The 576,716-nt window shown below is 32.7% G+C and overlaps 4 protein-coding genes and 1 long non-coding RNA gene across 7 annotated transcripts; 2 read left to right on the top strand and 3 right to left on the bottom strand.

The window, feature by feature from the left end:
• Positions 1-149,679: 149,679 nt before the first annotated feature.
• LOC143204893 (uncharacterized) lies at positions 149,680-153,004 on the bottom strand. Of its 2 annotated transcripts, XM_076417820.1 has the most exons (4): positions 152,788-153,004; positions 152,609-152,727; positions 151,829-152,324; positions 149,680-151,726 (listed from the first exon to the last, which is right to left on the bottom strand). In XM_076417820.1, exons 1-4 carry the CDS (start codon positions 152,858-152,860, stop codon positions 149,784-149,786), a joined length of 2,631 nt encoding a protein of 876 aa, XP_076273935.1. In that variant the 5' UTR covers positions 152,861-153,004; the 3' UTR covers positions 149,680-149,783. The 2 variants fall into 2 exon arrangements, with proteins under 2 accessions (XP_076273935.1, XP_076273934.1); XM_076417819.1 differs by having other exon boundaries at positions 152,609-153,004.
• A 26,893-nt stretch (positions 153,005-179,897) lies between these two features.
• Positions 179,898-297,831, bottom strand: eag (potassium voltage-gated channel protein ether a go-go). Of its 2 annotated transcripts, none has more exons than XM_076417817.1 (13): positions 297,452-297,831; positions 249,350-249,583; positions 226,864-226,995; positions 219,465-219,586; positions 219,230-219,373; positions 218,926-219,177; positions 218,605-218,873; positions 218,392-218,558; positions 205,720-205,919; positions 203,727-204,495; positions 197,194-197,418; positions 186,782-186,972; positions 179,898-183,295 (listed from the first exon to the last, which is right to left on the bottom strand). In XM_076417817.1, exons 1-13 carry the CDS (start codon positions 297,528-297,530, stop codon positions 182,897-182,899), a joined length of 3,183 nt encoding a protein of 1,060 aa, XP_076273932.1. In that variant the 5' UTR covers positions 297,531-297,831; the 3' UTR covers positions 179,898-182,896. The 2 variants fall into 2 exon arrangements, with proteins under 2 accessions (XP_076273932.1, XP_076273933.1); XM_076417818.1 differs by having other exon boundaries at positions 218,392-218,549.
• On the top strand, positions 211,491-513,321 carry LOC143204891 (uncharacterized). Its single transcript, XR_013007696.1, has 4 exons — positions 211,491-211,538; positions 298,986-299,050; positions 387,006-387,073; positions 512,887-513,321. It is a non-coding gene; the product is annotated as an uncharacterized LOC143204891 (long non-coding RNA).
• LOC143204680 (uncharacterized) lies at positions 309,870-313,062 on the bottom strand. Its single transcript, XM_076417395.1, has 2 exons — positions 313,013-313,062; positions 309,870-312,910 (listed from the first exon to the last, which is right to left on the bottom strand). The coding sequence occupies exons 1-2, from the start codon at positions 313,029-313,031 to the stop codon at positions 310,233-310,235; spliced, it is 2,697 nt and encodes an 898-aa protein (XP_076273510.1). The 5' UTR covers positions 313,032-313,062; the 3' UTR covers positions 309,870-310,232.
• LOC143204418 (forkhead box protein fkh-2-like) lies at positions 382,821-384,118 on the top strand. Its single transcript, XM_076416947.1, has one exon. It carries the CDS (start codon positions 382,940-382,942, stop codon positions 383,882-383,884), a length of 945 nt encoding a protein of 314 aa, XP_076273062.1. The 5' UTR covers positions 382,821-382,939; the 3' UTR covers positions 383,885-384,118.
• Positions 513,322-576,716: the final 63,395 nt, after the last annotated feature.

Below are 576,716 nucleotides of genomic sequence, written 5' to 3'. Positions count from 1 at the left end.
AAATAATCTTGTGTAGCAAGCGCTACGAGCCACGCATTCACTTACAGCTAGTATAAAGGTTGGCAACGCCGGTGGATTGGTACCATGCGGGTCCCGGCTATAAAAGGCCACCACGGCAACGTCTCGCTGTTTTTTCTTTTCTCTACACCCTCGTAACAGTATTAACCTAATATCCTGTCATTCTCCTGTCGACCACATGTATCATTTAATATCGCAATAAACAAGTTTTTATTCAACCAGTGCATTCAGTTCCCGTGCGACTTCCTTCCACAAAATAGTAGTGCGTGTTCCGATAAACAGCCGCATCGATAGCCAGACATTCCGACCTACCGACCAGATGAACATTCCTACAATTGGTGACCTCGATGTGATCGAAGTGCCTAACAGATAAACAAACTCAACATAAGCCACTCGACAGGTGCTCTACACGTGCATGGAGGGATAGCACGAGGAACGGAACCCGTCAACATTACATGGTCAACGTTATCCCACCAGACTAACGCGATGGACGAAAGCCACAGAAGCCATAATCATTCATAACATCAATACATGAACATCCTTGCATTACGAAACGAGACACGTAAGGCACAACACTTATACGTCCTGCTATAACTTCGATGGCAGCTGATCCCGTAAACTCCTCGCTCAGGTTGGGATCCCCTTCTCAAAAAAAGCGGTCCCTAGGCGATTCATTGCGTAATTGCAGGTGCATGCATCACACAGAGGTACGTTCCACAGTAATGTAGCGACCGCTACGACCCTTTAGACTACCACGCATTGTAACTGTAGACTTCCACAGCGCTACCGTACTTCCTTTATCTAACCTAATACCCTGTTAATTGTCCCGTCGACCACATGTATCATTCATTATCGTAATAAACAATTTTTTATTTAACCAGTGTTTTCAATTGTAGTAAGTGTTCGGACAAACAATCGCATCGACAGCCACACATTCCGACCGACCGAACCAGACGAACGGAACATTCATACACTTGATCAACTAGAATGGGACTTGCCGGGGGGTGATAATAAATTATGGTTCATTAAGCAAATGTTTTTCGCTTCTTTAACATTGTCTACTAAAAGATATCAACAGGTTCTGTTAAATAGGTTAATGATTGGCGATTTTCGGTTTAATCTTATGACTGACGATGTCCCTCGGTACTGTGACCATTATGGACCAGTAAATACCGTCGAACATGTTATGCTGTAATGCGTTTGTTGCTTTTGCATAATTTTGCAAAAATTGCAATAATTTTTGTATTATTTAGCGAGTTTAAACCTATATTTATAATAATTAAGACTCCACACATTGTATATATGTATATACACCATCTCTGTTTCTCTCTCTCTCTCTCTCTCTCTCTCTCTCTCTCTCTCTTTCTATATTATATAAAAAAAGAAAAAACTTTACATGTTATAAAAGTGTCTTGAAATATCGTAAATTTCTATGCCGGTTTTCTCATTCCGTAGAACAACGGGAAAAAAGAGCATTACACAACTCCCTCCCCCAGCCCTCTGCGCCCCGCGCAACCCCGCGGCCCAATCCGTTCCCGAGAGAATGGCGTTCAAAAGCCAGCCGGGCTTTTCTCGAATGTAAATTTTACTTAATTTTGTTGCTACCTTCAATTTTCGTTCGAAATTAACAGCGAGACCTGGAAAATGTAATTCTGATGTCGAAAGGGGCAGCGATGAGGGGGATAGGAGGGGGACCAGCAGCTTGTGTGTATTTTATTCGATTCAATTTACTAATATTGTACACGCTAGCTACCGACTGACTGTTGGTTGAGTTTTTTAATTTGACTTTTTTCTTTAATTAGAATATGGGTTTTATTTGTTAAATTATGTATTTTAATTAATTTTGTATATATTGAATTGAAGATGCTCAACAACCCCAGCCATAAACTAATCGAATTATTCGAAGCATTTCTTGGTGTAGTTAAGTGGAGTTTGAGCAAAACTATCGCAGGTGAAACTGTAAAGTCACGAAAGGTGAAATAAAAGTTCTCAACAACCCCTAGCCACAAACTATTACAATTATTGGAAGTATTTCTTGGTGTAATTAAGTGGAGTTCAGGAAAAAGTATCGCAGTTGAAGCTGTAAGATCTCGAAGGGTGAATTAAAAGTTCTCAACAACCCCTAGCTATAAACTATTATAATTACTGGAAGTATTTCTTGGTGTAGTTAAGTGGAGTTCGAGCAAAACTATCGCAGCTGAAACTGTAAAGTCACGAAAGGTGAAATAAAAGTTCTCAACAACCCCTAGCCATAAACTATTACAATTATTGGAAGTATTTCTTGGTGTAATTAAGTGGAGTTCAGGAAAAAGTATCGCAGTTGAAGCTGTAAGATCTCGAAGGGTGAATTAAAAGTTCTCAACAACCCCTAGCTATAAACTATTACAATTACTGGAAGTATTTCTTGGTGTAGTTAAGTGGAGTTCGAGCAAAACTATCGCAGCTGAAACTGTAAAGTCACGAAAGGTGAAATAAAAGTTCTCAACAACCCCTAGCTATAAACTATTACAATTACTGGAAGTATTTCTTGGTGTAGTTAAGTGGAGTTCGAGCAAAACTATCGCAGCTGTAACTGTAAAGTCACGAAAGGTGAAATAAAAGTTCTCAACAACCCCTAGCCATAAACTATTACAATTACTGGAAGTATTTCTTGGTGTAGTTAAGTGGAATTCGAGCAAAACTATCGCAGCTGAAACTGTAAAGTCACGAAAGGTGAAATAGCTATAAACTATTACAATTACTGGAAGTATTTCTTGGTGTAGTTAAGTGGAATTCGAGCAAAACTTTCGCAGCTGAAACTGTAAAGTCACGAAAGTTGAAATAAAAGTTCTCAACAACCCCTAGCCATAAACTATTACAATTACTGGAAGTATTTCTTGGTGTAGTTAAGTGGAGTTCGAGCAAAACTATCGCAGCTGAAACTGTAAAGTCACGAAAGGTGAAAAAATGTTCTCAACAACCCCTAGCCATAAACTATTACTATTACTGGAAGTATTTCTTGGTGTAGTTAAGTGGAATTCGAGCAAAACTATCGCAGCTGAAACTGTAAAGTCACGAAAGGTGAAAAAATGTTCTCAACAACCCCTAGCCATAAACTATTACAATTACTGGAAGTATTTCTTGGTGTAGTTAAGTGGAGTTCAGGAAAAAGTATCGTAGCTAAAGCTGTAAGGTCTCGAAAGGTGAATTAAAAGTTCTCAACAACCCCTAGCCATAAACTATTCCAATTATTCAAAGAGTTTCTTGATGTAGTTAAGTGGAGTTCAGGCAAAAGTATATTAGCTGAAGCTGTAAGGTCACAAAAGTGTGAATGAAGGTTCTCAACAACCCATAGCCTTAAACTAATCCAATTATTTAAAGCATTTCTTGGTGTAGTTAAGTGGAGTTCAGATAAAATTATCGTAGCTGAAGCTGTAAGGTCACAAAAGTTGGAGTTAAGGTTCTCAACAATCCCTAGCCATAAACTATTCCAAGTAAAAAACATACATACATTCAAGCTTTGAAGAACACCCCTAGTCCGTGGACTCTCATTAGATGCATTACAGTTCAAGGTGTAAGGCCACAAAAGACGGCCTGAAGTTACTATAAATACATAGATAACAAAATTTGGATAGAAGCTCGCAATTTAGGGTCAATGGCCACCAAAGTAAATTAGCAGTTTTTCTAAACCCTTTTATAAATCTTAACTTTTATCTATGTACCTCCACAGCAATTAATTTATTATATTTTAGAGTCTCCTTTTCACCAACGAGGGTTTATCTGGACTGGACCTACTGCCTAACGTAACCACGTTGCTCGGCATTCGGTCTACGTACTAGCCAGTGACCAGCTTAGAAATCCTCCCAGGAGGCATCCATAGTTACCCAGTTTGGTTACTGCCGGGACTGATATTATTTTCTTTGTCGGATTTTGACTGTTGCCCTACTGACAGTCACAAAAATAAAGTTATGAACATGCTCCATGGAATAGACCCGCGACTATCGCAACAATAGTAGGACTGTCCTGTCACTTTGACCAGTGCGCTATCTAAGCCGGTAATATATATCATTGACTGTTATCAAATATCATCAAAGACAGTAAATGCTGCATTGAAAATTACTTAGAGGTGATAAAATGCTTGAAAATTAGATAACAACACCTAATATTACCTATAAAATTATTAAAATTTCTATATATTATTTAATATTTTAAATACTTAGAACAGAAATATAAAAACGTATATTTTACAAGATAATTTGTATTATAATATGTACGTATTTGTTAGTAAAAATGAATTAAAGTCATATTCGGTCTAATGATATTTTATAAGTTATTAGAAAACATTAATGAGAATTAACCGCTATCAAATAAAATCAAAGATCCATTAAAAATTAATCCTATAGTATCACCTCACTTATTCCGATTTTATAGGCAGTAAATTTCCGGCCCCCTGTATTTGGGAATTCTTAGTACCTGTCATTCATAAATTTTCCTTCCTCTGTTACCATGGAAATATGCTTTTAAATTTTTATGAAGGATGTTATCTCTGTCTGATTCTATTTATTTGTAGTGGCTACTGTTTTGTGGGTTACTTGAGGATCTAGATAATTTAGTATGGCAATACCATGATATTTGACTTAGTCTTTACTCAATATTATCACGTCACTCAATAGGCAACTTTTACAAATAATAATTTTGTTTTATTCATCAAGATACTTTCAGGAATACAAGAACGTTTATTTTACAAGATAATTTAAATTATAATTATACAGAGTTGTTTCCATATTGTAATCATATACGTCCCACTTGTTATGTTATAAATAACAAGTTATATATTAAGTTATGTTTTATATATGCCCCACAAGTTATATAGATAATTCGAAAATAACGTTTAGCATTAACAGGTATCAAATAAAATCAAAGATCCATTAAAAATTATTCCTATAGTATCACCTCACTTATTCCGATTTTATAGCCAGTAAATTTGCAGTCACCAGTATATTCGGAATTCTTAGTACCTGTCATTCATAAATTATCCTTCCTTTGTCAATATGGAAATATGCTTTTAAATTTTTATGAAGGATGTTATCTCTGTCTGATTCTATTTATTTGTAGTGGCTACTGTTTTGTGGGTTACTTGAGGATCTAGATAATTTAGTATGGCAATACCATGATATTTGACTTAGTCTTTACTCAATATTATCACGTCACTCAATAGGCAACTTTTACACATAATAATTTTGTTTTATTCATCAAGATACTTTCAGGAATACAAGAACGTTTATTTTACAAGACAATTTAAATTATAATTATACAGAGTCGTTTCCATATTGTAATCATATACGTCCCACTTGTTATGTTATAAATAACAAGTTATATATTAAGTTATGTTTTATATATGCCCCACAAGTTATATAGATAATTCGAAAATAACGTTTAGCATTAACAGGTATCAAATAAAATCAAAGATCCATTAAAAATTATTCCTGTAGTATCACCTCACTTATTCCGATTTTATAGCCAGTAAATTTCCAGTCCCCTGTATTTCGAAATTCTTAGTACCTGTCATTCATAAATGATCCTTCCTCTTTTACCATGGAAATATGCTTTTAAATGGTTTATGAAGAATATTATCTCTGTCTAATTCTATTTAATTGTAGTGGCTACTGCTGTTAGTTAAGTTTAGGAAAAATAAGTATGTACTTTTCTGACTCTACTGATGGTGCTGCGAGGGCCATAAGAAATAAATATCCAAGCTGAAAAAATAAGAACAGAACAAGCAAATACATTTAAGTATCTGGGAATAGCAATTGAAAACAATAGAAGCCGGCGAAAGGGAATTAATGTCAGAATTAGAAAGTATTTGAGTTTATACTTCTATATAAATAGTAAATTTATTAACAAAAAAGAGATATTGAACAAAACGATAATGTTAGTATACAAAATTATATATAGAGCAATTCTAATGTTTGACTGCAATTTATGAACGCTATCAATAAAAGACAAAAAAACAAAATCCAAGCTGAAGGGAATAATATATCTTGAAAATAGTGAAAGAATGAGAAGAGAAGCAAATATGGATCGTATTAGAAACACAGTAATACAAAACGACTCTAATATATAACTATTAAAAACTACGTAGAAAGGAGATTATTTGATAGTGCCTCTTATAGCATATGAAAGGGACAAACAGAACCATTTTAGGTAGTACGGCAATAAAGAGGGAAAAAAAGGAACTATAGGTGGAGCTAAACAAACCTGAAACATATATCTGAATGCCATAGATTAGAAATCGGTTAATTTGTTTGTAATATTTATATTATCTGTATGACAATCTAAATATTGTTAAAATATTTTTAAAATAATTGGGGGTCATTGTTGCGTATCTTTTTATAGGTACAGCAAAATATTAAAATTATTATATATTCTTTGAAACACAATGGAGTCCAGCAATTATCTCCTTCCTTTTCTTTCCCAAAATTAGTACGAGAAGGAATTCCTACATATCCGTCTCACCTATCACACGATTGAAAAAAAAACATTACTAAGCACTCATTCAAATTATTATTATTAATAATATTATGCCATTGTTACTGGTCAAATATTAAAATACGAAGTGTATTTGCAATCATTATTCTACTTAATTAATATTAAAACATAAAATTAATTTACACTGCCATTTGCCAAGTAATTATGTCTGTCCTTTCCTCTTTTTCATCAAAATTAATATGGAGAGGAGTTTGACATCTCCCTCAGGCCATGAATTGAAAAAAATCGAAAAATTGAAACCGAAGGAAAACGAAGAGTTCCATTGTTCTGCGACAATTGATTGTTTCGACTGTTTTAAGTCAACGTTACCGGCAATGAAGTTTTGAGGGAGAAACAGCAATATAGAGAAAAACTCCGACAAAAACAAGAAATAATGGGCCAAATCAGACAAAACGTAAAATATAATACACAGGGTAAATTCCTAAAAATTACCTTAAAAATGAACAACAGGATTTACCCAGCTATATACCAATTATTTAGTTTTATTTTGCTATTAATTCTACTCACTGCCTTTGTTTTTGTTTGTTTATATTATTTTTAATTTTGTCGGTTCATTTAACAATTTATAGTAAAAACTACATCAAGAATTTTTGTCGCCTGTCAATTACATTCATATTTAAGAAAAGACAAAGAACTCCGGTAAGAAAAATCAACTTCTAAGAATTTAAAAAATACAAAAACCGTCGATTTTTGGTTCACTGGCATTTGGTGCTAAGTCATCAACGAAAACCGCTTAACAAAAGATTGTAAAACAAAGAATATACCGACCATTACTTATGGTATTGATTGAAAAAATGTTAACAAGCTTTTAATATAAAATTAATCGATATTAAAAACAAAAAAGTAATTCGTTATTTATTTGAACATCGTGATTATCAAACAGCTGAAAGGTATCACAAAGTTTTTACTTTAGAACGCCGTAAATATCTTCTCCCACTTTCTCATTTCGAAGAATTACGAAAAGGGCATATTTTTCCCCTTCGGCCATCCGAGGATCCCATTCAAGGGTCCCGCTTCTGTCGAACCTAAATTGTACTTAATTCTGTTGCTCCGATATTCGTTCGAACTTAATAGGGCAAGACGTAATTTTATTGAGATAGTAGTACACGCAATATTCGATATTTTATCTCGGCTAGAGCAGCGACATGGTTATATTCGATTTTTATTTTATTTATAAAGACGGTGTTTTTTATTTCTCCTTTCCTTCCTTCCTTACCCAACTCTGATGTATATATTAGCTTAGTGTGAATTATTATAGTATAGCCAAAGAAGATTTGAATATGCGACATCTAACTTTGTATCAACTCTGATTTTTAGTTCAGTTTGGCTCTGACATACAACAAAATTCTAATCTAAATAATTAAACAAAAATACTGTTACCAAACAAAATTTATTTTAACATTTTAGTAGATAAAATGCATATATTATGGAAGGGCTTAAAACTACAATTAAGTACACAATTATAATGTTTCGTAAGTTAGGGTTGTGTTTAATTATAGTTATAGTGAACTCGTTTGCATACTACCCATAAGTTAGAGTTCTATGTATTTTTTTATACAGTTGTATCTTCTGGAGGCCTAATCCACCTAATCAACAGTTGGATATCCAAGTAATATATTAATATATTATATATTTCATTAGACAGCACATCTACAATTTACGCATAGTTCTTGTGTCCTTCAGTACAGTCTTTCCTTGTAAATATATTTTGACATCACTGTATTTCTCCTTATTTTACTCCGGCAATATATTTATACATCTTTCTTGACAAAACTAGATTTAATCACTGCATTTTCCTTAACGCATTTGCCATATCTGCAGTATGATAGTTACTATTCTTTCTCTCCTGATATATTTTAACCAAATGCTCATGTAGAATCTGGACAATTACAGATATCTGTGTACATAAATATTTTACACTCTACAATATCATTTCATACAGTTACCATGTATTAATTATATACTCACCTTTAGTTTTTTTGAACTCTAATCACTCTGTCTTAGAAATTGGCAGTACTGAATCATATCATATCAGTTAACTGAATAACTAAGTTATTAATTTCCAATCTATGTAACATTTGTTCACAATTCCGACATTTGTCAATTACTTCTTCAATATTCCTGATCTAGTTTATCCAAAGGTGTAACTAACCAGAAGCTGTTTTCCATTTCTCATATGTAACTCATCTAAAGACATAAATTGAAATAATAAGTCTTCCTTTATTTTATCATATACTTTTAGAAATTGTATTCTTTTAAAATCAATATCCAATAATCAGAAGTTCAATTGGACCTCTGTGATACTTTTTAGGCTAAGAGTTTTATCTGAAATTATTGTATTAAATTGTGTTTGTATTGAAAAACTACTCACTGTTTTTACACATTCGATATATTTATTAAGTGAGAAATGATAGAGCTAACATCAGGTTGATCTTGATGCGTCACCTGCTTCATATAGGGATGGATTTTTTTCGGTGAATTAGATATTTTTCATTTTTTGAGATATTTCACTGACCGTGTATACTATTAAAATTTAGTACAGCTGCAACACACAAAAATTGCAGCAAATTAATATTTAACAGTAAAATTGCTTACATCTCTAAATAATTTTACTAGCAAGAGGGAGGATCCATTATCTCGTCTGTTCTGTCTGGCTTCGGAATTTTGAATCAGAGTAAAAATAAACAGTGATTTGAAATTTATCAAAACAAGCAAATAATTAAAATATTTGCCAGTTTACAACCTCTTATCACTACTATTTTGGAGAATTTTGCATACATCTGACAACCGGACGACTTTGGCAGGCCAGTTCGTTCGAACGTATCAGACAGCATTGTGTCTCTTATTAACAAGAATAAAATGAGACGGAAAATATTGTCTGATTCTAAAACGAATTTACAAATTGCAGCAGGCAATACAATAATCATCTTGATGAGGTATGTTCAAAACGTCTTTGGACAGAGTTGTAAGAGTTGTGGAGGATACACTGTGGTAGTTCGAATGGCAGCTTTCGTGATATGCGGCGTGCTCACCAAACTTATTACTACTTGCTCAAATTGGTGCATTATGACAGGTTACACTAAAAATCATCGTACTTCCAGAGATTCGACTCCTTTCGACACTGTTAGTATATTGGTCGTCATAACATATTTCGAAGCAAGGACTACCTGCTTTATAGATGTAATTTATCTTAGAAAAACAATTTATTTAGTGAGACTTTCTGAAAAAAACATATATTTTTTGGGACAAAAAAGAATAATAGGGTAGATAAGCATTTTTACTATATAGTACATAATATATAATTCTTGTGTTTAGATTTATGTTATTAACACTGTCCAAATAAGAAATGGCATTGCCTATTTGATGTTAGGCAATGCCAGAAGTTGTTTAATTATTGAAGCGTTTGCTACGGATTTTTATAAAGTTATTCTTTGACGTTGCTTTTATTTAAAAACAACGCTTTTTAATAATATTTAACATTTCAGCGTTTTAACAGGTTTTTAAATATGGAGGGTCAAAGGTAAGTTTGGTTTCAGTTCTTAAAAAGGACTTAAAATGTCAAGTTTGTAATAAGACTCAGCAGCAAGAAAAAAAATCGACATATGAGAAAATTTCGCCCTGAACTTGTTGCACAACCAAAGTCAATGACAAAAACGATCATCTGCCCTCTGTGTCCTCAGCTTAGTGATTTTAGTACCCGTATTGAATTTCGGCAGCATATTTGTGTGATCCATAATATAGATTTTAAACAAAGTAAACTGTATTTTAAGAACTAGGCAGACTGAAAGTTGGAGTCACAAGACGATAAATAAAAGAGATATTATGCCCAAAGAATTCTCAAAAACAATGTTAGAATTTTAGTATATAGCTGCATAATGAATTATTGCCAAAGTAGTAATTTCCATAAAAGTATCGATGTGACTAAATCTTACGAATGAATATTAGATAGAGTATATAAGAAGGGTACGATAGGGCAAATAATAGTTATGGGTAATAAATTAATTCATTGGTATTATATATGTATGGATGCCTATGTATCTAGTGTATATATATATATATATATATATATATATATATATATATATATATATATATATATAGTCTGACACATAGATGTCGCTACTAGAATTAAATCCATATGTTTTTTAGTTACCCCTAACCCTCAAAAGATGCCTTTTGCAATGATAAAATATTGCTTTTTGAAGCGAAAAAATACAGCTGAAGCAAAAATTTGACTAGGTGCCGAGTTTCTGAACACTGCTCCAGAAAAATTAACCATCAAGCACTAGTATGCTAAGTTTAAACATGGTAATATGTGCACCGAAGACGGTGAACGCATTGGTCGACCAAAAGAGGTTGTTACCGACGAAAACATTAAAAAATCCACAAAATGATTTTGAATAACTGTAAATTGAAATTGAATGAAATAGCAGACACTCTAAAGATATCAACTGAACGCGTACATCATATCATTCACGAATATTTGGGTATGAGAAATCTCTGTGAAAAGTGGATGCCGCGCGAGCTCATTTTTGACCAAAAACAACGACGAGTTGATGATTCGGAAGAGTGTTTGAAGATGATCAAGTGTAATAAACCCGAGTTTTTGCGTCGATATGTGACAATGGATGAAACATGGCCCCAGCATTTCACTGCGAAGTCCAATCGACAGTCATCCGATCTGAGTGGACTGCACTGATGAACCCGCTCCAAAGCGTGGGAAAACGCAACAGTCATTTGGCAAGTTTATGGTGTTTGTATTTTGGGATGCGCATGAAATAATTTTCATTGACTACCTTGAAAAAGGAAGGACCAACAGCGACTATTACATATGTTATTGGACCGTTTGAATGATGAAATCGCTCAAAGTCGACCGTATTTCAAGAAAAAGAAAGTGCTGCTTCACCAAGACAATGCACCGTGTCACAAGTTAGTGAAAACGATGGCAAAACTCCACGAAATGGGCTTCGAATTGCTTCCTCATCCACCGTATTCTCCAGATCTGGCCTCCACCGTCTATTTCCTGTTCTCAAATCTCAAAAGAATGCTTACTGGGAAGAAATTTTTGTCGAATGAAGAGGTGATCGCCGATACTGAGGCCTATTTTGAAACAAATGACAAATCGTACTACAAAAATGCTATCGAAAAGTTGGAGCGTCGCTATAATCAGTGTATCACCTTTAAAGGGAATTATGTTGAATAGAAACTAATTTTGCCAAAAAAATGTGTTTTACTATGGTAAGCCGTAGAATTGACCTATTATGTATGTAAACTGTTAAGAATCCTATAAAACTCAATATTGTATCAAGTACAAGTAGCCAACATGAATCCCAGAATAATATTATTTCAATTAGTCATCCAACTTATAGGGGTTGCAAAAGTGCAGGAAATGATTGCATATTGTACTTGCTACAGCTGTGAAATTGGTTGATAAGGAAGAGCGATCGACCAAAATATCAAAGCAGAATAAGTGAAGTAAAATAACTCATCAGAATAAATGCACCTGATAAATAAAACAAGAATAATCTTATTCTAAATCAAAACTGTACATATTGAATGACCTCATTAGAATATAAACAGTAACAAAACGTAGGTCGTCAATTAATCGATATTTGATAAAAATTTGAAATTCTTAATGATATCGTTATTATAACGAGCTTTACTAATTAACACGGATTTAAATTGATCTAATTTGTTCAGGCTTCCGCTACTGAAGTATTAACTAAGCGGTAAAAAAAATTAGTATGATATATACGAGGTTATTATGTCAAATTGTAAAAAGCAAACATTTGCTTTCAGGTAAAAACCTATCACTACATGATGGTTACAGCTTACGGAGCTTTATAAAACCAGTCCTGCGAATGCAAATGGCTGTTACACCTGCTGCTTTCCATATTTATAAATATAAATTGAACATTTTACAACTACAAGCATATATATATATATATATATATATATATATATATATATATATATATATATATATATATATATATTAGAAAACATTTTAACACTTAGTATGTACAAGAATTTTGAGGAATATTATCAATTATTGTTTTTATTTTCTTCTTCATTAACGATTAAATCATTACAATCAGTTTTGACCAACGCTCTTCAACATTCTTCAACTTTCATTATAAATGAAACAAAGCTTCAACAGGAACAGGATTAAAATTTCCTATGTTCATTAGATTGATATAATTGCCGTGTTTTCCTTTTGTACTGAAGATAAAATTGACTGTATAATACTTAATAAATCTCAGAGCTGATGTATAGATGACATAATCTAAACCTAATCTAGTAGCTTTAATTTTAAAACAAAACACGATAAAATACAATTACGAAGAGAACTCTCTGCCATTTATTCAAAAAAAATTGCAGAACATTAAACTACGCACTAAGTCTTCTAGAATTATTAGTAACAAACACTCTAGGTGATAACCATAGAATATAAAGATATAAAAAGGAAACTTAAATGAGAGCGACCCTAACCATGTACAATTTTATATTTAACAGGTCAATTGAAAAATCCCCGACCTGACACATAGATCGCGCTACTAGAATTAAATCCATATGTTTTTTAGTTAGCCCAAACCCTCAAAAGATGTGTAAATTTGAGGTGAAGTGTATAAATTTGTCAGCTGTGGGATCATTAGTTTGTGAATTATAACATTTTGAGTGAAGCTTTTGTTATTGTGAAAAAAATGGATAAAAAGGAATTTCGCGTGTTGATAAGATATTGCTTTTTGAAGGGAAAAAATACAGTTGAAGCAAAAACTTGACTTGATTCCCAGTTTCCGGACACTGCCCTAGAAAAATCAACCCTCAAGGATTGGTGTGCTAAGTTTAAACGTGGTGAAATGAGCACCGAAGACAGTGAATGTAGTGGACGTAATGAAATAGCAAACACTATAAAGATATCAACATGTACACGTTCAACATCATATCATTCACGAATATTTGGGTATGAGAAAGCTCTGTGCAAAGAGAGTGCCGCGCGTACTCACTTTTGACCAAAAACAACGACGACTTGATGATTCGGAGGAGTGTTTATTTTGTCGGAGTTTTTGCGTCGATATGTGAAAATGGATGAAACATGGCTCCATCATTTCACTCCGAAGTCCAATCAACAGTTATCCGAGTGGTATGTACACGATGAAGATCTAAAGCGTGGGAAAACGCAACAGTCGGCTGGCAAGTTTATGTCGTCTGTATCTTGGGATACGCGTGGAATAATTTTCATTGACTACTTTGAAAAAGGAAGGACCATCAACAGCGACTATTACATAGCGTTATTGGACCGTTTGAAGGATGAATTCGCCGAAAAACGGCTACATTTGAAGAAAAAGAAAGTTCTGCTTTACCAAGACAATGCACCGTGTTACAAACGATGGCAAAAATCCATGAATTGGGCTTCTAATTGCTTCATCATCCACCGTATTATCCAAATCTGGCCCCCAGCGACTATTTTCTATTCTCAGATCTCAAAAGAATGCTCGCTGGGAAGAAATTTTGGTCGAATGAATAGGTGATCGTCGAAACTGAGGCATATTTTGAAGCAAAAGACAAATCGTACTACAGAAATGGTATCGAAAAGTTGGAGGGTCGTTATAATCAGTCTATCACCCTTGAAGGGAATTATGTTGAATAAAAAAAACTAATATTGGCAAAAAATGTGTTTTACTATGGTAGGCCTGGGACTTTCCAATTGACCTGTTATCACGTCTGTCTTTGAGGTATAGCTTCAGCAGTTGAAAGTGCGTATAGGGCAAAAGCTTTTTCAGTTTAACATCCAATACAGTGTGCCTTGTCACGCCTTGTCTAAGGTCTGAGAAATATCGAGAATTGCAGAAGAGCAATATTTTTTATCGTTTAAGCTTTTGTTAATTTGGTTGACTAATCTACGCATTTATCCTGTTGTTGCGTATTTATTACGGAAGCCAAGTTATTGATCTGGAATAATATTTATCTCATCTGCGATTATTTTAATTCTCTTAATATATAATTTTTCGAGAAGTTTTGCGATCACAGGTAACAGGCTTATAGGACGATGATAATAACGTTGAAAGAGATTATATGATAATCGACAAATATAATTAATACATCAGTATATTTACTCACCCTGAAGACGATGTATCTGGATAGCAGTTTATATAGTTTTCAATGTTTCCTGAAAATAAGCAATGTATTAGAAATAATTGTTATAATATTTGTTAGATGACATGATGGATATTAGAAATATGAATATTACATAACAAGAGCGAAAGTTCCACAGATAAAGAAAAAGAAATGGTCTATTAAAAAACAAATAAGCACACATAAAAACAGAGAAAGAAACCACCTTTGCATAGTAAAGCTGTCCGTCTGAGATATCGTAAATTCTTTGGCGCGCTTCTTCATTTCAAAGAGTAGGCGTTTTCCCCTCCTCTCTCCCAGAGGATTGCCTTCGACGGCCAGACTTTCCTTTAACGAAAAATTTGCCCTTATTCTGTTGCTTTGTCCAATTTTCGGTCGAAATTAGCAACGAGACCGGAAAATTTAATTTTCAATTATGTTTTTTCTCATGGTTTTTAACTACATTTCTGTTAGTTGTTTGTTAGCACACGTTTGATAATTTGTAGTGAAAAAATATAATTTTATACATAAATAATATTATTTCTTAATTTAGATAATGGAATAAGGTTTTTAGAACCTTGGAGCGTATAGAAATAATCCCATATCTCACCTCCGTTTACTATCATTACTACAGGGAGACTGCTTTGAGAGATCTCTATCTTGACCAAATACTCAGGAACCTTCTACTTTTACTTAGAACATAAATATTTAATCTTCTGTATATTAATCGACTTAGCGAGAAATTTTCCTCCCTTTTGAGGAAAATGGGGACACCTAGAAGCGTAAAATTTGGCGCGGTTAAAGATTATATGGGGGAAGAATTTTTAAGGCCTAAAATTATTATGCAATATGCGCTGCAAATAAGTAAAATCCAATGAAACAAATAATAATTTTGTTAAGACAGGTCCTTATGCTTTGCAATGAAATGATACGAATACGGAAAATGAGTGAGCTAAGATATTAAATGATTTTATGTAATATTAAGCAACGTTGTTTTAAATTTTTTATTATTTTGTGGTCATTCCCGTATTTTTGGAACTATTAAAGAGTTACCGTAGTTATGATGTCACGATTAATAAAAGTATAATCTTCTAAAGATACATTTTATATTATTTGTAGGGACAACAAATTAATGTGTCCATTTTATCAGAAGGTATATTCAGCACTGAAAGGAAAACATGACATGTGCGAAAATTTTATCCTAATATAGATCAACAAAATTCCAAAATTACAAGAATCGTCTCACACAACCTCTTTTTCAGATTTAAAATATATACATTAATTAATCTATTTTTAATCTAAGAATTTCAACTAATTTAATATCTGATGAACTCTGAATCTGAATGAAAATTTTTCTTGCTATTAGGAGAGCACAGTATATTATTGTATTAGAGGTAAGTGTAAAATTTATTAAGATTTTTCTGTACATTCTCATCTCATCATTGTCTTTAACAAAACCGTAACCAAATATGCAGGTAATAAATGCATTCGTTTGTCCATCAAGAGTTAAAATGAATGTTTTAATTTATCATTATAAATATTATTCCAGACCATCAATTTGGCTTCCGTAATAAACACGGAACAACAGAACAAATACATACATTAGTCAACAAAATTATTAAATACCTAAATAGTAAAAATGTTGCTCCGTTGCATTTCTGGATATATCGCAAGCCTTCAACAAGGCGTGGCACACTGGACTGTATGTTAAATTGAAAAAGCTTTTACCCCATACGCATTTTCAACTGCTGAAATCATACCTCACAAACAGATATTTTATTGTCAAACAGGGTAATGAATACACTGACCTACATCCAATATATTTGGGAGTTCTGCAGGGCGGTGTTCTTGGCCCATCGTTATATCTAGTGTTTACAGCTGACCTACCGACCTCAAGTAACACTACTGTTGCAACATATGCTGACGATACAGCGGTTTTAAAACCTCCGAATTCATCTTAACAAAGTCGAATTGTGGTTGAAAATGTGGCGTATCAAACAAATGAGACAAAACCTACCCATGTGACATTCAACCTTTGTAGAAGAACTTGCCGATCAGTAAAATTGAATAATCATGAACTTCAGCAATCAGACAACGTTAAATATTTGGGAATACATTTTAATCGACGTTTGACATGGAAAAACATATAATGACAAAACGCAAACAGCTAGCAAATCAAACGTAGCTTTCATAGGTTCCAGAATAATGTGTGGCTCTATGGGTCTATCATATAATAATACTTATTGGCAGATTTTTGAAGTTCTAAGAGACTAATAAAAAAAAATCTCGTTTGTTGCTGTATTTGTGGATGGGTTTAATGAAATAAAATATGTTACTACATAACAATTTATTCTTTGAACATTTTACACAATCATTTTAATTACTTACTTTATTGACCTATGTTTTGGGAAGTCGATGGTTCATTTAATGAATTTAAATACGTTACTTTAATATAATTTTTATCTTGTAAAAACAATGTGTCTAATTGTATTTTTATGCTATTATAGTTAATATACAGCATACATTACTTCATTTAATATTCCCTGTTTATTATATAACATAAAAGTACATAAAAATCATATATACTTATATTTGATGCTTTGAAGTTGTTACAGTTCTGAAAATAATATTACTCATGCTATTTTTGTTACAATGTTCAGGGATGTAGTAATTTAAACTTATTAATGCTAATTTGTTGATTTTTAAAACTTAATGGAAATTAGATTTAATTAAATGCTATTTAAAAATGGTTAATGAGGGTTAGTTATTGAGATAGTTTGCACATATTTTAATATACAGACATTTGTTACTTTAATTAATGTTATATCATATATTTCTGATCTTATTATGAAAATGTCTTCTATTTAGTCCATTATACAAGAAACATGATTAATTTTATAACTTGTGGTCGAATTTCGAGCACTTAGCGAATATTTTGCCTCCGTTTTTGAGGAAATCGGGGGTACTTAGAGCTGTGAAACTTGGAGCGGATAAAATTCATATAGATCAAGAATTTTTTGACCTTGAATTTGAAAATAAGCAGAGTAGAACAGAATTGATGCATTAGTACATAACAAAGTCTATTCGGCCTTATGGAATACAATTATAGGGTTTCACTAAGTCATCAAAACGACTAGTAGTTAAATTTGTCGTATGCAAATCGCCACGTATCTAATGAATAACTACATGAAGGTCTCAAAGCATCATGAGAAGATTAATAATGGACAGCAACATGGAAGCAGAACAATTATTGGACAACGCGTCGGAAATCGTAGGATTGCGATGAACCCAATCTAAGAAATTGGTATTTAAGTCTCACTGTTAGCTTTTCTTCTGGAAATTTATATGTCGCACCATAAAAATACATTAGATTAATCATATATCCTAATTAGCGTTGGGAACTATCGACTGAAAACAGTCCAAACAGTCGATAGTCGCAAAACAGCCGAAACAGTCGATAGTCAAAAAACTAGCCATTAAAAATAGTAATTACTATTTTATAGTATTACTATTTTCAGTCAAATATACGGTTCAACTTTTTAGTTAAATTCTTGATGTCAGAAGAAGATGTACGAACCCTTTCCTCTCTAAATAGTGAGAGAGGAAAGGACGGAGATAATTGCTTGGAGCGGTTAATTTTATTTGTGCTTATATTTTCCAATGGCAGTATAACCGAGACGGAGAGGTACTTATTCCTTCATGTACTAACTTTAAAAAATAATTACTGAATATTGTTAACATGATACTATTAACATAATACTATTAACATGCAGTTAATAATTTCATCTTAAAGGAAGTAGAAATACTTTTATATTTGAATGTTATGTACATGTGTAAAAAGGAATGAAATTTTTCTATGGAATGGAACAATACCCCATAAATGTTTTAACGTATTTTAATATAATAATTGGTCTTTTCAAAAAATATACTATATAAAATGTAGGCAATACAATAGAATTAAAAACTAAATATGTACAATAACCATAAATACTAAATAAGAACTAAACATATACCTAATCATAGAAAAAAACTAATCCATGATATAATTAAAAATGATCGCACAATAACTACTAGAGGTTTTTTTAAATAAAGTAAATGATTTATTTATTCGAATCGAAATATTACCTATTATTGCCATAAAAACAGTCAAAAGTAGTTTACTATTTATCATTCACAATTTCAATATTTTTACCCTATTACATTAGCAATCATGAAAAATATTGTTCCAAAATGCTGCTATATTAAGATACGTTTTGCTTAATAATATATCGTTATTTACAAGCAAACTGCCAAAAAAAATCAAAAAACTATATATATTACATATTTGTACATTTTTGTCAAGGTCGCGAATAGAACGACAGAGCCCAATCGAATGGAACTAGTGGAATCATTTAAAAGTATTTTTTATTACTCTTCGTGATTCCATAATCTGCCCTATTGGCAATAAATATTTCTTATGTCTGTATTATATATACATGGCATGTCGAAAATAACTTCATCAAGCAATCTTCTGTATAAAATATTATCTTATTCTAAAGTCTACTTATGTCCAGTAATCAGATGAGTCTACGCACTTCACTATCACGTCGCATATTTAGTTGATTAGCGAGTACATTGGGATGTACTGACACTCTTTCGAAGTATTTCACATAAACACGTTGAATTACACTCGTTATAGGTTCTAGAGGAATCTTGGGTTGTATCACTTTATTTGAAATATAGTAAGGAGCATTAACAATGCCAGGCAACACCTTATTTTGGAACCGTTGAATGATGGATATATGAGATTTGCTAGCAGCACCCCATAGTTGGATTCCATATGACCAAATACGCTAGAGTATAGACTCATACAACAATACCTTGGTATCTAATGATCTTGGATTTGCGCCCGATGAGCCAACACATTTGATATAGTTTCAGTCCAAATTGTTTTCGTTTACAAAGCTTCTTGCTTCTTCCAGGTTAGGCGTCGATGTAAGTGCATACCAAGATATTTAACATGCTCTGCTTGGGGGAGTTGACGATGATTGATATTCACTGGCGGACATGTTCTTCTACCCAGGGTAAACGTGACATGCGTCGATTTTGTTTCATTGGTTTTAATGCGCCATGTCTTCAAGCATAATTGTATTTGCTCCAGGTGGGTTTGTAGGTTTGTTGATGCTGGATCTTCATGGGATGCTAAGATTGCTGTGTCGTTTACCTATGTGGCCACATAGGCATATTTTTGTGGTGGGCAGATCGGCCGTATACAGAAGATACAGTCGATAGTAAATAGTAACAAAATCAGTCGAACCGAAAATAGCAATTGAAAACAGTCGACTGAAACACTCAGTGGTAAAAAGTAGTAAAATCAGTCGAACCAAAAATAGCGACTGAGTCTATAATAAAAAGTACCCAATGACTAAACAGTCGATAGTCGATTTCAGTCAATAGTTCCCAACACTAATTCTAATTTATTATAATTATTACTGACATTTTAACTACCAAGATAAAATGGTATGAAGTTATTCCAAATCAATATTTGTAAAATAACCCATTCTAAACCATGCAATATCTTTGCAACGAAAGAAAACCAATTGTATTTTATTAAAACATATCTCAATACGTTGGCACTGGCAACTAAAATTTTTATAGAGATACTTAGAGGAAAAATGAGCCAACGCATATATATGGAAGCGTTTTGGCAAGGGGGTTCTTTAAAACTTTAAATCTCTACATCGTCGAAATATGTCTAAAACTTTAAATAGAAACGAATCAGTCTGTCGTAATAAAAATTGGAACGTTCCTGAAGCAATTTTCTTTAATATAGTTCATGTAGTGTTTTTTTTTACATAATTTATGGTTTATTTAATCCAGTTTGTGCTTTCTCGTACTGGAAATCACTTCGATATTTGTTATCGTTTAAACATATGGAGTTTTTGAAATAAAAATATATATAAAATGTATTTATTGGTTTATATCGTTTGTAAAATACTCGATAGGTTTTTAATATATCGCAAAAAAAAATTACAAATTTATATTTCAATATTTTCTGAATTTATAGACACTTTTTTATATCAAATATGTCAATTGTGTTGAACAATGAAGTGGTGTTATGTTAACATCTCTCATTAGATGTATTGTTCAATCTTAATTATAAATATAGAGTAAATAGTGATTTACTTCATGGGCACCTTTGGAAAAATGTTTCGCGACGTTCAATATCCAGATGGCACTGCAATCGCCATTTCTTTCTTTTTTAAACGACTTCGACTTCTCAACAGTTAGGTGTTAGAGTATATTTCCACAAATATTATGGGGACGTACATACAACTATTTGTATACTTCGACGTTATTTAGGTAAGCTATCGGGTTGATAAACAGGAGATGTATCCGTGGTAGATTCTATATCATTAGGTTGAAATATATTAATAAGTATTGTGCGAACAATTCAGCTTTTTCATCGCTGCGTCGAACGCATTCATATCGATCATTTTTAATTGGCGGTAATAACTGGCTGGTTAGTAATTGATTGGTTTAGTCATACAAGTATATATGAGATCGGTATATGCTTCAACAAGACTCGAAAGCCAGCTAGTCATAAGAAAGTCAAGGCTTCAAAATAAGGCTTCAACTGAACTTGCTGCTGTTCACCACTGAATCATCAGATATCCTTAAGAAGCAAAGAAAAATATTAATTAAATTCCAAGCCTTCAACAAGTGTGAATTAAATACTGTCATGGTTCCCATCCTATCTGATTTCTTGTACATCAAATAGTTTGATGGGATTGGGATTTTGCCCCTATATTACCTTACAAACAGCTTTTTCTTGCTACAGGAACAGGAGGTACAAAACTAATTGTATACTTCGACGTTATTTAGGTAAGCTATTGGGTTGATAAACAGGAGATGTATCCGTGGTAGATTCTATATCATTAGGTTGAAATATGTTAGCTAAGTATTGTGCGAACAATTCAGCTTTTTCATCGTTGCGTCGAACGCATTCATATCGATCATTTTTAATTGGCGGTAATAACTGGCTGGTTAGTAATTGATTGGTTTAGTCATACAAGTATATATGAGATCGGTATATGCTTCAACAAGACTCGAAAGCCAGCTAGTCATAAGAAAGTCAAGGCTTCAAAATAAGGCTTCAACTGAACTTGCTGCTGTTCACCACTGAATCATCAGATATTCTTAAGAAGCAAAGAAAAATATTAATTAAATTCCAAGCCTTCAACAAGTGTGAATTAAATACTGTCATAGTTCCCATCCTATCTGATTTCTTGTACATCAAATAGTTTGATAGGATTGGGATTTTGCCCCTATATTACCTTACAAACAGCTTTTTCTTGCTACAGGAACAGGAGGTACAAAACTAATTGTATACTTCGACGTTATTTAGGTAAGCTATCGGGTTGATAAACAGGAGATGTATCCGTGGTAGATTCTATATCATTAGGTTGAAATATATTAGCTAAGTATTGTGCGAACAATTCAGCTTTTTCATCGTTGCGTCGAACGCATTCATATCGATCATTTTTAATTGGCGGTAATAACTGGCTGGTTAATAATTGACTGGTTTAGTCATACAAGTATATATGAAATCGGTATATGTTTCAACAAGACTCGAAAGCCAGCTAGTCATAAAAAAATCAAGGCTTCAAAATAAGGCTTCAACTGAACTTGCTGCTGTTCACCACTGAATCATCAGATATTCTTAAGAAGCAAAGAAAAATATTAATTAAATTCCAAGCCTTCAACAAGTGTGAATTAAATACTGTCATGGTTCCCATCCTATCTGATTTCTTGTACATCATATTGTTTGATGGGATTGGGATTTTGCCCCTATTTTACCTTACAAACAGCTTTTTCCTGCTGAGGTCCAAAACCGTCTGTAATTGTGTAATTATTCTAGATAAGATCTGTGCACTTTATGCTACAAAGTAATCTATATACGAAAATCGAATTAAGAGCAAGAAATCCGACTAAACAAGAAAAATATCCGAAATATAATTTAGTATCAATAGACAGGAACGAAAACACGTATTCACAATACACACATCTTAAACAATACAGTTTTTTAATCGCGGATGTAGTTCTATTAAACAATATTTGTCGTTGACCTTTAATTTCATTGTATTGTTTTTATTATTCTCATGTCTCTGACTTAATTAAGATCAATGACTTGTTTTCATTAATTTGTATACCCAATATTCAACACTCTATTAAGACGTAATATTTCAAATTTAAAAGTTAAAGTTAATACATTATGAAATGTGTAACACTTAAAACCAAAACTTTTAATATACATGAAAACTATATTTAATCGGATGGATGGGCGCAGTAGTCAAGGTGACAGTACGGTCGTCCAACTGGTGTGATAGTAGCTGGTTTAAATCTCACCAGGGTATAGTTTTAAATATATTTTTCTGATTGTTTATAATTGTAATTTCATTCAAGAAGAAAGAGTGGATATTTCGAAATAACAATCTAGAACTAGTTAACAAATAACGACCGAACTCTAAACAACGACATTAACGAAAACATCATCGTCATTTGTTTCCTCATAATTGAAAATAAAATTGATTCTTGAATGGATCGACATGACAAAATAATTGGTTATTTCGACGTAATATTATAACAATGATCACGAAAACACCGAAAGAAATAGGACAAACAATTGTTACGACACAAACTTCGACGACACCGAGGTCAAACAATTGTAAGGTTTTCTTTTTCCTAAAGAATTCTTTACGTTAAACGTAAATCGGCGTCGAGGTCTTGCCGTACTGTGACGTACTGTTTGTTTCAAAATAGCGCGCCGCGATCGAAATAGAAAATTCCTAACCTCAAAACGAACGATTAAGCGGTTTGAATATTTGTGGCTTGTTTTGGATAAAGTGGCGATCTGAAGCCGCAAGCTCATCGATAGTTCTGGGAAAAAATAGACCATAGAATAGTATATATGTAAAAGCGAATTTTATTTGTTTATATTTTATCTTACGACTTAGCTCGTAATTCGATATTTTAAATCTTTTAATTTTATGTGGTTATGTGTTTTAAAAAAGTTTGTATGATAACCATAGAAAAAATAGAAATTTCACGGTATAGGCGACCTTGGGGAAATGTTTTGCTTAGTTCAATCAACGCTAGGGCTGCGATCGTAAATTGTGATTGGCTAGTTTAAATTCCTGGTGCCGCCACTAACATGGAACTTGATCAAATTGTGTGAAGTCAGCATTTTCTATGGGCGTCCATTTTTTTGTTTGTTGTTTGAAGGTTCTGGTTTTTGTGTTTTTGTTTAGATCAAGAAATCTTCGTTTTACGTTGTGCTATTTTCTATTTTACATTAATTATTATGGAGTAATAATATAAAAATTGATGATAATGCGTCAGTATAGTAGAAGATGTACCGGGATAAAAATCTACTAAGGAAATTAGACATCGTTTCCCAAAGAATGATCTCGCTCCTTTCCAAAAATGGATTGATCAAGTAAATAGTAGTAAGTTACCTGGATAAACCAAAATGCATATATATCAACGTCATGGTGTCTGTCACGGATATTTTAGTGAAAAATTTATAATTATCCTTCCTTCAAGAACAGGTATTGGGGTAGATGCATATCCAACATTGTTTTTATCAGGTACATATAAAATTATCTATCTACTGCATGTCTGTTTATATATTGTTTGTTTACAGAAAATCAAAACCTACTTATGAAGATGTTAGTAGTAATAAAATTCAATTAATCTACTAAATTATTCGTATGCTCTCAGTGTGATGTTTTTATATAAAGAAGTCTTACAAGATGGTAATAATTAAGATATCTGGATAACTAGTAGTAATAAATACTACTTTTAATTGTAAAATATCCCTAAAATATTTGTAATACTTTAACTTTTTCGAACAATCGGTGTTCAATAATTTTATAGTAGAGCTATTGTATATTTAAATTTGATTGCCTTGTAAAGAAAATATTTGTTACGGTGCCATGAATTAAAAAAATAATTGCTACTTTTAGGGGATTTATTACCTTAAAGAAATCTATTTTGTCTAAATTTACAAATAACTACATTTGTTTAACAAATCTTAGCCAGAATTGCTTAAAGAATTTTGTTGGATCTATTAGAGGTCATGTAGGTAGAAACAGCATCCTTCACCTAGTATGTTCGAGAAATCTTTAAAAGGGCACATCATCACTTCAATTTTTTCACATCATTTTCCCGGAGAAAATTGTAAAGAAGATGAACATGTTAGATAACTTATATTCCTTTTTAACGAGAGATCTAGTACCACTTGAGGTTGTTAAATCACCAGTTGAGTCTATATTTTCAGTTCCAGAGAACTTTGCTCTGAGAAAAACAGACATCTAATATTGTATTTTAGTCTTATTTCAGGCTATTTAACAAAACTTTTGAAAAAGAGACAACATGCAATATTTGTCTACATTCTATATTAAGTAGTTTCACAGATTAAATATTCTAAAATCTAAATATCTTTAAAAAACACGTACATTTTTAGTGTTTCAACTGTCCAATCCATAATATTTTCAAGGCCAAATTTTAAAAGTTATTATGAGGTGTGATTGTATTTTTGGTTTAATGAAGTTAATGCAATATCAACAGGGAAGGATTTAAAGTTTACCTTCAATACAGCAAGATAAGTTAGAACTCTAATAGAACCCATAAAATTGATGGCACTAAACAAATATGGGAAGGCGTTATAGAAGAATAATAGATATTTTAATTTTGCCTAGAATAGAGTTCATAATTGTTTTTTTTTTTTGCTTTTTGTTTATATATATATATATATATATATATATATATATATATACATATATTTATATTTACATTTATGTATATTTGTATAGGATTTTATTTTAATAAATTAATTTTAAAAATTATATTTGATTTTCATTTAAATACTATTGACCAATTAATGTGACGTCACAAAGTAATGAGGCGAAAAGGCAGACCAATCAAAGCAAAGTATTTTCCTTACAGGTTTCTACATAACTATTTTAAACTAACCGATCAAATTCACGTTATCAGCGCCGCCAATGATTGAACCAAGCAAAACCTTGCCCCACTATTTACCATTGGAGTTGCGCACCGCTGATGATAACCCAGTCGGTGTTGCCACTTCCTTTTAATTTTAGGATTTGTCGTCTTTGCGAATACTCAGCAACAGAAATAATTAAAGAATAAACAGAAATTGAATAACAATGCGTAAATTAAAACAGAATTGATTACTCTATTGCTCGTATTGCTTATTTAAGCATTGTTTGCTGTTAGTTATCATTATTAAATATTAGTTAGTTATATTACCTTAACAAACTTTTGTAAACAAGAGCGCGTGACTGTGAAATCAGTCAAGTTAGCTTAGAATAAAGGCGCATGTGCAGTTCTGGCTATTCAAAACACACGCTAGGGTTCCTTTACTATCGTCTTTCATTTATGAAGAAGCTACACTCCTACCTTTTTCTTATTCAGTGGACTTCCCATCCTGAGTTTCATCAATTCCCATTTATTGTTTATTATATCTTTTTTCATTGTCATCTATTTATTCTCTCTGTTTATTATTCTAATTTATTTATTTATTTACTTTAGAGTCTATTTTGTTATTTCTTCATTTCTTCGTATCTTTCCAATAATTATTAAATTACTATAAATTAAAGATGTTTACAACTTTAAAATATAAATTATAACTTAGGTCAGAAAGTGATATCAGAGTCGACAAAGTAACTGACGTGTTACTGATCTATTAATAATTATAGCATACATAAATGTCATCGAAAGGGGGTTGTGCTGGCTCTTGGTGGCAGCCTATCTAGGAGGCCACGTTTTTACGACGTTGACGATTTCCGTTTTGCATTTTGCACGTTCATCATCTGGAGAAGTGAGTGCAAAATAGTAATAGTGTTGTTTAATTATTTATTTATTTGAGATTTTGGCTTTACCCTAGCGAGGCCTACTAACCCTAGTAGTAGGATTTCTTGCATCTGCTTCCCTTGATCTCATTGCATATCTATTATTGATAGTGTTAGAGTAGTCGCTAACCATCATCATTATCCCGTCATTGCTATTGTTTGCCATTGTTATTGGCTTGCGTTGATAATATCATTACCATCTAATATCAGTACCATTATTTGTTGGTAAATGTATTTATCGGGGTTGTTTTTTAACACTACTATGATCTGCTAGCATAACTAATTACCCGTACTATTAGCTGCCAGTAAAATTAACTGTCAGTATTATTATATTTCACTATTACTTAACATTGGAAGTATCTGTCTTCATAATTTGTCCATTTTTTGTGTAAGTTGCTGTTATATCATATATTTTGACCTGGTATGATATTAAATTAATTTATATTTTCTTATTAAATATAATTTTTATTAATTATATGCCCTATGTTTAAAATTAGTCCTGCATATAGAGTGGTAATGTAATACATATAACGCTGGAATTATTCTGTGTGTTCTTAGTAGAGAAGTTTAACTTAAGTTACTATTAGAAGCATCTATAAAGAAAATATTTTGTTATGAATTTCGTTGTGAATCTTCGTGTATTATCACGTGACTAATGTCTGATGACTCACTTTACTGGCCAGTAAGATTTATAATGAAACTTAAAACTGAAGTATAACTCCCGATAAAATTTTTGAGGCACAATTACAAAATATAAATATTTATAGATCTAAATATGGTCAACGTTAGATAAAACATATTATAAATATAATGTATATATAATATCTCTTTCATATATTTCGTGTTTCTGGACACTATCCAAGGAAAATCAACCATCAAGAATTGGTATGCTAAGTTTAGACGTAATGAAATGATCACCGAAGACAGTGAACGCAGTTGACGCACAAAAGGGGTTGCTACCGACGAAAACATTAAAATATCCACAAAATCATTTTGAATGACCGTAAATTGAAATTGAATGAAATAGCAGACACTATAAATATTGCAATGTACCGTGTCACAAGTCAGTGAAAACGATGGCAAAAATCCATGAATTTCTAGGTCTGGCCACCAGCGACTATTTCCTATTCTGAGATCTCATAAAAATGCTTGCTGGAAAGAAATTTTTATCGAATGAAGAGGTAATCGACGAAACGACTAATCGTATTACAGAAATGGTATCGAAAAGTTGGAGGGTCGCGAGTGTATCACCCTTGAAGGGGATTATGTTGAATAAAAAAAACTGATTTTGCCAAAAAAAATGTGTTTTACTATGGTAGGTCGGGGACTTTTCAATTGACCTGATGTATTGTAATATTTGATTTAGTTGTTCAACACAAAAATGTACTGAGGCTAGTTGTAATTATTTGTTAAAATTACTTGTGTGCTTTTATTATGATAAAATTGATGAGTTAAATTAAAGAGACTTACAGATCTATTTACAATATAATAAAACCATCAAGTGATACTATCTTGTCTATAAAAGCAATCTCAACTTGTTGGTCTACGATCTACGTCTACGCTCTTGTACGGTCTACGGTTTTATTTTATTTTATATTAATGTATAATTGAATGTGAACAAAAAGAGCAGTCAGTTTACTTTAAATATACTTGTTGAAGCACGAATATCTCTGACTCAATGTGTTTGATCAAAAAGAATCTAACCTGCTTTGGTTAGTAAAGCCCTAAACCAAAATATTGATTCAGTATCTTAACCAAAATATATTTATTGAACTATTTAAATCGATTAGGCCTCTCAGAAGACCTAACCGCTCTCATCAAGTCCTATCTCTCGGACAGATCTTTCCGGGTCAAGATCAGGGAATCACTTTTCAGTCGTAAACAAATCGATGCTGGCGTACCTCAAAGTTCCCCGCTGGCCCCAGCCTTATTTAACCTCTTTATTTCAGATCTGCCGAGAAAAGAGCACATTGACGTCGCGTTTTACGCTGACGACACTGCTTTCTTCACGGCCGCCAGGTTCGAAGTTTATAACTTCATGAACATTTACAGAAGCAGCTCGATCATGCGGTCAAGTTGTTCAAATTCTGGAGGTTGCAAATCAACCCCCTGAAAACCCAGGCCATCATTTTCCATAAGAAGAGTTACGCGCTGAGCGTCTCGCAACTTAAGATCGACATCGCAATAATTCCATGGCTGGATAATGTCACGTACCTAGTTCTCCACTTCGACCGACGTTTCGGTTAGCATTCCCAAATCCAGAAAGGTCCGGGGATAGCAAACCTGCTATCTTCTCTGATCTGCCCTTCTAGCAGTCTTCCTATCTCCATCAAATGCTTATTTTACAAGATGTTAATTCGGTCCGTACTCCTTTACGGCTTTAATGTCTACTTCAAGTTTGTCACACCCAACCAGGTCAAACGGCTTCAAGTTTTCCAAAATAAGCTCGTCAGGAGAATATTAAACGCTCCATGGTCTGTCAGAAATAATCAAATTCATAGGGAAACTGACACTCCAGAAATCAAGCACTTCATATCTCACAACCATTCCACGAACAACAACTCAGCTCAAGTTATTCTGAAAACACGCTTGTTCGCGAGCTGGTCGACATGCTGGGAGCTTAGCACCGCGTCACCGTTAAACTCTCGCCCCTTTTCCTGGCTGAAACGACCTCATCCGTCGCTACAGTCATAAGTTTTGCCCTCATACAACAGTATCCAGTTGTGTGTTAACTCACGTTCGCGAATCAATAGAATCACCGGGCCTTCGTACCCAATAACGGCTGCCCGATCTGCGGGTGCCATATCCCCAAATTTAATGCAGTAGCAGTAGCAATCCACAGGGGTCAACTGTGGGGCGATTTCGGTTTAGTATATTGGTAAGCCCAGAGGCAGTCCCACATAACCCGGTCCAACTTGTCACTCCAGGGCAAGTCTCCGCGACCAGGTATGCGTCATGCATTCCACCGCCTGGTTTTTAGGCCAGAAAAAAAAACTATTTAAATGAACTTCCTAATAAAAAATTCCGCAGTAAAATGTGACACTATAATGATTGGCTTTGTACTGAAATTCGCGCTATAGAAACGGACCAATCAAATGACTTTGTGGGGATAATTCAAACGAATCAATTAAACGCCTCGAAAAAATGGTCTCAATGCCTTGCGTTGGTGGGGCCAAGCAAAAGAATTCTCCTCCTTCGCCTAATTAAGTTAACCCTCTACATATTAGTCTGTGAAATAGACGGACTTCTTGGTAGTATATTATTTAAGGCAATGCGTATCGATTATGATGATGATGATGGAGAAAATGTAGAACGAGAGTATAGCGTAGCCTTGCTACTACGATACCGATTATGTAATCTGAATGTTTTATAAATTGGCTATGATGAAGAAACTTTCACTTAATTTACCTTATCGTCAAGTTTCTTTTCGACCAGTTTATTGTTAGTTTATGGTTTACAATCACATTGGAAAGGAAAATAATATATTAGATCGCTTTTTTTTTCATTCTCCGATGTCACTACGTTGTACCAAAAATCATTTCTTACAATAATGGAAATTGAATTGTTTTTTTGGTGTTGAAAAGTACAATTACTTCATGTTTGCACGTATTCTAATAATTTTTTCACATTAAAAATATATTTATTGAAAGAATTAATACAATTTGCAGCGGATATAAAATTCGTAGATTTTGTATAGTGTCTGAATAGTTCTCCATAAATATTGTCCCATTCTTGTACCAACACATTTGTCGACTTCTTCAATGATGTCGAAGGTGACATTATATGATATTCTGATGGCTCTCAAATGAAGATTGAAACTTTTTGGCTATTTGTATTAGCGCATTATTATCCTGATATACGACAGTATTTGCTGGAATCACATCTTTTTGAAAAAAAATCGGTCTCGCCTGAAGGGGCATTATAAACCCTTAAACCTACTTCGGCTGGAGTTCCACAGGTTAGTGGTGTCTTAGGACCACTCCTATATCTGCTCTATATTGCTAATATCCCAACAACAAAAGAAACAATACTTGGAACATTTGCCGGGGGCACAGTTATAATGACCAAAGATGTATGTCTGACTAAGACTATAGAAAAAGTACAAGTAGCGGTTAGCAAGATCTAGAAATGGACTAGAGACGGGAAAAAATTGACTAAAAGCTCCAAATCTGTCCATGTTAATTTTACATTGCGGCAAAATGAAAAAAACCTAATTATATCACTTGGCGGATGCCCGATTTCAAAAGCAGAATCAGCCAAATACCTTGAAATATATCTCAATGGTAGGTTCAACTGGAAATATCAACTGTACTGGTTAATCAAAGACTTTGGTTTATCAATCAAACATAAAGCCAATTTGGGCATATGGGGTGCTAAATTGGGGTTGAACTAAAACATAAAAGCAACTAGTATTCCAACGTAACCAAAACAAAGTTCTACCATTAATTAGTAATACTTATCGCTACGTAATCAACGAAAAGCTGCACGATGACCTCGAAATTAAATTGATACTCGAACTGATCCAAAATTTCGCCTTAAAACAAGAAATAAGGTTGCTAAATCAGAGCAACGTGGAAGCAATTCAGCTACTGGTACAGCTACACGCAAGCAATCAGAAGATGGAAGCGAGCCAAAGCATATGAACTTGTTTAGTGTATAAGTGTATTCTTAACTTTAGCTTAAGTAATTTACTTTTATTTTAATTTCGGAAATACCTGCTGATGTATTAATACTGTACTCGCCTTGCTTGTGTATGAATGCAAGTACAATTGAACAGTAGTAATACATTAATTTGTAAATTAAGATTGTACTAAGCGTTTCTATTGTAAGATGTTATAATAAAAATATGGCAGTATTCTCATTATACCTCATCGCTGATGATGTTTTATTATGTTTTCCGTATGGTATCATTCTCATGGATATTGTCGGAGGTGAAACGCTACACAACACAGCTGTTTTCACAAATTTCATCGATATCTTGTTTTAACCATCGCAGAGTGAAGCGTATTATACTTATATATACTTAAGCATAATCTTCAAGCCTTGGCATGTACAATGGCACTGTGTCTGGTGAGTATGGTGGGTGCAACAGAACCAAACATTATATACGTGAATTATTCATAGCTTTTGTAAAGTGTGTGTTCTACGTGTTCATTGTTTTTCGACTTTTTTGTTCCTTCACGTCCATTATTGAAATCATACTTACCACTTTAAAGGACAAATGACAAAGCAGTATCACCTTAAGTAATTAACTAACAAAAGTATTGAACGTCGAAAATGCAATTTTGAGCGTTCCATGATTTGTGTTTGCATACAGCGAATAACTCAATAACAATAAGTAGGAAACTGTTATTTTAGGTAGAGATATGTCCAAACCCTTCAATTCACTAGCTAGGTTAAGTTATTTGACAGTTGTTTGCATGTATAGTTCACATTTTCGGTGTAAATGGTGTAGTAAACATAGCTAATCAAAATACATATAAGCATCTAATGAAAAAAAATCATCATTGGTGGAGCAATGAGTTACTTAAACGTCTACGTTATATACGAGATTTAACACCCTCTGATTTTTTTACAACTCAACAAATTATTGCATCGGTTAAATAAATTGAACTAATATTTTTTACTGTTAAGAGTCTTTTTTATTTCTGCAAACTTTCAGATATAAAATTATTTATAATAATGGTGAAAGTTTTATTTTGATTATGTTTATATCTTTCCATGAAAATTTACTTCTACGAATTTTAAATATTAATCTTGGTAATGATGTAAGTGACGTACTGTAAATATTCTTATCGACGACCTTTCGTCACTTCTTTCTTCTTTTCTTCTTTCTTTTTTCTTTGCTTGGACTGTGCAGTGGATACATCAGATCTTACACACTCTCTCTCTCTCAATTTTTACCAAGTTATGGTTATTTTATAATGTCAGATTTATGTTCAAAGGGACAATGTTTTTCTAAAATTCGGAAACCAACCAAACATTTCTTCAGGTGAGTTGTATTTATTAGTTTAGTCACTAATTTGTTCATTAGGGTGTGGAATAATTTATTAATCGGTACTTATGTTCATGCCCTAGTTTTGTCAAGTTTGGTATCACTGACAATGACTTATTAAAGCTTAACAAATGTATAAAAATTAATTTAGCATAAATAGTATATATTGTGTCACATTCTCATTCAAATATATCACCTCTATTTCCATTAGACCTTATATCAGTGAGAACATCATAATAATCAAACTGATTTCATAGTCATGATGTATTTATTCGAATAAAATTTTCGTGAAAACTAAGCATAATGTAAAAATATACTAGCACTGCTTAAAGTATAGAATACTCATTTTGGGTCAGGTTAACACACAGCTTGAAATAGTGAAAGTAAACAGAATAGTAAAGAGAAATGATCAATTTCATATAAATATAGGATTTGAAAAAAAGTACATGACTTAAGATTTATATTGTTTGTTTTTATTTTTAAAATTCATATAGTGAACATCTATTTTTAGCAATTTGATATCCCCTTGCACGATGGTTAACAGGCCAGTTGAAAAGTCCCCAGCCTACCATGGTAAAACACAAATTATTGGCAAAATTATTTTTTTTATAAAATAATTTCCCTTCAAGGGTGATACACTGATGAATTTTTTGCAATTTGATATCCCTTTGTAGGATAGTTATAAACAGCCTGATTCAATTTATTTTCTACTTAAAAGCAATGTTGGGAATGGCTTGCAAATTGATTTTCCAATTTAGTCCATTATGCCTTGTATTAACCACTATGCAATCTCATCAACCTATTTTCCTTTTTCTCTGTTTCTCGGTTAAATGAAATGTAGTATTGTTTTCTTTTCCATTTCCTGTCAAAGATATTTATAGCGTCGTTCCCACGTGTCAATATAAGTCCGCCATAATTATTTTTAAATAATTATTGTCATATATAGTACGAAAATGTATTTCTTATTTGCTTCAGATTTGTTTGAAAATTAAATCGCTTAATTTTTATTATAAATCAGTGTTTTCACCGCTGCATATTTCTCCTTTTTATTGTTTAATTTCCTCGAGTTCTGAACCAAGAAACCGTCCTTTACAGAAATCTCTTATTTCAGTTTTTTAATTATATTTGAATTCATCGCTAATAATTTACTAATACCTGAGGCTGAGGTATTTTGTAGTTATTATGTCAAATACTTATGGATCAAAAATATATTTGAACATAAATTTGAACCCAATCCTGTTTATAACATTAATGGGGAAGTAAAAAAGAAATGTTAAATAGACAAAACAGAGTATAAAAATATGAGAAACGATGAAATGTGGGTATAAACAGAAAAACTAAGATGGAAGCAAGAAGACTGATTAGAGACAAAGAAGAAATGAGAGCCATTTATCCATGGTGTTTCATCATGATTAGCTACTTCGTGATCTTACTGTAAAACAAGGCGAAGGCTCCACAAGATTGTATACTAGATCCAGTACTATATCTTCAGTACACAGCCGATTTACATACAGAAAAAATAACTACTATGGCAACATACGTAGATGACACGGCAGAATACAAACACACCTGAATCATATACAAATGTAGCTGAAAACATGGCATATAAAAGGCGTATTATTATATAACAAGATATTACTGCATAAATGGATACTGAAGTCTATTTGGTTACATAGAATCCAACTATGAGAAATCGCTAGCAAGTCTAATATGTTCATCATACAACGGTTTCAAGATAAAGTGTTGCGTGCTATTGTCGATGCTCCATACTATATTTAAAATGAAGTGATACATCGAGATATTCTTCCAAAAGCAATAACGAGTGTAATGACGAGCGTAAGTCCAAAGTGTTTTGTGGGAAGTACTTCGAAAGAGTGTCAGAGCATCACAATGTACTCGCTAATCAGTTAAATTTGAGAAGCGACAATGAAGTGCGTAGAGAAAAATATTCAACACCATCCAATCTGATTATTGGACAAATATAGACATTAAAATAAGCTTTAGAATAAGACTAATTAATTAAAATAGTATTTTGTACAGGAGATCACTTAATGAACTGATTTTCTATATGTCATGATATAATATAAACATAATAAATGCCTTCTGGGCAGATTGTGAAATAAAAGAGTAATAAATATCCACGAAGCAAGAAAAAAAAGAGATGTGTCAAATATAGTTAGAGTTGCTAAACCCTGTTATTACGATTATAACTATGAGGAACTCTCTACATAGCTGGAGAAGCTCATCGTTCGACTTTACAAGCAAGTATTTTTTTAAATATTTACGGATCGGTTATATTTTAGTTTAGTTTGATATTAGACACAGTATTTTAAAGCTTATGTAACGCGTTTAAGATAACCGTTAAGTTTTCGATTTTACTGAAAAAAAAAACGACACGAACGAAACCGAACAATGGTGGAATTTAATGTCGCAAACATCGCTCGAGAGTAGGAAGTGAATATTTCACCACTGTTGTCCCATAACCCAGATAAAAATTGACACACTTTGCGTTTGAATAAGTGAAAGGATGAAGAACCGACGGTACCAATAGAAACCGAACGAAGGTCGTTCCTTCTTGTTGTATATCGTCGTACGCTATTCGAAACTGGCGAATGACTTTGAACAAGAGCGAGGCAAGGTCGCGGCTACCGACGAAACGACGATCATAACTTCCATACACATCGAGCGACAGAATACGCTATTTAGAAAAATGATTTAGGTCTGGCGCATACGTACATTAGACTCCATTTACTTTAGTATATATATGGTCTAGTCAAAATACCAGTGAACTCAATTTGTCGCAATTTGTAAATTTGTTTTAGAATTAGACAATATTTTCCTTCTCATTTTATACTAGTTAAAAAGAGACACAATGCTGTCTGATAAGTTCGAACATGAAACCGAACTAGCCTCTCAAAGTCGTCCGGTTGTCAAACGTCTGCAAAAACCATACAACATCTCCGCATTTGGCGCATGCGTAATCTCCTGCATAGAATAAACCATAGAAAAGAATAAACTATATTACCTTCCTTTTCTAATGACGGTACATTCTTTTCGAGTCCATCCATACAGCCGATCAAGTCAAAACAAGAAAAAAATCTTGAATATTTAGAATTTTTATTACATTAATAATTCTCTAAAATTGTTATGTTATTCTTGGTGGTCTAACATACATTGGTTTTAAAATATGGAAAAACAAGGGTAAGTGCATAAGGAAGTGGAAAAACAAGGGTAAGGTTAAATTTAAAAGTTATAAAATCCAAACAGCATCAGTTTTATTTATAATATCAATTTATGCTTCCAAATTTATAACACGCCATTTTCAACGACCTGAAATAGGTATCAACATATACCAAAATTTGATGATAACAAGAACAAAGAAGAAAATGATTCTTGTTGTGTTGGAAGTAATCAAGTCATTAATGAGGATTGTCCATCATGAGTAGTAGCAAAAACTGTAGTAATTTCTTTACTGATTTCTTATGTAGTGGTGGCTTTTTTGTTTGGTTTTAATTATATTGGGTGTATTTGATCCTAACGATTGTGGTCTTTTTTATGGTAAGGTTTATTTATATGGTTCTTGTTCTTGTTAATTGTTTAGATATGTAAATTTTATTTAAATATGGCGTTTTTATAAAAATAGAAGGGCATATAGAAATTATTTTTATTATTTCATTTTATTCAATAACATTTTAAATAAAATGTATTATTTCAAAAAATGTTCAATGTTTATTTCCCCCCGTATATATAGTTTCTACATTAAATCAATTATTTATCATATTTGTGTATTTTTATTTATAAAAATAACGATGATGTGTAATATGATGTTTTTATAAAAATAGAATGGCTCGACATATATTAATTATATTTTTATTGTTTCGTTTTATTTAATATTTTATCAATAAAATGTCTTATTTCCAAAATTTTACCATTTTTATTTACTTCCTGAACCTATTTACCTGCTTAATATATTCGACATACACATGTGCCAAACTCAGATTGCAAACTTGCAAATTGCAAACATTCTCAGGAAATGAAATTAATCTGCTCGATTCCTCGACAAGAACATAACCATTATCGATAGTCAGCAATTGCGTAGAGAAATATTCAGCAAATGGGGCGTTCAACAATGCCACTCTCATATTTGCTCATATCGAAATTTCTTCACTTAGCACCACAAATTTGACAATATGAAGGAATCGTTTATTTCATCGGCAACAGTCGATCTTGAAACGACTGGCAGTGTTTGATGGAAATCGTCAGATAATAAAATCTACCAAAAAGAAAGCTACCAAAAATCCTCGAGTCATTGCGCAGATCTTTTAAGGTAATTAATAATTATTATGGTCATGCAGGAAGGCACTGAGAACGTCATTCCGCTGAATTTCATTGGTTAGTATAAATTACCATTATAGGCACCTGTAATGAGAGCATTTCATTGGTCGATTTCATACGCATCCCGTGACTAACTTCTGACGTCATCTATGTATATATATATATATATATATATATATATATATATATATATATATATATATATATATATATATATATATATATCGAGACGCATCGATAAGTGAGCCCGTTCAAAATAATTAGGTTTTTAATTGATGACACTTTACAAACAACTTTTTAAATGGTAACAAAACCTTTTCGTGTAGTATTATCACATTTACCTTCAATGTCATTTTGCCATCGCCCTATTTTGGCAACTTTTGTGTTTAAACTGTGGGTAATATTTTCATGATTTCTTCTGTTTCTTGTATTCCTATAAATAATAATATATATGAACACAAATGCTTCTTGTGTTCATATACTTCCGTACATATACTGCATACCCAACACTTTTTGAGTGATTATATTTAAGACACAAAAGATGCTAATTGTATTTTATGTCAGATACACAGAAATAGCAACGTAAACAAACCGAAACAAACAATGGCGTTATAGAAATAAGCCAATCAAATGCCTTTGTAGGCCAATTCAAATGAACCAATCAAAAAAGTGGTCTCAGAATAAGCGTTGAATGGACTACGCAAAACATTTCCTCGGTTTCGCCTATTTAACTAAAACCTCTATATGTACTCTATGATTAAGTACATTCTTTAACTTGAGGGGACATTTTACCGCATCGACAAGATAAACATTAAATCTTTGACAGGAACGAAACACACAAACATAGTGTTTGTTTTTTTTTTCTTCTTTTTTTCGTCAATTTTCCAATGATCTTAATAGTTATTCTACTATTTGGAAATCGGTCCAGAAGTTTTCGAGTTATAAATATTGGAACAAACCCGACTTTGTTTTATATATTAAATAATAATAATAATAATAATAATAAATAAAAAATTAAAACAAAATAAAAATAAAAAAGGAATAGAAGAAAAGAACATAAGATAAAAAGATATTACTGTAATGAAAATGTTTAACATTTCTTCTTATTTCAAAATTATTATTAATTATTTATCATATTTGTGTATTTTTATTTATAAAAATAACGATGATGTGTAATATGATGTTTTTATAAAAATAGAATGGCTCGACATATATTAATTATATTTTTATTGTTTCGTTTTATTCAATATTTTATCAATAAAATGTCTTATTTCCAAAATTTTACCATTTTTATTTACTTCCTGAACCTATTTACCTGCTTAATATATTCGACATACACATGTGCCAAACTCAGATTGCAAACTTGCAAATTGCAAACATTCTCAGGAAATGAAATTAATCTGCTCGATTCCTCGACAAGAACATAACCATTATCGATAGTCAGCAATTGCGTAGAGAAATATTCAGCATATGGGGCGTTCAACAATGCCACTCTCATATTTGCTCATATCGAAATTTCTTCACTTAGCACCACAAATTTGACAATATGAAGGAATCGTTTATTTCATCGGCAACAGTCGATCTTGAAACGACTGGCAGTGTTTGATGGAAATCGCCAGATAATAAAATCTACCAAAAAGAAAGCTACCAAAAATCCTCGAGTCATTGCGCAGATCTTTTAAGGTAATTAATAATTATTATGGTCATGCAGGAAATCACTGAGAACGTCATTCCGCTGAATTTCATTGGTTAGTATAAATTACCATTATAGGCACCTGTAATGAGAGCATTTCATTGGTCGATTTCATACGCATCCCGTGACTAACTTCTGACGTCATCTATGTATATATATATATATATATATATATATATATATATATATATATATATATATATATATATATATATATATATATATATATATATATATATATCGAGACGCATCGATAAGTGAGCCCGTTCAAAATAATTAGGTTTTTAATTGATGACACTTTACAAACAACTTTTTAAATGGTAACAAAACCTTTTCGTGTAGTATTATCACATTTACCTTCAATGTCATTTTGCCATCGCCCTATTTTGGCAACTTTTGTGTTTAAACTGTGGGTAATATTTTCATGATTTCTTCTGTTTCTTGTATTCCTATAAATAATAATATATATGAACACAAATGCTTCTTGTGTTCATATACTTCCGTACATATACTGCATACCCAACACTTTTTGAGTGATTATATTTAAGACACAAAAGATGCTAATTGTATTTTATGTCAGATACACAGAAATAGCAACGTAAACAAACCGAAACAAACAATGGCGTTATAGAAATAAGCCAATCAAATGCCTTTGTAGGCCAATTCAAATGAACCAATCAAAAAAGTGGTCTCAGAATAAGCGTTGAATGGACTACGCAAAACATTTCCTCGGCTTCCCCTATTTAACTAAAACCTCTATATATACTCTATGATTAAGTACATTCTTTAACTTGAGGGGACATTTTACCACATCGACAAGATAAACATTAAATCTTTGACAGGAACGAAACACACAAACATAGTGTTTGTTTTTTTTTTCTTCTTTTTTTCGTCAATTTTCCAATGATCTTAATAGTTATTCTACTATTTGGAAATCGGTCCAGAAGTTTTCGAGTTATAAATATTGGAACAAACCCGACTTTGTTTTATATATTAAATAATAATAATAATAATAATAATAAATAAAAAATTAAAACAAAATAAAAATAAAAAAGGAATAGAAGAAAAGAACATAAGATAAAAAGATATTACTGTAATGAAAATGTTTAACATTTCTTCTTATTTCAAAATTATTATTAAATTTTTCGGTACTCATATTGGTAGTATCGCGCCCTCTGGTGCGAAAATAGATATAAACTATTCCACGACTAATGCATGAGAGATTCCCTTCTATACTCTCTGGGTTTTGTGAATCGGCGACGGTCTAATAACCGTAAGAATCAGTTTAAAAGTCCGCTGTTTTACGTGCGCCACGTAACAGTACTTGAAAATTCAACCATTTTCCTTCTTCGTGACAACGGTCACGTACCGGTAAATAATAGGTCACTCAACGTGATGAAAATCGAAAAATGTTGCGCACAATCCATTCGGTCTGTGGTTAAATATGATAACAGTATTTATCTTTACATTATTTTATTATTCACTTTGCTAGAAAGTACAAGAATAATTATACTTAATTTATTTCGACACCATATCATACGCACAACATACCAGGTGTGTCGGCAGTTCCTTCCCGTTTTGCTTCGCTAAAAAACACTTTATTTACAACGGATAATTTATGGATAATGGTTTTACTTGTTTAAGGTAGTGGCTATTTAACCAAAAGAAGAGTATTAACTACCGTTGGGAACTATAGACTGAAAACCATTACAGATTCTTTAATAATTGAGTACTTTTTACTAGCAATTGTTTCAGTCGCGACTTTTGTGCGACTAGTTCATTTGAGGGAATTCGGATACCGACATTGTTTTCTGGTCTAAAACAAGGCGGTGGAATGCATGACGCATATCTAGTCGTGGAGGCTTGGCCTGGAGTGATAACTTGGAGCGGGTTATGTAGGACTGCCTCTGGGCTTACCAAACTTACACTAAACCGGAACCGCTTCACAGTTGACCCCTGTGGGTCTCTACAGCTACTGCATTAAATTTGGAGATATGGCACCCGTCAACCGGGCAGCCGTTATTAGGCACGAGGACCCGGCGAAAAAACAGACAGTGAACCTAACTATAGATTCGCAAACTTGAGTTAACACACGATTGTGTGCTGTGGCCTGGCGGCAATATTTATGACTGCATCGACGGGTAAGGTCATTTCAGCCTGGAAAAGGGGAGGTTAGCCGTGACGCAGTGCAAAGCTCCCAGCATGTCCACCAGCTTGCGAACAAGCGTGTTTTCGAACAAGCGAGTTGTTGTTTGTGGAATGATTGAAATATGAAGTGCTTGATTTCTAGGATGTCAGTTTCCTGTGAATTTGACTATTTCTGACAAACCATGGAGCGTTTAAAATTCTTCCGATGAGCTTATTTTGGAAAACTTGAAGCCGTTTCAGCTGGTTGGGTGTAACACATGAAGTCAACATTAGATCCGTAGAAGAATACGGACCGAATTAACATATTTTAAAATAAGCATTGGATGGAGATGGGAAGTCTACTAGAAGGGCATATCAGAGAGGATAGCAGGTTTGCTATACCGGAACCTTTCTAGTTTGCTTTCTGGATTAGGGAATGCCAACCGAACCGTCGGTCGAGGAGGAGACCTAGGTACGTGATGTTATCCAGCCATGAAATTGTTGCGGTATCGATCTTAAGTTGCGAGACGCGTAGTGCGTAACGCTTCTTATGGAAAATGATGGCCTGGGTTTTCAGGGAGTTGATTTGCAACCTCCAGAATTTGATCCACTTGACCGCATGATCGAGATGCTTCTGTAAACGTTCTTATATGGTAACCTTGAGGAGGCCGTGAAGATTGAGTAACCTTGAGCCGTCGTCAGCGGTAAACGCGACGTCAATGTGCGCTTTTCTCGGCAGATCTGAAATAAAGAGGTTAAATAAGACTGGGTCAACGGCGAACCTTGAGGTGCGCCAGCGTCGTTTTGTTTTCGACTGGAAAATGTTTTCCTGATCTTGACCTGGAAAGATCTGTCCGATGGAGAGGACTTGATGAAAGCGGTTAGGTCTTCTTGCTTCTTCAAGCTTTTTACGTTGGTCAAGAGCGTGATAGATGTGTGCGATCAGACGGTAATCTGAGACAGATATTTGTTAATAAATACGTCAATATATTGATCAAAAATATTTTGGATATTCTTTCAAAATATATATAAACTAAATGAATGTGTAAACATATTCGAATATCGATATTTTCCTCGGCGTCCGACATGTTTTCGTTTTTATTCATCAGGTAGGTCCTAAACACAACCTTAATAAAATACATCATTGTTAAAGCAAAAGTTTGTTCTACCCAAATATCTCTTAATCTGCATAAAGGAACATGTCCACATTTTTTATTGATTACATTAGATATGCTTAATAAAATCTTAATTTACATCAATGCACAAGCATTTGTACATATATAAAATATTTCCATAATACACAAGGATTTGTTCTTATCTAGCCTGACAGTTCTCATAACAGATAATGCGAAAATAAGTATATAAGGTATGAATTATTAATAAAATATTATCATTTTATAACACTAATTTTGTAGATTTGTGTGCATAGGTATATCTGTAGCTGTCCAGAGTATACGATAAAGAATATTATGTGCAAACATGAGTATTTGGTACGTACATATGAGGAGAAAATGAGCACTAATTCTTTTGCAGATAGTGTAGCAGGTGCTCTAACAGAGCAGTCAGTGATTAAATCGCAGGACAAGGAAGAAACTAGAAGAATCTTATAAGAAAAATAAATATATGCAGAAGCGGAAGAACCAAATATGGAAAATGACTTCTGCAACAATATAGTCAGTATATTTAATATTTTGATATCAATTAATCAACAATCAAAAATCGAAATAGTTAAGAATCTAGAGGTTATGGTTCAGACATTTCAACAAAAAAGCGATTTAAAGGAAAACGAAAGATGGAAGCACAGCAATAATTTCCATTTATATTCCGTATATTTCCATTATATTCAGTCAGGAATATTAATTAATACTTAGAAAAGGTGGATTAGGGGATACAAGGACACACTAGAGGGGACACAAGCACAAAATTAAAAGAAAGGTGCCTAGAACACTGCCTCATAGGAGGTGTAGAGAAGATTTCAATCTAAATTGAATAAGGAAGTATACAAACAAACAACCTGCTGTCTTTTTTTTGGTATGGTTCTTCATTTTATAAAAAAATATATACTAATCTATCTAAATCTATTGTTTGTTTCAATATTTTATTTATATAGTTTGTGTGTGTTGCTTAGATTACATTTTCTTTATTTATTTTATTACTTTTATTGGAATAAAATTTCTTAGAGAGATAATATTTCGGCATTATGTATCTGTTCCGAGGAATTATATAAACCGAACGAAACAATAAGTCGCAAAGCTTCAAATTCTATGTTATCAATTTCGTTTTTTATATTTGAACTATTCTGAAAATTCATGATGTTTAATTTAGACACTTAGCTTTTTCGTCCTTTACTCTTAGCTTTTTCGTCCCCCAAATACCCGTAAAATCAAAAAGATATACGTATAATAGTAAATAAATAACACACGTATACAAACATAGCCATATTTCAATCTTGCCTTTACTATAATCTTCAAATAAGTTCTGTTTCCATATTATTTAAGCAATCTACAAAATTAGTGTTATAAAATGATAATATTTTAAATAATTCATACCTTATTTACTTATTTTCGCATTATCTACCGCTAATTTTGCCTATGAAATAATTATATTACCTCAACAAAATGTAAATATAAAATTAACCTAAATATGACTCATAAGCACGACCCTCGGAAACAAGACGTATATAGAAAAGGATGCGTAGTTGTGAAAACTGCTAGATTAGAACAAACACACAGGTACAGTTCTAACCGACCAACATTTTATGTGGAGGCCTTTTACTGTCTTAAGTTAAGAATACACTAATCAATTTCGTGTAGTTCGGTTCGCTTCAATTTTCTGATTTAATGCGTGTTGGCCAGTAGATGTATTGCTTCCACGTTGCTCTGATTTAGCAACTTTACTTCATGTTTTAAGGCGAATTTTTGGATCACTTCTTGTGATTCTTGATTGATTCCGAGGTCATCGTGCAGCTCTTCGTTTGTTACGTAGCGATAAGCATTGATAGTCAACCGTAGAACCGTAGAAGTTGGTTTGATGTTTTAGTGCAACCCATATTTGCACCCGTAGGTCCAAATTGGCTTAAATTATTACCTAAAAAAATTTAAAAATTAGCGTCATTCGTTCATTCTTTCTGCATAACTTTTCTGCGTTTTGAAAATGAAGAAATTATAACAAGAAATGAATAATTTTCGCCGTATTTTGCCTTTTACTTCCAAAAGGGGAAAAATACAGCACTGACTCATCGAAAATTACGTGATGTATCTGGTTATAAATGTTTAAATAAACGCTTCCGTCAAAACGGAGTTGTTCTTTGACATTTGGGGAGTTTCGATGCTAAAGTTGAATTTCCCGACCAAGAAATTAGCGTAAAATCGGAATCGAAGATAGATCCTTCCATCGCATGTTCCAAAATATATTTCTTCCAAAATATATTTTATATATATTATCCAAAATATATTTTATATATATTATACTTTTGAAACATATGTTTAATATACAAGATCTGGTAACTCGTATCATTGCATTCTTGTATGTGAAGCTTTTTATTTAACAATGGCTGTTACCAATAAATAATTCACACATAGTCATGATTCCGGAAAACGGATCAGATTCTTCGCATTCAGACTACGGGCCCATCAACCTGCTTAGGTCAATGTCCAAGATTGCTGAAAGAGCGATCCTGTTTACACTCAATCGATTCACTGAGCTGAATCATATCATACCAGATATACAACACGGGTTCAGAGCCAAAGATTCATGTGCACATCAGACCACTAGATTGGCCGCAGAAATTCACTTCGCTATGATACCCTCTCCAGTCCTAAATCAGTCAAAGCAGGAGTTCCACAAGGTCCCCGATTATCCCCAGCATTAATCAACCTCTTCATGTCAGACATTTAAATGAAGAAAGATGTTGAAACCGCCCAATACGCGGATGACACAACTTTCTTCACCAGTTCTCGGTCTATAGATGCCGCTCAGAGAAAACTTCAGGTTTATTTAAATGTCACGGTTCAATGATTAAATTTCTGGAGATTTCAAATCAGCCCCCAAAAAAACCCAGGCCAGAATCTTTCACAATCTGAGAGACATCCGCGTCTACCAGCTGAGAGTGGAAAAATTATCAATCCCGTGGCGATGAAAAGCCATATATCTCGGCTCATCTTTGACTTAGGTTTCTATGGTCGACGGAGAAAAATAAAGCAGTTTCCAAAGGCTACGGTGTCGCCACAGTGCTTAACCCTCTCATCTGCAGAAAAAGCAAATGGTCTCCGATGATTAAAGTTTTGCTTTACAAGCTGCTTATCAGGCTCGTCATCTTATATGGATCTAACACTTGGTATCGGTTTATCAGGCCGGAACTAGTGGAAAAGTTTCAGGTAATGCAAAATAAACTTCTCAGGTAAACTTTGAACGCCTCATGGTTTGTTAGAAATACCCAAATTCATCGGGAAACTGACACACCAGAAAAAACACGATTGGTTTTCTTCTCATACAAGAAATTCTATGCAACCTCAGCTCTCCCAAAAAATTCCCACATCACATCCCTGTCAGTTCGTTGCCAATCCGATAACCTCGAAGACTATCCCACCAAGAATGGGTCTGAGTCGCCTAAGGTTCTCATACCCCAAATAAACCTTCACGGGCAATCCTCTCTTGTAAATTGAGTTAACATCAGCAAGGAAGAACCTTTTCAGTTGGTAAATCAGGCCAAAAAAATATATTCTCGATGATAAAAGTTGAGGGTGACATCCATGGGTCAGATAAAATCAGATCAAAAACTCAGATAAAGATATATCTAACGTGTTAGATTATTATTTTAAGGAAACAGATTGCTAAGTAGCAGGATATATAAAATAAAACTCTCTGACTATATATTAGATTTATTATAATTTATTATAAAAAACAAAAAGCAAATATGTGCGGGAACTTTAAAATCAAGAACGCTCCAATTCTTATTACGAAAGACTTCTTCAGAAATTTCAGAACTATTCCAACTTTATAGAGAATTTTAAAGATTTAAGAATTTCTAACGCAAAATATTTGTTGTGCATATACGTTAGATCGCTTTTCTTAGAAATGCTTTTCTCCAAATGTAGTCGAATTGCGAACACATGGAACTATATTTAATCTTTCAATTCAATGCAATAAACTAATCAATGTTTAATAGTATATTGCCTTACGTCTTGTACAACGTTTTACTAAACGATGTATTATATAACAATACGTCGATATAATTTCCTAGCATCCAGTCATAACAAATATTTTTTTATAATCGCTTTTATTATCATCTTCATTCTCTATAGACATATTATTGACCAAACTTACAAACATATTATTGATAATTCTATGAATCTTAATGCTTAATGTAATTTATTTAACGAACAGTAACCATTCTTTATGATAATTATTAATTGGTCATTGAAAAATCCCCGTCGTGATACATAGATGGTGCTACTGGAATTAAATCTATATGTTTTTTAGTTAGCCCTAACACTCAGAAGATGCCTGTATAAATTTGAGAGCTGTTGGGTCATTAGTTTGTGAATTATAGCATTTTGAGTGAGTCAACTTTTGTTATTGTGAAAAAATGGATTAAAAGGATTTTGCGTGTTGATAAAATATTTCTTTTTGAAAGGAACAAATACAGTTCAAGCAAAAACTTGGCTTGATCCCAAGTTTCCGGACACTGTCCCAGGAAAATCAATCATCAAGTATTGATATGCTAAGTTTAGACGTGATGAAATGAGCACCGAAGACAGTGAATGCAGTGGATGCCCAATAAAGGTTGTAACCCACGAAAACATTAAAAAATCCACAAAATGATTTCGAATGGCCGTAAATTGAAATTGAATGAAATAGCAGACACTAAAGATATCAACAGAACGTGTACACCATATCATTTACGAATATTTGGGGATGATAAAGCTCTGTGCAAAGTGGGTGTTGCACCAGCTCACATTTGACCAAAAACAATGACGAATAGATGATTCGAAGCAGTGTTTGAAGATGATCAAGCGTAATGAACCCGAGTTTTTGCGTCGATATGTGACAATTGATGTCGTGGCTCCATCATTTCACTCCGAAATCCAATCGACAGTCCGAGTAGATTGCACCAAAGCGTAGGAAAACGCAACAGTTGGCTGGCAAGGTTATGGCGTCTATATTTTGAGATACGCATGGAATAATTTTCATTTACTACCTTGAACAATGAAGGACCATCAACAGCTAATATTACAAAGCGTGGGAAAACGCAGCAGACGGCATACGAGGTTATGGCGTCTGTATTTAGGGACGTGCATGGAATAATTTTCCTTGACTAAGGAAAGTTTTAGGACGAAATCGCCAAAAAACCGCCTCATTTGAAGAAAAAGAAAGTGCTGCTTCACCAAGACAATGCACCGTGTCACAAGTCAGTGAAAACGATGGCAAAAATCCATGAATTGGTCTTCGAGTTGCTTCCTCATCCACCGTATTATCCAGATCTGGCCATTAGTGACTATTTCCTGTTCTCAGATCTCAAAAGAATGCTCGCTGGGAAGAAATTTTCATCGAATGAAGAGGTGATCGCCGAAACTGAGGCTTAATTAAGCAAAGGACAAATCGTACTACAAAATTGGTGGCATCGAAATGAGGGAGGGTCTCTATAATCAGTGTATCACTATGGTGGTCACTATGGTATTTTACTATGGTAGTAGAATGTATGAAGATCTCGGTAACTCTAGGCGCGACAACTCTGAAAAAATAAACAACTAAACCTTATCTTTGCAAATTTACTAACTGGGACATGTTTAGAATTATAACCCATGGTGACATGTATAGAATTATAATTAAGAAACAAATCAGTTTAAATATAAGACTCAAAGGTATAGACCATCTTTGATCTTTGAAATTGGCGAATTGATAAAAGAAAAGCGAAGCTAAAAAAGATTAGAACAGCATCTTTCATTTGATGCTTATATCACCTATTTACTCGCGAACTAGCTTAAATCAAATTTCACTCGCGTCACAGATCCATTAAATTTGATCAAATGAAAATCATTGACTTCTTCTCACCATTTACTACGAAACATTAAATATCCACTTGTAAAAACAAGGCCCGTTTTTTAATCGCAATAGGAGCTAGTTGAAATTTTATCCTTCCTGTTACTCTACGCTCTCTAACAGGATAGACTATCAAGCACAACAACAAAATATGAATGAACTCACCTTGCCTGGCAAAATAGGTCATTAAAATCGTATAACGGAAATCTGGATAGTTTTAAACTTGTTTTTAGTAATCTTAGGATATTACAGATGGATTGTCTACTACAAAACAGCTGTTGCATTTTAAAATAATGAGTTGTTTTGATTACTTCACTTATTTTTAATCATATAATTTTTAATATTCATAAATATATATCATAGATGTACTTATTATATTAAAGTAAATTTTAGTATTCTAGATTAATGAACATTTTGATATTTCACAAACCATAAATAATAAGGATAAGGAAGTCACTAGAAATTAGGAGATAATCAAACTTAGATTTTAAGCACACAAAAAAACATTTTAAAATAAAATATGTATATAATAATCATTGTAATAACTAAATTAAAAATAAACAAAAACCTTATTTAACCTATCTACTACACGTATATTATATTCTACTATATACACACATTTTAGCTTAATACCTATCTAAACCTATTTATCTAATTACAATGTTATTTTAACTACTAACAACTGATTACTTTGAAGTTGGTTACAAACACAAACGTGTAGTAGATAGGTTAAATAAATTGTGTAATTGTGGCAAGGTGCAAGCCTTGAGGTACGCCAGCGCCGATTTGTTTTCTGCTGGAAAGTGTTTTCTTGATCTTGATCTAGAAAGATCTGTCCGATAGGTATGACTTGATGAGAGCGGTTAGGTCTTCTGGGAAGCCTAACCACACGCATTTTATCATAAAACTGTCCTACCAGACCTTGTCGAAAGCTTTGGTTAGGTCCAGAACCAAGATGGACTGCTCCAAGCTTTTTACGTTGGTCAAGAGCGTGATAGATCTATGAGGCAAGACGGGTAGCCTGATAGATGGATGAGTGATGAGCACGAAAGCCGAATGGTTCATCAGGAATGATGATGTTTTCCTTTGTCAATGAGTTGAGAGCGTAGAGTATCACCCTCCTGGCAAGCTTCGAAATGGAAATGAGAAGGCTGATGGGCCTGTAGTCAGATGAAGATGAGTTTGCTCCTTTCTTGGAGCTAACCGCTATATGTGCGTGTTTTCAAGACGCCGGGAAATGTTGCAGCCTCATGATGGAGTTAATAATATTTTCCAGTTACGCGAGCTGCTTAGATGGGAGCTCTTTTAATTGGGTAATCGATATTCCGTCGAAATTCCGTATTCGTTGACAAGGGAGAGCATGAGCTATTTTGAGACTCTGTTTTGGAAGAGATAAAACTCCTCTTTGTCGTTTCGTTCAACAAGTCGTTTTCTTTCTTTGAATAAACAATTATTTAAAGTAAATTAAAAAAAATTGTGTTCTAAACGCTTTTCCATTTTATAACTTATATACATATATAGCTTACAAAATATAGAAAATTGAATAGAAATTGTATTTCGGTTTATATAAATAAAGAGGGGGACATTTTCTTTCCACACAAAATATCTCTATTACTACGATAAAATCCAATTTCCATCAACGTCGATGCTAAAAAAAAACTAAACAGTTTCGGCAAAATGTTATTGATGCAAGTACCCTATTTCGTCGCGCCCCTTTCTATCCATTGCCCCCGTAGCGTTCTCAATAACACTTCATCCATCTCTCCAATACGTTTTTATATAATCGTTAGGCCATGACCTGGTCCTTTTGCACTCCACCGGGCGGTAGGTTGAATGTTTATCCCTTTCCCGCCTTCTCCCACCACTCCCCTACCCCTCGGCGCGGGTCTATCGAGCGCAAGATGTAAATGAACTAATCCAGTCTTGGAAAAAGGGTGGAAAAATAACGAGACGAAAAGTTGAGCGTTCTAAATTTGTTTTTCCGTAACAATTAAAAATGTTAAAGTCTTCAGCCGGTTTGTTCGTTTGGTTGTACGGCGATCGATTGAGTGAATATCAGTTTATAAATAGATAGATTCATTGTTTTTGTGGCCAATAGGTACTTTTCTTTTAATTTTAATCATATGACCCATATATTAGGTTCTTGCAACTATTTTGATTTCCCAAATCCAGAAAGCAATCCAGATAGGTTTGGGATAGCAAACCTGGTATCTTCTTGAATCTGCCCCTCTAGCAGACTTCCCATCTCCATCAAATGCATTATTATCTTAAAAGAATTTTATTCGGTCCTTACTTCTCTACGGATTTAATGTCTACTTCAAGTTTGTTACATCCAACTAGGTGAAACGGCTTCATGTTTTCCAAAATAAGCTACTCAAGAGAATCTTAAACGCTCCGTGGTTTGTCAGAAATAATCAAATTTATAGGGAAACTGACACTCCAGAAATCCCGCACTTCATATCTCAATCAATCCACAAACAACAACTTAGCTCAAGTTCTTCCGAAAACGCGATTGTTCGCGAGCTGATCGACATGCTGAGACCTTAGCGTCGCGTCACCGCTAACCTCCCCCTTTTGCAGGCTGATACGACCTTATCCGTTAACTCAAGTTCGCGAATCAATAGTTAGTTTCACTATCTGTAATTTCGCCGGGTCCTCGTGCCCAATAAGGGCTGCCCGATTAGCGGGTGCCATATTCCTAAATTTAATGCAGTAGCAGTAGCGACTCACAGAAGTCAACTATGAGGCGGTTTCGGTTTAGTGTAGTGGTAAGCCCAGAGGCAGTCCCATATAACCCATTCCAACTTGTCACGCCAGGACTAGTCTTCGCGACCAGGTGTGCGTCATATATTTCACCGCCTGGTTTTAGGCAAGAACAAAAGAAACTGTTTTGTTTATTCTATAAAATATGAAGCATCACTGTTGAATCTACTATCAAAGCCCGTCAAATATTTTTGAAACTTATAGTGATATTGCTCAGTCGTATTTGTCTCTGCCATCTGGTGCTACCGTAACAGGTCAATTGAAAAGTCCCCAGCCTGATACATAGATGGGGCTATTAGAATTAAATCCATATGTTTTTTAGTTAGTAAATAGCCGTCGGATTATTAGTTTTCGAATTATAGCATTTTGAGTGAAGCAATTTCTGTTATTGTGAAAAAAATAGATAAAAAGGAATTTCGCTTGTTGAAAATATATTGCTTTTTGAAGGGAAAATATACAGTTGAAAGAAAAACTTGGCTTGATGCCGAGTTTCCGAACACTGCCCCAGGAAAATCAACCATCAAGAATTGGTATGCTAAGTTTAGTGGACGCCGAAAAGTTGTTACCCACGAAAATATTTAAAAAATCCACAAAATAATTTTGAATGACCGTAACGTCCTTCCTTTTTCAAGGTACTCAATGAAAATTATGCCATGTGCATCCCAAAATACAGACGCCATAAACTTGCCAGCCGACTGTTGCGTTTTCCCACGCTTTGGAGCGGGTTGATCATGTGCAGTCCACTCGGATGACTGTCGATTGGACACATATCAACGCAAAAACTCGGGTTTATTATGCTTGATCATCTTCAAACACTACTCCGAATCATTAACTCGTCGTTGTTTTTGGTCAAAAGTGAGCTGGCGCAACACCCACTTTGCACAGAGCGTTCTCATACCCAAATATTCGTGAATAATATGATGTATACGTTCAGTTGACATCTTTAAAGTGTCTGCTATTTTATTCAGTTTCAGTTTACGGTCATTAAAAATCATTTTGTGGATTTTTTAAAATTTTTTCGTCGGTAACAACCACTTTTGGGCGTCTAATGCGTTCACCGTCTTCGGTGCTCATTTCACCACGTCTAAACTTAGCATACCAATCTTTGATGGTTGATTTTCCTGGGGCAGTGTCCGGGAACTCGGCATCAACCCAAATTTTTGCTTCAACTGTATTATTTTCCTTCAAAAAGCAATATTTTATCAACTCGCGAAATTCCTTTTTATCCATTTTTTTCACAATAACAAAAGTTGCTTGACCCAAAATGCTATAATTCACAAACTAACGATCCGACAGCTGTCAAATTTATACACGCATCTTTTGAGGGTTATGGCTAACTAAAAAACATACGGATTTAATTCTAGTAGCGCCATCTATGTGTGAGGCCGGCGACTTTTCAATTGACCTGTTACCATCCGCATTCCCTTAATCCAAATATTATATCGTGTACCTAATTGACTATGTGTATTATATATGTACACACGGATAAGAAATCATAGCAATAATTCATTCCAGCTATAATATGTCACCCCCTGTATGCTATCATATTATAAGATTAATGGGCGACAAGTTTATATTAGGTGAAGTGGGCTATTTAAAGAGGTAGCACACAGCATGATAAACTAAGAAATACCTCTTTTTTATAACCATCAAGGGTACGGGTAATAAACATCCGCATGGCTTTCAATTTAACGGCGCTTATTTAAATTTTAAAAAGAGTGTACACGATTATGAGTAAGAAATGTGGAAGTTGAGGGAACAACGACCAGTCGACGGTAATAAAGACAGATGTTTTGACTCTTTGTCGATGTCGTGACCTTTCGGAGACGTACCTGCTATTAAAACATAATATTAAATGTGACGAATTTTTAATATTATTTCATAAAGATCTAATAAAATAGGCAAGTAAATCCTATTTATTTACTTGTTTACTGTATTTTTTTTGACTTAAATCTAATGAAATCATCTTTCATTTGTTCAATGTCCATATATTTTCGACAGAAATAGTAAGCGAATTATATATTTTCCTAATAATAATGACTGTAATACAGAATCACAGCAATATTTATAATAATAATAAACTCTAGAGAGATTATTAAAAGTATATTTATTATAAAATTATAAAAGAGATTTCTTTAATTTTACAAAGAATAAAAACAATTTCAAAATTCTCCATGTTATTAAACACCATATCAGCGTTACGAATCATTGACGTCACTTACTGTTTTTTTCTAGTATTGGGAACTATCGACTGTTTAGTAATTGACTACTTTTTACTACGACTGTTTCAGTCGCTATTTTTGTTTGGATTGATTTTACTACTTTTAAGAGGGACTGTTTCAGTCGACTGTTTCAGTCGTGTACTTTTAGTTACTATTTTTGTATCTACTAGTTTCATTCGACTGATTTTTAACGTTCTGGCTCCGTCGTCCCAGCCGCGACCTTGACAAAAATATACCCAATTTATACTTACATAGATTTATATGTAACGTATATAGTTTTATGATCTTTTTGGTAGTTTGCTTGCATATAACAGTATATTAATATAGCAGCATTTTGGAACGATATTTTTCAAGATTTTAAAGGTAATAGGGTAAAAAGATCAAAATTGTGGATGATAAATAGTAAAATACTTTTGACTGTTACTCTCCGGAATTTTTTAAAAATATTTCCGTTCAATAATAAGCTCTAGTAGTTATTGTGCGATCATTTTTAATTATGTTATGGATTAGTTTTTGTGATAAGGTATACGTTTAATTTTTATTCAGTAATTATGGTTATTTTACATCTATAGTTTTTAGGTTTTCTTTAAGTTCTATTGCATTTTCTATATTTATTATAATATATTATTACAAAATAGCAATTAACATATTAAAATACGATAAAATACTTGTGGGGTATTATTCCATTCCATAGAAAAATTCCATTCCTTTTTGCAGATCCACAGAACATTCAAATATAAAATTAGTTCTACTTTATTTAAAATGAAATTATGATTGCATGATAATAGCATTCAGTAATATTTTTTTTCTTTTTCTTCTTTAATGTTAGTATGTGAAGAAATATGTATATTTCCATCTCGCTGATACTACCGTTGGAAAATACAAACACATATAATATTACTGGTCCAAGCAATTAACTTCGTCCTTTCCTCTCTCACAATTTATACAGGAAAGGGTCATGAGTCAAAGATGTACGAAACATCTTCTTCTGACACCACAAATTGAAAAAAACCATGCATCTCACTGCAAATAGTAAATAGTAATTACTATTTTCAGTCGCTAGTTTTTTGGCTATCGACTACTTCGTCTGTTTTGCGACTATCGACTGTTTCGACTCTTTTTAGTCGATAGTTCCCAACGCTAGTTTTTTCCTTCATTTCCGCATTTCAATATTTGAACTTTTTAGCGCACTTAGATTCTATTTGTATTATTTTATGCTTCACTTTTCTTTCATAAAATTAATTTTATATTACTAATGGAAAGAAAAATTATACCAAAAATTTGAATTGGGTTTTTTTAGGGCAAATAACTAAAACTTGAAGAGAATCGATTCGTATTTGTGTGACTGACATAAATAATACCTTAAAAGTAATACTAGAAAAGACTTAATATTCCAGACACACTAACCATGAAATGTATTATAAGTATATTGAAGAAAAATAGCATATTGATGAAGCAAAGCACATTTGGAGTGATTGAGTGATTGGATTTATAATAATATAGTTTGAAATGATTCAGATAATATACCTTCCTTGACTTATGTTGAATCTTATAAGAAGTTTTCATAAGATTATTAATATTTACTTTTTAAATCAATTCTGAGCTAGAGCAGGGCCCTTTGAAACATAATGCACTCAATTTTAACCGTCCCCAAATGGACACAACACTTTGGTGTCATTTTTATATACATTAAAAATAAGTGTACTTAAAAAAGCAAAAATATCCTATAAAATGTCAATCCAAAGCATAAAACCCAAAGCAATAAATCTATCAGTTCTTTTTTATTATGCCTCCTGCCCTCTGATGGTACCGAAGGGCAAAACTGGGTCACCAGGCCTCCGATTTAAGTTCCCCTTCTAAGTCTATTTAAGTATTAGTGTTATTGTACATTGAGTAGACTAAAGAAGTCTGGACATAAAACTATTGTCACTACTTTACTAAGCTGGCTTCAAAATGCTTGTAAAAATGACTTGATTCAGTTTGTAGCCCAGAAAACTTCAAAAACCTCAAAAGTTTTTGAGAGTCTTTGCAAGTCACGGCAATTCTAGTTTTTATCGGAAAAAATAACAAGATATAATCGATCAAAACATACATCAAAAATAGAACATATATAATATAAATAATAGAATATATAATAATTAATTAATTAATTTAATATATAATTAAATTTTTGCTTAATTTTAAAATATTTTTTACAATATCGGTATTTTTGGAGCTGATATGTAAAATTTTTTGTTTTCAGATATTTTTCCTGGTTGTTATCCTTACTACATATCATTAATAAAGTTTTGAGTTTGGGTAAAAAAAATTGTTTCAGAATAAAATAAAAACAAATCAAAATAGTAATTCTTTTTACCCATAATATTATATCTATATGTTTTCATTTTCTATTATTATTTTTTTTATATAATGAAATAACTGGTAACCTTTCACTGGATCAGTATTTGTGACTTTGTGACCAAAAAAAAACATCGTTTATTAATACTGATTATTTAGCAAACAGACTTTTAGTTCCTTTCAAAATATTTTGAACCGCTTTTTCCACTCTGATTGAAATACCTTGAAAATCTTAATGTTGTACCCAATATCTCCACTTTTAAGTGTTGAAAAATATTCTATCGCAATCTTTTCTAGATATGAGTAAGAAGTTATTCGGAGGTGTGGTGGAAAATGACGATTATATATGGAACAAATAATAAAATGGATTATAATAGAATTCTGTATTGTATGAAACCTGGAATAAATGTACGTGATTGATAATCCAACGTATATATTATCTTAAATATAACTAAAAACAATTTCTGTTAAAAATATTGAATCAATTTTATTTTTTCTCTAGATTTATTTAATATATTTTCAAAATACTTATTACAATTTTATCAATTTGTAATTTTATTTGAATAACAGACTGCATAATCTTCATTAAATTCCTATTAGATTATTAATTTATTATCTGAATAATTAGTGATCAATATACATTTATATATGTTACTATACATTTATATAGACTATTTAATAAGTTAATATCAATTTGAATAACGTTTTCTTCAACAAAATCATGGAATCTGTATCAATTATATAATTGAACATTTGAAAAAATTCTTCATTTTCATTATTTATATATTACCATGTATAGTTGTGAATTAATGATTAATATATGTAATATATTTAATATATAATTATATACTTATCGTGAGTAAAGATATATCTCTGTTGAAAAATTAGAAGTAGCAGTTAACAAGATATACACATGGACTATACACTGCAGTATACAGCTTAATAGCTCCAAATCTGTCCATATTAATTTTGCCTTACGACGAAATGACAAAAACCCTATTATATCAATTAGCTAATTACCTCCGAATACCCCTTGATGGTAGGTTAAAGTGGAATGTTAGAGAAAAAGCAGAGCAGATTAACCTCGCCGACAAGCATCTGTCACTCTCAACTTGACCTAAAATCCAAGAGATTGGTTTATCACTCGATCATAAAGCAAATTAGGATCTATGGTATGCAGATATGGGATTGATTGCTTTAATCGTCATGAGCAATACATACGCGTCGCATCATTCATAAGGAAGCACTATTGCCAACATCCATCAAAATGTAATATGTATTCATGTTATAATGCTTATCCCCTGAATATTTTTTAGACTTCAATTTGAGTTTGCAAGTTTTTTGTTGTTTTGCACTATTGCTGTTCATATTTCAAAATATTACAGTGTTATCAGAAGATCTCAGTTTAGTATATTTTTACCGACTTCAAGAACAAAGGAGGTTCTATGTTCGACCGTATATATATATTTTTAATGTATGTTCGCCGATTTATTCGTCAATTATAGACCGATTATAAAAATTCCTTTATTCTTTATTTTATTCGAAAGAGTGCACTTCCGATGTGGTCCCATTAGAATCAAGTCAGGACCTGTTGGGGTGGGGGAAAGCTGTGAATCGAGAATCTCTCAAATTTACAAACCACATACAAGGCTTTCACATATTTTTTTATCTAAAATAATCAGATATTTCGGTATAATGTTACTGCTGAGCTGATGTGACGGATAATCGGAAGTTGTTCAGTGCAAAAGTCATTGTTTTCTCTCTATGCACTAACCTTATCATATAAGAAATCGTTTGAGATTAGAGCGTTCAGCACAGACGCGGTGGTCGCGGGTTCGATTTCTGGCGGGGACGACAACTTTTGTTGCTGTTCTAGTTTGGTTAGAACATTCCTCAAATCTCTTAGGCTAGGTAAGGGATCCCGGAGCCTGAAGCGTTCCTTATTTTCAATTATTGTTCCTTTATTCCTATTTTTCTATTTACAATATTATTTTAACTACTAAATGATTACTTTGAAGTTGGTACCGAGCTCAAACAATTCAAAATAATAATATAATTTTGTGACATATATACAGAAGTATATTACGAACAAAAAAAATTTAATTTGTTGCTTGCACCGATTTCAAACTGTTAGTGGTAGTAGTTAAAATAATATTGTAAATAGATAAATAGATTTAGGTAGGTATTAAGCTAAATTGTTTGTATATAGCAGAATATAAAATACGTATAGCGGATAGGTTAAATAGGTTTGTGTTTAATTCTATTTAGTTATTACAACGACTATTATGTACATATTTTATTTTATAACGTTTTCTTTTTGTGTTAAAAATCTACGTTTTTTATTTTTTCACTTTTACTGAGATTTTTATTTATATTTTTTTCGAAATCGATTCTATTTTATTGTTAAAAATATTTGAGTTTATTATTAAATCTTTTCTCGCTTTTATTTGATCAAAAACTTTTTCTTACGAAGTAGCTGTGTTAGATGTGCTATCTCATGGCAAGCATTACTACAAATTTGTAGTACCTCTACGAATATAGCTAAGCAGATTCTTTTCGTAATACTGAAAAAATAAGATATTTCCTGCAACATGGGTTTCATGTTTAATTTATTCGAACAAAGCATTGCGAATTTATATTATTAAATAGTAAACGTGTTTGCACTAGAGCCTGAGAAGAAAATTGATCGCTTCACAGACAGTTCGTAATCTATTAGCGGAATTTCGAGAAACTAATACTGCCGTTCATCCTCAGAATGTAAAAAGCTGGTGTTGTTTCAATGTGGAACTAGAAGTATTCGGATGGCCAATGTTCATAATCATATTTAAGTGGGTAGAAGTTAAAGTGAATTAGTGTAGTTGCCGATGAGACGAAGATTTATTAAAAATTGCTGTTGTACATTAAAAATGCTTCGATTATTACCAACAGAAGAAAATATAACTACCTGGAATTCTGAGGATATTACTCCTGAAGACCGTTGTGTGTTTCTTATCACAGCATTTATATAATTACTGAGAACGTTTTGTCTTGATGAAAGTTAAAGTACCAAAAAACGTTTTTTTATTGATGGACAAAATATGAACAATAGAAAAACACACGTGAATTCATAGCTTCGGAAACCTTTTACTGGGTGCTTGCATATATTTTGATTCGCCATTCTTGGTGACAAAGCAAAATACCAATGTAAATACAAGTAAAATTCTGTATGTAAATAACAGATTTCCATTTAGTGTGGAACACTCAAAATTGCATTTTCGACGTTCTTTACTTTTCTTGATCTGAAGAATCCTTTTACCGAAGCTGATTATATACCTTTCATGGCGATGCTGCTTTGTCATATCCCAATTATTGGTTTTGGTTTCAATTACTACTACAGACTAGATAGTCCTCGTCATGATCTTGTATGATGTTGTAAAAGTTGCGAAGGATACACTGTTATAGCTCAATTGTAGTATGGCTTAGCGTGTCTCGATTTCGAAATGCTGAAAAAGTGCGAAAATAGATCGATGACTGCATTGCTGACAAACCAACATAGTTTTATCCACACTGTATCGCCATATTGAAAAATCGAAAATATGAAAAACTTAATAAAAAAAGCCAAAATATATATATTGTTGATAAAATATTTCCTTTTGAAGGGAAGAAATACAGTTGAAACAGAAACGGTAATAAACTCGAGTTTTTGCGTCGGTATATGACAATGGATGAAACATGGCTCCATCATTTCACTCCGAAGTTCAATCGACAGTCACCCGAGTAGACTGCATACGATGAACTCGCTCCAAAGTGTGGGAAAACGCAACAGTCGGCTGGCAAGGTTATGGAGTCTGTATTTTGGGGTGCGCATGGAATAATTTTCATTGACTACCTTGAAATATGAAGGACCATTAACAGCGACTATTATATAGCATTATTTGACCGTTTGAAGAATGAAATCGCCAAAAATTAATTCACGAAGACAATGCACCGTGTCACAAGTCAATGAAAATGATGGCAAAAATCCATGAATTGGGCTTCGAATTGCTTCCTCACCCACCCTATTCTCCAGATATGGCCCGCAGTGACTATTTCCGGTTCTCAGATCTCAGAAAAATGCTCGTTGAGAAGAAAATTTCGTCGAATGAAAATGTGATCGCCGAAACTGAGGCCTATTTTGAAGCAAAGGAAAAATGGTATCGAAAAATTTAAGGGTTGCTATAATCAGTGTATCACCCTTGAAGGGAATGGTGTTGAATAAAACAAAATTTTGCTAAAAAAATTTGTTTTACTATGGTATGTCGTCTACTTTTCAATTTACCTGTTATTTCTGGACTGATATTCATACCGAGTCTTTCAAATAACGACCGTTACGCAGGAAATCGAAAGAATCGCAAGGAGACATGACATATCCATTCTCATATCAATATCAAAGTAATGCAAGTCTTGGATAACATCAGAACAGGACACAGGCTCGAAAGCATCAAACTATTTGATGTTGTGTAGTGTAGTGAGGTGCATTTAATAGAAAAACAGCAATTTTAAGACATAACTTTATTACATTAGAGCCTAATATACGACTGATGGATTCTCCTGGATATATACCTAGATTAAAGTTATTGTAAAGACAAATTGCAGGTTAGGCAATGATTAGTAGCAATGTAATATATAAACATATCACTATGTTGTCGGTAATATGCGAATGTTGTAGAAAATTGGAAAATATTTAGATTAATATATATTGCATCGATTTTTATCAATAAAGGAAAATTCGATCAGAATACATACCAGCACCTGTGTACAGTATTTCTAAATATTTTATTTAGAGCTCGTTTAATCACCATATTTATTTGCAAAATATTACCTTGAGTAAGGTCGTATGTTAACAATGAAAGTGTGAAATATTCGCCAAACTTACAACTACGTGATTTCATTATAAAACCTGTTGTGACATACACACGGAGCGAGATAAATCCTAATATATATATATATATATATATGTATATATAGAAAAAAAACCCGAAGTTGGAAATAAAGCGATGTAGTGGGTATACTGTGTAGCCCTATATCGCAGACAGAGATTATTGAACCCTAACAGTTATCTCGGGCGACCCTTTTCATTGCGCACTCACTATCCCCCTCTCTCTCTCTCTCTCTCTGTCTCTCCCTCTCCCTCGCTCATGCCATCTCGCACACGCACACTGGCTCACAGAGTCACACGTGTTTACATGTTGAAATATGACGCTCCGTTTATGAGATTATTTTAGGCTCCGAGGAGAGCGTTCGACAGCTCCGTCTTGTCTGCATTTAGTGAGAATTTTGGTCGCATACGGATCGAGATAATTGGGATGCTTCGGACAGAAACGCGCGGAATGCGATACGGGGGCTTCGCGACAAGTTGTTGGCGGATTAGAAAGGGATTATACGGTAACCACGCCCGATATTGGAATATGTCCGTAATTTAGGCGCAGAAAATGAGCACGTTTCGGTCAGTTTCACGGGGTTTAATATGATTTTAATGTACCTAATTTTTTTTATTGTTACTAAGAGGTCATTCTAAGAGATACTTGCTTGCTAGGAAAATTGGCACGACATAAAATGAACTTCAATCCAATAAACTAGATGACTATTTTTGAAAAACTACTTTATGACAATTCTACGTGTTTTATTTACTCGGGCTCAAAGTTATTTCTACAAAAAAAGGATTTGAAAAAAAATGGTTGTTTGGAAATGTGATATTTTATATTAAGTAGTTGTTTTGGTCACACTGGATGATTTGTATAGGTACAGTTCTCAATAATCTTATATTATAATTAGACATTGTAATGTAGATCGAGAACCAGCCAATACACCGTGGGTGTCCAAATTATTAAGGAAATTATTGAGATTATTTAATTTTCTAATTTAATTGGATATCTGTAACAAATGATTAGTCTCGGAGTCTTTTATATATTTTTATTAGTATTGGGAACAATCGACTATTTTTGGTTCCAGTGTTTTTACTAGTGACTGTTTTCAGACGTTATTTTCGGTCCGACTGATTTTATTACTATTTATTATCGACTGTTTCAGTCGTTTATTTTTAGTTACTATTTTCGGTTCTACTAGTTCATTCGACTGATTTTTAACAATGTGGCTATGGCATCCTAACTATGATATTGAACATTACGTCCTGAATATGTGCTTAAATAGATTTATATGTAATATATATGGTTTTATGTTTTTTTGTAGTTAGCTTGTGAATAACTATATATTGTAAATTAATCTAGCAGCATTTAAGAACACTGGTTTCCGTGGGCAAAAAAATTGACTGGCATAATGGGTAATACTTTGGGCTGGTATAATAGGTAATACTTTTCTGATAAACTTTCACGATTTTTGTCCAAGCCTTCTGTTTGTCAAAACTTTTTTCCTAAAATCTTGAAAAATAAAATTAGGTTCCAAAGGTTTCCGAAATTCCATCGACTCCAAAAGATTTGAAAAAGTTTTTGCAGTAGCAGTTGTTAAATTTCATTTAAAAATATTAACGGAAAGAAGTGAAAAAAGCATATTACATATTTGTAATAAATACATTTTCTGATAGGAAAACTCTACTATAATATTCAACAATTTATTTTGATGGCTATTAAGAAGAGTACCACACTTGTTTTTGTTAACGAATGAACTATATTAACAGAATGTGTTCAACTTTTAAAGCCCATTGAAATAATGACCACCGAGTTATCTGGTGAAAGATATCCCACGAAGTCTTTAATTATATCGTTAATAAGAGTAAGAGAAGTAAGTAATTACTCCGAGTACTGCAGCAACTTTACAGATTAAGCAGTATTCGGAAATGCTATTTATTGGGCGTTTAGAAAACCTATTGGATTTTTGGAAAGCCCATAAAATGACACTACCTGAATTATCTGAATCTGGGCAAATAATTAACGATCGAAGAAAAGAGAAAAAAGTTGAATATGATAATATTCCTGAACTGTAATTTAAAAATATTTCCGTTCAAAAATAAATAAAACTTAGAAATATTGAACATCTTTAGTTTTTAGGTTTTGAAAAAAGCTATATTGTTCTATTTATATTTATTATACTGTGTTATTTAAAAATAGCAATTAATATATTAAAACACGATAAAATATTTTTGGTGTTATTATTCCATTCCTTTTTAAAAATCCACAGAACATTCAGTACAAAAATAATCCAATTTCCTTTAAAATTATAATATTTATTACATGTTAATTGAAATTAGTAATATTTTTTTCCTTTTCTCTTTTAAAGTTAGCACATGAATAAATATATATACATCTCCGTCTCGCTTATACTACCGTTGTAAAATATTAGCACATATAATATTAACTGCTCCAAGCAATTATCTCCATCCTTTCCTATCTCACAATTCATACAGACAAGAATTCCTACATCTTCGTCTGACATCACGAATAGAAAAGAACAATTGAACCGTGCATTTGACTGAAAATATTAATTACTATTTTCAGTTGCTATTTTTTTGGCTATCGACTGTTTTATAACTATCGACTGTTTCGACTGTTTTCAGTCGATAGTTCCCAACGCTAATTTTTATTTGTATCTGTAATCGATTGGGATCATAAAACTACTGAAAAATATACAAAACGATGGTTTTAGTAATTTTAATATGATTAAAGAATAATAGAAATAATTTTAATATTTCTCTGAAGGATGACAAAAACGTTAACAGGTTATAACTTAAACAATTTTAGTGTCTGTAAAACTATTTTAAAATTGAAATATTTTTGTAAATTATGTCAATTAGTATCATATACTTACAATTGTTCTAAGTAAAATGAGCAGATATTTGAAAGAAATAAATTTGTCGGGCTTAGGCATGCGTACATTCGGCTATTCTTACTAAAGTTATGTCATTAAGTTCTGTGAAGCCAAGAGGTTTCCTGACCAGTTCCACAAAATATAAAACAGTTAACTAAACAAAACAGGTAGAAACAAAATCAATTAAGAAAATATCAGGGGACGGAATTTAAAGTAATGCAGTGTTAAATCGAAATATATTGTGGATAATATCCGATTATATCCTTATAAGAAATATATCATAATGAAAAAGTTTCTCTAATAAAAATTCAAATATTCAGTTGAGTTTATGTGCGAAAGCTAACATTTTCATTGTTCATTTGTTAACTATAAAATTTTTTAAAAATTTTGGAATGGATGAAGTATTAGTATTTCAATAACTAATGTTGTATTATATTTATAAATTGGAAATAAGTTAGATTACCTTAGAAACTGAATTTGATTTATATCACATCTCATTATACTAAATAATTTTTTTCAAATTTATGATAATAAAAATTGTTTTATTTTATTATCCCCGTTTGGGAGCTAAACGTTTTAACCACAGAAGCTGCAGTAGACAAGAAGGAGAAGAAGTTGCCTGCGATCTTTCTATGAGGTCTTATATGCTATAGGTAGTGCTTAAAAAGTAAACTGAATGGATTTTACACTGAACGACTTCTGATTTTCCGTTACATCGGCTGACGCTATACCAAAATATCTGATTATTTTAGATAAAAAAATATGTGAAGACTTTGTACGTTCCCTTGAGAATTGGATGTTTCCCTCGATTTCCCCTCCACCCTTCCCTCGAACAGATGTTGACTTGGTTCTAATGGGGCCACCTCGGAATTGCACTTTCTCGAATAAAAAAGAATTTTGAAAATCGGCCCAAAATTGACAGAGAAGCATGTATGTACAGAATCAAAAAATGCTCCAAAATTCACTATACGAATTATCTGAATTAATAATTAAATAAGTTTTCCGAAATAACATCAAAAACTGTTAGCAGTTTAGATATTTAAAAGATCCAAACAAATGTATTATTTCTAAATAATTTTTTATTTTTATACGACTTGCAATATAACAATATTAAGTATTTTCGTAATGTATTCCTCATATTAATGTAAGTTTTGTAAGTACCTTAACATTCTTTTATCACGTGTATATTTATTGAAAATTATACACAGGAAATGCTGTAATTATATTTTTATTTGATTTAAAAGGAAACAGTACCCAGCTTCATTGAATTTTAAAGTTTTCTGATAATTCTAGATAAACATTAATACCTTTACTATAATGTTTTGATAGTTTAAAATAATATAATGTTTACGTTTCTTAAATTTTATTCTTCATCTCGTTATAGCAACAGGTATTATAAATTTTAACATCATCATTCTAGATGACGCAAATTGTAAAACAGTTTAATAACATTATTAGTTTAAAAATAAATACTCAAACAAATATGATGCAAAAAAGATCGTCATTATGTTTGTTATTATAGTCATTGCATTAGTATTGGTATTAAAATGATTAAAGAACATTAACGATAAAGGCTACATATAGTATCATGAAATTTTTCAACATATTGAATAGGTTCTTGATTAATACTGTAAACTTACTGTTTGTGGTGAACTGCATTTTGATATCGTCAACATAAAATATGGTAGAGCTTTTAAAATGTTAATGTTTTACACCCAATAATAAAACTCAAAACAAAGGAATCTTTTAACTTGGTTAAGGTTAGATGACCTTAATAAGATTATCGCACTCTGTCAGTTTATGAAAGAATTTATTTAGATGTGGAAAGACGAATCAGAAACGTTCACTTTAGGAAGTTTTAGAGGTCGAACACGTTCACCTAGGATTTGTTAACTTTCCTCAGACATCTAACGATGGTTTTATTGGCTGGTAATCATTTGTCAAATTTCTTTGTGGGTCGGTTCAGTGTTTGTCAAGGAAATGTTGTCTTTCCATTTCTTTTCAGCATAGTAGTAGACATAGATACTACATATTTCTGGACTAACCGAAGTTTGGTGATGACACCCTATTTTATTGATATATTAGATGTAGTTATTAGATAAAGACCAAATTAATAACACCTCACGGATTGTTGAGATTTACTTAGATTTACAGAACTTTAAGAACTTGGAATCAGTAACACAGAAGAAGAAAATGATATTTACGGATGTTACTTCAATGAAATCAGCCAAGCTGGAAGAACTATTGCTTCTCTAAGATGGTGCGTGTGGAATAGAGGAAAGAGTACAAGTTTGAAACCTCTTTTGTTTATCGTTACTATTAATCTATCTTTATTTTTGTCTTTTAACCTCTACATACATATGTTCGTATTAATACAATTCATAAACTGGAGAAAATTAGTTTAATATGTAATTTTCTCATGCTGTTGAATTCTAACGCTTTTCCTTAGTTATAATTAGCGTTGGTATAACTATCGACTGAAAACAGTCGAAACAGTCGATAGTTGCAAAACAGTCGAAACAGTCGAAAGTCAAACAAATGAACAAATAGTAACTACTATTTTCAGTCAAATGCACAGTTTGGCTATTTTTTTTCAATTCGTGATGTCAGACGAAGATTTACGGAACCTTTCCTGTATAAATTGTGAGAGAGGAAAAGACCGAGATAATTGGTTGGAGCGGTTAATTTTATATGGAATAATATACCAACTTTAAAAAAGAAAAGGAAAAAAATAATTACTAAATACTATTAACATGCAATTAATAATTTCATTTTAAACGAAGTAGAATTACTTCTACATTTTAATGTTCTGTGGATCTATAAAAAGGAATGGAATTTTTCTATGGAATGAAATAATATCGTTAATATAATATCGTAATAACAATCTTGAAAAATATCGTTCCAAAACGCAGATATATTAATATACAATACATTGTTATTTACAGTACCAAAAAAATCATGGAACTATATTTATTACATATTAAGCTATGTAAGCATAAACTGGGTACAATTTTGTCAAGGTTAGGACGACAGAGCCAGAACGTTAAGAATCGAAATAAAAATCGTCGAACCAAAAGTAACTAAAATTACACGACTGAAACAGTCAATAGTAAATAGTAACAACATCAGTCGGACCGAAAATAACGACTGAAACAGTCGATAGTTAAAAGTAGACAATTACTAAACAGTCGATAGTCGTTTTCAGTCGATAGTTCCCAACGCTATTTATAATTTTCGTAATCATTCTCTATAAGGTAATAAATTATATAGGTTATTAAAAATATCATAATAACATGAAATTTTATGTATATCTAAATAACACTGATCACTACAATGAACAAGTTTGTTACGTTTAACACTGTTAATATATTAGCTTATACTTGTTATTCTCTGTGCGTTTTAATTTCTCATAGGTTTTATATATATTTATTTGTTAGAAAAGCTATAATAGTTATTTTTGCTCGTCATAAATATATCATTTAATTAATAAAATGAAAGCAACTATCAAAAACAAGTAGTACTAAAAATATATATTTTAAATTATTCATAACTATGAATTATTATCCAATCTTAACTCGCACGTCAGGAAGTCACGTGATATGAAGAATGCTTATAAAGTGTTGATATTTAAAGGCCCGTACACTACCCTAAATTTAAACAGCTGTTAGGCCTAGTTAGAACTGAAACTGAAACACGTGAGACGCCTAATAAAAACTACTCCGTTTAGAATATAAGGAATGTGAATTAATGTTGAGATGTTATGTGGATACCATTACTAGTATTAAACATAATTGATATAATCCATACATTTAATATTGTTATATATTTTACATAAATATATTAGGAAGGTCAATTATGAGAATCAAAAACAACATAAATAATACAACGGTAAATAATTTTTTTTATCAACTGCTAACAGTCAGATGTCTGATTTAGTGTACTTAACCTAATCCAATTGTTTTCATTTAAATATGGGTCTTTAATATAAAAAAGTTTAAATGTTTTGTTATATATTTGTTTAGGAGAATAATAGTATACCACCTAAAAACTTTCAAATAATAATATAATTAAATGTTGGTGAAAGGCACTAAATTGGTTGAATTTTTGAGATATGCTATAAAGATAGTTTAACAAATCATCAATGTGAATAGAGTTTAAAGACGCTTGGATCCAAAAGAATATACCGGTTTCTAATTTGCACAAAAAGTCTATGAAATTAATTTATGTGTATTGTTTGCAACATTGTATATTCCCGTATTATTTTTGCATATATAATTTTTATTTTCCAAACCTGAAGTATATATATTTTATTTAATAATGTAACTAGTATTTAAATATACATTTTTTATATTTTAATGTCTCTTTTTATCAACGAGGGTTTATTTGCAGTGGATATACTGTATAACGTGGGCTCCAAATTACGGTCTTCGGTATTAAGTCTACAGACTGGCAACTGACCAACTTCGAAATCAGCCCAGAAGACATCCGGTCTTACCCAGCCTGGGTACTGGCGTGACTGGGATCATTTTCCTTGTTGTATTTTGCACTTTTGCCTAGGGCAATCACAAATATAAATCTACAACCAACAGGATTCGAACCCGCGACTATCGCAACTGCGTAGTTTTGTGATCGTCGACAAAACATGAATCCAGTGATACACACCACAGTCCAAGGAACAATCGAAACAGCGCACATCACTCGGTAAACATGCTTCGAAGAAGGCGAAGACTGTAGCTTTAATTTTAGCTTTTAGCCGTGTAGAATAACAGCATATTCCGAGGAATCAAATAACAATGTTTAATTAAAATATAAGAACCTAAAAAATGGTCAATCAAGCGCTATTGTTAAACAGATTACAAAAAGTTAATATTATCAAACGATGTGGTGACTTGGGCATCAAATAATCTGAATGTTTATATTTCACCAGGCTGCGAAGTAACTGAGATATGTTTAGTTGAACCGTATTATTATATTAAGTGTTTATGGCCTGACATGTAGCACTGTTATAAGACAGACGCATTAAAAAATCAAACAAGACTTACCCATGAAGTCTAACAACCACCAAGTATTTTAACCAAGATCAACTGATAAAAAAACTAAGAAAAAATCAGAATAACCAATCAAGCAAGAATTTTCATTGAGGCGATAATTAGACATTTAAGAAAACTAATATGTCAAAGTATTTCTAAACACATATTTCGTAAAAGTATTTTTACAATAGCAATTTTCTTATTTTTTACACAAACATTACTAATTATCTCATATTTTGTGTATTTGTTTTCTGATCAGATCTTCTAAAGGCAAAAAAAACTATATTTGATTGAAGTGACATACATTTATATCTCTATGTCTAGCTTAAAGTGCTGATATCCTAGAAACGAACATTGCTTGGAACATTTGCCGACAACATAGGGTCTATGGCAAAATATTCTCTACTCAAAGCCATAGAAAAAGTAGAAATGGTGGTCAACAAGATCTAATAAACGACTAGAGACTGGAAAATACAGCTAAGTAGCTCGAAATCTGTCCATGTATATTCTGCAGTAAAGCGAAATGACAAAAACTTATCTAGATCACTTGAGGGATGACCGATTCCTCAAGTAGATTGGCCTCCGTTTGGGAGCTAAACGTTTTAACCATTACACCATAGAAGCAGTTATCTACAATATTTCTACGGGGTCTTATATGCTGTAGTTAGTGCTTAAAAAGCTAACCGTATGGATTTTGCACCGAATGACTTCCGATTTTCCGTTACATCTGCTCAGCAATAACATTATACACAAATATCCGATAATTTTAGATAAAAATATGTGAAAATTTTATACATGCGTTTGAAATGTGAGCGTTTCCCTCGGTTTCCCCTACTAACACCTCCTGATTTGGTTTCAATGGGACCACCTCCGAAGTGTACTCTTTTGAATATTTTTTTTTAAATCGGTTCACAATTGACGGAGAAATGGGCGAAAATATATATATACATATAAATTATATATATATATATATATAAAATTATATATATATATATATATATATATATATATATATATATATATATATATATATGTATATATATATATATATATATGTATATATATATATATATATATATATATATATATATATATATATATATATATGTATATATATACTAGCGACCCGCCCCGGCTTCGCACGGGTGCAATGCTGATACTAAATTAAATACACTGTAGAAAAAAGATGAACGTTGTATATAAAAACATAGCGGCCCGCTCCGACTTTGCACGGGCATAAAATATATATGCCTATGTCACTCAATGAAAACATGATTAAAATCGATCCAGTATTTTTGGTTTATTCATTACTGCCCTTGGCCTGCACGCATTAAATTTGGAGTAAAACAATTCCTCTTCCCCTATACTTACTATGAAGATTTCCTGCTATCTTTGGAATATCTAAATTCATACAATTTTTATTACATTACACATTTTTAAACGCAAATTTTAAATTTGTAATATCTCCGAAAATATTTGTTTAATTTACATGCTGTAAGGAACCATATTGATCTATATTAATTGCACACTGTATTTAAGGTACTTAATTCGATAAGGATTAATGCCGTATTGCTTAAAATAGCTTCGTAAATAAGCCTTTTTCTCACGTAAAAAGTAAACAATAAAAATGGTTAATGTGGGTTATCCCTAAAAGATAAACATATACCATCCCGGACTTTTTTGTAGACCTTTTTATGGTGTACAATACTGTAGTACATTAATTTGATCTAACTAGTAGGGTTAGGCAGCGTTTTTGCTAATTGCTAAATAAGCCTAAAAAAATAGGTTAATTTACGACATCACGTTAGAAACCTCTAAAATTGGCAATGTTGCCTTAGTATATTATACATGTATTATACATATAAACCTTCCTCTTGAATCACTCTATCTATTGAAAAAAACCGCATCAAAATCCGTTGCGTAATTTTAAAGATTTAAGCGCACATAGGGATATAGGGACAGAAAAGGCGACTTTGTTTTATACTATGTAATATATATATATATATATATATATATATATATATATATATATATATATGCCCCCTTGCAATTCTCTTGATTTCTTGACAGACTGTGGGTATCTGAAGGTCTCGATGTAGTTACCGTCCTATAGTATTTGGGTGCGCCCACAGTATCTCTCAGGATTTTTCATTTTTCTTTTGTAGTCTAAGTACTTATCGGACCACCCTCGTATACTACATAAATATAATTTAGCGCATTATTTCCAAGTAACCAAATGAACCAACATATTATAGACAAATATAATATCACTGCTATCAGTAACATCTAAGGTTTTTGAAAATCTCCTGTTGAGAAGAATAAAACCGATCATACAGAGAAAAAACCTCGTATCGTACATCACAAACATAATCTTTAAAGTCAAACAAGAAGAAGCTTACTCTACAATAAAAGAAGCTAAAGCAGGTGTACCACAAGGAAGTGTACTGGGGCCAATGCTTTATCTACTCTACACTTATGATATACCCCAAATGGAGAATATTACGACAGCTACATTTACTGATGCTACTGCGATCATAGCTGTCGGAGACAATAATGAAGAAGCCTCACGAAACTTACAACAGGCAAGTGACAATATAAATAATTGGACACAAGCTTGGAAAATAAAAATTAATGAAAGTAAATCTGTGCAAGTGCAGTGTACCTCCAATCAGACCGTTTAAGCACCAATAACATTAAATAATGCTATCATTCCTCATAGCAATAACGCTAATATCTCGGAATGAATCTTAATGCAAAACTTGGCTGGAAGGAACATATAAAGAAGAAAAGAAAAGCACTGGAATTAAAATACGGAAAAATGTACTGGCTAATTGGAAGAAAATCAGTACATAATCAATTGCTATTATATAAGCAAAAACTGAAGTTCAATTATGGGCATGTTCTGCAAAGAGTAACATAAACAAAATACAAATTTTTCAGGACAAAGTCCTAAGAGGTACTGTGGGCGCACCGAAATACTATAAGACTGTTTACCTACATCGGGACCTTCGGATACCCACAGTCTCTCAAGAAATCAAGAGAATTGCAAGAGGGCATAAGGAAAGACTCCATTCTCATATCTAAATTAAATTGTCACAAAGACAAATTGTAGGTTAGTCGGAAGCGGCTAATAACAATATAATAATTAAATAATAATAACAATAAATTCCAAGTCGAGACTAAGATTGTAAAGCGAGAACGTTAAAAAATCGAATCTAATTATCATCACCACGAAATATGACAAGCGATTTAGTTAAAAGGAAAACGGTTCATTCGAACGATCTCTCGACCGAAGTAGAACCGAATTAACAACACGCCGTGTCCAACAAACATAGACCAGCGATAACAGCCCCTCCCGCCCCCCCCATTCCCGTCCTCGTCCCCCTCTCTGCCCCTCCTTTAAAACTTACGTTTTAATAAACAAAAGTGGCCGAGCTACCCTCCGGTTCGGGGTGGAAATATATATCAGGCTGGCTGGCGTTGCGAGCAGGGGAAAGGGGGGCGGCGGCGGGGGATGCGAGGGGCGACGAGCGGGCGGGGACGAGGGTCTACGGCTTTGGTAGTTATTGAAATGAGTTCAACGCTAACATCTGCGCGGGCGACAGGTTAGGTCTTACCGCCTCAGAATGACGAGGCCGTGGGCTCTAAGCGAAATTGGAAGTCCGCACTGCGATGGGGGTAGACGGTGTTTTTTTTCTTGTCGGCGTCTCTTCCACCCCGTCTGTCCTTTTCTGTTATGTGCCGTTTTGGGGAGACGAATTTTTATCGCGTAATACACGTATTATATTTGTCGTAAATAGTAATTTTCACGCCATCGTAGATCCGATTCGGGATTAGTGTAGATGATTATGACAAAGAGTCACAAAAATATATATTTCTTTAGTGTTGGGAACTATCGACTGAAATTGACTATCGACTGTTTAGTAACTTCACTACTTTTTACCAGTGACTGTTTCAGTCCACTGTTTTCAGACGCTGTTTTTGGTCCGACTGATTTTGTTACTATTCACGAGCGTTGGGAACTATCGACTAAAAACAGTCGAAACAGTCCATAGTCGCAAAACAGTTGAACCAGTCAACAGTCAAAAAAAATAAAGACTGAAAATAGTAATTACAATTTTCAGTTAAATGCACTGTTCGACTGTTTTTTTCCATTCGTGATGTCAGACGAAGATGTAGGAATTGTTGTCTGTACAAATTCTGAGATAGGAAAGGACGGAGATAAATGGATTGGATCAGTTAATTTTAAATGTGTTTATATTCCCCAATGGTAGTATAAGCGAGACAGATATGTATATATATTCACTCACGTGATAACTTTAAAAAAGAAAAGGACAAAAATTACTAATTTCTATTAACATGTAATAAATAATATAATTTTAAAGGAAGTAGGATTACTTTTATACTGAATGTTATGTGGATTTGCAAAAATGAGTGGAATAATAACACCAAAAATGTTTTATCGTGTTTCAATATATTAATTGCTATTTTTAAATAGCATAATACAATAAATACAAATAGTAAAATACAACTTAAACAATACCTAAAAACTAAAGATGTTCAATAACCATAACTACTAAATAAAATTTAACGTATACCTAATCATTGAAAAATCTAATCCATGACAAACCTAAAAATGATCGTACAATAACTACCAGACCCTTTTTAAATAAAAGTTTTAATTATTTTTGAACGGAAATATTTTTAAATTACTGTTCAGGAATATTACCACGTTCAACTTTTCTCCTGTGAGGCGATTTATTCGATCTTTAATTATTTGCCCAGATTTTGAAAAAAAACTCTTTCCGAGAGGAGAGATGTTGCGGATATAAAGGAATATTTTACGTGTAACTGATATAATTCAAGTAGTGTCATTTTATGAGCTTGCCAAAAATCCAATGGGTTTTCTAAATGCCCAATAAATGGCATTTCCAAATACTGCTTAATCTGTATAGTTGCTGCAGTACTTGGAGTAATTACTTCTTCCATTCTAGTCATTTTTTTTTAATCGAAATAATTTCGAGTTGTGGAACTATATTTGTATTTTTTGAAGTTAGAATCGGAGATATTTTTGTGATAACTTTTTGTATCGCCTCGGCATTATTTGCAATACCAAATCCGGCTTTTTAAATCTAGGGTCTGAAAATGTGGATTTCCCGCATATCGTGTTCATTTCTAAAATGTCCAGTCTTCTAATGATGACATCTAATAGACAATTTTGTAATTTTTTTCCCCATTCACTTGTTAAAATCCTGGATTTGAAGGAATGTTACAGTCCTCTTATTAACGGTATAATTAAAGACATTATTTCAATGGGCTTTACAAGTTGAACACATTCTGTTAAGATAGTCCACCTATTTACAGTTAATACTTTATATGTTATATGTTCTTACATATCTTTATATGTTATACATTACATGTTCAATTTGTATTTATGGTTATAATTCCTCTTTAGTTTTTAGATTTTGTTTAAGTTCCATTGTATTGTCTATATTTATTACAGTATATTATTTAAAAATAGAAACTAACACATTAAAATACAACAAAACATTTGTGGGGAATTATTCCATTCCATAGAAAAATTCCTTTCCCTTTTATAGATCCAGTACAGCACATTCAAATATAAAAGTAATTCTACTTCTTTTAAAACTAAATTATAAATTTCATATTATGTATAATTATTATAGTAGTATTCAGTAATTATTTTTTTCATTCTATTTTTTAAGTTAGTTTGTGAAGGAATTTATACATCTCCATTTCGCTAATATTACCGTTGGAAAATATAACCACATATATACTTAACTGTCCCAAGCAACTATCTCCGTCCTTTCCTCTCTCACAACTTATACAAGAAAGGATTTGTACATCTTCGTCTGACATCACGAATTGAAAAAGACCAGTCGAATCGTGCAGTTGCACCGAAAATAGTAATACTATACTAATAGTAATTACTATTTTGAGTCGCTAGTTTTTTGATTATCGACTGTTTCGACTGTTTTGCGACTATGGACTGTTTCGACTGTTTTCAGTCGGTAGTTCCCAATGCTAATTTTTTTGTTAGTTACATCTTAATAATTAATAATTATAAATTAATCAGTAAATTGATTATATGAAACATATAGATTATACTAAACATACCTAAAAAGGTAAGGTAAGATGTAATAGCAATATTAAGTTTGTACCAATTAATATAATTGTCAACCTTACTTGTGGCACAGTTGCAGATGCCCTATAGTAATGTTACTACCATTGGGAACCCTTTAGACAGTTCTCTTCAATTTTTCAATATTCTGCCGTTTCATAACTAACTTATGTCCATATAATTTTGTTACATTATTAAGATATTATTGCTTAATATAGATATTAATATGTTTTTTTTGTAAAAATGTCAATTATTCACATTGGTTTATCTAGGCACTAATTACATGTAGATAATAGATTTTAATAATATATATGACGCCAGCTAATTTAGATGGCCTAAGAGGCGTTACATTAGATATGCTTAGTACAATCTTAATTAATATATTAATTTATTACTACTGTTCTGTTGTATTTATATTAACACACGGTTCAATCTTCTGATTTCCTGCATGTTGTCCAGTAGCTGTATTGATTGCACGTTGTTGTAATTTAGCAAACTTATTGCATGTTTTAAGGCAAAATATTGGGTCACCTTGTATATCCATTTGATTTCGAGGTCATCGTGCAACTCTTTATTGATTACTTAGCGATAAGAATTGGTAACTAATCGCAGAACTTTGTTTTAGATGCGTTGGATTACTAGTTGACTAAAGCTAGATTAAATTGGCTTTATAATTGACTGATAAACCAATTTCTAGACTAACCAGAAGAGTTGCTTAACTTCTATTCTACTCTGATTTTTGTCTGACATGATGTTTTCATTTTAACCTACCATCGAAATGTATAACGAAGTATTTATTTGATCAGCTGGAGGAATGTGGCAAAGTGATATAATTAGGTTTTTTGTCATTTCGCCGCACCACAAAATTAACATGGACAAGTTTGGAGCTATTAAGCTGTATTTTTCAGTTTCTAGTCCATTTATGGATTTTGTTGACTGCTACTTAAACTTTTTCTATAGCCTTAGACAGAGATATATCTTTTGACATGATTACTGTCTTTTCGGCAAATCTTCCAAGTACTGTTTCTTTTGCTTTTGTGATATTAGCTTATAGAACAGATACATGAGTGCTCCCAAGACGGTAGCCTATACAACTCCAGCTGAAACAACAGTTGATTTTTGCCATAGTAGTCATATTTGTGGTCGATAGATCGGCTATATAGGAGATACACTATCTGGCCCAATACACTGCCTTGCGGAACACCTGAATATATTGGATGTAATTCAGTGAATTTATCATCTTGTTTTATAGTGAAATGTCTCTCTGTAAAAATTTAGTAACTGAAAATGTAGATGAGGGAGGATTTTCTTTAATTTAATCGACAAGCATTTGTGCCATACCTTGTTAAAAGCCTGACATATACCCAGGAATGCAGTCGAACAGATTTTGGCATTTAAATCCATATTTATTTTGTTTATAAAACTATTCATTTGTTCTCTACTCCCGTGTTCATTAGGAAACCCCTATTGATGTTTGGGAATAATCTTTTTTTTACTATTACGTTATTAAGTCTCTTTATTCTCAAACATTTTCGGAGTAACCAGTAGTACATTTATAGGTGAGAAAGTGGTGACATCTTCCGGTGATTTTCCTACTTTAAGAATATATTACCACTTCCAAAATACTAGGAAAGTTAGTAATAAATAGCGTTAAATAAACTGTCATTAATTTTAAATTCTTCTCTGATAGATCCTATCCAGGAGCTTTTTTACAATATTTCTAACCCATTATTGTTTATTTAACTTCTCTGACTACTTTTTTTTTCATGTTTTGTTGTGGCAAAAAATTGTTTTTCAAACATAATAATTGTCAGATTAGGCAGCGTTTTTGATCTATTTTTTTTTTTGAAAAATGTCATTCAAATGTTTACTGATGTTTAAATATTAAAAAAAATTAAAATCCTTTTCTTAATTTCCCGATATAAATATTGACGCTTAGCGCTCTGATAATGAAGACGCAAATCTTGTTTACAACTTTATATATGAAAGTTCTCATTTTTTGTGTCTCAATTTGGGGGTAATAAGGTATCTATTGACGTTACATTTTAGTAAATACCCCATGGTTTACATGTTTACATGTTTGTTATGATACATTATTTTAATTGTTTTAAACATGTTGTTTATCAACCTTTCAGTATTGAATAGCATCGGATACATTTGTAACCAACGATGTTGAAGCCTTAGTTACAGGCTTCACTTTTCAGTATGTGCCATTTCGTAGAAGTGTGAACAATTTTTTTTTCAGTGCAGTGAAAATAACTGAGTTACTTTACCGAGTGATTTATTAAGTTTTAAATTGTATTTCTTTACTTCACGGTGAAGAAAAAGGCGGCTAAAGGTCATTAAATACTGCGCGAAGGTTATGTCAATCATGCTCCATCAATTTCAATATGTGAATACTGATTTTGACACTTTAAAAGTGGTGATTCTGACAGAGAAGTCAAAGACTGTTCTGGGTAGATAAAAATTTGAAGACGAGAATTTGCAGGCTTTTTTTAGGTTGCTATTGTATAGTTGGTTTAGATTTACAAGTATGCATGAAAGCAGAATATATTCCTACAATACGTGAAAGCCAAGCACATAGAAGAAAACGATCTTTAAATGCTGTAGAATAACATTATATTCCTAAAAAATAAATAACAATATTTAATTATAATATAAGATCCTAAAAAAAGGTCAATCAAACCCTGCTGTTGGGTAGATTACAAAAAGTTAATATTATCAAATGATTTGGTGTCTTGTGCATCAAATAATATACAAGTTGCAGAGTAACTGAAATATATTTAGTTGGACCGTGTTATTTTATTAAGTAGTTAATAGCCTGACGTGTAGCTTTGGTGGTAGACAGGCATACACTAAAATTTACTCTTCAAGTCCAACAACCATCAAGTATTTTATCGAGATCAAGCGATATAAAAAAACCTAACGATTAAGATTTCTAAACATATATTTTGTAAAAGTATTTTTAAAATTACAATTCACATATTTTTTACATAAATATTACAAGTTATTTTAGTGCAACAATGGGTGTATCTGTTTTCTAGTCAGATCTGCTAAATGTAAAACAGCCAAATATAGAAGTGCCATAGATTTATATCGCTGTATTAGCTTTAGAGTGCTGATATCCTAGCAAGGAAAGAAACTTGGAACATTTGCCGACAATATAGGCGTTAAGGCAAAATATTCTCTGCTCAGCGCTATACAAAAAGTAGAAATGACAGTCAACAAGAATTAATAAACGTCTAGAGATTGGAAAATAAGCAGCTAAGTAGCTCGAAATCTATCCATATATATTTTATAGTGAAGCGAAATGACAAAAACTTATTTGAAACACGTGTGGGATTCCCTATTCCTCATGCAGATTGAGCGAAATATGTAGGCATCTACCTCGATGGTAAATTTAAATGGAAACATTACGTTAGGCAGAAACAGTGTTGATCAGGCTTAATATCAAAAAAATCACTTCCAACTTCAGTTAAGATCATATATATTATAATTTTAAAGACTATTTGGTCTTGTGGCTTGAAAATATGGAGTTGCTCTAAAACATTAAAATAAGTACTAATTCAGCGCTGGCAAAACAAAGTTCTTTGATTAATTACTGCAATTACTCAAATAAATTTATTCAAGATTTCACATTAAAACAATGTGGAAGCAACACAGTTATTAAGAACGCAAAAGATATTAGATTGAAGATTGAAGCCAACCAAACCACTTAAACTTTTATAATGTATAAATGTTATTTTAGTTTAAGTTGTCTAATTTAATTTTAACTTGGAAAATATTTCCTGATTGATGTAATGGCAACAGAACAATAATAATATATTAATTAGCAAATTAAGTAGAAATTGTGGTGGAGATAATGATGGCACATCCCATCTGGTGATATTAGTACCATTAGGTACCCTTTAGACAATACTCTTCAATTTTTTAATATTCTGCCATGTTTCATAACTAAATTATGACCATATAATTTTGTTTTATATATTAAGAGATTGTGTATAGCTACGTAATACAGATATTAATACGTATTTTTGTGAAAATGTGTAATTCTTCATTTTGGTTTAACTAAGCACTACTTACATGAAAGAGAGACTACAACAGATTTTAATAACGTATATATAACACTAGTTGATTTAGCTGTCCTAAGAAGCGTTGACAATCCGGATACCTTTGTCCCTTCGTATTTCTTTGATGGTAATGTGAAAGAGATAAAGGCTGTAAACGCCCTTGTCTTATTGTCTTACTTTTATTAAGAAACTGGAAAGTAAATATGTATTAAGCTCTATTTAAGTAAATGTAATTATGAGCTTCTAGTTGTTTCTTACTATTTATTTAGGTTTTTATCTACATTTTAATATCTTTGCAATATTTTTAAAATAATTTAATTTTATGCTAAACCAAGTATAAGATTAAATATACGTTGTAATAAAATACAATATGATTTCGTATTAAGTACAACGCCAGGAGGTGATTCATCTATTTTGGAAACTTTAACAATCTAGATGCCTTTGTCGTTTCATATCTCTTTGTTAAAAATTCGGAACAGATGAAGGTTCTCCGAGGTACAAGTATTAATATTGCTTTATAATAACCGCTATCTAAATAAATACAATTATTATTACCTGCTTTAACTGATTACCACTATTAAGATATGACCGTTTACGTCTTCTACGATATATTTATAAAATAAACTCATTTTACCTAATAGTTTACGAAATATTTTTTCCACACAATGCCGATATCACAATAAAAACATTTACAGTTCAAACAACCAAACTGTACCGAATTGATTACCACGCAGAATGCTTTTGTATCTTTTATAGTTCATTAGATATTTAGGTTAGTTCGCTGTTTTAAAGAATGGCTTACTTAGATTTTACCATAGCTCGATGGAAAACATAACTTCGGTCATTAATGTTTCACCTTGATAGGTATTTAAATGTCTATTATGGGTGTGGTAATTAATTATAAAGAATTTCTAATAATCGGCGTTATGATCGATGAAATGGATGTATCGATGTCATATAACGACGTAGAGTTTCATTAGTAATAACGAGTTAATTGAAAAGTCCCTGGCCTACCATGGTAAAATACATTTTTTGGCAAAATTAGTATGTTTTATTCAATATAAATCCCTTCAAGGGTGATACACTGATTACAGCGACTCTCCAACTTTTCGATATCGAATCGATTTTGTAGTACGATTTGTCCTTCGCTTCAAAATAGGCCTCAGTTTCGATTCATCATCTCTTCATCCGACGAAAATTTCTTCCCAGCGAGCATTCTTTTAAGATCTGAGAATAGGAAATAGTCGCTGGGGGCCAGATTTGAAAAATACGGTGGATGAGGAAGCAATTCGAAGCCCGAGATATTTGCCATCGTTTTCACTCACTTATGACACGGTGCATTATCTTGGCGAAACAGCACATTTTTTTTTCTTCAAATGCGGCCGGTTTTTGGCGATTTCGTCATTCAAACGGACCAATAACGCTATGTATTAGTCGTTGTTGATTGTCCATCCTTTTTTGGGCGGGTTCATCGTGTGCAGTCCACTCGGATGACTGTCGATTAGACTTCGGAGTGAAATGATGAAGCCATGTTTCATCCATTGTCACATATCGACGCAAAAACTCGGGTTTATTACGCTGGATTATCTTCAAACACTGCTCCAAATCATCAACACATCGTTGTTTTTGGTCAAAAGTGAGGTTACGTCGCACCCACTTTACCCAGAGCTTTCTCATACCCGAATATTCGTGAATAATATGATGTACACGTATATCTTTAGAGTATCTGCTATTTCATTCATTTTCAATTTACGGTCATTCAAAATCATTTAGTGGTTTTTTTAAAACTATTTAGTCGGTAACAATCTCTTTTGGGCGTCCATTGCGTTCATCGTCTTCGGTGCTCATTTCATCACGTCTAAACTTAGCATACCTATCCTTGATGGTTAATTTTCCTGAGGCAGTATCCAAAAACTCGGCATCAAGCGAAGTTTTTGCTTCAACTGTGTTTTTTCCCTTAAAAGCAATATTTTATCAACACGTGAAATTCCTTTTTATCCATTTTTTTCACAATAACAAAAGTTGCTTCACTCATAATGCTATAGTTCACAAACTAATGATCCGACAGCTGTCAAATTTATACACGCAACTTTTCAGGGTTAACTAAAAAACATATGGTTGTAATTCTAGTAACGCCATCTATATGTCAGGCCGGGGACTTTTAAATTGACCTGTTATGTATTTGATCGTTGCTTATAACTTTCACTGATTCGTACATAAAAGTTTCTCGAATTATTTACATTTGTTTCTTAATAAAAACTGCAACATTTATTTGGTATTTTTTTTTAATTAAAATAATGTTCTAGTTCTCAGGAGATATATCTGCATTTTCTCGTTACTTACAAAAGCCCTATGGCGTACGTTTTGTGTACAAATTAATTTAGCAATTGACCAATACAATCAAATCAATAAAGGTCCTCTGCGTTGATGTATCGTTCTCGGTTTATAAGCAATTTGCAGAACAAAAATCAAAGCTCGTCCCCTATAACCATTACGAGGGTTTCTGTACTCCTCACATAATATTGTGAAGGGTCTCTAGTGCCTAAAGGGATAATGACCTTTTAGTATATAGAGAATAAGTAAATATTTAAACTAATTCAAGTCATACTTTTATTGGACGAAAGCTTGGATTATGTTCAAGAACATATTTTGCTGTATCATACTGTATTGATTTTAGATTATAGAAATTATATGAGAAGCAAGAAGTTTTTTAATTGATATATTAGATGCTTGCATGTATTATGATCATTTCTATTTAAAAAGACATTTATTGAAAAAAATAGCTCTAACCTGTTATGTTAATCAAAATATTTTTCATCAATTTCTATTATTTACTACAATTTCTACTATTTCAACTCTTTCCCATCTTTCCAGAAATATTTCCATATTGTATCAAAAAAACGTTTAAAAATAAATTAATATTTTTTTGTTTTCAGTACCCTTCTCCATTTATAACTTGTATACACCGAACTCAATAAAATTGACTTTAACAATTACAACAGAACTTACGCTATATCGCATAAGATTTTTCTATAACTATATTCAATAGTAAGGGTTGTGTTGCCAAACTATTGCTAATAAAAAATTACTAGTGTCCCATTTAGATTGAATAAAAGTTCTACTGCGAATGAAAGGAAAAGAGACAACATTTTGGATATATTTTTTCACCAGGTGTTCGATATTTTAAGAATATGCGAAAAATTCTTGTGAAAATAATGATATTCTAGACGTTTCAAGATCATAAAAAGTTTCAAGCTTAAAAATAAAAAGTTAGATTCTTATTCAATAGAATTCAAAAAATAATTCAAAAGGTTTAAAAAGTTTATTTAACCATTTTTTTAACTGAAGGAAAAAACTGATATTTATTGCTACTATAACTATAATAATTGGACATTATTTTATAAATATTTACATTTCTCCAAGCTCGTTACTTTTTTTACGAATAGAAGGCACATTCAAAATATCTTATCTTACATCTGTTTTTAAAAACGCATCACTTCAAGACCAATTTATTGTATTTTGAATGCGTTACGTAAACGCATTCTTGTTATATTATGGGTTATTCGTGCCACTATCTTTATTTTAAATTAAGTTTTTAAACTCTGCCAAATGTATTGGCTTATAGGGTACAAATCCAAGTTATCAGTAGATAACAAGATATTACTCTGTAAATCTATACTCAAGCCTATTTGGTTATATGGAATCCAACTATACGGAACCGCTACCAAGTCTAATTTATCGATCATAAAACGGTTCCAAAATAAAGTGTTGCGTGACGTTGTCGATGTTCCGTACTATGTTTCAAATGAAGTGATATAAAGCAATAATCCTCTGGAACAAATAACTAGTGTAATTCAACGAGTTTATGCAAAGTGTTTTGAGAGAGTGTCAGTTGCACCCAAATGTACTCGCTAATCAGCTAAATATACGAAGTGACAGCGAATTATTGGACATATAGAGATTTTACAACACAACTAATTGACTTAAATAGTATTTATACAGAAGAGCAGTTAATGAAGAGATTTCTACATGCCATGTATATATAATATAAATATAACAAATATTAATAAAAAAAATTGGCCTATGACCACTAGTTTCTCTAACACACGTTCAATATTCGTTAAAAATATCATTTTAACAAATATTACTACTACTATATATAAGAAGAAACACATTTTCAGTAACATGCACTATTTGTGCCTGCAGGTATATTGATCAGCCGCATCCAAGCCAAATATGCCAAGCATCATATTTCTTATTAAACTGCAAAAATACTATACAAAAGTATTACAAAAATAATTCAACAGAAAATGGATTTTTAGCAAAAGCATCGCAGTTCAGGTTGTAAGTCCAAGACTGAAATTGCTGTGAACTAGCATAGTCTAGCAGAATTTGTGCAAAAGATTGCAGGTCAAAGTCCACAGCCACCAAAATATTTCAAGGATTGCAGTATCTCATTTGTCTCGCCGTCGATTTAGAGTGCATAGTGTTGCCAATGTGCAGCAAGATGTATCTATCCCCTGTTTGACATATATAATTACTATGAAACACTTCTTCCCTATTGAGTAAATCGTTCAATTACTAGAAATATATTTTTTAAGTATATTAAAATAGGTTTTGTTTAGCACTCTTATCAGTGCAGTCCTTACAACAAATCAATTAGTCTGCTCAGAGGGCAATAAGTATTGGTTATTTTTATATTATATATAAATGGCATGTAGCATATTTAGCTGATTAACCAGTACGGGGGGTGCACTGACACTCTTTTGAAGTACTTAACACAAATACTCTGAATTACAGCCGTTATTATACGAGTACGGAGCATCGACAATGGCAAGCAAGAATTTAGCTAGCTAGCGGTTCCCTACAGTTGAATTCCATATGACCAAATAAGCTTGAGTACAGATTTATACATTTTGTGGTGTTTAAGTCCAATTTGTTTCCGTTTGGCAAGTATTCGGTTAAAATAAAATACTTTTCGGGTAAAATGAAAGGTTTTGTTTCGAACCGTGCACGTTTTTCTAACTTAAGTACGGAATTTGAATTTTTATTTGATATATAAGGATTAGTTTAGAACTAAACAGGTTTCTCACGTAAGGAAGTCATGTTAATTCTTCACGTAACTTCCTCCACGATGAGAAACAATTTCACCCGTTACGTACCGTAAATTGCTTATAATCAAGAGAATCAAGCTCGAGAAACTAATTTTCAAACGCAAAAATGAACGGTTATTATCGATTTACCAGTATCGAAAATGGATATTTCAATTTTCCTCTGATTATTAATCAGAACCTGGGATGCATGTGAACGGTAATTCCGACCAGACACACAGAGCGTGGCAGCATTTCTATGGGATCGACGCTGACGGTGGTTTTAATACAGTTTGCCATATATTCACCAGAGCGTTCGAACTGAAATCACTAAAAATCGTCGGTTGTTGAAAACGTCAGTTCTACATATCTATGAGGGCCAAATATTTATTATTCCCAATCGGTTTTTAATAAATAGGGTAGTTTTTCATATTTTTATCGATTATATCTATTTATCGTTCGTATATGAACGGATAATCACAGTATTATGAACTATGCGAGACATTGTAACAGTTTGTTTTTACATCAGATGCGTGTATTCCAATTATTTTTTCACTATAAAAAGGTATATATTGAGAAAAATTATTCTCTCTCTTATTCACTGTTACTGGCTTTTCTCCAATAATAGGTCATCAGCAGCTTCATTCTTCTATATCTTGCTCATCACATAGAATTCACAGTAAGAGTTATTGTCATGAATGTTCCGCTTGGATGTGGATAAATATGGACTAATCCATGACTTTTCACGCTTATTTTACGGGATTAGAACAGTAGGTTCGTTTTCATTGCCGGTCACAATACGCCACCGAAAAACATTTTTTGCTGAAACGGTATGTTCAGTAAATTTGTGTGATAATAATGTTTGCTCCATCTGGATCTCGCCGATGTAAATGAATGGAAACAATTAATTTTTCAACTGCTAAAGTTTGTTTGAAAACATTCAAGAGTTTGAGCTGGATTTTCGTCGAATAAATCTTAAAATCTTGGACAAAATCACCACATTTAGATATTTAAAATTAAAATAGATTATTGAGACATAATGGAGCAGGATTATCATAAGTCTTCGGCAGTAGACTTTTTCAAATTAAACAACAAAAGTAAGGATATTGAAAATTCACTTTTGTGCTACCGTATACATAGTATAACTCAATTATACTAAATGAGAAACTGTTATTTTAAATAACAGATCAATTGAAATTTCTCCGGCCTACCATAGTAAAACAAATTTTTTGGCAAAATTAGTTTTTTTACTCAACATAATTCTCTTAAAGGATGATACACTGATTAGAGCGACCCCCCAATTTTTCGATACCATTTCTTTAGTACGATTTGTCCTTTGCTTCAAAATAGGCCTCAGTTTCGGCGATCACCTCTTCATTCGACGAACATTTCTTTCCAGCGAGCATTCTTTTGAGATTTGAGAATAGAAAATAATGGCTGGGGGTCAGATCTGGAGAATACGGTAGACGAGGAAGCAATTCGAAGCCCAGTTAATGTATTTTTGCCACCGTTTTCAATGACTTGTGACACAGTTCATTGTCTTGGTGAAGCAGCAGTCCCTTTTTCTTCAAATGCAGCCTTTTTTCGGCAATTTCGTCCTTCAAACGGCCCAATAACGCTATATAATAGTCGCTGTTGATGGTCCTTCTTCTTTCAAGGTAGTCAATGAAAATTATTGCATGCGCATCCCAAAATGCAGACGCCATAAACTTTCCAACCGACCGTTGCATTTTCCCACGCTTTGGAGCGGGTTCATCGTGTGCAGTCCACTCGGATGACTGTCGATTGGACTTCGGAGTGAAATAATGGAGCCATGTTTTATCCATTCTCATATATCGACGCAAAAACTCGGGTATATTTACGGCCACCAAACCAAGTTTTTGCTTCAACTGTATCTTTTCCTTTCTAAAAACAATACTTTATCAACACGCGAAATTTTTTATACATTTTTTCACAATAACAAAAGTTGCTTCACTCAGTATGCTATAATTCACATACTAATGATCTGATAGCTGTCAAATTTATACACGCATCTTTTGAGGGTTAGGACTAACTAAAAAACATATGGATTTAATTCCAGTAGCGCCATCTATGTGTCAGGCCGGGTACTTTTCAATTGACATGTTATGTAGTGGAATGTCATTATGTTAGATTGTTTTAGAGTTAGGTACATTGGAACTTGTTATCAAATACTTGCAAGTGTCTAATAATAACACTGTGCTAATGTATTTTTTAAAGTTAGAATGAAAGATACCTCTTTTGCGAAAATTTTTTGTATTGCCTTAGCATTATTTGTAATACTAAATCGTGCTTTTTTTAAATGAACAATTTAATTGAATTTAATTAATTAAAACTATGGATTGTCTTTGATTGACACTGATTGCAGATAGCAGAAGTTGACGATTGTCTTTCAAAATATTCTCAAACCATACAATGTTTCGCTGAATGCATCATTCTATTGAAAAGTTATAAGATAATAAAAATAGACCAAAAAACGATTTGTCTGTCTTACCTGCTGATAAAACACATCTCAACCTAAAAGTGTCGCGACCATCATTATTTTCTTGTACTTTTTAATAGCAAAGAAAATAAATTGTTGAATATTAAAGAGTTTTCCTATCAGAAAATGTATTTAATAGAAATGTTTAGTATAAATACTGAATATTGTTTATCACCTGTTTACCGTTAATGCTTTTTTACGAAATTTAACAACTGGTACTGTGCAAAAACTAAAAAAAAACGATTCAATTTCGGGAACCTTTCGAATATAAATTTAGTTGTCAGGATTAGAGGAAAGTAGTTTTGAACAATCAAAGGCTTGTACAAAAATCTAGAGATCTAACTCTCGTAACGAAAATCAATCAAAAAAATGTTACATATTATTGTCATAAAAACAGTCGAAAGTATTTTGCTTTTTGTCATGCACAATTTTAATCTTTTTACCCTATTATAATAATAATGTTAAAAATAGCGTTCTAAAAGGTTGCTATATTAATGTATAATATATTACCTCATACAAGAAAACTGTAAAAAAATATAAATTCATATATATTACATATAAATCTATGTAAGCATAAATTTGCCACGTTTTCTATTCCAAGGTCGCGGCTAGGACGAATGTTAAATGAGGAATGTTAAAAATCAGTTGAATAAAACTAATAGAACCGAAACAGTCGATAGTAAATAGTAATAAAATCAGTCGGACCGAAAATAGCGACTGAAACAGTCGATAGTTAAAAGTAGTCAATTACTAAACAGTCGATAGTCGATTTCAGTCGATACTTCCCAACGTTATCATTAACCTAAAACAATGTTCAACACTTTTTTAGAACGATTTTTACGTTACCGATATGTTCATTTCTTTGTTCAAATTCAAATAATATTTTTGACCCATTCGAAAACAAAATAATCTACTAAAATTAAACACATTTCCCACTTGAACGAAAGGAACTACGAAAGGGAGATCCCTAACTGATGACAAGTATACCAAAACAGTTTTAGGGCAAGAACCGCTCGATATCAAGTGCCTACAAAATTTAACAGACCCAGTAGCTCAACGGTTTAGCTTCAAAGTCATTAAACGTGTCTTCGTTATAATTTGTAATAAAAAGGTTGTATCCATTATATAAAGTTACGGTTTCAGTATTATGTTATATAACGACTGAATGTATTATGTAATGAAAAACCTATAGAATAATTATTCATATATCAGTCATGTATGTTTACATGTAGTTCTTCTATTATTTACTTGAATTCCTTTTAACCCTATTAATTTGATTTTGATGAATTTTTGTGTGTGTATTTATGTGGATTCGGGAATAGTTTATAATTACCATTAAACTCGGTAGATGACTGCAAGAAGGTTTGAGGAATTTTTTAAAATAATTTTAATTTCCTCCTATCTATGAAAGTGATATTTGTATGGTAACTGGTGCAAAAATGGCGGTTTCAATATGTAGAATACATGAAATATAATATTACATCGATATACTATTGGTAATATGAAAAGTAAAACACAAAATTAGCGTTGGGAAATATTGTTTGACTACTTGTTTCATAGTTGACTACTTTTACCATTGACTGTTTTAGTCGTGTACTTTTAGATACTATATTTGGTTGTACTAGTTTCATTCGACTAATTTTTAACGTTCTAGCTCTGTCGTCCTAGCCGCGACACTATCAACAATGTACCCAATTTATGCTTATTTAGATTTATATGTAATATATATACATTGTATTATGATTTTTTTGTAGTTTGCTTGTAAATAACAATATATTGTAATTAATATAGCAGTATTTAGCGTAAAAACATTAAAATTGTGAATGATAAATAGTAAATTAGTTTAGACAATTTTTATGACAATAATAGGTAATATTTCGATTACTCTGTCGATTTTCATTGTATATGAAAAAAGTTCTAATAGTTATTGTGCGATCATTTTTAGTTATGTTATAGATTAGTTTTTCTTCTAATTTTTATTTAGTATTTGTGGTTATTGTACATCTTTAGTTTTTAGGTTTTTGTTTAATTTCTATTTATATTCTATATTTATTATGGTATATTATTTAAAAATAGCTATTAACATATTAAAATACGATAAAAAATTTGTAGGGTATTATTTCATTCCATAGAAAAATTCCATTCCTTTTTACAGATCCACAGAACATTCAAATATAAAAGTAATTCTACTTCCTTTAAGATGAAATTATTAACTGCATGTTAATAGTATTCAGTAATTATTTTTTAAAGTTAGTACATGAGGGAATAAGTACCTCTCCGTCTCGGTTATACTGTCATTGGAAAATATATGTGTGTGTGCATTTGACTAAAGTAATTACTGTTTTCAGTCGCCAGTTTTTTGACTATCGACTGTTACGACTATTTTGCAACTATCGACTGTTTCAACTGTTTTCAGTCGATAGTTTTCAACGCTACATAAAATATAGATAACATAGAAGGCAGATAAGGTTTTAGTTTATTTTATAAATTTGGATGAAACGCTAAATTTGACATATTCCGTTCTCAGAGATGTGTTCTAAGAACGAAGAAGACGTATAGTACGAGTTTTTATATTTTGTGGAAATAATTAAGAAATTACTGGATAGACTGGACCTTTTTAGTAATTATATACTTAGTATAAAGACAATTTGATTTAATGATTAAATTTAAATGAAAAAATAAATGGGTTTATCTTGACCGGACCTACAATTTCACGTGGACTCCGAATCACGGTCCTCGGCATTAAGCCTACCAACTGACGAGTGACCAAGTTAGAAATCATCCCAGAAGACATCCAGTCTTACCCAGCCTGGTTGCTGGCGTAACTGGAATCATTTTCCTTGTCGGATTTTGCAATCTTGCTCAGGATCACAAATATTTAACAAATTTACGACCATACCTCAGCAGTATTAGGACCCACGACTATCGCAATAGTAGGTGGACCGTCCTGTCGCCTTTACCACTGCATCAACCAAGGCTGTACAATATTTATTGTTTTTGAACATATATTTTAGGTAAAAAATATTTAATTATTATATTTTAATTATTATATTAATTTAAAGTATAAAAATTATATTAATGCATAAATGAAGTAATGAAAATATGTAGATAAAGTGAAACTGTATAATTTGCCTAAAGGGCAACACATGCGACAAATAGAAGACATTAAGTATTGTTAACAATCATTAGGTAAATATTTTACACCGCTGGTAAGTATTAAGATGTTTAAAGATTAACGCAATAAAGTATACCTTTTATCAATTCTTTTAGTTATTTACTTTATAACAGGTCTAGAAAGTAAGTTTTGAGAAGTCAAAAGGACACTTGTGTGCGTGCGGATTGTCTAGAAGTGCACATGTGCAAAAAATCATCAGAATACATGCAAGCATCTAACAAATGTACATTTAAACGAAATTTGCGACGATATAAACAGCATATAAAACGTTTAACTGGTTATTTCTGGTTTTAATTTAATCTTTACGGGTGGAAACCGAATAAAATCATATCTTATCGTACGCCTGTTTATTCTATTGAAATCTTCCATGCTACAAGACCAATATATTGTATCCGGAATGTCTAACATAAACATATACATTGCTCGTTCTATTAAAAGTAACTTTTGGGGCGTAAAACGGACCGTTTTAATTATTCCTATTATTCGAAATAACTCGCCTGGCCTAATTTTTCCAGAATTTCCATTGGCAGTTTTTAAACTGAATATTGGGGAATATTATCCATGATTTTACACCAACCGGTGGACATACGAACGCTATTTTCATTTTTGGTAGAAAGAGACTTTGCTGTCACACTAGGCACCAACTTCGGAAAAGACGGCAGTAAAAAGAACCAGTGTGCGTGTTGATTAGTCAGAATTGCTAAAGTTTGTTAAGACAATAAAATTATTTACTATTTAAAAGAGAAAATTAACAGAAAATATTGCGAAAATAAGTATATAAGAAAACTAAAAAATTAGGAACTTATTCAACTAGAAGATGTTTACAGTACAAAATTACAAGAGCTGACAAAGTTGAATTTTTACATTGAAATTACATTACATTTTGGTTATGTTGTCTTTTTTTGCACCTATTACTTATCAGATTCGGACAAAATAAAACTATGGGCAACACAGTAATAATAGTTTGTAGGTTAGGGTTGTGTTGTGTTGTGTGATTATATTTACATTGAACTCTTTTCCATACCACCTATGAGTTAGAGTTCTAGGCGCCTTTGTAGTTTTATACACTGGAGGCCTAATCCACCTATTTAACAATTGTATATTCAAGTAAAATAGAATAATTATCAGAACCCATAAGAAAACTCACAAAATATGTGTGACGTTAAAGCGCTGGAATATTGCCTTTCCAACTCTGAGTTTTGGTTGAGTTTGGCCTTACGTTTACAATACAACAAAATTCTAATCTAGATAAAATAATTAAACGAAAATACTGTTATCACCTATGAGTTAGAGTTCTAGGCGCCTTTTGTTGTATACCCTGGAGGCCTAATGCACCTAATTAATGATTGCATTTTCAAGTAATAAATTTGACTTTCATTAAATAGCATATTTACCTTTTACGCTTAGTTATATGTCCTTCGGTACAGTGTCTTCTTGTAAAGACATTTTGATATCACTGTATTTCTCCACCATTTGTTATTAATACTTGTATACATCTTTTATGATAAAATTAGACTTAATCACTGCGTTCTCCTTAATGCATTTGCCATGTCTATATAGCAATTACCATTCTTTCTCTCCTGACACATTTTATCCTAATGCTTATATATATTTTGAACAATTACACACATATTTGTGCCCATAAATCTTTAACACTTTACAATAACATTTCCTACAGTGATCTTTCATTAATTATATACTCACTCACCTTTTCTTGTTTCTATTCCCATTACCCTGTCTTAAAAATTGGCATTCTTGGAATTCATTGAATCATATCATATTCAGAAAGTTTAATTTAAGTGAATAAATAAGCTGTTAATTTCCAATCTGTCTGACATTTGTTCACAATTCCATCATTCGTCAATTTCTTCTTCAATGTGTCTTATCGAGTACATCCAAACAGAAAGTGTTCTTAACCATTCCAGTTCCCAGCTTGAAATACAATATATCTACAATGAATTATTAAAAATGTTGTGACTAATAAAACCTAATCAAATGTTATTCCGTTAACACTATTTTAATTATTATCTTGCCATGAGTGACCGCTGGATATATTGATCCCAATCTGAAATATCAATGTCTCATATAAATACATAAATTGAGATAAAAATCTTCCTTCATTTTATTATATGCTCTTAAAAATTGTATTCTTTTAAAAGTAATATCCCGAAGTTCCGTTTGACTTATTCGATACTTTTCAGACTAACAATTCACGACTTCACGAATTAAATAACTTCGTTTAGTAATTTACTTCATTTAACACACTTTTCGTTTTAATATAATTTTAAACATAACGTGTTTAAAGGTTCTTTGTATGAATGTTTGGCATTTTCACCAACCGTCAATATCGCAGATCAACACACATTCTTGCACCTAATATTACATATCAATTCTATGTCAATTTGTTCATTCAATAAGTTCAAGTCGACTTAGTTGGCGCAGTGGTAATAGCGACAGGATGTGCCACCTACTGTTGCGATAGTCGCGGGTTCGAATCCTGCTGCGGCATGGTCGTAAATTCATGTTTGTGATTGTCATAAGTAAGAGTGCAAGATCCGACAATGACTGTGGTTCGGAGCTCACGTTAAAAGTTCCATTTGACCTATTCGATACTTTTCAGACTAACAATTTCCTGTGAAATAATTGTATCACTACATAGTATAAAACAAAGTCGCCTTTTCTGTCCCTATATCCCTATGTGCGCTTAAATCTTTAAAACTACGCAACGGATTTAGATGCGGTTTTTTTCAGTAGATAGAGTGATTCAAGAGGAAGGTTTGTATGTATAATACATGCATAATATACTAAGGCAACATTGCTAATTTTAGAGGTTTCTAACGTGATGTCGTAAATTAACCTATTTTTTTAGGCTTATTTAGCAATTAGCAAAAACGCTGCCTAACCCTACGAGTTAGATCAAATTAATGTACTACAGTATTGTACACCATAAAAAGGTCTACAAAAAAGTCCGCCATGGTATATGTTTATCTTTTAGGGATAACCCACATTAACCATTTTTATTGTTTACTTTTTACGTGAGAAAATGGCTTATTTACGAAGCTATTTTAAGCAATACGGCATTAATCCTTATCGAATTAAGTACCTTAAATACAGTGTGCAATTAATATAGATCAATATGGTTCCTTACAGCATGTAAATTAAACAAATATTTTCGGAGATATTACAAATTTAAAATTTGCGTTTAAAAATGTGTAATGTAATAAAAATTGTATGAATTTAGATATTCCAAAGATAGCAGGAAATCTTCATAGTAAGTATAGGGGAAGAGGAATTGTTTTACTCCAAATTTAATGCGTGCAGGCCAAGGGCAGTAATGAATGAACCAAAAATACTGGATCGATTTTAATCATGTTTTCATTGAGTGACATAGGCATATATATTTTATGCCCGTGCAAAGTCGGAGCGGGCCGCTATGTTTTTATATACAACGTTCATATTTTTTCTGTAGTGTATTTAATTTAGTATCAGCATTGCACCCGTGCGAAGCCGGGGCGGGTCGCTAGTTAAATTATATTTGTATTGAATCAAACTGATCTTGATTTAATACCCGCATCAAGATCATATTTTTTATTTTTTGAGATATTTCAGTGACCGTGTCAATCCTAATATTTAGTGCAGTTGCAACACATTAAAAATATATTCAATAAAAATCGCAGCAAATCGATATTTAACAGTAAAAATGCTTACTCTTTAACGAATTTAGCTGGCAAGATTCCATTATAGATTATCTCGTTCCTGTTCTAAGTAACTGACGCAATATTTTCTGTCAGGCTTCGGAATTTTCAATCAGAGTAATAATAAGCAGCGATTTATAATTTATCAAAACAAGCAAAACATTAAAATAACGTTTGCCGATTTATAATCTCTTATCACTAATTTTTTATAGAAGAATTCATACGTTTGACAACCGGACGACTTTCATAGGCTAGATCGGTTGCACGTTCGTAAATATGAGACAGCATTGTGTCTCTTTTTAACTAGAATAAATTGAAAAGGAAAATATTGCCTGATTCCAAGACGAATTTACAAATTGCGTCAGGCAATACATTAAACATCTTGATGACGTATGTACACAAAATTTTGGATATACTATAAATATATATATATATATATATATATACATATATATTAATAATATATATTAATATATAGCTTTATAGTTAATTCAAATACAATACCTAAGAAAAAATGTTGTACTGAAGATCTGGTGTAGTGTGAGATAGTGCCGTGAATAAATAAACGTCAGCTAGACCGCTAATTTGTTTCTTTGCAGTTTCCTTGGCCAAAAGCCAAGCGAAAGGATATTAGAGGATGACCGGCACTTAGTTTCTGCCTTATTGGACGTCGGATGGGTTTTTATCGCTATCGCACCCACGTGAACGAGGGTTCACTTAATTATTTCTTTGTAGGTTAATTGCGGCACTGGCGTCATTTAGTGTCTCCATGTTTATCGCTTTGTAAATATATTACGAAACCCTTAATTGGACGGGATTCGAATTGAAAAGTAACTGTACTAACGCGATTGCAAGAACTGATCTAGTTTTATGTATATGAATGTTTTCTTTTTAATAACGAGAGGTAAAATAATGAAGTTGTCGGGGCTTTTAACCCGCAATTTCGATTCACCAAATATTTATGTATACAGATATTAAATATATGATTAACGTTAGTGTTGGGAACTATCGACTGAAATCGATTATCGACTGTTTTTGGTAATTGACCACTTTTTACTACCGACCGTTTTATTGGCTATTTTTTGTTCGACTGATTTTACTACTTTTTACCAGTGACTTTTCAGTCGACTCTTTTCAGTCGCTATTTTTGGTCCGACTGATTTTGTTACTATTTACTAGTGTTGGGAACTATCGACTGTTTTGTAACTGACTACTTTTTACTACCAACGGTTTCAGTCGCTATTTTTGGTTCGACTGATTTTTTTACTATTTACTATCGAGTATTTCAGTCGTGTACTTTTAGTTGCTATTTTTGGTTCTACTAGTTTCAATCGACTGAATTTTAATATTCTGGCTCTGTCGTCCGAGCCGCGACCTTAACAAAAATGTACCCAACTTATGCTTACATAGATTTATATGTAATATATATAGTTTTATGATTTTTTTGGTTGTAAATAACAACATATTGTATATTAACATAGCAGCATTTTGGACCGATATTTTTCAAGATTGTTAATGTAATAGGGTAAAAAGATTAAAATTGTGAATGATCCATAGTATAATACTTTTGAGTGTTTTTATGACAATAATTTCGATTACTCTCTCGATTTTGTTAAAAAATATTTCAGTTCATTAATAAATAAAGCATTTACTTTATTTAATAAAAGCTCTCATAGTTATTCTGCGATCATTTTTAGTTATGTCATGGATTAGTATTTCTTTTATGATTAGGTATATGTTTAAGTTTTATTGTATTGTCTATATTTATTACAGTATATTATTTAAAAATAGCAATTAGTCTATTAAAATACGATAAAACATTTATGCGGTATTATTTCATTTCATAGAAAAATTCCATTGATTTCTACAAATCCACAGAACATTAAACTATAAATGTAATTCTACTTTTACGTTTTTACTATTTACATTTAAAATTGAATTATTAATTGCATGTTAATAGTATTCAGTAATTATTTTTCTTTTCTATTTTAAAGTTAGTACGTGAAGGTACATCTCCCTCTCGCTTATACTACGTTGGAAGCAATTATCTCCGTCCTTTCCTCTCTCACAATTTATACAGGAAGGGGTTCGTATATCTTCGTCTGACATCACGAATTGAACAAAACAGTCGAACCATGCATTTGACTGAACGTGCATTCGCTGGTTTTTTGACTATCAACTGTTTCAACTCTTTTGCGCCTATCGACTGTTTCGACTATTTTCAGTCGATAGTTCCCAACGCTAATTAACGTCGATACAAGAACCAATGCAGAAAAGAAGAAGTAGAAGGAGTTTGTATGAAGGCTGTTCTCCTGGAAAAATGACCTTGTTCTGTATGTATCGAAGCAGAAGCAGCAAGGAAGCTTCTCAACAACAAGGAGAAGCGAACAAGCGCAGTTAGAGAGTTAATTCAGTTACATATTTGTGGACAGATAAACCCAATATCTGAGGAAAATATTTCCATACAAGATTACACTATATTTTACCAGAGTAAAAATAATTTGAAACAATACATTAATGAATTAGAAAGGCAGTATGGGATAAATATAAAAGCATTTCGAAAAGCAAGACAGATAATGGCAGGGAAGTTACTACCACTGTTCAACATTTTTTCAAGCAACTTTGTAGGAAAACAGAAATTCAACTGGAATATACAATGGCCCATTCACCAAACATTAATAGAAAATCAGGAAGATTGAATGGAACGTCGTCGTGTTATTGAATATGATCAGGTCAAAAATAATAGATTCAGGAATTCTAAAACTTCTCTGGGGAAAATGTTAAAATGTTCTGTATATGAACTAGAAAGAACGCTAATTTCAACACTTTCAACAGAAAAAGCACCATCAGGAATATAAAATTGGCGAATTGGATGAAGGCATGGTATAGTATCTTGCTAAAAGGCTATAAACATATGGTAGGATATGCAGGAAGAAGCTACAGATTTTGTTCCGTCGCCTCCCAAATCAAAAATGATTCGTAAAAGTTAATTGTTAACTGTTTTTGGACACATTATGATAGCTGACTCAAGGATACATTACTCAACAATTATCTCCATATTTGGTGCATGCGCACTATCGTGCATAGGAAACCATAGGAAAGAATAAACTATATTGTCTTCTTTTTCTAATGGCGGTACATGCTTTTCCCGTCGATCGGTACAGTCGATCATGTCAAAGCTGCTATATATGTGAAACCCTAATTATATTTAGAGCATCTGAACTACTCTGAAGCCATAGAAGAATGAAATATCGACCATCGACGTATAAACCACAAATAAAGAATTTTAGTTTTTATTCAATTTTGCCATAATTCTTTGATAGTTCCAACGGTACGGGAATAACCAAAATTAAAACAAAATCTTAATTAACACGACCTAAAATTAAATAACTTCGTTTAGTAATGTACTTCGTTTAACGCACTCACTTTTCGTTTTAATATAATTTTAAACGTAACTTTTTAAGGGTTCTTTATATGAATGTTTCGCATTTTCACCAACCGTCAATATCGAAGATCAACACATATTCTTGCACCTAATATTACATAAAAATTCTATGTCAATTTCTTCATTTAAGAAGTTCAAGTCGACTTGGTTGGCGCAGTGGTAAGAGCGACAGGATGTTCCGCACCTATTGTTGCGATAGTCGCGGGTTCGAATCCTGCTGCGACATGGTCGTAAATTCATGTTTATGATTGTCCTAGGTAATAGCGCAAGATCCGACAAGGAAAATGATCCCAGTCACGCCGGTAATCAGGCCATCATTAGTGAAAAGGAGATTTTAAAATATATAAAAAAAGTTCAATGTTGTTGTTCAATGTATTGATACAGAGGGGACGGAGTCAGACATATAATAAAAATAATAAATAAATAAATAAATAAATAAATAAGATTAGTAATACAAACAGGGGGCTAAAATTATAATTAGTGTATATACAATCTAAAAATAAACACCAATACAGAACTACAAACACAACCATAACGAAGTAGAGGTTCTATTCAGACAACACACATCAGCACGCATACCGAAGTGGTAATGGTTATTTAGTCAGTAACACTGAACTTAGGCTAGATTCCATGAAGGAAATCGATTTCTCGCAGAAGTCCAAGGAGTATGTCTGCATTTCCTACTGTTAAGGAATTTCAAAAGTTTTATAGTCCATACATAGTTCTAATCTGGGTGAGCCGTCAGTATGTGGTAGACTGAAATGGGCTCATCGTGACAAAACTCATAGTGGAGTAGACGAGCTCGAAGTTATAAAACGAGTACGAGGAACGACAATGACCAGACGAATGTAAAAGACCTCACCATCCATGGCCATACAAGTTTCTATTGGTTAGGACTTCACATGAGCACTTGTTCTAATCTAAGCTGAAATAATATGGAAACAGAAGTTATTTGAAGATTATTGTAAAGGTATCTTCTGAAATCTCTTGAAATCTTCTGAACAGATACCCCACAAATGCAGAGGATAAATATCATTAATAAAGATCATCTATCCTATTTAATAAAAGAACACAACATTAATTCAGTTAGAAGTTCTAATGAAATGATCGCTGTTGATTTAAAAATAAAAGAATGGAATGCAGATGGGAAAAATTTTGTAATATTTTATAAACGAGAAGATAATATTAATATACAGTTGTCTTGTAATTATGCTTTATGTGAGTATGGTTGTTGTTATAGGTGAAATGCATAGTTTTTTAAAAAAATAATATTTTACTGTTGGTTTTATGAATAGAATAATGGAAGAAAAATTGCAACGCATAGGTATGTCTTTAGTTGTCAAGAGTATATGATAAAGAATACTCTGTGCAAGTATGTGCATTTAGTACGTATGTATGAGGAGAAAATGGGCACTAATTCTTTTGCAGATAATGTAGCAAGTGCTTTAGAAGAGCGGTCAGTTATTAAATCGTAGGACAAAGAAGAAACTAGAATAAACTTGCAAGAAAAATATACACGGGGAGAACAGGAAGAAGAATGACCAAAAATGACTTTGACAACAGAGTTTTCAGTTTAATTAATACTTTGAAATCAATCGATCAACAATCACAACGCGAAATACTTAAAAACATAAAGGTTATTCTTCAGAGATTTCATCAAAAAAGTTACTTAAAAGGAAAACGAAAGAGGGAAACACAGCAATACTTTCTAGCACCCAAATGTAAAAAAGTAAATATGTTTTACAAAAAGTGAAATGTATTATTTCATTTTTTTTCTTACTTTTAGCAGTAAATATGATTCAGGAATATTAATGAATACTTAGGAAATGTGGATTAGGCCTACAGGGGACACCACCACAAAATAAAAAAAAACGCACCTGGAATTCTACCTCATAGGTGGTATGGAGAAGAGTTCAATCTAAATATAATAAAGAAGTATACAAACGAATAACTGCTGTCTTTTTTGTTATGGTTCCTTTAATATATATTCTTCTTTTTGTAATATTTCGTCATTATTTATCTGCTCCGAGGAGTTATATAAAATGAAATAAATAATTCACAAAATAATAGATAATAATAATAATAGATAATTCACAAAGCTTCAAATACTATGTTATCAATTTATTCCAACCACTTTCTATTAAATACACCTTATATTTACACTATACTGAAAATTCATGATATTTCTATAGCTTTTAGGTTCATTATAGTTTTTTTCTTCTTTTGAAATATCTGTAAAATCAGAAATATATAAGTATAATAACAAATAGACAGAAAACGCATACAAACATGACCATATTTCATTCTTACCTTTACTATAATCTTCAACTAAGTTCTGTTTCCATATTATTTAACATAAAGATTTATCCTTTGTTCCATAACAACAAACAGAATTAGTGTTATGAAATCATAATATTTTATTAATAATTCATACATTGTACGCTTATTTTCGCATTACTGCTGCTAATTTTGCCTATGAAATAATTATATTACCTTAACAAAATGTAGATACAAAATTAACCTAAAAATGCTAACCAGGACAGATTGTGGTATGAAAGGCGTGGTAGAAAAGGACGCGAGTTGTGAAAACTGTCCGGTTAGATTAGAACAAGTGCGCATGTGCAGTCCTAGCCAATAGTAACTTGTATAGGCATGGATGGTGAGGTCTTTTACTGTCGTCTACATTGACCCTATCTCAATTCCAAACTTGCCGAAAGGGTGATATTAAACGCCTTAAACGATTTCACAGACGCACATCACATAATTCCAAACGAACAATTCGGTTTCCGTGCTAAACATTCATGCCTTCATCGAACTGCCCGCGTCGCGGCAACTATCCACCAGGCAATGATAAAAGGTCGAAAAAGAGGAGCTTTAACCTCAAAGAGCCTATTGTGGTTGGCCTCCTGGACCCAACGACGTTTTACCTCGTTCTTTGTGAAATAAGAAATGAATGGGAAAAGGTCAATTAATTTTAATACTAAATCTGTTAAATAAAAGACATTTTTTTCTAACACTTACAACGTATTTTGCAACATATCTAAATACTATCAACACATGAAACAATACTTCATAACCACGTTATTCACCTAATTGAGCTTCATTAGACCGCTGTCTTCATTATATCTAAAGAGATCTTCTAAAAGAGACGATTAAACTCCACTCCAACTCCTGTATGTTTAAAAAAATACAATTAAAATTAAAAGAAACAATGGATAAAACAATTTAGTCGTCTGTTGTCACTGCTCAACATAGATAAAGGCATGAAACCAAAATTCCTTCGGATTATAATGGACCGACACAACAACTTAATTCAATTTCTTGTCCGTGATAACATAATCAAGGGCGCCTTTGAGTACATTTCTTAGTTTATCCTTCCCGATCATATTAGCCTAGCGTAAAAACAATTGTCTTATTTACCGAATGGCAGCGATAATGCTCGATAAAATTGCTAAGGCTTCGTCGTAATCGTGTATAGATTGTTCGTTCGTTCATAAATATCAAAATAAATACGTAACAGTAATGAGACTATAAAAATCGCATGTAACAGTAAAGTTGTACGTTTATCGTTAACATACCTCTTGACTTTCGATTGTTGAGTTTATTATTCATGATCCTGGAGCGTTAATTTGCCTTCTTTATAAAAAGGTTTATTATTTTCGTGTAGATTAATTTACTTAATTAATTTAGTAATCCGAAATGAATATTCTAATCAGTATAAAAGGCAAATAAAATTACGTAAACTAATACTATAACTTATATTTTACCTGTGATAAAATGAACTGAAAACTGAGAAATAAACACAAAAGTTAAGCAAGTATACAACAGTGATACACGAGGCAAACAAAATATTGAAAAACAACAAAATATAGGAAACCAATACTATGAAACTTTTTCATATCTTTTTTACAACTATCGACATTTGTTAAACAAAAAGCAGAACAGATCAGATGCAAAATCAAGCAAATTTACTAGTTATTCAAAAGATACTCTCGACTTGACCTAAAATTAAAGAGATTGGTTTATCAGTTATTCTTAAAGCTAATTTGGACGTATCAAATATGGAGTTGAGTTAAGTCGTTAAACGAACTAGTAATACAACGTTACCAAAACAAAATTCTACGATAAATTACCAGTGCTTATCGCTATGTAACCAACGAAGAGCTGCACGGTGAAATCGAAATTAAATGTATACACGAACGAAGTGATCCAAGAGTTCACTTCAAAACATGAAATAAGGTCGCTAATTCACAGCAACGTGCAAGCAATACAGCTGCTGGACAACATGTAGGAAATAATAAGATTGAAGCAAACAAAAACAGAAACCCCACGAACTTGTACAGTGTATTAGCGTTACTCTTCATTTAAGTAGTTTTGTTTTATATTAATTTGAATACATATTGATATATTTATACCGTACTCGCCTTGCTTGTGTATTGATGTAAATACAACAGAACAGTAGTAATAAATCAAGTTGTAAATTGAGATTGTACTAAGCGTATATAAAGTAATATATAATCCATTGAGAAACATTTAATTAAAGAGAAATAAAAGATATAATAGAACGTAGACATAAAAACGTAATGTAAAGAAGGAAGAAATAATTTCATAAAATTGCTTTGTCTGCGAGGAAAGAAAGTGAGAACAGAGAGGAGATAAATATATAAGAGTCACAGAGTATATTGAGAGAAGATAGGAACCTATAAAGGATAAAATAGTATCAGAAAAGTTATATATTAAAAAATTATAGGTATATAATATATATTAAAATATCAGGTAATTTCTAACAAACTCCATGCTCAAGCCTCACTAGGTGCCCGTTAAAGCTTCACTGTTCTATTATAGAGAAAATTAAATAGATTCACAATGAAACATAAGGAACACGAACAAAACACAGAAGCATAAAGAAGCAAAACCATGTAATCTTATGTAGTTGTGTAAGACTACTAAATTTTGGAGTTAGTGTTAGAGAGTCTAAGTAGGGGCCAATGTTAATAATAATAGAGCCAATAAGTACCTAGTTTTAAGCTGCTGCGGTTATTAGAAAAATTGTTAGTCCGTAACAACTAGTAATAATATATTTATAGATAAAAAAATAATAAAAAGAATATGGAACAAAATTAGACTGGTGTATAAAGCAATTTACAGACCAGCAGCTGTGAGACGTGGGCAGAGTCAAGAAAAGGTAAAAGCGAGATAGAAAAATTTCTACCGAGTATCGTGTAATAGTATAAAATATAAAATATAAAAAAATAAATAATGAACTCACTAAAAAGTAAAAAATAACCAAACTTTTAAAGCAAAATATGTACCTAATAAAAATTGTAACAACTAAATAAAAATAAACAAAAACCTTATTCACCTATCTACTACACGTATTTTATATTCTACTATATACACACAATTTAGCTTAATACCCTATTAAATAATTAATAATAATATATAAGCCTATTTATTTATTTACTATATTATTTTAACAACTATCAACTAATCAGTTTGAAGTCAGTACGAACAATAAATTAGATTTATTTTGTTCGTAATTTAATTTTCTGTATATGTTACAAATTTATATTATTATATTTGTATTTTTTGGGCTCGGCGCCGAATTTAAAGTGATTAGTTGGTAGTAGTTAGAAGCTAAATTGTGTGTATATAATTTTAAAATTTAATTTTGTTTTAAAACGTTTTTTTTCTGTATTAAAAATTTAAGTTTAATTATTTTTTACTTTTTAGTGAATTCCTTATTTGTTTTTTTTGAAGTGGGTTCGATTTTTTTGTTAAACATAATTTATTTTCCTCTCTTTAGAGTTAGATATTCACTCAATAAATTAAGAAAAATAGGATTAAAAAACAATGATGACACGAATGACAAATTTTCTAATCAAACCAGAACAACAAAAAGTTGTTGGCCCTGTCAAGAATCGAACCCTCGACCTCCGCATGTGAGCTGAACGTTCAACCCATAAAACCATAGAAACAGTTGCCTGCGGTATATCTACGCTCTTTAATGTGATATGGTTATTGCTTAAAAAGTAAACAATGGCTTTGTACTGAAGCTTAGTTAGAAGCTAAATTGTGTGTATATAGTTTTAAAATTTAATTTTGGTCTAAAACGTTTTTTTTTGTATTAATAATTTAAGTTTAATTATTTTTTACTTTTTAGTGAATTCCTTATTTGTTTTTTTGAAGTCGGTTCGATTATTTTGTTAAACCTAATTTATTTTCCTCTCTTTAGTGTTAGATATTTACTCAATAAATTAAGAAAAATAGGATTAAATAAACAGTGATGACATGAATGACAAATTTTCTAATCAAACCAGAACAACAAAAAGCTGTTGACCCAGTCGAGAATCGAACCCTCGACCTCCGCATGTGAGCTGAACGTTCAACCCATAAAACCATAGAAACAGTTGCTTGTGGCATATCTACGCTCTTTAATGTGATATGGTTATTGCTTAAAAAGTAAACAATATCTTTGTACTGAAGCTTAGTTAGAAGCTAAATTGTGTGTATATAGTTTTAAAATTTAATTTTCGTCTAAAACGTTTTTTTTTTGTATTAAAAATTTAAGTTTAATTATTTTTTACTTTTTAGTGAATTCCTTATTTGTTTTTTTGAAGTCGGTTCGATTATTTTGTTAAACCTAATTTATTTTCCTCTCTTTAGTGTTAGATATTTACTCAATAAATTAAGAGTTATTTTATTAAGTATTGTAATGGGTAGACGAAGTAAAGGTGCAGCCCTTGTGATGCAAAATAGGATTAAATAAACAGTGATGACATGAATGACAAATTTTCTAATCAAACCAGAACAACAAAAAGTTGTTGGCCTAGTCGAGAATCGAACCCTCGACCTCCGCATGTGACCTGAACGTTCAACCCATAAAACCATAGAAACAGTTGGCTGCGGTATATCTACGCCCTTTAATGTGATATGGTTATTGCTTAAAAAGCAAACAATGGCTTTGTACTGAAGCTTAGTTAGAAGCTAAATTGTGTGTATATAGTTTTAAAATTTAATTTTGGTCTAAAACGTTTTTTTTTGTATTAATAATTTAAGTTTAATTATTTTTTACTTTTTAGTGAATTCCTTATTTGTTTTTTTGAAGTCGGTTCGATTATTTTGTTAAACCTAATTTATTTTCCTCTCTTTAGTGTTAGATATTTAATCAATAAATTAAGAAAAATAGGATTAAATAAACAATGATGACACGAATGATAAATTTTCTAATCAAACCAGAACAACAAAAAGTTGTTGGCCCAGTCAAGAATCGAACCCTCGACCTCCGCATGTGAGCTGAACGTTCAACCCATAAAACCATAGAAACATTTGCCTCCGGTATATCTACACTCTTTAATGTGATATGGTTATTGCTTAAAAAGTAAACAATGGCTTTGTACTGAAGCTTAGTTAGAAGCTAAATTGTGTGTATATAGTTTTAAAATTTAATTTTGGTCTAAAACGTTTTTTTTGTGTTAAAAATTTAAGTTTAATTATTTTTTACTTTTTAGTGATTTCCCTATTTGTTTTTTTGAAGTCGGTTCGATTTTTTTGTTAAACATAATTTATTTTCCTCTCTTTAGTGTTAGATATTCACTCCATAAATTAAGCAGTTATTTTATTAAGTATTGTAATGGGTAGACGAAGTAAAGGTGCAGCCCTTGTGATGCAAAATAGGAATAAATAAACAATGATGACATGAATGACAAATTTTCTAATCAAACCAGAACAACAAAAAGTTGCTGGCCCAGTCGAGAATCGAACCCTCGACCTCCGCATGTGAGCTGAACGCTCAACCCATTACACCATAGAAATAGTTGCCTGTGGTATATCTACGCCCTTTCATGTGATATGGTTATTGCTTAAATAGCAAACAATGGCTTTGTACTGAACGACTTCCGATTTTCCGTCACGTCAGCTCGGCAATAACATTATAACGCCACCCCCCCTTCCACATCAGATCATAACTTGGTTCCAATGAAACCACCTCCGAAGTGCACTCTTTCGAACAAAAACAAAAGAATTTTGAAAATCGGTCTAAAAAAAATATATACATGTTGAACATAAAACGGCGGTTAAGAAGGAACATCGTCCTACGGGTATTAAACGGGTACCAAAATATATAATTAAATTGATAAAAATAACGGGAATAACTCGATTAAAAACTAACCATTCCTTCCGACAGACCAGTAATCAAAATACGCGAAGCCCCTTTCGAAAAACCAACAGAAAAACGTATCGGAATAAAGAGAAGACGCACGAAGTAATCATATCCGCACGATAATTTCCCTAGAATATTCGCCTTCTAAGAGGAGCCCGACATCTAAGAGGGAGACCGTCTTCGAGAGTCCCTCTGTTTCCAACTTTACGCCACAGTCACCTCGCGCCCCTTCTATCCAGTCCCCCCTTCCGCGCACCCCTCCCGGTCCCCCGTTTCGCACGGCGTCCCGCCCGGTTACCCCACTCCCGACTCACCCCCTCCGCGATCGATCCCCTTCGGCGTTCAAATTTCCGTGTTTTCGGCCGTTTTGCCAAACGAAAGTTTATTAAAATCGGACTCGTGTCAGTTCTGTTTTTATTAAATCGTAGTTGGGTAAAGGCGATCCGAAACGATTTGCTTTAATTAAACCGGCTGAAAGGTCGGGCCCCGGCTTCCCCGGTAGGTAAACGGAGAACGTCTAATGCCGAAACCAATTAAGGTTCCGATATGATTTTGTTAATTCTAAGGCGCAATTAATTACCTTGGAGGGGTCGGAGGTGGCGGCGATGGGTCCGATGTCCAGCGCGCAGTATTCTGAAACAAACAGCATGAAGCTAGTAAAAATTACACTATTGATTGTTTTTGTTACGTTTAGACTGGACTTTTATCGCTTAACGTGGGCTCCAAACCACGGTACTCGGCATTAAGCCTACCGACTGGCGATTAATCAACTTAAACGACAGTGAAACAGACGACAGTAGAAACCCTATACATACATGCCTATATGTTACAAATTTCGATTGGCTAGAACTGTACATGCGCACTTGTTCTAATCTAGCCTGAGAGTTTTCAAAACTAACGCGTCCGTTTCTATATACGCCCGTGTGTACTGCAGAGACCGCTACAACCCTTTAGGCCACCACGCATTCACCTACATCAAAGTCAAAGGGTGTCTACGCTGGTGGATTGGTACCATGCAATTCCAGGGTATAAAAGACCACCACGACAACGTCTCGTTCTCTTTTCTTTTCTCTACCCCCTTGTAACAGCACCACATCCACAGTGCTACCGTACTTCCTTTACCCTAACCTAATATCCTGACCTTTCTCACATCGACTACTCTAATATCGTAATAAACAACTTTTTATTCAACCAGTGTTTTCAGTTCTCGTGAGAATTTCTTCCACAAAATAGTAGTGAATGTTCGGACAAACAATCGCATCGACAGCCCCACATTCCGATCGACTGAACAGACGAATATTCCTGCATTACCACAGAGTGGTTAGAAATCATTTTTAAGTTAATTTTGTATTTACATTTTGTTGAGGTAAATACTTATTTCACAGGCAAAATTAGCGGCAGATAATGCGAAAATAAATATAAAAGGTATGAATTATTAGTAAAATATTATCATTCTATAACATTAATTTTGTAGATTACTATGGAACAAATATAATATTTAAATAAAATAAAATCGAAATTAATAACAAAATATATTTTTATGTTAAATAATATGGAAACAGAACTTATTTGAAAATTTTAGTAAAGGTAAGAAATATTTCATTCTCATGCCATGTATGTATAGATATGGTAAAATTTATGTACATAGGTATGTCTGTAGTTGTTCAGACTATACGAGATAAAGAGTATTCTGTGCAAGCATGTGCATTTGGTATATATGTATGAGAAAATAATAGGCTCTACTTATTTTGCAGATAATGTAGCTAGTACTCGGGGAGGGAAGACACTCATTAAGTTGCACGACAAGACACAGTGAGAAGCAGAAAAAGCAAATAAGGAAAATAACATCGATAACAGAATAGACAATATATCTACAGATTCAAAATCAGTAAATCAATGTTAATAACATAGAGGTGGTGCTTAAGAGATTTTAACAAAAAAGCAATTCGAAAGGAAAATATAAGATAAGTGATTTTGATTCAAATCTTTGTTTTAATATTTTATTTATATGTTATTGCTTAGATTACATTTTCTTTATTTATTTTATTCCCTTTATTGCAATTTGTTAAATGATGTAATCTTTCGCCATTATTTATCTACTCCAAGGAGTTATGTAAAACGAAAGAAATAATAAATCAAAAAGCTTCAAATCCTATGTTATCAATTTATTCCAACCAGTTTCTATTAAGTATACCTTATATTTACACTATGCTAAAAATTCATGACACTTCATTTAAACATTAAGTTTTTTTCATCTTTTGGAATATCTGTAAAATCAGAAAGATATAAGTATGATAACAAATTGACAGAAAACGTATACAAACATAACAATATTTCATTTACTACAATCTTCAAATAAGTTCCTTTTCCATATTATTTAACATATAAATAAATCATTTGTTTCATAGCAATCTACAAAATTAATGTAATGATAATATTTTACTAATAATTCGTACCTTATACGCTTATTTTCGCATTATCTACCCCTAATTTTGCCTATGAAATAAGTATATTACCTCAACAAAATGTAAATACAAAATTAACCTAAAAATTATTTCTAATCACAACTGTGCTAAACAACAAGGCGTATATAGAAAATGATGCGTAGCTGTGAAAACACTTAGGCTGGATTAAAACAAGTGCGCATATCCTAAAAAGAAATGGTAGAGTAACAGTTGGAAAACTATTAGAGTCATTAGATGATTTAATTGATATGAATGTATGGAAAAGGATTTTGGATATTGAACGAACAAATTCTAATAACCATTAAAAAAGAATAACTATTAATGCCCATCAGAAAACTCACAAAAGTAAAAAGTAAAATATCAGGATAAGGGTTAAAAGTATAGTGTGTCAAAATAAATATTTTATTTATATTTTTTGGGTGTGTATCTTACTGAGATTAATTTTTTTTATTTAATTTTTTGCAATAAAATGTGTTATACGATATATTATTTCAATATTTCTGTACTATTTATCTGCTCTGGAGAGTTATGTAAACTGAAAGAAATAATAAACCACAGAGCTTCAGATCTTATGTTATCAATGTATTTCATACTTTCTATTAACTATATATTATATTTACTCTATCTTAAAAATACATAACATATCATTTAAACACCTAGATTTTGCTAAACTTTTGAAATACCTGCAAAATCAAAAATGTATAGGTATAAACTATACAAATATATCCATTTTTTATTCCTTTAATATAATCTTCAAACATATTATATTTTCATGTTATTTAAAGTATGTTAATATAATAAAACAATTTTGTCGGAGTCTGGAGCATAAGATATTGCTTTGTCACTATAAAATAGGTCTTAACTTGTTTTTGTACTGAGCTACGTGAACGCAAACAGAAATTATTATTAATTTCCTTTTTCAAAAGTTTTTGGTAAAAAGAAGTTTTACCAAATAACCTGAAATATATATTTTTTTAAAAGAAGGTACATATTTGGTTTTAGTTGGTCTTTAAAATTGTGTACTATTTAAGTTCTGAATCACTTTCCACCAAACCTCGTGTATTGAACTTCGGTTAACGCTCTCTTAAAATGTTTACATTTAGTAGCATAACTATCAAATTCTTCGAAATAAAATCAGAAATTCAAAACACATAATCTTATTTATCTTAGAAAATTTATCTATAAACTTGACAGCTGTCGGATCATTAGTTTGTGAACTATAGTATTTTAAGTGAAGCAAATTTTGTTATTGTGAAAAAAATGAATAAAAAGGAATTTCGCGTGTTGATAAAAATATTACTTTTTGAAGGGAAAAAATACAGTTGGAACTAGACTTGGTTTGATGCCGAATTTCCGGACACTGCTTCAGGAAAATCAACCAACAAGGATTGTTATGCTAAGTTTAGACATGGTGAAATGAGCATCAAAGACGGTGAGCGCAGTGAACAAGCAAAAGAGGTTGTTACCGACGAAAACATTTAAAAAATCCACAAAATAATTTTGAATGACCGTCAGTTGAAATTGAATGAAATAGCAGATACTCCAAAGATGTCAACTGAACGTGTACATCATATCATTCACGAATATTAGGGTGTGATAAAGCTATGTGCAAAGTGCGTGCCGCGCGAGCCCACTTTTCACCAAAAACAACGACGAGTTGATGATTCGGAGCAGTGTTTAGATGATCAACCGTAATAACCCCCAGTTTTTGCGTCGATATGTGACAATGGATGAAACATGACTCCATCATTTCACTCCGAAGTACAATCGACAGTCATCCGAGTGGACTGCACAAGATGAACCCGCTCCAGAACGTAGGAAAACGCAACAGTCGGCTGAACGTTATGGCGTCTGTATTTTGGGATGCCCATAGAATAATTTTCATTGACTACCTTGAAAAAGGAAGGACCATCAACAGCGATTATTACATAGCATTATTAGACCGTTTGAAGGACGAAATCGCCGAAAAGCAGCCACATTTGGAGAAAAAGAAAGTGCTGCTTCACTAAGACAATGCGCCGTGTCACAAGTCAGTGAAAACGATGGTAAAGAACAAGTTGTTGAAAACAAACAAGTAATGAAAACACCATATTCTCCAGATCTGGCCCCCAGCGACTATTTCCTGTTCTCAGATCTCAAAAGAATGCTCGCTGGGAAGAAATTTTCGTCGAATGAAGAGGTAATCGCTGAAACTGAGGTCTATTTTGAAGCAAAGGACAAATCGTACTACAAAAATGGTACCGAAAAGTTGGAGGGTCGCTATTATCGGTGTATCACCCTTGAAGAGAATTATGTTGAATAAAAAAAACCAATTTTGCCAAAAAAAATGTGTTTTACTATGGTAGGCAGGGGACTTTTCAATTGACCTGTTATATACAGCAGACTGAAACACAGCCAACAGTCAGTACAAATATCATCGGTCAATAAATTTAGGCATTTTTTCTAAACATGGTTGACAACATATGATAATCCCGCCGATGATAATATAAATTCGAGAAAATTTCAAAATTAGTACGTAACTTTCTGGACAAACCTTGTATACGAATTTTCTATTCGATTTCCCATGATTCAATTGAAATTTTTATTGATTCTAATCGAAGAGTGACGTTGTCAAATAGCAAAAATCGATTCTCGACCCCTATCACCCAGCCCCACCGGGTCCATATAACCCCTTAAACTGAAATTTAACCGTGCTGCCTTGTACTGCTCAATAGCAATGAATAATTTGCCGTAGCCGGGCAGAGTTTCAAATCCGACTGGCCGGTCGCCGATGGCTTTTTTACATTATTTACCTGTGCCCGTGACAGGTGGGACTTTGAGGTTCTCTTCATGTTGAAGCCGAACGCGTAACGTGCCTCCGGGTGGTTGTCATGTCGGCATCACTCGTAAATCGTACGGTGTAGCTGTTATCAGATTATTTGTAAGCGCTTGTATATGATTCCCTTACGTTTAAACCGATTGTAATAGTCTAAATGTCTGTAATAAAGAATCACAGAAATATTGAGTTATTATAATAATAAATTACGGTAGGGAGATTATTAAAAATACATTTTTTTTTGTGGTGTAAGGTACAAAGACCTTACCAGAAAGAAAAAGATAAAATTCGCCAGACAAAAACAAAATACATGAGACCCAAAATAAAACAACTGCACTGGTTAGTCAGAAGATACTCTCAACTTGATCTAAAGTCAAAGAGATTGATTTATTAGTAAATCATAAAGCCACTTTGGACCTATGGGGTACAAATATGGAGCTGCACTAAAAATTCAAATCAACTAACCATCCAACGCTATCAAAACAAAATTCTTCGATAAATTACCAATGCCTATCGCTACGTAACCAACGAAGAAGTGCACGATTACCTGGAAATCAAATGGATTTGAGAAGTTATCCAAGATTTCGCCTTGAAACACGAAAGAAGATAACTAAATCATACTAACGTGGAAGCAATACAACTACTAGACAACGCCCAGGATATCAGAAGATTGAAGCGAGCCAAACCATACGAACTTATATAAAGTGTATACCTTTAGTGTAAACTATAGATTAAGTTATTATAATTTTATAATTGAGAAATACATAACAAATCAATTGAAAAGTCCTCTTGGCTGACACATAGATGGCGCTACTAGAATTAAATCCATATGTTTTTTAATTAGCTCTAACTCTCAAAAGATGCATGTATACATTTGACAGCTGTCGGATCATTAGTTTGTAAATTATAGCATTTTGAGTGAAGCAACTTTTGTTATTGTGAAAAACATGGATAAAAAGGAATTTCACGTGTTGATAAAATATTGATTTTTGAAGGGAAAAAATACAGTTGAAGCGCAAACTTGGCTTGATACCGAATTTCCAGACTGCCCCCGGAAAATCAACCATCAAGGATTGGTATGCTAAGTTTAGCCGTGGCGAAATGAGCACCGAAGACGGTGAACTCAGTGGACGATCAAAAGAGGTTGTTACCGATGAAAACATTTAAAAAAACCGACCAAATGATTTTGAATAACCATAACTTCAAATTGAATGAAATAGAAGACACTCTAAAGATATTAACTGAACGTGTACATCATATCATTCACGAATATTTGGGTATGAGAAAGCTCTGTGCAAAGTAGGTGCCGCGCGAGCTCACTTTTGACCAAAAGCAACGATGAGTTGATGATTCGGCGCAGTGTTTGAAGATGATCAAGCGTAATAAACCCGAGTTTTTGCGTCGGTATGTGACAATGGATGAAATATGGCTCCATCATTTCACTCCGAAGTCCAATCGACAGTCATCCGAGTGGACTGCACATGATGAACCCGCTCCAAAGCGTGGGAAAACACAACAGTCGGCTGGCAAGGTTATGGCGTCTGTGTTTTGGGATGCGCATGGAATAATTGATTTTCATTGATTACCTTGAAAAAGAAAGGACCATCAATAGCGACGATTACATAGCGTTAGTGGACCGTTTGAAGGACGAAATCGCCGAAAAAGCATCTTACGAACGAAAGTGCTGCTTCACCAAGACAATGCACCGTGTCACACATAAGTAAAAGCGATGGCAAAAATCCATCCATCCACCGTATTCTCCAGATCTGCCCCCCAGCCACTATTTCCTGTTCTCAGATCTCAAAAGAATGTTCGCTGATAAGTATGTATCACTCTTGAAGTGAATTATGTTGAATAAAAAAAAACTAATTTTGCTAAAAAAATGTGTCTTACTATGGTAGGCCAGGGACATTCCAATTGACCTGTTATTGATGTATTTATGTCGCACTCGTCTTGCTTGTGAATTAATCCAAGTATAAATGAGATGTAGTAATAAATTAATTTATAATTAAGATTAAGTATATCTAATAAAGATGTTATCAAAAAAAAAGTTAAGTCACCAACCAGATTCGATACGAAACGTTGACGTAACTTACCCTTTCCTAACCACCACTTACTTATTCCAAAGTTTGAACATTTTAGCGCCCTTCGATTTTATTTCGATTATTAATAATTATATTACCTGCGGTCGAATTTCAAAACTTATTAAGTTAAATATGTTAATGACCAATAATACAAAAATTTGAAAATAATATGTCACCGTAACTTAATTAAATCTAACTTCCATTAATTTTCAATAATCAAAAAACTACTTACAACAAGTAACGATTAAATTAACAACACCACTATAATGAAGTATTACAAGTATGATTATTTTCAGAACGGTAACAACTTCAGAGCATCAAATATAAGTAAATTTGTATATTAAGATAGAGAATATATGAATAAAACAATTTTAAAATTGATACATGACTTAGCATATATATTAAAACAATAACGAACACAATTAAGTAATTGATTTTGTACAATAGAGAAATGTATATTAATGAAATGGAAAACTTTTTTCTATTTTTATTACATGATTTATGTTCGAATAGTCTTTGTCTTTTATCTATATTTCTCACCTAAAATATATATTGCAAAAACAATAGTTGATAATAATGATAAACAAACATAAGTTGATAAAGAAGAGTAATCTGCCAAAATATGAAAGAAGAGAAAAGCAGACCTACTTTCTTAAGAAGAAATAAAAGAAAATACTTCAAGTTATATACTAAAAAAACACAAAATATTAATCAATAAAATCATTGAGCTTTTAGGTACTTGAGTCTTTGATTTCATTAAATATGGTGGTGCTTTTTTAGTGGGTAAGCCCTTTTTCCATGAAATATATTAATATTGCCTTTATTTGGAAAAATGTTATATTGCAACTTTTATTGTATTGTAATTAATTAGTAAATAGTGTGAGAAATTTAAAAGAATGTATCTACAACGAAGTTCAAGGAAGATCATTTTACTATTTTACTGATGTATTTATGTCGCACTCGTCTTGCTTGTGAATTAATCCAAGTACAAATGAGATGTAGTAATAAATTAATTTATAATTAAGATTAAGTATATCTAATAAAGATGTTATCAAAAAAAAAGTTAAGTCACCAACCAGATTCGATACGAAACGTTGACGTAACTTACCCTTTCCTAACCACCACTTACTTATTCCAAAGTCTGAACATTTTAGCGCCATTCGATTTTATTTCGATTATTAATAATTATATTACCTGCGGTCGAATTTCAAAACTTATTAAGTTAAATATGTTAATCATCAATAATACAAAAATTTTAAAATAATATGTCACCATAACTTAATTAAATCTAACTTCCATTAATCTTCAATAATCAAAAAACTACTTACAACAAGTAACGATTAAATTAACAACACCACTATAATGAAGTATTACAAGTATGATTATTTTCAGAACGGTAACAACTTCAGAGCATCAAATATAAGTAAATTTGTATATTAAGATAGAGAATATATGAATAAAACAATTTTAAAATTGATACATGACTTAGCATATATATTAAAACAATAACGAACACAATTAAGTAATTGATTTTGTACAATATAAAAATGTATATTATTGAAATGGAAAACTTTTTTCTATTTTTATTACATGATTTATGTTCGAATAGTCTTTGTCTTTTATCTATATTTCTCACCTAAAATATATATTGCAAAAACAATAGTTGATAATAATGATAAACAAATATAAGTTGATAAAGAAGAGTAATCTGCCAAAATATGAAAGAAGAGAAAAGCAGACCTACTTTCCTAAGAAGAAATAAAAGAAAATACTTGAAGTTATATACTAAAAAAACACAAAATATTAATCAATAAAATCATTGAGCTTTTAGGTACTTGAGTCTTTGATTTCATTAAATATGGTGGTGCTTTTTTAGTGGGTAAGCCCTTTTTCCATGAAATATATTAATCTTGCCTTTATTTGGAAAAATGTTATATTGCAACTTTTATTGTATTGTAATTAATTAGTAAATAGTGTGAGAAATTTAAAAGAATGTATCTACAACGAAGTTCAAGGAAGATCATTTTACTATATATATATATATATATATATATATATATATATATATATATATATATATATATATATATATATATATATATATATATATATACATATGAATGGTGTATATTGGTTAATATAAAAATTATGAACATTACCTTCTATTTTAAAAAATTATTCAGAGTATATCTTACGGCTTGAAGACTAATACTCTGCCGATATGAGAAGTTTGGTTATAAATAAGTTACAACGTTACAAGCCATAATGAGAATACTCAAATATTTCTAACTCTCGGGAAGCGCGTACCGTCGTAGTATATTCAATCTACCGGACCACGATGATTTTCAATGTATCCTAGCAAAGTCATCTTCATTTATGACATCGCTCGCCCATATATTGCAAGAGTTGTGAACGATGAGATTTTGACACAACTAGTATATGTGCATACCCTAGACCTAGCGCCTTCTGATAGCTGCTTGTACAGATCGATGCATATGTCTTAAACCTACATCATTGTCTCGACAAGGGATCTTGAAGGCATTTTAAAAAATAATTTGATGAATGCAAATTGTACCAATGTCTCTCAATAAAGGCCTTTTTATAATTAATGAAACGATTAAAATATATGTAAGTACCTAATGTAAGGTTATTTATTAAAAACAAAATCATTTAAAGCAAGTTTAAAAAAAAATTAAAATATAGATCTTCAATTAAAGTTCATTTCTCTTTGTGACTTTTAATCAGTCAATGGGACAGAACCAATCTTTTCGCTAACATTTTCCAACAAATAACCATTTGTTACCACGGAGCTAATTTGTTATCAGAAGAATGAATGATATACAAAAATCATTAAAATTACGACACCTAGCACTTATTTATTTATTTTACATATATATATATATATATATATATATATATATATATATATATATATATAGAAGACATTCGGTCTTACCCAGCCTGGTTACTGGCGTGATTGGGATCATTTTCCTTGTCGGATATTACACTCTTGCATAGAACATTCACAAAATTTAAACAATCACAAATATAAATGTACGACCATGTCTCAGCAGGATTCGAACCCGCGGCTATCGCAACAATAGGAAAACCGTCCCATCTTTACCACTGCGCTACCAAGCCGGCTACCTACCTTTGTTTAATTTCAATGAGAACAGGAATATATAAATCTATTATTTAAAAAGTAATTAAAAAATAAAACCCATGTAGACAAAAGAGCCAATAAATAACGACGATTTCAGATATAAACACAAAATAGGAAATATAAATTAAGACTGCATATCGTAACTGTTTTAAATGCGGTGTTTTCAAACTTGTCACGTATTTGATGGAAACAAGAAACAGTTCAAGAACCCTCGGTCATTTTATCTGATAAATTTTTGTCCCGTCCGCTTTCATTGTAAGAAAGAACGTAACGTTCTGACCTCGAACCGAAGAATATTTTTGGTTTGGACAAAAGAAAACACTGTATATTATGTGTAGTTTTTATTTTTTCGTTTAGTACCTGGTCAGCCCAGGTGTTTTAGGACTGATGCCGCTCGTCTACGATCATAAAATAAAGATACATAGAATGCGATCTACCCTGTAAAAAGTTGTGGGCAAATTTTGCATGTCTCAGTCATTAGAGGGCGCACCAACACAGAGGAATATTAATTTATATATTGTAGAAATAATAATTAATTATATAGGGTTACTTTTTGATAACATCTTTATTAGATATGATTACTATAATCTTAATTATAAATTAATTTATTACTACATCTCATTTGTACAAGATGAGTGCGAGATAAATACATTAATGTGTTAAGCTATACTTTACACTAAATGTATACGCTTTATATAAGTTCGTATGATTTGGTTCGCTTCAATCTTCCGATATCATGCGCCCTGTCCAGTAGTTGTATTGCTTCCACGTTAGTATGATTTAGTAATCTTCTTTAATGCGCATTTCTCTGTCTTAGAACAAAAATACACAACTTGTTTGGAATTTTTATCCATGTATAATTACATTAGCAACCCTCATACTATCGATGCACATTAGAATGTTTAATATAACACAAAATTATTAAAATATCATATAAATAAGACAGCCCAGGTGTTTTAGGACTGATGCCGTTCGTCTACGATCATAAAATAAAGATACATAGAATGCGATGTACCCTGTAAAAATTTGTGGGCAAATTTTGCATGTCTCAGTCATTAGAGGGCGCACCAACACAGAGGAATATTAATTTATATATTGTATAAATAATAATTAATTACATAGGGTTACTTTTTGATAACATCTTTATTAGTTATGCTTAATATAATCTTAATTAAAATTTAATTTATTACTACATCTCATTTGTACAAGATGAGTGCGAGATAAATACATTAATATGCATTTCTCAATTATAACATTATAATAACTTAGGCTATACTTTACACTAAAAGTATACGCTTTGTATAAGTTCGTATGGTTTGGTTCGCTCCAGTCTTCTGATATCCTGCGCGTTGTCCAGTAGTTGTATTGCTTCCACGTTAATATGATTTAATAATCTTCTTTCGTGTTTTAAGGCGAAATCTTGGATAACATCGCAAATCCATTTGATTTACAGGTCATCGTGTAGTTCTTCGTTGGTTATGTAGTGATAGGCATTGGTAATTAATAGAGGAATTGTGTTTCGATAACACTGGATGACTAGTTGATTTGAATTTTTAGTGCAGCCCCATACCTGCACCCAATAGGACCAAATTGGCTGTTTGATTGTCTGATAAATCCATATCTTTGATTTTATATCATGTTGAAAGTATCTTCGGAGTAATCAGTATAGTTGTTTTATTTTGACTCTAATATGTATTAATTTTTGTTTAACATGATGTTAATTATATAGGTGAAAATAAAAAAATGCATTTTGATAAAATATTTTATTTAAATATTGGATGACATTTGTCTGGAACATTAGCACATTGTTATTCTTTTAAATATTATAACACTTAAATGTTACTACGGAAAAATATATATACGAGGGTCACTATTTATATTTCGGGGATTGGCAACACTGTTGTCATCTGAGTCCTTCTGACGGTTCCATCGTAAAGTTTGACATTTTTGACGATATACGTACTCAGACCATTTTTGTCGCACGGACGCTATTTGTTTATTTTATATTTAGTTAAAAGTTTTGTCTCGGCAAGAAATATAACTGAATTGTGAACATTTTTTGATGTTCACTATTGATGAACAACTTGATGCCGAATTTCTGGACACTGTCCCAGGAAAGTCAACCATCAAGGATTGGTATACTAAGTTTAGATATGGTAAAATGAGCACCGAAGACGGTGAACGCAGTGGTCGACCAAAAGAGGTTGTTACCGACAAAAACATTAAAAAATCCACAAAATGATTTTGAATGACTGTAAATTGAAATTGGATGAAATAGCAGACACTCTAAAGAAATCAACTGAACGTGTACATCATATCATTCACGAATATTTGGGTGCGAGAAAGCTCTGTGGAATGTAGGTGTGGCGCGAGCTCACTTTTGACCAAAAACAACGACGAGTTGATGATTCGAAGCAGTGTTTGAAGATGATCAAGCCTTATAAAACCAAGTTTTTGCATCGATATATGACAATGGATGAAACATGGCTCTATCATTTCACTCCGAAATCCAATCGACAGTCATCCAAAGCGTGGTAAAACGCAACAGTCGGCTGGCAAGGTTATGGCGTCTGTATTTTGGGATGCGCATGCAATAAGTTCCATTGACTACCTTGAAAAAGGAAGGACCGTCAACAGCGACTATTACATAGCATTATTGGACCGTCTGGAGGACGAAATTAATAAAAAAAAAACGGCCGCAGTGAAAACGATGGCAAAAATCCATGAATTGGACTTCAAATTGCTTCCTCATCCACAGTATTCTCCAGATCTGACCCCCAGCGACTATTTCCCGTTCTCAGATCTCAAAAGGACATTCGCTGAAGAATAATTGATTGTATTTTTTTATTCACTTACGATACTCGTAATAAACATTGCGGTTTCTTATCTATTATAGCATTATTGTCTCATGTCCTTTTAAAATGATCTGATAACGCATAAACACAATATATGTACAGGGTGTACAAAAAAGCTTTACTGGTTTTTTGTAAATTCGGATATCTAATAAGAAAAGAATATAATTTTAATATTATATAGATATTTAATATTGGTATATTTGTAATCTAACCCTGATGGGATTTAATTCAAATTTGTGTATGGCCTGATTTTAATTAATATTTTTATTTGTATTCTAAGAATATATGATCGTTTAGTAATTAGCACCGGTGAATATTTAGTATTATCAGTTAGACGCCCTTTTTTCTATATTACACACTTGTATATTATTTGGTTACTGAAAAAAGTACAAAATTATTAGAGACTCAGATACAATAAAATATACAATAAATAAAAATATTTAACCCTAATTTTAAATGTTATCAATAGTGTTATTTAACTGGATATTACCTTAGTTACAAGCGTTATTAGTTAGACATAATATAAAGTACTTAAAACAATAAATACTTATATTAGAATGGTCTTATTGCTGTGAATGAATTACCGATGCTCAAGTTGTGTCAGCTGTTTAGCGCCTTGCAAGATTCTACTACATTTCTTTGTCTTAAAACGAATATACACAACTTGTATGAAGTTTTTATCCACGTATAATTAGATTAGTGACCCTCATACTATCGATGCACATTAGAATGTTTAATATAACACAACATTATTAAAATATCATATAAATAAGACATGTGTCCGTACAAATCGTCTAATTCAACGAAAACAACTACGCCACGCCACGCACATACTTAAAGCTTTTTAGGGCACATTTAAAATTAGACTATTTCAGATGTTAATTTTTCTTACAAATCATTTTTTTCCGAAACAACTTTTAATATTCGTAAAATATATACATAGAATTCAACATAAAGTAGTTTTTTAAAAATATCTTCAAAATATTGTCATGTTTTATGTACAGTTCTCCCAAATTAAAAAAGAAATTAAGTGAAAGTTCTCCACAGAATAAATTAAAGAAATCAATTATCTCTGACGTCTTCTTTTGTTGAACGTAAGATATTTATTTGCTGGTCTAATATTATTTAAATATCATGATATCATAAGAATGTTAATATAATCTGTTGGATCTGGAAGTGCTTTAGAAATAAATATTGCGATTTATTATCTGCTAATAACGTTGTTGCATTAAATATTTTTAAAACTATGACTCATTATTATAATAAAATATTTAGGTCATTTCAAAAGTTGAAAATTGTCTTTGATAATTACTTGAATAATTGTGAAATATTCTATCGAAAAATAGGTCCCGTATAAACTGTCGGAGGTGTTTATGAAAATTATATAATGAGACTAATGAGATTTTGGGACGCATTAGATGTTATTAGATTAGATAGATAGATATTATAGAATAGATATCATTAGATGAGCGATTATTGTTAGATTCTAATACGTATAGATCCCAAGCAGTATAAAACTCAACCTCTGTTCATTTCTGATTTATACTTTTTAATTCAAAATCTCATTCTTTTAGTTTGTTTAGTCCTCAAACTATACAATTCTTCTCCTAACAGTGGTTGATGTGCTTCAACAGTAAATTTTTTCAAATCAAACCACAAAAATAATGGCTGTGTACCTTGTGCCAACTCCTGGAGTGACTTATTACATTTTGCACTTGGGATTGTGGTGCTAGATCAACTTTTTAACGGCAATTACGATTGCAACGCCATAAAAACTTTCATTGTTTTGAAGTGGTACCTTCAAAGAAAGTCATCAGAGTCAATCATTCAGGGATAAAATCATGAGAACATAGTAGATAATAATGAAGCAATTTGGTACATAAACTTACCTTATATTAATATTTATAATTCACGCAAAATAAAGTTTTTAATAATTAAAAAAGCAAAAAATATGTGATTATGATTGTTCAAAAATCACTTGGACGACGAAAACGAAAATTAGTAATTCCAATATTAGATATTATCAATTTATATGATGATTTTTTTTTGGCTAGAGTCTTGAGTATCCTTAAGAGAACACCAGTGACCACACAATAGATTAGTAGTTATTAGAAGTTGAAGTAACATATATTTTTCAAGTGGTTTCACAAGAGCTTTGTCCCTCGGGCATGACAATAACTTTGTCATCCCAAATGTTCTATTCATAATTTAAAGTCAAGTATGTATTTAATTTGTAGGTGATACTCTTAGATAATGTACAGATAATGTAGTTATCCACCAGAAGAGCAACTAAAAAGTGAGTATGGATCAATTTTGAAGTGTATCAGCCACTAGCTAATCATTCAGCGATAAAATCATGAAAACATAGTAAATAATAATGAAGCAATTTGGGACATAATCCATTTTACCTAAAAAAATGCGACTTGTTCCTCAATCCATAAATACTATTACAATTTTAAATCAACGAAATGGATCAATAAGCAGACTACAAAAGGTCTATACTTTTCGTGAAATCATAATAGAGTATCCAGCTCTAAACTTTCGAGTTTATATATGAATATTTAATACGACTAGTATCGAAACTACTTTCTACATGATATTTACCATTTCGTATTCAATCTTGAAGAAGCTTAATGCCAATATGAAATGTGGGCACATTATGGATTATGCAACACAAAATATTCCCGGTAATATTGTATTTCTGTGAACATGTGGAAAGATCTTTAATAACTATTAAATATATCTTAATACAATCTATAAAAAGCACTCCCAAAAGGTTTAAATCCAATTAATCGTGTTAATTGTGCTTCAAGATAACTTAGAAGCAAACACTCTTTTTGTTTAACATATGTATGTTTAATTTTCTGGCTATTTATAAACATATTGTAGGTTTATCCATATAAGATATTAACATATTGAAATTGGTAAAACTCGACATTGTTTGTAACCAGCTGATATTAATTTATAGAACGAAGATCATAAGTAGAATGATATGTATAGCAAGGACAATGAAGAGGTTCCCATTGAAGTTAGAAATGTAAAGAATATACGAGGAAGCGATACAAGTCTTTAACCAAGCTTTAATTATAGATCTTTCAGAATTCACAGTCACAGGCATTGGAAGAGAATGCTTAGGTTAGGAAACAATTAAGGCTAAAACTAAAATTACAGATTATTTTTCATCTAACTAATTATAAAACAAGTTTATACATTCGATTGGAAGAGCTTTTGTTACATTTGTGGATGTTATTGCTTAGTAAACATGAAAAAAATCGTGACAAATGCACTCAACGATGCATATTTACAGTAATTTAGTTTTGCAGACACTGACAATAAGTAAATGCATTTCTTAACAAAGCTATAACCAAATATTGCATGTAATGAATATCTTAATTTGTGCACCAACAGTTAAAATTTGAATAATTAAAAAAATATGAATAATTATAAAGTAGTTTCATACAATTTTAATACTTTATATACCGGTGAGTTGTTAGTTTCCTCGAGGGACATAAGACCAAGTAGAAAGCAGTATATAAAAAACCATAGAAGGTAAATTAAAGAAGAGCTATATGCGAGATCGGAGAGTGGAATAAATAAGCAAAGAACGATGTAGTTTTATTTACAATAGCAACTGACATAACACGTCAATTGAAAAGTCCCGGTCTGACACATAGATGGCGCTACTAGAAATAAATCCATATGTTTTTTAGTTAGCCTTAACCATCAAAAGACGCGTGTATAAATTTGACAGCTGTCGGATCATTAGTTTGTGAATTATAACCTTTTGAGTGAAACACATTTTGTTATTGTGAAATAAATTGATAAAAAGGAATTTCGCGTATTGATAAAATATTGCTCTTTGAAGGAAAAAAAATACAGTTGAAGCAAAATCTTGGGTTGATGCCGATTTTCTGGACACTTCCCTAGGAAAATCAAATATCAAGGATTGGTATGATAAGTTTAGACGTGGTGAAATGAGCAGTGGATGCAAAAAAGAGGTTGTAACCGATGAAAACATTTAAAAAATCCACAAAATGATTTTGTGTGACCGTAAATTGAAATTGAATAAAATGGCAGACACTATAAATATATTAACTAAACGTGTACATCATATCATTCACGAATATTTGGGTATGAGAAAGCTCTGTGCAAAGTAGGTGCCGCACGAGCTCACTTTTAACCAAAAATAACGGCGAGCTGATGATTCGGGGCAATGTTTGAAGATATCAAGCGTAATAAACCCGAGGTTTTGCGTCGATATGTGAGAATGGATGAAACATGGCTCCATCATTTCCCCGCATTTTGAATCATTTTGAATCCGCTCCAAAGCGTGGGAAAATGTAACAGTCGGCTGGCAAGTTTATTAAAAAGTCTTTATTAAAAAGTATTTAAGTCTGTATTTTGGGATGCGCATGGAATAATTTTTATTGAGTACCTTGAAAGAGGAAGGACCATCAAGAGCGACTATTACATAGCAGTATTGGACCGTTTGAAAAACGAAATCGCCGAAAAACGGCCGCATTTGAAGAAAAAGAAAGTGCTGCTTCACCAAGACAATGCACCGTGTCACACGTCAGTGAAAACGATGGCAAAAATCCATGAATTGGGCTTCGATTTGCTTCCTCATCCACCGAATTCTCCAGATCTGGCCCCAAGCGACTATTTCCTGTTCTCAGATCTCAAAACAATGCTCGCTGGGAAGAAGAAGGAAGAATGAAGAGGTGATCGCCGAAACTGAGGTCTACTTTCAAGCAAAGGACAAATAGTACTACAAAAATGGTATCGCAAAGATGGAGGGTCGCTATATTTGAAGTTGTTACAGTCTTGAAAACAATCTTACTTAACATATGATGCTTTGTTATAATGTTCAGTAGCACAGCAATTTATATTTATTAATACTTTCTAAATTATTGAAAGTTAATGGAAATTAGATTTAACAAATGCAATTTAAAAAATGTTAGTGAGTGTCACTTCTTGAGCTAGTTTGCATATATATTAGCATGTTTTATTATACAGACATGTATTAATGTAATTAATGTAATGTTTTTTTTTATATTTCTGATCTTATATTGAAAATACTGTGAAAACAAGTTTTAGTAACATAGCATTTTTAAATTAGTCCTTTTATCTATTATGAGACGAATATTAATCGTTTCTGTCATAATTAATTAAGCGTTTACTAGTATGTATTAACCATTTCTTTCAATAAAATTGTTATTAATTAAATCACTTAAATTGGTTCGTCAAAGATTTCCATAATATGAACTACACTTAGGTCACATTAACGAGCGTCTGCTGGATTAATATTATTTTTGTGTATTTTTAAATACCTTTGATGGACACCAAAAGACGTCCTCAAATCAGTTAAAATAATTAATCGGTTGTTACCACAAAACCAAAACGAACTTAGTTAAATAGTCAACAAATACTAATCGACCCTCTTAAGCTCTGCAAAAGTTATTAACTCATGTTATGAATAACCAACCCCTCCCCCACCCCCTTATCCCTCCATATCGATCCATGAACTATTTCGAATGGGGTTTTCGATACAAAACGTTCGGTTTGCTTCACCCGAACTGATGTTGGAAATATATATACGAAAGGACGGTCGAAATGGAGAGTGCGTATACGGTTACGAGCGAGAGAGAGAAACGAAGAAGGAGGGTGAGAATCGCCAAGGGTAAGAAAGCCAGTGGGGAGAGAAAAGAGAGTTAATTGAATATGTCTGTTGGGAAAAAATGCGAATGTTTTTTTGTATTTTTAATGAAGCTTTATGAATATATGGACCGACAAAAGACTACTTCGTTTTTGTTTTGTTTTAGGTACACACTTTAATTGAACTCGCCATTAAATCCACGGACTGGAGCATAAAACTAAATATTTGCAATTGCGGCAAAGTTCGGGCTTAAACTGCAGGTTAATGCGGCTGTTGAACATCGTTAGGTGTTTGATTAATATTCGCTGTAAAGTAATTGAGGCTTTACTACAGTTATTTCGCTTTCTCAAACCTAATTGATAATGTAAATGTGAAGTTATATAGATTTTTCATGTTTCTCTGTCATTATTACCTGTTCAAATATGACTCGTTAGAGCAAGAATCTCTAAATACTGATTCGATTTCGTTTTCAGTTTGTTCATCATTGTAGACAAAAAGTAGAGTAGATTAGAATCAAAATCAAAGAACTGTACTGATTATTCGGAATATATTCCCAATTTCACCTAAGATTAAAGAGATTATTCAGCAGTAAGTTTTAATTAATTACATCTTACATTAGATATGTTTAGTACAATCTTAATTTACACATTAATTAATTAGTTCTGTTCTGTTATACTTGCACTAATACACATGCAAGGCAAGTACGACATTAATAAATCACTATGTATTTCCCACATTACACTAAACAAGTTCGTGTGGTTTGGTTCGCTTCAAAATTCTGCTTTTCTGCGTGTTAACAAGTAGTTCTATTTCTTCCACGTTGGTGTGATTTAGCAACCTTATTTTATATTAAATCTTGGATCATTCGGGTATACATATGAATTCGAGGTCATCGTGCAGCTCTTCGTTGGTTACGTAGCGATAAGCATTGCTAATTTATAGTAGAACTTTGTTTTGGGTGCATCGGATTACTAATTGGTTTGATGTTTTAGTGCAACCACATATTATAGGTCCAAATTGGCTTTATGAGTGACTGATAAACCAATCTTTTTGATTTTAAGTCAAGTTGAGGGTATATCCAGACTAACCAGTACAGTTCAGCAGTAAACAATAAAGCTTTTTTAGATTTATTGGGTGAAAATAATTATAAGGTTGTAATAATACATCAAACCAACTAATAATCCAACGTCACCAAGGCAAAATTCCTCAATAAATTACCAATGTTTATCGCTATGGAGCAAACAAAAACAAAAAACAAAAAACTGCAAGATGACCTCGAATTCAAATCAATCTACCAAGAGTTAGCAAGTTACTACCTGAAGTTATCCAATATTTCGACTTAATAAATCGATTAATAAATTAAAGAACGTAACTAAACCAGAACAACGTTGAATGTTGATTATGCAAGATTGAACGAGTCAAACCAAACGAAGTTGTATGGTTCTTACTTTTAACTTTAGCTCAAGTAGTTTTATTTAATTTCATATTAGAAAATATACACTGACCTTTCACACACCGGTCTTGTTTCTGTATCGATGTATTTATGATGAATGAAGAACACGACAAATTAATTTGTTACACTGGGTTGAAAGTGGCCAACTGTTTTCCAATGGACATCACGTGCAGCGATTTTATCGATTTTGTATTATTTTATTATTTTTCTTTTATTTTATATTATTATTGAATTACTAGCTACGGTAAAACATTTTGTTCTGCATTATATTTCATAACAAGATTCAAAACCATCATATTCAATAACAAGCATATTTAACAACACACGTATAAATTACACAAATTATTGATTACTAAACGAACTAAAGAAATTCTTTATTGAAATAAAATTTTAACAGTATTGACAAATAGATATCACTACATAGTATAAAACAAAGTCGCCTTTTCTGTCCCTATATCCCTATGTGCACTTAAATCTTTAAAACTACGCAACAGATTTTGATGCGGTTTTTTTCAATAGATAGAGTGATTCAAGAGGAAGGTTCATATGTATAATACATGCATAATATACTAAGGCAACATTGCTAATTTTAGAGGTTTCTAACGTGATGTCGTAAATTAACCTATTTTTGTAGGCTTATTTAGCAATTAGCAAAAACGCTGCCTAACCCTACGAGTTAGATCAAATTAATGTACTACAGTATTGTACACCATAAAAAGGTCTACAAAAAAGTCCGCGATGGTATATGTTTATCTTTTAGGGATAACCCACATTAACCATTTTTATTGTTTACTTTTTACGTGAGAAAATGGCTTATTTACGAAGCTATTTTAAGCAATACGGCATTAATCCTTATCGAATTAAGTACCTTAAATACAGTGTGCAATTAATATAGATCAATATGGTTCCTTACAGCATGTAAATTAAACAAATATTTTCGGAGATATTACAAATTTAAAATTTGCGTTTAAAAATGTGTAATGTAATAAAAATTGTATGAATTTAGATATTCCAAAGATAGCAGGAAATCTTCATAGTAAGTATAGGGGAAGAGGAATTGTTTTACTCCAAATTTAATGCGTGCAGGCCAAGGGCAGTAATGAATGAACCAAAAATACTGGATCGATTTTAATCATGTTTTCATTGAGTGGCATAGGCATATATATTTTATGCCCGTGCAAAGTCGGAGCGGGCCGCTATGTTTTTATATACTACGTTCATATTTTTTCTGTAGTGTATTTAATTTAGTATCAACATTGCACCCGTGCGAAGCCGGGGCGGGTCGCTAGTATAAAGATATATAATATCAGATTATGCCACGTGAAACAGATATTTGCTGAAACAGAAACTATAAAAAAACTACATACCTAGTAGATTATTATAACGACAACGGAACATATATATTAGTAATACATTAAGCAAACAATTACATAAAATATTGTTAACCTAAAGACGGTTAATACTTAATACTTAAACAACAATGTATCATTAATAAGTATATAACATTTTCTCAATCAATATATTGAACAATAATCAAATTAAAATTATATATATATATATATATATATATATATATATATATATATATATATATATATATATATATATATATATATATTAGTAATGCGTTTTTTGGCCTTAACATACAAAAAAATTCTAATTTAAATAGAATACTTGAACAAATATGTTACCAAATATAATTTATTTTAACATTATACTATATCTAAAAACTACAGTTCATTATACAGCCACAATAACTTATAGGCAAGAGTTAAAACCTTATCGCTATAGCTTTCAAGAATTTTGCATACGTCTGACAGCTGGTCGCCGTCCGGTTTTCAGATGTACGCTAAATTATTCAAAATATTAGTTATAATTATTACACGCTATAAGCCGGCAAATATTATTTTAGCCCTTTATTTTGATAAAAATTAAGTTGCTCCCTAATACACCATATTACTTTGTTTGAAAATGCCGAAATAAATAGATATTTAGGGTCACAAATTGATTGCGGCTTTAATAGGTTATTTCGAAAAGGAAGGAGATAACGGAGGTCCCCTTTTGCCGGTAAGTTCCGTTAGTGAGGTAATTATTGATGATATTAAATAATATAAGTCCCTACAATTTTATTGAAAATGTTTTTTTAGCGGTTTGCTACCGTGTGGAATATTAGTGTGGGTACTGTGAATAACGTCGCTTACACAATGAAGAATAATACGTTAGATTCACCCAAAAAAAACCGTCTAAATACAAAGTGGGTGACGAATCTTGATCATCTTAATATCGGCTCTATTCGAGACCAAATATACGAAATATATAGGAACCGCAACTACACAAACTATTTTATCGATATAAACATAATTTAATAAAATTATTTTAGAGAAAATTGTCTCTCTGAAAAGTATACTTAAAAGAATTAGGGACGTGCAGCTTGATCAAATCTAGGAAATGAAAACAGTGATTTTTTTCAATATAAACATTATTTAATAGAATTACTTTAAAGAAAACTTTTGGTCTAAGGATTATCCATATAAAACTTAGAGCTATCTATACGCGATTAGGAAACATATGATTTAAATCATGTAAAGGTAAACTAAGTGATCTAATAACTTTCAGGCATTGCTTATAAAATAATATAAATTTCGAAAGCATATTATAAAATTAAGGAAGATTTGTTAGTTCAATTTATGTATCTAGAGGGGGCATATATATTTCAAAAAGAAACTCTGGGCCACTGTTTTCAACAGTCCAATAAAAAGAGGGCAACGGCATAAAAAAGTAATGAAAAAAGGTAAAACTTTGAATAACATTTCATTAGAATTTGTTAGTTATAATATTTTTTAATAATTCATTGCAAATATATAAGGGTTTTATTCTTGGAACAGAGATAGTGTTTTCTCTATGTTCAAGGGCGGCTATCAATTGAAAATTAACCATAAAATGTTTTGTTTTCATTTGAAACGCCTAGAACTCATAGATGAATTGAAAAAGAGTTCAATGTGAATATAATAAAAGTACTCTAACCTATAAACTCTTGAGGAGATGTATAATCAACTCTAATTTAAGTCCTTCGATAATATATGCGTTAGATGTACTATAATGTTAAAATAAATTATATTTTTTAATTATTTTATTTACATTAGAATGTTGGTACAAACCCACCTGGAGCAAATACAATTATGGTTGAAGACATGGCGCATTAAAGCCAATGAATCAAAATCCACGCATATAACGTTTACCCCGCGTAGAAGAACATGTCCACCAGTGAATATCAATCATCGTCAACTCCCCCAAGCAGAGCATGTTAAATATCTTGGTATGCATTTAGATCGACGCCTAACCTGGAAGAAGCACATACTTTCTAAACGGAAACAACTGGGACTAAAATTATATCAAATGTATTGGCTCATTGGGCGCAAATCCAAGTTATCATTAGATAACAAGGTATTGCTGTATGAGTCTATACTCAAGCCCATTTGGGCATATGGAATTCAACTATGGGGTACCACTAGCAAATCTAATATATCCATCATTCAACGGTTCCAAAATAAGGTGTTGCGTGCCATTATTGATGCTCCGTACTATATTTCAAATAAAGTGATACAACGCGATATTCCTCTAGAACCTATAACGAGTGTAATCCAACGTGTTTGTGTGAAGTACTTCGAAAGAGTGTCAGTGCATCCCAATGTACTCGCTAATCAGCTAAATATGCGACGTGATAGTAAAGTGCGTAGACTAAAACGTTTAACACCACCTGATCTGATTACTGGACATATGAAGAGTTTAGAATAAGCATTAGAATAAGATTAATTAATTAAGATAATATTTTATACCGAAGATTGCTTAATGAAGTGATTTTCTACATGCCATGTATATATAATATAAACAGAAGAAATACTTATTGCCAATAGGGCAGATTGTGGACTCACGAAGAGTAATAAAAAAAAAAGAATTTTGTTATCGGCCAAAGCTAAAATGAACTAAAATTCAAAGTTGATGCGGCAACACAGACTTTAAGGAAGTGAACAAGATAAACTATATCATTGGCTTCTTCTGGTCACGCGTATATGAAAAAAAAATCAACAAAATTACGAGGATAGATAATTTTCAAAGCTCATATAATTCTGACTCTAAAACTCAACATATGACTCTAAACATTGTGATTGTAATGGAAGGTTTCAATAGTTCAGTAGTAGTAGTAGCTTATGACAAGGCCGTCTTGGCATACCTTATCGAAGGCTTGTGGTACATCTAAGAATATAGCTGAACATAATTGTTTGCCTTCATAGTCTCTTGCAATTACATCTGTTATTCTATGAACCTGATCAATTATTGAATGATTGTTAATAATCCCACATCGGTGTATAGGTATCAGGTTCTATTGGATAGACTATATTATTCTAGCTCATCTACAAAATTCAGTCAAGTAAAAACTCCTCGAATTTTGCGTGAAAGTGACAAACGAAGTGAATAACACATTATTCGGATTTGATCCGTTGTCGACTGCTTTTTTTCGGAAATTTCTAATCGCCAATCAGAATGCCATTCACGCAACTACATCGCCTCGTCTCGTCTCTCTTCCTCGGTCGTTTCGGGCCACCTTTTCCCGTCCGCAAGGTCGCTTCGCCGAGAGAAAATGCGATTTTTTTACGAATCCATTCGCCCCGTACAGCGCCATACTTCGCCGGAAACCTAATCATTAATTAAAAATCGATTAATGGAAAGTGTGAGATCGCGTCGGATCATAGTAAATTAATTTTGTTTTACGATAATTAAAAAAAGGCGCTTAATTATTAAGCCAATTTGTATACTGGGAATCTCGTTAAAATAAGAAAGGAACTTTTTTTCGGTTTTGCGGTGAGATTTATTGTAAAGTCGGTTTGATGGGTGAGTTTTCTTTTATTAATTTATTGATGTATAAAAGCGAGTTTTATTTGCTTAAATTTTCTGGATATTTTTTTCTTAAAACACAGACAAAGATATGTTGCATAGAGAAATAGAGATTTAACTTTATAGGAAACTAGCGACCCGCCCCGGCTTCGCACGGGTGCAATGCTGATACTAAATTAAATAAACTACAGAAAAAATATGAACGTTGTATATAAAAACATAGCGGCCCGCTCCGACTTTGCACGGGCATAAAATATATATGCCTATGTCACTCAATGAAAACATGATTAAAATCGATCCAGTATTTTTGGTTCATTCATTACTGCCCTTGGCCTGCACGCATTAAATTTGGAGTAAAACAATTCCTCTTCCTCTATACTTACTATGAAGATTTCCTGCTATCTTTGGAATATCTAAATTCATACAATTTTTATTACATTACATATTTTTAAACGCAAATTTTAAATTTGTAATATCTCCGAAAATATTTGTTTAATTTACATGCTGTAAGGAACCATATTGATCTATATTAATTGCACACTGTATTTAAGGTACTTAATTCGATAAGGATTAATGCCGTATTGCTTAAAATAGCTTTGTAAATAAGCCATTTTCTCACGTAAAAAGTAAACAATAAAAATGGTTAATGTGGGTTATCCCTAAAAGATAAACATATACCATCGCGGACTTTTTTGTAGACCTTTTTATGGTGTACAATACTGTAGTACATTAATTTGATCTAACTCGTAGGGTTAGGCAGCGTTTTTGCTAATTGCTAAATAAGCCTAAAAAAATAGGTTAATTTACGACATCACGTTAGAAACCTCTAAAATTAGCAATGTTGCCTTAGTATATTATGCATGTATTATACATATAAACCTTCCTCTTGAATCACTCTATCTATTGAAAAAAACCGCATCAAAATCCGTTGCGTAGTTTTAAAGATTTAAGGGACAGAAAAGGCGACTTTGTTTTATACTATGTAGTGATTTTGGGGAAATGTATCGCGACGTCCATCATGTAGATGTCGCTACTTTTAACATATTACTTGTTTTATTCGCTGTCCTATGAACCGCAACGGGATCTGATTGGTTCACTTTGTTCCATGGTTTGTTTATTTATTTTGTACCCTATTTTCAATGTGTCTTATACAGAGAACAGTGTAGTTAGCTTTTTATAACCTTTATAGATTAAATTTTATTTTATTTTATTAGTATATGCAAGTCGGTGGTTGAAATACATTCTCGTTTTAGGAAGTGTTGTGTTCCTGGATGTACAGATACTGAGAAAATGTATCATCGTTTTCCGTTAAAATAGTACTTGGCGATCTTTAAGAAATGGGTAGAAAACATTAAAACTCCTAAACTGGTTGGGTTGAACATGTAACAGATATATGATCGTTACCGCGTGTGTCATAGACATTTTTGTGATATATTTAAACTTTCCTTTAAGTACTTATGAACAATTATGGTGGTGAAAATAATACCACGAGCCCAGTATACGTACAAATGCAAGTGGATCAAAATCAAAATGATACAGAAGGTATATTGAAGGAGTCAGTCACATTTCTGTTCATAATTGTTACCATTAATTTCTAAAATGTCTTACTATATTTATAGTGCCTATTTCCATCGTTCCAGACCCACGACCAGGGTGTTCGAAGCAAGTATCAAGGGCATTTGAACAAACTCCAGAAGGTAATGGTAAACTTTGTATTAATTTAGCCAGTATCCCTCTTTCTGCTCATTCTTACCATCAATTACTTGACTCTATAACTTCAGTTCCAGACGTTCCTATAAGAGCAAACGAAGTGTTACGTTGTGCTTTAGTGTACATCTCAGGTTATTTGGTAAAACTTTTGAAAAAAAGAAATTAACTATGATTTCTGTTTATATACAATTATGAATAAATTAATAGACCCACAAATTGAGACTGATTTTATAGAGGCAAGACAAGGTAAGGTAGTCAATAATCGTCTTTTGAACCTCCGACTTGCTTTCCATGGCTAATAATCTTTGTCTGCTTCTGGGCTTAATTTACTTACATTTTTCTGTAGTAACTCTGTTTATATTCTTTAATCTTTTGATTTGTCGGATTACTAATTTTATTAAATATTGTTTTGTCTACAACATTTCTGGTTTTGTGCCATACTCTTCCAAGTCTTTCGTCTTTTTTCAATTCCCTAATTTCAAGGGGATAATTTAACTCATATTCTGATTTCTCTCTGATATTCTGATGAAATTTGTTCAATTATATTTCGGATGTGCACTTCAAGAACGTCTATATCGTTGAGTCTTACGATTAAACTGATTTGTTCCTGCATTATAAGTCTAAACGTGTCCCAGTTAGTAAATTTGTTAGTAAGGCCTCTTACTCGCTCCTATTGTTAACAATAATGGAATGGGATCAGATGATAGTTCGCACACTCTCGATTTGTAGTTTATTTGATGAAACATCTTTCGAAACGTAAAAGTCCAGTATGTCTGACACTTTATTACTGTCGGTGGGCCAGTAAGTGGTTTCGCGCCCTAAATGATAGTTACAATTAGTAATATTTATTGCTGCGAGTAATTCGTATCCTTTTCTAGGTGTCATTAATCGCGAATCCCAGACCATGTCTATAACATTAAAGTTCGCTCCAATAATAAACCATGGGCCTAATTTTAACAATAAATCTCTGTATTGTTATTGTGTAATTTTGTATCTTGGTGGATAATATAGAGTTCCTATGTTTATTACAGCGCGGTTCTTTTCAATGCTAATTATCGTAGCTTGTATTTCTTCGTGTCTTATCTCGTCTTGTCGGAAAAGCTGTATATTTTGTTGTATTATATGAACTGTTTCGCCTCAAGCACGTTCATTGGGGTGTACTGTCCAGTATGCATCGTAATCCCGTATTTTAATGTAATTTTTTAGAATAATGCGTCTCCGATATAAGAATGCAAAAAATTATCTATATATCGATATTTTTCGATATTTTTTTCAAGATAAATTAAATATAATTTTTAATAACCCTAAAATTGGTACTTAATTATCTATATCTATGTTTTTGTTCTCAGAAATAGTTCTAGTCCCCACACTCGTTGATATAGCTCTTTAGGATATCATGTTATAATTCTTGACTGACTTGGCATGGTACGGTGTTTTAAAAACAACAAAGATTGTCTCGTTTAGACTACTGTAACATTTAAAATTAACGCCAGGTTGTCACAAAATATTGACTTATATATACACTGTTTTATATATCGCTAAGAAAATATCATTTTAAGTTATTTCAAAAGCAGCAACAGACTTATATATTTTGGTTACAATTTTTCATTTATACGTAGTATTTTCGTAAAATAATCCACGTTTGGAAATCTTGCACGCGTCTATACCATTGTTTGATTTAAAATAGCGAAAAAACATTTGTCACTCAATTTCGTTTCACAACAGACTGTTTCCTTTTGTGTTTCAAAAAATATATAGAAATATTATACACCTTTTTCCCCAGCTTTTTATAGCCATTGCGTTCCAAATCATCTATATTTTCGCATGCTACAAAGATATTAGAACATATTCATTGTTTGGACAACAACAACAATATATATATATATATATATATATATATATATATATATATATATATATATATATATATATATATATATATATATATATATATATATATATATATATATATATATATATATATATATATATATATATATGTATGTATAATAAATAAGAATAGTTTTCAAACCGAATTTTTTCGTAATGCATTGCAATCAAACAACGAATATACCAAAAAGAACTCGAATTATTCGTAATCCACATACCTGAATGAAATATTTTACCTCATATCTAGCAAAAATAAAAAATTAATGTTGCATTTTAATAATTTATTACCGAACGTAATAATTAAATAGTAAGAGAGAGGTAAATAATTGTGGGTAAGAATGCGAGAAAGTTTATAAAAAAAGAAAGTTCAATGTAATAAATTGTTACAGAGGAGTAATGAATATAAATTTAGTTCATCAAACCATTCCGTTGTACAAGACTTGAATGAAAAAAAAAAATAGAAAAAACGTTATGAAATACTTAAGGTGCTCACAGCTTAGTTTTTTCATGGGATTCAGATAAGTAACAACGAGAAATATTGCTACATATACAAACATAAAAAGCAAATTCTGTAATATAAGGAACTTATGACGTATCATAAATAAATGCAAATGGTTGGAGGGTTTAGAAATTTTATTTTTTTATGTTCTTCAAAGGGAATTTAGTTATATAAATTTACAAGATTAATTGATAATATGTTCCGTAATTATATATAGTCTGTCTGGAATATTAATGAACTAGCGTCGAATGTATTGTCAATTGCAGTTTGTAAATTCAAATTAAAATCAGACCATGTTTTTGCTCCTCATATTTTTCCAATAACATCATGTTAGACAAAAAGCAAAACACATTAGAACCAAAATAAAACAACTATACTGGTTATTCGGAAGATACTCCCAACTTGATCTAAAATCAAAGAGGTTGATTTATAAGACAATTATAAAGCCAATTTGGATCTATGGGGTGCAAATATGTGGTTGCACTAAATATTCAAATCAACTAGTCATCCAACACTATCAAAACAAGATTTTTCTGCACGATGACCTGGAAATCAAACGGATTTGCGAAGTTATCTAAGATTTCGTCTCGAAATACGAAAGAAGATTACTAAATTATACTAACATGGAAGCAATACAACTGCTGGACAGAGCACAGGATGTCAGGACATTGAAGCGAACAAAACCATACGAACTTATATAAAGTGTATGCATTTAGTGTAAAATATAGCTATTAAGTTATTATAATTTTATAATTGACGAATACATATTGATGTATTTTCTCGCATTCGTCTTGCTTGCAAATTAAAAGTACAAATGAAATATAGTAATAAATTAATTTATGATTAAAATTGTACTAAGCGTATCTTAATAAAGATGGTATAAAAAATATATAGTATTCTAATTAAAAATAGATTCAATGTTGTGTGATGCGTCTGAACATGTACCCGAATCAGTTTATAAAATTCATCTGGTTGTCAAATGTCTATAATATCATTCAAAAGATTGGTGATCATTGTTCAATATTATAAACCTCGTATATAACCTCAATATCATTGAGAAATGTTAAAACTTATAATATAAGTAATTTGGCGCTTTGCTTGTTCTGATAAATTTCAAATTGCTGCTTGATATTTGTGTTTAATCTGATTAAAAATACCAAAGTCAATTAATAGTCATAGTCAGAAACAGATTGCGTTTCTAATCAATTAGTTCGAACAGAAATACTACCCCTTGTCAATACTATAACAAGTCAATTGAAAAGTCCCCGGCCTGACACATAGATGGCACTACTAGAATTAAATTCATATGGTTTTTAGTTAGCCCTAACTCTCAAAAGATGCGTGTATAAATTTGATAGCCGTCGGATCATTAGTTTGTAAATTGTAGCATTTTGAGTGAAGCAACTTTTGTTATTGTGAAAAAAATGGATAAAAAGGAATTTCGCGTGTTGATAAAATATTGTTTTTTGAAGGGAAAAAATACAGTTGAAGCAAAAACTTGGCTTGATGCCGAGTTTCCGCGCACTGTCCCAGAAAAACCAACCATCAAGCATTGGTATGTTAAATTTAGACGTGGTGAAATGGGCACCAAAGACTCAGTGGACGCCCAAAAGAGTTTGTTACCGACGAAAACATTTTAAAAATCCACAAAATAATTTTGAATGGTCGTAAATTGAACCCGTTCCAAAGCGTGAGAAAATGCAACAGTCGGCTGGCAAGCTTATGGCGTCTGTATTTTGGGACGCGTATGGAATAATTTTCATTGACTATCTTGAAAACCGAAGGACCATCAAAAGCGACTATTCCATAGCGTTATTGGACTGTTGGACTAAATCGCCGAAAAACAGCTGCATTTGAAGAAAAGGAAAGTCGCGTGTCACAAGTCAATGAAAACGATTGCAAAAATGAATTGAGCTTCCAATTGCTTCCTCATACACCATATTCTCCAGATCTGGCTCCAGCGACTATTTCGTGTTCTCAGATCTGAAAAGAATGCTCGCTGGATTTCTCAACGGTGTTTATTGTTATATTTTGGGTTATATATGCGAAAATCCAATCATAAGCTAAATTTTGATATAGGCTGTTAGTGAAGTGAAATGACAACATCAATTGCTGTTAGACTTCATATGACGTTTCTAATTAGAAGCTCGACCATTATAACCAAAACCTTCTTCAGAATGTTTTGTATTTTTTTAAAATGTATTTATTACTTGTTATTAGTCGTTGCCGACTAACCTACGATTTATTTCTACAATAACTTAAATCTAGGTATATATATATATATATATATATATATACTAGCTGACCCGACAGACTTCGTCCTGTCAAAAAGATTTGTAATGTGGCAGTTTTTGTGCCTACGTATTTTAAAAAATTCTCCTGAACAGAACCATCACCCTGGTGATAGGGCGTTGTGAATAAAAAATAATTAAATAAAACATATATAAGGATTGAAAAGTAAGTAATCGCTTTATTGTTAATCATGTGAATCATAATTATTATTATTATTATCATTATATTGCTTTGTGGTATACGATGTTTTTTGTTTGATTACCTGGCGCATAGATAAACAAATCTGATGGTTTTCCAACACGGGAACAGGCAACATACAATTGACCATGTGAGAAACATGGGTTTTCTAGATTAATACCACAAACACTTAATGATTGCCCCTGGGACTTGTTTATAGTCATAGCAAAAGCAAGCCGTCAACATGTCTATAGGAAATTTGCCATTACCAATGTCAATGAGTTGTTTAGAGAATATGTTTCCAGATTGGTCATTTTGCAACTCGACACGCATATTCTTGCTTAAATGAAGTACTTTAACATGTTTCCACAAATTGGAGGACTTTAGACATGCATTGAGTTCATCAGCTGGCGTTGATCGTGGAATCACTGGCAATGTTTGACGAAAATCTCCTGCTAATAAAATCATTGCACCACCAAATCGGTTATTATTGCTACGTAGATCTTTTAAGGTTCTGTCTAAAGCCTCCAAAGATTTTTTATGTGCCATCGTGCATTCATCCCAAACAATCAATTTACATTGCTGCAAAACCTTTGCCATTGCAGAGTTCTTCGAAACGTTGCAGGTTGGAGTTTCATTGCTTTGCATATTTAATGGCAATTTTAGTGCTGAATGGGCTGTTCGACCACCTTCAAGCAAAGTTGCTGCGATTCCCGACGAAGCGAGTGCAAGTGCAATTTTATTTTGTGAGCGAATTGTTGCTAATATTAATGAAATAAAAAAAGTTTTTCCTGTACCACCAGGTGCATCTAAGAAATAAATCCCTCCAGTTTCATCATTTGTTACTTTCATAAGAGTTTCAAATACATACTTCTGTTGTTCATTTAACAGTGGAAGATTTGTTTGAATTTATTCTTTCAAAGCGTTGAGATCATACAGTCTTTCTCGATGCAACTCTTGGTTAAAAGCGTCATGCATTGGACGATTGGGCGCGGTCAGGCCTAATTGAATTAATAGTTTGTTTGACATTATCAAGCACATGTCCTCAATTGAAAGCAATGCTTCATTGTAAATTTCTTCACTGATTTGTATATTTGGATTTCCCATTCTATTCCGTATTTGATACAAAATATCATCACACATATAATCTTTGTACTTCATCCACAAATCAATTGGGTTTGATGGGAAGCATGTAGATATGATTATAGAAAACAATGTTCGTATTTGATGAGCGTGTGATGATATTACAGCATCATTGAGAGTTTGATCCCAATGAGCGTCATTTTCAAGCAATTGCAAACGTTGACAGGCTTCTCTGTAGGATCCACACAATTCACCATCAACAGTTCGTAACTGTTGGAATGATGTTGGGCCACGTACATTGACTAATAGCAGTCGTAAATAAAAACATTCATCATTGCTTGGATGTACTGAATAAATCCGGCCAATCGCATCGGTGGAATATACATCTGTATATCCTGGAACTGGTTTTCCTTGTTTCCGTCGTATAAATCTCCTTGAGGATTGATTCCAGGTATAATATTTTGGCATTTCAGAATATAGCAATGTTTGTGCGAAATCATCGTTTTGGCATGTCTCAAAAAAACTGGTTAATGTAGTAGATGGTGGCTGAGCAGCTCTTTGTACTGCGTTCTGTGCTGTAAAATACACTCTTTGTCCATTTTCTAAATGCACAGCTAAGTGAACAACAGAAGGGTGTCTCTCATGAATAGGAAAAGAAAATATTCGCCAAACTGCTTCATTACTACTGACATAGCGGCCCATTTGGTATTGGGTAACTTCATCATTAGAATTCCCTGCACCAATTCCAATCACAGCCATATCACTCCCTTTGCTTACATATTTGCAAATGTATTTAATCGATTTCACTGAATGGCAAGATTCAACGTTGATGTGTGCTTTGAATGTCTTTGATAAAATGGGTGAATATGGAACAATCCAACGATTATCTATTTCAATATCTTGTTGATTTAATTTGACAATTGTTGATTTTCCATTGTCTGCTGTCGATCTGCGACGATACAATGGATAACCGTCATTACCAGTAATTGTTTCCGATATTAATGTCCGTGGATATCGTTTTGAACATTTACCATCCATCATACACGGTGAATTTTGATTAAGAGTTCCACAGGGACCATGTATCATGTTTTTGATAACTACCTCATGCAATCCAGGATCTACTTGTACATTAGGGATTTCAGCTGATATCACTGCATCAACTTCATTTGGCCTTATCTTTTCAACCAACCAAATCAAAATGTGTGCATGTGGCAATCCTCGTTTCTGCCACTCCACAGAATACATCCAGCAGCGTGTCTCACCAAACACATTATGTTTTACGATGAAATTCATTAAAGATTTCAACTTTTGTCTAAAGACTCTGGCTGTAATATCATGACGATCAATGGATGATTTCCCAGGTAATAACTCCTGCTTAATTTCTATCCATTGCGGATTGAATGTAAATGTGATGAACAAATCTGCTGTACCATAATGACGAACATACGACATGGCATCTTGAGCATATTCGTGCATATGCCGAGGGCTTCCGATGTATGTTGTTGGAAGAATAGTCATCCGACCGACATTCTGTGCATTTCCATCAGTATTAATCGCATCTCGAAGGTGAATATACTCTTCAGATCGGAGTTTGGTTTGATTCAACCTGATGAATGTTAATCTCTCCGTTTCAATTTTAACATACATGTCATCAACATATTTGTGATATAATCGCCGACATTTCAATATGCGATTATCTGCATTTTCCCGAATCATTAGGCGGTATGAATAATAGTTCATTGAACTGACTTTTTTGTTGGTTTCAGAACCTGTAAACAGATTTTGTTTTAATAACATTCAAATATAAAATTAAAATACATAATATAGTGACTGAGATATTATCGCCATAGCTAAACTAATATTTTAGTTACCTGTAATGGGATTTATCATTTTTATTGATAAATCGTAGCCATCTTCACCTTGCCAAAATATAATGGGATATTGCAGTGCATCATATGAGCGGTGTGTTTCCTTTATAGGTTGTAATTTAAAATTCCGACGATGTAAAACAATATCACGGGATTCCAAGTTTTCTCCAACTACAACGATAGCAACTTCATCAATAGTTGGTGCATTAAAACGTCTTGTATGTTGACCTGCAGGTGTTTTATCAGCTCTGATTACAATTTTGTGATTATCGGATGGCATCAGATCCAGGGCAGTTTTAAACAATATAATCAATTGATTGTGTTGATGAAATAAAGTTTGTAATTGTTCTACAATAGACCTTTTTACTAAATTGTTATGTGCACAACGCAGATCAATTTCTTGTGGTGAATTGCCCATAAAATAAATTTGCAGGAATTTGTTGTCGCTATCTGACACTGGTAACAGTGAACCTGCTCTGTGATATATTTGCCCTTGTATCTGTAAATAAAAAAAATATTATGGTGTGGTATAAATTAATGGATTGTCAATGATCAAACTTAAATAATATTTGATCTTAAAAAGTATATATTTAGTTTTAACTAATATCTATCAAATATAAAATATAATAAAAGTGTCACTGAAATTGAATCACCATATAATATGATGACTAAGTGATATATTTCGTAATGATTAAGAAATTGAAGATTAGTAACACATCTTAACTTTGGTGACAGAAAATTTTGTTCGCTAAAATAATTATGAGTAACTGCTATAATACATACCTTGAAAGTTGGCATAAAATTTTCCCGAACTGCATTTGTTGCCCCAAATGAAGTCATTTGAAAGCAATTGTTATATTGTTGAATATGTGTCAAAAAGTGTATAGAATCTGTTCCTATTCCTGAAACCAATACAATGTACCATAGTACAATGGTTCTGGTGGTGGATCCAATTGTATCAATTTCACTTTACCATTTGCGCAACACAATCCATTGGCTTCGTTTTTGTATTTTAATGCCTTACAGTGTGAGCAAACCAAGTTCATAGAACCAATAACAACACATTGGTAGTTACTGTAGTCAATTGACACATCGTAACTGAAAGCAGCTGGATTCAAACTTGCGCGATTATTAGTTGAATGTCGCGCTCGCGCTTCACGCGAATCAAATATAAATTATTTTTTCACTAATCACGAACTAAACAAACACTAACTAACTAAACACTCTGCACAAAACACGATATACGAATTTGTTTCGTGTATCACTTGACAATTCATCTGTCATCTTTCAAAAGTCATCTGTAACAGACAACTTTTTTTTTTAAATTTGATATGACTTGAACTCAAATCCTTTTAAGCCGTACAAATTGTTTTATTTATTTAAAATTTGAATTAAATTTTAAACAAATAAAAAATTTTAAATAAATAAAACAATTCGTACGGATTAAAAGGATTTGAGTTCAAGTCATATCAAATTAAAAAAAAAAAAGTTGTCTGTTACAGATGACTTTTGACAGATGACAGATGAATTGTCAACTGATACACGAAACAAATTCAAACAAAAAGGGCTATTTTTAGGGTTTTTCCAGCAATAATTCTAATTTTTCTCGCCGTAAAAACCATCCCTGAACTTCAACGAACATTTTAAAAAAAGATTTGGCCAAATTGGTCCAGGCGTTGTTGAGTTATGCGCTTAGGAACATATTTTGCGATTCATTTTTATATATAAGATATATATAGATATATATATATATATATATGTTTATGTATTAACACTGCTATATTTCTATTAACTGCGTCTCAATATTCTATACTACACAAGATCAAAGAGCTTGATACATTCGAGTGTGTATCCTGTTCTGGTGTCAACCACTTGCTTCCTCTTTCCATAAAGTCCGTAAAACTATTTTTAAATAAAATAATAGATTTTGTTCTGTCGGTAGGATTTTGGGAAGACCACAAGGCTGTTCTCTTTTGAATGTATGTAATTGTACTGTATAATACGTATAATTAACTGGAATCAAATTAATTGAAAAAGAAGACAGGTAGTTACGTGAAGTATTCCTTGGTGTATTTAAATGAAGTTCGGGTAAAAGTATCGCAATTGGAACTTTAAGTTCAAAAAAGGTGGATTGAAGGTGCCTAAAGACCACCAGCCATAAACTATTCTAAGTAAGAAGCATTCAAGCTCTGAAAAGTCCTAAGTCCATGGATTCCTAGCACATCCATCACAGTTCAAGATGTACGACCACCAAAGACGGACTGAAGTTGCTATAAATTAACATAATCTTTAATTTGGACAGAAATTTGAAGCTCAAGGTGAACGGCAAACTGTGAATTATAAGCTGCCCAGATGGGAAAACGACCACGTACATCACTGTGGTTGTTTTCTAACCAACGTTCTTTCTAACCAATTTCTAAACAATTTTTTCAATGTATTTTAGCCGATTTTTCCGTCAGTTATGGACCGAATTTCAAGATAATTTTTTTATTCGAAAGAGTGCACTTTCGAGGTTGCCCCATTGGAAAAAAATCAGAATCTGTTGGGGGAAGGGGGGAAAATCGAGGGAAACCCTAAAATTTGAAAGGTATATCAAAGTTTTCGCAGATTTATTTATCTCAAATGATCAGATATTTCTGTATAATGTTATTCCTGAACTAATGTGCCGAAATATCGGAAGCAGTTTAGTGTAATTTTTTAAGTTTCTTCTTCTTTGTGTTTCTATGATAAAACAATGAGAGCGTTATGCTCACACGCGGAGTTCGCTGGTTCGATTCCCAATAGGGGTAGGAACTTTTGGTGTTCTAGTTTGATTGGAACATTTGACAAATCACCTAGACTACGTAGCGGACGCCGAGGCCTGAAGAGTTCCTTATTTTCAATCAGTGTGTCTTCATTTCCATTTTTCCTCATACAGCCATTTTACGCAGCAATAAACAATGTATAAACAATAAAATTAGAAACTAATTTGCAGGTATTGATTTAAATTATTATAAGACAATTAAGTAAACATAAATAGTCGTTGATTAATAGAGATCGGTAACATGTAAGCGTGACATTACGTATCACATCTTGGACGATTTAATAGTTGTTTAATTTTTCGAACCGTTACGTTGTACAATTGGTTTAAATTTTGCCTCATTAGACTTTATTAAAGCAACTGCTCTTCAGGCCGCGAGTGAACTTAAGTTTTGTTTTATGAATCTAAATACTAATTATAGTTCCATACTGGCTATTGAATGGGTTGTTGTTGGCCAATTATTTGAGTTATTGTTATATATTTTTACGGGGATTTTAGTCTAGTCCAGAACATTGAAAAAAACATTTTCTCCACATATTTTCATAGCTTCACCTATAAGGAATAAGGAAAATTTAATTTAACTTAAGAAAATTACTATTTTCAAGAGGGTTAACATAATAACAGGTCATTTACCATAGTAAAACACATTTTTTTGGCAAAACTTTTTATTTATTCAACATAATTCCCTTCAAAGGTGATACACTGATTCTAGCGACCCCCCAACTTTTCGATACCATTTTTGTAGTACGATTTGTCATTGGCTTCAAAATAGGCCTCAGTTTCGGCGATCAACGCTTCATTTAAAGAAAATTTCTTCCCAGCGAGTATTCTTTTCAGATTTGAGAACAGGAAATAGTCGATGGGCGCCAGATCTGGAGAATACGGTGGATGAGGAAACAATTCGAAACCCAATTCATGGAGTTTTGCCATAGTTTTCACTGACTTGGTGAAACTGACACGGTGCATTATCTTGGTGAAGCAGCACCTTCTTTTTCATCAAATGCGGCCGTTTTTCGGCGATTTCGTCATTCAAATGATCCAATAACGTTATATAATAGTCGCTGTTGATGGTCTTTTCTATTTCAAGGTAGTCAATGAAAATTGTTCCATGAGCCTCCCAAAATACAGACGCCACAACCTTGCCAGCCGACTGTTGCGTTTTCTCACGCTTTGGAGCGGGTTCATCGTGTGCAGTCAACTTGTCGTTGTTTTTGGTCAAAAGTGAGCTCGCGCGGCACCCACTTTACACATACCTTTCTCATACCCAAATATTCTTGAATGATATGATGTACATATTCAGTTGATATCTTTATTTTTTTAATGTTTTCTTTGGTAACAACCTATTTTGGGCGTCCACTGCGTTCACCGTCTTCGGTGCTCATTTCACCACGTCTAAAGTTAGCATACCGATCCTTGATGATTAAATTTCCTGGGGCAGTGTCCGGCAACTTGGCATTAAGCCAAGCTTTTTTTCAACTGTGTTTTTTCCCTCCAAAAAGCTATATTTTATCAACGCATGAAATTGCAACAATAACGCACAATAATAAAAGTTGCTTCACTTAAAATGCTATAATTCACAAACTAATGATCCGACAGCTGTCAAATTTATACGAGCATCTTTTGGGTGTTAAGGCTAACTAAAAACATACGGATTTAATTCTAGTAGTGCCATCTATGTATCAGGCTGGGGACTTTTCAATTGAGCTGTTATCTCAAGTATTACTGAACCAATATGCATGAAATATCGTATGGTAAAACATTTTTTATATATTTTCCAATAGCACAAAGTAAACCTATAATAAAATTTTACTATTCTTTACTATTTCTAAAAATTTGCAAATGTTTCTTTTTTCAAACAGCCGTAATTTGGTGAAAAAAAATGTAGGATACGTACGACATCTCTACGACCTATCTAGATTACTGTATTAATACACCTAAATTATTGTAACCAACTTTAGTTCATTCCTTCAGTTATTAAATTTCCGGAATAACGTGGAGAAGTAGTAGTACCTCCAAGTAGTAATTTGAATTTTGAAAAAATAAGGAAGTCGATTGAAACCTTAGTAAGTGAATACTGTGGGTCCTCAAGGGTTTTTATTGTAATATTTTGAGTTATGCGAAAATCCATTCATAACGTACATTTTGATATAAAACGCTAGTGAAGTGAAATGATAACATTAATTGATATTAGACTCCATATGACGTTTCCAATTGGAAGTTCGACCTTTATAACCAAAACCCTTTTCAAGAATGTTTTGTCATTTTTTAAAATGTATTTATTACTTGTTACTAGTCATTGTCGACTAACCTACAATTTATTTCTGCAATAACTTAAATCTAGGTATATATCTAAAATGACTCATCAGCCCTATCTTAGTCTCTAATAATGTTTATGTATTAACACTGCTATATTTTTAATAACTGCACCTCAATACACTCACACACAACATCAAATAGTAATAGTAAAGGTAATTGTACTAGTAATTGTTATTTTCTTCCAATTAGTCAATAGATTTTCCCATATTTAAACTCCTCTTATTTCCTTTTTGACAAGTTCCTTCCAGCGATACATTATGATTCATTCCTAGATACTTGGCGTTGTTGCAATATGGAACGATAATATTATTTATTTATATTGTTACTTGGACGACCTAATAAGCGGAAAAATAAAAAAGTCATCTAAGATTAGTGCTTTAAATTTATTCAAATAATTTATTTACGAAAAAGTATTTCATATTATAGTTAATTTTGCTCTATAAGTCAATACTTAGGCGCATTTGGACCTATAGTAGTGAACTGTGGGGTGCTCTTAGCAAATCTAACATGAATATTCTCCAGACGTTCCAGAATAAAGTGTTGCGAGTCATCGTCGATGCTCCATATTGCGTGTCCAACAAACTGATGCAGCAAGATATCCGCATAGAACACGTAACGAGTGTGATTCGGAGTGTTAGTGCAAAGTACTCTGAAAGAACATTAGTACATCGCAATACACTAGACAAACAGCAAAATGTGCGCAATGACAGTGAAGTGCGTAGGCTCAAACGAAAAGTACCTTACGAACTAATTAATAGACAATAGAATAGACTGTAGAATAAGTTCTAATAGTATTTAGAATAAGTTAGGATAAACTTTAAAATAAGTTGGAATAGTATCTAGAATAAGATTTAGATTATAAGTTGTACAGTAGATCACTTACTGAAGTGATTTTCTACATGCCAGGATGGTAATATTGTATAACTGAAATAATAAAACTTATTGCACACGGGCAGATTGTTGACTTTCTAGGAGATTAATAAAAACACTATTATATAGTTCATTATATTTCAAAAATTCGGAGACAATTAAATTCAGCAAACCAAGTCTTTAACCATACAAATCCTAACCGTAATTAACTAATGGTTTAAGCCGTTTTAATATGAACGCTTACCAAACAATGTTAAATATATTCAGCGACAGTATCAGGTTCAATACTGCGTACGCATACATTATACATTAAAATTCTAATTGAAATGGATTGGTGCCTGACCCAGTAGACCACGAATGATTAGGAAACATTTTTTCTATCATAAAATCAATTAAACGTTGAAATGGCATCGGCGCGGCTAGTTAAATGGCTTTAGCATTGGGGCCATATAACAACGGAATGTATACTACCATTTATATACAGAAAATCTTCATACAGCTTTTAAAAAATGGTTAATTTAATTATATCACATATATTCGGTGTAATTTGAGGTTATATGCTTATAATTCTGTTCTTAATTATCATATTAAAATATTTTACGTACTATAGTAGTTTGAATATAGTAGAATATGTATAAAGCAGAATATAAAATACGTGCAGTAGATAGATTAAATAAGATTTTTGTTTATTTTTATTTAGTTATTACAACGATTATTATGTACATATTTTTGTGTTAAAAATCTAAGTTTGATTATTGTTTACTTTTTAGTGAGTTCCTTATTTAGTTTCGTGTTAGATATTTACTCAATAAATTACGCTGTTATTTTATTATGTATTACAATGGATAGCCCAAGTACAATTACAGTCCGTACGAGGAAAAATAAAATAGGAATAAAGATTGAAAATAAGGAACGTTTCAGGCACTGAGGTCCGCTAGGTGAGCTCAACGTTCTAACCATTACACCATAGAAACACTTGGCTACGATGTTTCTACGACGTCTCATATGATACGGTTAGTGCATAAAAAGAAAACTGACTTACTTTACTCAGAACTTTTTTCCGATATTTCATCATATCAGTTCAGCAATAACATTATACTGTATTATACACAATATCTGATTATTTTAGATACTAAAATATGTGAAAACATTGTACGTGCCTTTGAAATTTAACGTTTTCCTTCGATTGCCCCCTTGGATCCAATGGAGCCACCTCGGAAGTGCACTATTTCGAATAAAAAAAGAATTTTGAAAATCATTAATCATTAAAAAAATATACAGCCGAACATAGAACCTCTCCCTTTTTTTGAAGTCGGTTAATAACAGTCTTCCACTTGGTATTATTGGAATCATTGAATTCACAGACTTGCATTTTCGACATTCACTTGTTTTTATTATCGATAAAACATTATCAACAAAATATTATTGAATATAAACCGCATTTTCGCAAATAAAATCCTTTTTTTCTCTGGGGTGAATATCTTGTCAGTTCATCTTGAATGTCATCTTCCAACAGCGTGCTTTTGTGTTGACGATGATTAAAAAAAGACGTGCGCACAAATCGCAACCCATTTTCCTTAAAGTATTTTTTGTTGTACAGCTGCGTCTCTATATATTTAGATATTTCATCAAAATATATAATCTTTTTCTTGTTCTTTATTGTCATTCTCTAAAATCGTAAAAATGTTCCACGTTATTTCTGGACGAAATAAGTGTTAATAAGAGGTTGTTGATTAGTACTGTTGAATATTGTTTGATCTTTTAGATTAGGTAATTATATTTAGTTATATTTTGTTATCGATTATTAAAACTTTCTAGGTCTATGAACGAACATTCCGAGGTTTGGTATAGAAAGCGCAGTTATATGTTCAAGAAATATTAGGTGTATAATTTAATTCTTAATGATCTTTAAATTATGTTACATTCCAAGATTAAATTGCGTTATTTTGTTACATCTCTTACTTTACTTGTATACGTTGAAGATAAGATGAATGCGGATCAGTATGTGTTTTCCGAACAGTTATACCGAGTGAATCGGCGATTCCATCCCGTCCTTTTTTTTCGCTAAATATAATTTACAATAATTTACAATTTTTAATTGTAGTTAAAATGTATTTATTCCTTGTATTGGTTATTTGATTTTCTTTATACATCTTGTTCATCGTTCAGACAATGTATGGATGCAATCCCTAAAAAAAATTGTCATTTGAGGAAAACCTTTCATCGAGTCATTTTCTAAATTCTTCGAAATTTGCGATGTGTTGCTCTGCAAGCACCTGTCCCATTTATGCGAATAGTTAATAGTCGAAACGGGCGAGATCTAGAGAGTGCGGCGGGTGCGATAATATTTCTTATCCAAGTGTTTTCATCGGTTCCTTGACCGGGTTTGATTTACGAGACGGTGCATAGTCGAGCTGTAAAATCACTTTACCGTGTCTTTGGACCCATTCTAGGCGTTTTCGGATTAATGCATGGTTCAAATTTATCATTGGTTGTCGGTAGGGATCACTAGTAACTGTTTCACCAGAATTCAACAGTTTATGATACACAATGCTAATTTGATCCCGCCAAACACAGAGCATTGTCTTGCGACCAAAACGATTTGGCCTTGGAGTCGATCGACCAGCTTCGCTAGGTGATAACCATAATTTTTAGCGCTTTGGATTTTCAAAATAAATCTACTTTTCATCACCTGTCACTATTCGATGCAGAAATGACTTCCGATCATATCTTTGGAGCAGCATTTCAGAGGCGATTTTCAATTTACCTGTCATTGAATTAATGTGGCACTTATCTTCCCACCTTTTTGGATTCCATATTAATCGTAATCGGTCGCTAATCATCATTTAATGCTTCTGGCAATTGTTTTTGAGTTTGGGTTGGGTCCACGTCAAAAAATATCTGGCAGTTATGCTCATCATAAGTAAATAATGTAAGTGTAATAATCATCATTTCTAACAGTTTTCAGGTACGAAACTTGACTATGACGGTGTTACTTTCGCAAAAATTTAACATGTATAGCTTTGAAGCTTGATGTCAGCAGAATAACATGAAGAAAGAATAGCGACATATCTTATACTTTCACAGATCTATCGACAAATTTTAGGCGATTTTTGCTTTAGATGAAATAAGAAAAGTAATGCGTCAAAAATTATGAATCTTTAATAGTGTTTTTTTGGCGGAACTTGTGTAGTTTTGAGGTTCAAATGACAACATTACATACATATAACTAATAAAATATTTTACACCACCCAGAAAGTAATGAAAACATGGACTTGGGTACGGACCTAAGCTCCATAGAGACTCGATGCAAATGCAACAAGGGTTTTCAGTGGAATTAAATATCGCTCAAATGTTTCTCAAGCTCCTCGATGACAATAGGTTTAATTTACCACAAAGATGATAACAAATATGATCTAGTGACTAACAATAGATAACTGATAAATAATATGTACGCACAATAATTAATTGTAGTGTTTCTAAAATATTTTGTATATACCTTTCGATATATAACATTTAATGATGTAAAAAAATATAACATAATATATTCAAATTTACCGATTTTAGAATGGTCAAAAAAACTTGGTGAACTCATTTTGCTTTAATCGATGTTAACGAAGACGATATTTATATATTTACTAGCTGACCCGACAGACTTCGTCCTGTCAAAAAGATTTGTAATGTGGCAGTTTTTGTGCCTACGTATTTTAAAAAATTCTCCTGAACAGAACCATCACCCTGGTGATAGGGCGTTGTGAATAAAAAATAATTAAATAAAACATATATAAGGATTGAAAAGTAAGTAATCGCTTTATTGTTAATCATGTGAATCATAATTATTATTATTATTATCATTATATTGCTTTGTGGTATACGATGTTTTTTGTTTGATTACCTGGCGCATAGATAAACAAATCTGATGGTTTTCCAACACGGGAACAGGCAACATACAATTGACCATGTGAGAAACATGGGTTTTCTAGATTAATACCACAAACACTTAATGATTGCCCCTGGGACTTGTTTATAGTCATAGCAAAAGCAAGCCGTCAACATGTCTATAGGAAATTTGCCATTACCAATGTCAATGAGTTGTTTAGAGAATATGTTTCCAGATTGGTCATTTTGCAACTCGACACGCATATTCTTGCTTAAATGAAGTACTTTAACATGTTTCCACAAATTGGAGGACTTTAGACATGCATTGAGTTCATCAGCTGGCGTTGATCGTGGAATCACTGGCAATGTTTGACGAAAATCTCCTGCTAATAAAATCATTGCACCACCAAATCGGTTATTATTGCAACGTAGATCTTTTAAGGTTCTGTCTAAAGCCTCCAAAGATTTTTTATGTGCCATCGTGCATTCATCCCAAACAATCAATTTACATTGCTGCAAAACCTTTGCCATTGCAGAGTTCTTCGAAACGTTGCAGGTTGGAGTTTCATTGCTTTGCATATTTAATGGCAATTTTAGTGCTGAATGGGCTGTTCGACCACCTTCAAGCAAAGTTGCTGCGATTCCCGACGAAGCGAGTGCAAGTGCAATTTTATTTTGTGAGCGAATTGTTGCTAATATTAGTGAAATAAAAAAGTTTTTCCTGTACCACCAGGTGCATCTAAGAAATAAATCCCTCCAGTTTCATCATTTGTTACTTTCATAAGAGTTTCAAATACATACTTCTGTTGTTCATTTAACAGTGGAAGATTTGTTTGAATTTATTCTTTCAAAGCGTTGAGATCATACAGTCTTTCTCGATGCAACTCTTGGTTAAAAGCGTCATGCATTGGACGATTGGGCGCGGTCAGGCCTAATTGAATTAATAGTTTGTTTGACATTATCAAGCACATGTCCTCAATTGAAAGCAATGCTTCATTGTAAATTTCTTCACTGATTTGTATATTTGGATTTCCCATTCTATTCCGTATTTGATACAAAATATCATCACACATATAATCTTTGTACTTCATCCACAAATCAATTGGGTTTGATGGGAAGCATGTAGATATGATTATAGAAAACAATGTTCGTATTTGATGAGTGTGTGATGATATTACAGCATCATTGAGAGTTTGATCCCAATGAGCGTCATTTTCAAGCAATTGCAAACGTTGACAGGCTTCTCTGTAGGATCCACACAATTCACCATCAACAGTTCGTAACTGTTGGAATGATGTTGGGCCACGTACATTGACTAATAGCAGTCGTAAATAAAAACATTCATCATTGCTTGGATGTACTGAATAAATCCGGCCAATCGCATCGGTGGAATATACATCTGTATATCCTGGAACTGGTTTTCCTTGTTTCCGTCGTATAAATCTCCTTGAGGATTGATTCCAGGTATAATATTTTGGCATTTCAGAATATAGCAATGTTTGTGCGAAATCATCGTTTTGGCATGTCTCAAAAAAACTGGTTAATGTAGTAGATGGTGGCTGAGCAGCTCTTTGTACTGCGTTCTGTGCTGTAAAATACACTCTTTGTCCATTTTCTAAATGCACAGCTAAGTGAACAACAGAAGGGTGTCTCTCATGAATAGGAAAAGAAAATATTCGCCAAACTGCTTCATTACTACTGACATAGCGGCCCATTTGGTATTGGGTAACTTCATCATTAGAATTCTCTGCACCAATTTCAATCACAGCCATATCACTCCCTTTGCTTACATATTTGCAAATGCATTTAATCGATTTCACTGAATGGCAAGATTCAACGTTGATGTGTGCTTTGAATGTCTTTGATAAAATGGGTGAATATGGAACAATCCAACGATTATCTATTTCAATATCTTGTTGATTTAATTTGACAATTGTTGATTTTCCATTGTCTGCTGTCGATCTGCGACGATACAATGGATAACCGTCATTACCAGTAATTGTTTCCGATATTAATGTCCGTGGATATCGTTTTGAACATTTACCATCCATCATACACGGTGAATTTTGATTAAGAGTTCCACAGGGACCATGTATCATGTTTTTGATAACTACCTCATGCAATCCAGGATCTACTTGTACATTAGGGATTTCAGCTGATATCACTGCATCAACTTCATTTGGCCTTATCTTTTCAACCAACCAAATCAAAATGTGTGCATGTGGCAATCCTCGTTTCTGCCACTCCACAGAATACATCCAGCAGCGTGTCTCACCAAACACATTATGTTTTACGATGAAATTCATTAAAGATTTCAACTTTTGTCTAAAGACTCTGGCTGTAATATCATGACGATCAATGGGTGATTGCCCAGGGAATAACTCCTGCTTAATTTCTATCCATTGCGGATTGCATGTAAATGTGATGAACAAATCCGCTGTACCATAATGACGAACATACGACATGGCATCTTGAGCATATTCGTGCATATGCCGAGGGCTTCCGATGTATGTTGTTGGAAGAATAGTCATCCGACCGACATTCTGTGCATTTCCATCAGTATTAATCGCATCTCGAAGGTGAATATACTCTTCAGATCGGAGTTTGGTTTGATTCAACCTGATGAATGTTAATCTCTCCGTTTCAATTTTAACATACATGTCATCAACATATTTGTGATATAATCGCCGACATTTCAATATGTGATTATCTGCATTTTCCCGAATCATTAGGCGGTATGAATAATAGTTCATTGAACTGACTTTTTTGTTGGTTTCAGAACCTGTAAACAGATTTTGTTTTAATAACATTCAAATATAAAATTAAAATACATAATATAGTGACTGAGATATTATCGCCATAGCTAAACTAATATTTTAGTTACCTGTAATGGGATTTATCATTTTTATTGATAAATCGTAGCCATCTTCACCTTGCCAAAATATAATGGGATATTGCAGTGCATCATATGAGCGGTGTGTTTCCTTTATAGGTTGTAATTGAAAATTCCGACGATGTAAAACAATATCACGGGATTCCAAGTTTTCTCCAACTACAACGATAGCAACTTCATCAATAGTTGGTGCATTAAAACGTCTTGTATGTTGACCTGCAGGTGTTTTATCAGCTCTGATTACAATTTTGTGATTATCGGATGGCATCAGATCCAGGGCAGTTTTAAACAATATAATTAATTGATTGTGTTGATGAAATAAAGTTTGTAATTGTTCTACAATAGACCTTTTTACTAAATTGTTATGTGCACAACGCAGATCAATTTCTTGTGGTGAATTGCCCATAAAATAAATTTGCAGGAATTTGTTGTCGCTATCTGACACTGGTAACAGTGAACCTGCTCTGTGATATATTTGCCCTTGTATCTGTAAATAAAAAAAATATTATGGTGTGGTATAAATTAATGGATTGTCAATGATCAAACTTAAATAATATTTGATCTTAAAAAGTATATATTTAGTTTTAACTAATATCTATCAAATATAAAATATAATAAAAGTGTCACTGAAACTGAATCACCATATAATATGATGACTAAGTGATATATTTCGTAATGATTAAGAAATTGAAGATTAGTAACACATCTTAACTTTGGTGACAGAAAATTTTGTTCGCTAAAATAATTATGAGTAACTGCTATAATACATACCTTGAAAGTTGGCATAAAATTTTCCCGAACTGCATTTGTTGCCCCAAATGAAGTCATTTGAAAGCAATTGTTATATTGTTGAATATGTGTCAAAAAGTGTATAGAATCTGTTCCTATTCCTGAAACCAATGAGTACAATGGTTCTGGTGGTGGATCCAATTGTATCAATTTCACTTTACCATTTGCGCAACACAATCCATTGGCTTCGTTTTTGTATTTTAATGCCTTACAGTGTGAGCAAACCAAGTTCATAGAACCAATAACAACACATTGGTAGTTACTGTAGTCAATTGACACATCGTAACTGAAAGCAGCTGGATTCAAACTTGCGCGATTATTAGTTGAATGTCGCGCTCGCGCTTCACGCGAATCAAATATAAATTATTTTTTCACTAATCACGAACTAAACAAACACTAACTAACTAAACACTCTGCACAAAACACGATATACGAATTTGTTTCGTGTATCACTTGACAATTCATCTGTCATCTGTCAAAAGTCATCTGTAACAGACAACTTTTTTTTTTAAATTTGATATGACTTGAACTCAAATCCTTTTAAGCCGTACAAATTCTTTTATTTATTTAAAATTTGAATTAAATTTTAAACAAATAAAAAATTTTAAATAAATAAAACAATTCGTACGGATTAAAAGGATTTGAGTTCAAGTCATATCAAATTTAAAAAAAAAAAGTTGTCTGTTACAGATGACTTTTGACAGATGACAGATGAATTGTCAACTGATACACGAAACAAATTCAAACAAAAAGGGCTATTTTTAGGGTTTTTCCAGCAATAATTCTAATTTTTCTCGCCGTAAAAACCATCCCTGAACTTCAACGAACATTTTAAAAAAAGATTTGGCCAAATTGGTCCAGGCGTTGTTGAGTTATGCGCTTAGGAACATATTTTGCGATTCATTTTTATATATAAGATAGCAGTTTTTGCTTATATTTATATCAAAAACATACCTACCTAAGTTCATACCGATATGTATACATCAGTGTTATTTTGATATTAAATTAATTTTAATACTAACAGCTATATAATATTTTTAAAATATTTTTTAAAGTCTTTTTTTTTACCAACGAGGGTTTATCTGGACTGGACCTACAGTTCAACGTGGGCTCCGAACTACGGTCCTCGGCATTAAGCCTACCGACTGGCAAGTGACCAACTTAGAAATCATTCGAGAAGACGTCCAGTCTTACCCAGCCTGGTTACTGGCGCGAATGGGATTATTTTCGTTGTCGGATTTTACACTCTTGCCTAGGACACATATTAGAACATACGTTTACAACCATACTCCAGCAGGATTCGAATCCGCGACTATATCAACAGTAGGTGGACCGTCCTGTCGCCTTTACCACTGCGCCAACCAAGCCTATATAATTAATATCGTCATGTGGAATAGCGGCCACATTGGTAGATGGATGCCGTATGGCTGAGCTGTTAATTATAGCATTTAAAATCAGTAACACGAAACGTTTTGGAGGCATAATTGTATTGCACTCTAGCGATTTCTGCCAAACTCTGCCATTCCAAGACACACTGCTGCCGATGAGATGAACGCTTGCCTCAAATAATCAACTATGTTGTGACATGTAAAGGGATTTCGTCTCTCAGCAAACATAAGAGTTGCTGAACAATCTATCCACTGAAGCAATAGGCTAGACCACTGTAATAAAGAATCATAAATCTGAATCACAAACATTAATATATAATAATAATATACCATAGAGCGATTAATAAAAATACATTTATTTCAAAATTAAAAGTGAAACTACTAAGGTTTTACAGTATATCTGTTTATAGAAAAAAGTATATCCGATATTGTATTAAAATATTTTGCAATATTTTCACAAATATATATAATAAAATACACAAATTGCAATGTTGAAGTTTATTTTAATAATAGCTTAACAAAGTTATAAGCACATACAGTTGCATACTAAATTCTCCTACGAATTCTTATACTAGATCTCTGCTTAGTTTCTTGTGCTTTTCTTGAATTCAGTGACAACATTTTTGTATTCATATATTTTCTTTAAGTATATACCATGGTGTCATGGCTCTAAAAACTTGATAAAACTACATTGTTATGCATAAGTTACTCTTAATGTGAAACCAAATATTTGATGACTAACCATGATGGAATTTGATTGACGCTTGTGAAGTGTTTTGATTTAATTAATAATTTTCTTTGTATACGGTTTATTTTACAGTGTGTTTAATACGGTTAATTTTTTCACATTTAGGTGAAATCCAAACTGGAATGAAATCAAAATTTTGTTGTTGCCAAGTCAATCCTCAATGCATCGCCATAATATCACTATACGTGGGTTCAGACAAAAATTAAAATCGTCAAACTTGATTACACATCACCCTATGTGAAAAAAAGGGTAAATATTTTTAAAAAGTATCAGGAATTTTAGAGTTAAATGAAATAAAATATACGTTCTTGTTGTGCATAAATTGTATACTTATCAAAAGTACCTTCGCATTTCATCAGTTGTATACTTTATTAAACAAGTGTAATATTATAAAAATACAATCAAAAACTATCTCAATAATAATTCAGCCTATGAAGGTAAAAATATATGTTTAGCTATTTTCTTAGAAGTAGCATAAGCCTTTGATAAGGTATGGCATGACAAACCCTCTTCATAAGCTACAGAAATATTACCAAAACAACACAGTGCACTGTGGAAATCTTACATGCCAAAATGTTTAGAGTCAAACAATAGGAAACCTACTCTATAATAAAAGAAGCTACAGCAGGTGTACCACAAGGAATTATATTAAGGCCAATTCTTTACCTACTCTACACATGTGATAGAAAGTACCACAAATGGAAAGTATCAAGGTTGAAATATTTGCTGATGACACTGCGATTCTTGTTAGTGGAGACAATATCGAAGAAGCCACCCAAAAATTGCAACAGACTAATGACCAATGAAGTCTTTCAGAACAAAGTCCTGAGAAGTATTGTAGATGCACCCAAATACTATAGGATTACTCACATCGAGACCTTCCAGGTACCGACTGTCACCCAGGAAATCAAGATAATTGCAAGGAGACAGGAGGACAGGCTCCATTCTCATGTCAATATCGAAGTAATACAACTCTTAGATAACGCTAGAACAGTGCAGTGTAGTGTAATGAGGTGAATTTAATAGAAAAACAACAGTGTTAATACATAAACATCATTAGAGAGTAAGATAGGACTGATTGGTCCTCTTGGATATATACCTAGATTTAAGTTTTTGTAAAAATAAATTGCAGGTTAAAGGAATTTTTTGTGTTTTCTTACGGGGATTCAAGAATGGTTTGTAATAGCACTCGGACTCGGTAGGTAGCTGCGATAAGGTATCAGGAATTATAACCAGTAAGATCAAATAAAACAATCAGCCGGCTTGGCGGCGCAGTGGCTTGGCAGAAGGTCTTCCTACTGCTGCGATAGCCGGGGGTTCCTATCCTGCTGGGGCATGATTGTAAATTTATGTTTCTGATTTGTCAAAATTTGTGATTGTTTTAGCTAAGAGTGTAAAATCCGACAAAAAAAATGATCCCAGTCACGCCAGTAACCAGGCTGGTTAAGACCGGATGTCTTCTGGGGTGATTTCTAAAGTTGGTCACTCGCCAATCGGTAGGCTTAATGCTGAGGACCGTAGTTAGAAGCCCACGATAAACTGTAGGTCCAGTCCAGATAAACATTGTTTAATTACTAGTAACATTATAGAAGAATACAATAAAAATTATCTCAACGATAATTCAAGATACTTTTATTATCGCAGTATTTCTCCAAACATAACAGGTATAATCGGTTGTCGTCGAAGACAAAGGCTGGAATCTTACGCAATCGCAAGAAACAACAGTTACTTACCTGAGCGGAGTTTTTAAACGTCGTTTTTTTTTCGTATTTGAAATTCGGCACACGACAAACGAGACGAAACGGTGAAGGGGGGAGTGAAAACGGTATTGGCGCGCGCCTAAAGGTAAAAACTCGGATCGGCCGAGTTCGGCTCGATTCGGGCTTACGGAAAAATGCGTCCCGAACGGATCGCCGGAATGGGGGTTGAGAGGATCCGGTACGGAGTACAAACGGCTGCCGACGTTAAGCCGAAGCGACTGTTACGCGGCGCCGACACGCTCAGAAATTCTACGTGGTATGGAGCGGCTTGCGCGATTTCCAGCCGGTTACCTTGGATGGGAATGAGATATTGATATCGATGCTATACCAACATCGACACATTTTTTTTGGCAAAATTAGTTTTTTTATTCAACATAATTTCCGTCAAGGGTGATATACTGATTATAGCGACCCTCCAACTTTTCCATACCATTTTTGTAGTACTCTTTGACTTTGCTTCAAAATAGGCCTCAGTTTCGGAGATCATCTCTTCATTCGACGAAAATTTCTTCCCAGCGAGCATTCTTTTGAGATCTGAGAACAGGAAATAGTCGCTGGGGCCAGATCTGGATAATGTGGTGGATGAGGAAGCAATTTGAAGTCCAATTAATGGATTTTTGCCATCGTTTTCAGTGACTTGACAAATACGGCCGCTTTTCGGCGATTTCGTCCTTCAAACGATCCGATAACGCTATGTAATAGTCGTTATTGATTGTTCTTCCTTTTTCAAGGTAGTTAATGAAAATTATTCCATGCGCATCCCAAAATACAGACGCCATAACCTTGCCAGCCGACTTGTTGCATTTTCCCACGCTTTGGAGCGGGTTCATCGTGTGCAATCTACTCGGATGTTCGGAGTGAAATGATGGAGCCATGTTTCATCCATTGTCACATATCGAGGCAAAAAGTTTTTGCTTCAACCGTATATTTTCTCTTCAAAAAGCAATATTTTATCCACACGCGAAATTCCTTTTTATCCATTTTTTCACAATAACAAAAGTTGCTTCACCCAAAATGCTATAATTCACAAACTAATGATCCGAGAGCGGTCAAATTTAAACACGCATCTTTTGAGGGTTAATTAAAAAACATATGGATTTAATTCTAGTAGCGCCATCTATGTGTCAGGCCGGGGACTTTTCGATTAGCTTAAGACTCCATGAAGGCGTATCACTGGTTCTGAAGAAGTTTTCGGGACTCTACAGAATGGATCTTCTGTCTTCAGCTTCTCAAAGATTTTGTTCCTTTTATATCAGCCATTTTTTTTGGGCTCACTTCTGCTTTTTTTTTGGTAAAAACCTTAAACTATGATAGCACCAAGTCGCTTATAACATAACAATTGTCATTGATACTGTTATTTTTGTAGGAATGTTCGTCTGGTCGGTCGGAATGTGTGACTGCCGATGCGATTGTTTGTCCGAACACTCACTACTATTTTGTTGAAGGAATATGCACCGGAACTGAAAATACTGGTTGAATAGAAACTTGCTTATTTCGATGTTAAATAATAGATGTGGTCGATGGGAGAATGGAGAGGACATTAGGTTAGGTAAAGGAGGTTCGGAAGCGCTATGGAAGTGGTACTGTTACAAAGTGTAGAAGAAAAGAGAAAATGACCAGCTAGAACCAAATGGTCTTTTGCTGATATCGCTTTAGGCTCGGTATACTAGAGTGTTTTGCGGGCGACAGAGACCCTGGGTTACGACTGGGATTGTCGTAGTTGGTTATCTATCGAGGTTTGTGGAAGAGTAGACTGTGTAGACGCCATTGCCTTTGCAGCTAGCGTGCTGGATTTGTACTAGCCATTGGAAACTGCGGTCGAACTGGAGACCGATGTATAATACCTTCTGGAGCCAGGGGATAGGAACTTTATCGATTAGGAGGCAGTAGTTGCGGAACTCCTTCTTGCGGTGGAACAGAATAACCTGAGTTTTGCTCGGTTTTATCTGCAGCTGCCAGAATTTGTACCACGCAAGCTATTTTTTTTCTATATTTTAGAATAGCTATTTTAGAAGGTCCCTTTTATCAACTAGGGGTTTATCTGGATTGAACCTATAATTTAACGTGGGCTCCGAACCACAGTCCTCAGTATTAAGCCTACTGACTGACCAGTGACCAACCTAGAAATCATTCCAGAAGACATCCGGTCTTACTCAACTTGGTTACTGGCGTGGCTCGGATCATTTTCCTTGTCGAATTCTGTACACTTGCCTAAAGACAATCACACACATACATTTAGCCATGCCTCAGCAGGATTCGAACCGATGACTATCGCAACAGTAGATAGACCATCCTGTCGCCTTTACCACTGCGCCAACCAAGCCGGTTAATTATTTATTAACTTAATATTTGAACATTTATTCTATATATAATGCACTAATTTCAAATTCTCTTCCGTAATAGGCTGTAATAGGCAGGCTGTAGTCTTTCCTTATGCCCCCTTGCAATTGTCTTGATTTCTTGACTGACTGTAGGTATCTGAAGGTCTCGATGTAGGTAATCAGTCCTATAGTATTTGGGTGTACCCACAATACCTCTCAGGACTTTGTTCTGAAAAATTTGTATTTTACTGATGTTACTCTTTGCAGAACATCCCCATAATTGAACTCCGTATGTCCATATTGGTTTCAATATTTACTTATATAATAACAATTTATTATGTACTGATAATTTTGATTTTCTTCCAATTAGCCAGTACATTTTTCCGTATTTCAATTCCAGTTCTTTTCTTTTCTTCTTTATATGTTCCTTCCAGCGAAGTTTTGCATTGAGATTCATTCCGAGATATTTAGCGTTGTTGCTATATGGAATGATAGGTTTATTTAATGTTATTGGTGCTTGTACGGTCTGTTTATAGGTGAACTGCTTTACTTTCATTAATTCTTATTTTCCAAGCTTGTGCCCAATTATTTATATTGTCCCTTGCCTGTTGTAATTTTCGTGAGGCTTCTTCACATATCTATAATCGCAGTATCATCAGCAAATGTAGCCATCGTGATATTTTCCATTTGTGGTATATCACAAGTGTAAAGTAGATCCCAATTGGTCCCAGTACATTTCCTCCATCATAATTAAAAATAAATTATATTAACAAAATATCTATTCACTATAGGCACTTACTTTTTGTCTTCAAAATATATTTGAAATGGGTTGAAAGAATTAATTGTCAAAAGGTGTGTATCTACAAAGTTGTTTGGTGTAAACGAAAGCAATTTAATAGGAATTCAGCAGAATTAATTGTTAGTATTGATAACAACATTAATATATAATATAAAATATGACTTATTTAGTAATAAAATATTATACTATAGTTAGTATAAATGGCTTATAAATTAATATATAAAACTAACTATAAAGAAAACTTTTGCATTGTCGAATTTACATGTGTACTACATATGCCTAATATATTAAGGCAATAAAGAATTATAATTTGTATATAATTATACAGACTTAAAAGACACTACAATCTATTGTATTGCAGTAATGTAAATTAATAGTTGGTCGTCAATTAGTTGTAAATATTTCTAATAGAAGAAAACAAAGATTACTTATGGTATAAAATTTAAGAGAGATATCTAATTGTATTTGAGTAGTATATTATCAAAAGTACTTACTGAAATAGATTTAAAATCAAATAAATAAATATATTAAATCATGGCGAACCTGTGTTACCTAATTTTAATATTATATATCGACAGGTTTGGTGAAAACCTTTATGCTGATCAGATCTTAGATGAAAGTCTGATATAGTAGGACGTTGATCTTTTAAATTCTGTTTCGAATAATATTTCTGGCTTTCAATATAAATTGAGAGGATGGGTTTTTTTTCATACAATAGCCGTGTTTTAATGTCGTTAACATTAATTATACGAAAGTTAACTAGTAAACCTATTGCATGTATTATCGAAGGACTTAAACTACAGTTAATTATACAGTTGTAATAGTGTGTAGGTTAGGGTTGTGTTTTATTATATTTACATTGAACTGCTTTCCAAACCACATTTGATATGAAGAAGGCCTTATCCATCTAATTAGCAATTTTACATGCAAATGATGCATTTCATTTTCATTGGAGAGCATATTGACCTTTTTAAGTTTAGTATTTGTAGTTCCTGTGTTTACTTGTCAACTTATATTGATACAACACTCACTTGCTGAAACTATTTTTCATATATCTAGTCTTTTATAGGTACTAGCAATAACCAACAAATGTATTACATGATTAGCTATATACATTCTATTCAACTTTAACTCGAACTCGACCGCATTAAATAAAATCTGGTAAGAGATACAAAGGAAGCGTATTAGCGTTAAGACAGAATTATGTAACATTAAACCATACTAACAATCAGCTGTACAAATTCATATAAAGCTCGTCAGTCAGCTTAAGCTAACAAACTCGGTTTTTACCACCTAACTGAAAGGTATCTTTTTGTTCCTTCCCGGAAGAAGAATAATACCGGCTGATGGTAGTAAGGGAAGGACGAGGCAAGCAATGGCGCTTCCTGGGGTTACCTATAAGAAAAAAACACAGAGATGACTCGCTGTAAAGAGGACATGTAAAAGTTAGTATTTTATAAATAGTATCAGCTACTTATAACAGGTCAATTGAAAAGTCCCCGGCCTGACACAAAGGTAGAGCCACTAGAATTAAATCCATATGTTTTTAGTTAGCCTTAACTCTCCAAAGATGCGTGTATAAATTTGACAGCTGTTGGACGATTAGTTTGTGAATATAGCATTTTAATGGAATTTCGCGTGTTGATAAAACATTGCTTCTTGAAGGGAAAAAATAGTGTTTCGTCCTTGAAGGGAATTATGTAGAACAAAAAAAAACTATTTTTGCCAAAAAAATGAGTTTTACTATGGTAGACCGGGGACTTTTCAATTGACCTGTTATATACTCATTTATATATTGGAAGCTTTACCCTAGCGAGTAGTATTAAGCGAAATGGCAGGATATTGTGCTTTTGCTTTCCTTGATTGTATTGCACGTCCATTATTGTTAGTGTTAGGGTATACGCTGGTACGTAAGAATTATGGGGAATATACGAAGATACGAAGAAATAATAAAATAGAGGAGAATAAAATAGATAATGATAAATGGGTAAAGAAATAAATAAGTAGAGTATAATGACTAGGGAATAATAAATACAAAATAATAAATTGAAATTAAAAAGAGAAAACTGGGAATACTCAGTGAATAAATTCACCATTTGATGAAATTCAGCTTGAGTGGCACCTGTTTTGTGTGCAGTAAAATAATCTGAATAAGGAAAAGATGGTGACTCTGAGCGTCGCGTTTTCAGAAATGATCTCTTATGAACTTCTAACGTCCCTTGGAGGTGTTAAGATTCACATCTGGCAAATACGGCCCCCGCAGAAACATCAAAAATGTTGCCATTCATGGAATTATGTCTGTTACTAAGTATTCTCAAAGGCGACAAATTCTACAGTTAAAATTATCGCTCAAACTTTTTTAAAAAACATCAACTATCCAAAATTAAAAGGTCTACAATATCGAACTAGCACCAGCCGGAATCTTAAGTACCATAGATATTCGGATTGATTTATGATTTCCTTGAATGGTACTTGATTTAAAGAAAAAAACATATTGTAAAAATATGAACAAATAAAACACGCTTTTGCAATTTTTTTATAATATTTTACGCTCGACTATAAAATGTACTACACTATTTAGAAAAAAAACAGCTGTCCATATTGTTTTATATATTATATTGCCGACTTGGTTGGCGCAGAGGTAAAGGCGACTACCGTGACGATAGTCGTGGGTTCGAATCCTGCTGGGGCAGGGATGTGTTTTTTGCATGTGCTTGAAATTGCAACAGTGAAAAATCAGACAAGGCAAATGATCCTTGTCTCGCCAGCAACCAGGCTGGGTAAGACACGATGTCTTCTGGAATAGGTCTCTAAGTCAGTCACACTCGCCAGTCGATAGGAGGCTTAATGCTGAGGACCGTGGCTCGGAGCTCACATTAAACAGTAACTCCAATCCAGATAAACATTTGTTGATAATAGGGAAATTAGCCCAAAAAAATCTAATAAGTTTAAAGTAGCTACGACGATTTATGATTTTCCTAAATGTAACATGCCTTTGTCTCGTTTTAAGGAAAAATAATGTCATGAAAATATAATCAAATAAGACTAGCTTTTACAAATATAATTTTTATTTTCGTCCGGTTTCAAATGTGCCCCACACTATTTGGGAAAAAAAACTACTGTCCATATTGTTTTATATAACGTATTCTATTATCGGCATGGTTGGCGCAGTGGTAAAGATAGTAAAGTCGCGGGTTTGAATCCTACTGAGGCGGCATGATTGTAAATGTATGTTTGTGATTGTTTAATATGTGCAATTGTCCTTAGGTAAGAGTGCAAAATCCTACGACGAAAATGATTGCAATCACGCCAGTAACCAGGCTGGGTAAGACCGGATGTTTCTGGAATGGTCTTCAGATTAGTCACTCGCCAGCTGATAGGAGACTTTATGCCGAGAACCGTTGTTCGGAGCCCACGTTAAACAGTAGGTCCAATCCAAATGAACCCTTGTTGATAATAGGAATATTAGCCAAAAAAAATCTAATAATTTTAAAGTAGTTGCGAAGATTTATGTTATTTCTAAATGTAAATTAGCTTTTACAAATATAATTTTTATTTTCGCCCGGTTTCAAATGTGCCCCACACTATTTGGGAAAAAAAACTACTGTCCATATTGTTTTATATAACGTATTCTATTATCGGCATGGTTGGCGCAGTGATAAAGATAGTAAAGTCGCGGGTTTGAATCCTACTGAGGCGGCATGATTGTAAATATATGTTTGTGATTGTTTAATATGTGCAATTGTCCTTAGGTAAGAATGCAAAATCCTACAACGAAAATGATTGCAATCACGCCAGTAACCAGGCTGGGTATGACCGGATGTTTCTGGAATGGTCTTCAGATTGGTCACTCGCCAGTTGATAGGAGACTTAATGCCGAGAACCGTTGTTCGGAGCCCACGTTAAACAGTAGGTCCAATCCAGATAATCCCTTGTTGATAATAGGGAAATTAGCCAAAAAAAATCTAATAAGTTTAAAGTAGCTGCGAAGATTTATGTTATTCCTAAATGTAAATTAGCTTTTACAAATATAATTTTTATTTTTGCCCGGTTTCAAAAGTGCCCCACACTATTTTGGAAAAAAAACTGCTGTCCATATTGTTTTATATAACGTATTCTATTGTCGGCATGGTTGGCGCAGTGGCAAAGATAGTAAAGTCGCGGGTTTGAATCCTACTGAGGCGGCATGATTGTAAATATATGTTTGTGATTGTTTAATATGTGCAATTGTCCTTAGGTAAGAATGCAAAATCCTACAACGAAAATGATTGCAATCACGCCAGTAACCAGGCTGGGTATGACCGGATGTTTCTGGAATGGTCTTCAGATTGGTCACTCGCCAGTTGATAGGAGACTTAATGCCGAGAACCGTTGTTCGGAGCCCACGTTAAACAGTAGGTCCAATCCAGATAATCCCTTGTTGATAATAGGGAAATTAGCCAAAAAAAATCTAATAAGTTTAAAGTAGCTGCGAAGATTTATGTTATTCCTAAATGTAAATTAGCTTTTACAAATATAATTTTTATTTTTGCCCGGTTTCAAAAGTGCCCCACACTATTTTGGAAAAAAAACTGCTGTCCATATTGTTTTATATAACGTATTCTATTGTCGGCATGGTTGGCGCAGTGGCAAAGATAGTAAAGTCGCGGGTTTGAATCCTACTGAGGCGGCATGATTGTAAATATATGTTTGTGATTGTTTAATATGTGCAATTGTCCTTAGGTAAGAATGCAAAATCCTACAACGAAAATGATTGCAATCACGCCAGTAACCAGGCTGGGTATGACCGGATGTTTCTGGAATGGTCTTCAGATTGGTCACTCGCCAGTTGATAGGAGACTTAATGCCGAGAACCGTTGTTCGGAGCCCACGTTAAACAGTAGGTCCAATCCAGATAATCCCTTGTTGATAATAGGGAAATTAGCCAAAAAAAATCTAATAAGTTTAAAGTAGCTGCGAAGATTTATGTTATTCCTAAATGTAAATGTCTTTGTCTCGTTTTAAGGAAAAATAATGTCGTGAAAATATAATCAAATAAAAGTAGCTTTTACAAATATAATTTTTATTTTTGCCCGGTTTCAAAAGTGCCCCACACTATTTTGGAAAAAAAACTGCTGTCCATATTGTTTTATATAACGTATTCTATTGTCGGCATGGTTGGCGCAGTGGCAAAGATAGTAAAGTCGCGGGTTTGAATCCTACTGAGGCGGCATGATTGTAAATGTATGTTTGTGATTGCTTAATATGCGCAATTGTCCTTAGGTAAGTGTGTAAAATCCTACAACGAAAATGATTGCAGTCATGCCAGTAACCAGGCTGGGTAAGACCGGATGTTTTTTGGAATGATCTTCAAATTGGTCACTCGCCGGTCGATAGGAGACTTAATGCCGAGGACCGTTGTTCGGAGCCCACGTTAAACAGTAGGTCCAGTCTAGATAAACCCTCGTCGCTAAAAGGAGACTTTAAAATATACAATTTTTTTAAAATTAATTTTAAAGTAACTGCGTCTACTAAACGCGTATTAATCCGAAACGAAACCCATCCCTCGGTTAACAAACCGTCGTTTCGTCCACACAAACACAAAAACCTATGCTGCGCCTAAGCAAACATGAGGTCAATTGCGTCACCTCGTCAAAGGTTCCCGACCGTAAAAAATAACACCGTTTCTTCGTCCCGCCGCACAGAAATATAAACTTTATCATAAAAAGCTAATGGTCTCGACAAAAATCTGTCTCAAATACACTTAATTCGGACCGGCAGAAGTAAGTATCGAGCCGCGGCGCGAGAACGCGCTGGTTCGGGTGGTCCACGTGCCATCCCGTCGTCGCTCGAAACTCGTTTCCTCGACGCGCTGATGGCTGGAAGGTAGTTTTGGCCGCCGAGACCCGATTATCGCGGCGGACTTGTTATTATACGGTTCGAACGTTGTTTCCGTTCAATTTCAGAGGGAGGCGGACGGTGGAGAGATATTCGAAAATATTGGCAAGGATTTTCATCTAGAGAAATAACAGTAATTGAGTTATAATTAATGTCATTATTAAGATCCATTATGGCGTTTTTTCATTGTTTTATGACCGTTGTTCGTTCGTTCGTTTTTGGCTCGACTATAGTTTTTCGTATCAGAACATCTATTATATATGAATTAATGTTATATTCATTAATTGTTTGGACGTTTAATGGTTTCAGTTAACATTATGTGTACACTATTATTTATATACTAATAAACATTTTGTACATACTAATAAAATATTATAAATACTAATATATTAATTAAATATGTCATTATGACTGAAGACATATCTCTGCATAGGGCGCTAGAAATAGTACAAGTGGCAGTCAACAAAATGCACAAATAAACCAAGGGCCGGAACATATCTCTTAATAACTTTTGAAGAAGTTGCCTTTTTCGATTTTCTAAGTATTTTTTTAATTTTATAAAAACCAAACTTACTTATCTTTTCTTTGAGCAAAATTACAGGCAATTAAAATGGTAGCGGGTCTTTTGCCCCACATTTAGGAAAGTAGCAATGGTTAAATAGTTGATAACGATCGAGAAAATATGATACACACATTTAGTGGTCATTACTCCATTCCTCTTTACAATCAATATATATATATATATATATATATATATATATATATATATATATATAACACATTTGAAACCAACAATTATCTCTTTCCTTTTATTTTACAAATAGAGTTCCAGAAGTATATCTCAGCCTCACTTATGACACGTTTAAAAAAAACATTCCTAAGCACACGTTGGGGTGAAAAAGAAATAAACGAATAACTTTTATTATATTATATACTTTAATAATATTGGGAATCATTATTCGATATATACAACAGGCTTTCTATTCTTCCTATATTAACTACTATTTATCTGTTACATCATAAAACTACAATCACTGAAAGCACTAGCACATGTGGTGGTACTACACAAGTTAATACTTGTTATACGACATCCAGACAATAACTTTACGAAAACAACAGGTTCATTGACCTTAATTTCCTTCAAACTAACGATATTTATTTAAAAATGTTCTTTAAAAGTGTCTCATTTTCCTACAAAGTCGTGGCAATAATAGGATTTCATACGAAATATATTTTATTATTACTTTAAAATACACGGAAAAATACGTAATAAATGTTAAGGAAAAAGTGTAACACGTGACGTCGATAAACTTACAGGCCATCAATTGGTTACACTCAAATCGTTACTGAAAAGTAGTCAAAGTGAAAAGAATCAGGTAATTTATATGTAGTGTTGGGAACAATCGACTGAAATCGACTATCGACTATTTAGTAATTGACTACTTTTTACTATCGACTGTTTCAGTCGCTATTTTTGGTTTGACTGAATTTATTACTATTTACTATAGACTGTTTCAGTCGTTTTTTCGACTTTTAGTTACTATTTTCGGTTCATTAGTTCATTCCACTGATTTTTTAACATTCTGGCCTTGTCGTTCTAGTCGCGACCTTGAAAGTAATGCGCTAAATTTTTGCTTATGTAGAATTATATGTAATATATGTGGTTTTATGTTGTTTTGTAGTTTGCTTGTGAATAACTATATATTGTAAATTAATATAGCAGCATTATGGGACGCTAGTTTTCGATGGCAAAAATATAAAGTTGTAAATGATAAATAGTAAGATACTTTTGACTGGCATAATAGGTAATACTTTGGGAGGTATAATAGATAATACTTTTTTGATAAACTTTCACGATTTTTGTCCAAGCCTTTGTTTGTCAAAACTTATTTCCTAAAATTTTGAAAACTAAAATTAGGTTTCAAAGATGTCAGAAATTGCATCGATTCCAAAAGATTTGAAGAATTTTTTGCAGTAGCAGTTCTTAAATTTCTTTTAAAAATATTAACGGTAAAGAGGTGAATAAAGTATATTAAATATTTGTAATAAATACATTTTCTGATAGAAAAACTCTACTTTACTATTCAACAATTTATTTTGATGGCTATTAAGAAGAGCACCACAGTTTATATTTGTTGACGAATGGACTATCTTAACAGAATGTGTTCAACTTTTAAAGCCCATTGAAATAATGACCACCGAGTTATCTGGTGAGAGATATCCCACGATGTCTTTAATTATACCATTAATAAGAGGACTGCAACATTCCATCAAATCCTATCCAAAATTGTCTATTAGATGTCATCAATAAAAGACTGGCAATTTTAGAAATGAACACGATATGCGGGAAATCCACATTTTTAGATTCTAGATTTAAAAAAAGCAGGATTTGGTATTGCAAATAATGCTGAGGCGATACAAAAAGTTATCACAAAAGAGGTATCTTATATTCTAACTTCAAAAAATACAAATATAGTTCTACAACTCGAAATTCAAGATACAACTACTGACCAAGAATGTATTGACATCTGGAGATATTTTGATTCAAAAAATGGCTAGAATGAAAGAAGTAATTACAGCAAGTACTGCAGCAATAATATAAAATAATAATAACTTTACAGATTAAGCAGTATTTGGAAATGCCATTTATTGGGCGTTTAGAAAACCCATTGGATTTTTGGCAAGCCCATAAAATGATACTACCTGAATTATATCAGCTACACGTAAAATATTCCTCTATACCCGAGACATCTGTCCCCTCGGAACGATTTTTTTTTAAATTTGGGCAAATAATTAACGATCGAATGAATCACCTCACGGGAGAAAAGTTGAACGTGGTAATATCTCCTGAACAGTAATTTAAAAATATTTCCGCTCAAAAATAAATAAAACTTTTATTTAAAAAGGATCTGGTAGTTATTGTACGATCATTTTTAGGTTCATCATGGATTAGATTTTTCAATGATTAGGTATACGTTTACATTTTATTTAGGAGTTATGGTTATTGAACATCTTTAGTTTTTAGGGTTTATTTAAGTTGTATTGTACTATATATATTTATTATACTATGTTATTTAAAAATAGCAATTAATATATTAAAACACTATAAAACATTTGTGGTGTTATTATTCCATTCCTTTTTACAAATCCATAGAACATTCAGTATAAAAGTAATCCTACTTCCTTTAAAATTATATTATTTGTTACATGTTAATAGAAATTAGTAGTATTTTTTTCCCTTTCTTAAAAAAGAAACTTTAAAAAAAGTTAGCACGGGATAGAATATATATGTATCTCTGTCTCGCTTATACTACCATTGGAGAATATAAACACATTTAAAATTAACTGCTCTAAGCATTTATCTCCGTCCTTCCTTATCTCACATTTTATACAGACAAGAATTCCTACATCTTCGTCTGACATCACGAATGGAAAAAAACAGTCCAACCGTGCATTTGACTGAAAATAGTAATTACTATTTTACTATTAAAATAGTAATAGTAATTATGATTTTCAGTCGCTATTTTTTTAACTAACGACTGTTTCGACTATTTTACGACTATCGACTGTTACGACTGTTTTCAGTCGATAGTTCCCAACGCTAATTATATGATATCCCCATAAGGCCAAGGTGCGAATAGTATCCAAAAGGACGTTTAAAATATATAGTAACTAGTAGTAATTATATCGAGAATATTTAAAAGATAATTTACTATTTAATGGGTATCATTTACAGTACATCAGCATTAATTATTAGCATAGCGTAAATTATGCTATACATTCTGGCAAAAAGAACGAAAAATTGGCCAATAAAAACTCAAATGTTATTTCTTAATCCATATTTATTATGTCTCTTTCAAAATAGGATTCTTTTTGTGCTATACACAGAAAATGGGTGTTTTGAAACGGTAATTTAAATTGTGCAAATAAAATCCTGAGACAAATCAGGTAAATATGGTAAAAGAGAGAACATAATTAGTTTAATAACATTTTTTCCAATTCCAAGATCAAATCATTGTAATTTGGACTATAATTAATCATTCAAAGGTAGTATTATAACATAATACAATGTAAATATTTTTAAATAATTTGTTATTATTTATTGAAATTCTCCTTTATTAGTTTTTATTTTTATATTCAGGATGTAATGGAATCTGTCACGTTAGAAATACGACATTAACAGCGCAGCTGGTATATCCTACATCATTCCTATACGGTAGAATTATTGAGGGGGCCATACATTGTTTAATATAAGGGGGTAAAACCATGGGTACGAAAGTGCAGTCTGATAATAGAGCCATATATAGTTAATATGTTATGATCATATATTAATTTATCTAACAAAACATGAAGATCTTGAATACCCATGTAGTTTACGATGATAACTTTAATTTTTTTTGTTATATTTTAGAGTATACTTTTTACCAACTAGAGTTTTTCTGGACTGCTTAACGTATGCTCCGAACTATGGTCCTCGGAATTGCACCGACCGACTGGCGAGTGACCAACTTAATGCTCATCTCAGAAGACTGGGATTACTGGCGTAACTGTTATCAATTTCCTGGTTGGATTTTGCAGTGTTCCCTTTTAAACATCCACAATTATAAATACTCACAAATATAAATGTTCGACCATACCCCAGCAGGATTCGATTAAGAGGCCCGTCCTGTCGCCTTAACCACTGCACCACCCAAGTCAGCTATCTTTACATTATATGTCATTCTCTGGAAGTATATTCTCTCATATAGATAACATATGCCACAAACATTTGGTTTAAAAATAAATTTGCACCTAAACTTCTCATAATCTTGTTGAGATTAATGATTAACCAGAAATTATCATATGCAGATTCTCTATTCATTTAGAGACTTAAGAAATAATAATTTTAAAAAATTTTTAATGTTGAAGATAATGAACGCTCCGGTGCATGACATGAACATAAAAAAATGAGAATCGGAGGTATTATCCCAAGAGATTTATTCCGGATAATAGTTGAGTTTTTTTTTAATTCCTAGCCGGTTGAAATACTAAAAGCATAGTAATTTTTAAAACATTAAGTTATGTGCAATTTAGAATAGACAAACGACACTTGTCTACATGTAGTAAAATCCACCATAGACAAAAATAATGAATGAAAAATGTTATTACACCCATCTATTTAACCAGACATTGCCTCTGTTGACTTTTACTCGAGACTCTAGAGAGTCACTCGAGACCTGGGTAGAAAAACCAAAGCTTGTTATTCAAACAGTCATCAGCAAAGATATTGGTAATAAGTTGAAACAAATATTTTCTTAATTATATTAAGTGTTGCTGTGTTTTCATATTTTGCTTATAAATAGTAGACAGTAATAATAATTGGGCTGCGACCGTAGCATAATTGCGTGTTGAGCCTGTAAAAGTAAAAGTTCCGATAAATATCAGTCGACATAATTTACGTGAGCATACCCAATCAAAATCACAACTTATTGATAATAAACAGTCATTCCACAATCTTAAGATCCAAGTTATACCTAACACATGAGCTGAAAAGCCCCGAGCGTAATAAAGTAATCAACGCAATCTCCATCAAGAGCCACACAATCATTCCAGCGCCTCTCTATAATTCAATACTACTTTTGTAGAACGATTTATTTTTTGCCTCAAAATAGGCCTGTCGGTCAGGTACTTTCCAATCAGGTGACGATCGTTTTGATTCCCGAGTGAAGTGACAGATCCATATTTCATCCATTGTTACATATCGACCTATAAATATAATCAACACGTTCTATAATAAAAATGCTCTTACAATATAAAATTAACACTTTCTTGTGGTATCTTTACGATATTAGCTATCTCACGCAATTTCACTTTTTGATCATTCAAATCTATTTTGTGAATTTTTTTTTATGTCTTCTGGTGTTACCACCTCATATGGACGTCCATTGCGTTCTGCATCATCGGTGTCTCTACGACCACATTTGAAATCAGCAAACCAATATTTCATTGTTGCTTCTGATGGAGCGGAGTGCTTATAACAGTTTCCAACATATTCCTTCGCTTAAATGATGAAATGATGAAGTTTTAACAGCTTTCTTTTCAGAGTTAGTACTAATTGAAAAAGTGGTGAATGTAATAAAACTAAAATAGCCCCATCTATGTGTTAGACCTGGGACTTTTGAAGCCATGTGTTATCTGAAGATTTTAAAGTGTAGAAATAAAATACTATTTACTATTTAGAGAACCACAAAATCCTCAACAAAGAACAATCCAAAAATAAGAAATCATTTGTCTAGATCAGGAATTTATAATTTTAAGACAATATAAGAGGGGGTGAAAGCCAATTAAATCTCCAGGGAAATATTAAAACAAAATATCATGATCCAGAGGGCATAAAACTTGACACAATAGAGAAGGGAATATGAAATAGAATTGTTATTACTATCAAAATGAGAGAGAAATATGATTGCACCCAAACTGACAGCTAAAATCGCATTGAATGCTATATTCGATGAAAGATGGTATTGTAATGTTTATATCTCGATAAATGCATTACTTTTGTTATTGTGTATATGACAGGTGTTCACAATATTTTGTTTATTCGTATGTTCATTGCCCTAGTATATGGCAAGCAATTAATTTTCACCCTAGAAAGAATTAAAAACACAAAATTTTTTCTGTATTTTTCAACAAAGCATTAATTTTCACAGGAAAATACTAAAATACTATTATACATTTTAAAAGTATAATAATGAAATCAAGGATCAACATCTAGTGACAAAACAATTAAAATATCAAGGACATCATCTAGTGACAAAACAAAAAAGTAGTATTAAAATACATCAACGTTTTTCTACAAAAAGTAAGCTGTTGCCAATGTTGAAGTGGCACTTTTGTAGACGTGAAGTTAAAATCCTTATGTATATAGCAAGCAATTGATTTTTGCACTATAATAAATTAGAAACCCAAAATGTTTGCTGTATTTTTCAATATTAATTTTGACAAAAAGAGAATCAACACTTCAAAAGTATAATAATGAAATAACATGAAAGACATTATCTAGTGACAAAACAAGGAAACATTATTGCTGTAAACATTCATTCAACTAAAATACTATTTTCTTAAAATGTAGTATAAAAATACATCAAAATTTTTTTCTACAATAAATAACCTGTTGCCAATGTTGAAATGGCACTTTTATAATTTCCTTACTGTTTAAGAACTGGTTTAAAAAGAAAGAATATATTTTTGTACGGTATCTCTTCCATCATTAGTACAATATTATTTATGAGCGTAAAGTTAATATCCGGTATATGGCAAGCAATTCATTTTTGCACTAGAAATAATATTAATTTTGATAGGAATAGAATCAACATTTCAAAAGTATAATAATGAAATAACAAGGATACTATCTAGTGACAAACAAGGAAACATTATTGCTGTAAACATTCATTGAACTAAAATGCTATTTTTTTAAAAAGTAGTACAAAAGGACATCAAAACTTTTTTCTACAATAAGTAACCTGTTGCAAATTCTCAAGTGATACTTTAATAATATCCGTACTGTTTAAGAACTGAGATAAAAAGGAAGAATATTTTTTGTACGGTTCACTTCCATCATTAGTACAGTATCGTTTGTGGACGTGAAGTTAAATTCTATATTTGGAAAGCTTTTAACACGGTTAGCAGCTGTTTCCTGTACTGTGACGTCATACGCGAGCCACGCACCATCGCCTACGGCCCAGAGGTTGGGGCTACGTCACTGGTAAGGTTATGACGAAAGTGGCACCCACGCGTTTGTTTCGAAATGATATATAAAAGGGGCGAAGGGACACGCTCGACGAAAAACGTCGAAATATTGGTTTTAGCATCCCTTGAGGATGTGACGTTGTCTTCTTCAACTCTGACATTTCCCTTTGTTGTCACGTTAATCTGTCGTTAGTATATCTGAATTTTCCTCATCGAATATCTCCGCAAACATTCAATGGAACATTTTATAATCTCGTTTTTATTGTGAGAAATAATACGTATGGCGCCATCTGTCCCACACTGTCCGAACTAATTAGATTAGTTCTGTAAAGTTACCTTTGTCTACTGTGATGTATTAAATATTTACTCAACTTTAATGATTATTGCTATTAAATTAATGGGTTTCTTTAACAAGCTTAAGATCTTATTTTAAGAATTTTTTTGCAAAGATAATAATATCTCAACAAATTTCGTATTACTAAACTTATGTAATATTATCTTTTTTATGTTGTAAAATCACAATATTTCTCCTTATATAAAAAATATTATGGCCTTAAGTTAGGTATAACCATACCTACGTACCTGTAAATAATTTTGTTTGAACTTCTAGTTTTCAGCCAAATACTCTTGCACCCAATATATATATATATATATATATATATATATGTATGTATGTATGTATATATAGTATCAGTAAAGCAGCTAAAAATATTCAAATCATAACAAATGATTGCTGTTATACTAATAACTGTTCGGGTGGTAATTTCAATATGGAAATGGTAATTGGATTAGTTGTAAATGATTGGTTAGGATATCGAGCTGACAGCCAATATTTCAACAGCCCTTATCGTAGGAAAAATCTAAGTAGAATTGCCGCAAAGTATTAATAATATACGAATGAACCCTCCTGCTATCTAAATATAGTATTAACTTGTGTTTCCGGAAATATTTTCGAAAAATCCGTTCTGAACTAAATGAATTATGGCAAGTTGTTTATAATAATGGTAATGGTTATTTTTTACTGATATTCTACTTTTTAGTAAGGGTTTTTTAATGAAAAATTGAGTGTAATTTTTTCTTCAGCTATTTATTGTTTTTTATCTTTCTATTATTTATTGGAACCTACATGATAGGAAGTTATAATATGTGAAAGAGTTTAGGAGATAGAAACTGTTAATTTACACGAAAATATTATTTAATTTAACAGGAAATAGGGACGACTTGTTGAACAACGATACAAAGTGACACTGAGGATAAAAACAGTCCAATTTTGACACTTTGCTACAAAATTTGAATGCCGTTAAGGTAGTTTAATATATTGAGACATATACATGTTTTATAGATATTTTATAAAAGCCTTTACTTCAAAATTACAATTTGTTTTATTTACTCATATATTTATTACAAGGTATTTTGATGTAATATTGGATACACCGTTCTCTTCCACAGAGTTTCTATCCACAGTTGCACATATTTTGATACAATTGTGGTGTATCTTAATTATAGGACAATTGATCTCAATAATTTTTTTCTTATAGTTTCCACTTGGTACTCTTTAGATAGTATGATCCTTTGTTCATTAATTTTCTTGCCAAATGGTATACTGGTAATGTCTAATAACTTCATTTTCCTCAATCTACAAATGGACGAAATATTGGAAAATTCAACTTAGCAAATAGCTCCAAATCTGTTCATGTTACTTCTGCATTGCGGCGAAATAATATAAACTTAATTCAATGGATGGATGATTCACTCAATGGATGCTCGATTCCTCAACCAAAATCAGCTAAATACTTCGGCATACATCTTGACGGTAGACTAAATTGGAAACATCATGTTAGAAAAAAAAAGCAAAACACATTAGAACCAAAATAATACAATTATACTGGTTAGTCGGAAGATGCTCTCGACTTGATCTAAAATGAAAGGGATTGATTTATGAGACGATCATAATCCAACCAATGGGTGCAAATATGGAGTTGCACTAAAAATTCAAATCAACTAGTCATCCAATGCTGTCAAAACAAAATTCTCGATTAATTACCAATGCCTATCGTTACGTAACCAACGAAGAACTGCACGTTGACCTGGAAATCAAATGGATTTGCGAAGCTATCCAAGATTTCGTCTTAAAACACGAAAAAAGATCACTAAATCATACTAACGTACTAGCAATACAACTACTAGTCAACGCGCAGGATATCAGAAGATTGTAGCGAACCAAACCATACGAACTTATATAAAGTGTATACCTTTAGTGTAAACTATAGCTTAAATTATTATAATGTTATAATTGAGGAATACGTATTGATGTATTTATCTCGCACTCGTCTTGCTTGTGAATTAATCTAAGTACAAATGAAATGGAGTAATAAATTAATTTATAATTAAGATTTGACTAAACATATCCAATAAAAGATGTCATATAAAATAATTATCTGTTCTTTAGTTATGTTTTATGATATATTTATTTCGCACTCGTCGTTTATTTCTCTTTTGAACTAATCCAAGTACAAATGAAATGTAGTAATAAATTAATTTATAATTAAGATTGTTTAAGCGTATCTAGTAAAGATGTTATCAAAAAAAATTCTTCAATATCCTATCACATTTCATGGCTGTGAATGTAAAGTACCACCAAGAGTGAAATAATTCAATATTTTTAAAATAATTACATTTTTCAACATTAACTAAACTATGGTTACAAGGTGGCCGCAAAGATCTGAAATAAACAAAAATAGTATCAGCATTTTCTTTTATTATATATTATTGTATTCATTGCTCAATAAGAAAATAATATGTAAGTTATAGAGATGAAGTACACTTAACATACTAAGAAGTTTTAATATTTTGATGTTCAACCGAATAATAGTTACTGATTGATGCAAACAATTCTATCAAGTTTGTGTGATTAGTTTTGTTCCGTTCCACATTAGTGCTTGTTATTTTGTTGTTTAATCCCAGTTCCACTATTCAATACTTTTGGTAGTATAATTTCATAACAATGAACAATCCAAATAAAATCGATTGTGCCAAAAAAATTACATATATTGAAATCATGGAATTCGGAAGTGATGATTAAGAAACGCCAAATGACGTCAATGTTTCGTAACGCTTTTGATTTGTATATAGTTTAATGTAGTGATTTCTCAAATTTACTGCTATTATTTTTGCTAAAATCTCAGTAAACACAGTTAGAATTGAAAAATAAATGTTTGTGTACAATCTCTCTCTACTATATTATATTAAATTAATATTTTTGTTCCTATTCCTTTTGTCTCGTTACTAACGCGACTAACGTTTATTTTTAAAATACTATTCTCTTATTGTTATCTTATTTTTTAATTTTTTTTATATCTTATATATAAAATTCTCTTTTCACAATGTTCGTTCTCATAACGGCTTGACCGATTCTTATGAAACTTTTTATGCATGTTCAGTAGGCCTGAAAATCGGCTACTATCTATTTTGCAAACCGCTAAGTGATAGGGATGTCCACCCCAACTTTTTCTTTTTGTATAATTTATTTTATTATGTGGCGTTAAAAATACATACAACCCTAAATTTTCACTTTTCTATCACAAACCCCTGCTTTTTAATAGTCATTTTAACAATTTTATCATTTTTTATCCCGCTCGATAACATCAATTATTATCACTTGGTAAGTTAGCCCCTCCATGAGCCTACCGGTGTCACTTCTCACACAATAAACAGCACGGAGTAGAGATGACAACGAAGATGATCTCCTATTTCTCTCAAAGAATAAGCCTTCTCTCACTCCCTTTACAGTTTTGTGCTATTATTAGTGTTTATGCGTCAAGCATAAACATATTTGCTATCTCAGTGTAACTCTCATATCAAATAAATTCTCAGCCGGCTTGGTAGCGCAGTGGTAAAGGCGATTGGACGGTCCTCCTACTGTTGTGATAGCAGCGGGTTCGAATCCTGTTGGGGCATGGTCGTAAGTTTATGTTTGTGATTGTTTAAAATTTGTGAATGTTCTAGGCAAGAGTGTAAAATCCGACAAGGAAAATGATCCCAGTCACGCCAGTAACCAGGCTGGGTAAGACCGGATGTCTTCTGGGATGATTGATGAAGTTGGTCACCCGCCAGTCGGTAGGCTGAATGCTGAGGACCGTGGTTCGGAGCCTACGTTAAACTTTAGGCCCAGGCCTTGCCGGATTTTGCACTCTTGCCTAGAACAATCACATATATTAAACAATCACAAATATAAATTTACGACCATGCCCCAGCAGGATTCAAATCTGCGACCAGCGCAACAGTAGGTGGACCGTCCTGTCGCCTTTATCACTGCGCCAATCAAGCTTCAATTATTATCTTATTATTAACCGAAAATATCGTCATTATTGTTATTATTTTATATTTATCATTAATCTAAATTAGGTCGGCTTGGTAGGCGCAGTGGCTAAGGCGACAGGACGGTCTTCTTACTATAGCGATAGTCGTAGGATTGAATGATGCTGGGGCATGGATGTACTTAAGTTTTTGATTGTAATTGTAAATATATTTATAGGCAACAGAGAATAATCCGACAAGGAACACCCATCCCAGTCACGCCAGTAACCAGACTGGGTTAGACCGCATGTCTTCTGGGATAGTCACTAAGTTGGGCATTGGCCAATCGGTACGTAATGCCGAGCCCACGTTTAAACTGTAGGTCCAGTCCAGATAAATCATCGTTGGTAAAAGGGGACTTTAAAATATACATAAAAAATGTAAAATAGGGAAATTTTCGTAGAACTGACAATAGTGGTATTTCAAATCCAAACTATATATTTTAAAAACAAACCTAATTAAAATGCGGTATTAAAAATATATTTCTGAAAATATTTAAAAATATATTTCTATTTATTTTAAGGTAGAATAAAAAAGGATATATTTTAATATAAAATTCTGTAGCTATTTATACGTTTTTCTACATTTTTATGTTATAGTAAAAATGTGAGGCCTTACTCGTACGTCTTTAGTATCAATTTGATATGGTCGTAAATTTAATTACATGTATTACAAATAATCAGTCGTGAAACGCAATGATTTATTATGGTCTTAATTTTAATGTCTTCATTAACGAGGGCAATTAAAATTAAATAAAACTTTCTAAATAGCGAGGGCGTTGTAAGTGTTTTAAAGGTTTTAGTTTTATGGTTTCCCGATAAAAAATACTTTATGCGGTAGAAGTTTATTTATCTCTTAAAGATTCAATGAACTTTCATTCATACTATTTCTTTGGACCATATAAGCGTTTTCATATGTCCCTCTTTTTGAGAAAATGGAGGCACCTGAAAAAATTGTGAACGGTTAAAGCTTATATCGAAGAATATTTTTTGTATTGTTTGAATTTATATATATATAATATTTAAATATATATATATATATATAATATTTAAATATATATATATATAATATTTAAATATATATATATATATATATATATATATATATATATATATATATATATATATATATATATATATATATATATATATATATATATATATTTAATATAAAAGAACAAAACCATATCTAGAAAGCGTTTACAAGGTTTTAACTCTTTTTTAGCATCATTTATTATGAAGGCTTATATGAATTTCATTGTAAAATCATCACCTTCACAAAGAAACTCACAATATGTAAAGCAGTCTTTACAAAGACAAATCTTTTTACATAGTGGCTTTTAATGATTTGTTGTATAAGATACGATATTTATTTTAAACTAATTCATACATTTTTATTTAGAGTGTTTTTTTTTAAATAATTTGTTAATTAAAGTTAATACCGAAGAAATATAAATAAAATAAAACTACTATATTTTGATTGCCATAATGCAAGTTTTAATGAGCTTTATGCAAGGACGAAGGATTGAAGATTCTTATAAATAAGTAAATGCAGTAAATGAGCTGTGTAATTTTATTTAAAAATTCAGGTCAAGAATATATTATTTTAGTCAGCCTGAGCTAGTGTATTAGCTAGTGTTTTACATGAGAATATACAACATACTAAATTGAAATTAATTACATAATTTGCATAAATGGAACATATAGGGTATATCGAAAATGTCATTAGAATTTATGAATTATTGACAGTAAACTGTTCGTAAATTTATGTATAAGTTTACAGATCTCAGACTGAAACAGTGTCCAAGTTTCCAAGAAGGATTGACAAGATTAAGCATTTTAAAGTGGCAGATTTTGGTCTTTGTTGTAATATTGTGATTTTATCAATTATGTTGGCTTTTCGAAACATTATATTTTCACCAATAGATATTACTAATCAAAATACATGCATGAAGCTATGTATTAGATTTTTATATACATTTAATATAAGAATAAAACCATACAAGTTAAGGTCCTAAAAGATCCAGACTATAGCTATTAAGATCTGAGTTTCAGCATTCGAATGATACAATTTTTTTTACACACTTAATGCCTTACGATATTTACCAAACCTTCTATTAAACCTAAGTCTGTTAGTTATATATTATATAGCTTCAAAAGGAGTATAGTTTTTCCAACATTAAATTGAAATATTAGTAAAACGGTTGATTGTGATTGATTGTCAAATCTAATAATTTATACATTTACACAGTTTTGCCCATATTTCTTATATAATTAAATAAAACACAATAACAATTGATTTTAAAGCTTTATTATTTAACGGTTTAATAAAATCGTCATTATTTCCAGAACCATTGTAAGCTTTTCATCTCCTTTAACAAAACAACAAATTTGATATCACAAGTACTAAAAATCGAGTTCTTGCACAGTTCATAGGACGTATTGTTCTTTAACATATAGATATATTTTATACACCATTATTCAAATGATTTTCAATAATTCCGTTTGAGCATTTAATTTAGATTCGCGATGTGCAAGCTCTCTCTGAAATCCAACTTAGCGATGCTTGGTTAGATGAACGACAGCCCCGTCATTATGGACGAAGCCACTTCATCTATTTTATAAAGAATGACTTATATGTACAATATAAATAGTATTGCTACTGTTTCTAATAAAAATTGCCATAAAACATTTGAGAAACTTAACAAAACAGAATACTTAAAAGTTAAACGAGCTTTTTTGCTGCTATTATGTTAAAATATATATACTCATCATTTGTTCAAATTTATTTTATGTACATTATCAGCAGTAAAAATAATTCCTGTACTGATATAGTTCGTTGTTATATAAATTCTTAAGAAAATATAGATAACGTAAAGCTGAAAGCTTCAAGGTCAACGCTAATAGAGGCGAAATGGTGGTTGGTATAGAGGGCGCTCAGATGGATTTAAAGATAACTAAAATCGGGTCAAGCCGACGTCATTATAAATTGACTGAAAGGATCTGAACGTCCTGTATATCGAAATGAAGTCCTAAAAGTATCACTCTATTATATCTGTACAATGTTCACTGGTCAATATAATGGCCTTATATACTAGTAGATTATCTATAGCAGGAATAATACGACTAAAAAATCGTCACTAATTCATAGTCAATGCTAGTAAAAAGAAGGTGAAATAATCTCGATAATATTAGTCGTATAGATCAGGCTAGAGACGATTAAATTTAAAAAATCTATTGCTCATTTAACTCATCGGTTGTGATTTATGATTCTTGTCTACATGATGAAGACTAAAAAGTTCGTTTACTTATCTAGGAAAAAGTCTATCCAGTTCCACTCCTGCTTCGAAAAATGTCTTGAAAAAGCTACGATTTTATATCTTGCATCACTGTTTCATATTAATGTATTGTATATATAATAATATCTGTTTATACTTATATTTATAATAGAAATGTTAGCTCGTATATATAATTATCCAAACTATAATTAATATTCCTTAACAAGAAAGGCTTCGTCACAATGTGAAAAGTATGGTTTTTATTTGTATATATATATTTAATATAAAAGATCAAAACCATATGTAACCAATGGCGTTAAAAAATCAGTACCACTGGCATGAAGACAGCTTCTGTTTATAAATTATACATATATTTTGTGTTTTTTCCTTAAAATAATGCTTTTAACGATAACGAAAAAATTAAAAATAGAATCACAAAATTTATGTTACAGTATAGAGAAAGCGTTTAGTACAAGGTTTTAACTCTTTTTTAGCACCATTTATTATGAAAGCTTATATGAATTTCGTTGTAAAATCATCGCCTTCACAAAGAAATTCACAAAATGTAAAACAGTCTTTACAAAGACAAATCTTTTTACATAGGGGCTTTTAATGATTTGTTGTATAAGATACGATATTTGTTTTAAACTAATTCATAAATTTTTATTTAGAGTTTTTATTTGATTTTTTAAAAATAATTTGCTACTTGTATTTAATACCGAAGGAACATAAATAAAATAAAGCTACTAGAGTTTGAAGTATTCAGAGTATGAATAACAAAAATTGGTTAACTATATTATTTCTCGTTTTTTTGTCCAATAAATATTGTTAATATTAATGCCTATTGATCATGAAATGTACAATATACATAGTATATAATGTATTTTGAAGTTTTTTTACATTTGTACATTTTGAATTATATTATTACAGCGAGTAATAAATCAGGCAAATACTGTGAGACATTTTAATGTAACATAGCTATTCTGGAGCTTACAAGCTCACTTCTATGACTGTTCTATAGAAGACTAATAATAATTCTATGGAAAATTTAGTGATTTTGTAAATAAAGCCAAGCAAAATGAAATCTTCTGCATATATACATACATAATGACATCTAACTTCATTAATTTGAATAGTTAATATCAAAACTTTAATTACTAAATATTTGAAGCGGTTTAATTTAAAAAATGGGGCATTTCATCTGAGATTCGTTAGGTTTATTTGTACTTCTAGGAGATTATTATATTTTCTTCAAGGTTTAGTTGAAAAATTATGGAATTTTAAGGATTGAAGGAAGGGTTTCTTTGTAAAGCGTTTTTTGAAATGATGTATAACAACTTAATAAATAAGAGGTTTTATATGAAAACGTTTCCGTCCTTTTTAATTTTTAAGGCAGATTTCAAATTTGCATTTTTTTTCTTGTTTTGAATCAGATGTAAATATTTCAGATCAATAATTTAATTAATTCATCATTTAACTTAAATTATTTATTACAAATTAAAGCATAAAATATCGAAATATTGCCATAAAGGTTGGAGAATAAGATCAAAATTAGTTTATAAAATCAAACTTAAATTTCTATATTATAGAAATTTGATATAAAAGTCAATAAGAATATAGTAAACTGTCCCCAGGAATTTTTCAAAAAATAATGATTTGATAAAAATAATGTTTACGTACCTTTATATCTTCTAGTAGCACAAATAAGTGTAGTATATTGTTTATTTTGTTGTCCGATTTCAAGTGTAATGCCCCAGGTATGAAATGTATTTCATATAGTTTAGATTTTTAATGATATTCTTGATTGACTTGTTTGAGTTAGTTGGTCAACATAGAGCCCCTTCACCAAATCATAGTAAATTTGACATTCAACCGAAATATTTTCGCTGGATTATGAAATAAAACGAAATCAGGAAATAATTAAATCCAATCACCACTTTCTGTCGAGGTCTTACGCTGTATGAAACAGAAGCGGTCGCCAGAACGAGAGGAAACCATTACGGTGTCCAGCGACTGTTAGAGGAACTCCTTCGGTTTCCTGGAGGACGGCGTCTGTACCGGTTCCTGCAGCATCTTGGTCGTCTCCGTGGGACTGGTGGCGGAACTGTCCGGTGACGTTTGCTTGCCGCCGGTAGGCGTCGGTACCTGAGGGGCCGAACCTTTCATTCGTGTTTTCGAACGTCGCTTCTTCAGTATGATGGGTCCCAGACCGGTCCCCTCGCAGCTTCCCTTGGCCAGGAGATCGGTGGGACGTTCCAAAGGCGTGGAAGACTTCTTTTGGCTATCCACGTTGTCGTTGAGCGACTGCAAACTGGAGCTGGTCTCCGGGTTGAGACGTTTCAGGATTTCGCTCATCATCTCTTCCATACGGTTCATTTTTTGATTCATTTTTTGGATCTCGAGTTTAACATCTACCTAAAAATATATCGGCATTATTACCATATTATTGTCATTGTATTAGTGGTACTGTCATGCCAGAGTCATGTCATGTCAGAGTTCAAACGTTATCGTATAGCTACAGAAGGCAAATGTTATTTGAAAGTTGTTCAGTGGAAATGAATTTGTGAATGAATGAATCACTGAATTTGTTTCATGGTAGGCAAGGTACAGTGCTGTCGACAAAAAATCTAGAAAAAAATAGGCTTTATAACATTTTGAAAACTGTTTTATAACAATTTTTTACTACTTTAGCCGGGCCACAAAAGAGCTGAAAGAGCAAATACATAAAAAACAAAATCAAGGAATTCAACTGTTTAGAAAACTTAACGGCCTGTTTAGAAAACTTAACGGCAACTGATACAACGAAATATTCTCTCTGGAAAGTAACAGAAAAAAATTAAAAAACCTCAACAACATAATCCACCCATTAAAACTGACAACAATAACTGGGCTAGGAATCCTGGAAGAAAATCTATTCTAAAAAAGCTCCTGGTTTTGACCTAATAACTGGAAGAATCTTAAAGGAACTGTCAGGAAAGTGCATCAAATTGATAACATTCATATTTAATGTCATGCTAAGACTGAATTACTTTCTTAGCACTTAGAAAGTGGCTTCATATGATCTTTATCATTATGATCCTTAAACCTGGGAAAAATCAGAAGACGTCTCCTCTTATCGTCCTATAAGCCTATTACCTGTGATCTCTAAACTATTCGAAAAATTATATATAATCGCAGAAGAGAGAAATATTATTCCAGACCATTAATTTACATAGATGTACAGAGAACAAATACATAAATTGGTCAACCAAATTAACAAAACTTGAACGATAAAAAATATTGGTCCGCTGCATTTCTCGATATTTCTCAGGCCTTCGACTACATGTTAAATTGAAAAAGCTTTTGTCCCATACGCACTTTCAATTGCTGAAATTGTACCTCACAGAGAGTCATTTTATTGTCAAACATGGTGACGAATACACTGACCTACACCCAATATATTCGGGTGCTCCGCAGGGCAGTGTCCTTCTTGGTTATATCTTATATATACAGTTGACCTACCGTCCTCAAGAAACACTAGGTTGGCAACATATGCTGAAGATACAGCGGTTTTATCATCACATGAGGATCCAATATCAGCCACAAAATCTTCCAACTTTATCTTAACAAAGTCGAATTGTGGTTGAAAACGATACGCCACGTTTTCAACCAAAGCAAATGAGATAAAATCTACCCATGTGACATTCACCCTTTGTAGAAGAAAATGTCCCTCAGTAAAATTGAATAATCATGAACTTCCGCAGTACATGATGTTAAATATCTGGGAATGAATTTCGATCGACGTTTGACATGGAAAAACATACAAAACGCAAGCAGCTTAGGCTTAAACTAAACCAAATGTATTGGTTGATAGGGCGTAAATCTACATTATTATTAGATAATAAGATATTGCTGTATTAGTCAATACTTAAGCCCACTTGGACCTATGGTATTGAACTCTGGGGTACTACTAGCAAATAACATAGATATCCCCCAAAGGTTCCAGATTAAAGTATTGCGAGTTATCGTCGACGCCCCATTTTACGTGTCCAACAAACTGATTCAGCGCGATATCCCCATAGAACCCATAACGAGTGTGATTCGGAGTGTTAGTGCGAAGTACTCTGAAAGACTATTAGTGCAACCCAATGCACTCGCCAAACAGTTAAATGTGCGCGATAATAGTGAAGGCTCAAACGCAAACTGCCATACGACCTGATTAATAGACACATAGAGTGAGATTTAACAATCTCTAGAATAGGCTAGAATATTTTTAGAATAAGTTAGGATAAACTTTAAAATAAGTTATTCCTTCTTTGCGTAAAATAAAATAGTTTTTTTAAGTAAAATAATAGTTTTTATTTGTTTAATATCCTTTCTAAAATGTATAATTAGCCAGATAGGTAGAATTACGGCGAGATATAAGACTGTTCTCATTTGGATTAATTCAATTAACTGGAATCCAATTAATTATCAAGAAAAGAAGACAGGTTGGTATTTGATTGATAATAGTTCCGCAGTTACGGAGTTTAGTGGAGTTCCTGTAATAGTATCGCAGTTGAAGCTCTAAGATGACAAAAGATAGATTGAAGATGATCAATGAGCCTTAGTAATAAACTATTTCACGTAAGAAACATTCACAATTCGAAACACCAACCCTGGTCCGTAGTTTCACGGCACATGCATCACATTTCAAGGTTTAAGGTCACCAAAGAAGAACTGCAATTGGAATATCAACACAAACTGGCAATTTATATAATAAGATGGACGGTAACCAAAGGAATCAAATTAAATAAAAATTTGGAAAACCATTGGAAATTTGGGTAAGAACAGTGCCTTTCCAAAGATATTCAAACAAAATCTCTCGGGCGAAGTAAGAATAAAGATTATGTAAGGACCAATTGGTTTTCTTCCATATTAATTAGTATGTGATCAACCTTCTAAAATGTGAAATACTAATGAATATTATCCACAAGGTAGCGTCTTAGGACCTCTCCTATATCTGCTCTACAGTGCTGATATTACAACAACACAAGAAACACTATTTGGAACCTTTGCTGACGACGCATTTATTACGGCAAACGACATATCTCCGCCTAGTGCAGTAGAAAAAGTACAAGTGGCAGTCAACAAAATCTATAAATGGACGAAAGATTGGAAAATTCAACTTAATAGCTCCAAATCTGTCCACGTTAATTTTGCGTTGCGGCGAAATAATAAAAACTTAATTATATCACTCAATGGATGCCCGATCGCTCAAGCAGAATCAGCTAAATACCTTGGAATCCATCTTGATGGTAGATTAAATCGGAAACATCATGTTAGGCAAAAAGCAAGAAACATTAGAACCAAAATAAAACAACTATAGTGGTTAATCGGAAGATGCTCTCAACTTGATCTAAAATCAAAGAGGTTGATTTATAAGACAATCATAAAGCCAATTTGGACCTATAGAATGTAAATATGGGGTTGCACTAAAAATTCAAATCAACTAGTCATCCAACGCTGACAAAACAAGGTTGTTCGATTGATTACCAATGCCTATTGCTACGTAACCAACGATGAACTGCACGATGACCTGGAAATCAAGTGGATTTGCGAAGTTATCCAAGATTTCGCATTGAAACACGAAAGAAGATTACTAAATCATACTAACGTGGAAGCAATACAAATGCTGGATAACGCGCAGGATGTCAAGAGAAAGAAGCGAACAAAACCATACGAACTTATATAAAGTTTATACCCTTAGTGTAAACTATAGCTATGAGTTATTATAATTTTATAATTGAGGATTATCGCACTCGCTTTGCTTGTGAATTAATCCAAGTACAAACGAAATGTAGTAATAAATTAATTTACAGTTAAGTTTGTACTAAGCGTATCTAATAATTATGTAATATTAAATGATATTAGCTAACTTACTTTAAAGTCCATAAGATTTGTTAATAATTCCTTATATTCTATGGGGGCAATAGGGTCTGGGACGGTTTGATACATTGAAGCTGTTGAAGGATCTCGAAGACCACAGTCGTAGCTCTGCATTTTCCTTAACGATAAGTTCCGAGGCTGGTCCACTTCTACCATTTCATCTATGGTGTCTTGTCTGGTAATCGCTACAAAAAAATATCAACTTTAGTGTACAATAATACCTATTATGACCAACTTACATGTGTCATTAGAATAATAAATATTTTTTTTAAATACAGATATACATATATAGTCTATTCAAAGTTTTTGTGTACATACGTCATCAAGATGTTTAATGTATTACCTGCCGCAATTTGTAAATTCGTTTCAGAATCAGACAATATTTTCTTTCTCATTTTATTCCAGTTAAAAAAGAGACAATGCTGTCTGATAAGTTCGAACGTGAAACCGACCTAGCCTGTCAAAGTCGTCTAGTTGTGAAACGTACGCAAAATTATTCAAAATTGCTAGAGGTAAAACCGGCAAACACTTTGATTATTTAAAATTTTAAATTGTTGCGTAATATGTCAGATTACTTTGTTTGAATATGCCGAAAACAATAGATATTCAGGGTCACAAATTGATAGTGGCTTTAATATGTTATTTGGAAAAGGAACGGGATAACGGAGGCCCTCTTTTGCACGTATGTTCCGTTCGAGAGGTAAATATTGATAATATTAAATTAGTTTATTAAATTATAAGTTGCTGCAATTTTATTGAAAATGTTTTTAACGTGTTGCTGCTGCGCTGAGTATTAGTACGAGACTGTGACTAAAATCGCTTACAAAATGAAGAACAATTTGTTAGGTTCAACCAAGAAACTCCGTATAAGATAATCCTCGAACACTATACTATGTTTAAATAGTGTAAAGATAACCCTCGGAGTGGTTTAATGGATCTTCCAGACGTTGCCTTAAAAATAATTAAATTTTTAAAGTTTTAAGTATCTTGATGAAGTTTGGATATATCAAAAAGGTTCATTGGGGCATTCTTGGGGCAAGACACTAACAAAAGAAGTATAAAGACAACAAAAACTGATGGAAAAAGCTAAAAGTTACAACAGGATTTTATTAGCTTTTGTTGGTCATAATATTTATTAATAATTAATTACAGATATTTTGTTATTCATGCAGTGAATAAGAATGGTTTTATTTCTGGTGCAGAATTAGTGTTTTCCTCCAAATCCAAGGGCGATTACCATGGAGAAATAAACCATAAAATGTTTTTGTTATGATTTGAAAACCAATTGTTAAAAAACCTGTAGGAACCATCAGTTATTATTTTCGACAGCACACATATCATAGCACACTGGTGGCAAAAATCCCAACAATAGTGTCAACAAAGGCTGTTGTGAAGGAAATACTTTCAAAATATGAATTCAGTTTTGAAGAGACTATGCTAAAAATTGATCTATTTCAAATTTTTATTAGGTCTAAATGAAATATAAATGAAAGTTTAATTTAGTTTTTTTGCAATTTACTTTTTTTTTTTTTTTTTTTTTTTTAGACAGTTGTCGTTCGACCTTCGTAGAGTAAAGACGTGTTTGGAGCGACGGTCAGTGTAATAAATTTGAAAGTGTACTACCTGTGCCACAAATGCGATTTTAAAAAATAAGTAAAAACCGTGACGACAATAACAGTGTTAAAACTGCGCGTTAAATGTTTAGTGAAAATGTGTTTAAAACGATGGTCACTGCAATAAAGTAACAAAGGTAAAATTTTGGGGGCTGTTAAGGGTCGGAGGTGCATCATCTGTACCACAAATGCGGCGTTATAACGGTTCTGAAACAAATACCGGTACTGAAATTTTTGTAAAAACGTGAATTAAACTATTCATTAAATAAAAATGATTAATAGAGAGAACCAGAGACTAAATGAGATGGAAACACAATCCTCAACGTCAGGTGAAGCTTATCTGGCACAACAGAATCAAATCTTTTGTCAAGAAAACCATAAGAGAACGCAAAATGAGCAAGCTCTCTATAATGCGTATATTAACGAAAAAACAGCCCGACGGAATCTGGAAATTGCACTAACAAATATGCAAAAACAATTAGATGCACTACAACTCCTAATAAAAAACCAAAACACATACAATCCAACTAGCATTCCCGTAGTGAACCAGTGCACTGAAAACAAATTGCCTGTAAACTATGAAACAGACGAGGAAGAATTGCAAAAAGAAGTAGGCTGGATAACAGTTAAAAGAAATAAGAAACGAAAAGCAAACTACACACCTGAAGCTTCACCACAACAACCAAAAACCATTAAAGCACAAGAATTGAATAAAGAAATAAAAGTGCCGAGACCACCTCCAATTATAGTAAGTAATGTCACAGACTTTGACTTGCTATATGAAACAATGAAAACAAATAATATACTATTTAGAGCAACAACATTAAACAATGGACAAATCAAATTAAACGCCGAATGTCGTAAAACTTTTACGAAAATTGCTGAGTGCTTGGAATTCCTAAAATTACAATGGCACTCGTATGAAGATAAGCAAACCAGAGACATTAAAGTAATGGCAAGAGGGCTTCCACCGACAGCTAAAACTACTAAAATAGTGGAAGAGTTAATAAAAAATGGACTTAAATGTACTGACGTCACAAATATCCTGAAAAAAGAACGAAATAAAAATAACAATGGAGAAATAGTTGTCCAGAAGAAGCCTTTACCACTGTTTATGTTATCATTCCAACATAACACGGACATAAAAGCAATTTATGAAATTAAACAAATTCTAGGAGTCGAAGTAAAAATAGAACCTCTTAGAAAGGCAAATCTTGTGCCACAGTGCAAGAGATGCCAATTACATGGACACACACAAAAATTCTGTAAAAGGGAACCAAGGTGTGTAAAATGCTCAGGAAAACACATCACGGGAGAATGCAAAAAACCCAAAGGAACAAAAGCGAAATGTGCGAATTGCAATGAAGCGCATCCAGCAAGCTACAGAGGATGCGTAGTTGCGAAAACATTCCAAGAGAGAAGAAATAAAATCAGTCAGGCTAAAGAGCAAAAAACAGTGACTCAAAATAAACAACCAAAAATGTACAACGAAGTCAACGATGAAATGACCTATGCTCAAAGCATAAACCAAACCGCTCAAAAAGAAACAAAAAAAGAAGACGTTACAACCAACGAACTGCTATTGAAACTTATAGCAAAGCTGGACAACCAGGAAAAGATTATTGAATCGTTTTCTGAAAGATTACTTAAACTTGAAAACAATAGGGCGGTGGCCTCAAGAACTAAAAATGGCAAGTAAAGACATCCGCATCGCAATTTGGAATGCTAATGGGATTCAGAAACATCACGCTGACCTACAAGTATTCCTAGAATTGCAAAAAATAGATATTTGCTTAATATCTGAAACCCATTTGACAAAGGAATCCTTTATTAAATTTAGAGGATATTACTTTTACCACACCATTCATCCAGCTAACACAGCAAGAGGAGGAAGTGCAATAATAATAAAAAATAATATATGCCATCATCAAGAACCCGGACTCAGTTTAGCAGAAAATCAGGTAACGGCAGTAACTGTTATATCTAGCAAATACAGGGTTACATTAGCTTCCATATATAGCCCTCCAAGATACAACCAAAAAAAAGAAAATTACTTGAATGTTCTAAACAACCTAGGAGAAAAATTTATAATCGGTGGTGATTTCAATGCTAAAAATACAAGATGGGGATCTAGAATGACGACAACTAAAGGTAATGAATTACATAAAGCAGCTGCTGAGCTAGGGTGCAGTTACATGTCGACAGGAAAACCAACTTATTGGCCTACCGATCCAGAGAAAACTCCAGACCTGTTAGACTTCTTTATAGCTAGAAACATAACCACTAACTACATGGAAGTTGAAGAAAATTTTGACTTAAGTTCAGATCACACACCTGTGATTTTGACGCTGAGTGAAAACATTATAAGAAAACAACAAAATCCAACATTAACCAACAAGAGGACAGACTGGGAAGGATTTGTTGAAGAAATAAACAATCGAATTCAACTAAATGTTCCCCTTAAGACAGAAGACCAATTAAATTATGAAACCGAAAAATTCGTTGCAGACATCCAACAGGCTGCTTGGAATAACACTCCAGAAATTAAAACTTCAACCAAAGGAATAAATTACCCGAAAGAAATCAAGGAAATGGTAGCTGAAAAACGAAAACTACGGAAAAAATGGCAGCAAAATAGAACACCTGAAAATAAGAATATCTTAAACAACATAACACAAAGGTTGAAGAGGGAAATTTTGGAAATTAAAAACAATTCCATAAATAACTATCTACGAAATTTAACAGACGACAAGAACACAGACTATTCGCTCTGGAAAGCCACTAAATACCTAAAACGATCCTGTCTACATAGTCCTCCGATAAGAAACATGCATGGAAGTTGGGCACGCAGCAACCTGGAGAAAGCAGAAGCATTCGCTGACCATTTAGAGAAAACTTTCAAACCAAACGAAAGTGAAATTGAACATACTTTACCGGACATAGACGGCGAAAATTCGACAATTCAATTAACAACTCCGAAAGAAGTCACCAACGTTATTAAAACTAACATCAAGCCAAATAAATCACCAGGCTATGATTTAATAACAGGGCAATTGCTGCACAATCTGCCAAGAAAGGGTATTATAAAGCTCACTAACTTAATCAATGCAGCATTTCGACTGAAATATGTCCCAGACGTTTGGAAAATGGCTGAAATAATAATGGTTCCAAAACCTGGAAAATCACCAAATGATATAAAAGCTTATCGACCTATCTCACTGTTACCGATGATAGCTAAGGTATTTGAAAAGCTCCTCTTGAAAAGATTAAAACCAATTATAGAGAGAAAAAACCTAATACCAACACACCAGTTTGGGTTTATTACCAAACATTCAACGATTGATCAAGTGCATAGAATAACAGATGTTATTGAAAAAGCCTATGAAGATAATAAAGTATGCTCAGCTGTATTCTTAGATGTAGCACAAGCTTTCGACAAGGTATGGCACAAAGGCCTCGTCCATAAGCTACAGAAAATATTACCGAAGCAACACACCGAACTATTAAAATCTTACATCACAGCCAGAATGTTTAGAGTGAAACAAGAGGAAGCTTACTCTACAATAAAAGAAGCTAAAGCAGGTGTACCACAAGGAAGTGTACTGGGGCCAATTCTGTACCTACTTTATACATGTGATATACCACAAATCGAAAACATTACAATGGCTACATTTGCTGATGATACTGCTATTCTTGCTGTCGGAAACAATAGCGAAGAAGCAACCCGAAACCTACAACAGGCTACTGACGCTATAAATAAATGGACCCAAATCTGGAAAATACAAATTAACCAAAACAAATCTGTGCATGTTCAATTCACCTATAAACAGGCCGCGCTTACACCATTGACCATAAACCACACTGTCATACCATACAGCAATAATGCTAAGTATCTCGGAATGACACTTGATGCAAAACTACGGTGGAAGGAACATGTCAAAAAGAAAAGAAAAGAACTTGAGTTAAAATATAGAAAAATGTATTGGCTAATTGGAAGAAAATCTCAATTAACTATACATAATAAATTACTTCTATATAAACAAATATTAAAACCTATATGGACATACGGAATACAATTATGGGGATGTTCCGCAAAAAGCAACATAAATCTAATACAAGTTTTCCAGAACAAAGTCCTAAGAAGCATCGTAGGTGCACCCAGATATTACCGGACCATTTATTTACATCGAGATCTTCAGATACCGACTGTCAATCAAGAAATTAAAAGAATTGCAAAGAGACATGAGGAGAGACTTCACTCTCATGTTAATTTCGAAGTATTACAACTCTTGGACAACACCAAAACCGGACGCAGACTCAAAAGGACCAAACCATTTGAACTTGTGTAGTGTGTTGTAGTGTAGTGCAGTGAGGTGCATTAGAAAAAACTCAAAGTGTTAAAACAATTATTATTATGTTAGAGACTATGTAGGACTGATGAGTCCTATTAGATATATACCTAGATTTAAGCTATTATAAGGACAAATTGTAGGTTAGTCGGCAACGACTAGTAACAATGTATATAATTATATAAAAAAAAACTTTTTTTAGAAATAAGCTTGAATAAAGATATAGAGTAGATTAGATGGCTGAACAATATGGTCACATATTATAATGCCTTTCTATCACTGTAACATATATTCAACCCAATCAAGTTGATATGGGGCGTATCAAAGAATTATTATAATTGACATGGTGCTCGAGAAGGATATTTCATCAAGAACCGTTTGGATATGTGAAAGGAAGCAGTGTCAATCATAACACCTTCGGTTTGGATGAACTCGATAAGACATACAGAGGAAGTAATTGATAAATGGTGCAATCGTGAACATGATTTAGACAGATTAGAAATTAACACTTTAATAATTGACTTGGGCAGTGACTCGGAAAGTGACTAAAGGAAACTTACAGGATATGTGATATGCTGTGCAGTGCTGGAAGATCCTGATATAGAGTGATGAAAGTGGAAACAACTAAAGGTGTGCACATAATTGATAGAGTATAATTGTAGAAAATGGTATTGTAGGGAATGACAGATTTGTGTGCATAGATATGATTGTAATTATTCAGAATTAACCATGAGCATTATGTTAGAATATATGAGGAGAGGATGAATACTATTTTGTAAATATGGTAAATGTATAAGGCAGAATTCAGTGACATATTTTATCAAGAACGGAGTACACAGGTAGTAGCTGAACAAATAAAAAATACAATGATATCATGATGACTTGACAATTAAACACACTATCAAAAGAAAGAAAAATTAAGAACAAAAACAACTCTAACCTACAAACTATTATATCTCTTTTCTTAATTGTAGTTTTAAGTCCATCCATAGGCATTAGATGTACTATAACATAAAAATAAACAATATATGTTTGATAAAATTTTTCTTTCATTATTTTATTTAAACTAAAATTTTGTTGTATGCCAAATTGAAACTGAACTAAAACTCAGAGTTGATGCGGCAACATTGCGACGTTTTGACGTCACAAATCTAGATGACATATGTACAAAATAACTTTGAATAAACTATAGCTATAGAAATCTAACATTAATGGATTACCCTTTATAACGCAAACCAACCTTAAGATGTGAAAACAGTGGTGCAAGGATGACAAAGAAATCGATGATTGGAGGCATGTAGTGTTTTTTTTGTTCTGGCCTAAAAACCAGGCGGTGGAATACATGACGCATACCTGGTCGCGGAGACTTGCCTTGGAGTGACAAGTTGGGCCGGGTTATGTGGGACTGCCTCTGGGCTTACCAATTCACTAAACCGAAACCGCCTCACAGTTGACCTCTGTGGATCACTACTGCTACTGCATTAAATTTGGAGATATGGCACCCGCTGATCGGGCAGCCGTTATTGGGCACGAGGGACCGGCGATTCTATTGATTCGCGAACCTGAGCTAACACACAACTGGATACTGTTGTATGGGGGCAAAAGTTATGACTGTAGCGACGGATGAGGTCGTTTCAACCTGGAAAAGGGGAGAGCTTGGCGGTGACGCGGTGCTAAGCTCGCAGCATGTCGACCAGCTCGCGAACAAGCGCGTTTTCAGAAGAATTTGAGCTGAGTTGTTGTTTGCGGAATAATTAAGATAAGAAGTGCTTGATTTCTGGAGTGTCAGTTTCCCTATGAATTTGATTATTTCTGACAAACCATGGAGCGTTTAATATTCTCCTGAGGAGCTTATTTTGGAAAACTTGAAGCCGTTTGACCTGGTTGTTTGTAACAAACTTGAAGTAGACATTAAATCCGTAGAGGAGTACGGACCGAATTAACATCTTGTAAAATAAGCATTTGATGGAGATGGGAAATCTGCTAGAAGGGCAGATCAGAGAAGATAGCAGGTTTGCTATCCCCGAACCTTTTTGGATTGCTTTCTGGATTTGGGAATGCCAACCGAACCGCCGGTCGAAGTGAAGACCTAGGTACGTGACGTTATCCAGCCATGGAATTATTGCGGTGTCGATCTTAAGTTGGGAGACGCGCAGTGCGTAACGCTTCTTAAGGAAAATGATGGCCTGGGTTTTCAGGGGGTTGATTTGCAACCTCCAGAATTTGAACGACTTGACCGCATGATCGAGCTGCTTCTGTAAACGTTCATGAATTGTAACTTTGAACCTAGCGGCCGTGAAGAAAGCAGTGTCGTCAGCGTAAAACGCGACGTCAATGTGCTCTTTTCTCGGCAGATCTGAAATAAAGAGGTTAAATAAGGCTGGGGCCAGCGGGGAACCTTGAGGTACGCCAGCATCGATTTGTTTACGACTGGAAAGTGATTGCCTGATCTTGACCTGGAAAGATCTGTCCGAGAGATAGGACTTGAGGAGAGCGGTTAGGTCTTCTGGGAGGCCTAACCGCACGCACTTTGCGATCAATCCGTCGTGCCAGACCTTGTCGATAGGTCCAGATGAACTGCTCCAATCTTTTTGCGTTGGTCAAGAGCATGATGGATGTAGCAATGTAGTGTAGTCTAATTAATTATCGTTTACTGTGTTTCCTACAGATGGCCGCATTTATATATGAAGAACCCCAAAGGAAGCCTACAATCCGGATTGCCTGTTTCGTATAGTCAAGCATGGAGGAGGTATCTCAATATCATGATATTCAGTTGGTTCTCTGATACACATCCATGGCCAGATTACAACGAACATGTCGAAAGCTCGACCGACATCTGCATTGATTCTTGTTCTTGCTGCGATTGGCATATTGCTACCATATTCCAAAATGATAATACGCCCCCATATAATATAATAGGCCATATTAATTGGCAACTAGTAAACAACTAAGAAATTGTTATTTTTGGTTTTTAATCAAGAACATTGTAGAAAAATATATTAGTGTAAATATGTATTAGTTATATTACAAAAAATTGAATTAGTTATTTCGACTTCTTTCACTCTGTTCATCTGATGTATAGTGTTGTCGGATTTTATGGCTTTTGTATAAATTTAAAAAAAATGGTTTAAAACATTTAATCCAACATATAATTCGACTATAAGAAAAAAATTCGTATAAACCAAAGGGAACCAAATTAATATTTCTTATAGGCTAAATAAAAATTATTAGATCGGGAGCAACATAATTTCGTAGAATGGATGACAACGACTCTCGCGATTATTTAATTCCAGTCGTTTTTGTCGCATCAGACAATTATCGATGAACTGAAACTACATTGTCATTTTTCCTTCTGGAACTCTCATTTTTAGCGCTCAATAACTCTCAATGTTTCGGAAATTCGATTAAACGAAAAAAGCTACATTTATATCTAGAACTAGCGACCCGCCCCGGCTTCGCACGGGTGCAATGCTGATACTAAATTAAGTACACTACAGAAAAAATATGAACGTTGTATATAAACACATAGCGGTCCGCTCCGACTTTGCACGAGCATAAAATATATATGCCTATGTCACTCAATGAAAACATGATTAAAATCGATCCAGTATTTTTGGTTCATTCATTACTGCCCTTGGCCTGCACGCATTAAATTTGGAGTAAAACAATTCCTCTTCCCCTATACTTACTATGAAGATTTCCTGCTATCTTTGGAATATCTAAATTCATACAATTTTTATTACATTACACATTTTTAAACGCAAATTTTAAATTTGTAATATCTCCGAAAATATTTGTTTAATTTACATGCTGTGAGGAACCATATTGATCTATATTAATTGCACACTGTATTTAAGGTACTTAATTCGATAAGGATTAATGCCGTATTGCTTAAAATAGCTTCGTAAATAAGCCATTTTCTCACGTAAAAAGTAAACAATAAAAATGGTTAATGTGGGTTATCCCTAAAAGATAAACATATACCATCGCGGACTTTTTTGTAGACCTTTTTATGGTGTACAATACTGTAGTACATAAATTTGATCTAACTCGTAGGGTTAGGCAGCGTTTTTGCTAATTGCTAAATAAGCCTAAAAAAATAGGTTAATTTACGACATCACGTTAGAAACCTCTAAAATTAGCAATGTTGCCTTAGTATATTATGCATGTATTATGCATATAAACCTTCCTCTTGAATCACTCTATCTATTGGAAAAAACCGCATCAAAATCCGTTGCGTAGTTTTAAAGATTTAAGCGCACATAGGGATATAGGTACAGAAAAGGCGACTTTGTTTTATACTATGTATAGATATTGTATGGATTGTTGGACTTTAAACGCTCTATTATCTATTTCAATCCATGCATTAGGAAAAATCGAAGTTGCTTCCCCCCTACCTAATTATTCATTGTTTAATTAATTTCACATAGTTCGAGCAACATACCTGGACTTGAGGTGGCCGATACCTTTTGCAGCTTAGGAAAGATCTTGTTGCCCGATCCTGGGGTGGGTTGGCTACCGGAACTGCCGGACGATGACGAACTAGGCCGGTCTTTGGGATCTTTCGCGCTGAGGCTTCGCTGAAAGGCGACTGCGGTTTGATTCGAGCTCTCGGAACTCGAATCCAAACTTGCAGATCCAAGTAAACGACCCCACTTACTGCCTCTCACTAAAATGCAATAATTTAATCGTATTTGAGTTGAAAATATTTTTAAGATAAGAATTATTTATTTTATTGTTGTTTTTAATTTATACTGCCCAAATGTGTTTTTTTGCTAGAAAGTCCCCGGCCTGATAAATAGATGGCGCTACTAGAATTAAATCCACATGTTTTTTAGTTAGCCCTAACCCTCGAAAGATGCGTGTATAAATTTTGACAGCTGTCGGATCATGTTGCTGTTGATATTGACCTGAAAAGATCTGTCCGATAGGTAGGACTTGATGAGAGCGGTTAGGTCATCTGGGAAGCCTAACCGCAAGCACTCTGCGACCAAACCGTCGTGCCAGACCTTGTCGTAGGCTTTGGTTAGGTCCATAAGGACTCCAAGCTTTTTACGTTGGTCAAGAGCGTGATGTATGTGTGCGGCCAGACAAGTAACCTGATGAGCAGATGAATGGTGATCGCCAAAGCCGAATTGTTCGTCAGGAATGATGTTGGTTTCCTTTGTGCAAGAGTTTCCTCTGAATAAGCTTCGAAATGGCACTGAGAAGGCTGATGGGCCTGTAGTCACATGGAGATGATTCTTGGGAATAACCGCTATATGTGCGTGCTTCTAAGATGCCGGGAAATGTTGCAACCTCATGATAGAGTTAATGATATTTGCCAGTTCCGCGAGCTGCGTATGCGAGAGCTTTTTTAATTTAGTAATCGATATTCTGTCGAGACCTGGAGATTTTTTGGTTTGAAGTTTGCCGATCATAGTCTATAGAGACTTTGGAGATACGGAATGATTGAGAAGAAAGGCTGGAGCTAGATTGATATAATAAATAACAAAAAAAATATATACGTAAATGTAAAAAGCCCAGATGGTACAACGGCCATATACATCCCTTTGGTCGTTTTTTTGGAAGAAAAGAAATGTGACTCTGATTGTTTCGAAAAATTCTACTTATCTGGCAGATTTGAGATGTGACCAAGTAAAGTTCTTAGAATTAACGGCTATGTTTATAATATTAAAGCAAATTAAATTTTATTGTGTTCGACGTTACACCTTTCATAACTAAATTTCATAATACTAAAAAATAAGTAAGCCCGTTACGAAAACCTATATAAATTATGTTATATTGTTTTTTATGCAAACATAACTCGAACCATTATGCTGTTCGCCCTTTCATACAGCTGAACCTCCATTTTCACCTTCTGCGTAAATGAAAAAGGGTTAAAGAGGCGTGGCGCCCTTGTATCCCTCGTAATGTATTTTCTGTTTCATTTAGCGCCCATTTCAGATATAACACAAAAGTTTTATTTTAAACAAACATTCTCTAATTTCGCAATAATACATTACTTCTAATTAGGTCCTAAATAATTGAAAGTGGGATGCCATGTAGACCCGTCACTATTTTACGAATTGTTTTGCTTTAATTTAAGTTAATATAAATTGATGTCCATTCAATTATAATCGTTCCAATAAAACAGCCAATGCACGTCATCATCGTCGAACGTTTTGTCAAATTCAGTTTGTAAAAATGTTAATCTCGGAGCGGATTTTTTCTTCTCATTTTACCAACTATCAGTAATTTAGTTAAAAAAAGTCACAATGAAGTCTGATGTGTCCGAACATGTAACCAAATTCGTCTATGAAGTTAGATTTGTGTTAGTATTGTTCGACACCGTTGTCATATGTCTGTAAAATTATTCAAAGCTTTAGTAATAATAATCTGAGGTTATAACCGGCAAACGTTATTTTGACGCTTGGTTTGATACATTTTCAACTGTTGTTTAACATTTGTCATAATTTTGATTAAAAATACCAAAGCCACTTAATAGTGAGAGTTAGGATCTGATAGCCTCTCTAATCAGCTACTTCGACAGGACAAGGACTCTTGGCAGTAAAATACCTTAGAGAGGTAAGTATTTATACTCTTAAATACAAAGTTTATGCAGTTTTATTGGAATTATTTTTAGCGTATTACAGCTGCACTTGTTGCATTGATAGCGAATACAAATAACGACACAAGACAAAGCAGGTGATGAATCAAGACCATTTTGAAATTAGAGCTATTCGAGATCAATTTTTTGAAATTCATAAAAACAGTGAGTAGTTTTTTCCATGTAAATATTATTTAACACAATTGTTTCAGAGAAAGCTGTTAGTCTGGGAAGTATCCATAGAAAACTGATGGTTATGCAGATCTGTGGCGCTTGTAAGTCTTTCCTTCGTACATTATTAGGAACCATAGGATTTAAGTGGTATAAATATAAGCCACGAAGAAGTAAAATAGAAATTTAAGACATTGTTTTTGGAAAAATACCATTTTTAAAGCATAAAATAAAATTAAGACTTGAAGAACATTGGGCCATTCTTGGCAAAACAATAATAATCAAGTAAAGGCAACAAAATGCGTAAATTAACAATTTAGTAACACAGTGATCCTGAGAGTGTAAGAGACTGAATATATATATATATATATATATATATATATATATATATATATATATATATAGGTTAAATGTAGAAAGTCATATTGTATAGTCTATTCAAAGTTGCTGTGAACATACGTCATCAATATGTTTATTGTATTGCCTGCCGCACTTTGTAAATTTGTTTTAGAATCGGACAATATTTTCCTTCTCATTTTATTCTAGTTAAAAAGAGATACAATGCAGTCCGATACGTTCGAACGTAAACGAACCAGCCTGCCAAAGTTGTCATAAGGTAATAAATCAGCCAACGCTGTTTTAACGCTTTGCTTGTTTTGATAAATTTCAAATTGCTGCTTATTATTATTCTGAGTTATCAGGCAAACTGGCAGACTGCCTCTCTAATCAGCTACTTCGAACAGGAACGAGATAATGGAGTTCCCTCTTGGTACAAATTTTTTTTAAAGAGGTAAGAATTCTTACTGAAAATATTAATTTGCTTCGGTTTTTATTGAAAATATTTTTAGCATGTTGAAATAGCACGGAATATCAGCAAGGATACGGTCACTGAAATATCTCAAAAAAATTTAAAAGAAAATTTTGGATTCACTAAAGAGAAATCGTCCTCATACGAAGCGGATGTCGAATCAAGATCAGGTTGATGTTAGCACTATCAGAGGTCAAATATATGAAATGTATAAAGTATATATATTGAGTAGTTTTTCCAATATAAATATAATTTAATAAAATTATTGCAAAGTATATTGTTAGTAGTAAAATTATCAAAGAGGTCTAATGGAACTTCCGGATATTGCTCTCAAAAGAATACAATTTTTAAAAGCATATAATAAAATCAAAAAACTTATTATTTCAATATGTGTATTTAGATGAGACATGGATGATTCAGAGTGGGACCAATATATCCAACGGTTACTCATGGCAAGATTATAATAAAAATATTGTTAAGACAACTAAAGTTGATGGAAAAAGGTAAAGGTTGGAATAACAACTGATTAGATTTTATTAGTCATAATATTTATTAATAATTCATAGCAGATGTATTGTGCTTCATTCTGGAAACAAGGAAGGTTAATAACACCTTCGGTTTGGATGACCTCGATCAGACACATTGAAGAAGAAATTGAGAAATGATGGAATCATGAACAACCGTTCAATAGATTGGAAATGAACGGTTTAGTTATTCACTTGAGTGAAACTTTCTGAATATGGGTATATGATTTAATGCTGACTATTTCCAAGACAGGGTGATGAGAGAGGAAACAACTAAAGGTGTGTATATAATTGATATAAGATAGTAGTAGATAGTATAAGATATAAGTAGATAGTAGTAGGATATCGTATCCTAGAGTGTGAAATAGTTATGTTCATTAGATGTGTGTGTAATTGTTCAGAAGAAACATGAGTATTTGGTTAAAGGATGTGAGCAGAAAAAAATACAAACTCTTTTGCTTATATGGCGAATGCATTTATGATTAATTTTATCAAGAATGGTGTACGCAGGTAGTAGCAGAAGAAATAAAAAATATAGTGATATCAAGATGACCTGACAGGTAAACACACCATCGAGGGAATCAAAAACTAAACGTAGGAAGGTAAATATGTTTTCGAACGAAAGTAAAATACATTACTTGGATGTACAATTGTTAATTAGGTATATTAGACCTCCAAGAGGATACCATTATATAAAAAAACGCGTCTAGAACTCTGCCTCATGGGTGGTGTGGAAAAGAGTACAATGTAAACAGAATAAAACAATTCTAACCTATACATTATTGTGGCTTTATAATTAATTGTAGTTTAAATTATTCGATAATATATGCATTAGATGTACTATAAGATTAAAATAAACTATATATATTTGATAACATTTTTGATGCTCTATTTTATTTAAACTAGAATTTTATGTCAAAACCAAACTGAGCTAAAACTCAGAGTTGATACGACAACATTGTGACGTTTTGACGCGATAAATTTAGACGATATATGTTCACACCAACTTTGGATAGACTATAGAGGACGAAATATTTATGTGCCTAGGTATTTGTGTAAGTGTTTAAAATGGCAAATGCATTTGGGAGACTGTAGTGATTAAATCTAATTTTATCATTTAATCAAAAGCTCAATATGCTCTTAAATGAAGGTAAAATACATTACTTGGATATACAATTGTTAATTAAGTGGATTGGGCCTCCAGAGAATACTACTGCATAAAAATATGCCTGGAATTTTACCTCTTAAGTTATATCGAGTTAAATGTTAATATAATAAAACACAACCCCAACCTACAAACTACTGTGGCAATTAGTTAATTGTGGTGTAAGTCCTTCAATAATATGGTAACAGGTCAATTGAAAAGTCCCCGGCCTATCATAGTAAAACACATTTTTTAAACACACGCAAAATTTCTTTTGAGATCTGATAACAGGAAATAGTCGCTGGGGAACAGATCTGGAGAATACGGTGGATGAGAAAGCAATTCGAAGTCCATTTCATGGATTTTTGCCATTATTTTTACTGACTTGTGACACGGCGCATCGTCTTGGTGAAACATCACTTTCTTTTTCTTCAAATGCGGCCGTCTTTCGGCGATTCCGTCCTTCAAACGGTTCAATAACGCTATGTAATAATCGCTGTTGATGGTCCTTCTTTTTTCAATGTAGTCAATGAAAATTATTCCATGCTCACCCAAAAAAACTCGGGTTTATTATGTTTGATCATCTTCAAACACTGCTCCGAATCATCAACTCGTCGTTGTTTTTGCTTAAAGGTGAGCTGCGCGGTACCCACTTTGCATAGAGCTTTATCATACCTAGTTGATATCTTTAGAGTGTTTGTTATTTCATTCAGTTTCAATTTACGGTCATTCAAAATCATTTTGTGGATCTTTATAATGTTTTCGTCGGTAACAACCTCTTTTGGGCGTCCACTGTTTTCGGTGCTCATTTCACCACGTCTAAACTTAGCATATCGATCCCTGATGGTTGATTTTTCTGGTGCAGTATCCGGAAACTCGGCATCGAGGCAAGTTTTTGCTTCAACTGTATTTTCCCTTCAAATAATAATATTTTATCAACACGTGAAATTCCTTTTTTTCCATTTTTTTCACAATAACAAAAGTGGCTTCACTCAGAATGCTATGATTCACAAACTAATGATTCGACAGCTGTCAAATTTGTACACGCATCTTTTGACGGTTAGGGCTAACTAAGAAACATGTGGATTTAATTGTAGTACCGCCATCTATGTGCCAGGTTGGTGACTTTTCAATTGACGTGTTAGTATATCAGATTTACTGTAATGTCAATAAATTATATTTTATAATATTATTTTATTTGGATTAGAATGCTCTTATATGTCAAATCCAAAATAAACTAGAGAACAGAGTTGATATTGACAACGTTACAACATTTCAACGCATAAATTTATATGACGTGAGTTTACTATTTTATTGAACGGGCTATAACTCAAATTGTAGCATTATTATTAAAATAGTTTATAAGATTCACTGTGAGCATCTCAGCGATAAGAACAGATGCAGTAGAGGACAGTCTTAAGAGTTTATTGTGAGACTGTTATGTATTGCAGCACCTGCTCATATAAATGACTTAGAATCATCTTTATAAATAACCTCAGAATTTTGGGTACTACTGGTCATTTCTAATATTTTAGAGTATTTCAATGTGTTTTGGTATTGGGGAAGATCATCAATTTTTGGATAGATTAGCGGTGAAATATTTCTTTGCCCTATACTCCTAATAAAGGTAGCGTAATTAGCGCCAAATAATCATTAATTAATTAAATCAATTTCTTCTATCAAATTAATGTAAGGGTATATTATTTTGTATTAAATAACGAAATACTTTGTTATCACTTACCTGAAGCTGGACGCGTTACCATCGTTTTAACACCACCCCCACTGCTGTCATCTTTCTCAGCGACGGCGGACAGTTTCGTTGTTGAGACCACTCGCGAAATATTCTTTTCCCCTCCTTCTTCGCCCCCCTTTTCCACATCCCCTTGCGTCTGGCTCACCGTCGAGGCCGCCGTCACCGAGTTCTGACTCCTATCCCTCCGAAACTTGGAGAATATTTTCCGCACCAGATGGTCCTGGTTCTGGTCGAGCTGGGGCTCGTTCTTCCGCCTCTCCGCCAGCTCTTTCTCCCTCTTCACGTCGGCCACCTTACGAAATATCAACCGGTGACGTAGATTATACGTCAGTATCAAGTTCCTGGCGAAACTGTTGGCGAAGGCTTGATAAAAATCCAGCACCTCTAACAGCTTGTCTCTTTTGATGGTATGCAGGTCACAATAGGTCAACGCTCTGACATTTGCAGCTGATTGTCCCACTGCGTTATCCTTCCAGAAGGAGTCTCCGAAGACGTCGCCTTTACCGAGGATAGCGACCACCTCATCGTCCTGTATCACTTCCAATGATCCGGTCACTATGAAACACAGGGAATCGATGGATTCTCCTGTGTGATATAGAAGGTCGCCTGGCGCTGAATGGGACATGGTGAAGTGCATGGCCAGGGCTCTGAGACACCCGTCCGAAGCCAGCCGGAATGCTGGATGTTCGTTGAACACTTTTCTGTTCAGGTGCACGCAGATGTCAGCCTTCATGTCTTTCGGACAGAAATTCAAAACCTGAAAAGAAAGAGATATTTATTGTTTGGTATAACGCTTGAAAATTATGAAAATCTTATTCTATTTAAAAGTTTTTTTGAAATTCGAAGCAAGAGTCAGAAGTCAGATGAAGCTAGATCTGATGAGCCTGGATGGTATCAAAGATGATGAAGCAATATGGACTTTAAATTACAAACTTAGTGTTGTTAGTTTTTTTGTTTCCAACGTCTCATATGGATTTCAGAGTGATTTATATAAGAAAAAAATCATCAATCATCAGCAAAAAAACATAGCTTCAAGCTAATATCACCATCAATTGATGAAAATAATTTTACATGAAATATTTGTCTGACGTGTTGCAAGAGGTGTTGCAGACGTCAGACTACGTGTCAGTTTCAGCAATATGGGGACACAGGCCACAGCTCGTTCAACAATTCTATTATTGAATGACGTTTTTCTACGAGGACTAATTGCGCGAAGTGGCGATTTAGCATGGCCAGCCACATCTCCGGATTTAACAGCACCAAACATTTTTTATGGGTTTTGTTATAAATCAAAAGTTTATGTGAATAAGCCGCAAACAGTTCAACCTCTTAAAGACAACATTCGTCATGAAATTGAAAAAATTCTGCCTCAGATATTGCAGGATGTCATAAAAAATGCCTTAAAAAGATACCAAAGCTGCATAGCGAATCGTGGTCACCATTTATATAAAATATTTTCTTAAGCTGAAAAGATATAAAGACCAGGTAAACGTTCTATGAAAACCGAACTTATTTATCATTTCTCTAAACAAAGTTATAGGCAATCAAAATAGTAGCGGTACTTTTGCCCCATGTTGTACCTCCTCACTTGATGCAAATCGTTTTCCATGAACTTTTTTTTACATATTGAATTTCTGAGTTCACTAATATAACGTTATTGTATCTCGTTTTCTGTCAATGTGTCGTTTCGAATGAAGTCCAAAATATATTCTCTCTATTAACAGGAAAGAGCAATATAGTTAAAAGAGTACAAATCCTAATGAAAGAAAAAAACAACAGTCTTGTAACATAAGCCAATAATAACCCAATACACCTAGAATATATCTGCAGAAGACAAAAGAAGCCTACCTACAAGAAGGTAAAGTTCAATCAGCAAAGAACATAATCAGTTTCAAGAACATAAAAGAAAACAAAAATTTGCTGGATTCTATTATGTGTTTAAAAAACTTTACGAATAATTATAAAAAATGGTTGTACATACTTTATCTTGGTCTAGCCCCTTTGTCATTGCCCATGTCGATACAACATAATCCATAACCCTTTCTGATAAAGCCTTGGGGACTTCGTGCAGCTTCATAAATTCTCGAACGTTGTTGAGCATGTCATGGTATTTGGCTGTTGCAGATGTCATTTGCTGTATAATGGTAGTGACGTGACCGAATATTGTAGCATATAGAAGAGCTGGAATTAAAAAAAATGTCGATTTTAACTATAAAGAAGAAATATTATATTGAGATATCCTCCAAATTCTTTAAATTAATAGAATCAAATTAATTATAGCAGATAAATTTGTAAGGTCAAAAAAGGAGAACTGAAGGTGTCCAGACCCTCAACTTCTAAGAATAAACTATTCCAATTAGGAAATATTCAAGTTTTTAAATACATCGGTAGTCTGTGAGTTCCCGATACAAGTTTGGCAGTTCAGAAGTTTTTTTTTCAATATAAAGATAATTTAATACAATTATTTCAGAGGAAACAGTTAATCTGAAAAGTGTCCACAGAAAACTAAGAGATATGCAGCTCTTCTAGGGATGTAGAACATCCTTTCATACACTGTTGGGTAAGAAGGATATATTTTTTTATAACATCTTTATTAGATACGCTTAGTACAATCTTAATTTACAATTAAATTATTACTACATTTCATTTGTACTTGGATAAATTCACAAGCAAGACGAATGCGAAAAAAATACATCAATATGTATTCCTCAATTATTAAATTATAATAACTTAAGCTATAGTTTATACAAAAGATATACACTTTATATAAGTTCGTATGGTTTGGTTCGCTTCTCCTGACTCCTGCGCGTTGTCCAGCATGTTTATTGCTTCCACGTTAGTATGATTTAGTAATCTTCTTTCGTGTTTCAAGCCGAAATCTTGGATAACTTCTTCCGACTAACCAGTATAATTGTGTTATTTTGGTTCTAATGTGTTTTGCATTTTATCTAACGTGATGCTTCCAATTTAATCTACCATCAAGATGGATTGCAAGGTATTTAGCTGATTCTGCTTGAGGAATCGGGCATCCGTTGAGTGATATAATTAAGTTTTTATTATTTCGCCGCAATGCAAAATTGACGTGGACAGAGTTGGAACTATTATGTTGAATTTTCCAATCTTTCGTCCGTTTGTAGATTTTTTTGACTGTCACTTGTACTTTTTCTATTGCCATAGGCAGAGATATTTCTTTTGCCATAATAATTATGTAGTTAGCAAAGGTTTGACTCGTTCTAGTTCACTCATTGTTCTTCTTCTGTAGGTTTGTCAGGTTTTTTGAGCAAAGGTTGCAAGTAGTGTTTCTTTTGTTGTTAGCAGCAGTGTAGAGCAGATATAGAAGAAGTCCTAAGACGCTACCTTGTGGAACTAGAGCCGAACTAGTTTTTTAATGTCGAGAACGCCACTTCGTGCGATACTCTAAATTTTCTTCCGAAAAGATATGACTCCAACAATTGATAATACTTACACGGTAACAATTTGCTCATCTTTCTGATTAATCCCAAATACCAAAACCGATCAAAAGCTTGTGAGACATCCAGGAATATTGCAGGGCAGTATTTATTTTCCTCAAACGCTTTTTCAATAGCCGCAGTTACTCTGTGCACTTGATCAATTCTTGAGTGGTGATTTCGAAAACCAAACTGGAAATCCGGTATTATTATAAAATGTTTAACACGTTTAAGTATTAGTTTCTCAAATAGTTTTGATATTGCAGATAGCAAGAAAATAGGCCTGTAAGATTCGACTTGTTCTGCAGGTTTGTCAGGTTTTTTGAGCATCATTATTTATGCCACCTTAAAGCATTCCAGAACATGCTTCAGTCTTAAACAGGCATTAAATATATATGTCAACATGATGATTGCTTTTCGTGGCAGTTCTTTCAATAATCCAGGTAAAATGTCATCTATACCAGGTTCCTTTTTAGGATTGAGGCTAACAATTTCAGTGGCAACTTCCAATAGAGAAATTAGATTTAGATCTACATCAGGTTGATAAATAGAAGATGTATCCATGGTAGATTCTATATCATTAGGTTCAAATAAGTTAGCTAAGTATTGTGCGAACAATTTAGTTCGTCGAACCTATTCGGATATGAATGGTGTAAAAATATCCCACGAAGAGGTTTGATGTAATTTCCAGACATTGCTTTAAAAAATACAATTTTAAAATAATATAATAAAATGGAGGAAGACTTATTATTTCAATTTATGTATTTAGATGAGATAGATATTTCAGAATGGGACCAATATACCCAATGGTCACTCATGGCTAGATGATAATAAAAATAGTGTTCACAAACCAAATGTTGATAGAAAAAGGTAAACCTTGGAATAACAATTGATTAGGATTTATTAAACATGACATTTATTAATAATTCATTACAGATATATTGTTTTTCATGCTGGAAACAAGAATGGTTAATAACACCTTCGGTTTGGATGAGCTCGATCAGACACATTGAAGAAGAAATTGAGGAAAAGTATGAAATTATGAACAAATGTTAGATAGATTGGAAACTAACAGCTTAGTTATTCACTTGAATGAAACTTTCTGAATATGGGACTTTAGTTCAATGCTGTCAATTTCCATGACAGGGTGATGGGGTGACAGGGTGTAGGAAATGTTATTGTAGAATATGCAAGATTTATTTCCATAGATATGTGTGTAATTCTTCAAACTATACATGAGCATTTGGTTAAAATATGTGAGGAGAGAAAGAACTTTAACTGTTTTGCAAACATGGCAAATGCTTTAATGACAATACAGTGATTAAATCTAGTTTTATAAAGAAGTATGGTGTCAATTTCCATGACAGGGTATTGGGGGTGAAAACATCTAAAGGTGAGTATATAAATAACATATGACAACTGTAGGAAATGTTACTGTAGAATATGCAAGATTTATTTGCATAGATATGTGTGTAATTCTTCAAACTATACATGAGCATTTGGTTAAAATATGTGACGAGAGAAAGAACTTTAACTGTTTTGCAAACATGGCAAATGCTTTAATGACAATACAGTGATTAAATCTAGTTTTATAAAGAAGTATGGTGTCAATTTCCATGACAGGGTATTGGGGGTGAAAACATCTAAAGGTGAGTATATAAATAATATATGACAACTGTAGGAAATGTTACTGTAGAATATGCAAGATTTATTTGCATAGATATGTGTGTAATTCTTCAAACTATACATGAGCATTTGGTTAAAATATGTGACGAGAGAAAGAACTTTAACTGTTTTGCAAACATGGCAAATGCTTTAATGACAATACAGTGATTAAATCTAGTTTTATAAAGAAGTATGGTGTCAATTTCCATGACAGGGTATTGGGGGTGAAAACATCTAAAGGTGAGTATATAAATAATATATGACAACTGTAGGAAATGTTACTGTAGAATATGCAAGATTTATTTGCATAGATATATGTGTAATTCTTCAAACTATACATGAGCATTTGGTTAAAATATGTGACGAGAGAAAGAACTTTAACTGTTTTGCAAACATGGCAAATGCTTTAATGACAATACAGTGATTAAATCTAGTTTTATAAAGAAGTATGGTGTCAATTTCCATGACAGGGTATTGGGGGTGAAAACATCTAAAGGTGAGTATATAAATAATATATGACAACTGTAGGAAATATTACTGTAGAATATGCAAGATTTATTTGCATAGATATGTGTGTAATTCTTCAAACTATACATGAGCATTTGGTTAAAATATGTGACGAGAGAAAGAACTTTAACTGTTTTGCAAACATGGCAAATGCTTTAATGACAATACAGTGATTAAATCTAGTTTTATAAAGAAGTATGGTGTCAATTTCCATGACAGGGTATTGGGGGTGAAAACATCTAAAGGTGAGTATATAAATAATATATGACAACTGTAGGAAATGTTACTGTAGAATATGCAAGATTTATTTGCATAGATATATGTGTAATTCTTCAAACTATACATGAGCATTTGGTTAAAATATGTAAGGAGAGAAAGAACTTTAACTGTTTTGCAAACATGGCAAATGCATTAATGACAATACAGTTGTTAAATCTAGTTTTATAAAGAAGTATGGTGTCAATTTCCATGACAGGGTGATACGGCTGAAAACATCTAAAGGTGATTATATAAATAATATATGACAACCGTAAGAAATGTTGTTGTAGAATATGCAAGATTTATTTGCATAGATATGTGTGTAATTCTTCAAACTATACATGAGCATTTGGTTAAAATATGTGAGGAGAGAAAGAACTTTAACTGTTTTGCAAACATGGCAAATGCTTTAATGACAATACAATGATTAAATCTAGTTTTATAAAGAAGTATGCTATCAATTTCCATCACAGGGTGATGGGGGTGAAATCAACTAAAGGTGAGTATATGACAACTGTAGGAAATGTTATTGTAGAATATGCAAGATTTATTTGCATAGATATGTGTGTAATTCTTCAAACTATACATGAGCATTTGGTTAAAATATGTGAGGAGAGAAAGAACTTTAACTGTTTTGCAGACATGGCAAATGCATTAATGACAATACAGTGATTAAATCTAGTTTTATAAAGAAATATGAATTTTTGTTTAATTATTTTATTTATATTAGAAATTTGTTGAATGTCAAAGCCAAAATGAGCTAAAACTCAGAGTTGATGCGGCAACATTGTAACGTTTTCGCGTCATCAATTCAGATGATGTGGGTTCACTCTTTTATTGAACGGACTCTATTTTACTGTTACCTGATATTAAAAGCCTCTGTTATGATAATTGTCTATCCTTGGCACATTTAATTTGACCTTATCAGTAAAAATTAGTTCTCGTTAGGTACATTTTCATTTCGCTTTCAGAATTCTGACCGGACCACCTCGACATCAAGATTTTGCACGCTTAGACTTTGTTTTATTTATCTATTGTGTAAGTGTAAGCTGTTATATAATTTATTTTTGATCTGTATCTGATGATGTATTGATTTGTTTAAGATGTTAAATTACTTTATATAGTTTTACTTATTTAATAATATAATTTTTCCCTACTGGAATTTTCATCGCATTTGACTGTGACTCTAACCAGAATGTCCTATGAATTGTTGCCTTTCAAACGCGTTAGAGTATGACTTTATAGGATAGACATATGCCTACTATTAGGAAAAAACTTGTGCAAGGTAATAAAGCATGTTTCAATAATCCGAGTGAGCCGAGTACGAAGACTACACGAGGCCGAGCACATCGCGAAGCAGGCGCTGACCAACGTGACAAGTCCAAATTGCATTTCGCGAAAACTAATAACAATTTCAATCCGAATTAGAGTGAACTGCGGGCGGTTTATTAACACAGCCGATGAAAATAACTGCCGGTCCTAGGGGCGTCGTAAAATGTCCAACCAACCCGCGCACAACCGCCGTCGGTCATCACGGGGACGCTGGATATTCGTATCGAATCGAAAACGCATAATAAAAACGCGGACGCTAAAATTGGAATTAAACTTTTCGCCGTTTATTACGAACGATCGATGAAAATTAAAATTAATCTCGACCAGGTACGAACTACGATAATTAAATCATAGATAACTGAAAAGTTTATAATTTGTTTAAATTTTTTTGCCATATTAATTGAAATGAACTTAAAATATAACAGCGGTGACATCTTCTGAGTATATAGTACAATAAGACCTACAATAGACTACAGGAATCTGTTTTATCTTTTCGGAAATTCTGACTGACATTTGTCACTTTCGAAATATATATTAGTGCCTTAGTTTAATTGTTTTAAAGTCAACTGTTGCTAGTGAATAGAACAAGGTGAGTGATTAATTTGTATATATAATAATAATATAATATTTAAAGGATTTAAAATAAAGCTAAAGGTTTGTTGTTTATAAAAAGAGTATAAAGATATTCCTACGACTAGTTAAAATTGCAGATATATATTATATCGAATTTGTTTGTGTCTATATATATGTTTTTTTATTATATATATATATATATATATATATATATATATATATATATAATAAAAAGTGATTTAAACCATCCATAAGTATTAAGTATAATTTTATACATGCCTAGTGGTGGTTACTCTGGAAAATGTATTAATATTCGGAGAATTTCGAGCATTGAAAAAAACAACAACAATATAAACAATTAATAAAAAACGGATTCAAACTGGAATGCCAGTAAATATTTTATCCTACCGTATATATATCCAATACTGTTGATTTAAATGAAATTATTTTGTGATCGAAAAACTTAACATGTTTGTTGATTTTTATTTTACGTTATTTATTTTACAAATTTTACTTATATTATGCATATTAAATACAATATTTAATTTTAAATGATTTTTAAAATAAACAGTAACTGTTGTTTTCAATTATAAGATTGGTGTGTGAATAAGCAATGCTTTACTGAGTACTTCAAACTTAACTATAGGATTGGTGATATGTGGTACATGTTATTGTGTAAAAAGGATTTTGACATTTAATTTTTGTTTTTTCTTTTCGTATAGGAATACGAAAATAGACTGCACGGTTTAATTTGATGTAGTATTTTGTATTTGAACAAATTTTGTACAAATATTGATATTAATAGTTTTTTTCTGTCAGGTCGTGAACTTTTTGTTTTGCTTCTTTCCTGGGTTTAATTTGTTTACTTATAGCTTTGTGGATTAACACTTGATACTTCAGCGAATTCTTATTATGCAGATAATATATAGTATCATAATAGGTAATGATTACTAATTTTGAAAATTACTTTAACACGTTCAAACCATGTCGAAATTTATTGAGGGAAGTTTATTACAGTTTCTGTAAATGTTCCGTAGCTTGTAGTGGTATTATTTTATAGCATTATCCATGATCATCGTTCGTAGACTACCAAGTTCTTCAGCTAATTGTTTGTTTTTATCACTGAGGATATTATTTGTTTATGTTTTTTGAGGTACTGCGAAAATTTCAAACTTATTGGTGCATAGTTACGTTACTAAAATATCTCATAACAGAATATAGAATCATAGGGTTTACTGATAAGTTTTAAGGCTTTCTTATGACTGAAACTTTGTTCAGACAACTTGGTATAAAGTATCTAATATTTTATCCAAACTCATAGCGTCAGTTATCATGTTTTGACTTCCCATTTGTCCATTTATAACTCCGGTTTTTAGTCAATAGATTTGCTTAGTTAAAGAAGCAGAACACAAATTGTGATAAAACTTATATAGAAAAATCAAACGATATATACTAGCATAACATTTTTAAACAGGTTGGTTGTTTTTAAGTTTTTTAGGTTGAATATTATTTTGGAGAAGATACAATTGCCAAATTAGAAGTAATCAGAGTTATAAACGCATTATTTGAGAGCATGTTTTGATTTGTTTGAGACAACCTTACACTTGTTATAAACGAAGCTCATTTCATCAGATCTCACCAGATTAGATTGTTCTATGCCTTAATTGGAATATATGAATATTAAATGATATACAAATAACCCTGTCTATAAGACATATGTTAATATTATTAATTCTTTAAACTAAATTGTTTGTTGAAAATAATAGGTTGTTGAATAAGTTTTCTCGCTGCATAAGAAAAAACACGTTTTTTGTTTGAAATAAATATTTTCTCTTAGATTCTTGAATTTATTGATCCAATCCTACCAAAATACGCTGACGTGGCGCTTCAATTTTTTAAAAATATGTAAACGGGCAGAAGTTTGAACTGAACGAATGAGTTGAATGGTAACATTGACTGACTGATTTTCATTATTTTATGCAAACCAGATCTTTTCTTATGAAAATTTACATACAGTATATCTAATAAAACAGCCAATGCACGTTATCAAAATTTAGGACGTCAGTACGTCGCAATGTCGTCGCATTAGCTTAAAATTTTGTTTTAAAACGTTTGCCGGTCTTTGACCACTAATTATTGTCACTATTGTTTTAATGCATTTTGTAGACATTTAAGAACAGTGACGACTAGCACCAACACAAATCTAATTTTACATGCTGATTCCATTACATATTCCGAAGCATTAGACATCATTCTATTCTTAACCAGGGTAATCTGAGTAGTAAAAATTTGCTCCGAGTTTAAAATGAATTTAACATTTTTACAAACTGCATTTGGTATATTCGAGGTCATCTATTACATGCATTGGCTATTGAAGAATTATCTTATATGCAGATATAATTTTGATTTTTCTTGAAATTTGAGTTTATTTGGTTGGGATTTTTTCAGCAAATGTATTTATATGGATGTCAAATATTAATCGATGGTGATATATGTCGCCATGTTAGTTCAGCTTTCATTTGACAAACTATTGTAATCTGCCCCTCTGAATATATTTGTTAATTGTCGCATCTTAAACGAATGACTTCATTTCTAATACGATCTCATCAAGCTTCGTTTTTGAACCACCTCAAGCTTGCAGATGTCTGTATCAGTACCCATGTATCGGAATTATACAGAAGAATTGGCAGTATATATAATCGGAAGAGATAAATTTTAGTTTTGTTTGTAATAGGTTCACTTTTCTATCCGCACCATCTTAGAGAAATAAAAAAATCTTGTTACTGATCCGTCAGTTGTGGATACTTTTCGTCATTAACTCTAAATCCGTGTGGCTCTGCAATGCGAACTATATGATGAAGAACGCTAGAAGCATCAACATCTGTGTAAATATATCGATATCATCAGGAAACATCAGATAGATCAAGGAGTTCTAGAATTATATTGAATCCCATGTCTGTTTTTAGAAACATCGCATAATTACATCCATTATGGTAAAGAACGTTGTAGAAAACGACATCCTCTTGGTGCACACTGGCTCAGATCTCAAACAGCTAATGAATTTGACTATGAGACAGCTAATGAAAAGTTTAATAATTCTTAGGGGAAAATGTTCAGCTTCCAAGGTGTCTTAATTGAGAGCCAGGAACGATACATAAAAACACGACAATTTCCTGCTTTCCGTACCTAACATGTTCAGGCAATTATAGTCTACCTGCATTGATCATTTCGGCTGTCACATTAATGCAGTTCGTCATAATGAAATAAATGTTGGCTTGTTGTTAAAGCAAGGCTTGTTGGCAAAGTTAAAATGACTTTATGTAAAATAATTCTTAAATAAAAGAGATTAGGTGGTTGGTGACGACAATCTTCAATTATCACGGTCACTGGTACCAACTGTGCGCTCCCTTGGCTTAGAAATTTTCTTGAAGGTTCGTGAAGACTTGAGTGAAGACTGTGTTACAAGTGTGGTTCAACCGATCGAGGATCGAGGCAAATACTCTGACCCGTTTATTTACTATTGAAAAAATGTACAATTTTTCTAGGTATTTCCACTCACTAGATACTAAGTTCTTTGATGCCGGTATCGAAGGACTCCTTACCTTCTCGTCGGTGTTTGAGCTTCGAGGACTTGTTTCTATGGTCTAAACATATGGTAGTCGCAGGGTGATAATTCCGGACTGTAGTTGTGTTCCACCCTAATTCCGATATTGTTTCGAGCGTGAGACGATGAGGTATGAGGGCGCGCATTATCTTGGAAAAGAATCACACTTCGCGGGTTTCACGTGTATAAACGGAAGGTTAGAATAGTATGCAGCATTAATGGTACGTTTGGTGCGCAGGAAATCGACGTACAGCACGCGCCGGTCCCAGAACATCGTATACAGAACCCTACCCGCCGACCTGGTTGTTTTCGCTTTGACTGGCGCTCCTTCCTCCTTCTTCCTCCACTCTTTAGGCGACATCTTGCTTTCGGGAATGTAATAGTGTATACGTGTTTCGTCTGCAGTGAAGATTGGCGTTAAAAAACCATCCCCTTCCCCTCGTATCGCGTAAGCTGTTTTTGCTAGAACTGTTGTCGCAAACGCAGAAAAATCTATCTTTTTAACGCCTTCCCACACTAAAAAACAAACGAAAACATGATGCGCTACGGCGGTTGGCACTTGATGTTCACTCATGGTCGTAGCACGCGCATAAAACATGCGCTTTCGTTGAAAATTATGACACACTGTTTGTAAAGGTCCCAGCTATCACATACTCAAGCCACGACCTTCAAAACGTACATGCGCGCCACCTACAGCGTTTGTCTCCATCGTATTTGAACCACCTTCGTATTTGTGTGAAGACTGTGTATGCTTGTGTTGTTGGAGATGTTGTATGGAGACTGTGTCTAATTAGATAAATCGCATTTTATTATTCCCCATTGTCCCTCCCTTGTGCTGAGAAAGCTGGCTTAATTCTTCTTCTCGCATTCTTATTTGTAATTATTTTTAGAAGAAAAAAATATCGGCCATAAATACCCTGAGATTCGCCTTTTCCATGAATTTCCAAGTTCTATACCCTTTTCGATATAAATCTGCTTATTTACACCATCGAAGACTTTTCAAGGGATTGAAATGTTAACGTATTTCATCTAGCTCTTGGCCTCTGTACTCAACTTATCTCAAGTTACACGGTCCCAGATACGCCTCGTTTCCTATTTAATTTCTTGCACACCCAAATGTTCTGAACTAATGCATATGTGTTTCTAGTATTTTTGTTGTCATAAATAAATCCGACATAAATAAACATCAAACACATAAATAGATTAGACGGCTGAACTAATTTCTACAATGTCAATTATTGGCTGAGTTGCTAAACTATGATTGTAGAGCGACATCTTCTTCTTGGATGAAAATCTACTAGTGTACAAAGTTTTTATCCTCTTTTTACATGATTCTGCATGACACTTTTTTGTATCAATATTTTTTGTAATATAGAAATCTATAGTATCTGGCTTTTTATTTCTGTCTGAAGGCCAATATGTTGGTACACCAGTAGAGATATGTTGTAAATTATCTGTCTTTATTGCTTTTAGCAGTTCTCTACCTTTTGCGGTTATTATTCTTGAACCCCATTTTAAATGTTTTGTATTGTATGTAATATAATAAACAAATAATCTGCAATAAAAATATTGCGATTATAAATTGACATATCCTATCCTAGACTATCCTATCTCTCAGTCTGCATCAAACTACACAGAATGTGCAAAATTTGATTAAAATCGGTTCAGTAATTTAGCAGTTCATCGCGTACAAACAAGCTGACACTAGATTTTTATATATAAAAGTTCAAACTAATCAATCAAATGTTTCCGGCGCCCCCATTGATTGAATCGTGCGAAACCCAGAGTTTACTATAAGAGACGATATGGTACTTCAAAACTATCTCCAAATTTGGCGCATGTGCACCCTACTGCATAGAATAAACCATAGAAAAAAATAAACTATATTGTCTTCCTTTCCTAATGGTGGTACATTATTTTCGAGTCGATCCCTACAGTCGATCAACTGAAAACAACCAAAAATTTAGGATATTTAGATATTGTGTTACATTAATAATTCTATAGTAATAATAATTAAATAGTTGTGTTATTTTGGTTGTTTGGCAAACAGTGGTTTTAAAATATGGAAGAACGAGGATAAGTGCAGAATTTAAGGTTATATTTTTAAAAGTTATAAAATCCAAACACCATCAATTTTATTTATAGTGGGAATACTAACATATGCCAAAATTTAATGACAACAAGAACAGAGAAGAAAATGGTCCTGGTTGTGTTGGAAGTAGTCAAGTCATTAATGAGGTTTGTTCATCAAAAATAGTAGCCAAAATTGTAGTAACTGGTAATAATCAGACATTTATTTTAAACGTAATATATCATATATTTTCATATCATAGAAGTTCTTGAGAGTGAAAGTCGAAGAATGTGAAAATCAGAGAAGAAGAAATTAGTCAGTATTTTGCTAAGATATAAGAACAGTGTACAGTTATACTATGAAATAATTAAATTTGTTAACAAAAGTAGACATCAATCAAATACACAGAATATATAAACTGTAAAAGTTATTTATATTCATTATTGTTTGATTATATCATAGTTGATCATATTTGGATATTTTTGGGAGAATTTCAATTCTTTCTTATATGATGGTGGCTTTTTCATTTGGTTTTAACTATATTGGCTGGGTTAGATTTAAACGCTTTTGGTTTTTTTATGGTAATGTTTATTTATTACCATATGGTTCTTGGAGATCTTGTTAACTGTTGAAATATGTAAATTAATTTAAATATGGTGTTTTTATAAAAACAGAAAGACATATAAAAATTAGTTTTATTATTTCATTTTATTCAATAATGTTTTTAAATAAAAAGTGTTATTTAAAAAAAAATCAATGTTTATTTCCCTCTTTATATATACTATCAACATTAAATCAATTATTTATCAATTTTGTGTATATTTATTTACAAAAAATAATGCCATGTAATTTGATGTTTTTATTAAAATAGAATGACTGGACAAATATTAATTATATTTTTATTATTTTGTTTTATTCAATTTACCTGATTATATATATTTTCGACATTAAATCTAATTATCGCGATAAAAAATATATGCAAATAAAGCTGTACGTATGCACGCGCCAAACTTGGATTATTCTCTGTTTTGAAATTAAATGGAGCTCAATATGCGCCAAATCCGGAGATTGTTGTGAAGTAATGGATCCTTTATATGAGTTACACTCCACTGTCTATTATCCAACACAAAAACTAATTGAATAGCCTGTTATATTTTGCATTTGTACTTTAATTAATGTCAAATATAAACTTACCAGCTATGATCATCATGCAGATGGTAAATATCCTCTCGTTATCGGTCTCAGCTGCCACGTTTCCAAATCCTACGGACGTCATACAGGTCATGGTAAAGTACAACGCCGTCACGTACATAGTCTTCCTGGATGGTCCGTTAATCAGTTCTGGTGTACTACTAAAATAACTGAACGGATCAAGATACAGACACGTATTTTGCCTTAACATGATACCTGGAATCGTTGGGCCAAACATACGAATACGGGCTTTGAGTGATGTTGGCCAGTTTCCATAACCAGCTGTACTGTACGCCATTATCCGCATCCGATCGTCCGATGGAGTACCATATGCACGCCAGCCAGTGCGCTACCAACATGTAGAAGCACAGGAGTAGTATCAGCATCGCGGCGCCATATTCCAGATAACGATCAAGCTTCCGTACGACTCGACCGAGTCGTAGCAATCTTACTACTTTTAAAGCACTAAATAAACTACCAATTCCCTAAAACAACCCCTCATTTAGACCAGTTCTCGGTTCTAACCTCCACACTTACATCCTCGTCGTGATCGAAAGCATTAAACACGTCGTAGGGCAGACAGCTGAGCAGGTCAATGATGAACCAACTCTTCAGATAATTCATCCGGATTACCTTAGGGTCCGACACCACCTCACCCCCTGGACCAACGAAAGTGGTGTGAAAATTAAGAACTATATCAATAAAGAATATCACATCAACAATTGAATCCACAACCAAGAGAGATACGTCTTCGGACGTTTTATTCTTAAACGCTACGTTGTAAGGAACCTGGAACAGTGATTAGTACAGTGCCGATGACTGGCTCATCATTCATCGTTACCATGATAGCAGTATAAAAAGTTAAACAAAGTATAATCCAATCCCATATGGCTTTGAAGGCGCAATAGTGAAGCAGAATGTGTGGAGGAGTCTTAGGCGCTTCCTGTCGATATTGGGGCATGATGTCGGCGCTCAGACTCATCATCTGCGGGTGGGAAACGATCCGAGAGCAGCGTGAAAAACAGATTGGTTAAATGGGCGGCTTTCAGATCGGTCTGGGTAACATGCAAACTGACTTGGGCCAGATGCGACTGTTTCGTGGTGTCCTTCAGGTTGGGCAGGTGAGACGAGAACTGGGACACCAACACTGACCGACTTCTGGTCACGGAGCGAGCTAACTTGGCGAACTTCGATAAACCTAAAGAGTGAGTTTTATATTAAAACTACTGTATTAATATTTAGAAATATTATAATCAGTGTATGACTTAATTATTAGCAGATGTTATCCATTACGCTCTCCATAACAAGCTTGTAGGCATCGAGGCGTTAAAATCAACGATTCATATCCTTGGAAGTTTTGAATTTTTTATCCATTTAAGCATGTAGCATCGATAGTAATTGATCTATTGTTATTTAATGAACTAGATGAAAATTTGGCATTTTAAACTTTTCAAGATAGTCCAAAATGTAGCTGGTAATTCGAGTTGAACTCGAGACATTAAAATATTTCAATAATTTTAACCAATAGGCTAGTTGACTCTATTTGAAAAACCACTTTATGAGAGAGCTGTATCATCAAATGTATATAATTTAAATATTTTTTGTATTGGAGTAAATAATATTGTTGATAACATTTGAGGTTGGGCTTCGTCTATTTTACTTATTGTGTATATGAGTCTCAAGTAATTTTGTTCTACTATGTAACATTAATATTTTGGTGGTAATCTTGTCAAATACATCTTTCATTTTCACATAGTTCCCAAGTGGCGATTGCGCTATTATTTCCCACTCTTTACAGTTATAATTTTGATGATTATGATTGTATAAATAAATTAGTGTAGTGCACAAACAAAAATGATTTAAATTTATTAAAACAATAATCTTCACAATATTGTTCACACCCCATGGTTTATTTAAAATGAGAACAACCACAAGGGCTTTAAATTACTAAATATTTGCATCAAGTGTTTGTTATCTAACATTTGTATTTGTATTTTAGTAATTTAATATTAGCTTGAGTACAGTTAATTAATTTATTAGGTAATAATAATAATTTTGTAGCTAATTCGGTATATTGGCCATATTGTTTATTCACTGGGCATTGACACTTTCTATGTCAAACTGAGCTGGTCTAGATGCATGAAGTGCTTCATTTTAAACCCTTTCGCAGGTCATTCAGGTTCTTGATATTTCAAAAAAATATCAGATATTTTCTCCAGTCGTTCAATAAATGCGGCCCTTTTGCCGTACATTGGCAACTTTTGAGCCCCAACTACTCCCACAATTTCATTACTGCGAATTCTTGTGAAGATACTTTTAATGAATTTGAAACCGAGATAACGTAGGAGAAGATAAACGCAACCCCTATACACCAACGCTCGTTTTCTTTATTTCTTCTCACAACTAACGTCACTACTCACGCGGAAAAAAATCTCCAACATTTTTTTCACAAACACCAACACAATATTTCACAACCCTCAGCGTACTGTCTGTAATTTAAATATTGTATTTCTGAAGAATTTTAGACGATAAATTGAGAAAAGTATCAAATAACCGGTAACAATAACAACTGATATATTTAGAATTATAATAAGTTACATTAACCAGCGGCATAGCGGTTGTACCAAAACCCTTGTTTACCGATTCAGTTACTATGAACGACTGCCTAAAAACTACCTGAACCAACCCAGAGAGACGTTATTGTTAAAACACTTAACAGCCCTCTGTTGTTCTGATCTATAAACGACTCGGTATAAATCCGTTTTTCAAGAAAACTAACGACACCATCCGTTCATCTGAGTTTCAACATATATAGTAAGTAAATTCAAAATAATAAGTATCAATATAACGAATTGTCTACAATCAAATTATCCTTTTGAGATACATAATCGATGTTATATTGTGAGAGATATAGTTCAAAGTAACTTCAAAAAACGCCTTACAAACTTTTGTTCACAACAAACACAATATCGACACCAAAAATGCTACAAGTTGTTTCCCATGATCTCAAGGTATGCCGCTCTTCGTCAATTACGTAATCTCTTCTATACTAAGAGGTTATGTAACTCAAGCAAACCTTTTAAAATATATCCTTAAACTTGAACAAAAATCTGTAATGATTAAGTCATACATCTACATGAGTCCGTGGTTATGGTTATATAAATTGTCAGGATATAAATTGGAGGAAATAGTATTGGACTACATATATATCTTAGTAATTTTATAGAGTTTTAGCTGTTATTTCTGTATACTTTCAAATGATAATAAAATAATTCTATACAATTAAATATAATTAGCGTGGAATTTTTTTCTAAATATATCTAATAGTTAAATATATTATTGTATTGTAATACGCCCTAATATTTAGATTTTTAATAATAATTTTGTAGATGAAACTAATATTCATAAATTTAACATACTGTATAAATGTTTTGTCTTGTTTCTTCTTTTAAAAATAGTGTCACATTATTGTGTACCACATTATTGAATGGAAATGGAAAGAATTGCAAGCCTAAATATGATATAAGTTGAAATATATCGGATGAATATAGGTAAACAATTTAACAATGTTAAACAACTAAAAAATGCTCTTCAAGATGAGAGGAAACTCACTCCTTCCAAGATTATATTAAAAAAAACGAATCGTTATTGAGGAACTTAATTAAGTTATTCAAAATATAACAGCATGTATCCAATACTGAAATAAAAGTTTAAAATATTGATTCATATTTGCTCGTTTTTAGTTTTTTAAACTTGGTTGGTGCTTTAAGATTTTAAGCGAAATTTCAGTAAACAATAGTTATCTCTTTTTAATGTTTACATGCATATTGTAACTAACCGCCTTTAATTATACAATCTAAGAAGAGAACACTTAGTTTAATTTAAAGTTTTAATGAAAAATGGATAGTGGGCTAAATTATTGTCACGCATGTTTTAACTTGACGAAAGTGGGATACAGGAACTCCACATATACCGGCAGATGCCTTCAAACTACATCACATGGCATCCAAACAGTGTTTCCATTTCTTTAGGGAACGGACAGCATAAAATTATATTGAAATCAAACAGGAATAAGTTCCTCAGGCGCACCATAAAACCAAAGCTAAAAAGGTAACAAGTGTATACAATGTCCCCTGGGAAAGTCTAAGATAGGAGAAAGGCTGATGATAATAGGTAGAGGGATAAAGGAACATTCATGATATATGAGATAAGGGGCACTCGATGAGAAAACATTAAGAAGGTTTTGAAATTTATAAACACTAAAATGATCTCAACAAAGAGAATGACTATAGGACCAATCCCATTTGGATTAATAGCATTTTCCTGGCTTTTTGAATTTCGGTTCATGAATAATTACTAAATTATTCTATGAGATATCAAAAATGTGGTTGATATTTAATTGGCCAGTTGCTCGATATTTTCAAATAATATATTTCAATCAATATTGAACCAATATCTGTTGGGTTTGATACTTTTTATTAAAAACTCACACCTTAACAGTATAACTTTATTTAAGAAACTCTTCGGCGGTTTACAAGAAGGATGTTAACGACAGACAAACACTCGACCTTTTGTTACGACATCTCAATGTTCATTCATTTATTTTAAGAGGACGCTATATTCTCTGAAGTTCTTTGCGTAATTTTAGGTTTAGCTGAGGATTCTTGTTCCTTATGTTGATGTTTCGGTATCGTTTCTAGTATACATTTTATAGGTGTTATTTGGGATTCAGTCCTTACTGGGTGATATTATCCAGACTAAAAAGCGTATTCTCTCACCTTATATATCACCAATCATTATTAATTTGTTATTATTGCTTGGAGTATAGTGCGTTTCGATTTTGTTTCTTCCATTTCAAGGTTGTCAATGTTGTTAGTATTTTTTGTTCTGGTTTACATTTGTTTCCATATCGAAAATGAATTAATTAATTTTACGTAATAATTTTACCCCCTTCATTGAAGTTCCTACCCCTGTTTTGAGAAATAGATTTTCTTCGTCTGTGACTTCTACTTCAAGGTCAATGACTCTTTGTTGTTGCAATTGTTTATGTAGGCTTGCAGATAACTGTTTTTGTGCTAGAAATGGTTGGATCATTTTCAGATATAGGATTCTTTCAACCGTTCCTAGATTTATGGAATCAGTTTTTATAAATTTTCATCACAAATAATCAAGATATTCCTGACGTTTTTAGATACTTTTCCAGCCTCAGTGTTTAGACACTAAGTAGTTACTTTCTTCGTTATCTTATGCAGGGACAAAGGTGTTACTGAGTATTCATCCTATTAGCTTGTTTGTCTATATAAAAAGATTATGTTAAATTGTCATCCATATCGTTCTTTCATTTTTAATTATTCTAAAAATTGTGTATCAGTGTTATTACAGGTTCCCAAAAGCTTAACTAGAACTAGAAGCTTAAAAGGAGATGAAACCGTTATAACATGAAACTGATGCATATGAATCGATCATTCAAAAATAAAAGGCGAAATGGGAGCAAAAAATTTGATATACCTTTGGTCTTAATTGGAGAGAAATAAAACATTATATGAATTCGTAAATTTATTATACTCACTACAATTTGAAAGATAAAATTGATTATGATGATAATCATTGATCAAACATTCTGTAGATGATACGATGATACAGTCATATAGTATATTATAAAATCTAACAATTAATATCCTGAATATGCATTTTCTAATTTTAAAGCTTACCAACATCCTCATTCCAAACACGAAAAAAATCGCTTGAAACTGATAAAGCTTTTACCTCTTTATTGGTTACGGTGTTAGGGGCAGCCATTCTGGCAGCTGAAATACTCCGTAAATTTCTATCCTAAAGGCTATTTGATTATAAAAAGGATATGATGCTGCATGTTTTACAGCTCGTAAAATAGTCGCCATTTTTCGAGCCAGAGTTCTCGTTTTAAGGCCGACGCAAAATGTTTATTTTTGCCATTCAAATACTGTATGGTGTCGCTCATGAATTTCAAATCAGATATACCGTAAAGCTTGAATAATAATAGTTATTTTTTATTCATACTATATCTTTAGGATGTATTAACTTTACTGTGAATCAAAATAATGGAAGTGAAGCTAATCTCTTATAATATCTGCGTTTATTTTTTAAATAATATTACTTGCTCAAAACTACTGCAGTAAATTGTTTCTTCTGATACTCTTATCGAAACTTATATCTAGTACGAGGATAGTCGTGCCCATATTTTGAGCTTAAGCTTCATCTAGCATTTCGAATAGGAATTTTCATCTTTATAAATATGATTTTCTTCAGAACGTTTTGTACTTTGGTTTTTAGTGGTTTTTTAAATGTTTTAATTTATTATTACTAATCTTTGCCAACTAACTTACAATTTATCTCCACATTAAGTTAAAACTAGATACTGATCTAGGAAGACTCATTGCCCTTTACTTAGTCTTTAATAACATAGACGTTAGTAGAACTATTTAGTATTTTTAGCATTTAGTGTACTTCACTACACACCTACAGAGCATCACATAGTTTGGTTCTCTTGAGACTGTGTCCTACACTAGTGATGTTCAAGAGTTGAGAGAAACATTATAGGGAAAATATTGTTATTCATCTAGATTGGTATATACTCTTGTTGACTTATATTATCCATGTTTGAGTTCATTTATTTATATTATTACTTGCTTATTGTGCCTGCTTTTTCGATATTGTCTTCAATAAAAGGTTGTATCAGCAGCAAATGTAACCGTAGTATTTACATTTTATACATTTTAAACATTCATTTCATACATTTCACACATACATTTTTATACATAATACATTTTTTATTTTCAAATGAAGGACTTTTATTTATTTGTGATATACTTTCTTTATGAACACTATTGAACGCTTTAGAGTATAGGATAAATTATATATTTGTCAAGAGGGTAATTCCCATATGCATCGCAAACAAATAAGATATAAAATTAAAAAAAAAATGATTGTTTTGAATACACAGGTCGATTTCTAGATCAAAAAAATCAGGAACCCTAGATTTTCGTAATTGTTATATTAGCCATTTACGAGTTACCAACAGTATATTTATTATTAGCTTATATTATTATTGTTTGTGATGTTTTTATGCTTAGTCGTTCACGATTTTCTTAAATATATTTATTGTTTTGTTATAATTGCAATACTTTTAATTGCGACGTAGTAAAAATATATTTATCCGTTATACTTAACGTTAAACCGGTCGGTGGCTTCATTAAAATAAATTCCTTTTTTTTAATTTAAATTTAAATTCTATGATTTAGATTTTCTTCTAATTAGAATTTTTTTTTCTAATAATTTTGGTAACTTTTTTTATTTAAATTTTATTTGAACTTACTTATTATTAGTAATTCCTCCATTTTATATCCCGAACATGTGTTAAGAGTTGTTTGTTTCAATTTTCTTTCAATTGCCTTAACATTTCTGTAATTTCTAAAAATTGTTCTGTAAATCAAAGAAAATAAAACACAAAATTCATATTATTTGATGATTTTTTTCTGAATTTCTAAGACATTTAACATAGACATTTAATTATCGAAGAGCCTAACCACTTTTGTAAGAAACTAAACCATTAAAAGAAAAGAAAAACAAAACTAATCGAGTTCAACTAAAAAATAGATTATCAAGGTAAAGAAATTGAGTCCAGAATATGATTATTTCACAAATTCTTCCTCCTAAAATACTCCCTCCTAAAAATATCCTCTAATCATTCCATGCTGATGATGATGAAATCTAATCTCAGTTAAGTGAATTGTAATAATTAAAATAGAACTGTTCAATGTAAACTTGTTCAGTCTGGGATAAAACTAGTTAAGTCAGGTTAAGGAAAACAATGTATGTGAAAAAACTGTTGCTAATATGTGGAATAAACGTGTTTTTGCTTGAATTTGGGCATAAATAAAGAATTAAGTATATATGACGTCGTATCCTAATTTTTCTAATGTTTTCAAAGCTAGTCTACCTGACATTTAATTTAAAAGTTACAGTTTTATTGAAACAACTGTTGAAAACAGCAATGAACAAAGTTGAAATGAAATAAACAGACGTTTTCCATCGATATGGCAATGGATGAAATAAAAACTGAAAAGGTCATCAGTGAGAGGACTGATGAAAGTTGTCCAAGGCGATAAGTATTTCCAACATAAACTGACAAGGTTATCTTGAGATAGGCAAGACCATTAAAAGTATACGTAGCTTTACATGTGCTTACATGCATGCTTACATGTTATTAAAAAATAGTAAAAATAATGCTAAAGTTGATAGAGTTATTGATGAATAGAAGTGATGCATAGAAACATATAAGCTTTAATTATGACTAGATCAGCTTATTCCAGTTTCATAACATTGGTATTAATCAGCAGTATCTAATAATATATTTAATAATGAAAATTACAAAAATGTTATAGACAAATTTAAATGATATTCTGCAACTACAATTACAAAAACAATAAAAAATACCTCCTTTTGAGTCGTCTGTTTCTATTGGCTGCTTCAAGGCGGTGATGTCCCTGAAAGTCAGCAGGAACAGAACGACCAAGTCTCGTTCGTTCTTTATCGGCGAGATCTGAAGCAGCAGCCATAGCGGCGTATCTGCGAGAGTGAGAATCACGGTTAATGTTTAATGTATGACGGTGAAATAATGATTGTGTCGGAAGTAGAAGGAAAAAAGAGGTAAGGAGCGAAAAAACCTTTATAGGATCTGAAGACATAACAATATCTCCTTCTGATTTATCTGAATTACATGCTTTTATGGTTTCGTAGGCCTTCCCGACTGTAATTGTTATATAAATTCTTGCTTTTTTATTTCATTTTGATGGAAATGTTAGGCTTATATATTCCAAGAGCTTTTCACTTGTTATGTTTTGTTAACACAAGGACTGTGAATTAATTTTCAAGAATTCTGTCATTGCGCATTGCTTTGTATCATTTATTATTTCTCTGAAGTCTAAGAACCATATTTTCTCAGATCTGAGGCTAATTTTCTCACATTTACAGTGTTTGGAAGTGCTGATGGAACCAATTGGGTTTGGTTGGGCAGACTGTGTGTGTATCGAAGTCGATATATTATGATTGTTCATTTCCACATAGGACGTTTTGGTTTATTCAAAAATATTGAAGATAAAGACTTCTTATTAAGCACTCCCATTTTGATTAAGATAGCTGTTACATATCCTTCAAAACCTCAAAATATTTCTGGTAATAGTCTAGACAGTCTGTTTGTCAGGCAAAAACTTAAAATGCTGACTCAGGTGACGTTTAACCACCTAATTTCGAAAATGTAGCTATTATTAAGCATTATTTTCAATATTTTACAGTTAGTTAAAATGTTAGTAGCAATAGTTTATAGATGGTCAGTTAAATATATACTTCATCATATTTTAAAATAATATTGTTGATTCTTATGCTTGGTGATGTTCAATCTAAGCAAAACTATTGAAATATTCTTATGCATATAAAAAAAGATTGTGATTTACCAAACAAGAAATTATGTAAACTGGTGACAAAATTCAATGATGCAAGGGGAACTGCCTAATGCTAACTCTGAATGAAATCCAGAAACATTGTGTGTGATATGATATATTTTTAAGAGACTGTTAATAATCACCTAGATAATTTTTAATGATGGTTTTAGTTAAAAAAAATACATCAAAATTAATTCACAATCCTTAGCTAACATAATCTAAAATGTGCTTTGACAGAGTGTTGGGATTCTTGGGTCCAACAACTGGGGCGAATAACTCCAGTCCCCCTTTCAAAACGGTATAGAAACTAGGCCATATTTGGGACACTTAGTCCTTAATAACGAGCTTTGATCTTTCGAATTTAATTAACTTTTAAGATAAATATTGTATTAATATGAAAGTCGAGCTTCAGATCCTATAAATGTAGCTTATAAACTACGTATAGTGTATATAAGTGTCTTCTCGTTGTTTCCATATATACAAAAATGTCTATTTGCAAAAATAAGCGCAAAATGCAAAAATGTCTTGCCTATTCTAGTAGGATTCAGCCCTTTAATCTACGTCTAAGTCTGCCAAATTATAATAAAACAGTTATTTAAACTAATAATCTAAAATATGTCGTACTATATATAATTTAGTAAGTTGACATACTATGTCATTTATATACATTATATTTATTATTAATATTACAAATGTTAATACAATAGTCAAATGTATTGTTTGTCTATATCCCTTTTCACTGTGTCCAACCATCCTGTTCGTGGCTGACTTGCTCCTATTCTTCACTCTTGCTGACGTGCTCTTGTTCTCCTTTATTCAGAATGGCCATTCCTGGTAGTCTGTCTTGCTACATGCTCCCACAATTGTTGGTCAGTTAAATAGCTATGCCAAAACATATTCGTTTTTTGGATACATATCTGCTATATTTCCTCTATATATTCTTCTTAAATACTTCTTTGTTACTTCTTCATCCTTTAGTACTATTTATTTTTAAATGCAACAACAACAAACAAGTAGGAATAACCGGAAAGTAATCAGAAGGAGCAATGTCCGGCGAGTTTAGTGAATTATTTTACCATATATTTCACTCAACTATATCATATTATTGTATTATTTTCAAATATTTTTTGACGTTTTTTTGCGACTTGAAGCTGAATATTGAAATGAAGAGGACGTTTTAGTACCAACACAATCAAGCGAAGGAGTTATATCCATCACTAATAATGTTATTGTCAGATTGTAGGAATGTTTTTCTTGATTTTACCAGACATTGTATGTGCATAAACTACGAATGTTTTGACGTTAAGTTGAAGTTGTAGAGTATCCTTCATTCAATGTTCATTCTTTCGGTCGATGAATTCAGTTGTTATCGATGAATACTAATCCTTCGAAACTGTTTGTTGCGTATCTCACAGTGATTTTGCCAGTTTCTCTTGTGTTTTATTAGATATTTTTCGATTTTTTTTTTGGATGTTCAAAGATTTGTATCAATACTAGAATTATTATTTTCGAAATCTTATTTCTACAAGCATTTGATGAACTTTTACTAAAATCTTTGGCACCAATATATAACATCGTTAGACATAATTACATGCAGTAAGAGATCCGGGTTTTGTTTGAAACTTGAAGATATATATTGTCTATATTAAAACGTGTTTGGTTTACAATATTTGCTGGGTTGTAAGCTCTAATTGTTATCATTAATGTTTTGAAGAATTTTGTAGATATTTGATAACAAAGTCGACCAGTACCAGCACAAACAGAATCTTATAGACTGATTCGGTTACATGTTCTGATGCATTAGCATTCTGCCTCTTTCTAACTATGATAAAATGAGAGGAAAAAATGTTTTTACAGACTGCCATTCAACTATCATATATTCAACTTCACCTATGACGTACATAGGCTATTTTACTGGAAGGACTATAAATTAATTTTACTAATAAATGTTTAACCTTTTTAGAAGATCAAAAATTAAGAATAATTTAATAAAAATTCCTAACATGTTAGAAATTTCAAACTATAAGGGGCTTGCATGTATTCCATTCATTTTTTTTCACTTTATAAACGCATTTGTCGAAGAAAATTGGATAAATATATATTTTCAAAATATTTTATATCATTTTCAACAACTTTTATTCGCCTTTCTGGCAACATTACAATACCGTGTGAATCATCGATACACTTTCGGAGTTTTTCAGTTTCTATTGGAGGCTTGTATATTCCGTTTTGGTGTTGGTGTGGTCGAATCCACGATTTGTAGCAGTTGAGATTGCTGTAGTAGGTCCATTTTCAATCGCCAATCACAATAGGCTGTAGATAATTGTTCCTTTCTTCTTGCAGAGCAATAAAATCGCGATGTTTAAACGGTCGGAAATTAAATTTTCAGTTGATTTTTCAGCGGCTAAGTTATAGAAATTACATAAGAGGATTATTAATGTTAAAATTAAAGTTAAGGCTAAAAATTATAAAAAAATATTGTTTTTTCGAACAACCCTAATTAGGCTGAAAAATATTATTTGGATTCTTTTACTTTGATGCCAAGTAAATCAGCTGAGAAATAAATAGTAGTAACTTGATATGTCATGTCAACCGTCCATAAAAAGGTTGTTTATCTTGATAATCTTATTAACCTCCGACTTCATATCAACAAAGTCGATTTCTGATTAAAAAACTGGCGTATCAAAGTAAATGAGACAAACCTACCCATGTGATGTTTACCCTTTGTAGAAGACCATGTCCCTCAGTAAAATTCAATAATCATGAACATCCGCAAGTAGACAACATTAATTAATATCTGGAAATGCGTTTTGATAGACGACGAAATAGAAAAAACATATAGTGACAAAACGCTAATAGATTGGGCTTAAAATAAACCAAATGTATTGGCTGATAGGGCGTAAATCTAAATTATCATTAGATAACAAGGTTTTGCTGTATAAGTGAATATTTAGGCCCATTTGGACCTATGATATTGAACTGTGGGGTACAACTAGCAAATCTGACATAGCTATAGCTATCCTCCAAAGGTTCCAGAATAAAGTGTTGCGAGTCATCCCCATCTTACGTCTTCGAGTCGAGTGTGATTCAAAGTGTTAGTGTGAAGTACTATAACAGACTATTAGTGCATCCCAATGCAGTCGCCAAACAGTTCAATGTGCCTGATGACAGTGAAGTGCGTAGGCTCAAACGCAAACTACTATACGAACTGATTAATAGACACATAGAGTGAGATTTAATAATCTCTAGAGTAAGTTGGAATAGTCTTTAGAATAAGTTAGGATAGACTTTAAAATAAGTTAGAATAGAAGCTAGAATGAGGATAGATATATTATATAACGGAAATCATATAATAATACTTATTGCCCACGCGCAGATTGTTGACGTTCTAAGAGATTAATAAAAAATAGTCTTATTAAAAAGTAATTTAAACTTTTTACTTTGTTGACTATTGAATCTTGATAGAAATTAAATTTAATTAAATGCAATTTAAAAAGTTTAGTGACTGTTATTTCTTGAGATTGTTTATATATATGTTATAGGTTCCGTAATTAATATTATATATCAAATATATTTCCGATTTTATGTCAAAAAGCATATCAAAACAGGTTTTAGTAATATAACATAACTTTTCTTAACCACATTGAAACCTATCTATGTGGTTATACCATATGGCAGTTTCCAAATATTGCATTTTACTTACACCAGTGATATATCTAAAGGTGAAGAAAACTTTTATAATACAAAAACTTTTTACTTTTTACAAATGTTAAATCCAATGTGAACCTACGTTAAGCAACTGTGGGAATGCACAAGGCAATCCAATATCAATATGATTCATACTTCCTAATACTTCCTCTACTTCTTAATAACTTAAAGTCCTATCCATACTATTAATATCATCCATATGATCCACTAGAATAGTTTTGAAAAAGAAACGCCATTAAATTTAATAAATAATGTAAATGTTGAAAAATATACTTAAAGACATATCCTTCTAGCTATTGCTTTGAAAGTATGAAAAAAAACTTTTTCTTTCAATTCTAGACTAGAATACCTCCTTTGCCATTTTCGGGAGTTTTTATTCCTTCAGTTAGTTTCTGTCATTGGCAGTAGAATCATCAGTTTTAAATCGTTGGAACTATAACTGATAATGGAGCAGATTTACCAAAAATTTCTAAAAGTGTTCGTTGTACTTCGGTACCATGTTTCTTCAAATCAAAAGTAATGAAGCGCAATTTTGGACCTTCCATGATTAGCCTCTGTATATTTTGATTAGCTTAATAATATTGAATGAATGTTTTAATTGATATTTCACATTTTCACCAATAGATATCGGTGGTCAATATACATGCAAGCCCCTCTGATATTATTTTACATGCCGACCTAAAATGCAATAGATATTGGTGAATTGCGTTCATCAAACACATTTTTACGATTAAAAAACCGTTTCGAAATGTTCGCGGCGTAACGATAAAAAGCAGCCAATATTGTCGTATGTAAATGGAACTGCGGCGAAGAGGCGTAAAATATAATGGTTCGCTGATACAACCGGATTTCCGATAAAAATGACTGGAAAAGCCGGAACAGAGCCAGAAGCGACCGGGATTAAAAAACTTTCGAACGGTTAGAGTGGGAAACCGACGGTGTGCAGATAAAACAATGTTCCTATCGGAACAGAAAACGGGAACAATTCAATCAAAAAGTCCGTATAGGCACACATTCTGCCCGAAAAGTACCGGAAATGAGTTTAAAAAAATCTTATTAATTATGCGAATTTACTGTATTGAAATGTGTTCCGATATAATGTGAATAATCGAAATTAAAGATGAATCAAAGCCGGAATCTGATATGTCTTCTGATGCTTCTGAAAGTTGTATGAAAATGGTAGTTTCCGATATGGAAAGCGAAAAAAGTCTACGGCAGCCATATCAGCTTAATATGGTAGTTGTTCGATCATCTTCGTTGACTATTTAGACAGTAAATTGTCACAATGTTGTTACAATACCTTGGCAAAATCCAAACATTTACTTTACTCAAATCTGACCATTTTCAAGAAATTTACTTCCATAATAACCAGTCAATTGAAAGGTCCCCGGCCTACCATAGTAAAACCAATTTTTTTAGCAAAATTTATTTTTTTTATTCAAGATATTTCCCTTCAAGGGTTATACACTGATTACAGCGAACCTCCAACTTTTCAACGCCATTTTTTGTAGTACAATTTGTCCTTTGCTTCAAAATACTCCTCAGTTTCGTCGATTACCTCTTCATGGATTTTTGACACGGTGCATTGTCTTGGTGAAGCAGCACTTTCTTTCTGCTCAAATGCGGCCATTTTTCGGCCATTTCGTCCTTCAAACGATCCAATAACGTTTTGTAATAGTAGCTGTTGATGGTCCTTCCTTTTTCAAAGTAGTCAATGCAAATGATTTCATGCACATCCCAAAATACAGACGCCATAGTCTTGCTAGCGGACTGTCGCGTTTTCCCACTGTTTGCTTTGAAGCGACTGCAGTCCACTTGGATGACTGTCGATGGGACTTCGGAGTGAAATAATGGATCCATGTTTCATCCGTTGTCACATATTGTCGCAAAAACTCGGGTTTATTAGATAGAATTATTGAACCGTCTGAAGGACGAAAATGCCGAAATTGCATTTGAAGAAAAAGAAAGTGCTGCTTCACCAAGACAATGCACCGTGTCACAAGTAAGTGAAAACGATGGCAAAAATTCATGAATTGGGCTTTGAATTGCTTCCTCATCCACCGTATTCTCCAGATATGGCCCTCAGCGTCTACTTCCTGTTCTCAGATCTCAAAAAAATGTTCGCTGGGAAGAAATTTTTGTGGAATGAAGAGTGGATCGCTGAAACTGAGGCCTATTTTCAAGCAAAGGACAAATCGTACTACAAAAATGGTATCGAAAAGTTGGAGGGTCGCTATAATCAGTACTTGATAATTACCCTTGAAGGAAATTAAGTTGAATAAAAAAAACTAATTTTGCCGAAAGAATGAGTTTTACTATAATAGACGGGGGATTTTTCAATTGATTTGTTACTCTCGCCAATTAAGAGATACTAAAATTATTTTTATTCTAACCGAAATATTATCGCTGTTGAAATATTTGTTTGGTTTGTTATAAATTTATGTATATGTATTAATCTTTTCATACAGTAAAATGTGTATTATTTAAATTTTAAATCGCTTTCGTTAATGTAAACATTTCGATAATGTGAACTAAAATTGATTTGAATTAATTCAAATTAATGAACGTCTGTTGTAGTTAAATTTTCGTAGATTTGTTTTCTCTTGTGAATTATATAGACTTTTATCCACATTTGGACGTTATTCATTACGTATTCAAAGTATGTTTTGACATAACTTAAGCCAGCATCTTTACATGCCAATGATCAACTAGTTTTTGGTTATTAATTTAAAATGAAATCCCCTAAAATTAATTCACCGTGGTACAATTTGTTTCAAGTGTTTCGTGATGAAATAATTCACAGAAAAAACAAACCGAGCTAATGAGACTACGGCATTAAAAATTATCCCGACGCTTAAGGGTGACTTGAGTATAACGAAAATAATGCAATTAATTGTTAGAACTCGAACAAAAAAAAACAATAAAGAATAAAGTAAAGTGAAATGCCAAAGGTCGATTTCGCTCTATCGACTTGATTGTGTCGAGGAAACAAACGCTTTGTTGCTATCGAGAACTTCCATTTCTATTATCTTCCTCAGAACTAAAAATAACCAATGAGGAAAAAAGGATCGGGTCTTCAGAATGAGTTTTTTTCGCGTGTTGGACATAATGAATTATATAATCGAAGCTTTGACCGTAAATATAAAACATCACTTAACGGAATTAGTTACAAGAAATAGTTATAATTTAATAAAATCGTATAAAGGGTCATGTGGGGGACATCTGTACGCAATTTTTATTAAATTGTTTCTAAAATAAATGTTTTAGTTGACCGCAAGAAAGAAACGTTTATTCTAATATAATAAGTCTTTGTAATAACAAAACATATATATTTAAATCTGATCATTTTTGTCTTTATTGAAGCTTTTAATCATCAAGGCAAATATGGAGACCTAAAATCTCAATCTCTCAAACTATTTCGTATTTATTTACAGCATTATATTGAAATAGAGTATATAGCCGGTCCTAAATAACAGTAAACTCACGTACTATATTAGAAATTGTAAGTTCCTTTTAAAATTGAACCAGATTTTTTCTTCTCATTTTATTCTAGTTAAAAAGAAATACAATGATGTTTGGAGCGTCCAAACATATAACCGAATGAGTCTAAAAAATTTACCTGGTTGGTCTGCAAAAATCTTCAAACCATTCGTGATGTTGATTTGAGGTTATAAATCGCCAAACCCTGCTTTGGCCCTTTGCTTGTTTTGAACATTTTCAATTGCCTCACTTGCGTCACTAATTAGTAATATTAAGTTCCTAGGGTTTTATTGGAAATATTTATTATGAGAAAAATCAGGAATATGAAGCTTTTTGAGGGATGTAGATCATCATCCTTCATATGTTGTTAGATAAGTTTTAAATGGTCTAAATATAATCTACGAGGAGGGTTGATGCAACTTCAAGGCATTGTTTTTGGAAAAATTCATTTTTTAAAAGCATATAATCAATTTAATAAATGGGTTGGGTATTATAAAATGGAACATTGGACCAATTTCAAGACAATAAACATAGCGTAAAGGTAAGAAAAGTTAATGGAAATATATAGCAGAAAAATATAGTAGCAGAATATACACCTTCCTTTTAACCATTGCATATTTACATGTCATGTCAAGAAATTTTTATATAAGAACCATTTGGGCTTGTATAAACAAGCATCACCACCTTCGGTTTGGATTGATTGGGTGTCCAGAGGATACCACTACAGAAAGAAACGCGCGTAGAACTCTACTTTATACGTGGTTTAATGTTGTGTCTGTATTATTAACTGTAGTTTAAGTCCTTCGATAGTATATTCATTAGATTTACTATAATGTTAAAATAAGTTATATTTTGTAATTATTTTTGTTTAATTATTTTATTTGCATGAGATTGTTATTCTATGTAAAATCTATATCAAAAAATATTATAAAGTCAAGGTCATAGAGTTTGATGACATGAGTTCATTGTTATTTTGAACGGACTATATGTTTTGTTCTGACTGGTGATATATAACATTAAATGCAAGTGCCTGTGTGAATATTTTAAAAAATATATTTATATAATAAAAACATAAATAAAACATAAACATATATCTTATAATTATTGATTCAAATAGTAGAGATATAAATATTAAGAAATTCATAAATTTAAACACATGCAATAAATAACAAAATTAATTATGTTAAACATGTAACAAAAAGCCATTTAACAACGTTGCCCTTAATTACCAATAAATGGAATATTGTTACAGAGCATATAAATAAATTTTAAGGATTTTTTTGGCGATTTCGAAAATTAAATCAGCGAATTTGTTTCAATGTATTATAGTTGCCATAGCAACTTTTTTGCATCTGTAACAATTCAGTCGATCCAGGACTCGATTCAATTTTTAAGCTTCTTCGATCGGAATAAATGGTAGTCTGATGGCGCAATGTCAGGTAAATACGGCGAATGTGGTAGAATAGTCAATTTTCGTGATACAATATTACTTCAAAGTATTTTTGGGTTTGTTGGGACGACTTAAAGTTACCAAATGATTTAATTCAATTTGTTACTAGTTATGTAATTTTTTAAATCCACCAATACTTATTTCTACACTAAAGATGTTGAATAATTAATTGTATTTATTAACTCTAGATGAAATTGTAAAAGTTAGAGTCGGAAGTCAATTCGTAGAAGTTGTTCCTCAAGAGAAAAATGATGAAATGGAAAAAGCTGAAAACATACATAGGTGCTATCATACTCTGATATATGTGATCATATTTGGTGATAAAATTAAAAAACAAAAAACACACAAAATAACAGCAACAGTTTATATTGTATCAATAAATGCCTTTATGAAATCTAAATAAATGGTCATCATAAATGCAAGCATCTTATATATGATCTAGTTTTTTTGCCAAATTCTAGCCACTTGCTCTTTCTCCACATAGGTTTTGGAACTGGTCGAATTATTATTAATTTTAAGCCATACTCTAGAACTAGGGGCCCATGTTGGCTTAGAGGAAAGACATCGAGAACAACTATTTTAAGGACTATATTTTGCTCAAGTTAAGGGCTTAGTTCTTTAACCATATTGCTGACCCCAAAATTCCTTTACCCTTAATACTGGAGTAAAGATCTAGGTTCGTTGTGGCTAATCACTCATACGTCAAATATTTAAATTATCTATATAGACAAAAGGGTGTTTAAAAGCCTTCTCTGAGAGTTCTTTTTATTGATACTTCTCTATTTGCTGTTTGACGTTTTATACACGTACTTTAGCGTCACATTTTGTATGCTTGCAGCTAGTGTCAATATATTTTCTGAACCATTCTTGAACTACCATTGTCCATATTTCCATATCGTCCTTAATATACATTTTGTTTGTGATATATTGCTTCAATTATTATATATACATATATATATATATATATATATATATATATATATATATATATATCCTACAATGTAACCACTATTTTGTAGATGAGTGTCGTGAGGAAGGAGTTTGATAAGTTAATGATTTTTTAAATATTCCGCACCGTAGCTTTAAATGCATCACTGTTACCTTCAACTGCCATCTATTGATAGGTTTTGATGTTTTGAGCTAGTTGTGTCATTTAGTTTGTTTGTGACAGCCATTAACAGCAAACTCTCGAATTTTAGCTGTGATATTTGAATGACATTATTTTTGCAAAAAATCATCTCCGAAGCCGAAGAAAGGCTTGTTAAATACTATGGGACTGTGCAATATTAAATTACTTCAAATACTTTACCGAGTTTTGATGTGGTTTCACTACAAGTGATACCGAGTCAAATACAGCGCCTTCTACAAGTTCAATTCTTTTTTTCTCTACATATTGGGAACGGGCTGTTTTTTCGATATAAAACATCCAAACATATTAACAGCCTATCCCTATTTAAATGTAGCTAATACAATTAATATTATAAATATAAATATATACAAAAATATATTTAAGTTGCAAAAACAAAACTGTTGCATTCTACATATAGAATCATTTGAGCTTAATTGAATAAGTCTGCAGATTTTTGAACAATTAACCTTTTCTTTAGAATTAGTTAACTCTTTAACGTCATTTGTTTTGGTCTGTTCCTGAGCTGCTGTATTCGACTTCCATTGAATTTAATGCCACAGAGTTCTCACCTGTCTTGCCTTGTCGCTTGTTTTTTTTTAATTCCATCCCACTGGATTACCAATATTAACCGCTATGAAGCCACTAATATTTTTTTACTAGAATAGTCATCACACCAATCGACATCGCTAATTCCAATTCCACCATTTCCTTTCATGTCCATGGTCCTTTGTACCTTTAAGTGTTAAAGTTTTCTTCTTTCAGCTTTCTATTAGCGAAAATACATAAGGTGGCATATTACACTTCTGTATGCTATGTCTTTAATTATTTATTCAGTTTTGCTGATGTTAAAATTAATTTCTTTCCCCCATGTTTTCGATTAAACTTTAAATCCTTTTACTGTATTTTCTGTTTCCATTAAAAGAATTCGTTCTACTTTTCTGACTATAAATTTTTCATATAAACTTTCCACTAAGTCAGCTGTTTACTCTTCGTGACCTCTTATTAATGCAGTTTCAATGAATATTACCAAATAAATATTACCTTTCGTGTACAAGCGGTAGTCATAATCTGACCTCTCAGCTTGCCAATGCCTAATTTATTTTAAGCATCTTGTTTCGGTAATTAGGCCTTCGATCTCCCGATACAGATATTTTCGTCCATTAGTTCCTTTAAAAATGTGATCCGAACGTCAATTTGGTTAATGTTATACTTATTTGAATGGAAAACATTTGATATGTTGAATGAAGGTATGAATTCTAATAGTTTGTAACTTTCATAGGAACCCACAAATGAACTATTGTCCATTGGTTTCAATGGTTTCATGTCTTATAATATTTCGTTGATCCTTGAGTGCGGAATACTGACTTTACGCCGCCTCCATATCCATGCAATATTCGTACTCAGAGCTCACCTTCTTCACAATTAAACCGAGAGAACTAGGTCTATAACCTGTTACGAATTGCTTATAACTCAGGAATTAATTAATAACACCACTTTTGGCTTTGGAACAAGAGAGAAACTTTATTTTCATTGCATCACCTTCTACTAGTTATTCTTCTTTCTCTTTATATTAGGAATAGGCTGTTTTATCGCTATAAAATATATTTAATATGAAAAACCTTTTATTCAGGAGGAATAAAAAATTTCAAAAATCCTGTGCGATTATCGAAAAATTTATATTTATTCACAAAGCCACCGCCTTATCAAACTGCCTTCGTATGTGGTGATTTTTACTTTACAATCACTATTAACAGAGCTTTAGAATTCTTTAGAATATATTTTTTTAGAATTCTTGTTATATGCATACGTAAATAAAGTTGAAAGTATATTAAAAAATACAATACAATAAAATTGACTTATACTATTTCTGATCTGCGGGATTAAATCCGAATATAAATATTTGTGATGCTGATTTATATCTGCCGCAATATATATCAATCAACATCGCGTATTAATTATAATTATTCCGCTTGAATTCGTCAAATAAATAGGAGCTATTAATCTTGGTTTCTAACGTTTAACGTTGAAATATCATCATCGATTTTTGTGGTCGTCGATAAAATTAAATGAACATAATGCAGGCGAATGCTGATGAAACCTCATCTCGAAAACGTAATACGTACAGACAATACCAAAAACAAAAACAAAATCACAATACGACTTATGTTCAGGTACGTCAAAAATCTCTACCGTTCCAAATACCTAATAAGGAAAAAAATAACTAGGAACTGATAAACAAAAACACTTCTTGTACGGTACCATAAAATGTCAATATTTACCAACGGGCACAAGGTAACAAAGAAGATAATATATAAAGTCCAATTCAATTAATCTAGCAGACTAAAAAAGAAGCAGAAGTATAATGTATAAGAAGGAAATAGAAGTAGTACAAGAGACTGGCCAGTATAATACAGCGTAAAAAATGAGTTTTAGATGGAAAATTACCTACCTTCTGGAATACCTGAAATTACAAATATAAATTTAATCAAATTCAACAATGTCTTCATTTAAAATATTTAAAATAACAAATTGGTTATCGCATATTATTATGTTTGTCGTAAATAGTTTATTATTATATATACTTATTTAAATTTGCTTTATATTAAGCTGTTCAATGACTTCATTTAAAACGTTTACTTATATCTTATTTTAGCCACAACACCATCCATGCAATGTACATCTTTGAAGGCATAATTCTATACATATAGTTTCTAAAAACCTATCCAAGACAACAATTCTAATTAGTTATGTCGCAATAACAGAAGCTCTGCGAAAATTGCCATTTTCTGTCACATCAAAAGATGAACAATTTCACATTTCAACAGTTGGAGTATTAAATTTTACGATAAACCTATTGTATCTTACTATAAGCTACGTATTTCCATAAAAAAAATCGAGATAACAATACCTAAACACTAATTAATTGCCAGTTAACAGTTATACTTCAATAAAATTTAATTTAGCTCTTAAAGCAGAACAGTATTTCTCGTTTAAATTTTGAATACTTGAAATCGAAGCATTCTTAATAAATCAGGCAAAATTTTATTCCTGTTTATTTTTGTTTTCTCGGTTCCGACGATTTCCATTTTTTTCATTTCGTGACTATATAATTGTGCTTCTGCACTTAAAAAAAGACATTCCATATGAAGGACGGACAAACACAAATGTTTTTATGTATAAGTAAATTTCATATAATAAATTAAAGTAAAATATATGACAAACAATGGATGTATATATAAAATTGGGTATAGATAAAATGAACGTCGACACCGAAAGTATCAATGTTCAGGATGACAGGAAGGGATAAACAGTTAAAGAATACAAAAATAAACGATATTTATTGAGAGATAAGCGAAGGTTCCGTATGAGTTAAATTTATGATAATAATCAATTTCTCGTAAAAATTCCACCAACCGACCACTATTGTCACCGACTGGAGCATTACTATAATTATTCAGCCGGAATCTTGTCCTAATAGAGGAAATGCGATGGCAGTCGCTCAAAAGTTGGAATACAGGGACTGGTGATAGGTCACAGAATTTACAGCTCAGTGCAGCGCTTGAGGACATCAAATGGTTGTGTGAAAAATAACAGTGTCTCAGTCTCAACTGATTCAGTTTCACTGCATGGGAATGGAAAGGATTTTTTTCAGAGTTCGTTTAGTCAAATCTTGCACTGCGTTTCTTAAAGGTTGTGATGATGGGATAGAGGTTTGACTTCATTAAAATATGTTCTTAAGCAAATTGTTAAAACTAGTGCTCCGTTCTGTTATTATTAATTAGTTATAAATATTCGAGATAACTTGTAAAAAACTTCCCGGATATGATATATAGCTGGAAGAATTTTACATGAATAATCAGAGTCACCTCCATCAGAGTGATGTCACCTCCTACCGGCCTTTAACTTTACTACTGATAATCTTGAAAGTTGTTGAGAAACTATACATAAAGATTTTTAATAACATAATAGAAAAAGAAATATTATTACAGAATATCAATTTGGGTTTCGTAATAAGCACGAGGCTATAGAAAGAATGCAAGAAAATAAATATATAAGTCCAAATAGCCAAAAAATATTGTTCCACCACACCACATCCACATTTACAGCTATTAAAATCTTACCACGTAGATAAACATTTAACTATAAAACAGGACGATGAACTCACTAAATTACATCCAATACATTCAAAAGTTCCATTAGGCGGTGTACTGGGTTGGATATTGTATATCTTATAACAGCCAATTTACCGACCACAAAAATTATTATTGTGGCAACATATGCAGACGGCACAGCTATCTTAGAACTAAACCCAGTAATGTAGCGTATTAGGTGGCAATGTCGAACATTACGGAATCGCTGAATCCCTTTTGTTTCAATCAAGGTGTAATAATGACACCTTGCGGAGACTGGCAATACTCTCTGTGTTGAGTTCCAGTGATTGTTCAGGAATTTTATTTTGTGCTTGAATTGTTTATAAATAATATTCAGGCGTCATTGCAAAAACATTTTCGTCACTTTGGAAAAAATGTTAGAGACAGATGAAAGCCTAAACACAAGATCAGATGACTGATGACAGTACTGATTGAGGGAAACGAAAGGAATGGGCAGATAGCACTGCATGTTACACAAAAAATATGTGTGAAGAAATTGAGATGAAGGAACATTTTTGATGACGGAAACAGAGATACTAACTTTTGATGTGAAAATGAGTTCAGAGGGAGGACACTGTGTTCTTCGTTAGAACGAATTATTGTAGAAATTCGTGAGCGTTTTCTGTAGCTACAAAATTTTGTGGATAATTTAAGACTGCATGTAATCTAAACTACGTATACGCAAAAATTAACGAGTAGGACTTCAAGCTGGAACGTCCTGTATCGCAGACTTTCATTGCTACCGCAGGCTAGGGATGCAGAAAAAATATCCATATATCGATATTTTCTAAAAAAAAGCAATATTTTTCGATATTTTTTTGTAAAAGATCGATATTTCTTTCATCTGATATGTCGATATTTTTTTAAATATCGATATATCTAAATATATATATTTTTTGTCTCCAACACCCCTACCACAGGCAACGAATATATATTAATTAGCACCGATTCACTTGGACTATGAAAATATGTTGCGAAATTCAAGCTGGAAGATGAGAAGTCTGCTCAATATTATAATAATGCTCCGAATGTTCTTCACAATTGCCGTGATAGAAGCTGTTTAGAATTGAAAGTAGTCGATAATTATTTGAGATCAACAACAGTGAATCAACATTTAAGACTAACTAATCTGGCCATCTTGTCCATTGAACAAGAGATGTGTGATTGATATAAATTGATAGCGCAATAAAATATTTTGATCTTAAAAAAAGTAGACCAATATAGTTTTAGTCGAAGACAGACGCTTTGTTTATAGTTCTAACAAGTATGTATTATATTTTAATAAAAATTAAATATTAATAATAATGTTCTAGTTCTAATCGGAACTAAATTTGTATTTTATGTTAAATTCACGAATAGCTTAATCTTCTCGATTTTCAGCGATCATATCTATATTGTTGAGCTACCCTTGACTAATTTTTAACCACTTAATTTTTATTGGCTAACTGCTGAAGTTACATTATTAAAGTTAATAATTTTTAATATTTTTTAGATCACTAATAATATAGAAAAACCTTCAATACACTAGAATACACTCTTAAATTGATTATTGTTTTATATGATATGGTTATAACTCCTTTTTTATTATGCAACTTATTTATTGCATACTATGTGGATGTCTTATAAGAATTTGGTTAATAATCTTGCACTCCTAATATTAAGAACTAATAAGAATTACCGGAGATTGAGTCTTAATATTATTATTAGATTATTTATGCTTAAGTTTTTGTTTCAGCAATATAAATTTCTGTTAATATAACTGGATATTAACTATGTCTGTTTATACTTGAATATGTTTTCACTAAAACAATTTTTTAACATTTTCGGTACAAAAATTTAATGTAAATTAGATGATTTATTGTAAATAAGGTCTGATTATGACTAAATATTTTTCTATTAAAATCAACTTTTATGAAAAATTGGATTTTTTTATTTATTCTTGTAGGTAAAATATGATAATAATTCAAAATAGATCCATTAAAGTGAATTTTCAGTATTTTCTATGGGAAAATTAACAAAAACGTTTTCAATGCATTGTTTTTTAAGACATTACATTACAATAAATTTTACATAGTTTGTTATAGATAAAGCTACATCATGACTGACTAGTATTTCAGTATTTTTTAATTGTTTTCATTTAAACGTAATTTAAAACATTTTGGAATGAGAAAAAATATTTTATTTGAATATGCTTCCATTAAAATTAGTTTGACATGACTTGTTGCAGATAAAACTTAATTATATTTAAATACTTTTCAGTTAAAATCCGTTTTCTGTATGTTCTGTTTAAAAAATTAGTTCTACTTAATATTATTCCATTAAAATATCGAGAGAATAATTCCTAAATAATAGCAATAATTTAGAAAATAATTGTAATATCCTGCTATATTAGTAGTAAGCGTTATTGATAAATTAATATAGGATCTAAAGTGCATTGCGCTGATAAAAATTAATTTATTTACTATTTTTATTTAAAACAATCCTTTCACAAAACAATCGTCTTTCCACCAAAACCGACAATTATTTACAAAAATTTTTGACATAATATTATTTCAATCAATATTTGTAAACTCGCTTTCATTGCGTCAAAATTTGATTGATGTAAACTGAGAACGTCCGCATTTCCTTATCGATAATCCTTGGCCACGGCAAAAACAAGGGACAATTCGTCTTTTGATATTCAACAAATGGCAATTTTCGAACTGACACGCTAGCAACATCAATCCAAATAGGGAAAGCTACATACCTTTGTTTTCTATACAGAGCATGCGCGTGTGCAGGCGGACCGAGCAAACACACAGAGGAATTATTTACAAAGAAATCCCAATGAAATCTTTTTTGAAATTTCCTATTCGACAAAGAGCCGATAAAAGACGACCGCGACTATATTCGTGTCATGTTGTGTTTTTTTGCAGTTTTTCGTTCCTGCCATCGTTTAAAAGCCTCAGGGCTAATTATGTCGCAGCCCTACCTATTTCCTGAAACAAGCGGGCTGCGGCAAACACGGCTGAAAACCTATCGACGAACAACGCGCTTTTATGCAGCTCTTGACGATAGGAAACTGTGTACAATATTAGAACCTGATCATTTTTACTCGGCCTGATCGTTTAACAATGCCGGTTAACACACGTATCGACAGCTAGTTGAATTTTGGTACGGTTAAGGTTCTGTGTCTACTACGGTGAAATTTTGTTAACTAGGAAAAGAACTAATATTACTGACATACATTGATTCATATCCATAATAATATGTGTTACGAGTTCGACACAAATCATGTTACACAACACAGCGAGTCACAAAACAGTTAACTAACAGTATGAACTAAAAAATCAATCGTGCTTGAATACTTTAAACCATTAAAATTAGGTTAAATTCTGTTTCCTGTAAATAAAACTGGTCATGCTTCAATGTTTTTTCGTTAAATAAAGTTTTAAAATATCTTCTGTTAATATTACTCAATCCTACTTAGATATTTCTTCATTAAATAAGTTTCCGACATTTTACGCCTTTAATTGTAGGTCGAACTTGACTATTTAGCAGAATATTTTTCCTATAAAATATTTTTTGTTGATATAACTCGACTCGTACTTGAGTATTTCTGAATTAGAACAAGTTTTGAGTAATTTTTATGTGGACACTGGATTATTGCCTTGCAAAATATTTCAAACTATTTTATTTGAGGTAAAATTCTATACTATCAGTATTGAGTATTACTAGTGTAAAAAAGTCGCTACCATTAAATATATTTAATTCAAATTTTAATGTATTTTTTGTTCATATAACTCAATCCTGTTTGAATATTTTTGCATTAAAAAAAGTTTCGAGTATTTTTTATATGGAAAATTGGATCGTATTCAATAAGTTCAATTTGAACATATATTAAAGGATTTTGTCTCTGTAAAATTCAGCTATGTTCGAATATAATTTCTTTACAAGTTTTGCGTCATTATTTGTAAATAAAACGTGAGAATACTTAAATAGTTTTTCAATGAAGCAAGTTTTAGAGTATTTTCTGTTGATATAATTTACATTTATAACATATTATAAAGCATAACATTTTTATTTCCATTTTATTTTATTAGTTGTATATCAAATTTGACTTTTATTGAATAGTTTTTCAATTAAATGAGTTTGAAAATGTTTTATGTCGATATAATTCGACTCATACCTGAGTATTTCTCTATCAGAATAGGTTTTAAATTTTCTGTTTATATAACTTGATCCTACTTATGTATTTCTCCATTAAAATAAGTTTAAGTATTTTTTATGTCAAAAACTTACATGACATTATATATATTTCTACTTAAAGATTTTTTAAAAGCGTTTTGTTTTATTAAAGCTCAATAGTGCTTGCATATATTTCCATTACAGTGCATTTTACGTCATTGGTCATACTTGATATTAGTGTAATTTGACTATATTTAAATATTTTTTCAACGAAACAAGTTATAAAATATTTTTTGAAGATATTTTCAATATTTCTCCAGTAAGATAAATTTGGGCATTTTTATGTGGAATATTTGATCTCATTAACTTATTTTTCCATTTGATCTGTTTTAAAGCATTTTGTTTCTATAATACTTGATCATATTTGAATATATTATCATTATAATAAGCTTTCCGTCGTTAGTTGTAGATGAAACTTAACTATACTTGGATATATTTTTTCAGTAATATAAATTTTAAAATATTTTCTGTTTATATAGCTCGATCGTACTTGAATATGTCTTCATTGAAATTCGTTTTGAGTATTTTTGTGTGAAAAACTTGGTTGAATTTAATATATTTTGATTTGAAGATATTTTACAGCAAATTTGCTCGAGTAAACCTAGATCGTGCTTGCATATATTTCCATTACAATAATTGTTACCTCATTACTAGATAAAACTTAACTCTATTAGAATATTTTTTCAATGGAACTAGTTATAAAATATTTTTTGTTGTTAGTTTATATCCGAGTTTCTCCATTAAAAGAAGTTCTGTGTATTTTTTTGTGTGGAATACTTGATAATAATTGAATTGATTGAATATTTAAATAATTTTGTGATTGTTTGACATCGCTTTTGGCATAGTACTTGTAAAATGTATCCGTTAAACTAAGTTGTATGTCGTTAATTGTAGATAAAACCTAATCATACTTGAATATTTTTTCCATTAATTAAGTGTTTCTCCATTAATTAAGTTTTGACTACTTTTTTGACTGAGAAACTTGATCGCATTATATATACTTCCATCTAGATATATTTTAAACTATATTGTCTAAGTAAAATTCGATTGTACGTCAATGTATTTCCGTTATAATGTATTTTACAATACATTTTCAATGAAGCAAGTTTTAAAGTATTTTATGTTGATATAATTCGATCCTACTTGGGTATTTCTCCATTAAATACATTTTTTTTATAATAAGTTCATTTTCATTTATTACTTGTCTTTAAACTTGTTGAGTTCAATTGAACATTTTTTCATTAAAATAAGTTTGAAAATGTTTGATGATATAACTCGACTCATTCTTGAGTATTTCTCCACCAGATTAGGATTTAGACACTTTTTTATGTGGAAAATTTGATCACTTCAAATATTATTGCGTTTAAAAATATTGCAAACTACGGTATTTGAGTAAAATTGTATACTATTAGTTTTGAGTATTTCTATTTGAGTAGTTTTTGTTCTTATAAACTGGATTCTATTGGAGTATTTTGCTATTAAAATCATTTTCGTGTATTTTTTGTATGAAAAACTAGATCGTATTCAATATCTTCCATTGAAACATATTTTAAAACATGTTATCTGGGTAAAACTCGATCGTATTTGAACAAATTTTAATTTATTAAAGTTTTACGTCATTAGTTATAGACAAAACGCGACTATACTTGAATATTCTTTCAATTAAACAAGTATTAAATCATTTTCTGTTAATGTAACTTCATCCTACTTAGATATTTCTCCATTAAATAAGTTTTGACTATTCTTTGACTGGGAAACTTGATTGCATTATATATAGTTCCATCTAGATATACTTCAAACTATATTGTATAAGCAAAATTCGATTGTACTTCAACGTATTTCTGTTATAATCAGTTTTACGTTATTAGTTGTAGATAAAACATGATTAGAGTTGAATATTTTTTCAATAAAACAAGTTCAAAAATAATAACATATTTCCTGTTTATATGCCATTTTTTCATCAAATTAAGTTCTAAAGCAAATTGTTTAAAAATTTCCATTCAAATTAATTTTTAATACTTTCTGCGGGAAAACTTAATTGCACTTAAATATATTTCCTTTTAAATACCTCTAAAAGCATTTTGTTCGAGTGCGAGTTCGATCGTTTTTGAGTATCATTGCATTGATGTAAGTTCAAAAGTATTATATATGGGGAAATCTTGACTACGTCTCTTGATTTTCTATTAAAAATGTGAGAACTTAAATAGATCTATATTGAAATATATTTCTAGGAACTTTTAGGTAGGCCGATCATGAAAAGATTTGAAAATTTAATTTGTAAATTTAGTTCTATTAAAACTATTATTTGTAAAAGTTTGAAAAATCAGAAAGAAAGACATCTTTAAATATCTTTGTAATAAGATATATTCCTATATTTCTTTATATATTGTAACATTACATTATTATAATATTGTACATCGCCTGTATTAAATAATGAGTTTTCTATTATGTGAAGCTGATGAACAAAAACGAAAGACACTCGGTTTCATTTGCTTGGACAGCTCCATATAGTGCAGTGAATCATTGAGGCGTTTTTGTGTGAGCAGATCTTATATATAAGATCATTAAAACATGCCCAAATATTGTGGAAAAATTGTGAACACACTATTTTCTGATATTTTTAAGATGTAACTGCATGCACTGTACGATTTTAGTGAATTTGGAATGACATGAGTTTTGTTTTCGTATATTATCTAGGTATGATCAGAAATTGCAAGGACCAAGGACCACCACCATTGCACACTAAAAGGGCTTATTGAGTAATGTGTTATATTTGTATTAGTAAATTTGTATAGCAATATAGGTCTTTTGTCCTGGTTTAAGAACAATACTTCAAATAATTTCAAAGTTTTATATGTAGACAGTTAATTAATATTATCTATGACATTAAGATTGGTTATTTCATTATAAAACCTTATTAATATAACAACCACGACAAATAACGATGTAAACAACAGCAAAATAATGAAGAAAAAAATGCCATTAATCTAAAGACAAATGGGGCTTATTATATAAAATGTTCTTTCAACAAAGTCGCTATGGAACAAATGCTTTAATCTTATTTTGTTTTTGTGCTCTTTGAGCTCTTTTCCACTCGTTTAATTATCGAGATTTGTTAGTGAAGCAATGCGAATTTTGTCGGTTTTATTTTTACGAAACGTAATATTAGTCATTTTCCTATATATTAAAGAAAATTCTAAATCGAGATTAGTATTTTAAAAAAATGTCGCCAATAAACCGATAATCATAATTAAGAATAAATATTAGGAATAATAATAAATATCTATATGATTTAATTAAAAGGAAAAACACGCATTAAGGTAATATATGAACTCACTGTTTTTCTTATAAAGCAATATCTCGAATTGGTCGTATAATTGCTGCTCCAGGACGTGATCTATTCTACTGATTGTCTCCTTGTCGGTCAGATCTCCAAACATAAAGGTGCAGCGACATGACTTCTGCATTACCTCTGCCCTATTGTAGCCAGAGATCTTGCAGAACGCCTCGTTGCAATACACGATGGGATAATCGACTATCTGTGCGTTGGCCAGCAGGAAACTGCTATCAGCTGAAAAAGAAAATATATATTCAAAGGTTATTCTTGTTTTTTTTTAAATTATGGTGGCTTCGGCACTTTTGGTGTTATTTAGCGACTTTGTAGCGTAGATTTATTTAAATAAAACTTTTAAATATATTTTAAATTATTCTCAGTAAACAAGGAACAGAATATAATAAATATGTATAAAATAAATACAGGCTGGAACACAAATTATATGAATAAAGAAGTAACCAATCATAACTTCAGTTAAATAGCATATTGTAAACCTATACAGGTCTATTGAAAAATTCCCGGCCTGACACATAGATGGCGCTACTAGAATTAAATCAATATCTTTTTTAGTTAGTCCTAACCCTCAAAAGATGCGTGTATAAATTTGACAGTTATCGGATCATTTCTTTGTAAATTATAACATTTTGAGTGAAGCAACTTTTGTTATTGTGAAAAAAATTGATAAAAAGGAATTTCGCGTGTTGATAGAATAGAGCTTTTTGAAGGAAAAAATACAGTTGAAGCAAAAACTTGGCTTGATGCCGAGCATCCGGACACTGTCCCAGGAAAATCAACCATCAAGGATCGGTATGCTAAGTTTAGACGTGGTGAAATGAGCACCGAAGTCGGTGAACGCTGTGGACCCCCAAAAGACGTTCTTACCGACGAAAACATTAAAAAAATCCACAAAATGATTTTGAATTATCGTAAAATGAAAACGAATGAAATAGTAGACATTTGGAAGATAGCAACTGAATGTGTATATCATATCTTTCAGGAATATTTGGGTACTGGAAAGCTCTGTGCAAAGTGGGTGCCGTGCGAGCTCACTTTTGACCAAAAACAACGACGAGTTGATGATTCAGAGCAGTGTTCGAAGATGATCAAGCGTAATAAATCCAAGTTTTTGCGTCGATATGTGGCAATGGATGAAAAATGGCTCCATCATTTTATTCCAAAGTCTAACCGCTAGTCATCCGAGTGGATTGCGCAAGATGGAAAAAGCGTGTGAAAACGCAACAGTTGGCTGGTAAGGTTATTGTGTCTCTATTTTGGGATGCGCATGGAATAATTTTCAATGAGTACCTTGAAAAAAAAAGGACCATCAACAGCGACTATTACATAGCGTTATTGGACCGTTTGAAGGTTGAAATTGCCGAAAAACGGCCGCATTTGAAGAAAAAGAAAGTGTTCACCAAGAGAATGCATCCTGTCACAAGTCAGTGAAAACGATGGCAAAAATCCATGAATTGGGCTTCGAATTGCTTCCTCATGGACCGTATTCTCCAGATCTGGCCCCCAGTGACTATTTCCTGTTCTCAGATCTCAAAAGAATGCTCGTTGGGAAGAAATTTTCGTCGAATGAAGAGGTGATCGCCGAAACTGAGGCCTATTTTGAAGCAAAGGACAAATCGTACTACAAAAACGGTATCGAAAAGCTGGAGGCTCGCTATAATCGCTATAATCAGCGTATCACCCTTGAAGGGTATTATGCTGTATATAAAAAACTAATTTTGTTAAAAAAAATGTGTTTTACTATGGTAGGCCGGGGACTTTTCAATTGAACTGTTATTTCATGTACATAATTGAAATTTTTGTTGATATGGTTTGTAGTAAAGATAGCTTTGAGTTTTCTATCTCTATAGTATAGAGCTACGCATTGGTTTATTTTTGAAGAGCGTGTTCTTTTACGTTACCAATACTGCTGTACTTGACATTGGCAACATATCCGCTCTAAATATATTAGCCCAAGTACAATAGATTAGTGAAATAAATGTAAACTAATTTTAAGGCCGTTTAAATTGACAGTAATGATGATATTTTTTTTGTTATTTATAATATTGTTACTAGTCGTTGCTACTCTTTACAGTAACATATTCTAGGTATATATCTGGGAGGACCCAGAGTATATATCTAAAGACTTTCTTAGTTTCTGGTGTGAGAATGTTTAAATATCAAAGCAGATGTTTTTCCATTAAATGCATCTCACTACGTTACAGAAGATCAAATGGTTTGATTCTTTTGAGTCTGAGTCCTGTTCTGCTGCTGTAACTCTTCGAGATTGATACGAGAATGGAGTCTGTCCTCATGTGTCCTTGCTATTTTCTCGAGTTTCTGAGTCAGTATCTAATAGTCTTGATGTAACTAATTAGTCCTTTAGTATCTGGCTCTACCAATGATATTGGTAATACTTGTATTTATATTAGTTATCGCGGAACTACTCCATATTTGAATTTCGTATGTCCATATAGATTTCAACACTTGTTTGTATAATAGCAATTTATAACAGGTTTCACTTAACCAATCCTTTTTCGTATATTTTAATTCCACTTCTTTTATTTTCTTTCTTATATCCTCTTCCCAGCGTTTTGCATCAATATTTGTTCCGAGATACTTAGCGTTACTGCTATATGGGATGAATTTATTTATTGTTATTGGCGCTTGTACTGTCTGATTATACGTGAACTACAATGCACAGATTTACTTTCGTTAATTTTAGTTTTCTAGGTTTGGGTCCAGTTATTTATATTGTCACTTGTCTGTTGTCTGCAATTTTCGTGTGGCTTATTCGCTATTTTCTCCGACAGCAAGATTTGTAGTGTCATCAGTAAATGTAGCCATCGTAATCCATTGGTGGTATATCACATGTATAGATTAGGTAAACAAATAGCCCCACTACACTTCCTTGTGGTACACCTGTTTTAGCTTTTTTTATTGTAAAGTAGGCTTCCTCTTGACACAAACACTTGACCTTAACATTCCAGCTGTTATGTAAGATTTTAAAAATTCAGTGTATTGTTTCGGTAACACTTTCATCAGCTTATCATCAAGGCTGTAATGTCATACCTCGTCGAAGGCTTGTGGTCTAACTAACAATATAAATTTTACTTTTTAATTATTTTATACAGGCTTTTGCAATTACATTATCACTACGGACCTGATCAATTTTTGAATATTTATCAATAAAGTAGAACTGGTGTGTAGGTATTATGTTTTTATCTCTATAAGATAATGATGTTTTATTGTTACTAACTATTAAAAAATGCCAAAATAAGAAGGAAATATTATTTCGTATAATGGGTTGGTGAATAATAACCAGTATGTTTTTTTAATTACACAATGTCATTAAATATGCTTAATCTTAACCTTAATTTTTAATTTAAATACAAAATAAAAATTTAATTGAAAATATATTAAATATGTCGAATTAATTTTTATAATGAGCTTATATTGATGAATAAGACAGCGTTAATTAATTGATTTATTTTTATAATTGATTAAAATGTTCGGTGGTTCAAATTTAATGAATATTAATTTCGGTTCGGTTTTGCCTATCTAGTTATTTTTTGTTATCTTGTTATTTTAACTTATATGGACGGGATACGGTGGCGGTGGTGGTGGTGGTGACGGCGAAGGGTGCGGAAGCTCTATTTTTAGGCGAGCGGCCCAATTTCTGATTTTCCAGCGGTGATTCCGACAGTCAAGGCTCGATGGCGATTTTTCATGCCTAATGGATGGTTGGCTGGAGTTTACGATGTCCCGTACAGCCAATATGGGACCTTGACAAACTATGTATTTATAAATTTTTAATGTAAATGTCACAGTTCAATGTACAGCCGGTTTCGTCCAATATTTATAATCTTAAAAATCTATGGCTTAAGCAAATATTTAAACTAAGGTTTTCTCTTTTATGTTTTAATATTTTTGCGGTGTCATCTTGATAATTCGCTCTAGTTATTAGGTCTATAAAATAGTTTTAAACGATTTCTTTTAATTTGAAGCTTTATTGTGAAAAATCGGTAATATGTATTATATTCAAAGTGCTATTCATTGATAGTCACCACTTTTTTCCACATTTAAGGCTATTTACCGGTTCCATCTTGAAAGAACATTGTACGTTTTGAGGCTATCCACAAATCGACCCATTTTTTGAGATCTTTATAAGAAATAATGCGCTGCTGAGATAGTCTACAAGTTATATGTAGAAAGAAATATAATCAGAATGAGCAAGGTCTAGAGAATATGGCAGATGGAGTAGCACTTCCCATTTTAATGTTTTAATGAGTATGTTTTCACAGGTTCTGCGACATGTAGTCGGGCATTGTCATGCTAAAGAATAACTTATGTTCCTTTGCTCATATTCCGGCCGTTTTTCAGGCAGTGCTTGAAATTCCTGCAATTCTAATGGTAGAGATTGGAGAGAGATTGGTTCATTCAGCTTGGAGCCATGGATATTCGTCTTTGCCGTTGATGTTAATGCATGATCAGGCGCTCCTCATAACTTTTCTCAGTTTGGATTATCACAATATATTCACTTTTCATCACTGTTAAAAATACGGTACAAAAAATATTTCCAATTTTACTGTTGAAGTAGCATTTCACACATGACCAAAAGCCTTTCAATGTCTCTGGCTCCAGTTCATACGACATAAGATGTCCACGCTTTTGGATTATTCCCTTGTTCCTGCAACAGTTAGAAATAATTTCACTGCATATTGTTCACTCATTTTATACGGATCATCATCGAGTAATGCCTTTAAATCCTATTCTTCCTTTTTTTTTGGCTGTCCATAACGTTCTTGGTCAAAGTCACCACATTTAAAACGTTAAAGGCAGTATACATACGTTGAAATCGAGGGACTGATGTTGCTATAAGCTTTATGCAGCATCCGACAACCTTCAGCCACATTTTTCTTGAAACTGAATTAAAAAGTAAAACCCGTAAATGCGATTTACTTGGTACAAATTCTGACATTTTCAACGTACTGGAAATAATTTTTGTTTACACTGGAAGGAAATGGCAAATACTGAAAGTGATGCCTGTCAATTAGGCCTTTGCATGATGTTGGTTACAAATGTATCCGAAGCGATTCAATACACAATGGTACTATCTGTTGTAAATCCTATAAAGTTAAGTTATAGGTTAAATACAATTGTGGGGATGTAGATCAATAAATAATTTAAGCTTTTGTATCGAATATATAGGTTTGAAGAACAAATAACTTTCATTAGTATTACTTTTTAGTCGCTATTACTATCTCTGTTTGGAACCTGTCATCCAGTTTGTTCAACTTACTTTAGTAAACATCTAAATAACAACTTCATTCGGGTTTAGCAGCTCGTAGTACATTACACTTTGTTGATTTGCACAGCAGGTATATATGTCCATAAATATTACACTTCGTTGTCGATGTGGTTAATTCTCTTGAACCAACCCATGTTTTTTTGCACTTGCGATTATAATAGTACTTTTACTCCCCATGTCATCTTAAAAGCTTGAGCTGGGTTTCCAGCTAAATCTTGCAGTTCATTGCCTTCGAATTTTGTGGTCCCCCGGGCTTTTCGTATTAGTTTTTTTTAATTATTTACTAATATATTGTTGCTACTAGTTCCTGACTTACTTATAATTTGTCTCTATAGTCACTTAAAACTAGGTGCATGTCTAGGAAAACCATTGATCCTTACAGTCTCTAATAAAATAAAGTAAAGTTTAGTAGCTCTTTCCAGTATTTTTACTACACAACTGCACAGTGTCGGACGGTTAGGTTCTCTTGAGTCTGAGCCCTAGTTCAGCACCGTTGAGTTGAGTTGCAGCAATTATATAGTTTATAGTTCACGTGGCCATAATAACAAGTTTCTTTTGGGTGTAGATGGCTGAGACAGTAGGTGTTTAGATGTCTTCGGTAAGATTTTATGGAGTGTATACATGAGTTCTGCCAGACCTTAATGAAAGCTTGTGCTATGTCCAAGAATATGGTCTAAGAAAATTGCATTTCCTTTGTAGGCTTTCTGAATAAGGTTTATAATTCCATGTACCTGGTCAATTGTCAAAACCAAACTGATGGGCAGGTATTAGGTTTTTTATCTCTGGTTGGTTTTAACATTTTAAGACGAGTTTTTCAAACGTCTTGCATACTATAGGTAGCGGGGAAATTGATCGATAAGATTTTACTTAATTTGGTGGTTTTCCGAGTTTCGGAATCATAATAAGTTCAAAACCATTTTCCAAATATCCAAGACATGTTTATATCGGATAACTGTATTAATCAACCTGGTAAGTTTTATTGCCTTTCTTGGTAGGCTTTTCAGCACTTGTCCGATTGTTAAGTAATAGCCTGGTGCTTTCTTTGGATTGGAGTCACTTTTTAAAATTTTGGAGACTTCTTTTTGGGTAATATCTTTAGCGGGAAGATATCTTATGCTCAAACTCAAACTATGTTTCATTTAGTCTTCTTATCATTGACATCAAAAACCAACAATTACTATTTAACGAAACATCATTATAAGTTTCTAAAAGTATGTCATGGGCATCGGGAGCACATTTCTTCAATTAAAAGGTAAAATACATTAATATATGCACTGTGTAACTACATAGAAAATTAAAATATTAGGCACAGAAATGTCAAAACCATCTATATATTAGTTCAGGTTGTTTAACAGTAGTTTACTAGTTCATAGTAGATCAAATTACAAGGGATAAAATACAAAAAGGCCATTCATTTGCTATGTAAGACAATTTGAGTAATTGGGAGCTTATCTTTTCTTACAGCCAGAAACAGTGAAATCTTCGTTCATAATAAATAAATGACACCGAATATAAACCATATATATATAATATATCATATATTATTTTCCATATATACATCCGCAAGTCCTCAGAACCGATAAAATAAAATCGTTTTGGGTTGTACAATAGCCTTGTAGTGACCTTTGGGCGTAATAAGTGTTTGCCATTGACGTCACCGCCACCTTACACCCTAAAAATTAGCCACGACTAACCGCTGTCGCCGCCACAGCCATCGCGAGTGAGGTTTGTGCAGTTTCCTTTCAGTCACGCTAAAGTGTTTTCTGTTATTGATATATCGGCTTCAAAAACTGGGTTATTAGGTCGTTGATATTAAAATAGCCATTGTTCAGATGGAGTTTTTTAAGATTCAGTCTACACGGGTGACATATTAAGGGCGAAATATATGTCCATTTTTTAATTTATTGGAGTACAAAAGTGTTAAGTGAAATATAGCAATATAACACCATACATATGTTAAGTTTTAATTTCAAATTTTTTAATTTTTGTACGTTTCCTCTAAAGTAAATGAATATTCTAATCATCTATCAATAATGATCGTCAAACAAATAATTACTAATTATTAAAGGATTTTGTTTGTTTAAAATATTAATTATTCAAAATAACATTATTATCTCTATCTTTAATTTCATTCTGTTCTATTTATTAATTTTGTTATCTTCTATTTTATTTTTCTCTATTTTATTATCTTCTGTATTATGATTTAGCTTTATCTTGATCATATTTCCTAAATTACAATTGATCTAAAGATATAAACTATAAATTATAACTATTCAATAAGCTATAAGCTCTTGGTGGTAGTGTATCTAGAGATTTGCCTTTAGTTTTTTCTTTGTGCAAATTACATTATGATGATATCTGTAGTTAGGAGAAGTCTTATCTTTTAATTTTTTGCTCTGGGTTTAAATTTAACATGGGACTATGCCAGCAACTTTAAGCATATATATTTATATAATATTTTTTTAAAATATATTTTAAAGTTTCCTTTTTACGAACGAGAGTTCATCTGGATTGGACCTACAATTTAACGTGGGCTCCCAGCCACGGTCCTCGATATTAAGTCTACTGACTGGCGAGTGACCAACTTAGAAATTATCCCAGAAGACATCCGGTCTTACCTAACCTGGTTACTGACGTTACTGGGATCATTTTTCTTGTCGGATTTTACACTCTTGCTTATAACAATCCCAAATATTAAACAGTCATAAACATAAATATACGCCCATGCCCCAACAGGATTCGAACCCGCGACTATCGCAACAGTAGGAGGACCGTCCTGTCGCCTTTGCCAATGCGCCAACCAAGTTGGCTTATATCATATTATATATGCGTAAAGTGTGTATTTTTTGTAAAACTTTAAAGTTGTAAAACTTTATTTTTCTTGTAACTCATTTCATTTGCATTTGCTATATATCTCTGGTGATATCAAACTAAGAAAAGTGTACTTTTTTGCCAAGAATTACCTGTTGTACATGCTAATGTATTTATATGTTGTATTAATGAACCTCTATAGTATGAATGTAGTTATGACAAAAATATATTACAATGATATACTATATTACAATGATATAACTCCTAACAGGCCCTCCTAAAATGGAAAAAAATAAATCAATTTTTTAAAAAATATGTATACTATAATGACTTAATTATTTTTGCGTATAAAATGCTGTTTCTAAAAATACCAAGTAATAATCGACTATTAATTTCAAAACTCTTTTGCGATTTGCGGGCTTTTTAGGCCTTTTTTCAAGTAGTTTTTTCGATCGAAATTAAAATTCCTACTGTTCCACCTTCTCGTTCCATCTGACATAAATAAGGGACGTCAATTTTGCTGTTTGGCTTCAAATGTAGATTTTACGATGGTCTGGCAGACGGACACCTGGATCATATGAATATTTTAAAAGTTTTCTTGGCTTTAATTCGTTTAAATATTGAAAGTATTACACTAGGTGTTATTAACAATTAATAATATTTCAGAATACGTACAATCCTTGTTTTTGTAATGGAAAATTGCAAGAAATCTAACTATTTCTTAAATATAAGTAATATCTAACTATTTTCTTCGTAAGAAAGATTAGAAATATACGGACCAAAACGTAAGGTAGTTGCTGTCGTTGTTATATTACAGAACCGAAAACGTTAATTCCGTTATTGTAGGAGGTTCAACAAAATGTCTTTAAGTTTTAACCATCATAGAGAGAAAAAACCTAAACACACCAGTTTGGGTTTATTAATAAGTACTCAACAATTGATCAGGTCCACAGAATAACACATGTTATTGAAAAAGCCTACGAAATTAAAAAATTATGCTCAGCTATGTTTTTAAATGTGGCACAAGCTTTCGATAAGGTTTGGCATAAAGGCCGTATTCATAAACTACAGAAAATGCTACCAAAACAACACACCGAACTATTAAAATCATACATTACAACCAGAATGTTTAGAGTCAAATAAGAAGAAGCTTATTCTACAATAAAATAATCTAAAGGAGGTGTACCACAAGGAAGTGTACTCGGACCAATGCTTTATCTGCTCTACTCTTGCGATATACCACAAACAGAAAATATTACGATGGCTACATTTGATGATCATACTGCGAAATTACACGAAAACTACAACAGGCAAGTGACAATATAAATAATTGGACACAAGCTTGGAAAATAAGAATTAATGAAAGTAAATCTGCACATGTGCAGTTCACCTATAAACAGACCGTACAAGCACCCATAACATTAAATAATACTATCATTTCATATAGCAACTACGCTAAATATCTTGGAATGAATGTCGATGCAAAACTTCGCTGGAAGGGACATATAAAGAAGAAAAGAAAAGAACTGGAATTGAAATATAGGAAAATATACTGGCTAATTGGAAGAAAATCACAATTATCAGTACATAATAAATTGCTATTATATAAGCAAATATTGAATCCTATATGGACATACGGAGTTCAATTATGGGGATGTTCTGCAAAGCGTAACATAAATAAAATACTAATATTTCAGATCAAAGTCCTGAGAGTTATTGTGGGTGCACACAAATACTATAGGACTGATTACCTACATCGAGACCTTCGGATACCCAGAGTCAGTGAAGAAATCAAGAGAATTGCAAGGGGGCATGAGGAAAGACTCCATTCTCACACGAATATTGAAATATTACAACTATTGGATACCACCAGAACAGGTCACAGACTCAAAAGAATCAAACCATCTGATCTTGTGTAGTGTTGTGTAGTGAGGTGCATATATTAAAAAATTCAGCAGTGACATGTATAAACATTATTTCACCAGAAAGTGAAATAGGGCCGATGGGTCCCCCTAGTTATATACCTAGATTTAAGTTATCATAAAGACAAATTGTAGGTTAGACGGAAATGACTAGTAACAATATATTAATTAAATAATTAAAAAATTAATAATTAAAAAAATGTTTCAACCGTGTCACTAAAGTTGTTTGTGATCTAGAGTTTTGGTGATGGAAGACAACAAATATTGTTTAGACAACAATGAACCATTTATTTCTAGTCCTACTAAATTCTTAACAAAACCTTGGAGATCAATATGTGCTTTATAACCTTTTGTGGTCCTTTTCCGTCACGATTTTGGCTTTTGTTTTTTTTTGTAGTGTGTGTTACACTTTTCATTGCCATTAATCATTTATTTCAAAAATAACTTTATATCGTTTCGTTTTGTTATTTACTTCATTTAGATTCTTTTGGTATTCGGCCATGAAAATTGTTTAAAACTGTTTTATGGTCGATGGTTAGTTCCCTAGTGATATCGCAAGATAAAATACGTCAGTTTATTTCAATAGAATCTCAACAAATTCACTAGTTCATTGAATTCTTAGATTGAGAATTTTTCAATAATTGGCCAGCCATGGTGAATTTAAACTTTAACATCGAAATTTCTGCGGCGAAAACTAACAAAATAGATTTAGTTTTTCTTACCCAAACGTCGCTTTTATATTTTAATATATTTTGTTGCGTCATACCGGTGAAGACGAACTTTGTATAAGTCTTAACGATGGCTTAACATGATGGCTTTACTTTTAATTATATTATTTTGCATTATAATATAGCAGGAATTCTTTGACAAAGTTTAATCATCTCTTATCTCATTATTATAAACGTGAGTCTTTTAGTACGTGAACAATAAAGATCATCGGAATATCGCCACCATGGAGTGGAAGTAAAAACGTGCGGATACTTCTAGTTTTCTTGAGAGTAGAGCAATGGGCTGATTTTGAAATAGCTACTTTTACTCAGATTCATTAAGGTTTAGTAGTAGTTCATGTTAATGGTCTGCTGTAAATCTAAGGGTAATAAAATTCCATGGTTATGAGATCGGATAATTTAACAAGCATTGATGCCTAGTGACCAGTTAAATGTGCGCAATGACAGTGAAGTGCGTACCCTCAAACGCACACTACCATACGAACTAATTAATAGATACATACAGTGAGATTTATTCCCTGGCCGTTGGGTCAGATCTTTGCGCACGGCCGTATATCAAATATAATATGGCTAGTTAATAATACTGCGAAAAATTAGCAATGCTCTTTTCGATCTAAAAGAAATGTTTCTAGTTCATAACATATGTTGTAGTTAATTTACATTCCAAATGTTGGCAATTATTTGCTGGTTTTGTCAACTGCCGTATAGCTAACATCTGTTTTTTTTTAGCTCTCTAAAATTGTTTTAATGTTTTCTTCGTGTTAATCCATTTTTTTATAAGATAACATAGGCCGTAACTGCTTATTAAATCAAATTCAATCTCATCTGCTGTGTTTATCATCTGATATGTTTTTATTTTCCCTGCATAACTGTAACTTGTTGCTTTGATTTTGGGTAGAGTAAGATTTTTTGTTGGGTATTTTGTACTTTGGCGGCTCGTGAATTATTTATTTTCCCTTCAAAGCCTTCTCTCTAATTTTTTATAGTTGCTTCACTACTGGATGAGCTTTCTCGCAATTTACGTACTTTGCAAAGTTAGATGTCCTACGGTTGTATGTCATTCTACACACTCAACACATCTAGCTTCTTTGTGACAAAAATTGGGGTATCCTAATACCTTTTATATCCTGTACATCCTGACACTTTTTATATCGGACCAAGGACTACCCTTTTGCCGAGTGATTCAATTTTCTCTTTCATTTCTACAATTAGTTGGATTGAAAGTATATTTTTTATAAAGAAAATATATTTTTTAATAATATTAGCAACATCCAATATGTTAAGGCTTTTTTCTTGAAGGCCCTTCGTGATAATTTCTACTGCATGACTTCTACTTCTTTCTACTTCATTTGTATAATATTCGAATTTATAGTTGCATATAGAACTTTTGAGACATTAACACTTCGTTGAATCTGGTGTATTTATCCCATACATATATGTTATGATTTTAGTATTATTCATCAACTATAGATTAGGCTTTTGGAGGTTAGGACTTATTAATTAAATTTCTTCTTTATTTTTTCGTGCCCAAAAAGTATTATTTTTCAGTTTACCCTCGTATGTAAAGCTTCTCACGTAAAATTTAAAGATTAACGATTTATAGAACGCCGTGGAGATTTTTTACATTACATTCAGCCGACGTTAATACTTGATCATCCATTTTAGAATTTGAATAGAAATTTATATCGCAATTGATTGTCAGCCTTCACAGTCAGAGGGTATTGATTTTTGCCAACAGTAAGATGTCGTAAGGGGTTACTTTAGGTTAATTGAGTTTGTACAGGTCTCACGCTTGCTCGATTCTGTTTATTTTAATCTTCGCCGATTATTTCGTTAGAATAACAGTAAAAAATATTTGTCACAATTAGGTAAAGTATGATAACCTGTTTGTCATCATTCTAGTTTGTTCCTTTAATATGTCACATTTCAATTGTTATGGCTGTATAGAACAGAGGTAGCCAACAAGTCCATCGTTAATCGCTCGCTATGTTTGGTGTAGAATTTTGTATATAATTTTAAGCGATTCAAGAAGACATGACTCCTAGCAATTTTTTAATACATTCTGGGAATTTACCAAGGGCAAATGGATTTATGACCCTATATCAAAATGAGGATGAATTCCCAGCTTTTTTGAGTTATCACTACATAGCTAACCAGTAAGTATTAGCTAGTCAGAAACTAAACTCGAAAGTGTTAATGGGCATAGCATTTAAAATTGTTCCAACTGCAGCTCGATGAAGGGCAACCTGAATTGTTACTACATAGCTATGCCAAATAGCTATATAGCTATAGCTATATAGCTTATAAAAATAAGATGAAAACTGTGAAAATTTAAATGGCGAAACTTGACTTAGCATTTTTTACAGATTTTGCTTCAATATTAAGTCATTTAAATTTAGAATTACCAGAAGAATACAAGATCTGCAACAGGGTAATCTGAATCATTTCAAATATGGCGGATAACTTACAAAAACATAAAAATATTAATTACAAGATCGGCAAATATGCCGCGTAAATCCAAAACTAGACAAATTGTGAAATGCATATATTCTCCTTTTAAAAAATATTCAAGTGTGAAACGCATTAGCCAAAAATGCCGATCAAGATGCATTTATTAATTTTTTAAAAGAAAATTTGAAGATTTTTGGGAACATGTCATCTGAGATCATCCCAGTGTCACCAAATCTAGTGAATCTATCTATTTATCTTTCGAATCTACTAACCTATGCAAATCTGACCGATTTCCTTACTGAAGACTAATTATTATTAACAAACATAAACTTAAATTATTACTAGAAAAACTGAGGAAACTCATTCATGCTAAGGCAACAAAGTAAATTCTAACTCTATCTTCATCTGTAAGTACTTTGAATGAGTTAACTTTGTTAATAACTATCCAGGTTCGTTAATTAAATCCTGCGTTTTTTTGGTCCCATAAATAAATATTGTTGTAGTTTTTACGGAAGTAGATAGGCCATTGTTAATTATTAATTTATATTTAATGTAGCCACCATAGTTAATACAAAACAAAAAGCACCATTATACGTGAAAACAGTGAAAATATCATGCCTCTCCATCGGAAACTCTAGGTTTTTAATACCGATATCTTAATTTTGCAATTAAAGGTTAGAAACTATCATTATTTACAAGTGTCAATACTTTTTTAAATACTGATATTTTTGAAAAAAAATTTAAAAAATACCGATATATCGGCCTCAGAAGTATCGATATTTTTTCAGCATCCCTACTATTTGAGCGTAATTCTATATGAACTGAACGATGACCTTGTTACCCACTGCCCTATGGCTTTGTTGTTGGCGACGCCGATTCCTTCCCCAAGACATAATTGTCGTCAACGCCGAGGAGTCAACGTTTTTTCCTGCAGTTTCCTTTCGGATGGACGCCGTTTTCTGCTATCGATATTTCGTTCATCGGCTCCGATGCGAACTGGGTTATTGGGACATGAAAATTAAAATAGCTTCGGTTTTGATGTTTCATTTTTAATGCCTGATTGACATGTTCGATATTGAAATGGTCCCAGTCGGCTGTTCTGAACATTTGCAAGACAAAATACTTATTGAGTCGGTAGCTTGTGGCGCATAAACTAAATATTTTGTGGCGTTTGTGTTCGAGTTTTGGAAATATAGGGTTAATAAATAACTTTTGACGGTTTTTACAAAAATTTAAACAGTTTTTTTCGAAAAATTTCGTACGATGTATTTTGTACAAGCTAGTAACTTATTTTTCTTCTTTCACAACTCTCAATACAATCAAAGCAGGTCACGTGAACAACGTTAAAGGGCGCCATGTGGTTTTTAGATCTCTCCGATTTTATAAACCAAGAGAATACGGGATGCTTTAAATAAAAAAACTAAAGAAAGAAAGATAAGCTTAAAAAAGAATAACTATCTATATCTATATTCTGTACTATCTATACCATATACTATCTACACTATAAACTATTTATATCACTATATTAATCAACCTAATATTTAATGTTAATATCGTATTATAAAGTAAGCACCCAATTAGACCGATTTAGAGAGACTATTCGATGTGTCTTTCACTTAAAAGTTGTTCCTCAACTGATTGTCGCATCTCAAACGAGTGATCTCGTTCATGATATCATTTCAGAGTGAAACATGTAGAATTTGCTTAAGCATCGCAACTGCAAGACCTCAGTTTCATATATGTCAAGCTGTAACAGAATCAAAGTCTTGGAGCCTTACAGAAGAATTAGCAAGATTACCGTTCGAAAGAAGCAGATTTGAATCTAGATTGTAATATTTCTTCTGTTTTACACACACCATCTTAGAGGACTCAAAGCTATAACACCTTTTATGTTATATGTTCACCAATATGTTCAACTGTATATACATTTTTTTAATGTATTTTCACCGATTTCTCCCTCAATTACGGACCGATTTTCAAAATTCTTTTTTTATTCAAAAGAGTGCACTTCCGAGATGGTTCCGTTGGAACCAAGTCAGGATCTGATGCGTAGCAGGGGGTAAATCGAGAGAAATCCTCAACTTTCCAAGGCCATTTGATAAATATTGATAGGATACTTGTGTATAATGTTATTGCTGAACTGATTTAATCGAAGAAGAAGAACGGAAGACGTTCAGTTTGCTTTTTAAACACTAACCATATCATATAAGAAGCCGTAGATATATTGTAGGCAATTACTTCTATGGTGTAGTGGTTAGAGTTGTAATAGTTGGTAGTAGTTAAAATAATATTGTAAATAGATAAATAGGTTTAGGTAGGTATTAAGCTAAATTGTGTGTATATAGTAGAATATAAAATACGTCTAGTATATTAGGTTAAATAAGGTTTTTTGTCTATTTTTATGTAGTTATTACAATGATTGTTATGTACATATATTATTTTAAAAGTTTTAAGCTTTATTCTAAAAGTTTATTAAAAAAGTTTGTTTATTTTTTACCTTTTAGTGAGTTCCTTGTTTATCTTTTAAAGTCGATTCAATTTATTTGTTAAACATATTTTATCTTTCCTGTATTACTGTTCCCAAGTACTTGAACTTCTGCACTTGCTCTAATTGTCAGGACTTTAGTATTTTCTTCATTGACTCTCAAGCCCAATGGTTTTTTGTTACAAACTATATCGTGAAGAATGCTAAAAGCCTCAACATACGTATCACCAATCACAAATATCAGCAAACATCAAATAGGTCAAGGAGTTTGTATATTCATATTGCATGCCATGTCTGCTTTTAAAGACTTTTCTTATAATTACATCTACTACCTTGTTGTAAAGCAGCTGAAAGACGACATCTTCATGGTGAATATCAAATCGGACTAAAATGGATTTAATAAATCATTTCGCAATTGCACGCAAATGAACCATATTAAGAGGCCTGAAGAAATTTAATAATATGTAGGGGAACATGTCCATGTACAATCGAAAGCAGAGCAAAAATTTACAAAAATGAAAATTGCAGGATTTTCACGTCTAATTCAATCTTCAATCAGCTGTTGTAATGTGATAATCTTATCTGCGCAACTTCGATTGGGTTTAAAATCCATCTGTTCTTTTTGGCTTGTGCCTTTGATATCTTATTTGTACGAATTATGGAAAATTCCTTTCCGACCATTGATAGGAGACATATCTCTGTGGTTCTTAAATTGCTTTTTTAGGATAGTTAGAATTATCGCTTTCTTCCAAAATGGTAGTACTATCGCCAATTGCCAAATTGGTATGAGCAGCATGTGAAACCGTTGAAATAACGTTTCCCCACCGAACTTGATGATTTCTATCGTAACTTGATTGAATCCAGCGGTTTTATCACACTTTTAATGATTTCATTGCCGTTCGCATTTGTCCATTGTTGGCTCGCCATCAGGAAATAAAGCTTCTAGAATGTCAACTGCTGATGGAGTTGCTAAACCCTGTATGTACCCTGATTATAAATTTGCGTGAAGAACTTTCTCCATCGCTTGAGACGCGTATTGTGTCATTTTGCCAAAGTTCTATCTACTTTCTGAATGTTGTCGTTGGTAGATATATTCCATGTCGCTCAATCTCTTAAGCGTTTTGGTGCAACGATCTATATTCACGTTTGGGTGCAACAACTCCCAAATCGGTGGCCACATTATTCCAGTAAGCTTGCGTTCTGTCTAAAAACCCGAGACTGCTGACGCAGGTGGTTTTAAACAACAGCCACATCATCATTCAGCAATAATTGACAGATATTGACTGGGAAGTTTTGATGCATTCACCGTACACTCTGATCTTTTCCCTGCTCTAATATAGCATGTAGTCTTAACTCAGCTTTTCATCATTCAGTTTATTGTCACTGAGAGTTTCCGTTAACATTCATAATTGGGTAAAAAACTTCAAACTAAAGGTCAAACTTTTTTAAGTAAAGTCATGCTAGGATGTTCGTTTGCAACAATAGCTGTTAAGTTGTATCGAAAAAAATATAGATTTTTAAGCTATATGTTATCATTAATAGTAATAAGTTTTTATTCTGTTAAGAATTCTTTTTTTATTTATAAATTTTGAAATTTACTCATTACTGTACGCGCAACAAATGAACTTTCGCTAATGAAACTAATTTCAGATCATTTAATTTGCAATATATTATATGTATAACGAATATAAATATTTGCTCTTTATAATCAACACTACTCTAAACAAAAATAAAATACCCAGCTACTGTATAAATAACAATATCCTATAATTTAATTAAATAAATATGCATGCAGTTTTAAATTGATAAAATATAAACATCGATAAATATTTAAAGCAGTAATTAGCTTATCATACTGACTTAATTTGTATATTTATGTGGGATGTGAACATATGAACATTTATTTTTCAAAACACTGCAAATATATTCAAAAAAGTACCAATTATTACAAAAATACTATGATATTAATCGGTGTAGCAGAACTATCACCACATAGAACCTTAATTAAGCTAATTAGTTAGCACATTGTCTAATTAGTTAGTACATTGTCAATAGCTAATTAAGACTTTAACTTCATATAGACGTATATACACCAAATAATTAGAAAGTATGCTATAATATATCATACTATATATCACAACTACTAATATTTTTTTCTAAATGCATCACTTTTATTTTAAGGATAATTATTAAGTCATTTTAAATACTGTTTTTAAGTTCTGTTGACCTTTTTATTATTTAGGTTTTGATTTTCATAGTTTAAGTAATACCATGATTACTTGTTTTCGTAGTCACTCCGTATCGATTTTTCCTAGCTAGAAGTTTCCACTATTTAAAGGTTATTCGGGGTTAGTTACGTTGACAATACATTAAATTCGACATGACTTCAACTCCTACATGACACACACTCTCAGAATTTATACTAATAAAATAATTGGGTCAATTTTACTGCATTATTTTCACTAAAGTACTACTTTTAATTCGCATATCCCTACTAACAATTATTCACTGAAAACCTACTGTTGTTGGGTTTGAAAATACATTCCAGGAGGTCATTCTCATCATATTTTGCCTGTTTACTTTCGAAACTAGAGAACTTCGCTTAAACAAGCAAATTTACTTTTCTCCAACCCATATAAAGATCGAAATTACAGTTATTGTAAACGGAAATATTATTACAAGTTTTCGGAAGTTTTGCTATGATTTAAAAGGTCTCAGCCAGCCCTTCTCAAATATTGACTATCTGAGCCAGAAAACAGAGGGAAGTCATACGTTGCCAAGTATAAAGAGTAAGTAGGATGTTCTAGTTAAATTTATAAGGGGTATTCTAATCTAGACATTTGAAAATTTGTTTTTTTTTTATATTTGCAAAGCTTTAAACTTTAATTATATGTCCTTAAGAAGATTTTTCCAAAAATTTAAATTACTTTTGAGATGTGGTTGACATGATATCTATCTATCATGTTTTACTGAACAGACTTACTTAAAATTTAGTGGAGACCTTAACTAATCCTCAACATGTGGATATCATCAGTTCTAATATAACACATAGCGCTAAGAATGCTGAACTACCATAACCGACAGTTGTGAGATTTAAGAGCAATATTACCATACATTTCTAAAAGGGCTCGATAAGCTTAAGCTGCAGGTTTCTGCAAATAAAATAATGAAAATAATGAATATCGAAAGTACATTGCCAAGTCAAGCAATAATATAACTAATTCATTATTAAGACATATTTACACCTGATTAGTACCTTATTATATTAGTTTAATAATTTTAGTTAATTTATTTTCATCTATTATAACATTCATTAGTATCATGCCTTTTATTATTCATCTTCACTATTAGTTCATTTGTTTGTTTTCCTATTTTGTGTTAGTTAATATATACATTTTCTATAGTTTTTATAATTCTATCACTGTGTACTCTGTTATATTTACATATTTGTGAATATTCCCAGAAAATATATATTTTATATTCGCAAACAATTACAAAATGGTCTTACTAAATGTATATTTCATGATTTTATGTTTAAGACAATTATAACAGACCCTATATAAACAAAAATTCGCTAATTATGATAATTAACACATTACATACATTACATTTACATAATAAACATTTATATAAATTATTGCTGGTAATGTTAATTATTAATTATTTTTAATGAATCCCCAGTAATTAATAAGCATAATATAAACCTGAATACAAACAAAAAAACTCATTTTCCGACACTAAGTAATAATACGGTTAATAACAACGCGACCTCCAGAAAAAAAACAAACAGGTCTATTATTGCGGAGAAAGAAAGCCACAATATAGAAACTTATACAACCACCTAAGGAAAATTGATTGTTCTGTAGCCTTTCAAAGTCATCAAGATAAGGCGCCCAACGAACAGTTTTCAACCCTCACGTGCCGTTCTTAATCGACCAAGGTCAGATTTGGCCTGACCACTTAAAATATATGTGCGACTGGACGAAACTAAAATATATATACAAGGGTCGAGTTAGAATTACCAAAAATAAAGAAACGTTGCTAAATAATCGAATCTCTCTTTTTTTACATATTAGATTGATTTGTGAATCAAATCAAATTGACATGACGTACAATAAGTTTAACATGAATAGGTGAAACCTATAGGAAATGTTTTGTGTGATCCCAACAATCCCAACAACAACAAGCACTGAGACCACTTTTTTGATGAGTTCATTTGCATTGTCTTACAAATGCATTCGATTGGCTCATTTCTATTGTGCGATTGTTTGTTTCTATGGTTTGTTGTCTGACTTAATTATAATCACTATTATTTTGAGAAAATTTCAATAGTCCAAAAACTATTATTACACCGCTGAACAGTACAATAAATTATTCATGTTTTAATATTCTTTGCTTATTTATTCCACTCTTCGAACTCTCTCTTACAGATCATTACATGTTCATCTTTAATTTGTCTTCTATGATTTTTTATCTGTTTCTGTCTACTTTATCTTATGTCCCACATGGTAACTAACAACTAATAAATGAGGAATTAACATTCTATGAAGCTGTTTAATTGTTAATGTTCTTTTCAACATTTATTTTAACTTTTGATGTATAAATTAACGTAAATATTACTTACAATATTCGGTTGGTGCTTTAATAAGAAATGCAGTTACTAAAGAAACCTAAAATGATTCAGTTTTTCTTTTTTTATTACTCTTCGTGATTCCACAATATGCCCTATTGGCAATAGGTATTTCTTATGTTTACATTATATATACATGGCATGTAGAAAATCACTTCATTAAGCAATCTTCTGTATAAAATATTATCTTAATTAATTAGTATTATTCTAAAGCTTATTCTAAAGTCTACATATGTCCAGTAATCAGATCAGGTGGTGATAAACGTTTTAGTCTACGCACTTCACTATCACGTCGCATATTTAGCTGATTAGCGAGTACACTGGGATGCACTGACACTCTTTCGAAGTACTTCACACAAACCCGTTGAATTATACTCGTTATAGGTTCTAGAGGAATGTCCCGTTGTATCACTTTATTTGAAATATAGTACGGAGCATCAGCAATGGCACGCAATTCCTTATTTTGGAACCGTTGAATGATGGATATATTAGATTTGCTAGCGGTACCCCATAGTTGGATTCCATATGACCAAATGGTCTTGAGTATAGACTCATACAGCAATACCTTGTTATCTAATGATAACTTAGATTTGCGCCTGATGAGCCAATACATTTAATATAATTTTAGTCCAAGTTGTTTCCGTTTAGAGAGAATGTGCTTCTTCCAGGTTAGGCGTCGATCTAAGTGCATACCAAGATATTTAACATGCTCTGCTTAGGGGAGTTGACGACGATTGATGTTCACTGGTGGACATATTCTTCTACGCAGGGTAAACGTTACATGCGTGGATTTTGTTTCATTGGCTTTAATGCGCCATGTCTTCGACCACAATTGTATATGGTCCAAGTGGGTTTGTAGTTTTATTGATGCTGTTACTGGATCATCATGGGATGCTAATATTGCTGAGTCGTCTGCATATGTTGTCACAGTAGTTATTTTTGTGGTGGGCAGATCGGCCGTATACAGAAGATACATTACTGGACCCAGTACACTACCTTGCAGAACTCCTGAATATATGGGATTTAATTCGGTATGTTCATCGCCTTGATTTACAATAAAATTTCTGTCAGTGAGATACGATTTTAGTAACTGATAGTCCGGATGAGGGAGAAGATTCAGAAGTTAATATCATTAAAATTTACAGAAAAATCTTGAGAACTTTTTTAATTATCTGTAGTAACATGATATGCTCTGTCTTCAGAACCATATCAATAATTATCGGTCCTTAAGCAGGAACGATTTTTTTTAACTGTTCTCAATTCACCAGATATGATTTTGAGATTCTAAAAATCTTGTAAATTTAGAGTACAGGCGATAGCAGGATTCGTCTCAAATTCTCAAATTTTGTTAATATTGGGACAAAGTTTTCGTATATGTTGGGTTATTTCGTTCACATTTGTATATACACTCCGAAAGAGCGAACACATTAATTTGTTCTCTCTACAGAAAATGCAAAATATAATTTTACGTGATCGTACTATTATTATAAATTTGCCGTCAATCTTTTATACGAGGGTGGATTAATGATCGGGACAAATACTCTGATACGTTTATTTACTATTGAAAAAAATTACAAAAATTTACAGTTTCTCTAGATATTTCCCCTCACTAGTTACGCATTTTGTCCATCTTTCCGGAATTTTTTTGATATCGATATCGAAGAATTCCTTGGGCAACTCGGACCGCCATGTTCGAACGAAATCCTCTACCTCGCAATCGGTGTTCAATCTTTGACCTTCGAGGGCTTCTTCAGGGTGATAAATCCGATCTGCAGGAGGGTGTGCCAGTTCCTCCCACCCTAATTCCGATATTGTATCTAGCGTGAGACCCGCGTTATGAGGGGGCGCGTTAACCCGGAGAAGAATCGCACTTTGTGCTGGAATGTTCCTCCGTTTCGAGCGATTAGCGGGTAACTCGTGTGTTTTCAGAAGGTTAGAGTAGTATGCAGCATTAATGTTACGTTGAGTAGTGCGCAGGAAATCGACGTACAGCACGCCCCACCGGTCCCGGAACACCTTACACAGAACCTTGCCCGCGGACCTGGCTGTCTTAGCATTGACTGCCAGCCCTTCCTCTTTCTTCCTCCACTCTTTGGACGACATTTTGCTTTCGGGAGTGTAATAATATACCCCCATCTCGTCTGTAATGACTGAAATTCGCGTTAAAAAACCGTCCCCGTCCACATCGTATCGTGTCAGCCAACGGCGACAAACTTTCAACCGCGTAAATTTTTGCTCAAAGTTCAACAGTTTAAGAAACACTTACTATCGAACTGATTTCGCAAACGAAGAAAAATTTCCGTCTTTCTAACGCCTTCCCACACTAAAAAACGAATGACAATACGTTGCGCTACGGCGGTCGGGACTCGACGTTCACACATGGTCGTAGCATGCGCGTGAAACATGCGCTCCCAACGAAAACTATGCCACACTGTTCGTAAGGGACCCAGCTATCACATACTCAATCCACGACCTTCAAAAGATACAAGCGCGCATATATAGCGTTTGTTTCTATCATATTTGAACCACCCTCGTAGTTCCAACTATATGAAAATAATCGAATATAACAACATTTTAAATAACAGTATTTAAAATTAAATTACTTGGTTTAATAATGTTTTAACACACTCACTTTATAAATATAAATATAAAAATATAAAGATATAAATTTCAACCGTGCCAAACTTCACGCTCCAGTTGCTCTCGTCTTCATCAAAAAGGGAGGCAAAATCTTGCCTAAGCCTGTTAATATGTAGATAATGTTTAGATACATGACCTTGTTCCTTCGAATGCACAGTTTTGGTAATCAGGGACCATATCAGACGTACGGAACAACATAATTTTAAGTTTGTGATATATTATTTTAATTATTTGAAGATGATGTACGATTCTTGAACGTAATAATATGACTTCCACTGAAGAAAATATTTCCATTCATGACTAAATCTTGGCTGAAGCAAGACCCATCAGCTGTATCTTCTAAATAGATCATTTATTTTTGACAAAACCATTTTAATGTATTTCCTTTCTTTACTATCTTTATAATGTTTGACTGTTATAATAACAGTTAATGGCAATCATATTCGAGATTAAGTGCCATTGGTTTTGTTTATTATTATAACCCTTTTATTTTTATTTTGTGTATAACTCTCTTCTTGTCCTAGCTACCGAAATATATCGGAAATTCTACGTAATATTCTGTGATTGTTTTAGTTTTACGAGAGTGCATGAAGTTAGGATATATTTCTACACGATTTAAAAGTTAACCAGACGGAATAAACTGGAGTTCTAACGTTTCCAGCGATCAGACGTTTTCAAAAATTATAGAAAAATATGAATTACAGAAGCTTTCAAAAACTATTGGTCAAATCTCTATCATGGGCAGATTACGAAACGCCCCAAAGTAACATCAAATATCATGTGTCCTATACAACATTTTTTTTATTAATTACATCTTACATTAGATATGCTTAGTACAATTTTAATTTATAAATTAATGTATTACTACTACGAGCGAGTACGGGGCTACACAACAAATTATTTATAAATTATAGTCCACCAGGTTGGGAAATAATTGATACTCTACTCATTGAATCGTATAATTTCATCAAGCATAGTGTATAACCCCTTAAGTGTCACTGACATAAAAAAGTAGATTGTTGAGTATTTAGATTTGATGGACTCATTATTATTTTATGCGTGAGGTTACCTATAGATTTGCAATATATTTAATTTAATTGGTTAATATAGTTTGTAAGTTATCAAGAATATTGTTTCAAATATGTATCATCTCTGTATTTTGAGCCCTTCCCATTTTTCTGCTAAACCCTCTTATAACGTATAGTTTTTCTCCTACTTCAGTTATTTGTGTTCGATCCTCCCAGAAGTTTTCTTTTTTATCAAATGTTACGTCTTATCCTGGAGTGTATACCACCTTTATGTGGAGACAATTATAATTTATAATGTATTAAATATTGAAGATTATTTCTCGGCACGGACCATTTAATACTTTAACGAAATTTATATTTCATGCATATAAATACGGTTCGATAATGTGAAAATCAAATGAAAAATATAGTGATATAACTAAAGATAAAATGATATAACTAAGGACTAATGGTAATTTCGAATCATATTCTAATTGCGATCGAGCAAACATTTACCAAGAATATTCGTTATTTACCGATTCAACCTGACTTAGGCCAAAGTAGAAAAAAATGTGCGACGAGCTACCTTACGTGCTAACTCCACTAATGACCAGTAAGTAACAGAAAACGATAAATTCATCATCACAATTGCGTTTTAGAGTAACTGGAAATGAAGTAACAGGACAAATACTGGCATAGTGTTCCTGTGATCCAAAAATGGGCAACGTTATGTTACCAACAAGTCCGTTGCAATTGGAAAATGACAATCATTTATAGATATTGTAAGGTATTGAAATATACGATCAGGTTATATTGTGTTGGCGGAAAAATTAAACTGCCACAATTTGTCTTAGATTAGTTTTTGATGGGAAATAAATCTAACAAGATGTATGTAAGTGATACTGTTTCTCTTATCTAATTACAAAACATATTGAACTGCGTAATATCTGGCACGAACCGGACTTGTAATATTATTGATTTATAGTATGATCTTATAGTATTTATCTTGAATCACTTCGTGTATCCATTTGATTTCGAGGCCATCGTGCTTTCTTGGTTTCGTAGCGATAAGCATTGGTAATTAATCGTAGACATTTGTTTAGGGTGCGTTGGATTACTAGTTGATTTGATCTCTTAGTCCAATACCATATTTGCATCCCATAGGTTCAAATTGGTTTTATGATTGACTGATAAACCAATGTCTTTAATTTTAGCTCAAGTTGAGAGTATCTTCCGACTAACCAGTACAGTTACTTGACATTGAGTCTAATCTGCTCTGCTTTTTGTCTAACATGATGTTTCCAATTTCACATACCATCGAGATATATTTTGAGGTATTTAGTTGATTCCGCTTGAGGAATCGGGCACACATCAAGAGATATAATTAGTTTTTCCGCCACGACGAATATTAATTACGAATTGAAATGGTCAAGCATATATTTAGGGCTATTAAGCTGTATTTTCCAGTCTCTAGTCCATTTGTAGATCTTGTTGACCTCTACTTGTACTTTTTCTACTGCCTTAGACAGCGATATATTTTTTGCCATTATAACTGTGTCGTCGGCAAATATTCTAAGTACTGTTTCATTTAATGTTGGGATATCAACAGTATAGAGCCGATATAGGATTAGTCCCAAGACACTATCCTGTGGATCTCCAGCTGAAATAGGTTTAATTGTTGAGAATACTCTTTCCTGCGAGACTATAAATTTTTTTTCAAAAAGATATGATTCCAACAGTTGACAGTAATTATGCGGTAGTAATTTGCCTATATTGTAGATTTGTCCCAAACATCACACCCGGTCAAAAGCTTGTGAGACGTTCAGGAATATTGCAGGGTAGGATTTCTTTTCTTCGAATGCCTTTTCAACCGCTGTTATTTTGTGCTCTTGGCTGTGCTCTGCATTGTCATGAGTTTGAAATCCAAACTGGAAATCTTGTATTTCTATAAATAGTTTAATATGCTTTAACAGTTTCTAAAATAGGTTTTATATATTATATATTTATACCAACATGATTATTGCTTTTTCTGACAACTCTTTTAAAAACTCAAAATATAATCAATTGCTGCAGCCTTTTTAGGATTTAGGATTGAGATTTTTGTCAATTTCTGTGGCAATTTCCATTTATAGAAATCAGATTTGCAGCTACATCGGGCGTTGCAGCTTATATCTATTGTAGATTATATATCACTCGGTTGCAATATTATGTTTGTTTATATAAAATATTATAACGTCTGAAGCTTTCCATAAATTGTAAATATTATTCAATTTTAAGTATTTTCACTGAACTCTATCGGTTGTTAAAGTATTGTAGAACATTTCGGTCGGATTTAATCTTGGCGGGGCAAAAGAAAACCGATGAAATATTCATAGGGCCCGAAATGTTGCTGTTTACCTTGAGAAAGGCTAAACATATTCCTGTACTTTCCATTTCCGAATACGCCCCGTAAGGTGAATCGACGAGGGTGCTTTGTCGTAAATTTTTGTCGACGTTTTCTCCAGCGTTCACCTCGATAGTAAAATCGAAATGAATTACTCGTGGGAACCGGATTATTGTTTTTGTGAAACCCTCCACAACTATGTCTGAACTAGAATAACAACGTGTATGGATATTTTTATCGGAAAATACGCTATACAAACGATGTTGTTTAATTTTGCATTCTATTTTGTCTTTCAATATAATGTTTAAGGTTGTTAAGGATCCATTTCGCTTATTCTTTAAATATTAACACGAAATGGAATTAAAATTTTATATAGCTTTGCATCAACAACGACATCATGTGTGATTTTCATATAAACCAAATAGACGTCTTTTTCAAACATCTTTTTTCATACCGAGTGATGTTTTCATACACGTGCAATAATATCATCGTTGTGTGGTGTATTGAAATGGCAGCAAGAAAATTTTAAGTTTATCCCAGTTTGGACTAGCACGCAGATGTCAGGAGCAGATCTGGTATGCACCCACAGAAGTATTGGTGTCTCGAATATATTTTGTAGATGACGCAGAATACCAGTATATGTTATCGATACTGCTGAGTCTATGTTACTGATAATAATATCAGTCAAATTTGTATAGTCCCTCGCCCGATTAAACTTAATATATCGTAGTTGTTCACTTTCCATATTGGATTGCGGATATAATGGTTAGAAAACAGTAAGCGACGTCAATGTTTCGTAGCGCTTCTGATAAATGTTTGTCTTAAAATGATGAATTTTGAAATTTTGTGTTTTTATTTCTGATAAAATCTTTTAATTTCCTACTTCTAATTTAAAAATAAATATATTTTTAAAAATGTGTTTATTGTATAGTATTATTATTAACCAACATTTGTGTGACTCTGTATAATAATTATCTAACCTATTGTACCAATTGGTTGTGATTGCTCCTCGTTAACCATAATATATTTTCAAAATTGTTGGATCGGAATCAAGTATTGGAAATAAACAATTAATTTGGGCATTTGGCTATGAATCTTAATTTTTATTCAAAATTACGACCACCCTCATTCTGAACGATTTTTGTTGCTCCAAATGATGTCATTTCGATTCTGATTGAGATGTAGCTTCAGCTAATAGTCTTTCCAAAGGTTGTGGAGGCCATATTTGATGATAGTGACAAACTTTTAATGATGTCCATCAAAGAACGGCCGATGCATCTTGTACTTAATACATGACAAAATCAATTGCCCGAATAAGTTCATTGTGTTACTCTCGATTATCACCTACGTGTGTGTTTGCAACTTGGTCCCTTAAATGTACACTATCCGTCAAGTGTTGTACTTCTATCTCTATTTAACTGATAGTTCTGGCTAATTTTAACCGATAAAAACAGACTATTCCTGCATTATGTGCACGTCGACTAATATTTCCTGTTCGTGCTCGAAGACGTTGCATTTTGTTTTAATATATACACAGAAAATAAATATAACTAACAGTTTACGTTAAAATTAGCAGTGATATAGACGACATTGCACTAGAGCAATAATAAACACATTGAGAATAAAACTGATAATGGCAATATTTCAATATATTACCGTATTACCAAACGCAGACAACAGGTTTTATTTTAATATTACTAGCAATATAACAACATAATATGATATCTTTCCTTGGTAACATATCGGAGCCGCTTATTGGGTTTAATTGTGACTATAAACAATTCTCCAATCCATAAACAAACACAAAAAATGCCATCAACATCGATTAAACCGTTTAGGAGAAGTTTAATTACATATACATGAACAAAAGTTCAGGGTGGGGCAAAAGTCCCGCTATCATTTTGATTGCGCGCCATCTTGATTTTGTGACGTTTAGCTCAGTTTCGCTTTAACTATTGTGTTGTGTAGACGTCCAAATTTTATTATGGATAAATATACGCCGCAAGTACGAGCAGAAATAGTGACAATATTTATTAAAAATATTCGTTTGATTTTTCGTCTAAATTCGTTAATGAGCGATGAAGTCCATTTTCTTGTCAGTGGCCATGTCAATCAATAGAACAGTCGGTTTTGGGGAACAGAGAATCCTCAATTAATTCATGAAACATTATTGCATCCACTAAAACAACTGTATGGTGTATACTCATGCTGGAAACATCATTGGTCCGTTTTTTGAAGATCATTATACAGTTACATGTGTTACTGTTAATGTTGAACGGCACCAAGGCATGATTTGAAATTTTCTTGTGCCTGAAATGGAAGAGCAGGGATTACAGGACAAATGGTTTCAGAAAGATGGGGCCATATCACACACAGCTTGTTCAACAATTCAATTATTGAATGACATTTTTCCACGAAGACTAATTTTCGGAAGTGGCAATTTCGCAAGGCCAGTCAGATGTCCGGATTTAACAGTCCCAGACTTTTTTTTGTGGGGTTTTCTAAAATCAAAAATGTATGTGAATAAGCCCCAAACGATTCATCATCTTGAAGACAATATTCGTCACGAAACTGAAGAAATTCAGCTTTAAATGTTGTCAGATATCATGGAAGATGCCTTAAAAAGAGCTGAAAGTTTCATAGCGAATCACGGTCACCATATAGCCGATATAATTTTTCAATCATAACGAAAAACAAAAAAGTGAAGACCAAATAAACAATTTGTAAAAACCAAACTTACTTATCTTTTCTTTGAGCAAAGTTATAGGAAATCAAAACGGTAGCGGGATTTTTGCCCCACCTATTATTGTATATGTAGTACCAATTATTTACATCAGCGACAAAATAAACAATGAACAATTTTTACACAAGTGATATTTTATTAAGTTTCCAAATTTGACATCTTCAGAACAAAACAGAAAACATCAACTTAACAAGATGGGAAACGGAAGCAACTAAAAAATCCCTCAAAATTAAATGACAGTCCTCCTGTTTGCGTTTAAACATTTGTTGATCCAGTGTTATTCCTACAGCTTTATATGTATTATTCTGTTCTATGTTATTGTGAGATTAATTAATTCAACAGTAATTTCCGAATGCTGAAATGATGCTGTGACAGTTGGAAATATCACCGAGTCAATAAATTCGTACTCTCCTTCTTTACAAACTTTTCCCATTTGTATTCTAATTACAATTCCCGGCTCGTTTTGAATTATCGTATAAATCACGTCGATTGTGAAATGATGTAGAGTATTTTTGATCACATTTAAAGCAGCGCTGTTATAAAGAAAACTGATGAAATATTCAGGATTGGTCCATAAATGCAACTATATATGTTAATATGTAAAATATGTAAATTGTCATCCTAAGAATATATTTTTTTATTAATCTCTTAGAACGTCAACAATCTATTTCTGGGAAATAAGTATTATTATATGATTACCGTTGTATTATATAGCCATCCTAACATGTAGAAGATCATTTCAATAAGTGATCTGCTGTACAACTTACAATTTCAATCTTATTCTAGATAATATTCGAATTTATTTTAAAGTGTATCATAACTTGTTCTAGAGATTATTAAATCTCACTCTATATGTCTATTAATCAGTCCATATGGTAGTCTGCGTTTGACCCTACGCACTTCACTGCCATCGAGCACATTTAACTATTTGGCGAGTGCACTGGGATGCACTAATAGTCTTTCGGAGTACTTCGCACTAACACTCCGAATTAGACCCGTTATGGGTTCTATGGAGATATCGCGCTGAATCAGTCTGTTGGACACGTAATATGGGGCATCGACGATGACTCGCAACACTTTATTCTGGAATCTCTGGAGGATATCTATATTAGATTTTCTAGTGGTATCCCTCAGTTCAATACCATAGATACAAGTATTGACTTATATAGCAAAACCTTATTTTCTAACGATAATTTAGATTTACGCCCTATCAGCCAATACAGTTGGTTTAGTTTAAGCCCAAGCTGTTGCGCTCACCATAGTTTTTTCTATGTCAAACGTCGATCGAAATGCATTACCAGATATTTAACATTGTCTGCTTGCGAAAGTTCATGATTATTCAATTTTACTGAGGGACCTATTCTTCTACAAAGGGTGAATGTCACATGGGTAGATTTTGTCTTATTTGCTTTGATACGCCACGTTTTCAACCACAATTCGACTTTGTTAAGATGAAGTTGGAGGTTTCTTTTGACTGATATTAGGTCCTTGAGTGAGGATAAAACTGCTATATCGTCAGCATATGTTGCAACAGCAGTGTTTCTTGAGGTCGGTAGGTCTGCCGTATACAATAGATATAACAATGAGCCGAGAACATGGCCCTGCAAGAATATTTAATGTGAAAAATATTTAGTGTATTTGACATACAAAATTAATAGAATTAATATATCTCTGTATATGCTGTATGCTCTGTATATGTTAAATGTATAGGCACACTATTATACTTAAGAGCTAACACTCACTAACCGTTTTAAACTGCATTTAAATAAATATTATTGCGAAAAGTTTACAATCAACAAAGTATTGAAAAATTTAAATTATCACACTATTAAACTTTCATCAAAACATCACACTAAGAAAGTGTTATACGTAAGATTATTTTCAGAGCTGTATCAACTTCATAGCATCAAAAACAAGTATACGTGATCTTCCTTTAGTTTTACGTTTGTATATTAAAACAGAGAATATATGAATAAAACAATTTTGCAATTTTGAACAAACAATACATTTTATAAATGTATGTTAAGGGAATCTCTTTACAATCATTAAATTAACTATTGATTTTTCAAAACTTAGGTGTATAAACGAAATAATCAAAATAAAAAATAATTAACACAAGATTTAAATAATAAAAAATCATATAGTCACACATCTTATAACATTAGTCCCTGAACACTTTTTATATTGTCCTATATTATTATATTTGTTATATTAATATTTGTCAATACCTTAAAATGTTTGCAAGTGTATTTTTAATAATTAATAATTTCTTCTATTTTTCCTATGTATTCCATCTATGCAAATGATGTAGTACTTGCATAACCCACTGACTAAAGTGACCCTTTCGGATGGTTCAATAATTTGGTTCATTGCCTGTGGACCTTACTCTGATTTGATCAATATCATCCTGATCAAGTAACCCCGCTCTGCCCTATTCGTCTATATACTACATTTTAAAAATTATATAACTGTGGTTATTAATACCAAATTATAACAGATGTGTTAAATATGTAAACGGTATTAGTGAAGGAAAAGTACCAATTGAAATAAATTAATTCAATTAAAATTTCTAATTATTATTATTTGGGTTTCATCAATTCTCTTTTTTTTATCCCGTAAAAAACTTAGCATGTTTTAAATACAAATTTATCATAAAAATACTCTATTACTATATGAACAAAAAATAGTACAAAACATTATGTCATACCCAATATATAATATGCACAGTACCTGACCTAGCAGGGAGAAAGTTTGGCAGAACAAATTTTATTTCGCAGCTTGGTCCTTTCGTATCCTCAAATTACCTGTCAACCCTCCTCAAAATATCCGTCAACTATACTATCGAGTTTTACCTCATCGTTGTTAGCAAGTCTTTTACCACATCATACTTTTACACTTTTACCAATACATAGTTTGAATTAAGCAATCTAATTAACTCCAATCAAAATAATTCTCGATTGTTATCTTATCAGTAGATCGAACTTTTGCCTTCTAAATTACTCGTATACTTTTCCATTTTACTTTGATGTTTTAACTGTTACTATTACTCATTTGAGTAGTAATTTTGCAGTCAATATTTTTGCCATCGAAGGTGCCATACTACCATTTTGTCCTTTTCGTGTAACAACATAGTGTTATTAAGTACGTGCACGTGCTCATAATTTTTCAGTTTACAAAGTAATTTATAAAGTAATTTAGTAATATATAAGGAATGGTCAGAATAATATGAACGCCTAAAATATACACAATATTTATTTATTTACAAGGTGTTGAGCCACCTTTTATCTATTTAAAATAGATGTATTCCAAAGGAAAATTGTCCGATATATTCTCATACCAAGACCATTACTTGCTTCAATTACCAATCAATCTTCGCCAATTGCTTCAATGATGTAGGATATTGAAATCTACTCCACATTCTCTCCTCTAAAGCTCTCCATAAATGGTTCAATTTTATTCAGGTCCGGCGATCATACTGGACACAGTATATTCAAATAAAAATATTGCAAATAATTGCTACAAAAGGTAATATAACTTTATAGATTTATTGTTACAATTAATCAGTCATTCGTTTTAGGCCAGTAAATTCACGATTGACGTATCAGGTTAACTTAGAGTTTCGCATAGTATTTCCCTTAGCTGTTTTATCATGGTTTTGTGTTTAATATCATTATCTTGAGTACTGTTGTATAGACCGACCTATGAAACGTTAAATAATCATTCAGAAATCCCATATTTCACCGATCGCTGTACTCATCGTTGCAGAACAAAGCGTAAAATACCCAGAAATACATACGCTTCGCATTATTTACATGGAAGCAGTATTCTCATATAATAAATGGACTGAAAAGTCCAGAGCCTAACACTTAGATGGTGCTAGTTTTATTGCATTTGTAGGAATGTTCGTCGGGTCGGTCAGTTGGTTGAAATGTGTGGCTGCCGCTGCGATTGTTTGTCCGAACACTTACTACTATTTTTAGAAGGAATTTGCGTGACAACTAAGAACACTGCTTGAATCAAACTTGTTTATTTTAACTTATAATTTATACATGTGGTCGACGGGAGATTTGACAGGATATTAGGTTGGGTAGAGAAAGTACGGTAGCGCTGTGGAAGTGGTACTGTTACAAGGGGATGCAGAAAAGAAAAGAGAACGAGACGTCGCCGTGATGGTCTTTTATAGCCTGGAACCGCATGGTACCAATCCACTGGCGTTGCTAACCTTTGAACTTCTTGTTGGTGAATGCGTGGTGGCCTAAAGGGTCGTGCCGGTCGCCACACATTCGCTGCTTTTTCAGTTAGCCTTAATCTTCAAAGGAAACCTGTTAAAATTTCATGATATTCTACTCATAAATTTGCGAGTTATTGTACTAAGAGTGACACTACTCCTGTTATTTTCAAAACAATGGATGGAACAATTTTGTGTTTTAGTTTTAAACTGTTTTTCGACGTTGAACGTCTTACTTATCGTCGACGACGATAGAACGTTGGTTTGTTGACTTCAAATATGGTCGTTGAGACACCAATGATACAAGACGCAGTGGACGTTCAAATGAGGTGGTAACACATGATCGAAAATTAAAGTTGCGTGAGTTATCTAACATCGCGAAGATATCAAAAGAATATGTTAGTTTTATATTGCATGAGTATTTGATTATGAGAAAGCTCTGTTCAAAGTGGGTGGCCGCGTTTACTCACCGTTAACCAAAAATAAGAACGCGTTGATGATTCTGAGGAGTGTTTGGCCATGTTTAAACGTAACGAACCAGAATTTTTACATCGATATGTGAGAATGAATGAAATATGTATCCATCACTCCACACCGGAATCAAAACAATCGTCATATGAGTGTGCAACTGGTGATAGGTCTATTATATATATATATATATATATATATTTGCATTTGAATTCAAATTCAATTTTTTTTGAATATTTGAAAAGTGGTATTGAAATATTAGAGCGGTTCTAGAATGATTGCGTGGCTCTTTATGGAGATTACGTTGATGAATAAAGCCAATTTTGAACAAAAAAACGCCTTTTCTTTGTTACGCTCGGGACATTGCAGCTCATGTATTATCTCTCATCATCTCGCATCGCATCTCATCAGCATCCCGCTAAGTTTTTCATGCAACAAACTAGTAAAGAAAGAAAAAGTTAATAGAGAAAACATGTAAAGTAGTTTTGAGTGAATTTAAAGCATCGATACGACTATAGCAAACAAAGCAATTCACAATGCACATCCGAAAAAGGAAAACAACGGCAATTGTCGGTTTAATATTTTCCAAATACAACCTGCAAAACAAACCAATAGGGTTTGTTCTGTCCCTCGTAAAAAAATCCAGAGCTGTTTGCCATTCTCCCTAATATTTAAACCGAAATAAATTATCCTTGGGATATCGTTTTTTCCCTCGTTTTTATTGCCTTGTCGGAAAACAAATATTGTAGAATAAAATTATGATATTTATCAGTAATGTTAAACAACGAGCTTTTTTCGGATTCCATCCATATTACTATTAAATTTAAGCATCTGGTAATGGATACCAAGAGAGAAGCTATGGCCGTTTGAGCTATCGAGAGGTATATTTGATAGGATTTAAAATAATAACACTACGAAGGAATTAACTGAAATATGTATGAACATTATTCCACGGGGAGAAAAATATGATACGTTTTATTTCTCTCCGGTAAAATAATTTGCAAATATAAGCTGCGAGAGATTAGGGGGCGGTGATTTCTTATCTAAATTCAGGGTTTTCTTCGGATACTTGTATTAGCTTCTTGCATGTAGAGTCATGTGTCACGTTTTAAAGTCTCCTTTTACCAACTATGGGTTTATCTGGACTGGGCCTAAAGTTTAACGTGGGCTTCGAACCACAGCCATCAGCATTACCGACTGGCGATTGACCAACTTTATAAATCATCCCAGAAGACATCCGGTCTTACCCTGTCTAGTTACCGGCGTGACTAGGATCATTTTCCTTGTCGGATTTTACACTCTTGCCTAGAACTTTCACAAATATTAAACAATCACAAACATAAATTTACGACCATGCACCAGCAGGATTCGAACCCGCGGCTATCGCAACAGTAGGAGGACCAAACCACAAAAGTCCCATCGCCTTTACCACTGCTCCACCAAACCGGCGTATATGAGTTTTAAGCAAGTCTATTAGTGATGCCGCAAAAATATTAATATATAGTGTAAAGAATATTGAATTGTTTGAAAAAATGGAGATTATTTTTTAAAAAAATTGCCCAATATATTTTACCGATATATAACTCATTTCCTAAATATTTGATAAACCATTAACTTATTTTTAAGAAACCTTTAAAATTCTTATTTTAGATTTACTTTAGGTACATAGGCTTGGTGCATTTTGGTAGTTAAAATTATCGATATATCTTACGTAAACTATCTATCATTTTTAACCCAAATTTCCATGTTAGTTGACTAAAACCCAAGATCTAAATTCGCACTTTTATTAGATCTATAAATTCATTTAACAGATTTCTTTAATTTGAGCTTTATTCTGGAAAGTCGGTACAGTGTATTGCCAATACATTATAGTATATATTATATAGTATTGCCGCTACTTTTTCTCATACGGTTTTCATCTTGAAAGGACGATGTATCTTTTTAGGTTATCCATCAATTGACTAATTGTTTGGTCTCTTTATAAGAAGTGAAGCGCTTCTCAGACAGAGCACGACTTATATGTCGGAAGAAGTGTTAATCAGAGGGTACAAGGTCTAAAAATACACCGGGTGGGGTAGTATATCCCCTTTTAATATTTACAAATATGTTTTCACCGGTTTTCTAACTTGTGGTCAAGCATTGTCATGTTAAAGAATAACATTGTTGTTTCTTATCATATATCAGTAGTTTCTTTTAAAGTGCTCAGCTCAAACCAATCAATTGTAGTCGATAGCGATCCCCACTGATGGCTTCATTAGGTTTTACCAGCTCAAAGTATACAACTCCAATCTGATCTCACCAAATACTGACCATCAGCTTGGACCCATGAATATTTGGCTTGATTTTGATGTATAATCAGATGGCTCCATAATTTTTTCGCCTTGCACTATCATATCAACTTGTCACTACCAGTAACGATACGATTCAACAACTTCAATTCATTTAACAACCCTTCCGATGTTGCTATTGAAACAGCCTTTCACACATGATGTCTTTCATACGGTATAAAACATATATGTTTTTGAATCATTTTCATGTTCTTTAAGCTATTGGGAATGGTTTCTTGTATTACTGTATTTTTTAACAATAATACGAAATGACACCTACTGGCTTCACCCTAGTAATGAGGCTTCAGCATGAAATTTGTGACAAATGTACCCCACGCAATTGAGTATAGTAATACAGTAACAACATCTGTTGTAGATCCTTTAAAATTAATTTATAAGCCTAATAGTAAACCCTGAACTGCAGGTTAGATTAGTCTAGGTTAGTTTGAAGTAGGTTTAGTCCTCCATCTTCGTTGATTATCGTAATGGCTGGAAATATCTAATCTTGAGTTGCAAAAGTTAAATATTTTTCTTGCTTCTTAAATAGACCCCAAAACTTGAAGTAATATAATTGATCACTTTTTGATTATGCACCCTAGTATTTGTGATCCTAAGAACTAAGACGCTTTGTAATCTTATTATCTGTTTATAGTTTATAGTTTATATATTAATATCCTTGATACAAAATTATACAATTCTTTGATTGATACTAAAAATATATTGATAAACCTCATCGGTTCTTGCGCTCTGTATTGGCATATGTGTACATTTTCCACCAAATATTGATATACAACTTTTTCATACTTAATAGTTGTAATTAGTTATAAATGATCCACATCACCCAGTTTTTGTAGACATTCAATCAAAATGTACGTTTTTCATCCAGAAATTTCGATGTCATAGGTCCGGCTTTTCAGTGTTGCTCGCCTAGGCCAGCCAATAGTTGAAAACGTCAATGAAATTCTTAAAAATATTATGGTAGTCATATTTGGTTACGCGACTTCGTTACAGAACTAAACATTGGCAATGAAACAGTTTGAAACCATTTATATGAAACTTGATATTGAGGAAGTGAAAATGTCAATAAGAAACATGAAACTATTAATTTATGTCGATTTTGAATGAAGGACCAGTTCGAAATCAAGTAACCCAACGAACAATATATAACATAAATTAATCAACAAATAATAATTCCCAATTAGTTTAAATTAGCGACGAGTTTTATTAAACCGCTGAAAAACAGATGGCGTTTTAATTTGAATTAAATTTATACATACATAGCAGAAATTATTGTTAATGAACACCCACGCAGCCATTATTTCAGCAAAAATTGCATTGGGAATATAATTTACACATCAACACCTGACATGTACTTCCAAGGTTTATGATGTGTGCTCTAACAATAACACTGATGCTATAAAACCTTTCGTTTTAAATTTATACATATTTTATTATATTCTCTTTCTGCATTCCCATTCTCTATTCCATGTAAATTTTCTACAGTGCGAAACATTACTGGAGCTAAAATAAACTCCTTTTAATGAAAATTTCACCTTGCATGGAAATGAAAACTTGAAAGTCACATAGTGATTATAGTTAAATTACTATAAAAATAGTGGTCCGGATCAGATTCCTATGGAGCTTTGACTAAATTACTGGACTATGATAACTTAAAACGGATTTTAAACTAACTAGTTTAATCAAACGTATAATACGGGCGAAATTCCATTTATTTCACACACTTTTTGTGGGATTGCGAAGAGAACCAACTGGGCAACGATGTCAATGTTACAGATTGATCTGCCTGATCAGCTATATGCTAAAAATGTTTCCCTAGATTATACAACAAATAATTAGACATAGGTTTGAAAATGCAATACACAATTTGCTTTTTGCAAAGGGTTAGGCACAAGAGAATCAACATTTCGTCTACAAACGCTGCTATAACACTGCTATCAACATTAAAACCCGTATATATCTGTTACATCGACTATGAAACGTCGACTTGGTGAAACATGAAAAATTAGTTGACCAACTTTGGAAGCTAAGATTTTATCACAACAATCCACTGAAAGTTAAACGGCAATGTTCAAATATGATGATTATATGACTCATGATTAACAATTATTATCCGTAACATACGATATACGGATGACATATCACTGATTACCGACCTTTAGCGAGATATACAGAGTGTACTTAATGAAACTCAAAATGAGAAGCAAATCCCAAGGATCGTGTTTATTTTGGTATCCACTATAATGTAAATATTTCATAGTGTTTCATTTCAAGTGTTCTCGATATTCCTCTAGAACCTATAATGAATGAAATTCAACGTGTTTGTGTGAAGTACTTCGAAAGAGTGTCAGTGCATCCCAATGTACTCGCTAATCAGCTAAATACGTGATGCGACGTGATGGTGAAGTGCGTAGACACCACCTTATCTGATTACTGGACATATGTAGACTTTAGAATAAGACTAATTATTTAAGATAATATTTTATACAGAAGATTGCTTAACGAAGTGATTTTCTAAATGCCATGTAAATAAAATATAGACATAACAAAAACTTATTGTCAGTAGGGCAGATTGTGGAATCACGAAGAGCAATAAAAAATATTCAAGTGTTCTATGGTAGATGATTAGTTCCATAGCGAGGTCGCAAGATGAAATATGTTACTCCATCTCAATATTTTAACAAATTTCATCGACACTTGTTTATATACAGACCACTCAAATAACAGAACAAACAAACCATTCTGCATTGATTTAAAGCAGTTTCTTGCATAGTTCATGGTCCTGCTGCTTCCTGAGCCTGTCTTGTTATTCGTTATTCTTGCAAAAATATGTACTTAAGTATACTAAAGTGTTCATTCAGTTTTATGCGATCTTAGCAGCTTGAAATACATTATACCTTGCTGATGCCACCAAATGCAGAACAAGACTTTATGAATAAGAATATTCTACTTCTGTATCGATGTAGACGGCTCTCAGAAAACTCTTCTTTTTTGCCTAACAAGCAGTTTCTCTCCTTTTGGATCTCATTTTTCGAATAGAAACGTGTGGAAACAGTTGATTTATCAACTGCTCATATTGTCTAGAAGTTTTTTGAGATTCTTAACTGAACTCTTCGTCTTGATCTAAAACATAAATCTTGCCCTTCATTGTCTTAGAACTTTTTTTATTCTCCAAGGCTTTCTTTGTCGTGGCCTTTCGAAATTACCATTTTTAAATCATTTAAACTATAATTTATACCATAAGTTTTTGAAAGTGTTTGATGGACTACGGCAGCAACGCCATATATTCAAAGAGCTTCATGTACCATACCTCATATAAATTCATATACAGAAATAAAGAGAAAGCGTTTTATTCTTCTGTCGCATAAATCAATAAAATCTTTCTTTCCAATCTGAATTCCTTTGGCTCTTATCGAAAAATACGTTGCTATGAAACGAGAAGGGATATGCACAATAGAAAAAAGGGTATATGTTATGTGCTCGTTTTTGTTAAACAAATGTTCGACAGACCGTTGTTAAAAACGAGAGAACAGATTTGTTCTAATAAATTAGGTTTGTATCAGTTATGCTACCCTACAATTGGTATAATAAGTAATTTTGTCAAGCATCCAAGGATGTTAATAATTTTTTTTCTATATTAACTTGTAAATTGGCGTGAAAACTCGCTTGTATCATATGACCTTGTTTATTTAGCATGTTATTTTGGATTCTAAAATATATATGTAGTGTGTGATCTTGTACAACTACAGATAACAGTTCAATTGAAAAGTCTACGGCCTGACACATAGATGGCGCTACTGGAATTAAATCCATATGTTTTTTAGTTAGTCCTAAGCCTCAAAAGACGCGTGCATAAATTTGACAGCTGTCGGGTCATTAGTTTATGAATTATAGCATTTTGGGTGAAGCAACTTATATTATTGTGAAAAAAAATGAATAAAAAGGAATTTCGCGTATTGATAAAATATTGCTTCTTAAAGGGAAAAAATACAGTTGAAGCAAAAACTTGGCTTGATGCCCAGTTTCCCAATACTGCCCCAGGAAAGTCAACCATCAAGAATTGGCATGATAAATAAATATAAATTAGTGGTGAAATGAGCAACAAAGACGATGAACGCAGTGGATGCCCAAAAGACGTTGTTACAGACACTCTAAAGATATCAACTGAATGTCTACATCATATCATTTACGAATATTTAGCTATGAGAAAGTTCTGTGCAAAGAGGGTGCAGCGCGAGCTCGCTTTTGACCAAAAACAACCACAAGTTGATGATTCGGAGCAGTGCTTGAAGATGATCAAGCCTAATTAACCCTAGTTTTTGGATCGATATGTGACAATGGATGAAACATGGCTCCATCATTTCACTCCGAAGTCCAATTGACAGTCATCCGAATAGACTGCACAGGATGACTGCCAAACCCGCTCCAAAATATGGGAAAACGCAACAGTCGGCTGGCAAGGTTATAGCGTCTGTATTTTGGGATGCATATAGAGTAATTTTCGTCGACTACCTTAAAAAAGAAAGGACTATCAACAGCGACTATTAGATAGCGTTATTGGACCGTTTGAAGGACGAAATCGCCGAAAACCGGCCGCATTTGAAGACAAATAAAGCTGCTTCACCAGGACAATGCACCGTGTCAAAAACCCATGAGTTGGGCTTCGAATTGTTCTTCCTCATCCATCGTATTCTCTAGGTCTGGCCCCTAGCGACTATTTTCTGTTCTCAGATCTCAAAAGAATGCTTGCTGGCTGGGAAGACATTTTCGTCGAATGAAGAGGTGATCTACAAAACTGAGGCCTATATAGAAGCAAAGGACAAATCGTTCTACCAGAATGGTATCGAAAAGTTGGAGAGTCTCTGTAATATGTTTATCACCGTTGAAGGGAATTATATTGAATAAAAAAACTAATTTAGCCAAAAAAATGTGTTTTACTATGGTGGGCCGGGGACTTTTCAACTGACCTGTTAATATGATAAAATTCTATGGTATTATCCTGTCTAGTCAAAAGGTAGAACCGTCGGGTAATCATAAAGGCTATAGACGTCATCAGTAACAGCAGATCATAGATAGTATCAAAATTTTAATGACGTAATTGTATAAAGAGCAAAAGTGCTTTAAACTATTCTCAACTTGGTGAATATTAATATCGTAAAGATCACAATCCACACTGAATATTGATTCAGTGAAGATGAATATTGTATGAAAATTTATATTTGAAAGTTTGAAAGTCCAATCATATGATGAAATTTGAAAAGGCAAAAGAAGTGATTGCCGAATATTGACAAGCATTGGTAGTGATTAAATTAATAAAATAATAGATAAATAGAAGACACAGTGATATGGTATGTCGAAATATATTTCATCTGCTATGTTAGATAAGACCAAATGAAATATGATCATGTTATATTTTTCCATTAATTACATCATATACTAGATATGCTTATTATGATCGTAATTTATAAATTAGTTTATTACTTCTGTTTTGTTGTAGTTGCATTAATAGACAAGCAAGGAAAACTACTGTATTATATAGTATGTATTTCTCAAACTAAAATAAAACTAAACTACTTAAGCTAAAGTTAAGAATACGCTTATATAACATACACTATACAAATTCATATGGTTTGGTTCGCTTCAGTTTCCTTATTTCCGGCGTGTTGTCCAGTAGCTGTATAACTTTCACGTTGCTATGATTTAGGGATCTGATTTCATATTTTGAGGCAAAATCTTGGATCACTTCGTCTATCCATTTGATTTAAAGGTCATCGTGCAGCTCTTCGTTGGTTACGTAGCGATAAGCATCGGTAACTAATCATAGAACTTTGTTTTTGCTGCGTTGGCTTATTAATTGGTTTAATGTATTAGTGCAACCCCATATATGCACCTCATAGGTCCAAAGGCTTTATGATTGAGTTATAAACCAATCTCTTTGATTTTAGGTCAAATTGCGAGTATCTTTCGACTAACCGGTTTAGTTTCTTTGAGTCTGATATGTTCTGCTTTTTGTCTAACGTGGTGTTTTCAATTTAACTTAGCATCGATATGTATTCCGAAATATTTATCTGATTCTGCTTGAGTAATCGGGCATCCGTCAAGTGGTATAATTTGGTTTTTGAGATTTCACCGCAACACAAAATTAACATGAACATATTTGGAGCTATTAAACTATATTTTCCAATCTCTATCCCGTTTGTAGATCTTGTACTTTTTCTGCAGACTTAGTCAGATATATATTTTTTGTCATGATAACTGTGTTGTCGGCAAATGTTCCAATTGCTGTGTCTTTTGCTGTTAGGATATCAGCAGTGTATAGCAGATATAGGAGTGGTCCCAAGACACTTCCCTGAGGAACTCTAGTGGAAATAGGTTTAGAAGTTGTGTTGAGAAAACCCCTTCATGTGAGACCCTAAGTTTACTTTCGAAAAGATATGACTGTAGCAGTCGACAATAATTACGCGGTAGTAATTTGCTATTTTGTAGATTAATCCCAAATGACATACCCGTAGTAGCTTTTGAGACGTCCAAGAATATTGCAGGGTAGTATTTAATATACTGTAGCGACCACTACAACCCTTTAGGTCACCACTATTACATCTATATTAAGTTTAAAGGTTAATAATATGATATTAAAATGTATTATCATCATATCATCTATTATTCATTTCTCATAATGATGTTTTAGTTGTAAACAAAATCACGGTTACATCGCATACTTCTTACTGATCAGAGATGGTAATATGTGAATACTGATTGTCTTTCGTTCTTCCCATTTTCGAATATTTCTATTCTTTTGATTCTTAACAGCAGCTTTTGAAGAAGTTTTCTACATCAGTCGCAAGCAAAATAAAAAAAAAACACAAATAACAAACACTCAGGTAAACAGGATAAAAAAAGGATCTCTACTATTTTCAACCGTAAAAAATTCATGAAATGAAACAGTAGTAATATTAGCGAACATGTTAATTGGCCCCACGCAATGAAATGAATCAATAAATTCCATATATGCAAATAAATGTTAATATAATTATTATTTTCGACGTTTACAATGCTTAAATGTTGACCTAGATATTTTATATTCCCGTAGTAAAGGAATAATATTGTTAAATATTTAGTAGAAATAATAAATTGTCAGTTTGACCTAATTTATAGCATTGATCAATGAATGTACTATTATCTAGTGGCCGATGAAATAGTTCGAATACTTTTAATGGATATTATGGATTCATTTTTTCACTTCCAACATGTTATTATAGAATAGCGTTTTCTTTTCGGGGACCCTGCCTCGAATTCCACATCTGGGGGTTGTATTTTAAATTTTGGGACTAAATTTCAGATTGTGGGAAAAATCGACACAATGTTTAACAGTAAAAAAGTTATAATCGTCTTCTAAGTCTTTTTTTTAAATCTTTTTTAAAGGACTCGAAATACCTATACTTATATAATTGGATATATTAGTATATTTCAGATTTTTGCTAAACTAATTTATATCTTAGATTTAGTTATATGTTACAACTATCTCGTTCTTAGTATGTGCGTATATGTTATTTTATCCATATTATTGTTTAATTTAGGCTTCTAGTTAATTCATATTCCTACCTAAATTGTATTTTATATTTGATTCACTGTCTATATATTATATACATTAAATATTTTTATGGCAGACATATTTTAGATTTTATTTTATGTATTGAATTATCTTACTTTCATTATTATAAATAAATAAAAACTTACTGAGAATATTTCGGCACCGCTTTGTGTTATTTTCTATAGCTTTAATCTTGGTTGAAGATTATTAGAGATATATTGATATTGTGAATGGTTTGATACTATGAATTCCCTGTACATAACTTGTTGGACTGTACTTGCTGTACTTGGACGTTGACATGGAACTACATTTTCAGTTCCAATGAGTCCATTAAATACTCTCGAAATGAATCTAAAGAAACCTTCCTCCTTACAAAATTGTATTAGTCTTTTAATATCTTAAGAAACGTTAATTATTTATTTATGGATACAAAGAGTAACCCTCGAAATACCCGGAAAAAATCGCGGGTTAAAAATATAATATTTTGAAGATTTTATTAATTTATCTAATATTTTTATTAATGAAATTTTTGTAATTTATAGACCCCATCATTGTGCAGTGCTATAACCTCATTTGACCTCGTTTGTTGTGAGAGTAAGTGGCCAAAGAGAGCCAGATAAGGCAAATGAGCTGTATATAGAAACAATTCGTATTTTAGTTCAGTTTAGATTAGACAGACACTAATTGTTATTATTGTGTTAATTTGCATTAAGAAAAAAAGAAATGGAATTAAAATACAAAAAAAATTATTGGTTATGTGGTAAAAAATCTATATTATCCGTACACAATAATATTGTGTTGTACAAGCAAATACTAAAACATATGTGGAACTATAGAATTCATACATTGGTAACTGTGGTATAGTAAATTAAGAGATTTGCAACAAGATATGACAAAGAATTCACTTCCGTGTTAACTCCGAAGTGCTGTAACTCTTGGAAAAGTGCACTAAATGGTAAAAACACTAAAAAATGCTACTAACTTGTATTTTATTCGAGACTGAGTAGGGACCAATATATTTTCTTAGGTAAATACATAGTTTTATGTTACTGTAGAGACCATAAGTAGTGAAAATTTATTTTGATTCCTTGACTATATTATTTCATTCTATGAAGGTTTATTTATTTTCAATTTCTGGCTGCAGATCACACATGTCTATATGTGTTGGTTTAAAACAGTACACAAAATATTTAATCAAAATTAAACTTTTTTCAAGGTTAGAAAACTATAATAATTGTGGAGCTTTAAGTTTAAATAAAATAGGGAAAATCTTTTGTATATGTCATGTTCCTTGTTTAATTAATAATTATTATTGTCTTTATTTATCATATGAAACCGTTCTGATCAGTTATTATATTACGAAGTTACGGTTACAAATGGAAATTGGGCTGAAAATTTGAATAACACCTTTTAACAATTAATTTTTGCAGACGTACTCGAAATAGTCCACCCATTCAAAAGGGTGTAATGAAATGATAAAATTAGTAATGCTAATATAATCTAAAATACTCTGACCTTGTTTAATAAAATAATAAAACATTTGCCATTATTTTTAGTGTAATTTGGAACAACATTAAATGGGGATTGGGGGAAGTCATTTTATATGGTGTTTTTCAAAATGAATGTATTCATATACATCTGGAACATTAATCAACGTTAACATTAAACAACACATTAATATTACTTAATGGCTACCTTTCTGCTAAAACTATGTTTAAGTGACGATATATAGAATATAGAACTATTGAGATTTCGAACCGTTTGTGAAACTTCTTTTGGCTTCATTTGAGCACAATATGTATCATGCATTACAACATGTAATCATTTTCTGTGCCAACGTTATGGAGAGAACAGAACTTCTGTTTGACGAATGTCGTCGGTATAAATGCAAAAAGATAGCACAGTGTATATATCCATATATCGACATCATCAGTATCACATCTAGTTCTATGTACGGACTGTCAATACGTCTGTCAATTTGTCAAATAACGATGAACACACGGTGTTTAGAATAATTCTCTAACTAAATAATGCCATTAGTAATATTAATAGGCTAAATAACTAAACCATTTAATGGGGCTTTTAAAACATTTGTGTTTTGTGTTGAGATTAAATATATCTATGCTGCAGGTTGCAACTTCCAATAAATTTTTTCAGGAAGGCATTCTGTGCCAATTATCTGAGAGATTATCGGTTATTTGAGCTTTAAACAATGATTTACTCTGAGTACGTTTATATTTTAATATATAAACAAACAAGTTTTTATTGTGCACCCAAAAAAAGGTTAACTCAAAATTTTAGAAGTGTATGAAAGACTAAAAAAACTAACAGTTTAAATAATTATTCGTAATAATTAATTTTACTAGTCCACAGTAGTTAAAAATGGTGATAATATAATAGAAATACTGCTCCTAATTATCAAAAACTTTACTATACTATTACCATTGCCGTAAAATATTAACTTTTGATAAATTAACTTTAGAAATGCCAAGAGGCCACCAACTTAATTCATCAAATAACGATTAATACAATGTTTCTAATATAACTTATTGTCTATATTACAGTGTACATATAGTTAATGTTACGACATGTGTATTATGGAGAACGATATTGTTGGTATTGTATATTTTAATAGTTAACTGTTACAAACTCCTTTGACTTAATAGAACATTGAATGTTTTAAAACATTGTTGTATGTTGTATGCTACTGGTTAGACCCTCTAATAACGTTCTTCAGGAAGGTGTTCTGTGAAGCTACTAGTCAATTTCTTTACTTTCAAACTTTGTGCTACAATTTTGGCCAATATTATTTGTGTTGAGACTTTGATAAGTATCAGTTGATGCTCACTCACAGAGTATTAATCGGTCATATCGTCAAAATAATCTCTATTAGGAAAACAATTCCCTTGATTTGAAAAAGTCACTATCAAGTTTTCAATGAATAATTCGGTCCATTGAGGCACGTTAGCATAGACAGGAAATCAGTACATTGTCTGAGAAGAGAACTGTTGGGTTATCTTTAACAGTTGACACTCGAAGTACTTTTATATTTTATTATATAAACAAATAAGCTTCTACAATTTGGCCAGAAAAGAACGGAAAGATTATTGTACTAGTAATAATATGTAAAATAAATCAATTTTATAAAATTAAATACAGGTCTAGTGATTCTAGTATAGTGGTCTAGTGATCAGATCCTAGTGATTCATGGCGTGATTGCTTTATTACCAGAAGATGGCAGAAGTTGAAGGAATACAAATTAAACTAACTAACAATTTAAATAATAATGTGTAACAATTAATTTTAGTAGTCCAGGTGAGCCAAGAGGTCACCAACTTGACTCATTAAATAACGCTGAATATAAGGTGTTTAATAAAATTTCTTCCCTTGTTATTATATATGTATGTATATAGTTGTATATATAGTTAATGTTACGACATGTGTATTATGGAGAACGATATTGTTGGTATTGTATATTTTAATAGTTAACTTTTACAAACTCCTTTAAAGGCTAATTAACTAATGTCATTAGCAATATTAACAAAATTTTAAAACATTGTTGTATTTTGTTGAGATTAAATATATCTATGATACTGGTTAGACCCTCTAATAACGTTCTTTAGGAAGGTATTCTGTGAAGCTACTGGACCATTTCTCTACTTTCAGACTTTGTGCCGCAATTTTGACTAATATTATTTGTGTTGAGACTTTAACATGTATCAATTTATGCTCACTCACAGAGTATCAATTGGTCATATCGTCAAAATATTATCAAGAAAGCACTATCAAGATTTGAATGAATAATTCGGTCCACTAAGGCATGTTAGCATATACAGGAAATCAGTAAATTATCTGAAAAGAGAACTGTTATGTTATCTTCAGCAGTTCACACTCGAAGTACTTTTATATTTTATTATATAAACAAATAAGCTTCTACAATTTGGCCAGAAAAGAACGGAATAATTGTTGTACCCCTAATAATATGAAAAATAAATCAATTTTATAAAATGAAATACAAGTCTAGTGATTCTAGTCTAGTGGTCTAGTGATCAGGTCCTAATGATTGATGGCGTGATTGCTTTATTAACAGAAGACGTCAGAAGTTACAAAGAAGAAATACTTGACTCATTAAATGACGCTGAATATAACGTGTTTAATATAATTTTTTTTAGATGCTATTATATATATATATATATATATATATATATATATATATATATATATATACATATATATACATATATACATACATAGTAGTGTTGATGGTTAATAAGTAATTTTAATGAGTAATATTAACATCTCCCTTAATAACTAATCTATTTCTGAGTGCCTTGTACTGTTATGTCTGTCGAGAGTAAATATACTTACGCTGCTGGTTGGACCTCCTAATAATGTTCTCCAAGAAGGTATTCTGTGGGGCTACCAGGCCCCGTCTGCCCCCTGGCATTGTGCCGCCAATTTTGACTATTTTCCTTCGATAACCGTCACCTCAATAAATATAATGCCGACGCTCTTTCCATTTTTCCATTCTGTACCGTCAACCGTGGCATCTACTCGTCTCGAACGGCACGAACATGGTCTGATCTCACACCGTTCTGTTCCGGGGAAATTGTCTGACATCGTCTGGGGTCCCTCCGAGGGGTGCCAACTGGTATTTCCTCAACGATATCTACATGATTATATAAACCGCACTAATTTCTGACCTGGTGAGGGTTCGCGTTCGTCAAAACAATGACTGCGTCTGACGGGATAACTCGGCGAACTGAAAGGGTTGAAAAATCAGCCGTGTTTCCATTGCGGGGCGACGTTGCCGCGTCTACGTGGCCGCGCGCGGGCCGTACAGCCGTAGTAATTTCGTTTAATTCGAATTTCGATTTGAATTTATCGGCATAAGTACGTTGACCCAATAATAATTTTTGTAATTTACCCTTTATGTTTTCTAATTCAATTTGGGTTGTTTTTTTGTCCATTTTACGAAGCTGCTTAACCTTTTTGCCAGTCGTTGGACTTTTTATATCATCCTTATTTTTTATTCTTTATTTTTTATTTCTCATTAAAGTTCTTCGCCTATTTTATGAAATGTATTTATTTGACAAGACTTTGAAAATATATGGTATATATATATTTTAGGACACATAAATAAATCCAATTTAAAAAGGTATCAGAATCCATGGACTCAGGATATCCATGGGAACGTTTTTTTTTTGGGTAATTTATATACAAGAGTGTTCGGAAGCATAAGAAATCCAACATCAAATTTATTAATGAATTTATTTTATATATCATAAATAATATTAATAATATAGTAATATAATATTATGAATAATAAATAATATTCTTATATCAATTATATTTAGCACTGTTATCTCCATGGTATCTCCATAGAGCCAGAACATCCATGGGAAGTGATTATGTATATGGTGTATAGATAAACCATCATCAAGGGCTTGTTTAAAAAAAAGTGGGAAACCTAACAGCAGAATTATTCAAATATTCTCCTATAAAATATTATTATTATTACGTCATATCATTTCCAAACTGGACGCCATTTCCATGAAAAACTGAAGACGTCTACGATTTGTGGTTACTAGCACTAAGGAGTATTAACAACCTATGGAACGCTACAAGTTTGCAATAACAGGCTTTTTGATATTTACAGAACCTAGAATCATTCGAACTTGTATAGCGACAATGATACTGAATTATCTTTATAATATACTGCTGACAACTATATTACTGTTGAAGCAATCAAATAATAACCAATTGGCAAAACCAAAGTTATTTCGATTTGTTTAAATAGGGCTCAGATACCAGATATTTTGCTGAATTATTATTAAATTAGTTACTATATATTATAAATCATCAGTATTTATTTTTAAAATGTTTTTCTTTTACATCGTAGGGGAACTACTGAAGGGTCTGGATGAAGAGACTGTAATATTTCTACTGGCGTTAAAAATAGTACAGGTAAGTTTTAAAATCTTTATAATTTTGAACTTATCTAAGATGATTTTTATCTTTTAATATTTAATATTAACTTAATTCTAATACAACATTATTTAATTTAAAGTTCTAATAAAAATTAACGCTAAAAGTGCCGAGCTTTAAAATATATCAGCGGAATTACGAGTTAAAATATATTATGATATTAATATTATAGTTGTGTAGAAATTAATATTATAGAAAGCTATTAAAACGTTATTAATATTATTATTATTATTATTAGTATATAATTTTATTTTGTAAATATTAAAAAAAAATATTTTAAATTGAACGAAGAAGCCTTAATAGCCTCCTAGTTAGGTTAAGGTCACTTGCAGCCCTTCCCTTAATACAAAAACAATAATTCTGCAACTGTTGTTTTGCGGAACAACCTTTAAAATCTTTCCCCTTGCGTCATAAGAGGATTATCGAAGCCATATCCTCAACCGAGATGATCGACAATTTCGAACGATCGTCTTCCAGAGCGTTTAGTTTAAATTTCTACATCGTTCTAGGCAAAAAGGACGACTATAATTGTTTGTTTACATCAGGTACGTTTTAAATTTTTGAAAAATATTGAACGTTAATCGTGGCAGTCTGGCAACGTCTCTGAATTTAAGATAATGGGGGAAAATCGAAAATTTGAGGGTGGCGCCCTATACCATGCAGCGTCGTCCTATCGAACCATGGACAGAATCGTCGGGAAAGGGAACTACTTGTTTATGTGCCCAATAAATCGATAATTGATTTTATCTAGAAATTCAAATAGATGACGACAAGATCACCAATAGGGGTAGTTTCTAATATTGGTCACTAAATGGCGAAGGAACATATTTCCAAATACAATGGGAAAAATATTAAATTTTAATTTATAAATCCTATACAAGTTGTCAAAAATGTAAAATGTAAAATTAAATAAATGTTCATTAATTTTAATCAAAATGTCAAGTAGTGTCAGTGATTACTCATTCATTATGCGTTGCTTTGTTTGCTGCAAATGCTTTCTAGTTTGGCAGAGCAAATCATAAAAATAAAAGATTATATTATTATTCTTTGAATGGATAATTTAATGAAATTTTGATTTGTGGATTTAAAAAAAAACAGATAAAATAAAGTATAATAAACAATATACTTTTTTGATGTTATATCAGTTTTTTATGCATTAATTAAACAATAAATACCACTGAACTAAACTTTTATGTATTTTCCAGTGTTAGGCATAATTAATATTATCAGTTGCTTGTAGTATGAAAAACTCGAGTATAAGAACAAGATAACTGCATAAGTACAGTCCTGATTTGTTGTCCATTTATAAACATTGTTTTATTTTGGTTACACGGATTGTTAGGTAGAATCATTATAAAAAGTACAGTTTAAGAATTATATTATTTACAAATGTTTTATTATAATTTCATTATAATGGCCACGTTAAAGCTACAAGTGTTATATATATATATATATATATATATATATATATATATATATCCAAAATATTAGTGCTTTTCATTTCCTTTTTATTTCACCATTTTCAAGTTTTAGTAATGATTAAAAATAGAAGTATCAAATAAACTTGAGACTAGAAAAAGTATTTATTTTATAATTTACGACAATTATTGTTAAATAAAATACTATACAGAATGTACCACAGGATTAACATAAAAAGCACAACATCAAGTTAATCTTAATGATATCAAAAAAATTGCCTTCACCATTTAGTCGTCAACATATAAAAATATATCAGGATAGAAACAAACCATACTACATCCTGGAAAGTATCTATGTAAATACCCCAGTTTCAAATTTGTATTGTTAATGCTAATAGTTGTTTATAGCTCATTTCTAATGTATATTTTTGTGTTTTTATAACTAAAATACTATTTTATTTCGACAGATATCGCATTAAAATAATAAATATTTAAAATGTTAAACTGTGCTACATATATTTTAAAGAAGAGGGCATCTCCAACAGTGCCAACATAAAAACGTCTAATTGGGAATAAAATTGTTGATCTTATTGTAATAACTTTACAGTAAAAGTAGGGAATACGCATTTCAACTAGTATAACAGTTAATTTGTAGATATTTCGTAGTATTGATTTTAATTTTCATAATAAAGTAGTTTCCTGGACTTATTATTTGCCTAAATAGTATATGATATCGCATAAATTATGTAGCCGTATATTGTATATTGATCTCTTCACACCATTTAAACTATTATTTCCAAAGTTGCTTTAATTACTTCTTGGAATTTAGTATGTTCCAATTCATCTATGTATATTCTAGTACTATACAATAGTTTTTCTTAATATAGCAGATTACTGTAGTGTCAAATTTACATTAGATAGATTTTCTAGTATACTTTTATGTAATTTATGAATATACTAGAAATTATAGTTTCCTTTTTTTTATAAAATTATATTTAATGTAAATATATATGTAAGTACTGTTATTAACAAATTAAGAATCAGTTAAATTAATTATTAGTGTTATAGATTTGTAAAGTGCCTTCACCATTTCATCCTCCAAAGATTATCGTAAATTAATATACTAATGTTCTACTATTATATTATTGATAATATATGGTACGGACTTAATACATTTTAAATTTACAAAATATATTTTCGAACATACCCATATATATTTGACAACCAAGAACAATAGACTACAAAGGTATGAAGATGATTAATATATGATCGACTGGTTGAGTGCAGCCGCAATTAAATAAAATAACTAACATTTCAACTTAATTTACTTATATTTAACGTTTTTGTTGTTTACATGTTGGTACTTCGCTGAGAAATAAATTTGGCTAATTTTTTTTAAATGATTGATCACTACATGTTCTTCACTAACTGATCAAAAATAATATAAAAACAAGCTTTGATAAAAATAATCGAGGTATTGAAAATATACATGAAAGCGGAAGAAACTATATAAAGTTTATGTCATGTATTTCAATATCGAAGTAACAGCATAGGTATCTTCATTTACGTATATTCATGTTATTATTCTATTTCCCTTGTACAATAGGATATGCAATAGTATCATTATTTATTTCATATTCTGGTTAAACACGTACATACTTAAACTTTATATTTACTATACTGATATATACAACTATAACATCCTCTACGAAAGAGTGTTAGATAACTAGTTAACATGTCAATTGAAAAGTCTCCGGTTTGACATATAGATGACGCTACTAGAATTAGATTCATATGTTTTTTATTTAGCAAAAGATTTTTTAAATTAATCTCTTGGAACGTCAACAATCTGCCCGTGGACAATAAGTATAATTGTTTGATTTTTGTTATATAATATAACCATCCTAACATGTAGCAGACCACTTCCCTAAGTGATCTACTGTACAATTTAAATAATAAATCTTATTGTAGATACTATTTTAACTTATTTTATTATCTATCCTAACCTATTCTTATGACTATTCTAACTTATTCTAGAAATTATTAAATTTCACTCTATTTGTCTATGAACCAGTTCGTATGGTAGTTTGCGTTTGAGCCTACGCACTTCACTGTCATCGCGCAGAATTAACTGTTTGGCGAGTTCATTAGGATCCACTAATAGTCTTTCAGAGTACTTCGCACTAGCACTTCGAATAACACTCGTTATGGGTTATATGGGGATATCGCGTTGAATCAGTTTATTGGACACGTAATATGGGGCATCGACTATGACACGCAACACTTTATTCTGGAACTTCTGGAGGATATCTATGTTAGATTTTGCTAGTAGTACCCCACGGTTCAATACCATAGGTCCAGATGGGCCTATGCATTAACTAATACAGCAAAATCTTGTTATCTAATGATAATTTAGATTTACGCCCTATTAGCCAATACATTTGGATTAGTTAAGGCCCAAGCTGTTTGCGGTTTGTCACTATATGATTTTTCCAAGTCAGGCGATCAAAATGCATTCCCAGATATTTAACGCTGTCTGCTTGCGGAAGTTCATGATTATTCAATTTTACTGAGGGACGTGTTCTTCTGCAAAGGGTGAATGTCATATGGGTAGATTTTGTCTCATTTAGTTAGCAAAAGATGCGTGTATAAATTTGAGAGCTGTCGGATCATTAGTTTGTGAATTATAGCATTTTGAGTGAAGCAACTTTTGTTATTGTGATAAAAATGGATAAAAAGAATTTCGCGTGTTGATAAAATATTGCTTTTCGAAAGGAAAAACAGTTGAAGCAAAAACTTGGCTTGATTCCGAGTTTCCGGACACTACCCCAGGAAAATCAACCAATCAAGGATTAGTATGCTAAGTTTAGACGTGGTGAAATGAGCACCGAAGACGGTGAATGCAGTGGATACCCAAAAGAGGTTGTTACCGATGAAAACATTTAAAAAATCCACAAAATTATTTTGAATGACCGTAAATTGAAATTGAATGAAATAGCAAACACTCTAAAGATATCAACTGACGTGTATATCATATTATTCACTAATATTTGGGTATGGTATGAGAACGCTCTGTGCAAAGTTCGGAGCCGCGCGAGCTCTCTTTTGACCAAAAACAACGACGAGTTGATGATTCGGAGCAGTGTTTGAAGATGATCAAACTATATAATTCGCTATAATTTTTTAATTTCCTCTATTACCTATAAAAGAAACTAACGTTTTAAAATGTAATGTTTACATATTGATAAATAATTACATATTGTTTTATGTTCACTTTTTTTCCTTTAAAATATATTTTAAAATTAATGATGTTTATAAAACATTATTAATGTTACATTTTTTATATTACCAAAAAAATTTTACTTAAATCTCAACAAAAATTTTAGGCAAATTTGTGAATTTAAAATAAATTTATTCTACTTATATTATATTCTTCAAATGCACGTATAATTTCTAAGAACTGGCAACGTTACAAATTCAAATATTTTGCGAATATCTTGTTATTTTGTTCACATTCATGTAGTGTTATTTTCCTTTTCATTATTCCATTTTATCTCACCATTTTTTCTCACAAAAACCTTCTCTGGAATTTTATAAATATTGCAAAATTAGCCAAATCGGTCTAGCCTTCACAACACATCTTTACCTTCACTCCAGTTTTAGCTAGAATAATGAATAGCAATTTATTTTTAATAGTGTTGGGAACTATCGACTGAAATTGACTATCGACTGTTTAGCAATTGACTACTATTTACTATCGACTGTTTCAGTCGTACTTTTTGTTAGTATTTTGGGTTCTACTAGTTTCATTCGACTGGTTTTTAACTTTCTGGCTCGGTTGTCCTAGTCGCAACCTTGACAATAATATACCCAATTTATGCTTACATAGATTTATACGTATATATGTAGTTTTATGATTTTTTTTTGGTAGTCTGCTTGTAAATAACGATATATTTTATATTAACATTATAGCATTTTGGTACGATATTTTTCAAGATTGTTAATGTAATAGGATAAAAAGATTAAAACTGGTACTGATAAATAGTAAAATATTTTGACTGTTTTTAGGGTAATAATAGGTAATATTTCAATTAGTCTCTCTATTTTTGTTAAAAAATATTTACGTTCAATAATAAATAAAGCATTTATATCATTTCATTCAGATCATTTTTAATTATGTCATGGATTAGTATTCTTGTCAATAATTAGTTATATTTTTAATTTTTATATAGTATTTTTGGTTATTGTATACAATAAAACATTTGTTGGGTATTATTCCGTTCCATAGAAAAACTCTATTTCTTTTTACAGGTCCACAGAACATTCAAATACAAAACTTCTACTTCGTTTAAAATTCAATTATAAATTGCATGTTTTGTATTATTATTATAATAGTATTCAGTTATTATTTTTTTCCTTTTCTTTTTTAAAGTTAGTACGTGAAGGAATGTATACATCTCCGTCTCGCTTATACTACCGTTAGAAAACATAACCACATATAAAATTAACTGTCCCAAGCAATTATCTACATTCTTTCTCACAATTTATACAGGAAGGGATTCGTACATCTTCGTCCGACATCACAAATTGAAAAAAAAACAGTCGAACCCCGCATTTGACTATCGACTGTTTCGACTGTTTTCAGTCGATAGTTCCCAACGCAATTTTTTATATATATTGAAGGTTATTATTAATAATTTCTTACATATTATGAATTTATTAATATTATATTAGTCAGAAAAGAGGCACTTCTCCATAATTGAACAAAGTACACCCCACGTCCGTCGACATGCTGGTCAAATCCATTTACGACGCGGCGCGCTTCCGCCATGGCACTTTAGACCAATTGAGTAAATAAGGGTGTTTTGAAAATAACAACGAATTAACAAATAAGGGAGGGCAAGAAACGCTTTGGAACCGCCAACGGATCAGGATGCGGGCCCATTGACGACGCCGTCTCATGCCACTTCTTAATTGTTCTAATTAGGAAGTAACAGAAATCGGAAGAGGCATCTGGGATGAAGCGAAAGCGCGCTCGCTCTGACTTGATTGCGTTTTTATTACCTTGATGGGTACTGGAATATGTCGTTCTCACTGGCATGAGTTCTAAGATTCGTGTGCTCTTTTATATATTACTAGTGTGAGGTAGTGAATTCGACCACAACGTGTTAAATTAATCATGTTTTCTAATAGTAGAGTAGTAGGAATATTTCAAAAAAAATATTTTCACATTATGTACAATATAAGATTAGAAATGTATGTGATACATAACGTTAATTAAAATTCTAAATATCTGCATATTAAAATGTATAAAAATATATGCAAACTGTCTCAAGCACTAATACTTACTAACATTGCTTAAATAGCATTTAATTAAATCTAATTTCCACTAACTTGTAATAATTTATATAAGTATTTTTTTATTATTTAATAATTGCATTGTTACTAGTCGTTTCCGACGAAATTACAAATTTGTCTTTATGATAACTTAAATCTAGGTATATAACTAGGAGGACCCATCGGCCCTATCTCAGTCTCTGGTGAAATAATGTTTATACATGTCACTGCTGTATTTTTGTTAACTGCACCTCACGGAGTGTTTCCTCGTGCCCCCTTGCAATTCTCTTGATTTCTTGACTCACTGTGGGTATCTGAAAGTATCGATGTAGGTAATCAGTCCTATAGTATTTGAGTGCGCCCACAATACCTCTCAGGACTTTGTTCTGAAAAATTTGTATTTTATTTTTGTTACTCTTTGTAGAACATCCCCATAATTGAACTCCGTATGTCCATATAGGTTTCAATATTTGTTTATATAATTGCAATTTATTATTTAGTGATAATTGTGATTGTGATTTTCTTCTAATTAGCCAGTACATTTTGCTATATTTCAATTCCAGTTCTTTTCTTTTCTTCTTTATATATTCCTTCCAGCGAAGTTTTGCATCAAGATTCATTCCAAGATATTTAGCGTTGTTGCTATATATAGTATTATTTAATGTTATAGGTGCTTGTACGGTCTGATTGTACGCCATTTATGTAAAAATACTGAATATTCTTATAAACCTAAACCATTTTTTATTCCCCTTACATCAGTTTGGCTTTCGCAATAAGCATGGGACTATAGAACAAGTGCATAGACTTGTAAACCAAATAAACGCCGACCTAAATGCCAAAAGATATTGTTCGGCTGCTTTCCTAGACATATCTCAGGCTTTTGACAAAGTATGGCATACGGGCTTTTTATTGTAGTTGTAGACATTTTATTGTAAATCAAGGCAATGAACATACCGAATGAAATCCCATATATTCAGGAGTTCCGCAAGGTAGTGTACTGGGTCCAGTACGGTATCTTCTGTATACGGCTGATCTGCCCACCACAAAAATAACTACTGTGGCAACATATGCAGACGATACAGCAATCTTAGCATCCCATGAAGATCCAGTCACAGCATCAATAAACCTACAAACCCACCTGGAGCAAATACAATTATGGTTGAAGACATGGCGCATTAAAGCCAATGAATCAAAATCCACGCATATAACGTTTACCCTGCGTAGAAGAACATGTCCACCAGTAAATATCAATCATCGTCAACTCCCCCAAGCAGAGCATGTTAAATATCTTGGTATGCATTTAGATCGACGCCTAACCTGGAAGAAGCACATACTCTCTAAACGGAAACAACTAGGACTAAAATTATATCAAATGTATTGGCTCATTGGGCGCAAATCCAAGTTATCATTAGATAACAAGGTATTGCTGTATGAGTCTATACTCAAGCCCATTTGGACATATGGAATTCAACTATGGGGTACCGCTAGCAAATCTAATATATCCATCATTCAACGGTTCCAAAATAAGGTGTTGCGTGCCATTGTTGATGCTCCGTACTATATTTCAAATAACGTGATACAACGCGATATTCCTCTAGAACCTATAACGAGTGTAATCCAACGTGTTTGTGTGAAGTACTTCGAAAGAGTGTCAGTGCATCCCAATGTACTCGCTAACCAGCTAAATATGCGACGTGATAGTGAAGTGCGTAGACTAAAACGTTTAACACCACCTGATCTGATTACTGGACATATGTAGAGTTTAGAATAAGCATTAGAATAAGACCAATTAATTAAGATAATATTTTATACAGAAGATTGCTTAATGAAGTGATGTATGTATATATGTCATGTATATATAATATAAACAGAAGAAATACTTATTGCCAATAGGGCAGATTGTGGACTCACAAAGAGTAATAAAAAATTTTTTTAAAAATATTCCCCTTACACAAAACAGTTACAAAACAATAGAAGCACAACTTCATCGAATAACATTTCATTAGTGCCAGCTTCTTATTTTTGTTTCGTAAGGTTACGGTTTTGTCTTACGTCCAACCAAAGAAACGAAAGAATTTAATAGACCATCATTAGACTCAGTGTCCGGTATATTTCTTGAAGCTTCTTAACAAGGTGGTCGAATTTCAGTGACATCCCTACATGGACACAATGGAAAATCTCATATCGATTAAGTTTCATGAGGAAATATATGACTATTTTCATTTAGGGACAAAAGAATTTTTTGGTGAACGCTTAATTATTTTTTGGTAATAAAACGCTAACTATAATGATGATTTAAACGACTAATAATTATCACTATTCGGTTTATTACTACTTAACACTAAGCCTTGAAAAACTGATATTTTTGTTTAGAAATATACTACATGTAAATACAATTTGTTATTATGAAAAATTATTATATTATTCGGATTTAAAGTCAGAAGTTTCAGTCACCAGAAGCTAAGGATTGTTATAAGAGCAAGAACTAACAGATTTATTTTCTTGGCGTAGGAAACATTGGCCTGAAAATTTGCAGGACAAGTTATGTTGTATTTGTTTTATTTCTTTCTTAAGTGTTCGAGATAAAAATGATTTGTTTAAATGTCAAAACAAAACAAAAGCTTTATTTTCTAGGATGTGAAGGTTTTCTAAGTAAAAATTTCCAAATAATATCGAAGCGTGTTAAAATCTTCAAACGTAAAAATGCGGAAATGATAAGTAGGAAACGGTAAGTGACGTCAATGTTTCGTGGCGATTAATTCCAGTTTTAATTTTAAAATAGATGTATTCTTAATAAACCCTCTATAGTATATTGTTATTAGAAATCAATATTTTGTGATTCTTCATCACAGTCATACAACCCATGTGTGACCAAATATTTTAAATACTTAGACAATATATGTCTTTATTAATTAATTCAAAAACCGTAAAAATTATTATTCCAAACCTCTTGTGGGTTCATTTAGGATATGTTCCTTTATGGTTTCCTTTCTTCTAATATCTTATTTCTTAAGATTAACACAGCAAACTTTACATCTAAAAGTACATTTAAAGGGCGTTCTTTCTAAACTAATGAAAATGTAATTATTGCGAATCTGTACCTAACTTAACTAACACGATAACAATAATATATCTTTCATATCTAAAACTTAGTTTTGTGACCATTGTTGAATAAAGGTGAAACTGTTTTTTGCCATCTTAAATGGTACTAAATTTTCACTAACTATAACCGAGACATTATATTTTCAAAATATATTCATCTTTGGTTTCGAACAGTTTTAGCATCTCAGTTTGGATACATATGTCTGTTAATCCAGGGGATTATTTGGCTCGTTAGTGGGACAACATACACCTGGGCATCTCCTGTTATAGGCCAATTAAGCTGCTATAAAAGGGATCAATCCGTATTACTTCCCTGTTGGCATTATTTGTTATGGAGTCTTCGCTCACTGCTTTATACACAATATGATTATATTCCTGGGTAATATACCAAGATATTTTTAACAGCTTACACCAATTATAGAGTTATACAACATGTTTTTTTGAGATGAGAATATTTATATTTGCGTATCGAAACATGTATAAAATATTGTAGGTTAGAGAGAGATCACAAATTATATGCAAAATTGAATTAAACGAAAAAGGCCCTGTCGATACAATCGCAGTATTTTAACTGATATTGTTTTGATAATATATAATGTATATAAAATATCCCTTATAATTATTTATTAAACAATCTGCAATTCAAAAATTGAATTCAATAAATTCAAAAGTAAAACTTTCGAATTTCAGGGCTCTTGTTACTTTTGTGCATTTGATTGATTGTTCATTGATGATTTCCAAAGAGGAAAGGTGTTATAGCTGGTTTAACATATTTTGTCAGAACTACTGATCGTCCGCTGGTCGAAATTCGACCAAAATTTACTCATATTTTTGTCATAATAGATTAAAGAGAATAACTAAACAATGATGTGCTACATTATGATGTACTACATTACTAATCAATTAATATTGTAATAATCTATATATAATATTCATTAAAGTTATATATATATATATACTAGCTGACCCGACAGACTTCGTCCTGTCAAAAAGATTTGTAATGTGGCAGTTTTTGTGCCTACGTATTTTAAAAAATTCTCCTGAACAGAACCATCACCCTGGTGATAGGGCGTTGTGAATAAAAAATAATTAAATAAAACATATATAAGGATTGAAAAGTAAGTAATCGCTTTATTGTTAATCATGTGAATCATAATTATTATTATTATTATCATTATATTGCTTTGTGGTATACGATGTTTTTTGTTTGATTACCTGGCGCATAGATAAACAAATCTGATGGTTTTCCAACACGGGAACAGGCAACATACAATTGACCATGTGAGAAACATGGGTTTTCTAGATTAATACCACAAATACTTAATGATTGCCCCTGGGACTTGTTTATAGTCATAGCAAAAGCAAGCCGTCAACATGTCTATAGGAAATTTGCCATTACCAATGTCAATGAGTTGTTTAGAGAATATGTTTCCAGATTGGTCATTTTGCAACTCGACACGCATATTCTTGCTTAAATGAAGTACTTTAACATGTTTCCACAAATTGGAAGACTTTAGACATGCATTGAGTTCATCAGCTGGCGTTGATCGTGGAATCACTGGCAATGTTTGACGAAAATCTCCTGCTAATAAAATCATTGCACCACCAAATCGGTTATTATTGCTACGTAGATCTTTTAAGGTTCTGTCTAAAGCCTCCAAAGATTTTTTATGTGCCATCGTGCATTCATCCCAAACAATCAATTTACATTGCTGCAAAACCTTTGCCATTGCAGAGTTCTTCGAAACGTTGCAGGTTGGAGTTTCATTGCTTTGCATATTTAATGGCAATTTTAGTGCTGAATGGGCTGTTCGACCACCTTCAAGCAAAGTTGCTGCGATTCCCGACGAAGCGAGTGCAAGTGCAATTTTATTTTGTGAGCGAATTGTTGCTAATATTAATGAAATCAAAAAAGTTTTTCCTGTACCACCAGGTGCATCTAAGAAGTAAATCCCTCCAGTTTCATCATTTGTTACTTTCATAAGAGTTTCAAATACATACTTCTGTTGTTCATTTAACAGTGGAAGATTTGTTTGAATTAATTCTTTCAAAGCGTTGAGATCATACAGTCTTTCTCGATGCAACTCTTGGTTAAAAGCGTCATGCATTGGACGATTGGGCGCGGTCAGGCCTAATTGAATTAATAGTTTGTTTGACATTATCAAGCACATGTCCTCAATTGAAATCAATGCTTCATTGTAAATTTCTTCACTGATTTGTATATTTGGATTTCCCATTCTATTCCGTATTTTATACAAAATATCATCACACATATAATCTTTGTACTTCATCCACAAATCAATTGGGTTTGATGGGAAGCATGTAGATATGATTATAGAAAACAATGTTCGTATTTGATGAGCGTGTGATGATATTACAGCATCATTGAGAGTTTGATCCCAATGAGCGTCATTTTCAAGCAATTGCAAACGTTGACAGGCTTCTCTGTAGGATCCACACAATTCACCATCAACAGTTCGTAACTGTTGGAATGATGTTGGGCCACGTACATTGACTAATAGCAGTCGTAAATAAAAACATTCATCATTGCTTGGATGTACTGAATAAATCCGGCCAATCGCATCGGTGGAATATACATCTGTATATCCTGGAACTGGTTTTCCTTGTTTCCGTCGTATAAATCTCCTTGAGGATTGATTCCAGGTATAATATTTTGGCATTTCAGAATATAGCAATGTTTGTGCGAAATCATCGTTTTGGCATGTCTCAAAAAAACTGGTTAATGTAGTAGATGGTGGCTGAGCAGCTCTTTGTACTGCGTTCTGTGCTGTAAAATACACTCTTTGTCCATTTTCTAAATGCACAGCTAAGTGAACAACAGAAGGGTGTCTCTCATGAATAGGAAAAGAAAATATTCGCCAAACTGCTTCATTACTGCTAACATAGCGGCCCATTTGGTATTGGGTAACTTCATCATTAGAATTCTCTGCACCAATTCCAATCACAGCCATATCACTCCCTTTGGTTACATATTTGCAAATGTATTTAATCGATTTCACTGAATGGCAAGATTCAACGTTGATGTGTGCTTTGAATGTCTTTGATAAAATGGGTGAATATGGAACAATCCAACGATTATCTATTTCAATATCTTGTTGATTTAATTTGACAATTGTTGATTTTCCATTGTCTGCTGTCGATCTGCGACGATACAATGGATAACCGTCATTACCAGTAATTGTTTCCGATATTAATGTCCGTGGATATCGTTTTGAACATTTACCATCCATCATACACGGTGAATTTTGATTAAGAGTTCCACAGGGACCATGTATCATGTTTTTGATAACTACCTCATGCAATCCAGGATCTACTTGTACATTAGGGATTTCAGCTGATATCACTGCATCAACTTCATTTGGCCTTATCTTTTCAACCAACCAAATCAAAATGTGTGCATGTGGCAATCCTCGTTTCTGCCACTCCACAGAATACATCCAGCAGCGTGTCTCACCAAACACATTATGTTTTACGATGAAATTCATTAAAGATTTCAACTTTTGTCTAAAGACTCTGGCTGTAATATCATGACGATCAATGGGTGATTGCCCAGGTAATAACTCCTGCTTAATTTCTATCCATTGCGGATTGCATGTAAATGTGATGAACAAATCTGCTGTACCATAATGACGAACATACGACATGGCATCTTGAGCATATTCGTGCATATGCCGAGGGCTTCCGATGTATGTTGCTGGAAGAATAGTCATCCGACCGACATTCTGTGCATTTCCATCAGTATTAATCGCATCTCGAAGGTGAATATACTCTTCAGATCGGAGTTTGGTTTGATTCAACCTGATGAATGTTAATCTCTCCGTTTCAATTTTAACATACATGTCAACAACATATTTGTGATATAATCGGCGACATTTCAATATGTGATTATCTTCATTTTCCCGAATCATTAGGCGGTATGAATAATAGTTCATTGAACTGACTTTTTTGTTGGTTTCAGAACCTGTAAACAGATTTTGTTTTAATAACATTCAAATATAAAATTAAAATACATAATATAGTGACTGAGATATTATCGCCATAGCTAAACTAATATTTTAGTTACCTGTAATGGGATTTATCATTTTTATTGAGAAATCGTAGCCATCTTCACCTTGCCAAAATATAATGGGATATTGCAGTGCATCATATGAGCGGTGTATTTCCTTTATACGTTGTAATTGATCATTCCGACGATGTAAAACAATATCACGGGATTCCAAGTTTTCTCCAACTACAACGATAGCAACTTCATCAATAGTTGGTGCATTAAAACGTCTTGTATGTTGACCTGCAGGTGTTTTATCAGCTCTGATTACAATTTTGTGATTATCGGATGGCATCAGATCCAGGGCAGTTTTAAACAATATAATCAATTGATTGCGTTGATGAAATAAAGTTTGTAATTGTTCTACAATAGACCTTTTTACTAAATTGTTATGTGCACAACGCAGATCAATTTCTTGTGGTGAATTGCCCATAAAATAAATTTGCAGGAATTTGTTGTCGCTATCTGACACTGGTAACAGTGAACCTGCTCTGTGATATATTTGCCCTTGTATCTGTAAATAAAAAAAATATTATGGTGTGGTATAAATTAATGGATTGTCAGTGATCAAACTTAAATAATATTTGATCTTAAAAAGTATATATTTAGTTTTAACTAATATCTATCAATTATAAAATATAATAAAAGTGTCACTGAAACTGAATCACCATATAATATGATGACTAAGTGATATATTTCGTAATGATTAAGAAATTGAAGATTAGTAACACATCTTAACTTTGGTGACAGAAAATTTTGTTCGCTAAAATAATTATGATTAACTGCTATAATACATACCTTGAAAGTTGGCATAAAATTTTCCCGAACTGCATTTGTTGCCCCAAATGAAGTCATTTGAAAGCAATTGTTATATTGTTGGATATGTGTCAAAAAGTGTATAGAATCTGTTCCTATTCCTGAAACCAATGAGTACAATGGTTCTGGTGGTGGATCCAATGGTATCAATTTCACTTTACCATTTGCGCAACACAATCCATTGGCTTCGTTTTTGTATTTTAATGCCTTACAGTGTGAGCAAACCAAGTTCATAGAACCAATAACAACACATTGGTAGTTACTGTAGTCAATTGACACATCGTAACTGAAAGCAGCTGGATTCAAACTTGCGCGATTATTAGTTGAATGTCGCGCTCGCGCTTCACGCGAATCAAATATAAATTATTTTTTCACTAATCACGAACTAAACAAACACTAACTAACTAAACACTCTGCACAAAACACGATATACGAATTTGTTTCGTGTATCACTTGACAATTCATCTGTCATCTGTCAAAAGTCATCTGTAACAGACAACTTTTTTTTTTAAATTTGATATGACTTGAACTCAAATCCTTTTAAGCCGTACAAATTGTTTTATTTATTTAAAATTTGAATTAAATTTTAAACAAATAAAAAATTTTAAATAAATAAAACAATTCGTACGGATTAAAAGGATTTGAGTTCAAGTAATATCAAATTTAAAAAAAAAAAGTTGTCTGTTACAGATGACTTTTGACAGATGACAGATGAATTGTCAACTGATACACGAAACAAATTCAAACAAAAAGGGCTATTTTTAGGGTTTTTCCAGCAATAATTCTAATTTTTCTCGCCGTAAAAACCATCCCTGAACTTCAACGAACATTTTAAAAAAAGATTTGGCCAAATTGGTCCAGGCGTTGTTGAGTTATGCGCTTAGGAACATATTTTGCGATTCATTTTTATATATAAGATATATATATATATATATATATATATATATATATATATATATATATATATATATATATATATATATATATTGACTGATGAACAATTAATAAGGGGTCAAAGAAGTAAAATGCATATTTCATTGTATTAATGGATATTTACTAAAGTTCTGTGAATTCGTAATCGTATGTATACTTGAGTCGTAGGGAATATATGAATACAATTTTTAAATAACCTGATATTAACATATATTTGAGAACAATAACGAACTTTATTATGGAGTTATATTTTACAATTTAGAAATGCATACTAAAGAAATCTATTTATAATCCTTAATTGAACTATTGACTTTCAAAACTTAGACGATTTAATAGTCAAAGGTTATATAGTCAGCCATTTTATGGCATTAATTCTTAAATATCTTAAATTTTATCAATGCTTTAAAATTTTTACAAATTTACTATTAATTTCTTCAATTTGTCCTATCGGTTCCATCCACGCTTTTAGTCCATTACCTAAAATATACATTGAAACTCATTTAATATACCAGGCATATTTAACAAAAAAGTAATTTCTTTATATAAAATTTCAAATAAAATTGCATTTTCCTTGAGTTATTTATCCAATCTTCGATGATTGTTATTTTGTGGATCTTATTTTATGTAATATTCTAGAATCTCGCCCTTACAGGTAGCTCCATTTTTAAATTGCCTTCTATGGCCATCAAAAAATCCTAGGCAAATGAGGAATCATAATTATGAATAAACTTTGGAAGCTATTCACATGAATATTGTTAATATCATTTTTAACTCTTGATGCATATATGAATATATTATTTTTTACAATTATCTTTACTACAGTGATATACTATGTCTCCAGAACCATATTAATAACTATTATTCTTAGCTATTCTCTGTTAACCAGACGTGAAATTAAGAAAAATACTTTTTATTTTATTAATCTCTTAGAACGTCGACAATCTGCCCGTGGGCAAATGTATTACTGTATGATCACTTCAGTAAGTGATCTGCTGTACAACTTAAAATCTAAATATTATATCTAGATACTATTCTAACTTATTTTAAAGTCTATCCTAACTTATTCTAAAAACTATTCTCACTTTTTATGGAGATTATTAAATCTCACTCTATGTGTTTATTAATCAGTTTGTATTGTAGTTTGCGTTTGAGCCTACGCACTTTCCTGTCATCGCGCATATTTAACTGTTTGGCGAGTGCATTGGGATATAGTCTTTCAGAGTAGTTCGCACTAGCACATCGAATCACACTCGTTATGGGTTCTAAGGGGATATCGCGTTCAGTCAGTTTGTTGGATACGTACTATGGGGCATCGACGATGACTCGCAACACTTTATTCTGGAACCTCTGAAGGATTATCTAATGATAATTTAGATTTACGCCCTGTCAGCCAATATATTAATTTTAGTTTAAGCCGAAGCTGTCTGCGTTTTGTTACTATATATTTTTTTTCCATGTCAAACATCGATCAAAATGCATTTCCAGATATTTAACGTTGTCTGCTTGCGGAAGTTCATGATAATTCAATATTACTGAGGGACATGGATATACAAAGGGTGAATCTCATATGGGTAGATTTTGCCTCATTTTCTTTGATACGCCACGTTTTCAACCACAATTCGACTTTATTAGGATGAAGTTGGAGGTTTCTAGTAGCTGATACTAGATCCTCGTGTGATGATAAAACCTCTCTATCGTCAGCATATGTTGCAACAGTAGTGTTTCTTGAGGTCGGTAGGTTAGCTGTATACATAGGAACACTAGAATACTAGGAACGGAACACCCGAATATATTGGATGTAGGTCAGGGTATTCGTCACCCTCTTTGACAATAAAATGCCTGTCTGTCAGGTACGATTTCAGCAGTTGAAAATTCGTATGGAGCAAAAGCTTTTTCAATTTAACGTGCAGTCCTGTGTGCCACACCTTGTCGAAGGCCTGAGAAGTATTGAGAAATGCAGCGGAGCAATATTTCTTTATGTTTTAAGTTTTCGTTAATTTGGTTAACTAATCTATGTATTTGTTCTGTTGTTCCGTGTTTATTACGGAAGCCAAATTGATGGTCTGGAATAATATTTCTCTTCTCTACGAGAAATACTTATAATTCAACATTTTTTATATATGCTTATGTTAAGAATTGAGTAAAAGCTAAAAGCTAAATGCAAACATCTAAATACCTTATAAACAAAACCGACAGTTGATTGTTGTTAATCTTTATATTAGGGTCAGAATTGTCTTATATATCGTTTTCTTTTCACAGCTGAATATATCTTCGAAGAAGCGGACACATTAATTTTTTATCCCTACAAAACAATTAAAATGTAACCTAATATGATTATAATATTTTAAATCGTTTTTGCCCAAAACCACCACAGCTCTCTAATAGTTACAGCAGTACGAAAGTAATCAAGACTAACACAAAATCTCAAACAACACTGCTTAAAATTAAATAGAATTGTTTAATAATGTTTTAACTTTCTCACTTTCATTTAAATATTGTCTCAAATACAGAATGTAGGGGTTTGTCTTCCAATTTAAATTTTTTCTACAGGTATTTTGCGGTACAGCATTGGCAGATTTTACATCCCAACGTAAAATTACACGCCCGTTGTCAATTTACGTATGCATAAGCCCATTTCTGGTTGCTTGATTTGGGCGCATTTCGTTTTATTGGAGTTTACTTATTTGTGATGCATATTACACAAAATTGTTAGGTATATAAATTATTAGAGGGAAATAACCTAATTTATACACATCAGTTCAGGTTTATTAATAAGTAATCAACAATTAAACAGATTCTTAGAATAATATATGTAATTGAAGAAGCCTATGAAAATATAAAGTTATATTCAGCCAAATCCTTGGATGTAGCACCAGTCTTCGATGAGACGGTCTGGTTCATGTACTACAGAAAACGATTACAGAAAACAGACTGAACTATTAATATATTTCACTACAGCTGGAATATTTAGGGCCAAACAAGAGGAAGTCTACTCTAAAATAAAAGGAGCTAAAGCAGGTGCCCAACAAGGAAGTGTATTGGGGCCAATCCTTTGCCTAATCTACACATGTACCATCAATATAATACACCATCAATGGAAAATATCACGATGGCTCCATTTACTGATGACACTGCAATTCTTGCGGGCGGAGGTAATTATTACACGAATATTACAGTAGACAATATAAATAGTTGGACCCTATCCTGGAAAATTAAAATTAACGAAAGTAAATTCCGTATATATGCAGTTCACGTATAATCAGACCACACAAACACCAATAACGGTAAATAATACTGTAATTCCAACAATATATAGCAACAACCTTAAGTGTATCAGAATTAATCTTGAAGGAAAACTTCGCTGGAAGGAATATGTAAAAAAGAAATGGAAAAACTGAAATTAAAATATAAGAAAATGAATTGGTTTATTAGAGAAAAATTAGAATTATCATTACATAATAAATTGTTTCATACAAGCAAGTGCCGAAATCTATATGGACATATGGGATTCAATTATGGGGATATTCCGATAAATTAATATAAATATAATACAATATTTTCAGAACAAAATCATGAGAAGTATTGTAGGTACACCCAGAAACTACAGGACTGATTACTTACACCGAGACCTTCAGATAGCGACTGTCGCTCAGGAAATCAAGAGAATTGCAAGGATACATGAGAACAGGCTCCATTCTCATATCAATATTGAAGTAATATAGCTCTTGGATAACATAAGAATAGGACACATACTCGAAGAATCAAGTCATTTGATCTTGAGTAGTGTAGTGAGGTGCATATAATATAAAATCAGCAGTATTTATACATAAACATTATTACACCAGGCTCTAAGAGGGGGCCGATGGATTACTGTAAAACAAATTGTAGGTGAGTCGGCAATTAGTAATAATGAGTGTTGGAAACTATCGATTGAATTCGACTATTTAGTAATTGACTACTTTTTACTCTCGACTGTTTCAGTCGCTATTTTTCATTCGACTGATTATACAACTTTTTACCAGTGACTGTTTCAGTCGACTGCTTTCAGTAGCTATTTTTGGTCCGACTGATTTTGTTACTATTTACTATCGACCATTTTAGTGATGTACGTTTAGTTACTATTTTTGGTTCTACTACTTTCATTCGACTGATTTTTAACGTTCTGGCTCTGTCGTCCTAGCCGCCACCTTTTCAAAAATGTACTCATTTATGCTTACATAGATTTATATATATATATATATATATATATATATATATATATATTTATATATATATATATATATATATATATATTTATATATATATATATATATATATATATATATATATATATATATATATTATATATATATATATATATATATATATTATATATATATATATATATATAAATAGATATATAGTTTTACGATTTTTTTTGGTGGTTTGTTTGTAAATAACAATATATTGTATATTGTTAAATAGTAAAATATATGATAAAGTATATGATAAATAGTAAAATACTTTTGACTGTTTTTATGTCAATAATAGGTAATATTTCGATTACTCCTTCGATTTTTGTTAAAAAATATTTCCGTTCAATAATAAATAAAATGTTTATTTTATTTAAAAAGTTCCGGTAGTTATTGTGCGATCATTTTTCATTGTCATTAATTAATGTTATTCTATGATTAGCTAAATGTTTAATTTTTATTTAGTATTTATGGTTATTGTACATGTTTAGATTTAAGTTTTTATTTAAGTTCTATTGTATTGTCTATATTTATTATAGTATATTATATGAAAATAACAATTTTTTTGAAATACTATAAGATATTTGTGGGGTATTATTCCATTCCATAGAAAAAGTCCATTTCTTTTTACAGATCCACAGAACATTCAAGTATACAAGTAGTTCTACTTCGTTTAAAATGAAATTATTAATTGCATGGTAATAGTATTCAGTAATTATTTTTTTCGTTTTCTTCTGTTTTCTAAGTTAGTATGTGTAGGAATATGTACATCTTCGTCTCGCTTATACTATCGTTGAAAAATATAAGCACGTATAAAATTAACTGCTCCAAGCAATTATCTCCGTCCTTTGCTCTCTCAGAATTTATACAGGAAAGGGTTCGTATATCTTCGTCTAATATCATGAATTGAATAAAACAGTCGAACCGTGCATTTGACTGAAAATAGTAATTACTATTTTTAGTCGCTAGTTTTTTAACTATCAACTGTTTCGACTGTTTTGCTACTATCTACTGTTTCGACTGTTTTCAGTGAATTTTAAAATATATAAATTATTCCTCGGTATTAGCTTAAATAGTGCCGAATTGCAGGGCGCCAGGTTTTTCTTTTTCGCTTTTACGAATCACGGAAGTAAATTTTTCGCTAAATCGATAATCATATTATCAGAATTAACATCTTAGGACTTAAATCAATCGACCGTCCGCAAAACAAAAACAATGTTGTTGTATTTTGTCAGGTAAATGAAAATCAAATTATTATCTCGACTGCATTATTACATACATTTCCACGAGTTCCCTGATATAAAACCGTTATTGTCTGACAGGAACGAACGACCGTAGGTTTCCACAACGACAATAATTTTTTCCAATCAAACCTTATTAAATGTGAAAGATACAAACAGATATTCTCACGATTTTGATACCTTGACCATGCGGGTCCATTTTCGACCGAATTCAGATCGAATAGCTGAATGGGCATTACGTGAAATCACCCGCACATTCACTAATGATTTTGTTTACGTAGACGAAGCGTGACCAGACGCGTCGAAATACATTGGTCATTAAAACATGATGAAAGCTCAGGAACGTTCAATATTATGATTAGATGACACAGAGGCTTGATGAGATATAACCTAACGTGTACAGTATATATTGTGGTCTTTAACGGGTTTGGGGAAACAAAAATTACTTCGCTTAGATTTCGGTTTCTTTGGGAGAGTTTTGTTTATTTGGTTTTAGGAAAGATCATTCCACGATTGATCAGATTCACAGAATCACCAATCTAGTAGAAAAATTACTTACTAGAATAAATTAAATTTTGTTTAACGATATTTTAACGAATTACGTAGAGGGCCTCTGATGACTCATTCGCTAACCAAGGCGGGGGTGGTATCCGAAACGTGCGATGGAAATGCTGATATGTCCACTTTTGAATATAAAGGCCGACGCCTTGGCTGGAAAGAATATAGTTTCTTAGAGTCTCTCGAAGGTTACTGACTAGTTGACGTAGTTGATAGACGAATGTTATTGTAATCACCGTTATCATTACCTAACATTTGTATTTTATTTACCAAGAAATAAAACTATTTCTTACACAAAGTTTGGCATGAGGGTTGAAGAGCGTAAAATTAAAATGCTTCTCCCTCACTAATATTCAGGCAATTAAGTATATGTGCCACAGGGATGTATTGGGATCAGTCCTTTATGTGCGGTACACTCGGAACTCGCCTACGACCAACGAAAATGTTGTTGCTACATTTGCAAATGACACTGCAATTCTAGCCATTGAAGATAATCACACTGAAGCAATCGAAAATTTAAAGTTATTGCCGAAATACAATGCTCTTCAGAAAAATGGGGTATTAAAATGAATAAAAATAAATAGGTGCATATTTATTTCACTAACAAAAGAATCAAATATAAACCAGTATATATAAGTCAGTAAGTAGTCCGACAGTAACAGGTCAATGGAAAAGTCCCCGGCCTACAATAGTAAAACATATTTTTTTGGTAAAATTAGTTTTTTATTCAACATAATTCCCTTAAAGAGTAATACACTGATTATAGCGACCATCCAACTTTTCTATATCAATTATGTAGTACGATTTATCCTTTACTTCAAAATAGGCCTCAGTTTCGGCGATCACCTGTTCATTCGACGAAAATTTCTTCCCAGCGAGAATTCTTTTGAGATCCGAACAGGAAATAGTCTTTGGGGGCCAGATCTGGAGAACACGGTGGATGACGAAGCAATTTAAAGACCAATACATGGATTTTTGCCATCGTATTCACTGACTTGTGACACGGTGCATTGTCTTGATGGTGGAGCAATTTCTTTTTCTTCAAATGCGGCCGTTTTTCGGCGATTTCGTCCTTCAAACGGTCCAATAACGCTGCGTAATAGTCGCTGTTGATGCTCCTTCCTTTTTCAAGGTAGTCAGTAAAAATTATTCTATGCGCATCTCAAAATACAGACGACATAACCTTGCTAGCGGGCTGTTCAGTTTTCTCACGCTTTGGAGCTGGTTCATCTTCGATCGGATTGGAGTTCGGAGTGAAATGATGAAGCCATGTTTCATCCATTGCGACATATTGACGCAAAAACTCTTGGACATACCCAAATATTCATGAATGATATGATGTATACGTTCAGTTGGTATCTTTGGAGTGTCTGCTAATTCATTCAATTTCAATTTAGGGTCATTCAAAATCATTTTGTAGATTTTTGAAATGTTTTCGTCGGTAACAACCTCTTTTGGGCGTCCACTGCGTTCACCGTCTTCGGTGCTCAATTTTTTGCTTCAGCTGTATCTTTTCCTTTCAAAAAGCAATATCAACAACAACAACAGAATTCCTTCTTATTCCTTCTTATCTTCAGATTAAAAATTCCTTTTTATCCATTTTTTTACAATAACAAAAGTTGCTTCACTCAAAATGTTATAATTCACAAAATAATGATCCGACAGCTATCAAATTTATAAATGCATCTTTTGAGGATTAGGACTAATTAAAAAACATATGAACAATCAACAACAACAAAGTAGCAACTTTTGTTATTGTGAAAAAAATGGATAAAAAGGAATTTCGCGTGTTGATAAAATATTGCTTTTTGAAGGGGAAAAATACAGTTGAAGTAAAAACTTGGCTTCATGCCGAGTTTCTGAATACTGCCACAGGAAAATCAACTATCAAGGATTGGTATGTTAAGCTTAGATGTGGTGAAATGTGCACCGAAGACGATGAACGTAGTACCCAAAAACGGCAGCATTTGAAGAAAAATAAAGTGCTGTTTCAACAAGACAATTCACCGTGTCACAATTCAGTGAATATGATTGCAAATATTCAAGAATTGGGATTCGAGTTACTTTCTCATCTACCGTATTCCCCAGATCTGACTCCCAGCGACTATTTCCTGTTCTGAGATCTCGAAAGAATGCTCGCTGGGAAGATCTCGAAAGAATGCTCGCTGGGAAGAAATTTTCGTCGAATGAAGAAGTTATCGCCGAAACTGAAGCCAATTTTGAAGTAAAGGACAATTCGTACTGCAAAAATGGTATCGAAAAGTTGGAGGGTCTCTATAATCGGTGTATCATCCTTGAGGGGAATCATGTTGAATAAAAAAATATAATTTTGCCAACAAAAGATGTTTTTTGTACTATGGTAGGCCGGGGGCTTTTCAATAATATGTTATAAGGTGTAATTGATATAAAAATATCTTGATATTGGAATAATATACCATGTAGCGCAGTAAATACTGGTACATTTTGGTATATATGTAATGAAGACTTTTATTGAGATCTCAGTAGTCAAGTAAGAAATCAAAATATTTCAGTAAAACTTCATTAAGAAGATTTTGTTGAAAACCCAGGGGCTCTTCACCTAATTAAAGATAATGGTTCGCAAACCTTGAGAACTAGTATGATACTAACTCGCAAGTGTTTGGACTAAATTAATGGTTAATTTAGGACACCAAAATTAAGTTATAAAAAAGAAATTTGAAGCTTAAAGAAAGACACTCTAAATTTAATGTCCCGTTGTTGGTGTTTCGTTCTTTCCCACCGAAACCGCTGTTTTTCGAGTGGTTCCTTAATACGCCCGGTTTTCCATCCGATTTCCTCTCGGGAACTGTGCGAGCTCGCCGTGTTGCCGTTAAACAATCGACAAATAACGGACCTTTGTCGTCAACAATACGCCCAGGGGCTGGAGTGGGCCGCCGATGCTTTTGCTCTTGCCCCGTTACTAATCGCTCGGAAACTGTTTAGACAATGGAGCCGATCAAGCCCGAAACCTCCTAGGTTGGCATGAAAGAGTACGCGGTGTTTGCCGAATCGCGTTCGATTGGCGACCGCCTGATTCGATTTGGATGTTTAATTAAAAAGCTATCCGAGTGATTCCGAGGCCATTGGTCCATTGTCTGTGATCGTTGGTCGCTTAGACGTTTTGGATTGCACCTAGTGTGATTCAAAACATTGATTTTTCGGCTAGTTACCGCCGTTCATTGTTTTCCCTTTCTTATTTGAGAGCCTCGTCATCATTTCGCATTATATTTATAGTTTTATGAATTATATCATTTTTACTAGCAGCCTATAGATATTTGAAATGTATTTATTACATTGTCACTATTCCGTTCCGACTAACCTACGATTTGTCTTTACAATAAATTAAATCTAGGTAACAATATATCTATGAGGACCTATTGGTCCTATCTTAGTCTCTTGCGTAATGACGGTTAACACTGCTGTTTTTCTATTAAATGGATCTCTCTACACTACACTACACATGATCAAAGGGTTTTATTCTTTTGAGATTGTGTACTATTCTGGTATCACCCAAAAGTTACATTACTTTGATATTGACATGAAAACAGAGTCTCTCCTAATGTATCCTTCTATCCTCTTGATTTTCTGAGTCAGTATCTGAAGGTCTTGGTGTAAGTAATCAATCATGTAGTATCTAGGTGCACCTACAATACTTCTCAGGACATTGTTCTCGAAAACTTAGCATTGTGGCTATATGAAGTGATAGTACTATTTATTATTATTGGTGCTTGTGCGGTCTAATTATAGGTAATTTGCACATGGACATATTTTCTTTCGACTTTATTGTTCAGGTTTGGGTTTAATTATCTATATTGTCACTTGCCTATTACAATATTCGTGTGTTTTTTTATCCTATTTTCTCCGATACCAAGAACCGCAGAATCATCAGCAAATGTGATCATTGTGATGTTTACCATTTGTGGTGTATGTAGAGTAGAGTAAGTAAAGAATTGGCCCTTGTGGTGCGCCTGCTTCGGCTTCTTTTATTGTTCAGTAGGTTTCTTCTTGTTTTTTGTTGACTCTAAACATTCTGAGTGTAATATAAGATTTCAATAGTTCAACGTGCTGTTTCGGCAACATTTTCTGTAGTTTTTAAACAATGCTGTCATATCATACTTTATCAAAGGCTTGTGCTACAGCTATAAATTTAACTGGTCATGCCTATGAACTTGGACAGTTGTTGTATGTTTAGTTTTTTTTTCTCTCTACAATCGATTTTATTCTTTTCAATAGGATGTTTTCAAATATCTTGGATAGAGATAGTACTGATACTGATATGACTGATAGTACTGAGATAGGTCTAGAGGATTTTAATTTTCTATAGGCTTATTAGCATCAATTATTTTAAACGTGTTAATTATGGTTTTACGGTTGAATCAATATGCTGTGGTGTATGGTTACTTAACCGAAATGGTTTGGATTTTTGTTTTGGCATATATATATATATATATATATATATATATATATATATATATATATATATATATATATTAGTGTTGGAAACAATCGACTGAAATCGATTATTGACTGTTCAGTAATTTACTACTTTTTACTATCGACTATTTCAGTCGTTATTTTCGGTTCGCATCACGTTAGACAAAAAGCAAAACACATTAGAACCAAAATAAAACAACTTTACTGGTTAGTCGGAAGATACTCTCAACTTGATCTAAAATCAAAGAGGTTGATCTATAATACAATTATAAAGCCAATTTGGACCTATGGGGTGCAAATATGGGGTTGCACTAAAAATTCAAATCAGTTAGTCATACAGCGCTGTCAAAACAAGATTCTTCGATTGATTACCAATGCCTATTGCTATGTAACCAATGAAGAACTGCACGATGACCTGGAAATCAAATGGATTTGCGAAGTTGTACAGTATTTCGCCTTGAAACACGAAAGAAGATTACTAAATCATTCTAACGTGGAAGCAATACAACTGCTGGACAGCGCACAGGATGTCAGAAGATTGAAACGAACAAAACCATACGAACTTGTGTGAACATTTAGTGTGTATTATTAGTGTAAACTATAGCTATAAGTTAATAATTAATAAATAATTATAATTTTATAATTGAGGAATACATACTGATGTATTTTCTCGCACTCGTCTTGCTTGTTAATTAATCCAAGCACATAGGAAAAGTAGTAATAAATTAATTGTAATAATAATAATAATTAAGATTGTACTAAGCGTATCTAATAAAGACGTTATAAAAAAAACTAACGGAATTTACCGGCAAAAGGGGGCCTTCGTTATCTCATTCCTTTTCGAAATAACCTATTAAAGCCGCAATCAATTTCTGACCCTGAATATCTATTGTTTTCGGTATTTTCAAACAAAGTAATATGATATATTACGGAGCGACTTAAAATTGATCAAAATAAAAGGCTAAAATAATGTCTACCGGTTTATAACGTGTAATAATTATAACTAATATTTTGAATAATTTAGGGTACATCTGACAACCGGACAGCGACCAGATGTCAGACGTATACAAAATTCTTAACATCAATAGTGATAAGAGGTTTTAACTCGTACCTATAAATTATTGTGGCTGTATAATTAACTGTAGTTTTTAAATATAATATAATGTTGAAATAAATTGTATTTGATAACATTTTTGTTCAATTATTTTATTTAGATTAGAATTTTTTTGTATATCAAAGCCAAACTGAATTAGAACTCAGAGTTGACGCGGCAACGTTGTAATGTTCGACGTCACAAATATCCACGACCCATTACTAAAAAAGCTATAGATAATAGACTAGTTAATAATCCTTGTACTAAAACAATACTAAAATAATAATATATATTTATGTCATAAACGCAAAATTAAATTAGGAACATAACAAATCTAATTTAATATAACTGTTTAGGCACGATACCGACTTCAAACAGGTTTTTATTTAGTTATTACAGCGATTATAACGTACATATTTTAGGTGTTGCGTTTAAAATACAGGACAAAATATTACAATATATTTACATTATTTATATTATATATTTATTTACAATATATTACAATTATTATTGTTAAGAATATGAATGATAAGTGTATGGCATATGTTAAGTTTACTCTCTATTACCTACGGGAATGGATCAACTCTTTGAGCTTATGATGTTTTGTTAATTTTCTCTTTTTTCTCGCTGTTAAGACTCGCCTCCTGTATATTTTTTGTTATGTTTATTGCAGATTCTTCAATATCTAACTTTGTTTTTTGAAGCAAATTTAGAGAAAATATATTATCTAATATTTCTCTAAATTGTGATCATTCGGTTACATTGTTTCACAGTGAACGTAGTTTATATTTCACCAGATATGTTGTAGGTTTCTTGTCCCCATAATTCTTTGTCCTTTGATGTTATCAGTCTTGAGCATCACATTAGGACCAACTTATTAAAGAAAGTGAAGCATTTGAGTTGATATTAGAATAGGCCAACGAACTGTTACATCATTTTATAGTTTGACAGCTTGCATATAGGTTGATCGTGTTTGTTGATTTTTTCATTTTTATAATACTTAAAGCATAAATGTATGATTCTATGCATCTGTATGTACTTTCGTATGTTTTAATATATGCGTGTTTTATATGATATAACTGATGTTTTAGAATTGACAGATAATGCTTATCTCAGAAATGTGTTTCTGAAACAATCTTTGTGTCAATATTTGGTTCAGCTGTTGATATTTTTAGTTTTAGTTTTTGGTTCGCTAAATTTATTATGAAAAACAGAAATTACTTTGTTGCAAGCTTATGCTTATATATATCTTGTAGAGTTAAGGATCCAATAAAAAAATAAAACCCCACAGAAATTACGATTTACTAATTACAGCGAGCAAACAAATAACCGAAAAAAGATTAGAAAACGAACATAAGACACATTGTATCTGCCATATAATTGTCAGACCGTTTCCCATTTTACTTTGTCACGTCAATGATATGTTTACACACCCACATATCACAGGAAACCCCAGATTAAGGGATCCAGACCGTTCACCGCCGCGTACAAGCAAAAACAGCAATAAATAAGGCGTCCAAATGTCTTCGTTTGGCGTTGCCAACGTTTAAATATGTTGTCGTTGTTTCGTGGAATACTCGATGACACCGCTAATCCCACGGATTGAGTGATGGAACCGTCTTGGATGTGGTACGGGGACGATTTTGTTTTCCGATGGTATCGAGTGAATAAACATCGGCGTCTTTTCGGCTAATATTTTGATATTGTATCTTTTATTTCGGTTTCTATACTAGAGAAATATGGTCAGCACAAATCGGCTTACATATGGCTATTGGTTTTATGTCATCCTTTAGGGGGTATTCTAGTCTAGAGGCGTAGATTTTAAGCGTATTTTCGTTAGTGAAGATATTTTACTATCCATTTTTATAATCAGATGTTTATTAATGCTTAAAGCACACATAAAAGATAATTTTTTTTATGAATCTCTTAGAACTTCAGCAATTTATCCGTGGGCAATAAATATTATAATATTATTTCCGTTATACAATATAACTCTACTGACATATAGAAGATGGCTTCAGTAAGTCATCTGCTGTACAATCTTATAATCTAAATCTTATTCTAGATACTATTCTAACTTATTCTAAACTATATCCTAATTTATTCCTAACTTATTCTAGAGATTATTATATCTTACTTTATGTGTCTATTAATCAGTTTATCATTGGGATGTACTAACAGTATTTCAGAGTACTTTCCATTAACACTTTGAATCACACTCGTTATGGGTTCTAAGGGGATATCGCGCTGAATTAGTTTGTTGGAGACGTAATATGGCGCGTCGACGATGACTCACGACACTTTATTCTGGAACCCCTGGAGGATATAGTAGATTTGCTAGTAGTATCTCACAGTTCAATACCATAGGTCCAAATGGGTCTAAATATTGACTTAAACAACAAAACCTTGTTATCTAAGGATAATTTAGATACCAATCAGCCAATACATTTGATTTAGTTTAGCTCCAAGCTGCTTGAGTTTTGTCACTATATGTTTTTCCATATTAAACATCGATCAAAGTGAATTGCGGGAATTTATAATTATTAATTTTTACTGAGGGACAAGTTCCTCTGCATGAATGTCACATGGGTAGATTTTGTCCCATTTACTCTGATAAGCCATGTTTCCAACCACAATTCGGCTTTGTTAAGACAAAGTTGGAGGTTACTTGTGGCTGATATTTGATTTTTGTGTGATGATAAAACAGCTGTATCGTCAGCTGTTTTATATATGTTGCAACAGTAGTTCTTTTGGGGCCGGTAGGGCTGTATACAGGTTTTTTTAAAGAAAGGAAAAATTAAAATCCAAAAAATTGCTGACTGATGAAGTAACCCCTCACCCAAAAAATGGTGCAACCTCGTTGCCACAATTGCAAATTTTCCTAGTTATGTGAAAACTAAAACTTTCTTTCCATCTTAGAATGGATTTATGTTGTCTTTCTATCAATCTACCATTCACTCTTAACGAACTATGTCAAGCACTCCGCCTTCATCGCTTATCTACTCCTGGATTTGACCAGATTCCTTTTTCCGTATTAAAAAAATCTTCACTATGATGCCCTTTCTTTTCTCCCTCACATGTACAATGGCTTTTGGATAATGGGCCTACTTCCCGAGAAGAGTCCCACTCCATTCTTATTCCTACTTGGGACAAAGGAAAACTCCGTTCTTCTGCATCTAGTTACAGACCCATTTCCCTCACATACCATCTATCCAAACTATTCGAAAGAATGATCCTTAGTCGTTTCTCCTGGTCACTGGAAACCAATTCTGAACTCTCTCCCATTCAGTGTGGCTTTCGGCCCGGTAGATCCACTTCCAATTACCTCTTGGAGTTTGAAACGGACATAAGGTTTCGGTTCACAACTGAACAACATCCCATAGCTCAATCCCTAGATCTACAAAATACCTTTGACTGGGTGAATAGACTGATCATGAGTCAGCTTCATTCTTCAGCTAAATTAAAATAAAACTAATATATTTAATCTAAAGTTAAGAATACACTTATATACTAAACAAGTTCGTGTGGTTTGGTTCGCTTCAATTTCTTGATTTCCTGCGCGTTGTTCAGTAGCTGTATTGCTTCCACATTGCTGTGAATTACCAAACTTATTTCATGTTTTAACGCGAAATCTTGGAGTGATCCAATTAGCGTATACTTTGATTTTAGGTCAAGTTCAGAGTAACTTCCGACTAACCAGTACAGTTGCTTGACTTTGAGTCTAATCTGCTCTGCTTTTTGGTCTAACGTGGTGTTTCCAATTTAACCTTTGATCGAAATATATTCCGAGATATTTAGTTAATTCTGCTTGAGAAATCGGGCATCCGTCAAGTGATATAGTTAGGTTTTTGTCATTTCGTTGCAACGCAAATTTATATATCATAACAACGTAAAATAAGTCATAAAAATTGGAACAACTGAAAATAATGTTTCTATAAGAAAAGTATAAAATTGCTATTAATTTGGTTTAATTTATTCAACTGGTTAACATTTAAATAATTATAATCTTTAGTATTACCCCTGTTGTGATATATTTTTATATTATTTTTTTAATATCTGCTAAATTTTAAATTTTTGTTCTCGACTTTAAATGTTATAATCTGGAATACTATACTGTAGCATCCTTTTTGACGGATATTTAGTAATTCATTAGTATAATTTCATTGAATGAAACAAACATATTGTAGATATGTTCGTTTGTTGTGTTACTGATTTTTTTGTTTGTTCGAAGAGCCACTACTATTTCGTGGAAGGAATTTGTTCGAAACAGAAAATTAGAACTTTATTTTATTTAAGTTGTTAAAGTTACATACAACGGGAGGATGGATAGGATTTTGTATTAGGTGAAGATCACACTGTTATGAAGACGTAAATGTATGGGATGAAATAAGAAAGAGAAAAGGGAAAGAAGTTGTTACAATATCATAAACATAAAATATCCTGAAATGACAACGAATGTCATGTTAACTTTAAAACAATCACAATCCACTCTTTCAAGACTTTTCGTGTCGTCTGCTTACATATAGTTATTGGTTTAAGTCATTCTTAACGTTTAATAACAGTTAATATGGTTAATTTTCTGGTTTCGGCTTCTGGGATTATCTGTGTAAATAACATCACAATTTGGATAATATTATAGAATTTTAACGAATAATTTGGATGTTCACGGGCAAAACAGCACATATAATGTGAATAATATTAATAACTTCCTTTTAAAATTTCCACAGCCCGTTATATACAACTTAAACTATTGACGAACATTCTCTATGTAACTTCACTATTTACTTTAGTCTTGTACCACTACGGCGAAAAAAAAAACGGACAGAACCTTTTCTGGGGCCAGTTTTATTTTTTTATTACACCGAAATATAAACTATTGTGAAATCTTGACTTTCGGTTTCACCAAAAAACCACATTTTGGTTTGGATTATAATGATTTTCGTCGTAAAATAATATTTATTGCGTTATAAAACTTCGACAGGTTACTTCATCGAGATTGTCGGCACGTAAAAAACTTTATGGACTGCGAAGGAAAAAGAAACGGTTCTTGAAAAATTAATTTGAAGAATCACCAGTTTATATTTTTGGAACAGAAATTTATCTAAACCACCACCTTATGGTTGATATTTATTTTAATATCCGGAGAAAAAATAATTTAAAAACGCAAATTGAAACGAATATCCTGCAATGTTGGTATGATATTAGGTGCCTGCATGTACTCTGATCATTTTTTCATTTTGGATATCATTTACTGAGAAAAATTGGTACATTATACATTTTTTTAAATATATTTATTACATTGTTACTAGTCTTTGCCCATTAACGTTCAATTTATTTTTACAATAATTTCAATCTAATTACATATTTCGGAGGACCCAATGACCTTATGTTAGTTCTGGTATAATGAGGTTAATTTATTAACACTGCTCTTTGTTCTGAAAACTTGTGTTGTGTTGTGTTTGCATTACTTTTTGCTGAACATCGCCATAATTGAACTCCGTATGTCCACATAGGTTTCAAAAATTGCTTATATAATAGCAATTTATTATGTACCGAGAACTGTGAATTTCAATAATTTCAGTTCTTTCCATTTCTTTTTGACATGTCCCTTCCACCGAAGTTTTGTATCAAGATTTATTCCGAGATACTTAACGTTGTTATTGTATGATATTGTTATATATTTGTATTGGTGCTTTTGCGGTCTATACGTGAACTGCACAAGCGCCGATTTACTTTCGTAAGTTTTCTAGATTCGAGTCCAATTATTTATATTGTAACATGTCTGCTACAATTTTTATGTGCTCCTTGCTGTTGCGTAGCCATCATTATATTTTCCATTTGTGGTATATCACATAGTAGGAAAATAATTGTCCGCAATACATTTTCTTGAGGTACACATGTTTTATCTTCTTTTATTTTAGAATTGGCTTCCTTTTATTTGCCTGAAAATATTCTAGCTGTAAAGTATGATTTTAATAGTTCAATGTGTTGTCTCCGTAACATTTTCTGTAGCATATGAACAAGGCCTTCATACCATACCTTATCGAAGGCTTGTGCTATATCTAAAAATATAGTTGACCATCCCTTTTTATCATCATAGGCTTTCTAATTCCATCTTTTATTCTATGATTCTGGTCAATTGTTGAAAGTTTGATCATAAACACAAACCGGTGTGGGATTTTAGTTATTAGGGTTTTTCTCTCTGTTATCGGTTTTATTTTTTTCAAAAGGAGCTTTTCAAATACCTTATATATTACTGATGACAGTGAGATAGATTTATGACTTTAGTTTTAATTGGTGAATTGCCAGGTTATGATAAACGTCTGGGAAAAGTTTTAACCAAAAGGTTGCATTGATCAAGTTGCTGAATTTTATAATTCCATTTCTTGGTAGTTTATGCAGAAGGTGTCTGGACAAAAATGTAACGCAAGTTGTATTCAATTGTACATACAATTTCTCTCAAACAAATTGCAGAAGAATTTTATAAAATAGAAAAAACCTAATTTGTGCTTGTACTTTCAGTGTATATTTAAATTATTAATATTATTTTTGCCTTAAAAGAATATTTTTTTATTTCTTTTAAATCAGAATCTATTAGTTGATAGTGTAGGTGTAATAAATTTATTGCCTTCTCTCTCTTTTTCCATGTACAAAATCCTTCCATTTTTTCTGTTTCTACTCAGTCTGTTTGCTTCGGTAAGACTCTTCTGAAGTTTTTCTCTTACGCATTTATCTGGGGTTACTCTCTGATTTTTCTCCTATCCGTCCATGCTTTCCTTTATCTGTGTTGAGTCTTTCATGCGCTGTAGTGTTCCCCATGCTCCACCAAGTAAGTTGTCTCCTTTCTACGTATTCTTCCACTTATTCAATATTGAGATCATTTTTTATTTTTTTACTTCTCATCCTATCCATATTTGTTGCACTCTTGGTTTTCTCCAGGTATTTAGTTACTACTGTTTGTATTTCATATTTATTTCCTTTTGACAATACACATGTCTGGCAATCGATAGTTAATATTGATCTATAAATTATATTGTACACTGTTGCTGTTTTTATCAATGAATTTACTATTTACAGTCAAGTAAACGTCAATAATTTTTCCATTTTTGGCATTCACTTCTATGTCCTGGCTTTCATTACTCTCAATTTCGCTACATAGTTAATTAAAATAACTTGTTCTATTTTTACATTCTCAATTTTTACCATAATTATCATTTTGTGATTATTCATTATCATTCCATATTAGTATCTTAGCATCTCTTTGTGTAGACGTTCTTGCCTATCATTTGTTACTATTAAAAACTCATATATTATACTTAACAGGTATATTTTTCATCGTCATTTAGTAATAATAATCATTTGGTAATATTATAAAGTTGGGTTTATTTTTCCGCCTTGTCTTATTTTTACTTAGGTTTGAAAGGTTTTTGATTTCATATTGTCCTCAATGAGCACATTATTCTTTATATTACTTGAATGATTATTACAGCGATTATATCCTAATCATAAAAAGCATATTTCGACCTATCAAAGCTTAAATATCAATCGTGACTTGAATGAATAGAAATATATTTATTTATTTACTTAACTTCTTGAATTTACTATGGTTTAAAGGTGTATAACATTAATAATCGATAGTAATAAATCATAGATTTCCGAAAAGTTATGCTGCAATAAAGTTTTACCCTAGAACTTTTACCAAAAGAATATGAAAACATTGTTCTGGTGTACCACTAAATTAGAACCTCTAGAATGGTTGGGTAAGTTTGCTTCAATAGGGATATAAAACTAGGTCAGAAGGTTTGAATTTCCAGGTAATTGTTGGTTGGGTCATAATATTTAAGAAAAATGCTTTTACGCCGCAAGAAATGTTTGGGAATAGTTGTAAAGTGTTAGTTACGACTTTTAACAAAGCTGTTATAAATTAAGACCATTACGTGTCAACAAAAAAACGTCAAATATTTTTCAGACTTTTATGTTCTCTTATGAGTCAAGTCGTCATTTGGTCAAACACTAGATAAGGACCCATATAACTTATGGTATAGGTAATTTTCTCAATTAGTTTCGAAACTTAATAGTACTTTTTTCACACATTAATAATTGTTTTGACTAATGATTATTTAATTAACATTTGTTTGGGAAAAATATAATTAAATTTAATTCTCAATGATGGTAGAACTTTTATATGAGCGCATGTCTTTCGTAGGGCAAAATTTGTTTACAGCCATCAGCTAAAATAACAGTCAATCCACTTATAAGTTGGTTAGTATTCTGAGTGTCCTCTTAAAAACCATAAAACATTTCTTGTGAGCCATAGGACAAGAGTTCCGGATGATAATATTTGCTTCTCTACAAAGCACGCATATGCACAAAGACTATTGCGATTAATTGAGACTATTGTTCGCCCTGTATTCGAAATTCGACCACAATTTATTAAGTTAATCACATTTTAATAATTTAAAAAAGATATGTTACTAAAAATTGTTTTCACAGCTTAAGATTTAATTCAATTTCAATATAAGATCAGAAATTTATTTGGTACATAATATTAATGAAAATAATAAATATATGTATATTAAAATATAAAATAAAAACTATATCAATAACTAACGCTGACTAACTTATTAAATGGCATTTAATTAAATTTAAATTCCCTTAAATTTTAATAATCAGTATTGATACGTTTAAATTACTACACCACTGAATATTATAACGAAAGTATAATAAGTAAGATTATTTTCAAAACTGTAACAACTTCACATCATAAAATATAAGTATACATGAACTTTTTTTATTTTTATGTTATAAATATAAATATGAAATGCAGAATAAATGAAGTAATACATGTTTGTAGATGAAAAGAGAGAATAATTATAGATGGTTATTAATAAGTGCGCCTTGCTCTGCAACACTGTTTTATCTGAAAATAATCAGACATTGATGACAAAAGACGATGTCCTTCAATATTTTTTACTTGATTTTCTCACTATTCGGTCATAATTTATTCGAATATGGCTAATAAGTATCTAAGATTATAAGATAATCCAATATATGGCTTTCTCTAAAGTACGATACCAATGATTGTCGTTGTCCAACAAGTCAAGTACTCTGCAAGATGTCTGAAATGTTAGATGCTATACCCCTATTACTTTTTAAAGAATTTAGTATTGTTAGTAGTTGCTCAAAATATAGTAAGCTGTAACTTTAGAATATATAGGCATTCGCATAAAGTTAAAACCTCTCCTTCCTTTTTTCCAGTGTAAATTCGTGATATTTTTAACAATATTTTTATCTGTAAAATAAAATATTTGGTCATTTTGCCAATAAATTTAAAAGATAAATAACAAAAGTGACTACAAAAGATGGACCAAATGCTCCACAACTGCTTATGGATCATCCTATTTAATACAGATACACTTATTCTTTTCTTATTTACCTAATTATTAGTACAAACAATCTTCCTTTACAAAATAATCTATTATTACTATTATGTTGTTTAAGAATGATTGTACGGAATAATTACATTAGTACGTATTTTCCAAATTCAAATAATTAAAAAAGTTTAATCTGCTTTACTTTTTCCCAGAAATTATGTTGATTACATACATCATCATATAATAACTCTGTTGGAGTAGAACATAATGCTCCCTGTCTCTTATCATTTCGGCAGTTTAAAAAGGATTAGAAAGACCGTTAACTAAGTTATACCGTACATTTATTGCAAAATATTTTTAATAAAAAAATTTAACCGATTTCAAAAAATAAACAAGGAACTCTCTAAAAAGTATAAAATAATCAAACTTACACTTTTAACACAAAAAAACTATACTGGTGAGTCGGAAAATACTCTCAACTTGACCTAAAATTGAAGAGATTGGATTATCAGTCCATCGTAAAAGACAATTTGTACCTATGTGGTGCAAATATAGGGTTGCACTAAAGCATCAAATCAAGTAGTAATTCAACTAAATCAGAGCATCGTGGAAGCAATACTGCTATAGACGAACTTCTATACTGCAATTCTTAACTTTAGTTTAAGTAGAGCTTTAAATAAGCCCTAACACAGTCCACTTTTGGACCGTCCACACATACTTGCCATTCTATAGAGAAGACAATATCCAAGACCTACCAATATATACATTTTTAATGTGACATGAACTATCTCTATAGCGTCATAGTTCTTTTTCTTTCTAATTTGGAAAATGCGTCAGTCAGTGATAGTTCGCTTATATGTACCAGATATAATTATTTGATAAGAGCATTATCTTCTCAGATATCAGATAAGTAACATCCTCTTAAACATTTATGACGCAGTAAATATTATTTTACAGTAAAAATCATAATGCTGGAAACCAAAATGTGGTAATTTCCACGGCCAGGAGCATAGCAGCCAACAATGATTTTATACGGGGTGCAATAAAATGTAATAAAACTGGGCCAGAAACGTTTAAAAATGGGTCAAGACACCAGCTAGGCCAACTGACAATGGCCGCGCATAATGCCCGAGGAGACCACACGCGGTTCCCAAATATTAAAGATCTATAAATAATAATAAAGGAAAAAAAACGGAACGAACACGTTGACATCGGACCGAATTCGATGGAAGAACGGTCGGAGAAACTGGGGCAATAAAGTACAAAGTGAAAATGTCGTAAAACGGTGGCTGTGGCCCATTTAACCAGGCGCACAATGCGAAACAATGCGACGGGGCCGTCCAGTTAATGCCGGGTAACCTAAACAAACCATAAAATTGCCGGTCAACCATTAGTTCGGTGCTGTCACTAGACGAGCATGACGAAAAAGCGGATTTCGGTCTAGAAAGTTGCCAGGGCACCCATTTGAATATGGGTTTGTTACGGTTTTGACGAAGATCGACGAAAAACTGATTCAATGAATCCGATTTCGACTTTTAACGAGAACCACTAGTCCATTAGGGCGTTGAAGACTTGTGCTGGAAAACCGGCGGACAATCGGGGAATGTGCTGGGCTTCACGTTAACGACAGCCTCACTGTACACACCGCAGTGGGAGGCTAATTTTCATCTTGAGATAATTTACTCATTGGCTTCTGCTTCTTAATGTGACCTATATATTCAGTTGTCGCCTACATTGTTGTAGGTGGTTCATTTTCAAGGAAACGTATAATGGGTCACCGTAGAATGTATAGGAAATTTCGATATCTATGGATGATTGATATAGTTTGAGAGTCTTAGATTTATGGATGGAATTTAATTATCTAAAAAATATATAATATATATATATATATATATATATATTAAGAACACTCACTGTAATTACACTCTATGTCAGGGAAACCTTGCTATTAAACGGTATATCAATATATCTTTGAACGTACATGCGGTGATATCACGACGATATCATCCATTAATGTTTGACCTGGTAACAACAAAGTTTTAATTTTATCCCAAGCTGAATTGCACGTATAATAGTTTAATTGAAAAGTCCCCGGCCTCCATAGAAAAACACTTTTTTTTGGCAAAATTAGTTTTTTTTATTCAACATAATTCCCTTCAAGGGTGATACACCGATTATAGCGGCCCTCCAACTTTTCGATACCTTTATTGTAGCACCATTTGTCCTTTGCTTTAAAATAGGCCTTAGTTTTGGCGATCACCTCTTCATTCGACAAACTTTTTCCCAGCAAGCATTCTTTTGAGATCTGAGAACAGGAAATAGGCTCGGGGAGCCAGATTTGGAGAATGCGGTGGATGAGGAAGAAATTTGAAGCCCAATTCATGGATTTTTGCCATGTTTTCACTGACTTGTGACACGATGCATTGTCGTGATGAAGCAGCACTTTTTTTTCTTCAAACGCGGCCGTTTTCGGCGATTTCGTCCTTCAAACGGTCCAATAACGCTATGTAATAGTCACTCTGGATGGTCCTTCCTTTTTCAAGGCAGTCCATGAAAATTACTCCATGCGTATCCCAAACCACAGACGCCATAACCTTGCCAGCTGACTGTTGCGTTTTCCCACGCTTTGAAGCGGGTTCACAGTGTGTAGATGACTATCAATTGGATTTCGGAGTGAAATGATGGAGCCATGTTTCATCCATTATCATATATCGATGCAAAAACTCGGGTTTACTACGCTTGATCATCTTCAAACACTGCTCCGAATCATCAACTCGTCGTTGTGTGTGGTCAAAAGTGAGCTCGCAAGGCACCCAATTCACACAGAGCTTTCTCATACCCAAATATTCCTGAATGATTGGATATACACGTTCAGTTGACATCTTTAGAGTGACTGCTATTTCATTCAATTTCAATGTATGATTATTCAAAATCATTTTGTGGATTTTTTTAATGTTTTCCTCGGTAACAACCTCTTTAGGACGTCCACTGTGTTCACCGTCTTCGGTGCTCATTTCTCCACGTCTAAACTTAGCGTACCAATTCTCGATGGTTGATTTTCCTGGGACAGTGTCCGGAAATTCGGCATCAAGCCACGTTAGACAAAAAGCAAAACATATTAGAACCAAAATAAAACAACTATAATGATAAGTCGGAAGATACTCTCAACTTGATCTAAAATCAAAGAGGTTGATCTATAATACAATTATGAAGCCAATGGACCTATGGGGTGCAAATATGGGGTTGCACTAAGAATTCAAATCAACTAGTCATACAACGCTGTCAAAACAAGGTTCTTCGATTGACCAATGCCTATCGCTATGTAACCAGCGAAGAACTACACGATGACCTGGAAATCAAATGGATTTACGAAGTTATCCCAGATTTCGCCTAGAAACACGAAAGAAGATTACCAAATCATACTAACGTGGAAGCAATACAACTGCTGGACAGCGCGCAGGATGTCAGAAGATTTAAGCCAACAAAACCATACGAACTTATATAAAGTGTATAAATTTAGTGTAAACTATAGCTGTAAGTTAATAATTAATGAATATTTATAATATTATAATTCAAGAATACATATTGATGTATTTTCTCGCACTCGTTTTGCTTGTTAATTAATCCAAGTACATAGGAAAAGTAGTAAAAAATCAATTGTAAATTAAGATTGTACTAAGCGTATCTAATAAAGATGGTATAAAAAAAAATTCACAAACTGATGCGACAGCTGTCAAATTTATACACGCATCTTTTGCGGCTAACTTAAACGCGTATGGATTTAATTCTAGTAGCGCCGTCTATGTGTCAGGCCGAAGACTTTTCAATTGAACTGTTATGTGCTGGACATATTTGGTCAACCGCATACTCGCAAAAAAGTAATGGCGTCTTGAATATAGTTTTGAGTATGACGTAAACTATCAATATACTATGATAGAAGAATATACGCAGTACAGATGATATCGGTATTTGTTGTTCCGTGTAGGTTACTAATTATAGCAACAAGCAAATATATGTAGTCGTCAGAACGAGGCTTCGCTTGATTAAAATTAATAAATAGCAAACCTTCACTTATAATTTTCGCACATATGTCAAGAATGTATTGATGATATATAATTAGCACGTATCATCAATTTTCCTGTTAATATATGTGCCTGAACAGTAAATGGATTTAAAAAAAAATTTCTACCTTTTTACTAGTCTTTGCCGACTAACCTATAATTGTATTTTACAATAACTGAAATGTAGGTATATCTATAGGTGGACCCACCGGCCCTATCTTAGTCTGGTGTAATAATGTTTATATATTAACACAGTTGTTTTTCATATAAATGCAGCTCAATACACTACACTACACAAGATTAAATAGTTTGATTCCTTTGTGTCCATGTCTTGTTCCAGTGTTATCCAAGAGTTTTTCTTCCATATTGGCATAAGAATGGAGCCTGTCTTCATGACCCTCTTGATTTCCTGAGTGACAGTTGGTAACCGAAGGTCTTGGTGTAAGTACTCAATCCTGTTGTATCTGGGTACACTTACAATACTTCTCAGTATTTTGTTCTGGAAAACTTGTATTGTATTTATATTTATATTTCAATACTTGCATATATAATAGAAATTTATTATATAGTGATACTTGTGATTTTCTTCCAATTAGCCACTACATTTTCCTATATTTGAACTGCAGTTGTTTCCTTTCCTTTTTTCGTTGTTCCTACCAGCTAAGTTTTGTTTTAAAATTCATTCCGAAATACTTAGCGTTATTGCTATATGTAATGATAGTAGCATTTATTGTTGTTGGTGCTTCAGTGGTCTGATTATATGTGAAGTGCGCATGGACAGATTTACTTTCGTTAATTTTGATTTTCCAAATTTGGGTCTAATTATTTATATTGTCACTTTCCTGTTGTAATTTATAGCCATATCGTGTTGCCTTTTGGCTATTGACTCGGACAGCACGAATCGAAGTATCTTCAGTAAATGTAGCCATCATGATTTTGTTTATTTGTTGTACATTAGAGTGAGGAAAAATAGCTCCAATATACTTTAGCTACTTTTATTGTAGAGTAGGCTTCCTCTTATTTAACTCTAAGAATTTTGGATGGAATTTAATATTTTAATAGTTCAGTGTGTGGTTTTGGTAACATTTTCTATAGCTTATCAACAAGGACTTCATGAGATACCTTATCGAAAGCATGTGCAACATGTGTTCATAAGCTTTTCGATGAAGCTATAACTTTTTGGGAATTGTCACAGTAGATCCAGTTTTCATCGCCTGTCAAAATACGCCACTGAAAATTATTCTTTTTCTGTCTGACAAGCACTGAAATCAGGATATTGAAACGGTATAAATGTTAAGGTGCTTGAAAGTTCTATCAGAATTTGAGTTTTCCTATGAATTCTTCACCTAGATATTTCTTTAGTTTGTTTTACTTGACTTGACATCAGTAACATTTGGTTCATACAGTATCTGTACGTAGGTGTTGTTACATAGGCGTTTGAAATTTCAGCAACGTTGCTGCAAGAAGCAAGCTTTAAAAACTGTATAAACAACTACATTGTTCAATATATTTTGTCTAAATTATCATTAACATAGTGAAGAAAGCATATGTTTGATATTGGGCTTTTGTAATCCAGCCATGATGAGATCCGATTAAGACTTGTTGAAAGCTTGAATTTAATTAATATTTACCTTTGTGTTTTGGGAATAGATCGGCAGTAATGATCAAGAGTGAATGTTCCATGAATTCAGTCGTCTCGCAATATTTGTCTGCCTTAGAACGCAAATACACAACTTGTTTGAGTTTTTTAGCGATTCCTGGTAATATCTGATCCTGATAACACAAAATTATTAAATTAAATTATTATATTAAAAGACACCTACGTTACACCCACATTTTGAGCAGTTTAATTTCATTATTTCAAACGCCATTTTTGTTAATCGATTTCTTTTTGTAGAAATAACTTTTAGTCCTGGAAAAATAAATATGTAAATTTGTTATAAAGTGGTTTTTCAGAAAAGTCATTTAGCATCTTGAGATATGATAGTACAGTATCGCTAGAAGCATAATGTTCCACTATTAGCGCCTTTCTACGCTCATTAACTCCAAAATATTAAATAGTAAACTATTTATCTCATTTTATGTGTTTTTTTGTTTACAATGATACCATTATCACTACTATATTCGCCAATATAAACATAAGCCAATATGCCAATAAGGGAAAAATGCAAATACAAACAGTGTTTTATAACAACATTAATTAAAATCATAGTTAGCCGCTTGGTTGGCACAGTGGTAAAGGCGACAGTCCGGTCTACCTACTGTTGCGATAGTCGTGGGTTCGAATCCTGCTGGGGCATGGTCGTAAATTTATGTTTGTGGTTATTTAATATTTGTGATTGTCCAAGGTAAGGCCAGTAACCTGGCTGGGTAAGACCAGATGTCTTCTGGCATGATTTCTAAGTTTGCCACTCGCCAGTCGGTAGGCTTAATGCCGAGCCCACGTTAAACAGTAGGTCCAGTCCAGATAAACCCCCGTTGGTAAAAAGGAGACTTTAAAATATATCAAAAGAAAATCGTAGTTACTTCACGGTAATTTTAGATATTTTATAACTATAACAGATATCCGTCTAGGTCTAGTTGTTCTAAATTTTCTCACACACCTATTACATACAGCGAGAGTAATGTTATTGTAGAAACTTCTGAAGATTATAAACCGTATCGAGATTCTAAAGAACAATAAAGCAGATAGAGAGATCTGATAAAGAACACATAAGCGCATTTATTTGCACTTAAGGACCTTCATATAGGATTTTTACGGGTTTTAGGGATCCTAAAATATCTTGGGCCATTGTTAACAATTTTAAACACATCCGATCTATTAAAACTCCACAGATAACCATTTTAGTTGTAGGGACAGCTTGTCTTTTAATATCTACAACTCTATTAATGTACCTTTTAAATTTAAAACTAATATAATCCCACATAAATTAGTTTATGAATACTAAAATGTAATATACATGACGCACCTGCTGTTAATAAAATTATAACAGGCATCGTTTAATTATAATTTATGTTAAGGTCTAGCTTGAAATAGATATAAACTAAATATGTTGTGTAAATGTTTAAGAAAAACAGAAACAGAAGAAAAAGATAAGAATACTGAAGGATTTTTTAAAACTTATATATAAATAAATCTGTTCCCCTAGACCAACCATTAATTTAGTGCTAATAACTATAATTGCAATTTACACATTAACATCCAGCGACAATCCATCGTTGTATACGTTCTCATGCCTTTCACCCCTTCACTCACTATCACACAAGTTCTTAGGGATTAGTCCTCTTTAGTCTGCGAACAGTGTCATGTATGCGGTAACTGAAGCGCTTCTAGGTTTTCATGGAGGTGTAGCCTGGCTTCGTGTATCCCAGTGAAGGGGACTATAGACTTAAGATAGATGTTCAGCAAAGAGCTTTGCTTTTTGTTTATTGTCTCAGGTCCATGGTCCGTTGTTGCTTATTATAGGTAGTATATATGTTATAATTTCCTACCTTCTAGTCTTCTTGATTGCTCTTCAAAGGTTTTTGGATTTCTCGCCTAGGCCTTTGAGTTTTATTACTAAGTATTACTTTATCTGTAGGATTCCAGTCACAGCATCAACAAACCTACAAACCCACCTGGAGCAAATACAATTATGGTTGAAGACATGGCGCATGAAAGCCAATGAAACAAAATCCACGCATATAACATTTACCCTGCGTAGGAGAACATGTCCACCAGTAAATATCAATCATCGTCAACTCCCCCAAGCAGAGCATCTTAAACATCTTGGTATGCATTTAGATCGACGCCTAACCTGAAAGAAGCACATAATCTCTAAACGGAAACAACTTGGACTTAAATTGTATCAAACGTATTGGCTCATCGGGCGCAAATTCAAGTTATCAGTAGATAACAAGGTATTGCTGTATGAGTCTATACTCAAGCCCATTTGGTCATATGGAATCCAACTATGGGGTACCGCTAGCAAATCTAATATATCCATCATTCAGTGGTTTCAAAATAAAGTGTTGCGTGCCATTGTTGATGCTCCGTACTATATTTCAAATAAATTGATACGCGATATTCCCCTAGAACCTATAACGAGTGTAATTCAACATGTTTGTATGAAGTTTGTTTGAACTTCGAAAGAGTGTCGGTGCATCCCAATGTACTCGCTAATCAGCTAAATATGCGACGTGATAGTGAAGTGCGTAGACTGAAACGTTTAACACCACCTGATCTAATTACTGGACATATGTAGACTTTAGAATAAGCTTTAAAATGAGACTAATTAATTAAGATAATATTTTATACAGAAGATTGCTTAATGAAGTGATTTTCTACATGACATGTATATATAATATAGACATAAGAAATACTTATTGCCAATAGGACAGATTGTGCAATCACAAAGAGTAATAAAAAAAATCTGTAGGATCCCTAGTTTATCGTCACTTTTTTCTGACATTTCTTTATTCTTTTAGTTCACAAATTCCTGCTAGGTAGCTTAGACCCTTAGATTGGGGTGTAATGACTTTAATATTTTGGTTGCTCCAAGAATGAAAAATAACCCTCACAAAGTTTTCAACTGCTTCCTCTAGTTGCTCTAATATTGGTTATAAGGACGTGGATATTACGGTAGCATAACAGTCAAAAAACTTCAAAATATGTTTTACAAGTATCTTAATTAATAAAAATCAATGAATATAATCAATTCTATCTTCAGGTTGCAAATATCTCTTTCTACTTGTAAATATCCTTATATTGATGTTATTTTAAAAAAGAAGGACAAGATAGTTCTGGCTCAGAATTGTATTAAGAGCTCAATATGGAAAATCCATAACTTCAGTCTTGTTGTCTTAATATTTTTGAGGAATCGAGACCATATTTGTAGAGTTAACCAATCCAATTCAGGTTATAAAAATCTCTTTGTATTTGGAAAGACGTGCTATTTTAAAAAAGGTGTACAAAATAGTTTTGGTTCAGAAAAGTTTTTAGAGTCCAACATCAGAAATGGTTAAAAAAGTAATTCTATCGCCCAGCAAAAATGTTTCTTATTCAAAAATAGTGCATTGCCATGAATTTTTTATTGGATGTAATTTAGTGTATTCGTAACCCTGTTTCACAATAAAGGGCCTGTCTCTGAGATATGACTAGTGACTAGTAGTTGGAAGTGCGGATGGGGCAAAAGTTATCTCAATTTAATATAATAAGTCCAGTAAGCCGCACTTTATCAAAATCTTGAAATATATCCAGGAATGCAGCCGAGTAAATTTTATCATTTAAGTTTTTATTATTTGACCAATGTCAAATTCACACATTGGTCAATTAATTAATTAATTAAACTCTATTGTTCTACATTTGTTACGGAAACCAAATTGATGGTCTAGAATAATATTCCTTTCTTCTGTGATTAGTTTGAGCCTTACATTGATATATAGTTTCTCGAAAAGTGCACACTTGATGTGCAGTTTCTGTGAAGCCGATTACAGTAGTTTGGATGTATCTGTTTAAATGTAAGACGTAACGAACAGCTCAAAAAAAGACATGCAACAAGATCATCGATCAAACCATCTAAAAAATAGGAAATTGACAACAGCAGCGGTTGAGAATGCCTCTAATAAAATATTTTTAACAAAAATATTAAACCTACTTCAAAAAATAAATAACGAACTCACTAAAATTAAGAAGATTAGTGAGTTCCTTATTTATTTTTTGAAGTCGGTTTCGTTTTATTGTTAAAAATATGTTACATTTCTCATTTCATTGTTAGAAATTTGCTCAATATATTAAGCAGTTATTTTATTAAATATTGCAATGAGTGGGCTAAGTGGGCCAAGGCTCAGCCCGTATGAGGAAAAATAGGAATAGAAAAAACCATGATTGGAAATAAATAATTCTTCTGGCCCCGCTAAATGCTCTAACCAAACTAGAACAACAACGAAAATTCGTTGCCGCCGCCTGAAATCGAGCCCGCGACCTCTCAGCGCATGCGCTAATGCTCTAACCACTGCAACATAAAAGCAACGGCCTGCAATTTTGCTACAACTTCTCATATGATATGTTTAGAGTTTAAAAAGCAAACTGAACGGCTTTTACACTGAACGACTTCCGGTCTTCCATTACATCAGTTCAGAAATAACATTATACATAAGTATGTGATTATTTTAGATAAAAATATGTGAAAACTTTGTACGTGCCTTTGAAATTTGAGGATTTCCCTCGATTTCTGCCCTTCCCCCCTTCAGATCCTGACTTGGATCCAATGGGACCGCCTTGGAAGTGCACTCTTTCGAATAAAAAAAAGAATTTTGAAAATCGGTCCGTAATTGGGGGAGAAATCGGTGAACATGCAATAAATATATATATATATATACAGCCGAACATAGAACCTCCTCCTTTTTTGAATTCGGTTAAAAATGATTCCCACTTGCTCTGTGCAACCGAAGAATATTCGGGAAAAAATTAAAATTAAAAAACACTAGCCTTACATATATTGTACTAACACTAAAAAAACAATAAACTATTTGTATGGGCTGAAAAAACAAACTGGTGGGGCACCTGCCCCAATAAAACCGAAGAGGAGGAAACATAACAGTCGGGCTCCTCTTCTTACCATTATTAACCGCATAAAATCAGACCCACAACCATAATCTCGCTCGGAAATTCGGTCGCAATCGCCCTAATAAAAACCGTGATAATAAAAATACATGTTTCAAATGTCAATTAGATGTTGAACCCGAGAAGAGAAACATCTGCCCCGCAGGGCGAAACAACCCCCTTAGTCGTAGGGCGCCAGGGGTCAGGCGGGCGGCGGCATTCGGATTCGGTCGGGATAAAAGTCGTAATCCCCGAACTGGCGGCGGCTATAAATATTGCACAAATTGAAATCGGACCGTGAGATATGGGCGATTTATCGGTGGATTTTTTTTAATGAGATGTTTAGTAAATCGGATATTTTGATGTATGTGAAGGGTATCGAGCGGTTTTTATTTATTCCGTTCCTTTACGGCTCTCGATGATATCCAGAAACTCTCCTTTAGATTTGAGACGAATATTTTACTTTTATTATAATAGAATGTATTTCTTTTTTTTTTTTCTATAATTTAAAGTCTCCTTTGACCAACTAGGGGTTTATATGGACGGGATTTTACACTCTTGCGTAGAACAATCACAAATATTAAACATTCACAAACATAAACTTACGACCATGTCCCAGCAGGATTAGAACCTGCGACTATCGCAACGCTAACAATCTGGTCGTGGGCAATAAGTATTATTATATGATTTCAGTTATATAATATAACTATCCAGACATGTAGTAGATCACTTCAGTAAGTGATCTACTGCAGAAAATATAATCTAAATCTTATTCTAGATACTGTTCTAACATATTTTAAAGTCTATACTAACTTATTCTAAAAACTATTCTAGCTTATTCGAGAGATTATTAAATCTCACTCTATGTCTATTAATCAGTTCGTATAGCAGTTTGCGTTTGAGCCTACACACTTCACTATCATCGCGCACATTTAACTCTTTGGCGAGTGCTTTGGGATGCCCGAATAGTCTTTCAGAGTACTTCGCACTAACACTCCAAATGACACTCATTATGGGTTCTATGGGGATATCACGCTGACTCAGTTTGTTGGACACGTAATATGTTGGGCATCGACGATGACTCGCAACACTTTATTCTGGAACCACTGGAGGATATCTATGTTAGATTTGCTAGTAGTACCCCATAGTTCAATACCATGGGTCCAAATGGGCTTAAGAATTTACTTATACATCAAAACCTTATTATCTAATGATAATTTAGATTTACGCCCTAGATCAGCCCTTTAGATCAGCTAGTACATTTGATTTAGCTTTAGCCCAACCAGCTTGCATTTTGTAACTATATGTTTTTCCATGTCAAACGTTGATCGAAATGCATTCCCAGATATTTAACATTGTCTGCTTGCGGAAGTTCATGATTCAATTTTACTGAGGGACATGTTCTACAAATGTTCGTGTGACGATAAAACCGCTGTATCATCAGCATATGTTGCAACAGCTGTATATTAAGAATTAAGTGTTTGGTGATCTCAAACTATTAACTGAATTCACCACTATCAAATCAGATTATTTAAACAAATAGTATATTTATATAGGGTAGGGCAAAAATCTCGTTATCATTTTGATTGTGCACCATCTTGGTAATGTGAGGTTTAGCTCAATTTCACTTTAACCATTGTATTGTCTAGACTTCCATATTTTATTATGTATACGTCACAAGAACTAGTAGAAATAGTGACAATATTTATTGAAAATAATCGTTCCATTATTGCCACTCAGCGGAAATTGCGTCAAAAAATATCCTAATCGTCCAACCAGATCTCCGGATTTAACAGCACCAGAAATTCTCTTGAAACCAATAAGGGAATAAGCCCCAAAACGATTCAGTACTTTAAAGACAATATTCGTCACGAAATTGAAGACATTCAGCCTCAGATGTTGCAAGAAGTCATGAAAAATGCCTTAAAATGATCCGAAAGTTGCATAGCGAATCGCGGGCGTCATTTAGCCGATATAATTTTTTAGTTACAATAAAAGAAAATGTAAAAACTTTCTATGAAAACCCAACTTACTTATCTTATCTCTGACCAAAGTTATAGGCAATCAAAATGGTAGCGGGACTTTTGCCACATTGTATATACTGGTGATCGGACTTTAATGGAAATTCGATTACAATTTATTAACTTAATCACGTATCTCTCATAGCGGAGTAAAGGGAATAATTTAAAAATTATTTGTTACTAAAACATGCCTTCACAGTATTTTCAATATAAAATCAGGATGGGGATATATTTGATACATATTTTTTTTATTATTTAATTATTACATTGTTACTAGTCGTTTCCGACGAATCTACAATTTGTCTTTATGATAACTTAAATCTAGGTATATAACTACGAGGACCCATCGGCCCTATCTCAGTCTCTGGTGAAATAATGTTTATACATATCACTGCTGTATTTTTTATTATATGCACTTCACTACACAACACTAAACAAGATCAGATGGTTTGATTCTTTTGAGTCTGTGTCCTGTTCTGGTGATATCCAAAAGCTGCAATACTTCAATATTCTTATGAGAATAGAGTCTTTTCTCGTGCCTCCTTGCAACTCTCTTGGTTTCTTGACTGACTGTGAGTATCTGAAGGTCTCGATGTGGGTAATCAGTCCTATAGTATTTGGGTGCGCCCACAATACCTCTCAGGACTTTGTTTTGAAAAATGTGTATTTTATTTATGTTACTCTTTGTAGAAAATTCCCATAATGAACTCCGTATGTCCATATAGGTTTCAGTATTTACTTATATAATAGCAATTTATTATGTACTGATAATTGTGATTTTCTTCCGATTAGCCAGTACATTTTCATATATTTCAATTCCAGTGCTTTTCTTTTCTTCTTTATATGTTTCTTCCAGCGAAGTTTTGCATCAAGATTCATTCCGAGATATTTAGCATTGTTGCTATATGGTATAATAGTATTATTTAATTTTATTGGTGCTTGTGCGGTCTGTTTATAGGTGAACTGCACATCTACTGATTTATTTTCATTAATTCTTATTTTCCATGCTTGTGTCCAATTAGTTATATTGTCACTTTCCTGTAGTAATTTTCGTGAGGCTTCTTGACTATTGTCTCCCACAGCTACAAATGCAGTATCAGCAAATGTAGCCCTCGTAATATTCTATTTGCGGTATATCACAAGTATATAGTAGATAAAGTATTGGTCCCAGTACACTTCCTTGTGGTACACCTGCTTTAGCTTATTGTAGAGTAAGCTTCTTCTTGTTTAACTCTAAACATTCTGGTTGTAATGTGCGAGTTTAATAGTTCGGTGTGTTGTTTTGGTAGCATTTTCTGTACTTTATGAACAAGGCCTTCATGCCAAACCTTATCGAAAGTTTGTGCTACATCTAAGAATATAGCTGAGCATAGTTTTTTACTTTTGTGGGTTTTTTCAATAACATCTGTTGTTCTGTGGGCCTGGCCGGTTGTTGAATGCTTGTTAATAGACCCAAACTGGTGTGTTGGTAGTAGGTTTTTTCTCTCTAAGAGTATTTGATATATAACATTAATAAAAATAACAAATATCTGTATTTTAAAATATAATAAAATAATTATCTCAAGAACTTAGGCTCAAAATGTCGAATTTCGAGAGTAAAAGAGTCATAAACGATAAAAGATTAAAGAATATTAATAGAGTTGCATCGAAAAATATGCAAGTGAATTAAGCTCGGAAGCAAACAAAGATTACTCGCTATAGAAAGCTACTCGAATGTTTAAAAGACCAATTGTTAGGGTACCGCCTATTAGAAATGATCAAAATCATTGGATTCGACGCAAAGATCAAGTAGCCGAATTAGCAGAAGAACATTTAACTAACGTATTCCAACCGAATGATATTGAATCTACAATAGATATCTGTTTATCAGCCCGATGTATTTGTAAACATGATTTCTGTTTTTCTAATCGAAGTTGCAACAGAAAGGTTATGGAAAGAGCTGCCACGAATGCAATAATCAACATACATATTCAATGCCTGTTTGAGACCAAAGCATATTCCGGAATGTCTAAAGATTGCTCGAATAGTTATGCTTAGAATAAACCGACAGAACAAGTTGGATCTCACAGGCCTATTTCGCTGCTACCTACGATATCAAAATTATTTGAGAAATTCCTTTTAAAATTTATAGAAATACCAGATTTCCAGTTTGGATTTTGAAATCTCCACTCGACAATGGATCTAGTACACTGAGTAACAGTTTGGCAGGTTGCTGAAAAGGCATTCGAAGAATAGAAGTACTGCCTTGCAATATTCCTGGACGCCTCACAAGCTTATGATCGGGATTAATCTACAAAATGAGCAAATTGCTACAGCGGAATTACTGTGGACGGCTGGAATCATATCCATTCGATAGAATATTGAGAATCTTGCATGAAGGCGCATTCTCAACACTTAAAGCTATTTCGGTTGGAGTTCGAAAGTGTAGTGTCACACATAAATGTTCCAAGATTTCGCCTTAAACATGAAATAAGGTTGCTAAATCACAGCAACGTGGAATCGATAGAGCTACTGAACCACCCGCAGGAAATCAGATGATTGAAGCGAACCAAACCGTATGAACTTGTTTAGTGTATAAGTGTATTCTTCACTTTAGCTTAAGTATCGTAGTACCTATTGATGTATTAATGCCGTACCCGCCTTGCTTGTGTTGGAGGTTGCAAATCAACCCCCAAAAAACCCAGGCCATAATCTTTCACAATCAGAGAGACATCCACGTCTACCAGCTGAGAGTGGAAAAAGTCTCAATAAGTGGTGACGAAAAGCCACATATCTCGGCATCATCTTTGACCGTAGATTCCTATGGTCAACACATATAAATAAAGCAATCTCCAAAGTCTACGGTGTCGCCTCAGTGCTTAACCCTCTCACCTGCAGAAAAAGTAAATTGTATCCGATGATTAAAGTTTTACTTTACAAGCTGCTTATCAGATCCGTCATTTTATATGAATTTAACACTTGGTATCGGGTTGTCAGGTCGGAACTAGTAGAAAAACTTCAGGTAAAGCAAAATAAACTTCTCAGGCAAACTCTCTGAACGCGCCATGGTTTGTCAGAAATAGCCAAATTCATCGGGAAACTGACACATAAGACGGTTCGTTCTCTCCTTATGCAAGAAATTCCATGCAACCTCAGCTGTCACCAACAATTCCCACATCTGATCCTTGTCAGAGGCGTTCCCAATCCAGTTCTCCAAGCCGCCAAAGGTTATCATGCCCAAAATAAAGAGCCTTTACGGGCAATCCTCTCTTATAAATTGAGTTAACATCAGCAAGGGAGCTTTTTCAGCTGGTAAATAATGCCCAAAATGAAAACATTGTTTTGCTCGTATCCGGTCGGTTTTCGTGCAGTGCATTGAATACAATACATTAGTTTGGAGTAATAGATATTCGCCATACCTCTGATGCTGATGCACGAACTGGTGGTCCGCATTATCTGTTTGGCTTTGGATTATTATAATGGATCCATTTATGATATCCAGTAACAATATGCTGCAAAAAAGGTCTCGGCAGTTAAATAGCTAATAAAAACTGCTTTTGACATTTCCATTGACCAATTTGTAATTATTTAAAATCAACATCTATACACAGGGAATCAAACAATTAGTTCGACTAGTTCGAATGTTTTGTGACTATTGACTGTTTAGACTATATTCAATCGATAGTTCTCAATGCTGATTTCGATGCTATTTAATAACAATAAAACAATTATTTTACTTCATTTCAAGATGGCCACAAATATTGAAGAGCAATATGGAAACAAAACACTCCCGAAATTATAAAAAGCTGCTTTTTCAACATGTCCACCTTTAAATGGTAACATCTTATTTTCGTCATCAACATGGGCAAAAGGTAGTTTTAATGACTCTATTATTACGTTGTCATTGTCCAGGACAACTATCGCTCTACTAACATGTAGGCGTTAATCCGCCAACAAACAGCGGTAATTCAATAGTCATCTGTCGCGAACCGATATCACAATGACTACGTTTTGCATCACAGCTGCCATTCCCAGGAAGCGACAATCTTCTCGGCATTCGAACAACATCGATACATTTTCGGGCACGAGCACCGTCGACAAACGTCGGACCTGCCATTATCGTTTTTCTAATTCCGAAAGAGCCACATGTCGCACGAGACCGGCCCAGTTGGAGACATTATCTTTTTCTGGTCGGTGATTTATTGACAGTCGAGTTTCCGTATATTTTTCGAGTAAAGTTTACGCAGTCGTTCGTCGAAACCATTGTTCGTTTGAAAATAAACCAGCTTGTTGACGGGGAGGTGGAGAAGGCTTGTGTGGACGTTGATGGGTTTCGAACGATCATGGGCAGGACTCTAATTATGGTAGCACAAAGGGTTATTCAGATTTACTAGTTCGTACAATTTTATATTCTATCTTTCCTCAAAAATAAAACGTATTATAACAATATTTTTTATTAATTACATTGTACATTAGATATATTTTAGTAAAAGCTCAAATTATAAATTAATTTATTACTACTATTCTCTTGAAATTGCAATACTAGACAAAAACTGCGTACGGGATTAATACATCAGTATGTATTTCTCAAATTGAAATAAAACTTACCTTTTTAAGCTAAAGTTAAAAACTCACTAATACACTATACAAGCTCTTGTGGTTTGGTTCGCTTCAATTTTTTGATATTCTGCGTGTTGTCCAGTAGCTGTATTGCTTCCACGTTGCTGTTATTTAGCAACTTAATTTCGTGTTTTAAGGTAAAATTTTGGATATCTTTGTATTTTATTTTGATTTCCATTTGATTTCGAGGTCATCGTACAGCTCTTTGTTGGTTATGTACCGATAAGCATTGGTAACTAATCGTAGAACTTTGTTTAGGCTGCGATTGATTACTAGTTGACTTAATGATTTAGTGCAACGCCATATTTGCAGCCCATATAAACCAATCTCCTTGATTTATATCTTTTTTCATTTTAATTTATTAGTCAAGTTGGCAGTGTCTTCCGACTAACCAGTACAGTCGCTTAACTTCTAATCTGCTTTGATTTTTGTCTAACATGATGTTCCAATTCCAATTAACATCGCCAGATATGGAGCTGTATTTTCAAGTCTTTAGTCCATCTATAGATCTTGTTGACTACTACTTGTATATTTTCTATAGACTTAGGCAAAGTTATATTTTTTCATATGATAACAAGTACCCTTTCATTTGTTGTTGGTATATCAGCAGTACAAATTCAATACAAGAGTGGCCCTAAAATACTATCCTGGATAATCCCAACCGAAATAGATTTAAGTGTTATGAATGCCCCTTTATGCGAAACTCTAAATTTTCTTTCTAAAAGATATAACTCCAGCAGTCAAAAGATATAGTAGCAGTATGCTTATTTTTTAGATTAATCCCAAATGCCATACCCAGTCAAAAACTGCTGAGACGTCCAGGAATATTGCATAGCAATTGTGCACTTAGTCGATTGTCGAGTGGCAATTTCGAAATCCGAAGCAGAACTCTGATATTTCTATAAATAGTTTAATAGGTTTTAACAGTAGTGTCTCAAATTATTTTGATAACGCAGGTAGCAGTGAAATAGGCCTGTAAGATCCAACTTGATCTGCGGGTTTGTCAGGTTTTTTAAGCATTCGACAACCTTTAGATATTCCGAAATATATTTCGGTCTCAAACAGGTGAAATGTCATCAATTCCAGGAGATTCTAGAATTCAGGTTGTCAATGTCGGTGACAACTTCCATTGAAGAAATGCGATTTATAGTTACCTCGGGCCGATAAAAAGGATTTATATCTATTATAGATTCTATACCATTCGGTTGGAATACGTTAGCTGAATGTTCTGCCAATAATTTAGCTTTTTCATCGTTGCGTCGAACCCATTCATTTCGATCATTTTTAATAGGCAGTAATTGGTATTTTCAACCTCCGAGTTACTATCCATAGTGAATAATCCTTGTCCGATTCCGGGCTTAATATTAAACATATTTTTCGAAGTAACTCTGTTTATACTTTTTAATATTTTCATATGTCTGATTACTAGTTCTACTAATTTTGTTTTGCTTACAGCATTCCTGGTTCTGTGCAATACTCTTCTAGCTTTTCGTATTTCTTTTATTAATTCCACCTTCAGACAGTAAACCATATTTGTTCAATTATATTTCGAGTTTGCTGGTGTCTTACGTTTAAACTGATTTGTTCCTGCATTACAGGACTAAACCTGTTATTAAAAAAGTTACTAAATTTATTAGTAAGATTAAATATTTTCATTACCTCTTACTTTTTTAATGAAAACATACCCGAAAACTGGAATAAATTATCTCGACAATAAAAATAAATATTATAAGAATATTGATAAATTGATCATTGGGAATCATTAATACTATAAACTATTTCTTTCGTTATTGTTAACGGTCGACAATTTTTTTTTAACTGTTATTGAAAAATAACAGAAAATTCCAGTGTAGTATTTGTTCTTATGAAGTGAATGTTAACGGGCAACGAAATAATAGTTATAAAAAAGGACTTACAGTGGCCAAAGTACTTATTTTTGTACATTGATTGTCCTCGTCACAATACCAGGCTAAAGGGCGATTTTCAACGGAATATAAATCAAGACGGAAGTTCTTGTTCTGGCCTGTCAACGTTAATGACGTTGAGTTAAAATGGTCCGAAGCATGTTTAACGTAAATCATGCATGAAGAGCAACTAGATTTTTAGGCTCCTTAAATATATTTATATGTATTTTTGATTTCTCTATTTCAGTCTTGAACTATTCTTTTCCTCTAAAAAGTCTGCAGTCTAATGTTGATGTATTGTTTTCTTAAAGTTAACGATCTGTACTAGAAATCTGCTTTTATATTCATTGTTGGTAGTATTTTTTATTATGAATTTTACGTCCTATGTGCAATGCATTTATCTAAGAATGGTTAGTTATATCTGGTTTATAATTTGTCTAAAGCGTTTACATTTTTTAGACACTAACAACATTAGTGATTATAAAAGCGAGAAAATATAAGCTCACAAAAACTTGTTAATAGAATAATAAATAAATACTAGTAGAGTTAATTTCAATTTTAGAATACAGATGTTTGAATCTATTTTGATTACTTGTTTGCTTTTAAAGGGCAGGAATCGGGAATAATTAGAACAATAAATATATAAGTAAACAAATGATAATTTCAACCAATTTTCCTCTTGTTTATGACAACCAGCGATGCGATGACGATACAGCAATATGCCATAGAAAACCATTTCTCTTACCTGGCAAGAAATGAAATTCCGGAAAAACTGATGGAATTGACATTTTCTATTAATTCGTGTGGTATCCATATTTCTTCGTTTCGCTCAACTAACAGAGGACTCCATGAATCCACACATACTCCAAAGAAATGTGAAAACCTTTGGATTTAATAATTCGGTTAAGTTGTTTTGACAGTTGGTTATATTGATTCAATTTCATCAAAAAAATATCGCTGGTCAAAATATATGCAAGTACCTAACAAATAAATTTTCAAGTAGGGATAATAAAGTTCAAGCCATACAAGTAAGCATCCTCTACCATCAAACAGGCATACGCAAGTAGCGAAGACATTTGAGACTAATGGTAATTTTTAATGTAGAGCCACATTGATATATCAGTTTCATCTATGAGAAAAGATTGCATAAACTGATTGTGTCTGACTTATAGTATATTGTGTAGATCTGTTCCACTAGACTGTATCTTATTTAACTGTCCTGGAATCTGTAAATTAAGAAAGAACATAAGAAAACAAGAGATGACTTAAAGAGACAAGACAAGGAAGCATATAATTAGAACTCCGAGATTGTTAAATTAGCACAGGGATATTAGACCATGGACCATAGACTCAGCAGTCACAGCTTCCCAAAGAATTGGGGGTCTGAATGTTATTGTTGACTGATGCGCACTTAAATATCTCCATGTAGTTTATGCAGCGTATTGTAAAATATTTAATGTTGTTGCAATTTTGCAAAATAATTTTATATATGAGTTTTTACATGAACATATATCGATATTCAAGGTTGTAGATTTTGATTGATTTATTTCAGTTTTGGTCTAATATGTCCTCACATTCGATCGGTGTCAACGGATAAGGACCGTTTTTATCTACTGTGTCAAAGTCACAAGTACAAATGATGTATCTTTTCATTAACACCATTGATATTCATTTTACAACAATACGTAATGAACCTTATTAACGATGCCTTTATTCGAACGCTGACGTAGTTCCCTCTAATTGGTAATTTTTTCTTCATCAGTCCAAATATAAGATTTCAGACCTAAACTTAATTAACATTTGATTCATAGTTTTCGTACAAAAACTAATTCATAAGGTTTTTGTTTATTCAACCTCTGAGAACCTTCTTTTTCAAGTTCTCGATCGTTCAAACACATAAGCCTCCAAGAGCAGCAATTTTGAAAACTATAAATTAATTCACAAAAAAATCAAAGCGAACTTTCCACTTACTGTAACCAGTTTATGGTGTATCGAGAGTACTGTTACTCTTGCTGAGAGTACTGTTGAATCAGAGATGTCGTTCGAACTGACATATAAAAATACATGACTTTAGAAATCAAATATTTGAAAATCAAATTATTTTTGAATTTCCGATAAAAGTTTACCACTTTATGACATGTAAAAGTTTATCACTAATCTAGTTTAAACGGGCAATAAAAATTTGTATTATTCGAAAGGTCCACCATTCATGACAGATACTATCGCATACGCTTTATTTTTAAATTAATTTAAAGGTCCGTTACATCAAAAGCTATTCAGTATCGCTAAATTTGCTTTCTTATATAAGTAACAAGAGATATTTTTAATATTCTCTTAATTTTTATATCAAGATTTTTAAGAATCTTTCAACAGTTGAATTGAAATCAGAAAACCTTCTATTTCTTTATCGAACACATAAAAACTCCTTAATAAGATAATAAATAAATACCGGCCCAGTTAAATTTATTATTCAGGATGTAGCTGTTTGCAAGTACCTTGATCATTTGCTTAATTTAAGAAAGCGTTTATTCGGAACAATTAGTACAATATATACCCAAATATAATAATTATTAAATTATATAAATAATTCTTAAATATTCTTAATAATTTTTAACAACTTTTTTCTCACATTTCTGATACCATTATGATACCACTTTGAAAGAACGACATTAGTTTGAGAACGATCCAATCATCTATGCATTTTTATATTTCTTCAGCCTTTCGAAACTGTGTATCAGTGAATATCCACTTTTCATTGCTAATTACAATGCGCCGCAGAAATTCTTTTCTTTTGCTTTGCAAGAAAATTAAACTGCCAAAAAACTGATTGAAATGACATTTTAATTTTTTTTTCATGTGCTAGCCATTTTCCCTCCTTTCAAACATATTCCATTGCATATAAAATGTCTGAAAACAATTGAGTCACCCATAATTATAATCTGTACATAATATAGAGAAATGTAAAACGTTCGTATTTCACAGTTAGATCGGTCAATCGTCGTTAAAAATAGCGCTGGTCAAATTACAAACACTTAACAAATACATTTTCAAAATATATGAGGAATATATTTTTTTTAGAGAAGCGGCTAGGTTAAAACATCCTCTAGTATCAAATGTAGCTCTATTTTGGAAGAAGCAAAGATATGGGAGTCTACTGGGCATTTTCGATATTTATTCTATATTCGATTAAGAAAAGACGATTAAGATAAGACATAAAGAGACAAAAAAGACAGCATAAAATTAGATCACCGAGATCGTTAAATCACCCCAGGGGTATAAGAGCATAGACCACAGAGCAATCACAGCATCCTAAGCAATTAGGGTTCTGATTGTTTTTTCCATATATCCCCGGAGGATTGATACATCGGATTCGCTACTACCATATTCTTCAAATTATATGAAGACCCGGTATGTTTTTGCACTGAAGTATCACCATGTAGTTCCTCACGCATTTTATAAAATATTAATGGCTATTATAATTTTGCAAAATAATTTTATGTTAGGTTTTTTTATAATAATTTTTTATATCATATTGGGATTTTGACTGATTTATTTCAGTGTTGGTCTTCCATTGCCTCACATTCGATCTAATTGAACTCATAAGGAATATTTTGCTTGATGTGTCCAAATCACCAATTGTAAATGCCGCATCATTTCCTTAACAGTATTGATGTTCATTATACAACAGTACATAATGAAACTTATTAAATATGCATTTCTTCAAATACTGACGTAGTTCGCTCTGATTTTGAAATTTTCTTGGCGGATAATTTTTCCTTCATAGGTTCAGATCAACGATTTTTATTAATGTCTTTGAACTTCAACAATTTGCCCGTGTGCAGCAAGTATACTTTTATGAATTCCGTTATACAATATAACAATACTAACCTGTAGAAGATCGCTTCAGTAAGTGATCTGCTGTACAAAATTATAATTTAAATCTTATTAACACTATTGTAACTTATTCTAGAGATGTTTATATCTTACTCTATCTGTCTATTAATCAGTTCAAATGGTAGTATGCGTTTGAGCCTGCGCATTTCTCTGTCATCTTGTACATTTAACTGTTTGGCGAGTGCCTTGGGATGCACCAACAGTCTTTTATAGTACTAAATCTTTAAGTCATTCTCGTAATGGGTTCTAAGAGGATATCGCGCTGAATTAGTTTGTTGAAAACGCATCATCTCTCGTCACACTTTATTCTGGAAACTCTGAAGGATATCTATGTTTGATTTGGTAGTAGTATACTACGGTTCAGTATTATAGGACCAAATGGGTCTAAGTATTGAGTTATAGAGCTAAACCTTTGATAGGTCATGCTTTCAATCACAATTAGACTTTGTTTAGATGAAGCTGGAGGTTTCTTGTGGCTGATATTAGATCCTCGTGTGATTATAAGACCGCTGTATCGTCAGCATGTGTTGCAACAGTAGTGTTTCTTGAGGTCGGTGGGTCAGCTCTATACAAAAAATATAACAATGGACCAAGGACAGGGCCCTGCTGAACACCTGAACATTTTGGATGTATATCAATGTAGTCATCATCCTGCTTGGCAATAAAATGTCTGTCTGTGTGGTATAGTTTCAGTAGTTGAAAGTTGAAAGTGAAATATAACAGTATTGACGTTCTTTTTTCAAGTTTTCAATAGTACAGGATGAAACTTATTAACGATTTATATCTTCGAATACTGACATAATTGGCATAATTGGACAATACTGACATGATTGGTGTTCAAATTTTCTTGGCGAATTGCTGTATATATTGCTCATATTTTATCAAATAACTTATCAATCTCTAAAGATTTATTTGGTGTAAAAGCACATGGAATACATATTGCTACCTATTAACTACAACTATGCAGTAATTTTTCTGTTACATTGTTCTCAAAGGTCATATTTAAGATTAAAAATCTAAGTTCAATTAACGTTTAATCACATTATTACATGTAAACAGTCAATAGTAGTTGTTGCATAGAACCATTTGAAAGTTGTTTACTGTTTGCTTTCCGCCTATTATGGCTGCTGTAAAAGCGAATCTAGTAATAAAAATAAAAATACAAATTTATATTATTCGAAGGGCTCACCATTTATGACCGATACCGTGGGATACACCTTTTTAAATTAATTTCAAATTCTATTATATCAAAATCTATTCAATATCGCTAAATTTGCTTTCTTATATTACTAACAAGAGATATTTTTAATATTCTTTTAATCCCGAATATCTATTCCCTTCTCCGTTTCCGAGAAACCCTTCGCCGTTTTTGTTAAACATGCATTGACAGCGGCAACTAGTGAGGGTTGGGGTTTCCTTAATCCTTCGAAAATTTACTTTTAGTGTTTGTATAATAGTAATGACGGTCAATGGTGTAAAAATAAATGTTTTACGATAAATGTTTGTAGATGAAAGTATTGTATTATATACTTTCCTATTTTAAAACGATTTATTAGAGAAAAATTAATAAAAGATAAAAGAAAATATTTTTAAAAAAATTTAAAAAAATAATATTAAAAGAAAATATTCAGCATTTTGGGGAAATAAATTCGAATTAGAAGATATCGAGGCTAGGTTCACAGAATCACCAATATTATAAAAAAATCACTGGAAAAATAATGGAAAAGTTTGCTTTGCAATAATTTTGGATGTTGCTCAAGCTATCCCTAAAGTTTGGCGTGCAAATTTAGAGCATAAGATGAAAATCTTTCTCCCTTACCGATATTCAAACATTTTCTGACCGATAGTTCATAGCCAAGCAAGTACATGCTTACTCTGAGGAATATACAAGCAGGTGTGTCACAGGGAAGTATATTGTAACCGGTCCTTTATCTGCTGTACTCTCAGGACTTGCCTACATTCAATGAAAAGTTTGCTACATTTGGTGTGAAATATTAGTTATTGGAAATAACAACAGTAAATCAATCAAAAAGTTACAATTAACTAATGCAGAAATACAAAACCGGACAAAAAATGTTTGCGCATCAAAAGAATCAAGCATAAACCAGTATATATAAACTAGCCATCAGCCCCGTATGGAGATACAGCTAAATTATTGTCATGACTCTTGATGCTAAGCTCAGGTGGAAACCACTTGTTAAAAAAAGTGTGCAAAATTGTATATAAATACACTGGTTATTGAGTGAATTAGTCAGCTGCGTCGATATATAATAATTTTTTGCTTTACCAACAAGTCTTGTATCCCGTGTTGACTTAGGACATTAAACTCTGGGGTTGTACAAAATAAGATACTGCGAGATATTGTTGAGACATGGTATATTCGTCACTACAATCTGTATAAGGACCTAAAGATAGAAATTGTCGTTAGCTTTATGAAAGACTATACCCAAAGGCATGACCATCAGCTCATCAATATTGAGCTTTTTCAACTCATAGATAATGATGTCTTAGTCAGAACATTATAGAGTAAAACTATTTGACAAAATCCAGTGAAGTTATGAGTAAAATTAATGTACATTAAAAACAGCGAGATAGATGTTAAGCCCAAAGTGTCAATAAACAAACAAATAAAACAATTATACAAATATATAATAGATACATAATTAATACTACATATATAATAGATAATATAAATAATACATAATTTTAATATATATAATAAAAAATTTAAAAAATATTCTACACATTTTAGTAAAATATTTTAATATTTTTGCACATTCAAAACGTATAAAAATATCTTAAACATTTAAACATTTTTACTTTTGCAATATGGTGAAACGATCTGTTACCGTTTCAGTCCATATGGAAGAACCTGGGTATATCTTATATGTGTGTAATTTTACAGAAACCTAATTATGTTAGCGCTAATTAAGCGATTTACAAAAATATTCATGTCTTTGATATGAATAGCTCAAAATAATGCACTCCTAGGAGATTTTTTTACCACTAACACACACAATATTGGGTTTAATCAAATAATTTTAAAAATCTTCGATTACAGATGTTTTAAGCGAAAATGGGAAAAGGATGGATATCTTTTAAAATTGTGATTAGGTTTTTGGAAAATGTGATGTTCTAACTATTAACGTATAACTATTTTATGATATACATATTCAAAACTACTAGTTTTCTGACGAATCTCATTTTTTTATATTGTTATTGGATCTTGCAGTATGCAATTAACTGGTTGAAATCTGGATTGTGACAGGAGAGTCAAAGGATCGGTCAAGGGTATATTTTAATTTCTGGACATGCTGACATGAATGTTAAAAGACTTTTCCTAATTTCAAATCAGTACATTGTTGTACAAGGTGCAACATATTTACGACAATTAGAGTAGGATTGGAGTGAATTAACGTATTTTTGAGTTTGAGAATTCAGAATCTAATGACACCCTCGATTCTCCATGGTTTTGGTTGTTCCTGACATACTATGAGGCATTCAAAATTATCTTGAATATCTTATTTTCAAATCCTTGCAGCTTTTTTGTCTTAGTGTAGTTGTTAAAGTTCTGTTTTAAAGATTGGCGAGATATGAGTGAAGAGCATGGAGAACGGTTCTATCAGATCTATCAGATATCATGTTGAGTGATTACTATTGGATACTTAACACAGAAGGCATTACATTAGAGAATTAGCAATACAAAAACTTTACAGTGGAAAGGAAAAATATACATATAAAATATTTTTAACAAAAAAATTCAACCGACTTCAAAAAATTAAACATTTTGTCATTACAACGATTATTATGTACATATTTTATTTTAAAATGTTTTTTTTGTCAAAAATGTAAGTTTGATTATTTTTTAATTTTTAATGAGTTCCTTATTTATTTTTTGAATTCGGTTTAATTTTTTTGTTAAAAATATTTCATTTTTCTCTTTCTAGTGTTCCATATTTAGTCAATAAATTACTCAGTTATTTTATTTAATATTACAGCGGGTAGGCAAAGTGAAGGTGTAGCCCATATGAGGAAAAATAGGAATAAAGAAACAATGATTGAAAATAAGGAGCGCTTCAGGCCCCGGGGTCCGCTAAATAGCCTAGGTGATTGACCAATGTTCTAACTAAATAATAAAAAGTAATCATCCCCGGCTGGAATCGAACCCGCGACCTCCGTTTGGGATTTAAACGCCTGAACCATTACACCATAGAAGCAGTTGTTCACAATATTTCTACGAGGTCCTATATGCTATGGTTAATGCTTAAAAAGCAAACTGAATGACTTTTGCACTGAACTACTTCCGATTTTCCGTTACATCAGCTTAGAAATAACATTATACCCAAATATCTCACTATTCTAGACAAAAACTATGTAAAAACTTTGTAAGTGCCTTTGAAATTTGAGCGTTTCCCTCTATTTCCCCCCTTTAAGCATATCTAATAAAGATGTTATAATTTAGACTAAAAAACTATGATATTTTAAATTATTATATATAAATTTTTCCTTATAGTCGATGTCATGTTGTGTGCCAACAGTGAACAATAGTAAAACTTATATGAAACACAGTTTCAGCACCCAAAAGTACAAAATATTGGTAAAATGATTTAAGAAGTGTTTTAAAAAAATTGTTGAAAATATTAAATACAGTTTTTATAAGTTGTAAAAAAAGCTTTAATAATTTTAATATCCTCAGCTGAAACTTATTTATAATTAGGTAGCAGACCTCCACTTTTGCCATAAACCATCTTGAGAGCTCGAAATGTATGAACCACTGTCTCTTGTGTATTGGGCACACAAGTATACTGCTGCAATATCGTTTAACTAAAATCACCGGGTTAACATGTTGAAATAGTGATTTAAGTTGTTGACAGGTCATCATGGTCCGTCCTAAGCCTCAAGATCTGTTTATTTGCAATTTAATCCCTTCTCAGTTACGATATAATTCTTTAGTCATGTCAGAATTACTTTCAGTCAGTTATTCCGAAAAGTATTCGGCATCGAGGATCTTGACGGACGAAATATCCGAATGGATTCTCGATTCAATTTTATTTGTCCGTAGAAAATTGACTTTTAGCTTAGTATTGTGGCGACGACAGTTATTCTGTAGAAATAAGTGCTTCGGTCACTGGAAAAATCGGTTTCTGTTCATGATAAAAGTGAACTATTAATAAGTTGGAATGTTATTGTAACAAAAAGTTTATGTTGTAACAAGGATAAAAATGACAGATCTGAGATTTTTTATTGTTTATTAATTATATTTTCTTAAAAATATTGTCAATTAGTATTACTTCATACTAAGTTTTTCAATTGTGATTATCTTCATAAAAATGGATTTTTTAATGTTTGAAGATTTGGCGTTGTGCGTTTTTGCTAAACTTTGTTGACTTTAAACTTTTTATTTTCTTAACTTTCTTGACTTGTTCGTTAAACAAAGTATTTTTATCAATTATACCTAAATTATTTTTAGAAAAGAATTAGAAAAATGAAATATTGATTGTTTCAAAATGTTTTTTCCGTTAATGCAATGCACTTTTAAATGTGTTAGAACCAATTTTCGTAGCAATATTTTCACTACGTTTTTAGAGCAATGGCTCTTTGATCTCAATTTTGAGGGAATGAATTTATGAGGAATTAGCAATTTTTTAGCATCAGGATTATTGGGAATTGTTGACGAATTTGATAAATCGGCATTAACAACCCTTCGGTCCTTCCACGATAGCTTTTAGCAACATTTTTCATTGCATAAAATAATAATATCAGAAATGATAATGCATTTGTTATTTTCAAGGTGCACAAGGAATATGTTTCATTAAAATTAGCATATTTATTGAGAAGTTAACAATCTATTCGAAAGTAGATTAAGGTTTGAAGTGATTACAATTAGAAAGCTGTATTAGAAACGATATTAACAACTAAAATATTTGACATACTTAATGGTATATAACTCTTCCAAAATATGAGTACATTTTAATTTTTCTTTCTATTAACGATGTTATATTTTATACAGTTTTTGTTAATCCTGAACTAAAATTTGATTTGATATAAAAAACCATCCTCGTATTATGTTCATCGCATGGACAATTAATTGCCTATTGTAGAATACTGCCTTTTGTTTTCTTTGTTAAGATTAATTAATAAAGAGTCTTTAGAGACCGGATAACAAGCCAGTCGATAAGTGTCCGATCAAAGAAAATTCTGGAATTTATTAGGATATTAAATTTTTTTTATATTTTATTAAAAATATATAGATTTTTCCTCTACAATGATTTGTTTTTTTTTTATTATTTCGGACGACATATTTCGAATTATAAGTATATTGGTACTATAATCATTGGACCGAACTTAAAATCAGTATAATAGTTAGTTAATTAATATGACTAGCATACTACTGTTAAACGCAGTTATCTTTTAAGATGATAATGTGCCCTTTTTAAGATTCAGTTTTGGTTTAAGGGGCATTAACCATAGAGCAGAGAGTGGGGGGTGGATTTCCATCTCCAACATCATGGAAGACGCTCAAAAAATCTATTCCGCAAGAAATTTCAGCTCTTTTAAAAGCAATTGGTGTCTTCAGCGCCTTATTAATAAATAAATATTTTGTATATGTCAGGTATTCATATTTTTTTCATCTTCAGTAGCTTCTTAACAATTTAATTAACCTATTTCTATATCAAGGTGAAGTTGTAAAAACAGTTTGTGTTTAAATTTGTTTTTGAGCTCTAAGTGTAATTATGTTTTGGGACCTTAGCAATGTACCAGATTAGTTTTCGTCAAAACCATAGCTGAGAAAATATCGAGAACGTTCACAAATCCGCTTAGAAGCCAGAAATCTGTTTATTTGCGGTCTAATCCTATACCGGGTGTCGTTAAAGACACGTCAGAAGTCAAAATTGGTTTCGGAAAGAGATCGAAACTTTGGGCACACGGTCTCGACGACAATGCGAAAACGGTGAATCGGCAGTACTCTTTTGTCGCTACGAAATCGACTTTTCAGCTTTCTATTGTGGTGCCGACAGTCGGTGTGTGGAAAATAAAAAAGGAACAATGGGAAAGGTGTTTCGGCACCTTCGTTTTGTCGTCGAACGATATAAATTCAGTGTTTGGTTTGCTACAGTTTGCTGAAAAGGTAGATAATTAACAAAAGTACTAAACCGCCAGCTTGTCATTGACATTTAGATGTAGTACTGGCACGTACAGGGTAGTATTCAGTCATTTTACAAGAACATATAAAATTTCATCAAATTGAATATGTTAAATTAACTAATATATCAATATTATTCATATTTAACTGTTATAATTTGTCACTTATAGATTCAGTAGAAAGCCATTCTCACTCTCTCGTAGGGGAACATTGAATTATCTCAGATATCAGAATAATTTAAGCCCTGTTGTGCGTCCTCGCAGATTTTCAACGACTTGACATACCTCTGTTGATTCTGTCATGGATAAAAACTCTCAAACTAACCGACCCGTCGCTACTAAAACAGCATTGTTCCCATCATAAACTCGCAGTTAAGATCATTTTTCATGAATGTTTGATCGATTCACTGAGTCTACTTTATATGCGTCATTACGTATTTTAACGAATTTTGTTGGATTTCCAACAATCCAAATTATATCCCGATATTCTTGGAGTATCCTTCAACAGTTTTCAACATTCGTTTTATTTGGTCCTGCGTAGCTATTATTAGGAGAGTATGGAGTTGGGACGATGAGATAAGAGATTCATTGCAATACAGAATCAAGGAGGAATTAATGTGTCTCCCTGAAAAATGTGTCTACGTCGTCATTCTGTGTTGTTTTGGAAGTGCAATATTAATATCTTTATAGAGCATATTATACGTATTATCCACCCACGAAGTACTGAATTTAAAGCCTTACAAATATTATATATCTATGTAAACCATAAACATTTTTTGATGTTTATGGTAGGCTTTATTTGTAACCAAAATAACAGTATCAATAGTTAATGGTTCTTTGCACCCCATTGCATGTTTGATTTATCTCTTTATTATTATATTATAATTATTTATCATTACCATTACCATTATTTATTAGTGTGCTTGTATGTATCTTGGTCAACAATATCTTTGGCGAAAAGTACCATTTTTAAATTCTATGCTTTTTGACTTTTTTATATAAAGTAAGAGTTTTCCATTTGGTATCATTAATTACTGTTTAGTGTTATCTCCTAAACTGAGGATACCAAATAGCTTGATATGTAACTGACCGACTTCTATCTTCGAGAAGCACTTATTTGCTTAACGAAAAAAAAAAACTTGCACTCAAACTATATCAAATACATTGTTTATCGGGCAAATTTACAAGTTATCATTAGATGAAAAAGTACTGCTATATAATAAGCGATACGTAAGCCTATGTAGACTATAGAAGAGATATTGACTTTACAATAAGACCAACCAATTAAGTTAATATTTTACGAAAAAGATCTCTTAATGAAGTGATATTCTACATGTCATATATCATAAATCACATAGAATAAAATCACAAGAATCCTTATTGTGCTATTATTATTAGTACTCAGTCGTGTTATTATTAGTACTCGCTCTATAGGCGCTGGTCATTGGACACTCAAAATTGCATTTTCAATATTCATTGCTTTTGTTATTATCTTCTTTTGTTAATTTTAAGTCACGATTAAAGTTTCCTACTTCGGCCCGGTCAAATTTAACTTCATTTTCCAGTAATTGAAGAGGAATGCTACGAGATGGAAAGAGATAGCATAAAGCGAGAAGATTCACGGGTATTCACATCATATGCTACAATGGTTGTTCTAGTGTTATTGTTGCAAGTGATGCGATGTAATTAAAATAATGTTGAAGGATCGAGAGATGGTACCAAATTGGTAAGGTTCTTATCAAGGGTTTGTACGACTGTACTGATTTTGAACCTGGCACATAATGCACTTATAAACTACTCAAAGTGAGAGTGCGGATTTCCAATTTGAATGAAAAGTTTAAACGAGTTTTCAAAATAATGGAGTTGACAATGGCAACTGATACGCGGCATATTCGATATTGTATTTTTACAAAATCATTACTAAGAAGCCTGTAAAACATGGAATCAGCTCTTGATGTCAACGGTTTGTCTAGAAGATGCAGAATTGAAATCTCTGCTAGAAGCTGATTCAAAGTAAATGCACCAAGAGCTGCAAGACAAGCTCCATATCGCGTTGAATTTACGATTGGAAGTTGTTACTCATACCGTCTATTCACCAGACCTGGCTCCATCTGACAAACATTTATCAGTGTACGCGTTCTAATTGAAGTCCGCGGCTAGCTATCTTTTATATATTTTTTTTATTACTCTTCGTGAGTCCACAATCTGCCCTATTGGCAGTAAGTATTTCTTCTGTCTATATTATATATACATGGCATGTAGAAAATCACTTCATTAAGCAATTCTGTATAAAATACTATCTTAATTAATTAGTCTTATTCTAATGCTTATTCTAAAGTCTACATATGTCCAGTAATCAGATCAAGTGGTGTTAAACGTTTTAGTCTACGCACTTCACTATCACGTCGCATATTTAGCTGATTAGCGAGTACATTGGGATGCACTGACACTCTTTCGAAGTACTTTACACAAACACGTTGAATTACACTCGTTATAAGTTCTAGAGAAATATTGCGTTGTATCACATTATTTGAAATATAGTACGGAGCATCAACAATGGCACGCAACACCTTATTTTGGAACCGTTGAATAATGGATATATTATCTTTTATATGAAATAAAATTTCCGAAAAACCTGTCAAATTGTATCTATACACCGAATAAATTTACTTTTAATCGGATGTACGAACTCGAAATGTAACTAAATACGGCCCTGCGCCGTAATCTGCGTGGCCAATTGCCACAGTCGCTAAGCAAAAATAAATGAACGTGTTGCTGGCTCGACGCCCGTCCTCGATGCACCCAAAGAAAATGGCAAAATAAGTTGTTGCTGACGACTTAATCTTCCCATTCCTTCGTGAACTGATTAACTTCGGGGAATTTCGTCCAAAGACTTAACGTTTAACCGCTCCCTTCGTCGTTTTTGGTTTCGAGATATGTCTTCTTCGTGGTACCTATAGGGAGTGAATATATATGCTGTAATTATTTCGTGCTTTCAATTATTTAATGATATTACAGACGTTTTTGGATTTTAATTAATATTAATATCATTAATAGAAATTTAAATATACAAACATCCAGGCATATGGAACGGTACAAATCCCAATATATATATAGTATACTTTCTAGATATTTAGCATATATCTTAGTACATCTTAGTTGTTTCATAGTATAAAATTAAATTTTTAGTCAAATTGCCAACTTATTTTTATATATTCAAATAAACTGTACTGTAGTTGTGGTTACTATAGTTTTCATAGATTGTTTAACACATTCATTGCTAATAACTAGCGCATAATGTGTTGGTTTCATTGGACACCAAATACGCTCCAGCGCGTTATATATGCCGTGGTCTTTTTAAGCCTTGCATTTTATTCGGCATTAGCAGTGTGCCCAACTATACAGTTGTATCGGCATTATCTGAAGACCAGTTGAGTCATTTACGTGTTTGGCTTCGATTTTTCCATTTTGATTCATATGTAATACAGAATAGAACATGGAGGGAAAAAATATCGATATGTCAGGACTCTCTCGTCCCAAAAGTGGAAAAATAAATATGAAACGTGCCCTAACTTTACAATAAATATTCAGGCAATCGTGTTCCAATTTACAACTTTCGTTTGTCTGTCATGAAAGAGTTATTAAAGGCTCCGTTCAAACCTACTTCCAGAGCGGTTATCAGCGAACATGTTTTGAATATACGAAGGGAGAAGAAAACAGGAAATGTAATGAGAAAGCATGTAAAAATGTATGTATGAATGCCTGGATCTCTCGGTTACTGTTTACACTGCGCAGAAATTAGTCATGAGTGACTTATAATTTATTGAGTACAGTTTTTATTTATTTATTTTCTGAGTTTTAGTGCAAATTTTTATTAGATTATGATCGTTTATATATTTCCATTGACATCTCAATTTACTTCAATAGATATTTTGTTTGTTTCTAGTAATATTTACTTAGTTATTTTTTTCTCATTTTTCTGCTGAACATTTTTTTATCTTATTTTAGTAGTTGACTCATTCCCATTATATATTGTTACAATACACTAAATTATATCTTCTATGCAACAATCTATTTTCCTATTCTGTCCATTTTAATTCGCAACATGCGAGCATTATGCGTCCATCGTTAATAAAATTTGACCTCGGAGCCAATTTCTATTCATCTATAATATTATTATATCTGAACCAATTTTATTGTGTTTCCTACCATAGTTGTTATAATAAATACATAAATCATAAAACCCATAACATATATTGGTTATATCAGTTTATTCAAAACTTGTCCTTTTATAAACTATTTGGGTCATCGATTTCCGATATTTAGGGGATATTTTAAAAAATCAAAAGCCTTAAGAATATATTCACTGCATTTAACTAATACTCTTATCAGATAACCAAGACTAGATATTTAGCAATTGAATAACACTACTTCTTTGTAATAGTTCTGTATGATAATATGACTCCATTTAGAACTATATCTATCAGGAGAATCCAGTTAATTTTTCCCCGACCTAAGATATATAGACGTTAGTTAATGCTCTATTTTTTCAAATATATTTAGTGTATATTAAGAATAACATTATTCATATTATTATATCTAAAGTGATTTTTATTATATCATTACTTGAAAAATTGGGGAAATTAAAATAGAAGATTCTATTTATTCCTGTAACGGACATTGCATTTTTTTATTCCAAGTTATTGTAGTGTCTAATAAATGTGTTATTTGTTAATTTACCAAATAATATGGAAAATATTTAACAGAATGTGATAGATTTAGTTTTATCAGTGTCACAAAATTCGAATATTCAACCAGACAGAACAAAAAGTCTTTCTAAACTTACTGAATGAGTTGTTTCTCAAAATAAATAGAAATATATTAATTAAATGCATGCCTTCAACAAGTCTCAATCAAATCCCATCATGGTAATGTTACAAAAAGGTAATATAACTTATCTGAGATGATATATATGATGATATATAAGATAAGCTACACTTCACCAGATTAAGGGCAAGTGATACATATTTGATTGAAGATTGTGATTTTTACAACCTTTTACATTTTCAAAGTTTTTACAGCCTGGTATGGGTGTGTTATGACTGACAGAAATTTCAGACATTTCAAACAATACTTACGTATAGACATTGTATGAACCCAAATGTTGATAGTGAAGTCAAGTCAAGTAAAAGAAACTCAATAAAGATTTAGTTTAAAAAATTTTAACTTAATATGCTAATGTATGACTAAACACAGATTTTTTAAAAGTATTTGATGAACTATTACAATTGTAAGGCTATTAAATAAAATTCAAAATTATATATATATATATATATATATATATATATATATATACATCATCATAATTAATTTATCAAGAATTAAATGCACATCATTATATATATATATATATATATATATATATATATATATATATATACATTTTGGTAGCGCTGTCAAATATGTACGTCTTCTGTACCTTAGAAGTTTCATCATAAAAGTTTGCCATCGACACAATTTTAATATGTCTTAAAAAATAATATTGTCACAGTTCCTAACTGTTGAATCATTCCCTCATCTTTAGTATCATTACTTTACAAACTTATTCATTTTCTTGACAAGTGTTATTCTGATAATATTTTTTACTTGATTTTCTTCATTATTTTACCACATTCCATGACTAATATGTCTGAAATGCTCACTGCAATTCTATAAAAGTTCTAGTATTCCTTTTATAGTTATTATTTCACTCATAGTCATACGGATTAATCGATTCTGCGAATATGTAGACTATTTGTCTTGATAAATCTCAGTTCGCTTTTCTCATTTATTTTTTCTTTCCGTAGATAGCACGAAACAGATTTCTTAACTCTAAAATACAAATAATCCAAATAAAGTTGAAGTGCGCCAAGGAGTTTATATTTTGGAATACGATAATGATGGTTAGGAAACGTTAAGTGAAGTGAATGTTTCATAACACTTCTTATTGATGACGAATTATTGACTTAGTCGAATTTTTAGACTTTCTTCTTTTATTATTACTAAAGTATTAGTAAGCACACTTGTAATTTAAAAATAGACTTTTTTAGAATATATCTAACCGATAACACTATTATACATCAATATTTTTATGATTCTTTATTATAATCATTGGATCTGCGATAGATATGAAATATGTTGGGAGGTATTTATCCTAGTTTATCATAAGGATTCTTTAATTTATACATTTTATTATTATTTTGAGTAATACGGGAGATTTTAAGATCTAAAACACATGATTTCGATAGTTATGTATAGCCACATCGTATATGAATGGTTGAATGAAATCTAGTTCGAATTTTAAATATTTTTACTTGATACGGTTTCCGTAAAACTCGAACAGATCCAAAAAAAATTGATACAGACGAAAAAAGCGATCCAACCGAGTTTGGCGCAACAACAATAAAACAAAATAAAAATTGATTCCGAGTTACTTTCTTCGCCGAGGAAATTAGTCCGATTACGACGATATCACGGCGTCGCCGCTTCGGTACCCTCGGACCCCGCGACCCCTCTCGTCCGGCCGCCCCTTTGCCGCTCCACGCGTGATTCGTATTTTTCGCATTTTCTCGTTGGTCCGCTATTTATTTTTATTTTAGCACGACGATAGCGCCATGTTTGGCATCGGGTCTGCGTGTTTTGCGTCTTATTGAATCAATTACCGGAGGCCGATGGATCCAACAACCCACCGCACGCCTCTCCTTCTCATCAAGGCCCCCTCCCCTCTCCTGGCCCTCGCCCCGATGACGATGTCCCCACGGCTCTGGGGAGAATGGAAAAAAACGAAATAAAATAAAATAAACGAGAGGCGATGGGGGGATGTCGATTTTTTAGAAGCGTGCCGACTCACCACCGGGTCTTCATGGTCGCCAACCTTTTTTTTGCAGTAATTGGATGCTTCTGGCAGGAGATATTAATCAATAAAGATACAATTGTCGGAGAATTCGACAGTAGATGCGTTCTTATTCAAAAACATACTTACAATATTTTTTTTGCAATATTTTAGAGTGTCCTTTTTACCAACTAGGGTTTATCTGGACTGGACCTACTGTTTAACGTGGTTTCTGAATCACAGGCCTCAGCATTAAGGTTGCAAACTAACCAGTGATCTACTTAGAGACCATCCCAGAAGACATCCGTTCTTACCTAGTTACTAGCGTGACTGGGATGATTTTTTCTTGTCAGATTATCCATTGTTGACTATAAAGACATTTACAATTACAATCACAACCATAAACTAATCATAAAACCATACAGTAACAGGTCAATTGAAAAGTCCCCGGCCTGACACATAGATGGCTCTACTAGAATTAAATTCATATGTTTTTTAGTTAGCCTTAACCCTCATAAGATGCGTGTCTAAATTTGACAACTGTTGGATCATTAGTTTATGAATTATAGCATTTTGAGTGAAGCAAGGGCATTTTTGAAGGGAAAATATACAGTTGAAACAAAAACTTGGCTTGATGGGGAGTTTTCGGACACTGCCCCAGGAAAATCAAACATCAAGGACAGATATGCTAAGTTTAGATGTGGTGAAATGAGCACCGAAGACGGTGAACTTATCGATTAAAACATTTAGAAAATCTACCAAATGATTTTTAATGATCGTAAATTGAAATTGAATGAAATAGCAGACACTCTAAAGATATCAATTGAATGTCTACATCATATCATTCACGAATATTTGGGTAAGAGAAGGCTCTGTGCAAAGCGGGTGCCGCGCGAGCTCACTTTTGACCAAACACAACGACGAGTTGATGATTCGGAGCAGTGTTTGAAGATGATGAAGCGTAATAAACCCGAGTTTTTGCGTCGATATGTAACAATGGCTTCATCATTTCACTCCGAACTCCGATCGACTGTCATCCGTGTGGACTGCATACGATGAACCCGCTCCAAAGCGTGGGAAAAGGCAACAGTCGGCTAGCAAGGTTATGGCGTCTGTATTTTGGGATGCGCATGGAATAATTGTCATTGACTACCTTGAAAAGGGAAGAACCATTATCAGCGAATGTTACATAGCATTATTGGACCGTTTTAATGACTAAATCACCGAAAAACCGCCGCATTTAAAGAAAAATAAAGTGCTGCTTCACCAAGACAATGCACCGTGTCACAAGTCAGTGAAAACGATGGCAAAAATCTATGAATTGAGCTTCGAGTTGCTTCCTCATCTACCGTATTCTCCAGATATGGTCGCCAGCGACTATTTCCTGTTCTCAGATCTCAAAAAAATGCTCGCTGGGAAGAAATTTTCGTCGGACGAAGATGTGATCGCCGAAGCTGAGGATTATTTTGAAGCAAGTGACAAATTATACTACGAAAATGGTATTGAAAAGTTGGAGGGTCCCTATAATCAGTGTATCACCCTTGAAGGGAATTACGTTGAATAAAAAAACTTATTTTGCCAAAAAAAATATTTTACTAGGGTAGTCCGGGGCCTTTCAATTAACCTGTTGTGTAAAAATAATATCAAGTGACATGTGACTTTAAAATTTTTCCCTTTATTATGTTACGTGAGAACTATGATTATCTTAATAAGTGTTGGTCGAATTTCAACCACAGTGGTCACTAGTAAAATAACTAGTAACGATAAATTTGAAAAAATATATCAAACTTCTTTCCATTTAATTTAATAATCTTTTATTCTGCATAACAAACTGAAAATAAAACATATTCTTATGAAAAGAATCCCGGCTATCAAAATTCGAACGGGATCGTCAACATGTATAACAAACAACGACAAACAAACCGTCAAAACTGATCGGAATGTTTTCGCATTGAGGAAACTGTCAATTGGCCTGCGTGAACCCACAATGGACATGAGACTCGCCAATTCGTTCGAGGCCAAAGAACTCCGGCCTCAGGTAGCCGAGGTTCGATCCGCCTTGCACACATCTCAATTATGACCCTTCGAATCGATCAAGTCGCCTGCGTTCGCTGGACGGCGAACCGGGATTCGATTGTCCGAACTGTCTCTACGCGTCCGGAAGCCTCTCCATCATACGCCGTCAGATTGGATGGATTGTTGGCGTCTTGATATTTTCACTGAAAATGTCACTGATGCGTAATGATATTAACATTTATGACCCTGTCGCTCCTTTACGGTTTCAACATGCAAAGTGTCGTATCAAAATATTTTATTAATTTATAATCAGATTAAAAATAACAAATACACAATAAAAAAAAATAACCGAAACATATATAAAGTTCAAAAAAAAAGTCGGAATGTTATCGCATCAACTCTGAGTTTTAGATCATCTTGGCTTTAACATACTACAAAATTCTAATCTAAATAAAATAATTAAATAAAAATAACAGGTCAATTGAAAAGTCCCCGACATGACACATAGATGGCGCTTTATAAAAGATCCGTTTATAAATTTGACAGGTGTTGGATCATTAGTTTGTGATTTAAGTTAGTATTTTGAGTGAAGCAACTTTTGTTATTGTGAAAAAAATGGATAAAAAGAAATTTCGCGTGTTGATAAAATATTGCTTTTTGAAGGGAAAAAATGCAGTTGAAGCAAAAACTTGGTTTGATGTCGAGTTTCTGCATACTGCCCCAGGAAATCAGCCATCAAGTATTGGTATGGTAAGTTCAGACGTGGTGAAATCAGCACCAAAGACGATGAACGCAATGGACGCCCAAAAGGTTATTACCGATGAAAACATTTTAAAAATCCACAAAATGATTTTGAATTACCGTACATTGAAATTGAATGAAATAACAGACACTCTAAACCTATCAACTGAACGTGTACATCATATCATTCACGAATATTTTGATATGAGAAAGCTTTGTGCAAAGTGGGTGCCGCGCAAGCTCACTTTTGGCCAAAAACAACGACGAGTTTATGATTCAGAGCAGTGTTTGAAGATGACCAAGCGTAATAAACCCGAATTTTTACGTCGATATGTGATAATGGATGAAACATGGGGATGAAACATGGCACAGAAAAGTGTTGCTTCATCAAGACAATGCACCGTGTCACAAGTTTGTGAAAACGATGGAAAAAATCAAAAATTGGGCTTCAAATTGCTTCCTCATCGACCCTACTCTCCAGATCTGGCCTGCAGCGACTACATCCTATTCTCAGATATCAAAAGAATGCTCGCTTATTTTGAAGCAAAGAACAAATCGTACTACAAAAATGGTATCGAAAAACTGAAGGGTCGCTATAATTAATCAGTGTATCACGCCCCTGAAGAGAGTTGAATGTTGGGGAGTTGTTGTTGATGTTGAATAAACGAAATTAGTTTTGCGTTTCACTATGGTAGGCCGGGGACTTTTCAATTAACCTGTTACTATTATCGAAGGATTTAAATTTCAATTAATTATAAAGTTATAATAGTTTATAGGTTAGAGTTGTGTTTTATTATATTGAACATTGAACTATTTTCTACACCGCATATGAGTTAGAGTTCTGAGCATGTTTTTATGTAGTGGTATCCCCTGGAGGCCTAATCCACCTAATTGACTATTGTATATCCAAATAATATATTTTACTTACTCTATATTCTTCTTTGCTTGGGTGCAGTGTTTCTTTGTAAAGTTGTTTTGGTATAATTGTATCTCTCCTCAGTTTATTCTGTTACTAGCTGTATACATCTTTCTTGATAAAACCATATATAATCACTGCATTATCCCTAATGCATTTGTCAAATCTGCAAAACAGTTAGTATTCTTTTTCTCCTCACACATTTCAAGCAAATGTTCATATATATTCTGAACAATCTCTGCAAAATAATAGTCACATTCTACAATAAGATTTCCGACAGTTATCGTATATTAATTAGTTCCGTAGTTGTTTCTACGCTTATTACTCTGTTTTGATAGTTGTCATCATTGAATTATAATACCATATTCAAAAAGTTACATTCAAGTGAACTAACTAAGCTGTTAATTTTCAATCTATCCAACGTTTGTTCACGATTCCATTATTTATCTATTTCTTCTTCGATATGCTTGATCGAGTTCATCCAAAGTGAAGGTGTTATTAATCATTTCTGTTTCGAACATAAAGAAAAATATATCTGCAATTAAGAAATGCTATGACTAATAAAATTTAATCAATTGTTGTTCTAACGTTTAACTTTTGTTATCTTCACACTATTTCTATTACCATCTTGCAGTGAGTGATCAAAACGTTTGCCATTTTATAACCTGTAGTTATTATGATTAATATTTCGAAGAATTTTGCAGACGTTTGACAACCAAACAACTTTTGCAGGCTGATTCGTATTCGTATCAGCCAATATTGTGTCTCATTTTAATTAGGATAAAATGCATTACAGCAAAATTTGTTATGGTTCATTTTTCTCTTGGACTTGAAGGAAAACACTTACCCTGCTACTGGAATAAAACCATTCCTGTTTGTAGCGTTAAGAGCAACATTTCTGCAATGAATTATTAAAAATAATATGACTAACAAGACTAATAAAATGTTATTCTACTCTTTATCCATCAACTTTTATTGTCTATCACTATTTTTATTGACGTCTTGCCAAGGGTGGAATAATGTTCAATTTTGAAATATTCATGTCTCGCCTAAGTACACAAATTGAAATAAAGTTAAAATAAAGTTATAATAATAAAGTCTTCCTTAGTTATTTTATATACTTTTAATAATTATGTTCTTTTATAAAAAATGTGTCTGGAAGTTCAATAAAAACTTGTGGTGGCAAGATATCGATCTAAGACTTCGACGAACACTACGACGACATAGCATATATATATATATATATATATATATATATATATATATATATATATATATATATATATATATATATATACTAATACCCATAGTAAAATAAAAATTGAAAATATTAGTAGTCTTTTTTTCACTTAACTGTGCTAAAATTTTGTTCTATCGTTCGAGTAGTATGATATTACGGAGAACATAAAGTTAGTCTTAGTCTGTATTAGTTGAACCTAAAAGCCAAACATTTATTTTTATTAAGAATTACAATAAAAGAAATATGATTTGTTAAAGTTTTGTCGCGGAGTATATCTAAAGATATTTCTCGGATAATACTTTTTGTTGGGCCAAGAAATTTTGAGTTTCTATACGAAGTAATAATCTTTCTTCATTCGTTGTTAATACATATTTTGTTATGTATTAATTAACTCCAGCTAATCAATTAATCTTTAATTACTTGCCTTCTTGATTATATTTCTATTAATTTGAATAAGTTTTATGATTATTTTATTTATTTGGAATACTTCATGTGGTATAAAATAATAAGTTAACACTCACATAATATTTAATTATAAATTAAAACAAATCTTTTTTCTTTCAATAATTCATTTACAATATATAAACAACTTATAGTTCAGTGTTTACAATCCTAGATATATAAAGGTGTACATTTAACAACTATAAAACTGTTTATTGTCTAATGTATGTTACGAATTGTAGCTCTCAAATTTTATGAAATTAGATCTTCTATCAAATAAAGTTTGGATGCTTTCGTGTATTCTTATCTTTTTGTACCTTAAAAAGGTATTTAATTGCCATCACATGTAAAGGTCCAGAAGCCAGTTAATTGATCAATGCTAGTCTGTGTTTAAGTTCTTTCAGAGTTTCGGTTTTTGTCCTAATAAGTCTTACAATTCATGGTCTTCGAATTATTTTAGGTCTTCCTGACCATTGTTCGTCATTGACATCATCACTTCCAAGACAGAAACCAGTTAATCGATCAATGCTAATCTGTGTTTAAATTCTTTCAGAGTTTCGGTTTTTGTCTAATAAGTCTTACAATTCATGGTCTTCGAATTATTTTAGGTCTTCCTGACCATTGTTCGTCATTGACATCATCACTTCCAAGACAGAAACCAGTTAATCGATCAATGCTAATCTGTGTTTAAATTCTTTCAGAGTTTCGGTTTTTGTCTAATAAGTGTTACAATTCATGGTCTTCGAATTATTTTAGGTCTTCCTGACCATTGTTCGTCATTGACATCATCACTTCCAAGACAGACAGTTGGAGTATAACGGAGCAGCATTATCATAAATTTATGAGTGTTTGGTTACGAAAATGCAATTTTGAGCATTTGAATGTGGAAAACTGTTATATAATTATTAAAGTATATGTATTTTTTAGCTGTATGTAGCAATTAATAATTTTTGTATTAATCTCGTAGAACGTCAACAATCTGCCCGTGGGCCATAAGTATTATTGTTTGATTTCCGTTATATGTAGAAGAACATGTAGAAGATCCCTTCAGTAAGTGATCTGCTGTACAATTTATAATCTAAATCTTATTCTATATACTAATCTAACTTACTTTAAGGTCTATCCTAAGTTATTCTAATGACTATTTTATGACTATATTCTAATGACTATATGTCTATTAACCAGTTCGTAGTTTGCGTTTGAGCCTACGCACTTCACATTGAGCACATTGAACTGTTTGGCGAGTCCATTAAGATGCATTTATAGTCTTTTAGAGTACTTCGCACTAGCACTTCGAATCAGATTCGTTATGGGTTCTATGTGGATATCGCGTTGAATCAGTTTGTTGGTCATGTAATGTGGGGCATCGACGATGACTCGTAATATTTTATTCTGGAACCTCTGGAGGATAACTATATTAGATTTGCTAGTAGTACCCCACAGTTCAATACCATAGGCCCAGTTGGGCCTAAGTATTGACTTATACTGTAAAACCTTGTTATCTAATGATAATTTAGATTTACGTCCTATCAGCCAATACATTTGGTTTAGTTTAAGCCCAAGCTGTGTCACTATATGTTTTTCCAAGTCAGACGTCGATCAAAATGCATTCCCAGATATAATGCTGTCTGCTTGTGCAAGTCCATGATTATTAAATTTTACTTAGGGACATGTTCTTCTGCAAAGGGTGAATGTCATATGGGTAGATTTTGTCTCATTTGCTTTGATACGCCACGTTTTCAACCACAATTCGACTTTGTTAAGAAGAAGCAGCAGGTTTTTTTGTGGCTGATATTGGATCCTCGTGTGATGATAAAATCGCTGTATCGTCAGCATATGTAGCAACAGTAGTATTTCGTGAGGTCGTCTGTTGTATACGTAAGATATAACAATGAGCCGAGAACACTGCCCTGCGGAACACCCGAATATATGGGCTGTAGGTCAGTATATTCGTCACCCTGTTTGACACTAAAATGTCTGTCTAAGAGGTACGATTTCAGCAATTGTAAGTGCGTATGGGGCTTTTTCAATTTAAAGTGCAGTCCAGCAATATTTTTTATCGTTTAAGTTTTTGTTAATTTGGTTGATTAATTTATGTATTTGTTCTTTTGTTCCGTGTTTATTACGGAAGCCAAATTGATGGTCTGAAATAATATTTATCATTTGTGCGATTGATTAATTTTCATCTCTTAATGTATAGTTTTTCGAAAAGTTTTGAGATGACAGGTAACAGGCTTATAGGACGATAAGAGCAGACGTCTTCTGATTTTTCTCGTGTTTAAGGATCATAATGATTCGAGCCACTTTCCAAGAGCTAGGAAAGTAATTAAGTCTTAGCATCGCATTAAATATGAATGTTATTAATTTCATGCACTTTCCTGAGAGCTCTTTCAAGAATCTTACAGTAATTAGGTCAAAACCGGGGCTTTTTTTATCAATTTTTAATAATGAGAAAAAAACTGTGAGATAACAATTAATGTTGCAACTAACATCTTTTGGTCTTGTTTGAAAACAGTTGTGTTGATAGTATCCAAATATTTTTTCCGAGTTTGATGACAGATTATCTATAATTTTCTCTCGTAGAAATAAAATCCAAAGAACTTAGTCTTTGTAATAAATAACTGAAGATTTTGGAGCTACTATATCAAATATTTGTTTCTATTTAAAATAAATGGTATAGGAAATTATTGTAAGCAATATTTAATTCTGTAACAAATTATTTTGTTTGGTATGAATGTATATCGAGAAACGTTGTTGGTTTTGTATTTTGAAATGTCGTTTTTAAACATTTCTTGTTGTATCTAAAATAGATGCAGTAAAGAATAATGAATATTTTCAAGCTAGTAAAACAAATATGTGTGAAAAGTATTGTTACATTCAATATAGTGGCTTATTCAAATAGAAAAATGCTATATTTTAAATATTTAGAAATAAAATGTTAAACAAATTTTAGCTCTGTAAACAATAACTTAATTGGTATGAATATTTATCAAGTAGTGCTTTTAGTTTTGTATTTTTTTCTTTTAGAAGGATGATGGAACTTATATGTTGGAATAAATAATTGAAGAGTTTCAATCTAATAAAACAAATAATTTTTTGTATTTATAGCAAATAGTATGAGCAACAAATTGTTATTACAGATATATCAGGTGTACCGGAAAGTCATTACCGGTTTTGCTAAAATAGGTGGTTAGGCTTCAGTATGCATTGTTATGATTTGCCACGTATGTCATTTAATTCTATTGGCATCAAGCTTCAAAGTAGTATATGTTATTTATTCACCGTGATCGATTTATACCTCTTTGAAAATGTAAAGTTTTGTGCATGAAAAACCGCTGAAAGTTGCAGTTTGCTAGTAGAAACTTACGATCAATATGGTCTTATCTTAAAAACACTTAAAGTCGTGGTTTCAGGTGGTGATTTCGATGTGCAATACAAAGAACGTTCTGTCTGGTACACTGAAAAAGTTTGAAGATGCGAAACTGCAAGAATTATTGGGTGAAGATCCAACGCAGACTTATTAACAATTTACGGAAGCGTTAAGTGTGGTCCACGAAACAATTAGCGGCTGATTACGAGTAATGAGGCAAATTCAAAAGGTGGGCAGATAAAAAAATCGTCTGTGAAATGCTGCTTCAAAGGTATGATCGGATGTAATTTTTGCATCGAATAGAGTCGGGTGATGAAAAGGGGATCTATTTTGAAACTCGTAAGCTCAAAGATCATGGTTGTCACCATCCAATTCAAAGCTGAATCGTTTTGGTCGTCTTGTGACGCTCTGTGCTAATGCTCTAATGCTCTGTGTTTGGTGGAGCCAGAGAAGCGCGTTGTATTGCGAACTGTTGAAACCTGGTGAAACAACCGTCAACAAGTGATCAATTTAATCAATCAACAAACTATGCATTAATCAAAAACCGTCCAAATTGGGTCTAAAGACAGAGAAAAATGATTATACGACACGAAAACTCGTCATTCTCGTTGAAAAAACATTTGGGTGACTATCAACTTTTCGCGTTAACGGGACACGCGCTTGCAGAGCAGCAGTTTGCTGATTTCGAAAAAGTTAAAATGTTAAATGAAATTAATGACTTTAAGAATAAATAGTTTTTTCGGATGCAATCCATAAATTGCTTGAAAGATGAGCAAGATGTATAGAATCAAATGGTCAATACTTGACGGTAATGACTTTCCGGTAGACCTCGTGTGATCACACAAAAATATCATGTGATAACACAAAAAGGTTTTACCTGAATATGTACAAAATTCACCAACAATTTACACTAAATTGGACAATACAAAAATGGAAGCGTCCATCATTAAATCTCTCCACATTTCAAAAGCGTATTATTCCCAACAAACTCTCCGATTTGGCGTAGGAATGAAAAAAAAAACAAACAGACCGAACCGTTCCCTCCCCCTTCCCCTGGCGACGGTGCGTTTCTCCGCAAAATAATCTGGTTTCATTCCATTTTACAAATATTTTCCGTGGAAACGATCCCACCCCGATAGAGGCGCATTCCCAAAACAAACAAGACACTCCCCGTCAAGTCGGCAAACACCGTGAAATCCACGTATCGCGGACGCCGCGAGGGCGGAGCCGGACTGCACGACGCCTTTCTCCTATTGGTTTGGGTGTCGATCGTAGTGGGGGGCGACCGAGGAATGACATCGGGGCTTCGGTCGGTTCCGACGTCAGTTTCCAGTTGTTATTCGATGAGTGTGTAGAGTGTTAGATCTCAGCTTGAGCACCGCCTGTAACTATTGTGACTTTGTGTTTACTTGAAATTTGTAACTCTCGTGAAAGTGCGTTTGTACGATGGTTCTGAATAAAGAAGTATCACCTGCACGAGAAATGTTAGCCATGGGACACGGACACAAACCGACGGTGACCAATTTCTCGATAGTCGCCCTGTTGTCGTCGAAGAATGGATCGGGACGTCCGCAATCACACATGGATGCTGTTGTTGAGCCCGAATGTTCGTCCGATGATGAGCTTGATGTGACCGGTGACGGCGATGACGCACCTTTGGACTGCAGTAAAAGTAGTGAGTCTGAAAACACGGAACAAACTAAATTCGAAGGAAAGCCCCCATTCAGTTACAACGCCTTGATAATGATGTCCATTCGCGACAGCCCCGAAAAACGTCTGACTTTGAACGGAATATACGAGTATATCATGACGAATTTCCCATACTATCGCGAAAACAAGCAGGGCTGGCAGAACTCGATCAGGCATAACCTTAGCCTGAACAAATGTTTTGTGAAAGTCGCCCGCAGTTATGATGACCCCGGGAAGGGGAACTACTGGATGTTGGATCCGTCGGCCGAAGACGTCTTCATTGGCGGTACCACCGGAAAATTGCGGAGGAGATCGACGGCCGCTTCTCGCTCTCGCTTAGCCGCCTTCAGGAGAAGTTTCTACATGTACAACTCCCTGCCTGTCTATCCTCCCGTTTATCCGGGTACGACGCCTCCCCCGTCGTTCTGGCCCTACCTGCAAACCGCCACGCCAACATTACCGGTCGTACGGCCGTCTCCAATCCAGCCCCAACCCATAACCATCGAACGGTTAATGTCATCGCAGCCACGTCTTAATTTCTATCAACGCCCCGTCGACTACAGCCATATGATGCTCCCCGAACATCTCATGATGCCCCAACAGCAGTACCAAAGCCCCCATCAAGTCCCCTCGCCAGTTAGCAGCACCTCCAGTATATCGGAACCGAGAACGAGTCCAGTGCTTCTACCTCGGATGAGTTAAAATCGCCTCTCAACCGAAAAAAAAACATGTGATAACTGTCTCAAATTATGTGTAACTTTGTAAATAATTCTTGTACATATTCGTTAAAATAAGACAGAAGCCAAAAAGTTAGATTTAATCGATCGTAAATTAAATAAATGTTCGTCTTAGACATAGAACGTAGATTATAGAACAACTTTATTGTGATATAATTATAAGCAGAACGAAATAAATTATTTTAATTTATCCTTAAAATGTCGTTGTCACTTTGTAACCTAACACCCCCTATTTCACAATTAGGCCTTTCTAAATTCTGTCATGCTTAAATCCTACAACAGCCAGACAACATTGGTGTGAAGAAGTTTGTTTATACCAAAGTAATTTGACCATTCAAAGGAGCAATTGACCGTTCACGTTAAAAAGGTAAAGACCTTGGTCAGTTTTACTGCTGGAGAGAATCGTTTCAGAAGGTTTTCGATGATTTATAGACTTTTACAGCTACTTTTAAAGAGGTTGGGATCCGTGAATTATATAGGTATACCAGATATTGTCAACGAATTTATGTGACTATTGTTGATCATTTTTGGAGCACTAAAATATGGTAGTTGTTAGGTTTATTTTAAATTAGGATTATAGAGGATAAGGAATAGTTCGCAAAATATTACAATTTAATATTAGTTTTATTTAATTTTGTTGTTTTTCTAGGCAGTATGTGCTGTTTCTAGTAGAAACTGGTATACACAAGCTTAAATTTTGTTCGTTTAAGTTTATTGTTATTAAGTTATCATTTATTTTTGTACTTGTGTGACCTTTGACGAATATCGAGTGATTGAAGTTGCTTACATATTTGGAATAATAGTTAACGATAATAAGACATACTTTATTGTGATTACATATTATTGTTACAAGCAAAATGTTTTCGAATGGTTAATTCTAAGGTATTGAAACTATTTATTATTACTTTAGTAAAAACTATAAACAAACATGTGAATTGCAATATTAATGCATATATTAATTACTACAAAAAATCTCAATATTTAATTGTTCGCAAAATGTTACAATTAATATAATTTTCATTTCATTTTGTTGTTTTTCTAGGCAGTATATGCTGTTTGAAGAATAATCCTTACATTTCTTGTTTGTAGTAGAAACTGGTATAACACATAAGTTTAAATTTTATTCGTTTAAGTTTATTGTTATTAAGCTATCGTTTATTTTTATCCTTGTGTGACCTTTTGACTAATATCGAGTGCTTGAAGTTGCTTACATTTTCGGAATAATAGTTAACGATAATAAGACGTATTTTATTGAGTTTACATATTATTGTTACAAAGAAAATGTTCTCGAATGATTATTTCTAAGGTATCGAAACTATTTATTGTTACTTTAGTAAAACTATAAACAAATGTGTGAATTACAACATTAAAGCATATATTAATCACTACAAAAAGTCTCAATATTTAATTGTTGCCAAAATATTACAAATAAAATTAGTTTAATTTAATTTTGTTGTTTTTCTAGGCAGTATATGCTGTTTGAAGAATAATTCTTACATTTCTTGTTTGTGTAGAAACTGGTATATACAAGTTTAAATTTCGTTCGTTTAAGTTTATTGTTTTTAAACTATCGTTTATTTTTATCCTTGTGTGACCTTTTGACGAATATCGAATGCTTGAAGTTGCTTACATCTTTGGAATAACAATTAATGATAATAAGACGTATTTTATTGAAATTACATATTATTGTTACAAAGAAAATGTTCTCGAATGATTATTTCTAAGGTATTGAAACTATTTATTATTACTTTAGTAAAAACTATTACCAAATGTGTGAATTGCAATATTAAAGCATAATATTAATTACTACAAGAAGTCTCAATATTTAATTGTTGCCAAAATATTACATATAATATTAGTTTAATTTCATTTTGTTGTTTTTCTAGGCAGTATATGCTGTTTGAAGAATAATCCTTACCTTTCTTGTTTGTGTAGAAACTGGTATACACAACTTTAAATTTTATTCGTTTAAGTTTATTGTTATTAAGTTATAGTTATGTATTCTATTGAAATTATATGTTTTTGTCACAAACAAAATATTTTCCAATGATTATTTTTGAAGTGTTTAAAACATTTATTATTATTTTAGTAAAAAACTATAAATAAACGTGTGAATTGCAATATTAATGTATAAATTAATTACTACATAGAATATAGTATATTTTCTAAATATTTGCTGAATATGTACTATTTGATTTGCATTAATATTAAAATTGGTACATAATTCTAATACATTATTTATATTAAATACATTTTAGGTAATTAAAATAACGTAAAAATATTTTGTACCACATATTACATGTAGCTTGTAAGTATTTTATATGTATTATTTGTAGTTATATCAATATTATCGAGCAGCTAGATTCTTTCAACCTTTACAATTTTGCAAAGCTGATTATTATCATTATTGCTCTAACAGTTTTTGTTTGTATACATTGAGTTGGTTTGAACTCTCGTTCAAAACAAATCTTGTTTATATTATAATACATTTTTGTTATATTCTGAAAATGAGTATATCCTTAAACAACTTTAAAAATATATATCGTTGATCTGATGTAGAATCAAATGGTCTGTGATAAAGGTGGAAGAAAACTATTAGGTCTTATTATATTTTAAATACTTGTTGAAACCAAAACGTAATTAATAATGTAATACAATAGAATATATATATATATATATATATATATATATATATATATATATATATGTATATGTATATATATGTATATAAACAAAGACGCGTATAAAGCACTAAAATTAAAATTCAAGTAAAAATGTAAATAAAGTGTAAAATCTATATAAATGTAAATATTCAATTATCATGAACCATAGTCGACTTAATGTCCTGATGAATTGTATTTAAGCAGCAGGTATCAAGAAGTATATTAGAAAACAGTATTGGTGTCAACACGGCGAATACCTAGACCAAATTGGTAAAAGGCACTGTAAGTCAATCAGTAATCTAAAAATGGTAAAATTTTAAGGATATAATATTATTCCCGGATCATCCTCAATTTATCTTTATTCATACTTTTTTAATTAAGGAGTTACTTAATTAATTACTAATACAATATTATTTTTTACAGGAAATTAGCTTGAACGATATTGAAACAGCTCCAACTATGCGGTATATCAAAATTGCCGAGAACAACAGGTAAAGAATCATTAAATAATATTTCTTAGTTAAAAAAAAATTGAAAAATCCCCGGCGCACCATAATAAAACACATTTTTTGCCAATTTTTTTTTATTCAACATAATTCTCTTCAAGGGTGATACACTGATTATAGCAACTTTTCGATACCATTTCTGTAGTACGATTTGTCCTTTACTTCAAAATAGGCCTCAGTTTCGACGATCATACCGTCATTCGACGAAAATGTCTTCTCAGCGAGCATTCTTTGGGATCTGAAAATATGATATAGTCGGTGGAGGCCAGATCTGGAGAATACGGTGGACGAGGAAGCAATTAAACCGTGGCACGGTGCATTGTCTCGGTGAAGCAGCACTATTTATTCTTCAATGCGGCCGTATTTTGGAGATTGCGTCCTTCAAACGGTCCAATAACGTTACATAGCATATATAGTCGCTGCAAACGGTCATTCAAAATCATTTTGTTGATATTTTTAATGTTTTCGTAGGTAACAACCTCTTTCGGGCGTCCACTGCGTTCACCGTCTTTGGTGCTCATTTCACCACGTCTAAACATAGCATACCAATCATTGATGGTTTATTTTCCTAGGGCAGTATCCGGAAACTCGTTTTTGTTTCAACTGTATTTTTTTCCCTTCAAAAAGCAATATTTTATCAACACGCGAAATTACTTGTTATCAATTTTTTTCACAATAACAAAAGTTGCCTCATGCAAAATGCTATAATTCACAAACTAATGATCTGACAGCGGTTGAAATTTATACACGCATTTTTTGAGGTTTAGGGCTAACTACAAAAATATATGGATTTAATTCTAGTAGCGCCATCTATGTACCAGGCCGGGGACTTTTCAATTGACCTGTTATATATATGCAATTAATAAGGTAAAAGTAATCTTATTATTGATATATTAATCGGTATGAGGTTTTAGTTAAAAATAAAGTTTCTTTATATATTTGTATGATTAAAAATATATTATTTTAACATACCCTTCTAAATTGTAAATATAAAGTGCTAATTTGTGTCCGTTATTATTTTTTTTTGTTATTAGTCTTAGTAGTTCCACAATCTGCCCAGAGGGTAATAAGTATTTGTCATTTTTATATTATGTATACATGGCATATAGAAAATAAGGTCATTAAGTGATCTCCAGTTAAAATACCAACTATTATTCTAGCATATATTCTAAAGTCAAGTAGTTATTTCAAAATTGTTTTATTCATATATTTCATAAGAACAATGCTTGAACTATGCTTATATATGATGTCCGGATTCACAGAATTTTAGTAAATATTTTAATTAATATAATAATATATCAATCGTTCATCAGTCAATAATTTTTGCTTTTTTTCGTACGTTTTCGTAAGTTATGTATTGTTCATGACAAATATTGTGAAAGACTATTAATAGCTTTTGTTATAGTTGAAAAAGTTATTGGATTTGTTGATTTTTCGACTCGTTTTCATTGAAAACCGATCAAGGTTAGTAAAATTTCTACGTTCTCATACCTATAGGATTAAGTGCCTTCACCTGGGTTCTCAAAATTTCAAAGAAAGGATTTCCAGGTTTATATAAAATCTATTTCTTTCAATTGCTTGCCTTATCTTAAATTGAATTTGAAATTAAAATGATTTATGCTTTCGCTAAAGTTTAATCGTTTTGACAACCTTATTAATTAATTTTTAATTAATATTAATTATAGTTTTAGAAAATTTAACACGTATTGAATATTGTTATATTTAAAAATTATTTAATATTATTACTGAGCTAATTTCATTGTTTCAAAATAGTTTCAGATATACTTCTCTTTAAATATGTCGTGTTTTGGTAAAACCATTAATTATAAAGCCCCAACAGTTTGTAATTTGGAGCTGTTTTATTGTATTTACATTGAACTCTTCTAAATTGTAATTATAAAGAGCTTATTAGTGTTTGTTATCATTCTAGTATAGATTTCAAAGTCAAATAATAATTTCAAACATATATTCCATAAGAATAATGCTTGAAGTATGCTTATAGATGATGCCCCGATTCAAAGAATTTTAGTAAATATATTAATTAATACAATAAAATATGCAGATATTTGTATATACTATTTTACTTTTTAAAACTTTTATCAACCGTTGGCCAATCAATAATTTAATCTTATATTGAAAATATTGTTTGTTTTATTGTACAAGTTCTGTATTGTTCATTGTGTACATTGTTAATCATGTACAAGTTTTAGTAACATATCATATTTAAATTTTTCTCTCTATTTTATTACAAGAAAAATATGAATAGTAAATAAATAATAAACGAATTTCAACCACTTAGCGATCACTGGTATTTAATAATAACAAATGTTTAATATTTTTTTTGCAACTTTCAAGTTTCATTTAATATCGAAATGTAACAATTTATTTTCATAATTACTGACAAGTCCAGGGCGTAACAAAGAAAACGCGGTTTCTTGTTAAAAATTGGCATTATTCGTCAATAATTTCACCAATAATAAATAATTAAAACAGTTTAATCTTCATTAAGAGCCACACCATCATTCCAGCGCTGCTCTAACAATTCAAAAACACTTTTTTTGAACGACTTATCGTTTGCCTCGGAATAGGCCTATCACCAGTCGCTGTCCACTCAGATGACGATCCTTTTGATTCCGGAGTTAAGTGACGGATCCATGTTTTATCCATTCTCACATATCGCGGCAAAAATTCTGGTTTGTAAGGTTTAAATATAGCGAAACATTGCTCAGAATCAACATGTTCTTGTTTCTGATCAAGAGTGAGCAATCGCGAGACCCACTTTGAACAGAGCTTCGTCATAGTCAAATGCTCATGCAATATAGAACCAACACGTTCTTTTGATATATCTACGATGTTTGCTAACGTACGCAACTTCACAGCTTGATCACTCAAAACGATTCTATTGATTATTTTTTGATAATTTCTGGTGTTACCACCTCATTTGGACGTCCACTGTCCATCGATGTTTCTGCGACCACGGTTGAAGTCAGCAAACCAACCTTGATGGAGCCCTTATAACACTTTTCAAGCAATTGCTTCGCTTGAACGTTATTTTTCCCGATAAGAAGCAGTGTAAAATTAAAACACGAAATTGTTTTGAAAATAACAAAAGTAATTATGTTTGAATGTCAGAATGTTCATTATATCATTCACAATGTTCATTGTTTAACGCTGTAAGTAATATTAGTTAAAGATTAATCAATAAGTTTGTGAAAACGATTAAATTTTAGCGAAAGCTAAAATTTTAAATCCTCCCGTTGAATTTCAAGCTTGATTTAGAAAATAAGGCGAACAATAGATATAAATAGATTTCTCATAAACCTCGAAACCCCTTTTTCAAATTTTAACCCAGGTGCCAGCACCTGATCCTATAGGTCTGGGAACTTCACAAACCTTCATAAACGGTTGCAATATAAATGAAAGTCGAAATGAAAATCGAATAACTTTTTCAACTACCACAAAAGCCATTAATAGGCTCAATCACAATATTTGTTTAGGTGTGTTTAAAAACCTTCTTCAAATCCACGTTAGCCGGCTTGGTGGCGCAGTAGTAAAGGCGATGGGACGGTCCTCCTACTGTTTATGTTTGTGATTGTTTAAAATTTGTGAATGTTCTAGGCAAGAGTGTAAAACCTGACAAGGAAAATGATCTCAGTCACGCCAGTAACCAAGCTGGGTAAGACCGGATGATTTATAAAGTTGGTCACTCGCCAGTCCGTAGGCATAATGCCGAGGACCGTGGTTCGAAGCCCACGTTAAGCAGTAGGTCCCGTCGAGATAAACCCATAGTTGGTAAAAGGAGACTTTAAAATATGTAATATGTACGTCTTTAACCGATTTTACTGGCAATAGGGGTCTCCCATTATTACTTTTCAAAGTAACTGATTGTAGACGCAATCAGTTTCTGGCTGACCATCTATTGGCTTTGGCATTTGCAATTAGAGTAAACATAAATCTTAAGCAGCGATATGAAATTTATCAAAACAAGTTAAACACCAGAATGTTTCGAAGAATTTTGCAGGAATAGGACAACCAAGCGGTTACATATTTTCTTTATAACTAGAATAAAATTAGAAAGAAAAATACTGTCGGGATTTAAAACGAATATACACACTTAATAAACTTAAACAGTCAGCAATACATTCGATATTTCGATGATGTGAGTTCACTATTACTTTGGATAGAAAACTTTAACAGGATAGCTTTAAAGATAGCTGGACAAAAAAATACAATGTCTCGAAGTGTCCAAATTTTGAAAAAAAAATAATGTGGAACTTGTCTGTGTGATCTGTGAGTTATTTTCTTTTATTTTATTATTACATATTGTTTTCCAATTACAACAACAATATTTGAGATACTAGATATAACAGAATGTATCACTGTTGTAAAGTCAAACATGGGGTTCTAGATAACAAAGTTTTTTATTATATATTTGTTTAGTAGTTTTTTAAGAACATATAGATTATTAGTAATTTATTTTTTCATCTGCTGTATATAAAGTGTATGATATACATACAAAGTAACTGTATATGAATATTTTTATCGAATATTTACCAGTATTTCCTATTAAAATCTATACAAAATTTAATAATTAAGGGACCATATCAAAAGGAATCAGTAAATATCCTACCATTTTCATTTTCGACTTAACTTTATTACGATATTACTACGGTTTACGACTCTAAAGTAGAATTATTAGCTTCTACAACCTATAGGATCAGCTTCTGGCACCTGAATTTGAAGGGTTTCGAAGTTTCCACAAAAACCCCTTTTTCCATTGTTTGCCTTATTTTCTAATTTAAATGTAAAATTTAATGGAAATTGAGGAATTAATAGCTTTTGGCTAAAATATAGGACGTATATAATATATTTTTATATCTGTATAATATAATGCATTCTTAAAATATCTTAAATACTTAAAAATAATACTTCTGATATCTTAAAAACATTAATATTTATATCTCATTTTGTATTATTATTGATGAAATTTTTTACTTTTTGTTTTATATACAGTTTAATTAAAAAATTTAAATTTTTGAAAAGATATCACTTAACAGGACATAATCTAAAATATACGAATATTATATAAATTAAAACACAAACAATATATGTATATTACAACTTGTAGATATAATTACAAACAAGGGTTGGACCAAATATTATGAAAACCTGACATATACAGAATATGTATAAATAATAAGGAGTTCAGCCATCATTTACTTTAAGAATTCTGATGTTCCTCAAGACAAGACTGAATCTGCTTGTCTGTATGTTTGTCATCTTCGAATAAGGCAGTATTTTGCTGGAAATCAGCATGGTAGCGATCTTCTTTATTGAGAATGTCGGGATAATCATTCCCACTAATCCGGCCAGTGATATGAATGAGAGGAGCTGAATACTTAATAAAGAAATCTCACCTGTGCTTGACAAAAAGAACCACGCAGTCCCGATCGTATATTCGATCTTTTGCTTCTTTCCATACTTAAACCGGATTTTTGTAGGAAACAATGTAAGCGATGATTCATTACACCAACCCACATTGTTCTAATAAATAATTTTTAAATTTTTTAAATTAATCTCCTACAACATAACAATATGTCCGTGGGCAATAACTATTATTATATGATTTCAGTTATATAATATAACTATCCTGACATGTAGAAGATCACTTCAGTAAGTAATCTACTGTACAACTTATAATCTAAATCTTATTCTAAATATTATTCTAACTCATTTTAAAATCTACTCTAATTCATTCTAAAAACTATTCTAAGTTATTCTAGATATTATTAATTATCACTCTATGTGTCTAAAAATTAACTGTTTGGCGAGTGCATTGAGATGCACTAAAACTCCGAATCACACTCGTTATGGGTTCTATGGGGATATAGCATTGAATCAGTTTGTTGGACTCGTAATATGGGGCATCGACAATTACTTGCAAAGCTTTATTCTAAAACCTCTGATGGATAGTTAAGTTAGATTTGCTAGTAGTACCCCACAGTTCAATACCATATGTCTAAATGGGCCTAAGTATTGATATAGCAAAACCTTGTTATCTAATGATAATTTATATTTACACCTTATCAGCCAGTATATTTGGTTTAGTTTAATCTGAAGCTGTTCGCGTTTTATCACTCTGTATAATACATTCTCAGATGTTTAACTCACCTTTAACAAAACTAAGTCACTTTTCCCAGAATAGTTTTATGTCTCCTCACAATCATGTTTGTGGGTCAGTGTCAGTGAGCTTTGGGTGTTGCTCACTATTCGTTTTCACTGATGATGTTTTACCATGTTTTGGGCCCGCTGTAATTATCGTGTTTGTTGTTGCTTGTAAAACGTTAAACAAACCGCTTGTTGGCTAAAAACTAAAGCGATTAGTTAAAAGAATATATTTTTATGTGTTATTTTCTATTTTAATTTGCATTTTTTCTTCAATTAATTTTTATTGATAATATTTAAATGCTATATAAAAACATGAATAACATATTCAATATCCGTTTGAGACTAAAGCATGTTCCGGAATGTCTTAAGGTTGTTCGAATAATTATGCTGAAAAAATTGACAAACCGGCAGAACAAGTTGGATCTTACAGACCTGTTTCGCTGCTACCTGAGATATGAAAATTGTTTGAAAAACTGCAGTTAAAACGTATTAAACCATTTATAGAAATATCAGATTTCCAATTTAGATTTCGAAATGATCACACGACAGTTGGCCAGGCACACAGAGTAAGAGTGGTTGATAAAAAGGCATTCGAAGAAAATAAATTCTGCCCTGTAATATTCCTGGACGTCTCACAAGCTTTTGACCGGGTATAACATGTGGGATTAATCTTGAGTTAATTGTTACCTTGGAATTAATGTCGACTGCTGGAATCATATCTTTTCTAAGCAAAATTTAGAGTCCCGCACGAATGGGCATTCTCAACACTTGAAACTATTTCGGCTGGAGAACCACAGGGTAGTGTATTAACACCAAGTTTATCTCCGTTCACCAAAGAAGCACTTTCGGCATTGGAATGTGACAATATTCCGCTGGAACCTATTAAGACAGTCCGAGAATAATTGTAGTTATTTTAAAATTAAATTGTGGCCCGATATTTCATTAATAAATAAATATTGTGTACTCGTAATGTGTTCATATTATCTGCTCTTCCAAAGAGTAATGTTTTGGGACCACTCATGTGTCTGATCTATACTGCTGATACCCCAACTACAAAAGAAACAGTACTTGGAACAATTGCCGACGACACAGGTATCCTGGAAAAATATATATCTCTGCGTAAGGTTCTAGAAAAGGTAAGAGTAGCAATCAGGAAGATGTACAAATGGACTAGAGACTGGAAAATACAGCTTAATAGCTCCAAATCTGCTCATATTAGCTTTACATTACGATGAATTGTTGTGTAAATTGGAAACATCATGTTAGGAAAAAGTAGAGCAGGTTTGACTGAAAGTCAAACAACTGTACTATTTAGTCGGAAGAGTCTCATTTCTAATTGTCCTAAAATCAAATAGATTGGTTTATCAGTCAATCATAAAACCAATTTGGACCCATGGCGTGCAAATATGAGGTTGGACTAAAACATAAAACCAACTAATAATCCAACGTACCCAAAACAAAGTGCTACGATTAATTACGAATGTTTATCGCTACGTCACCACAGAAGAGCTGCACGATTATCCCGAAATCAAATGGATGATAGGAAGTGTTCCAAGGTTTCCTGCTAAAACATGAAATAAGGTCGCTAAATCACAGCAACGTGGAAGCAATACAGCTACTGGACATCACGCAGGAAATCGAAGAAGTTCGAAGCGAACCAAACCAAACGAACGTGTTTAATGAATAAGTGTATTGTTACTTTTAATTTGAGAAATACATATTAATGTATTAATACTGTACTTACCTTGCTTGTGTATTAGTGCAAGTACAACAGAACAGCAGGGATAAATTAATTTGTAAATTATGATTGTATTAAGTATATTATATATGATTTATATTATATGTGATTATATTTCAATACTATATAATAAGTAATAGTTATAGTATAAGTTATAGTTAAATAAATACTTGCGGACTGACTGTATTTTAGACTGTTACCTACAGACATTTACAGTTACAATTGCAACAACATATAGCACATGCGTGTCTCTTTCCAATCCTATTGTAAAATGTTTATTTTCACATTAATATATTTATTTATTTTAAATATTTTTAAGTACAGTATGTAACTTGAAGTCCCAGTTAAGTAAAAATTTCTTTCATTCGTACGAATTTCCCTAGATCAATATAAAATTTCCAGTTTATTTACAGTGTAATAAATACTATTGATGGAACGAACAGAAGCCAACAGTACTAACACGATAGGCATGAAGTCAGACAAAAGATTGTTTTCGACCTTGGAACTTGCTTAATGACAACCATCAAACCACCAAATAACTTTTATACGCTCAGGTGCCTATAGAATAAATGATGTTTAAATAAATAATCGGATTACTATGCTTTTGATTCAAAGGCTTTTATTGCAAGTTCCTTTTGAACCAAAGGAGGTACCTTAAAACTTGGCTGTAAAATATTCTCATTACACAGAAATCTTTCAACAAAATGACAAAACTGGCAATAAAAGTTCTGAATTTTTCGATAAGTTTGCACATGTTACAATAAGAACACAATATAACAAACTATTTAAAATGTATTACAATTTTTTTGTGTATTAACCTCTTGTTCCATTACTACGTCTTATATTAACAGTGTGTTTTAAGGAAAGCTATTATACTTATTACATCATTTCCAGGCACATACAATTATAGATTGTGAATATACCGTTTTAAGTGATTTTAATTTTGTGATTTATACATATATGCCATATTTTGAGAAAGAAATCTTGTTACTTTTTTCTAAAGATGTTAAATATTTAGATTAATAAGTTTTTGTGGAGTTTTATTATGGTTAATTTGCTCACATCTAGAGGGGTTTTGAGTGAGCTTTTGGTAAATTGACAGCTCTTAAGTAGAGCACATAATTTTCTTGTATTTTCGAGTCTCCTTTTTACAAAATAGAATTTATCTGAACTGATAATATCACAGTGTTGATTGTTGATGGACATTATGCGAGGAAAATGATGGACTTTCATATCTCATCGGAAATATAGTATCGACAGTAATTCTCCTAACATCTTGTCTCTCATACAAGAACTCCCTCGTTAAAAGGCCCTCGATATCTGATGCTGCTTAGCTTGAGCTCTGAACCAACGTCTTCGGCATTAAACCCATCAACTGGCGAGTGACCAACTTAAAGATCATCCCTTTTGGGTAATTACATATATATGAATTTGCCTCAGCAGGATTCGAACCCACGATACATTGGATATTATGAAAGAGTCTTTGCGATGGAAAATTGAGATTTTCACGGATTAAACTGTAGCTTCTCAATTTTGAGTTATTCAGCTGCTATATTTAGTTGTAAGTTAACAGTTAAAGGTACAGTTTTGAGTTATAGCATGTTAATTTTGAGACGAATTTCCCTTCAATTTCTTTCTTCTGAGATCGACACATCAACTTTGCACAATGAGTATTATTTCGAAACTTTTCACATTCACAAAGTTTCCGACATTAATGGGTTATCTTCTCTTCGTTAAAAAGCATGTCTTTTGTTAAGAGACCATACATATTTATGGAAATTAAAAATACACCACAAATGACTTGAACCACATTTTTGGAACTTCATATGATGCTAAGACTACCGTATTATTTGCATATTTTACTACAAAATTATTTTGTGGTCTGTAGATCGGCTGTATATAGAAGTTAAAATGTCTGACCTAGTACGCTAACTTGGGGAATTTCTGAAAATATTGAATGTAATTAAGGAGACGTTTCCTTAACTCCGGCAACCATGTATGCCACACTATATTGTTTCTTTTGTTGTTGGGATATCAGCAGTGTAAGGCAGATGTCGGAGAGATCCTAAGACCCTATCCTGGGGAACTCCAGCTAAAATAGGTCTAAGTGTTGAAAAAGCTCCTGCATGCGAGACCTAAACCATCTTTTGAAAATATAAGATTTCAACAGTTGGCAGTAATTCTGCGGTAGCTATTTGCTCATTTTGCAGATGAATCCCAAATATCATACCCGATCAAGAGCTTGTGCGGCGTCCAGGAATAGTCATAGCAGAGCAGTATTTCTTTTCTTTGAATACCTTTTCAACTACCGGTATTACTGTATCGCTATATACACTTGGTCGATTGTCAAGTGATGATTTCGAAATCCAAACGGGTAATCTAATTATATTTCAATACTATATAATAACATTAGCATATAGCACATGCGTGTCCCTTACTAAGCCCTATTGTAAAATGTTTATTTTCACATTAATATATTTATTTATTTCAAATATTTTTAAGTACAGTATGTAACTTCAAGTCCAGGTTTAGTAAAAATTTCTTTCAATCGTACGAATTTCCCTAGATCAATATAAAATCTCCACTTTATTTACAGTGTAATAAATACTATTAATAATATACATACTATTAATGGAACGAACAGAAGCCAACAATACTAACACGATAGGCATGAAGTCAGACAAAAGATTGTTTTCGACCTTGGAACTTGTTTAATGACAACCATCAAACCACCAAATAACTTTTATACGCTCAGGTGCCTATAGAATAAATTATGTTTAAATAAATAATCGGATTACTATCCTTTTGATTCAAAGGCTTTTATTGCAAGTTCCTTTTGAACCAAGGGAGGTACCTTAAAACTTGGCTGTAAAATATTCTCATTACACAGAAATCTTTCAACAAAATGACAAAACCGGCAATAAAAGTTCTGAATTTTTCGATTAGTTTGCACATGTTACAATAAGAACACGACATAACAAACTATTTAAAATGTATTACAATTTATTTGGGTATTAACCTATGGCTCCATTACTACGTGTTATATCAACAGTGTGTTCTAAGGAAAGCTATTATGCTTATTACACCATTTCCAGGTACCTTAAATTATAAATTGTAAATGTACCGTTTTAAGTGATTATGACTTCTTCATATATGCCAGATTCTGAGGAAAAAATCTTGTTTCTTTTTGCTAAATATGTTAAAAATTTAGTTTGATAGGTTTTTGTGGAGTTTTAGTATAGATAATTTGTTCACATCTAGAGGGGTTTTGAGTGAGTTTTTAGTAAATTGACAGCTCGGAAGTACAGTAAATAGTTTTGTTATATTTTGTGGTCTCCTTTTTACCAACTAGAATTTATCTGGACTGGATTCAGTGCTTAACGTGAGCTCTGAACCACAGTCATCATCATTAAGCCCATTAATCATCACGGATGATACTACAGCTTCCAAAATTTGAGTTATTTAGCTACTATATTTAGTTGTAAGTTAATATTTCAGTTATAAGGTATAGTTTTAAGTTATAGCCTCTTAAATTTGGGACGAATTTCTCTTCAATTTCTTTCTTCTGAGATCGATACATCAACTTTTCAAAGTTTCAGACGGTAATGGGTTATCTTATCTTCATTAAAAAGCAACTTTCTACTTAAGATGCCATAAATATTTATACAAATTAAAATTGGAACTTCGTGTGATCCTAAGACTGCCGCATTATTTGCACAATTACCACATAATTATTTTGTGGTCTGTAGATTAGCTGTATATAGAGTTAGAATGCCGGACCCTACACTAACTTGGGGAACATCTGAATATATTGCATGTAATTAAGGAGAAGTTTCCATAACTTACTCAGCATATAAGTCTATGTAATTATTATGTGACTTATTTTTTATTTATTGTTATATTATTTAAACGGTTGCCAATTTGTTCAATTCCTTATTAATTGAAATCGAATTTCTCAAATGCACCCAATTCGAATACAGTCTTGAGAGATTGAAATATCGAGGGCCATTTGACGAGGGAGTTCTTGTATGAGAGACAAGATGTTATGAGAATTACTATCGATTTTCGTCCCATAATGTCCATCCCCAGTCAACACTATGATATTATTTGACATTAATAACAAATACATATCATTAATACTTATTAAGTTTTCAGCATCCATGAGTTACTGAGCATAGAAATTATATTTTAATCTATTAGTTTTTTAGAATTGTTTATATATATATATATATATATATATATATATATATATATCTTACATTAGATATGCTTAGTACAATCTTAATTTACAAATTAGTAACTAAACGTTGTTAAAAATTAAGAATACGCTTATATACTATACAAGTTCGAGTGGTTTGGTTCACTTAAATCTTCTGAATTCCTGCGTGTCATCCGATAGCTTAAACTGGAATCTTATGCATCTGTATATCCATTTGATTCCAAGGTCATGGGGCAGCTCTTCGTTGGTTACGTAACGGTAAACATTGGTAATTAAACGTAGAACTTTTCATTTTTCATTTGATATCTTCATGCAACCCCATATTTGCGTCTTATAAGTCCAAAATGGTTTTATGATTGACTGATAAACCTTTGATTTAATATCAAGTTGAATGTATTTTCCAACTAAACGGTACTGTTGCTTGGCTTTGAGTCTAATCCGCTCTGCTTTTTTGTCTAATATAATGTTTCGAATTTAACTTATCACCGAGATGTATGCGACAGTATTTACCTGATTCTGCTTGAGGAATTGGATATCCCTCAAATGATATAATTAGGTTTTTGTCGTTTCGCTGCAACACAAAGTTAACATGGACAGATTTGGAGTCATTAAGGGTATTTTTCAGTCTCTAGTCCATTTGTAGATATTGTTGGCTACTAATTTTTCTGCAGATTTAATTAATCTAATTGTTCCAATTACTGGTTACTTTGTTATTGTGATATAAGTAAGGTACAGCAGATATCGGGGTGGCCCTAAAATACTACCATGGGGAACTCCAGCTGAAATAGTTTTAAGTATTGATAACGTCCTTGCATGTGAGACTCTAACTCTTCTTTCGAAAATATATGATTCCAGCAGTTGGCAGTGATTCTGCGGTAGAAATTTGCTCATTTTCAAGATGAATCTTAAATACCCAGTCAAGAGCTTGCGAGATATCCAGGAATATTGTAGGGCAGTATTTCTATTATTTAAATGCCTTTTCAACAAACCGCTGTTGCTGTTACATTTCAGTATCAAACAGTTATTGAATATGTATGTTAATGTGATGTTTGTCGTAGCTCTTTCATTAACCCAGGTGAAATATCATTAGCTTTTTTACATTATTCCAGTCCAAAATTCAATTAGCTTTTTTGGTATTGAGGTTGTTGTCGATTCCTGTGACAATTTCCATTGGATATATCGGATTTACAGCTACATCTGGCTGATAAACAGGATTTGTATCTATTGTAAGCTAAATGTTCTGCGAATAATTCAGCTTTTTCAGCGTGGTCCATTCATGTCGACTGTCCTCTAATAATGTGTCGTTTACACATCCGAGTTGCTTTCGATAGCGAGTAATATTTGTCTGCTTCCGGGTTTAATTCATTTTACTTACTTATATTTTTCGAAGCAACTCTGTTTATATTCTTTAAAGTTTTGATTTGGCTGATTACTAATTCAATTTATGAAGGTCTTCGTGTAATTTATTGAATGAAACTAGATTTCCCTTAACACTTTATTAATAACACTAACTATTATACAACTAATTAACTAATGAAAATGTATGAATGTTTGATGATTGAATGGATGATTGTTGATTGAATGTAAAATGCTTGGACGTTGAAAGATGAATGAATCTTTTGCCTATTTTCTAATTTTCTGCGTGCCCTTGATCGTTTTTGGTCAATCTTATTCTGTGGCCAGTTGGCGATAAGAAGAAGAGACGTCTCCACAAACTAAATATTATTTTGGCTACAATATTTCTGATTATGTGCTATATTCTTCGAGCTTTTCGTCTTTCTTTTATCAACTCGCTAATTTCAATGGGGTGATATATCTCATATTCTGATTTCTCTGTTGATGTTAGGGTAGCTTTTTTTGAAGTAGTTCTCTTAAATTACGGGTTTATTGCTCAAGATCGCCTATACGTTTGAGTCTTATGTTTGAATCGATTTGTTACTTCTTTGTGAATCTAAATGTCTTACGCTTAGCAAATTTCTTAGTAAGATTAGGCTTCTTTGTTTTTATTTCAGGATTGTGTCCTGATCAAATTGGCCTAATGTTAACAATACTGGAATGAGATTAGATGATACTTCACACAAGCACTCGATTTTTATTTAATTTGACACTTCGTTACTGTCGGTGGGCCAGTAAGTTGGTTCGGGGCCTGAATGATAAGTACAATCTGTAATATCAATTGCTGTGAGTAATTCGTTTCCTTTTTGGGTGTTATTGAGGGTCCCCTCCCATAAGCTTTGGGCCTGATTTTGAAACATATCTCTATATTTTGTAACTTAATTGTTTATTCAAGAATTATCAAATTAAGTCAGCCTAATATACTTAAAATTATCTGTTTCATTAAAAATGTCGGCGTGAACGATACTTAGAACTATTCTTGTGTCAAAATGCAATTATTATTTAAATTTATTTAAAAAAGTAAAGTCAATCCATCAATGTTTTTCAAAATTTTAAGGACATAAACATACAAGGGTCTTCTAAACCTTCTAACCAGTGTAACATCAACTATTTTAAACTATTAACTATAAACCGGAGCGATGACAATATTAGAACCCGTTTCACATGGACAATTATTGCGCAATTTTCTAACGAGAAAAAATAACAACAGACCGAATCAACAGAGACAATTTTCCATTTAACTTGTTGACATTTCGTTTCATAAGTTGGTTTGGTGCGCGTAGGTGTACGATGTGGACCGTTGTTGCCCTACAGGTCAATTATAAATTAAATTACTGTTGACGTGCTTCTTCAATGAGCTCCAACGACATCTCTGACTCACCAGAACGTCTATCTAATTGTCTCAAATATAATTTTGTTGCCTTGCAATTACACGGTCTCTTTTTCAGGTCGTGAAAACAGCGGATGTTGTTTCGTACTTATTTATTTATATTATCAATTGTTAAGTATTTCCATTAGGAATCCGTACTGAAAACACTGTATTGATACGATTGATGCAATCGATCTTACCGGTTATACCCGGTTTCGAAAGTCGTTTTGTGCATTTTCCATTGTCTATATTGGCGCCGTCATGCCCAGAGTACCGCATGGAGACCATGAATGATGTTAATAGTGTACGAATGTTTGTTGGTTACTTATATGCATTTACTTGTTTGTTTGTTCGAATATTCGCTATTATTTTTGTGGGAGCAATTTGCACGACAAGAGAAACTGAAAACACTGATTGAATATTTTAAATGAATTGTTTATTTCGATGTTAGAATACATGTGGTCGGCGGGAGGATGGACAGGATATCAGGTTAAGTCAAGGTTATACGGAAGTATTAAATAAATGAAATAATAAAGAGGGAAGAGACAGAGACGCTTTTTTCGACACATCTAAGTTGACCATCCAATGCCTTTGGAAGATGGCGGAAATTGTAATGATCCTAAAACCTGGAAAATTGCCAAACGAAATAAAAGCCTATAGGCCTATATCACTGCTTTCAGTAATATCTAAGGTTTTTGAAAAACTCCTGATGAATAGGATAAAACCAATCATAGAGAGAAAAAACCTAATACCAACGCACCAGTTTGGGTTTATTAATAAGCACTCAATAATTGACCAGACCCACAAAATAACAGATGTTATTGAAAAAAACTACGAAAGTAAAAAAGCATGCTTAGTCATATTTTAGATGCAGCACAAACCTTCGATAGGGTTTGGCATGAAGACCTTGTTCATAAACTACAGAAAATGTTACTAAATTAGCACACCGAACTACTAAAATCGTACATTATGGCCAGAATGTTTAGAGTTAAACAAGAAGAAGCTTACTCTATAATAAAAGAAACCAAAGCAGGTATAACACAACGAAGTGTATTGGAGCTAATGCTTTATCTACTGTACACTTATAATATACTACAAATGGAGTATATTACGATGACTACCTTTGCTGATGATACTGCGATTATAATAGTCGGAGACAATAGTGAAGAAGTCACACGAAAATTACAACAGGCAAGTGATAATTAAATAATTGGACACAAGCTCAAGCACAAGCGTGAGAAGGCATGCAAGGGGGTATGAGGAAAGACACCCTATTCTCATGAGAATATTGAAGTATTGCAACTTTTGGATACCACCACACATACTCACAAAAATCAAACCATCTGATGTTGTGTAGCGTTGTGTAGTGACGTGCGTATAATAAAAAATACAGCAGTGACATATATAAACATTATTTCTCCAGAGACCGAGAATTTACACTAATATATATTTATACACTTCCAAAACATTGTGAAAAATAAATAACTTAGTTGTGTTGATTATTGTTTTAATATAGGTATTAGGTATTTTCTCTCAATAATTGGTTTTATGGTTTTCAACACTAGTTTTTCTTTAGATATTACTGGTAACAGTGAGATAAGTCTAAAGGTTTTACTTCATTTGATGATTTTCCATGAATTGGAATCATGATAATTTCTGAATTAGCTTCCTAATTTAATTAGATAAGCTTAATACAATAGTAATTTATAAATTAATTAATTACTACTACTATATTGTACTTAAATTTACATCAGTTCACTGACAATGGGAGATGAAGCTACCTTGAGCTTAAGTTAAGAGTAACACTTGACAAGTGCATGTAGTTTGGACCGCTTCAATCTACTGATTACCTGCGTATTATTCAATATGTATTGGTTTCCTGCGATTTAGCAAATTTCTTTGATGTTTTACAGTGAAATCTTGGGTAACTTTCATCAATTTAATTTCCAGATCATCGTAGAGTTCCTCGTTGACTATGTAGTTATCTGCATATATTATGTGTGGTATTTCGCAATTAGAATTAGTAATATGTATCGCTGCGAGCAATTCGTTTCCTTTTCTAGGTGTTATTAATCGTGAACCCCAAGCTGCTTGTTTTTTTAACAGCGTGTTTAAGGGTCTCCTCCAGTAATAAACTTTGAGCATAATTTTGGAAACAAATATCTATATTGTTATGAGATCAGCGTAGATTTTCTTTGTGATTATGTAGATAAGCATTGGTAATTAATCAAAGAGCTTTGTTTTGACCTCGTTGGATTACCAGTTGCCATATATTGACCATATAAAGCTCCAAGTAAGCCTTTAATGTCTTTGTTCTTAAGTCAATGAGAGTCTAAGTCAGTTCAAAATTAGCCTGATCTGCTCAGTTTATTACTAACGTGATGTTACCAATTTGGCCCACCATCGAGATACCGAGGCATTTTCAAAGAATTGAGCATCACTCAATAGAAAATTTAACTGAAATTTTGTAATTGAACGGAAGTAATCTTTATACATATTTTGTACAACCAACCATGAATAAAATGATATTAATTATTTCCATCAAAACCTTTCTAAATTCAGTGTAAAGTTGACCTTTAAAAATCGCAGTCTCGATATTTTCTGTTGCTTACTAACTGTTTCGTTTTCATGTCAGTATTGTTTGGGCACTAAGCATAACAGCTCAATCAATATCAATCTTCGCTGGCAAAACTATGTCAAGCACTGTGGGGATTTCTCATCCGTTGAGACAAAACTTAAATAATTCGTTAACTAGCGATTGGGGTTAGTTATTGTAAATGTCGACGATACAATAGGTTTTAAATATGATTTATGAAATCGTTTATTTAGGGGCAATAATCCCCATACCACCCTAAACAAGAGCAAATATGTCTGGTTTTAAGTTTTACACCCCAAGCATAATGCGGGTATAAATACACACAGAGATAGAGAGAGGGAGAAACAGACTTCCACTCTATTGAATCATTGTGGTGGTTTTCTAGGTCAGTACCGTAGATAAACAAGGGGCTCTTTTACAGTATTAGTTTTGAAATATTGAAAACGTCATTCAAGAGATAATTATTGTTAAAACTTTATTCGATCTATTATTGTTCTAGGTGGAATATACATTAATTCCTTTTTTGTAGATATACAGACAGATTATAATTACTCTCAATATAAGGCTGAGCTCTGACAATAAGTACCAATTTAATGCAAGTTCCTTGCAAGTTTCAATCAGCTGGTCACACAACTGGAGAATACGGTGGATCTGCAACTATTTTGTTGCATATGAAATTGTTATTTTCATCCCAACAATGCCACATGAGAAATTTTACGTTTTCAAAATAGTTAAGATGTACCAAAGACAACGTGCATCTCAAGTATCGACTCCAATTTAGTCAATGAGTAATGTTAGTCTTTCTTAACTTATTTATGATTGAATCTTGCTATTATTGTGAATCCTACACGCAAATAATACGATAATGTATTTTACATTTAACTTAATTTTGATGTTCGTTTTTTCTACCCACAAATAGTTCATAATATATTATTGATCATAATTGATGAAATACATTTTGGTATATAAAAACTAAAAATCTTAGTTCTGAAATGAAATTAAAATCTCAATCTGAATGAAATTAAAATAGAAATGTTACTTGTATTAATATTAAATTACTAGAATTAGAATATTATGTACACAGTTTTGTATATCCTTCCTCTTCCGTCTACAGATTCTTAACTAGATATTCTCCGATGTAATGAATCGAATAATGCTGCATCATGATATTCCATTTTACTTTGTATTGTCCCTGCATCCTTTTTATTTTCTGAAAAAACCATTTCTACTTGATCTTCAGTCACATTACCTAAAATTTTCAGGAAAATGAGTCAAAATGTTTGGGCAAGAAGACAGTTCAAGACATTCATGTGCTTTGAACTCGTTTATCCTATTAGCTACGATAAGTTTATAGTTAAGGTCTCTCATATTAGCCAAATTCTTAACAAATGTATTAACATAACAAACTATTATAACAAAATTGTTCATCAACATTCTTCAATAAAATTGTCATACTTTTTAATTAAAAAAAAACTAACCAAGTAGGTAATTTAAAAATGTCGTTTTCTTCTTCAAACATGATTAATATTCAATCACTAATTGCTTGTCTATTGATGCAATTGCAACAGAAGAATGGTAATAAATTAAGATTGTACTAAGGATGTCTATATAAAATATTTAAAAAATATATACTTTTTTATTATTTAAGATAAATGTTACGCCACTGCATATCGATACCGACTGTGTAAATCACCACGTAACATCTATATCCTACAATTAACAGGGGCCCCATTTACATATTTAAGAAATATATCTAGCCAGGTGAACGGCCCTGACGTGAATCGACTTAGTCGGCCGCAGTGACTGATGATGCCCCGAAAACAAATGGTAGTTAAACTTGTAGATTAAATTTTAAACACCTTATTCTTTCCCCGAGGCCCTATCATTAACACAATCCCAACGGAAATATTAGTTAAATAAAATCGTCCTCATCTTTTCCGAAACTTTGGCTTCTTCGGACATCTGTTCTAGGGTATTTGTAGATGTTTAATATATTAGGTACTTGCATATATTTTCATCGATTTTTTTACTTTAAAAAGGTATTTATTGAGAAAAAATGCTCAATGTGATTAGTTTTCGATAATGCCTTATGTATATATTTCGATACCGTTTTTGTAGTACAGTTTGTCCTTTGCTTCAAAATACCTTTGTCTCAGTGTCAGCGATCACCTCTTCAGTCGACGAAAATGTCTTCCCAGTGAGCACTCTTTTGATATCTGAGAACATGAAATGGTCGCTGGGGGCCAGATCTGGAGAATACAGTGGATGAGGAAGCAATTCGAAGCCCAATTCATGGATTGTTGCCATTTTTCAGTGATTTCGTCCTTCAAACGGTTCAATAACGTTGTGTAATAGTCGCTGTTGAAGATCCTTCCTTTTTCAATATAGTCAATGGAAATTATTCCATGCGCATCTCAAAATAGAGACGCCATAAACATGCCAGCCGACAACTGCGTTTTCCCACGCTTTGGGGCGGGTTCATCGTCTGCAGTCCACTCGGATGTCTATCGATTGGGCTTCGGAGTGAAATGATGAAGCCATGTTTCATCACTTGTCACATATCAAAATCGCAAAAGCCGGGCTTGATCATCTTCAAACACTGCTCCGAATCATAAAATCAACTGTCGTTGTTTTTGGTCAAAAGTAAGCTCCCGCGATACGCACTTTGCACAGAGTTTTCTTATACCCAAGTTTTCGTGAATGATATGATGTACACGTTCAGTTAATATCTTTGTCTGCTATTTCACTCAGTTTCAATTTATGGTCATTCAAAACCATTTTGTGGATTTTTTAAATGTTTTTGTCGGTAACAACCTCTTTTGGGCGTCCACTGCATCCACCGTCTTGCTCGTTTCACCACGTCTAAACTTAGCATATCACTGTAATGTATAATGTTTGATTTTCCTGTGGCAGTGGCGGAAACTCGGCATCAAGCCAAGTTTTTGCTTCAACCGTATTTTTTTCCTTCAAAAAGCATTATTTTAGCAACACGCGAAATTCCATTTGTTCCATTTTTTTCACAATAACAAAAGTTGTTTCACTCAAAATGCTATAATTCACAAACTAACAGCTATTGAATCATTAGTTTGTGAATTTTTGTTTAACAGCTATTGAATCATTAAATTTATACACGCATCTTTTGAGGGTTAAGGCAAACTAAAAAACATATGGATTTAATTCCAGTAGCTCCATCTATGTGTCAGGCCGGGGACTTTTCAATTGACCTATTATACCTCTTTTATCTTTTTATATTTTACTACATGGATCAATTTTGGTACCTTTGTTTGATATAATATGTTCATGCAAGTTACGCAAGTTTACTACCATTTAACAGTTTTCATGAATATCTTTATATCTATATAGAACAACAGCTGGTTAAATGTAGCTTCATGGAAAAACATTTAACTCTCTTTTACATAAGAAAACTGATGAGGCTTTTTTCGATGTTCAACTTAAACATATCAACTCCAACAAAATTAGCCTTGGGAACTATCGACTGTTTAGTAATTGTCTACTTTTTACTACCGACTGTTTCAGTCGTTCACTTTCAGTTATTATTTTCGGACATATTAGTTTCACTCGACTCATTTTTAACGTGCTGTATTTGCCGCCTTAGCCATGACCTTGAAAACAATGCCCACAGATATATGTAATATATATGATTTTATGATTTGTTTATAGTCTGAATGTAAATAACAATATATTGTACTTCGTAAGTTAAGTGTAAAGATGTTGGAAGGCAATGTTAATGCAAATTATAGCACCACAAAATTGCAGATTATATATATATATATATATATATATATATATATAAATAAACTAAATATATATATATATATATATATATATATAAACTGTAGAAAAAGTAAAACTAACAGTCAACAAGATCTACAAATGGACTAGAAACTGGAAAACACAGCCTAATAGCTGCAAATCTGTCTGCTAATTTTGTGCTGCGACAAAATGATAAAGACCCGTTTATATCACTTAATGGATGCCCAATTCCTCAAAAAGAATCAGCGGCATTGATCTCGATGGTAGATTAAATTGGAAACATCATCTTAGAGAAAGAGCAGAGCAGATTAAACTCAAAGTCAAAGAACTCTACTGGTTAATCGGACGGAAAGATACTCTCAACTTGATCTAAAATCAAAGGGATTGGTTTAACAGTCATTGATTAAACCAATTTGGACCTATGGGGTGCAAACATGGGGTTATACTAATACAAACTAACTAGTAGTCTAGCGCAGCCAAAAGAATTTTCTATCATTCATTACCAGTGATTATCGCTATATAACCAACGAATATCTGCACAATTTCATCTTAAAATATGAAATAAGATTGTTGAATCACAGCAACATGTAAGCAGTAAAGCTACTGAACAACACGTTGATTGAACATCAGGTGATTGAAGCGAATTTTACCATACCAGAAACTTGTATAGTGTATAAGATTATTCTCAACTTAGTAATTTAGTTCTATTTTAATTTGGGAAATACATACTGAAGTATTAAACTTGAAGTCGCCTTTCTAGTATATTAATGCAAGTAGAGTAGTAATAAAATAATTTGTAAATTAAGGTTTTACTAAGCACATCTAATGTCTGACGTAACTATTATAAAAAACAGTACATATCGCTGATAAAATACATCCACCACCTAATATTTTTATTATATGTCCACATGGCCTCTAAGGACTAAATAAAATAACAACAACAAGAGAAACAACATAATTTAGTGGCGACAAATGATTACTAGATTCCAACAACGCTATAAAAAAAGACCTGAAGTCATAACCGCAAATATCGAACTAGTCAACATCATTTGTTCCTGTTTACAATTAAAAACGTAGCCATAACACTCCCCGAGTAGTCCGCTAAACGAGTAAAATCTTGAATGAACTCTACCAGCACCCAGTTAACGATCGAGTGACCCGTGGCAGATGCTACGACGAACTTGGCCAACGGCTCGCTTCATTCATCACCGACGGTCAAGACGACGCCGCTTTGACTTTTGACATTCGTCGCCTGGCGTTTCCTAACCGACCGGATGTGAATCACTTGCAGTTCAAGCCGTTAATTGTCTTGATTGCCATTTTTTTCTTCATAATGAACGGTTTCAATGACGCTTTAATGCAGAGACTGAATCATTTCAGTTTGTTATTCAAACCGATCCTGATTGAAACATCTGTCCCTGCTAATTCTTGCCGATAACTAAGTTGCGACATATTTTAAAAACACACGAATGTGTATTTCGAAATTTAGACTTTATTTGAAATATATTATTGCGATTTCATTCCATATCATCAGTATTTGGTTCGATAAAATTCTGTGATATAATGATTAATATCAGCGGTGGCCCAGTGGTCTAAATTCGACGACGATGCATTGAGTTTATCATGTTTCTCTCAAAATAGGGTAAACTAACAGCCTTTGGTTAGTAGACAATTAAATTGCATTTAAAGACATCTATTTTCCACATAATTTCAGTAATCAATAAATTAATGATAAATTTAAATTACTATACCTCTGAATTATAACAAAAGCATCACACGTAAGATTATTTTCAGAACTCTAATAACAAGTTCAAAGCAACAAATGCAAGTAAATATGATCTTTCGTTATTTTTATATTATTTACATGAATCGACGGAATTGGCAACAGCTAAGGACTGAAGAGAATAAAAGAAAATTTAATAGGGCAATAAAAGAGCTTAAAGAACTAATTCAAAATAAACAAAACCAAGGCATTCAAGAATACCTGGAGAATTTGACACCAACTGAGGCTACGGACTATTTGTTGTGGAAAGCAACAAGAAAGCTTAAGAGACCCCAGCAGCATAACCCACCAATTAAAACAAGCGAAAATAATTGGGCTAGAAGCAATAAAGAGAAGGCCGACTTAATTACTGGTAAAATTTTAAAAGAATTATCAGAAAATGGTATGAAACTATTAACATTTATATTTAATGTTATGCTACGAATTAATTACATTCCTAGCATCTGGAAAGTAGCTAAAATACTAATGATTCTTAAACCAGGAAAAATACCAGAAGATGTGACCTCCTACCAACCTATAAGTTTATTACCGATGATCTCGAAAGTTTTCGAGAAACTATACATCAAGAAGCTAAACTATATAATAGAAAAAAGAAAAATTATTCCAGAACATCAGTTTGGGTTTCGCAATAAGCATGGGACTATAGAACTGTAAACTAAGTGTGTAAACTAACTGTGTTTATTTTGTCTACAAGAGCACTATTGGAGCTACTATACTTGGATTAATTCACAAGCAATACAAGTGCGAGAAAATACATCAATATGTATTCCTCAATAATAAAATTATAATAACTTATAGCTATAGTTTACACTAAACTTACAAAAGTTCGCATTGTTTGCTTAGCTTCAATCTCCTGCCATCCAGCGCGCTGTCCAGCAGTTGTATTGCTTCCACGTTAGTATGATTTAGTAATCTTATTTCGTGTTTCAAGACGAAATCTTGGATAACTTCGCAAATCCATTTGATTTCCAGATCATCGTACAGTTCTTCGTTGGTTACGAAGCGATGGGCATAGGTAATCAATCGAAGAACCTTGTTTTGACAGCGTTGGAATAATAAATGATGTAACATATGTTTGTATATTAAAATAGGATAGCATTAATGTTGAACGTCTTAATTATCAATGCTTTAAAATGTTTAGAAAATTACTGTTAATAATTAATAATTTCTTCCATTTATGCTATGTGTTTCATCTATGAAAATTATGGAATTAGTTTCATTTTAACCTGATTTGTGTATTCATATAAATTTAATCTTTAATCTATATTTGTCAACTAAACTTATTTCTTTATTTATTCCACATTTCTTTCTTTAAAACAGTAGCTGTAATGTTTTCCCTCTGAGTAGATGCATTTCTTTCAAGCTACTCTTTTATGTATTTTATGACCTAGAAGCCTGTTACCTATGATCTCTAAGTTTGTCGGAAAATTATAGATTAAAGAACTCAATAGCAGATGAGAGAAATATTATTCCAGACCATCAATTTAGCTTCTCTAATAAGCACAGAACAACAGAACAAATACATAGATTAGTTAACCAAATTAACAAAAACTTAAACGGTAAAAAAATGTTGCTCCGCTGCATTTGTCGATATATCTCAGGCCGTCGACGAGGTGTGACATACTGCATGTTAAATTGAAAAAGCTTTTGCCCCATACGCACTTTCAACTGCCGAAATCGTACCTCACAGACAGACATTTTATTGTCAAACAGGGTGACGAATACACTTACCTAGACCCAATATATTCGGATAGCCGAAAAGTAGTGTTCTTGGTGCATTCTGATATCTATTGCATAGAGCTGACCGACCGACGTCAAGAAACACTACTGTTAATGATACAGCGGTTTTATCATCACACGAGGATCCAATATCAGCCACAAGAAGCCTCCAACTGTATCGTTACTGTATAAGTTAATACTTAAGCCCATTTGGACCTATGGTATTGAACTGTGGGGTACTACTAACAAACCTAAAATTGACATCCTCCAGAGGTTCTAGAATAAAGTATTGCGAGTCATCGTCGATGCCCCAATTTGTAGTCTCCAACAAAATAATTAAACGCGATATCCCCTTAGAGCCCATAGTGCGAAGTACTCTGAAAGACTATTAGTGAATCCCAATGCACATGTCAAACGGTTAAATGTGCGCGATGACAATATAGTGTCTAGGATCAAAAGCAAACTACAATACGAACTGATTAATAGACACATAGAGTGAGATTTACTAATCTCTAGATTAAGTTAGTTAATAAATAAGTTAGGATAGACTTTAAAATAAGTTAGAATAGTAGCTAGAATAATAATTAGATTATAAGTTGTACAGCAGATCACTTACTGAAGCGATCTTCTACATGTCAGGATATGTTAGGTTATGTTATATAATGGAAATCATATGATTTCTGGATGTCTCACGAGCTTCTAACCGGGTATGGCATTCCGGATTAATCTACAAAATAAGCAAATTACTACCGCGGAATTACTGTCGACTGCTGCAATCATAACTTTTCGAAAGAAAATTTCAAGAGTCCCGCATGAAATGACATGCTCAACATTTAAACCTATTTCGGCTGGACTTCCGCAAGGTAGTGTCTTGGGACCATTTCTATATCTGTTCTATACTGCTGATACCCCAACAAGAAAAGAAACAGTACATGCAACATTTGCCAACGACACAGTTATAGTTGTAAAAGATGTATCTCTGAGCAAGGCTATACAGCAAGCACAAATAGCGGTCAACAAGATCTATAAATGGACTAGAGGCTTAAAAATACAGCTTTATAGCTACAAATCTGTCCATGTTAATTTTGCGTTTCGGTGAATGGACATAAACTGAATTATATCACTTGACGGATGCCCGATTCATCAAGCGGAATCAGCTGAATACTTCGGAATATGTCTCGATGTCAGGTTAGCCTGGAAACCTCCTATGTGACAAAAAGCAGAGCAAATTAGACACATAGTCAAGCAACTGTAGTGCTTAGTCGGAAGATACTCTCGACTTGATCTAAAATCAAAGAGACTGGTTTGTCAGTTAATCATGCAGCCTACTTGGTTCTATAAGGTGCAAATATGAGGTTGCACTAAAACACTAAACCAACTAGTAATCCAACGCACCCAAAACAACGTTCTATGATTAATTACCAATGTTTATCGCTACATAACCAGCGAAGAGTGAAGAATGACTTTGAAATCAAATGGAAACACGAATTTTTCGCCCTAAAACATAAAAAACGTTACTAAATCACGGCAACGTGGAAGCAATACTGCTACTGGACAACACGCAGGAGATCAGAATATTGAAGCGAGTTAAACCACACAAGCTAGTTCAATGTATAAGTATATTTTTAACTCTAGCTTAAGTAGATTTGTGAATTAAGATTGTTCTTAGCATATCGAATGTAAGATGTAATTAATAAAAAAATACAGAGTTACAAAAAGGCGCAGATTCGGTTTGAGGAGTATCAGGATGTCATCAAACATATTCTCAGGCCAGCAAAATTGCCATTCCTCGCCATAATTGATCCATTATGGAGAGTTTTAGAGCCGAGTATGAGAAGAAGATTTCCATCTCTAACATCGCTGATTAGGTAGAAGAATGGGACATAATCTAGCTGGAAAGTACACACTATTCCTCGAAGAATTGCAGTTGTTTTTGCAATTTAAACATATCCTAACATTTTTCTCTTTCTTTCCATCTTGCTCTTAACAGATTCCTTTAACAATTCGTATATTATCTAGATTCAGTTCTGATGACATTAAATTATTTCTCTCCTCCTTTGTTTCGAGATCGTTTATTGTAAAGTACACTTATTATATTTATATTTTATATATACACCTATTATTCAACAGCAAATCTTCATATAAAAACAGAAAACAAAAAAAGAATCTCTACACTATCTACGATTTCTCTAATCGGATTTGGAGCATCTAAATATGAAAATTAGAACCAAACACCAGCCACAACCTTCTAATAATATTAATCTGATTTTTTGGGCTTAACCTTCTTCTATCGTATCATGACACTTTTTTCCCTTCTCCAGTTCTTCCCCACCGATCCCCCCTCGGGTCCCCTGCGATACTTTTGTGAAGGTTAGTTTCTATTCATCGCCATGTCAAAAGGATTAGAGTCTGATCTTGTCGCCAGTGCCCAGATCACAGGTGCGACAACTCGGTATGGGCACATCATAACAATTCTTCTTTTTTTCTGTTTCTCTCGGCCGTGGCCGAAACCGAAAACGAGATAATCTGACACCTCATTAAAGTCAACGCTTCGCGCCCACGCTGATATCGCCATGACGTACAGGGTGATTTACATTTAGTGGATAGCATCGGTTTGTTATACGAGGTTTTTTTTAAATTGTGCGAGTATTAATATGAGTTTTAAATGTTTAATTATTTAATATCTAATGGGTATTTGGATCAGAGCACAATTCCATGACATCTGTAAGCTTGAAGTATTTTAAAAGTGATTCTTAAGACTTCCGAAAACTCCGACTTTGCATGAAATGCTGATACGTCCAATCTGTCACTACGGAGCGCAGGTGTGGTAAAACTATGTCACCTAGAGACAACTTGCGCTACTCCAAGTGTTCCATACCCATCTAGAATCAGGCATCCAGTTCGTGAAAAGCTTCATGAACATGCTCTGTATGAGGTTCTCGTTTGGCATCTTACAACACGAAAATAAACTGATCAAAATCTTACCCATCCATAAACTTCGGTAGTTATCCAAATAAGGCAATTCCAGTCGCCTTAGCTTCGAGATGCCATTAAAATTAAGCCATTCAAACTTTATCAATAAACAATACTATTCGTTATTATAACTATTTAGATGATATAACCATTCATTTGAATGTCTTCATTCCACAGAAACATTCAGTACATAAAACATACTGTTCTTGTAGATGATGCTTGATGTGGCCTTGATAATTTGGTTTGAGGGTATGTTCAAAGCTTCATCTTGTTACTTCCAATAATTGTCCTAATTTATTTATTGATTTTCCTTATTCAGATTCTACCAAGACACATTAATAGTACTATTCGTTTTTGGGATATTTCGAGTTAATTATAACTATTTAGATGGCATAACCATTCGGATGAATGTCCCAATTCCACAGAAAGATTTAGCATATAAAATATATTAGCTTTGTTTTTTGATGTGTTTGCCAAAAATGTATCATTATCAATATGAGTTTGAGTATTAAAATAATTATTACCCACTTAGTAATAGGGATAGGACAGAATTGCATGGGTATTTTCGAAGCTTCTTGTAATTCTAATAAACATTTTGCATGGTTTGGACACTGTTACAGTCTGATATCTGTAAGTTTGAAGTATTTCATATGCGACTCTTAAAACAAATTTTAACTGTTTCCCTCTGAGATCACATTAAAACAAGGACATTCAATTTAAATGTGACAATCAATTCAGAATGGTGGTGCAAATATAGAGATGCTCATTATATTTGTTTGGACATGTTTTTTGAATGTAAGATGGATGGATGAAAGACCCAACTATTACTAATACTAAAATTATTGTTCACTACATATCAGCATTGTCAACTTGAGGAGGATTCCATTTGGCATTAGAAATCACTCCATTCTGCGAAAATTTTAAAATTCATTGGGTTTCTGTTTAATTTTTAGAGGTAATTCTAGGTAGAGGCATTTCTACGAACACTAAGAACTCAAAATATACATATAATTATTTCAAAACATTCTTAAGTTGCTTATGGATATCGAACCACTTTCCATATTTCAATACTCTTCATACCTCAATTTCAAATTTCAGTTCTATAAAATAGTACTGTTTTGATCAACATGGAACTTCATGAAGATGACTGATGACGAATGATATTGGTGTAAAGTATTTCGCCTTAAAAATACTGTGAGAGAATATTTGTTCCCAAACATAAAAATTGTGATGTCCTTTCTACTGATGGCGTTTTCAATATTTTCTTCCCAGTTTTGGGAATTTGTCTTGGATCTTTGAAGAATTTGATGAACTGGCATTGAAAATCCTGCTACAGATAGATATTAGAACAAAAACCTATATAGCTTATTGCATATAAGGAATAAATAAAATGATATAATATAAATAGAGATCTAATATACATCAATATTTTTTGACATAATCAAATTCACCTTACAAATTTTCTATTATATTATTATGATAATACACCAATATATTTAAATCAATTAGTCAAGGTATGTAATTACGTAGATGTTTTAGAAAAAGCAACATTGATCACTACAATATCCTATAATGCAGATGTTAATAGTATTCCTTCAACCATTTGAGTTGTTGAAAGCCTATAAATTATCTTTTTTGAACACCTGTTCAGAGACATGTATTTAACTTTTATATACAACGGATATGAATAATATAAACATTTAAAAACAAATTAATAAAAAAATATTTTATTCTTTTTACAAAAGATTGATTATCGAACAATATAACAATAACCAAGACATTATTCTGGGCCAGCGCATCTAATATATAATGAAAATTAATTAATAATGTAATAACGAACGAAGCATTGCTCAAGTTAATGTAAAAATATTTCGGTTTCATTCTGTTTTTTAATTGATTGATAATTTACTAATGACATGACATAAATTACTAATGAATGAAAAAACAGGTAATAATTATCTGTTTATTTCAATTAAAGGTCAAGTGATTTTAAAAAGATTAATGATTATAACATTGATTAATCATTTATCAATGGGATGCTTAACATTCATTTTCGGTACAATTTAGATTTTGGCAAACAACATATTATTTCTGTATGATCATATTGGACTGATTGAATCATCAAGTAATTAGAGTATGCAAGGAGACGTGATTTTTCACTATTATTGAAGGTCTAGTGCAGAAGGGAAAGAGGGGTTTTGTGTAAACATTGTATCACCACCAAAATCAACTTAAAATTGCTTTGAACGTGTTGCTTTTTTAAACGTAATTGCATTAAAAACTAAGAGATGTATACAATAGTAGCACTCTTACTCTTACAGTAAGTCGACTATTTACAACTACTTAAGTTTAATCTACAACTTGGTTTTTTAATGACTTAAGAAGGTGCTTCTCCATGAGGTCTCATTGTTCTTTACTTTGATACTTCATTTCTTAGGGATAACTTTTTTTGCCCTATTTATTAGCATTTATTAAGTGCTTGCATGTATTTTGATTAGTTATGTCTATTGGTGAAAATGTCTCTACAACAAATAGGTTCTTTGTTTAGTAATATTGAGTTACTCAGTATACATACACGCTAATTTTGATACGTTCAAGTCAAAATGCGATATTGATTACTATTGTTGTTTTATTTATAGAAATTTACTGCCAAAGCCAATCTAACACTTTTATAAGCTTATGGTGATATTACTTCGTCATATCTGAATTGTCTGTTTTAATTTCAACAACTTAAATGTAGTGAAAGAACTTTTAAAAAAATCCTAAAGGAGGGCAAAGGACAACCACACGAATTGACTGAAAATATCATTTCAAACAGTTTCAACATCGCGATTTCATTATTTTCCAGACAAAAAAGTATAGTTCTCTATTTTGTTTGAAATAAGGAAAAGTAGGTCTGTTACGAAAATCACAGAAAGTCATAAGATGATTAAGATCACATCGTCAATGATAGTATAAATCATGATATTAATCAATGCATTCATGGTATTTTACTTACTTTCAGCGATAACCAATTATATCCCAGTTCGACTTCTTTCATTTTCTCTTCTTGATATTACTCATATACACTCATTAAAACATTGTATTAAAATATTGGGAATTGCTATTGTAAGGTCTGATTATTTATAGTTGTTAGAAATATAATTACCAATAAGTATGTTTTATTGATATTATTTAACCTGTCTGACAGATAATACCTTGGACAAAATACTATACCTTAAGGGCTCAGTGGGTAAGGTCAGTAACATTTTCGGACGTTTGTAGATGAGTATGTCAAGATAAAATTAGCTGTCTTAGGATACTATATGGTAAGAATACTGCTGAGTAGATATCGTCTTCCTAAAGATAACAATGATCTGCAACAAAAAAGTTGTATTTCTCTGTATAAGATGTAAAAAGAATTTTCAACTAATTTTTATGTAATCTAGTAATAACAACAAATCAGCCAAAATAATATGAGCACAGTTCCAGAACTTTAGAACTTCTTGCTGCGATCCAAAAACACTACAAGAAAACCTGCAAGAACTTGGAATAGGTTCTTCTCAAATTAGCACTTCATGACTAGGGTTGGCAGATATGAAACGATTTTAAAATTGTGTGCATCTGGTCTCTATGAGATATAACATCATCCAAAAAACATTGACACTTCCATTCCATTGACTCATAAAGTTGTGATTGGTGAAGGAATTTTGAAATCTCTTCACAAAGATGGAGATTGCTTTAGATACAAAGTTTCAAAGATCCCAAGAGTATCAGAAGTAAAGATAGAAACACGTATTTTGGTCGGCCTAGACATTAGACGGCTTATGACTGACCCACAATTCATCATATCCTCAAAAAGAATGGAGGATTGACAATTACTAAGACTCTAACTATAAACAAATTATCAAAAGAATGCTAAAAATATTTCAGGCTTTAGGTTGCCTAATGGCTCTCTAAAGGTACATTTTTTTCATTCCTACCTCGATTAATTTCTACAAAATTTAACGGAATGTGAAAAAATGATCTAAGTGAAGAACAAGCTAAATAATTTCATGACGACATTAAAGAGATGGAAAAGAAATACGAAGGAAAATGGACCATCCCAATTATATCGAACTATTATAGGAGACTTCAACGAGATCCTCCAGATTCTTACAAGAAGCAAAAACATACAAAGCGAAGTCTCATTCACAGAAATATATGATATAAAAATTATTGTTAATGGTTTCTAAATAAGATAATATTTCTCGACTTTAACAGGTCAATTCAGAAGTCCCCGGCCTAACACATAGATGGCGCTACTAGAATTAAATCCATATGTTTTTAGTTAGCCCTAAACCTCAAAAGATGCGTGTATAAATTTGATAGCTGTCGGCTCATTAGTTTGTGAATTATAGCATTTTGAGTGAAGCAGCTTTTGTTATTGTGAAAAATATGGATAAAAAGGAATTTCGCGTGTTGATAAACAATTGCTTTTTGAAGGAAAAAAAAATACAGTTGAACCAAAAACTTGGCTTGATGCCGAATTTCCGGACACTACCCCAGGAATATCAACCATCAAGGATTGGTATGCTAAGTTTAGACGTGGTAAAATGAGCACCGAAGGTGGTGAACGCAGTGGACGCCCAAAAGGGGTTCTTACCGACGAAAACATTAAAAAAATCCACAAAATGATTTTGAATGACCGTAAATTGAAATTGAATGAAATAGCAGACACTCTGAAGATATCAACTGAACGTGTATCATATACTTCACAAATATTTGGGTATGAGAAAGTTATGTGCAAAGTGGGTGCCGCACGAGCTCCCTTTTGACCAAAAACAACGACGAGTTGATTCGGAGCAGTGCTTGAAGATGATCAAGCACAATAAACACGAGTTTTGCGTCGATATGTGACAATGGATCTAATATGGTTCCTTCATTTCACTCCGAAGTCCAATTGACAATCATCCGAGTGGACTGCACATGCATCCCAGGAACCCGATCCAAAGCGTGGGAAAACGCAACAGTCGGCTGGCAAGTTTATGGCGTCTGTAATTTTGGGATGCGCATGGAATAATTTCGACCATCTCAGCGCCTATTACATAGCGCTATTGGACCGGTTGAAGGACGAAATCGCCGATAAACGGCCGCATTTGAAGAAAAATAAAGTGCTGCTTCACCAAGACAATGCACCAAGTCAGTGAAAACGATGGCAAAAATCCATCCATTCACCGTATTCTCCAGATCTGGCTCACAGTGACTATTTCTTGTTCTTAAATCTCAAAGGAATGCTCGCTGGGAAGACATTTTCGTCGAATGAAGAAATTATCGTCGAAACTGAGGCCTATTTTGAAGCAAAGGATAAATCGTACTATAAAAATGGTAGCAAAAAGTTGAGGGGTGGCTATAATCAATGTATCACCCTTGATGGGAATTATGTTGATTAAAGAAAACTAATTTTGCCAAACAAATTTGTTTTACTATGGTAGGCAGGCCGGGGACTTTTCAATTCACTTGTTATTCTCTTTCGTTTTAATGTAGTAACTCATTTAACATAATAAACCAAAATTGTCAAGAAACGTATCAATCTTTAATAAAAACCAAGAACATTTTCGAATTCGGACACCTAAACACCTCAAGATTACCTCACAAAACCCAAAACAACTATTAAAATATTTTTGCAGGCCTGTATAATTGACATAACAATATTACATACAATTTAACCGATATTTTTTTTTAGCTAAATTCAACTCATTCGTCAGAAACCAACAAAACTAATAACTCTTGGCATCGTTCTGTATACAATTATATTCACAGTGAACTGTATATGGTCAGCTTGATTGTATGTGAATCCAATACATTAGTTTCCTCTCATTGATTTGTGACTGATAAAATATTGGATGAAATATCAGAGTTTAGAATTATTGTATCAGTAACATTTTCTGCCGGCTTGGTTGGCGCAGTGGTAAAGACGACAGGACCGTCCACCTACTGTTGCGATAGTCGCGGGTTCGAATCCTGCTAGTACATTATCGTAAATTTATATTTGTGATTGTCCTAGGCAAAAGTGTAAAATCCGACAAGAAAAATGATCCAGGTCGCGCCACTAACCAGTCTGGATAAGATCAGATATCTTCTGGGATAATTTCTAAGTTGGCCATGGAGCCCACGTTAAACTGTGAGTTCAGTCCAGATAAACCCTCGTTGGTAAAAAGGAGACCTTAAAATATTTTAAAAAGTAACATCTTGTGGTGTTTGAGGATGAGCCCATCATGCTGAACATTGACGAAGGCTTAGAATATGTTAAATTGACATAAAAATAGATTACTACTTATCAACAATTGATACAAATATTAAAACATTTGGGAAGAAAAAAAGTATGGTCACGGGAAAGAAAGTTAATGACTATTATTCTATATACTTTTGAAATTACCACCGTATTCATGGAACGAGGTATTCAGAAGATGACCTTAATTCAGACCGTCGTACCTAAGATTACATTATGAAAAAAAAAAGTAGAAAATATCTCTCTAATAGCATTAAAAGCGTTGTTTGATATCGATAACTTAATTTCTGATTAAAATTCTTAATTGAGATGTTGCGTTGTCGGATGTTCCTTTAGAAGATTATAAAATGCCGCCAGATGATCAGAATAAATATTGTGGCTTATAGCTGATTTAATTTATCTGTTTTTTATTTAATCAGTTCCTAGGAAAATAACTCATATTTTTCATTTTATCGTTATTTTTGCTGTTCTTGTTCGGTTTATGACGATGACATTACAGAGTGTAGGAATTAATTTTAAATATTTGTTGTCTGTTTTTTTCTTGACAATCTCGTTCTTAGCAACTAAGGTTTATCTGCACTAAATCTACTCTTAAAGGGGGCCTCGAGCCGCGGTCCCTGGCATTGTGGGAAATATGGATAAAAAGGAATTTCGCATGTTGATAAAATATTGCATTTTGAAGGAAAATAAATACAGTTGAACCAAAACCTTGGCTTGATGCCGAGTTTCCGGACACTACCCCAGGAAAATCAACCATCAAGGATTGGTATGCTAAGTTTAGACGTGGTGAAATGAGCACCGAATACGGTGAACGCAGTGAACGCCAAAAAGGGTTCTTACCGACGAAAACATTTTAAAAATCCACAAAATGATTTTGAATGACGATAAATTGAAATTGAATGAAATAGCAGACACTCTAAAGATATCAACTGAACGTGTATCATATAATTCACGAATATTTGGGTATGTTAAAGTTATGTGCAAAGTGGGTGCCGCACGAGCTCCCTTTTGAGCTCCCGTTTGAAGATGATCAAGCGTAATAAACCCGAGTTTTGCGTCGATATGTGACAATGGATCTAACATGGTTCCTTCATTTCACTCCGAAGTCCAATTGACAGTCATCCGAGTGGACTGCACATGCATCCGAGGAACCCGATCCAAAGCGTGGGAAAACGCAACAGTCGGCTGGCAAAGTTATGGCGTCTGTATTTTTGGGATGCGCATGGAATAATTTCGACCATCTCAACGACTATTAAATAGCGCTATTGGACCATTTGAAGGACGAAATCGCCGATAAACGACCGCATTTGAATAAAAATAATGTGCTGCTTCACCAAGATAATGCACCGTGTCACAAATCAGTGAAAACGATGGCAAAAATCCATCCATTCACCGTATTCTCCAGATCTGGCTCCCAGTGACTATTTCCTATTCTTAAGTCTCAAAAGAATGCTCGCTGGGAAGAAATTTTCGTCGAATGAGGAAATGATCGTCGAAACTGAGGCCTATTTTGAAGCAAAGGATAAATCCTGCTATAAAAATGGTACTGAAAAGTTGAAGGGTCGCTATTTTGTCGCTATATTATCGCGAAAATTGTTTCACTATGGTAGGCCGGATTCATTCAGACAAAGACATTCGGTCGGATTTTACACTCTTGCCTAAGGAAAATCACAAATTACAAACTCAAACTTACGGCCATGCCCCAGCAGGATTCGAACTCGCGACTATCGTAACAACAGGAGGACGTCCTGTCGCATTTACCACTCAGCCAACTAAGCCGACAAAACAGAAAATAGCTCTAATTGCACAATAGTCAAAGATTTTTTTCGCAAAAATAACGGCTGTTCTAGACCGTTTGTATTTTTTAAAAATATTTACGAATTTATTAAAAATAGTAAACATCCTAATCTTGTTATGGTTCTACACAAATACAATAGAAGAATGCATAAATATCATATGCATGCATAAAAGAAGTATCACATAAAATTTCAAATAAAACGGTTCACTAAAACCTAAGAAAAATAGCTTAGAGGTTTCAAATAAAGTTGCTATCTAAGCCTTACGATGGTACTTAGTTACTGCTGGATTTCCATAAAGGTTATCGTTTTAAAAATGAGAAGCTCTCAAGAAAAATGTAAACCGCTTCAAAAGTTACAATTACAATCGCGCGAATTCCTGGTTCCTTCAATCAAAGTGGGAGAAACTACCATCCACTGAACACTAAATATAATTTTTAATTAATTACATCTTACATTAGATATATTTAGTATAATCTTAATTTATTTAAAAATTAATTTATTACTACTGTTCTGTTAAATTTGCATTAATACACAAGGATGGCGATTAATACAACTGTATGTATAACACAAATCTAAAATAAAACTACTTAAGCTAAAGTTGAGAGTAACACTCCAGTAGCTGTATTGCTTCCACGTTGCTCTGATTTAGTAACCTTATGTTATGTTTTAGGGTATAATCTTGGATCACTTCGTAAAGCTGCTTAATTTCGAGTTCATTGTGCAGCTCTTCGTTGGTCACGTAGCTATTAGAATTGGTAAGTAATCGTAGACTTTTGTTTTGTCAACGTTGGATTACTAGTCGATTTGATGTTTTAGTACAACCCCATGTTTGCACCCTAAAAGTCCAAAGTGTCTTTATAAAAATTGGCCAAATTGGCTAAATCTAATTTTCCCGATTATTGGTCAGGTTGGGAGTATCTCCGAGCAACCAGGATAGTTGAATGATGAGTCTCTGATCTCTTCTACTTTTGTCTAAAATGATGTTTCCAATTTAACCTACCATCGAGATGGATATCAAAGCACTTAATTGATTCTGCTTGAGGGATTGGGTATGCCTCAAATGATATAATTAGGTTTTTGTTGTTTCGCCGCAATGCAAAATTGACATGGACAGCTTAAAATATTTGTATGACGCTGTATTTTCTCTTCTCTAGTCAATTTGAAGATCTTGTTGACTACGACTTGAACTGTAGATATGCTATGCTTTTTCTATGATAACTGTGTCGTCAGTAAATATTTTAAATTCTGTTACTTTTGTATTTATATTATTTGTTCAGTTATTTGTATCAGCGCTGTAGAGCAGATACAGAAGTGGTCCCAAGGTAGTACCCTGGAGAATTCCAGCTGAAATAGGTTTCAGTGTTGAAAATGCCCTATATGGAATACTTCAGTCATTGAATATAGTTAGAACATCAATTTGCTCATCTTGTAGATTACTCTTAAATTCTATACCCACTCACAAGCTTGTGAGACGTCCAGGAATATTGCAAAGCAGTATTACTTTTCTTCGAATATCTATTCAACAACCGCTGTTACTCTGTGCATTTGGTCGACTGTTAGGTGATTGTTTCGAAATGCAAAGTTGAAATCTGGTATTCATATAAATGATTTAATACGTTTTAACAGCAGTTCCTTAAATAATTTTAATATCGCAGGTAACAGCGGAATAGGCTTAACAGTAACTGCTTTTGCCATCTTAAAACATCCGGGACATACCCCAGTCTCGAACAGGTATTAAATATGTATGTATTTAATAAAGTACCAGTAAATTTTGTGAAAACCTTCTGACCGTTGTTCAAGTTTTAGAAGAAATTTCATAGGGAACATCGTAACTCTAAAACGAAAACACTAAATATGAAAAGAAAAACTATTTCTGCCTATCATTATTGTATTTCATAATATTTATTTAGAGGTAGACGGTGATTCCTATCGTCTATTGTTAGATGTGTTCCGGCCAAGCCGGTTTAGAAGCCGCGTCACTAAAACAACTATATTTCCGAAAATAATTTAGATTTTTAAAATATGAAAAAGCAATTTGTAGACTTATATACCGTCTTAAATTTATGACCAAAACAATAAAAATTAAAAACGAATTTGTTATATTTAACGCTCGATGGGACCTTACAAGTTGGAACGTAAATATCTTAAGCGGTCAGTTTTACGTCTATTACACCTACTCGTCCATTTGGACTCAGTTTCATCCAGATTTAAGCGAGCCAAACGAAAGCGACATAACCTTTAATTGAGACCAGTTAACGCACAATTGAGCGTAGGTAGAGACGAATACCGGACCAGCCACGAATATATGAGAATGTGTGTATCAGTCAGAGGTCAATATTTGTACACAATAACTGGACGTGGGAGATAGAGACGATGATGGTAGCGAAACGGGACCGAAGTCGCCCACGATCAATGGAGAAAAGGTGAATCAATGTTTATTATTCGAGAGACCGGGTCAATTGGCTTTATTGGATGACGCTTTTTCGTGTTGTATCAAACGTTTGGGGTCTGTGGATCGAACAGGCTACTAATATTAAGATATTTTCGGTTTAACTTTATATTTAACATTAAATAAAACGGCCTTCTTTTGTCTAATACCTTCTGAACGCAAAAACTTAAACGGATTTTTTGTAACAAGTATCATTTTAAAGTTATGATAAATTAAGATATTATAAAAAATAAATACAGTATGAAAATTTTAAATCACATTTTTTTTTCGTTCTGGCCTAAAACCAGGCGGTGGAATGCATGATGAATACCCGGTCACGGGGACATGCCCTGGAGTGACAAGTTGAATCGGGTTATGTGGGACTGCCTCTGGGCTTACCAATACACTAAACCAAACACACCTGGATGAGGTCGTTTCAGCGTGGAAAAGGGGGAGGTTAGCGGTGATGCGATGCTAAGCTCCCAACCGACCAGCTCGCGAACAAACGCCTTTTCAGAAGAGCTTGAGCTGAGTTGTTGTTTGTGGAATGATTGAGATATGAAGTGCTTGATTTCTGGAGTGTCAGTTTCCCTATGAACTTGATTATTTCCGACAAACCATGGAGCGTTTAAGATTCTCCTGGGGAGCTTATTTTGGAAAACTTGAAGCCGTTTGACCTGGTTGGGTGTAACAAACTTGAAGTAAACATTAGATCCGTAGAGGAGTACGGGCCGAATTAACATCTTGTAAAATAAGCATTTGAGAGGAAGAGGGGAAGTCTGCTAGAAGGGCATATCAGAGAAGATAGCAGGTTTGCTATCCCCGAACCTTTCTGGATTGCTTTCTGGATTTGGGAATGCTAACCTAGGTACGTGACGTTATCCAGCCATGGAATTATTGCGGTGTCGATCTTAAGTTGCGAGACGCGCAGTGCGTAACGCTTCTTATGGAAAATAATGGCCTGGCTTTTCAGGGGGTTGATTTGCAACCTCAAGAATTTGAATTACTTGACCGCATGCTCGAGCTGCTTCTGTAAACATTCATGAATTGTAACTTCGCACCTAGCGGCTGTGAAGAAAGCAGTGTCGTCAGCGTAAAACGCGACGTAAATGTGTTCTTGTCTCGGCAGCTCTGAAATAAAAGGCTAAATAAGGCTGGGGCCAGCGGGGAACCTTGGGGTACGCCAGCATTGATTTGTTTCTGTCGACTGGAAAGTGTTTTCCTGATTTGACCTGGAAAGATCTGTCCGAGAGACAGGACTTGATGGGAGCGGTTAAGTCTTCTGGGAGGACTAACCGCACGCATTTTGCGATCAAACCGTCGTGCCAGACCTTGTCGAAGGCTTTTTTATTTATTTATATTATAAATTTTATAAAAAAAACAGTAATATAGATTTACAAATATAAAATGAATTAAAATAGCTCAGATTAAAGTTCATATACTATGACAAGAAAATGACGAAATATTAACTTTTCCTCTTGTGAACAACAAATTGCTGCTAATATTTTAGCAGTCCATCGTCCTTGATAACACCCTTCTTTCGGTTTTATATCCTGGTGAAAGTATTCGTCACTAACTATTCCAAGATTAGAAAAATCGAAAATGTGAATGTAAGAAATGTATTTTTAAAGATATTCTGCACTCCATAGTTTAAAATTATTGTAACAAGTCAATCACTAATAACTCGGCGTTTTCAGCTATAATATTACGTTACAATTACATTCTTTAGATATAACCAAGCCGCTAATTCTTTCGTGGTAAGTTTTCTTATTTGTAGGACAACAAATATGCCTTATTTTCAATCAGCATCTCTTAATATAAAAAGAAGAGTTTTCAGGGTTCATATTTAGGTTCTTTTTGGTCCATCTTTAACTTCATAGTGGTTTTTGGTGTCTCTACTTCCCTAAAAATAGAGAAAATAGCAATATTTAGTGAAATATTCCTGCAGTCCAAGCAATATAGCAACAATTGTTAAATTAGTACAAGCTTTCCAGTTGTATTATTTGTATTTAACTAAATCTAAAATTAGTTTTATATTTTCATACATTTCTTTTTTGAAAATCACTGAAAATGCAATAGACATGGAACGAAATCGGCTGCCATTGTGAAGTAATACCATTTTAAAGCGTAAATAGTATTCACACCATTACTACAATACCTGACGTGTTAGACAACCATGTCAATAGACAATTTTTTTACAATGGAATAAGGAATTCAAAACACTTAATATCTTATTTACGTTAGAAGAATTGTGTCACATAGTGTAATTTTATAATCACAATTAGACCGGATAGATGTGGCTGAGATAAGGTTCCAGGAATAGAAATGTTTTTTTATTTCAATTGCGGTATCCATCATAATGATATATTTATGGCAACCGCCGCAATAATGGTAGTTACTATACGTAGAATAGTTTAAATATCATATTATATTTATATTTGATTGGTTATATTAATAAAATATTTTTAACAAAAAAATTGAACCGACCTAGAAAGTAATAAGGAAGTCACTAAAAAGTAAACATAATCAAACTTTCAAATTTTTAACACAAAAAAAGCATTTTAAAATATGTACATAGTAATCGTTGTAATAACTAAATAAAGATAAACAAAAACCTTATTTAACCTATCTACTACACGTATTTTATATACTAATATATACACACAATTTCGCTTAATACCAACCTAAATCCATTTATTTATTTATTTACAATATTATTTTAACTACTACCAACTGATCATTTTAGAGTTGGTACGAGCAACAAATTATATTTGTTTTGTTCGTAATTTAATTTTGTGTATATGTCACAAAATTATATCAATATCTTTGTATCGTTTGTCATAGAATATCGTTATCCAGAATCATAGAAGGATTTGAATTTGCAACGTTGCCAGTTATTGCAAATTATACGTACATTTGCAGAATATAGTATATATGTATATATATATATATATATATATATATATATATATATATATATATATATATATATATATATATATATAGATTAAATTAATCTTGGTATATCAAAAATATATTATAAAGAAGCTTTTGTAAACACATTTCCTTTTCAAATAAATTTTAAATGTAAAAACAGAAAATAAAATATTAAGTAAAGTAACAAAATTAGTTTATTTATCAATATATAAAAACGCAAGCATAGCTTTAACTTGAAATTTACTCAATAATATATCTTGTAAGGCACTAAAAGTACCTTCATTGTTTTCTTATCGAATCTCTTCGATATACTAAACCACCATGGAAACCCCTCTCTCAATTCATTCAATGAAAGCATAAAATGCAGTTCAAATCGATATAAATTAAGCATGTGTGTAGTAAATCATGATTACATTCGTTCAGCATTCCATATTGTCCTTCATTTAATATGATTAACATAAATTCTTGTTTCTTTGCAAGTAGTGCAAGATCAACGATCTGATATTTTGATGATAGATGCTCACATAAAAGACATCCAGACATTCTAATATGTACATTTGCTTTTGCAAAGTCTATGTCTAATATATAATGAATTTCATAAACATTTGAATCCAATTTGCAAATTTAAAACAAAATAGATTTACCAAAATTCTGAACCGGCATCGGGCATGGAAAACACATAATAAATTTGTTGGTAAATTTGGCCATGAATTTTGATGTTGATCTAAAATTACGATCATCTTTATTCTAAACAATTTTTATTGCTGCAAATGATGTTATTTGGAACCAAGAATTGAATTTACAAATTTTTACGCAAAAAAAATTGTGATGTTATACGGGAATGCGTCTATTTCGCTGCTACTCAATTTCAAAACTATTTCAGAAACTATTATTCAAACGTGTTAAAAATTTTGTAATAATACCAGATTTCCGGGTTGGTTTTCGAAATCACCACTCAACAGTCGATCAAGTGCACAAAGTAACTTCGGCTATTGAAAAAGCGTTGGAGGAAAAGAAATACTGCTCTGCAATATTCCTGGATGTCTAACAAGATTTTGATTCGGCTTGACATTTGGTATTAATCTGTAAGATGGGCAAATTGTTACCGCGTAACTATTGTTAATTTCTGGAGTCATATTTATTCCGAAGAAAATTTAGAGTATCGCACGAAATGGCGTTCTCGACATTTAAAAATATCTCGGCTGGAGTTCCATAAGGTAGCATCTTAGGAACTCTCCTGTATCTGTTCTGCACAGCTAACATTCCAACAACAAAAGAAACACTTCTTGGAACCTGCTGACGACACAATTATTATGGCCAAAGATATATCTCGGCATAGGGCAATAGAAAAAGTGCAAGTGGCAGTCAACAAAATCTACAAATGGACGAAAGATTGGAAAATTCAACTTAATAGCTCCAAGTCTGTTTATGTTAATTTTGCATTGAGGCGAAATAATAAAAACTTAACTATATCACTCAATGGATGCCCGATTCCTCAAGCAGAATCAGCTAAATACCTCGGAATCCATCTTGACGGTAGATTAAATTGGAAACATCATGTTACACGAAAAGCAAAACACATTAGAACCAAAATAAAACACTATACTGGTTACCCGGAAGATACTCTCAACTTGATCTAAAATCAAAGAGGTTAACAATACATAAAATAAGACAAACATAAAGCCAATATGGACCTTTGGGTGCAAATATGGGGTTGCACTAAAAATTCAAATCAACTAGTCATCCGACGGTGTCAAAACAAGATTCTTCGATTGATTACCAATGCCTATCGCTACGTAACCAACGAAGAACTGCACGATGACCTGGAAATCAAATGGATTTGTGAAGTTATCCAAGATTTCGCCTTGAAACACGAAAGAGGATTACTAAATTATAATAACGTGGAAGCAATACAACTGCTGGACAGCGCACAGGATATCAGAAAATTGAAGCAAACCAAACCATACGAACTTATATAATGTGTATACCTTTAGTGTAAACTCTAGCTTAAGTTATTATAATTTTATTATTGAGGAATACATATTGATGTATTTATCCCGCACTCGTCTTGCTTGTGAATTACTCCAAGTACTCCCAAATGTTATAAAAAAAAAACTCGAATGCGAATTGTGTCTTATGGGTGTAAATAAGCTCTTGAATGGAATGAAACGTTGAATTGAAAATCGGCCACTGCAAACTGATATTTGAGCATCTGCTTAAGAGCAATTGCGGAACAGCACTAACGAGCATGTATTGCCTGGTGGAATGTGCGGAATTACGATCACAGAAGCTGCTTTGTAGCATTAGCAGTACTATAGCAGTATAATCTCAGACCGCACAATTTGAACACACCTATGAGGTTTCTTCGCCTGACGGGATTGGTGAAAATTTAACAAAACTTTTGTATACTATATTTATAATTATGTTTAGTTGTGTTTGTTATATTTTGTCTACACTCCTGTATAAAATTACTGTTTTGTCTTATATTCTCCAAATCGCCAGTAAAATGCCAGTTTGTTGCAATTTTGTTGTATTTTGTTAAAAACATTGCACTGGGCCATAAAAAACCCGCGAAACTGCTTATTCATACTGATGAATTTGTATGAGAAATATACATGCTGTAGAATTGCTAAGGAGCATTTTTTTGCTTTGACGGATGTTATCACTTGGCGACTATAAAACAGTATAGAATTGACATAAAGCGGATGAGAATAGGCATAAAGTGTATACATAAAATAATAAAAAGAAAATTAACAACACTAACAAGAGGGGTGGGCTAAAAGCATAAATAGTGTATATATAATTTAAAAGTGGACACAAATACAAGACTACAAACACAATCACAACTAAGTAGAGGCTCCATCCAGGCAGTACATTAGCACCCATACCGAAGAGGTAATGGTTATTTTGTCAGTGACACTTAACTTAGCATAGGCTAGATCCTATGAAGAAAATTGATTTCTCGTAGAAATCAGAGGAGTGTCTGTATTTCCCCCTGTTAAGGCATTTCTAATATTTTGCAGCCCATACCTAGTTCTAATCTGGGTGAGCCGTGGACAGTCGTTTAGTGTGTGCGTTAGAGACCCAAAAACCACTATGAAGTTCAAGATTGACCAAAAAGAACTGACTTTATTTACAAACAGATTAATGATAGAAAACAGATAGAAGAACTCTAGCCAGGAAGATGGAATGCTAAAATGTTAGCAGATTACTGCTGGTTTGTAATGAATGAGGATTTTACTCTTGACAAGATTAACAGTTAATATTTTTCATTTTTCAATTTCATTTTTACTATTGACCTCCTAAACCTGATTCTATATCTTATTCAGTAGAGTATCTTGATTCAGAATCTATTTGAAAATACATGTTACTATTATCTTTTATAAAATTAATAACATAAATAAATAAAAATTATTTAACATTTCCATCTTTTTCACGGACTTGTAATACGGTGCATTGTCTTGGTAAAGAAACGTTTTTTTTCTACATATACGGCCGGTTTTGGGCGATTTTGTCCTTCAAACGGTCCAATAACGCTATATAATACTCGCTATTGATGATCCTTACTTTATCAACGTAGTCAATGAAAATTATTCCATGTGCATCCCAAAATACTGCCAGCCGACTGTTGCGTTTTCCCACGCTTTGGAGCGGGTATATCGTGTGCAGTCCACTCGGATGACTGTCGATTGGACTTAGGAGTGAAATGATGGAGCCATATTTCATCCATTGCCACATATCGACGCAAAAACTTGGATTTATTACGCTTGATCATCTTCGAACACTGCTCTGAATCATCAACTCGTCGTTGTTTTTGGTCAAAAGTGAGCTCGCACGGCACCCACTTTGCACAGAGCTTTCTCGTACCCAAATATTCGTGAATTATATGATGTACACTTTCAGTTGATATCTTTAGAGTGTCTGCTATTTCATTCAATTTCAATTTACCGTAATTCAAAATCATTTTGTGGATTTTTTAACGTTTTCGTCGGTAACAACTCATTTCACCACGTCTAAACATAACACACCAATCCTTGATGGTTGATTTTCCTGGAGTAGTGTCCCAAAACTCGGCATCAAGCAAAGTTGCTTCAACTGTGTTTTTCCCTTCAAAAAGCAATGTTTTATCAACACGCGAAATTCCTCTTCATCCATTTTTTCGCATTAACAAATGTTTCTTCACTCGAAATGCTATAATTCACAAACTAATGACCCGACAGCTGTCAAATTTATACACACATCTTTTGAGGATAAGGACTAACTGAAAAACATATAGATTTAATTCTAGTAGCACCATCTATGTTTCAAGCCGGGAACTTTTCAAGCAACTCATAGACGACTTAATTCCTATTCTATAGCACAATACAATTAGCGTCACCTTCCTTATTATACGTGCTTTGTAACAGTTTGTCGAGCTTTTCGGTAATTCAACCACTGCCATTTTTATCATTCGCAATCATTCGCTTCAATAGGCTCGATTTAATTTCATTTCGGTAGTAAATCCGAAATGGAGTGTCAGGTATAAACAAAAATTAGTTTTTCCAATATTTTATTAGTAGTTTTTGTGCCCAATAAAGTTTCTTTATCTACCTGCCTCATTATTCTATTAGAACAGGTGGGGCAGGCAAAAGTTCCGCTACCATTTGGATAATATTGTGGATAAATATACGCCACAAGATCATTCATAATAAAATTTGAACGTCTACACAACACAATGGTTAAAGCAAAACTGAGGTAAACGTCACATAACCAAGATGGCTCGAAATCAAAATTTTAGCGGAACTTTTGCCGCACCTGTTATTTATTGATATCTTGTAATAGTTTTATTTTGACAAACTGTAACTGTACATATAATCTATTATAGATATCCATGTAATTGTAAAGTAATAAATAGATGTAGCATTAAAATATGGTTAAGAATTATGATTTCAAGATGGAAATGGCCAGATTCTTAAAATATTACATTAAATATCCATTCTACTTGAATTATATGTGACTAAATGTTTTGTTTGAATAATCTGGATAAAACTAAGTACAAATTGCTGAGTAGGTGTATAAATAGTGTAATAGTATTTCAGGAAAACAACTGATGATTATGTCATTTACAATTTAATGAAAACATGACTCTAATATAGTTATTTTTGTTTTAAGGAATTAAATTAGATTTTTTAGGGTCTATTTCATTACACCTACGTGTATTATATGTTTAAGTGAGTATAGCTGATGTATAGTTGAACTCCTTAGTATAAATTATAGATGTTAAGAGTAGAAATATCTGAATAGACGTGAATAAGACGCGGAAATAGACTTTATAAACCGAAATGGATGCGTTTATTAACACTGTTATAGAAACATAAATATGATCTATGAATATTTTTCGCTCTTAGGAAGTGATTTGCGTCAACACAGAAGCCTAAAATTAATCGCCCTAAAGCATAACTGTGCATATTGTGAGTACCAACTTGATCAATACATAATTTTGATTCAAGTGTGCTCCAGATGTAAGTAAGATATTTGAAAGGAGACCTATGAAGGTAAAAAGGGCAAAAAAAGGTAAAAAGTTCAGCTATACTTTTAGATGTAGTATAAGCCTTCGATAAGGTATATCATACAGGCCTTGTTCATAAGCTACAGAAAATGTTACTGAAGCAATACACCGAACTATTAAAATCTTACATTACAACCAGGAAGTTTGGAATTAAACAAAAACAAGCCTACTTTGTAATAAGTGAACCTAAAGCACGTCTATATCATACGTGATATACTATAAATGGAAAATATGGCGATGGCTATATTTGCTGATGATACTGAAATTCTTGGTGTCGCAGACAATAGCGAAGAAGTCACACGAAAATTACAACAAGCATGTGACACTATAAATGAATGGACGCAAACCCGAAAAATAAAAATCAGCAAAAGTAAATCCGTATATGTACGGTTCTCGTATAATACATACAACAATAAATAATACTCAGTATCATAATACAACAATACTAGGTATCTCGGAATGAATCTTGATGCAAAACTTTGCTGGAAGAAATATGTAAAAAAGAAAAGGAAAGAACTATAGTTAAACTTATTGGTTAATTGGAACAATATCATAATTATCAGTATATAATAAATTGCTATTATACAAGCAAATAGTGAAACTCATATAAACATACAGAATTCAAGTATGGGGATGTTTCGCGAAAAGTAATATATATATACAAAACAAGTTTTCCAGAACAAAATCCTGCGAACTATTGTAGGGGAACCCAGATACTACAGGACTAATTACTTACACCAAGGCAATCAGATACCGACTGCCAATAGGAGTACTACATTCTCATGTCAATATCGAAGTAATACAACTCTTAGATAACACCAGAACAGGACACAGACTCAAAATAATCAATCCGTTCGATCTTATATAATGTAGTGAGGTGCATTGAATAGAAAAAACAGCAGGTCAAACAGGTCAATTGAAAAGTCCCCGGCCTACCATAGTAAAACACATTTTTTGGCAAAATTAGTTTTTTTTATTCAACATAATTCCCTTGAAGAGTCATAGACTAATTATAGCGACCCTTTCCTTTGCTTCGAAATAGGCCTCGGTTTCGGCGATCACCTCTTCATTCGACGAAAATTTCTTCCGAGCGAACATTCTTTTGAGATCTGAGAACAGAAAATAGTCGCTGGGGGCCAGATATGAAGAATAGGGTGGATGGGGAAGAAATTCGAAGCCCAATACATGGATTTTTGCCATCGTTTTCACTGACTTGTGACGCGATGCATTGTCTTGTTTTTTTCTTCAAATGCGGCCGTTGTTCAGCGATTTCGTCCATCAAACTGTCCAATAACGCTATGTAATAGTCGCTGTTGATGATCCTACCTTTTGCAAGATAGTCAATGAAAATTATTTCATGCGCATCCCAAAATACAGACGCCATAACCTTGCCTGGCGAATGTTGCGTTTTTCCTCTCTTTGGAGCGGGTTGATCGTGTGCAGTCCACTCGGATGACTGTCGAGTGGACTTCGGAGTTAAGTAATGGAGCCATGTTTCATCCATTGTCACATATCGACGCAAAAACTCGGGTTTATTACGCTTGATCATCTTCAAACACTGCTCCGAATCATCAACTCGTCGTTGTTATTGGTCAAAAGTGAGCTCGCGCGGCACCCAGTTTGTACAGGGCTTTCTCATACCCAAATATTCGTGAATGATATGATGTACACGTTCAGTTGATATCTTTAGTGTCTGCTATTTCACTCAATGTCAATTTACGGTAATTCAAAATAATTTTGTGGATTTCTTAAATGTCTTCGTCGATAACAACCTCTTATGAGCGTCCACTGCTTTCACCGTCTTCGGTACTCATTTCACCACGTCTAAACTTAGCATACCAATCCTTGATGCTTAATTTTCCTGGGATTTTTTGCTTCAACTGTATTTTTCGCTTCAAAAACCAATATTTTATCAACACGCGAAATTCCTTTTTATCAATTTTTTTCACAATAACAAAAATGCTTCACTCAAAATGCTATAATTCACAAACTAATAATCTGCAGCTATCAAATTTATACACGAATCTTTTGAGGGTTAGGGCTAACTAAGGAACATACGGATTTAATTCTAGTAGCGCCATCTATGTGTCAGGCCCTGGACTTTTCAATTAACCCGTTAAAATAAGGTCGATGAGTTTTCCTACATATATACCTAGGTTTAATTTATTGTAAAGATAAACTGTAGCTTATTCGGCAACGACTAATAACAATGCAATAAATAGATTTAAAAATATATATGTAGGCGTTGTTTATTACAAACTGGTGAAAACTGTGTGAAACTGTTAGTTCGGTTGTCTATCGACGTTGGTTGAACAACATAAGGGCATGTTGCAAGAGATGTGGGACGAAGTGAAAGTAATGTATGAAAAATCTTTATGATTAAAATGAATTCTATCAATTTTTCTCGATAAATACAATTTTTGGGCGAAAAAGTAATCAGGAAACATTCAAGAATTCAGCAATACCAGTCTCATTTCATTATTATTCTTTATAATCGATTTAACACTGCAAACAAACTGACGAACACAACACAACCCTCTCCGTTCTCACCATCACCAAAACAACGATCCAATATTTACACCCCCATTCCCCCTGATCGACCCCCAGCTGCAACAACTCCTTCCCGTTATCTCGTCTCATTAAAGTTCGTTTATTCGACCACCCGTGGCGTCGGCACAAAGCCGTCGCGACGCCCCGAAGGCGCGCGCGGACGTCGCTCCATTGTCGGGTCGCGTGATCGGTATTTTGTTGCTTATTTGTTGCCGATGCTCGTTGTTTATCCACGCGGAAGGATCAGGAGACACGACCATCCGCTCGGACATCGTTAACGAGCTCCGCTGTTGTTCTTAGGATTGTGTTGGTAACGATGTTGTGACGGGCTATGGGCACGCATTTGAGATACGACGAGAAAAAACTCGAGAGAGAGGGGAAATTGATTATTTTGTATAACAACGAGTTGATGGGGTAACTTGTTTTTTTTTTCTTAGGGCGAAGTAAGCGATAATGCTTTGTATTTATCGATTTTGCTTAGTGTAAATGTGGGATAGATGCAATAGTAAGATAGGTGCCGAGGTAATCATGTAGCGATTTGTACGGAAAGTAGGTTTGCAGTGTTGTCCTGGGTATGCTATCCCCATCCCTGACATCAGTCAACACCATGCACTTTGTTGAAATCAACGTGTTACGAGTTGTTTGGGACAAAACCATTCTACGCGATGAAAGTGTGCTGGATTTAGTTTTATGAGAATACTTATGCGCGCGGAACTTTTGATTTTATAAAGCAAGTACTTATAGTGTATTCAAAGTTTTTTTTAGTAATGCGTCATGGATATTTGTGACGTCGAAACATTGCAATGTTGCCGCATCAACTCTGTGTTTTAGTGTAGTTTGGCTTTGACATATGAGAAAATTTTAATCTAAATAAAATAATTTAACAAAAATATTATCAAATATAATTTGTCTTAACACTACAGTGTACCTGAAAACTACAGTTAATTATAGAGCCACAATAATTTATAATTAAGAGTTAAAACCTCTTAAGACTACTGCATTAAAGAATTTTTCAAACGTCTGACAAATGGAGGGCGGCCGGTTGTCAGACGTACGCAAAATTATTCAAAATATTGGTTATTATTACTACAGATTGAAAACCGACAAAAATTATTTTAGCACTTTGATTATTTTGATAAATTTTAAATCTCCATAATGTATGATATCATTTTGTTAGAAAATTCCGAAAACAATAGATAGTCAGGGTCACAAGTTGATTGCGGTTTTAATAAAAGATTTCGAAAAGGAACGAGATAATAGAGGCCCTCTTTTGCCTATAATTTCCGTTAGAGAGGTAATTATTGGTGATATTGAAGTAATATAAGTCCCTACAATTTTATTGAAAATGTTTTTTTAGCAGGTTGCTGCCGCACTAAATATTAGTGTGAGTACTGTGAATAACATCGATTACAAAATGAAGAATAATACATTAGATACATCCAAGAAAACCCGCCTACAAAATGGGTAACGAATCTTGACCATCTTGATATTGGCTCTATTCAAGACCAAATATACGAAATGTATAAGAAGAGTAAGTACACAAATTATTTTATCGATATAAACATAATTTAATAAAATTACATTAGAGAAAATTCTCTATCTGGAAAGTATACATAAAAGAGTAAGGGACATGCAGCTTCTTGAGGGATGTAAGACGTCCCTCCATACACATTTTGCAGGGCATAGGGATGTATAAAATGGTGTAAAGATAACCCTCGGAGAGGTTTAATGGAACTTCCAGACATTGCCTTAAAAAGAATTATAATTATTTTTAAAGGCATAAAATAAGACCAAGGAAAATAAACTATTTGAATTTGTATATCTTGATGACACTTGAATAGTTCAAAATAGTTCATTACGGTACTCTTAGTAAGACAGTAACAAAAAAGTGTAAAGACAACAAACATTTATCGGAAAATTTAAAAGTTACAATAGCATTCGATTAGGTTTTGTTGGTCCTTATATTTATTAATAATTAATTGCAGATATATTGCTGGTCGAGAAGGATATTCCATCAAGAACTTCCAACCATAACACCTTCGATTTGGATGAACTCGATAAGACATACAGAGGAAGTAATGGATAAATAGTAGAATCGCCAACAGATTAGAAATAAACAGTTTAATGATTGAATTTGAACAGTGAGTCGGAAAGTGAAAGTGACTGAAGGAATCTTTCAGGATATGTGATAATGTTGTGCAATGCTGAAAATTCCTGAGACAGAGCGATGATGAGGATTAGAATCGCGAACAGATTAGAAATAAACAGTTTAATGATTGAATTTGGACAGTGAGTCGGAAAGTGAAAGCGACTGAAGGAAACTTTCAGGATATGTGATAATGCTGTGCAATGCTGAAAATTCCTAAGACGGAGCGATGAGAGTGGAAACAACTAAAGTTATACGCATAATTAATTGAATATAAATGGAGAAAATTTTATTGCAGGGGTTGAACGATTTGTGTGCATCGATATGATCGTAATTGTTCAAAATCAAACATGAGCATTGGGTTAGAACGTATGAGGAGAGAATGAATACTAACTGTTTTGTAGATATATTTTGTAGAACTGTTTTGTAAATGCATTAGACAGAATTCGGTGATTAATTTTATGAAGAATGGTGTACACAGATAGTAGCAGAAGAAATAAAATATACAGTAATACCAAGATGTCTTGACAAGTAAACACACCATCGAAGGAAACAAGAACTAAACGTAAAAAGGTAAATATGCTCTCGAATGAAAGTAAAATCGTTTCTCAGATATACAACCATTAATTAGATGGATTAATCCTCCAGGGGTTAACACTGCATAAAAAACGCGCCTAGAAACTCTACCTCATAGCTGGTGAGAAAAAAAAACAAAACAAATCTAACCTATAAACTATTATTCTTGTATTCTTCATTGTAGTTCTTCTTGTAGATGAACATTACAGTACATCTAATGCGTATATTATGGAAGAACTTAAAACTACAATTAATTATACAATTATAATAGTTTGGAAGTTAGGGTTATGTTAATGTTAATAAATATGTACATTATATTTTTCTATACCACCTATTTAAGTAATATAAAATGAGAAGGAAAATATTGTCTGACTCTAAAACGAATTTACAATTTGCGACAGACACATATTAATGATGTAAGTTCAGTGCTATTTTGAATAGACTATACATTGCATTTATGCTGTGCATGTATCAAATAAAAGCAATAAAACGTTTGTTTAATACAATTTATTTGGATTACCAGATACTGAGATAGGGCCGTCCTCGCTAGTTATATATTTAAGTTATCTTAAAGATAAATTGTAGGAAAGTCGGAAACGACTAGTAACAATGTAATAATTAAATAATTTTTAAAGATATTTGGAAAATTGTTATATCCATGAGAAAGGATAGATGCCCCAGTTTTTGTGAGTAATGATGTTATACAGATGGCTCCACTGGATTTATCGGTCCTTCTTCGTCAGTCACAATACGACACAGAAAACTATTTTTCCAAGCCTAGTAAAGAATGAAAGCTCTGATGTTGAAACGGTTCGAAATGGTATTTTCAGGCAATTCGTGTAGTAGACATACTTATCCAATAAGTCTTGCAATTAATTGACTTCGAACTTTTTTGCTTCTTCAGGCCGTTCTTGACACCAAAATAACTACTTTTTAATCGTTGAACTATACTAACGACTAACTGATAATTTGCCTCTAAAGTGATTTGAAACTAGATTCTTATGTAGGAAAACCCGTAGACCCTTATTTAGTCTACAATAAAATAAAATAACAATCAGTAGCATGTTACAAACTGTTTACTATAATACTGGAATATTGTCGTTGGCCTTTAAACGATACGATATCAACTAATCGCCGTTTTAACAGCAAACAGAGCGGGATTTTGAACAGATATGCGGGATAATCGAGACGAGCGACCGCAAGATATTCGTGGCCGTTCATTCTGATAATAAACCGGGCTGTTGGCTCTCGATACGATGTCACTTAACCAATTAAAAGTCCAGTGGATGGTGGACAGGAAGCGAGGTCATAATATTTATTGTAACTCGTGCTTGGTCCATTACAAAAACCCACCAAATGCCGTTCAATTTAATCCACTGAATTAAATAATTGACCTGAACGAAGCACTTGTCGTGTCTATACGTCCAATATACCGTACGTCCCAAATATATTTCACTTTTCTATCATTTCTTGGAAACAATATGCTATAATAAGTATCGCGATCTTAATAAATAATTTTAAATATGTTTACATCCTTCAATTATTGGGGACCAATCCCCCCAACCCAAAGCCATATACCTTAATAAAATATCTCGATGCCCAAAATAAACTCTAAATATTTTGGCATGCATCTATACCAACATCTAACATGAAAGAAGTACAAAATTACTAAACTTGAGGGACACAAATTGATGCTATCCTTAGATAGCAAATTATTGCTGTACACGTCAATACTTGAAAAAATACTTAGAAAATCTGATATAGCCGTCAATCAAAGGCTCCAAAACAAAGTGTTAGGTGCTATAACCAATAACACTCCAGAACAGCTTAAGGAAGACAAAAGGGAGGCGAACAGATCATGCAAGGCGGTAAGGAAGGCCGTCTCGACCTGGCGAGCGATGAAATGGAACTCATTTCTCGCGGATCAAAGACCCTCCTTTTTTCTGGCGTGTCTCCAAATGCCTGGAGGGGAAGACGCACAATGTCATTCCCCCCTGAAGTCAGCGGTTACAGGAAATTTCGCGATCACTGACCAAGAAAAAGTCGACCTCCTCGCAGACACCTACGAAGCTCAAGTGAAATGCCTCCCACCCGCAGAGAACTCTAATGCTAAAGACAACGACATTGTCATCAATGAATCCAACTCCATCAAACGGCAAGTAACCCCAGACTTTCTTCTCAACCATTTCGTGCCTCCAAAGTCTTTACAGACTATGATCGGCAAACTTCAAACCTAAAAATCTCCAGGTTTCGACGAAATAACTATCCCGCATAAGCAGCTCGCGGAACTGGCAAACATCATTAACTCCATCATGAGGCTGCAACATTTCCCGGCATCCTGGAAACACGCACATATAGCGGTTATTCCCAAGAAAGGAGCAAAATCATCTCCATCTGACTACAGACTCATCAGCCTTCTCAGTAACATTTCGAAGCTTGCCGAGAGGGCAATACTCTACGCTCTCAACTCTTTCACAAAGGACAACATCATTCGCGATGAACAATTCGGCTTTCGCGATCACCACTCATTCGTCCATCAGGCTACCCATCTGACCGCACACATCCATCACTCCCATGACCAACGTAAAAACCTTGGAGCAGTTCTTTTTGGACCTAACCAAAGCCTTCGACAAGGTCTGGCACCGCCGTTTGATCGGATAGATCTTACCAGGTCAAGATCAGGAAAACACTTTCCAATCGAAAACAAATCGATGTTGGCATACCTCAAGGTTCCCCGCTGGCCTACTTCAGATCCGCCGAGAAAAGAGCACATTGACGTCGCGTTTTACGTTGACGACACTGCTTTCTTCACGGCCGCCAGGTTCGAAGTTCCAATTCATGAACTTTTACAAAAGCAGCTCGATCATGCGGTCAAGTGGTTCAAATTCTGGAGATTGCAAATCAACCCCTTGAAAACCCAGTTCATCATTTTTCATCAGAAGCGTTACGCACTGCGCGTTTCGCAACTTAAGATCGACACCGCAATAATTCCATGCTGGATAACGTCACGTACCTAGGTCTCCACTTCGACCGGCGGTTCGGTTGGCATTCCCAAATCCAGAAAGCAATCTAGAAAGGTTCGGGGATAGCAAGCCTGCTATCTTCTCTGATCTGCACTTCTATAAGATTTTCCATCTCCATCAAATGCTTATTTTACAAGATGTTAATTCGGTCCATACTCCTCTATGGATCTAATATCTACTTCAAGTTTGTTACATCCAAGCAGGTCAAACGAAACTTCAAGTTTTTGAAAATAAGCTCCTCAGGAGAATCTTAAACGCTCCATGGTTTGTCAGAAATAACTATATTCAGAGGGAAACTCACACTCCATATCTCAATCATTCCACAAACAAAAACTCAGCTCAAGTTCTTCTGAAAACGCGCTTGTTCGTGAGCTGGTCGACATTTTGGGATCTTAGAACCGCGTCACGCCCAACCTCCCCCACATTTTTTTTTTCAGGCTGAAACGAACTCATCCGTTGCCGCAGTCATAACTTTTACCGCCATACGACAGTATCCAGTCGTGTGTTAACTCAAGTTCGCGAATCAATAGAATCGCCGGGTCCTTATGCCCAATAACGGCTGCCCGATCAGCGTGTACCATATCCCCAAATTTAATACAGTAGCAGTAGCGATCTACAGGGGTCAACTGTGAGGCGATTTCGGTTTAGTGTATTGGTAAGTCCAGAGGCAGTCCCACATAACCCGGTTCAACTTGTCACTCCAGGGCAAGTCTCCGCGACCAGGTCATGCATTCCACCGCCTGGCTTTTGGCAAGAACAAAAAAAAGCTACAATCAATACTCTGAAGTGATACAGCGTGATATCCCTCTAGAACCTATAACGTGTATAACTCAATATGTTAAGTAGCCCGAAATAGTGTTTCATTATACCTTAATGTGCTTGCCCATCAGCCAAACTTTAGTAATAACAGTCAATTACGTAGCCTAAAACGTTTATTACCATCCGATCTGATTAATGGACATATCTGGACTTTATATTAAGATTTATGATAAGATATTTTATACGGGAGATCACTCCTTATAGTGATAAAGTGAATATATTTTGTATAATCATGAATCCGAGTTGTTAAGAGAGAAAATCTGCAACTATATATGTTCCTTAGTAAACAATTATAGAAAAAATCTATAAGAGGGATTATATACTAACCAACTATGTAGTAAATAAAAGAAATGAGGTTACGTACAAAATAAATTTAAATAAAACTGGGAAAGGTTATTGTTCTGGGATAAGAACTATTCTTCAGTGGGCCTCTAGAAATCTAATTCTTTTTACATGTCTTATTGTTTCTTAACAATGTCCAAGTGTAGTGCTTCTGTATTAGCTCATTCTTAGCATTTGTTTGTTTCCGTTATTGATTAGTTGTTAAATTCTATTTCTTCTGAATGTATTCCCAAAGTTCTTTCTATTGGCCATTTTAATAGCTTCACTTCTTTGTTACTACTTCTTACGACTTCTCACCGTTTGAAGACTCTACAATAGCAACTTAAAGACCGTTATGTTTCCAGTTTGATCCATAAGTAAGCACATATAACCAGTTTAGTTTGTTTGTATCGGTGGTATTTGCCAAATTAGAAAAGATCTTTGAGAAATAATATATTTTCAACAAGTTAGTTCTTTAAAATAGAGTTGATGAGCTAAAAATCTAGATAAGGATCCAAACGTTGTCCTTGGTATTTCGATGAAATATAGCTATATTGTACGATACAATGATTTGAAACACTAATAGATGGAAGTTCTCTTGACCTGCTTTGTTTCCAAGCTCTTTTTATCCGTGTGAAAATAATATTCACCGAATGTCAAGCCTCCGAGATGTTCCGTTGGAATACTGAACCAAATAATTTTGGCAAACATCCTTTGGAACCAACTATGCACCATAAAAAGAATGTTGAAGATCCGGGGTAAATGGTAGTCGGGCGGAGCGACATCTGGATTATACATTCATTCATTATGCATTGATATGCTTTCTCGTCAATCTCTTGAACAGATTGTGAAGCCTCACTGGTGTTCGACCAATCTCTTTTTAGTATATCATTGTTGTACGTCGTCCATCACCAATTAGGAAACGCTGTTTAGTGAAGACTGCTAACAAAACTCTTAGCATATGGCTGGCATATTTGAGGTGCCTAGGCAAATGTTTTTCTTTCAAACTCTTTCTCTCCCTGATTTCATCTTCAACAAAATCAATCAGAAGCGTCAGAGGCAGATGGTGATTCTTATTCAGCGTTAACATATTTAGCTATCGAACGTTATATTCTGCAGAATTCAATAAGCTCGCTAAATGTATTTATGAATAAATATATTTTGAAGTTAAAAGTATTTATAAAACTACCTATAACATGCCTCACGGTTAGGTATTTAAAACACGAATTACAAATTACATTTTTAAGGAGTAATTGAATAACAAATAAAAAATAATTATTGGTACTTCAATTGCATATTTTAATTGCAAGTAACTCAAATACTGCCCAACCTTGGTCTCATGGAACCCATATTGAATTTATTTCGGCATCCGGCTGTTTAAAACTGATTTATGCTCGATATTTCAACCGATTTCAACCAACAAAAATGACCAAACCGATTCTGGCACTGTCATAAAAGCTATCTAATTTTCGATGAGTTTTTTTAACGTTTTACTTTTGTCATAAATAAAAAAACAAAATATCACGAAAATTAATGGAATCTCCATTTCCAAAAGACAATAACCTTTAACTGATTAAACAAATGGTGCAAACTATTTGCCTGGATTTTTCTATGAACTGTTACCTTTCAAATGCGGTATAGTATAGTTACGTTGAACAAAGTTATTTTGGAGTCAAGCGAAAGTATATTTGGGCTCACCCTGTACGGAACACAATTTGACCCATCGTTCTTCATAAAACAGTAGGTCCGCTAATAATTCCTTAATTCTTAATTATTTACTTAAAGTTACATAAAAGCAGCTGGTCCGAGCACGAGGCGGCCTCTCGACGGTCATCCAGCACTCGCCTTTCGTATAATTTAGTAATGTAGTCAATTGCGCCATGACAATTAACGGGTCAAAAAATCCCTTTCTTCCACATCGGCACGCTCATAATTGCACCTGTATGCCGGTAATTACAGAGAAATGTGTATTAAATTTACTTCGTAACATTAATGGTAAAGATGAATTGTCGGTGATCGTGTTTGGGTACTGTGTGGCTTCAGATTATTGAACTTTCAGCCTTATAATGAAGATTTTTGTTATTTATAACATTTTTAACTCATCGGCCCTTTAATCCTTAGTGCCTAGTGCCTATTATTAAATTATTTTTACATCATATGTATATATATATATATATATATATATATATATATATATATATATATATATATATATATATATACTCATTTATAATAACTGATATGCTGTGAAAAATATATTACTATGAATATTATTTTAAAGTTTATATATATGTCCATTAATCAAATTCGATAGTGGTAAGGCTTTAGTGTACACACCTCACTTTTATCACCTACATTTAACTGATTGGCATGATTTTTATCACCTACATTTAACTGACACTTTTTCGAGATACCGACCTTCGTTATGGCAAAATATTGAGAAATATCACGCTATATCTCTTCATGAGAAACGCAGTACGAAGTATCTACAATATCACAGAACACTTAGATAATATATTAGATTTTCTTGTAGTAACCCATAATTCGATTCAGTTGGATTAAATCGTTTAAGTATTAGTTTGTACAATATTTCAGACACACTTGTGTTTGGAGATTTTTTGATGTTGATACGAGTAGTAGGGTTACTGTGTCCTTTGCGTTGTGGCCAGTACACTACCATATGGCCATCCTGAATTTACTGGATATAGTTCAGTATATTTTTCATCTTGTTTCATTGTAAAATGTATATCTATAGAATAAGATTTCAGCAGCTGAAAGGAAAAACTGCAGATAAGGGAAAAACATTTTTAGTTTAATCTGTGGCCTTTTTAGTATAATATAAATTAATTTTAAACGATTTTTCATCAACATTTTCATTCCATCTAACAGATCTTTTAAGTATGTCCAAGAGACTCGTAAATCAACTTGATCCGACTTTGTACTATGAAGATCTTCAGGTGTAACGATGAACGATCTTTATGAATAGTTGAATAATCTTGAAATCTATGTAGAAATAGTTTTCGTGTTAGTCATTTTGAAACATTTAAAATTTAACATGAGGTATTGATAATTTAAAATTAATTCTGCTTAGAATTTTTAATTGTTACACATTTCAAACTTCCTTTCAAAAATAGTGAGTTCTCATTCCCTATTTCACATGTCTATGTATTTTTTTTAATTTTAAAAATCAATGATATTATATGTCTCTTAATATTAGCTATGTAATATGATTTAAACTGTCTATATTATATTAATGAGATGAAAGTGTACAATAATAGGGGGGTTAACGATCATAGAGAATGGATGGTAAGCTCTCACAAGAAATTGCTTCGACTCATAATTTGTAACAGTTAACAGGTTAATTGAAAAGTCCCCGGCTTACCATAGTAAAACACATTTTTTGGCAAAATTATTATTTTTTATTCAACATAATTCCCTTTAATCGACCAGTCAGCCGACTGTTGCGTTTTACCACGCTTTGGAGCGGGTTCATCGTGTGCAATCCACTCGGATGACTGTCAATTGGACGTCGGAGTGAAATGATGGAGCCATGTTTCATCCATTGTTACATATCGACGAAAAAACACGGGTTTATTACGCTTGATCATATTCAAACACTGCCCCGAATCACCAACTCGTCGTGGTTTTTGGTCAAAAGTGATCTCGCGTGGCACCCACTTTGCACAGAGCTTTCTTATACCCAAATATTCGTGAATGCTATGATGTACACGTTCAGTTGATCTCTTGATATATTATTATATTATATTATTGGTTGATATTATCCGCTATTTCATTAAATTTCAATTTAAGCTCATTCAAAATCATTTTACGGACTTTTTTAATGTTTTCGTCGGTAACAATCTCTTTTGGGCGTTCACTGCGTCCACCGTCTTCTGTGCTTCACCACTTCTACACTTAACATACCAATCCTTGATAGTTGATTTTCCTGGGAGAGTGTCCGGAAACTCAGCATCAAGCCAAGTTTTTGCTTCAACTGTATTTTTCCCTTCAAAAAGCAATATGTTATCAACACGCGATATTCATTTTTATCCATTTTTTCACAATAACAAGAGTTGCTTCACTCAAAATGCTATAATTCACAAACTAATAATCCGACAGCTGTCAAATTTATACACGCATCTTCTGAGGGTTAGGTCGAACCAAAAAACATATGGATTTAATTCTAGTAGCGCCATCTATGTGTCGGGCAGGATACTTTTTAATTGACCTGTTAAACGATTTATTTTTTTAATTTTATTGTGGACAATAGAAAAGGATATTGCATCAAGTAATTGGAAGAAAACAAGTCCAACTAACCACGTACTTCTTTGATGACCCATCAAATACTGCAAGACTTATTTAGGAAGTTTTTATACATCTAGTGTAGAGTAATGTGTAAGCAGATAACGTTCAAATAAATTCATTATTGGCTATTTTCGTAACAATAGAAACGTTTTTGGCGACATAAATATAAATATATAATTAAGTTTATAATTTTTTTTTATGTTTTATATACATTATGTTTCCAGTTGGTGAGAAATTCTTTCGATATGAGCACACTTGTTAACTGTCAAAACAAAGTAATCTAAACGTTTAAAAGTCATAAAATAGTGGTACTATCTGTATAATGGTAAGCTCTGTAGTATATTTGTTTTAGTTAGTGCAGAATCCCTTATTTTGGAGTTTAGAAACACACATCACACATCGACATTCCATGGGAATATATAAATTCAGTTTAATTTTTTGTTATATTGTTAATTTTGGGGCAGTTTCTGAAGACTACCTATTGGAATTATTTTGATATGAAGGAAAGAGAAAGATAAAAAATAGTTTATGTTTTGCATATAATTTGGCGACAGGCTTACAAATTACGTGATGATATTCCATATTAAGAAGGGTTGTCAGTTCACACCGAGTTTGAGCTGGTCTTACAATATATAGCTGTTTACGAAGAAGAACAAGCCTCCAATGGTCCATGACCCCGATTTTGCGGAAAAAGACGATTAACTAATATAGTATCTTCATTTGAGAAGGAAAAGGTAAAACTTCTAGACCATGACTACAACTATGGAATCTTCTGCAAAATGATGTCAAAATGTCTAATTGCGGAAAATATCAACAAGTTCCGATTTCTTTTTTGAAAATAAAGAACAAAAATGAGAGCTAATTAAAAATTTCTTTATCTTATTCGTTTGTATTCATGTCCAAAACTAACTAGAACTTTTTTGTTCGACGGTTCTGTTATTTTTGAAGAATTTAAACTTATTTATATATTTGTTGAACGAACATGCCTGTAACTTGCTAGCTAAACCATTCTGCAGTGGTTAGAACAAGTAGTAACAAAAACAATATCTCGTGAGTATATTGGGTATGGAATAAACTTCTCTATGAGCTTAAACAGTATATCCCTCAAAACACTTGCAATGTAGTATGGCTGTATGTGTATATGTCGTTATGTTTATAATAATACGTCATTCAACTTATTTAGTTGAGGTCGGTAGACATCTGTAATAAAGGTTTCTTTTGTTTTTAGCATTTTATTAATACTTACTGATTTTACCACATGCCTATAAAGACTTTATGGATGTGAATAATCCCCTTCTATGCCGATGTACAAGGCTATTTTGCCGTAACCATTCGCTTTTTACATTTCGTCAACTTGAGTCATCAACTGCTATCTGAAATATATGGTTTGAAATTTCTATAAGAGTTTCAGTTGGAATTTTTTTCAATAAGTTATAGATATCACATATCTATTCGTAGATTATAATAGATAACCTTATATATGTATAATACTAATCTATTACGAATACACATCAAATAGATTTGATTGATCCTTGTTATATCGACGCCCATTCATTAAAACTGGTAACACGTTGTTGACGTATCGATTACAACGACAGTAAAAAACCACAACTGCGGTTTTTTCCCAGATCATAAATAATATTTTTACTCGGCAAATATGCCGCAAACAAAAACGGAACAAATCATTAGTTAGGGCGACACGTACCGTCAAATATTTCAATCCGTAATCTGACTGACGCTCAATCGAACACCAAAAGACCCAACACGCATAATGGAGACGTTACCGCTACACAATCCCCTACAAATCGCCCTTGCACAAACGTACAAGCACCATGACGACTTTATGGGTCCCAGATTAACACCTATGTTTAATAAATAGCTGGATTTGGCAGCTGCGTCTCGTTGAAGAAGGGTAGTTAGTCCCGGTGGCGGACCGGACGAGTAGTCGTTATAGTCGCCCTTACGTGCGGCGCCGACGGTTCGATATGGTCGATTGGACGACCCATTGTTGTGACACAATACCGAAAACATTTGTAATAATATCGATGTGCATTTTGAGGTTTCCGCAAAAATACTGGTCCGATATTGAGGGCTGGGGTGGTGTTTAAGGGCGAATACGTGGTACAGCTGAACTACAACTTAATCGAAATGGCCATACAAACGGGGAAGAACAACATTACCCGGGTTTCAATAAGTCAAATGATGTCCCTCGAATGTACTCGAACTTGTATCTAAAAAAAGAATGTTTACAAAAACACTAAAAATATTTTTGTCGTTTCAGATCGTTTCTTAACTGTTTAAAAATCAAAATTATTCCTTTAATATAATTAAAATTGACATCATAAAATATTAAATTCCTAATGCCTATTCGTATATTTTTTTATAACATCTTTATTAGATACGCTTAGTACAATCTTAATTATTATTATTACAATTAATTTATTACTACTTTTCCTATGTGCTTGGATTAATTAACAAGCAAGACGAGTACGAGAAAATACATCAGTATGTATTCCTCAATTATAAAATTATAATTATTTATTAATTATTAACTTATAGCTATAGTTTACACTAATAATACACACTAAATGTTCACACAAGTTCGTATGGTTTTGTTCCTTTCAGTCTCCTGACATCCTGTGCGCTGTCCAGCAGTTGTATTGCTTCCACGTTAGAATGATTTAGTAATCTTCTTTCGTGTTTCAAGGCGAAATCCTGCACAACTTCGCAAATCCATTTGATTTCCAGGTCATCGTGCAGTTCTTCATTGGTTACATAGCGATAGGCATTGGTAATCAATCGAAGAATCTTGTTTTGACAGCGCTGTATGACTAACTGATTTGAATATTTAGTGCAACCCCATATTTGCACCACATAGGTCCAAATTGGCTTTATAATTGTATTATAGATCAACCTCTTTGATTTTAGATCAAGTTGGGAGTATCTTCCGGAGTATATCAATTGATTGGATATTTTGAGTAATATTAATTCAATAATATTCATTATTCTAATTAAAAGGTGTTCAATTTAAAGACGTCCGCTCCCGAAGCCTATCCGACTTATTTAGAAAGTAGCAGTAATGTTGTTCCGGCATATCTCATCCCATTGACGATTTTGATGTCAACGATTTTGTGATTTGGTGATTTTGTAATAAAGAATGGCCTGGGACACCAAAAAAGTTCGAAGACCATGAATTGTAAGGCCTATTAAAAGAAAATCCAGCTTAAACTCTCCAGAATTTTTCACAGAGTTGATGAATGTTAATGAATCAACTATTCCTAGTTGTTTATATAAGATAAAAAAATCAAAAAGGAGGGAATTACTACACGAACTTAAAATACCCTATAAACTGTTTTACCTTCGCGCTTTTATTATTTGATGGGCACAAAACAAGAGTTACCTGTATCGTATTGTGAGCGACGATGAAAAGTGAATCTCCTTTGACACTTCCAAGCTCAAAAAATGATGGCTTGATTCAGTAGAACCATCAGCTGCTAAAACAGAAATATACTATTAGTGTTGTTTAAGATTTTGTGTTACATTTGCTTGTTAGGATTTATGGTAAGTTTGGATAAAAACCGTCTAAGAGTATATACATGGATCAATCCACTGAACAATTAGTTCTAGAGAGATTATATATTATGGTATTACAGGTTACTGTAAAAGTTATTAAGATATTTCTATACATTTACTGATCGACATATAACAGGTAATAAATTAATTAATTTGTGTATTAAGAGTGAAGTTGAGTGTTGTAAAGAATATTAATACAGCCTCCTACAAGTAATTCCTCATTTGTTGGTAAATTATTCCAGATTGATTCCAGAACATTACATAAAATAAGTTTAATTAAATAAATATATTAATAGGAAAAAATATAACAATAAAATGTGACAGTTACTCTCGAACAGTGAAGCAAATAAGTAAATAACAATGCAATTTTAAGTAAAAATATAGCTCTATATAGCTATAGCATAGGAAATGATTCTTTTGTCAAATAATCCTGGTATATGTACCGTTTTGCAATGTATATTTGAGGTGATATATATAGACTAAGATATGAAGATTGTAAGTTATGGCAGGCATGAATTAATGAACATTTGCATACAAAATTAAACTTCATAATTTGGATAGATGGGGCACATAGGAAAAAATGTGAATTATTCGCAGCATTTTGGTAAATTTTTAAATTGTTGATAAATTCGAAGATCTTGCTGAATTGTAATTAGTAGAGCTAAGAAAGATAGACTAAATTGCTGTGAATTAACCCAGTGTAATGGAATTTGAAGAAAAGCTTGAGTGAAGAGTATGTGAGTAATGAAGGCGGTTCATCCAGCTTAGTTGCTCGGCCGTAGGCCGATGCAATTTGGACTTACCAAAAATTAAGTAACCATTCCATGCAGAGTATTCCAGTAAAAGTTGGGTAAAATAGTGTAAAGGTTGATACCTGAAGTATTTCTAGTAATTTTACGTGACTATAAATAGTTCTGATGGTGCAACGGTAACGTTTCTGTACAGTTCGTAATTCGTATTTTCAAATAATTCAAATTCCCCAATTTGGGAAGAAAAATTTGTTGAGTTCACACAAATTCCCTTCCAAATATAACATCAAGTGTCAAATATTAATTAATATCTACAACGTGGGGCAAAAGTACTGCTACCATTTTGATTGCCTATAACTTTACCCAAAGAAAAGATAAGTAACTTTGGTTTCAATAAAAAGTTTACTTGGTCTCTACTTTCTTTTCGTTATGATTGAAAAATTTTATCGGCTAAATGGTAACCGCGATTCGTTATGCAACTTTTGCCTCTTTTTAAAGCTGAATTTATTCAATTTCGTGACGAATATTACCTTTAAGATGTTGAAGATGTTAAAGATGATGTTGTTGGTTTGGGACTTATTCATATAAACTTTTGATTTTAAAAAACCCTATAAGAAAAACTCTGATGCTCTCAAATACGGAGATCTGGCTGGCCATGCTAAATCGCCACCATGCGAAATTAGTCTTCGTGGAAAACGCCATTCAATATTTGAGATGTTAAACTAGCTGTGTGTGCTGTGGCCCTATCTTGCTGAAACCAGATGACCTCTAGTCCTTGCTCTGCAATTTCAGGCACAATAGAATGTCGAATTATGTCTTGGTACCGTTCAGCAGTAACAATAACTGCAACACTTGGCCGTTTTCAAAATAATAGGGACAAGCTGAAGTTTCCAACACGAATACCACACCATAAATTAGTTTTTAATGGATGCAATGAGGTTTCATGAATTGAGGATTATGTGTTCCTCAAAGTGGGCTTCATGAAGGTGTGAATGTGATAACCACCATATTTTTCTTGCGAGCTTGATAGTTTACGTTTGATACTGACGCCCAACTCCTTAATCCCTTTCCTTGTTATCATTAAAGACACTAATGTATCTGAATTTGGACTATTGCGGTTCTCTGTTTTCAAATTGTTAACGATACTAAATTTTCGATGGACACTTTACACCAGTATCATCCACCATCAATGTTACTCTCATGAAATTTAAGTCCATATTGATCAAAATTCACTATATCATGACCTCGCCACTCGTCATCTAATTTTTGTACTGTCACACATTTTTCAAGTTCTGCAAATCGCATCAGCTTCGGCAAAGCCACCTATTTTACGACAAAGTCCATACAAATGTATTTAGTAAGACTCATAGAACTGTTAATAAAGAAGAAACCGATAATCATAATAACCCGCAAACTAGGGATAAGCTTAAGCAAACTTTATCAACCTTATACTTCACTAATTAGCCCTAAAACCATCGCAATTGTTGAGAGAATGATGGTCTGCGAACAATCATTACATTGAACAATTATGTGCTAAAGTATAATATTATTAGCGATTGCCAATATAATTTATTATTATAATTAAATACTGTTATTTATAATGTTATAATAACATCGTGTAAAAATGAACAATAATGCCTTATAGAATACTAGCGACCCGCCCCGGCTTCGCACGGGTGCAATGCTGATACTAAATTAGATACACTACAGAAAAAATATGAACGTTGTATATAAAAACATAGCGGCCCGCTCCGACTTTGCACGGGCATAAAATATATATGCCTATGTCACTCAATGAAAACATTATTAAAATCGATCCAGTACTTTTGGTTCATTCATTACTGCCCTTGGCCTGCACGCATTAAATTTGGAGTAAAACAATTCCTCTTCCCCTATACTTACTATGAAGATTTCCTGCTATATTTGGAATATCTAAATTCATACAATTTTTATTACATTACACATTTTTAAACGCAAATTTTAAATTTGTAATATCTCCGAAAATATTTGTTTAATTTACATGCTGTAAGGAACCATATTGATCTATATTAATTGCACACTGTATTTAAGGTACTTAATTCGATAAGGATTAATGCCGTATTGCTTAAAATAGCTTCGTAAATAAGCCATTTTCTCACGTAAAAAGTAAACAATAAAAATGGTTAATGTGGGTTATCCCTAAAAGATAAACATATACCATCGCGGACTTTTTTGTAGACCTTTTTATGGTGTACAATACTGTAGTACATTAATTTGATCTAACTCGTAGGGTTAGGCAGCGTTTTTGCTAATTGCTAAATAAGCCTAAAAAAATAGGTTAATTTACGACATCACGTTAGAAACCTCTAAAATTAGCAGTGTTGCCTTAGCATATTATGCATGTATTATACATATAAACCTTCCTCTTGAATCACTCTATCTATTGAAAAAAACCGCATCAAAATCCGTTGCGTAGTTTTAAAGATTTAAGCGCACATAGGGATATAGGGAAAAAATTCTTTTGAAATAATTATGTAGGTATTAGGAGCTTTTGTAGAAGTGTTTTGACACAGACTATTGATGTTATATTTACGATAAGATCTCAAAATCCTCGCATAGTGGCAATTCCTAATAAATCTCTAATTAACATTAGATTTCTGACAGATTAGAACATTTTCCAGAAATTGTCGACGCTAATTATAATACGACGACTGAAATAGTCATGTGGGAGCTTTTCGTTTAAATAAGATGGATTTCAAGTAAAATAAAATGTTGTTTTGTTTGATAAAAAATGTTTTGAATCGTATAACTTCTAAAATTAAGAGATAATTAATAGTACAGATAATTAAGCGGAGATTGAATTAAGACCTATTAGAAGAAACCTGATACTTTGTTGACTTGTTTATGTGGATCAAAGTAGAAAAGCAAGTAAAGATATCCATTTAGCAAACTGAAAGATATCGAAGCTACCGTTCAAAGGATTATTCTTCGCGTCCAGGTAAAAGTATTCTTTAACGACAGCATAAAAAAGAATCATCAGGCGAAATTTTATCAGCGATTCCTCGGGTAGCATTGTGTACCATTCCCCTCTCGTGGATTTTTTTCTGTGGGGCATCAGATTCATGATAAATAAGCATTGATAAATACTAACGCTTAGTGTAATACGTCATGTGACTATATAATTTTTTTTCCTTGAACTTTGTGTCAATTATTTTGATTATTTACTTTATAGACCCAAGTTTTGAAACATCAATATGTAATTTAATGATTGTAAATACCTGGGGTATAGAATCCTAAGGTTGCATAAAGAAATTTAACATTAACTTGCTTGAAATTTAGAAAAACAATATTTCTTGCAGGATTTTTAACGCCCCATGGTATATTAGAAGTCAGGCCATCCACAAAGATCTAGTGGTATCAACGGCTAGAATAGGAATTAATAGATTTGCAAAAAATATCAAGAAAATTTGCGTGATCACAAAAACGTCGAAGTATTCAACCACAGTGAACTTACCGGAGGTTGAAGAAACAAAATCTCTTTGAGGTCGAGTGCACCAAGGGACGTAGATTCATCAAATATTAATTCAGTTTGGGTCGTAGATCAGAACTTTACAAATAATATGATGGAGCAAGTCGTAAAAAGTTTATTTTATCAGTGGATTTCTTTGCAATCCTTTAACTACCGCTCCGATCAAAAGCCTGTCATTTTTTCAAATTAAACTGGTGCTTAGTTTCTTCGGAGTTTTGGAGTAAATTAAAAATTATCGTTTTAAACCCTACACGTTTCAAAACTTATATATTATCTAAAAATAAAAATTTTAATATTCCGTTTTCTTAAACGAAACTTAAATAAATACGTCCATATGTGCATTTCGGTTAACATGAATATTGCAAAGAATATTAATAATTATAAAATAGGTTCATAGAATTTAAATTCCTTATTTGTTGGTGAGCTGTTAGTTCCTACGTGGGACATAAGACAAAGTAAAAGGCAGTAGATAAACGAAAAACATAGAAAGCAAATTAAGGTTGAGCTATATGCATCGAACAGTGGTACAAATAAGGAAAGAACGATACAATTTTATTTAAGAATGTAGGTACAGAAATTATTCTTTTAGTCATCCTGGTGTATTTATTGTCTTTGCAATATATATTTTAGGTGCGATATATTGATATAAAAGATAAAGACTATATGAACACACAAATGGAGTAATGGAAATATGCAACAGTAAAAATAAAACTGATTATATAACTTGCATAGATGGAATACATACGACAAATAGAAGAAATTAGGAACTATAAACTGATTTGTTTTGATTGAAAGTTTAGATCTTAGATCTAGACTTAAATACACTACAGAAAAAATATGAACGTTGTACATAAAAACATAGCGGCCCGCTCCGACTTTGCACGGGCATAAAATATATATGCCTATGTCACACAATGAAAACATGATTAAAATCGATCCAGTATTTTTGGTTCATTCATTACTGCCCTTGGCCTGCACGCATTAAATTTGGAGTAAAACAATTCCTCTTCCCCTATACTTACTATGAAGATTTCCTGCTATCTTTGGAATATCTAAATTCATACAATTTTTATTACATTACACATTTTTAAACGCAAATTTTAAATTTGTTAATCATTAATTTGATCTAAATAGTAGGGAACCATATTGATCTATATTAGGCAGCGTTTTTGCTAATTGCTAAATAAGCCTAAAAAAATAGGTTAATTTACGACATCACGTTAGAAACCTCTAAAATTAGCAGTGTTGCCTTAGCATATTATGCATGTATTATACATATAAACCTTCCTCTTGAATCACTCTATCTATTGAAAAAAACCGCATCAAAATCCGTTGCGTAGTTTTAAGGATTTAAGCGCACATAGGGATATAGGGACAGAAAAGGCGACTTTGTTTTATGCTATGTAGTGATATATATATATATATATATATATATATATATATATATATATATATATATATATATATATATATATATATATATATATATATATATTTTAGGTGCGATATATTGATATAATAGATAAAGACTATATGAACACATAAATGGAAATATCTATATATATATATATATATATATATATATATATATATATATATATATATATGTATATATATATATATATACATATAGTATTAGTATATGTATAAGTGAAGGTATTTGTTGTAAATCCTGCATGTTTCATAAGATATATGCTACCTAAAAACAGCATTTTGAATATTATGTTTTCTTTTAAAAAAAACCTGATATTTTGTTGACTTATTCATGTGGATCAAAGTAGAGAAGCAAGCCAAGCTATCCATTTAGCAAACTGAAAGATATCGAAGCTACCGTTCAAAGGATTATTCTTCGCGCCCAGGTAAAAGTACTTTTTAACGACAGCATAAAAAAACTATCGGGCGAAATTTTATCGGCGATTCCTCGGGTACCATTACGTACCCTTCCTCTCTCGTCGACGTGTTTTTTTTTTCTGTGGGGCTTCGGATTCGGCGTAGCATCACGCATTTTGACGGCCGCTCCTCTTTGAACCAACCCGCTTTCAAAAGACGTTTTAACGTTGGATCGATGTTCGCGCGTTTATCTCGAATCGATACCAACGCGATTGTTGTGATGTTCGGATTTCGGACGTACCACACCACAAAGAAATCGCTGGCACTAAAAGCTCTTTTGTCGGGCCCGTCGATTTTTTTCTTTCGATCGGTGGATCGCTCTTCGATGTTTTTTTTCTTTCTTTCTTTCTTTCGGTTTTTTTTCTTCATCCGTCGTCTTCGTGGGTCGGTGTTTGGCTTAAACGCTGACTGGCCAGAAACAAACTATTCGACGATAATTGATATACTTAATGGACAAGAATGGTGTTCTTTTTTCCTCGCGTTTTGAGACGTGTGTGGCTGTCTTTAGATTAAAAACAAATCTAAATTTGTCTTATATATCGGAGTACCTCCTAGTATCGGTGTACCTCCTAGTATCGGAGTAAATTAATTTTAAAGGGTTTACAACAGTTATTTCGTCAGGGTGAATATGTTTTTGTACTTTTAACATGTCTGAATTTGTACCAAGTAATCTGAACTGGGGGATAGTTTTACTTTTTTAATTCAATTTGAAGGAAAAAGCGACTGATGACCAGCGAATACTGTGTGAAGATTATGGAAACTATGCTCCATGGATTTCAACATGTAAATACTGGTTTGCCCGTTTAAAAAGTGGCGAATTTGACATAGGAGTATTCTTAATGGTCAACAAAATTTAAGACTAGAATTTGAAAACATTACTTAATGAATGTGTGTCGCAAGAAGAATGTGCAGAATTATAGTAGTAAAACAATAAACCACTTCCAATCGCTTGAAGAAAACGAATTTTTGTTTATTTTCTAATTATTTAATTAATATATTGTTACTAGTCGTTTCCGTCTAACTTATAATTTGTCTTTATGATAACTTAAATCTAGCTATATAACTAGGAGGACCCATCGGCCCTATCTCAGTCTCTGGTGAAATAATGTTTATACATGTCACTGCTGAATTTTTTAATATATGCACCTCACTACACAACACTACACAAGATCAGATGGTTTGATTCTTTTGACTCTGTGTCCTGTTCTGGTGGTATCCAATAGTTGCAATATTTCAATATTCGTATGAGAATGGAGTCTTTCTTCAAGCCCCCTTGCAATTCTCTTGATTTCTTGACTGATTGTGGGTATCTGAAGGTCTCGATGTAGGTAATCAGTCCTATAGTATTTGGGTGCACCCACAATACCTCTCAAAACTTTGTTTTGAAAACTTTGTATTTGATATATGTTACTCTTTGCAGAACATCCCCATATTTGAACTCCGTATGCCCATTTAGGTTTTATTATTTGCTTATATAATAGCTATTTATTATGCACGGTTAATTGTGATTTTCTTCCAATTAGCCAGTACATTTTCCTATATATCAATTCCAATTCTTTTCTTTTCTTCTTTATATGTTCCTTCCAGCGAAGTTTTATATCGAGATTCATTCCAAGATATTTAGCGTTGTTGCTATATGGAATGATAGTGTTATTTAATGTTATTGGTGCTTGTACGGTCTGTTTGTAGGTGAACTGCACATGTTCAGATTTACTTTCGTTAATTCTTATTTTCCAAGCTTGTGTCCGATTCATTATATTGTCACTTGCTTGTTGTAATTTTCGTGATGCTTCGTCACTATTGTCTCCGACAGCTATAATCGCAATATCATCAGCAAATATAGCCATCGTAATATGCTCCATTTGTGGTATATCACAAGTGTAGAGTAGATAAAGCATTGGGCCCAGTACACTTCCTTGTGGTACACGTGCTTTAGCTTCTTTTATTGTAGAGTAAGCTTCTTCTTGTTTGACTCTAAACATTCTGGTTGTAATGTATGATTTTAATAGTTCGGTGTGTTGTTTTGGTAGCCTTCTCTGTAGTTTATGAAGAAGGCCTTCATGCCAAACCTTATTGAGGGCTTGTGCTACATCTAAAAATATAGCTGAGCATACTTTTTTACGTTCGTAAGCTTTTTCAATAACATATGTTATTCTGTAGACCTGGTCACTTGTTACTCAACAAGATGGCTTGTTAATAAACCCAAACTGGTGTGTTGGTATTATGTTTTTCCGCTGTATGATCGGTTTTATTCTTTTCAACGGGAGTTTTTCAAAAACCTTAGATATTACTGGCAGCAGTGATATAGGTCGAGAAGTTTTCGGGAGCAGACTCCATCACCGATCTTTACTTGAAAGGATCTAACATATCTCCCAAGTATGAGTGGATTAGGAAATTAAGTCATTCGGTAGCCCTAGTTGATTCGCTTTAAAGATTGGACCTCTTGCTATTGTCTCTCCCTGTTTCCAAATGTTATAGTGATTATAATACCTATTTTTGAGATGATTCATTAATATCATACAAAATTCTGTTTTCAATTAATTTCTTTCTTTTTAATAGCTTAGTTACGTTAGTATTGTAGCAGTCGCCAGCTAAGGCAAATACAAACTCTGATATCTTAAGTAATCAAGCTCCGTGATTAAATGCAGAACAGGAACACGATTAAATGCAGGACCGCATGCAAATTCGTTGAAATGGATAAAGTGTCTTCGTCTACAAGCATTGAAATTTACGATTTTTGGTAGCATCAATTTGCACCAACTAATTGACCATGCTATTTATATTCAGTATCATTCGCACAAATCAAATAACCAATATAAGAGTGCTGTCTTTTTTTGCTAAAAACAATCCGGTACCATATAAAACACAAGACATTCATTGGCCGTCCGCGCAGAAGGAAGTGGCCATGGAAGAATCCCAACCAGAAAAATAAAACCCGGGTTCCCTTGGTCAATTTCAATTTTCATAATTCATGACGTTTCTTGTGGTTTTCTTTATTACCATAAATATCGCGGTGTCGAGGCCGCGGTGGAGGAATTCACGTCCACCTTTCCACCAGGCCCGTTCTCGCCCGTCTCTTCTCCACGCCTTCACCGTCCCCGTCATCGCATATGTCTTTGTTGTTGTTGTTTTTTGTTCCGTTTTGCAGAATCGGTTTTCGGCCGGCTGACAGATTCATCAGGTGTCCGATACGAGACGGCGGGGGGGCTACGTCAACGCGAGGCTCCGTATTAATACCGTTCGAACACGAAATATTCACATATCTAACTCAGCGTATTGATGTAGAGGAATTAATATCGAAATCCAACAGTGGTGGAGGCCAGATAATATCCCAATATTGTTATAACACTCTGGCACTTCTAATATTGTCTAGGGAACAATCTTAAAGTTAATCTGGTATAGTCTATTCAGAGTTTTTTTAGTAATGCTTCCTTGAATATTTGTGACTTCGAAATATTGCAATGTTGTCGCATTAACTCGGAGTTTTACTTCAGTTTGCCTTTGACATACAAGAAAATTCTAATATAAATAAAATAATTGAACAAAAATGTTATAAAATATAATTTATTTTAACATTATAGTACATCTAATACATATATTTTCGAAGGGCTTAAAGTTACAATTAAGAGCGCAGGTATAATAGTTTGTAGGTTAGATTTGTTTTGTTTACATTGAACTATTTTTTATGTAGTGGTGTCCATCTGGAGGCCTAATTAACAATTCTATATCTGAGAAACCTATTTGATTTTCATTCGAGAGCATACTTACCTTCTTACGTTTAGTTCTTGTTTCCTTCGATGGTGTGTTTACTTGTCAAGTCATCTTGGTATCACTGTATATTTTATTTCTTCTGCTGCTACCTGTGTATACCACTCTTCATAAAATTAATCAATGAATTCTGTTTAATGCATTTACCATATCCACGAAGCAGTTAATATTCATTTTCTCCTCTTACGTTCTAACATAATGCTCATGTTTAGTTTTGAACAATTACAATCATTTCTATGCGCACAAATCTTTCACTTCATTTGATTTAATTTTTACATGCCTTTTAGTATTTTACTTATTTGATTATTTGCATACCTTTAGTTGTTTCCACTCTCATCGCTCTGTCTCAGGAATTTCCAGCATTGTACAGCATAATCACATATCCTGAAAGTTTACTTTAGTCACTTTCACGTTCACACTCATTGTCTAATTCAATCACTACATTGTTAATTTCAAATCTGTCTAAACCATGATCACAATTCCACCATTTATCAGTTCAAACAGTTTTTGGTCACCAATCCAAACAGTTTTTGATGGAATATCCTTCTCGCCCAGAAATATATATACAATTAATTATTAATAAATATAATGACCAACAAAACCTAATCGAATGCTATTGTAACTTTTACCTTTTCCCATCAATTGTTATTGTCTTTACACTTTTTTTGCTACTGTCTTGCTAAGAGTGAATGACCCATTTTGAAATATTCAAGTTTCATATAGATACGCAAATTCAAATAGTTTATCTCTCTTGATCTTATTTTATGCCCTTAAAAATTGAACTCTTTTTAAGGCAATGTCTGGAAGTTCTATTAAACCTCTCAGAGGGGTATCTTTACACCATTTAAACCCAATGCCCTGTAAGAGTGTATGAAAGGATGTCTTACATCCTTCAAAAAGCTGCATGTCCCTAATTCTTTTATGTATACTTTTCACATAGACAATTTTCTCTAAAATATATTTTTTTAAAATTATGTTTATATCGATAAAATAGTTTGTGTACTGTTCTTATAAGTTTCGTGTATTTGGTCTCGAATAGAGCCAATATCAAGATGGTCAAATTTCGTTACCCACTTTATATGTAGATGGCTTTTCTTGGGTGAATCTAACGTATTATTCTTCATTTTGTAAGCGATGTTATTCACAGTACCCACACTAATATTTAGCCCGGCCGCAACCCGCTAGAAAATATTTTCAATAAAATTGTAGGGATTTATATAATTTAATATCATCAATAATTAGCATTCTAATGGAAATTACCGGCAAAAGGGGGCCTCCATTATCTCGTTTCTTTTCAAAATAACCTATTAAAGCCGCAATCAATTTGTGACCCTGAATATCTATAGTTTTTGGCATTTTCAAACAAAGTAATGTGATATATTACGGAGCAACTTAAAATTTATCTAAATAATCAAAGTGCTAAAATAATGTTTGCCGGTTTATAACATGTGGTAATTATAACTAATTATAATATTTTGAATAATATAGCGTACAACCGGACGGTAACCTATAAACCTATAAATTACCTATAAATTAATGTGGACGGTAGATGTATGAACAATTCTTGAAAGCAATAGTTATAAGAGGTTTTAACTATCACCTATAAATTAATGTGGCTGTATAATTAACTGTATTTTTTAGATATGCTATAATGTTAAAATAAATTATATTTGATAGCATATTTGTTCAATTATTTTATTTAGATTAGAATTTTTTTTGTATGTTAAAGGCTAAACTTTTTCATTAATTTAATTAATAAGAATCAATTTTTTTATTAAAAATATTTTATTTTTCTCTTTTTAGTGTTAGATATTTATTCTATGGATGCCGACAAAATATCCATATGCCGGTTTGGTGGCGCAGTGATAAAGGGGATAGGACGGTCCTCCTACTGTTGTGATTGCCGCGAGATCGAATCCTGCTGGGGTAGGGTCGTAAATTTATGTTTGTGATTGTTTAATATTTGTGATTGTCCTAGGCAAGAGTGTAAAATCCGACAAGGACAATGATCCCAGTCGCGCCAGTGACCAGTCTGGTTACTTCTTCTGGGATTATTTCTAAAGTTTGGTAGGCTTAATGCTGAGGACCGTGGTTCCACGTTAAACTGTGGGTTCAGTCCAGATAAACCTATAGTTGGTAAAAGGAGACTTTGAAATATATTTAAAAAAATATATATCCGTATATCGATATATCGATAATTTTTTTTTTAATTTTTAGTCGATATTTTTTTGACCGATATACCGTTAATTTTGTTAGCCGATATTTTTCGGTATCAAAAAAATTAAATATATTTCTTAAACATTATAAAAAGCATTTAATTATTTTTAATAAAACTTTTAAATTAGTATTTAATTTTAAAGCTTTAGTTTTTATTTTGGTACTTAATTATAAGGGTTTATTAAAAATATCGATATTTTTCTCAGCAGCCCACACCAAAGTCAATGACAATGGGTGGGTCCAGTAAAGGTGCAGCCCGTATGAGGAAACATAGGATTAAAGAAACTATGATTGAAAATAACGAATGATTAGTGGTAATTTGACAAATGTTCTAACCAAACCAGAACAACAAAAAGTACCTCCAGGAATCGAACCGCGTGGGAGCTCTCTATATCATAGTTGCGTGTGGTATTTCTACGGTTTCCCATATGATACCGTTAGTGCTTAAAAAGCAAACTCAACGGCTTTTGCATTGATCAACTTTGGTAAGAACATCCTTACTAGAAACACCTCAAAAACCTCTGAAGTGGATAACGGCCCGGTCCTTGCTTTCACCTTCAACCTATCTAAATAACTTAACAGGTTAATAAAGAAAACATTTACTTGTAACTCCTAACCGTTGAGGAATCGGGTCACACTAACTTGGTACTAACGTTATACATAAACATCTCATTATTTTAGATTAAAAAATATGTGAAAATATTGTACGTGCCTTTGAAATTTGAGGCTTTCCCTCGATTTTCTCCCTTCCCCCAACTGGTCCTGACTTGGTTCCAATGGGACCTCCTCGGAAGTGCACTCTTTAGAGAAAGAAAAAATAATTTTGAAAATCGGTCACAATTTCCGAAGTAAACATACATAAAAAAATAAATAGTCTAACATAGAACCTCCTCCAACGGTACAAACAAGATATTTTTAAGACACTGAAAAAATTTTATGTTTACATGTCGACAAAATGACATATATTGAAAAGTGAATCCGTCAGTGGGGCTTCAACTTGAAGTTGGATAAAAATATACCCAATACAATTTAATATATTGTAACACCATCAGTTGTATATCCTTTAAAATTAATATAACAGTTCATCTGAAAAGTCCCCGGCCTAATATACAGATGGCGCTACTAGATTTAATCCATATGTTTTTTTAGTTAGCCCTAACTCTTCAAAGATGCGTGTATAAATTTGACTGTCGAAATTGAACTGTGGGATCATTAGCGAATTATAGCATTTTGAGTGAAGCAATTTTTGTTATTCTGAAAAAATAGATAAAAAGGAATTTCGCGTGTTGATAAAATATTGCTTTTTGAAGGGAAAAAATACAGTTGAAGCAAAAACTTCGCTTGACCTCAGGAAAATCAACCCATCAAGGATTGGTATGTTAAGTTTAGACCTGGTGAAATAAGCACCGAAGACCATGAACGCAGTGGACGCCCAAAAGAGGTTGTTACAGATGAAAACATTTAAAAAATCCACAAAATGATTTTGAATGGCCATACATTGAAATTGAATGAAACAGCAGACACTCTGAAGATATCAACTGAACATGTACATCATATAATTCACGAATATTTTGGTATGAGAAAGCTCTGTGTAAAATGGGTGCCGCGCGAGCTCATTTTTGACCAAAAACAACGACGAGTTGATGATTCGGAGCAGTGTTTGAAGTTGATCAAGCGTAATAAACCCGAGTTTTTGCATCTATATGTAATAATGGATGAAACATGGCTCCATCATTTCACTCCGAAGTCCAATCGACAGTCATCCGAATGGACTGCATACGATGAACCCGCTCCAAAGCGTGGGAAAACGCAACAGTCGGCTAGAAGGTTATAACGTCTATATTTTCGGATGCGCATGGAATAATTTTCATTTACTACCTTGAAAAAGGAAGAACAATCAACAGCGACTCCTACATAGCGTTATTGGACCCTTTTAAGCACGAAATATCCGGAAAAGGGTAGCATTTGATGAAAAAAAAATGCTGCTTCATCAAAACATTGCACCGTGTCAAAAATTCATCTATTCTCCAGATCTGGCCCCCAGCGACTATTTCCTGTTTTCAGATCTCAAAAGAATGCTCGCTAGTGAATAAATGTTCGTCAAATGAAGAGGTGATCGCTGAAACTGAGGCCTATTTTAAAGCAAAGGACAAATCGTACAGTAGAAATGGTATCGAAAAGTTGGAGGGTCGCTATAATCAATGTATCCCTTGAAGGGAATTATGTTGTATAAAAAATCACAATAATTTTGCCAAAAAATGTCTTTTACTAAGGTAGGCCAGGGACTTTTCAATTGAACTGTTATAGGTCGAAAGAAAAAAAAACTGGTTATATATTAATATTCGATAACTTATATACGGGTTTCAAAAATGTTGGGAATATACAGCAACATTGTGGTTAAGGTGGTTGGCGAAATAAAGGAGCACCAATGACGCAATCCCGGCCAGATATAAACTTTAATTAGGCCTCGTATCGAATTCGAACGGACAGAAATCCACCGGGCGATGTCGGGCTTCCTCAACGCCGCATTTGCATAAGTGAAGATGCCGCCCAATCGCCGACCAACAGAGACGTAACAATAAAACTGTCTTCGAGAGCTGCGGGCTCGTAAACACACACCCAACAATAACCAACCCCGGGTCCGCGGCGACATTAATGGTGATGAGATATGTAAATTGGGCGGCGAGGTGGCGCAGCCGGCAGCCGGCGACCTTGCGAACTGCGCGCGATCCTTCGTCATCCGCGCGTACAACGTGTACGCGTCTTAATTTAATCCGTCTTTGTCCCTGGGATCGTAAATCGGCGGGGAGCCGCGGGGGGTCACCGTAGGCGTTGACAGGTTGCCCAGGTGTATTGGCTTCGTGGTATATGCGAATTCGGTGCTGGTGTTTTATCTTCTATATATATAAAAACGAATTGATGTTCGTTAGTCTCGCCAAAACTCGAGAACTGCTGGACCGATTGAATTTACAATATTTGTAAAAGTCCAGGGAAGGTTTATGTTGTAGAAAAATTGTAAAAGTTGTAAAAAAAACAACAATTTTATTTTCCCCAATAAAGAGTCAGTGTTATCAATACTTTCATTCTTACTAATGATCGATATTGTAGTTATGTTATAAAGAATACAAATAAAATTGTTAATACGTGCTTTCAATAAGTGACCATCAAATCCCATCATGGTTAAATTAGAAGAAACTAATATCAGATATCTGATTTCTTATACATTAAACAGTTCTATTAAACAGTTCGGTTAAGGGTAAGTGATTAATATTGACAAATCTAAATATTTTGTAAGCAGAGAGGACAGGCGACTATTGTTATTCTATAATTTTTTTAATCTATTATAGGATGAAATTTACGCATATCTTGAGTTTTTCTTGCACGGCATATATATAGCAAATATATCGCTCCATATGAAACATGCCACATATCAAACTCATTTTGAGAAAAATGTTTATGGTTTAATAAATTTATAGTACTAAATAATTGTTCCCGATATTAAATCCCGAAATATAAAATCCACTCTATAAATGACCATTAAAGACAGCGTTTAGACATTTTATTATATAATAAAGTGAATAAGGAAAGAACAAAACCTCAAACAAACTATGATATGTCATGCAAATTTGCTGAATGTTGAATACCTTGAAAAAGGAACCATGAAAAATTAATCAATCTATATAACATTTAAAATTATCTCTGGTACAATGGTACTGTCCCCAAAACCGTATCAATTAATATTATTTGTTAAGAAATAACAAGTTTTCTTAGCTGTTGGGTACTCACCAGATATAAAATTGAATCAAAAGATGCTTACGAAAATCTAAATATATTGTAAACAAGGAGAACAAACTTCTTTCTTGCTATTCTGGAATTTTGTTCATCTATGTTAGGATAAAAATTTTGCATATGTCAGACTTTTCTTTTACAGCTATATATAGCTTCTGATAAAGTGGACACATTAATTTGTTCGCGCTAAAAAAAGTGAAATATAATTCACCATATAAAACATGCTACATATTAAACTTATTTTGAGAAAAAAGTTGATAGGTTAATAAGTACTTTAAATAATTGTTCCCGATATTAAATCCCGAAATATAAAATACCCTATAAAGGACGAATAAAGAAAATGTTTATACATTTTATTATACTATAAAGTAGAATAAGGAAAGAGTAATTCTTCAAACAAGCTACGACATCCATGAAAAATGTATCATAATACTAGACTTTCCACATAATTTATTTCCAAATGGTTTAAAAATTTAAATAACCTTTAAAATTATATGTACTACAATGATACTGTCCCCAGAACTGTAACAATTAATATTATTTGTTAAGGAATCACAAGTTTTCTTTGGTATTCGGTGCTCACCAGATATAAAATTGAATCAAAAGCGGTTTGCGAAAATCTAAATATATTGTAAACAAAAAGAACAGACTTCTTTCTTCATATTCTGGAAATTTGTTAATCTATGTAAGATGAAATTTTTGCATATGTTAGGTTTTTCTTGTAGGGCTGTATATAGGTTCCGATAAAGCGGACACATTAATTTCTTCCAAATATGAAGTCCACCCTATAAAAGACGAATAAAGACAACGTTTATATTTTATTATATAACAAAATAGAATAAGAAAAGAATAATGCCTCAAACAAACTACAACATGGCGTACAAATTTGCAGAACATTGAATACATTGAAAAAGTATCCGTGAAAAATTTGTCATAATACTAAGCTTTCCACATAACTAATTTCCAAAAGGCATGAAATACAGTTTACTATTCTAGTACCAAAATAGTTTGCCATCTCCCGGTGGTCCTAATACTCGAAGCTCACCATCCATCGCGCAACAACGCCGGCCCAAGAAAAAAGGAAGAATAAACAAGCGATTATTTTGACTAGGCCGATATCTGAATAGGGCAGATTTCGACTAATCGCCAAAAAGAGCGCCGACAGTTTATGCCAATTAAGGAGAGCTGTTCCGTGGACCGGAAGGAAAAGGAGGATGTTTTCCTTGGCGGTGCCGGTCTTATTATCGTACGGTGTTTACCCAAAATACGGGATTAAGCTGGATGGTTCAGTCTGGTACTTTTGTGCGTCTGCGAATATACCGTAATTTTGTCGATAAATACGCATTCCTCCGTTAGAAGTAACTGTTTTTTTTCTGTCATGGTTTACTGTTCATGGGTTTTTGAAATATCGTCTTTTTATGATGTAGTTTTTGCTTCAAATATTATATAATTTCAATTATTATATTTACTGGTTATCGCGAATGGTCGAAATTCGACCACGAACCAAAGAGTAATGTTAATTTAGTTGTTTTGTTGGTAATTTTGGTATATGTTAAAATAATATTGTAACTAGATAAATAGATTTGGTAGGTATTAAGCTAAATTGTGTGTATGTAGTAGAATATAAAATATGTGTGGTAGATAGTTAAATAAGGTTTATGTTTATTTTTATATAGTTATTTCAACGATTATTATCCACATATTTTATTTTAAAATGTGTTTTTTGTGTTAAAAATCTAAGTTTGATTATTTTATAATTTATAGTGAGTTTCTTTTTTATTTTTTGAATTCGGTTAATTTTTTTTTGTTAAAAATATCTTATTTGTCTCTTTTAGTGTTAGATATTTACTCATTACATTAGGCAGTTATTTTATTTAATATTACAATGGGTGTAGGCCAAGTAAAGGTGCAGACCGTATGAGCAAAAATAGGAATAAAGAGACAATGATGAAAATAAAGAGCGCTTCAGGCCCCGGGTTCCGCTATCTAGCCTAGGTGATTTGATAAGTGTTCCAATTAAACAACAGCAAAAAGTTATCGTCCCCTCCGGCAGTTGAACCCGCTTTAACCCCTACACCATAGAAGCAGTTGTCTAAAATACGAGGTCTTATATACTATTGTTAGCTGAATGGCTTTTGCACTAAAGAACTTCCGATTTTCTGCCACATTAGCTCAACAATAACATTATACACAAATATCTGACTATTTTAGATAAAAAATACGTGGAAACTATATACGTGGATTCCAACCCCCCCCCCCCCCCCAAAGATTCTAATCTGGTTCCAATGGGACCACCTCGGAAGTGCACTCTTTCGTTTTAAAATCGGCCCACAAGTGACGGGGAAATCGGCGAACATACATTAAAAATATATATATATACATCCGAACATAAAACCTCCTCCATTTTTGAAGTCGGTTAAATAATGATGTTTATTTTGAAAATGGGGCTTATTTTGAAGCAAGGGACAAATCGTACTATAAAAATGTTATCGAAAAGTTGGAGGTTCGCTATAATCAGTGTATCACCCTTGAAGGGAATTATATTGAATAAAAAATTAGTTAGGTACTAACAGAAGAAACTAAGAAGATATACAGTGATATCAAAATGACTTTCCATGGAAACGCAACAACGATGGAACCAAGAACTAAACGTAAAAGATAAATATGCACTCTAATGATCGTAAAATACATTAATTGGATATGCAATTCTTTATTGGCTTATTAGGCCTCCAGTGGATAGAAGGTTTAGAAAAGAATTCAATGTAAATATCAATAAAGAACTCTAATTTCCAAACTATAATCGCTCTAAAATTAAGTGTAGTTTGAATCTTTCTTAAATTTATTTATACATGAGATTATACATAATAACTTACATTAATATAACTGCATTTGGAACACATTTTGGAATTTTTTAAAATTATTTATTAACATAAAATGTAAAAAATAATAATTTTGACTGCTTTTATGTTACCCTATCAATAGTTCTAGTAATACTCTTTTATATATCTTTTTCGATTTTCTAATTTTCTAATAGTTAACAGAACAAAGAAAGTAAGTAAGAAAATATGTTTATAATACATTTTCTATTCCTTGAAAAACATTGTCATCTTCGTTAGTGTAAGTTTATTCTGATTCTAATGCAGTAATATTTTCAGCGAGAGCCCGATTTAATTTCTGTTAATATTATATAATATACAATATAATATAATATTTAATTTATTATGAAATTTAATTATTATGAAAACGTCACTTTGATGGATATACGCCAGTAAAATTCAAAAATATGTAAAAATCCTGGAACCCAGTACTAATGGCGAGTACCTACCGGGTTTAATTGTGATTATAAAACATTCTCGGATTATAAGCAAACCAGAAATGTGATCAAAATCGGTCCAACCGTTTAGAAGACGTTCAATTATATATAAACGGACAGAAGAATTATATATAAATATATATTTGGTTTAGAAAAATCTGTTAATTATGAAATATGGGTACTTTTTTCTTTGTAGAACGTTGTATCTGTAAAAAAATTTTTCATTTACAACTGTAGGATTTGTAACATCAATTTCTAAATTTATAATTTGATACATCCATTTTTTAGAAATTAGGGTGAGAAAAGATACATGGTAGATCAGATTACTGATGTTTATGGACACAGATCATTACATCTCCCTCACTATCACTGCATATTTGATCCAATTGAGTTCATATGAGGTATTGCAAGGAATTATTACAATAGACATTCAGGTCGAGGCGGATATTCAAACCAAAACTGTCTGGATTTATGGAAAGAGGTATTGTCGAAAATAATATCTTCGGTTTGGGTGAGCTCGATCAAACATATTGAAGAAGAAATTAACAAATGGTAGAATATTGAGCAATTTTTTGATATATTGGAAATAAACAGCTTAGTTATTCACTTGATTAGAGTTTCTAAAATTGACAGTGATTGAATAAAACTTTATGTATGTTGGTTTATTATTTAATGCTGACAATTACCAAGACAGGGTGATAAAAGGGGAAACAACTAAAGGTCAGTATACAATTATTATACTTTAATTGTAGGAAATTTTATTACCGAGTGTGAAAGCATGTGTGTTATTGTTCAGAATATATATGAGCGTTTGGTTAAAATGTATCAGGAGAGAAATAATACTAACTGTTTTGCAGATATGGTAAATATTAAGGAGAATGCAGTGAATAAATGTACTTTTATCAAGAAAGATGAATACAGGTAGTAACAGGGCAAACTAAGGAGAAATATAGTAAAATCATAATGACTTTACGAGGAAACATTGAATCGAAAGAAACAAGAACTAAGGGTAAAACATAAATATGCTTTCTAATGAAAGTAAAATATATTACTCAGATACACAATGGTTAATTAGTTGGATTCGGCCTTCGGGGGATACTACTACATAAAAAAACTCGCCTAGAACTCTACCTATACTAGTGTGGAAAAAAGTTCAATGTATATATAATAAAACAACTCTAACCTATAAATTATTGTGGCTGTATAATTAATTGTAGTTTTAAGTTATTCGATAACATATGCATTAGATGTACTTAATGTTATATAAATTATATTACATTAACATTTTTGTTTCATTATTTTATTTAAATTAGACTTTTGTTGTATATCAGAGCCAAAATGTACTAAAACTCAGATCCAACTGTTTAGAAGGGGTTCAATTATATATAAACGGACAGAAGAATTATATATAAATATATATTTGGTTTAGAAAAATCTGTTAATTATGAAATATGGGTACTTTTTTCTTTGTAGAACGTTGTATCTGTAAAAAAATTTTTCATTTACAACTGTAGGATTTGTAACATCAATTTCTAAATTTATAATTTGATACATCCACAAGCAAAAAAATGTTTATGTTACTGTATTGTCGACTACAACTATTTACTTTTATTAACGAATTCATATTACTATCGAATATAAGGAACAGCTATCACATCAAAACTAAATTGACTATATAATTAGTCTAAATACAAGACAATTGATAATACGTAGATTAATCCTCTGTACATCTAACGTTCTTATACATTTTCAGCTACTGGCGATATTCAAACAAATATGAAAAAAATTATTCCAGAATAAACAGTTACTACGTATGGTTACTAAGTTACTCTATTGTGATATCTATAGAAAATACTACAAAACAGCTACAAGCCTATGAATTGTCGAACAATTAACTTAAATACTATTTTGTTTCATTCATAATAAAAATGAACATTCCTTTTTTAAATATAAAATAGAAGTAAGGGACGAAGAATAGTGTGTCTGATACAATTAGATAAATAATGAATTTGTTGTATTAGAATTTCGAGCAATTTATAGTTACTACAGTTTACGAATATTTAGGATTTTGGCAGATTATTCACAAGTAATATAAGCACAGCTACTTCCTTTGAGTTCTTTGTATACTGTGCGACAAATATTCGGAAGAAAGGATCACTATAATAATAACCTATTGCTTTATTCCTCGTTTATGCTATACCATCTTGTTAGTCCAAACAAGGGATTAGTCGCCTGACGGATAAGTTTGATACATTGAAAAACCCTTTTCTAGGATTTTTTGACATTTAGAAACGGAAATATTTAACGATTTGCAATTATTGGAGTGAAAAAGACTTGTTGGTTTTGTGAAGTGCAATATTATTCAAAAGTTTAACAGCAACAGCTGGTGGATATTGTAAACAAAGATGTTACGGTTCTTGAACATCTTGTTAATGTTATAGTTACTATTCAAACTTAATCAAAATGATGTAAGTTTTTGCAATATAATTTAATTATTCATTCATTCTGAAGCCTGTTTCAGAATCAAAATACAAATACTAATGTTTGCAAGTACTACTGCTGTAAAGCTAATTAAAGATAGTCTATATGTTTCTATTTGTCCACCAAGCTATCATTCGTGAAACTTAATATCATGTTATTATCGAGACAAAATGTCCAAATAAAAATAAACCTCTAAATGTCCATCCAGAATAAAATATTGATCTACATAGTTTTAACTACTTCAACATAAGAAATAACAAATGTGTTAAAATGACAAGAAACCAATGCTACTCATTGTGTTAATAAAAATGGTCTCAGACAAAGAAGAACCATACCAGAGCATACCTTTACATTGAAATTTTATAGTAATTCAGAAATACTGGTTAGGAGTGTATTATAAAACGTCTAAATAGAAAATCTTACGGTTTTAAAAGTAAAATAATAAGGAGAAATTTGAAAAATTTAAACTTTCCAACTGAACGCACTGCATAAAATTATAGGATGTTATGTTAAGTGAAAAGCAGTTTGGGAAGTTTAGGTTTTATAAAGGAGAAAGAGAATAAATTATACTTAGAAAACGGTGGCATTACTTTAGGCATATTCATTATCTAAATTAGGCAATTGATTGATAAAACAAAGACGGGAAGCTAGAAATTCTTAAAAGTTATTGAAATGAATGGGTTCGACAATGAAAAAGCTAAATTATTTGCAGAACATTTAGCTAACGTATTCCAACCAAACAATAGACGTAAATACTATTTATCAGTCGATGTAGCTGTAAATCAGATATCTACAATGAAACTTGCCACGGAAATTCATAGTAACCACAGTCGTAAATAGGCTCATGGAATTGATGATATTTCACTTGGGTTACTAAAAGAACTTCCAGGAGACGCAATCATTATGTTGACATATATATTCAATACCTGTCCGAGACTGAAGCATGTTTCGGAATGTTTTAAGGTTGCTCAAATAATTATACTTAAAAAACTTGGTAACAAGGCAGAACAAGTCGAATCTTAAAGGCCTATATCGCTGCTACCTGCGATATCAAAATTATTGGAGAAACTGCTGTTGAAACGTAAACCAAACCATTGGTAGAAATACCAGATTTCCAGTTTGGATTTCGAAATTACCATTCGACAATCGACCAAGTGCACAGAGAAACAGCGATTGTTAAAAAGCCACTCGAGGAAATGAAATACTGCTCTGCAATATTCCTGTCTCACGAGCTTTTGACCGTATATGCCATTTGTATGGCATTTGGGAATAATTTATAAAATAAGCAAATTGCTACCGCGGAATTACGGTACTGTCTTGGAGCAACTCCTATGTCTGCTTCATATTGCTGATTATATCACTTGACTCCTCAAACAGAATCAGCTAAATACCTCGGCGTCCTCCTCGATGGTAGGTTACATTGGAGAGATCATGTCGAAAAGAAAAAGAAAGTTGAAGAAAATACTCTCAACTTGACTTGCAAATACTCTTTTTTATAAAGTCAATTTGGACCTATAGTGAAACATCAAACCAACTAGTAATCCATAATAAATAAAGTCAAACGCTTAATTACCAATACTTATCGGTACGTAACCAACGAAAAGCTACAAGATGATCTCGATATCAAATATATTTACGAAATGATCCAAGATTTCGCCTTAGAACATAAAATAAGCTTATTAAATCACAGCGACTTGGAAGCAATATAGCTACTGGACAACACCCAGGAAACCGAAAATTGAGGAGAACCAAACCACTCGAACTTGTGCAATTTATAAGTAATATTTTTAGCTTTAGCTTAAGTAGTTTAGTTTTATTTTAATTTGGGAAATACACACTGATATATTAGGAGTTTAATCCTAAATAAGGGAACTTCCAGGCATTGCTTTTAAAAGAATACAATTTTTAAAAACATACAACAAAATTAAGGAAGAATATATTAATTTATATATTTAGATGAGACGTGAATATTTCCGAATGGTGCATTGGGTCGCTCGTGGCAAGCTGGTAATAAATATAGTAAAAAGTGCAGAATTAGTGTTTTTCTCTAAATCCAAGGGTGACTACTATGGAGAAATGAACCATAATTTGTTTTTGCAGTAGATTGAAAATCAGCTTTTAAAGAACTTGGAGGAAAATCAGTTATTGTTATGTGCAATGCACTATATCATAGTAAATTGGTGCATCAACAAATGGTGCAATTAAGGAATGGTTTAAAGTACATAAAATAAGTTTCAAAGAAATCATGTTAAAGAATGAACTATTGAAAATTATTACTCGGTAAATTTAAATGAAATATGTAATTCATTTTTTTAGAAATTAGGGTGAGAAAAGATACATGATAGATCAGATTACTGATGGTTATGGACACAGAGTATTACATCTCCCTCATTATCACTGCATATTTAATATAATTGAGTTCATATGGGGTATTGCAAGGAATTATTACAATAGACATTCAGGTCGAGGCGGATGAATCCAAAACTGTTTGGATTTATGGAAAGAGGCATTGTCGAAAATAACATCTTCGGTTTGGATGAGCTCGATCAGACATATTGAACAAGAAATTAACAAATGGTAGAATCTTGAGCAATTTCTTGATATATTGGAAATAAACAGGTTGATTTGGTTGATTAGAGTTTCTAAAATTGACAGTGATTGAATAAAACTTTAGGTATGTTGGTTTATGATTTAATGCTGACAATTACCAAGACAATTGTAGGAAATTGTATTATAGAGTGTGAAAGTATAGTGTGTTATTGTTCAGAATATACATGAACGTTTGGTTAAAATGTATCAGGAGAGAAATAATACTAACTGTTTTGCAGATATGGCAAATATTAAGGAGAATGCAGTGAATAAATGTACTTTTATCAAGAAAGATGAATACAGGTAGTAACAGGGCAAACTAAGGAGAAATATAGTAATATCATAATGACTTTACGAGGAAACATTACATCGAAGGAAATAAGATCTAAGGGTAAAACATAAATATGCTTTCTAATGAAAGTAAAATATATTATTCAGATATACAATGGTTAATTAGGTGGATTCGGCCTTCGGGGGATACCACTACATAAAAAAACTCGCCTAGAACTCTGCCTATACTAGTGTGGAAAAAGTTCAATGTATATATAATAAAACAACTCTAACCTATACATTATTGTGGCTGCATAATTAATTGTAATATTAAGTTCTTCGATAATATATGCATTAGATGTACTTAATGTTATATAAATTATATTACTTTAACATTTTTGTTTTATTATTTTATTTAAATTAGAATTTTGTTATATATCAGAGCCAAAATGTACTAAAACTCATATTTGCTACGACAACATTGCGACGTTTTGACAGGTCACGTGGGTACACTGCAGTTTTGAATTCTCTATATTCTCACAAATTGAAAGTATATAACTTTTTTTTCTATTATCATGTTAGTTCATTATGGTTATCGTTGTCGTAATTCGAGAGTGAATACTACAATAATAAAATTGGCTCCGATTTCTGATAATAATTCCACGAGATGATCGCTATAATGTCCTAATACGTTGAACGACGTATGAAAGCGGCGCTCGATGTCGAAAGGGCGATAGGCCGTTTTCCGCTACGTCGGCCCTTTGTTCGGTCACGTTCGATGATTTCCAGCGCACGTGCCGCTTTTTAAATAAACATTTTGCGCACTCCAACTCCGGCTATCGTTCGCGACTATCGCGGGAGGGTCAGGATCAGTTTTGTGCAGGCACGTTTCACGATGAGCATCGGCAACGAGATAGGAAACATACTGGTTTCGGTCAGAAAACAGGAACCACTTCGTCAGATTCATATCAAATTTGATACTCTGTTAGAATGTACTTTTCTCGTTGCGCATTGGCAACACATGTGCTGAAACACTTTTTTTTAATTATTACTCTTAGTAATTCCACAATCAGCCCAACACTTATTTATGTTTAAATAATATGTTTATATTATAAATACATGGCATGTAGAAAATCACTTCATTAAGTGATCTCCTGTACAAAATACTATTTTAATTAATTAGTCTTATTCTAAAGCTTATTCTAAAGTCTACATATGTCCAGTAATCAGATCAGGTGGTGTTAAACGTTTTAGTCTACGCACTTCACTATCACGTCGCATATTTAGCTGATTAGCGAGTACATTGGGATGCACTGACACTCTTTCGAAGTACTTCACACGAACACGTTGAATTATACTCGTTATAGGTTTTGGATGAATATCGCGTTGTATCACTTTACCTGAAATATAGTACGGAGCATCAACAATGGCACGCAACACTTTATTTTGGAACCGTTGAATGATGGATATATTAGATCTGTTAGCAGTTTCCCATAGTTGGATTCCATATGACTAAATAGGCTTGAGTATAGATTTATACAATAATATATTATTATCTACTGATAACTTAGATTTACGTCCAATTAGCCAATACGTATGGTAGAGTGTAAGTCCAAGTTGTTTCCGTTTGGCTAGTAGGTGCTTCTTTCAAATTAGACGTCGATCCAGGTGCATACGAAGATATTTAACATCCTCTGCTTGCGGGAGTTGACAGTTATTGATATAGACTAGTTGACATGTACTTCTACCCAACGTAAAAGTTATATGACTGGATATTGTTTCGTTGGCTTTTATAAGCCATGTTTTCAGCCACATTTGTATTTGATTTAGGTGTGTTGATTGATGCTATGGCTGGATCTTCATGAGAGGCTAAGAGTGCCATATTGTCTGCATATGTTGCTACAGTGACTATTTTTGTTGTAGGTAGATCAGCTATGTACAGAAGAAATAGTACTGGATCCACTACACTACGTTGCGGAACTCCTGAATAAATTGCATGTAATTCGGTATGTTCATCGCCTTGTTTTTTATAAAATGGCGAAATAATCCGGATGAGGGAGAAGTTTCTTTAATTTAAGCTGCAATCCCGTATGCTATACTTTATTAAAGGCTTGATATATGTCTAGGAATGTAGCTGAATAATATCTTTTGGCGTTTAAGTTCATATTTATTTTGTTAATAAATATATGCACTTGTTCAATTGTTCCATGTTTATTGCGAAACCCAAATTGGTGTTCTGGAATAATTTTGCTTTTTTCTATTATATAGTTTAGCTTCTTTATGTATAGTTTCTCAGAAACTTTCGAGATTATCGGTAATAAACTAAAGGTTAATACTAATACAGTACTTTTCAGTACGTTCAAAAGAAACTTGTTAAAATTTCATGATATTCTACTCATAAGTTTATAAGTTATTTTGCTAAGAGTGACATTACTTTTGTTATTTTCAAAACAATGGATAAAGTGCTGAAACGATTTCCGGTGCTTCATAAATCTGTACAGTACAAACATTAGATGACCAATGGCGAACTGTTGACATGCTGGACTAAGACAAGATAGGATTTAAATTCATAAAAAATATTTTAGAACGAAATTGTATCGACTTCGGAAAGTAAATAAGGTAGTCACAAAAAATTAAAAAATAATCAAACTTAGTAAATATTTTTAACACAAAAAAAATTTATAATAAAATATTTACATAATAATCGTTGTAATAACTAAATAAAAATAATTAAAAATTTTATTTAACCTATCTACTACCCATATTTTATATTATAATATATACACACAACTTAGCTTAATACTTACCTAAACCTATTTATCCATTTGCAATTTATAACTTCTACCAACTGATTACTTTGAAGTCGGTGTCGAACCTATACATATATATCTGATTATTTGTGATAAAAAATATGTGAAAACTATCTAAGCATCTTTGAAATTTGAATCTTTTCCTCGATTTAAACAAACCCCCACCCCTTCCCCTAACAGATCCTGATTTGGTTTCAATGGGACCACCTCGGGAGTGCACCCAATTTCGAATATATATATATATATATATATATATATATATATATATATATATATATATAATATATATATATATATATATATATATATATATATATATATATATATATATTGGTAAGTTGGTTAACAATAAGACGGTGAATTCTAATGTAAAAAGGTTATGTTCAATTTTTGTTCAATTTTCACACTTGTGTGAAAATTAATTATAAAAAATTAATTATATTACTCTGATTAAAAAATACTTTTAATTTTAATATCTGGAATGGTTTGAGGCACTCAGCCTTTCATTTCTTTATCTTCCTTTGAATATTCGGTTTTGAAGGCGATCAGTCTTTGCTGATGACAGTGAAGTCTTTGAAGTGGTTTCTGGAATTTAAGCAATAACCAGCAGCCTGAAATTGCTAAAGGTAGAACATATCTGTATGAAGCAGTACAATGTGATAAAACTGAAAAAGCTGACGGTATTTAGAGACATAGAACAGCTTCGCGCAAAAGACAATTACAGATGGAATTGACAATGAAACTCATCTAAAGCACAAAGTTTTTTGATAACATTATTTTTCAGCAAATCTACTTTGTCAGAATAATTACCAGAATGATTTTCTATAATAAAAAAGGAATTATAATGACATTAATATAAACGCCTTTATATTTACACAAGATGATACAAATCGCCTAATATTACACAGAACATTTATTTCTTAGGGACTAATCTCATTTCTGACAAAGAGAGGACTTCCTGTTAGTTTAACATCGAAAAAAGAAGCTCGTATTGAGAAATTATCAAGTGTCAAATGAGAGAAACGACGAAGAAAGCTTATTGTGAAATAGAATTAGACCAGACCACTCTTGGTACATCATTGTGCATGACCACAAGCCAAATTTTCAAGTGTTGTGTTTCTTTTATTATTGTCTAGGCGTTCTTTTCGCGCTAAGCCGATTTGGTCATATTTTCCAGTAATTGAACAACAGTACGGGGCGTTTTTTATCTTGCGGATTTATCTTACGCAATCTATGCGAAAATTCGGTCAGATTATGGTTTTACAAGTTGTCAGTTGAATTGTTACCGTAGAAAACTATTTGTTACCAGCAAAAGAAATGTCAATCATAATAACTCAAGAAATAAGAACATAACACGACTCTACGAAAAAAATTTCTTTCTTTGTCCTAAAGTTTATTTTATGATTTTCCGAAGAAAAACGAAAAGAAAATACCTTTTTTTGGTATAAAGTTTGCTTTTGTAATAGTTATAGTAATAGTTAACGTAATTGTAATACTCATTATTGAATTTCTATATTCCCTTCAGAAAGAACCCATGCTAACAATCATTTCTTTATTTTCCTATGAATAAGAAAAAGGACGATACTTTAAGTATATTACTAAACATTAAATTAAATAGCAACTACTATTTTAATAATAATATATATACAACCAACTATTTTAATCAGTGTTATATATTAGATGCGTATATGTATTCGGGTCTTTTTTTATTTTAAATAGGTATTTACTGATAAATATAATAATATTATATAATTCCCATGTTCCTGGTAATATAGTCATGTCATTTTAAAAGAACTTTTTCAGTAACTGTTCACAATACTTGAACTAAAGGTAACATGTGGACTTGATTTATAATGCCTTTAAAAAATATCAAAATGGCAAAAAAACCATAAGGGCAAACCTACTGGTCAAATTGTGGAATTGCTATTAGACAATTGTACGTTTTCACTATCTCGTAAGTATTAATTAATCACATTATAGAAAAATATATCTTAGGCCTATAAGTTAATTTGAAAGAACTAATACCAGATGGTACTACTGTATATTATGTCGCATCAATTATATTTGTAACCAACTTCATGTTGAGGCCATACTGACAGTATTCATTTTGGTATGTGTGATTTCGTCCAAATGTGAACAAACCAATTTTTCAGTGCGTTGAAAATGTCTGCGTCTGAAGTGAACAAATAGCATTGGAAAGTTTTACATTTTTACTTTAGTTTAAAGAACGAGACGGTTAAAGATCATCGGATACTGTGTAAAGCTTATAGCAACCATGTTCCATCAAGTTTAACATATAAATAAACACACGAGGATCGAATATCAGCCAAAAGAAACCTTCAACTTCATCTTAACCAAGTCGAATTGTGCTTGAAAACGTGGTGTATCAAAGCAAATGAGACAAAATCTACCCATGTGACTCTCAGTAAAATTGAATAATCAGGAACTTCCGCAACGACAGCGTTAAATATCTGGGAATGCATTTTGATCGACATTTGACATGAAAAAAAAAAACATGTAGTGATAAAACGCAAACAGCTTGGGCTTAAACTAAACCAAATGTATCGGCTGATAGAGCGTAAATCTAAATTATCATTAGATAATAAGGTTCTGCTGTATAAGGCAATACTAAGGCCCATTTGGACCTATGATATTGAACTATGGGGTACAACTAGCAAGTCCAACACAGATATCCTCCAGAGGTTCCAGAATAAAGTGGTGCAAGTCATCGTTGATGCCCTATATTACGTGTCCAACAACCTTAGAACCCATACCGAATGTAATTAGAGGTGTTAGTGCGAAGAACTCTGAAAGACTATTGGTATATCCCAATGCACTCGCCAAAGAGTTAAATGTACGCGATGACAATACGGTGCATGGGATCAAACGCAAACTATCATATGAACTGATTAATAGACACGTAGAGTGATATTTAATAATCTCTAGAATAAGTTAGAATAGTCTTTAGAATAAGTTGGGATATACCTTAAAATAAGTTAGAATAGTATCTAGAATAAGATTTAGATTATAAGTTGTACAGCACATCAAGTGATCTACATGTCAGAATGATTATATTATATAACGGAAATCATATAATAAACTTATTACCCACGGGCAGATTGTTGACGTTTTAAGAGATGAATAAAAAAAACATGTAAATACTGGCTTCAATGTCTTAAAAGCAATTATTTTGAAACCAAAGACAAAGAGCGCTCTGAACAGGTAAAAAAAGACGAAGATTTGAAGACGTTACTCGACGATAATCTGTGGAAAATGTAATAAGAGTATATATAATTGTAGGGAGTAACATAAGAAGCCTTTTCTAATCGCCTGAAGAAAATGGAATGACACAAAAGCTTGTGTGGTGAATACAAGCAAAGAGAGCTCGAAACGCCTTCGGTCATGTGTAAAATACTGCTTCAACGATAAAATCTGAAAGGTATTTTGAATCGATTTTGATACCATTTGAATGGGTATCACGTGAACATTCATCAACATTAAAATAAAGTCGAACATCCATGGCCTTGAGCTGCTAAAATCTAATGAAACCATCAATCAACTATAATTGATGCGTTTGAGCCAACTACTGAGCGTAAAACTGGAACTACTTGGAGACATTAAAATGGAAAGTAGTTCTCATCTGCCATATTCTCCAGACCTTGCTCCTTCATAATTACTACATGTTTCGACGTATCACTCCGTACCGATTACCGATTTTTCACAATAAAGCTTCAACTTTAAAAAAAATGCTTTTAAACTGATTTATTTATATTTTTTTAGAATATTTCGACCTCTGTTGCTTAGAAGTGAATGTGTGGATGATGTGAGTGTGAAACAACACATTACCTTAGTTTTACAAGAAAATAATCACCTTCTCGTAAAATAAAATAGATATTAAGAGTCATAAAAGCCTGAATGCAGATTGTATGGGTTAAATTTGATATAATTTTATTTGATTATTTAATGAAGCTGTTGAATACTGCAGAGGCATAGTCGTAAATTTATATTTGTGACTGTGCTTGAGAGGCAAAATCCCAGTCACGCCAGTAACTAGGCTGGGTAAGAACGGATGTTTTCTGGGATGATCTCCAAGTTAGTAGGCTTAATGACGAGGACCGTGGTTCGGAACCCACGTTAACCATTAAGTCCAGTCCAGATAAACACTAGTTGGTAAAAAGTAGACTAAAATATGACAAAATATGATCCATCTATACGGCTTCAACAAACGTGAACGTATATTAGAATTTAACGTTATAAATAAAGGAAATGGCGATGATAATGAAACTAATAAAGAGCTGCCGCATCGAGTAGTCTTCTATCTTATAACCTCTATTATATTGTCAAGTATATTAAATTGTTCTGAACAATACTGGTTACAATTGGATAAGTGTGTCAACAAAACAATGTACACAAACGCATCTTGAGAAAATTGCTGATGTTTTATATATCCCCCATATTATTATATTAAGAGCACAACAGAATATCCTTCAATAACTTTGAGTCGTTCATTGAACATAATAATATAACTATTGAAAAACTACCGAGGCTAAACTTGACGTATCCAATAATAAAGGCGTAGAATTTGTATTACTATTTACAATTTTACGTGACTATAAAAGATAATTAAGTAATAAACTAAACCACAATTATATTATTTTTATAGCGCTTTATATTTACAGAAGACAGTACAGATTGGCCAGAACTGATCATACGCAATTATTCTTAACTAGCTTAAAATATTTCACAGCTACGCGTTGCTTACGAGAAGTGTGGTTAGGAAGTAATTTTTTGATTAACTTTTTTTAAATTTATTATTTAATAGAGAACATTAACGGCAGATAATGTGAAAATAAGTGTATAAGGTATGAATTATTAGTAAAATGTTATAATTTTATAATACTAATTTTGTAGATTGCTATGAAATACAAGGGATATGCAAATAGAATTATAGGGTAAAGATTATAGGTGTGAACTAAAAATGGCCATACTTGGCTATTCTATATAAAATGCATTGATGTAGAGGATGAAATAAATTGACAACATATGATTGAAGCGTTTTGAGTTATTATTTATTTCAATTTATATAATTCTCCGGGGCAGAGAAATAGTGCAGAAAAATTGAAATAATATATCGTATAGTAATTTTTTTTATATATATTTTAAAGTCTATTTTTACCAACTATGATTTTGTCTGGACTGCACCTTTAACACAGTTTAACATGGGCTCCGAACCACGGTCCTCAGCATTAAACCTACCGACTGACGAGTAACCTACTTTAGAAATCATCCCAGAAGACATCCGGTCTTATCCAGCCTGGTTATTGGCGTGACTGGGAATATTTCCTTATCCGATTGTACACTCTTGCCTAGGACAATCACAAATTTTAAACAATCACTAACATAAATTTACGACTATGCCTCAGCAGGATTCGAACCCGCGGCTACCGCAACAGTAGGAGGACCGTCCTATCGCCTTTACCACTGCGCTACCAAGCCGGCAACAATTGTTATTGCAGGAATTGGAATTAAACAAACAAATAGGTAATATACAAATAGATCAAATACAAGCAATATAAATAAAATAATTATTTTTAGATAATATACTTTAACGCATTTTTAACGTTATATACTTATCTTTTACTATCTGAATGTTGTAAAACTGTATGGATTATGTAATTATCTTTTGTGAGTTTTGTTTATCTCTTGTTTTCCTCTGATAATTATTCTATTTTGATAGTTATAAGTATTTGGTCGTTCAATATGCAAAACACTTTTCCATACTTTCAAATTAATCAGATCATCGAATGAATTTAATACTTTCCCAACTGTTACTTTAGCTTTCCATTTTAGGGTATTTGTTTAAGCAATGAGGCCACATTCTTATTGTGTCCTCATCTTATAAGTAATACCTGCAAACATTTACAACAAATGATTTAAAAATTCAACTTCGCCAGCTCTTGCAATTTTATAATGTACACATCCAACAGCTGCATAAATTTGATTTCATTAGTTTAGTTAATAATTTTTATTAATTCTTCTATACATTTGCGCTATAAAGTTATTTATATGTTATTAACAGAAGAGCCTTGTAGTCTGGTTCCCATAAATTTATCTACAAGCTACATTACAATTTACCTAAATTATAATATTTACTGATTTATATATATATATATATATATATATATATATATATATATATATATATATTATGGTATCTGGGTTTACCTACGATACCTCTTACGGTTTTACCCTCAAACATTTGTATTTTATTTATATTACTTTTCGCTCGAAATCATCATAACTAGTCTTCACAGGTTCTGATTGCTTGTTCAACAGCTAAGTATTAAGTTAGGGTAATTAATTTTTCCTTATACTTCAATATGATCAGAAATATTGGGAGACAATGAATTTAAAGACCTATTAAAGTAAAATCCACTGAATCTTCAGATAGCTAAGCAGTTGAAGAGTTTCCAGACGTATACATGCGATGGGGAACATCGGAAATAATGTAAAACGCATACCACCTTAATTAACTGAAAATGTCTCAATTCCCATAACCTTATTCGAGTTTTCTCTGGCGTAGTGTGATTGGTGATGAAATCAGATCTACTATTACAATTTCATGGACAAAAATTCATGGGTTTGCCCAGGAGCACCATCCATATCAAGATCTAACCGAAATAGTAATGATCTTAAAGTCTAGCTGTGCTAGATACATACATTACGAGCTGTTAAAACCGAATACAATTGTTACTATAAATATTGGCTGATATTGAATAAATTAAGTAACTTATTGTTCAATAAAAACAGTAATCGCAAGTAATAGTAAGCAAAGCCTTGCATTGTAAAGTGATGAACTATCAAAATAGACCTCTGATTGAATCGCTACCAAACCAACATCATTCTTTTGGTACAATATCAACATTTTACCAGCAATATGGAAAAACGTGCAAAAAGGTATATAATATACATTGTATCAATTTTTCTCAATTTAAATAAAAACCTTCATATACTGAAATTATAATCAGAATTTATACAAGCATTTTATATCGCAAATTACAATTTTTTTAATGAATTGCATCATACATTAGATATGATTAATACAATCTTAATTTCAAATTAATTTATTACAACTCTTGGATTGTACTTACATTAATGTACAAGCAAGGCGTGTACGGCATTAATAAATCAGTACATATTTCCCAAGTTAGAATAAAACTACTCTACTTAAGCTAAAGTTAAAAATATACTTATACACTAAAATAGTTTGGTTCGTGTGGTTTGGTTCGCTTCAATCTTCTGATTTCCTGCGTGTTGTCCAGTAATTATATTGCTTCCATGTTGCTGTGATTTAGCAATCTTGTTTCATGTTTTAGTGCAGAATCTTTTCGTGTATCCATTTAATTCCGAGGTCATGGTGAAGCTCTTCGTTGGTTACGTAACGATAAGCATTGGTAATTAATCGTAGAACTTTGTTTTAGGTGCGGTGGAGTACTAGTTGACTTGATGTTTAATACAACCCCGTATTTGCACCCCATAGGTCCAAATAGGTTTTATGATTGATAAACCAATCTCTTTGATTTTAGATCAAGTTGCGAGTGTCTTCCGACTAACCAGTACAATTGCTTGACTTTGAGACTAATTGACTCTGCTTTTTGTCTCACATGATGTTTCCAGTTCAACCTATTATAGAGATATATTCCGAGGTATTTAGCTGTATCCCTCAAGTGATATAATTAAGTTTTTGTCAATTCCCAGTAACGCAAAATTAACATGGACAAATCTGGAGCTATTAAGCTGTGTTTTCCAATCTGTAGTCTATTTATGGATCTTGTTGACAGCAACTTGTACTTTTTCTGTAGCCCTAGACAGCGATACGTCTTTTGGCGTTATAACTGTGTTGCCAACAAATTTTCTAAGTACTGTTTAATTTATTGTTGGGATATCAGCAGCATAGAGCAGATATAAAATTATAATTTGACTACTTATTTTTTTATCTTGTGCATGTGTTTTCAAAGTAACCGTTAAAAACCTGACCCGTAAATATACTACCAGCTTCCAATATTCAAGTAACGATCAAAATGACATTGGATACCTTGTTTTCTTGATATCATCTCCGTGTCGTAGCCCTTTTTCTGACCGTCAAAACTGCAAATTTTCGTATTGAATACTCGATTTTTTTTGGCGACAACCCCACGAAACTAACTGTTATCTGATCCCCAACAAAGTGAGATATTCGGACCGATACGTTTCTTCTGGCCCGAATAGATGCATGAAAGCCCAAACAGGACCCAACAACTTTATTATTTGTTTCGCACAAAGGAAGCGGAAAATGTTATCTGACTTAGTTGATCGTGAAATTACAAAATAAGCAACCCAATACTTTTGTATCCCCTGGTAACCATTGTTCTCGCTGTTTGTATCGGCCTTATTATCTACTACCTCGCTAATATGATATTTAGTTACCATTCCGGAATTCAATGGGGCCCAGTGTATCTAAACAGTTGCACTTTTTATGCATTTCGACGTGGTGGAAGTATTTTAAGATAACCATTATATAGAGATTATAGATTTTACTTCGCCAGGCACATTTAAAATTATATATAGTCTCAGAAAAGTATATAATAATGATCAGTTACTAGCGATAGATGGCTGGATTAATATTTAATGATTGGTATAATATTTTTGGCATTTCTTTTTAACATAATCTTACCAATAAATGTACAAAACTGTTACTAATTGGATAAATAATATTAAAAAGTTATGACAAGTCTGAATAACAAAAAAAAAACGATTAAAAATAGTATAACTACGTAAAGTTATATTTTAATTTTTTTTGCAGAGAGAACAAATTGATTAGCTTTATCGGAAGTTAAATACCGCTGTGAAAGAAAAACGCGACATATGCGAAAATGTCATCTCAACATAGAATAACAAAATTCGAGAATAACAAGAATACGACCGAAAATGGCTAAGAAAAATTATTCTTGCTTAAGGACTGATTAGTAATTGATATGATAATTATTCTTTCAATCAGTTTGGTGTATTTATTATTTTTGCATGTTTTAGGTGAGAAATATGGATAAAAGATATGGACTATATGAATACATAAATGAAGTAATGAAAGCAAGAAGCAGATAAAATGAAACTAACTCCATAATTTGTATAGATGGAAGACAAAAGACAAATAGAAGATATCACTAATTATTAACAGTAAATTTTTAAAACATGGTAAAGAATTTAAAATGTTTAGCAATTGATAAGATATATGTACTATGTAATTTCGTTTAAAAATCTGGTAATAGAAATTATTCTTTCAATCAGTTTGATGTATTAATTATTTTTGCAGTGTTTTAGGTGACAAGTGTGGATAAAAGATAATGACTATATGAATACATAAATGAAGTAATGAAAGCACGAAGCAGATAAAATTAAACTAACTCCATAATTTGCATAGGTGGAATACAAAAGACAAATAGAAGAAATCACTAATTATTAAGAGCAAATTTTTAAAACACGGTAAAGAATTTATAATGTTTAGCAATTAATAAGATATATGACTATATACATGACATGATTTTAAATCTTGTATGAATGATTTTGATTATTTACTTTATAGACCCAAGTTTAAATGAAATAATAGTTATTTTAATGATTGTAGATACATTCCTCTAATAATATTTTTTAATTATAAAAAAAATATGTTCGTTATTGTTTTAATACACATGCTAAAGTGAAATACCGATTTCAAAATTATTTTATTCATATATTCTCTGTTTTAATATACAAATATGCATTACCTCATTTATTACTCCATATTTCTGTATGTAATATAAAAGTAACGAATGATCGCGTATAATAATATCTGATGTAATTGTTACAGTTCTGAAAATAATTTTACTTATGATGCTTTTATTATAAGATTCAGTGGTGTAGTAGTTTAAAACCTAAAGAAAATTAGACTTAATTAAAAGTCATTTAAGAAATGCTGGTGAGTATTAGGTCTTGAGATAGTTTGCATATAAATGCTTGATCATACATATATATATATATATATATATATATATATATATATATATATATATATATATATATATATGTATTGTTTCAATTAGTGTTATTTATTAAATATAGCTATGATCATATGTTGAAAATACTGTAAAAATAAGTTTTGGTAACATATCACATTTAAATTATTCCCTTGCTATAAGGGACTAACTAGTATTAGAGCGATCACTAGTATTGTTAAACATTCTATTGTCTAATGAGGTTACCTAATGTAATTTTACTAATATTTCTAATGTTTTGTTGTGTCACTTAACTTCATATTTATCTGTATTCCTGTTTCACTTACCAAATAATATGGAATGATATTTAAAATAATATCATGAGTTTAGTATTCTTAGTAAGATTTGAATCCCAGCCATATAGAAGAAAATGGGCCTCTAACACTACCGAATGATCATACGTTCTGATAAAAGAAACAAAAAAAATTAAATAAAAGCACTCAAAAAGTGTCCATTAATGTCTATCATGATTATTTGTGTAAAAAATATTATCCATCTATTCGATTCACGCTAGAATTATTTAAATCTTGTATTTATATCTTCGTAATTCTCATTAACCTGCGTTTATAACAGAATGATTGGTCAAAGCAATGAAGGCACCTAACTTACAGCATATTTCCACTGGTGAGCCAACGTATTGGCCGTCAGATAGAAATAAAATTCCCGATATCACAGACTTTTGTGTTACAGAAAAATATAGACATTAAAACGTGCAAAGCTGAATCATGCTTCGATCTATCATCTGATCATTCACCAGTTATTATAACAGTGAACTCAAATATTCTCAATAAAACCACCTTCTTTCGCCACTTTCAAACTGGCGATTATTCAGAGAGAAATTAAACAGTTTAATATCTCTAAATTTACCTCTCAAAACAGAAACGGATAGAGAAACAGCAGCAAAAAATAAAACAAAATCTATACAAGACGCCGCATGATACGCAACACCTAATAGCGCGACATATCCAAAATTTAATTCTATTTCACATATAACTAAACAAAAAATTGCCAACAGAAGAAAATAACATAGTTGACTATCTTAACACATGAGAAATTTACTGTTAAGGAAGTAAAACAAACAATACATAAAGAAATCAGTTCTAAAAAGCTCCTGGTTTTGACCAAATAAGTGGAAGAATATTAAAAGAGCTGTCAGTGAAGAAATGTGCATCAAATTAATAACATTCATATTTAATGCCATGCTAAGACTTAATTACTTTCCTAGCACTTGGAAAGTGGCTGAAATCACTATGATTCTTAAACATGAGAAACAGTCAGAAGACGTTTCCTCTGATCGTTCTATAAGTCTGTTACCTGTGATCTCTAAACTATTCGAAAAATTATACATTAAGAGACTCTAAGTAATCACAAAGGAGAGAACTATTATTATAGACCACCAATTTGGCTTCCGTAATAAAAACGGAACAGACAACATAGATTAGTCAACCAAATTAACGAAAACTTAAACGATAAAAAATATTGCTCCGCTGCATTTCTCGATATTTTTCAGGCCTTCGACAACATGTAGCACGCTGGACTACATGTTAAATTGAAAAAGCGTTTGCCCCATACGCACTTTCAACTATTTTCAAACAGGGTGACGAATACACTGACCTACACCCAATATATTTGGGTATTCGGCAGGAGAGTGTTCTTGGCCCATTGTTATATCCATTGTACACAGCTAACCTACCGATTTCAAGAAACACTACTGTTGCAACATATGCTGACGATACAGCGGATTTATCATCACACGAGGAACCAATATCAGCCACAAGAAACCTCCAACTTCATCTTAACAAAGTTGAATTGTGGTTGAAAACGTGGCGTTTCAGAGCAAATGAGGGAAAATCTACCCATGTGACATTCACCCTTTGAGAAGAACATGTCCCTCAGTAAAATTGAATAATCATGAACTTCCACAAGCAGACAACATTAAATATCTGGAAATGCCTTTCGATGGACATTTGACATGAAAAAAACATATAGTTACAAAACACGAACAGCTTGGGCTTTAACTAACCAAGCATACTGGCTGATAGGGCGTAAATCTAAATTATCATTAGATGACAAGGTTTTGCTGTATAAGTCAATACTTAGGCCCCTTTGGACTATGGTATTGAACTGTGGGGTATTACTAGCAAATCTAACATATTCACGATTTCGGAAAAGTGTTAAAAAAATTACCTATCGGGTAAACATCAAATGTTCAAAACATACGTATTTGGGAGTTAAATCTACGAAAATATCCATTAAGTTGCAGATATGATTTGTAAGACACGTGTAGTAAACAAATACCCGAACATTTTTTAAAGATATGCTTTTTATAGTATATCTTAAAAACTAAATTTGAATAAAATGAAATATATAGCCGAATTGCGGGTTCGAATCCTGCTGAGACATGGTCGTAAATTTATGTTTGTTAAAAATTTGTGATTGTCCTAGGTAAGAGTGCAAAATCCGACAAGGAAAATGATCCCGGTCACGCCAGTAACCAGGCTGGGTAAGACCGGATGTCTTCCGGGATGATTTCTAAAGTTGGTCGCCAGTCGGCTTAAAGCTGAGGACCGTGGTTCGGAGCCCACGTTAAACTTTATGCCCAGTCCAGATGATTGGTAAAAGGATACTTAAAAATATATATAAAAAAATTATTATACTGCCATTTCATTGAACATACAATTCGTTCTAACATATGTAAATTTGATTAACCTGCGATTATCTTACATAAAAAGATATCCATTTTTATTTTTAAAACACAAGTTTCATATAATAAATTTTATGTGAAATTTAATTGAATTAGTATTTTATGTTAAATGTAATATTGTAATCTCTGCAGTTTAATTATTCAGCGATTATTTGAATGCTAGAAACTTAAAATTGCAAAAAAAATCGCAAATATTCGAGCGAAAAAATACGATCTATGTTAAAATGATCTAATAAGATCTATGTTAAAATGATAAACAATAAATTAAAGTAGTACATAGAGAGCTGAACATGCAGGATCATTGATAGTGTCTTAATTTAATAATGAACATTCTTGACCTGGTCTGATTGAGTAATCAAAGTTATCGCTTTGCTTTAGTATGGATTAATATGGAAAAACTAATCAAAATAGTAACGATGAAGCACTGAACACTTCGAAATATACGTCTACTATTAAATCAGCATAATCGAATAGCAGTTGCAGGCTAACCTAAAATATTTTAAGCAACAAAATAACAATTACATGAGGTGGTATTTGAAAATCAAAAGCTCAAAAAAATAAACAGTTTTCCAAAAAAAAACTAGAGTTTAATTATGGACACTGTTTAAAGATAATTCCATGTTCAAAAATGCTTGACTTGACTTGACTTGTTCCATGACTTGAATTTGCGAGAAAGAAAACGTTCAAAAGACTAAAAAATTATTTTTTTAGTAATATTTATCGTGAACGGCTAAAATCTGTTTATGTTTTCGTACAATTGTTTCATAAAACTATATGTAACCAAATATTTCACAAAATATATGGGAGGTATGTCTGGAAAACGAGTAAGTTATATATGTCTCTCTTAAAGAGGTCTGTTTTAAAAAATATCATTGGATACTCAAAAACCTTCATTGATAGTGCCGAATATGGCACGGATCTGTGATACCAATATAGACCACCCAAAATATGTCAATAAATCTTTTCTAAACCCAATGAAATGTGAGGGTTAAGATAAGGATAAGTGGCGCAAGATGTAGAAAGTAAGATGGTATACGTTAGGCGATAATGGTGGGTGGAGCAAGGCACTATGACAACCAATATATATGTCTGAATGTTTAAGACATCTAAATCAATTTGTAACTTATGTGTTAAAAAGCAATATTTCAATTTTATAGGGGAATTTCAATCTCACTTGATTATTTGTGATATATTTTTTATAAATTAATTACCTTCTACATTAGGTATGTTTAGTATAATATTACTTTATGAAGTTAATACAAGTTTATGTGGTTTGGTTCGCTTCAGTCTTCCGATTTCCTAGTAGTTGCCAGTAGTTGATTAGCCAGTAGTTGTATTACTTCCACGTTAATAAATCACAGTCAACATTTTTTAAGGAGAAATCTTGGATCACTCCGTAAATCCATTTGATTTCGAGCTCATCGTTTCCTAGCGATAAACATTGGTAATTAACTAGAGAATTTTGTTTTCGTATCGTTTTTCCAGTTAATCCCAGTCCAAATAAACTTTATAAAGACTGATAAAACCAATTTCTTTTCTTTTATGTCAAGTTGGAAGTATCTTCCGACTAACCTATACAGTTATTTGATTTAGAGCCTGACCTGCTCTGCCTTTTGTCTAACGTGATATATGATATTATATATGTCTATAAATAATTAATTATTTAATAACTATATTGAGTTAATTCGTTTTAGAAATATATTAAAATTTCTTTTTTATATATTTTAATGTATCCTTTTTACTAAGGAGGGTTTATCTCGACTGGACGTGGTAGTTCAACGTGGGCTCCGAACCATAGTCCTCGGCATTAAGACTACCGAATGGAGAGTGACCAACTTAGAAATCATTTCCTTTTTATGTCTAAAATAGGACAGAGATTTTTATGAAAGTATAAATGTATCAGTTTTACAGAATGTTTGGGGATATCTAACTTTAATGTCTTGAAAGTTAGAGCTTAGTGTCACAGGTCTATCTAAGAATTCATTGTAAAACATGAAACAAATTGCTAACTAAATAGCTATTATAATATGTATAGTTTTTCAAACATTTTAGAGATCACAGGTAAGAGGCTTATAGGACAATAAGAAGACACGTCTTCTGATTTTTGCCCTGATTTGGTCCACTTTACAAGTGATAGGAAAGTAATTATGCCTTAACAACTATTTATTTATTTATTATTTATTTATGCATTAAATATAAACGTTATTAATTTCGTGCACTTTTCTAATAGCTCTTTTAGGATTCTTCCAGCAATTAAGTCAAAACCAGGGGCTTGTTTAGCATTGATTTCTTTAACTATAGTTTGTTTTACTTCCTTAACAGTAAATTTCTCATATGGCGAATCCATGTGAAACGGAGTGTTAAGAAAGTTAACTATGTTATTTTCTTCTGTTGCGGATATTTCAGATGGGTACGGACTAAATACTTTTATTAAGTGTTTGTTTAAAGAAAACTTCCGCTTTATCTTTATCATTCCTAGCCCAGGTATTATTATCAATTTTAATGAGTCGATTATGCTGTTTCAGTACTTTTCAGAAATAATATTCCGTTGGCGTTTAGTTTTCTATATATTTTTGAATTCCTTGATTTTGTTCGTTATTTATTAGCTTTTTCGGCTCTTTTGATGCCTTGTTGAATTGTCTCTTGTTTTTTCTATTCTTACTTGTTGCCATGACTTTCACACTTTTTTCTTTTCAGCAATTTATTGTTTAATTGTAGATGATATATAATTAAACTTTTAATATGTTGTGCTATTATGGTTGCGTACCATGCTGCCTTTTATATGTTTTTTATTTTTTGTTTTGCTTCTATTTTTATATATCTCTCTGTTTTGAGATATAAATTTAAGGATATTTGACTGTCTAGTTTCTGTCTAAATAATGGCCAGTTGGTTTTAGAGTTATGATGAGTTGAGATGGTGATTTAGTTTTGTTGATAATATTTGTGTTGACTGTTATAATAACTGGTGAGTGATCAGATCACACATCGAAGCAGGATTCAGTATTGCACGTTTTGGTGGCAATATTTTTAGTAACACAAAATTCTATGGTATTGGGAATTTTATTTCTATCTGACGGCCAATATATTGGGTCACTAGTACATATATATATATATATATATATATATATATATATATATATATATATATATATATATATATATATATATATATATATATATATATATATAATATATAATATATATATATATATATATATATATATATATATATATATATATATATATATGTTGTAAGTTATGTGCCTTCGTTGCTTTAACCAATTATGTGCCTTTTGGATTTATTAATCTAGAACCCTACATTATATGTTTTACATTGTAGTCTTCTCCGGTAATGAATCTATTACCTAGTGTGTAAAAGAAACCGTGGTATTGTTTTGCCTTGTTGTTCTGTTTAGGTGGGCAATAGATAGCACTCATTGTTAATGGCCCTTGTACTTCTTCAATGGTTACTGGTGGCTTGTAAATAGTCTTCGCTAAATTTCTCTCTTTCATAGTGTTTTATGGTTTTATGGATAATTACAGATGTTCCTCCATATACTTTATCATCTGTGTTTTTTGTGTGATATAGCTTGTATTTCGGAATCCGTAAATAATTTCTATCCGTGAAATGCGTTTCGGATACCATCATGATATCAATATTTTAAGCTCCCTGGCATGCTGCTGAATAGGCTTGCATAATGGCTATTAGTCATTAGTATAACTTACTAACGACGACGATGAGTAAATTCAGCATTATACTCAAATACTCCATATGTTTACCCATAATTTCCTCTAATTTACTAGCAGTACTTTCAGGTTCCGTAGTAATTAGCGATACCTGCCTATTAAGTTGGGTCTGACCATTAGTTACTGCGTGTGATGTTATACGAATGATGTAGGAGGATGTTGTGTTGGTGCATTAGATAAGTTAAATGGTATAGGCTGCCTTGGCGGCTGCAATTATATTTTTTCTCTTAGTGCTGGGTAAAGTTTTTGGTGCAACGCTTTATGGACTAGGTATGCCCTATAATTTGCAGGATGATCACAGTTACAGTTGACACATTTTGCTTCGGCATTATCATTCGTCGCATGAAACTCTGTATGCACAACTGTATGTAATAAAATATTTTATATTTGAAAGAAGTATTTTGAAGTATAACTGCTTTTTGTTTTTAAATGTACATAAACTCACAATTTACATAAAGTGTATAAGTGTATAGTGTTACCTTTAACTTAAGTTAGTAATTTACTAATAATTTGAGTTGCAATTGATTGTAATTTATCCAAAAGCAAATAAATAGTGGCAATAAATTAATTTATAATTTAGTTTGTACTAATACGAATGTAATAACATACTGTATATAACTGAATAATTCTATTATAATTAATGGTTGAGATTGCACTAACTGTATGAAAAAACTTATATAAAAAAAAATATTTTCAGGAATAATAGCTTTTTTTAATGAATGTAAACCCAGAACTTACATAAACTGTACACTATTACCTTTAACTTAAGTTAGTCTAATTAACTTATACTTTGAGTTGTAGCTGACTGTAATTGATCTGAGCGGAAATAAATGGTAGTAATAAATTAATAAGAATCCAATAAAATATTTCACATAGTCAAAAAAAAATATATTTCAACTATATTTCAATGTATAATTGAGATTGTATTAAGCAACAAAAGAAAATATATTTTCAAAAACAATTTTTTACTTTCAAATCCGTGTAAACTCGAAAGAAAAAGAAAAACATTAAATATAAATAAAAACAAATAATTGTACATACCAAACGTTACATTTCAAATACTACGTAGCATAGTTTTCAAATATACGCAAGAATTTTAATCCAAGCATACATCGTGAATGAGTCGTGAGTCATATTGGGAGAAGAACCTAAAATCAATTTACTACCTATTACATAAATACTATAAGAATTACGAATAAACCATACGAATTTAAGTAAAACAGTCGAATACTAAACGGCAATAATATACTAAATGTTATAAAAGAACGCTTTTTTATCGCTTTATATATTATAAATGTTTATATAATCGTAAAAACAGCTCGGTCATACTCATGTAATAAACAGTGTGAAATATTTCCATAATAATATTTCGTGGATCAGTAGCGTTGGGAAACATTAATGAAATCGGCTATCAACTGTTTAATTTTTTTTTTAATCTCTTAGAACATCAACAATCTGCCCGTGGGCAATAAGTATTATTATATGATTTCAGTTATATAATATAACTATCCTGACATGTAATAAATCACTTGTGTAAGTGAACTACTGTACAACTTATAATTCAAATCTTATTCTAGATACTATTCTAACCTATTTTAAAGTCTATCATAACTTATTCTAACAACTATTCTAGCTTATTCTAGAGATTATTAAATCTCACTCTATGTGTTTATTAATCAGCTCGTATGGCAGTTTGCGTTTGAGCCTACGCACTTCACTGTCATCACGCACATTTAACTGTTTAGCGAGTACATTGGGATGCACTAATAGTCTTTCAGAGTACTTCGCACTAGTACTTCGAATGACACTCGTTATGGGTTCTATGGAGATATCGCGTTGAATCAGTTTGTTGGACACGTAATATGGAGCATCGACGATGACTCGCAACACTTCATTCTGGAACCTCCGGAGGATATCTATGTTAGATTTACTATTAATACACCACAGTTCAATACCGTAGGTCTAAATGGGCCTAAGTATTGACTTATACAGCAAAACCTTGTTATCTAATGATAATTTAGATTTATGCACAGCCAATACTTTTGGTTTAGTTTAAGCCCAAGCTGTTTGCATTTTTTAACTATATGTCTTTTCCATGTTAAACGTCGATCGAAATGCACTACCAGATATTTAACGTTGTCTGCATGCGGAAGTTCATGATTAATCAATTTTACTGAGGGACATGTTCTTCTACAAAAGGTGAATGTCACATGGGTAGATTGTTTCAAAGCAAATGTGACACGCCACGTTTTCAACCACAGTTCGACTTTGTTAAGATGAAGGAGGAGGTTTCTTGTGGCTGACATTGGTGCCTCGTATGAAACCGCTGTATCGTCACCATGTGTTGCAACAGTAGTGTTTCTTGAGGTCGGTAGGTCAGTTATATACAATAGATATAACAATGGGCCAAGAATACTGCTCTGTGGAACACCCGAATATATTGGGTGTAGGTCAATGTATTCGTCACCCTGTTTGACAATGTCTGTCTATGAGGTACGATTTCAGCAATTGAAAGTGCATATGGAGCAAAAGCTTTTTCAATTTAACATGCAGTCCAGTGTGCCACACCTTGTCGAAGGCCTGAGAAATATCGAGAAATACAGCGGAGCAATATTTTTTATGGTTTAAGTTTTTGTTAATTTGGTTGACCAATCTATGTATTTGTTCTATTGTTCCGTGTTTATTACGGAAGCCAAATTTATGGTCTGGAATAATAATTATCTCCCTTGCGTTTATTTTGAGTCTCTTAATGTATAATTTTTCGAATAGTTTAAAGATCACAGGTGACGGACTAATAGGACGACAAGATTAGTGTCTTTAGTTTAGAAAGATTAGTTTTTGGCATTTTCGCTTTGCCTTCCCACCCGTAACGATGCAATTGGATGCGGAATTTATAGCCAGAAACACTTATGTGTACATGTAGTCTATTTAAAATAACAGTGATTTCACGTCACCATTATATCGAGTGTTTTGCCTGTTGCTATTTGTAAATTCATTTTAAAACCCCACCATATTATCTTTCTCATTTTTATTCTTGTTAAGAATAGATACAATGTATAGAATCAATACAATAGACATGCAGGTTGAGAAAGCAAGAACTGTCTGAATATGTGTAAAGAAGCATTATCTACATATCACCTTGACTTTGGATGAACTTCGTCACAACAAATGGTGGAAGTGTTAAATAGATTGGAAGAAAGTAATAGTGACTGATACTTTCCGGATGAGGCATTATTATCCAATGCTGACAATTACCGAGACAGAGTGATGAGAGTCAACTAAAGTTAAGTATATAATTAATATAGGATAACCAGAGAACATTGTATTGTAGTGTATGAAATATTTGTGTGTATAGATATGTGTGTATAGTGTTCAATATATATATAAGCATTTGGCTAGGATGTATGAGGAGAGAAAGTATACTAACTGTTGTGTAGATATGGGAGAATGCAGTGATTTATACTAACTTAATCAAAAAGATGTACGCAGGCAGTAATACACAGAACTAAGTCAAAATGCAGTAATATCAAAATTACTTGATAATGAATCAGTGCAAACTAAATGCAAACAGGTAAATATGCTTTCTAATGAAATCAAAATACATTACTTGCACATACAATTTCTAATTAGATGCATTCCCCTCCAGGGGAAACTACTACATAAAAGTGCAACTACAACTCCAACTCATCGTGGTGTGGGAAAGGGTTCAATGTAGATATAATAAAACACAACCCTAATCTACAAACTACTCTGACTGTGTAATTAAGTCCTTCCATAATATATGTATTAAATGTACAATAATGTTAAAATAAATGACATTTGATAATGTTATTTTTATTTCATCATTTTATTTAGATTAGAACTTCGTTAATGTCAAAGCCAAAACGAACTAAAACTTAAAGTTGATGCGGCAACATTGCGATGTTTTTGTAAATTTACACGGCATCAGATAACTATTGGTTTTATATTTTGTTTGTTTTATAATTATAATATAATAATATATTTTAATACAGCCATATTTAAGAAGTCTAATTTTCAAAATTATTTACCAGTGTAAGATTAAAAATGGTCCAATCTAAGGTAAGAGTATCACCAACTAAGTTAATACAGTATTCCGATTAAAGCATATTCTGTAAGTTCGGAAAATGACTGAAGTTATTATGATTTCGAAACCTGGAAAACCACCAAATTAAGTAAAATTTTACCCATCAATTATTTTAATATCCATAGTAGTTTAAAAATTCCTGTTAAAAAGTCTAAAACCAATCAAGATCAGAAAATACTAATTATGAATTGTGTTTATTATAGAAATTGTAAAAATTAAAGAAAAAAAATATTCGCAGTATTTTTTGGATATACTCTGTAAAAAAAATAACTTAGAAAGGTCTTTTCCCTTTGGTCTGTTCTATTGGTAGTCCATTAAAGTAATGGGTCTTGTTTTATATCAGCTTCTAGTAGTTTTAAATATGTTTTTTCTATATATTTTAAAGTCTCCTTTTACCAACCGATCTTACCGATCTTACCCAGCCTGGTTACTGGCGTGACTGGGATCATTTTCCTCGTCGGATTTTACATTATTACCTAGAACAATCACACACATGCATTTTACGACCATGTCCGAGCAGGATTCAAACCCGCAGCTATCGCAACAGTAGGAGGAACGTCCTGTCGCCTTTACCACTGCGCCACCAAGCCAGCCTAAATAAAATTGTGATTTTATAGGCATATTCGTGTCACGTTAACCACGCGTCGGTAACATGGACGTCGATGTTTATTTACCATCGATGAATATCGATCATCCCTAATGAAAGATGTAATAAAAACTAATTTTCAATTAATCGAAACATTTTTTTACTATCGAAAAACTTTAGAGTCTTGCGACTATCGACTGTTTTCATTCGATAGTTCCCAGCTCTACTCTTCGGCTTTGCACGTCGCGCGTTACACATACTAACCGATTTTTCAAACGGTTCCTGTTTTCATTTTATCTAATTTTAAGCGATCGAGATGAAAAGGATCCGCTCACGGTGCAGACGTACGAGCACTGGGTGGTCTCCAAAAACATTATCACGTTTCTCATTTTTCAAGTACGTCTGCGGCTTGTTCTGGATTATATTTTTTTGCCGAGAAGTTCGGGTCGGAGAGCAGCCTACAACTTTTCGAAGACTTTCTCAAGTGTGCTCTTGGAAAGTTATACTATAAATTACGACGTTAATTAGTGATGGCTTAATAGAAGTGTCGGAATGATGTATAATTAGTTAGTATTTATAAATAGGGTACTACGATTGTACGTAAATATAATAATATTAATTAGCATCAATCAGTTTTTTCTGTATGTTAGGTTGTGGAAAGTCATTTCTATTTTTTAGGTAATGGTTATACAATGAAGTAATACTAGAAAGTGCTCGAAATTTAACATTATTGGATTTTTACTACTGGATGTTTACATGTTGAAAAGCATCTCAACAAATCAAATAAAAAACGAGAATTTGTGCCAACTAAGCATTCTGATCTCACTCCGAATTTGTTAACATTAGGCGCTAAAATCCTGAAAAAAAAATCATAAAAGCCTAATCTTTCTAACAAATTTTCTTACTGGGACACGTTTAGACTTATAACGCAGGAACAAATCAGTTTAATCGTAAAACTAAAAAAAGGCCCTAAATTTAATTGAACAAATTCGGTCACCTACAAAACAAGAGATTAATAGAATTACTAATAAGATAAACCACATTATTAAAAAACATAACAGAGTTCCTTCAAAGAATACATATGTGAATTAAGCACGTAAGCATGCAAAGATTACTCGCTATAGAAAACAATTCGGAAATATAAAAGACCTATTATTATAATAGCGACGCAACGATGAAAGTGCTGAATTATTTGCACAATATTGAGCTAATGCATTCCGACCGAATATCATAGAATGCTCAATGGATTGCAATCCTATTTATCAGTTCGATGTAACTGTAAATCTGATTTCTCCAATGGAAGTTGCCTCAGAAATTGATAACAACCTCAATTCAAAAAGGCTCCTGGAAATGACGATATTTCGTCTGTTATTGAAAGGGCTACCACGACATACATACTCAATGCCTGTTTGAGACTTAAGCATGTTCCGGAATGTTGGAAGGTTGCTCCAATTATGGTTAAAAAAAACCTAACAAACCGACAGATTTTCAGTTTGGATTTCGAAATCGACACTCAACCTTCACCAGGTGCACAGGGTAACAGCGGTTGTTGAAAAGGCATTTGTAAAGAAATGCTGCTCTTCAACATTACTGGATGTCCCACAAGCTTTTGATCAGGTATAAGCTCTGAGTTTAATCTACTAAATGAGAAAATTGCCAGCGCGCAATTATTGTTAAATGCTAGAATCATATCTAGGGTAGAAAAGAAAATATAGATTCTCGTATGAAAGGGCATTCGCAATATTTAAACCTATTTCGGCTGGAGGTCGCCAGGGTAGTGTCTTGGAACCATTCTTACCTGCTCTACGCTGCTGATCTTCCCAACAGGATATCAAGAATTTTTACATGAAATCCTATGGTTGGAGCCCTATGCCCAAGCGGTATAACAGTCTCAGTTCACTCATAATAGAATCAGATATTTTAATTAATTAGATGGCTGTTAATGGTAAATGTCTGGCTGTATATTTTTTTAAATGTATGTTCGCAGATTTCTCTGTTAACTATGGACCGATTTTCAAATTATTTTTTATTCGAAAGAGTGCACTTCCGAGATGATCCCATTGGAACCAAGTTAGGATCCGTTTGGGGGGAGGGGGTTCAAATCTAGAAAGGGACAAATCGAGGAAAAACCTCAAATTTCAAAGGCACGTACACAGTTTTCACGTATCTTTTATCTAAAATAATCAGATATATGGGTATAATGTCATTGTTGAACTGATGTGACAAAAAATCGGAAGTAGCTCAGTATAAAAGCCATTGAGTATGCTTTTTAAGCTCTAACTATATCATATGAGACGTCGTAAAAACAGCAAAAGCAATTGTTTCTATGGTGTAACGGTGAGACGTTAAGCTCACACGCGGAGGTCTTGGCTTCGGTTCCCAACGAGGACAGAGACTTTTTTTCTGTTCTAGTATGGTTGGAAACTTTGTCAAATCTCCTAGACTAGGTAGCGGACCCCGGAGCCAGAAGCGTTTCTATTTTTCCTAATACGGGCTCCATGTTTAATTGGGGCATTCACTGGAATATTTAATAATATAACTGCGTAGTTTATTGAGTAAATACCTAACACTAAAAAGAAAAAAGTAAAATTGAATTCACTTCCAAAAATAAATAAGGAACTCACAAAAAATTAACCTTTTAAAATTAAATATGTACATAATAATCGTTGTAATAACTAAATAAAAATAAACGAAACCTTATTTAACCTATCTATGGCACATATTTTATATTCTACTATGTACACACAATTTAGCTTAATACTTACCTAAATCTGATCATTTGGAAATCGGTGCCGAGCAACAAACAATATTAAACTAATTATAAAATTTTATAACATATACACAAAATTAAATTACGAACAAAACAGTTCTAATTTGTTCCTTATTGATTTTTTACAGTCCGTTAAATTTCGTTGTTAAATATAATCACCACATAGTATAAAACAAAGTCGCCTTTTCTGTCCCTATATCCTTATGTGCGCTTAAATCTTTAAAACTACGCAACGGATTTTGATGCGGTTTTTTTCAGTAGATAGAGTGATTCAAGAGGAAGGTTTATATGTATAATACATGCATAATATACTAAGGCAACATTGCTAATTTTAGAGGTTTCTAACGTGATGTCGCAAATTAACCTATTTTTTTAGGCTTATTTAGCAATTAGCAAAAACGCTGCCTAACCCTACGAGTTAGATCAAATTAATGTACTACAGTATTGTACACCATAAAAAGGTCTACAAAAAAGTCCGCGATGGTATATGTTTATCTTTTAGGGATAACCCACATTAACCATTTTTATTGTTTACTTTTTACGTGAGAAAATGGCTTATTTACGAAGCTATTTTAAGCAATACGGCATTAATCCTTATCGAATTAAGTACCTTAAATACAGTGTGCAATTAATATAGATCAGTATGGTACCTTACAGCATGTAAATTAAACAAATATTTTCGGAGATATTACAAATTTAAAATTTGCGTTTAAAAATGTGTAATGTAATAAAAATTGTATGAATTTAGATATTCCAAAGATAGCAGGAAATCTTCATAGTAAGTATAGGGGAAGAGGAATTGTTTTACTCCAAATTTAATGCGTGCAGGCCAAGGGCAGTAATGAATGAACCAAAAATACTGGATCGATTTTAATCATGTTTTCATTGAGTGACATAGGCATATATATTTTATGCCCGTGCAAAGTCGGAGCGGGCCGCTATGTTTTTATATACAACGTTCATATTTTTTCTGTAGTGTATTTAATTTAGTATCAGCATTGCACCCGTGCGAAGCCGGGGCGGGTCGCTAGTTAAATATAATTCGACTACTAAGAAACTGCAACACTTTTTCCTAGAGCCTTTCTTAGAACACAGGATCGTTTTCAATAATCGTAAAAATCCCATTTCATAATGAGGAGCTAATTTGAACGATCTGTCAGAGCAGTCAGATCCCCGAATCCGTCGATATTCACGGTACCGAAAAAAAAACGAGAAAAACGAAAATATACGGCCAAAGCGTATTACATAAAGCAATAAAAATAAAAAGGAGCCGAGTTTACTCGAGCCACCGGTCGGTATATAAACAGTGACGCCGGCAAAGCAGTGTACTGACAAACGGGCACGCCTGAAAACCTGCAAATAACTTTTTTTTCTCGATGACGGATGATCTGTTTGATTACTTAAAAGTACCGATTAAGTCTTTTATCTTCGGTAAATAAACAGCGATCCGGTGGATCGGGCATCAGCTGAGTTATTTTCACCAAGCGTAAACACTTAGTAGAACTAGGAATCATCAAAAGATACGGCCTACTATCAATAAATATTTTAATTCCAAATAGATAAGCAAATGTTACGTATTTCCTGTCGCTAAAAGGAAGGAGCCTTCGCGGTAGCAGTGACCGATCGTTTGATCCTGCTGTCTCGCGACGAGGAACAGCCATCGATCATCTCTCCACCGGCGCACAGACGACTTGCTTATTCTGGATGATTGAAGGGGTCTCGGACTGGTCTCTTCTTCCAGACGGTGTTGGTTAAAAAATGTTTTAAAATATTTGGTTTAGGAGATATTTGTTTTTGTTACGGTACCCTAGCTTCTAATTACCATCAGATCGTTAACTTTGAACCAATAACAATTTTGTTCTCAGTCAAATAAGTTTCTCTTACGAATCACTTATGATTCGGGACGAGACGGAATTAATAACACCACTTATGGCTTTGGAACAAAAGAGAAACTTTATTTACATTTCTGGCACACCATTTCTGGCATTAACACCACACGATCTCATTTTAAATGTATTTAAAAACTAACCTAATTAACATTATAAACAAAGATTACAAAAATACATGTATGTCCCCAGAACAAAACTATTACATTCTACATACAAATTTGTTTGAACTTAGAAATATTCTATATCTACATGGTGATAATTTAAGTTTAATAAATGATTTAATGCATTAAATCTGCACAATTATGTGATAAACAAATGTAACAATCAGTTTTCTTATTTAGACAATTCTCCGTTTAAACATTAAAAAAAACTTTCAACAATCATAGAAATAGCCGCCAAAACACTGTCTGCCTTTATATCAATTATTTACCAGTCACTCCAGTATTCATAGCTTGTTCCTTCAAGCCCACTATCGCCTTACATTAGCCCGTGGTCCTTCGTACTACTGAGGTATCGTAGTAGTCTTTTTTGGAACTTTCTATGCGCCTTTTAATGGTCTATCCAAATATCTTCTAATCTATCTGTAGATTCTAGTACAACTCTAATTATTTCTTCACTGTCATATATTTTAAAGTTGATTTCCATTGGTTTATCAATTTGATCTGTTTAGATACGATCTTGTATATTAATTAAATAATTAATATTAATTTTTTTATTACTCTTCCTACTTCCTACTTCTCTTTACTACTCTTCTTACTAGTCCACAATCTGCCCTATTGGCAATAAGTATTTCTTCTGTCTATATTATATATACATGGCATGTAGAAAATCACTTCATTAAGCAATCTTCTGTATAAGATATTATCTTAATTAATTAGTCTTATTCTAATACTTGTTCTAAAGTCTACATATGTCCAGTAATCAGATCATCTGGTGTTAAACGTTTTAGTGTACGCACTTCACTATCACGTCGCATATTTAGCTGATTAGCGAGTACATTGGGATGCACTGACACTCTTTCGAAGTACTTCACACAAACACGTTTAATTACACTCGTTATAGGTTCTAGAGGAATATCGCGTTGTATCACCTTATTTGAAATATAGTACGGAGCATCAACAATGGCACGCAACACCTTATTTTGGAACCGTTGAATGATGGATATATTAGATTTGTTAGCGGTACCCCATAGTTGAATTCCATATGTCCAAATGGGCTTGAGTATAGACTCATACAGCAATACCTTGTTATCTAATGATAACTTGGATTTGCGCCCAATGAGCCAATACATTTGATATAATTTTAGTCCTAGTTGTTTCCATTTAGAGAGTATGTGCTTCTTCCAGGTTAGGCGTCGATCTAAATGCATACCAAGATATTTAACATGCTCTGCTTGGGGGAGTTGACGATGATTAATATTTACTGGTTGACATGTTCTTCTACGCAGGGTAAACGTTATATGCATGGATTTTGATTCATTGGCTTTAGTGCGCCATGTCTTAAACCATAATTGTATTTGCTCCAGGTGGGTTTGTAGGTTTATTGATGCTGTGACTAGATCTTCATGGGATGCTAAGATTGCTGTATCGTCTGCATATGTTGCCACAGTAGTTATTTTTGTGGTGGGCAGATCAGCCGTATACAGAAGATACAGTACTGGACCCAGTACACTACCTTGCCGAACTCCTGAATATATGGGATTTAATTCGGTATGTTCATCGCCTTCATTTACAATAAAATGTCTGTCAGTGAGATACGATTTTAGTAGCTGATAGTCCGGATGAGGGAGAAGTTTCTTTAGTTTAACCTGCAAGCCCGTATGCCATACTTTGTCAAAAGCCTGAGATATGTCTAGGAAAGCAGCCGAACAATATCTTTTGGCATTTAGGTCAGCGTTTATTTGGCATACAAGTTTATGCACATGTTCTATAGTCCCATGCTTATTGCGAAAGCCAAACTGATGTTCTGGAATAATTTTTCTTTTTTCTATTATATAGTTTAGTTTTTTTATGTATAATTTCTCGAAAACTTTCGAGATTATTGGTAATAAACTTATAGGTCAGTAGGAGGTCACATCTTCTGGTATTTTTCCTGGTTTAAGTATCATTAATATTTTAGCTACTTTCCAGATACTAGAGAAGTAATTAATTCGTAGCATAGCATTAAATATATATGTTAATAGTTTTATAGCCTTTTCTGATAGTTCTTTTAAAATTTTGCCTGTAATTAAGTCATAACCAGGAGCTTTTTTAATATTAATCTCTCTCATTATTGTATGTTTAACTTTTTTGACCGTTAATTTCTCGTGCGGTAAATCCATTTGAAATGGCGAATCTAGAAAGCTAGTAATTTTATTTTCGTCATCTTTATGTAACTGACACTGGAAAAGTTTAAAAACATTTTTTAAGTGTTTTGAGAAAATGTCGGCCTTCTCTTTATTGCTTCTCGCCCAATTATTTTCGCTTGTTTTAATAGGTGGGTTATGCTGCTGGGATCTCCTAAGCTTTTTTGTTGCTTTCCACAACGAATATTCTGTAGCCTCAGTTGATGTCAAGTTTTCTAGGTATTCTTGAATGCCTTGGTTTTGTTCAATTTGGATTAGATCTCTCAGCTCTTTTATGGCACTATAATCATAGAAATAGCCGCCAAAACACTGTCTGCCTTTATATCAATTATTTACCAGTCACTCCAGTATTCATAGCTTGTTCCTTCAAGCCCACTATCGCCTTACATTAGTCCGTGGTGCTTCGTACTACTGAGGTATCGTAGTAGTCTTTTTTGGAACTTTCTATGCGCCTTTTAATGGTCTATCCAAATATTTTCTAATCTATCCGTAGATTCTAGTACAACTCTAATTATTTCTTCACTGTCATATATTTTAAAGTTGATTTCCATTGGTTTAACATATTGATCTGTTTAGATACGATCTTGTATATTAATTAAATAATTAAAATTAATTTGACAGAATAAGTTTTTTCTTACGATATATTTAGTATTTAATGTTTATTTTATAGAGGAAGTGTATGTAGAATTTGTTAAGAATGAAAGTTGAATAAGAGAAGAAGATTTTCCAAATATTAGAAGGATTTTGCGAGAATGCAATAATAGTGGTGAACGATACTCCGAAAGTAATAAATTTGCAACAAACAAGCCAAGCCCAAACAATACAAAAATAATAATATAATTTTGTGACATATAAAAAAATTAAATTACCAACAAAACCAATCTAAATTAATATAACTGTTTTATAATATAACAATTTGTTGCTCGGTACCGATTTCAAAGAAGTAGTAAAAATAATAAGATAGTAGTTAAAATAATATTGTAAATAGTTAAATAGGTTTAGGCAGGTATTAATCTAAATTGTGTGTATATAGTAAAGTATAAAATACGGGTAGTAGATAGGTTAAATAAGGTTTTTGATTATCCTTATTTAGTTATTACAACGATTATTATGTACATATTTTATTTTTAAATGTGTGTTTTTAGTTAAAAATCTAAGTTTGATTATTTTTTAATTTTTGGTGAGTTCCCTATTTATTTTTTGAAGCCAGTTAATTTTTTTATTAAAAATATTTTTATATGAGATTATAGATAATTAAATCATTGTCTTGTAAAAATAAAATTGACTGGAGGCTTCTTTCAGGTTAATTTTAGACTAGTAAATGTATAATATGTCAAGCAAAAGCTGCAGGTAGTCAATTTATTACCGGGGTTTGTTGATCAAGAATAGTAGCAAACATTGCAGTAAGGATCACAGTTTAACATATTTGGAGATTTGTAGAAAATTTTCGTTGGTTTCTATGGTGGTGGTGACTTTTTGCTTTGATTAACTATGTTAACAGCGGTTGTTGAAAAGACATTTTAAGAAAAGGAATGTTGCCGTTGGACGTCCCACAAGCTTTTGATCAGGTATAAGCTTTGAGTTTAATCTACAAAATGAGAAAATTACTACCGTGGAATTATTGACAACTTCTGAAGACATATCTAGGATAGGAAAGAAAATTCGATTATATTCTCGCATGAAGGGGCATCCGCAATACTTAAACCTATTTCGGCTGAAGGTCCCCAGGGTACTGTCTTGGAACCACTCTATCTGCTTTACGCTGGTGATATCCCAACAGGATATAAATAATTTTTAGTTGCAAGCATGATGAGCGATTACTGTTGGACCCCTATCCGTGAATGAAATCCCAAGCAGAATAACTGACTCAGTTCACTCATAAAAGACTCAGATATTTTAATTCATTAGGTGGCTCTTAATGGTAAAAATAATAAAATTAAGAATTTATAGAATATTTGGAAAACTATAATCAATTTTAAATCTGTTGGTTGGGATTTGCTTTTTACCGACTTCAAAAAAAGGAGGAGGTTCTATGTTAGGCTGTATGTATTTTTTTAATGTATGTTCGCCGATTTCTATGTGAAGTACGGACCGATTTTCAAGATTCTTTTTGTAATCGAAAGAATGCACTTCCGAGGTGGTCCCATTGAAAACAAATCGGGATCTGTTGGCGGGAAGAGGGGAAATCGAGGGAAAACCTCAAATTTCAAAGGCACACACAGCTTTCTCATATTTTTTTAACTGAAATAATCAGATATTTGGGTATAATATTATTACTGAATTGATGTGACGCAAATTCGGAAGTAGCTTACTGTAAAAGCCATTCAGTATGCTCTTTAAGCTCTAACCATATCATATGAAACGTCGTAGAAGCACTAGAACGTGTAACGTGTAACGGTTAGATGTTAAGTTAACATGCCGAGGTCTTGGCTTCGGTTCCCAACGAGTACAGCAGCTTTTTCAGTTCTAGTTTGGTTGGAAACTTTGTCCAATCTCCTAGACTAGATTTTCCTAGACTAGATCTTCTAGACTTTAGAGATTTGTAGGAAATTTTCACTGATTTGTATTGTGATGGTGACTTTTTGTTTTGTTTTAATTATGTTAAATTTGCTTTGATTTATTAGAGATTAAGTAATGGCCATCCTAATTATGAGCCCTAATATATTTATTACTACATTCCTATATTCCTACGTTATTAGTAAACTGGCTTTAATTTCTATTTAATTATATAATCTTACTATCTTAATGCTTTTATTGTACTAATCATTATTTATTAAAGATTGATTATTAGAGATTATTTTTTATTACTGTGTAGTAAGACAAGCTTGAGTAAGTCGAATATTTGAATAAGAAACTTTAATAAAACAAAAAATATACATTAACAAAAACGAAAATGTTCGCATGACTTCATAGGATAATTTCCCGACACTAAATATAATGATGTACCGCAATAAAAATGAATATTTTTAAGACGGTCTCTCTGTATATATTCACAAAGCAGGAAAGAATCAAAAAACTGTTCTACCAGCATTAAAGCTCAGCCGTGATTGTTTTGACACTATAGCCATGTGTTCACTGTTATCCAGCATCCAACGCTTTCATCTTTCCCGCCCTCAGTGACAAACTATGTAAACGACGGTGAAGTATCCGCACACACACACAGACACCCACAGACGTATATACACACACACACACACGCATCCATACACAACTGACAACCATAGCCAGCCCTAGTTAAGCGGGATGAAAGCGATCTTTTATTACACCAGCGACAATATGTGAGGTCTCCCTCTGAACTCGGAGATATATACCAGTTGCGGTTTTCACGCCTCGAAATCAAAAGTATTTTTCCGCGTCTGACCTCCTGGATATTTTTAAGTGCACGGTTTTGAACCCCTATCTGATTTCCTGTCGATCGTGTTGCTCCACGAACGAAGCTGAGTTCGATTGGTTACACCCACAACAGTCTGGGTGGTATGGTCTCCATCAAAGACACGTCTATTTCCTTTCTTAACACCGATTATTGTTTTTAAGGTTTATGCCAATGGGTGTCCTCCGAATAATTTTAAAATACCGTTGTGGTTAGTTGTTTTCATTTATGTTCCATAGATTTTAGAAGAATCCAGTACAAGGGTTGTTATTTATATGTTAACCCTTGGAAGTGCTGTTAAGCTTCATCTGACGATTCCAATTGAAAGCTTCACCTTTATAATCACAAACTTCTTTACAACGTTCTGTTATTTGATGTTATTTACGATGACTTTTTAAAAGCTTGCCTCAATGAGAAAATGGTATTAACTCGAGAACATTCTCGTATCTTCTTAACTAATTACATCTTACATTAGATATACTTAATATTTAATTTAGAAATTAATTTATTACTACTGTTCTATAGTACTTGCATTAATAGACAAGCAACCCGAATACGGGACTAATATGTGTATTTAACAAATTAAAATACATACATATTTATACACTATACAAGTTCATGTCGTTTGGTTCGCTTCAATCTTCCGATTTCCTACGTGTTGTACATTAGCTGTATTGCTTTCACCTTGCTGTGATTTAGTAAGCTTATTTCATGTTTTAAAACGAAATCTTGGTTCACAACGTCCCCGACCAACCATAGTAAAACACATTTTTTGGCAAAATTATTTTTTTATTCAACTTAATTCCCTTCAAGGGTGATACACTGATTATGGAGACCCTCCAACTTTTCGATACAATTTTTGTACGATTGTACAATTCCCTTGAAGGAAATTATGTTGTTGTTAAAAAAATATGTTTTACTACAGTAGGCCGGGGACATTTAAATTGACCTGTTACAGTCAAATATGAGGAATTTTAGTATTCGTTTATATTTTAGTTGTATATTTATAAAATAATTTAATGATAATAATTATGTCGTGTGGAGACGGCTCCAATTTCGACCATGCAGACAACCGTTTTTGATATTTTAATGACTAATAATGAAATTACACTTGCTTTTCTTAGAAGGTAGTCATCGCACTAAACCAGTTAAATCATAAATACGAACACAGTCGCCGAAAAACCCATAGTGAACGGATGGGGCCGAGCAACAGTCGTTGTTCCCACGTTATTGACGCCTTTGGGATTATAAATATCCTCTCGAATTAAATTTATGTGCAGAGTCCTCTGCTGAAAGCCCACTTGGTGAAATATCGGCGTTTGCTTTTGCACAATTTGTTCTTGGCGGTTCAGCGCACTCGACAGTTGAAAGTTGAGCATTTTTATTTTCCTGACGGACAAATAATAAAGAATAATCCAGTTGACGTTCAGGTGTAGTGGTTTATGAATTATTTTAGAGACGAACAGTATTATTGAACTATTAACAAATGTATGTTTTTCTGGAAAATTATATGCATTATAGATAACAGGTCAATTGAAAAGTCTCCGGCCTGACACATAGATGGCGCTACTAGAGATAAATCCATATGTTTTTTAGTTAGCCCCAACCCTCAAAAAATGCGTGTATAAATTTGACAGCTGTTGATAAAATATTGCTTTTTGAAGGGAAAAAATACAGTTGAAGCAAAAATTTGGCTTCATGCCGAGTTTCCAGACAGAGTCCCAGGAATCAAGGATTGGTATGCTCTAAAATTTTATACGACATTTAAAATAAGAGCACGCCTAATTTAGACCGGTGTTTTATATGTTCTACAGAGGAGAGGGAGCAATGCTCACCATACGCTAATTTCTGTATGTTGCCTGTATGTTCATTTTTATGTCTGTATGTTTTTTGTCTCATCTCTCAGGAAATCCGTGAAAAATATTCCAAAAGAACAGTTGGGAATTCTTCTTGAGAAACGGCGAACGGCTGCCCTGCAAGTGGAGTCAGGTTTGGATAGTACGGCAGGTGAGATAAGTTAGGGAATGCTTACTCCAAGTTTCTACCAACAAATAATGACTTTCAGCGGTTTTTTCCGTATATTAAATAAGAAAAGTGTACGGCCTCAGGTACAAAACTTGATATATTTAAAGAGATATAAATCCATGACAGTGTTGTTTCCACAAAATTTAATACGTATAGCTTTGAAGCTTGAGGTTAGTAGTGTAAAATAACATATGTACATAACATTGCATACTTAAGCATAGCGACATTTGTTAGAAAAACTGGTAATGACATTTCTGTATCCCGATATACATGGTTCTTAATGTTTGTACTAATTATTTATATATTAACAAAATACACTAGGTTTACACAGTTAATTTAAATACATAGACATATACATCAATTATATTTCAATGATTTCATTTAAATATACAATTATTTGATATAAAATGGGTATCAAAAAATGTCAAATTTTTCCAACGTATATTAGAAAAGTCGTTATGTGTCGTATCAAAACAAAAGAGAAAATCTACCTATGTGACATTCACCCTTTGTGAAAGGGCTTGCCCCCCTGTAAAAATGAATAGTCAAAATCTCCCACAAGCAGCCAATGTTAAATATCTAGAAATGCATTTTAACACGACAATTAATATGGAAAAAACATATAGTGGTGACAAAACGCAAACTAAACCGAATGTATTGGCTGATATTGGATCTAAATTATAACAAGGTTTTTCTATATCACTCAATACTTATTATTTTGCTATTACTTACTTACTTACCTATTTTGACCTATGGTACTGTGTTACTACTAGCAAATTTAACATTCTGATCTTTCAGAGGTTCCAGAATAAGGTGTTGCGAGCCATCGTCGATGCCCCATATTACGTCTCCAGCAAACCAATGCAGCACAATATTCCCTTAGAGCCTAAAACGAGTGTGATTCAAAGTATTAGTGCAAAGTACTTTGAAAGACTATTGGTACATCCCAATGCAATAGTCAAATAGTTAAATGTGCGCAATGTCAATGAAGTGCGCAGGCTCAAACGCATACTACTATACAAACTGATTAATAGACACATAGAATATCTATAGAATGAGATAGAATAAGATTTAGATTATAATTTTGTACGGCAAATCACTTACTGAAGGGATCTTCTCCATGTCAGTATTGTTCTATTGTCTAATTGAAACGATAAAAAAATACTTATTGCCCATGGGCAGATTGTTGAAATTCTTTTGTATTTTGTATTTTATTCAAAAAAATTTAACCGACTTCAAATAATAAATAAGGAACTCACTAAAAACATTGAAAATAAAATGTATATATAATAAGCGTTGTAATAACGAAATAAATATAATAAATTTCTTGTTAAAAATATTTTATTTTTTTCTTTTAATAAATTATGCAGCTATTGGTTGTTATTGTAATTATTAATTATTGTTATTATAATAATAACTTATTAATTACGCAGTCATTAGTTATCTGGTCTTGGTGATTTAACAGATGTTCTAACTAAACAACCACAAAAAGTTTTGATGCATACTGGGAATCGAACCTGCTATTCCGTTTGAGTACTAAACGCTTTAATCATTACGAAATAGAAACAGCTGTCTACAATATTTCTACGAGGTCTTTTATACCATAGTTAGTGCTTAAAAAGCAAACTGAATGGCTTTTGCGCTAAACGCCTTTCGGTTTTCCGTCACATCAGTTCAGCAATAACATTATATCCAAATATCTGATTATTTTAGATAAAAAGATGTGAAAGTTTTGTACGTGCGTGAAATGTGAGCGTTTTCCTCGATTTTTCACCCTCTCCTCTAACACATCCCAATTTGGTTCGAATGCGACCACCTCAGGTGCACGCTTTCGAATAAAAAATAATTTTTAAAATCGGCCCTCAATTGATGGAGAAATCGGGGAACATACTTTAAAAAAAATAGATGTACAGCCGAATATAGAACCTCCTCCTTTTTCAAAGTCTGCTAAAAATATATATAATTACAAATAAGACATTGATCGTATTATTCTAAAGTAAATGGAGCTATATATATGCATGCGCCAAATCCAAAATCGTTTTCTAAATATAGTATTGTATAGTATTCGTACAGGGCGGTTTATCTGATGTATAAATTGTATTCTAATTGTTGTAACATTCCCGTCGCGTTCTCGAACATCAAAAGTGACGGTTAAACACGTAGATTCCAAACATATAATAGTCAAATCGATGTACGGTTCGTTTCGGTAGCGGATCGATTGGTGGAATAATCGACATGGATGCGTTCCCCGGTCGATCCTGATACCGACATGAAAGCATGCCGACGCTGCCAGCCCGCTCAGCGACGTATCGTTGCCTAATTGACAAGATATTGCTGTCGCTGATCGTATCTTTGAGAAGCAGTCCGTCGCAATCACCGTAATACGTATAAATATTGTCCGTTTTAGCGTGGCACAAAATTAATTTATTCGACCAGAATCGGTGTCGCTCGGGACCGCTCTGTACAACAAAAATCGTGTTGTTCCCTTTTTTTATATAACACTGTCTTCCCTTGTCGTCCTGTAAGCCTGTTACCTGTGATTTCTAAACTATTCGAAAAACTATACATAACGGCAGAGCAGAGAAAAAATATTCGAGACCATTCCATGGCTTCCGTAATAAACACGGAACAACAACAATCTATGTATTAAGCAATCAAATCAACATAAAGTTAAACGATAAAAAATATTGCTCCGCTGCATTTGTCGATATTTGTCGGCTTTCGACAAGGTGTGGTAGACTGGACTGCATGTTAAATTGAAAAATCTTTTGCCCCATACGCACTTTCAACTCCTGAAAACATACCTCACAGACAGACATTTTATTGGCAAATAGGGTGACGAATACACTGACCTACACCTAATATATTCGAGTGTTCCGCAGGGCAGTGTTCTTGGCCCATTGTTATATCTATGGTATACAGCTGACCTACCGACCTCAAGAAACACTACTGTTGCAAGATATCCTGACGATACACCGGTTTAATCATCACACGAGGATCCAATATCAGCCACAAGAAACCTCCACTATCATCTTAACAAAGTCGAATTGTGGTTGATGACGCGGCGCATCAAAGCAAATGAGGCAAAATCTACCCATGTGACATTCACCCTTATATAGAACATGTCCCTCAAACATTTGGAAATGCATTTTGATCGACGTTTGACATGGAAAAACATATAGTGTTAGTTCGAAGTACTATGAAAGTCTATTAGTGCCTCCCAATGCACTCGCCAAACATTTAAATGTGCAGAATGAAAGTGTAGTGCATATGCTCAAACGCAAACTATCATAAGAACTGATTAATAAACACAAAGAGTGAGATTTAGTAATCTCTAGAATAAGTTAGAATAATCTTAAGAATAAATTAGGATATACTTTAAAATAAGTTAGAATAGAATCTAGAATAAGATTTAGATTATAAGTGATCTTCTACATGTCAGGATTCTACATGTCTTAATATTATATAACGGAAATCATATAATAATGCTTATTGCCCACGGGCAGATTGTTGACTTTCTAAGGGATTAATAATAAAAGAATTTGCCCTGTTCAAATAAGATATCTGCCGTGAAGAAATATATCGACATATATAACACTAAATGTCGATACCAAACCATGCAAAATTAACTTTTTATCCAAAAGTAGATATCTCAAAACAAAATTTACAAACATTCATCGAACTTACCTAGTGAATTTCGGACTGCAATGCGACCCAATTTTAGTCGTTTAGCAAAAGGGGTAGAATATTAAGAAAAATCTGAAAACAAAACAAAGAAAAACAAAAATGAGTAATTCATTCTTAATAATTATAGCTGGGAACGCAGGTGGTCTAAACCAGCAGGTCGAAGAACTTGAACAGTTTCTGAGGACAAATCACAGAGATATAGCCTTCAGATCGAAGTTTCGTTTTATGCCTACTGGATACTAGACCTTACCGGATGAGCTCGAGGTGGAACAGCAGCTGGAATAATTATAAAGCAAAATATTACAGTATTTCCAATGGGTTGAAATTTAAAAAGAGGAAATACAAGCTTCGATAGTTAGCATTGAAATAAACAGCGCTGAAATATACATTACAGCTATCTACTGTCCGCAAAGACACACAATAACACAGAGACTAATTACAACAACCATACAGAGACATATTTTTAAAATTGGGCCCAAGATTTATTATTCGACTGGACTTTAATGTTCAACTTACCTGTTGAGTTTCAGGATTACTAACACATGGAAACGGAAATGAATTACTACAGTAATTAATTTGTAATTATAATATTGTAATTATCATTTAAGGCGCGAGGCCACTTACTGGCACACAGACAGTAATAAAGTGCCAGACCTACCGGACTTGTAAGTTCCTAAAGGCATTGGATCAATGCAAATTAATATCGAAAGCTTGTAGGAACTAACGTCTGATCACATTCCAGTATTTTTATTAATCTTACTACACAAAAATTAGTTTAAACGAAAGACTCAAACTGATCTGGAGCAGTATATACTCCCACCGAAATATAATTAAACAAATTCAATCAGCTGCAAAAGGAACTAACCCAATCAAGAGAGAAATCAGAAAATACTGTAGACAAAATAATATTCAATAGACAACATGTAAACAGAACTGTTTTAAGAAATATATAAGTGAATTAAGCCAGGAAACTGACAAAAACTACTCGCTATGGAAAGCAACTCGGAGATTTGATAGACCAATAATTAGAGAATTAAATGGGTTCGACTCAACGACAAAAAAGCTGAAGTATTCTCACAATATTTAGATAACGTTTTCCAACCGAATGGTATAGAATCTCAAATGGATGTATATGGAACTCCTTTTTATTAACCTTATGTAGCTATAAATCTAATTCCTCCAATGAAACTTGCAATGGAAATTGATAGCAACATCAATCCTAAACAGGTTCCTCGAACTGATGATATTTCACCTGGGTTATTCAAAGAGTTGCCACGAAAATTATATCATCATATTGATGATATAATTTACAATCAAACAATCAAACATAATTCATTTTAAGATTATAGTACATATATTATCGAAAGACTTAAAACTACAAATAAGAACACAGGTATAATAGTTTGTAGCTTAGATTTGTTTTGTTTACATTGAACTCTTTTCCACGCTATCCATGTGGTAGAGTTTCTAGAGGCGTTTTTTATGTAGTGGTATCCCCAAGGAGATCCACTAATTAACAACTGTAAATCTGAGAAATGTATTTTACTTTCATTTGAGAGCATATTTATCTCTTTATGTTTAGTTCTTGTTTCCTTCGATTGTGTGTTTACTTGTCAAGTCACCTTGATATCACTGTATATTCTATTTCTTCTGCTATTATCTGTGTACACCATTCTTCATAAAATTATTCACTGAATGTTTAATGCATTTACGATATCTACAAAACAGTTAGTATTCATTCTCTCCTCTATGTTCTAACCCAATACTTATGTTTAATTATGGACAATTACAATCATATCTGTGCACACAAATCTTTGACGCCCTACAATATCATTTTCTACAGTTATATTCAATTAATTATGTGCATACCTTTAGTTGTTTCCACTTTCATCACTCTGCCTCAGGAATTTTCAGTATTGCACAGCATTATCACATATTCTGAAAGTTTCCTTCAGTCACGTTCACTTTCCGACTCACTCCAATGTCCACTGACTCACTCCAGTGTCCAATTCAATCACTAAATTGTTAATTTCTAATCTGTCCAAAACATATTCACGATTCCACTTTTTATCAATTACTTCCTCTGTATGTCTCATCGAGTCCCTCCAAACCGAAGGTGTTATGGTTGATAATGCTTCCTTCCACATATCCAAACAGTTTTTGATAGAACATCCTTCTCGACCATCAATACATTTGCATTTAATTATTAATAAATATAATGACCAACAAAACCTAATCGAATGTTATTTTAACATTTACCTTTTTCCGTCAATTTTTGTGGCCTTTACACTTTTTTCGTTACTGTCGAAATAACTTAGAGTGACACAATGAACCATTTTGAAATATTCAAGTTTCATCAAGATACACAAATTCAAATAATTTATCTTCCTTGGTCTTATTTTGCGCCTTTAAAATTTTAATTATTTTTAAGGTAATGTCTGAAAGTTCCATTAAACCTCTCCGAGGGTTATTATCTTTATACCCCATGCCCTGTAAGAGTGAATGAAAGGATGTCTTACATCCCTCAAAAAGCTGCATGTTCCTAATTCTTTTATGTATACTTTCCAGACAGACAATTTCCTATAAAATATTTTTGCAAAATTATGTTTATATCGATAAAATAGTTTGTGCATAGTTACTGATCTTATACATTTCGTATATTTGGTCTTGAATAGAGCCAATATCAAAACGGTCAAGATTCGTCACCCACTTTGTATGCAGATGGGTTTTCGTGGGTGAATCTAATGTATCATTGTTCCTTTTATAAACGATGTTTTTCACAGTATCCACACTAACATTCAGGGCTAAAAAAGTGTTTGCCGGTTTATGACCTGTAGTAATTATAACAAATATATTAAATAATTTAGTATAAATCTGAGAACCGGACGACGACCACCTTGAAAACAATAGTGATAAGATATTTTAATTCTTACCTATAAATACTTGTATAATTATCTGTAGTTTTTAGATATACTATAATATTAAAATAAATTATATTTGATAACATTTTTGTTCAATTATTTTATTTAGATTAAAAATTTTTTCTATGTTAAACTTAAGTGATCCAAATCTGCAGCGAAATAAAAAAAAACCTAATTATATCGCTTGATGGATACCCAATTCCTCAAGCAGAACCACCTAAATACCTCGTTATCACACTCAGAATCAAACAACTGCACTGTTTAGGCGATAGATACTCTCAACTTCTCTTAAAATCAAAGAAATTGGTTTATCAATCAATAATAAAGCTAATTTGGATCCATGGGGTACAAATATGGGGTTGCGCTAAGACCTCAAACCAACTAGTCATACAACGCTGTCAAAACAAGGTTCTTCGATTGATTGCCAATGCCTATCGCTATGTAACCAACGAAGAGCTGCGCGATGACCTCTAAATCAAATGGATATAAGAAGTGATCTAAGTGTTCGCCTTATAACATGAACTAAGGTTTCTAAATCACAGCAACATGGAAGTAATACATGATATACACAATAGTGGACAACACGCAGAAAATCGTATAATAAGGTATAACTGTCACTCTTAACTTTAGCAAAGTAGTTTAGTTTTATTTTAATTTCAGTGATATATACTGATGTATTAATTCTGCATTCGCCTTGCTTGTGTATGAATGCAACTACAATAGAACAGTAGTAATAAATCAATTTGTAAATTAAATTATACTAAGAATATCTAATATAAGATGTAATTAGTCAATTCTTTGGGCATAAATGAAGCAGAACATCCAAAAACCATTCATAATTTCGCCAATTGACATAAAAGTACAATTACTCGCTAAAAGATTCCCTTTAATAAAACTTTTATTCTTGAACATAGTAAAAGAAGACAACGGACAAGTTTCAAGGCTGTTAAAGTTGAAGCTTTCGCGTGTAACTTGTCGAACGATTTTCAGAAGTGACTTTCAAACACCACGATTCAACAGAAAAAAAAATCGACCTCGGACACAAAACGATTATGTCAACATTTTACAGCTGTTTACACTTTAATTTTCTCGGCAGAAAGGAAAAAAGTCACAGTCCGCGTACTAACGAGCGAGGCCTGGTTTATGGAGGTATTGTCGGTCGCGCCCCTGGATATCTCTCTGGCCACAGTCGTGGCCGAATTATACCATAAAGTCGTATAACTGCTGCTGATAATTTACAACGGCCAATTCTCGGATACGGAGGACGATTAACGAGTCTGTCAAAAAAAGAAAAGGTTTGTGTTGGCTATGGTTAATCAACAATCACTTGTGCAAAAAAATGATCAGTCTTTGATCAATTATTAGTCCTATTAATCTTAACCCAGATATGCTTACTGTTCGTTTTTTACAAATGTGGTACATATTTCTACATTCCATTCTATTCCATATGGAGAAGTATTAAGTGCTAGACGGTATCACTTGACGCTAGTTCTAAAAACAGCTGCCTAGTACTTGCATTCATTGCAAATTAGTTTTGAAGTGAAATGTTTTAAAGAAATTGCTTTCTTTTTATAGTATTCCCAAAAATGATGCACCCAATTGACATAAAGCTTGTAGGATTAGTTTTTTTTTAACTTATATAAAAAATATTTTGAACCAAAAATATTTTTATTGATTGATATTGCTTGGTAATTTAATTTTGCGTACATGTCACAAAATTATATTATTATTTTTGTATTGTTTAGGCTCGGCACGGAGTTCAAAGTGAGTTTCTTATTTACTTTTTGAATTCGATTAAATTTTTCTGTTAAAAATATTTTTTCACTTTTCGGTGTTAGATATTTACTCAGTAAATTACGCTGTTATTTTATTTAATATTGCAACGGGTAGGCTAAGTGAAAGTGCAACCCATATGAAGAAAAATAAAGAAACAATGAAAATAAGGAGCGCTTCGGACCCCAAGGTCCGCTACCAGGCCTAGGTAATTTGACAAATGTTCTAACTAAACTAGAACAAAAAGAGTACTTTTCGCCGAGAGTGGAATCCGCACTTACACTATAGAACTAATTGTTTACAAATTTTATACGAGATCCTATATATATTTTTTGCTTAAAAAAACAACTGAATGGCTTCGACTTCCGATTTTCGGTCACTTCAGATCAGCTATAACCTTATACACAAATATCTGATTATTTTAGATAAAAAAATATGTGAAAATTTTGTATGTGTGTGAATTTAAGGATTCCATCGATATCCCGATACTCGATGGAAGTGATATCGAAAATGTTTCGGGGTACATGAAAGAAGATATGTATGACAATTTCTACCGATGTACCGGAAAATTATTAACATTTTTTTTTGAAATAAATGTACGTAATTTTCAAAAAATTGAAAAATTTATTTAATCAAAATATTGGTCATATGATTTTGTACATCTAGGCCATGTTTCAAGCATTCTGGGCATTTTCAATGCATGGTTCAAAATTATAATATATTTTTGGTGCGACCAATGAGTTTCAACAGTTCGTAATATACCGCGCCACTCTTACACGCTTAAGGTTTTCAAAAGAAATTCACTTTTTATCATCCGCCGCTATTCGATGCAGAAGCGACTTCCTATCATACCTTTGAAACAGCATTTCACAGACGATTTTTTCGATTTTCCATTTTGCTGTTATTCAATTGACGTTGCGAACATTTTCCATCTATTGGATTTTCCTATGGCTCGTAATCGGTCGCTAATCGTTTTTGGGGCACATTTTATGTTTCTGCGAATTGATTCTTTTGAGTTCCAGTTTGATTTGAGTCTTCATCCAATAACCCTTGCAGTTTTGGCATCTTCAAATTTTTCGATCTACCAGAACGTTCTTTGAACTAAATTACCACTTTTTAATTTTCTAAACCATGCTTCACCTGTCTGTGACAGTGCCATTATGGCTACCAAATCGGGTGAAGAAAGTCATGTTTTGACTCACAAACTTCAAATATTCTTGATATATGGAAGAATGTCAGGTTATCGAAAAATGTATCAGATATTTATAACCTGTATTCTACAAATTTTGATTTTTGCTTTGACAACTTGGAATAACCAAGCAACAAACCTGGAATAATAACTCATTTTCGCTTAACTCAATCATTGTGGTTTATAGTATCTTGCATGGAAACGTAAACCAACAAGATTTGATGGGTTCTTCTTGTATTTTCCAGACTAACCCATAAACTGTTTATACCTAGTATTGTGATAGAAGATCCGCTTTTCATACTCAACTACAATACGTCATAAACATTAGCTTACCGATACCAATTTACTTATTGGAGATGTTCCAATTCGATAGCTACAAAAAGCTACACACCTTGGACTTCATTTAATACGTTAATTCGCTCGATTCCGACTGTGATACAGTAGTCATATTACACGTTGTGCAATAGTATACGGATTTGTAATTAAGAAAGGACTTCATATCATTCCCGAGTCATCGTATCCTGGAATTAAAAAACGCCCTTAACCCACACTTTTGGTTTACTACTATAATAATTACTATAATCCGGCAAATTGTATACTGCAAGCTCGAATGACAAAACTGAAAAAAGAAAAAAGAAACAATATACCACAGAAAACCCTTAATTTTTGTCTGGAAATTCGTCTGGTAACCATTTATCTTAATTCGCAAGTTTTTTCATGGAATTAAAACCTCTAGAAACTGACGATTCATCACCTACTAAGCAACCTGTAATCTCTTTGATAGTTTAAGGTGAGTTTTCATTCAATGAATGTAGACAATTTATTTTCTTCGGAGTTATTTAGTTTTCCAGGTGAATTACCTAATCTTCCTGATAGATTCATACTTGGACGGTAGGTCCTTTCAAGTGAGGATCGGCGATGCAGTCTCCTCTCGGAGACAAGTATCTGCAGGACTCCCGCAAGTTGTTCCACTAGCCGCTGCCCTATTCAATCCTTACACGACTGATTTCCTACTCCACAAACATTCCCAAACAGCATTTTATGAAGATGACACCGCTTTCTTTACAACCGGTTACAGTCCCGACGTAATTCGCGACAGACTTGTCCAATCGAACTAGGCGATTGCGTTGTACAAATTCTGGAGGTTGCAGATAAACCTGAGCAAAACTCAGGCTATTCTGTTCCACCACAAGAAAAAGTTCTGCGCTTACCGCCTCCAAATCGATATAGTCCCTATCCCTTGGCTTCAGAAGGTATCATACCTCGGTCGCCAGTAAAACCGCAGGTTCCAATGGTCAGCCTAAATCCAGCACGCTATCTGCAAATAGTGTATTCTTTCCACTCCTCTGCAGAAAAAGTAAACTCCCAAACCACCAGAGAGCGACTCTGTATGAAATGTTAGTTTGTCCAGTCTTCCTTTTCGAACGACAGGTATGGTACAGGTACATCTCTGTACAGGTACAACAGACAACGTGCACTACTTCAAGTGTTCCAATCCAGAAAAGTCCGCGAGTTACTGAATGCCCTATGGTTTATGAGGAATGTCAACACTCACCTCGTATCAGGTATACCGTTCGTGAATAGTTTCACGAACATGCTCAGTAGCACCTTGATAAAATCCCTACCCATCCACAAACCTCCTTAGATAACCAACTACGACAATCCAAGTCGTAACCCAGGGTCTCTAGGAACACGAAGCGACATCAGCAAAATACCATTTGGTTCTAGCTGGTCATTCTGGAACAAGAAAAAAAATTCCAGGTCGATCTTTGTTATGGACATTATAATCACATTTTTAAAACGTTGAGATCAAAACCGAATGTTGGTTAGATGACTATTTTTGAAAAACTTATTTATGATAGTTCTACGTTTTTACTTTACGCCGAATAAATGTTGTTTCTGCAAAAAAGTAAGTTGATTTGGCAGAAAAATTGACATCTGAAATAGTGTAATTTTAAATGCACCCTAAAACGTTCCAAATCTGCGCGTGACGTATTTGTTGTGAGTGGAGTGGACGGTTTGTATTTTTTGTAATAATTTTGTATATATTTCTACAAGATTCGATAACTGAACTGACTGAAGTTCACTGCGGTTCACTGTTAAGTGACAATATACTCCCAAAATATAAAAAAAATATTAATTAAGTCCAAGCTTTCAACAAATCAATCAAATCCCATCATGGTTAGATTATAAAAAGCCAATATCGAATATGTGTTTTCTTACACACGAACTAATTCCATGAGCTATATTTTTCCTAGTTTAAGGTACTGATACATTTTTTGATACATATTTTGATTGAACGATGCGATTTCATCAAGTTTTTACTATCTGGTATGCGTGTGTTATGGCAAACAAAATGTTCAAACACATCGAACTATACTTAACTGGAGACGATGTATGAACCCAAATATTGTCACTGAAGTTATATAAAGTAAGAAAAAAAGTAGAGATCTAACTTAAGAATCAATAGGAGAAATTAATATTTTAACAGTATGTTTAAACACGAATTTTCTAAATTACTTGAAAAAGTATTGCAGTTGTAACTACATTGTAAGGCACTTGATTTCAATAATGCTGCTTGTCTTTATTATTGCTTGTGATGTTATTGGATACTCTTTAGAGTTATTACCTGCACTTAATAATTTTCTGAATATTCCATCAAATTTCATGATTAGTATTTCTAGAATACTCAGTCACTTCCATTCTTATTCAACCCAATATTTCTTTTAAAATTACTATATAAGTTACAATCGCACAGTAGAGTCACTATCGACAAATCCATTCATGGCATATTTAGATTACTGGCTTTGATAAATACTACTTCAACATTTTCGTGTATGTTTTGTAAAGTCGAAGCGCCCTAAAAACGTCAAACGTAATGCGGAAATGGTGCTTAGGAAACAAGAAGTGGCGTCAATATTTCGCTTCACATTGGTTGATTTAACACGACGAATTTTGAAAATGTGTGGTTTCGTTTCAGGTAAAGTTTTAGTAATCTAACCTAATTTAACATCTAGGCTATGAAATTTTAATAGTGGGACAGTGTAATTATTTTAGAATAATTTTAATTAAACTGTTTAATTGTAAACATGGTTAACATCTTTACAATGTACTAGAAATTCCCAAAAATAACAAGTAGTTAAAAGTGTCTTGAAAAGGCAAATCGATTTTTTCTACGAAGTTCCGTACACAAAAGCCGTAATACTAAACCATTACGAGGCATAGCTTTTTAAAAGAAACTTAATGGGCATATTTAGTACCTAAAGAAGCTTTTAAATATAATCAGCGTATATGTTGAACAATTACAGTTTTACGGCAGGAGTCACAGCGGAAAAAATTACCTTCACAATTATCACCGCGTCCAGTTTCGGTAATGATTTGTCGATAATGATGCGTCAATAAATGAATAATGTCGTCGAGCTTCTGTAGACTGTCATGCTGGGACCATGACTATTAGTTATTCTAATGTTTTCGAAATGTTCTTGCTGTTAACCATAATATACAATCAACAGATTCCTTGAATACTGACAATGAATAACAACTATATAAACAAAACACATAAAGTGTCTGAATATTAAAAGGGTTGTAAATTACTTTTGATATATAGAGGGGATGCTTTTACATTTTTTGGCTATATGTTTGGCAATTAATAGGGAAATAGATTCGTAGAATTTCTGAATAATTTCCAACATAATGGAATTTGATAATTTTACTATGATATTGGAGATGGAAATCCACTCCACACTATATCGACATATCTTTTTTGGAATATGGTAGTATTTAGCAGTAATATGCCAGCAGTCATCTTTGAGGATGTTAAAATATTCATTCACAGTCATCCCGCGGGTGACCAATTGAATGAATATATTGCCATCCAAATCAAAATAGAACCGCTACCATTTTTAATCAGAATTATCATAAATATAGGCGACATTTAGAAATTTATCAAAACAAGCGCCAAAAGAACGTTTGCTGGTTTATACTTCTGATTATTATCATTAATGTTCTGAATAATTTTGCAGACATATGGCAGCGGTCTCGACCAGCACCAATACAACTCGAATTTTATAGACCTATTCGGATACATGTTCAGAGGCATCAGTCTACATTCTATCTCTTTTTAACTATAGTAATATTGGGACCATGACTATTAGTTTTTCTAATGTTTTCGAAATGTTCTTGATGTTAACTATAATATACAACCAACAGATTCCTTGAATACTGACTATGAATAACTACCAAATAAACAAAACACATAAAATGTCTGAATATTAAAAGGAGTTTAAATTACTTTTGATATATAGAGGAGATGTTTTTACATTTTTTGCGCTATATGCTTGGCAATTAATAGGGAAATAGATTCGTAGAATTTCTGAATAATTTCCAATGTAATTTGTTTTGGTAATTTTACTATGATATTGGAGATGGAAATCTACTCCTCTCTATATCGACATATCTCTCTTGGAATGTGGTAGTATTTAATAGTAATATGCCAGCAGTTATCTTTGATGATGTTAAGATATTCATTCAAAGTCATTATATTATCTTGAATATATATATATATATATATATATATATATATATATATATATATATATATATATATATATATATATATATATATATGAATATATATATTCAAGATAATATAATGATGGAAGATTTTATGTATGAGTTTTCAAGGATATTTCAAAATGGAACAATGGGCCACTCTTGCCAAGTGCTAATAAAAAGTGCAGACAAGAAATGTTGATAGAAAAGTGTAAAAGTTAGACCAACATTTTTTTTACTCTTTATGAGTCCACAATTTGCCCTATAGGCAATAAGTATTTCTTATATCTATATTATATTTACATGGCATGCAGAAAATCACTTCATTAAGCGATCTTCTGTATAAAATATTATCTTAATTAATTAGTCTTATTTTAAAGTCTACATCTATCCAGTAATCAGATCAGGTAGTGTTAAACGTTTTATTCTACGCACTCCACTATCACGTCGCATATTTAGCTGATTAGCGAGTACATTGGGATGCACTGACACTCTTTCGAAGTACTTCATAGAAACACGTTGAATTACACTCGTTATAGGTTCTAGAGGAATATTGCGTTTTATCATTTTATTTGAAATATAGTACGGAGCATCAACAGCGGCACGCAACACCTTATTTTGGAACCGTTGAATGATGGATATATTAGATTTGCTAGCATTACCCCATAGTTGGATTCCATATGATCAAAAAGGCTTGAGTATAGGCTCATGCAGCAACACCTTGTTATCTAATGATAACTTGGATTTGCGCCCGATGAGCCAATACATTTGATATAATTTCAGTCGAAGTTGTTTTCGTTTAGAGTGAATGTGCTTCTTCCAGATTAGGCGTCGATCCAAGTGCATACCGAGATATTTAACTTGCTCTGCTCGGGGAAGTTGACGATGATTGATATTCACTGGTGGATATGTTCTTCTACGTAGGGTAAACGTTATATGGGTGGATTTTGTTTCTGTTATGATTGACTTTAATGCGCCATGTCTTGAACCATAATTGTATTTGATCCAGGTGGGTTTGTAGGTTTATTGATGCTGTGACTGGATCTTCATGGGATGCCAAAATTGCTGTGTCGTCTGCGTATGTTGCCACAGTAGTTATTTTTGTGGTGGGAAGATCGACCGTATACAGAAGATACAGTACTGGACCCAGTACACTACCTTGAGGAACTCCTGAATATATGGGATTTAATTCTGTATGTTCATCGCCTTGATTTACAATAAAATGTCTATCAGTGAGATAGGATTTTAGTAACTGATAGTCCGGATGAGGGAGAAGTTTCTTTAGTTTAACCTGCAAGCCCGTATGCCATACTTTGTCAAAAGCCTGAGATATATCTAGAAAAGCAGCCGAACAATATCTTTTGCCATTTAAGTCAGTGTTTATTTTGTTTACAAGTCTGTGCCCTTGTTCTATAGCCCCATGCTTATTGCGAAACCCAAACTGATTTTCTGAGGTAATGTTGCTTTTTCCTATTATATAGTTTAGCTTCTTGATGTATAGTTTCTCGCATACTTTCGAGATTATCGGTAATAAACTTATAGGCCGGTAGGAGGTCACATCTTCTGAAATTTTTCCTGGTTTAAGAATCATTAGTATTTTAGCTACTTTCCAGATGCTAGGGAAGTAATTAATTTGTAGCATAGCATTAAATATAAATGCTAGTACTTTCATACCCTCTTCTGATAGTTCTTTTAAAGTTTTACCAGTAATTAAGTCATTACCAGGAGCTTTTTTAATTTTAATTTCTCTCATCATTGTTTGTTAGGAAAACATAGGTTTTGTTACTTATAATGCTTTTTAATAATTCATATCAAATAAATTATTATTCATGGTAGAAGCAGGCATGTCTTTATTCCTGAAGCTGATTTAGTATTTGTGGCTCGTTAACTATAAGTTAGTTGTTTGTGTTTTACTTATAACTTACTTGTATTTGGAAACAAACTTGAAAAAATATATACTGTAGAAAGAAGCATTGTCTCCAACAACACCTTCACCTTGAAGAAACTGTATCACATAGACAGAAAAAGAAATCCGCAAATGGTAGAATCGTTAACATGTGTTCAATAGATTAGAATTTGACAATTTGATAATTGAAACTGTAACCGGATAGTGAAAGTGACTGAATGGGAATTTTTTATGGGCTTATGGCCCAATGTGGATAATTACCAACACAGAGTGATAAGAGCAGAAATAACTAAAAATGAGTATATAATTAATAAAGAAAAATATAATATTATATTTATGTTCATAGATTTATGTGTAATTTTTTTGAATATACCTGAGCATTAGGTTAGAATTTACGAAGGGAGAAACAAATGCATTAGTGAGAATGCAGTGATTAAATCTAATTGTATAAATAAAAATATACACGGAGAGTAACACGAGAAACTCAGAGAAATCAAAATGACTTCTTAACAAGGAAACACAAAGACGAGGAAAACAAGAAATAGACGTAAAAAGGTAAATATGGACTCTAATGAAAGTAAAATATATTAGTTAGAAATACAATTGTTAATTAAGTAGATTAGGCCTTAGAGATAACTCTACATAAAAAAGTGCTTTGAACTCCACCTCATAGGTAGTGTGGAAAAAGAGATTAATGTAAATATAATAAAGGAACTACTAATAATAATCTGCAAACTACTGTTGCTGTTTACTGAACTATAGATTGAGTCTTTCGAAAATATATGCATTAGATGTATGGTAATGCTAAAATAAGTTATGTATTAGATGTATTGTAATGCTAAAATAAATTATTTGATAACATTACCTTTATTTAATTGTTTTATTTATATTAGTATTTTGTTATATTAGTGTTTTGTTTTATATAAATACCAGATTTCCATTTTTGATTTCGAAATCACCACTTGACAATCGACCAAGTGAACAGAGCAACAGCGGTTGTAGAGAAGGCTTTCGAAGAAAAGATATACTGCCCTGCAATATTCCTGGACATCTCACAAGCTCCTGACTGGGTATGGCATTTGGGATTAATATACAAAATGGGCACATTGCTACTGCGGAATTACTGTCTACTGCTGGAATCATACCTTTTCGAAAGAAAATTCAGAATCGACTTGCATATAGGGACATTCTCAACACTTAAACCTATTTCGGCTGAAGTTCCATATGGTGGTGTCTTAGAACCACTCCTATATGTGCTCTATACAGCTGATATACCAACAACAAAAGAAACAGTATTTGAAACATAGGTAACGACACAGTTGGCATGGCAAGAGGTGAATCTCTGCCTAAGACTTCAGTCAATTAGATCTACTAATGAAAATACAGCTCAATCGCTCCAAATCTGTCCGTATAAATATTACCTTGCAGCGACATCACAGAAACATAATTGTACCGCTTGACAGATGCTCGATTCCTCAAGCAAAATCAGCTAAATACCTCAGAATATATCTCGAAGGTATGTTAAACTGGAAACATCATGTTGGACAAAGATCACAACAGATTAGACTTAAAGTCAGACAACTGTACTGGTTAATCGGAAGAAAGAGATTGGTTTATCAGTAAATCACAAAACCAATTTGAACTTATGGAGTGTAAATATGAGGTTGCACTAAAACATCAAAAGAACTAATAATCCAATGTACTCGAAACTGTAAAAACATGTAAAAATGTTCTACGATTAATCACCAATGCTTGTCGCTACGTAACCAATTAAGGAGCTGCACGATGACCTCGAAATCAAATGGATACAAGAAGTGATCCAAGATTTCGCCTTAAAATATGAAATGTTTGCTATATGACAGCAACGTGGAAGCTATAGAGCTACCGGACAACAACCAGGAAATCTGAAGATTGAAGCTATCCAAACTACACGAACTTATTTAATGTACAAGTGTATTCTTAACTTTAGCTTAAATAACTAAAATATTAGCTTTCTTTTAAGTTGGGAAAAGTATAGTGATGTCTTAATCCCATACTCGCCTTGCTTGTATATTGATGCAGGCACAGTCAGTAGTATTAAATTAATTTGTAAATAATGATTATCTAATGGAAAATGTAATTAAGGCTTTCAGAATGTTCAACTGTTCCTCAATGGGCGAATAATGTACAAATTACAAAGCCCTTGTAGCTCGAAAACTAGATATGTCATTATCAATCAAAGTTTGCATTCGTCAATTTCTAAGACCAACCCCTTGCCCATCGAACCTCCCGGTAGGAGGTATCGGCAAAGAATATTGAGATCCAAACCCCCGTGTTTACCCGATCCAGTAGCCGAACTATTTGGACAGACAAGATAACTATGGGAAGACAAATTGCGCGAAGAACAATATCACGTACCGTACTGGTACTAGGAAATACGTCAATACACTGCACGACGGTGCGACCGGTTCATCGCTCATTAAGCAGGCGGGAGGCCCATGTCTGTCAATGTGTCCTGGGGATCCGTGACCGATCGCGATGTTATGGTGATGATGCCGAGCTGCTTTCGGGGGCTTGTCTTACAACGGTCAGTTTATCGAGGCCATTATTTATTTATTGACGCGCCGTCGTAAACTAGCGACGTCCAAATTTGACAGCTGTAACGATTATATGGTCAATTTTTTTCGCTGTCGAGCTGGCTGTAAAACTATAATTGTTCCTTGTGTATGGTAGTTAGGATTTTGGCATTCTTAAGGCACCAAATATTCATGTTTATATCAGTCTGAAGACATAATGATACCTCCTTATTGTTACTTCTATTGTTAAATATAATTCCCAGAGAAAAATCGTTAAGCTCAAAGCTACTGTATCATTCTGTGTTTCAAAGAATGTAAGATCATTAATTCTTCTGTTAATTCATTGACAATGTCTTATTTTATTTGCTGTTATTTCTTTGGTTATATATAATTTCCAGAGAAAAACCGTTTGAAAAAAAGCTACTGTTTCATTCTGTATTTCAACGAATGCAAAATCATTAATTTGTCTAATGATTGTTTGTCTGTTAAAATGTCTTACAATGTCTTATTTTAATTTAAGTTTTTATACATTATTAATCTCCCTTAGTCTAACAACGAATGCTACCAACCAAATAATACTTCCCTGTATATGGTCGCTACTTTTTAGCATTCTGAAGGTACTAAATATTCATGGTTATATCAGTTCTAAGACATAATGATGCCTACTTGTTCTCATTTCTTTAGTTAACTACAATTCCTAAAAAAACAGTTAAACACAAAGCTACTGTTTCATGCTGTATTTCAACGAATTTGGGATGATCAATTTTGCTGTTGGCTTGTACACAATGTCTTATTTTAATTATGTGCTTTTATTAAATATGTTTGGGTACTGGATTATAGTTTTTATACAATATCAATCTTCTTTGATCTAACAATCTATAATACCAATCAAATAATTATTCCCTGTATTCCCTGTATAATTATTCCTAAATATTCGTGTTTATATCACTTTGAGGACATAATGCTACCTCTTTATTGTTACTTCTTTAGATAAATATTATTTCCAGAGAAAAATTCATTAGACTCAAAGACGATGTTTCTTGCTGAATTTCAACAAGTATAATCGTTGTTTTGCTGTTAATTTGTATATAATACTGATTTTAATTGTGTCTTAAAGCTGTAAATGATGCTGTTATTATATTAAAATTCTTTCTAGTTTTCGAAAGTTCATTAACGGTCATTTATTGAATTAAAAAGTTTATATTAAATGCTTTCCTTCCATAACGAAATTACTTTCATTGCTCGCCGGTGATGAATACGAAGCATTTTTCGTACTTGTTCTTGCACACTTTAACAATGGAGCACTGCATATACGTGGAACTGGCTTCTAGAGTAATGATACATCAGGATATTTATACTGTATAATTTTCTGCATTTATACCGACGACATTCATCCAGCAAAAATAGTAATCATCTACATGATTTTTCGTTCACTCCATAATATTGGAACAGAAAATGAAAAGTATACATTGTCTTGTACAGACTTAATCTTTAAGTGTTATAAAGCAATTTTGCTATCCATGGCTTATCAGTGTTTAGTACAGTATTTAGAAAATCCAAGATACTGTAAATAAACATCGTTGAGTGTATTTGTTATGATTTTTGGCAAGGCATATTCATACATCCCGAAGCACAATAACAGCAGAAACATAAATTGGAAATGGAGTTTAATATAATATAAATAATATAACAAACTCAAAATTGCATTTTCAGAATTGCAGTAATGAATATATACTTATGTTGTTTCATTTAATAAAATCTGCGGTCGAAGCATTTTCAGAAACTTATAATGATGCTGCTCAATCATATATAATTTAAAAGTGGCGGTTTTGATTTCAATATACCAAAGAACGGTCTAGAGGACTAAAAATGTTCGAGGACGATGAATTTCAACACTTATTGGACGAAAAACCAGTACAAACTCTCAATGGGATCTCAAATATATTTGCCGTTTATAAAACACTTAAGGTAAATCAAGTTCGTACGCAATTAAGCGTAACAGTAATCAGGTGTCTCTTTATATCTGTGATAAGAAAACTCGAATTTTTCTTCAAAAATAAACAATTCATTAATGTTATACAAGTTTTGTAACTTATATTTGCAATTCATAAGTTATCCTGATCCCGTATTTCTATAATGAAATAAAGCTGGCCTAAATAATATTTATCTTTATAATAGCAACATATATTAAAAATATTATTTCATCCCTATTTATGGATTCAATTGAATATCGATAGAAGCGTCAACACTTAATTCAGTAATCCTTCAACAGATTTAATTTATTTACAGCAAGTACTTCTATAATCTTCTATAAAAAGTATAAGTAGCCGTCAATAAGATCTACAAATGTACTGGAAAATACAGTTTAATAGTTCCAAATCTGTACATATCAATTTTGCGTTGCGGCATAATGACAAAAACCTAATCATATCATTTGACGTATGCCCGATTCCTCAAGCAGTATCACTTAAATACTTCGACATCTATCATCATAATGTTAGACAAAAAGCAGAGCACATTAGACTTAAAGTCAAGCAACTGGACTGGTTAATTGGAGGATACTCTCAACCGGACCTAAAATCAAAGAGATTGTTTTATCAATCATAAAAGCGATTTGGATGTATGGGTTGCATATTATGAGGTAGCATTAAAACATCAAATCAACTAGTAATACAACGCAGCCAAAACAATGTTCTACGATTAACTACCAATGCTCATCACCAGCAAATAACCAGCGAAGAGCTATACGATGACCTCGAAATCAAATGAATACACAAAGTGATCCAAACTTTCACTTTAAAACATAAAATAAGGTTGCTAAATCACAGCAATGTCGAAGCAATTCAGGTATATGACAACACGCAGGAAATCACAATATTAGAACGAACCAAGCCACAAGAACAAGTCATTTGAATAGTTCTCAGCCTAACCCATAGATGGCGCTACTAGAATTAAATCCACATGTTTTTTAGTTAGCCCATACCCTCAAAAGATGCGTGTATAAATTTGACAGCTGTCGGATCATTAGTTTGTGAATTATAGCACTTTGAGTGAAGCAACTTTTGTTATTGTGAAACAATGGATAGAAAGGAATTTCGCGTGTTGATAAAACATTGCTTTTTGAAGGAGAAAGATACAGTTGTTATTTTAAACGTGGTGAAATGAGCACCAAAGACGGTGAACGTAGTGGACGCCCAAAAGAGGTTGTTACCGACGAAAATATTTCAAAAAATCCACAAAATGAATTGAATGACCATAAATTGAAATTGAATGAAAAAGCAGACAGTCTAAAGATCTCAACTGAACGTGTACATCATATGATTCACGAATATTTGGGTATGAGAAAGCTTTGTACAAAGTGGGTGCCGCGCGAGCTCACTTTTGATCAAAAACGACGAGTTGATGATTCTGAGCAGAGTTTGAAAATGATCAAGCGTAAGAAACCTGAGTTTTTGAATCAATATTTGACAATGGATGAAATATGGCTCCATTATTTCACTCCGAAGTCCAATCTGCAGTCATCCGAGTGGACTGCACAAAACGATCCCACTCCAAAACATGGGAAAACGCAACAGTCGGCTGGCAAGGTTACGGCGTCTGTATTTTGGGATACGCATGGAATAATTTTCATTGACTACCTTGAAAAAGGAAGGACCATCAACAGCGACTATTTCATAGCATTATTGGACCGTTTGAAAAACGAAATCTCCGAAAAATGGCCTCATTTGAAGAAAAAGAAAGTGCTGTTTCATCAAGATAATGCATCGTGTCACAAGTCAGTGAAAGCGATGGCAAATATTCATGAATTGAGCTTCGAATTGCTTACTCATCCACAGTTTATCTCCTATTCTCAAATCTCAAAAGAATGCTCGCTGGGAAGAAATTTTCGCCGAATGAAGAGGTGATCCCCGAAGCTGAGGCCTATTTTGGAGCAAAGGATAAATCGTGATGCAAAAATGGTATCGAATAGTTGGAGGGTCGCTATAATCAGTGTATCACCCTTGAAGGGAATTATATTGAATAAAAAAGAGCCAAAAATTTTGCCAAAAATATGTATTTTACTATGGTAGGCCGGGGACTTTTCAATTGACCTGTTTGTGTATTCTCAACTTTAGCTTAAGTAGTTTAGATTTATTTTAAATTGAGAAATACAAACTGATGTATCATATATAAGCATAATCATGTACTCTGTTTCCTTGTCTATTAATTCCAGTACAACAGAAGAATACTAACAAATTAATTTGTAAATTAAGATATAAGATGTATATGATAATAATCATTACAAATACTTATTGCCTACTAGGCAGATTTTTGGAACCTCTAACTTTAAAAACATATTATATTACAGTTCATTGTGTACAAGCCTTCTATTGAGTATAATTAGATATAATTCATGCATTTATTTACACATAATACTGTACTATTGATAAAAACTAGTAGGAATATAAGTAGCTAAAGCCAATAAAATCCGAACTATGATGGATCTCAGCCCTTTCCCAGTATTCTGTCATCTCGTCGCTTATTATCTTGACGTTTTCAAGACACGGCCCGAGAAAGTGTCGTCCCCATTGACGTATCCATGTCCTACACGCGAATAATAGACAAATCGCTGGTCTCGATTACAAAAACCCTTTTCTAGACCAAAATAAAAGGAAACAGATGTGTCATCATCTATCAAACTCGTTTTCCATCTATCGTCACGGGGAACGCTGCGTCTGGTACCACCTGGGGCTCGAGTCTACAGAAATGTCACTGTCATACTCTCCAAACCAAAAAAAAAAAAGAATGTGCGTTAAGTCCAGTTCACATTATGCCTGAATAGTTTCTTGTTTAACATTGTCATTGTTTATTTTAGATTATATTTCATTAGTGCTCTGTTATTCATAATTATATCGAATTGTTGTTTCAATCTTAATTCCCTGAATAGTGAAAAATAATGTATATTAATAATAAGAGGTATTTAGAATTTCTATCAATTAAGTTTTATATTAATTTTATATTTTATCTGGGTTTGGTTTGGTTATTTTAATATTAAGCAAACTATTTAAAATATTAAATCTATATTGTTAAATAGATTAATAGGATGATTTTATATAAACTATAAAAAAGAGAAAAATACTTTTTATATTATATTTTATGTTACTAGTTTTCTGGTTTTCAATGTTTACCATTACAAAGATAGTTGTACTAGAAAAAAAATTATATTGCACTGACAATTCTTTATTTCAATTAACTTAAAACACTTTAATTAACTTATTTAATAAACTTTAACTTTCAATTAATTAAGATTATTTAAATTAGACGATGTTCAAAGAATATTTATTTCAACAATATAAAGCTGTTTTTCCAGGTATAGACTACGAAAGCTCAAAACGTTAACTATATTTTATTTTTAGATAAAAAAAAACTAATTTTCTTTCTTCCTTGTTTTCGTTAGTTTGGATTATTTAGTAATGGCGATTAATATTGACATTATTTATACATGATATTATCTATAAAACAAAAATGCCCTGAATAACTAAATAAACCGTTTTTCCTTTTTTAGCTATGAAACGAAAACTATTAAAATAAATAAAATCTCCATTAAAACCATACTATAAACTTCTTATAAGTTCACCTCCGTAAAGTATTTCATCAAACTTGTTTGCTTGTGACTACTCTTTGTTTTCAGAGCTTAAAGAGCAAGTTAAACTATGTTTGATTTTTTGTTAAGTAAATCTACTTTCTATAAATTCAATAAAATATATTTAATATTTTTTGATAGCAATAAAAATTATTTAAAAATGCATTTTTAAACAAATTTCATCTCTCAATTTCATATGCAACAGCACCTACTCTATATTGTAAAATTGGTAAGAATATTATTCGTACAAGCAAATTTAGTATCTGTTAAAAATATAACCTACCAACTAACTGCAAGGTATTTTTATTTAAATTTTTTAATTAGTAATATCTGGCAAAATTATGGTGTCAAGTGATTTTGATGGCCATGAGGAGCTTCACCGATATCTTGTAAAACCTATATAAAAAATCTTAAACGAAAATCTTCTCCACATCACGTATTTATTTAAAATTGATCTTTCTAATTATTACTTGTTTTGATAGATGACGCCTCTGAGTATCACGTCAAATTCCGACCTAAAAATGCCGATTATGAAGAAAAATAAACATCATCCAAGACGAGCAGTTAGATTTCGAGCTAAATAGTCATCAATCTATTAAGCGACGAGGTTATCAACTGAAGCAAACTGCATTTTTCTTGACAAGATAAAGATAAGACAAGCCAAGACAAGGACCTCAGACTTCTGGGACCTCACATTTGACAATGCCTTTGACAAAGGTAGTATCATGGGCCAATTATCAAGGTAATAATATATGCTACACCCATTTACAAGATATTCTAAGCCTGACGTATTTATATTTTATATTGTTATTTCGAGTTAAAGTCGGTGGTTCCTTTACCACTAGTAGATTCATCCGGTCTCAAGACATTATCTATATATCTACAATATTGGATATATTTATTTTATACAGACTTGCTTAAGGTTTAAAAAAATAATTTATTAACAAACTAAAAATGTATCAACAAATGTATATAATTTTACTTTCTTATTTTTATTGTAATTACTATTAGCTATACGAAATATATAAGCATATGCTTAGTAAAATCTGAATTAACAAACATTACATGCATAAGCAAGATGACTACGGGAGAAATATATGAATATCAATATTTTCCAAAATGAAATTAAATAAAAGTTCATTCTTATAATATACTAGCTTCGGCTCTTTTAAAATTTCTTAACAATGTTTCTTCAGCATGACAACCCTCAACCATACGTTGTACAACCCATGAAAATATACTTGGAAACATTAAAATGGGAAGCGTTATCCCACCAGCTGTATTCTCCAGACCTTACTCCTACTAAGTATTACTTTTCTTGACATATGAGTCGTATCTTGTTTGAGCAGTCCTTCATTTCTTATGAAGACTCCAAAAGACAGGTCGATTCGTGGATAGCCTCAAAAGACACATCGTTTTATCGAACTGGAATCCATAAATTGGCTGAAAGATCGGAAAAGTCACGGCTGTCGATGGACAATACTTTGAACAAAATATATTGTACCGAATTTTCATAATAAAGCTATATATTGCTATCTATAAAAAAAGATTAATCAAATAAGATAAATTATTAACTAATTAATGGTGAAATAATGCGAATAAATAGAAATAACAGCAATTTTACACACACTAAAACATATGAGTTATAACTAATGACAAGGTCTTAGTTTTAATTTTACATATATTTTAAACAAAACTAATTAAACCCTAAGGAATTAGTTATGGAAAAAGACACTTATTTTATTATTTATCACTATTAATTAGAGAAAAATAAGTGTAATATATATCAAAATATTTCCATTATTTTCTACAACTTTTTCCATCTTTCTGGCAACATCACCATAACGTTACCAAACAATAATGTCGGTTTAGAACCATTTTCGTACTTTCTCATGCTTGTTCTATTGAAAATAGATAATGAGATATAGAATTTCCATAATGTTTCCTCTAACTAGAAACTTTTATTTAAAAAACCATATTAGTTAAATTAGACAAAATGTTGAGCAACTAAGGGTGAAATAATGTGACTAAGCTAACAGCAATTTTATACACACAGGGAAATTTGAGTTTCATCTAATAACAAAGTCTTAGTTTTTAACTTTTCATATATTTTAAACAAAATTAATTAAATCATAGGGAATTAGTTATGGAAAAAGACATTTATTTTATTATTATTTATTGTAAATCAAGGCGATGAACATACCGAATTAAATCCCATATATTCAGGAGTCCCGCAAGGTAGTGTACTGGGTCCAGTACTGTATCTTCTGTATACGGCTGATCTGCCCACCACAAAAATAACTACTGTGGCAACATATGCAGACGATACAGCAATCTTAGCATCCCATGAAGATCCAGTCACAGCATCAATAAACCTACAAACCCACCTGGAGCAAATACAATTATGGTTGAAGACATGGCGTATTAAAGCCGATGAATCAAAATCCACACATATAACGTTTACCCTGCGTAGAAGAACATGTCCACCAGTGAACATCAATCATCGTCAACTCCCCCAAGCAGAGCATGTTAAATATCTTGGTATGCATTTATATCGACGCCTAACCTGGAAGAAGCACATACTCTCTAAACGGAAACAACTGGGACTAAAAGTATATCAAATGTATTGGCTCATTGGGCGCAAATCCAAATTATCATTAGATAACAAGGTATTGCTGTATGAGTCTATACTCAAGCCCATTTGGACATATGGAATTCAACTATGGGGTACCGCTAGCAAATCTAATATATCCATCATTCAACGGTTCCAAAATAAGGTGTTGCGTGCCATTGTTGATGCTCCGTACTATATTTCAAATAAAGTGATACAACGCGATATTCCTCTAGAACCTATAACGAGTGTAATTCAACGTGTTTGTGTGAAGTACTTCGAAAGAGTGTCAGTGCATCCCAATGTACTCGCTAATCAGCTAAATATGCGACGTGATAGTGAAGTGCGTAGACTAAAACGTTTAACACCACTTGATCTAATTACTGGACATATGTAGACTTTAGAATAAGCATTAGAATAAGACTAATTAATTAAGATAATATTTTATAGAGAAGATTGCTTAATGAAGTGATTTTCTACATGCCATGTATATATAATATACACAGAAGAAATACTTATTGCCATTAGGGCAGATTGTGGACTCACGAAGAGTAATAAAAAAAAATTATTATTATTAAGATAAGAAGTTCCCATAATTTCTCCTCCATAACTAGACACTTTTATTTAGAAAAGAAAGTTTAGTTAAATAAGACAAGTTGTTGGCCAACTAATAAATAAGCTAACAGAAATTTTTGACACACAGAAAAATTAGGGTTACAACTTACAACAAAATTAGTAAAACCCAAAGGAATTAGTTATGGAAAAAGACATTAGTATAACCAGTAGCTAAATTATTCTGAATAGCTTGCAAATTCTAAACAATTTTAATTCGTCCCCTGGGAGGTTATGGATTCATAGAAAATATTTGGTCGACCGGTAGCCGGATGATAATAAATCTCCCAGCAAATTTCCTTATTTTTTTCTTCGTCGGACTATTGTCGAGTCACCCGGGGTCCTCAGGAGACCGACGACTCTCAACAAGTCATGTTCAGTTCATCGCCATTACGGTCATTAGTCGAAAAAATGAAAACATTATTAACCAGTACCCGAGAAATATACTACCGTTGTCTAGCTAATGTCTCTCAAGAGTCCCATGTCAGTTCCCGTATTAAATAGACACGTCAGCAGGCAGCGTGTTGGCGGTCGGTTGGTTTCTGTGATGTCGTTACGCGTGCCCCGCCCCCTGATCTTCGTGGGCCCTTTGACCGTCCACGCCGCCTTGATTAATAGATCCGAACGTTCGAATGTTAGAAAACTAAGAGGTGGTCAGTGCCGGTTTTTTCAATTTCGACCTTCTCGGTTATGAAACGTTGTTAGAGATGCGGGACGGGTTTGGTTAGATGTTTATATTTTTTTTTGAGATGAGAATATTTTGGTAATGAAATAGATTGGTTTTGATGAACATCGTTTCATATGTTTTATTTTTTCGGTACCAAAAAATCTTCTATATATCAATCAGCTAAGAGAAAATGTTGCCACCCTTTTTGAGGAAAACGGGGGTTTGTGTAATATACGTTACAGATAATTAAAATCCAATAAAACGAAATAAGTCCAAATCAAGCCACCAGGAATACTCGTTAGATCAATGACCAAAAATATACAAACTATTATTTGAAATCTTAAAATCCTGAAGTTAGGTTATTAGTCGTTTCTGTTGTACGTAAATCAACTATGGACGAGTAATTTTAAAATCTGGCAACGTTGTACCGCAAAATGCCAACAAAAAATGTCGAATTCGAAGACAAATCCCTACATTTTTAACCGACTTCGAAAAAGGGGGCGGTTCTATGTTCGGCTGTATATATATCTTTAACGTATGTTCGGCAATGTCTCCTTCAATTATCGACCGATTTTCAAATTTTTTTTTATTCGAAAGAGTGCACTTTAGTAGAAGTAGTGCCATTAGAACCAAGTCAGTATTTGCTAGAAGTAGGAAGGAAATCGAGAGAAACGCTTAAATTTCAAAGGCAGGTACAAAGTTTTCACATATTTTTTATCTAAAATAATCAGAGGTTTGTATATAATGTCATTGCTGAGCTGATGTGCCCGAAAATCGGAAGTCGTTCAGTGCAAAAGCCATGCAATTTGCTTGTAAAGCACTAACTATAGCATATATAACCTCGTAGAAATATTACAGACAATTGCTTCTGTGGTGTAATTGTTAAAGGGTTTTTCCCCCAAACGGAGTTATGATTGATCACAACCTTAAATCGTTGAAACTATTGGGATATGATATATAAATAACATAAGCAATATGTCTCAAAAATTAGCTTCTACACATACTGAATATTAATGTCACTAAAAAGAAAACATTTATTTTAGTCTACTTATAAGCTACATACGTATAAATTAGGCACGCAATAACCAACAAGTAGTCAAAAATGAAAGCATTCTCTGACCATTTAGAACTTTTAAACCAAACAAAAGTGAAATTGAAAATGATTTTCCAGACACAGAGTGTGAAAATTCAACGATATTTTAACTATGTCGGAAGAAGTAGTCAAAGGTGTCAAAGTTGACATCAATCCAAATAAATCACCATACTATGACTTACTAACAGGACAATTATTACAAAAATTTTCAAGAAAAAGGACTTATAAAATCTCACCAAATTGATCAAAGTAGCATTTTAATCAAAATATATCCAAAACGTTTAGAAGATGACTCAAATTATGATAATTCCAATGGAAAATCCCCAAATGGATTCATCTACCATAGCCTATGGACATATCTTAATGCTACTACATAATACTATCTTACAGCTAATGCTGTAAAATCTAAAGTATTTGAAAAATTTCTGTTGAAAAAATAAAACCAATTATAAAAGGGTTTTTAATAAACATTCAACAATAGATCAGAAGTAAAGAATAACAGATGTAACTGAAAAAGCCTATGAAGATAACAAAGTATGTTTAGCTATCATACATAAGCTACAGTAAATGTTACCGAAGCAACACATTGAACTGTTAAAATCTGACATCACAGCTAAAATGTTTAGAGATTACGCCTAATTTACAATAAGGGAGGTTAAGTACTAATAATAACTGGAGTTGAAATATAGGAAATGTAATTTGAAGAAAATCGCAATTATCAGTATATAAATTACTGTTATACAAGGAAGTATTAAAACCTATATGGACTTACGAAATTCAGTTATGGGAATGTTCAACGAAAAAAGAAAGGTAAAAATAATACAAGTTTATCAGAAAAAAATTATATGAAGCATAGTAGATGCACCCAGATACTATAAGAAGCATTACTTATATCAAGATCATCATATACTGGCAGGAGACATGAGGAAAGACTCAATTCGCAATAATATCGAAGTATTGTCACACTTCAGACAACAGGCCCATCAGCCTGCTCAGTTGGATGTCCAAGATTGCTGAAAGAGCATCCATTTGCACACAACCGGTTCACTGAGTAGACATGTGCACATCAGACCACTAGATTGGCCGCAGAAATACACTTCGCCATGAAGAACAAAGCACAAGCTCTGCGCGGTCTTTTTAGACCTAACAAAGGCGTTCTACAAAGTTTAGCACGACGGCCTAATACAAAAAAGCCATCAACGTAGCTTTATACGAGTACCTGATAATTTTACTGCTTTCCTTTTTGTCGGAGAGGTCGTTTTATGTAAAGATCAGTATAACACTCTCCCAAGTCCCCCAAGGTTCCCTATTAGCCCCAGTATTATTCAACCCCTTTATGTCAGACATTCCAATGAAGAAAGTTGTCGAACCCGCCCAATACGCGGATGACCCAGCTTTCTTCTCCAGTTTTCGTTCTGATGATGCCACTTAGAGAAAACTTCAAATTCAATTAAATGCCATGGTACAATGGTTAAATTCCTGGAGGTTGCAAAATAATCAGAGAGACATCCGAGCCTACCAGCTGAGAGTGGAAAATCTTAATCCCGTGGCGATGAAAAGCCAAATATCTTGACCTCACCTTTGATCGTAGATTCCTATGATCTACACAGAAAAATAAAGCAATCTCCAAAGTCTACAATGTCGCCAGTGCTTAACCCTCTTATCTGCAGAAAAAGTAAATTGTTTCCAATGATTAAAGATTTGCTTTACAAGTTGGTCATCGGATCCTTCATGTTATATGGACTAACATTTGGTATCGGTGTATCAGGTCAAAAGTAGTAGAAAAGCTTCAGATATTGCAAAATAAACTTCTCAGACAAACTCTGAACTCGCCATTGTTTGTCAGAAATAATCAAATTCATCGGGAAACTGACACACCAGAAATAAGACAGTTTGTTTTCTTCTTATACAAGAAATTCGATTCAACCTCAGCTCTCTCCAAAAATTCCCACATCGGATCCCTGACAGAGGCGTTCCCAATCCGGTAACCCCCAAAAGCGGCTCTCCAAGCCGCCTAAGCTCTCATACCCCGTAGAAAGCGCCTTTACGGGTACTCTTCTCTTCTATATAGAGTTAACCTCAGCAATCAAACCTTTTCAGCTTGTAAATCAGACCCAAAAAAATCAAAGTATTGTAACTTTTTAATAACCCCAAAACAGGACAGGACAAGAATCAAACCATTTGATATTGGATCAGATATTAAGATAGGGCAGACGGGTCTTCCTAGATATATATTTAGATTTAAAACAATGACAATAAAAACAATGATCATGAAAAAGTTTTTAAAAATACTGTTTTTTTACGTAGAGAAATATCAAAATCACCAAATTTAACAGTTACAATACATTGTCCAACAAATGTTTATATATATTTGATGGTGAATATCAGCCCAACAGATATCGCTGGGCAAAAGACATGCAAGTACTTAATAATTATATGAGGGTATAAAATGTAATGTCAAGAATTCTGTTTGCCGTTATATAGCCATTAAAATTAACAACCAGGAAATATATTGTGACATTGGGATAAGATTAATGAGATCTGGAAATACATAAAGAGCGGGCTATTGGCACACTTACAGCGTTTTAGGTAAATATAACAAGTAATATGGGTTGATTTGATACGAATAAGGCCATATATCGTCAGCTTTAAGTTCGTTTAACGATATAGCAGCACGAATACAACTAGTAATGGAAATTCAGCCTCGATGTCGTGTTATTTCTCCTCATAAAATAAAATTATGGAATGTTCACGTCAAAGTAATCTACATATTGGGAACGAAAAACAACGGCCGTTGAGGTTTTACAATATATTTTTAAAAACAAATTAAAAAATAACCGCTTTTAAGGAGAATTTATATGCTCACATACATATCGACTTAAAATCTTAACTAAATATAATATTTTTAACTAAATTGGGTTAATAAAGTATCCATACTGAATGAATTCTTCAATTTAAGTTCCAAGGATCATGCAAGAAGTATTTATTTGTATACCTAGCTAAGAAAATACACTCTATTTGAACTCAATAATAGTTCTTTACTGAGAACCATATTAAAGACCAAATTCTTAGATTGTAACACTTCATTCACATTAAATTATAAATCACTAACAATGTTTTATAATTCTGAAAATGATATTAGGCCTATACATTCATTTTAAAGTTATTTTGTACATACATTTGTGACCTCAAGACATCGCAATGTTGTCGCATCAACTCTGAGTTTTAGTTCAGCTTGGCTTTCACATACAATTAAATTCTAATCCAAATGAAACAGTTGAACAAAACTGCTCTCAAATATAATTTATTTTAACATTATAGTACATTTAAAAACTACAGTTAATTATACAGCCACAACAGAGTATAGGATAGAGTTATAACCTCTTATCACTATTGCTTTGTAGAATTATGTATACGTTTGATAACGGGGCGACTTTGACAGGATTATTCTTTTACGTGTTCGAACTAATCAGACAGCATTGTGTCTTTTTTTAACTAGAATAAAATGAGAAGGAAAATATTTCTCTGATTCTAAAACGAATTTTCAGTATGTGTCATTTCATTGAAGTGTGAACAAATATTTTTGTCTGTGCTTTGAAAATGTTTGAATTTGTACCAAGTAAATCGCATTTGCCGGGGGACTGACTTCAATTTGAAAAAGAAGGCAAATAAAGTCATCGAAGGCTGTGTGAAGGCTATGCCAACCATGCTTCATCGATTTCAACATGTAAATTATAGTTTCAACTATTTAAATGTAGTGATTTTGATACCTAAGATAAAGAACGTTCTGGAGAGGCAATACAATCTGAAGACGAGTATTTTAAGGCATTGATGATGATCCATGTAAAATGAAACAATGAAAGGTTTTTTGTGCATCGTATTGTTACTGATGGTGAAAAGGTGGATCCACAACAATCCAAAGCGAATAAAATAATGGTGACCGCCTGGTCAAGTGTCAACACCAACGGCAAATCCGAATATCCATGGCTTCAATCCAATGCTCTCTATTTGATGGGATCAGGTTGGTGTGGTATAGTATGAGATACTAAGGCGTAATGAAACCATCAATGGGGATCCCTATCGACTACAATTTACGCGTTTGAGCGCAGTATTGTGCGAAAAAAGGATGGATTATGAGCACAAACACGACAATGTTACTCTTCAGCTTGACAACTCTTGACTATATCTTACAAAACAAGTCAAAATATACTTGAAACCGTAAAATGGTAAATGCTACTTTGCCGCCCGTATTCTCCAGACCTTGCTGCATCTGATTATTACGCAAATTGCCAATGGGAGAATGAAAAATAGTGGCTATCGACGAACAATACTTTGAATAAAATGCATTGTCCCGATTTTTCTTCAAAAATCTATTAAAACTTTTAATTTATAAGCTGATAATATCGTGGGAAAATAATACTTATTTGAAGGGTATCGGTCCGTATAAAAGTTAAATCCACTCGTGCATTCAATAAAACTTATTGCGCTTTGAAAATGGATCTTGCAGAAAGTAATTTTCGAGCTATTATGCTTGTTTACCAGCAAAAATAAAATAATGCATCGCAGACTTATCGAAAATAATGTGGTGATCAGTTATGTTAACTTCAATGTCAGTTCGTTGTTTTTTTTTTTTGGCAATAATTCGACTCTCTACTGTCAACAGATATTGTTGCTGTTCTTAACAACATTGTTACAACAACATTTCTTGCAGTCTGAAACATAATAATTTTTTTCAATTAATTTAACTTGATATTTGTTATCATTAATTTCTTACATTTTGTCATTTTTATTTGAACGGTTGTTAACTATTTAAGAGTTTTAAAGTCAGAGTCATAAGTAAGAGTCCGATTGAGTTTTATTTAGTTATTACAACGATTTTACGTAAACATATTATTTTAAAACGTTTTTTTTTGTGTGTTAAAAGTCCAAGTTTGATTTTTTACATTTTAGTCAGTTTCTTACTTATTTTTTGAAATATTTTTTCTTAAAGGGTTTGATGAGCTTCAGCTGCAGATTTCTTCAAGCTAATAATAAGATTAACTGTAATTTTAAGTGTTAATTAAATAATTAGCATCTTTATATACTGAATAATTCAATAATAAACTAATAATAAACAATTGGAAAAGTGTTATTTTATATTGAAAAACATGGAATTTAACAGTATTTTAAAATATGTATGGCTGATCAGAATACACGCAAGTACCAAATACAAAAAAAAACAGCTTGAGAAAATATAAAAAGAAACTATTTTGAAACGCCAAGTTTTTTGTTATTTTTAAAATGAATGTTATCCAATTTCACTGGAATCTGTTTGACAGTTTCTGTATTAATCAACAATCAATAACAAGCAAACAAACATGGTCGGCGCGGGCAAAGGGAGCGCTAATGTTTTCCTAAACAAAAGCGAAAAGACTTCCTCTCGTTTGATTTGTGAGGGTATTCTAGAAAACGCACATGCGTATGCTCGCCGCAAAGGAATCTTTCTCGGCAAATATTATGGTGTTGGCCATAATGCCCATTCGAAAACTGAAAACGACAACTATCAATCAGTCGCCGGTTGAAAGTCGCCGACACGGAGCGGTAGTCAGCGGCACCATCATCAGGCCGCTTTTGATGTCTTTATACGCGCCATAATGGGCATTTTAACTTTGTGACCGACCAGTAGCCGATGGATATCTGCAGGTTACGTAAATAGACACGTTTTTGCCTCAACAATAAGCCCACGTCGATTAACGGAGGCAATTTTTGTTCAGTTAAAGTCGTCTGGTACAAAATTAGAAACTTATAAAGATTTCCTGGGATTATTCAAAAAATGCTAAGCTTTTTACGATAAAAAGAATACCGAAAATATGTCAGTCTCTCATATATTTATATTCTCTAAACAGAACGAGTTAGAGCCTCACATATTTAGTGTATTTTATAGGGGAAAAACCTAATATCTGTATACCAGTTTGAATTAATTAATAACAATTGGCCAGGTTCGGTAAAAAAAGGTAAAAAAATCTGTTCAGCTATATTATTAAAGGTAGCACAAGCTTTCGATAAGTTATGGCATGAACACACAAAGGAAAAACATCACTATAGCTACATTTGTTGATAACTTTGGGATTGGGCTGTCAGAAAAAGTATCTAAGAAGCTAATTGAAAATTACAACAGCCAAGTGACAATATCAATAAGTGAATTCAAACTTGAAAAATAAAAATTAACGAAAGTGATTCTGTGTATGTGCAGTTCACATATAATCAAATCGCACATGCACCAATAAGAATAAATAATAATATTTCATATAGTTAATTATCTTGGATTGAATCTTTATGTAAAACTTCGTTGGAACAAATATATATTATAAAAGAGAGGACAATTGGAGTTAAAATAAGAAAATATTTTGGTTAATTGGAAGAAAATCACAATTATCATAAACTGTATTGTCTACATTTTCATAAAGTCATAAAATTCAAACAGCATCTATTTTATTTAGAGCGGAAATTTTAGCTGCCAATTTTATAACATATCATTTTCAATGAATCGAATAAGTATCAACATATGCTAAAATTTAATGATAACATAAACAGAGAACAAAATGATTCTTGTTGTGTTGGGATTAGTCAAGTCATTAATGAGGTTTGTCCATCAAGAATGGTAGCAGAAACTGTAATAACTGGTAATAATTAGACATTTATTCTAAATATAATATATTTTAGTAATGATTTAAGTTTTATTTTATAGGTGAGATGTAGCTAGAATTTGTTGAGAGTGAAAATGGAAGAATGTGAAATTCAGAGAATCAGAGAAGAAGAAATTAGACGGCATTTTGCTAAGACGGTGTACAGTGATACAATGAAATAATTAAATTTGTTAACAAAAGCCGATCTGAATCTGATAAACAAAATATAAAGCTATCAACGACACCCTAATTATCTAATGACAAGTAAAATACAATGCATGATTATATAACAGGATATAGAGCATAAGTAAATAAACTATTGTTTTGTAAAAATAATGATGTATTGACTGAGACTTCTTTCAGCTTATAAGTACAATAATCACAGACAATTCATTAATAGGATTTGTGTATCAAGAATACTAGCAATCATAGTTGATCATATTTAGAGATTTTTTCGGTATTCAGGACAATTTCAGTACTTTCATATATGTAGTGGTGGCTTTTTCACTTGGTTTTTACCATATTGGCTGGGTTTGATATAAAAAATTATATAAACGATTTTGGTATTTTTATGGTAATATTTATTTATATGGCTCTTGTTAATTATTGAAATATGTAAATTAATTTAAATACTTTCTTATTTCATTTTATTCAATAATTTTTTAAATAAAATGTGTTATTTCAAAAATTTTACCATTTTTATTTACTTTCTTAACCTATTAACCCGCTATATATATATATATATATATATATATATATATATATATATATATATATATATATATTGCCATCGTATACGAATGGCAAAAAAACAAATTTTTCTTCAGCAGTGGTGTGTTTACTACCCTTTGAGTTAGGAACAATATTCAGTGAACAATACTGTACGATACACTAATACACGAAAATGAGCTACTGTGGAAAATTAAGACCAGAAGATATTTGGACGTCCAAAATCTTCAATAAAGTACCAGGGAATACATTTATTGTAATGTTATTGAAACAAGATCGACCATTAACTGTTACCACTATTGATGGAGAAGTTTGTTGTCTGCTATCCCGAGGAATACTTCATTGAATGCACCCACCCATACAAACTAGACTGAAAAATATACTATAAAGATGGGTAAAATTTTCTGATTTCTTATTCTAATAGGCATGCTTTAGTGCTCTAATCAAAAGGCGAATGAGAATCAGAAGGAAGAATGTTCTGTGCGGACTGTTGTGGATGATGGTGAGCTTGGGGATGCCGTGGTAATAATAAGCCCACGATAACGAAGTAAAAATATATTGAAATATATTTAACTATCTTTAACTAAATATTAGCTAATGTTTCATTAAAACTTGAGTGTAATAAGTCATAACTATCTGTTTTATTGTCGTTTTTTAATAGTATTTTTGTTTCGAAACTTTTGATGTATATTATACCAAAAATTAGTTATGATTTACAAGAAAAACGGCCACATCTACATAAGTATCACGAAAAGTCCCCAATATTTCTCAAAATTGTACATTCAGTGCTACATACCCTTATCCTACCTCATTTGAAGAATCTTTATAATTAAATATTATGGTGAATATTATGCTCGACATAACATATGCTCAGACAACCCTCATGGCAGCCCCCTACCCTTCCTTCCTACCTTCTTATTGGTGACAACTGCGACCTACTCTGGCGACACTGCTGTCCTGTCTGTAAATTCTTGACCAAAAACTGCTTTATCTCAACTTCAATACCATCTATATGAAATAAAGAAGTGGTTTAAATGTTGTAGACTAATTACAAAACTAACCCAGCCCAATTATGTAACTTAAAAGACATCTCAAAATAAGAAGATACTAAATACTTGAATCTTTACTAGGATCAGATATCCAATCGCAGAAAACTTTTTTTTTTACTCTTTGGATTCCACAAACTGCCCTATACGCAATAAGTATTTCTTATGTCTATATTATATTTACATGGCATGTAGAAAATCACTTCATTAAGTTATCTTCTGTATAAGATATTATCTTAATTAATTAGTCTTATTCTAAACTTTATTCTAAAGTCTATATATGTCCAGTAATCAGATCAGGTGGTGTTAAACGTTTTAGTCTACGCACTTCACCATCACGTCGCATATTTACTTGATTAGCGAGTACATTGGGATGCACTGACACTCCTTCGAAGTACTTCACACAAACACTTTGAATTAAACCGTTATAGGTTCTAGAGGAATATCGCGTTGTATCACTTTATTTGAAATATAGTACGGAGCATCAACAATGGCATGCAACACCTTATTTTGGAACTGTTGAAGGATGGATATATTAGATTTGCTAGCGGTACCCCATAGTTGGATTCCATATGACCAAATAGACTTGAGTATAGACTCATACAGCAACACCTTGTTTTCTAATGATAACTTTATATACATAACTATATACATTTGATATAATTTCAGACGAAGTTGTTTTCGTTTATAGGTATGTGCTTCTTCCAGGTTAGGCGTCGATCTAAGTACAAACCAAGATATTTAACTTGCTCTGCTTGGGGGAGATGACGATGATTGATATTCACTGCTGTACATGTTCTTCTACGCAGGGTTAACGTTACATGGGTGGAATTTCATTGACTTTAATGCGCCATGTCTTCAACCATAAATGTATTTGATCCAGGTGGGTTTGTAGGTATATTGATGCTGTAACCGGATCTTCATGGGGTGCCAATATTGCTGTGTCGTCTACGTATGTTGCCACAGTAATTATTTTTGTGGTGGGAAGATCGGCCGTATACAGAAGATACAATACTGGACCCAGTACACTACCTTGCGGAACTCCTGAATATATGGGATTTAATTCGGTATGTTCATCTCCTTGATTTACAATAAAATATCTATCAGTGAGATACGATTTTAGTAACTGATAGTCCGGATGAGGGAAAAGTTTCTTTAGTTTAACCTGCAATCCCGTATGCCATACTTTGTCAAAAGCCTCTGATATATCTAGAAAGGCAGCCGAACAATATCTTTTGGCAATTAGGTCAGTGTTTATTTTGTTTGCAAGTCTGTGCACTTGTTCGATAGTCCCATGCTTATTGCGAAACTAAAACTGATGTTCTGGAAAAAATTTCCTTTTTCTATTATATAGTTTAACTTCTTGATGTACAGTTTCTTGAAAACTTTCGAGATTATCGGTAATAAACTTATAGGCCGGTAGGAGGTCACATATTCTGGTATTTTTCCTGGTTTTTCCTGGGGTCTCTTAAGCTTTCTTGTTACTTTCGACAACGAATAGTCTGTAGCCTCAGTTGGTGTCAAAATATCTAGTTATTCTTGAATGCCTTGGTTTTGCTAATTTTGTATTAGTTATTTCAGCTCTTTAATTGCCCTATTAAATTTTCTCTTATTCTCTTCAGTCCTTTGCTGTTGCCAATTCCGTCGTAACTTTCTTTTTTCTAATCGCAGAGAACTAAGACCTAATTCCGTATTGACTAATGGCAAGTGAATCAATCGACGCGACTCCTACTTAAATAATGAGAAGTCGTTCAAATCCAAATCAATCTTGACCTACGATATTCAACCATTGCAATTTGCAGCAAAATCGTAATTTTAGAAAGACTTCAGAGCAACCCCCACAGTATAAGCAACAAATGCATGTATCTAGACCTTAATATATTAACTTTAAAACAAGAGTTAGTCTATGTAAGCATAGTCTAATATGACAACAAAGATACTTCTATAAATGAACATCAGACGATGCTAAAGAAATGGAACACCCCCGGCCTCAGTAATAGAATCGCATAGAGAGATTACAGCTATATCCACTGATGGATGCTTTTTCATTACAATAACTAAAATCAAACAGATAAGAAGTTAGATGATACAAAAATTGGAGTAACTTAACATTAGAATAAAGAGGCAGACAAGAACAAACCAATGATATAGCGACCTTGCAACCAACCAATATTTCGTCTGTTTCTAAAACCCCAATTACCAATTCAATGCACCTGTTTTGTGTAGATAAAATATACGAAAGAAATTTTGCCGAGAATAAAATACGGAAAATCATTTGGAAAATATCTCCACAATAAAAACATACAGCAGATTATCTTGAAAATTAAATTGATTTTTAACGGAACAAATGCATATAATATTTCCATTTAATTTATCGTTTTAATTAGACTATGTGTACCTTAACATGCACCTCCCCCATTAAGCTATTATTAATTTTCTGCTCGGTCATTCCGCTTTATATGGCTAACAGGAAATATCAACCAGCCCCACTCTCATTAAGTTTGTCCGACCATTGTTTGAAGACAATCCCTCAAATAAAACTCAACTTTTAAACCTATGATTACCGTTGTATTCCATGACATTTTCCTTTCTTTCTTTTCTTCACGATTCTTTCTTTTATTCAGAGAAAAAAGCGGTAATATTAATATTTAAAATCATACTAATCTACGTATAATTTATACCTGTTGGAGGATAATGAAATAAAAAAACAATGAATTTGTAGGAGTTAATGTATTTGATTTATATATAATTTTTACTAAACTTAGATAGATTCATTCCTCATTTCTTGGTGAAAGGTTAGTTCCCATGTGGAACATAAGGAAAAGTAGATAGCAGTGGGTAAACGAAAGCAATAGAAGGTAAATTAAAGATGAGCCATCTGCAAGGGCGAGATTGAACATTGGAATAAATATGAAAAGAACAATGAAATTTTGTTTAAAAATTTAGGTAAAGAAATTGTTCTTTTAATCACCCTGGTGTATTTAATGTTTTTGCAACATACAAGATTAGGTAAGAAATATGGATAAAAGATAAAGACTTTACGAATACATAAATGAAATAATTAAAATATGTAGCAGTTAAAATAAAATCTAGCTACATCATTTTCATTATGTAAATTCATTTCAATTCATGGAACACGTAGGACAACTACAAGAAATGATGAATTATTAACCATAAATTTGTAAACATATTAAAGTATTGATATTCGCTATTCGCTGTACATTAAATGATCCGATCTTCAATTTTTGGTCAACTTCTTTCTATTATGTAAAGCCCCACGTAGCTGTCTTATTTAGCCAACTGCAGCAAAATAAATCGAACCTACTGGAATAATAGATATATCTAAGGATTTATCAAATAAGATATGTAACTATATTTTTTTATTAGCCTCTTAGAATTTCAACAATCTGTCCGTGGGGAATAAGAATTATTATATGATTTTCGTTATATAATATAACTATCCTGACACTTCAGTAAGTGTTCAGCTGTACAACTTATAATCTAAGTCTTATTCTGGATACTATTCTAACTTATTTTAAAGTCTATCCTAATTTATTCTAAAGACTATTCTAACTTATTCTAGATTTTATTAAATCTCACTCTATGTGCCTATTAATCAGTTCGTATGGTAGTTTGCGTTTGAGCTTATGCACTAAAGTGTCATCGCGTACATTTAACTGTTTGGCGAGTGCATTGGGATGCACTAATAGTCGTTCAGAATATTTCGCACTAGCACTTCGAATTACACTCGTTATGGATTCTAAGGAAATATCGCGCTGGATCAGTTTGTTGGAGACGTAATATGGGGTATCGACGATGACTCTATGACTCGCAACACTTTATTCTGGAACTGTGGAGGATAGCTATGTTAGATTCGTTAGTTGTACCCCACAGTTCAATACCATAAATCGAAATGGGCTTAAGTATATTGACTTATACAGCAAAACCCTGTTATCAAATGATAATTTAGATTTACGCAATATATTTGGTTTAGTTAAAGCTCCAGCTGTTTGCGTCTTATCACCATATGTTTTTTCCATGTCAAGCGTCGATTAAAATGCATTCCCCGATATTTAACGTTGTCTGCTTGCGGAAGTTCATGATTATTCAATTTTACTGAAGGACATGTTCTACAAATGATGAAGGTCACATGGATAGATTTTGTCTCATTTGCTTGGATACGCCACATTTTTAACCACAATTCGACTTTGTGAAGATGAAGGTTGGAGGTTTCTTATGGCTGATATTGGATCCTCGCGTGATGATAATGTAACATATTATATGACATTTTATTATATGATCTATGTATCAATTATTTTAGTTATTTACTTTAGAGGCCTAAGTTTTAAAAAAATCAAAACTCCATTTAATGATTGCAAACCATTTGCTTTAAGTTGTAAGAAATAAATACCTAATTTCTTTGTTTTTGGTTTAATATATATGCTAAAGTCAAACATCTTATTACAGTACATCACTTATTATTCCATATTTATTTTTATGACTTAAAAATGTTCATTTATACTTTTTTTTGATGCTCTTAAGTTATTACAGTTTTGAATCCTTCTAATTCGTTCGAATCTGTTTTCGATCGAATTATCGGTTCGAAATACATACAAGAAAATTAAATAAATATATGGAAGGGAATTAAATATAAGGCCCCAACACTTGTCATAAGTATTATGTATTAAGTTATTTGCAAAAGTAAATAATATCCTTATTGGAAGGAAATTTCTTATCCTATAAAAATATACGTTATTCGATTTATTAGGAGCAAACAGTTAATTTATTAATTAATTTTTATTAACAGTTAATACGTTTGAATTATATTTAACAGATATTATACATAATTGTGAAAGAAAAGGACACAGTTCAAGCACTTTAAGTCATTTTACAACAATTTCTCGAAACCCAACTTGAGAAAATGGATGAACAAACTGTAAAATAAATAGTTGTAATACTAAATATTAGCACTTGAAATATTTCTATACATCTAGACTCCGGAACAAAATGCTGTGAGAAATATTACATAACCATCCAAGGCTCCATCGAAAATCGCCTGAGGACGAAGAACTCTTAACGAAAACGTCAAGATCGAGATCGACAGACGTGAGAACGGATCCCCACTGGGCCCCCCGATCGATGTTGTGATCTCAAACAAGGTGGGACTCCACGTAATAGCAGTGACAATAGTTTTACCCCCCAGGAAGAGCGGCAGGTCGCCGTTTGCGATATTCCCTTTAGACAAAGGGTCGTATACCGCCCCATGGGAAGGGCGACTGGTGATCCCTCAGTTTTGCGAGTAAATCGCTCGCTATTCAAAATCGATCAAGTGGCAATCTTGATTTTTTGGTTTTTAGTCGAAATTCTATAAAACAGCCGAACTATTAAAACGCACCCGAGGGTGTGGTAAAATCAATGGACGTTCGATTACCGATATACAAAAAGTCTTTTCGTAGCTGTTGCACCTTTTATTGTTTGAAGATGTTGGGGTTTCTATGTAGGGTTTTTTATGAAGTAAAACGTTCTGCCGTTATTAGGCTTTTAAAAGATTATTTTAGAGTCTTATTTAATAAAGAATATAACAGATGGTTCTAGCAAGGATTATTTACAAAAAAGGTTGTCGAAAAAGAGGTACGTGGCTATATATTAATCGGAAAATTTTGCCCCCCCCCCCACCTCCTTCTTTGAGAAAAACGGGTGAACAAACATTTTAGGTTCTATTTTCATCAAACTTGGGCGGCTAAGTTCGGATAAAAAATGATTAAAAATGGTATCATCATGTAGTTGCATTTAAAATATTTTGTAGAAAGAACTAGTTAATGTTAATGTGCAGATTTCCAGTTTGGATTTCGAAATCACCACTCGACAGTCGACCAAGTACACAGAGTAACAGCGATTGCAGAACCCTGCAAGATTCCTGGAGGTATCGCACGCTTTTTTTCGGGTATGGCATTTGGGAAATTTATTTCTGCTGGAGTTGATATCACAACAACAAAAGAAACAGTACTTGGAATATTTGTCGACGACACAGTTATCATGTTAAAAGATGTATCTCTGCCTAAGGCTGTAGAAAAAATACAAGTAGCGATCAACAAGATCTACAAATGGACTAGAGACAGGAAAATACAGCTTAATAGCTCCAAATTTGTCCATGTGAATCTTGCGTTGCGGCAAAATGACAAAACTCTAATTATATCACTTGATGGATGCCCGATTCCTCAAACAGAATCAGCCAAATGTCTCGGAAGATATCTTGATAGTAGTAGAAATATAATGTGAGCAGATCATCAAAAAATCAGAGCAGATTAGATGGTGGAGATAAGGTGCGCTATCCGCAAAGTCGAGATTCAAATATTACACAAATGAAATCTTGAAATAAACCTATCTACTTAAAAGAAATTACAGCTACTGTTATGAATATTGAAAAGTCGAATAAATAAGCAAAGGTCGTTGCAACTTTATTTAAAAAATTAAGCAATGGAGTTATTTTAAAGTTAAAGTTATTAGTTAAAAATTTTTTTTAATACGTATAAATATTAGTTTCATAAATAGCTCTGATATTGCAGTTATTAGCGAATTAGGCTTATAATATTCGACTTGTTCTGCAGGTTTGTCGGGTTTTTTGAGCATAATTGTTTCTACTACCGTAAAGCATTCCAGAACATGCTTCAGCCTTAAACAGACATTAAATATATATTTCAACATGATGATTGCTTTTCGATGCAACAAAATGACGTTTTATTCTTTGATCTTGTATCAATTATTTTTAATATATAGTTTTGAATAATCAATATTTCATTTAATGATTCTAGATACATTTCTTTAATATAAATGTTCAAATTGTAAAAAAATAAAATGCCTAACTTTATTTGCTATTGTTTAAATATACATCCTGAAGTCAAATATGCATTCCAAAATTATTTTATTCATATATTCCAGGCTTTAAATACATATACGTATTACTTCACTTAGTATTCCATATTTACATCTATAACATAAAGGTAAAGAAAGAACTTATATACTTCTATTTGATGCTTTGAATTTGCCACAGTAGTGAAAATAGTCTTAGTTAAGATACTGTTTTTATAATAATCACTAGTGTAGTAAGTTAAACTTACAAACGCTTTGTTGATTATTGAAACTTCATAAAAATTATATTTAAATTAATACAGTTTAAAAAAGTTTAGTGACTATTAATTCTTGAGATAGTATCCATATATTTTAATATGTTGCAGCAATTGTCAGAACAATTTTAGTAGCATTAGATATCATTTCTAAATTATTCTCTTTAGGCCACTATGTGAGAAATATGATTAACTTAATAAATTGTGTTCGAATTTCGATCACTGGGTGATCACTAGTTTTTGATTATTATGTGCCAGTTATGTAACTAAATAGTTTATGTTAAATCTTTAGTTAAAATACCATTCTTATTGCTAAAGTATTGGTTCCAATTTTTTGTACAACGTTAATGTTTTACTTACTAGTTAATGATTAAAATATTTAAAAATAAAATCAGCACATTAGGTATAGTTTTTCCACTCATTTCCGATTTTTGTTACATATCCTGTTAAAAAAACAACACGTCAGAGAAAAAGCTGAGCGGACCACACTTAAAATCAACGAATTCTACTGGTTAGTCGTAAGATACACCCAATATAATCAGAGATCAAAACTGCATCATCAATCGGTATATCTAGATCTTCATCATCCTAACATTGTTGTTAGTTTATAAGGCAAAGAAATAAAAAAAGTATATGTTGTACCTTTCAGTTGATTTTTTTCTCTAATCTCTTTTATTTATAAAATATCAATGGTTGTTGCAAAGTATCGTAATAACTATGAACTTCTTTAATCATCTGCATTCTGTAGATATAGTTCGACGTTTAGGTAGGTCGCCAGGCATAATAACTGCAACTTGGTTAACAGTTGGTTCATTGTATCTTCCTACGAGCTATGGATGTGGTGTTTCTTCTGGCTTAATGGTAATAACTTAGTTATGCTATTATTATCTATTGAATGGGGTATTGAATAACAGCATCAATTGGTAACGATATTGCAAAAACATCCTCAAATTTGCCTCCATTTACCTCTATTCTATATGCTCGATGTGGTTGTTGTTATTCCTCATCACATTGGACCATTTTCATTTTGTATCATTTTGGATCGGCATCAGGCGTTGAAATCAAAGAACCATATTATTGATGGTACACTTGGCCCTGAATCTTGAACAATGATTCAAAGTTAGGACCGTCTTTGTTCTGAATGATTTTTGTTGATCCAAATGATGTCATTTGGAAGCACTGAATTGATGAATTTTACGTAAAAACAATTTCGACTGAGATGTGGCTCCAGCTAAAAGTTTTTCCAATGGCTGTGGTAACATATTTAATAATAGAAGTTAAATTTGTTCTTGTGAAATAAATTTCTTAAAAAAAGAATCCATGGAACCTTATTGAAGACCTCCTAGGTCCAATGGTAAGTATAAACCATTCTTGAATCCATATAAATCGACACGAAAAGTTTATCAAAATTGTGCAACCATTTAAAAAGAGTTCAATTATATAAACAGCCGGCTTGGTGGCGCAGTTGCTAAGGCCACGGGACGGTCCTTCTACTGTTGCGATAGTCGGAGGTTCGAATCCTGCTGGGGTATGGATGTACATTATATTTGCGACTGTAATTGTCTTTATTGTCTTAAATGTGTTTATTGACAACAGTGGAAAATCCGACAAGGAATAACCATCCCAGTCACTCCAGAAACCAAGCTGGCTAAGACCGTTAGTCTTTTGGGATGGTCTTTAAGTTGGTCACTGTCCACTCGATAGACGTAATGCCGGAGACCATGTTTCGGAGCCTACGTTAAGCAGTAGATCCATTTCAAATACGTTATCTGATATAAAGCAGACTAGAAGAAAATAACAACTGAAAAGTTCGTTCAAAAAGACAGAAGATTCTTCTATTTCGCTTCAGAACAACACACTATGACAGGTGTATGTTGCATAATGGAAATACTGTCATTATAAAAGAAAACTCGCAAAACCCCATGGATCAACCATTGTATTTACCTAATATCAATCCGCACGACTTCTTTCTCTTATATAGTTTCAAATCGCGACTTTTCAATCAATCAATGACATATAATAAAGTTTGGAACCAGAACTTAACACTTGTTTTATGAATGTGTGCTTAAAAGCTGTAGGATTATATTATTTCGGAATATGATACAATAAATTGTGATAAATAATAAACATATTGTGTTTTATTGCCCAGTTCTCAGTAGATTTTTGGATAGAATGTATTTAATGTCTACAATTATTTGTTATTCCATCACTTTGATTCAACGTCAGCTGCAAAACATTATATAAGCTCTTGAAAAACTTTATTAAATATCGCGTTATATGTTAAGCAATTAAAAATGCTATTAAACAATATTAATATTGATCAAAAAAATTAGCGAAAACACAAGTTGACGTTTCATATTAAATATTTACAGTTTCTCATTAAAATTAGCATACGTATATCTCAATTAAGAGCTACAAAATGCTGTTTTTTCACCATCAGCCGTTGCGTATGAGTCAACTTTGTCGAAAGGCAACGAAAATTAATGGAATTGAAAAAAAAAATGTCGTTTTACGAGGGCGTCTGATTTTTCGTCTGGATTTTTTCGCAGCACAAGAAGGTTAAAAGAAAAATGATTGGTAAGAAAACTGTTGACCCTGAACATAAAGTTGAGCTCCATAAATGCTAAAAGCCGCCAATAATAAACTTATTCATATCTAACATGGCAGACTAGTTCAAAACTCATGATTTTCTAATAAGCCTTAAAGCTCATTTCTTATTTCTCATTTCACAATCACAACCAAATTAACCACATCGGAGAAAGAGCGACAGAAAAATCTTTACAAAGAGGAGTAAAAGAAAATACAAAAAAAAACCAAATGAACCACATCGGAAAAAAGCGATAGAAGAATCGTTTTTTTTCTTTATTTAATTTTTGAAGTCGGTTCAATTTTTTTGTTGAAAATGTTTTATTGTACGTATCCAGCCTCCCTGTACTAAAATCGTAGATCTGCTACTGTTTGCCTCGGATAATGTCACTGAGCCGCGGAACTTTCGACACATTCCTCGTATTACGCGGATACCTGGAGTATTTCTCCCGCCCCCCTTACCCTTCCGACCAACAAACCACCATCCGCCCCTAAACGTCTATAAACACCGGACTATATTAACTTGTCGGTAGTAAATTGGGACAGTTAATGACCATCGCGGCCATTAATGTCGGTAATTTGTGGGTTGTTTAACATACGCGCTGCGTTAAAATATTCAAATTCGTCGCCGTATTAGTTTATTAAAAATATTTACGTAGCCGCAAAGACCAGTTCGCGGGCAATTAGCTGTCCGCATGCATACGTAATGAGACGGACAGCGTCCGGCCATTCGTAAATTGCGACAAGACGCCCGGTCTTAATGCGGTCTCGCGGCCGCCATCAAAACATCTGCCTCGTAAAAATATCGTCCCGGCTATCGGAGTATTCGACGATTTTTTCGTAGCCACGGCAACAATGTAAGGGTATAAGAGACAACACGGTTTAACAATTACGAGTGTCTAAGGATTCGACGATTTTTTCGCATATATGGCAACACTGTAGAAGTCTAAACATTTATACGCTTATAGGGTGGTTTTGTCATTATAACTGTCGGGCCACCAAATACATTTTTTTGCCTTTGTACCAACACCATAAAGCTCTAAAAACAATACCCTTTATTGATTCACATATCTGGGATAACATTGTAAAGGTCTAAAAAAATAACACGGTTTAATAATTACGATTGTCAAAGGATTGGACAATTTTCTCGTATATGTAGCAACATTGTAAAGGTCTAAACGATTATATCTTATAGTGTGACTTAGTTATTATGGTTGTAGAACCACCAAATATATTTCTCGAATTTGAAGCAATACCAAAAAGCTGTATTATGTTTTAATGATTTTCATATCTGCGGTCACACTGTATAGGTCTAACAGAACAACACGGTTTAATAATTGCGATTATCTATGGATTCGACTTTTTCGTATATGTGAGAATGCTGTAAAAATCTAAACGATTTTATGCTTATACTATGGTTTACTCATTATAACTGTCGAACCATCAAATGCATTTTTCGCATTTGTAGTTACACTATAAAGCTTTAAAAACAATATATTTTAACAATTCTCATATCAGCGGCAATACAATGGTTGTAAAGGTTCAAAAAATAATTCGGTTTAATAAATACGAGTATTTAAGGAATCGAGGATTTTTTCGCATATATGGCAACACTGTAGAAGTCTAAACATTTATACGCTTATAGGGTGGTTTTATCATTATGAAAATTGGACCACCAAATGTACTTTTTTGCGTTTGTACCAACACCATAAAGCTCTAAAAACAATACTCTTTAATGATTCCCATATTTGGGATAACATTGTAAAGGTCTAAAAAAATAACACGGTTTAATAATTACGATTGTCAAAGGATTCGACAATTTTCTCGTATATGTAGCAACATTGTAAAGGTCCAAACGATTATATCTTATAGTGTGACTTAGTTAATATGGTTGTAGAACCACCAAATATATTTCTCGAATTTGAAGCAATACCAAAAACTGTATTATGTTTTAATGATTTTCATATCTGCGGTCACACTGTATAGGTCTAACAGAACAACACGGTTTAATAATTGCGATTATCTATGGATTCGACTTTTTCGTATATGTGAGAATGCTGTAAAAATCTAAACGATTTTATGCTTATACTATGGTTTACTCATTATAACTGTCGAACAATCAAATGCATTTTTCGCATTTGTAGCTACACTATAAAGCTTTAAAAACAATATATTTTAACAATTCTCATATCAGCGGCAATACAATGGTTGTAAAGGTTCAAAAAATAATTCGGTTTAATAAATACGAATATTTAAGGAATCGAGGATTTTTTTATTGCAAATAATATACCGATATTGAAATTATACTGTCTGGTTCCCACCTTGCAACATTTTTCTGCCTTCCAATAAATATATACAACTTATTTTGGGATTTCTAGCGACATATAACTACACCAGGGACCTGATACCATCATTATACGATGAAATGTGAATTTTTCTTTTAAATCGATTTTTTTTACAAAAATAATTTTAGTCCGAGTAAAGTAAATATGCAGAATTGTCATAAAGAAGTTTTTCAAAAATAGTCATCTAATCTATTATATTTCTAACCCAAGCTTTTAGCTCCATTGTTTCCCATTTCTACTTTCTTTCCGAATATTTTACGCTGGCAGCTCTTTAATTCGGTTCTTCTCAGCTGCTTTCCTCTTCGGACGAGGCCGTACACATCCTCGACAAGGCTCTCGTCTTGGAACTGATCTTTTTCCGATCATGGTTGCCGTTTCAAGTAGCCCAGTTTCCTGGAGTAAGCAGTCGACGCGATTTCATTGTTTGGAAGGTGACCGGCATAGCGAGACGGCTTTTGTATAGAAGACACTCGACTCAGACGAGGACACTCGAATAACGGGAAGACAGGAAATATTGAACGGTAGGGAATGGCGATAGAAAAGGAATGGAGGGCTTATTGTTTGAAAAATATTTTCGGATAAACGACGATGGGCTGGTATTTGTTCTCTTTTGTGCGTTAAATTTATTACCTTCTTTGTTTAAGAATCTGTATAAATTAAGTCATTTATTTTAACGAAGTTAAAATTATTTTTATTAAAGTGTGTGTGTGAGGCTGTGTTTACAAAAAGCACCAAAATGAAAAAAAATCCAACGGTTGAAAAATAGATATGCTTATTACCACTATTGAGTCTATTAAACAGAGAGTAAAACAAGAGTTGAACAAAATGAGGGAGGTATAAGAGGGATATAGAGAATAGCAGAATAAGACGTAGCCAAATTTATCGACGGCGACTTCAACGCACACCATCCTTCATGGGGCAAGCTCCGAGCTAATCAGGCTGGGGTTGATATCGAACCACTGAGCTCGGAGCCGGGTCTCGGAGTGGTAATCCCAGCAGAACCGACGCACTACCTCAACCTGCACTTGCTTCCAACAACAAATTATTTCTTCATAACCCAAAACATACAAAACCCCGTCGACGTACGAGTTCTGGATGAAATGGGCTCCGATCACCGCCCGATTACTCTAACGCTGGGAAACTCTCCGATAATCGAAACACCGTATGGAAAACAAACCCGAAAAACCGACTGGAAACTATTTCGAGAGATCCTTCTGAAAAGAGGACCAATCCCCAAAATTAACAACCGGGAACAAATCGAGGAAGCAATCATCAAGCTTACAAATGACATTCAAAATGCTCAAAAACAGGCAATGGTCACAATCCCACCTCCGCAAGGCAATCACAACACCACATCTCCGCCAAATATCAAGGAATTAATTCGCCATAACAACAGACTCCACAGAAGAGCTTGTGCAACTCTAGACCTTGACGATAAAAGGGAAGCCAACGAAGCATCCAGCCAAGTCCGTGAGACTGTCAAAGTCTGGAGAGAGGAGAACTGGGACTCACTTCTCTTCAATGAAAACATAGCGAGAAAATCCAAAAAAGACATTCCCAACTAAAATCTGAAGGGTCAGGTAATTTCGAAGTCTCGAATAGCGAAAAAGCTGAACTCTTGGCAGAATCTTTCGAAAAAATAAATGGAATGCCTAGCTTTTACGGAAGGAAGGCGCCCTTTGAAACAAAAAAGTCATCAGAGGGGTCAACAATCTAACGAAAATATCGCCTCCAAACTAACTCCAAAACCATCTAGTCTCATTACAAGTGTTACATAAAATCATCAGCAATCACAAATGCACCTGGGTACGATGACATTTCAGAATTCTAACTCAAAAAGCTCCCATACAAGCAGGTTTCGGAATTAACCAACATCATAAATTCCATCATGCGGCTGCAACGCTTCCCAAAAATTTGGATACATGCACCCATAGTCGTGATTCTGAAAAAATGAGCAGATTCTTCGTCTTCATACTACAGTCCCATTGGCCTCCTTAGTTCAGTGTCCAAGATTGCTGAAAGAGCGAACAAACAGGGTTCTCAACCGGTTCACTGAGCATAACCATATTGTACCAGACGAACAACACGGGTTCAGAGCCAAACATCCACGCGCACACCAGTCCACTAGATTGGACGCAGAAAATCGCTTCGCCATGAATAAAAAACACAACTTTTGCGCTGTCTTTTTAGACCTATCAAAAGCACTCCACTAAGTTTGGCACGACGGCCTAATACACAATGCCATCCAAGCAGATTTTCCCGAAAACCTGATCATTTTCACCAAATCACCAGTTCTCGTTCTGTAGATGACGATCAAAGAAAACTTCAAATTCATTAAATGCCACGGTCCAATGACTACATTTCAACCCCCAAAAAACCCAAGTCGTAATCTTTCATAATCAGAGAGACATCCGAGCCTACCAGCTGAGAGTGGAAAAGTCTCACACTTGGTATCGGTTTGTCAAGCCCGAACTAGTGGGAAAGCTTCAGGTCATGCAAAATAAACTTCTCAGACAAACTCTGACGGCGCCATGATTTGTCAGAAATAGCCAAATTCATCGGGAAACTGACACACCGGAAATAAGACGATCCGGTTTCTCCTTATGCAAGAAATTCCATACAAACTGAGCTCTCTCGAAAAATTCTCACACCAGATCCCTGTCAGGGGCGTTCCGAATCCTGTAACCCCAAAGACTATCCCCCCAAAAAGCAGCTATCATTAACCCGCAATACTATAACTACTACCTACTAGCTATTGCTACCCGGCTAAAGTTCTCATACCCCAAATAAAGGGCCTTCACGGGCATTCATAAGTATTTTACACTTAATACATAAGGCAAAACAATGTTTTTGAGAATATAAACATTTTTATATTGATGTTTTTTTAATTTTGTCATATGAAAAGTTTAATTATTTCTTTAATTTTTATTTAATTATTTTTATTATTTTTACTAAGCCAATCACACAAGCAAGGCTAGTACGGGATTAATATATCAGTATATAGTTCCCAAATTAAAATAAAACTAAACTATCTAAGCTAAAGTTAAGAATACTCATACACTAAACTAATTCCTGCGGACTGATTAGCTTCAAACTTTTGATTTTCTGGGTGTTGTCCTGGAGCTCTATTGCTCCCACGTTGCTGTGATTTAGCAACCTCTCAATGTTTTAGGGTAAAATATTGATTAACTTCGTATATCCATTTGATATCGAGGTCACTGTGCAGTTCTTCGTTGGTTACGTAGCGATAAGAATTGGTAATTAATCGTAGAACTCTAGATTACTAGTTGATTTGACGATTCAATCCAACCTCATATGTCGAAATCGTCTTTATGATTGACTGATAAACCAATCTCTTCGATTTTGGGGTAAATTGAAAGTATCTTCGTACTAATCAGTACAGTTGCTTGACTTTCAGTCTAATATGCTCTGCTTTTTGTCTAACATTATGTTTTTGACGTATTTTCGTCTCTAGTCCATTTGTAGATCTTATTGACCGCTACCTACAGCCTTAGGATACAGATACATCTTTTGCCAACTTTTGCCTATGGCAGTACCCGATCTAGTACAAGGCAGGTTTTTTAGTCACCTAGTATCTGCCACATGAGAAATTTACTGTTAAGGAAGTAAAACAAGCAAATATTAAAGAAATAAAGACTAAAAAAGCTCCTGGTTATTATTATATTTATTTATTATTCATATTATAATTTATTCATATTATTATTCATATTTAATGCCATAAGGCTTAATTACTTTCTCAGCACTTGGAATGTGGTTCAAATCATTATGATTCTTAAACCTGGAAAAAATCAGACGTCTCCTCTTATCGTCCTATAAGTCTGTTACCTGTAATCTCTAAACTTCTTGAAAAACTATATATTTGGAGACTCAAAATAATCACAGAAGAGAGAAATATTATTCCAGACCATCAATTTGATAAAAAATATTGCTCCGCTGCCTTTCTCGATATATATCAGGTTTTCGACAAGGTGTGGCACACTGGACAGACATTTTATTGCCAAACGGTGATGAATACACTGACCTACACCCAATGTATTCCGGTATTTCGCAGGGCAGTGTTCTTGGCCCATTGTTATATCTATTGTATACAGCTGACCTACCGACCTCAAAAACACTACTGTTGCTGTTGCAACAGTAGTGTTTGTTATGTGTATGTATCAGCATATGTTTATACTGACGATACAGCAGTTTTATCATCACACGAGGATCAAATATCGGTCACAAGAAACTTCCAACTTCATTTTAACAAAGTCGAATTGTGGTTAGTGCAAAGCTGAGAGACTATAAGTGAATCCCAAAGCACTCGTCAAAAAATTAAATTAGCGCGATGACTGTGTAGTGCATAGGATCAAACGCAAACCAACATAAGAACTAATTAATAGAAACATAGAGCGAGATTTAGTAATCTCTAGAAGAAGTTAGAATAGTCTTTATTTAGAATAAGTTAGAATTGACTTTAAAATAAGTTAGAATAGTATCTAGAATAATATTTAGATTATAAGTTGTACAGCAGAGCACTTACTGAAGCGATCTTTTACATGTCAGGAGAGTTGTATTATATAACGGAAATCATATAATAATACTTATTACTCATTAGCAGATTGTTGCAGTTATAACGAAGCATCCAGCCAAGTCCGTGAGACTGTCAAAGTCTGGAGAGAGGAGAACTGGGACTCACTTCTCTTCAATGAAAACATAGCGAAAAAATCCAAAAAAGACATTCCCAACTAAAATCTGAAGGGTCAGGTAATTTCGCAGTCTCGAACAGCGAAAAAGCGGAGCTCTTGGCAGAATCATTCGAAAAAATAAATGGAATGCCTAGCTTTTACGAAAGGAAGGCGCCCTTTGAAACAAAAAAGTCATCAGAGAGCTCAACAATCTAACGAAAATATCGCCTCCAAACTAACTCCAAAACCATCTAGTCTCACTACAAGTGTTGCATAAAATCATCAGCAATCACAAATGCACTTGGATACGATGACATTTCAATATTATTCCAACTCAAAAAGCTCCCATACAAGCAGGTTTCGGAATTAACCAACATCATAAATTCCATCATGCGGCTGCAACGCTTCCCAAAAATTTGGGTACATGCACCCATAGTCGTGATTCCGAAAAAATATTCTTCGTCTTCATACTACAGTCCCATTGGCCTCCTTAGTTCAGTGTCCAAGATTGCTGAAAGAGCGAACAAACAGGGTTCTCAACCGGTTCACTGAGCATAACCATATTGTACCAGACGAACAACACGGGTTCAGAGCCAAAGATCCACGCGCACACCAGTCCACTAGATTGGACGCAGAAAATCGCTTCGCCATGAATAAAAAACACAACTTTTGCGCTGTCTTTTTAGACCTATCAAAAGCACTCGACAAAGTTTGGCACGACGGCCTAATACACAATGCCATCCAAACAGATTTTCCCGAAAACCTGATCATTTTCACCAAATCACCAGTTCTCGTTCTGTAGATGCCGATCAAAGAAAACTTCAAATTTATTAAATGCCACGATCCAATGACTAAATTTCTGGAGGTTGCTAATCAACCCCCAAAAAACCAAAGCCGTAATCTTTCATAATCAGAGAGACACCCGAGTCCACCAGCTGAGAGTGAAAAAGTCTTATACTTGGTATCGGTTTGTCAGGCCGAACTAGTGGGAAAGCTTCAGGTAATGCACAATAAACTTCTCAGGCAAACTCTGAACGCGCCATGAAATAGCCAAATTCATCGGGAAACTGACACACCAGAAATAAGACGATCCGGTTTCTCCTTATACAAGAAATTCCATACAAACTCAGCTCTCTCGAAAAATTCTCACACCAGATCCCTGTCAGGGGCGTTCCTAATCCTGTAACCCCAAAGACTATCCCCCCAAAAAGCAGCTATTATTAACCCGCAATACTATAACTACTAACTACTAGCTATCGCTAACCGGCTAAAGTTCTCATACCCCAAATAATGGGCCTTCACGGGCATTCATAAGTAATTTAAACTTAATACATAAGGCAAAAAAATGTTTTTCAGAATATAAACATTTTTATATTGATGTTTTTTTTAATTTCATCATATGAAAAGTTTAATTATTTCTTTAAATATTATTTAATAATTTTTATTACTTTTTTCACACAGCAAGGGATTTATATATCAGTATATGGTTCCCAAATTAAAATAAAACTAAACTATTTAAGCTAAAGTTAAGAATACTTATACACTAAACAAATTCCTGTGGATTGATTAGCTTCAGACTTCTGATTTTCTGGATGTTGTCCTGAAGCTCTATTGCTTCCACGTTGCTGTGATTTAGCAACCTCTTAAAATCATGTTTTAGGGTAAAATATTGAATAACTTCGTATATCCATTTGATATCGAGGCCACTGTGGTTACGTAGCGATAAGAATTGGTAATTAATCGTAGAACTCTAGATTACTAGTTGGTTTGACGATTCAATCCAACCCCATATGTCGAAATCGTCTTTATGATTGACTGATAAACCAATCTCTTCGATTTTAGGGTGAGTTGAGAGTATCTTCATACTAACAAGTACAGTTGCTTGACTTTGAGTCTAATCTGCTCTGCTTTTTGTGCATCAAATTAGTAACATTCATATTTAATGCCATAAGGCTTAATTACTTTCTTAGCACTTGGAATGTGGTTCAAATCATTATGATTCTTAAACCTGGGAAAAAATCAGAAGACGTCTCCTCTTATCGTCCTATAAGTCTGTTACCTGTAATCTCTAAACTTCTTGAAAAAGTATATATTTGAAGACTCAAAATAATCACAGAAGAGAGAAATATTATTCCAGACCATCAATTTGATAAAAAATATTGCTCCGCTGCCTTTCTCGATATATATCAGGTTTTCGACAAGGTGTGGCACATAGGACAGACATTTTATTGCCAAACGGTGATGAATACACTGACCTACACCCAATGTATTCGGGTATTTCGCAGGGCAGTGTTCTTGGCCCATTGTTATATCTATTGTATACAGCTGACCTACCGACGAGCTGACCTGTTGCAACAGTAGTGTTTGTTATGCGTATGTATCAGCATATGTTTATACTGACGATACAGCAGTTTTATCATCACACGAGAATCAAATATCGGTCACAAGAAACTTCCAACTTCATTTTAACAAAGTCGAATTGTGGTTAGTGCAAAGCTGAAAGACTATTAGTGAATCCCAAAGCACTCGTCAAAAAATTAAATTAGCGCGATGACTGTGTAGTGCATAGGATCAAACGCAAACCAACATAAGAACTAATTAATAGAAACATAGAGCGAGATTTAGTAATCTCTAGAAGAAGTTAGAATAGTCTTTATTTAGAATAAGTTAGAATTGACTTTAAAATAAGTTAGAATAGTATCTAGAATAAGATTTAGATTATAAGTTGTACAGCAGAGCACTTACTGAAGCGATCTTTTACATGTCAGGAGAGTTGTATTATATAACGGAAATCATATAATAATACTTATTACTCATTAGCAGATTGTTACAGTTATAAGAGATTAATAAAAAAAAATCTAGTATACGGAAGGTTAAACCAGATAAAGTACCGTATAGCGGGTACATAGGAAGATACAATGTACCAACTGCTAATGAGGTAACTCTTATGGCTGGCGACCTATTTAAACCAGACATCAAGTGAATTTTGCGTGGTTTGGTATCGCCGTTCTGTATTCAATATAATTGTGAACTCAATATATAAATATTTTTGAAAATATAGGTATATCGATATTTTTATTCGCGGCCGACATCTCTATTCGGTACCGCCGCTGTCCATCCTCGCCGCATCGCGCAGGTACCGTCGCCGTCGTTGACGTTTTAATCGCGCGGTACCACCGCCGCCCGCCCGTAAACATCTGTGTTATTATAATCGCGCACTATTTACAGTAACATCAACCTTTTACTCGGCGATTATTTATGTTTTCGGTCCGTTTGTCGGGTCGTTTTTTCCTCTTTTGTGGTCCCCCATTCAGCGGGGCCCGTCGCCTATCATTCTCTCTCGCTCTCACTCTCGCCCCGGACCCGTACAACAATAAATCGCTTCATTTTCTCCGGCCGATCGTTCGTTCCGAGACGTTTCAGATCTGATTAAGGCGAACCGACTCATAATAGGCTTTTCGGGCCCCGACCGACGCTCATCTTCCCGAAACTTCTTTTTTATTATTAGTATTCAAGCGATTTTTTTAATATTTCTCCGTCTTCCTCTCTCTTTCTTTCGTTTTTTTTTTCTGTTATTCGGCTTACCCAGTTGATGGACGTGCTAACGGTACATTACAGGCTAATTAACACGTAGCAGTTTTTATTTTACGAAAAATATACGTGAAGATATACGAAAATCTTCTTCCTCGATCGTGCAGTTACGCACGGAGTAACAGCGGATGTTGAAATGGCATTTAACGAAAGGAAATGCTGCCCTGCAATATTCCTGCGTGTCTCACAAACTTTTGAATGGTTATGGCATTTTTCGCGTCTTAAACCTATTCCGGCTGGAGTGCCACCGTGTAGTATTTTGGGACTGCTCATGTATTTGCTCTACACTGTTGATATCCCAACAACAAAAGAAACAAAACTTGGAACATTTGTCGACGACATGGTTACCATGGAAACTCCAAATCTGTCCATGTTCATTTTGTGCTTCGATATCAAATTCAACATCGATTTATCAAATTGGAAACATCATATTAGACACAAAGCTGAGCAGATTAGACCGAAAGTCAAGCATAATATATCAGTATATAGTTCCCAAATTAAAATAAAACTAAACTATTTAAGCTAAAGTTAAGAATACTTATACACTAAACAAATTCCTGCGGATTGGTTAGCTTCAAACTTTTGATTTTCCGGGTGTTGTCCTGTAGCTCTATTGCTTCCATGTTGCTGTGATTTAGCAACCTCTCAATGCTTTAGGGTAAAATATTGAATAACTTCGTATATCCATTTGATATCGAGGTCACTGTGCAGTTCTTCGTTGGTTACGTAGCGATAAGAATTGGTAATTAATCGTAGAACTCTAGATTACTAGTTGATTTGACGATTCAATCCAACCCCATATGTCGAAATCGTCTTTATGATTGACTGATAAACCAATCTCTTCGATTTTAGGGTAAGTTGAGAGTATCTTCATACTAACCAGTAGAGTTGCTTGACTTTGAGTCTAATCTGCTCTGCTTTTTGTCTAACATTATGTTTCTAGTTTAACCTACCATCGAGATATATTCCGAGTGTATTTGGTTGATTCTGCTTGAGGAATCGAATAACCGTCAAATGATGTAACTAGGTTTTTGTCATTTCGCTGTAACGCAAAATTAACATGAACAGATTTGGAGCTATAAAACTGTATTTTCATCTCTAGTCCATCAAATTCGATATCAACATCGATTTATTAAATTGGAAACATCATATTAGACACAAAGCTGAGCAGATTAGACCGAAAGTCAAGCAACTTTACGGAATAGTTAGAAGATACTCCCAACACGACCTAAATCCAAAGAGATTTGTTTATAAGTTAATCATAAAGCCAATTTAAAACTGTGGGTTGCAAATATGGTGTTACACTAAAACATCAAACCAACTAATTGCTAATTACGCAGCCAACACCAACTTCTACAAATAGTAATTACCAATGCTTATTGCTGTACAACCAATGAAGAGCTAGCTACACGGTGACCTCGAAATCAAATCGATAGACGAAGTGAGGACAACGTGGAGTGAATATAGCTACTGGACAACACGCAGGAAATCAGAAGAGTGAAGCGAACGAAATCACACGAACTTGCTTATTGTATTCTTAATTATTAGTTTAATAAGTTTAGTTGTATATGATTAATTGGGGAAATAATAACAGAACAGTAATAATAAATTAATTTGTAAATTAAGGTTGTATTTAGCATATCTAATGTAGGATGTAAATAATAAAAAAAATATGCACCTACTGTTGAATAGCGGAAAGAAAACAAATACTGCTCTGCAATATTCCTGGACATCACATAAGCTCTTGACAGGCTATGGCATTTGGAACTAATCTACAAGGCTAGCAAAATGCTAACCTGAAACGTTTCTAGATGACTATATTTGAAAAGTAAATTTATGTGAAAATCCTACGTATTTACTTTAGCCGGGATAAAAGTTATTTTGCGAAAAAAGGTAATTTTAAATGAGAGGTAAAACACTTCAAATCTGCGCGTGACGTAGATGTTTTGGTCGTACCGGACGGTTTATACGAGTCTTAATTATACTTTATTTTAATAATTATGTATTATAATTGGACTTTCTAATGGGTATCAATAATAGTTTAAACATAATATGTGTATTTACTACTTGAAGTACCTATAATTACTACTCTAAAGTGTAGTTACCGTAATTTGAGGTAAATATCACTGTTGATAACATTTCAGGTTAAGCCTGATTTGGATTGTTTATTGTTTATATGACTCCCCAATAATTTTGTTCTTTTTCCAGTCATCAAGTACCTATTGGTTGTCAAACGTCTGCAAAATTCTTCAAAATATTGGCTTTAACAACTACAGGTTATAAACTGACAAACGTAATTTAGTCCTTTCCTTATATTGATAAATTTTCAATCGCTGCTTATTATTAAAACAGTTGAAAATGCGAAGCTATTAGATAGCCAGAGTCAGAAACATATTGCATCTTTAATCAGTTACTTCGAACAGCCTGAAAAACAATATAATCTTGTATTCATCGAAAATGAACCTTTCTCGTACAAAGCGGGTGACGAATTCAGATCACCTTGATGTTAGCTTTTTCAGAGATCGAATATATGATATATATAAAACGGTGAGTAGTTTTTTAGCGTAAACATAATTTAATACAATTAATTCAGAGGAAATAGCTCTTTTAAGGATGTTGACCATCCCTTCATACACTGTTGGGTAATGTAAGATTTAAATGGGTAAAGAAAAACCATTACAAGTTTAAATGGAACTTCCAGACAGTGTAGAAAATCAAGGAGGACTTATTATTTCAATTTATATATTTAAATGAGATAAGGTGAAAACATGAGCAACTGTAGGCCGAAGGATGACTACCATGGATAAATAAATTATAACATATTTATGCTGTGGTGTGAAAATCAGTTCTTGAAGAATTTGGAGGAACCATCATTTATTGTTGTGGATAATGTACTGTACCATAGTACAGTAATGGGGAGGATGCCAATAAGTGTATCGGCAAAGGCTGCAATTAAGGAATGGCTTGTAACACTATTACATAAATTAAATTTTGAATAAACCATGCTAAATAATGATATGCTATTTCAAATTGTCACTCGAGAATTTGTCGAGAAAGATATACCAGGAAGATAATGTTTGGATATGCGGAAAAGCCCATGGTCTACAACACCTGGTGTTTGGATGAAGTCCAACAAACATACTGAAGAAGAAAATGACAGTGATTGGCATTAGTTTAGTTAGTCAGTTTATCAATTCTCCAATTTCAAGGGATAATTTAACTCTTATTCTGATTTCTCTCTTGACGTTGGAGTAACTTATTTTGCATCAGACCGAATTTGTTCAATTATATTTCGGGTTTACAGCTCAAGATCAGCAATACTTCTGAGTCTTATGTCTAAACTGATTTGTTCCTCAATTATAAGTCTATTAGTACATTAGTTAGTAAGATGGGATTTCATTTTTTTCAGAATTGTCGCGCACAGTTTTAACAATACTGAAGTCTGATCAGATGTTAGATCGCACAAGCTTTCTGTACTAATTTGATTTAATGAGATGCCTTTTGTAATGTAGAAATCCAGCAGGTCTGGGACTTTATTATTGTCCGCGGGCCAGTAAGTGGGTTCGCGCCCTGAATGAAAGTTGCAAGTAATAATAATTACTCTAAGTAATTTGTTTCTTTTTTTTTTTCAGTCGCTATTAATAGTGAACCTCTGTGCATTTAACATTAAAGACTCTGCCAATAATAAACCCTAGGCCTAATTTTAATAACTAAACCTTTGTTTTGTTGTTGTGTAATTTTGTATCTTGGTGGATAGTATATAGTTCCTATACGAGATATAGGCTATCGAAATTTTACATGTTAGACCCTGTTTCTTAATATAGGCCAAAATTGTAAAATGGTCTTATGAATTATGGATTTCGTTCGAATTCACATTCCAAGTAATATTCGGCATCCTAATTATGAAGCCGTTTGCCATATTGAATTGTCTCTTATAATTTCCGAGGTATAGGCTGTCGAAATTTTACATGTTAGACCCTGTTTCTTAATATAGGCCAAAATTGTAAAATGGTCTTATGAATTATGGATTTCGTTCGAATTCACATTCCAAGTAATATTCGGCATCCTAATTATGAAGCCGTTTGCCATATTGAATTGTCTCTTATAATTTCCGAGGTATAGGCTGTCGAAATTTTACATGTTAGACCCTGTTTCTTAATATAGGCCAAAATTGTAAAAAGGTCTTATGAATTATGGATTTCGTTCGAATTCACATTCCAAGTAATATATCGGGCATCCTAATTATGAAGCCTTTGCCATATTGAATTGTCTCTTATAATTTCCGAGGTATAGGCTGTCGAAATTTTACATGTTAGACCCTGTTTCTTAATATAGGCCAAAATTGTAAAATGGTCTTATGAATTATGGATTTCGTTCGAATTCACATTCCAAGTAATATTCGGCATCCTAATTATGAAGCCGTTTGCCATATTGAATTGTCTCTTATAATTTCCGAGGTATAGGCTATCGAAATTTTACATGTTAGACCCTGTTTCTTAATATAGGCCAAAATTGTAAAATGGTCTTATGAATTATGGATTTCGTTCGAATTCACATTCCAAGTAATATTCGGCATCCTAATTATGAAGCCGTTTGCCATATTGAATTATCTCTTATAGTTTCCGAGATATAGGCTATCGAAATTTTACATGTTAGACCCTGTTTCTTAATATAGGCCTAAATTGTAAAATGGTCTTATGAATTATGGATTTCGTTCGAATTCACATTCCAAGTAATATTCGGGATACCATTACGTAGCCGTTTGCCAAATTTAATTATCTCTTACAGTTTCCGAGATATAAACTATCGACATTTTACATTTTAGGCCCTGTTTTTCCATATAAGCCAAATTTGTAAAATGGTCTTTTGAATTACGGATTTTCTTCCAAATCACATTTCCAGTAATATTCGGCATGATAATTACGTAGCCATTTGCCAAATTGAATTATCTCTTATAGTTTCCGATATATAGGCCATCGAAAAATTATGTTTTAGGTTCTGTTTTTCGACGACGACGATCAACGTTTGACATGAAAGAAACATATAGTGACAAAACGAAAACAGTTGAGGTTTAAAGTAAACCAAATATATTGGCTGATAAGGCGTAAATCTAAATTATCATTAGATAATAAGATTCTGCTGTATAAGCCAATACTTAGGCCCATTTGGAACTATGGTATTGAACTGTGGGGTACTACTAGCAAATCTAACATATATATCATCCAGAGGTTCCAGAATAGTGTTGCGAGTCATCGTCGATGTACCACGTTACGTGTCCAATAAGCTAATTCAGCGCGATATCCCCATAGAACCCCATAACGACTGTGATTCGGAGTGTGACGTGACAGTGAAGTGCGTAAGCTCAAACGCAAATTACCAAACGAGCTGATTAATAGACACATAGAGTGAGATTTAATAATCTCTAGAATAAGTTAGAATAGTTTTTAGAAAAAGTTAGGATAGACTTTAAAATAAGTTAGAACAGTATCTAGATTTAGAATAAAATTTAGATTACAAGCTGTATAGCAGATCACTTACTGAAGTGATCTTCATATGTCAGAATGGTTATATTATATAAATGAAATCACATAACAATACTTATTGCCCACGGACAATGCCCAAGATTGTTGACGTTCGAAGAGATTAATAAAAAAAGGTTCTGTTTTCCATATAGGCCAAAATTGTAAAATGGTCTTTAGAATTACAACCGAAGTATATATTGCTGAAATCACTGTTTTTTTTCAATGCTCTCTGCCGTGGCTTGTATTTCTCCTTTTTTTATCTCGTCGTGTTGGATATCTGTATATTTTGTTTCATTATAAAAGCTATTCTATAACCCCGTATTTTAATTTATTTTTTTTTTAGAATAATGACTTATATACGTTGTTTGTTCTCAGAAATAGTTCTAGTTCCCGGGCTCGCATTTAGCTCATTTGCGTTCCATGTTATAATGAACCATTCTTAAGAACGAATTACTCATTTTTGTTTTTCCTTATCTTGTTTTGGAATTTTTCTTTTCTTTCTACCCTGACTGCAATTGTGTCGCACTTTTCTCTGACAAATTTTTGTCAAAGGGTAATGATTAAAAAAATTGCGAGCACGTCCGTTAATAAAGCATCAGCAGCGCATTCGTACAGAGCAAAACACGTATCCCCAACATAGCTCTGGTGCGGTCCCATAACGATAACGTCAACGCACTTTGCCGAACGCCAACATCAAATCCCATCCGCGCGCCCGTTTATTTACACTTCAATCGTAGATGAGCGTCCGTATTTATTTTAGCTGGGAGGCAGCGCCGCGACGGCTTCGTTTGAAGCGTCCGCCAGTCGAGCCACTCGTGTCGCGCCTCCTGTTTGTTTACGCTCACTGTTTAATCACACATAAAACGGCGGCCACCTTTGATCCCCAGCGCATGATAAATTTTCCATCTTGGAGTTGTCGGCGTGCCGAGATTTTCCTCTCCTGATGGCCTAACGGACAGGTGGCGATAAAAACAAAAGGTTCTCGGGGGTTTATCTATAATTCTTTCATCTCCAAGAATTTTTTCTGGCTTCTTAAAGCCAAACAATTAATTTAGGATAATTAGCAGACCGTTCCCGGCCTTTTCTGGAATTGTTTCTGAAACCTCATTTATCTCTCACGCATACATTAACACATTATGTTTTC

This window comes from Rhynchophorus ferrugineus, unplaced genomic scaffold (assembly GCF_030347505.1).
Source record: "Rhynchophorus ferrugineus isolate W39M unplaced genomic scaffold, kcgeb_rfMv2 rfM11, whole genome shotgun sequence".
NCBI classification, from domain to species: Eukaryota; Metazoa; Arthropoda; class Insecta; order Coleoptera; family Curculionidae; genus Rhynchophorus; species Rhynchophorus ferrugineus.
This window is presented reverse-complemented; position numbering and strand designations above follow the sequence as displayed.

Excerpts from the sequence above, each read along its gene's own strand:
- LOC143204893 (XM_076417819.1), bottom strand. The coding sequence starts at position 152,860 with ATGAACTTGGTTTGCTCACACTGTAAGGCATTAAAATACAAAAACGAA. Across the intron at positions 152,325-152,608 it reads ATTTTATGCCAACTTTCAAG|ATACAAGGGCAAATATATCA; the intron begins GTATGTATTATA and ends TTTTATTTACAG. Across the intron at positions 151,727-151,828 it reads AATGATAAATCCCATTACAG|GTTCTGAAACCAACAAAAAA; the intron begins GTAACTAAAATA and ends ATCTGTTTACAG.
- eag (XM_076417817.1), bottom strand. The coding sequence starts at position 297,530 with ATGCCAGGGGGCAGACGGGGCCTGGTAGCCCCACAGAATACCTTCTTG. Across the intron at positions 219,374-219,464 it reads AACAGTCGCATCTGGCCCAA|ATGATGAGTCTGAGCGCCGA; the intron begins GTCAGTTTGCAT and ends TCCCACCCGCAG. Across the intron at positions 218,874-218,925 it reads CTTTCGATCACGACGAGGAT|GGAATTGGTAGTTTATTTAG; the intron begins GTAAGTGTGGAG and ends GGGTTGTTTTAG.
- LOC143204418 (XM_076416947.1), top strand. The coding sequence starts at position 382,940 with ATGGTTCTGAATAAAGAAGTATCACCTGCACGAGAAATGTTAGCCATG.